The sequence below is a fragment of the Lutra lutra genome, chromosome 1, assembly GCF_902655055.1.
Source record: "Lutra lutra chromosome 1, mLutLut1.2, whole genome shotgun sequence".
Classification (NCBI taxonomy): domain Eukaryota; kingdom Metazoa; phylum Chordata; class Mammalia; order Carnivora; family Mustelidae; genus Lutra; species Lutra lutra.
In genome coordinates, this window is record NC_062278.1 from 167,399,725 (window position 1) to 167,836,483 (window position 436,759).

The 436,759-nt window shown below is 44.6% G+C and overlaps 5 protein-coding genes, 3 long non-coding RNA genes and 2 pseudogenes across 10 annotated transcripts; 6 read left to right on the forward strand and 4 right to left on the reverse strand.

The window, feature by feature from the left end:
- The first annotated feature begins 11,731 nt into the window (after positions 1-11,731).
- On the forward strand, positions 11,732-24,708 carry LOC125108273 (uncharacterized). The gene is made up of 3 exons (XR_007129864.1): positions 11,732-12,079; positions 12,160-12,296; positions 24,633-24,708. It is a non-coding gene; the product is annotated as an uncharacterized LOC125108273 (long non-coding RNA).
- Positions 24,709-32,997: 8,289 nt separating this feature from the next.
- CCDC174 (coiled-coil domain containing 174) lies at positions 32,998-57,644 on the forward strand. The gene is made up of 11 exons (XM_047743823.1): positions 32,998-33,181; positions 35,763-35,867; positions 36,513-36,613; positions 41,980-42,038; positions 44,409-44,586; positions 47,810-47,905; positions 48,896-49,038; positions 49,615-49,709; positions 53,443-53,575; positions 55,256-55,402; positions 57,067-57,644. The coding sequence occupies exons 1-11, from the start codon at positions 33,140-33,142 to the stop codon at positions 57,363-57,365; spliced, it is 1,398 nt and encodes a 465-aa protein (XP_047599779.1). The 5' UTR covers positions 32,998-33,139; the 3' UTR covers positions 57,366-57,644.
- A 2,327-nt stretch (positions 57,645-59,971) lies between these two features.
- On the forward strand, positions 59,972-147,940 carry C1H3orf20 (chromosome 1 C3orf20 homolog). The gene is given in 18 exon segments (XM_047743810.1): positions 59,972-61,314; positions 70,016-70,970; positions 71,704-71,844; positions 78,449-78,568; positions 79,595-79,603; positions 87,048-87,189; positions 88,221-88,508; positions 97,426-97,575; positions 98,341-98,461; positions 105,053-105,184; positions 109,545-109,659; positions 111,211-111,326; positions 111,329-111,462; positions 134,931-135,234; positions 137,247-137,354; positions 138,960-139,102; positions 145,916-146,050; positions 146,710-147,940. Coding segments are annotated over 17 exon segments (2,736 nt in total). The 5' UTR covers positions 59,972-61,314; positions 70,016-70,489; the 3' UTR covers positions 146,807-147,940.
- LOC125087718 (pyridoxal phosphate phosphatase PHOSPHO2-like) lies at positions 92,812-93,499 on the reverse strand (annotated as a pseudogene).
- A 46,339-nt stretch (positions 147,941-194,279) lies between the features above and the next one.
- On the forward strand, positions 194,280-316,932 carry FGD5 (FYVE, RhoGEF and PH domain containing 5). The gene is given in 22 exon segments (XM_047743843.1): positions 194,280-194,763; positions 202,897-205,017; positions 205,020-205,560; positions 246,192-246,324; positions 263,477-263,535; positions 263,647-263,677; positions 282,608-282,768; positions 283,038-283,194; positions 283,825-283,912; positions 285,666-285,716; positions 286,308-286,366; positions 291,996-292,067; positions 293,102-293,170; positions 297,550-297,633; positions 298,710-298,789; positions 301,124-301,223; positions 301,560-301,697; positions 302,152-302,281; positions 303,054-303,184; positions 309,961-310,089; positions 315,021-315,175; positions 315,568-316,932. Coding segments are annotated over 22 exon segments (4,539 nt in total). The 5' UTR covers positions 194,280-194,750; the 3' UTR covers positions 315,605-316,932.
- LOC125108296 (60S ribosomal protein L36a-like) lies at positions 266,360-266,914 on the forward strand (annotated as a pseudogene).
- LOC125108303 (uncharacterized) lies at positions 302,256-329,795 on the reverse strand. The gene is made up of 3 exons (XR_007129871.1): positions 329,674-329,795; positions 305,104-305,172; positions 302,256-302,378 (listed from the first exon to the last, which is right to left on the reverse strand). It is a non-coding gene; the product is annotated as an uncharacterized LOC125108303 (long non-coding RNA).
- On the forward strand, positions 329,703-420,065 carry NR2C2 (nuclear receptor subfamily 2 group C member 2). 3 transcript variants are annotated; one of them, XM_047743863.1, is made up of 16 exons: positions 329,703-329,841; positions 340,846-340,885; positions 343,919-344,002; positions 378,317-378,427; positions 396,379-396,579; positions 398,514-398,616; positions 401,045-401,224; positions 402,354-402,501; positions 403,238-403,331; positions 406,553-406,686; positions 407,735-407,912; positions 409,049-409,170; positions 410,024-410,163; positions 414,186-414,323; positions 415,484-415,589; positions 418,512-420,065. In XM_047743863.1, exons 3-16 carry the CDS (start codon positions 343,943-343,945, stop codon positions 418,684-418,686), a joined length of 1,890 nt encoding a protein of 629 aa, XP_047599819.1. In that variant the 5' UTR covers positions 329,703-329,841; positions 340,846-340,885; positions 343,919-343,942; the 3' UTR covers positions 418,687-420,065. The 3 variants fall into 3 exon arrangements, with proteins under 3 accessions (XP_047599819.1, XP_047599811.1, XP_047599828.1); XM_047743855.1 differs by lacking the exon at positions 340,846-340,885 and having other exon boundaries at positions 329,705-329,841; XM_047743872.1 differs by lacking the exons at positions 340,846-340,885; positions 343,919-344,002 and having other exon boundaries at positions 329,714-329,841.
- On the reverse strand, positions 419,740-425,206 carry LOC125108300 (uncharacterized). Its single transcript, XR_007129870.1, has 2 exons — positions 424,644-425,206; positions 419,740-421,096 (listed from the first exon to the last, which is right to left on the reverse strand). It is a non-coding gene; the product is annotated as an uncharacterized LOC125108300 (long non-coding RNA).
- A 2,003-nt stretch (positions 425,207-427,209) lies between these two features.
- Positions 427,210-436,408, reverse strand: MRPS25 (mitochondrial ribosomal protein S25). Its single transcript, XM_047743888.1, has 4 exons — positions 436,148-436,408; positions 433,540-433,646; positions 428,271-428,358; positions 427,210-427,568 (listed from the first exon to the last, which is right to left on the reverse strand). The coding sequence occupies exons 1-4, from the start codon at positions 436,279-436,281 to the stop codon at positions 427,376-427,378; spliced, it is 522 nt and encodes a 173-aa protein (XP_047599844.1). The 5' UTR covers positions 436,282-436,408; the 3' UTR covers positions 427,210-427,375.
- Between the last annotated feature and the right edge of the window lie 351 nt (positions 436,409-436,759).

Below are 436,759 nucleotides of genomic sequence, written 5' to 3' on the forward strand. Positions count from 1 at the left end.
AGTGGTTTAGGACCTGAACACTCCAGAACCTTGTACCTGCTTTCAAATCCATCCCCAAACTGCATCTCTGGTGAGTTTCTGAGCTGTGTCTCGGTCTTCGTATCTGTAAAATGGGGATGGCAATCCCAATCACAGGTCCCTGATAAGGTTGTCACAAGGGACGGTGAGTTTGAAGCATTTAATGCCTGGCTCAGAGTGGGGCCAATGTAAGCATTAGATGCCATTCCTAGTTCTATTAATACCCTAGAAATGGGAGAGGTCCCCTGAGCGACAGAAGCAGCAGGGGCTGCCTGTCAGCGAAGTAAGTCCTGCTGACTCAAAGGCCTGCCTGGCCTGTTGCTGAATCTCTGATAACCAGGGTGTGGCCCCTCCTCAACAGCCTAGCCCACCACCCAGCACACTTGTTTCAAGGTGCCACCAGCAAACTTGGTTCATGGTGCCCCCACCCCATGGCCTCTGAGCAGCTCCCTGGGCAGGAGGTAGGGGGAGGACTGTAAACCCTGCCGTAGGCAGGAACCAAGAACCAAAGCAAGGATAGAACTCAGCCAAGGTCACTCACCAAGGCATGGCAGGACCCGGGGTGCACCCAGGCTTCCAGGCTCCCCCTCCCAGGGCCCTCAGAGGAGAAGGGGCACCTGTGTGCTTGGTTCCAGGTGGTCAGGGCTGGTACACTAGAACCTTCTTGATTCCTAACTCTGACTGCATTTCATGGGAACCTCACAGCCTTTGGTTGGGAGGGCAACAAGCACAACCCAGTCTGATGACGTGTGGGAGCTGAGCAAACCGCTGGGGTGCAGGAAGGAACTAGTAAGACTTCTCTTTCTCCCTGTTAATAAAGAAAGCAAGCTTTACTAGTATTTAATATATGACTTGAGTGTAGTACATATATTTCATTTGTAAGTATGTACACATTTTGGGAGTACACGCTCGCCAACTGTTTTCCCAAAAGTGTGTGAGACCACAAAAGTTCAGAGAACCCTGGCAAAGGTAATCACACAGTGCAAGCCAGCCTGTCAGGGGAAGGTTACGTGCAATCACCCGCTAATAATTGCGCTGTAATGACTGCAGGACCCCACCAGGGCTCCAGAAAGCCAGTGTGTTCTGGTCTGACTCCTGAACAGGACCTCACAACTCTGCTTCTCTTTTTCAAATTTGAGTCTGGGACTGGCTTCTATATCATCCCTGAGCTTTTATTCCACTCCTCCCCTGATTATTATTATCAAACAATCGGTAATCCTTGTTTTCAATATGTCCTTGCCCCTCCAAGAACATTATCCAAATAATTCCAAAGGGACTGCGTGGAAGTGGCATTGGAAAGGAGGAAAGGAGGACAGCTTCACAGTCCCTCAGGCCTAGCTTCAAATCTCAGCTGTGCTGCTGCCTTCATCCACTTACTAGTTATTTGTTCAGCATCTCCTACATGTGAGGCATGACACAAATTCCTTGCTCGTATGCAGCTTATATCTTATGGGGACAGCTTATTTGCTGCATGACCTCAGGGGGTCAGTGTACCTCTCTGAGTGTCATTTACCTATCTGTGAAGCAGGGCTCATAAACTCATAAACTCATAAACAACCTTGCAGGACAGCTGTGATGAGAGGAGGTCTGGGGCCTGGGGCATTTGATGGGAGGCATCCCAGGTGCCTGGGTTCCTGGAAGGGACCTCAGCCCAACCCCCTTATTCTGCAGCTCTTGACAAACGGAGTTGAGAGAGGGGCAAAGACTCATCCAAGGCCACTCATCCAAGGTGGGGCAGAACAAGAGCTGGAGTCCAGAGATCTTCTCTTGTTCCTCTTTCCCCGAGCCTGAAGTTGTCTGTGTGGTCCAGCCAGGACTGAGGGGAACATCATATTCCTGTGTGGAAAGAAAACACTCTGACTCCAGTGTCTACTTTCACCTTGTGCCAGCCTTCAAAATCCAAAGCCAACCTTTCCCCCTCACTTCACCACCAAGTGGTCATTGCGGGGAAACATCCCCAGTTCCCTTTGAGAAATAGCAGCATCTGTGTTCTCCTCTAGGACTTTCATGGATTCCTGTATCACATTGAAGTCTTTCATCTATTTAGAGTCCTAGAGGAGAACATAGGCAGTAACCTCTTCAACATCGGCCACAGCAACTTCTTTCAAGATACGTCTCCAAAGGCAAGGGAAACAAAAGTGAAAATGAACTTTCAGGACTTCATCAAGATAATAAGCTTCTGCACAGCAAATGAAACAGTGAAAACAGGTAACCCACGGAATGGGAGAAGATATTTGCAAATGACTCTATAGACAAAGGGCTGATATCCAAGATCTATAAAGAACTCTTCAAACTCAACACCCAAGGGTGCCTGGGTGGCTCAGATGGTTAAGTGTCTGCCTTCAGCTCAGGTCATGATTCCAGGGTCCTGGGATCAAGTTCTGCATCAGGCTCCCTGCTCAGCGGGGAGTCTGCTTCTCACTCCCCCTCTGTACCCCTTGCTTGTGCTCTCTCACTCTCTCTGTCAAATAAATAAATAAAAATAAAATCTTAAAAAAAAAACCCACCTCAACACCCAAAAAACAAATAAGTCAAAAAATGGGCAGAAGACATGAACAGACACTTCTCCAAAGAAGACATACAAATGGCCAATGGACACATGAAAAAGTTGGTGCAGCCACTTTGGAAAACAGTGTGAAGTTTCCTCAAAAAATTAAAAATAGAGCTACCCTATGACCCTGCAATTGCACTACTGGGTAGTTACCTCATAAGGCACAGATATAGTGAAAAGAAGGGCCACATGCACCCCAATGTTCATAGCAGCAATGGCCACAACAGCCAAACCGTGGAAACAGCCAAGATACCCTTCAAGAGATGGGTATATGTGGTCCATATACACAACGGAATATGACTCAGCCATCAGAAAGAATGAATACCCAACTTTTGCATCCACATGGATGGAACTGGAGGGGAATGTGCTAAGTGAAATAAGTCAAGCAGAGAAAGTCAATTATCATATGGTTTCACTTACTTGTGGATCATAAGGAATAGCACAGAGGACATTAGGAGAAGGAAGAAAAAATGAAGGAGGGGAGTCAGAGGGGGAAATGAACCATGAGAGACTATGGACTCTGGGAAACAAACTGAGGGTTTTAGAGGGGAGGGGAGCAGGAGGATGGGTGAGTCTGGTGATGGGTATTAAGGAAGACACATATTGCATGGAGCACTGGTTATTATATACTAACAATGAATCTTGGAACACTACATCAAAAACTAATGATATACTGGGGCACCTGGGTGGCTCAGTGGGTTAAGCCTCTGCCTTTGGCTCGGGTCATGATCTCAGGGTCCTGGGATTGAGCCCCACATTGGGCTCTCTGCTCAGCGGGGAGCCTGCTTCCCCCCTCTCTCTGCCGGCCTCTCTGCCTACTTGTGATCTCTGTCTGTCAAATAAATAAATAAAATATTTTTTAAAAAACTAATGATATACTGTATGGTGACCAACATAATAAACAAAATAAAAAATAACATAATAATAAAAAAAAAAAGAAAGAAAAAAAGAAAGGAACAGCAGCATCTAGAGTCTGGGCTAGAACAGACTTGGCTTGGGAGCCCCAGGCAGCCCAGCATCTGAGACCAGTAGAAATGACTCTTCTTTAAATACCTATCCAGTTTGGTCACAGACATTCAAGGACCACAGACATTCAAGGCCCAGCACAACATGGGGAAGGGTGAGGAGAAGCATGCAGGGGTAAGAATCAGTCTTCCTTTTCTCATCTCCAGAAACTTGTCTCTAGCTACAAGCCTGTACATCTCACGCAGCAAAGCAAAACCCTGATCCCTGCCCCACCCTTTTGTTAAAAGACCAGTTAGTAGGCATGTTGGGAGAAGTCTCACCCTTCCTCCAGCTACAGGGGCTCACCAACGATGATTTCATTGAATCCACAGGGGTCTCTACTCCCAAGAGTCTTGAGATATATCCCAAGCTTTTAGTTCAGATGACTGTGGGTTATAGCCCAGAAATAAGGGGGGGCCCTACAGGCAGACCTAGACTTAACAAAAGTTGCAACCCACACTTGAATCAACTCAGCCTTTGATTGGATTAAGATGTTAGGCCCCAACTGCAGCTATGTCAAAGGAAAGGGCAAAGTCCTATCTGGAGAAAGGTAACAACAGAAAGATCCCTTTCTACTTCTCACGTACAATATCTGGCATTCAATTTAGAAAAAAAAAAAACAAAACTTTTTTTCAATAACACATAAATAAACAGTATCAAATGAAAAAAAAAAAACCCTGATAGAAATAGATTCAAAGATGACCCAAATATGAATGTTATCAGATGTGGACTTTAAGACAACTGGGATTGATATGTCCAAGAAGATGCACCAAATGAAGAATTTTATCAGAGATCTGGGATCTGTAAGAAACAACCAATTGGAAATTCAAGAGCTGAAAAACACCGTCACTGAAATCGAGAGCTCAATCAGTGGGTTTACAGGTGACTTTGCACATCTGAAGAGAGATCTGTGAACTGGAAGATAGGTCAGTAAAATTTATGCAGAAAAACATCTCCAAAATAAAGAGGAGAAATAATGGAAAATACAGGAAAGAGACGCAGGGGGCGTAGTGAAGAGGCAGCATGAAGCAGAAGCAGTAATTCTGATAACGACCATGAATCTCCCAAAATCGGTAAAAACACATCAAACCACAGTTCACATAAACCTGAAGCAGGAGAAATATAAGGAAAACCACACCCATATGCCTGTAAGAGTAAAACTGCTAAAATCCAAAGGCAAATAAATAAATAACTTAAAAGCAGTCAGAGGAAAAAAGACACTTGACCTTCAAAGGAACAACATTCATATGGACAGTGAACTTCTTGGTAGAAACATTGTAACATGGAAAACAACAGACAGCATCTTTTAAAGTACTGAAAGAAAACAACTGCCAATCACAAATTCTGGACCAAGGGGAAAAGAAATCCTCCAACAGTGAAGGTAAAATAAAGATGTTTACAGACAACTTAGAGAAACATGGTCAACAGACCACATAAAAAGACATTCTATAAAGAGTTCTCCAGCAGGTTAACCCTGGAAGGAAATATGAACATGCAGGAAGGAATGAAGGGTATATTTGGAATAAACTGAAATGAACCTTGATCATACATAAAGCTATAGTAATGTCTTCTGGGGGTTCAAAATTATATATCATTAAAATGCGTGACAACAAGGGAAGTACAGATAAGGAGTTAAAGGAGTATAAGGTCCTAGCATAGTCTGTCATGTGATAAAAGCATGTTGTAATATTGAGTAACCACTAAATTATCAGAGAGTAAAACTAATAAACTAGCAGAGGGGAAATGAAATAATAAAAAGGAAAGAGAACAGGAAACAGAACATATAACCGGTGGTACAGATGGGAAACAAAGAATAAGTTTGTAAATATAAAATGGAATCAATTCAATAAATTTTTTAAAAGATTTTTTATTTATTTGTTTGACAGAGAGAGCACAAGTAGGTATATAGGCAGGCAGAGGGAGGGAAAATCAGGCTCTCTGCTGAGCCGGGAGCCCGACGCAGAGCTCGATCCTAGGACCATGGGATCGTGACCCAAGCTGAAGGCAGTTGCTTAACCGACTGAGCCACCCAGGGCCCCCAATTCAGTAAATATTTTTAAACTCCCTTCTAAGTGCAGAGATAATGCTTAATGCATAATACACATATAAGGGGGTCCCAGTCCCTTGCACATTATCATTTAGTAGGGATTTGAAGGAGAAGGAGAAATCTTGTCATATCCTATTGAAATTCAAGTGAGGCTTCATGAGGGAGTAATATTTGAGCCGGACCCTTAAGAATGGGAAAGATTTTCACAGGAGGTGGAACTGGCCTGCTAGGAGGACATGGGCAATATAACCAAATGGCCAGGGGTAGTCAGGAGAGCACAGCAGTTTAAATGGAGCAGAATATTGGCACACACAAGTCACAGGAGAAGAATAAGGCAGGCCTGTTGGGCCAGAGGAGAAGCATCCCTTTGCTGTTAACTTAAGGAATGAAGATCATATTCCATATCACAAAAACAAGTATCTAGAAGGAGTCATAGTCTCATGCTCCCATTTCATGGATGAGAAAATTAGGACTTGTAAGCAAGAGAAACTTTTTTAGTACATGCATAACATGGACTGATGTGGGTTTTAGAAACCACATTCTTGTGGCCTTTGGTGAGGATGGATTGGAGAGGCAAGATCAGAAATGGGGAGACCAACCATCACTTGATGGTCCAAGTGAGCAAAAGGAGGCCTGTCCTGCGGCAATGATCAGAGAGAGAGAGCTGTAGGCTTATAGGGATGACATTGTGAGATGTAGCTGTGCTCCAGCAATGAAGGCTGGCTGAAAAACTCCATGTGTATGAGTCAGGGTTCTCCAGAGAAACATAACAAAGAGGATGTGTGTGTAATCTTTATATATAAAGATTATATATACATATGAATAAGAAATTGACTCACGTGGTTACGAAGCCTAAGTCCAGACCAAGGAGAGCCAATGATGTGAATTCCAGTCTGAGTCCAAAGAGCAAAGTCCCAGATCAAAGACAGGCAGAGAAAAAGAATTCTTTCTTACTCAGCCTATTATTCTATTTAGACCTTCAACAGGTTAGATGAGGCCCACTACGTTGGGGAAGACAAGCTGCTTTACTGAGTCTACTGATTCAAATGTTAATCTCATTCAGAAACACCCTCATATGTGGATACCCCATGGCCAGTCACATTGATGGATGACATTAGCCATCATGCCACGTTAGCCATAGGTCCTCTAGCCAACATGCTCAGGGAGAGGCCCCGGCCTAGGCCTAGAACACACAGTGTGAAAGCACCCCCTAGAGCTTGGGATGATGATCTTGTGAACCTCCTGGGAAAAGGAACTAGCATGTATCAATCCTCGGCAAGTTTGTGCCAGGCTAAACACAGAGCAAAAGCATGATCTTATTTAATGCTCAAAAATCATCCTCAGATGAGGGTCTGCATTTTTTTTTCCCTTTAGAGATGAGGGAACCGAGTAACAGAGATGTAAAGTGTGGCAGAGCTGGAACTCAAAGTTTGTCTAACTCCGAAGCTCACATTCCTTCCACAGCATCTGCCAGGGCATACAAATGACTGGAACCCACATGTGTTAGTTACAGTAACATCTCCTGCTGTATCAAATATGATCTCAGTTAATTTCCCACTCATGTGAAGTTCAAAACCACCTCCTCTAAGCAGTGATTCAGAGATGGAGTTTCTTCCATGTTGTGACCCCACCATCTCGCCATGGTCATCTACATTATGCTGGTGAGAAGGAAAATGGGAGGCAGGAAGGTCTCAAAGGGCTTTGGAGCCCTGGCCTGGAAGAGGCTTCCTTCCATCCCATGAAGTATATATATGTAGAGAGAGAATGCATGGTCTTAGGTTATGTTTCCTCAAGGCAAAACCTTAGTCAGACTGTTACGCATGCATTTACTTATGGAGAGTTCGATTGTCACTAGAAAGAGTGTGTTTGGGGGAGGGGGTAGGGCAGCAGGATGAGGCAGGAAAGAAATCACACAAAGAAGTGGTTTCTGGAAAGGTCTAGCCTCAGCCTGGTCCCACAAGTAGCCCTGGAACATGAGCAATACTAGAGGGTATGTTTCATCGTTCCACGGGAAGAGTGTAGCATCCCAGAAATTCCCCGGGGAGGCTCCTGTTGGCTGAAAGCCATTCTCCATGGAAAGGTGCAGCTGGGAGCTGTTCGCAGCCAACACTTGCAGAAGCCAGGAGGCGGTGCACCACTTTGGTGATGGGGAACTGGGTGGAGCACCAGCAGTGTCTACCACAACAGGAGAGAGAGAAAAAGCTTCTACCGTAGAGAGCAGAGGACCAGAGTCATGAAAGATAAGCTAGAGTTTTCTAAGAGTGGGAACTTCCACTGAAGCGCTCCTCACATCTGAGCTTATTTTGCCCCTAGGCTAGCCTTGTCATACTGTATGCTAAGGATCAGACTCTCACTGCCTCAACTGTGACCTCTTGAGGGCAACTTTGGGTCTATTTCACTTTCAGTCAATGCTCCTTTCTCCAGCTCCACGCTGTATGCCAGGCCCACAGGTGCCAGAATCTCTCACACGAGTTCCCAGCCCCCAAGGAGCTGGGGAGCCAGCGAGGGACACAGACAGCTAGGTAAGTGGGTCACAAGACAAAACTGGCAGAGAAATGCCCCCAAAGGCGTTCCCTGCACTTGGCCCCATGCTCAAATTTCTCTTGAGCAGAACAGATGCTAGGTGTTCACTGAATGAAGGAGAAGAGGTCCCCAAGGACTAGCTCAGTCCCTGGCACAGAGTAGTCTGCTCAAGAGAAATCTGTAGAATGGCTGTCCCTGGGGCTGGTTTGGGGCTCAGAAATTACTGTGCTTTCTGATCACTCATCTATCCTGGCTAAGCTGGATGTTGAGCTGAACGTGTCTGCTCAGACCCCAGAGCTGCCCAACTGTCTGTGGCCCCCACCCCAGCGGACAGGCCTACTGCCAGAACCCAGCTGCTCTCCACTCCCCATCCTCTTCCTCATGTCTTTGCAGGAACAGGATAAAAAAATGTTACTTTGGTCCTTCATCCACTGTAATCATTACCTTTGTCAGCTGGGGCTGCCACAACAGAATGCCAAAGACTAAGTGGCTTAAACCACCAAAATTTATTTTCTCACAGTTCTGAAGACTGGAAGTCCAGGATGAAGGTGCCATCAGTGTCAGTGTCTGGCGAGGGCTCTCTCCCTGGGGTGCAGATGGCTACCTTCTTACTGCATCCTTAATGGCCATCCTTAATGGCTCCCCTGAAGAGAGAGTGCTCTGCTGTCTCTACCTCTTCTCATCATGAGGACCCATCCTCATGACCTCATCCAACTCTAATCACCTCTCTAAGTCCCCACCTCCAAATACCATCACACTGGGGTTAGGGCTTCAACTTAAGAATTGTGGAGGGAGGTTGGGGGGACACAATTCAGTCCACAGCCCCCATCTACTATGTGTTGGCTCAGGGCATAAAAAGTCAACAAGAGAGACATAGTCCCTGCCCTTGTGGAGCTTACATTTCTAGCTGGAAAGGGAGAAAAAAATGGGAGAAAAGTTAAAATATATATGAGATACAATGAGTAATGAGGAGAACATAAATCGGGGGGGACAATGAGGGGCCAGTGTTTAAGGAGAGATTTGAGTGGTGAGAAGTCCATCATGAGACACACGGAGCACTGAGGGACGGCCCCAGCAACTGGAAGATTGGGGAGGCAAGAGATGGCGGTCAACAGTGAGGTCAGAAAAAATGGCAGAGCCTGATCCCACAGGCTCTGGAAGCCCCCATAAGGCATTTGGATTTCACTCTAAGGGCAACTGGAAACCACAAAGGGGGTTTAGGCAGGGGAGAGATATGGTCAGATTTATATTTCTAGAAGTTCCTTTGAGGTTTTGGGTGGGGTCCATTCTGCAAGGGAGTAGACTTCAAGAGGGATGAAAGTGGGGTGGCAGATGGAGGCTGGGTTGAGGTCTAGAACTGAACTAGTGGCCTGGGGCAAAAGAGTGGCATTAGGGACAGAGAAGGTGGGGAGTTACACAGCAGTATCTCTATACAAGGCAGCTGATACAGAAGGAAACAGGTTGGAGTGCACTGGAGGCAGAGTCAACAGAGGATGCTGATGGTTCGCATGTGAGAGTGAGAGCTGAGGAGAGGTCAAGGAGGATCCCGAGGTTTCTGGGTGCACAGGGTCCCCTAAATCTAGACAAGGAAGAAAGAGTCCAGGAGGCTAGCAAGAGCACAGGTCTGATGGAGAAGATCAAAAGTCCCATTCTATTTGGTCTGACAATAGAGAGTCATTGAGGGCTCTCCAGGCAGGACAGTGACCTCGTGACAGTGATGAAGGGGATCGTCCTGAACCAAATGCTCTCTTCACTAAATGCCTTCCCTGCTGTGGGACTTTCCCAGAAGGCTGAACTTCAACAAATGTCTTTTGTCCATTCTGTTCCCGGAGAGAAACAGACCGTATCCCCCTTTTCCAGTTGCTAGGACACTAATCTCTTTGAGAAAGGCATGGGAACATCTGGCTGGTGGGAATAGTGCTTCTGGGAATCTCCTTTGTATCTGTGACTCTATTGATTCTCCCGGTGCTCCAGGGTTCTCCAACGAGGCAGTGTAGTGGCTCACGGCCAGTCCTGCGGGCAGCAGAGAGGAGAGCTGGCAGAGGGGAACGGAGTTCCTTTCAGTGAGCACTGACTGGATGCCAGGCCTGTGCTGAAGCACTTGCCTTTGTGTGGGAACCATCATTTATCCCAGAAGGGCCAGAGCTCAGAGAGAAGAGGCATCCAAGCTTTAGCTTTCTTTCAAAGGAGGATACTGGTTTTGCATCTGGTATCCTCCATCTCCTCACTAGAATTCCATGAAGCTGATCCTTTGTTCACTCCCGCACCCCTCGTGCATCGAGAAACGTCTGATGTGGAATAAGAACAGCACTTAGCATTTGCGGGGTGGTTCCTAGCTGCCTGGCACTTTGGTAAATGCTTTGCATGTCTTACTTCCCTTAGACTTCAACATGACCCCAGGAAGTGGATATTGTTTTGTCCCTGTTTTACAGGTGAGGAAGCTGAGCACAAAGAGATGAAATAGCCTGCCTAAGAAGTAGCGGAACTGGTGATCCCAGGCAGTCTGGCTCCAGAACCTGGGCTCGGAGCAGTAAGACAATTTGTTGAATGAATCAATGACCCTGCCCCTGACACACAGAAAAACTGTGTTCCTCACTAGGACCTCCCATCTCCCTCCCTCATACAAGAGTGGCAGGCTTCATCTGCTGTCATCTTTGTGGGGTATGGACTTCCGGGGGCAGGGGGGTTGGGTTTCCCCACTGCTCCCTCTGGACCACAGGTGGGGTCTGCTCAGAACCACTCAAGTGAAGGTTGCTGGCTTCCCTTCAGGCCATGAGCAGCTTGCAGGCTCTGGGCACTTTCACCACCACGGATGGAGTGGGCAAGTAGGGGGCTGTGTACCCGCTAAGTCAGAGCCAAGAGATGCCTCAGGGCTCAAACAGTGTCCTTCCTGCTGCTCTCTCAAGCAATGGTCCTCATAGGGTACCAATGAGAACAACCAGACCCCTTCAGCCTCCGGCTCCTTGTGCAGACTCTGCTGACCTCATCCCTCATCATGGCCTCACCTCCCCTCTTCCTCAATTCAGAAAACTGTTCAATATTCTGAGGCCCAGGACACCTGGCTCTTTGACTGTTCTTCCCAAATCTATTGATTAGAACATGAACCTATGCTCTGACTCAGAGTTTCAATTTTTGAAACCCAAAAGGCCAGACTCAGAAAAATCAAAATGGCATTTGAAGCTTACCAATCCTAGCCTTGGAATTGAGAGTTCCTGGCATCTGAAATTCAAGTCTCAATTTTTCAAATTAAAAAGTCTTAGCTTCTGAAATTCCTGGCATTTGAAACTCCAAAGTCTAGGCTTTCAAAATGGAATGATGGCACTGGGAGATGGGGAGAGGACAAAGGATTCAGGGATAGGGTAGGGTGTGTGTGTGTGTATGTGTGTGTGTGTTCACATGTATGGGGGAAACATCAGTAAATATTTGTGGATGAAAGGTTAACAAAACCCTTTCCTTCTCTTAAGAATAGATTTGACCTTGGGTTAACGTACTAGCTCTGTCAACCCTAGAAACCAGAAAAAAGGTGGAATGTTGGCTGTGTTGCCAGGCAACATTGCTTATGTTAAAAATGGCTCTTGACCGGTGAATTACATCTAGACTAGAAGGACAATGAATGAATTATAAGTGCCTAATGGGGATGCCATAATGTTGAGCTTTCATGTGTACAAAGACTCCTAGAACTGGGTGTGTCCTTGCAGGCACCCTGGAAGCTTTGATATGGAGCTGTTGTTACAAGAGACATAGGCTACTATAGCATGAGTCTGGATACCCACACCCGCCCAAAGTACATCTCATTTCCTGGGCCAAAGTTGTCACCTGGGGACCAAACATGACTAGATCTTGGACTGCTGTGGAGACTCCTGGGAATAGGAAAGTCCTGGTGCTACCCTTAAGCAGGCTATTCTTGGACTGCAACAAGCATGTCCTATGGTCAGGTGTGAATTTCATTGTTTCGATGAATTCAAAGAAGCCCCCCCCCATAGACTTCCTCCTTTAGCTCATATCTCTGCTTCAGTTACAGCTAGCGAAGCACTTGGAATAGTTAACTTAGCTAGAGCAACATCTAAAGGAGGGGAAGGCAATGCTCACTACTGGCCTAGGACTTCAACATACTGTATAAGAGTTCATATCATCTCACAACACTCCCTTCAGGTGAGGATAATCATGCCTGTTTTACAGATTAAGAGACTGAGACTCCCAGAGGTAGAGACTTGCTGAAGGCCATGCAGAAAACAAATGGCAGAGCTAACATCAGATTTAAGTGCTGATCTGTTGGGGCGCCTGGGTGGCTCAGTGGGTTGAGGCCTCTGCCTTCGGCTCGGGTTGTGATCCTGGGGTTCTGGGATCGAGCCTTGTGTTGGGCTCTCTGCTCAGCGTGGAGCCTGCTTCCACCTCTCTCTCTGCCTCTGCCTACTTGTGATCTCTGTCAAATAAATAAATATGTAAATAAAAATCTTTAAAAAAATTAAGTGGTGATCTGTTGGGTACAAGCTGGCAGGTCTTGTGGGCTATTGTGAACCTCAGGCTCTCCCTTGAAATAAGTGGATCTAATTACACTACCATACAAGGAGGCCATGAGGCTTGTGATAGTCCACTTTCCAAAGTCAGGTGCTAAGTGCAGCAGAATTTAAAATCTCCCCCCTCTATCCTCATCCTGTCTGATGCCAACCCACCTCAGGGCTGTACTATCTAGCAACAGTCTGTAGTTGCCATTGGCTGCATGGCAGATGTCCCCAGTTCTGCAGAGCAGCATTTCCAAGGCACAGATTATCCCAGATCACAGCTAGAACAGAGGTCCTGGCTGTGTCAATAGCCAAATCTGATTTAAAATGGGGACCCTGATTGCCAGCATTCCAGAATCACCTCTGGCAAATGTGAGTAAACATTGCTGTCATTAAAGCAGTTAGAGAGAGTCCATTCATTCAATAAATATTTGATGAACACCTGCCACATGTCAGGCATTGTGAATACCATTTCTGTGAGCATGCATAATCCTTGCCCTTAGAGTTTCAGTCTGGTTAGAAAAACAGACATTGATCAAGTAACCACTCAAATTAATGTATATTTTTTCAACTCCAGCGAATGTTGCAAAGGCAAATTGCAGGGTACTACAAAAATTTGTAACAGGACATCTGTTGTAAACTGTTGTTATTACCCACCAGCCTCATTCCCTCATTTTCTCAATTTTCATGTGGGGACCCATGTTTCTCTCTCATCAGCCCATGTGATTCAGATGGGGATGAGCTGAAGGTAGACACATAATGCCAGCCAGTCAGAACATTCCACTTCCTGACCACTTCAATGATTGGTCAAAGATTTGCATGTGACCTAAGTCTGGCCAATGAGATTAAACTCTGGGACTTTTTTAAGGACAATTAAGGGAAAGTAAGTTCTCTCTGCACTGGGGTTTCTAAACTTAGAAAGGTAGAAAACATCCGTCTGCCATGGGGACCCCACGCTCCCGGGACAGACTACCTAAGCGTGGAGACCCACAAAAGAAAGTTGAGAGATTTGTCATTAGGCAGCTTCCCGTGTCATCTGAGACCTGAGGTCCAGCTCTATCTGAAGCCATTATCCCTAGGCTTTTCTGTTATCTGAACCTACAGTCACCATTTTGGGCTTAAGTCAATTTAAGTTTGTCTTTCCACCACTTGCAATCGAGAGCTCTGCCTAGTACAGGACCAAAGGATCTTGGAAGGCTTCCCTGAAAAGTGACATTCACACTGAGTGCTGAAGGACAAGTAAGAGTAAACTAGGCAAAGAGGCCAAGTCTGAAATCAGCAGTTTTGGACCTTGAAAACCTTGAGAAATACAGGAAAGGGGAGGGCCCTCATCCTGTGTGCAGAAAAGGCATTCACAAAGGAAATCATCGTGGGGAGAATGCAAATCACAAATCACACCTAACACTTCCATAATATATTGTCTTTTGTTCCAGTAGGGACAGACACACTCGTCTCTATTCACTTTTGATAAGACCTACCTACGTTATAACAACGAGTTCCTTTTGCAGACAGAAAGATGCCCTTCCCTGCACTGGCCATTCCCAAGAGGGCAAGGCCCAAGCATGCCTTTGAAGCTTCTCTCCTTCTGGCTTTGGAGGCAGAAGTATTTTTTTAAAGGGAGGAGGAAATTAACATAAAAAGTAATAACAGACAGAAAATGGGGCCTGTTTCAAATGCAAATAACCATTTCTTAATTTACCAGTTTTATAACACAGTGTAATTTTGTGTTTCAGATTTTTTTAATTTTTAAGTGTTAGTTTTTTTTCATTATGAAAGTAATATAACCACATTTTGGGATATGCAGAAGAGGAAAAAAAAAAACCCAACTCTTTAAAATTCCCTCATTTCCACTCAACCAAAGTTAGTTTCTTTGGTGTTTTTCTTCTTTTTGTTTGACTAGTTCCATGCAGTGTGTAACCCAGTGTTTTTCAAACTCTGATATACCAGCAGATCACCTAAGGATTTGTTAAAATGCTGATTCTGACTCAGTAGGTCAGAGGCAGGGCCAGGGAATTTTAATAATCTCACAGATGATGTCACTGCTGGTCCTGGACCACACGCTGAATCACACAGAGTTGGGGTAAACCCCAGGCTGTGTGGTTTTAGGCAACCCACTCAGCCTTTCAGCTCCAGTTCCTAAGTCCTGGTTCTTAGCGGGGGTCTGCCATTGACGGTAAGAGACATCCAAGGCACCCATGACTAAGCACTGCCAAAATGTCACTGGGAGGACTATGTGGGTTTGAGGAGCCACTGAGGTAGGGATGAGATTCCTGAGAAGCCCACTCCAAAGGGAGGCTCTAAGAAGGGTGACCCAGTAACTTTAGGGCTCTGTCTTACCGGGGCCAGAGTGGAACTGCTCAGGGTGTGGAGCAGAGGCGGAAGCTGCCACCTACATCTTCCATTCTCCATCCTCCTACCATGCCCGCCCCTCTGCCACATGAAGGTTACACAGATTTCATTAATCTTGGCTGCCGAGGTGGGACAGATGATTTCAGATCTCAGCCTTGCCCCTGTCCGCTGGATGTGTTCCCAGCTAAAAATCTTAGCTTATTAAACCCTAAGGTGTCTGCTTGGGAGGGGGCCACTTTCAACAAGAGATGTGTGTTAAGTCTCCACAGTTTTAGGGAGAGCTGATCATCTCCCTTATGCCTACCACACACAGCATCTGCTTCTCTCCCCAGCATCCCACAGCAGAAAAGCGCCCCCTCATAGCCTGGTGCTTGATGGTCTATGATCTGATCCCTTGTAAGTTTCCTGCCTCATTTTCTTCTGCCCCACCCTCTAGCCACACTGAAGGGTTCCCAAGCCCAACTTCCATGCCACTGCCGTGTTACTTCCTCTGCCTCAAATGCCTTTCCCTATCTTGATCATCGAAGAACGAGCTTCAGTTTATCCCTCGGAACCTGTCACAGGTCTCCTTCAGAAGCCTTCCAGAACCTCTCCTGCAGTGACTGACCTCTTGCCCCGAGCCTCCTTCGTGCCACGTCTTGCATGGACCTGACACAGGGCACAACTCTTGTTACCAGGTGGCTTAGGAAAAAACGAGGGGGAGGATTCACTGGTTTGCCTAAGGGAAAAGTCCTGGTGGTAGAGCTGGTTTCAGACACAGCTGAGACAAAGGGTTAAACTGTGCCCCTGGAACCCTGCTTCTAGCTGTGGATTGGCTCTGCCTTCCTTTGTGTGGGTTTCTCCCTCACGAAGTCCCTCACAAGCACACACGCCGCCTCTTACCTCTAAGTTCCGGGAAAGACTTCACTCTCCTAGTAGCCCTGCAAAAGCCCCAGAATCAAGTCTCAGTGTCTGGCTTGGTCACGTGCTGATCCTTGAACCAATCACTGCGGCCGGGGGAATCAAGGGCTCTCATTGGCCCAGCCTGAGTGACTTGGCCATCCCCCGGAGCAACAGGTACTAGAATAGGGAGGGGCCGTTTTTGGAGGGAAACCGGAGCTCTGGAACCAGAGGCCAAGTAGGTGCCAGGCAGCCCAAAGCCGTTAAGTGCCCACCTTGGATGTCTTAGAGCACTTTTTTTTTTAATAAATATATATATTTTTTAATTTGACAGATAGAGATCACAGGTAGGCGGCGAGGCAGGCAGAGAGAGAGAGGAGGAAGCGGGCTCCCTGCCGAGGAGAGAGCCCGATGCGGGGCTCGATCCCAGGATACTGGGATCATGACCTGAGCTGAAGGCAGAGGCTTTAACCCACTGAGCCACCCAGGCGCCCCACTTAGAGCACTTTTCACATTGTATTATTTGTTTATAGCTCTCTCCTCCAGATAGTTGGGAACGAGGGTCTTTCTAATTTCTAAATCCGGAACACCATTCCAGCCTAAGGGGCAAGGAGCTTAATAAATGGCCATTAAATTGTACATTTTAGGCATTGCCTTGTGGCGTGACCTACATAGCAAGTAAATCAGAACAGGGTTTGACAACGAGTTTTGTGATATGTATATTAAGGTAATGCTTCCTGACAATTTTTTTAAAATCATAAAGTGAGTTTTTTGCTCAGTGTCAGTGGGTCTCTCGTGGAATCCTCCGGATGCTGGAGAAAGCAGGGCCCCCTCTGTCCTCAACAGGCGAGAAAACTGAGGGGCCCAAATCACTAAGTAGATTATCTGAGTCAACACAGTGGAATTGGAGGGAGTTAATCCCACCCAGGCTGACTTTCCAGGCCTGGCTGACGGTTTGCTGAAGGGGTTCTCAATTCAGGGGGACACAGAGAGAGAAAGAACTCAGAAGCACCTTCTGGGGTTTTTTGGAAATATTTTCCTTCATTTGGGTTCCCTCAGAGGCAAACCCCGAGATGAAGACTGAAGTGTCCATGTTTCACTTGGGAGGGGATCCAGGGTGTGCTGCTGAGAAGAGTGTTCCAGAGTGTTTAAGGGAATCCGAGAGGGGAAGGCAGCCAGTGGTGCAAGCGTCAGGCATGGACACAGCTGTGAACAACTGGAGCGGAAGGCCGTGGAGACCAGCTGAGGGCCAGGGAAAAGCTCAGAGCAGTCCCACCCCAGGGGCAAGAGATCTGGCCTGTTTTACCCTGACTCTCTTCAGCCATTGGTTGGGGCTGCTCCCTGGGACAATGCTTTGCCAGGCTGCCCAAGGCTAGAAAAAGGCCTCACCCCGCCAGATGGACAGGCCAGGGGCCTCACGGGGGGCACTGACAGAAGCTGCTGCCACCCTCATCCTCCCAAGCTGGAAGCGGTTCTTCAACAGAAAAACAGACCAAAATATTTTAAATCGGGGCTGTTCCAGTCCCTCAACAGTGGAGCACATCAGGCGCTCACCTCATCCCCCAGAGCCTGGGAAAGCCTGAGGGGGAGGTGCTGGCAGAACCAGTGTTTCCCCTAGGCTGTTGCTTCTTCCTGTTCTCCCTTCACTTTTCTGTTTCCCTCAAGTTTTAATAAGTGTCACACAAAGAGGCTCCTGGAGAGCGTCCGGAGGGTTTGAAATGTGGTGCCTGGGGTTCGGTAAACAACACAGGTTGATTCTTTTTCATTTCTTCTAAGAAAATAATGATCAAATATTTTAGACAAAGTGGAAGAACAGGAACGTCGCAGAGACCCATGTACCCACCTGCAAGCTTTAGAGCTAGACCATTTCAAGCTGATTCCATCTTTTCAAGAACCACCATTAGAGGGGTGGAGGCAGGAACCTGAGCTTCCAGGCTCCACTCTGCCCTTCTAGGCTGTGGTCTTACAGGTTCATTTCATTGAGTCTCAGTTTCCTTATCTATGAAATGGGGATCATGGCAGAACCTACCTTAAGGGGAGAACAAGCTAATGAGGAAACATGGGCAGTCGGTGCCTTTTGTTCTGGTGAAATGTTTCACTGCATTTCTTTCTTTCTTTTTTTTTTTTAAGATTTTATTTATTTATTTGAGAGAGAGACAGTGAGAGAGAGCACGAGCGAGGAGAAGGTCAGAGAGAGAAGCAGACTCCCCATGGAGCTGGGAGCCCGATGTGGGACTCGATCCCGGGACTCCCAGGATCATGACCTGAGCCGAAGGCAGTCGTCCGACCAACTGAGCCACCCAGGCATCCCTCAACGCATTTCTTGATAAGCCTGAGAAGTCTTCATCTTTTTTCCTTTTTCAATGGCTGCAATCTTCACTCATGATGTTGGTAGCACAATAGAGTTCTTAGTGAAAAATGAGTATAGGCAAGGCTGGCCATTTCTCAAGTCTTGTCAGAAAGCAAGTACAAGGATATATATACTTTCCGCTATTCTAGGAGGGGGTCACATAGGTTAGCTCATGAGCGAGTATGGGTCTGTTCCAGTAAATATTCACTTATTTGCTTATGCAGGTGTCCTCATTGTGTGCGTGTGGGGGGCAAAACATGTGCATGAACTTCGTGTCAGTGGATACTGTCCCCTGACACACTTTTTTTAAAAAGATTTTATTTATTTATTTATTTGACAGGCAGAGATTACAAGTAGGCAGAGAGGCAGGCAGAGAGAGAGGAGGAAGCAGGCTCTCTGCTGAGCAGAGAGCCCAACGTGGGGCTCAATCCCCGGACCCTGGGATCATGACCCGGGCCAAAGGCAGAGGCCTTAACCCACTGAGCCACCCAGGCGCCCCCCGACACACTTTTATCTGGTTATATTTTTTTCCTGTCATGGCTAATTTTGGGTCATTTTTATCCTGTTATAGTAATATCCAAATATCCTGACATTCCTTCAAAAATCCTCCAGTTTCTATTTTCTCCTTACTGCCAAGAAAAAAGAGATAAAAAGACCTTACATCCTAAGTCACACTGCCCGGGCCCTTCAAGAACAACTTCAGAATAGAGGGGCATCAGTTAGCTACTGCTACTACTACTACAGTCTCAATGGCTTAAAACAATGAACACTGTTGCTCCCGAGACTACAGGTTAGCTGGGTGATACTTCTAGTCTCAGCTGGGCTCACTCACATGTCTGAGGTCAGCTGAGAGTCCTGTAAGGAGCTTTCTGATCTGCTCTGGGCCCTCTTGTACTTTTGGGGGTCAGATGGCTGGAAGCTGGTCCAGGATGTAAGCTGGGACATCAGGGCTCTCCTCCAAGTGCTTTTACATCCAGCAGACTAACCTCCTTTGTTCACATGGTATGAGAGAGAGAGGAAGTGTGCAAGTACTCACAATTTACACAACTCACACCATCACTTCTGCCACATTCTGGCCAGAACAAGTCATGTGTTCAGCTCGCTTTCAAAGTGGTAGTGAAATATACTCATCTCTCAGTGAGAAGGGCTGCAAAGTCACATCACAAAGGGACATGAGGACAGGGAGGCCATTAATACAATGAATCTACTACAAAAGGGAAGCGTTCCAGAATGGTCAGCCTATCTCCTCTGCCACTACCCACAGCTGAGGCATGTGGGTCTTCAAATTGGCAGGTTCAGCCTTGCTCCAGGGAAGAAGGGATGGAAGGAGGGAAGAACGAAGAGAGGACTGGGATCTTGGTAACACTATGTCCCCTCCCCGTCCTCGCCAACAGTCAAGGGTCTGGGAGGGATTCACTCTGGCACTGAGGGTTCCAGGCATCCAATTCGGAGTTCCTAATACTTAGTGAATCCCTGAGACAGTGCTGTAAGTTGGTTTAATAGGGCATTACTGGTGCATAAACTAGCAACTAATTGTTTAGCATATTTACCCACATCTTTAAGCAACAAGATAAACACATGCAGTCTGTTCCACTGTCATTGCTGCCATGATGATCATGTTCATTTAATCCCTCTTTCAAGAACCATATGTTAAGGGGTGTTCCTTGTCTGAATTCGGGATGTCTGAGCTTTAGGGGACTCCATCAGAGGGAGTTAAAGGCGGTATCCCTCCAGTCTCACTGACCATCCTGTGGACTTCAGAGTCTCCTCCATGCCAGCTTCCCCACCAGCTTCTGCCTTGTCCCTGGCTGGGCACTCAACTGTCCGTTGTCATCCCCCATGCCAATCACTTGTCTGCCTGACTTGGGTGACAGCAGCGCTGGGAGTTAGATTTGGCTCCAAATCTGGGCTCCACTGTCCTCCTGAGTTGCTTCGGGACATTTTTTAAAACCTCACTGAAACTCAGCTTTCTCATCTGGAAAATGGGCATCAGATGACCCAGTTGCTGTTGAGGTTCACTCAGAGTAAAAATAAAAGATGGCAAAGGTTGAATAATCTGGGCCTTGTTCCCTCCCTGAACTCATCCTCTATTCAGCAACCTCTCACTCATTTTCCTCTGGCTACATGAGCCTCCTTGCTCTTCCAGGCAGGCTGCTTCCTCTTGAATATGCCATTCCCTCAACCGGCAGTGCTCTCCCCCAAGACAGCCACATGACTCTCTCCCTCACCCCCTTCCTGCCTTTGCTGAAACTCACCTTCTCCCTGTCTGCCAGGTCTGTCTAGAGAATGTAGCCCCCACTTTTGACACTCCCCATCCAGCTTCCCTGCTTGATTTTTCTCCTCATTACTTAGCACTGTATAATTTACTCCACAGTTCATCACATTCACACATCGTCAAAAGCAAGAGGAGCCATTAGTTTTGTACCACAAAGGAGGAAAAAATACCACCAATTAAACCATAGAACAATGCGAAGACACCATTGAAGGCAGGATACACCCTGATTTCAGACATGGTAAATATGAGGAAAAAAATCCCCGTCATAGAATTGATGAAATATGATGTATTTTACTTATTTAGGTGGTTTCTTTTCTGTTCTCCTCACTGAATGGCAGCTCCAGAGGCTCTTTGCCTTTTTTGTTCAGTGCTGGGTCCTTGACACACAGGGCACTGGCCAGCACCTGGGAGGTGCTCACGCAATATTGTTCAATGTTGAATGCTGTCTCTTCACTTCCTAGAAAGTGCAAAACCTTAGAATTGCCTTAATACTGCCCAAATGGGCTGTATGAATACCAGGCATGAGATACAGCATGTCAAGAAAGGGATCAGGTGGGAAAGCCGCCCCCTGGATAGTGGGAGGGAGGGAGCTCTATGCATGTTGTAAATGCTCACTAAGTATTTATTCATGTGTGATTCCATGGTCTGAGAGGTCTTGGATCCCAAACTAAACACTGGTGTGGGGCCTCTCCAGAGCGTGGGAGCAAAGGGCTTGCCTCTACAGGAACTCATCACTACAGTGTGGATGGCGCGCCCTAGGGTTGGGGGGCACACTGCTTGAATGGTCAAACACAGCCACCCTGGCTTCACGCCTCCTCCCTGTCCCTGGGACGGGACCCAATGAAAGATGGGTGTGAACAAGTGAACATGGTGACTCATGGGACCTGTCACAGGTTGGAGAGTGGCAATTCGTCCCATCCTCACCACGGGCCTCTCACATTCAGAATTGAGACAGTCCAGGAAGGTCACATTCTGTGTGAATTTTTAGTCGGTGCTTTGTAAAAACATTAATGAAGTCTAATTTTAAATGCAAAACTGTAAATAATACAAATATTTCCCTTTATACACACACACACACACACACCAGTAAGTGGAAGGAAATTCAAGAGTCAAACACTTTCATAGAGGGCAGGCCAAAAGAATTTTAAGTTGCCCTGCGCTGCTGCCACACGATGGCGCCATGCTAGCCATAGACAGAAGTTGCCTCTGTCCTGTCATCGTTGGCCTCTTAATTCTGAGTGTTGAATTATGCAAGGTCTTCAGGAACACTTCCCTCACATACCCCTTGTTGTCTTGTTCAATGCATTCATTTATTGATTTGTACCATTTAAAATATACCACTTTGTGACACAATTTCTTCATTATTTGCTCTATAGGAGCCCCTGAACATGGAAATGGCCCAGAGTCCGTTGGCTCTGAGAGGCCCCAGAGATTTATTTTCATTGACCCAGAAGAGGCAGCATCTCCTTCCCCCATCCATACATCTCCGGAGACTTCCATGTGCACATGAACGAAGCAAATACTCCCCAGCACATACCCTAGGAAAGTCTTCTGATGGGAACCAGATGTCAGAGATGGACGAGATGGGCTTCTAGGCACCTAGAGGCTGGGGGCTCCCAGGGGAGACATCGTGGAGCAGATGATGTTTGACCTGAGTCTTGACCTTTATTAGGTTGAGAGTGTGAACATGAACATAAAATTACTAATTACCCACCTAAGTCTTTGTCTCATTGGCTGAACTACAAGCTTCTTGTGATCAGGATACACATTTTATTCATTTATTTTTCTGCCCTTCTATTTAACATAGGAACTGGAAAGTGAATTAACTATGCAAAGCCCTGCCTGACATGTAGTAAAGACTGTGTAAGCATTTGCCACCGTTATTGGTCATGGTGTTATGTTGTAAGTAACCAGAATCAACTTATACAGAATGAGCGAGTGATGTGGTGGGAAAAGGCTCAGATCAAAGACCTATGGCTTGGATTTGAATCCAGGATGTGCCCCTGACTAGCTCTGATCCTCAATTCAACATTGATAAAATGGGGATAATAAAACCTTTCAGCCCTGGCATTTTGATGGTGAAATGAAATTTGAGAACATGGACAGAAAGCAACCAGACTGTGGAAGGTGCTCCATGCTAACTCTGTTCACCCTTCTCATGTTATGGCCCCCTAGCACCTAGCATAGGACTGGGGGTGTGTATGGGCTCAATAAATGTTTATTAATGGATTGATAAGTAATAGTCTCGTTGCTTTAAGAATATTAGTCATGAGGGGCACCTGGGTGGCTCAGTTGATCATGAGTCTGTCTTTGGCCCAAGTCATGATCCCAGAGTCCTGGGATTGAGCCCCATGGGAGCCATCTTCTTCCTCTGCCCTCTCCCCAGGTGCTCATGCTCACACGCTTGCTCTCTCTCTCTCTCAAATAAATAAATAAAATCTTTAAAAAAAAGAATGTTAGTCATAAGACATGTTCAGTGTCTCAAACTCTTAGGCAGGAATGGGAAGTATCTGACTTATGACTATGCTCACTGCTCAGCACCCAAGGCAGACATTACTAATCAACCATGAGCTTCTACCAGTTAGGACTGGCCAGTTAGGGTCAAGCACGACTGGCCAGATGCTTCAGGTGAGGGCAGTGAACAGAAGTGAAGAGTTGGCCCTCCTATGGGTCCAGGGGAAGAATAACCAGAAGCCTTCCTGCAACTCACTTTGGCTTTGTCCAGAACTGGTTGTGAAAAAATAAACTGGCTTCTGTGTTGACTCGCTTACATGAAGAGAAACCCAATTTCTTTATGATAAAGTACCTCTCACACTAATGAGTCTCCCTAGAGTCTGTACGAGTTGGGGTTTGATTTGGCTATTTGCTCTAAATTGCCAGGAAGACTTTTTTTTTTCTTTAAGTGACAGGAAGAATCATTCCATCTGAAAAAAATCATCATGATGCCTCTCTTTCCTGGGTGGTTGACTCACTTGCTTGGCTCCAGGAGGCGCTGCCACTCAGTTCTGGTTAGGGGTGGTGTGCGCGCCAGTGTGTGTGCACGCCCACAAACCACGGGCACACACACACACGCACACACACATGCACACACACACCTGCTAGGGGCAAAAACATGCCATGCTTGAAGTGGGTGTGTCCCCCACGCCTGGGGCTGCCGACAGAAGCCATTCTGCAAAGGCTTGTTAATTCTTAGATGGCGGGGTGTGAATATCGTCTGACATTTCTAGCGCGTCTTCTCTGCTCTCCGTCTCGCCCACACTGAACCATGCACCTGCAGAAGGGAACATGAGCGTGCTTGGAGCAGATGTTGTGTGCCCTGGGAATGCTTAAATATGTACTGTAACGAAGGCGTTTGTTATCCAAACACAGGACCCGAGGGAGGAGGAGCTGGTGGGGGGCATTGCTCTGGCTTCCCCAAGTCTATGTCTGAGTGACCTGGGTGGGTAGCCTGTTAAATCCCAGGCTTGGATAAAAACAAAAGGCTATCCTGGCTTTATTTTTTTAAAACAAGCTCAGGGAGATGTTAGAGTTTATTATAGGAAAAAAAAAAAAAAAAAAAAAACCCAAACAACACATGGGCTGTGGAATCAGAGAAACCTGACTTTGAGTTCCAAATCTACCATTTAACTTGATGGGTGAGCTTAGGTCAGTTGTTTAGCTTCTCTGAGCCTCCTCAGCTGATCTCTTAAAGGTATTTACCCCTCAGGATTGTGGTCAAGGCCTCTAGGTTAGTGATTCATAAGCTGGATGCAGTGTTGGATTTTATTTTCTTTATTTGAGCTGCTAATTTAAGAGTGGCATGTCATGGCAACTTTGTCCTGATACTAGAGATACTATGAACCTGTTCTAGTTGGCCCTGGTTCCCAGCTTCTTGTCCCCAACTCTTGCATTCCTGTGTGTTGTGGGGATGGTTCCACAGGTCCACTCTCCTGCAGATCCAGCCTTCCCAGGCCTTGAGGGGAAAATGTATTAGTTGCTCAGTACTTTGCTGGTTGCAAGTGATGGAAAATGGGAACTTACTGATTTGTGTAATGAGAAAGTTCAAGGGTCTATCCAACTTCCCTAGACACAAGGCACAAACAGGCCATCTGAACTTGATTTTACCCTGTCTCTGTCTTCTCCACTTTTTCCAGGTTGGCTTCATTCTTAACATTTTCCTCATGGCCACAAGATGGTTGCCGGCAACACTGGTTCATACTTAGCCTGAAAAACGTAAGTCTCTGTCCCAGCATTCTTAGCAAAATCTTGAGACATACTTTGACCAAGCAAGGTGAGGAGAGAAGGAACCAGGCACTGTGGTCCAAGAAATGCATCCCACTCACAGGCTGATGACACCTGGCAGGGAGACAGTGTGCAAAGTTACCTCCCCAAAGAAAAGTTGAGGGTTCTTGCTCGTCAAGGAGCATAGGATGCTGGCAAGACACACTGCAACCATCTACTACCTGTGTCAGCCTGAAGCTGTGGTCCAAGGGGCCCAGCATTGAGCCTTCTCATTGGTGCACTCCCCTGGGACCCAGTGTCCCTGCTCTGACCACAGGCCCATGACTCAGAAAGTGTTGGGAGAATGAAATTAAACTACCTGCTTGGGTGTTGTGAGTGATCAATTGGGTCATGTAATTAAATGCTTAGTTCATTGTTTGGAGGCAGTGCTTTATGCCACCAAGGTTATTTCCATCTCTGGGATGCAGGAGGAAAGAACGTCCCTGTCTCCCTGCAGGGAGATCGGGGCCTCGGGGCTGAGTTCTGGCCAATGGGCTGCAGGTGGGAATGGCATAAATACTCATGTCCAGGCCTGGCTGCCTTCCATGCCGCCTCTCTCCCCTGCCCGTCTGGTGGAAGCAAAGTGCTCTGAGAAACTGAAGCTACCTTCTGAACCAGCCCTAATACCTCAGTCACTGTGTGGAGGCAAGCCCCCCAGGAGATCAACTGGCCCCAGGTACATGGGACTTTGTGGAAGCAACAACCAAACCTTTGATATGTTACATCAGTAGTTCTCCAAGGGGGGCATTTGATAATATCTGGAGACATTTTGGTCTCCATTGAGAAGTGGGGTGGGGTGAGGAAATGGCATCTAGGGGGTAGAGGTCAGGGATGCTGCTAAACATCCTACAGTACCCAGGACAGCCCACTGCAGAGAATTACTTGGCCCCAAATGTCAATAGCACCAGGGTTAAGAAACCCTGCCTTAAAGTATGAACACCTTGAGAGAAAAGATTTGTTATGGCCCTGTTTAGAACCCTCTAACAGCTTCCATCACACCCAGGAACAATTCTGGGCCCTCCCTACCTTGATCTATAAGGCCCTGCAGGACTGGGATCCTGCCCCCCCCCCCCCCCCCGCCCGCCCCGCTCCTACCTCACATCCTGTCCTCTCCCCCTCCCTCACTTGATGCCAAGCACCTTTGCTTCATCTGACCTTTTTTAGATCTCAGGGCCTCTGTACCTGCTGTTTCCTCTATCTTAAATGCATTTCCCCCTGCTCTTCCAATTATGCAGGTACAAGTTACATGTCACCTGCTCAGAGACACCTTCCCTGATCACACAGTGATCAGTTTGAGATTCCCTTCCACCACCTCATGATTCTCCATTATCCCACCATATCACCATTATTGGTGATCACGGACAAGCCCGATCTACAGTGCAGGAACATGCTGGTTACCTGGGAGGGGACAGATCTGTTTTCCCTGTGGAACGTGAGGACATGAGGACAGTGCCATGCCTGTGTCATTTATTTCTGTCTCTCCAGCACCTGGCACAACAGCTGGTGCCCGTGCAAGGTAAAAAATAAATGTGTTGAATGAATGAGTAGATGAGTAATGGGTAGAGAGAGCAGAGTCTTTGCAGTCAGCCACCCCTGGATTGAATTCTGGCTCTTCCACCAGCTGTGAGTCATCTTCCATCTCCAAACCTCCCATCTGCTTATCTGTAAAATGGACATTAAGAATCCCATCTCCCAGGCTGCTATGAGGATATAGGAGAACAGTGTATGCAGAGTGCCGGCATGATTCCCAGCACAGAACAGACACAGCAGTGAATATCAGGTACATGGATAAACACACTTCCCTGTGTGCTCTCATTTTGAGGATGAACACTGGGAAGGGAGGAAGGAAGATGGAGTTGGAATGCCAGAGCCTAGTTTATCCAGCGGCTTCTGCTTCTCTATTCCTCAATGATCCTATTCTGTACCCCACCCCTTCCTGTAAGACCATGACACTAGGTTCCTCTGCCCAAAGTCCCAGGACCCAGCCTGATGCCCGGTTTCCCTTCAGTCTGCCTCTCCCTTGCAAGATCCAGGAGCAAGGCAGCCATCACTAGGGTCCCTCTAGTGAGAGTCACAGCCCCTCCCTGTGGGTGCCTCCCAGTCCCTGCCTCTATCTGTGTCCATCTAGACCATGCAGGAAATGAAAGTAGGCAGCCTTTGCAATAAAGAGCTCCAGAACACCCTGTGATGTCTGTAAAAAGGAATGTGATTCAGGGCCTCTTTCATTCAAGTACAGTTTCATAGCAAACTTGGGGCCATAAAGGAATTCTGAAGAGTGAGGACAGCAGGCATGATGCAGAGAAGGGGGTGAATTGGAGAGGTGGGTGCAGGAACCCCATCTTGTGAGACAGACAGGCTTGTGAGGTTAGGAGCTCCCACATGGTCTCAGCGCGGACACTGAACCTCTCTGAGCCTCATTGCCCTTAGCTGTAAAATGAGATGGCAACAGGCCCTGCCAGGTTAGGTTATTGTGAAAATCAAATGAGGTAAAACTTGCATAGCCCCACTTGACTGTGGGCTGACCCGGGTGACTTGTTTCCAAAGAGTAGGTGTGCAAAGGGTTAAAGATGCCTTATTAGTAGAGAAACCTGCAAATCGGGCCCCAAGCCAGGTGATCAAAGTTAATGTCAGTGATGAGTGACTTCAGCAGTCACCAACAGGCTTCACAAGCTGGCCTCTGAGCAGCCTGAGCTGGATGGGGGTGGGGTACACACAAACAACCTTTCTCTTGTCCCATCTCTGCAGCCAGGCTCTCTGGCCCTCCTTTGGCACTTCTTAATGAAGCCCCAGGCAGTTTACAACCCCAGGCTCTCTGGGGTGGAGATTTTAGAGTCTCTCCTCCCAACCAGCACCTTGGCTCCATGAGCCGTCCTTTTCCAGACTGGCCATGGAGCCTGTTCTGGGTTGAAATATGTCTCCCCCATCAAATGGTGTATTGAAGTCTGAACCCCAGTATCTCCAAATGTGGCCTTATTTGGAAATATGGTCATTAACAGATGTAATTAGTCAAAATGAAGTCATACAGAAGAGGCTGGGCCCCCTAATCCAATATGCCTAGCAGCCTTACAAAGGCTTACAAAGGCCATATGAAGACAGAGACACGGGGAGAAGACCAACCAAAGACGGAGGATTGGAGTGATGCTTCCACAAGCCAGGGACACCAAAGATTGCCAGCAAACCACCAGAAGCTAAGAGGAGGTAAGGAATGACTCCCCAGCAGACCGTAGGGCTGTAGCCCTGCTGGCACCTTGATTTCAGACTTCCATCCCCCAGAACTGTGAGACAATATATGTTGTTTTAAGCCACCAAGTTTGGGCCTGGGAAACTACCACGGGGCCGGAAGGAAGGGTCTGCTTTGTCCCACTTCATGGCCTTTACCATCCTCAGAGGGATACCCCGACCCAAGCATTGCCAGGTCCCTGACTTGCCTTCTGTGCCCCCTCTCTGGAGCCCCTCATTTGGCTTCAGGCCCCCCTGCTCCCTCCCACCAGTGGGGATGGTGTAGGGGTGGGGTTGAGTGTGGTAAGGCATCTTCCCCTGCTCTTCTCCTCAGAGGCACTGGTTGAGGTTGGGGGCAACACTCAGGACCCCATGATGGGCCTTTTTCTCCAGGCTGTAGAATTCTTTGTACCCCTTGTGTTCAACTGTGGCCTCAAGCACCAATTTCCCAGGTGGCAGGACAAGCCCCATTCACCATCCCTTTACCCCAGATTTGCAAGCTCAGGTGGGTTTTCCAGACCACCAGATAATCCTTGTCCCACCCTAGCTTATACCTTCAGGCTTCTGCTGGTATTCACCTGCTGGGCCCCTTACACCCACAGTGACCTAATGACAGGTGCCTCCTTCAGAAATATTCTGGGGTCCGCTCTTATATAACATTTTCTCCCTTCCTCAGTAGAGTTAAATGGATGAATGAATAAATGAATGAATGGAAATGCACTGCGGGAAGACAGTGTGATGTTCTGGAATTAGGCTGCCTGGGTTCGAATCCTGGGACCAAGACTAGCTGTGTGACCTTAATCAAGTTACTTAACATCTCTGGCTCTCCGTTTCCTCATCTACAAAATAAGGATAATAACAATACATACTCTTGAAGTCATTGTGGGGATTCAGTGAGATCTTGCCAACAACCAATTTGAGGCCTGATGCCAAAAAAGGTTAGCTTCTTCGTCATCCAGGGCCCAAGTCTCGGTATCTTTCTGCCTCATCCTGTGTCTGTGCTTAGAACCTAATTTCCTTAGGTCCAACCTAATCTTTTTCCACCCACTGGGTTCGGCTAATTCATCCAGTGCTGAGTAATTTATTATCACAGGCAGTGCTCTGGAGACAGACCAAAGGTTAAGACGCTATGGGCTGGACTCATGGGGGAGAGGCACATTTTTAGTCTGAGGAAACAGGATATGTAGAAAAATGGTACACATGCCAAAAGGGGGGTGGGATGAAGAACCTTTTAACTGCCCATTAAAACCTCACATAGCAACACAGGCGGCAGCCTGCAACTAAGCGGCTCTGAGACTTCGTGTTGGAAAAAATGACTCCAGGACCCCCTTTAAAAAGAAGAGCATGGCTTGGTGGCCGTGTCCACAGGGAACTAGCTGCTGTGTGTTTCAGGAAGTCTCCTCTCTCCCCCTTCTTTAAAGCGCCTAGGAGATTTGACAAAATCCACTTAAGAGCTGAGCAGGAAGAAGATAATTGGTCTCCCACCCAGTCCCACCCCCTGGGGACTCAGCAGGGGGACAAAATGGACCTCAGAACGCTGCAAAATATGCAGCGTCATAACACAGACTGTCTTCAAGTGTGTGCCTTCTGCTGTGAGAAAATCAGCACTGAGCAAAACTTCTGTATTCTGCACAGCACCTGTCAGCTGGCAAACCGTTTCTGTACCCTGGATCTCCAACATCCTGTGGGTCCAACCGGGTGCAAGAGCTGAGGCACAGAGGGGTGAGGCGACGTTCTCGAGGTAACTGAAGGGGTGCAGCTGGGACCAATCCCAGGCTCCGTGGAGGAAAACCTGTGCTCTTTCTCACCAGGCTGGAGTACCCCGTCTGCCTCTTTTCCTCCAGAACAAACCCAGGTCTGTGGTGTGTGGTCTGGGATCCGGTTGACAAGATGACACCCGGTGAAGAGAATGACCTGGTAAAGAACATAAGGGGCTGTGGCCTCAATTTTCGTATTTGGTAGCAGAAGGCAATTCCAGATGGACCCAGACGTTTGGAAAGCATCGAAGGAAGAATTGGAGGAAACAGGATATGGGAAAAATCACGGGTGTGCTCGGAGGGCATTTCGGTCAGTCCAAGATGAAGCTTTCCCTTCTTCTCCAGACCTTGAAGTGTGTGAGGCTGAGGGAAGTAAAGGAGGTTCATTGTTTTTTTCCTTAGTAATTTCAGTGGCTTGGTAGGTAATTAAAGTCAGCTGGATGCCACTCTGGTGAGAACTTCTGGTAAAGGTGATGGTATAAACCTGCCTAATGAGCATGAGGATGACAACAAAGGACCATGGCAGGCATTACACAGAGAAAGCTAAACCCTTGAGGTCTTCTGGGCATCCATAAACAACTAAACTTTCTTTCCTGCTGCCCAAGATCAGAACCCCCTGAATGGCATCATTGCCAGCAGTCAGCTGGGCAAGAAAATTAAAGTTCATGATTTCCAGTCCATCTTTGTCTTCTTCTTCTCCCCTTTCCCCTCTTTCTTTTATGTAATTCCTTTCTAGCCATTTTCAGATGGTTCCCCTCTTGACAAGGAAGTAGTCTGCACAAAATTAACCCAGTGTCTTTGAGTTATTCTTTGACTCTAGGCTCCAGCACAAGCTAGCTGGCAAAGGCCCTCTGGCATGTCACTTAACTTCTTGGGTCTTGTTTTTCTCCTCTGTAAAATGGGGATAATAGCTACCACCTCTGGGATTATTCCAAGGATTAAGCCAGATAGATAACCCATGAAAAGAGTTACACATATGCCTGACATACACTAGTGCTACTGCTAAACTCATCACTTCTATCAGATTCCTATGGTAGCTGTTGTTGAAAACTGACCTCAGTGCCTCAGAGCCAAAATAGAACGCATGGAGAGTTTGGGGTTAAGAGGAACGACAGCTTTATTGCTTTGCCAGGCAAAGGAGGCTGCAGCAGGCTAAGGCCTTCAAAACTGCAAGCCCTCCCAAAGGATCTGGGCTGAGGTGTTTTCTAGGGAAATCAGGATCTAGCTGGTTTTGACAGGAATTGTGTATGTGCCGCCAGCCTCATTTGTCATGTCTTCGCGGGTGATATGAGGTTCCTGAAACAAAAAAGCTAAGAAGGGAGGAGAGGAGGTTTGCGGAAGAGAAGAAAAGGTTGTTTAGTTTAAAATTAAGCCTCGTTGAAGGATTAATGCCGCCATTTTGATTTTTGTTCAATTTTGTGCTTTTAAACTATTTCATAATGAATTACCACAGATTTAGTGGCTTAAAACAACATAAATTCTCCTATGGTTCTGGAGATCGGAAGTCTGAAATGAGCCCTACAAAGTGTGATATTGTGATTTATAATAAATATACATTTGGTCTTCAGCTCAGTTCCTGGCACAGAACTCCTAAACCCTTGGAATTTCCTAAGGGAAGACAGCAATAAAGGAGTCTTTTGTTATGTTGATGAGTGACTTTTGGAAAGCACTGAAAGATAGGGGCTGGTTGCTTGGAGAACCATAACCCCAGGTATGATTAGAGGGTTGGGATGCTCAGTCCCACCTCTGACCTCCGTGGAGGGGAGAGGGGCTGGATATTGAGTTCAATCACTAATAGCCAATGATTTAATCAGTCATGCCTATGTAATGAAGCCTCCATAAAATCCTCTAAAAAAAGACAGATTTTGGTGAGCTTCCAGGTTTGTGAGCATGTAAAGATTTGTGGAGATTTGTAGCTTTCTCAAAGAGGGCAAGGGATCTCCATCCCCCTTCCCACATACCTTGCCTTAGTTTATCTCTTCCATCTGGCTGTTCTTGAATTACATCCTTTTATAATATAAACCAGTAATCTAGTAATGTTTCTCTGAGCCCTGTGTGCTGCTCTAATAAATCAATCAAACCCAAGGAGGGGTTCATTGGAAACTCCAATGTAGAAGCACAGGTGACAGCCAGGACTTGGAATCTGTATCTGAAGTGAAGGCACCCTTGTAGGACTGAGCCCTTAACCTATACGATCTGAGGCTATCTGCAGTTAGATAATCTCAGAATTGAGTTGAATTGTAGGACACAGCTGCCACTGGAGAATTGCTTGGTGGTGGGAAGACCTGCACACATTGAACTGGGGTGCGGAATCACTACAAGGTTAGAACCTAGATGTCATGGTGCTATACTCCTAGAGGTTCTGGAAGAGGACTTCTTTTCCTTCTAGAGACTGCCTGTTTTCCCTAGCATGTGGTCTTTGATCCTTCTGCCTCCTTTATAAGGACCCTTTTGATTACACTGGGCCCATCCAGATAATCTCCCTATCTTAAGATCTTTAATTTAATCATGGCTGCAAATTCCCTTTTGCCACAGAGGTAACATATTCAGAGGTTTTGGACATTAAAAGATGGGACACCTTTGACCAGGGGTCATTAGGCTGTCTAATACAATTATTAATATTTTTACCAACACTAGCTCATTTAACTTATTTCACTCTCATTAAATCCCATGAAGTAGATACTGTTTTATTCCCATTTGGAAATTGAGGCACAGAGAAGTAACTTTCCCAAAGTCACATAGCCAGTAAGTGCAATTGGAAACCAGGAAACTCGCCTCTGGAGTTCTTACCAGCTGTTCTTACCAGCTGAAATATGTAAAGCGGCACATAGTAAGCACTATATTCATGTTACCTACTATTATTGTTATTTCTACCAAGATTAATATAATAATCTTATATAATATAATCACATATGGTTCTTGTGAGAATTAAATAAGTTAACCTATGAGAAGCACCAGACAGTGCCAGTCATACTGCAGGTCTTCAAAAGGCATTTAGATCTTTCCAGTCCTACCAACCCGCCTTTCTTTTCACCACGAAGAATGTTTGTGGTCACTACGCCCTCCCCAAGATGGCGCCACCCCAACGCCAAATCCGCCCCACTCAAGATGGCGCCCATCGCTCCGAAAGCGACATTCCGCCCTTCTCAAGATGGTGCCAACACTAACTCTTATTATCCTTTCTCTTTCTTCAAGATGGCCTTAACACTGGGCATTCTTTGACTCGCTCAAAATGGTGGCAGGCGCAATACGCACAACATCTGACCTTTCCAAGATGGCGCCAGCGTCGCATACTTACTGTCGCTATTATTACAGACTCTTCCGGTTGTGCGGAACGCAGGCATTTGAGGCCTGCGGGAGACCGTGGCGGGTTCAGTTTTTTGCTGAGACACGCTGGCGGCATAATGGACCGGAGGAAAAAGCCTTTGGATGTTACGGCCTCCTCGGTGAGTGCGGGTACAGGTGATGCTACGGGGCTCCGAGTACTCATCTCCAGTAGACAAGAATCTCGACCTTGTTTCTTCACTCGGGAGACCCAGACCTGGCCTTCCCTCAGACAGGATCCCGGACCTGGCTTTTCTCGGTTGGGGACTCGGGCCAACTTTCTTACTTGCAGGACGCGGTACTTGGCTTCTCCCCTCGGATACAGGACCAGGATTCCCTCTTTAGATACAGACCTGAACCTGGTGTCTTTTCCTGTTTGAGTGTCCCTGCCTTCCCCCTGCGGCAACCCGGCCAGGCCTCCTTGCCAGTCCTTTCTCCCTCTGTGCTTGCTGTACAGACACAAACCGCCTTCCTCGTTTCCTTTCCACTCCACGGACTAGAAGGGGCCTCCCAGAACATGAGGGAGGGTGACTTATTCCCGGGGAGCCGAGAGCGCCCAGCGTCCCGGCCCGGAGCTAAACAGTGTGAATGCACCCATAGGTTGCAGTGCCTGCGGGTTGTAAGGTCTAGCAGGATGTAAGCAGTTTTGTTAAATTAGCTACTTCTAGGGAGAAAACCTGCTGGAGTACGTTTCTGTGCACTATCTCATTGAATTCTCCCAGCTGCATTAGGGAGTAGGTGCTATTAATATTCGTGTTTTATAGCTGATAAATTTGAGGCCCAGTAAAGGAGGTGGCTTTTCCCAGCTTACATACAGAATTCTTAGCGATAGAACTGGTGCACTCAGGCTGTTCCTCACCAAAGCTATTGCCTTTTCTGTTACATCAGAGCAAATTGCCTAATATTTGATTTAATCTTCAGTTTACTGCAAAGTATTAGGATGCAAAAGGAGTGCAAAGGAAAACTACGTGTCCCAATATTTGAGTCTCTTTTTCTTGTCTCATATTGAAAATTAGCACTGGTTATTAGGGTTCAGCATAAGGAACCAAAAAGCTGGAAATATTAAGGTTATTCTATCTGACAGGTTAAAATAAGCAGTAACCATAGTAGAAATGCCATCTGGAAATGGACAGTTTTCAGAGCATCTTCCTTTTAAAACTCAAAAGTGGTCATAGAAGAGGACAATGTGTGGCTCTAAAATTGTTGCAGTTAAGAAGGCTCAGAAGAAGGAACCAAAGTTTTTGTGTTTAGAAACTTAGGGTATTAGGTCTTAGGATGAAACTGCCCTTCGCATTATTAAATCCCTGCCAAGGCTGCTTTTAAATTGGTGTCTTCCAAAATAGAAGTCATTGAACTCAGTCATTTTGATTTCCCTTAAAAGTCGGTCTGTGATGCCAGGTTCTATAAGTATCTGATTTATAGGGAGCTGTATCCGGACCTTTAAAAAAGGAACTGGCATTTTGTATTTCTTTGCAGAGTAGACAGTGGTGATTGGTATAAGTGAGAGGTAGGCATGGATATTCACCCAAGAGCCCTGTTCTTTCCTGTTTTTGAACCCAGTGATTCAACCAAACTTAGAGTTCCCAGAACATACATAAACTTGGAGCTCTTCTCATTCACTCAGTCCACTTTATTTCTAACTGTTGAAATCTTGCCGATGTTTTTTTTAAAAGTTTATTTATTTAAGTAATCTCTACACCCAACATGGACCTCAAACTCATGACCTTGAGATCTAGGAGTTGTGCTCTCTTTTGACTGAGCCAGTCACAAGCCCCTCACCTATCATTTAAGGCTCAGCTCAAGGCTGTCTCTGATCACTGTGGACAGAAGGAAATGCCCCTGTAGCTGAACTTCTGTGCTTTTTCTTCCACCACCACCACCCCTTTTTAGAGATTTTATTTTTAAGTAATCTCTACACACAATGTGAGGCTGGAACTCACAACCCAAGAACAAGAGTCTCATGCTTCACCCACTGAGCCAGTCAGGTGTCCCTGTTTTCTTTCACTTCTAAAGTCATTTATTACATTTTGCTGATATTATAAGTTACCTTTAAAAAAAAAAATAGGTTGTAACTCTTTGAGGCACAAGAGTGTCTATTTCATGTTTGTATGCTGCTCTTTAGTGCTCAGATAGTTGATGAACAAAGATACTTTTCTGCAGAAATAATAAATTGTGATGATTAAATGAGGTTACAATATAAAAAAGCCAAGTACAATGTCAGGCATGGAGAAGATATTTAAAATTGTTAGTTCATTTTTTAAAAAATAATTTATTTGTCAGAGAGAAAGCACAAGCAGGGGGAACAGCAGGCTTCCCGCTGAGCAAGGAACCTGATGTGGGACTCGATCCCAGGATATGACCTGAGCCGAAGGCAGCTGTTTAACCAACTGAGCCACGCAGTTGCTCCTTAAAGTTTTTAGTTCAATCTGAATCTAACAAGTGCAGACTTCATTTACTTTGCTTAATAACATTCTCCTTAGCCCAGTATTGAAGGTTAGGGTAGAAATACATTACCAAGAGAACTGGAATGCTGTAGGACTTGGTTTTATTTTGTACTGGATTATGCATTCACAGACATTTAATTTTGTATCCATTTTTGTGCATTTATAGGAACTTTAAGTTTTGCTTTGAGAATTACAATAATTTGGAAATCTAGTCACTCATTAGAATTAACTAAATGTTTGCTCATTGGTTTTATTCTAGTTGGTAGACCTTAAGGCTGAACTCTTCCGAAAACAAGAAGAATTCAAACAAGAAAAGCTTCTAAAAGATTCCGGAGTTTTGGGAAAACCAAAAACAACTAATAAGGTAAAAATAAGATTTAGTTATCTCCATTAATTCCAAACATGGGGAAATTATACCATACCGAGGTTTTTTTAAAATGTCCTTCTCTGCTACATATAAAAATTAAGAGAAAATCCCTGGTAGCTGAACATCTGCATAAAATTTTTTATATTAAAATAGAAATTAGAGCATTTAAAAGCACATTATAATACTGTAATTACACAGCACTTCTTTTGCAAGAGTGCGAGTTTTAATTAGTGGTTTGTGTACATTCTTATGAAAGATCAGCTGTATAGGTATTATTAATACAAACATAAACAATTAGATGATACAGTAATATAGCAGAAAATATCAGGGTCTTTAAGAGTTGTGACTAGGTTATGATATTCATCACTTCTCTTAATCTATTGAATTAAGTTGTAATCATTCAGGAGATAAGAGAGAAGTAATTCTGTAGTTGTGTAAAGGAATTCTTTATATAATTTAGGGCTTTTTTTTTCAGCACTAGCTTTTCCTTGTATAGTCTATCTGCATGACAAAGGTTGGCTCTCAGATCTAGTTTTCTTCATAGATTCGTAAGTTTAAATCCGTTTTTCTTCTGATGTGTAAGTAGAGATTTTTTTGCAATCACATGGTTCTGTTTTGTCTTTTTAAATAAATATGCTGCAGAAACCCAGTATCTGGAGCAAACAGAATGCAGGAGTTTCAAATCGAGCTGAGAAGGATACAGAACAGAAGATCGAGGAACAGAAGACTTTAGACAAAGCAAGGTAAAGTTAAGCTCTGCTAACTATAGTTGCCTCTGAGGCTACCCAAGCAGAGAAGTGAGAGTTCCACTTTTACACTTCTGGGTTAACAGTTTTAATTTTGTCATTTTTTCAGCCATATGCTCTATAAATATAAAATAGACTCTGAAAATAATATAATTTGCAGATGTATTTGTAGTCTAAGAAGAGAAGACATAACCTCAGTCTGAAAGATGAAACAAGAGTCCCACTTTGACCCTTTATTAGGCACTAAGATGGTCATCAAGTGTTTAAGAAGTGTCCACATGGTGGTGTGGTTCTGGGACACTAGGTAATATTACAGTAGCATTTAGAAACTAAATTATCCCCCTTTTTATTTTGAAAAGCTTGAAAACAAAATTATTGAAAGAAGAGCACGGTGAGTCTTCTAATACTCTTTACCTAAGTTCACCAATTAATGTTTTTCCACGTTTGCTTTTGCTTCTCTCTTCTCTCTCCTGTCTTGGTGTATGTGTACGTAGATAAACTTTGCTAAACATCATGATACTTTGCCTCAAAATATTTCAGTATATATCTCCCAAGAACAAGGACGTTGTCCTGCATCACTACAATAATGCTATCATTCCCATGAAATTTAATACTAATAAAATAATATTATCTATTTTGTGGTCTATAGGCAGAGTTCACCAGTTATCCTGGTACAATTAAGTCCTTCATAGTTTTGTTTTTTTAATTTAATATAGAATTCAAAGATTGCACATTGCATTTAGCTTTCATATTTTTCTTTATTTTTCTCTTTTAAGGGGGAGAAATTTTGTTTATAGCATGACTTTCTCTTTTTCTTAAGTTAATTTATTTTTTTCTTTAGTAATCTCTAGACTTGACGTGGGGCTCAAACTCACAACCCTGAGATCAAGAATTGTACACTCCTCCAACTAAGCCAGCCAAGCACCCCGATGGTGTATTTCTTTAGTCTTCTTTAGACTAATTCCCAGGCCTTTTTGTTGTCTGTTATCCCATTGCTGTTCTTGAAGAGTCCAGGCCTGTTGCTCTACAGTGTATGATTACAGTCACATTAACTGTTTCTGGTTAAGAATAAAATGTATATGATGTGTTCTTCCTGTTGGATCACAGTAGGAGGCTCACATTGTCAGTTTGAGTTGTTATTGGTGATGAAGTTTGATCAGTTGGTTAAGAAAGGCCTGCTAGATTTTTCCACTGTAAAGGTGCTCTTCCCCATTTGTAATTAATAATCTAAGGAGGGAAACTGAGATTATGAATATCTTGTTCACCAACATATTTCCACATAGTTATTATATTGGTGATTTCTAAGTGATGATTTTTCTAATTCTTTCATTCCATCTTTATCTTTATTTTCATTCCATTTATTAACTGGCATTCCTCTGTAAAGAAGAACTCTCCCTTATTTGCATTGTCACCCTAGATTTAGAGAGAATCCCATTTTTTTTTAATGAAATGATCACCTTTGTTCTTTTTTTTAATTTAATTTAATTTATTTATTTGACAGAAAGATCACAAGTAGGCAGAGCGGCAGGCAGAGAGGGGGGGAAAGGAGGCTCCCTGCTGAGCAGAGAGCCTGATATGGGGCTGGATCCCAGGACCCTGAGATGACCTGAGCCGAAGTCAGAGGCTTAACTCACTGAGCCACCCAGGCACCCTGAGAATCCCAAGTTTTAATGTCTGTCATGACTCATGTGCTTTTGATTTATTGCATAATAAAAACTGCAGTTGCAAACAGTGGTCGCTAAGGTTGTTCAGCTCTTCTGGGTCTGAAAAAAAGAGAATATTAGCACATTTGGGACACTGTTTTTCTTTGCATTGACCTATTCCCAACAGACTTGGGGTATATTAGTTTTTGAGACATCTTTCTCACCTCCTGGACATATTCTCAGAAATCTAATTTGTTGAAAGGTAAATTTTCATTTATACATTTGTAAATGTTTTCCCAGATACTTTGCTGTGATTTTTTCTGTCCAGTGACCTGTTAATGTAATACTTTGGCTTCTCTGCACTTGTGAGGGGTCAAGTCTTTCCTTGGTCGGCAGGACTTCTGCGTCTCCTGGAGCTCAGAACAGACAGGGGCAGTTCCAGAAGGGTATAAGGCCTTAGGCAAGTTACTTCTCCATTGAGACTTTTCTTATCTATGAAGTGAGGTAGTGTCTACTCAGCTCTCTGAGCTCTTGAGGGGATTAAAGGAGATACTACAGTAGTGCCTGGCACAGAGTGGTTCCAGATAACTATTCCATACTCTTGCCCTCTGAATTCCATCTTTCTTACTGAAGAAATTTTTCTTTGAAGTCTCTAATGACTTCCTCATCTACTAAATCCAGTGGCCATTTCTCCGGACATCTTCCTTGATCTCCATTACTCACTTGTAGACTCTCCCGCCATCTTCTGTTACACTGTATCCAGACTCCATATCCTTTCTCACGTGTTGATGTACCTGCCTTTCTCTGTCCTTATTTTGTGCCCCTCTCTTCTGTGCTCAGCATCCTCCACAGCTCTGGTCTCTGCTTGAACATATCGAGCTCATTCCCACCTCCTCTTTACTCTGCCTCACTTGCTTTCTTCCCAAGATCCTGTCATGGTGGACTTTTTGCTCTCTAGACCTTAGCTCAAGTGTCACCTTCAAAGAGGTTTTCCCCAGCTAACTTTTCTAGTGTCCACCAGTTACTCTGTCCTGACGCCTGCTCTTTGTGTTTTGTTTTTTAATTAAAGTGTTATTTTCATGGAAACAGTAAGATTCTACACAGGTTATTACAGTAAGCCCCCCCGATATAGGGCAAGTTAACCTTTTGGAAGTTGAAGGGCCTCCAGTGGTGACAGCTGCTTTTATTTCCTCCCCTTCTCAGCACTGTCCAAAATCCTCATTCTCATTGATTTATTATTGTCCTTCTCCCCTTCTATAAGAAGAACTCTGTGAGCATGGGGAAGGAAGGAGGCATGGAAGCAGTACTTGTTGAATGAATGTGCAAAACGGGAGAGGACTCTTTCTGACCCAGATGGCAGAGAAGCAGATAACATAACTGATGGCATGCTCTCGTGTGTGGTCTAGATACTCTCCGTGATAATCCTAAGAGGCAGTGTTTTTTTTTCATCTATTCCAGATTTAGGAATTGGGGCTACAAGAAAGGTGAAGTAATTTGTTCCAGAGCACATAGCCATGTGACCAAGGGACTTTATTGTCTCAGAACACCATTAGAAATGAAATTTTCCGGGGTGCCTGGGTGGCTCAGTGGGTTAAGCCTCTGCCTTCAGCTCAGGTCATGATCTCAGGGTCCTGGGATCAAGCCCCACATTGGGCTCTCTGCTCAGCAGGGAACCTGCTTCCCCCTCTCTGCCTGCCTCTGTGCCTACTTGTGATCTCTCTCCCTGTCAAATAAATAAAATCTTTAAGAAAAAAGAAAAAGAGGGGCACCTGGGTGGCTCAGTGGGTTAAAGCCTCTGTCTTCGGCTTGGGACATGATCCCGGGGTCCTGGGATCGAGACCCGCATCAGGCTCTCTGCTCAGCAAGGAGCCTGCTTCCTCCTCTCTCTCTCTCTGCCTCTCTCTCTGCCTGTCTTTCTGCCTACTTGTGATCTCTGTCTGTCAAATAAATAAAATCTTTAAAAAAAAAAAAAAAAGAAAGAAAAAAGAAAAAGAAATGAAGTTTTCCATTGTGATTAAGTGTGATTCCTCACAAGCAAAAGCTCAGGTGACCTTTTTGGGACTTCTCTTTACCATCATTAAGTATTTCTAGAATAAAGAATTGCCAGCTGTCTTGGTCTGTGCCCATTAAAAAATAAATGTCACCAGAATTAACATGAGCAGAGAGGCGGCTTTATTGAAATACCAGGGCTGGGGGTGCCTGGGTGGCTCAGTGGGTTGAAGCCTCTGCATTCGGCTCGGGTCATGATCCCAGGGTCCTGGAATCGAGCCCCGAGTCAGGCTCTCTGCTCAGCGGGGAGCCTGCTTCCCCCTCCCCTCTCTGCCTGCCTCTCTGCCTAAAAAAAAAAGAAATACCAGGGCTGATGTTTGTTTTTTATTAGCTATGTGTCATGAACAAATTGTTCATGCTCTGTATAAAACACATATCATATATATATATATATGTATATATATATATTTATTTAACATCCTTTAATTTAAATTCAATTAATTTACATATAATGTATTATTGGTTCCAGAGGCACAGGTCTGTGATTCACCAGTCTTATATAATACCCATGCCCTCCATCACCCCATCCAGTTACCCCATCCATCCATCCCCCTCCCCTCCAGCAACCCTCAGTTTGTTTCTTATGATTGAGTCTCTCATGGTTTGTCTCCCTCTCTGGTTTTGTCTTGTTTTATTTATTTATTTTTTTAGATTTTATTTATTTATTTGACAGAGAGAGAGATCACAAGTAGGCAGAGAGGCAGGCAGAGAGAGAGAGGGGGAAGCAGGCCTCCCGCTGAGGAGGGAGCCCGATGCGGGGCTTAATCCCAGGACCCCGAGATCACAACCTGAGCCGAAGGCAGAGGCCCAACCCACTGAGCCACCCAGGCGCCCCTCTTGCTTTATTTTTTCCTCTCTTTCCTATGATTGTGTTTTATTTCTTAAATTCCACCCATGAGTGAGATCATATGGTAATTGTCTCTCTCTGATTGACTTATTTTGCTTAGCATAATAACCCTCTTGTTTCATCCACATCATTGCAAACAGCAAGATTTCATTTCTTTTGATGGCTGCATAGTATTCCATTGTGTATATATACCACATCTTCTTTATCCATTCATCTGTTGGACAACTGGGCTCTTTCCATAGTTTGGCTATTGTGGACATTGCTGCTATAAACATTGGGGTGCAGGTGCCCCTTTGGATCACTCATTTGTCAGGTATTGTATTTTTAAGAGACTTAGAAGAAGTTGGTCTTTAGCCCCCTTAGAGAAGCCTAATAAGCCATAGACGATCAGGGACCCTTGTCTGAAAACAGTAATGCAAAGAGTTTACATTGAATTTGGTGATCTGTTTAGAAGGGTGTATATAGAAAATGTTTTTGTTTAAATATCTCCTTTTTTTTGGTATTTAATTCAGGTTGCACTTGGCATTTGCATCTGGAATCTTACTTCATTATTTATTTTCAGGTACTGATTGAGAACTTGTGCCAGGTATTGTTTTAGGCCCTGGGATACAGTCATGAATAAGAGAAACATGGGCCTGACATTTAGTCGGCAAATCAGGCGTCACTGGGTCTGAGGGTCCCCTTAAGGCAGAGTGGTTAGCTCAAGTTACAGCTGCCACACCGTCAGACTGGGCTTCTCTGGTGCAGGGCGTCACAGTCAGGCAGGCTTAGCAGGAATGGCTGGTGTTGGACCATTTCTAATACTTGTCTTTTTTTTCTTCTAGGGAGAAATTGGAAGAAAAAGCCAAATTATATGAAAAAATGACTAAAGGAGACTTTATAGGTAAATACAATAATTTATTTATACTTCTCTATTTTCTGTAACTCATACAGCCCTGTAATATTTTGTTATTTGTTAGAATAACCATAAGAATGGGGAGGAAATTTAAGGAATAATACAGATTACTTTCTGTGCTGGCGAAACCAGAAAATCTGCAATAATTGTTGATTGCCCAGCATGTACCAGGCTATGTTAGGTGCTGTGAGGGAACAAACAAGATTCTCTGCCTCTGCCCTCAAGGGGGTCATCATCAATGGAGGCCAGTGGTGTAGAAGAAAGGTAGGAAACGAGGTCCAAAAAGACTACCATTATAAACTATTATAGCTATGTTAAAAAAGATTAGGAGGAGTTATGGGTATACTTTATGTTTCCTTTTCTCCGTTTTTTGTTTTTTCTGTGATGGGCCTGTAATTGCTTCTAAAATAATAAAAAGATCCCCCTTTCCTCATACTGTCCAGAAAAGTAAAACCCAGTCTACAGTTAGATAGAAGTAAAGAGATTTTATTTTTTTTATTTTTTATTTTTTTAAGATTTTATTTTCTTTTATTTGACAGAGAGAGAGAGAGAGTGGGAAGAGCAGAGGGAGAAGCATACTCCCTGCCGAGCAGGGAGACCGATGCGGGGCTTGATCCCAGGACTCTGGGATCATGACCCGAGCTGAAAGCAGAAGCGTAACCGACTGAGCCACTCAGGCGCCCTAGTAGAAGAGATTTTACAAGGCAGTGTGTATTTTATTGCCAAAAGGCATTTGGGGAAGTCTTTAGGGAGAAGGTAGGCTCTGATAGGGTCTTAAAGGCTTTGAATAGCTGGAGAAAGGATTCTGCAGGGGGAGAGTGGTGAGAGCAGATCTGCAGAGGGAGGAGAGGGCCAGTGTTGGCAGGATGGACTAGTGTGACTGGGCCCAATGGGCTGGAAAAGGGGGCAGTGGGGCAGCAGGAGAGGCAGGGCCAGAACCCTGGTCGTTGGCTACCCACACAGCCAAACTCCCTCTTCCCGGATGGCAGAGGCATGAACCCTGCATGGCACTTGAGCCCCGTGTGGGAGAGTCAGGCACTCTTAAAGCTAGGGTACAGAAGAGAGTCCCTGTCTTCTTCCTTAAGAAGCAGCAGGGTGTCCGTTAACCAGGAGGCCTCACTATTATGTGGTCTTATAACTCTGCTCTGGGAAAGTACATCTCTTTGTCATGTGAGTTATTTTGTGGCTTTAAGAAAAATTAAAATCTTTTACTTTTGATTCAGACTTGACTTGCATTGTTACTCTAGAGACCAGGTCCAAAGGCCTGTGGATGTGGGGATGTGGTCCAAAACAGCGGGCTTACCTTCTGATGGGCATAGTGTCCCTATGTGTTTGGGCAAGTTGAGTTTTGAGCCTCAGTTATTCTCCCCTGTATGCTGGGGCTTAACACTAGATACTAGGATAGTATCTGCCCCGTACAGCACAATACAGTCCTCAGAAAAACTGAAGCAGCTCTATAAAATCCAGTGTAGTGACACTTCACATCAACCTTATTGTGCATACATCAACTGTCCTGGGCTAAATTAAAGTCATGGAGTGTTATTTAACTTCCAGTGTATTAGCTCAGGAGGTCACAAGCCACACGTCTCTGTGTGCCCTGCAGATCCTGGCACCATTCCTTGCCTGAAGGTGCTGTTTGTTGGGTTGAAAAGAATTCAGATGACTTTGTTTACCCTCTACAGTGACGCTTAAAAAACACCGTACCACCGCAATGTAATTAGGGTTAAGTAAGGTAGCCCCTTGATTGGGGAGGAATACATAGCAACAAAGGTCTCTTGCTCCGGTCCGGCAAGATGATCACTGTAGTTCTGCATCGACATGTCACCGGGTGGACGGGTCTCTTGAGATCAAGTGGTTTGATCTTAAAATTGCATTCTGAGACCGTATTGCTCACTCATCCTGTTGATGGGTCAGCAGAAGACTTTAAGCACTTGTAAGAATTTTTTGTGTGGTTTGTGTTTCTGATGGCCTGTGTGCCGCTTCCCTGTCAGGTCTGTGATGGCTCCGTGTCTTTGAAGTGTTCAGGGGGAGGAAGGGGTAGTGAATGCATCAACTAGTGAACTGTCCAGGGCTAGCTGCCCAGTGGTGACTGTGACCGCTTCATAGCAGTTCCGTCTGCTTTGAAAAGAATGTCAAAAATCTAAAAATTGGGGCGCCTGGGTGGCTCAGTCGTTAAGTGACTGCCTTCAGCTCAGGTCATGATCCCAAGGTCCTGGGATGGAGCCCTGCATTGGGTTCCTTGCTGGGCGGGGGGCCTGCTTCTCCCTCTCTCACTCCCCTGGCTTGTGGTGTCTCTCTGTCAAATAAATAAATAAAATCTTCAAAAAAAAAATCTGAAAATTGATTTTTCTGTCTTAGATGAAGAAGTGGAAGATTTGTACCTTGTGGATTTCACACAGAAGATCATAGATAAACACAAAGAAATGGAGGTGTTTGGTGCCAATAGAGATTCTAGAAAGGCAGCAGAAAGAGATGATGATGAAGAAAATCTTTCTGAAAAAGATATACCTCCTCCCCAGGACCCCAGTGAAGAATGGTTGGTGATAATGACACAGTTTGATCATGTTAACATTCTCAGACTTGTGTTTACCTTTTTTTCTTCTTTTTAATTAAAAAATTTTTTTAATTAACATATAATGTATTATTAGCCCCAGGGGTATAGGTCTGTGAATCGCCAGGTTTACACACTTCACAGCACTCACCATAGCACATACCTTCCTCAGTGTCCATAGCCCAACCACGCCTTTTTTTTTTTTTTTTTTAAGTAATCTCTACACCCAACATGAGGCTCAAACTCATAACCCCAAGATTAAGAGTCCCTTGCTCTATCGACTGAGCCAGCTAGGCACCCCGACTTGTATTTATTTTCTAAAAGTGTATTTGTTTGGATGTTATCAAACCATTTTTCCTTATTGTTTTCTTTCTTTTAAGATTGGATTTACAGATATAGAAATAGTAACTCTGAAGAAGAAGTAATCACAAGACAGCCAAGTACAAAAGGCATTAATACACCTGTTTCATTGGCATGGAAGAGTCGTTTAGACAGAAGCATGTTCTTTTGTTACCCAGGTTGCCCATGCCATTATTCAGACATGATGAGTCACTATCTAGCTGGTGGTGATGTTCATTTCCATAGAAAAGAGGCAGACAAAGCTGGTCCAGTAAACCTTACTATGGCTGGGACATTATCTGGCAGCGTGGTATAGGCACTGGGGACCTTGGACCTGTGTAACACTAGCTCCATCTTTCCGTGGTAACATGACGTTGATCAAGTTCCATCCTTGCTGAGGCTCGGTTTCCTCACCTATAAAACAGGGATTGTTTTGCCTTCAACTCCCTTCAGGAAGTCAAGCGTATTCTGAGCTACCCAAGAAACTGCTGTCTGTGGCGAATAAGTGGGCATTTAGTAAATTTTTATTGAAATTATCCTGAATTTTATCTACATGTAGGTGAATGATGGGGAAACCAAACTTGTCTTTTCTTTATGAGACTGATACATCAATAAGAGACCAGAATGAAAATTCCCTTCTGATGATTTTCTCTTCTTAACACTGTAAGACTGGGACTAACCCTGCCTGCCCACCCTCCTGCCTGTGCAGAGCCTACCCATCTTCCCTTCCAGGCTCAGATAGCCTCATTATTGGGGTCTTTATTAGGAACTGCATTAGGATGGTTTGCAGCATTTGACCTTTGGTCAGCCATTGGCCCCGCTGGCAGGGGTGGGTTATAAGTGTGAGAGAGCAGTGCCGGCTGCTGAGGATCACAGGGACCTCGCATCTTTGTAATACTCGGGGTGTCCCCAGTGGTCCAGAGATAACATTCACATTGGGATAGAACAGGTATTTGCTTAGCAGCTTTCTAAAAATTTATCTTGGGGCGAGGTTTTCTGGCTGCATACTTGCTACGAGCAACCCAAAGAGAAGCACATACAATGCAGTCGCTCCCACTATGCTTTTCCTCTGTGTTTTCGTGTGAGTGAATTCTCCCTCACCCGGACCCCGATAGTGCTTAGATGCGCTTCCAGCTCCTTTGGGTCTTACCTATTCTTTAGTACTGGCACACAACTAGCCTCATTACCAGGAAAAGATTTGAGACAAACTTTGGGTCCTTTTCATATCCTCCCTGCTGTTGTTAGGAAGTGTTTCATGGGCACGTGCCGTAACTTCCCCGCCCCCCTGGAGCTCATTGAAGATGACATGACTGAGTCGTCCTTTATTATTCTTGTACCTCAAGTAATTGTTTCCCTGGGGCTTGCTCCGTGATTGCTGATTACACAGAGCACTTGCTGACTACTGTCTTGCCACTTCTGTTTTGATGGGATCTGTACATTTTAGAGACCTTCTCCAGAAACAGAATAGCCTATGATTGCTTTTCATAGCAGAAATCTCATCTCCTCTGAAAGGTTTAATGTTGTTTTTTTTCCCCCCTTACTAATGCCGTGTGATTACAAGCAATTTGTCAGTGATTTGAAGAGTTTGGAGGGCAATTGAAGGTGTCACATGCCACCATATGGTGAAGGAAGACACACTGCAAGCAGTTCTAACGCTTTTTTTGTTTTTAAATTAAGCTCCAGAATTGTAACTACTTGTAAAATCCTTTTGGTAGTTAAGTTCCAGGTGGTGGAAAATCTTTCCGCAAAAATACTGTAAATAATTACTCAGACCATCTGGCTAGATGATTTTCTTTTTCTGTTCATTAGAAAAAGTGGGGGGTAGGGAGGAAGAATGAAACTGCTTTCTGGAGTTGGAGGTTTTATTTCTTGTGGTAAGCAGCATTAGGACAATAGTAATAGATTCTCCAACATTCTGTTTTCAAATCATGGGCTAACAATTGGAATCAGCATGTGTAAGAGGAAAGAAATGGCCAACAAAAGCAAAGCCACATATGTGAGACTCTGACCTTGAGCTGCACTATCAGTACTGACCACATATGTGAGACTCTGACCTTGAGCTGCACTATCAGTACTGACCCCTTTCTGTGTATTTAGCACCCTGCTAAAGCCTGGGAAATTCCTTTCCCATAATTAGGCAATAAAAAAAAATCTGTTGCATCATGGTGCAATTAAAATGTTTTCCATGAAAATCTGTCCATATTTCCTGTTGTGGGAAGTTGGTCTTTCATTTTGCCTTGCTGTCTGCCTGGTTCCCTTGGCTGTCTAGTGTGGGCAAAGATGAGGAAAGAGAAACTGAGAGTAAAAGATAATAGACTGGCCCACCGCCAAGATGCTTTTGCAGTACAAAATGCGTGTTGCTTTGCTTCCCTCTAATTAATGGGTCCTCAAAATATCATGACTTGAGAAATTTCTAATTGGAAAGAAATGTACCAATTAGAAGAAATAAAAGAATAAAAGGTGAAATTTGGGAAGACTGAGAAAATGAACACTTTGAAAACGGTACAGAGCTCAGTTTTTCTGATGCTAATAAAATATGTGAAATTGTCTAAACCAGATTGAAATCAGTTCTGAGATGTTGCAGCAGGGGTTTGTATGGGGTATTAATTTTTGAAATCAGACATACATGATCAATCATTTTCTGCAGTTTCTAAACCTAGGGTTTAATAAAGGGCATAATGAGTTTATTGTGTGTCAACTTTAAACTTTAAAAAGCATTTTCTTATCAGTGGTAATGGTCTCTCAGGTGGAGGGTTTTTCTTGGGAGTGAGGCTTACATTAATTTTTTTTTTTGTGCACCAACTCCCTAACTTAAGGAACCATATGTCATGTACAAAGCCGCGTTCACATGTTTTTACTTTTATTTCAGGGTGGATTATGTGGATTCTTTGGGGCGATCTCGGCGCTGTATGAAAAAGGATTTGCCAGATCTGCTGGAAATGGATAAAAATCTTCAAGGGAGGCTGTAAGTATGTGATATGTGAGGCTTTGCCTGGGTCTGAAATGCAGACACAAGGATTGTTTTTGAGTGAGGCTGCTTTTAGTCCATTATCTTTGATGGTCCAATGAGGAGGTTCTCTTCTTAACATATAAAAATATCTACTGAGGTGCTCTTTTGCGGCTAGTACGTACACAGTCCACACTTGGGACAACCTGAGTAGTCGATCATCCATACTGTGTAGCTACTAAAATGGATGAGTTGGAGTTCTGTCTGTTTACTTGGAAGGGTGTCGGATATCAGAGTAAAAAATAGAGAATAAGCCCAATCCAACAAACCTGCCTCTGTGGAGAAAGGTGTTTAGGAATATATACTAGGTTATCCCATAGCAAGTGGGAGCAGAGAGGTTGTTAGCTTATTAACTTTTTCTTTGTACATTTTTGCATTTTGAAGGGCCTTATAGCTAGATTTTTTTCTACAGGGACCAAGACACATCGAAGAGATAACTTGCTCCTATGCTCCGGGGAATAAAATTCCCCTCACCAAGGGTAGTTTTTATGAGGAAAATGGTGGGAGAAGGCGCACCGTGTCCAAATCCTTCAAGTTCAGATAGGCCTGGGCTCAGTGTAAGGAAGGAAATGCAGAAGCCCTGAGCTGTCTGACAGAGGCCGGGAGGTGTGCCTGGGCTGTAACATTATGCAGCCTCCTCAGTACTGGGCAGGTGACCATGCAGAGAAGGCTCAGGTTCCTCCTTCCCTGAGCCAGGGTGGGAAGGAAATGGATTTGTCTCAAGTGCCAAGAAAAGATTCTGGTGCACTCTTGTAACAAGTCGGCTGCTTGATTAAAGAAAGGTGAAAACCTTCTTTGCAATTTCCCAGTGATATTGGGTCAGAAACTTCTGTAAGGAACTGTGTTCTTTATCAACTAGAGTTGCTTGTCCATGATCCGTCCTACTGAACTGAAGCATTGCTGTCTCATGTCTCTGAGCTAAAGAGTTTTGTTCTTTTCCATTACTAGTTTCGTTAGTCCTGCTAATGAGAAAACCTTATTATCCGAAGATATGAGAAAAGAACTTCAGCGCCAGCAATGGGAGGAAGAAGAAAGAGAGGCCTTGAAAAGGCCAATGGGGCCCATACATTATGAAGATATTCGTGAAAATGGTATGATCATCTTGCAGCTTTTTAAATCTTTTTTTTTTTAATCGTGAACTAATGGTAAGCATAAAGGGAAATATTCATAAAGCAGCAGCTCTTAGGTAGAAAGAAAAGATTCCAATTTTGAAATTGAAAATATCCCCTTTGTTCACTTCATAGCCTAAAGAATACTCATATTGGAAATTTCTTTCTAAGAGAGGGTCTATTAATCACGAGGAGATTTTTTTGGCTTAGCTACTTTTTGTTTTTTTCTAACTTGTGCTAGATATCACTGAGTTTCTTTCTTTTTTTTTTTTTTTAAGATTTTATTTATTTATTTATTTGATAGAGAGAGATTGCAAGTAGGCAGAGCAGCAGGTAGAGAGAGATGGGGAAGCAGGATCCTGTTAAGCAGAGATCCTGATATGGGACTCAATCCCAGGACCCTGAGATCATAACCTGAGCTGAAGGCAGAGGCTTAACCCAGTGAGCCACCCAGGCGCCCCATCACTGTGTTTCTTTTTGCTTTGGTAGGAAAGTTAGCCTGAGTCTAATTCATTAATCAGGGAACTCTAATCTTTTGAATAATTTGACTTATTTCAGAGGCCCGGCAACTTGGTGTTGGATATTTTGCTTTTGCTCGAGATAAAGAGTTGAGAAACAAGCAGATGAAAACATTAGAGATGCTGCGTGAACAGGTAAAAATTAAATTCAGAATTGATGTTGAGAAGGGTTCGAGCAGTTGGTTTCTTGTTAGACTACACAACAAAAACAATCTATTATTTATTTATTTAATTAAATCAGTTTTTAAAGATCTTACGTATTTGAGAGAGAGAATGAGGACAGGTGGGGGGAGGGGCAGACAGAGAGGGGAAAGCAGACTCTCTGCTGAGCAAGGAGCCTGATGTGGGGCTCAGTCCCAGGACCCAGAGATTGTGATCTGAGCCAAAGGCAGGTGCTTAACTGACTGAGCCACCCAGGCATCCCACAATCTATTTTTTAAATTGGTACTCAGAATGGCCTTTTTTTTTTCTTTTTTAAGAAATGTTATATTTAGGGGCGCCTGGTTGTCTCAGTCACTTAAGTGTCTGCCTTCGGCTCAGGTCATAATCTCAGACTCCTGGGATCAAGTCCCGCTTTGGGCTCCCTGCTCAGCAGGGAGTCTGCTGCTTTTTCTGCCTGCCACTTCTGCTTGTATTCGGTATCTCTCTCTCTGACAAATAATTAAAAATCTTAAAAAATAAAAAATGCTATATTCATTTCATAGTTAATATTCAGAGCAGTGATGGACAGAAGTGCGTCAAATAAACTTCGAATGATTGATATTTCTGATATTTAATAAATACTATTATAGCCATAGACCAGATATTTTATTATTACTTTTTTTTTTAAGATTTTATTTATTTATTTGTCAGAGATCACAAGTAGGCAGAGAGACAGGCAGAGAGAGAGGGGAAGGCAGGCTTCCTGCTGAGCAGAGAGCCTGATGCGGGGCTCTGATTCCAGGACCCTGAGCAGGACTCTGAGATCATGATCCAAGCTGAAGGCAGAGGCTTTAACCCACTGAGCCACCCAGGTGCCCCTACTTTTTAATTGAAATAAAATTGACACATAACATTTTATTAGTTTCAGATGTATGACATAATTATTCAGTATTTGTGTCTATTGGGAAATGATTACTGCTTTGTCAAGTTAACATCCGTCACCGTGTAGTGTAAAATTTTTTTTCTCGCAATGAGAACTTTTAAGGTCCACTCTCTTAGCAATTCTCAAATATGCATTACAGTATTATTAACTGTGGTTGCCATGTTCTATATTACATCCACATGACTTGTTTATTTTATAAGTGGAAGTTTAAATACCTTTTGATTTCCTTCACTCATTTTGCCCACTCCTCCCCCCACCAGTTCTGTCAACCGCCAATCTATTCTCTGTATCTATAAGTTTATGTTTTGAGATTTTGGGGGGTGTGGAGGTTAGATTCCACATATAAGTGAGATCATGTAGTATTTATCTTTTCCTGTCTGACTTATTTCACTTAGCATAATGCTCTCAAGGTCCATCCATGTTGTTCAAATGGCAAACTTCCCTTCCTTTTTATAGCTGAATGATATTCTGTTCCATATATATATATATATATATATATATAAACACACACACACACGCATACACATGCCTTTATTCATCATTGATGGACACTTAGGTTTTTACCATATCTTGGCTATAATTCTACAGTGAACATGGGGGTGCAGATATCTTTCAAATTAGTGTTTTCATTTTCTTCAGATAAATATGCAGAAGTGGAATTGCTGGATCATATGGTAGTTCCATTCTAATTTTTTGAGGAACCTCCATACTGTTTTCTGTTGTGACTGTACCAGTTTGCATTCCCACCAACAGCGCATGAGGGTTCCCTTTTTTCTACCTCTTTGTCAATACTCGGTATTTTCTGTCTGTTTGATAATAGTCATTCTAACAGGTGTGAGGTTGATATCTCTCTGTAGTTTTGATTTGCATTTTCTTGATGATTAATGATGTTCATCATCTCTTTATATGTCTGTTAGCCATCTGTGTGTATTCTTTGGAAAAATGTCTATTTAGGTCATCTGGGTTTTTGTTTTGTTTTGTTTTTGCCATCTACCTGTTTTTTAATTGGATTGGTTTTTGTGAGTTTTTCTCACTTTTTTGGGGGTGGGGGTACTGTGTTGTATGAGTTCTCAATATATTTTGGGTATTAATCCCTTATCAGATAATATGATTTGCAGATTTTTGCTCCCGTTCAGTAAGTTGTCTTTTCATTTTGTTGATGGTTTCCTTTTGCTGTGCAGAAGCTTTTTAGTTAGATGTTATCCCACATGTTAATTTTTGCTTTTGTTGCCTTTGCTTTTGGTGTCACATCCAAGAAATCATGGCCAAGACTGATGTTAAGGAGCTTACTGCTTATGTTTTCTTCAAGAAGTTTGATAGTTTCAGATCTTATGTTCAAGTCTTTAGTCCATTTTGAGTTAATTTTTGTGTATGGCGTAAGATAGTGGTCCAGTTTCATTCTTTTGCTTGTGGCTGTCCTGTTTTCCCAACCATTTATTAAAGAGATTGTCCTTTTCCCATTATATATTTTTGGCTCTTTTGTCATAATTAACTGACCATATATGCTTGGGTTTATTTCTGGGCTCCCTTTTGTGTTCCCCTGATCTCTGTGTCTGTTTTTATGCCAATATCATACTATTTTGATTACTGTAGCTTTGTAATATAGTTCAAAATTAGGCAGCTTAATGCTTCCATTTTTGTTCTCCTTTCTCAAGAGTGCTTTGGCTCTTCAAAGGCTTCTGTGCTTCCATATAAATATTAGGGTTGTTTGTTCTATTACTGTGAAAAATATTTGTTGCAATTCTGATAGAGATTGCATCGAATCTTTTGATTGCTTTGGGTAATATGGACATTTTATCAATATTAATTCTCCCAATCTGTGAGCATGCTGTATTTTTCCAATTCTCTGTGTCTTCAGTTTCTTTTGTCATTGTGTTATAGTTTTCCTTGGTTAAATTTATTCCTAGGCATTTTATTCTTTCTGATGTAATGGGAATGTTTTAATTTCTCTTTCTGATAGTTTGTTATTAGCCTATAGAAGCACAACAGATTCGTGTTGATTTTTTATGTTAATTTTGTACCCTGTAACTTTTTAAAAAAATTTTTTATTTATTTGAGAAAAAGAGGACAAGTAGGCTGAGGGACAGACGGAGAGGGAGAAGCAGACTCCCCACTGAGCAGGGAGCCGGATGTGAGACTCTATACCCAAGGACCATGAGATCATGATCTGAGCTGAAGGCAGATCCCTAACCACCTGAGCCACCCAGGTGCCCCTGTACTCTGCATCTTTACTGAAGCCATTTATTCTAATAGCTTTGGGGTGGCATCTTTAGGGTTTTCTACATATAATATCATGTCTTCTGCAAATAGTGAGAGTTTTATCACTATTATTTATCAGTATGCTATTATAGTTTCATGAAGGTAATTGCTGTTCTATTTTGGTGTTTCAGACTTTAAAATTAAGCTGCTCAGAAGTAACTTATGTAACTTTGATGTTTTAAATTTGGTTTTAAATATGGTACTTTTGGAGTGGCCTGGGTTAGAAAATAGAGAGTTATTTAAGGGATTTATTTAAGGGATTAAGGAGTAGAACAGAATTGGTTGGTTTCCTTGAATGTGAAGATTCCAGGATGCTCTGTGAACACTCGCTAAACTTAGAAAACACGCTAGAGGGCTTGTATAAGAGGACCTTTGTGTTTTGAAGATCTCAAGGCTAGTTTCCCAGAGGTGGCATGAAAAATGAATTAGTCTGTTTTTAAAATAAAGTAAATTATTTTATCCCTTTAAACAGAAATATTGTGAATTTGGCTTTCAGTAAATGTTCTAATTTTCTTTTGAATTCAGACAACAGATCAGAGAACAAAACGAGAGAACATAAAGGAAAAGCGAAAGGCAATGTTAGAAGCAAGACTTGCTAAACTCCGACAAAAAAAGATGAAAAAGTCAAAAGAAGATGGAGCAGAGGAAGAAAATAGAGGTATATCATGGCTCATATATCTGACCTTCAAAAGGAAAAATTTTAGTTCCATTGATGTCTCAACAAATAGGACTGGCACTATGGAAATGAGCCATTTCATTTTATTCTCTAAGCAAGCAGAGTACCTCTGAGGTACTGCCAGGAGTAGGTTTTTATAACCAGAGTGGTGCAGGGTGACACTCCAAAGAAACTTTTTCTGTAGACAAAAATATTAACAAAGAGGGCATTGTGTTACTTCAGAGGATGGCATGGTTTGGTAACTGAGACTTAACTTAGAGAAGAGATGTTTTAAGATGAAGTTTACTTGTGCACACGTTTCTTTTGCTATGGCTGTATGTTTTTTGTTTATTACACGTTAATTTGTTTTAAAGAAGTATATTCACAAAATCAGATAAAGGAATTTACAAGTATTGAGTCTGGACAGTTCATGAAAGGTCACAGTGGAAACACTGTTACATGCTGTGTTCCTGCTGGCTTGCTGCCTGCGGTAGGAGTTACCCTAGTCTGGGGGCTAAGCTGTCTGGACTAGCTCACACAAGATGGAAGTCTGTTCTGTTTTAATGCTTTAGAGGTGGTGGGTTTCCAAGCAGGTAGTAGCCTTGCTCCAGACGGTCACCCAGTCCCAGCTTCCTCCTGTCCTCCTGCATCTGCCATTCCTACAGTGTTGCTCTACCTGTAGGACAGAAACTTGCTCTCTGGCACCTGTTCACGGTCCAGCCCCAGGAAAGGGGAAAAAGGGATAGGAACCAGCTGCTTCTTTAGGAATGTGAATCAAAGGCACATGCCACCCACACATTTACATCCCACTGGCCTGAATGCAGCTGCAAGGGGCTGGGGAATGGCCTGTCAAGAGGCAGCTGCACCCCCGGGCTGAAACTGGGGGTGTTCTGTTCCCAAAAGGAAGAAGGGGGTGTGTGGGTATCAGGGGCATAAGCCAGCCACTCCAGCCCTCACAGAAACCTGTGCCAAGCCACTGGCCATCTTTTGATTCTGAACTCAGCTTCAGTTTAGCTCTGAAAGGAGACCAGAAACACTGAGGAATTGAGCAGTCATCTGTGCCATTTTATATGATGCTAGGTCCCTGAAACGTGTTAAACTCTGCATACTTTTCTCTATTTTTGCTCTACTCCTAAACATCTGTCATTTCCACAACACGTGAAGTGCCACCACAGTGGTTTTTTAAAAACCCATTTTCTTTAAAAATCTGACCAAAGTGACTAGCCTGCAGCCTGTTGCCATGCTTCAGCTCTTCATCACCCTAAATCCCCTTGCTTTGTCTGAGATTCTTCAGTTGAGTTATTGGGGATTTCTGGTCCTTCAGTTGGTCTGGGGAGTCAAACAGACTTTGAAATCCATCTAACCTGGGTTTGGATCCTGGCTCTTGTCACTTTCTCCTTGTGTGGCATTTCTGAGCTTAATTTTCCTCATTTATAAAATAGTACTACTGAAGTACTACTTTTGCATTATAAAATAGTAATACTGACTTTGTTAGGGTTATTAAAAGAATTACACGTACTGTTGTATACAAGATACTGAGTCCACTGCTTGGGCCATGATAGGTGCTCATTAAATACTGGTTATTATTTTTACTCTCAAGATTAGCATGTTCTATTTAATGTTTATTTTCTAAATAGCTTTAAGCTTTATTATAATAATGTGTTATTCCCTTGCAAAAAACAGATGTTATTGGACCTTTGCCACCAGAACCAGAGGCTGTGCCAACTCCACGTACTGCTGCCCAGAGTAGCAAAGTAGAAGTCATTGTTCAGGAGAGGAAGGATACCAGGCCCGGAGTGCCCCATGTCCGAGAGTGGGACAGAGGAAAAGGTAAGGGGGTGTGGGCTTCAAGGTGTAAATCCTTCCAGTGATGGGCCTTGCACAGAAGATTTTTCTGGTTCATTTCAATATGATTCTCATGAGTCTCTGTGGTCCCTCGAGGCTTAAGGAATTCTCCAGAAATTTCAGCGGAGTTCTTCTTAGGACCCAGACACTAGCTTATTTGTAAACAGGGCCACTAGAAAGTGTGATCATAAAAGACCAGGGTATATAATACATCATTTCAAAGGGACAATTTTTTAGAAGCACTGGATAAAGTTTGTTTTTTGTTTTTAAAGATTTTATTTATTTATTTGACAGACAGATCACAGGTAGGCAGGAGAGGCAGGCAGAGAGAAGAGGAAGCCGGTTCCCTGCCGAGCAGAGAGCCTGATGGGGCTCGATCCCAGGAACCTGGGATCACGACCTGAGCCGAAGGCAGAGGCTTTAACCCACTGAGCCACTCAGGCGCCCCTGGGTGAAGTTTTTTAAAATTTGTGCTACCCTCATGTGCCTTTACAGTTTTGGAATGCCCTTTCTCAGGATCTACTTTTGAAAATCTTATAAGGTTTGATATTTTAATGTCCTCTGTGTTTTTAGCAGTCTCCTTTTTTTTTTTTTTTAATTTTTATTTTTTAAATTTCTTTTCAGTGTACCAGAATTTATTGTTTATGCACCACACCCAGTGCTCCATGCAAAATGTGCCCTCCATAATACCCACCACGAGGCTGACCCAACTTCCCACCCCCCGCCCCTTCAAAACCCTCAAGATTGTTTTTTAGCAGTCTCCTTTATGTTCAGTTGAAAATAGTCTGTGTGCCACAGTATTAATTTGGATTTGCATATGGTTGTGTTGGGTCATGCAAAATTTCCTGTAAGTACACCATGGTGCCCACAACAGCTTCTTGTTGGAGGCTATGAGTTATGTCTCTCCAAATGAGATCATTAGAATAGGACATTAGCAGGGGCACCTGGGTGGCTCAGTGGGTTAAGCCTTTGCCTTCGGCTCAGGTCATGATCTCTGGGTCCTGGGATTGAGACTTCTGCTCAGTAGGGAGCCTGCTTCCCCCTCTCTCTACCTGCCTCTCTGCCGACTTTTGAGCTCTCTCTGTTAAAAAAATAAAACCTTAAAAAAAAAAAGAATAGTATATTAGCTCATGCTACATGAGCTGGTGAGATCCACGACGGAAGTAAAAGATAGGCAAATAGGTGAGTGCCTTAGGTTAGTGCTACTGTTAGAAGCAGAGCTGAAATACCAAATGAGATTGGGACAAGTGTCTTTTTGTGTCTTCTAAAACTCAGTAAAGGCCAAAGTTTGTGTCTCATCGTGAAGTACCTACATAGTGTCAAGCAAATGTTTTGAGGGTTTGATTTTTCTAGATTACTCTCTGAAATACAATTTTAGTGCCTTTTTGGCAATACTTCCAGAACTTACCAGCCTTCTCCACAGAGCCTTCCTTGAATCATTCCCCATCTGGTAGTAGGCATTCCCTTTTCTTAGTCTGCTTCTTTTATTTTTGTAGGTATTACATAGACCTTGTATTATGTTATTGCTATCCTTATTCTCCAGAGAATGGGAGTTGACTTTTAATATATAATAATTGAAAAGTAGCAATGGTAAAAAAGTTCAGCTGATTCTGTAATCAGTTCTAATAATACTCTTTTATTTTTACTAGAATTTTCCTTCGGGTACTGGTCGAAGAGGCAGGCAGATCTCCGGGCTGAGAGAGATCCTGAGTTTGCTCCACCATCAGATTATTTTGTGGGTCAAAAGAGAACTGGTACCTTCGGTAGCCAGACATGGAACAGACCCGCACCTGCACAGAGTGACCCAGGACAGTGCTCTGGCCAGAGCCATGACCCCAGCTCTTCACATACATCATCCACTCCTGCCCCCAGCAGCCCACCACAAGCCCCCACAGTCACTTTCGAAACTCTGGATGATATGATATCATATTATAAACAAGTGACATGAACTTCAAAACCATTCTCGCTTGGGTCTATACTACGATGGTGCCTTTTTCTCCCAAATTGGGGAAAATATAACTTTAAAGATTGAATTGTATCTTTCTCCTCCTGTCCTTTCCCTAGGGGATACAGACTTCAGGTTGGATTTGTCAGCAAAGAAGAAATTGAATGGTACTGTGGGAATTCTGTGGCCACTTGGCTGTTCATTTCTTTCTGATTGATATGGAGACCTGTCCTTCTGGATTTATGTGTAAGCTGTCATAACATGACCCTAAGGAGCTTGTAATCCTGTTTCCTACCCACTTCCTTGGCTTATTTGATTTAAGGGTTCCATTCCTTTCCTTTTGCAAATACTAGCATGCAGCTCTCTTTTTCCCAAGGATTCAGCTTCCAAATCACTTGATGGAGCATCTATCAAGAGGCATGTTTGCCTGTCAAAGTGGCAAATGAGGGAACACTGTGCAGGGCGAAGTAATCTAGTCTCCAAGAAGACCCTGAAGCCGGTGGACTATTAAGCAATAACATTTGAAATGATAAGGAAGACCAGGGAGTAGAACCTCATAATCCAAAAGGGTAGGAGGTGAAGTCACTTATATTGTCACTACACATGCCTGGTGGGTATTCATTAAGTGTGTGTGGAGTACCTGGGGCCCATGTGGAGGCTGTCGGACCAAGTCAGAGAATGAGATGCTTTTCAGCTTAAGAGTTACTTTTTCAGCTGAGCCTGTCTCTCTGCTGTGCCCACTGTAGGCCCTCATCACTTTAAGGAGCCACATCACCTCAGAAGTCTTATTGAAATAGATCTGGGCTGGAGTGCGAGGCAGGGAGGTCCCTTCATCTTTACTAATAGTGAATTAGTGAGCAGAGCTCAGGAAGCCTTTCCTGTGCCTAAATACATCCTGTCCTCTGCCTCCTGCACCTCAGTGTCTTCATGGCTCCAGACAAGCAGTGGGAGTTGGCCACCAGATCTTCCAAGTGCCAGAAGGAGCCTGTACTCCTGTGGGCTCCAATCCACATAGTTTCAGTGATATTGATGGGAGTGCTCATTATGGATTGCAAACTGGAGTCCAGAAAAGGTCAACAACTTGTCCAGGGTCATGTAGCATCCAAACGGCAGCTCTGGGACTTACATGTATCTTGTTTAAGCTCACGTTTGCTCCAAATTCAGTTTCTCCACTGCCCTGTGCTCTCAGTGTTGTCACTCCAGTATCAAGTAGTACTAGGTGAAAATCCCAAATTCTTGCAAACTTAACCTCTGAACTCCATGTCAAGGGCAAAGTTGCCTGTCCTAAGGGTCATTCTGTCAGTCTGATCAGGCAAATCTCTTTTTAAAAATACACATTAAAATCAACTGACCCAGCCATCTTACCAGTGAAATTAGTAAGCTTATCCTAAATTTGTATGGAATTGAAGAGACCCAGAATATCCAAAACAATCTGAAAAAGAACAAAGTTGGAGGACTCTCACATTTTTTTTTAAGATTTTATTTATTTATTTGACAGAGATCACAAGTAGGCAGAGAGGCAGGCAGAGAGAGAGAGGAAGGGAAGCAGGGTCCCCGCTGAGCAGAGAGCCTGATACGGGGCTCGATCCCAGGACCCTGGGATCATGACCCGAGCCAAAAGCAGAGGCTTTAACCCACTGAGCCACCCAGGTACCCCGGACTCTCACTTTCTATTTCAAACTTACTACAAAGCTACAGGAATCAAAGCAGTGTTGTACTGACATAGGATAAGTATCTAGTTCCATGGACTAGTGCTGAAGGTCCGAAAAGAAAGCTCTGTTTCTGTGGTCAATTCATATTTGACAGTGGTGCCAAGGCCATCCAATGGGGAAAGAATAGTTTCTTCAAAAGATGATTTTGGGACAGCTGACTATCCACATGCAAAAGAACGAATATGGACCCATAACTCAAGCCATAAACAAAACCAACCTAATGTCAAAATGGATCAAAGGCCTAAACATAGGAACTAAAACTACATAACCAACTGAAACAGCTTTTGGGCACAAGGAGAGGAGACAGAAAAAGAAAAATTGGAATAGTAGAAAGAAAAAAATAGAATTATTAGTTATACTGGGAACATTGGAAAATGGAAAAATGGAAGGAAGGAAGAAAACAGACAAATGTGAAATATGGAAAAGGTATGGTTATAACGTAGAGCAGAAGGACTTGGGCTGTATGTGGAGAGGGGATGGGAAGGCTGGTCAGGCAGCAGTAATCCCTGTGGGAGCCAGTGGTCATGAGAGGGAACCCGAAATAACCTTTTGTTGCTCAGGATGGCCCAACCTAGGGTGGATGGTAAAGCAGTCTGCTCATTGGCTCATGGTCACTGTCGACTAGTAACTGTAAGTCAGATTTTCTCTAGGATTTCAAAACTATTTTAACATTTCTCATCCTGTCTTAGCATACAGGTTGTTTAGTGTTTCAGGAGCCCAGTTGTTAGTTACATCCTCTTGCCTTTTAGACCCAGAGTTCAGGTGTTGACACAATTTCAGTTTTACCATTTCTCATGGGCCTGTTTTATAGTGTGTGTCCAGCAGATGGCGCCAGCATTCTCAAGACTTCAGATTCACTCTGCAACAGCACCACCCAGAAGAAATATGACGTAAGCTGTCTTCAGTTTTCTGGGAACCACATTAAAAAAGTGAAATTAATTTCATGATATACTGTATTTAATCCAGTATTTAATCCAGTATATCTAAACTAGTTCAACATTTAATTATATTTAAAAATATCCAGATATTTTATATTTCTTTGCACACTGAGTTTTAAAAAATCTGTATATCCACCAGTGGTACATCTCAATTCAGATGCTAAATTTTCATCAGGAATACTTGGTCTATATTTATATTTCTTAGAAAATACAGTGAAAAGGTAGATTCACACACCCAAATTCCATACACAAACATTTCTTTTTTTTTTTTTTTAATTTTATTTATTTATTTGACAGAGAGAGATCACAAGTAGACGGAGAGGCAGGCAGAGAGAGAGAGAGAGGGAAGCAGGCTCCCTGCTGAGCAGAGAGCCCGATGCGGGACTCGATTCCAGGACCCTGAGATCATGACCTGAGCTGAAGGCAGCGGCTTAACCCACTGAGCCACCCAGGCGCCCATACACAAACATTTCTAAGTTTGCCAGTAACTGTATCAAATATCAGTTCTTTTTTTAAATTTTTTATTAACATATAACATATTATTAGCCCCAGGGGTACAGGCAAATATCAGTTCTTAATACAATTTTACTTCCTTAGTCATACTAACCACATTTCAGGTACTCAGAAGACATGACACCACTGCATAGCATGACTTTGCATGATCTGTTTTTTATATGCTTTATGGTCTGACTACACGTAATCCTCCCATTAGTGACTAAAGGACTGATAAACATTTCTTCCAGGCATGCATTAAGCACTGAAGCTATTCTTACTGCAGTGTTTAACTCGGAGGCAAGGAGTCATGCTTCTGTCAGAAAACACGACCACACCTTACTCATATCTTTGTAAAGCTAAGCGAAATGTTTTGGATCAGAAATTGCTTTGAATTACTTGTTTTCACTGTAATCTTTCCTCTAGGCCTTTGTGTGTTTTGATACAGTCCCTTTGAATTGGCTAAATAAATCATTTTGTTCGCTTGCAAAATTCCCGAAGGAGAAACTTTAAATCCATATACATGAGATTCCTGCTATGTTTAGCCATACATTTGCCAAAGACTTGTGGGATCGTTTATTTCCTCTTAAAGCCACAGTGCAGCCTGCAGGATGGTTTTCAGCTAACCTTGTTGTGACATCGAGAGGAGGCAGTAGAATTTAGAATTTGTAACAGGGGTCGGTACTGGTCTTTACAGTTAATACAACATAGAGGAGCCACGCCATATGTGTTTCGTTTCTTTTTCAGCCAGTGAATTGAACTAAGTCAGTTATATGTCAGGCAGTTTGTGTAAAAAGCTATATGGCTAAGGTAAGTGATGATAATTAGAATTGTTGACCCGCTGGAAACAGAGAGAAAATGAAATCCCCAGGCCCTCCCGCCCAGCCTTTGTGAGCTGCCTTAGTGAGGCATTTAGCTAGTGTAGATTATGGACATCTAGCTTAATGTTTAACGTTTGGGGTTGGGGGTAGAGAATGATGTAATAGGTGTACATTATTGTGTAGGAAAACTGGAAGATTAATGAAACAAAGCAAAGTGTTTTAATGAAAACCTGGCACTCACGCCCAGTATTGATCTGTTACCATGTTTCTTAATAAATCCCGGGCTGCATTTATATACACATGCATACTAAGTGCATTTTGTCCAGTGATGGGAATGGTCAGATATATTTCTTCTTTGTCAACCTCAATTTAAACAGCTGCTTTCTCCACCACATTTCTAACTGCCACGTTCTTCCTGACTCTGAAAGCTCACCTGTTTGGTGGCAGTTTTGCCTGGTGGTAAGTGTTTTCACTGGGGTACGTTGTTTTCTGTTTCTCTTTCTGAATGTTTTTAGCAGTGAAGCTTCCATGAACTTGAACTTGGGGGTAGTTATAGACACTTGACCCCTCAGTGCCCCTTATCCATCACCATACATACAGAATTCCCTGCCCTGCCCCACACCTCTCTGTGCATGTTGTTCAGGGTTGTTTACAAAAACTAGAAACACAAAAGTACACCCTGTTCACAGCCCAGGACTCCCAGGTCACAGGTACCTCTGAGAACAGTACTGCTGTCTTTATAGGGGACCCAGGATTGATTGTCTTCTTTCCAAAAATGAATTGACTTTTTAAAGTCAAGGTTTAATTTACATATAACATTAGTTTCAGTTGTACAACCTAATGACTTGACATTTGTCTATATTATAAAGTGATCACTGTAATAAGTCTAGTTACCGCCCATCACCATACATACAGAATTCTTTTTCTTGCGATAACGTTTAAGATCTACTCGCTTAGCAACTTTCAGGTAGGCAATACAGTATTAACTGTAGTCACCATGCTGTACATTACACTTCCATGGCTTACTTATTTTGTAACTGGAACTTTGCAGTTTCTGACTCCCTTCTACCCATTTTGCCCACCCCCACCCTCTGTCTCCGGTGACCACCAGTTGGTTCTCTTTTTGTGAGCTTGGCTTTTTGGCTTTCTGGTTTTGGGGGTTTTCAGATTCCACTCATAAGAGAGATCATATGGTATTTGTCTTTGTCAGACTTCTTTCACTTAGCATGATGCCCTCATCCATGTTGGAAATGGTAAGATTTCCTTTTTTTGTAGCTGTGTAATATTCCATTATAGTTATGAATCACATTGTCTTTATCCATTCATCCATCAGTGAACACTTAGGTTTCCTTCCTGTCTTGGCTGTTGTAAATTACGCTGCAGTGAACATGGGGGTGCATATATCTTAACCAGATGGTGTTTTTGTTTTCTTTGAATAAATACCCAGAAGTGGAATTCCTGGATCATACAGTAATTCTATTTTTAATTTTTTGAGGAAACTCCCTATTGGCTTCTATAGTGGCTGCACCAATTTACATTCCCAATAATGAGTGTACAAGGGTCCCAGTTTCTCCACATTCTCTCCAACACTTGTTATTTCTTGTCTTTTTTATGATTGTCATTCTAACAGGTGTGAGATGATATCCCATTGTGGTTTTTTATTGCATTTCCCTGATGATGAGGAATGTTGAACATTTTTTCATAATTTACAAAAATCATCTTTACCTTAGAAGAGGCTTTATAGCTCTGCTTCCAATTATAATCTACATGAGTTTTAAGGGATGTGTGATCAATGTAAACATACCATTTAAAAAAATAATCTTATTTATTTATTTATTTATTTATTTATTTATTTATTTGAGAGAGAATCAGAGAGAGAGCATGAGCAGGGAGGAGAGGGAGAAGCAGGCTCCCCGCTCGATCCCAGGACTCCAGGATCATGACCTGAGCCGAAGGCAGACGCTTAACCTACTGAGCCACCCAGGTGCCCCCAAAATAGTGTTTTTAAAACTGAGCTGCTCAGATACTTTTTTTTTTTAAAGATTTTATTTATTTATTTGACAGAGCGAGATCACAAGTAGGCAGAGAGGCAGGCAGAGAGAGAGAGGGAAGCAGGCTCCCTGCTGAGCAGAGAGCCTGATGCGGGACTCGATCCCAGGACCCTGAGATCATGACCTGAGCCAAAGGCAGAGGCTTAACCCACTGAGCCACCTAGGTGCCCTGCTCAGATATTTTTAATTGCTACCTAATAGTTCATCAAATTAATCTACATTGTTGTTCAACACTTCCTCAGTTGTTGGCTGGCTGCATTATTTCACTATTAAGAATGAAGAGGCTGTAAGTATCTTTTTGTTTGGCTCAACCAGCATTGATCTGTACTAAATAAAGTAGCTTCTCTCCCTCTTTTAACCCTCCCCCCACCCCTGCCTGGCATTACTTTCAGGAGTGAGATCACTTGGTCAAAGGGATGATCATTTTTATGTTTCTTGATGGTCTTGCTGGGAGACCCATCTTAATAAGGGCCTTTCGTGTCATGACAAATCTCCCTGGTGGAGGTTGCAAGTGGCTGGCAAGTGAATGCCGCTCCAGGATGAGGTGTGACCATGAGGTTTCAGTCTCCCATGTAAACCTTCCTTGGTGGCAGGGACTTAAGCTTAATTGTGTGTGGTGGCCCCCACTCTGCTTCCTCTCAGATCACTTCTCTCTCTAGCTCAGCCCTTCTCTCCTCCTCATCTGCTTAGAGAGCTCGAGCATCTGTCCAGAGCATGCTTTATGTACTGAACAACAGAAAGCACACTGTCTTCATTTTCCTAGTCCCATCTCCACTTCCTCGTTGCACTGAACAAGGGCTCATTCTCCTGCCTCTCCTAGCCGACAGCTGGGCTTGCTCACAGACTGCAGGCATGCGGTTACATCTGCACTGCTTTCTGTCTTTACCAAAGCGTTTCTGATTAAAACTATAGGAAGCCAGAAACTAGAGATAATAGCAAAGAAAGCCAGGACCAGATGACCTGAGAGAGCTAAGTTTGATTTTGTTTTTAAGTATACAGTTATATGTACTTTTTAAAAAGTATTTATTTATTTGAGAGAGAAAGAATATGCACAAGCTGTGGAATGGGATCGGGCAGTGGGAGAGGGAGAAGCAGGCTCTCCGCTGAGCAGGGAACTTGACTTGGGGCTCAATCCCAGGACCCTGGGATCATGATCTGAGCCGAAGGCAGATGCTCACTCAACTGAGCCACCCAGACATCCCCAGCTGTATGTATTTCTAAAAAGTATATTCTTGGGTCAGTGTCAGTAATGGGAAGGAAGGATGCCCTTTTCTTCTAAACCTATACCCAATGTCACCCCTCAGCTTCCTTCTAACTACATGTACTTGCTTTTCCCAAAGCCTGTTCACAATTTCCCTACTTTTCACCCCTGTTCTGCTTGTGCTCCACTGCACCCCTGGCAGTTTGCTGTGTCTGTGCTTTTTAAGTACCCTTCCAGGTGCACCAAAGACTGGGAGTCCCTCTTCACTGTAGGCAGAAATCAGGGTACTGTGGGAGCGGTCCCTCTCCTTGGCTAATGCCTACAGCAGCTGGGCTGCTCACACTCCTTCCACTGCACTGCCAGCGCCTGGGAGGAGCACCCTAGAATACAGATGCGCCCTCTGCTTACAGTCCTCCAGTGGCGTCCCGTCACCTGCAGGATGAAGTCCGGGATCATTGTCTCACAGCTGGCCCGGTTCTGCCCCTCCTGCTCCACACTAACCCACAGAATGCTCTGCTTGCTTCTTGTTCCCCAAACTTGCCAGTGTAGAGCCTCCACCCCGAGCAAGCGCTGTGCCCACCACCTAGAGTGTTCTTCCTTTCCTTGTTCGCTAGTCTAACCTGTTTGCGGGTCAGTTTCTGTCATTTCCATTATGCAACCTTCTTCACCCACTCCAAATAATTTCCTTTTTCTATTTAACATTCACTGAGCACTTAACTGTGCTAGGCATTGTGCCAACCCTGTACATGCATCGTCTCACTTAATTCTCACAGTCTGGGGAGGTGGAGACTAGGGCCCTTGAGATCATCACAGAGATCAAGTGCCAAGCTCAAGGTCACATTGCCTGAGCTCTTAGCTGCCCAGCCACACTGCCTTCTCTGGGCTTCCATTCTGCCTTGCAGAAAGCACTCTGACTTGTCATTGTAGCTTTGTGTGTGTGTGTTTCTCCTCTTGGATCTGTCCTCTGGGACAGAGCAGCCAGACAGAAAATGGAATGAAGGTGGCACTGGGCCTGTGGTCATCTTCTATATGCTTTATAAACTTCTCACACAATCTTTTCATTTCTTTGTGGGAGGTGATTCTTGAAACTTCGCTTATGGCCATCTGCATGGGTCCATTAGGCTATTCATGGGACTTTGATGCCACAAATATTTTTCAGCTTCTGGTATGTAGCGGCACTGTATTTAGTAATATGGACATTATAAGAGGGAGAGAAGACCTGACCTCTGCCATCCAGTTGCAGAGATGAGATTTACCACATGGGATATAACTGGTGACTGAAGACAGTACATTTGAATACTTGATCATATAACACATGCAAATTCTTCGGTAGGACATACAAGGACGTTTTGGCATCTGATTTGAGACCACTTTTCCAACTTTATCTGCTACCCTCCTGGAGACCCCAGGCATACTGATATGGTTTGCAGTTCTCTGAACCTACCATGCTTTAAGTGCCTCTGCTCCCTTGTACATCCCATTCCTTTTGCCCAGAATGACAACTTCTGCTCATCTTTTATAGCCATCTTCAATGCTGCTTCTGTTAGACCTTTTTCTTTGGGTTTTCATGGCCTTTGTACATTTTTCTATAGTGTGACCCTTATCATATTGTCTATAAGTCAGTTTTGTAAGTCTGATGTGTCTGTTAAACATTGAGCTGCTTGAGGGCAAGGCCTGTGTCTCAGTGATGGAAAAATGAAGGACAGAATTAAAACTGGATACATACAAAGGAGGGTGGGTTATGTTCTGACATGGCTGGTGGTCAGGAATCACACTTGACTGCAAAGATAGAGATCTAAACAAAGGGGCTCATTCTCTCCTGTGAAACAACTTTAGAAGTAGGTAGCCAAGTGCTGGTGCAAGGGTGCTGCTGTGTCATCAGGAGCCCAGGCTTTGCTGCTCTGCTCAGCCACCTTCATGCATGGCTTCCCTCTCCAAGCTAACTTCCTGGCTCTAAATGGCTGCTAGAGCTACAGCCACTTCATCCATTCCAAATGAGAGGAAAGAGAATGGCTGTGAGGAAAGAACAAAGTTCTGTGAAGGTAGCCTCCTTTAAAAACATGGCTCAGGGCCACACCTAGCAGCTCCACTTTCATCCCATAGGCCAGGATTTAGTCACATGAGCACCTCTAGCTGAATTTAAGAGATAAGTATATGGTGGTAAATACAGGCCTGGGCACCTGGGTGGTGCAGTTGGTTAAGTGTCCAACTCTTGGTTTCAGCTCAGGTTTCAATTTCAGGGTCATGGGATCAAGCCCTGTGTCTGGCTCTGCCCAGTGTGGAGTCAGCTTGAGTTTCTCTCTCCCTTTCCCTCTGCCCCATTACCTCTACTGTCTGAAATAAATCTTTAAAAAAATACAGGTAAATATGTTATAAATATAACAAATATTTATGTTGATTGTATTTATTATAGCACTTACATAATTAAATGTAAATGTAAGTAAATACATGATAATAACTATTTAATTTAAAATGACATTTCTTAAAAAAAAAAAACAGCTTTTAGATCCATAGTCTTTTCTCCAAAGGAGGTACAAATTGCTCATAAAACCATGAAAGAATGCTCACATTCATTAGTCATTAAGGAAATATAAATCAAAATCATGACGAGATACCACTTCACACCCTCTAGAATGGCTCTAGAATCAGAAAGACCTATAATAACAAGTGTTCACAAGGACATGGAGGAATTAGAAGCCTCCTACATTGCTGGGGGGACTATAAAACGGTATAGCCGCTTTGGAAACCAAGCTGACAGTCCCTCAAAAAATTAAGCACTGAGTTACCACACGACCCAGCTATTCCACTCCTAGTGTACAGCCAAAGAATCGTGGTGAGGATGTCTGTCCACACAAAAACGCGTACAGGAATGTTCACAGTATTACTATTCATAATAGCCCCAAAGTGGAAGCATCCAAATTGTCCATCAAATAATGAATGGATCAACAAATTGTGGTATAGCCACATAATGGGATATTATTCTGCCATAAAAATGAATGATGTAATTGACACATGCTCAACATGGATGAACCTTGGAAATACGCTGAGTGAAAGAAGCCAGTCACAAAAGACAACATAGTGTATGATTTCATTTATATGGAATGCCCAGAACAGGCAAATCTATAGAGACAGAACCTAGATTAGTGGGTGCCTAGGAGTGAGGAAGAATGTGGAGTGACTGCTAATGAATTTCTTTTGGGGGTGATGAAAATGTTCTAAAATTAGATAGTGGTGTCGGTTGCACAACTTTGAATATACTAAAAACCATTGTACACTTTAAAAGGGGCACATTGTGTGAATTATATGTGTGAATTATATCTCAATAAAACTGCTTTAGAAAGCTTTTATCTGTTTGGAAGACATAACTTCATAATTGACCTCAAAAGAAATGAACTGGTAGAGGGTGCGATGGGGAGGATTTCCTCAGACCAGTTAACATTTCAAGGACTGTATTTGTCTTCTCTTCATTGGAGTCCTGCCTTAAAAAAAAAACAACTGCCCTTCTTGGTCAGGGTCAGATCCCTCTGGCTGGTCGCCCAGATGACTGAGATTCTGAGTGGTTTCTTTGTTCTACAGACTTATCATTTAAAAAATGAAGTATTTTTCCGAGTCTCCAAAGCTGAGGAAAAGAGATGCTAGAGGGTCAGCAAATAGACATAGGAAGCCACTTATCTGGAAACCAGGATGTCAGAAGGGCTTGCTCTGTGGAACTCTTGTTCCTTGGAGATTTTGTTGCTGATAGATGGGCAGAGGCAGCTGAAGGGCTGTGAGGAAAGACTGTTTGGAAAGCTGTGCTGGGAGTCTGCACACAGGCAACTCCTGCCCGACCAGGAGTTCTGTATTGTCCTCAGGGAAATGGGAGAGATAATAATCTTATCCTGGGTGGTCACACCAGATCGTGCCTGTGAACCTACTCAGCAAATGGGAGTGGTGCACCCCAGGGGTGAACTTGGGGTGGCTCCAGAGGACGCTGTTAAAAGGTGAAAGAATGAGGATTGTCTGACAGGAGAAGAGCACCATGGACATGGTGGGGAGTGGTTGTCAGGAAGGTAGAATTGACAGTGATAAGGCTGTGGTAATAAGAATTGTCAGAAGGCTGGCCAGCAGTCCTTCCTCAGCTCTAAAGGCTGACACTATAAGACCCTCTAGTACATTCCTAGTTTGCCTTTGGGGCCACTTAAGTCAGACAGCAGGGGCAACTGGCCTACACTGTATGGGAATGTCAACAAAGGTGATTCCCTTAGGTCTGCCTTTCCTTCATGTTCTGGATTCTTTCTTTCCTTCCTTTTTTTTTTTTAAAGATTTTATTTATTTATTAATGTATTTATTTGAAAGAGCATGCACACACACATGAATGAGGGAGGAGGAAAGGCAGAGGGATAAGCAAACTCTGCTCTGAGAGTGGACCCTGACATAGATAGGGCTTAATCCCAGAACCCTGAGATCATGACCTGAGTTGAAACCAAGAGTCAGACACTTAACTGACTGAGCCACCCAGACATCCCAGTGTTCTGAATTCTTGAGCACCTTTTGCAGAGTCTCATGTTCTCACAAAGCCCCTCAGGAACTAAAAGAAATTAATCATCATTTTTGTGTAATGCGAGACCAAGAAGTGACCTTACATTTTTGTCAGTGTAGTGATATATTACTAAAGAATGTCCTTACAGGGCTCGTTTTGATCAGATAAATGAAACTTTCAGATCTGATTACAAAACCCTTGAAGTCTATTTGTGGATTTTCCCAGCCATTTTTGTGCTTATTAAACTGTGCTTCATACTCCTCTTCAACCAGTGGTCTATTTTTTATATATATTTTATATATATATAAATATATATATATATTAATATATATATATATATTAATATATATATAAATATATATATATTAATATATATATATATTAATATATATATATATTTATATATATATTCTTAAGAAGACAAGAACAAAACACAGTCTAGGAATATGGCAGGGTAAAAACCACCAGAATACCTAATGGTGTTCAGCTGACTCAGACATGATTATGCTTTCTGCTAACCCACATATGTCTACTTGATGAGCACTCAGAGCCCTCGAGAAGTCCTATTAGAATGGGAAAATATTTATTATATAGTTCATTGATTTTAAGGTATGTGTTTTTTCCATTTTAACATCTCTTAAATTGTGATATATCTTATGGTCAATGGCATCTTACATTGATTTTTTTTTCTATCTTGTAAGTTGATGAATCTTACAATCAATTACATCAAACCTTGATTTGATGAAATGTGGCAAATATTAGTCATTGAATTGAGAGAATTTATATTCTCCTCATTCTTTCCCGTCTGCCTTTGGATGTACATGCTGAATAATTGCATGCCCATCCTTGCATTGTCACCAGGAACTACCACATCACCGTCTTCCAGAGAGCCAATAAAACATCTTTTTTGAGTTTGCAGGTTTTAATTCATAGACCACAAGCAGATCTTCCACCCCCAGGGCTCTGACTATAAAAGGTACAGTGGAACCTTTCTGCTTTCCATTCTTGCAGCACCCCAGGGTTCCTTCTAGAGGTACTCAGTTTGTATGACTGTACCTGGAACCATTTCTGGAATCCGGTTATCTCCAAGGCCCTTCCCAAAGTAACCCACTAACGTGGGTTCATCTGATGTTGTCTCTGGGAAGAAAAAGGAGGAGGGACATCCCTTTGCCTTCCTGTGTGGAGGAGTCTTATTCTTCCTGGATAGGACCTGCTGGCTCAATGACCTATAAAGGCCGTTTCATCACTTCCATTCTGTCTGTCTCCAAGTCTTCACCCTAGGTAAGAGCTGTCCCTTTTGTTTTCCTCTCAAGGGGCTCTGACTTTCTACAGCTGCAGGTCCATCTGGTCTGAGATGGACAGTATTACCTAGCAGGATGCATACTGTACCAACATGACTGACATCAAGAGCAACCGAGAATTGTACCAGCAGTACACAGCCTTGGCTCCCAGGCTGCTGGCCCGCATCTCCAGACTGCTCATCAGTTGCCGGAACGCAGGCATTTCTGTACCTAAGGGCATCAGGAACATCTTTGAGTTCACTTGGGAAGAACTCACTGCTGACCCCATGTTGCCTACCCCATCCAACATCGTGGGCCTAGAGATCAGCATTGGACCCCCACCCGTGGTGCTCATGGAATTAACCCCTGCACAGGCCCCTGTCCAGAAGAAGCCACCACCACCACCACCATCAGTACCACCACAGCAATTGCTGCCCACATCCACTGGGTCAGCCAAGTTCACCCAGTCTCCCACCCGTGGCCATCTAGCACACTCTAGCCAGGAGACCCTGCACAGATTCCAGCAGCAGTCCATCCACCTGCTGACAGAGCTGCTCACCCTGAAGATGAAGGCCATGGTGGAGTCTGTGTCTGGTAAGGCTGGCTCACCAAATTCTCCTCCATTTTTTCTGAGCCCAGAAGGATCTGCCCAGACCAATGTGTGTGTCCACCACAGCCATCCCAGACAGGTATATAAGGATATGCTGGGGCTAGGTGGCAACCATGGGTCTGCTGTAGGAATCCAACCCCTTCCCACAACCCCCTCAGGAGTTATCCTCCCACCCCTCTCTGTTCTCCAGTTTTCCGTCCCATTTCCTCAACATTGCTGAATCCAGACTGGAAGGTAGGCTGTGGAGAACAGTGTGAGGCCAGAGGTACTCAAGAGTGAGTTTGTAGAAATGATGCAATGGTGGAAGAGAGGAAGCACCCAGGAGGAGGGGGTAAATTGAGAGGACTAATTAGTGGTTAGCAAGATCATCCATGGCAAGGGTATAACCCAAGATCAAGGAGGGGAAATAAAGCCATACCAGTAACTGAGCCTTCTAGATGTTTCTAGAGGCTTCTAGATATTATTTTACATACTAATGGCATCAGTACCCTGGTCTAAGGGTAAGGAAGAAAGAAGGGTAAGCAGGGGAAGAGAGCAAAATACCACCTGACAGGTTTGGAGAGGTCAAGACCTTCCATTAGGAAGACCCTTATACTTGCTTACCCTAGGAGTAGATCTTCCATCTACCCTTATTTCCTTGGCCATTTACAGAGGTCCTTTCCTGGAAGCATTGGCCCCATGTGAGAGGAAAATGAGTTGCTTCAATGATTCTTTTAGTAGGTGCCAATCCCCTGGATATCACAAGGCGCTTTGTGGAGGCCAGCCAGCTCCTCCACCTCAATGCCAAGGAGATGGCTTTTGACTATCTGATCGGCACAATGGGAAGAAGTAGCCGGAGTATTGGACAGATGGGGAAAGGTAGGTACCCAAGCTTAGCTGGAAGTTCAAATAGTGCCAATAAGAATGCAAGATAGAAAGGTCAGATCACCAGTTTAAATATTTGACATCTCCAGAAGTTGAGGTGAGTTCTCAAACAGAGAGATTCTAGAGCAACAGAGATTCTTAAATGCTGTAATTGAGTATATAAAGTGGAGCAGTTCCCCTGGAGAGCAGCTTGATGGTATCTGCAAGGCGGGAGATGCTCTAGCATCTTATAGCCCAGCAATGTCTCTTCTAAGTCATTCCCTAGAGCTGTGCTTTTCAAACTATCTGTGGTGAAGGACCAATCTGTAAAATTGCCAATCTCGCGTGGATTGACCTTTTCAAAAATATGATGTTATAGTAATGTCAGATTACCACCAAGTTTTCTAAATGTTTACTCTTAATTTTCAAGCTCATCTGGTCATGGCCTGGTGTGGATTCACAGCAGTCCACTGGCCACACTTGAGAGTCACATTTGGCACACGTTGGGCAAGTTGTACCAAATGTTTATTGCAGAACTGCTTAGAATGGCAAGGAAAATAAAATTGGAAGCACTCTAAATCTCCCTCGACAGGGGAAATACAAATGATAGTCTGTTTAGACAATGGAACATAGTGAGCAGTAAAAACCAAGCACTTGTACGACATGGGGACTGTAGACAATAATATTGTAATGACTTCACATGGTGACAAGTGGTGACTACACTTACTGTGATGAACATTTTAAAATAAATATATTTTTAAAGTAATATTTACACCTGATGTGGGGCTCGAACTCATGACCCCAAGATTAAGAGTCACACACACGGGGCGCCTGGGTGGCTCAGTGGGTTAAGCCACTGCCTTCGGCTCAGGTCATAATCCCAGGGTCCTGGGATCAAGTCCCACATCGGGCTCTCTGCTCAGCAGGAAGCCTGCTTCCCTTCCTCTCTCTCTGCCTGCCTCTCTGCCTGCTTGTTGTGATCTCTCTCTGTCAAATAAATAAATAAAATCTTAAAAAAAAAAAAAAAAAGAGTCACACACACCACCAATGAAGCTGGCAGGGTGCCCCCCTGGAGCATTTTGTAATGTACACAAATATCGAATCATTATATTGTATAGCTGAAACTAATATAATAGTGTATGTGAACTGTACTTCAATTAAAAAGAAAATAATAAAAACCAAAACCAGAACTAAAACACAGAGATCAATATAGTTAAATCTCAACAAATAGTGTTAAGCAAGTAAAGCAAGTTTTAGAAAGATACATTTGGTATAATACTATTTAAATAAAAATTTAAAAATAAGTAACATATTGCATATGAGTACATTATGCAAAGAGTAAGTATAAAAGCGTGAAGGGGAATGCTAGGCGCAAAGTTGGAGGAAGTGTGCTCTGGAGAGGGGTGAAGGGGAACAGGATCTGGAAGACACAGCCATTCGGTCCTGTCTAAGGTAGCTCTTAGGTGTGATGTGTGCTGACAGCCCAAGCAGTTGGAGATCCACATGTAACTTCTGACTCACCCAAAACTCAACTATTAGTAGTTGACCGGAAGTCTTACTGATAACATTAACATGTTTGATTAACACGAACTTTGTGTGTGTACCATACGTTGTTTTCTTACAATAAAGTAAACTAGAGAATAGAGGATGTCATTAAGAAATACCTAAGGAATAGAAAATACATTTACAGTACTTAACCATTTTTATCAGAAAAAAATTTGAATGTAAGTGGACCCACACAGTTCAAACCCATGTTGTTCAAAGGTTCATTTTGAATGCCTAAAAGTCATGCTCACTGTTAGGAGGTTTTGTGGGGGAAGTGAAAAACATTTTATCTCATCACCATTCACCCTTACCTGTAAAATCCATTCCCACCTAGCATCTCTCCCTGTCCACTGGATGTTGTCAGGATTCCTTGGATGGTCAGAGGTTCAACATCCGATAATATACATGTGCAGTACAAATAAATGGCACAGTAAAATTGCCATCCTTGGGGGGAAAAATGAGCTTCATGAGGTCAGTGGAAGTGATGTTGGAAAGCTGCTCAGCTCCCACACAGAGCCTCTGATGCTGGCGCAGTGGAGCAGAACTAGTCAACTGCTGGAGACAGGAAGTTCGTCTGGGGCAGCGACCCCATGGAGAAAGGATGATTCGGTTATCAAAGAGTTAAAAATAAAAGCTGATAAAGGGAGGCACCTGGTGGCTCAGTCAGTTAAGGTTAAGCGTCTGCCTTCAGCTCAGGGCACGATCTCAGGGTTTTGGAATCAAGCCTGGAGTGTGGCTCCCTGCTCAGCGGGGAGCCTGCTTCTCCCTCTGCCTCTCCCCCTGCTTGTGCACTCTCTGTCTCTGTCTCTCACAAATGAATAAATAAAATTTTTTAAAAAGGGCGCCTGGGTGGCTCAGTGGGTTAAGCTGCTGCCTTCGGCTCAGGTCATGATCTCAGCATCCTGGGATCGAGTCCCGCGTCGGGCTCTCTGCTCAGCAAGAAGCCTGCTTCCCTCTCTCTCTCTCTCTGCCTGCCTCTCCATCTACTTGTGATCTCTCTCTGTCAAATAAATAAATAATCTAAAAAAAAAATTTTTTTTTAAAAAGCTGAAAAGCCTTTGGATATTTTTGCAAAGGCAAATATGGAGGGACTTGCGTTTTATTGCTCTATTGTATTTATTTTTCAGGAAAAAAGAAAACCACCCCACCTCAAAAAAATGACACAGTCATTTTTATTGCTTTAAAGAATTAGTGTGTGTTTACAATACCAATAAAATTTTGTTAACTACAAGGTAAAATAAAGTTATTTTCACAACTTTTTTTTAAAGATTTTATTTATTTATTTGACAGAGAGAGATCACAAGTAGATGGAGAGGCAGGCAGAGAGAGAGAGAGAGGGAAGCAGGCTTCTCGCTGAGCAGAGAGCCCGATGCGGGACTCGATCCCAGGACCCTGAGATCATGACCTGAGCCGAAGGCAGCAGCTTAACCCACTGAGCCACCCAGGTGTCCTATAACTTTTTTTCGAGAGAGAGGGTGTATGTGAGCATGGGAGGAGGGGTAGAGAGAAGGTAAAGAGAGAATCCCAAGCAGGCTCCATGCCTACCACAGAGCCGGACTCAGGGCTTGATGTCATGATCACGAGAATCATGACCTGAGCTGAAATCAGGAGTCGGACACTAAACAGGTGCCTCTATTTTGATAACTTCTGTGTTTTTGAGCCTCAATCTAACTATGCTTTTTCTTTTTCCTTTTATTAAATTTTTTTACATTTTTAATTTTTAAAAAGATTTTATTTATTTATTTGAGAGAGAGAGAGAGAGAACACAAGCAGGGGAAGGGGCAGAGAGAGGGAGAAGCAGACTCCCTACTAAGCAGGGAGCCCGACTTCGGGCTCAATCCCAGGACTCAGATCATGACCTGAGCCAAAAGAGCCGCTTAAGTGTTTAATTTTAATTCCAGTGTAGTTAACAAAGTGTTATATTAGTTTCAGGTGTACAATATAGTGATTCAGTAATTCTATACATTACTCAGTGTTCATCATGATTAAGTGTACTGTTAATCCCCTTCACCTGTTTAATTCCCCCACTTAATCCCCGCCTCCCCTCTGGTGACCATCAGTTTGTTCTCTGTATTTAAGAATCTGTTTCTTGGGGTGCCTGGGTGGCTCAGTCATTTAAGCATCTGACTCTTGATTTTGGCTCAGGGTCATGGTATTGAGCCCTGTGTTGGGCTCCATGCTGAGCAGAGAGCCTGCTTGGGGTTCTTTCTCTCCCCCTGCCCCTCCCCCTGCTTATGTGCTCCTCTGCGCCAGCATCAGAGGCTCTGCGTGGGAGCTGAGCAGCTTTCCAACATCACCTCCACTGACCTCATGAAGATCATTTTCCCCCCAAGGATGGCAATTTTACTGTGCCATTTATTTGGACTGCACATGTGTGGTTATCAGTATACATGGATTCCTGCACCTTGTGTTCTGTATAGAGCTTAGAGATCCATTTCATTTGAGGGGGGATACTGTCTGATGGTCTGTTGCATGGGTAGGAAAGTCCCACCCAGCCCAGCCACCCACCCTCAGACCTGCCCATGATGCCCTCCTACCTGAATAAGGTGTTCTTTCACCTTGAAAAAAAATGGTTGTCACCATTAGCATTCTTCCTCAGAAGGTGCTTGAGCATTCTTGCAGGATTGCAGACTCTCACCAGTGATACAGTGGCTTCCTGCATTCCTTGTGGGTTGTGGTTAATCTGGTGCAGGAGAATTTTCGGAGAGCTGAGCTGAATTCTGGAGAGGCTTTGATGATTTCTGCATCCTGCTGCATTAGCAGACTGTTCCACTGTACTCACTAGGAAATCTCTCACTTTTTGGCATGAGTGTTCCGGATACTCCTCTTTAAACAAGCCTAGAATTTGAAAAAAAAAAAAAAAAAAAAAAAGTCTAACCAATAAAATATAAATGAAGGTGTGATCCATTTCTCTTAGAAAAGCACTGATCCAGGAAGGCCTTAAATTAGCCCTCATGGGGCATTAAAAAGAAGATTCAAACCCTGTGTACTTATTTTACATGACTTCTCTTTTTCTGGACCGTCTTATTACATGAGGTAGACCAAAGCTGTAACTGGGTCTGGAGTATTCTTCCCTTAAATCTATAGCCAGAATGCTCCCCTTGCTAAGGTAGCATGTCCTTAGTGGTAATGGTAAGCCTGCGTCCTGCCTTTTCTCCTTTCCAGTACCTACTAGTCCTGCCATGTCATGAAAGAAAATTCCTCCTTGATTTTTAGTTGATGGCAATATTATTAAGTAAAACATATATAAAAAAAGAAAGCAAATAATCTTGCTATCTTTACATAAAGCTATTTTTCATTTTTGCTGTCTCTTCTGTGGTTTTTCCATCTGTCTATCCCTGTCTCTCTCTCTCTCTCTCTTTCTCTCCAAAAGTATTTTAACAATACTGCCATTTTCCTATTTCTCAGTTTCCTATACTTAGACACAGATGTTTGCCATCATGGTTATATGCTTTTAATAATTGTCATTTTAAGTGACAATTTAATGTTTATGTTCTGTAATTAACCAAATGCTTATGTTTTCAGGTTTCTTACCATTAGTATAATATGCACTGTAATATGCAACTTTGGTTTCTATTGGTTATAAAGACCAATTTCCTAGAAGAGGGATTACTGGAGCAGAAAGTCTCAGTATGTGTACATCTCTTGCTAAATACTGTTTTCTAGGTGGATTTTGTCTACACCAGCATGGTTGACCAGTTTTATCCTATCTTTATCAGTGTTAGCTTTTGTTAATTTCTGCTAAAATAGAAAATACTGAAAGTTGGTCCTGATCTCAACTTTTGGATCCTAGCGAAGGTTATTTTTTGCCTGTGTGCATTATCCAGTGTGCAGTCTCTGGTTACAGTCTTTGTCTATTTAGGAGGTCATGTTTGCCATTTTCTTTATGAATTTGAATGAATTGTAATAAATTGCTTAACATTTCCTAACAATTTCATGCCTAACCAGTGAAATGACCATATTTGGGGGAAGAATGAACAAATGATTTGATGAGGTGTTTGTAAGTGTGATCAAGATTTTCTACTAGTGGGGCACCTGGGTGGCTCAGTGGGTTAAAGCCTCTGCCTTCGGCTCAGATCATGATCCCAGGGTCCCGGGCTCTCTGCTCAGCAGGGAGCCTGCTTCCCTTCCTCTCTCTGCCTGCCTCTCTGCCTACTTGTGATCTGTCAAATAAATAAATAAAATCTTTTAAATTTTTTTTAAAAAAGATTTTCTACTGTGATGGGGGTACTAATTTTTTTTTTAAAAGTAGGCTCCATGCTCAGCATGGAGCCCAACGCAGGGCTTGAACTCATGACCCTGAGATCAAGACCTGAGCTGAGCTCAAGAGTCAGATGCTTAACTGACTGAGCCACTCAGGAGCCCCAGGGGTACTAAATTTTAATTCTCAAGTGGTCAGATATCAAATGACTCTACATGAGACAGTGTGATTCTGCAAGAGACTGATCCGTTGAAGAAGCATCTGATTTCTGTGCCTTAGATAAGGGAATGGCCCGGTGTTACTCCCTCCACCTAGTGCAGCACTTATGTCTGCATTTACCCTCGCAGTTATCCTGTCACCTCTTGTGGTTGCTGCTCCCTGCTTCCTGCACTGGTGTCATTTCTCTCTTAAGGGATATTGTAGTTGGGGGATGGGTACTGTAGAAAGGAATCTCAAAGATTTCCCTTAGTTACTCTGAGCCTCCTGCATTAAAGAAGTCTTTTTCTTCCAAGATCTGGTTGTTTTGTAACAACGAGGGCACTTTAGAGTACCTACTCTACCATACCACTAGAGCAGAAAGTCCGTATTACATTTTTGGTTAAAAAAAAAAAATTGATTCATCTCCCCCTCTGATTTCCATGAGAGACTATGGACTCCAGGAATCAAACTGAGGGTTTTAGCAGGGAGTGGGGGTAAGGGATGGGTGAGACCAGTGATGAGTATTAGGGAGGACACGTATTGCATGGAGCACTGGGTGTTATATGCAAACAATGAATCATGGAACACTCCATCAAAAACCAAAAAATTATAAAATCAAAAAATAAAATAAAAATTGAAAAGTTCAAGAAAGAATCCCTTTGTCTTCCACTCCAGATTCCTTCATGAACACTCCAGCCATGGGAGTGAACACGCCTTACCAGCTTGTCTATGAGTCCTCCACTGGCTGTCTGAGCTTTTCCCTCTCAACTGGAAGGGAAGTCAAGAAGAAAACAGGTAACAGGGGTGCCTGGGTGGCTCAGTGGGTTAAAGCCTCTGCCTTCGGCTCAGGTCATGATCCCAGCAGGGTCCTGGGATTGAGCCCCTAGTCAGGCTCTCTGCCCCGCAGGGAGCCTGCTTCCTCCCCCTCTCTCTCTGCCTGCCTCTCTGCCTACTTGTGATTTCTCTCTCTCTGTCAAATAAATAAATCTTTAAAAAAAAAGAAAAAAGAAAAGAAAACAGGTAACAGAAGATCCCATCAAGACCTCTTAGCCAATCTTTGGGGGTGGAGCTGGAGAGAGGGATAGAGGATTCCCAGTGTAGGTTGATGAGATGGCTTGATTTAGTTTTCTGATAGGAAGGATTAATGGCTGTCTTGGCTGTTGGCCAAAGCTATTGACATAGATTCTGTCTCATGAAATTCGATACATCTAACCCAGTCACTCCGCAATGTAGTCTCATCATTTGACTGTTTACATGCCCTCCATTCCTGGTGGTGTGATTCACATCACATCATTTAAACATGTCCCTGATTCACCTGGGACAACATCCCTATCAAACCCACATCTTCCATACCTTCAGTATCCCAAACTCATCTCCTCAGAGATCTGTGTTGCTCCTGCTCACACAGTAGGTTGGGCAACCAGTATCTGAAGTGAGGCATTTGGATACCAGACCTAACAGAATGTTCCAATTGGGCCAGTTCATGTAGGAAGAAGAGAAAGAGAGAGGGTCCTGCTATTTCCACTGAGGAAGACACAAAACAGAAGGAAAGGCTTAAGAGAAAGAGCAGGTGGCTGATGAGACCAGACAGTATAGCAGCAACCATGCAGCCAGAAGCTCAGAGGAGAAAGAAGTTGGAGCTGGAGAGGGCAGGGCAGGGTCTCATGGAACTTCTGGTTATCTCCCCACCACCTTACCCAACCAGCTGTGATGGCAGATGGAGGAATGGGGTAGGCAAGGGAGGGATGTATTTGCAAAGAGGTGGTGGGAGGATCAACATAAGGTGGGAATGTTCAAAGACTGTCCATTTGATTCCCACAGACACTGGAGGTAAGTCTGGAAGTTGAGAAGTTTGGATATTACTTCTGACCCATCCTCATGGCTGTGTGATTTGCCTTCTGCCAGGCCTCGTCTCCATATCAAGCTGATCCTATATCCTTTCAGTTAGTGAACAATTGCTAGTTGTCATTCACCGTTCTAAATCCTGGGGGTACACATGTGGCCTCTAAGACAATACCCTCCCAAATGGAGCTGACTTCTTCAGCTTCCTTGCTTGAAGTAGATTCAGCTGTCCTGTTTCCCCAGTTCCTTTACCCCTGCAGTAACCCGCAGCATCATTTCTAACATCCTACATTATGTGCTCCTGGTTTTATTATATCCACTCCTGATCTGGCCATAATTAAACACAATCCCTTTGAGAGAAAACAAAGTTATCTTCAAGATACACAGAGATTTCATGATTTTTCTTTCTAATGACCTCAAGGGTGATGCTTTCTGTTTGTCTCTTTGTCTGTCTAGTTGTTTTCCTCTGCTACCCTACCAAGATGTGATTTGTCATCATGATATTGCATTGTTCTCACTAGATGTGTGTTCACAGTGCTGCATTTCTTATAGGTTCTTGATGTGTTCAGAAATTCATCTCACACATGCATGCTAGAGTGGATGGTTAACTTTTCCTAATAGTTTATAAGTAACCATGTGATATATCTTCCCCAGGAATGTCCCAATTTATGCTTATTTTCCTGACATAACAATTAGTGATGCCCATTTTTCACTCTAAAAATTACTTTCCCAGTTTGGACATATTGTAGAATTATTCTGGCTTTAGACCGCTTTGAATTTTGGACCTCTGCTATCTGTTCATGCACATGTGCATACCTTACCAACTGCCCCCTTTGCAGTTCTAGGGCCAGGCACACTTGGAGCAGACAGGCTTCAAGAGTTGAGCCTACTCCCTGAGGGGAGAGCAGCTATGTCTGGAAAGTAGCCCAGCATTATGAAGAAGAACTGAGAGAAGTCTATCAACAATGGTTCCTGGCTGGAACAAGAGGCTGTCATCCTCAAGAACTCAGGGCACCTAGGGCCAAGCCAGACATGAATGGTCAGACTAGAAGATGTTCCAGGAGGTCAGCCAGCTGCTAGCTGGGCCTCTGGTCTTTGGTGGCAGGAGGATTGGGGGAAGGGACCAGAAACCAGTCATGGTGCAGATACCAGAGATGGTATTCAAGCACCAGCCAGAAACCCCAAGGCTTGCTGACAGTGAGAAGACTTCATTCTGAGGTGCTCAGGGCTCAGCTGGAGCCTGAGCAGAGGCTTTGGCTTAGAACCAGTTTTCATTCATGAAGTTGACCTGCATATATTAAAGGAGAGCATGTGGCTCCAGTTGGGTGGGCAGCAGAGGCTCAGAAACATCTGGACCTCAGCAGATGCCCCTGGAATTTCAGTCATGGAAGACCACCTCCACAATTTCATGTCACCATATCCTTATACCAACTAATACTTGCCATAAGGGGTTAACTGTGAAAAAAAGTGCAATAGGCACAAAACATTGCCACCCACAGATTTGAGCAGGCAGAAGAAAGAGTAAGTGAAGTTGAAGATAGAACTGTTGAAATTACTGAATTTGAAGCACAGAAAGAAAATATTTTTTAAAAATGATTGGAGCCCGGGGCGCCTGGGTGGCTCGTGGGTTGAGCCTCTGCCTTCGGCTCGGGTCTTGATCTCGGGGTCCTGGGATCGAGTCCCACGTCGGGCTCTCTGCTCTGCGGGGAGCCTACTTCCTCCTCTCTCTCTCTGCTTGCCTCTCTGCCTGCTTGTGATCTCTGTCAAATAAATTAAAAGTCTTTAAAAAAAAATGAATGGAGCCTAAGGTTATCTGTGGGACACCATCAAGGAGAATACATGTGCATTGCGGGAGTCTCAGAAGAAGAGAGAAAGGGACAGTGAGAATATTTGAGGAAATGTTGGCTAAAAACTTCCCAAACTTGATGAAAGATGTGAATATAAACATCAGAGAAGATTGACAGACTCCAGGCAACATGAACTCAAAGAGACCCACACCAAGACACATTATAACTTTCGAAAGACAATAACAGAGAACCTGGAAAGCGGCAAGAGAAAAGCAAATCATTACATCCAGGGAATTCTCAACAACATTATCAGCAGATTTCTCATCAGAAACTTTGGAAGCTGCAAGGCATGTGGCCTCTGGGCATGTATATTCAGAGTGTTAAAAGGGGGGAAAAAAACCCAAAACCTGTCAGCCAAGAATCCTATGTTCAGCAAAACTGTCCTTCAAAAGTGAGGGAACTATTAAAACTTTCCCAGATTGTCAAAACCCAAGGGAGTTCATGATTGCTAGACCTACCCTTCAAGAAGTGCTCAAGGGAGTCCCACAAGGTGAAATGAAAGGACACTAGACAGTACCTTGAAGTTGTATGGAGAAATAAAGATCTCAATAAAAGGAAAGATATGGGCAACTATAAAAGCTAGTATTATTGTAACTGGTTTGTAACTGTACTTTTTGTTTTTTACATGATTTAAGAGACATTTAAAGAAAAATTGTTAGTGTAAAAGTATTACTGTAACTCTGGTTGGTAAGTACAAATCTTATTTATTATGTAATTTAAAAGACATACATTTAAGAGCATTGTTGTTTTATGTTTTGGTGCACATAGTATATAAAGCTGTGATCTTGTGATGCTGAAAGGGTTGAGGATAAATCTGTAAAGGAGGAGAGTTTTTTTGTGTTACTGAAGTTAAGCTGGCAAAAATTCAAATTAGAGTTTTAGAACTTTAGGATGTTAAATGTAATTCCCCATGATATCCCCAATGTAACCACAAAGAAAATAGCCATAGAATATACCAAAAAGCAAATGAGAAAGGAATTTAAACCTTTTATGACAATCAATAGAAAGGAAACAGTATTGAAAGATATGAGAGGCAAAAGCCATAAGGCATATAGTAAACAAAAACTACAATAACAGAAGCCCTTCATCAGCAATTACTTTAAGTTGAATGGATTAAACTGTCCAATCAAAAGACAGAGATTAGCAGAATGGATAAGAACACATGATCCAACAATATGCTGTCTATAAGAGAGTCACTTGAGATCCAAAGACTCAAAACAGGTTGAAAGTGAAAGAATGAGAAAAAATCTGAAAGTAATGATGTTCTATATGTTGGCTAATTGAATTAAAATTTCTTAAAAAGGAAAAAAGAAAGGATGGAAAAAGATATTCTATGCAAAGAGTAACCAAAGAGAGCAGGGATAGCAATACTAGTATCAGACAAAAAACTTTAAATCAAAAACGTTACAGGAGACAAAGGACACACTGTGTTAATAAAAGTTTCAGTACAACAAAGAGATAATATAAATGTTTGTGCACCTAATGACAGACCATAACACTATCTGAAGCAAAAACTGACAGATTAAAGACAGTTATACAATAATGTTTGGAAATTTCAATACCCTTCTTACAATAATGGAAAAACAACCAGGCAGAAGATAAATAAGGAAATAAAGGACTTAAATAACAGAATAAATCAATTAGAAAACAACAAAAACAATACACATTCTTCTCAAGTGCACATGGGCCATTTTTCAGAAGAGACCATATGTTAGGCCACAGATTGTCTCAATCAATTAAAAAAAACAGATAACACACAAAGTATCTTTTCTGACCAAAGTAGGATGAAGTTAGAAAGCAATAACAGAAGGAAAATTAGAAAAAAAAATCACAATATTGTGGAAAGTAAATAATGCATTCTTTAAATATTTTATTTATTTTTAGAGAAAGAGAGCAGGGAAAAAGGAGGTGGGAGAGGGAAATTCAAACTGACTTGCACTGAGTGCCAAGCCTGACACGGGGCTCAATTTCATGGCCCTGAGATCATGACCTGAGCCAAAATCAAGAGTCAGATGCTTAACCAACTGAGCCACCCAGGTGCCCTGTAAATAACATTCTTAAACAACCAACACATTAAAGAAGAACAAGAGCAGTTAGAAAATATTTAGAGATGAATGAAAATGAGAACATCATAAACCAAAACCTCCAGGATGCAGCAGAAGTAATACTAAGGGGGAGAATTTATAGTCACAAATGATTACATTTAAAGATAAGAAAGATATCATATTAAAAAACCTAAATTTACAACTTAAGGAACTAGAAAAAGAAAAAATTAAAACCAAAGCTAGAAAAGGAAAGAATAAAGATTAGAACAGAGAGAAATGAGAGAATTAAAAACCCACTGAAATCAAAAGTTGATTCTTTGAAAAGATCAACAAGATTGATAAACTTTTAGCTAGATCAACTAAGGAAAAAAGAGATAAGACTCAGATTACTAAAATGAATTGAAAGTGGGTACTCTACCGCTGATTCTACCAAAAAAAAGGATTATGATAGCATACAATGTACAATTGTACACCAACAAATTGGATAACTTGCATGAAATGGACAGATTTCTAGAAACACAAAACCTACCCAAACTAAATCAGGAAGAAGTAGAAAATTTTGATAGACCTATAGATACTAAAGAGATTAAACCAATAATCAAAAATCTCCAACAAAGGGGCACCTGGATGGCTCAGTCAGTTGAGCATCTGATTCTTGGTTTCAGCTCAGGTCATGATCTCAGGGTCCTGTGGTTGAGCCCCACATCGAGCTCCCTACTCAGCCAGGAGTCTGCTTATCTCCCTCCCTCTCTGCCACTACCCCCAACTCACACTCTCTCTAAGGTAAATAAATAAATCTTAAAAAAAAAAAAAGACTCCCAACAAAGAAAAGCCCTAGATTTGACAGCTTTAGTGGCAAATTCTACCAAGGATTTTAAGAACTAATTACAATCATTCTCAAACTTTTCCAAAAAAAGAAGAGGGAACACTTCCCAACTCATTCTGTGAAGCCAGCATCAAAGGCATTACAACAAAAGAAAACCACAGACAATATCCTCTATGAACATTGAATCAAAAATCTTCAACAAAACACTAACAACAGAGTTCAACAGCACATTAGGAATTATACACCATGACACCAAGCAGGATTTATTCTTGGAATGCAAGAGTGGTTCAACACACAAAACTCAGTCACAGAATGAAGGGGAAAAAACCACATAATTATCTCAATTGATGCAGAAAAATCATTTGACAATTCAGCACTCTTTCATGATTAAAAAAAAAGTGAAGTAAATGGAAGTAAACTACCTTTACACGGTTAAAGTCATATATGAAAAACAAAGACATAAACATCATACTCAGTAGTGGTAGACTGAAAGCTTTTAAGATCAGAAACAAGGCAAAGATATCCACTTTCACCCCTTTCTATTCAATACCGAACTGGAAGTCCTAGCCAAAGCAAGATTGACAAGAAAAAGGAATAAAAGACATTCAAATTAGAAAGGAAGAATTTAAATTATCTGTTTGCAGATAATATGATCTTTTATACAGAAAACCATGAAGATTCCACACAATAAAACCTGTTAGAATAAACGAATTCATCAAAGTAGCAGGATATAACACACAAATCCGTTCATTTCCATATGCAAACAATGAACACTCTGAAAAGGAAATTACAAAACAATTCCAAGAGCAGAAAAAAGAGCAAAATATTTATGAATTAACTTAACCAAGGAAATGAAAGACTTGTACAATGAAAACTACAAAGCATTGCTGGGAGTAATTAAAGAAGAAACAAATAAATGGAAACATATGCTATGTTTATGAATTGGAAGAGTTAAAATTGTTAAAATGTTAATGCTATCCAGAGTGATCTACAGATTCAAAGCAATCCCTATCAAAATCCTAATGATTTTTTTTACAGAAATAGGAAAATTCATCTTAAAATTCATATAGAATCTCAAGGGACCCCTGAAGAACCAAAACAATCTTAAAAAAACAAGAAAAAATTGGAGGACTCACATTTCTTGATTTCATTACTTACTACAAAGATACAGTAATCAAAATGGCATGGTATTGATATAAAGACAGATGTATAGACCAACAGAATAGAAGAGAGACCCCAGGAATAAATCTTTGTATATATGGTCAGTTTTGACAAGGATGTTAAGACCATTTAATGGGGCATCCAGTCTTTTCAACAAATAGCACTGAGAAAACTGGATTTCCACTAGCAAATGAATGAAGTTGGATCTTTACCTAATACCATATCTGAAAATTAACTCAAAATGGAACAAGGTACTAAATATAAGACCTACAACAATAAAATTCTTAGAAGAAAATATAGGCAAAATTTCATGACACTGGACTTGGCAATGATTTCTTAGATACGGTACAGCAACAAAAAAATAGACAAATTGCGGAGGGCACGTATTGCATGGAGCACTGGGTGTGGTGCATAAACAATGAATTCTGGAACACTGAAAAGAAATTTAAAAAATAAAATTTAAAAATAGACAAATTGGACTTTGTGAAAATGTTAAATTTTGTACATCGAAAGACTATCCATAGAGTAAAAAGGCAGAATGGGAGAAAATATTTGTAAATCATATATCTGATAATTATAATTCAGACTAAATAAACAATGGGTGTGCAACAGTGTGAATGTATTTAATACCACGGGGCTGTCCACAGTAAGAATGGTTAGGATGGTAAATTTTTGTGAGGTGTTTTTAACCACAATATATATATATAAAAAAAATAATTTCAGTCCAAGTCTCAGTCGATATACACTACCCTTCATTGAAGGCCTGAGGTTAGCCAACATCAGAAAAGTGTTACAGTTGATTGAGATGGAGTTGAGACATTCTGCCTTTTTGTTTGTTTGTTTTTTGAGCGAGAGAGAGAGAGAGAGAGAGAGAGAGTGTGTGTGTGTGTGTGTGTGTGTAGGGAGGTAGGGGATAGGCAGAGGGGAAGAAGCAGACTTCCCACTGAGCACGGGGTCTGATGCAGGGCTCCACGAAGGGTTCCATGTAGGACTCCACATGGGGCTCAGTCCCACAATCCTGAGATCATGACCTCAGCAAAAAGCAAGAGTCAGATGCTTAACCTACTGTACCACCCAGGTGCCTTGGGAGAGAATCTCAAGCAGGCTCTACACACAGCTGGAGCTTGATGGGGGACTTGATTTTACAATCCTGAGATCAAAACCTGAGCCAAAATCAAGAGTCAGACACAACCGACTGAGCCACCCAGTTGCCCCTGAGACCTTCTGTCTTTAATCAGAAGTGTCAGAAGAGAATCACTTCAGCCCCCATGGCAGTCACATGCACAGGCCGTCCTGGGGAAACATGGCTGGGCTCATCACTCTGCACACATTTGTTCCTTATGCATGCTTAATTGACTTGCAGAGCAACGTCTCTGTGTTACAAGTGATCTGCCAGGGATTCCTGTCCCTGGAAACCATGAATGATGTCCCCAGTTACTTTGACCATCAGAAGATACTGCTCTCCTGCTCTCCCTGCCACTGCATCCCCATCTGAGCATGATGTCTTAAGAAACCACTCCCTAAAATTCCCTCTCTAACCTCTTACTCTTCAGTAACAGGTAAATCAAAAAACTTAGAAGACATAACCGTGTTGTCCTTTCAACGAGGAGCTGGAATGTCTGCCTCTGACAGCGTGGAGTTCAGTGACCCCTGCCCTGAGGTCCGGGAGAAGCTGCAGGAGATGTGTCGCCATATGTGAGCACCTCAGTGGTTGGGGGCAGATGTGAGAGTTGGGTATGACCACCAGCTACCTGTTTGTGCATGAAGGGGAATTCACAGAAGTGCCTGAGCAGTGCCAGGAAGTGCTAGCTACCCAGGGCCCCCAATGACAGTGTCAGGGGTCATGGCTGTCCCTCACACACTCTCCCATCCCCAGTCTCTCCTCCCACACAGTCCTTTTCAGTCCTTACTACAACCTGATGAGGAAGAGGAGGTATGCCCATTTTGCAGATGAGGAAACTGAGGCAGCCCAAGCAGATGGGTAGGTAAGCCATTGCCAGAGGTCCCACAGTTTGGTGGACCTGACACCAGGGCATTGATCTTTGCCTCCTCACAATTTGCAGGGCTCCTTACACTTTGAAGGCTTTGTGCCCTGAACACTTATTTCTTAACATAATTTGTCAGATGTTTTCCTATAACAATAGCAGCAGCAAAAATCCTTTCAGAGGAAAAAAAAACATTGACATGGGTGATTAATGATATCTATGATTCTGGGTCCCACGAGTCTTAGCAAGTTAGTCTATATTTCTCCAAAGACTCAGACCATGGGTCATAAAGGATTTAAAACCTAGCCCCATTTAAGGCATATGTCTTGGACTCCCCTGGGCCATTAATGCAGCTACAGAACACGGGAGGAGGGAAACCACCCAGCTTGCCCCTTATTGTGATATTCTGGAAGGAAGCTCTTTTATAACCTCAGGAGTGGGGAGTGTGCAGCACCTCCAGCTCTCCTACCAGGTCCCCCTTCTGTATTTGGTCCCACTCCATGGGTCCTTACCCTATTGCTGAAGGTAAAAGTCAGGCAGAGACTAGTTTCAGAGGACAGTTTCCCAGTTCTACCTAAAACTCCTACTTTTAAGGACAAGGGAGAATGGGGCAGGCAGAGGTGCTCTGGGGACAGGGAAATGGGATGGGAGTCTTGGGAACTGGGAAGGGGCTGTAGAGAGAGTGTCCCTGGTGAGTAAGAGCCAAGTGGCTAGAAGATATGTTGGTCTCCTTCCCTGCAGAGAAGCGGAAAGGGCCTCGTGGAAAGGGAGGACTTTCTTCTGTCCCCTGATCTTTCGCAACTACAGGGCAAAGGTGCCCCCTCATCTAATGTCAGCCCCGAAAGGGGATGCTCAGACCCCGAGCTCCCACCACCCTCACCCTTCAGGTGCTCAGACCTCCGCTTCCACCCTTCACCAGCCTCCCACCTACCACCACCCTCACTTTGTCCGGCATTCTCAGGAGTGGAAGGTATCCAAGAAGATCATCAAGTTCCATTACGCCTTCTATGATGGGTCCTCCTTTGTGTAGTATCCTTTTATTTGCTGCTGCCCCTTCTCCCCAGCAACTCAGCCCCAGAAAAGCCTCGGGTTTGAATAAGCCTGAGTGTTTACTTTGGTTTTTCAACTGACCAGAGAAGCTTGGTGATCTGTTTTTCAGGATACTAGGCATTTTTTGTTCAGGTCAGAGAGGGCTCCCTTTGGAGAATGTCTGGGTGGGAAGCAATGCATCAAGAAGCCGCCTTGGACCCCTGTGTTCCTTGCAGGGGTCCTGTTGCCCACTCCCCAGCAGACAGTGGGGCTGGACCGGATGCCCAACCCATTTGGCAGCAAGGCTCTGAGGCCGATTCCAGGTTTTACAGTCTGAGTTGGATGAGACATCAAAAAGAGGAGCCACTAAGCCAGACATCCCTGTCCCTTCCTTGTAGTAGTGGATGGTGTCACTCACTTCAGTGTCACAAAAGGAATTTGGTGGCAGATCCAGGCCCTGATTCAGGGCCACTTCACCTCTATTTAGGTCCCTCCTCCTGGCACAATTGTTGGGCCTCCCAGGATTCTTCCATGGAGCAGAGAGCAGGAGATGGGGGGAAGGAAGATGGTCTTGTTTAATAATAAAACCACAGGGTACTCAGTGTCCCATAGCTTTGGAAGAGAGGGAGCTCTCTGAACTGTCAAATAGGTTGCCAAGCCAAGCCTGCCTCCCAGTAGGCCCCCTGCCGCCACCCCCCCCCCCCCCCCCCCCCGCCCTCACTTCATTTGGCCTCTTCTCCAGCTGAACTGGGAATTCAGAATTTAAGTGCCTTGTCAAAGGCATCCTATTGTTTCTCTGACCGTAAATGAATCCATTCATCACACTCCTCTTGGCCCTGCTTCCAGGGAGGCCTGTGATATTGAACACAGCAAACTCCTTCCAGGGTAACTGCTGCTTACTGGGAGTCATGGGCTCTCCCTTCCCCCTTTCCTGATTCTTCATTGCCTTGAATAGGATCATCTCCCTGAGCTCGAGAAACTATGTGAATTCTGTTGCTATCAGCAGGACTACAGTGGGTGACCTAGAGCACAGCCCTCATTCTCTTCCCTGTCCCAGAATCCCGAGGTCCCCTTGGATGGGACCACCCCAAACCTGTAGGCCCTGCTACTGGCATGCTTGACCCATATGCCACCAGTGACCACATCCTGTCCTCCAGTGCATTTCATCTTTGAAAGTCCCAAGAGGCTGGGTTCTAGGCCCAGTTCTTCTTGGTGTCCCTGCTGGTCACTTCATCTCTCTGGGCCTCACTTGCCTTCACTATAAGGAGAGGAAGTTGGACCCAGTGATCTTGGAGAAATTCTGTGTCACTGTGTTCCAGTGGCCAAAGCACGCATGTACCTGTTAGATCCCTTGTAAGCAGAGAAAAATGTTTGGAAGACATTTTCTGGACTCAGCAGTTAATTCTGGTCTCATGGAGATTGCTGGCCACAGCTCTCAAGTAGAAATGGTTTGTCTACCCCTGAGGTGCCAGAAAGCTGCGAGCCCCGATTGGTTTGTTCTTTGTCCACATCAGACCCCAGAACCATCCCAGTATTCATTTCATTTGGGTGTCATTCCCTCCATTGTCAGCATCTCCTGGATGTCTCCCCACTACTGCTGATTCTCCCATTAAACTTCCCTCAAAGCCTTTTTTCCTATGCACGGACTTATCATATTTAAAACAAACTTTATTCACTGTGCTCAGCACTGTTCCCTTAGAAATACTCTGAGGTACTTATTTTTTTTTAATATGAAAAAATGTACATCGCATAAAATTTCTCATTTTAACCAACTTAAAGTGTGTAATTGAATGGCATGAACTATATTCATAATGCTGGGCAGCCATCTCCACAACCTAGTTCCAGGGTTTTTCATCACCCTGAAAGCTAACCCCATGTTTGTTAAGCAGACGCTCCCCATTTCCCCTCCCCTACAGTTCCCGGCAACCACTAACATGCTTTTTGCTTCTTTGCATTTACCTGTTCCAGATAGTTCGTATAAATGGGATCATGCAGCATGTGGCCTTTTATATCTGGCTTCTTTCCATCACCATTATGTCTTCAAGGTTCATCCACATTATACTATACAACAGTGCCTCCTTTTTAAAATTGGGGTATATCCAATTGAGTGGCAGTCAATGAATTTACAGTGATGCCTTGTCTCAAGTTCCACAAGCTTTTCATCACCCCAAAAGAAAACCCTATGCCCATTCACCCATCACTTTCTGTTTTCCCCTACCATAGTCCTAGCAACCACTAATATGTTTTTGTCTCTTTTGATTTGCCTCTTCTGGACATCTTATAAATTCTATCGTATGTGACCTTTTGTGTCTGGCTTCTTTCACTGAGCATAATGTTTTCAAGGGTCACACATTATGGCACATCTCACAATTTCCTTTTTGTGGCTGAATAGTATTCTATTATATGGGTGTTCCACTTTCTTCTAATCCATTCATTTGCTTATGGACATTAGGTTTTCCCCACCATTGGGCTACTGTGAATGCCTGTTTTTAATTCTTTTAGGTCTATACATAGGAGTGGAATTACTGGGTCATATAGTAGTTCTATGTTTAACTTATTTAAGGCCCTCCAAAATGTTTTCTCCAGTGGCTCTGTGCCACTGGGTTATATTCCCACCTACAATGTGTAAGAGTTCCAGGTTCTCCACATTCTTGACTATACTTGATATTTTCCAATTTTTAAATTCCAGCCACTCTAGTGGATGTAAAGTAATATCTCATTGTGGCTTTGAATGGTTTTCCTAATAACTAATGATTTCAAGCATCTTCATGTGCCTTCTTGGCATATCTTCTTTGTCGAAATGTGTATTCAAGTCCTTCACCCATTTTTTTATTGTCCATTATTTATTGAGTTCCAAGAGTTGTTTATATATTATAGATACTAGATCCTTATCTGATAAATGATTTGCAACTTTTTTCCTATCCTGTGGGGTGTTTTTTCATTCTCTTGATAATATCCTTTGAAGTATGGAAGTTTTTAATTTTTATGAAGTCCAATTTTTCTTTTCTTTTCTTTTCTTTTTTGTTCCTTCTGCTTTGGGTTTCATATCCAAGAAACTATCCTTATGCCTGTATTGTCTTCTAAGAGTTTAATGGTTTACAGATCTTACATTTAGGTCTTTGATCCATTTTCAGTTGATTTTTACATATGGTGTGAGATCAGGATCCAACTCCATCCTTTCTCAAGTGATAGCCAGTTGTCCCACCTCTATTTCTTGAGGAGACTGTTCTTTCACCATTGAATGGTCTTGGCACCCTTGTTGAGGATCAGTTAATCGTTGATACATGAGTTTACTTTTGGACTCTCAGTTCTAGTCCATTGATTTGTATGTCAGTGCCACAGTGTTTTGATTATTGTAGCTTTGTAGTGAAGTGTTGAAATTAGGAAGTTTGACTCACCTTTTTCTTTTTTCAAGATTATTTTGGTTATTTGGGGTCCTGTGAAAGTCCATATGATTTTTAAAATCAAATTTCCTGTTTTTGTAAGAACATACTGAGGAAATTATGATATGAATTGTACTGAATCTATAGGTCACTGTGGGGCATTTTGCCATGAACAATATTAAGTCTGCCAATCCTTGAATACTAACAACAAATTATGTGAAATGCTCTATGAACAGCAGCAAGAATAAAAAAGTGATGAACCAAAGGAAATAATGTCATTTACACTAGCATCCAAAAGCATAAAATACTTTGGAATAAATTTAACCAAGGAGGTGTCAGACTTCTACATCAAAAACTACAAAATACTGTTGAGATATATTAAAGAAGACTGAGATAAATGGAAAGACATCCCATGTTCATGAGGGACAACTGATTTCTGTGTGTTGATTTTGTATCCTACAACTTCCTTTGTGTGTTTCTAGGATTTTTTTTTCCCAAATGGACTATATCACTTGTAGATATACAATTGTTCATATACATCTCTTATGATGTATTTTTTTTTAATTTCTGTAAAGTCAGTAGTAAAGTCTCCACTTTATGATTTTAGGAATTTGAATTTTCCTTTTTCTCTGACTCAGTCTAGCTAAAGGTTTCTCAATTTTGTTGATCTTTTCAAAGAATCAACTTTTGGTTTTGTTTGTTCTTTCCAGTGTTTTTCTTTTCTCTGTTCTATTTTTCTCTTTTCTAATCTTTATTATTTCCTCCCTTTGGCTAGTTTTAACTTTGGTTTTCTCTTTTTCTAGTTCCTAAGGTGGAAATTATGGTTATTGATTTGAGATCTTCTCTTTCAATGTGGGTATTTATAGCTATTAATTTCTTCCTGCGCTGCTTTCACATCATCCCATAATGTTGTTGACATATTACTCCTTTACTAAAAATTGTAAATGAGAAATTATTTCAATACACAAAGACCAAACTACAACAGATTATTCCATAGGTTCAAGATTTTGAGACATTTTGGAAAGAGTTTTCTCTAAAGTATATCCTTTCCATGGCATGGCAACATCATTCTTCTTTTAAATAGTTACTGGACAGACATCATTTTCACCATCACCTATATAAACAATTTGTATATAATTCATAAGTTGTAACTGAATCTACAAATTCTACCAAAACTACATTTTTGCAAAGATTCTCTGGGTACCTAATTGCAAGAATGAGTTTGATAATTTTTCAGTGAGATGACCTTTGTTATCAAAAACTGCTGGATTTGCAAACACTTCACTAAACACATCATGAAAATTGGTAGCTCCTAAAACCCCATATATGGAAACTGATTTTGAATCTGAAATAATGATGCAGTAAAATTTATCCTTGTCCTTCCTTATAAAGTTCAAAAGTTCCACCATCCCTAGAATGAAAGATATTGATGTCCCTGCTCTTTTCACTTCATCTTCTCTTACACCTGCAACTTCCAAATACTTAAAGATTCTGCCCTGAATCCTTTTTCATAAGAATTTTGTAGAAGATTTTTCTCTGGAGCTGTACAATCCAGGTGTCACTATTGTCATCTATGATTGTATTGTCAAAACAAAAAATGAGCAGTTTTCATGGTTCCAAAAGCAAATTTGGGCAGTATATTGTGTTCCTGTGAGGATGATTCTCTGAGCACTCAGAATGAAACCAACATAGTATTTCCAAGACAATTAGTTTTACTTCAGAATAGAGCTTATGTTAAACAGTCATGATAATCTTCAGCTTTAAATGTCAGCCAGCTTCTACCAACATTACTCCTCCTCTGTATGCAGGGAACAAAGTCTTCTGGTTTGGAGCAAAGAAATGGAGATTTCCTAACTCCAACATTATTACAGTGGAACACCTGATAGTAAATCTGCCAGGTCTGTCTGCCCTGAATGTAGGTGTGAGCACCTGGTTGGGGGTCATCCCCTGTGAAGAGCAGGTTGGATGAGGATGGGAGCACGAGACTGGGCTGGATTCCCAAGGCTCCTCAGTGTCCCAGCTCAAATGTCAACAGCTGTCCTGTTCTCTGTGGCTGCTCCCTTGGACTCTGCCCTCTGACCTCATTCCCATGCCTTATCCCATAAATTTTGATATATTATATTTTTGTTTTCACACTTTCAGCTGTTTTCTAATTTCCCTTGTGATTGCTTCTCTATCCATTTGTTTTTGGGTGTATTGCTTAATTTGCACCTATCTGAGAATTTTCTAAATTTCCTTCTGCCATAGATTTCTAATTTCATTCTGTTGTCAGAGAAGGTACTTTCTATGATTCCAATCTTTTCAAATTTATTGAGACTTGTTTTGTGGCCTAACATATTGTCTCTACCAGAGAATGGTCCTGTGGACTCAAAAAGAATGTGTATTCTTTATTGTTGGGTGGAGTGTTCCGTTAGGTCTAGTTGGTTTATAGCAGTGTTCAAATTCTTTATTTTCTTTATTGATCTTCTGTGTAATTGTTCTGTCCATGATGAAAGTAAGATAGTGAAGTCTCCCAACTTCTATTGTAGAACTATTTCTTTTTTTAACCCTGTAAGTTTTTGCTTCGCATTTTTGGGGGCTCTGTTGTTAGGTGTGTATATGTCTATAATTGTATCTTCTTGAGGTATTGACCTTTTTCTCAATGTGCAAATTTCTTCTTTGTCTCTTATAAATATTTTTAAAGTCTTTTGTCTATGATATAAGTATAACCACCTCTGCTGTCTTTTGGTTACTAGTTGGATGGAATATCTATTTTCCATCATCTGGCTTTCAACCTAGTTGTGTCTTTGGATCTAAAGTAAGCTTCTTATAGACAGCATATATATTTAAACATATATATGTATATATATTTAAATGGATTTTAAAAATAATCCATTCTGTCAGTCTGCCTTTTTGTTGGAGAATTTAATCCATTTTTATTTAATGTAATTGCTAATATGGAAGGGCTTGATTCTGTCATTTTACTATTCATTTTCTATGAATAGTGATATCTATGTGATATCTTTTTGTTGTTGTTGTTCTTGAGTTCCTATACTATTACCTTCTTCTATGTTGAACTGATTTTTTTTTGTAATATGCCATTTTTTAAAAGATTTTATTTATTTATTTGACAGACAGAGATCGCAAGTGGGCAGAGAGGCAGGCAGAGAGAGAGGAAGGGAAGCAGGCTCCCTGCTGAGCAGAGAGCCCAACATGGGGCTCGATCCCAGGACCCTGGGATCATGACCCAAGCCGAAGGCAGAGGCTTTAACCCACTGAGCCACCTAGGCGCCCTGCCATTTTTTTTAAGATTTTATTTATTTGACAGAGAGAGACACACAGAGAGGGAACACAAGCAGGGAGAGCAGGAGAGGGAGAAGCAGGCTTCCCACAGAGCAGGGAGCCCGATGTGGGCCTCAATCCCAGAACCCTGGGATCATGACCTGAGCCGAAGGCAACTGCTTAACAACTGAGCCACCCAGGCGCCCTGTAATATGCCATTTTTATTCTCTCATTTTCTTTACTCCATATCTTTTGGGTTTTTGTTGTTGTTGTTGTTGTTTTTTAGTGTTTACTCAGGTATAATGGGTTGAATAGTGTCTCCAAAATGTACGTTCATCTGGAGCTTCAGAATGTGATCATATTTGGAAGCAGGGTCTTTGCAGATATGATTAATTAAGATTAAGTCATATTGGCTTAGGGTGGAGCCCAATTCAATCAAGAGAAAACAGACCCACAAAGAGGAAAGAAAGATATGGGCCCTCTCAACACCTTGATTTCAGACTTCAAACATCCAGAACTGTGAGAGAATAAATTTCTCTTGTTCAGGTTATCAAGTTTGTGGCCTGGATATTATGGAAATCCCAAGAAACTAATACATTTGAGAATTACAGCTGACAACAAACTAGTTTGAGCTAATACCAATTTAGGCTTAATAGTACACAAAACTCTGCTGTTAAACAGCTCACCCTTCCTCCTTTATGTTATCAGAAATTACATCTTTATATATGAATGTGTGCCATTAACATAGATTTACAATTAGTGTTTTGTATCTTTGTCTTTCAACTTAGCTGGGGTAAAAAGAGAAATTATAAACAAAAAATACAATAATACTGGTTTTATATTTACTTGTATAGTTACCTTTACTGGTATTCTTTTTACTTGTATTGCTTTTAATTATTATCTAATATCCTTTCATGTCAGCCTAGCATTTCCTATAGGGCAGGTCTACCTATGGTGAACCCCCTCAACTTATGTTTATCTAGAAAGTCTTAATTTCTTCATTTTGTAGGATAGTTTTGCTCAATATAGAATTCTTGGTTGATAGCTTTTTTTTTTTTTTTTTTTTTGTCTGTTTAAATATTTCATCCCAGTGCCTTCTGGCCTCCACGGTTTCTGATAAGAAATTGTCCTCATCTTCATTAAGTATCCCATGTACACAATGAGTCTCTTTTCTCTTGCTGCTTTCAAGAGTCTTTGTCTTTGTCTTTTGGCAGTTTGATAATAAGGTGTCTCAGCATGGCTCTCTTTGTGTTTATTCTCCTTCCAGTTTGTTAAGCTTCTTGAGTGTGTACAGCCATGTCTTTCATCAAATTTGTGGCACTTTTAATCATTATTTCTTCAAATATTCTTTCTTCCCCTCTTCTCTCTCTCTTCTGTCCTTCTGAGATTCCTGTTACGGATATGTTTGTATGCTTGATGGTCTGCCATGGATCTCTTACGCTCCATTAACTCTTCTTCATTCTTTTTTCTTTGTGCTCCTCAGGCTGGTTAACTTATTGATCCATCTTCAAGTTCACTGACACTTCTGCTCCAATATGCTGCTAAACCCATCTAGTGATTTTTTTCATTCCAGTTATTGTACTATTCAGCTCTAGAATTTCCATTTGTTACTGTTTATGATTCCTATCTGTTTATCTTTCCCCCCATTGGTGGGGAAGCATTTGAAAGCAGTTGAGCCCCGGTACCAACCACTGAAATTCTTCTGGGGTACTATTGAAATTCCTGCCGTAGCTGTCCACACCATATTCCTTTAAGCTGAGACCAGTGCTTCTTGGGGTTGCCTTAGTAGGAAATGAGCAAGGAGACGTTGCCTCCTCTCCTAGACCAATCATAAGGGGAGGCAGTCTGACAACATTAGAAATATACTTCATATTTCAGGTACAAGTTCTGCCACTTCCCTGTTCTGTCATGTGAGATGATCATTTCTTTGCACCTTGGATTCCTCATCCTACAGATCCAACTTGCCCTGATTTGCCTGAGACTTTCCTGGCTTTAGCACTGAAAGTCCCACATCCCAGGAGGCCCTACTCATCTGTGAAATGGAGATAATACTACCTACCATAGGGTGGTTTTGACGAATGGAAAGAAGATATAGGAAGGCACGTGGGGCATGGTTGTGCTCCATAATTATTTAGTTGTTACTTATGCAAAGTGCAGGGAGGGTCTTTGAAGACTGAGAATGATGCACCAAATAACTATCATTTTGACATGAGATCTGGAGCACCTGAAAGCAGAACCTGGAGAGTTTTCTGTTCTCCTTGACTATCTGCCAGCTATCCCTCTGGAAACATCGCCATGTGTCAGATCCCCACATGCTGCAAAGGAAGAACCATCACCTGCCTCTTTAATGATACGCCTAGCTTCTTTCTGGCTCTGCTCAATGCTGAAGGACAGGGCTGTGTTCAGTACAACATGAAGGCCCGGTGAGTGGTTTGGGGGAATCCTTGCCCCATGGAAGTGTTTCTGGAGGTTACAGAGGAAGGCACTGAGGTGGTGGTCCACAAGAAAAGGAGGGGCCATCAGTGTCCAGAGGCCTGGGAAGGCTGTGAGGCAGGGCTAAATTGGGACCTGCAGGGACATAGGTATGTTGAGGGCTGATCTTTGCTTGCTAGATCCATGTCATAGCAAAAGAGAAGGGCACCTCCCCAAGTCCTGCTCCACTTGTACCCCAGAGCACTAAGGTCTGGATTGTTGGCTGGATTCATGGAAGAGTTAGTGGAGAAGAGTGTTTTATACCAGAAGTGAGTGAAGGAGAAGCCATGGGTACAACTTCCATGGGGGTTTTAAAGAGAGGCACATATTCTTGTCAGTCAAAAGTCAATGTCATAAGGAAATGTTTTCAGAAAGAATGACTTATTCTTCTGCTATAGATGTTCCCATTCCCATTTTGGTGCCTGAGATCTTATACACCCAGGCTTTTGGGCACATATCTCATTTCTTCCCTTTTGGGTTTGGCCTGAGCCTCTATTATCTCTCTCAAACCTGCCCTTTCTGACTGACATTCCTGTAGCATCAACAGATGAAGAGGTATCAAACCATATTAGGCAGAGGCAGTGAGGCTGCCCACTGGCCTTCAGGGTTCTTCTAGTCTAGGGCAGAGTCTCGGAGCCCTGCCTGCCTATAGTCTGTAGTGATGAGGCTTCCTTCAGGGGCTTGACATCAACTTCTCACTGCTATATTTCTTCTAGTTGCCCATACGTCTTGGTCTTGGATGAGGAAGGTGGGACTGCCAATGACTACAAAGGCTACGTAGTTCACAAATGGAGCTGGACTTCTAAGACAGAGACTTTGCTTTCCCTGGAATATAAGGTGGGCATGGACAGCACAGGTGGGGTGGCTTCAGCAACCTTTCTTGGGCTTCCCAGCATTTAGAGTCAGAGTGCTACCTGTAAGACAAATGTCTTGCCCTCAGGAGCTTTATAATCTCTTTCAAAGGTTCCTCAGTTGGTGAGTAGTGGTTGGGAGCTGGCTGAGGTAAACTTTTCACCAGCCTACAGCAACTGTTGGTTGCTGTACTGAATCTTCCTAGTAATATCTGTCCTATCTTGTTCTTATTGTTAATATTACTACATTTTGATGGTTTAAATACCCCTCACTTTATGAAGGAATCATTATAGTAGTTGATAGCTTTGTTTTTAATGCCTATACATGGCAATAAGAAGAGTTAGTAATTCTATGTTGGTCTGCCCAGTTTCTTTTATATCTTTACTATGTCGCAAAATAAGAAACCTGCAAGTCAAAGGTGGCTGAAGGACAAATCTTTTTTTATTATTCATTTGATTGGTCAGGCAGCCATTCATCAAAGATTAAATAATAAATTAATAAAATTTATTTATCAAGTAAAATAAATTAGAGTGGAATTACTATTATTAAATAATAATGATAAATTTATTAATAAAGTAACTAAATGTGCTTGTAACTTATTTAAGGCAGAATTTCTCATCCTTGGCAGAAATGACATTTTAGGATGGATAATTCCTTGCTATAACTATGCATTGTAGGATATTTAGCAGCAGCCCACCAGATACCAGTAGTATCACCTCCCCAAGTTGTGACAGCTAAAAATATCCTCAGTCATTGTCAGATGTCTCTGGAGGGAGTAGTTGCCCTTGATTGAGAATCACTGATCTAGAGGGTAGAAAGATAAGTAAACACTTCAAGGAACCCCAAAAGTCCAGGAGATTAATAAGAATACAAGATAGAGAAGAATAAGGGCAATGAGAGAGAGACAAATTCACAGGGTTGGGATTCAAAGAAAGATCACAGAACACAGAATCTACTCAAGGTGGCTTGATATTAAGAGCCCCAGTGTAGGTGTTATGGTTGGAACTACTCTTGAAGTGTGTGGCAGGGCTCAGGTACCCTACCCCTAATCGTCTGTCTCAGACCCATCTTGTTCATCCTCTGCATTGGCCACTGGATTTTCATCCTTATATCCCAATTCCTATAGATCAGACCTATACTCAGAAACATTCAATATCTTGAACATATCTCACCCTTCCTATCCCTTGACCTGAAATGTGCCCCCTCCTCTCTCTGTCAAACCAAATTTCCCCTCCTTCACAGCCCAGCTCATGCTTCTTCTCCATAATGGCACTGCAGTCCACATCCATTTCTCTTTTCTCACAGTAACCACATTCTGGGTTAGTCATATGATTATTAATCATGCTCTGGTTGCATATCAGAATCCTATGGAACCTTAAAAAATGAAGATCCCCTGGCACAGCCTCAGAGAGATTCTGATTCAGGTGGTCTGTTATAAGTGCTAGATTTCTGTAGTTTTCACAAGTTTTTCTGATGCTTGGCCATGTCAGAGATTGTCAGTCTAGGAGTGTATTGAGTTACTGTCTTAATATTAAGCTTTTTGTAGCTCTATGAAAAGTTTACAGTCCATGACAATTATAAATTGGTTGCAGACAGGCACCACATATTGTGTATCAGTGTGACTTAGTGGACAGAATGGAATGAGAGCCTGAGAAGCCTTGTGCCAGCTAGCCAGACTCTGACTATGAAGCTTTGTGAAAATCACTAAGCTCCTCTGAGTCTGGGTGGTCTAATCAATGCAGAGTAGGTTGCCATACCAGCCCTGCCTCACACTGCTTTTGTGGGAACTAAATAAAATAATGGCAGGGAAGTTGCTTTGACATCACTAAAGTGTTTCGGCAATATAGTTCAGTTCATTGTTTTATCCCCTGGAGCTGCATACAGAGAGATGCACAATAGGGCTGGTGCAGTCAGGAGAGGCCAGGAAGACAAAGTGACCCTTGAGTTGCAACAGCAGCATGTGTGCATGTGATTCATGTAGATAGAAGAGGGAAGGGAAAGCATTCTGGGTAGAAGGAATAGCGTCTTTAAAGGCTTAGAGTTAGGACTTAGTGTGGCAGTTTTAAAAGTCCACAGGTGCTTCTTGTGAAAGAAAGGGGGCAGAAGGTGTATATGCTGTGGAGTAGAGGTGAGAGGTGTTGTATGTCAGGCTGAGGAAATTGCTTGTTGTTTTGTAGGCTGCATTGGCCAGTTTGTTTTCACCCAGATATTAACATTTCCAGTGTTTTTCATTCCTCTCTGAAAATCCCAAGTTTCCCTCCAGTATTCTTTCTCTTCAGTCTGAAGAAGTTCCTTTAAGCATTTCTCGAAGTACAGATCTGCTGACAACAAATTATCTTTACTTTCATTTTAAAAATGTCTTTATGAAAGGATATCTTTGCTGGGCATGGAATTCTGGGTTGACTGGGTTTTTTTCCCCTTCCTTCCAGCAATTTAAAGATGCTTTTCTACTGTGTATGTCCTCCAAAGTTTACAATGAGAAGTCTGTAGTTATTCAAATCATTGTTCATTTTTCTAGCTGCTTTCAAGATTTCCTCTTTAATCTGATTTTCTAAGTTTGACTATGATGTGTCTGGGTATGCTTGTCTTTGTTCTGTTTGGGATTTCTTGACCTTCTTGAATTTGTACATTTTTGTCCTTCACTGAATTTGGAAAGTCTTGTGTCATTGTTTAGGGGAAAATGTGCTCAATCTCTCTCCTTTTCCCCTGAGACTCCAATTACATGTATTTTAGAGATTTTAATATTGTTCCAAAGGTCTCTGAGACTCTGTTAATTCATTATTTCTTTTTTTTTTTAATTTTGAGAGAGAGAGTACAACCGGGGGAGGGACAGAAGGAGGGGGGTAGAGAGAGAGAGAAAGAAAATCTTTTTTTTTTTTTTAAGGATACCTTGTGTGGACATTCAAGTTGACATTGCCTCTTTAAAAAAAAAAAAAAGAAAGATTTATTTATTTGAGAGAGAGAAAGAGAGTAGGAGCAGTAGGGGGATCTCAAGCAGCCTCCCTGCTGAACATGGAGCCCATCACAGGGCTTGATCTGACATTTTTGAGATCATGATCTGAGTGAAAATCAGGAGTAACTCCTTAACCTACCAAGCCACCCAGGCACCCCCAGAGAGAATCTTAAGCAGCCTCCATGCTCATTGTGGAACCCCATATGGGGCTTGATCTCACAACCCAAGATCATGACCTGGGCCAAAATCAAGAGTTGGATGTGTAACCAACTAAGCCACCCAAGCACTCCAACTCTGTTCTTTTGTTCTCAGATTGGATAATTTCTATGGATCTAAGTCTCAAGTGCACTGACTTTATTCTGATATCTTCATTCTGCTGTTATGCTAATCCTGTGGATCTTTAAAAATTTTTTTTTTAAAGATTTTATTTATTTATTTGACAGAGAGAGATCACAAGTAGACGGAGAGGCAGGCAGAGAGAGAGAGAGAGGGAAGCAGGCCTCTCGCCGAGCAGAGAGCCCGATGCGGGACTCGATCCCAGGACCCTGGGATCATGACCTGAGCCGAAAGCAGCGGCTTAACCAACTGAGCCACCCAGGCGTCCCGGATCTTTAAAATTTTTATATATGTATTTTCAAGTCTAGGATTTCCATTTAGTTTTTTCTTTATATTTTCTATTTTCTCTGCTGAGATTGTCTATTTTTCATTTATTACAAATATATTTTCCTTGGCTTCATTGAATACAGTTAAATTAGCTACTTTAAAGTTCTTTTCAATTTCAACATCCGGGACATACCACACATTTATCTGTTACCTTGAGAATAGCTCACACTTCACTGGTTCTTTACATGTTGAGTAATTTTAGATCATTGACATTGTGTATGTTGCCTGAGGATCTGTGGATTGTGGAGTCTGAAATTTGGTATATTTCTCTGAAAGGTGTTAACATTTTTGTTTTAGCAGGCAGTGATCTTGGTCAGACTAACACCACAAACTCTGTTTTACCTGCAGGAGGCAAGAGTTCACATCTCAGTTCAGTTTTTCTGTTTCCCTATCAGTAAGCTATCTTGAGTCTTCCCCTGCTTATGCATGGTTCAGGGATTAGCCAGGGGTATGGATGGTTTATTCATAGAATTTGGGCCTCGGGGCGCCTGGGTGGCTCAGTGGGTTAAGCCTCTGCCTTCGGCTCAGGTCATGATCTCAGGGTCCTGGGATCGAGCCCCACATTGGGCTCCCTGCTCAGTGGGGAGCCTGCTTCCCCCCTCTCTCTGCCTCTCTGCCTACTTGTGATATCTCTCTGTGTCAAATAAATAAATAAAATCTTAAAAAAAAAAGAATTTGAGCCTCCATTTCTTTGGCACCATCCCTTCTGGAATTTTATCCTTACTTTTCTGTGATTGTAGTTTCCACAGGTTCACTCTTTCCCTGGGCCAGGAAGATAGTGGTGTTTTGGCCATGACTGTGGCTTGCCTTCAGGCTAAATCTATAAAGTAGAAATTCATCCTATGCTGGCCCTTTCTTTTGAGTTTTGATTCTTCAAAATTTGCCCACTTTTGTTTATTCTTCAGAGTCTTTGGGATGTTGTTTTATTGTATTTTTGTCAAGTTCTGTGGTTGGGTCAGCCTGGTAGGAACTGACTCAGCTATATTGGAAGTACAACCAGCTGGTTAGTTTCTAAGTTGAAGGCCACCATGCTTGGGTCAGCTGTGTGTAGAAAGTTGACTAGAAAGGGAAAAATCAGTGGATGGGGTAGTACAAAGACTAGTTATAGAGTTACTAGCCAGACCTGACATGATGAAGGGTAGCAGCAACATTTCTTAAAGGAACATTTCAGTAGAAGGATTCAGTGGCATTCAAACATCAACTGTAGGGGCTAAATAAGAGGAGAGAGGAGTATAGATGACCACAATGGAGTATGTGTCTGTGTGGAAAAAGAAGTTTCTGAGAGAGTCAGAAATCAATGTAGTTTTAGATGTGCTGATTGGGCTCAGTGGCTTCTGTGATATAATCCTCTCTTAGGGTGAGAGATTAGGGATGATGGATATATGTGATGGATTGGCTCATGAATTCCCAAGAAGATGAGTAGTGAATGAGCTTGTAGAGCACCCATATTTGGGGCATGGGGGAAAAGAAGAGAAACCACCCAGGGAGTTGGCATAATAAAAAACAGTTGTACTGTGTTAAGCCCTCTGCATGTTTTATCCCATGAAATCTGCTCAGTGCCTTAGGAAAAAACTTGTGTTACAGCCCCCAGGTTCAGAAAAGCTAACCAACTTGCCTTAAATTGCTCCACTGGTAAGTAGTAACACTGGTATTTGAAACTTGTCAAACTGTAGCACTTGAGCTCTCAACCACAGCTCTATTCTACACTCCATAGAAGAAGAACAGGAGAAGGTAGGGTTTTTTCTTAAGTGGGAGTGATCAACAAGTTTGAGGATGTCAAGACACTTGGCAAGAAGACAGCCATGGATCAAATGTTTTCCAGACGCTGGAGAGTGCTAGCACACAGACTGCAGAGTATGAGGAAGGGACTCAGTGGTGCGGAAACTGAAATTAGACCTTGGGGCCAATAAGTGGAATAGCAGAAGGAAATGGAAGGAGCAAAATAAAGAGTATTTCCTTACTACAGAGGAGTCTGGGGCACACAGGTCAGGGACATTGAAGACGGAACAGCAGCAGGTGGGGCCATAGACTCCTAGCCCCTTGGGTAGGGTCACTGTGCACACATAACTCTCTGCACATGTGAACCATCCAGGGACCTCATGGGATTGCACTGCTGCATCCTGACAATATCTGCTCATGTGTGTTATGGACCTATGTGGCTTGTGAAGCCACTTCCATAATCTTTATCTTGTTTGAACCTAATACTAGCCTTTCAACTCTTCCTGTTGAGGAATTTGAGCTTCAGAGAAGCTGGCTTGCTAACAGAGTCTGAACTTGAACTTACTTCTAGAACACAAAATTTTCAGTAAGGAGTGATTTGCTGGAAAGGCAGCTCATCCTCCCTCTTTCTGTCTAGGACTGATACATAGGAAAGTCTACCTTTTTGGAAGTGATTTTTTTAAAAAGCTCCTTTGGCTCCTCAGGGGAAGAGTAGTGACATATTTGGGGATTGAGGGGAGGGGACTGAGTTTGTGTGGCTCAGCCCCTGCTGGGTTCGCCTTTGTCAACTGCCCACACACCCACAGAGTGCACTCTGGTGCCTCCTGCCATGTTGTCAGCTTCCCAAGGCAGCTCTGCATACTCTAGAGCAAGGCTCATAGACCTGGTACCTGGGTGCACATGTCTGACTCATAGAGAGTATAGGCTTACGACCCAAGCTGCATCGCCATCTAGTTCTGCTAGAACCAAAGCTGATTTACCTCCAGACACCTATGTCTCTTTCACAGTTGGTTCTAAGGTTGGGCTGGAAAGGGAAGGAGCAGGGATGGGAAGGCATCAGTTACTTTTTCTGTCAGTCCCCAAAGAAAGACTGGAATTCTTTCTTCTCCATGAAAGCTAAATTCCAACTGAAAAGATCTTACAGCTTTCTTGGCCCCAACCCAAGAGGAGTTTTGTGCTTTGTGGTGGAAGGGTGGATAATAGAAACAGAGATTCTCTAAGTACCGTTTCTTCTTCTGCAGGTGAATGAGCAAATGAAGCTGACGGTGCTAAGCCAGGACTCCATCACGGTCACCTTCACCTCCCTAAATGAAAGAATAACACTCTCCGTATCAGCCAACAACTGTCCCCATGGGGTAGCACATGAAAAACGGGTAAGTTAAAGCAGACCAGGTCCGCAGGCCTGACCCCAGGCTGTCTCACTGTGGGCTGCCAGTCCATATCTCAATGCCTGTGCTCCTCCTATCCCTCTATCCCTTATCCCTCTGTATGGGGCAGGGCCCTACCTCTTTCTCTGACTAATGAGTGAATTGCTATTCATCATTCACTGTCTGATGTTAGCACCGTCTTCTCTGTGAAACTTCTATCAGTTAGGAGTCTTTCAGTTGTAATAGCATCCAAAGCAGATTAGCTAACATGGAGAGAAACAATATTGGCTCAGCAAACTGAAAAGTCTGTCAGTAAGCAGCTTTAGGCATAGCTGGATCCAGACTCTCAAATGACTCCATCAGCTCTTCCCATCCCTTGGCTCCTGCTTTCCTCTTTGTTGGCTTCACTCTCAGGGAGTTTCTCTCCTTATGGTGACAAGATGGTCGTGAGCATCTCTGGGCTCATGATTCTACCAGCTTTGTTCTTCCTAGGAGAAAAAGGGCTTCTATTTCCTAAGTGCTCAAGTAGAAGTGGCAACACCAACATTGCTGCCTCTGCCTGAAGCAGCCCGCATGACCAGGAGCACATGTTGCTCTCACAGGCCAGGCTCGAGTAGCATGTCCATCCTGAAAGCCAAAGGGTGTGATCAGCCCCAGCTATACCACCTGGCAGGAACATCATGGTGCTGTTACCAGAAGAGGGAGAGATGATACTGGAAAGAGTAACTACCAATGTGTGTTGATGACCCTCTCCACCACTCCCTTTCCCATCCCTAGGAGAGTCTGCCTCTGCTCAGCCCTCTGCTCAGCCCTCCCAACCATGACTCATCTCTATTCTAGCACTCCTTTATTTATAAACCCATTTTTTCTACCATATTGAGAATTCCCTATGATTCCTACTAATGTCTGTTTCCCCAGGGCTTAAGCACAGGACTGCTTCAGATTAAGTACTTACTAAATGTTTGTTGGGTGGGTAAGAAAACGGTGGAGTCTGGAAGCCCAGGTCTTCTCAGGTCTTCTAGTCATTGGGTCTTATTACTGTGTGTCTGATCCTGAGTCCACATCATGGAGAGAGATGGAGAGGATGGAGGGCACACAGTCCCCAGTTCCTGAGGGGTTTCTGGTCTAGCTGAGAACCCACTTGACATACACCATGAGACTGGTGTAAACAAGGGTTCATTGAAGGAGCAGGCCATTTTCATTGCAAACAGGGCACTTTGCTGGGATTAGTTCACTGTGGAAGGTTCTTGGAACAGGGGCAGAAGGACCACACCTCCTAGTTTCTGCGGGCCCAGTCCCAGTTTATACCTGCCAGCCTGGAGTAATTATTAATAACGTCCTCTTTCACTCTCAAAAGTGTCTTGGTTTGGATGCTCATTTATATGATCATCCACAGGGCAGTTCACCCTCCCCATTTTCCTATCTAGGGCTGAGCAAGGCTTTTTTTTTTTTTTTTTTTTTTTTTTCAGTGTGCTGCAGGGACATTTGCCAGCAGCATGCCACAGGCTCATAGACTCACAGAGCTGACAGAGCCCATTAGGAACAGCTAGCCCAGTGTTCTCACTTTACATGGGGACATGGAAGCAGTCATTTGTTAGGGACCCATGCTATATGAACAAGATACAGAGAACACCTGTGTTTCTCTCAGAGGAGAGGATTGCACCTGTTTTCCCACTGCCTTTTCATTTGAGCAGCATTTCAACTTTATTAATTCATTAAATAATTCAATAAACGTTGATTAGCACTTCCAGTGTGCCAAGTTGGCTGTTGAGATGTAGAAATGGAAGAAATCTCACTCCCTCTAGTCTAAAATATTTTCTGCCTAATGGAAGGGGGTAAATCATTAACACCAGTTGTAATCCAACTGGATTGGTACAATGCGCCAGGGAGAGGGGCACCATGGAAGCCACTGGGGTACCAGGAGAGGGTGTTCGTTAAAGGGGCCCCATAGGAGAACCCAGGAAACTCAGATGCCTGTGACTTCAGACTGCACTGGTTACTTCAAAGAGCAAAAGAAAGGGCTAAGATGATGATCATGCTTATTGGTGAGTCCACCCTGCCCATTTGGTTCCATGCCATTACTCTAAAAATCATTGTTATATGACTAAGCACGCATGATGTATGAGGTCCTGTGTCTATATTTCTTAAAAACCTTTTAGAATGTGTTAAAAAGAAATGTGAGCTTAATTTTCTTACCAAAGGCAGTAGTTATTAGAGAATTGTTCTTTCCCATAAAATGGTAGTAATGCTTCGTTTTCCTAACAACCTCTTATCTGGTAATCACTGGAGCCTGGGTCACAGCTAAGAACCAGGATGGAAGCAATTAAAGACACCCATGAACAGCCAAGAGAGATCACTCTCTGCCCATGTACCAAACATTACCTCCGGGCCTAGGAAAGCCCCTTTATAATTCAAGTTTTATTTTATCTTACCTGAATCCAATCTTAGAAGCAAGAACTAGAAGTCCAGGGCTGTGTTGTCTAATGTGGTAGCCACAAGTCACAAGTGGCTACTGGAGACATGCAGTGTGACAAGTCCAAATGGAGATCAGCCATAAGAGAAAACATGCATAGCATTTCAAAAACTTAACATGAAAAGAAAATGTAAAATTTCTCTCTTGGGAAATTTTTTGAGTTTGAGTATGTGTTAAAAGAGCCACTTTTTTGATATATTAGTTTAGATAAATATGTTTCAAGAATTAACTTCACCTTTAAGAACTTTTTTATGTGGCTACAGGAACGTTTACAACCACACGTGTAGCTTGCATTTTATTTCTAGTGGACTATGCGGGTCTAGAAGGGGACATCTTCATTAGGGAAACTCATAGAGGCATTTTGACAGTGTGAGAGAAAGCTGGAAAGTTATTTATTTATTTATTTATTTATTTATTTATTTATTTATTTATTTAAAAGATTTTATTTATTTATTTGACAGATAGAGATCGCAAGTAGGCAGAGAGGCAGGCAGAGACAGAGGAGGAAGCAGGCTCCCTGCTGAGCAGAGAGCGTGATGTGGGGCTCGATCCCAGAATCCTGGGATCATGACCTGAGCTGAAGGCAGAGGCTTTAACCCACTGAGCCACCCAGGCGCCCCTCGAAAGTTATTTAAAGGGCATCATAACTCAAAAAGTGTAACTGTCTCAGGGACATTAAGCATAGGGCTAAGCAGACCAGTACATTAAAGCAGCTTCTCGAAACAGTGCTGGGTTCTAATCAATTGTCGCTGATGCTGACCCAGAAGACTGACTTGTCATAGAAGTGTCAAGGTCATAACCCCTTCTGTTTGAGAACAGATTTCAGACTAGATAAACAACAGCAAATGAGGAACTATCAGATTTATTATAGGGAACACAATTTCCAAATATTGACTTTACCTGCCAGGTTAAGCATCTTGGAACACTTTTACACGAAATCTGGAGGCCCAGAAAATTGGCTCATGTTCGGTTCTTGGGACTTCCTGAGCTGCAAGGGGCCCCAGAGAAAACTTGCTGACTGTGCAGGCTGGCCCAGGCTAGGAAGAGCCCATAGAGCCTTAGGCTGGTCCCTTCCATTTCTAGGTCTCAGTGTCCCCATCTGTACATGTTAAGGACATGGCTTCCACACTCTCCTGCCTGGGACTTTTATAGTCTGGTCAACTTCTCCCTAGGTCTGTGTGTTGGGGTTGGGTATTGTTCATCAGCAAAATCCATGGCAGTCTAGAAAAGCTGAGGGTGGGAGGTAGGGTTACCTCCTCCCACTAAGTTTCTGTCACTGAGACGCTTGTTAAATGGCTTCCCCAGACACGCATCACCTTGAAAGGAGCCACCTATCAGAGCGACAGGCGGAACGGCAGCCCCAGCTTTTATGGCCCTGCAGCCAGGCTCCTCACTAAATATTTCTATCAAGCAGCACTTTGAGAGTGAGGCAACACCTCAATTTAAATGTTTTTTTTTTTTTTTTTTAGCCCAGAGCATCACCTCAAATCCTTTTTGGAAGCAGGCTAGGTATAAACTACAAATAAATAAATAAAATTAGCCTAGAAGCAGCAGCTGGGGCCAGAGACCAGAAGGATGGCTGAGGCTTTGCTATTAATTGAGGGCATCCTTTATAGAAGTCCTGCTTGTAGGGTAAAGAAGGACATGTAGAGTGACCATCAGTCTTCAGAAAATCTGTCCACTGTCCACCCCATTCTCTCTACCTGAGGCTTCAATTCCACAGAAATTGGACTGATATGCAGGAATTCACTGAGCAGAGGGGGAGAGAGGTGTGTCACAGCAGAGGGGACAGCACCTCCTCCAAACAAGAGCAAAGCCTAGTTGTTGGTGGGCTGGGCTAATAGCTCCTGGTGGGGAGGCAACAATGTTTTCTCCTCCTTGGCCTTTCCCCAGCTGCTGACCCGCATGGATGACAAAATATTTAAGATGAACCGAGCTCTGGCAGAGATCAAGAAGCGGTTTCAAAAGACAGTGTCACAGTTTATGAATTCTGTCTTGCTAGCAGCAGGTAAGGGGCAGAAAGGTGGGGGATGCCTATCCGATAACTTCCTAAATCTTGAGTCACCTCCACCACTGAGGACAACTTTTTACCACTCAGGGAGGTGGGGGGGCAGGGTGACTTCCTCATTGATAGAGGGGGTGACAAGGCTTGGGCCGCTGAAGCAGATACTTGCTCAGAGCCATGTTGCAAGTAATGGTGGCCTTAGCCACCTTCAGTTTCTGAGCACCACCCTGTGTGTCCTCAATGTTTCCCTAATTGTTTTATTTTCCTGGGCCTCCTGTCATTGTTCTGTAACTCTCTCTGACCCACTTCCAGAGGCACTGGTTCACCTTTTGGCACTCTCTCCCGTATTGTCAATCAGCCGTTTGCAGACCCTGTTCCTCTCCTTGAAGACAATCTCAGCAGAAAAGAAAAAAGCAGCCAGCTCAGCAGGCTGTCCCTGTTAGGCTACAGGGCACCCCCAGGGCCAGCATGGTGACCCCAGGACCCCTCCAGCATCTAGGCTCTCCTGCTGATGGGCCTGGAGACTAAGGAAGAGTGACTTCCATTCTATGCTACCCCCTGGTGGGTTACCAGGAAGCTGTGCTCAAAGAAGTTTCTCTCATCCCTAAAGACTCAGTTCAGGGGTGCCTGGGTGGCTCAGTGGGTTAAAGCCTCTGCCTTTGGCTCAGGTCATGATCCCAGCGTCCTGGGATCGAGCCCCGCATCGGGCTCTCTGCCCAGCAGGGAGCCTGCTTCCTTTCCTCTCTTTCTGCCTGCCTCTCTGCCTACTTGTGGTCTCTGTCTGTCAAATAAATAAATAAAATCTTAAAAAAAAAAAAAAGACTCAGTTCAGCTGTATCCCTCCTCCAGAAAGCCTTCTCTGATTTCCCCAGCAGAATGAGTCTTATATTCCTCTGGGTTCCCACAGCACATACAAAATGTACTCTAATTATAAATCTTACTACCTAGCATTGTGAATATTTCTTTGTTTGCCCAACCCCCCTGGAGTTCTCAGAGGCAGGGAACCCTGTTTGGGTCATCTATATATTCCCAGCATCCAAGGAATGTTTTGTAGGTGAATGAAGGAATGATGTTCCCAGGCCTCAGAAGTTTTCAAGTCTAGTAGGGAACTAAAACAAGAATACAAATAAATACAACAAAAAAGTGGATGGAAATTACTTAAATCCAGAGATATAGGGAACAGCATTCTCAGGGAAGAGAACAGTATGGATGCATTGTGTACCCAGCCTGTATAAGTGCAATGAAGGATGCAGAGCTGAATGAAACACAGACTTCTTGGTAGAAGAGGGATCTCAGTTGGGTCTTGACGAATGAATAGAAACAAGATTGATTTGTTCCTACATTCAGCCAGCATTTACCGAGGCCCTAACTGTACTAGGGTTGAAGCTCTGTGCCAGAGAGTAGAGGGGCGGCAGTCCAGCCAGAGAACATGCAAGGGTGGAGGAGTGGCGTGGAAGATGAGCTGAAGGAAGGGCTACTGATATATAGAGCTCCACGGCAGGGCAGGAAAGGTTGGGCCATGAGGGAGAGTGACATCGTGTCTTCTGTTAACAGGGCTGTTCACCATAGAATACCCGGTTAAGGAAGAGACAGAAATCAGTCGAGCCAAGGTAAAATCGAGTCCCTATCTTGAGCGGAGCATCAAGCCAATTTCATACCCAGGAGAAGCTGTTTATTACGATCTCAGTCAGCCCGACCTGAATCCTCAACTGGAGAGTCTTTGAGGGAAGAGCATGGGTCTGCTTCTATAAGCCCCACTCGGAGGAAGAGCATCAGGATCCACGCCAAAGCCGTGGTCACACCCAGGTGGGCTTGCGCCAACATTTCTTTTGGCCTCCCTGTGTCAGGCATGGTGATGGGCATTAGTCTCACAATGGCGAACAAAAGAGATGAGGCCCCTCCCTCTGGGAGCTGAAATGTTAGGGGCAGGAGAAGATAGACAATAAACACATGAATGAATGAAGTCATTTTAGATAGTGATAAGGTCTAGGAATTAAGTAAATCAGGGTCATGGGTTAAAGCAGAAGTTGGCAAACTAGGGCCATTCACCAAATCTGGCCCCACTGCCTGCCTTTTTATGAGTTTTTACCTTTTGAAATGCTTGCGGGGTAGGGGGGGAGATCAAAATAAAATTAATGACATGCACAATGATAAAAAATTTAAATGTTAAGATCCATAAGTAAGGTGTTATTGGAATATCCATGTCCACTCATTTACATATTGTCCATAACTGCTTTCCTGCTAAGGCAGTAATGTTGAATAATTATGACTGAGACCATCTGGCCTGCAAAAACTAGAATATTTACTATCTGGACCTGTATAGAAAATGTTGACTAATGCCAGGGGTGGGAAGTGAATGGGAAATGGGGTGGGATGTGCTAAAGGACATAGCCAGGCCAGGAAGGCATTTCTGAAGAGGTAGTATTTAAATGGGGACCCAGGGTGAGAGATGAGAAATAGGCAGCCACAGAGGAGGATGGGGAAGGAACAGCAGGCAAAAAGGGTAGAGCAAGCAGAGACCTGCAACAAGAACATACCACCATGCTGGTATGTGTGAGGGAGAAGAAAGATCAGTGCAGAGCATGGTGATGAAGAGGGACCAGGGCTGTGAATTGAAGATAGAGAAGTAGGCAGGAGCCAGATCAGGTGGCCTTGTTAGTATTGTAGAAAACCATCCCATAACTTTAAGACAGGAAGCGGTATCATCTGACTCATGGTGTTTTTTAACTTTAAATAATAATAATAAATATATATTTTTTTCTATTTTTCTATTTTAATTTTATATAATATTAATTATATAAATTTCAATATAATACTAAAATGCTGGGGAGGAAAGCATTTTGAAGAGCTCATTCAGGTATTTAATATAATATTAGTAGAATATTTCTATATTAAAAATACAGGAAAATGAACAAATCCTAAGTGTATAGCTCAATGCATATCATGAAGTGAACACACCTTATAACCAAACAAAGGAATAGAACATTACCAGGTCCTTAGAAGTGTGCTCTTGTCCTTGCCCTCCCAAGCCTTCCTCCTAAAAGGGAAGAGTTCTAGCTTCGTATGTTAGTGGGTTTTTTTAAAACTTTACTGAAATGGAACTATTCAGTATGTGTTCTTTGGCATCTAGCCTCTTTTGCTCAACATTATAATTGTGAGTTGTGTGTAGCAGTAGTTTGCTTATTCTCGTTGCTGTGTGGTAACCTATTACTTGAATACACTATGAATTATGCCTCCTAATGTTAATGGATATTTGGGTTGTTTACAGTTTTGGTAATGACAAACTGTGCTAGTGTTAGCATATGTCCTTATTTATGGTTGGTATATGCCTGGGTGTGTGATGGCTGTCCTAGAGTGGGTACATGTCTCACTTGTAGTAGGGCCTGGCCATTTTCGATCTGGCCATGTTCTCGGGTGGTGGTATCAAGTTCAACTCCACCAGCAGCAGTGAGAGCTCCATTTACTCCACATCTTCACTATGCTTGATGTTGCCAGTCATTTAATTATAGCCATTCTGTAATGATGATATGGGCTTTCATTTGTATTTCCTTGGTGACTGTAGAGGTTGAGTACCTTTTGTTTGCTCATTGACCATCTTAGATATTCTCTTTTGAAAATGGCCTGTTTAGCTCTCTCATCTATTTTTCTACCAGTCATGTGCCTTTTCTTGATTTATATTTTGGAGTTTTTGTATGTTTTGTATGTTTTACATGCTGCAAATGATCTTACACTTACTCTGATAATGATGTCTATTGAGGAAGAGCAGCTGGCAAACATAATGTCCAATTTTTAATATTTTTCTTTTTAATTAGCTTTTTATATCTTATTCAAGAACTTTCCCTATTCAGAGACGATGACAATATTCAATGAAGTAACTTTTCTAGTAACCTTTTTATTTTAACTTTCACATTATATTTGTCCTCCACCTGGAAATTTCTGTGGTGATGTGAAATAGGAACCAAGTTTTAATTTTTTTCTCTATATAGTATATATATATATGTGTATATATAGATAGATAGATAGATAAATATATGGCTATAGATATAGATATATAATATACAAGTATTCCAATGTATATAAAAGATTGTAATTTCCCCCAATGATTTTTGGTGCAAATTCTGTCAAAAATTAAGGGTTCTATGTGTATAAATCAGGGGACATTTTCTGGATTCCCTATTTTGCTTCCTACTTGTCCAATCTTTTACCAATACAAAATATCTAACTAAGTATTACAGCTTTATAGTAAATATTGATATACAGGAGACTAAGTACTCAAACTTTGTTGTTCTAAATTTTTTTGCTATTTTTCACCCTTTACATTTCCATATAATTTTATAATCACCTTGTCAATTTAAAAGATATATCTTACGATTTCAACTAGATTGCTAATGTCTTTGTAATATTGGAGTATTTCAATCCATGAACATGGTTTATCTTCTTTAATTAAAATATAATGTATTAAAAAAATAAAATAAAATATAATGTATTATTTGTTTTAGGTCTGTGATTCATCAGTCTTACACTATTCACAGCTCTCATCATAGCACATACCCTCCCCAATGTCCATCACCCAGGCATCCCATCCCTCCCACCCCCATCCATTCCAGCAGCCCTCAGTTTGTTTCCTGAGATTAAGAGTCTCTTATGGCTTGTCTCCCTCTCTGGTTTCATCGTGTTTCATTTTTCCCCTCCCTTCACCTATGATCCTCTGTCTTGTTTCTCAAATTCCTACCAGATCTACATGATATATCTTTTTATTTATTTATTTATTTATTTATTTATTTATGTCTTCTCTAATCTCTCTATAGTTTGTAATTTTCAACATAGAGTCTTTCATTAGGATTATTTTAGGGTATTTAATAGTTTTTGTTGCTATTATAAATTATGCTGTTTTTTAATTTTTAAAGATTTATTTATTTTGAGAGAGAGAGGGAGAGAGGGAGAGAGAGCATAAGCCAGGGGAGAGGTAGAGGGAAAGGGACAGAAATCCTCAAGCAGATTCCCCACCAAGCATGGAGCCTGGTGTCGGGCTTGATGCCAGGACCCCAAGATCATGACCTGAGCCAAAATCAAGAGTTGGACACTCAACTGACTGAGCCTCCCTGGTGGCTCTATAAATTATGTTTTTAATTTAAATTTTCTATTTGTTGCTGCTTACAGAAAGGCAGTTGATTATATCTCGATTTAAATTTACTTCCAGTAAACTTTACTCTTTTTGATGTAAAAGTCTATGAGTTTTGGTAAATGCATAGAGCTGTGTAACCACCACCATAGCCAAGACACAGAACGGTTCCATCACCTCCCAATGCCCACCCCCATATTCCTTCATGTGGCGCCCTTCCATAATCAAACTCTTCACTCACCCTTAGTCTTTAGCAACTACTGACCTGTTCTTTGTAGCTATAGTTTTGCATTTTCTAAAATGTCATATAAATGGAATTATACTTTGAGTCTAGCTTCTTTCACTTAGTATAATGCATGCAAGATTTATCCATGTTGTGGCGCATACCAACATTTCATTTATTCTTATTGCTGTGTAGTATTCTCTTTCAGGGGGCTTCAACACTATCCCCACATTCATATGTTTACCAGAACTCATGGGATTCAGCATATAGTTGCATGAATGTGTGAGGCTTATTATAATGAAAGGATATGTGATATCTCCTTTTATTTCTGATAGTAATTTGGGTCTTCTGTTTTATGTTGGCCAGTCTGGCTATAGTTTCATCAATTTTGTTAATCTTTCAAAGAATCAGCTTTTAGTTTCATTGCTTTTTCTCTTGTTATTCTGTTTTCAATTCCATTATTTCTGCCATTTATTTTTATCTTCCTTTTGCTTGTTTTGTGTATAAATTGCTTTTTACTAGTTTCTAAATTGTAAGCTTGGATTATTAATGAGGCCCTATTTCCTAATATGTATTTAATTCTGTGAACTTCCTTTTAAGTATATTTTGCCTGAGTTCCATAAATTTTGAAATGATGGATTTTAATTTTTATTCCATTTAAAGTATTTCCTAATTTCCCTGTGATTTCATCTTTGGCTCATAGGTTATTTAGAAATCCAATCTCTAATTTCCAAATGTTTGAGGATTTTCTAAGTATCTTTTTGTTATTTATTTTTAGTTTATTTCTGATATCATCTGAGAAAATATTTTATATGATTTGTATTCTTTTAAATTTGCTAAGATTTGTTTTATGACCCCAGAATGTTACATGTGCACTTGAAAAAAGAATGTATTCTGCTCTTGATGGGTGGAGACTAAAGCAAATCAACAGAGTATCATTGACAAGTGTCAGTAAGGTCCAGTGACAGTGCTGTTTAGTTCTTCTGTTTCCTTGCTGATTTTCTGTCTTCTTGTTCTGTTGGTTACTGAGAATAGAGTGTTGATGTCTCTGAGTATGATTGTGGATTAGTTTATTTTACCTAAGTTCCTTAAAATATGTATGACTGTTGAAAGCAAAAATTATAAAATTTTTGAGGTGTATAGATATATGTCTTCAATATATTCAAATTTTATCCTATTTTTACTTCAAGAATCTTGGAGCCATATTGTTAAGTATAGCACATCTGGCTCTTTTATCATTATGTAATTTCCTCCTGATACCTGGTAATTTTTCTTGTTCTGAAGTCCACTCTGTATAATAATAATACACTCACTTCAGATTTCTTTTGATTAGTATTTGCTTGGCAAAACTTTTCCATTCTGTTACTTTTAATCTATCTGTATCATTATATTTAAAGTATGCATCTTATAAATAGCATACAGTTAGGTCTTATATTTTTATCCAACATGACACTCTTTTAATTGGTGTTTAGACCATTTACACTTACTATAATTATTGATATAGTTAAATTTAAGTCTACTATTTTATTATTTTTCTGTTTATATCTTGTTTTTGTCTTTTGGTTTTGCTTTGTTTTTGCTCCTCTCTTCTCTCCTGCCTTCTTTTGACCTGCATGAATATTTTTAATTTTCCATTTTGATTTGACTATTGGCTTTTTAGTATATCTCTTTGAATTTTAATTTTTCTTTTAGTGTTTGCTTTAGGATTTACATTCTATATGCCTTACCTTAAACAGCCTATTTAAGTTTAATATTGCCACTTTAAAGGAAATGTAGTCATCTTACAACCATCTATTATGTCTCTTTATTCTCCCCCCACTATAGTATAGTTGTCAAATGTATTACATCTACATATATTGAAACCCCTTAACAATGTTATATTTGCTTTCAATAGTCATAAATTTTAAAGAACTTAAGAAAAATAGTTTATTATATTTACTCAGATATTTATATTTAGCCTCCATGTATTTGAGTTCTTTCCAACTTTCCTCTTGTGGTTGAGTTCTAGCTTCAGAGTATTGTGGTCTGAAAATATGCAGGGAATGATCCCAGTCTTTTGGTACTGGTTGAGACCTGATTTGTGACCCAGGATGTGATCTATTCTGGAGAATGTTCCATGTGCACTAGAGAAGTATGTGTATTCCGTTGCTTTGGGATGGAATGTTCTAAATATATTTGTGATGTCCATCTGGTCCAGTGTGTCATTTAAAGGCTTTATGTCCTTGTTGATCTTTTGCTTAAATGATCTGTCCATTTCAGTGAGGGGAGTGTTAAAGTCCCCTACTATTATTGTATTATTGTCAATGTGTTTCTTTGATTTTGTTATTAATTGGTTTATGTAATTGGCTGCTCCCATGTTAGGGGCATAGATATTTGAAACTGTTAGATCTTCTTGTTGGACACACCCTTTAAGTATGATATAGTATCCTCCCTCATCTCTTATTATAGTCTTGGCTTAAAATCTAATTTATCTGATATAAGGATTGCCACCCCAGTTTTCTTTTGATGTCCATTAGCATGGTGAATTGTTTTCTACCCCCTCACTTTATTTTTTTTTAAAGATTTTATTTATTTATTTGACAGAAATCACAAGTAGGCAGAGAGGCAGGCAGAGAGAGAAGAGGAAGCAGACTCCCTGCTGAGCAGAAAGCCCGATGTGGGGCTCGAACCCAGGACCTGGGATCATGACCTGAGCCGAAGGCAGTGGCTTAACCCACTGAGCCACCCAGGCGCCCCAACCCCCTCACTTTAAATCTGGAGATGTCTTTGGGTCTTATGGGTCTTAAGAAAATGAGTTTCTTATAGACAGCATATCAATGGGTCTTGTTTTTTTGTTTTGTTTTGTTTGTTTGTTTTAATCCATTCTGATACCCTGTGTCTTTTGATTGGGGCATTTAGCCCATTTACATTCAGGATAACTATTGAAAGATATGAATTTAGTGCCATTGTATTGCCTGTAAGGTGACTGTTACTGTATATTGTCTCTGTTCCTTTCTGGTCTGTTACTTTTACGCTCTCTCTTTGCTTAGAGGACCCCTTTCAATATTTCCTGTAGGGCTGGTTTGGTGTTTACAAATTCTTTTAATTTTTGTTTGTTCTGGAAACTTTTTATCTCTCCTTCTATTTTCAATGACAGCCTAGCTGAATAGTATTCTTGGCTGCATATTTTTCTCATTTAGTGCTCTGAATATATCATGCCAGTCCTTTCTAGCCTGCCAGGTCTCTGTGGATAGGTCTGCTGTCAATCTAATAATTCTACCATTGTATGTTACAGACCTCTTGTCCCTAGCTGCTTTCAGGATTTTCTCTCTGTAACGAAGACTTGTAAGTTTTACTATTAGATCATGGAGTGTGGACCTATTTTTATAGATTTTAAGGGGTGTTCTCTGTGCCTCCTGGATTTTGATGCTTGTTCCCTTTGCAATATTAGGGAAATTCTCTGCTATAATTTGCTCCAATGCACCTTCTGCCCCCCTCTCTCTTTCTTCTTCTTCTGGAATCCCAATTATTCTAATATTGTTTTGTCTTATGGTAGCACTTATCTCTCTAATTCTCCCCATGGTCTAGTAGTTGTTTGTCTCTCTTTGCTAACTTCTTTATTCTCTGTCATTTGGTCTTCTATATCACTAATTCTCTCTTCTGCCTCATTTATCCTAGCAGTAAGAGCCTCCATTTTTTATTGCACCTCATTAGCAGCTTTTTTTATTTCAGCCTGGTTAGATTTTAGTTCTTTTACTTCTCCAGAAAGGTGTTTTATTTCTCCAGAAAGGAATTCTCTAATATTTTCCATGCTTTTTTCTAGCCCAGTTAGCACCTTGATAATCATCATTCTGAACTCTAGTTCTGACATCTTACTATATATATATATATATATATATATATATATATATATATATATATATTTATTTGAATGACTGGTGAATGGGACAGAGCCACCCACTTGATTTTGGGTGTATTCTGGTCTTAGAAGAAACTACCTCCCAAAATTTTAAATAAAGAAAAACATATATATACAAAAATAAGGGTAAACACAATGAAGGGATGGAATATGACTGTAAAGATGAAAATTTAAAAAGATTCTAAAAAAGGAATTGATAAGATAAGAAGTTGGTTGGAAAAAAAAAAAAAAGAGAGAATGTGATCAGGCTGGAGACTAGAACAAAGCCATGCACTAGACTTAGGGTATATTTTGATCTATTAGAAGAAATTGTATCCCAAAATTTTAAAGAAAAAAAATCCTATATGTATACAAAAAATAAGGGATACATATAGGGATATGTATGAAGGGATAAAATATGACTGTAACAATGAACATTTTTAAAGATTTTTTAAAGGTATTGATAAGATAAAATAGTTAAAAGTGTTAAAATATGAAAGAGGAAAGGTTAAAAAAATAGAAAAAGAAAAAAATAAAATTTTAAAAATTTAACTTTGAAAGACTAAAGGATCATAGGGGAAAAGACATGAATCTATGTGTTGCTTTCCCCTAGCTCTGGAGTTCCACAGTTCTTGTTAATCAGTGAACTTGGTCTTGGCTGGATGTTCTTGCTGATCTTCTGGGGGAGGGGCCTCTTGTAGTGATTCTCAAATGTCTTTGCCCGAGGTGGAATTGCACTGCCCTTGCCAGGGGCCAAGCTAAGCAATGTGCTTGGTCACTCTAGGTAGCTTTTGTTCCCTGGATGCTTTCTGTACAGCTTTGGAGAATAAGAATGATGATGGTAGCCTCCAAATCTCTGGCCCAGAGGATCCAAGAGCTCAGAGCCCCACTCCTCAGTGTGCCCTCAGAGAAAAGCAGTCAATCTTTCCCATCTCCCTGGTCTCCAGCCACACTCCGTGCTAACCTGGCCTGTGACTGAGCATTTCTATCTCTGGCACACAGCCCCATTTGGTCTCCAAACCCAGCAGATTACTGCAGTGTGCTCCTGTGCCACTCCTCCTGGAGGAAGAAGGTGAATCTCTCTGGACCTGCCACTTGTGGGGTCCCTGCTTGAAGAACAGTGGCCCAACTGCACCTTGGATCACAGTTTAAGGTAACCCTTAGCTGAGAGCCCCCTCCGTGGCTCCATCTCTGTAGCCGGCTTCCCTGCTTAGATACCTGGAAGCTCTGCCACATTCAGGAACTCCCAGTCTTTCTGTGACCCTGAGGGTCCTGAGACCACACTGTCCCCACAAGGGCCCCACCCCCACTTAGCCTCTGGAGCAATGTCCCTCAGCAGAGCAGACTTCTAAAAGTTCTGATTTTGTGTTCCGCTGCTCCACCACTTGCTGGGAGCCATCCCCTCCCCTCACGGTCTCTTTTCCCATTGCTTTGGATTCACTTCTCTGCCCTTTCTGCCTTCCAGGAAATAGTCAATTTTCTGTTCCTAGAATTGCTGCTCTTCTTCTTTTCTATCTCCTGTTGAGTTTGTAGGTGGTCAGAATGGTTTGATAACTAAGTAGCTGAACCCTGGGACCTGATAATATTTCAGTCTCCCACTCCTCTGCCATCTTGCTTCCTTCCCCACTCTTTTTCAAAATTTTTTGAGGAACCTCCATATTGTTTTCCAGAGTGACTGCACCAGTTTGCATTCCCACGAAATGTGTAAGAGGGTTCCCCTTTCTCTGCATCCTTGCCAATGTCTGTTGTTTCCTGTATTGTTAATTTTAGCCATTCTGATGGGTGTGAGGTGATAGCTCATTGTGGTTTTGATTTGTATTTCCCTGATATTGAGTGATATTGAGCATCTGTTGACCATCTGAATGTCTTCTTCAGAGAAATGTCTGTTCATGTCTTCTGCCCAATTTTTAAATGGATTATTTGGTTTTGGGCATTGAGTTTTATAAGTTCTTCATATATTTTGGATAATAACCCTTTATAAAATATGTCATTGGCAAATGTGTTCTCCCGTTCCATAGGTAGTCTTTTAGTCTTATTGATTTTTTCCTTTGCTGTGCAGAAGCATTTTATTTTGATGTAGTCCCAACAGTTTATTTTTGCCTTTGTTTCCCTTGCCTCAGGAGCCATATTTAGAAAACTGTTACTATGGCCAATGTCAGGGAAATTACTGCCTGTGCTCCCTTCTAGGATTTTTATGGTCTCTCATGTCATATTTAGGTCCTAATCCGTTTGAGTTTATTTTTGTGTATGGTGTAAAAAAGTGATCCAGTTTCATTCCTTTACATGTAGCTGTCCAGTTTTCCCAATATCATTTGTTGAATGAGATTGTGTTTTCCTCATTGTATATTCTTGCCTGTTTTGTCAAAAATCAATTGACCATATGATTGTGGTTTTATTCTGGACTCTCTAATCTGCTCCATTGACCTATATGTCTGTTTTTTGTGCCAGTACCATACTGTTTTGATTACTGCAGCTTTGTAATATAACTTGAAGGTGTGATTGTGATACCTCCAGTTTTGTTCTTTTTCAAGATTGCTTTTGGATATTTGGCTTCTTTTGTGGTTCCATGCAAGTTTTAGGATTATTTATTCTAGTTCTGTGAAAAATGCTGTTCGTATTTTGATAGGGACTGTGTTAAATATGTAGATTGCTTTGGTTAGATGGACATTTTAACAATATTCTTATAATCCATGAGCTTGGAGTATCTTTCCAATTTTTTGTGTTGTCTTCAATTTCTTTCATCAGTGTTTATAATTTTCAGAATGCAGGTATTTCATCTCCTTTTATTAAGTTTATTCCTAGGTATTTTATTATTTTTGGTGCAGTTGTAACAATTGGGATTGTTTTCTTAATTTCTCTTTCTGCTATTTCATTATTAGTGCATAGAAATGCAATGGATTTCTGTATGTTGATTTTGTATCCTTCAGTCTTACTGAATTCATTTATCAATTCTAGTAGTTTTTTTATGGAGTCTTTAGGGTTTTCTATATCTAGTATGATGTCATCTGCAAATAGTGGAAGTTTTACCTCTTCCTGACCAATTAGATACCTTTTCTTTTTGTTGTCTGATTGCTGTGGATAGGACTTCCAGTACTATGTTGAATAGAAGTGGTGAGAGTGGACATCCTTATCTTGTTTCTGACCTTAGGAGAAAATTGCCCAATTTTTCCCACTGAGTATAATATTTGCTGTAGGTTTTTCAAAAGTGATCTTTATTATGTTGAGGCGTGTTCCTCTAGATGAACTTGCTGAGGATGTTTATCATGAATGGATGTTGTGCTTTGTCAAATTTTTTTTCTGCATCTATTGAAGTGATGATATGGTTTTTATCCTTTCTCTTGTTGACGTGATGTATTGTGTTGATTGATTTGTGAATATTGAATCACCCTTGCATTCCAGCAATAAATCCCACTTGATAGTGGTGAATGATTATTGTTGGGTTTGGTTTGCTAATGTTTTGCAAAGGATTTTGCTGAGGATTTTGCATCTATGTTCATCAGAGATACTGACCTATAGTTCTCTTCTTTTGTAGTGTCTTTGATATCAGGGTTTTGCTAGCCCCAGAATAAATTCAGAACAGCTTTCCTTCCTCTTCTATTTTTTTGAATAGTTTGACAGGAATAGGTATTAACTCTTTAAATATTTGATAGAATTTACCTATGAAACCATGCAGTCCTGGACTTTTGTTTGCTGGGAGCTTTTTGATTACTGATTCAATTTTATTCCATATTGGTCTGTTCAAATTGTCTCTCTCTTTCTGATCCAGTTTTGAGAGGTTATATGTTTGTAGGAATTTATCCATTTCTTCTAGGTTTTCCAGTTTGTTAGCATAGTTTTTCATAATATTCTCTTTAATCTTTTTTTTTTAAGATTTTATTTATTTGACAGACAGGTGACAAGTAGGCAGAGAGGCAGGCAGAGAGAGAGGAGGAAGCAGGCTCCCTGCTGAGCAGAGAGCCCGATGCGGGGCTCGATCCCAGGACCCCGGGATCATGACCTGAGCCGAAGGCAGAGGCTTTAACCCACTGAGCCACCCAGGCGCCCCATTCTCTTTTAATCTTTTGTATTTCTGTGGTGTTGGTTGTTATTTCTCCTCTTTCATTTCTGATTTTGTCTATTTGAGTCCTCTCTCTCTCTCTCTGGTTTTGTTTGTTTGTTTGTTTGTTTCTTTGTTTGATGAAGGTTTATCAATTTTGTTGATCTCTTCAAAGAACCAGATCTTGGTTTCATTGATCTGTTTATTGTTTTCCTTAGTTTCTATTTTATTTATTTCTGCTCTAATCTTTATTATTTCTTTCTACTGGTTTTGGGTTTTCTTTGTTCTTTACTAGCTCTTTTAGGTGTAAGTTTAGTTTGCTTATTTGATTTTTTTCTTGTTTCTTGAGTTAAGCTTACATTACTATATACTTCCTTCTTAGAACTGCTTTTGCTGCATCCCAAAGATTTTGGACCATTATGTTTTTCATTTTCATTTCTTCCCATGTATTTTTTTAATTTACTTTTCATTCTTAATTGATTCATTATTTAGTAGCATATTGTTTAAACTCCATGTATTTGTAGTCTTTCCAGATTTTTTGTTGTTTATGATTTCTAGTTTCATAGCATTGTAGTCAGAAAAGGTGCATGGTATGACTCTAGTCTTTTTCAATTTGTTGAGACTTTTTTGTAAAGCCTAATATGTGATCTATTCTGGAGAATGTTCCATGTGTAGTTGAAAAGAATGTATACTCTGCTGTTTTGGGATGGAATGTTCTGAATATATCTATTAGATCCATTTGATCCAATGTGTCATTCAAAGCCACTATTTCCTGTTGATTTTCTGTTTGGACAACCTATCCATTGATGTAAATGGAGTGTTAAAGTCTCCTACTCTTATTGCATTACTAATAATTACTTCCTTTATCTTTGTTATAAGCTGTTTTATGTATTTGCGTGCTCCCATATTAAGTGAATAAATATATAGTTATATTTTCTTCTTGTATTGTTCCCTTTATGATTAATTATATAGTGTTTTTCTTGGTCTCTTGTTACAGTCTTTGTTTTAAAGTCTATTTTGTCCAGTATAAGTATTGCTATCCTGGGTTTCTTTTCAATTCTGTTTGCATGATAAATGCTTCTTCATCCCTTCATTTTTAACCTGCATGTGTCTTCAGGTCTGAAATGAGACTCTTGTAGACCATTACTTTAAATTTTTGATCAGGTATATTACTTATCTCCACTTTGTTTAGGTGTCTTGCTGTGATTTGTCCTATTCTTTCATTTGGGACATATTCCTCTGCCTCGTCATTGTGTCTCACTTTTTGTCTGTTACTGTGTGTTAGGAAAGTCAGCTACATCTCCTGCTCTCAAAAGTAGTGGTCTTATGAAGAAGATGTCCTCTGGTGCCCCGCTATGCAGTGTTCCCTATTCACCAGAATTGGCACTTTAGTGTATTTGTTCTGTGTACCCTGCTGTTGTGGCTGAGCCACTTTGCCTTCAGTCTAGTCATCTGCAATGGCTCTCTTTACCTGTTGTGGGCAGGGTTTAGTTCCTGGTTGTTAATGGGGTCTCCTTGGGCCTGAGTTAAGTCAGACCAGGCATTTTCCAGAGATGCAGTAGCATCAATGTACAGGATGCTTTCCCTGTGTTGTCTCCTGAGAAGCTTTTTTTGGTGGGCAGGGCCTGTAGTCAGACCTTTCATCTACTCCCAGCCCATTGCTGGGCCACAGTTAAACTGGTGTGGGTGGTAATCTTCCCCTCTCCCTAAGGCAAGGGTCACTTTGGAGTGGTGCCAGTCCTTGTTGGGACTGCTTGCATGTTGCCAGCCATGTGGCACTGCTTTGGATGGGCTCTAGCCAAGACAGTATTAGTGGGAGCCTCTCTGAAGAAGAACACAGGAATGGGACAGTGGTGTTATCAAGGTCTGAGAAGGTTTGCTATGGGAAGGGACCTACAGCCCTTGGAAACCATGGCCTGCCACGTTAAAAGAGGTGTATCTGCAGAAGTGTGTGGGGGTAGGGTGCACTGTTAGCAAGTTTGGTAGCAAATGTCAGCATGTTGGCACTGTGCTTGCTAGTTGTAGCTATCTGTGTGTCTAAGCTGGGGGTAGGGAAGGGAAATGGCACTTGCCAGCTTCTTTGTTCCTGGAGAAGTCTCCCAACAACGACAGCCCCTTTAGCACACACTCTGAGGTTGGTAAACAGATCTCCCTCCCGTTTATCTTGGGCAGTTTTCAAATGACTGCTTCTCTGCTGTATCTCCATGGGACTGTTTGTTGTGCTGTCTCTTTAAGGGCAGGGACTCAGTTTCCTACTGTCCTCTCCCAGCTCTCCCAGAGCTGAGCTCACTGATTTTTAAAGTTCCAAGTGTTAATCCCCACTGATTGTAAGAACACAAAATTCAGCTCATCTGGTTTCTAAAGCCAAATGTTATGGGGATTTTTCTTCCCTGTGTGGGTTCCCTGTGATTTGGGTGCCTGATGTGAGGATCTATTTCTTTCCCCTTCTTCACCCTGAAGGGTCCCTCCCTCCCAAAACAGTCTTGAGGGTCCATTTAGTTTCTGACCATGTTTCCACTCTTCCCGTCCTCTTTGATATGGTCATCTCTCTACATTTAGCTGTGGATAGTCTATTTTACCAGTCTTCGGGTTGTTTTCTGAATCTATTACATCTATATACACTGATATGGGTGTTATCTAGTTGTATCTGTGGGACAGGTGAGCTTAAGATCCTCCTACTCTCCCATCTTGTGCATTTATTTTATTGTAAGTGAAGTCAAGCATCTTTTATAATTTCTTTTTTCAATTTTTTATTGTGGTATAAAATGCATGTAAAATAAAAATTATATATCATATTTAAGTGTATTCATTTCAGTGGTATTAAATACACTCATAATGTTATATGACAATCACCACTGTCCATCTCAGAACTCTTTTCATCTTATAAAACTGAAACTCTGTCCCCATTAAACACTAACCCCTCGTTTCCTCTCCCCCAGCCTCTGGCAACCACCACTCTACTTTGTTTTTATGACTTTGACTACTGTAACTACTTTATATAAGTGGAATCACACAGTATTTTTTGTGTGTGACTGGCTTATTTTATGTAGCATAATGTCTTCCAGGTTCACCCATGCTTTGGTATGTGTCAGAATTTCCTTCTATTTAACGGCTGAATAGTATTCCATTGTATATATAGACCACATTTGGTTTATTCATTTATCTGTTAATGGATACTTTTAAAAACAATTTTAAATTTTCTTTTAAAAAGAGAGGAAGGAAAAAGGGAGAGAGAGAGAGAGAGAGAAACAAACCATAAGAGACTCTTACTGATAGAGAACAAACTGAAGGCTAATGGAGGGAGATAGGTGGGGGATGGGCTAGATGGGTGATGAGTATTAAGGATTGTTAAGTATTAAGGATTGTTAAGATGAACACTGGGTGTTGTATGTAAGTGATGAATCATTGAATTCTCCTCCTGAAACCAATATTGCACTGAATGTTAACTAACTAGAAGTTAGATAAAATTTTAAAAGGAAAAAAAAAAACAAAAACAATTTCTTTCAGTATTTTGTAGTATTCATTATGTGAGTCTTTCACTATCTTGGTTACATTTATTCCTAAGTATTTTATCTTTCTTGATGCTATTATAAGTGAAATTATTTTCTTAATTTCCTTTTCAGATTGTTCTTTACTAGTGTATAGAAATATAACTGACTTGTGCTTGTTAATCTTTTATCCTGACATTTTACTGAATTTGTTTATTAGCTCTTACTGTTTGTGTGTGTATATGTGTGTGTGCTCTTTAGGATTTTCCATATATAAATCATATTATCTGTGAATAGAAATAGTTTTATTCCTTATTTCCAACTTAGATGGATTTTATTTCTTTTTCTTGCCTAATTGCTCTAGTTAGAACTTCCAGTACAGTGTTGAATAGAAAAAGTGAAAGTGTACATCCTTGCCTTATTCCTAATCTATAAGGGATAAAACTTTCAGTCCTTTAATGTTGAGTATGATGTTAGCAGTGAATGTTTCATAAATGTCTTTCATCATGTTGAAGAAGTTCCCTTCTAATCCTAGTTTGTTGAATGTTTTTGTCATGAAAGGGTGTTTGAATTATCAAATTTTTTTCTGTATCAACTGAGAGGATCTTGTGGGTTTTTTATCTTCATTTTATTAAGGAGATGTGTTACCCTGATCGATTTTTGTAAGTTGAACCCCCTTTATGTTCCTTAAGTAAACCCTGCTTAGTCATGGTGTATAATCCTTTAATAGGCTGTTGGACTTGGCTTCCTAGTATTTGTTTCATTGAGAATTTTTACATCTATATTCATAATGGATATCCACCTATATTTTTCTTTTCTTGTCTTTGGCTTTGTTATCAGGATAATGCTGCCCTCATAGAATGAGTTAGGAAGTATTCTTTCTTTCCTGTTCCACTTTTTAGATAAATTTGAGGACAATTGGTGTCAGTTTTCAAAGTGTTCGGTATTATTCAAAAGTGAAACCATCTGGGGGCACCTGGGTGGCTCAGTGGGTTAAAGCCTCTGCCTTCGGCTCGGGTCATGATCCCGGGGTCCTGAGATCGAGCCCCACATCGGGCTCTCTGCTCAGTAGGGAGGCTGCTTCCTCCTCTCTTTCTCTGCCTGCCTCTCTGCCTATTTGTGATCTCTGTCTGTCAAATAAATAAATAAATAAAATCTTTAAAAAAAAAACAGTGAAACCATCTGGTCCTGGGCTTTTCTTTGTTAGAAAGCTTTTTTGATTACTGATTGAATTTTTTTACTTATTAGAGGCTTATCCAGATTTTATATTTCTTCTTCAGTCAGTTTCGGTAGTTTATTTCTAGGAATTTATCCATTTCACTTAGGTTATCTAATTTGTTGATGTATAGTTCATAACTTCTTATAATCCTTTTTAGTTTTGTAAGATCAGTAATAATGTCCCACTCTCATATTTAATTTAATAATTTGAGTCTTCTCTCTTTTTTCTTAGTCTAACTAAAGATTAGTCAGACTTATTGATCTTTTCAGAGAGCCAACATTTTTTCGTTGTTTCTCTATATTGCCTTCTATTTCTGTTTTCTTTATCCTCACTCTACTGTGACTGATTTCCTTCCCTCTGCTAGCTTTGAGTTTAGATTGTTCTTGTTTTGCTAGTGTAATGTTAGGTTTGGTTATTGATTTGAGCTCTTTTTTCTCTCTTAATCAATGTATCCTTTAAATTTTGTTATTTTGGGCTGTTTTGTTTTCATTAGTGTCAAAGTATTTCCAATTTTTCTTGTGATTTCTTCTTTGCTCCATTGACCGTTTAAGAATGTGTTGCTTAATTTCCAATTTATGATTTTTCCAAATTTCTTTCTGTTAATGATTTCTAATTTTATTCCACTGTTGTTAGGGAAAATATTTTGTATGATTTCATTCTTTTTTAATTTACTGGAACTTTTTGATGGGTGACTATATAGTTTATGCTAGAGAATGGTCCCTGTGCACTTGAGAAGAATGTGTATCTGCTATAGTTGAGTTAAATAATCTATCCGTGTCTCTTAGGTTAGTTGTCTACAGTGTTCTTTTTTTTTTTTTTTTTTTTTGACAGACAGATCACAAGTAGGCAGAGAGGCAGGCAGAGAGAAAGGGGGAAGCAGGCTCCCCGGTGAGCAAAGGCCTGATGCGGGGCTCAATCCCCAGACCTTGGGATCATCACCTGTGCTAAAGGCGAGGCTTTAACCCACTAAGCCACCCAGGCACCCCTACAGTGTTCTTTAAAGTGTCTATTTTCTTGTTTATCTTTTTTCTAGTTGTTTTGTCTGTTATTAAAAATAGGCTGTTAAGATGAATGGATAAAGAAGATGTGGTATATATATACACAATGGAATACTATGAAGCCATCAAAAGAAATGAAATCTTGCCATTTGCAATGATGGATGGATGGATAGTGGATGGAACTAGAGGGTATTATGCTTAGCGAAATAAGTCAATCGGAGAAAGACAACTATCATATGATCTCCCTGATATGAGGAAGTGGAGATGCAACATGGGGAGTTTGGGGGGTAGGAAAGGAATAAATGAAACAAGATGGGATCGGGAGGGAGACAAACTGTAAGAAACTCTTAATCTCACAAAACTAACTGATGGTTGCTTGGGGGAGGGGTGTAGGGAGGGGGTTGTGGGCTTATGGTCATTAGGGAGGGTATGTGCTATGGTGAGTGCTGTGAAGTGTGTAAACCTGGCGATTCACAGACCTGTACCCCTGGGGCTAAAAATACATTATATGTTTATAAAAAAATATAATAAAACAAAACAAAACAAAAAAATAGGCTGTTAAAATATCCAACTAGAATTAGAGTAGAATTTTCTGTTTCTCCTTTCAATTCTGTCAGTTTGTGCTTCATATATTTAGAGGCTGTATTACCATATTGCATACATATTCATAATTGTATTTTTAATGAGAGTGACCCTGTTCTTAATATATAGTGCTTTATTTGTCTCCTGAAATAATTTTTTACTTAAAGTATATTTTTGTCTGGTATTAGTTTAACCATCCCTGTTCATTTTTGGTTACTATTTCCTTGGAATTTGTTTCCATCTTTTTTATTGCAACCTAGTTGTATCTTTGAGTCTTCTGTGGAGAGCATATAGTTAGATCATGGGTTGTTGTTTTTCTTTTCCATTCTGCCAATCTCTGACTTTTGTTGAAGATTTCAATCCATTTACATTTACAAGTAATTACTATTAAGGGCTTACATCTTCCATTTTGTTATTGGTTTCCCATAAATCTTATATATTTTTTTTGTTCCTCAATTCCTCCATTGTTGACTTTTATTTTTGTTTCTTCTTTTTACATGTGTTGGTATGTGGTGTGATGCTTAATTTTGTTCCAACTTGATTAGGATAAGGGGGAAACGGTATTGTCTGTGAATGTGCTTCTGCACTTGATCTTAGCCCAAAAGGCCAAGAAGTTATTGTGAATGTGCTTCTGGAAGACATTGGCATTTGATTCAGTAGACAGATTAAAGAGATTCATCTTTACCAATGGGGATGGGCATCATCCAATCCACTGAGGACCTAAATAAAACAAAAAAAAAAGCAGAAGAAAAGTGAATTCCTTCTCTCTATTCTTGAGCTGGAAAGTCCATTTCTTCCTGCCCTCAGACATCAGAGCTCCTGGTTCTTGGGTCTTTGGATGTTAGGACTTACACAGCAGCCTCCTAGTTCTTAAGCCTTTGGCCTTGGACTAGGAATTATACCATTGGCTCCCTTGGTTCCCAGGTTGTTGGACTCAGATTAAATTATACTACTGGTTTCCCTGGCTCTGCCGCTTGTAAACAAAGGATTGTGGGACTTTTTGGCTTCTGTAATCACATGAACCAACTCCTATAATAAAAAATTTCTCTGATATATATCCATATATATCCTGTTGGTTCTGTTTCTAGAGAGCCCTAAGTAATACATATAGTTTTTTTAAAAGATTTTATTTATTTGTTTTATCTGAGAGAGAGAGTGTGTGTGTGTCTGTGTGTATGAGTGGGAGGAGGGCAGAGAGAGAGGGAGAGAGAGAATTTCAAGCAGACTCCTTGCTGAGCATGGAGCCCACATGGGCCCAATTTCATGACCCTGAGCCAAAAATCAGGAGCCAGACACTTAACCAACTGAGCCACCCAGGTGCCCCACATACAGTTTTGATTCCCTTCTTATTTCCTTTTCTGTATAGTTTTTAGTTATTTTCTTAGTAGTTGGTCTGGGGATTACAATAACAGTCTATCTTGAATTAATATAAATTTAGCTTCAAAAGTCTACAAAATCTCTACTCCAATACAAACTCACCACCCACCCTGTTGTTGTCGTAAAAAACTACATCTTTATGCATCATGTGCCCAACTAACATAGATTTATAATTATTGTTTTATGTGTTTGTCTTTTAAATCATATAGGAAAAGAACAGAGTAGTTGTAAATATGATTATGCTGATTTATATTTACTTATATAGTTAGCTTTACAGTGTTTTTTATTTCTTCATATAGTTTCAAGTTACTGTCTAGTATTCTTTGATTTCAATCTAAAGGCACTTTAGCATTTCTTTTGCAACAGGTCTACTAGTGACAAAATCCCTCAGCTTTTATTTATCTTGGAATGTCTTGACTTCTCTCTTATTTTTGAATGGTAAATTTGCTTAATATAGAATCCTTTGTTGGAGATGTCTTTTTTTTTTTCTTTTAGCACTTTACATATGTCATTCTGGTGCCTTCCAGCCCCATGATTTTTTATGAGAAACTGGCTGTTAATTTTATTAGGAATCCCTTGTAGATGATAAACCATGTTTGCTGCTTTCAAGATTCTCTTTTTGTCTTTGACTTTCAACAATTGTATTATAATGTATCTTTCCGTGGATCTCTGAATTTATCTTACCTAGATATTGTTGAGCTTCTTAGAAAGACATATTTTGGAGAGTCTTTGGCAATTATTTCTTCAAATATTCTTTCTGCTTCTTTCTTTCTTGTCCTTCTGGAACTCCCATTGAGTGTATCTTAGCATTCTTGATGGTGTCCCACATGTAACTGAAGCTCTCCTTATTTTTCTTTGTTCTTTTTTCTTTCTGTTCCTCAGACTGGATAATCTTAAATGGCCTGTTTTCAAGTCTGCTGATTCTTTTTCCTGACTATTCAGATCTGTGGTTGAATTTTTCATTTCATTTATTGTACTTTTCAACTCCAAAATTTCTAGTTAGCTTATTTTATACTTTTTATTTCTTCGTTGATATTCCATGTTTGGTAGGACATTGTCTTCCTGGTTTCCTTTAATTATTCATTCTTCATTTCCTTAGTACTTTGGGCATAATTAGGACAGTTGATTTATAGATCTTTATCTAGTAAGTACAATGGCTGGAATTCCTCAGGGATAGGTTTTCTTCATTCCTTTTTTCTTGTTTCTTTTAGTGCTTCATTTTAATATCATAATGTGGTAATTCTGGAAATCAAATTCTTCCCTCTTTCCAGGGTTTATTTTTGTTGCTCATAGTTTGTAGTTGTTTAGTGACTTTTCTAGACTACTTTTATAAAGACTACATTCTTTGTCATGTGTGGTCATAAAGTCTCTGTTTAGCTTAGTGGTCAACTAGTGAAATTTGACAGACTTCTTAAATACCTGGAGCCAAATAATAAATAAATAAATAAATAAATAAATAAAAAACACTCTCCTAGTCTTTGCAGATTAACTGTGTTAAGGTAAACCCTTTCAGTGCTTTCAAGCTGTTTACGTCTCTGCTTTGTCTTTCATGTCCCACATTGGCAGAGACCAAATGTCATCCAGATATGAAAGACTAGAGTATTCTCAGGTTTCTCTAAACATGGTTCCAACCCTGGACATGTATGTGCCCCTTTAGATTCCCTAGTATATGTGGAAACTTTCAAAGTCTTTATATACTCCCCTCCATGTATTTTTCCCCCAGCGTCTTCTTCCCAGGTTTTTTCATTTGTGTACCGTGTGCCTGTCTGTTATCCCTTAAACCAGGAGGTTGTATCTCCCATACTTCCTTTCAAATGATTTTAACAGATGCTGTCCAGGAGAAAGTTCCAAGGTGAGCAAAACAAAGGCAAGCCCCTTAGCCAGTCCTTTAGGGAATCTCCAGACATGCCAAACCACATAATCACAGTTCCTTGAGAGCAAAGTCCATATTACCCTCTCTGGTATCAGCAAACCACACTAGGAACTTGGGCTGCCATCCTCACAGATGCCACCAAGGTGGGGAGCAGGGGATAGGAAGTGAGTAAGTTAAAACACCACAGTACTCTCTTACCAATATATAGCAGTTTCTTTATTCATTAAGCATTCCTTGACTGTGGTAAGTTTTTAAATTTGTTTCCAGAGTTCTGATCAAGTTGATTCTGACAGTTTTTGCCAGCTTAATTGTTGCTTTAGTGAAGGGACATAGATTTGGGGTTCTCTATGCCACTCTTACATTTTGCTATGCCACTCTTATATTTGTATAATTTTATAAAAATCATTTTTGGGGCACCTGGGTGGCTCAGTTGGTTAGGCATCTAACTCTTGATTTCAGCTTGAGTCATCATCTTAGGGTCATGGGATCAGGCCCCATGTAAGGCTCTGTGCTCAGCAGGGAATCTGCTTGAGGATGATTCTCTCCCTCTCCCTCTGCCCCTCCCCCTGCTTGCACTCTCTTGCTCTCAAATAAATGGGCGAATCTTTTAAAAAATCATTTTTATATAATTTTCTGTGAATTGTGTATTCACTTACTTTGTTCATATTTTGCTGGGTTATTAACTTTTTCTAACTCATTTATAGTATTTTACTTAGTAGGGAAACTAACCACTTGTCTCTGTTGGAAGTTTCATATACATATTTCCCAGTTTGTCATTTGTCATTTGTCTTTGTGATGGTTTTGCCACTCAGGTTTTTTCATTTTTCTTCTGTGTAGTTAAATTTATCAGTATTTTTCTTTCATAGGCTTTGGACTTAAGAATCCTAATTATCAAAGGCTTTCCCTACTCTAAAACTATAAGGTGATTCATCCCTATTTTCTGTTAGAATGTTCATGGCTTAATTTTCTCACATTTAAATTCTTGATCGATTTTGGATTTATCTTAGTGTGAGTTGTGATTAGTAGATCTAACCTTTTTTCTCCAAGATATTCATTTTCTTAAAGAAGAGATATTCTTAAGTTTAGCAAGTGTTTATTAGTATCAGGCACCTTCTGTGAAAATATGAATAGTTAAATTACTGGCATTGATCTTGTTTTAGGTTGACCTGGTTTTTAATCCTAGCCCTTGTCATTTAATCACTGTATGAACTTGGATAACCCATTCACCCAGTGGGAATCTTCTGTTTTCCAATCTGTAAACAGTGATAGTAGTTTCTGTCCAGACTATCACATAGGGTTATTACAAAATTAGCCAAGACAATGTCTATGCCAGGGGCTATGGGTGCTTACAATGCTAACCACAGTGTAAGATAGTGGTAATGATAAGAATAAAATCATAGCAGCACTTTATATTTGAATGGTTCTCATTCCCACCTAAATACAATAATGCTGAGACAACCCAGTGCGATGCCTGGCACATAATATGTACCTGATTAGTATTTGTTTGCATATTTATTGAATTTCTATTGAATGTTTACTATCTGCCAAGAACTATTATTTCACTGAGCAAAACACTCCAAACTCATGAACTCATGAAATTTATGTTCTGTTGGAATGGAGAAGTACAATAATCAAAATAAATAAAATGTACGGTATGTGCTCTAGTGAGCAATGCTAAGGAGAAAAAATAGCCAGGGAGAGGGAAAGAATATTGAGGGTTGAGAGGTGCAATTCCAAATAGGACAGTCAGGGAAAGCCTCTCTGACAAGTTGACATTCGCATGAAGATATAAAGGAGGTGGGAAAGAAAGTGAGTTGTGTGGTGGCTGCCCAGGGGGAAAGCCAGGCAGGCAGTAGGAACAGCAAGAGCAAAGGCCCTAAGGCTGGGGGATAAGCAGATGCTGGAGCAACTGAGCACAATAAGCAAAGGTGAGAATATTGGAGAGTAAGAGAGGCCAAGAGACTGAGGAAGGAGACCAGAACATGTACAGCCTGGAAAGGCATCATGGGGAGATAGGCTTTTATTCTGTGAAAGGTGAAAGGTCACTGGGGGTTTCAAAGAGATTAGTGACATGATATGACTTGGGTTCTAACAGGAGCCAGGATCCCTCCATCTGGTGTGAGCAGAATAGATTGAAGGGGGGCCAGGGAAGAAAGCAGAGTGCCATTAGGAGCCCTTACAGGCATCCAAGCAAGAAATGATGGTGGCTTGGGCCATGTCAGTAGGAATGGGGGAGAAGGAACATGGATGGATTCTAGATCATTCATGAACATAGAGCAGACAGGCTTACTGGTAGATTGGATGGGACGTGAGGTGTCAGAGAAAGAAAGGGGTTCAGGATGACTCCAAATTTTTTGTTGAGTAGATGAAGGAGTTATCAGTTTTACCTGTGGAAACTGAGGCACACAGAGTTTAGGGGGCCCCATCCAAGGCCTAAGCACTGGCCTACTGAGCACTGGCCCGTTGTCCCTCATTGCAGAGGAAAGGCTGGAGAGATGCGCAGCCCCACCAGGTGGGCAGCCTCACCCTCTGACTGCCCACTGGTGCTGCGGAAGCTCATTCGCAAGGAAGACATTCGGGCTGGCTGCAGGTGCCTGGTGAAGGCACCGCTGGTCACCGACGTGGAGCTAGAGCGCTTCCTGTCTGCACCCCGTGACCCCGGCCAGGTCCTGGTTTTCGGGATAGTCTCAAGCCAGAACCCCACCAGCACCGCACAGCTCCAGTGGCTGCTTGACACACTCTATAGTCACCGACAGCAGGGCCGTGCTTCGCCCTGCATCCAGGTGGGTCCTGGGCCCAGCTGAGGAGGCCCCAAGGTCCAGGCATCGGGAACCCCAAGGGAGAGACATCCACAGGGATGCTAGGACTGACTGAGCATCTGGCTGAGAGACTGCCCTTCAACCTCAGCACATGGGCCCCCTCTCACTTCCTTTTCTCCTTGGGGCCTTTGCATAAACTCTTCGATATGCAGTCTGCCATGTTTTGCCTCTCTTCTCTCTCTCTGACTCATCCTCTTGTCCTAAGACGAATGTCACCACATTGAAGTGGGCACTCTTTCTGACCGAGAACTTTTCTGCCATTTTCATCCAGAGCACTCCCCCTAGCTTGTGGTTATGTATTGGGGTGCATGCTTGGGGCAGAGATGGACTCACCAATGGATACTCAAGACACAAGAATGCTCACAGACTGTGGCCGAGTTCCTACTATGTGCTGGCCTCATGCCAGACCCCAGAGGGGCCTCCCAGCATGGTGAGGCAACAGCTATAGCAGCCCTGAGCAGGGCCATGAAAGGCCAGCTCCGGGGGCTCAGGAGCTGGGAGCAGGGCCTGCCACCTCCAGAGAGTCGGGGAGTCTCCCAGGATGCAAGGGTTTGGGCAGGTGGGTGAGTGTTCCTGTCAGAGGCAGCAGCCTGTGCAAAGGTGGTCAAGGGGTCCCTGTTCATTGGGGTTGAAGTCTCAAGGATCTGTCCGGGGCACATAGAACACTCCCAGTCCTGTCCTGGCTGCAGGGTCATTCCTGAATCTCATCATCATCCTCCCTCAGTAGCCATCCCTGGCAGGGTTAGCAGGGTTCAGGGGTGACACAATCCCCACCCTGACTGGAGCAGAAGATGCTGTGTGAGCATGTCAGTTTCATGTCCACCTGCTGACTTCCTTCAAGTCCTCTGGCCCTATGTCCTCTCTGGTCCATCGTCTGCCCCTTCTTCCTGCTTGGCATTGGAACCCTTCTGAGTAGACTCCAAAAGCCCTTTTACTGGTCTTGTACATCCAAGCTGTATATATATTATAGAGTCAGCCCCAACTTACACAGACTTAGTGAACACTTATTGAGTCCTGCCCTGTACTCATTGCTACATAGATATAGGATCCCTGCCCACATGGGAACTTAGAGGTGCCTTTAGTCTACCTCGAGGCCATTAGTTATCTGTAAGCATAGGATGCACAGCAGTCCAGCCCAGCATGAGTAGCATAGGCCCTGACCTTGAATCTGAGGGAGGAGTGGGCAGTGGGATTTGAGGGATGTGGAGGATGGATCTGGAGAGAGGTGTCAGGTTTCATAGCGACTCTGGTTTCACCATTCCAGTGTATGTGATTAAGGCTGAAATGTTCCCTAATATTGTCTTGCTCTGAAAGCTAGAATGCCAGATACAGTTCTGGATTTCACATTTTAAGTTGAAACATCAGGCAGGACAGCTGGAGGCACCTGGAATAAAAGGCAGATAAAATCAGGAAACATTATACATTAGCCATTTTAAAGGGTTTGTAACATCCAGAAAGAAGGAGGGGAAAGAGACCAGCTTTACTCTGGATTGACGAGGCCTCACCTTGTGATGTAGGTTTGACTCAGGTCCCGGCACTGGATCTAATGACAGGGAACTGTCCAGAGGGGCAGCCAGCAGTGGGTAGAGGGTGGAGGAATCCTGAAAATAGGGACACCCATGAATATGGTATGCCTTCAAATCTCCAGTAGGACTTCTTCCAGGCAGAGGGAACAGTCAAGTCCTGCAGACCCTAGAGGGTGGAGCTAGTGGCTGTCATGTGGAGAGGGGCAGTCATCTCCATGACACCCTTCACCAGCAAAAGGCCCTAGATAGACCCAGATGCCTAGATGGTCGTGGCAATGGTCATGGGGTGTGTGTGTGTGTGCGGGGATTGAACAGCCCATTGAACAGGAGATGGGAGGCAGTGTTGAATGGGGCTCCGGGACTTCACAGGAACCTGGCTAGCCTGAGAATACAGGAATCAGTGCATCCTCTTGGTGTAGGATGGATGGGCACTTACTTCTGTCTTGGCAGTGTCGGCATGACCCCTACCGCCTGCTGCGGTATGACCTGGACAGCTCCCTCCAGAAGGACCCACCCCTGCTGGTGAAGAAGTATGCTGTGTTGCCGGGGATGATTCTGGTGAGCTGGGGCCCACCGGGGATGCAGCGCCAACCGCTTGCCAACATAGTCTCCTGCAGTCCCTACCCTTGTGGAATCAGAAATGGGAGGGGAAAGGAGAGAGCATTTGTGAAATCTGAGGCCCAGAGAGCTGAAGGCCTGAGAGTCACCCAACACACAGAGTCAGGGCGGGAGTCCAGTCTCCTGTTCCTGCCTGACCCCATGCGTCCCTCATCCTGGAAGACTCAAGGGAGCAGGCCATACCCAACCTAGAGAACCAAATTCTCTTCATCTGGTTTGTTTTGTTTTGTTTTAGAGATTTATTTATTTATTTATTTATTTGAGGGGTCGGGGAGGGATAGAGGGAGGAAGAGAGAAAGAATCCTCAAGCAAACTCTCCACTGAGCATGGAGCCCCATGCAGGGCTTGATACCAGGACCCTGAGATCATGACCTGAGCCAAAATCAGGAGTCGAACACTTAACTGACTGAGCCACCCAAGTGCTCCTTTCTTCCATCTGTTTGTAAGTTAACTTTTTACCAAAAACAGGGCATTGTAAAAAAAGAAAAAAATATATATATATATACACACATATATGCATTATAGAAAATTTATAATTTTTTTTTAAAGATTATTTATTTATTTATTTGACAGAGAGAAATCACAAGTAAGCAGAGAGGCAGGCAGAGAGAGAGGAGGAAGCAGGCTCCCCGCTGAGCAGAAAGCCCGATGCGGGGCTCGAACCCAGGACCTGGGATCATGACCTGAGCCGAAGGCAGCGGCTTAACCCACTGAGCCACCCAGGCGCCCCGCATTATAGAAAATTTAGAATATACAATTGAGAAAATAATGACTTCCCCATATTACACAGATTGCCTCATTTGTTCATGCAGCATGTATGTACCGGGCTCCTGCTAGATCCAACACAATCAGAACATCTGGGCCATCCCTGTGGTGTGCCTCTAGCTTTTTCAGTCTTTTTTCTGACTTTGGGGTCCCGCTTTTGTAATTGTGATTTTAACCATTACATGAGAATCTGTCATTTGATTTCTCTGCCTGTGAGCCTTTTGTTGGACATTTAGGTTATTTCTGGGTAGGTTTACATAAAAAATAACACGCTAATGGATATCCTTGCACAGAAATCCCTAGACAGATGTCTACTTGCTGAGACTGACATTAGAGAGTGGGGGTACAGAGAGCAGTAGGACAAGATCCCTGCCCTCCAGAGGCTCCCATCCCATGGGACCAGCTGATCAGTGCACAGGGATAAGTGGGCCAGCCAGCTGTGGGTGGGTGTGGTGGGACCCTCTGAGCAGGAAGAAACCCTTCTGGCCCCAGGACGCTGGGGCGCTTGTGTGTGAAGGGGCATCTGAGCAGGTGGGCTGGCAGGGGCAAAGGTTGGAATGGTGGGGCTGCCCTCTGACTTGAGAGGCCTGGATGGGGAACAGGCTCAGCCACACCTGACTGGGCAGCTTGGGGAAGGCAACACCCTTTCCCCCACCACCAAAACCACCAGAGAAAGGCCTGGCTTCTGGCACAAGCTCTGAGGGCCCAGGGCACGGGCCTGAGATTCAGTGCTGGTGTGCTGAGGGCCCCTCCCATCGTGTGCTTCCTGTGTATCCACAGATGTTCGCCGGGGGGAAGCTCCTTTTTGGTGGCTGTGTTTTGAATGGATATGGCTTCAGTAGGCAGAATCTGCTGAAACAGATCTTCCAGGCTCGACGAGACTGCAAGATGGGCTACTTCCTGCCAGACAACTACAAGTTTAGGTAAAATGGGAAAAACTTAGGATGCAGGGCAGGCACAGGGAGGGACACTCATTATGGGAGGGACACTGGTGAGGACAGAAGCTGGCAGCAAGCAGAAGACTTCTCAGGTTAGCAAGGGGGAGTGAGGTCATGCTGTTGGTTTCTCTGAAACACAAGTTGGAGAGAAGGTCCCTCTGGAGAAAGGGGAACGTGGGATGGTTTGCGCGGTGCTGGAAATCATGAAGACACGTTTAGGTAGGCGTCCTAGCGATACCTCCACCTTTTTCCCCATCATGCCCTACCCCATCTTGTGTGTAATCCCTGTCCTCTGTTTACAGCAGGGCCACGTAGATAAGGCTCCCTCATGAAGTGAGCTCAGGCCCTTGGGAAGGGAAGTGGGGTGGTGCTGGCTTGAGGCTGCCTCTTGGCCACTGAGTGTAGGCTTTTCAACCAGGTGACACCCATCTATTGAATGCCTCCCAGGCCCAGCTTGGGTGAGATGAACAAGGCTTGGTCTCTTAGCTCAAGAAGCACGCAGCCTCGTCCAGGGAAGGAGTCCACAGTTTATGACATTGCTGGAGGCTATGTTAGGAGTGGATTCTGAAATGCCTGGGCTGTACAGTGAAAAACCTTACTGGGTCAGGGGTCCCAAGAAAAGTCAGGAGCCCCAACTCTGGTCTTTATAGGCTGGGGGACCACTTGCCTCCCTAATCCTCACTGTCCTCACCTTTAGAATGAGGACGATAATTCCCACCTCTTATGAAAGTGTGTTTGCCAAAGTGTCATATAAACTATAAAGTGAGGGCACCTGGGTGACTCAGTCATTAACTGACTGCCTTTAGGCTCAGGTTATGATGCCAGGGTCCTGGGATCAGGCCCCGAGTGGGGCTCCCTGATCAGCGGGAAGCCTGCTTCTCCTTCTCCAAATCCCCCTGCTTGTGCTGCTGCTCTCTCTGTCTCTCTATCTGTGAAATAAATAAAAGCTTAAAAAAAAACAAAGTGAGGAGCAAACACATATACAAAGCATTACCTGCCTAAACATAGGGGCTGCCTGTGCCTGCACCCCTAGCATGGAAAGTCCAGACAGCAACCCTACCCCACTCCCACCGGGCCCCTCAGCTTTCTAGGAGTCCTGGAGTCAGTTTTTCCCCAGCGCACTGAGTTCAAGCCATGCCAGAACGTCTGCCAGACCCTAAAGAGGTTCCTCTAGGAGGAACTGTAGCGGTCACACCCTGGCCAACTTAGTAGAGAAGGCAGGGTCCCCAGGAGCCCAGAGACATCAGGAAGGGCAGATGCTGCCAGGTGCAGAGAGCAAAGTCACTGAGCCCCCACCACCTGAGACTGGAGGACGGCTTGGGGTAGCTTACTGACAGTCCCAGGGAAAAAGAGAAATGGAGGCTCTGGGTCTGCTCAGGTTCAAGAAAGTACTATACCAAAAACAGAGGGGATGGGAGGATGCCATCCAGAAGGCCCAAACTGAGGATGAGTGGAAGCCACTGGAAGGTGCCGAAGACAGCAAGCAAAGGCATTTTCAGAGACATTTGACTAATGGGGTGTTTGGGCGTGTGGTAGAAGGGGAGTGAGAGAGGCCCAAACTAGTTACAAGCAGATGTAGCTCTTTATTTGGCTTCCAGTGTCCTTAAAAGGACCTGCTCTCTGCCTCAGCTGCTTTGTCCATAGAGCAAGAATTAGCATAGTTTTCATTGCACTGGGTCCTGAGGATTGGATGAGTCAGGCATGTGTGAGATCCTGGCACATCACTACCACCTATTGACACGTTACAAATTACAGTTGTGACTGCTATCACTGTTACTTAATGAATTCTAGGCTCCTGATTGTTATATGCAAGGGTTCGGAAAGGACTTCATGCTCACAACTTGAAGATTTCAGTAAGTTTTGAGGAATGGTGGAGAGAGAATTAACAAACTACACACACATGGACACACGCAGATTCACAGACGCACACACAGATGCAGACAAAAACCCACACATATACACACACACAGACACATACACAGAGAGACACACAAACACACAGACACACACAGACACACTCATGTGTGCACAGTCCAGGTTTTCAAAAGTAGAAAGGGGAGGATTCCTGAGACTATAAACCAGTAGGACTCCTCTTAATTCTAGAATGGCCTATTAAGTTGGCAGTTTAAAGGCACTTAGAGAAAAAAGGGAATGGAATTCGACAAGAAAATGTTGCCATAACAACAGTTCTTTTATCTACATCTGTGAAAGGAACCACCTCAAGCTCAGTGGTGTAAAACCACACAGCCATTTCCCAATATTGTCTCTGAGGGTCTGGGGGCTGAGGGGCTCAGCTAGGTAGTTCTTGCTTGGGTTCTCTCATGTGGTCATGTCAGAACATGACAGTGGCCGGAGTCATCTCAAAGACTTGCTCATTCCCATGCGTGGCGGTCCCTGCACTTGCAGCCCGAACACTTACACCTGGCTTTTCCGTGTGGCCTGGGCTTCCTCAGATATGGCAGCTGGGTTCCAAAGCGAGGAGTGTCCTGAGATGCAGCCAGGTGGGAGCTGTGTTTCCTCCTAAGTCAGGTAGCGTCCGCTTGCACTGCCTGTGGGTCCCTAGGGCCAGCCACGCGCCTCTCGATGGGAGGGGTGTCAAAGAATTTCTGGACGTGTTCTACAGCCAGCCACTCGTCCGATTCCTCTTCCAGCAGGGTAACTGGAATAGTAGTGAGACGCTGTCAGCCTAGAGTATCTAACTTTAAGGAAGACACTGGGTGAGATCGCTTGTGAGACTTTTGGTGAGATCCTTACGAACAAGGTGGATCAACGTGGCTCAGGCAGCTGCTTGTTCGGCTATACCCAGCAAGTGGTGATCAGCCTGAAGGGCAAACCTCTGTGTTCGGCCTGTCCACTTTTCCCCAAAATATGTAACTTGGATGTGTTCCTGGAAGGCTAACCAATTAGTTGGCCCCTAGATGGGGAAGGATGACAGAATGGAGGTTCGCAGTAAGCTCAGCCGCCAAGCGGTGGTTTGGAAGAAGTAGAGCAAATGTTCACTTTTAGTTTTGAGAGGTGTATGGTCAGTGCATGTGGAAAGTGCCAGCATGGTCAACCACTTTGTTGAAAAAGCATCTTAGAAGTCAGAGCTTGCGGTGTAGCACAAGGGAGATGCAGTTTCTGGAGTTCTAGTGTTTTCATTTCTGGGTCCTCTGTTACAAGAGGGAGCTGGCAGGGACCCTCCTATCCAGAGCTCTGGCGGGAGGTTGCCCTCACTGTCCCTGGGTGGAAATCATTTCTTCCTTGCCAGGGTAGACTTTCAGTGTGCTTGGTTTTGTACAGCTCTAGTGCAAGGATTCAAGGCAGGAACGTGAGAGGGAGAGGAGACATGTCTACAGAGTAAATGCAGTGAGGTGGGCAGAACTGGAGGACAGATCCGGAAGGCCTGGGCTGCTCACTGGGCACTCAGGGGGGGCAGCCACAGAGACAGCCCTCAGTCTGGGCTCAGGGTCTGTGAGTCCACCATGGAGGAGCAAGGGCTGTGAGCAGGAAGAAGAGCTAGATCTGTCTGCGGCCAGCGAAGGAGCTTGGCTGCCCAGGGAGGCAAGTCTCCCCACTGAGGCCTCGCAAGCCCCAGCAGAGAATGAGGTGGCTCCCTGCTGGGAGTAGATGGGTTGTGGCAGAGCAGAAGGGGAGGGGCAGGCCAGGCGAAGGACAGCTGAGGGGAGATTCATGCAGGCCTGACAAGCCAGCTCTGCCCTGAGGAGCAGGCCATGGGTGGGGAAGGGGCTGCAGGTCCCTCTGCACCTGTTAAGCCGGGCCAGCCTCAAAGGCCGGGTGTCCTGTATCACATGTCCTTTCTCCCTTTCTTTGTGTCCTTTGCTCAGCCCCAGGGCCCGGCACATAGAACCCTCTTGGACATTTTCATTGAATGATGACCTAGAGCTGATTTTTATCCCTGGAGGCAGAGGTCAGTTCAGACTGAAGAAGGGCTGCTTGACAGAGTGTCCACTGATAACCAGCCACCCTGGTCATCCAGCCCACCCCTCATGTGCCTTCAGTGATGGGAGGCTCCTCTCCCTGGAAGCAGCCCCCACTTTTAACATAAAAGTCCTGCCACTCCGAGTGCCTGCCCAGGTTCATGCTCAGCACTGGGGATTGGAAGTGAACACGATCTCTACGTGCTTCATCTTGGCCGATCCAAAGATACGGAAGTCAATGAGAAAATGAGTGAAGGGGACTGATCCTTAGAAGAATGCAAGTCACAACCACAGCGAAATACCACCTCATACCCATTAGGATGGCTACCATCAAATTAGCAAAACCAGCACGTTTTGGTGAGGCTGTGGAGACACTGGAACGCACATGTGCTGCAGGCAGGACTGTGACACGGCGCAGCAGCTGTGGAGAACAGTACGGTGTGTCCTCAAAAAGTCAAACACAGAATTATGATCCAACAATTTCAGTTGTGGGTAGATACTAAAAGAATTGAAAGTGGGGTTTCGAAGAGGTATTTGTATACCTGTGTTCATAGCAGCACTATTCAAGGAAGCAACCCAAGCGTCCATCAGTGGATGAATGGATAAAGAAAATGTAGTCTGTGCATACAGTGGAATATTGCCCAGCCTTAAAATGGAAGGAAATCCTAGCATAGGCCACAACACGGATGTGACTCAAGGACATTATGCTCAGTGAAATGACCCCTTAACAAGAGGACAAACATTTACCTGAGGTCCCTAGAGATCAAATGCACAGAGACGAAAGGAGGGTGGTGGCTGTCAGGGGCTGGGGGAGGAACAATGGGGAGTTGGTGTTTAATGCGGACAGAGTTTCAGTTTGGGAAATGAAAAAGTCGGGGTAGATAGTGGTGATGGCGGCACAGCCATGTGAGTGTACTTAACACCGCAGAGCTAGGCATTAGCAAGTGGGTCTATTTTATGTTATGTACTTTCTTTTTTTTTTTTTTTTAAAGATTTTATTTATTTGACAGAGAGAGATCACAAGTAGGCAGAGAAAGGAGGAGGAAGCAGGCTCCCTGCCGAGCAGAGGCCCGATGCGGGACTTGATCCCAGGACTCTGGGATCATGACCTGAGCTGAAGACAGAGGCTTAACCCACTGAACCACCCAGGCACCCCTGTTATGTACTTTCAATCACAACTTAAAAGTGGAGGGTTAGGGAAGATGCTCTGTGTGTGCTTGCGGCTGAGGGAGGGGGAAGGAGAGGGGCTGATTTGGTCTCCAGAGCCCACCCTCCCCACTCTGGTAATACCAGGTCCCATTCTCCATCTGCCCAGGGCCAGGCAGAGAAGGCCATCTCCCCAGCTGCCAGCATGTTTCATTTGCCAACACAGCCCCAGGCCTGGTGGAGGGCCTCACCTGGGGACACTGCCAATGCTGCCCGCATCCTGGTCACCCTGACACTCTCATTGTGTAACCTGCTATCGGTAGCTCTTACCTAGGGTTCCCTTTCCAGTGTCCCACTTGGCTGGACTCTCATTTCTCCATTTACTTGTGCTTTGAGTTTCTAGGAAATGCTGAGCTGTGACCCATCCGGGGGGGTGGACATGGGGTTGGGGACAGGAGGAAGAGCCCTTAGCACCACCATGGTGCTCAGGAAGTCCCAAGAGACTCACTCCCAGGATCTACTCCCTAACACCTCTGTCCACCTGGGACCAGGAGCAGGGGAGACAGCTCAGCCCATATCTCCATTTTTTATCTTTCTAGGGTTTTCTAAACAATGGAGGATGCCCTCCTCTCCCCTCCCCTGCTTGTCTTTTGTCCCTGAAATGAGCTGCCCTCAAGAAAGTGGCATAGGAGGGGCTCAATAGATAGGAAGAAACAATGAATAAAAGGGCCTGTCCTGTCTCCTATTCATTAGTTTCCTAAGACTCCTGTAACAGTGGTCCACACACTGAGTAGCTTAAACTGAAATGTATTGTGTCATGGTTCTGGAGGCCACAGACAGAGGTGCAGGCAGGGAAGTGCTAGGGTGCTAGGGAAGGCCTGGCTCCAGGCCATTCTCTGGGCTTCTGGTAGTTCCTTGGCTTTATGGCAGCATTATTACTCCAGGCTTCACGTGATGTTCTCCTGTCTGTGTGTCTGTGTCCACATTGCCCCCCCCTTTTTAAAGATTTTATTTATTTATTTGACAGAGAGAGAGAGAGAGATCACAAGTAGGTAGAGAGGCAGGTAGAAAGGGAGGGGGAAGCAGGCTCCCTGCTGAGCAGAGAGCCCAATGTGGGGTTCAATCCCAGGACCCTGAGATCATGACCTGAGCTGAAGGCAGAGGCTTTACCCACTGAGCCACCCAGGCGCACCCCCCCCCCCGCCTTTTTTTTTAATTATAAGGATACCAGGTATGTTGAATTAGAGGTCCACCCTACTCTGGCATAACCTCCTCTTGACTCATGACATCTGCAGTGACCCTATTTCCAAATAAGGTCACAGTCTGGGGTACTGGGGGTTAGGACTCCACCAATCTGTGAGTTTGGGGAGGGACACAAGCAGCCCATAAGGCTGTGCATGATGGCTTATTTCCCTGGCCTCCTGTGCTCTCTCCTTTGCTCACTTTATGGAGCCCTCCTGCCTCTCTGGTGGTCAGTGCTGGGTGCACAGGTGTTGCTGACATAGAGTTAGGGTGATTCCACCGAGGCCAGAAAAACCAAGCTCTGGGGGTCTCTGGGTCCCCAGGGGTCAGACTCTTCCATTACTCACCCTGGGAAAGAAAAGCCCTGCACCCTTTTCTCTGTTGGAGCTGGAATGTTAAATGGTAGCACCAAGCCAGTGCTGCAAACTCGGGATTCCCTCTGGCTGTGCAGTTGCTGAGACTTGCCCTCCCTTCCCTGCCTCCCTTACAGCGTTCCAACCTCCACCCCGGTCCCGGAAGACCCTGACTCAGCCAAGAAAGCAATGTCGGAAGATATCCAACAAAGCTTCTCCTCGTTGGCCATGGGGGACAAGGTGGAGGAGTCCCCTCCTGAAGCCGAGAAGAAGTAGGTGGCCACCCCAGCCCCGGGGCCGAGGGGCCCTCCTGAGGTCAACAGAAGGGGCATGGCTCACGGCAGGGCCCCTGGCTCTGCCACAGGCCACAGAGTTCCTGTGGGGCTAAGTGGCTTTGGGCAAGTCACTTCCCCCTTCCCCTCCCCCGGGCGTGGGTCATCTCCAGCCGTCCCTGTTCTGGCCCATTTCATCACCTCCATGTCCAGCTGGGCACCAAGCCTGCTCCCTGGAGCTGCAGGCAGTGGTCTGGGTGGTGGAGATTGAGGTCTTGTGTAGACTCTGCTGCAAAACCCTACAACCCAGACCATTAATCTGAGAAGGGTAGACGCTGCCTGCTGTCTCCCTACAGGAAACTTTCTAGACCTGTCAGAAGTCTACTAACTCGGCCACATCGACCGAAGCGAATGACATATTCTGTAAGAGTGTAAAAATCACACATTTCTTATGAAAATAGAAAAGCAAACTTGTGAGCCTCTAGAAAGGTCACAGGTGCTGCTGGGACCTCCAGGTCGGAGCAACACCCAGAGGGCTTCAGCTGCGTAAGGCAGGGGGCCAGGCCCACTTCTGCTCAGGCCAGGGCAGGGCTCTGAGCGCTGTTTACACCAGTTCTCTCCATCCATTTCTCAGCATTTGCTTCTATTTTGATTTTTAGAATGAAATCGCCTGAAGTGGATTTGCCTGTTGTCAGCAAAGTCAGGAGGGGCAGTAAGAAGGTGGTCCCCTGGAAAAAACAGGCCTCTAAGAGGTGACGCTGTCCCTGTGGCTACCCAGAGCTCCAGGCCTGGACACAGCTCCTTTCATGTCCACCCAGCCCTGCCTCCCAAATCCCCTACCCGCTTTCTCTGAGCCTCTGCATAATAAATGAGCATGTCTCCAGCATCTGGGTGAGGCCATGGGATAGGCTGGCTCCTACAAGGCCCCCACAGCCCTGTTCTAGGCTGAATTCATGGAAACTTGATTTCTCTGACCCAGAGCTGCCTCTGTAACCAGTTAAATCAGCCAGAAAATCCCACATTCCCAAGGAAACAGATGTCTCACTGCAAGGGGGCCGAGCCAAAGGGTATATTAACTCTGAGGAGGTCGTGGATGGCATTAAAGTGTGCCCTCCTACCCTTAACAGGGTGGAAAAGGGCTCTGCTTCTGGCCCAGGTGGGTAAGAGTGGATGAGAGAGAAGAGGGAGGAAAGAGACGGAGACAGAGACGGAGAGGAAGAACAGATGGAAGAAAAGACAGAAGGAGAGATAAGAGAGCCACTGAGAAGTGGGCAGGGCAAGGACTGAGGGAGAAGGAAACTAGGGAAGAGGGAGAATAAGGGAAAGGGGCACAGAATGGGATGGAAAAGATGGTGAGAGACCACGACTGGGGACCCTTTGGTGGTATCCCAAAAGCCAGAATTCCTGCGGCACCCCCGTGTGTTAATGTCCCCATGTAGCCCAGCCTCAGTACTCTTTGGTGGATTAGACACCCCTTCTCAAGCTGACAGGCCTGAAGAGTCCTTACCAGCATCAGGAGCCCTGAGATGGCAGCCCCCTCTGCACCTCTCAGGTGTTGACTACCCCCCGGTGGTAGTCACCAGCTCTGGGTCTGTTTGTCTGAGGCTCCCGAGAGCTACTTGCCAGAGCAGGGCCTGGACCCCAGAGGGTCTGCCTGGTTCTCCAGACTTTGAAAAGAGTTCAGGTCCTGATCTGTGGGCTGTGTTTGGTGATGAGCTCTATACTTAACTACTTGTGCTCCTTTGGAATAGATGTTTTTCTCATCTGAATTTTTTGAGGTTTAATTTTTATCCTTTGTATCATTCAAAGGCTTGTTTTGAATTATACATGTATTCCCCTAAAAATGGATTTGAAATGACATGCTATGTTCTTAAGCCTGCATCTCTTGATACATAAGGGCTTGATATTTTCTAGGGGTCCTGGGCATCTAACTACTCTCCCTTCCGTAACCCCGTCTCCGAGCATAAGGGCATAAAAGGATTAGAAGGCAAGGGAAAACAAGTTCTACCTTTGTCCTGGCATGCAGGCACTCTCCAGCTCCTCAGGCAGGACATTGGAATGGAGACACTGGCCCTCCTACCTTCTTCCCTGAATTAAACCCTTGGGCCTGGATGCTAAGTTGTGTACTTCAGAAGCTGTGTGCACAGGGACCATGGAACTATCTCTACAGAGCAGGCCCCAGTCTGACTCAGGGTGCTTGCCACATTGAAAATGGCCAAAAATATGCAGACTTGAGCAGGGATGTCTCCCACTGGTGAAATAGGGCCCAGTGAATATCCAGTGCTACATAATCAAATTGTCCCTTGAGGAAGGAGAAAAGGAGGAGCCCCTTTCTCCAGAGAAACACCAGGAGAGGAGGATAAGGCTTCACCCCCTCAACTATGCCCCCAACAAACAAGGTATGATGGGAAGATGTGAAATTATCTGAAAGAGTCTTAAACTCTTGTCTTACTGGAGCAGCTAGACTTTTCCTTAAAGCTCCCTCCTGTCAACTTCCTTGGATTAGGGAGGTCGAAGGCTTTCTAAAGCAAAAAGATATAGCATGACTCGAGTGGACACTCCAGAGATGGCAAATACATGTCATCCATGGTACTGTGTGTTCCGCCCAGGCCCCTGCAGGCATCATTAATCAATCACAACACTTTGAACTCAAGTGATGGTTCAGAAAATATCCTTAGCACAAAGGTCCAGGCAACCACTGCCAGTTCACTATCAATTTTTGCCATCCATGGAGTAGTCCTCTCCTCTATCTGGACGTCAGTTTTTAGAAAGATTTCTTGGGGGATGTGAGGGTGAAATTAGAGCCAGAGCCTAGATGTAGGTTTTGTTAGGAGGACTTGCTGTGTGCTATCTGTGCCAGCAGGGAAGTAAGGAGTAACCCAATTACTCACCTCCAAGATACTCAGTCCATCAGGGGGACACTTAATGGTCAGTAACCCCAGGGCATCTAGGAAATGGGAGCAGGATACCCTTATCACTGAGCACTCTTTCCCCAATTCTTGTTCCAGGTGACCCATTAGAAAGCCCCCCAGAAAAGAGAAGATTAGGGGCGCCTGCATGGCTCAGTGGGTTAAAGCCTCTGCCTTGGGCTCAGGTCATGATCTCAGGGTCCTGGGATTGAGCCCCACATCAGGCTCTCTGCTCAGCGGGGAGCCTGCTTCCTCCTCTCTCTCTCTGCCTGCCTCTCTGCCTACTTGTGATCTCTGTCTGTCAAATAAATAAATAAAATCTTTAAAAAAAAAAAAGAAAGAAGATTATGATAAATAGACTCAAAGAAAATTAAAATTGGAAGGAAAACCAGGGATTAGGGCATCTAATCTCTCACTTTATAAAGAGGGAGACTGAGACCCTGAGAAAGGAAGGGACTGCCAGAGGCCACACAGTCAGTGTATGGTTGCATTAGGCAAAGACCTTGGTGCTGAATCCATTCTTTCTCCTCCAGCCAGGGCCAGAGGAAGAGGGAACTAGGCAAGACAAAGATCAGACTTCCATTTCCAACAATAGTATGGATTAAAGGGCCTGAAAATCATTACATTGCGGGGGTCACCAGGGTGGCTCAGTTGGTTAAGCAGCTGCCTTTGGCTCAGGTCATGATCCTAGGATCCAGGGATCGAGCCCCACATCAGGCTCCCTGCTCAGTGAAGAGCCTGCTTCTCCATCTTCTGCTGCCTGCTGCTCTGTCTACTTGTGCTCTCTCTATCAAATAAATAAATAAATAAATCTGAAAAAAAATTACATTGCAAACCACATAGAAATGTAGGATAACATAAATCAAATACCCTTTTAATGCATATGGGAGCTCACATGGTAGAAAGGAAAATCTACAGGTGGTCAAAAAAGGTAGTAGTACAAGTAGTACAAGTAGTAAGCAAGCACTCAAACCACAGCTGTCCTGAGGCTGTTTTGTTCATCCCAATGACCCAGAACCTGGGGTTTCTGGTTGTAGAGAGACAGGAGACAAAACCTTGGGCCTGAACAAGACACCAAACTTTAAATAAGACTCCCAAATATAAATCTGGGACCCTTGATATAAAATGACATGGGAATTTGAATATCTTAACCTTAGAGGAAAAATAAGTTTTGGTTAAGGATCCCCCTATGATGTATAACCAAGCTCTGTCTTCAGAGAGATTTTGGGTTTACATGTATATACATGCTGTCCACAAGGTCTAGGAAACCCTCAGAATGCTTGGTGGAAGCAAACAAATCCTCTCTGAAGATGTTCACCCTCAACCTAGACTTCATAGGATTCCCACAGAGATAATCCAGTTGAGCGTGAGCTAAAAATCAAAAATTTAAAAATACAAGCCAAAGCGAATGAAAATATCAAACACTAAATTAGCCATCCGAGATTTTGGATATTGGACTTGTCAGACAATATAAAGTGTTTTTAATGTTTAAATAAGCAAAAGAAGGAACTGAAAACATAAGCAAAGAACAAGATATAACTAAACAAAAAAGAGATGGCCTGAATTTTGCTTCCAAACATGTCGGAGTAACTGGTACTGGAGGGGTCCCTTGAAAAATAATAAGGCAGGAGAAAGTTCTGTAAGCCCCTACATTTCTGTCAGAGATGTTTTCTGGATCCTGGTTCAGGGAAGGAGAATTCAAGCAGAGTATGATAGTATTGCTGAACTGAGGGGAGAGATCAGAATTTTGGGAGAGAGAGGTAATTGGAATTTGTGGAGCAGGGTATCAGAGAAGAGGGAGTTATGCAGAGAGAACTCTAGAACTCTGCCTAGGGATCTCCTTGAGTCTTCAGCTGAATGCTAAACTGCACATGTTTAGGGCATGACTTCATGAGGCCAGGTAAAGAACTACAGGGGAGGCATGAACTAACGGTTCACAGATGGTTGGGAGACGTTAAAGTTCCAACCTGTCAGAAGTAGACACATGGGCCAGTAACTTCTTTGTCATGAGCCATAACAACTTCTTTCTAGATACATCTCTTGAGGCAAGGGAATCAAAAGCAAAAACAAACTATTAAGACTACATCAAAGTAGGGTGCCTGGGTGGCTCAGTGGGTTAAGCCGCTGCCTTCGGCTCAGGTCATGATCTCAGGGTCCTGGGATCGAGTTCCGAATTGGGCTCTCTGCTCAGCAGGGAGCCTGCTTCCCTCTCTCTCTCTCTCTCTGCCTGCCTTTCTGTCTACTTGTGATCTCTCTCTGTCAAATAAATAAATAAAATCTTTAAAAAAAAAAAAGACTACATCAAAGTAAAAAGCTTCTGCACAGCAAAGGTAACAATCAACAAAACTAAAGGCAACCTACAGAATGGGAGAAGATATTAGCAAATGACATATCTGATAAAAGGTCAGTATCCAAAATATATAAAGAACTTATAAAATTCAACACCCCAAAAGGGACCTAACAAAAATGGGCAGAAGACATGAACAGACATTTCTCCAAAGAAGACATACAGTCGGCCAACAGACACACAAAAAGAAGTTCATTGTCACCATCAGGGAAATGCAAATCAAAACTACAGTGAGATATCACCTCACACATGTCAGAATGGCTAAAATAAACAACACAAGAAACAACGTGTCGGCAAGGATGTGGAGAGAAAGGAACCCTCTTGCAGTGTTGGTGGGAATGCAAACTAGTGCAGCCTCTGTGGAAAACAGTATGGAGATTCCTCAAACAGTTAAAAATAGAACTACCTTATGATTCAACAATTGCACTGCTGAGTATTCACCCAAAGAATACAAAAACACTAATTCAAAGGGATACATGCACCCCTATGTTTATAGCAGCATTATTTATAATAGCCAAGATATGGAAGCAACCAAAGTTTCCATCAATTGACAAATAAATAAAGAAGATATACATATATGTATTCAACAGAATATTATTCAGCCATAAAAAAATGAAATCTTGCCATTTGCAATTACATGGATGGAGCTATTATAAAGCTAAGCAAAACAAATCATCAGAGAAAGACAAATACCATGATTTCACTCGTATAGAATTTAAAAAATAAAATAAGCAAAGTGGGGGGGGGTAGGAAGAGAGAGAGAGAAAGAGAGACAAGAAACAGACTCTTAATTATAGAGAACAAACTGATGGTTACCAGAGGGGAGGTGGGTGGAGGGATGGGTTAAATAGGTATGGGCTTTAAGGAGTACATTTGTCATGATGAGCACCAGGTAATGTATGGAATCTTTGAATCGCTAGATTGTACACCTGCAATCAATATAAATAATGTTAACTAACTGAGGTTAAAAACTTAAACTCCCCCCCACAAAAAAGTAGAGACCTGGCCTTTCAGTGAAAACCCCATAAAAGCCAGTTCATATGAATAGGGATAAGCTGGTCTTGGAGTAAAGGCTAATCTAGACCCTCCCTAGTAAAATTTAAAAAAATTTTTAAGGATATTTTCATTTATTTGACAGAGAGTACAAGCAGGGGGAGTGGAAGGGAGAGGGAGAAGCAGGCTCCCATTGAGAAGACAGCCCACCGTGGGGCTTGATCCCAGGTAGGATCATGACCTGAGCTGAAGGCAGGTGGTTAAATGACTGGTCCACCCAGGTGCCCCTAAAAATAATTCTTGATAAAACTATAGGGACAGAAAAAATAGATGAGGGGTTGCCTTGGTTGGGGATGACCATAAAGTGCATGAGGGCATTTGGCAGAGGCAGGGGTGTGATGGGATTATTTTATGTCTTATTTATGGCAGTAGATACCTGACTGTATACATTTGTCAAAACTCATAGAACTGTACACCAAAAAGACTGAATTTTACTATATGGCAGTTACACCTTAATTTTAAGATTGTAAGAACCCTTAAAAGGATCAAGCTGATCTTTAGGTATAAAACTTCATATTTTTGTATGAAGAACTAAAATTATAAAGAGCTAAAATTATAAAACTTCTGGAGAAAATATTTATAATTTTGAGGCAGACAGCAATTTCCTACAACAATATTAAAAAAGTAATGAAAAGAAAAATAATGGACTTCATTTTACCTAAGTTAAATATTTTAGCTCCTAAAAACAAAAACAAAAGCAAAAAACAACACTTTCCAAAAAGAAATGGAGCACCACAAATTTGAGAAAAACAAAAATTTCTAGAATACCTAAGAATTCTTACTACCCAATTAGCATACAAACAACCCAATTTTTTTCTAACTAAGCAAAATATTTGAATAGACATTTTGTAAAAGAAGACAGATGACAAAAACAAAACCAAAAAAACCCCACACAACAAGATGTCTATCATCAGTCTTTTAAAGAAATGCAAATTAAAACCACAAATGAGATACTACTAGAAACTTATCAGAATGGCTGCAAAATTTTAACTGAAAATTTAACAGCTATTGGCAAGTATATGGAGCAATTAGAACTCTCATACATTGCTGATGGGAATGTAAAATGGTACAAGTACTTTGGAAGACACTTTAGTGATTTCTCATAAGGTCGCACTTATTATATAACCAGAGGAAGGTATCAGGTTGAGGAGCAGGCTGCAGACCCCATGGCATGAGAAGTGCCTAGAGGGACTGGGTTGATTAAGCCTGAACCCAAAGCCTCAAGGAGTCTCAGTCACGATGTTGCCATCTCTGCAGGGTTATCCCAGAACTTGACTGTAAAAGAGAAGTTATAGACAGGTTTCAACATTTTTTTTTAAGATTTATTTATTTATTTGACAGACAGAGATCACAAGTAGGCAGAGAGGCAGGCAGAGACAGAGGGGAAAGCAGGCTCCCCGCTGAGCAGAGAGCCCGACGTGGGGCTCGATCCCAGGACCCTGAGATTATGACCCGAGCCGAAGGCAGAGGCCTAAACCACTGAACCACCCAGGCGCCCTCAACATTTTTTTTTTAAATTGAAATACGATGAAGTCTTTTAGGCTGAAACCCCAAAACTATAGTAAGATCTCCACAAGGACCATTTTGTCCAAAGACTAATGGGGCCAGAGCTAGAGCCGTCAAGGTAATTGATTTATAGGATAGAAACATCCATTGGGAGTAATTCTAGTTTCTGCCAATATGGCAAATTGGTGTGGACTTACTGGCTCCTTCCCTGCAAATCAACCCTGGGGAAACTAGCTGATATGATCAAGAAAATATAATCTCAAAGGCCAAAATAGCTAATCATCTATTGCAAAAGAAAGAGAGACACTGAACAAGAAATACCATCTGAAGCAGAACTGAAAGATCAGAAAAAAAGTAAACAGAGTCAGCTTACATAAGGAGACAAGGAAATAGTTAAAGAACATCACCCATATGGGATAAAAGATGAAGAACCAATGAATGGGTTGGAAGATGAGACTGTGTGGCTCTCTGAGAAAACATCAGGAAAAGCTGACAGTATATAAAATAAAAAAGAAACACTGAAAGATGTGGAGGACAGAAAGAAGTGTGGCTAAACCCAGATCATGAGAGTCCCAGAAGGGAGAGAAAGTAGAAGTGGAGAAGGAGAACTTCCTGAAGGAATAGTAAAGATTAATATGCCATAACTAAGTAAAATAAAAGACTTTAGAATGAAAGAAATCAGACTGCTAAACAGACGAGATAAGGAAACCTCCCCCCACACACATAGTAGAGTGAAGTTTGAGAAAATCAGAGAGAAAATTCTAAAGAAGACCAGATGGAGCAGACCACTTAAAAGGGGTAAGAATCAGGTTAACATCAGATTTTTTCACAGCAACACCAGATGCAAAAAGAATGCAGTAATCTTTTTTAAAGAATCAAAGGTAAAATACTGTAAGGGTGTGGGTAGAGAAACTAAAGGGACATGACAGTGCGGTAAAATATTTAGCTAAAAGGTAGAGTATATATGGTTAAGAATTTATGGTGGAAGAAGGCAGAGTAGGAAGCACATGAATCTATCTTGCCACCTGGACCTGATGACTTCTGTGGTGAATTCTAGCAAACATTTAAAGAGCTAATGCCACTCTTTCTCAAATTTCCTGATGCATTCTATAAGGCTAACATGACCCAAATACCAAAACCAGACAAATTTATTATAAGAAGTCTGCAGACAAATATTCCCTATAAACTTTAATACCTATGCTCCTGCAATAAAATACTAGCAAACAGAATTCAGCAGCATATTAAAAGAATTATACACCATAACACCAAGTGGGATTTATTCCTGGAAAGCAAGGATGACCCAAAATACAAAGCTCAATCAATGTAATATACCATAGAATGAAGAGGGGAAAAAAAACTATGATCATCTCAAGGCAGAAAAAGCATTTGACAGAATTCAACACACTTTCATGATAAAAACACTCACCAAACTAGCAATAGAAGGAATCTACGTCCGCATACTAGAAGTCTCATATGAAAAACCTACAGAAAACGTATCCCATAGTGAAAGACTGAAAACTTTTCCTCCAAGATCAGGAACAAGGAAAGGATGTCTGCTCTCACCGGTTCTGTCCAACATAGTACTGCAAGTTCTAGCCAGAATACTTAGGCAAGAAAAATAAATAAAGAGCATCCAAATTGGAAAGGAAGAAGTAAAATTATCTCTGTTGGCAGATGATACGATCTTATATATAGAAAACCCTGAAGATTCCACAAAAAGCTTTTAGAATTAATAAATGAATTTATCAAAGCATCAGGATACAGTGAACACACAAAAATCAGTTGCATTTCCATACACAAACAATGAGCAATCTGAAAAGGGAAATTACAAAAACAATTGCATTTACAATAGCAGCAAAAAGAGCAAAATACTGAGGAATTAACCAAAGGGTGAAAGACTTGCACAATGAAAACTATAGAACATTGCTGAAAGAAATTAAAGACATGAATACATGAAAACACATGTAACATTTTATGGATTGGAAGATTTAGTGTTGCTAAGGAGTTAATACTACCCAAAGCAATCTAAGATTCAGTGCATCCCTATCAAAATTCCAATGATTTTTTTTTTCAAAAATAGAAAAATCCATTCTAAAACTCATATAGAATCTCTAGGGACCCCTGAATAGCCAAAACAATCTTGAAAAAGAACAACACCGAAGGACTCACACGTCTTGATTTCAAAATTTACTACAAATCTACAGTAATCAAAACAGTGTGGTATTGGCATAAGGACAGGCATACAGATTAATGGAATAGAATAGGGAGCCCAGAAATAAACCCTTGCATATATAACCAAGTGAATTTTGACAAGGGTGCCAAGACCATTCAATGGGGAGGGGCAGTCTTTTCAACAAATAGTGCTGAGAATCAGGATTTCCACATGCAAATGAATGAACTCAAAGCCTTACCTAACACCTTATACAAAAATTAACCCAAAATGGATCAAGGACCCAAATGTAAGACCTACAACAGTAAAACTCCTAGAAGAAAACATAGGAGAAAAGCACGACAACATTGGGCTCAGCCGTGATTTCTTAGATATGACACCAAAGGCACAGCAACAAAAGAAAAAGTAGACAAATTGGACTTTGTGACCATTTTAAAAATTTGTGCATCAGAAGACACTATACATAGTAAAAAAGGCAACCCACAGAATGGGAGAAAATGTTTGAAAATCATAAGGGATTAATATCCACAATATATAGAAAACGTCTGAATCTGATTCAGAATTGGACAAAGGATTTGAATAGTCATTTTTTTTTAAGATTTTATTTATTTATTTGACAGAGATCACAAGCAGGCAGAGAGGCAGGCAGAGGGGGTGGGGGAAGCAGGCTCCCCGCTGAGCAGAGAGCCCAATGCAGGGCTCGATCCCAGGACCCTGAGACCGTGACCAGAGCCGAAGGCAGAGGCTTTAACCCACTGAGCCACCCAGGTGCCCCTGAATAGTCATTTTTCAAAAGAAGATATACAAAAGAAAAAAAATTTTTTTAAAGAAGATGCACAAAGGGCCAGTACTCACATGAAAAGATGATCAACATCACTAATCATCAGGGAAATGCAAATCAAGACTATAACGAGATACCACCTCACCCCCCTTAGAATGGCTTCTTTCAATGAAACAAACCAAAACAAAAGAACCTAAAAACAGCAAGAGTTGGTGAAGATGTGGAGAAACTGACCCCTTGTGTACTCATGGCGGAAATGTAAAATGGTGCAGCTACTATGGAAACCAGTATGGTGGTTCTTCAAAAAATTAAAAATAGAATTACTAGATGACCCAGCAATTTCACTCCGAGGTATACACCCAAAAGTATTGAAAGCAGGGTCTCTAAACAAACATTTCTACATTCGTGTTCATAGCAGTTTTAGTCACAAGAGCTACCATATAATAGCAAACCCCAAGTATCTGTCAACAGATGAGGGACAACCAAAATGTGGTCTACACATGCAATGGAATATTATTCAGCCTTAAAAAGGAAGTTGATGCTGCAGTTTGCCACAGCATGGGTCAATGTCGAGGACATGAAGCTGAGTGAAATGAGCCAGTCACAAAAGGACAAATACCATATGATCCCACTAGTGTGAGATCCCTGGAGAAGTTAAAACCGTAGAGACAGAAAGTAAGAATGGTGGTTGCCAGAGGCTAGGGGGAGTGGAGAATGGCAGTTACTGCTCAATGGGTAAGAGTTTCCATTTTATAAGATGAAGAGAATTATAGGGACGGATGGTGGTAACAGTTGCACAACAGTGTGAATGTATTAATAACACTGCGCTGGATACTTCAAGATGCTTAAGATAGCAAGTCTCGTGTATTTTATCTTAAAAAAGGTTTTTAAAAACTTGCAGCAAACGTTTGTCTTAATGAAGACACTTTAAATGCATCCTCTGTAAAGTTAGAATCTAGACAAAGGTACTATTGTCAACACCGCTATCCAAAAAATAAAGGAAATCCTGAACACTCTATGGAAAGAAATAGAAACAGGTCAGGCTGCTATTCAAAATAGCAGAGACTGGGTGGCTTGAGCAACAAATATTCTTTTCTCGCCCGTCTTTAGCCTGGAAGTGGAGAGCATGGTGGGGTTCCTGGTGAGGGCCCTCTTCCAGGGCATGGCCTTTCCTGGGGTGTGCTTACAGAGTGATCTCCTGTCTCTTCCCCTTCTTATAAGGACACTATTTCAGCATGGGGGTCCCACCCTCAGGACCCCACCTAAACCTGATTGCCTCCCAAAGGCCCCACTTCCAAATGCCATCCCATGGGGGGATTAGGCTTTCAACATATACATTTGCGGGGTGGGGACACAAACACACAAAGGTTCAGTCCGCAGCAAAGAGAAGGGTGTGAAAGTGAATTATAACATTGTCTCTGTTGGCAGGCGGGTTCATCATTTACATAGAAAAGCCATCCAAGAATCAATAGGCGAACTGGTAAAACTCCTACCAATTCACTGAGTGCTGGACACAAGAATATTGCCTCTAGTCAGTCCCCCAGAGAAGCAGCACAGCAGCCTTCGGGGCTGAGAAACAATGAAACCTCTAACAGTGGCATTAGTGCCCGGAGAGAACGGAGGCAGGAGAAAGCAAGAGTGCTTGCCCCAGAGAGGATGGGACCCCTCTGCTGTGAAGAGCCCGGGAGCTCAGCCCAAGGCCGGGAAGATCGAGAATAAATTCGAGGCCAGCAGTTGCGGAGCCCCTGACACCCCTCACCCAGAACCCTCCAGCCTCTCCCCCTTCAAAAATCCAAGCTTGCTACTCCTGCCATTTCCCTTGCTTTGAGACTGTGGGCAAGCGACTTCAGTGTCTGGGTCTCCACTTCCTCATCTGTAAAGTGGGTATGATGACAATAAAAACTTCGAGGAAGATGGGTGGATTAAACAGGATAATGCAGAGGAAGGACTTAGCTGGTGCTTGGTGAACATGGACGAGAACAAGTATTTATTACTAAGGCAATTAAAGAGCCCCCACGCTCCCCCACCCCCCACACCAGCCTGCTGGCTGCCTCCCAGCCTCCAGTTCCATCAAGGGTTAAGGAGTTTGGCTGCTTGCCTAGGAGCAGGAACAGAGCCTTAGCCCGCAGCTTCTCCTTATCTGCAAGCAATCTCCTCTCGCCCCCCAGCTCAGGGCTTCGGAAATGAAAGCCCCTCTAGGCTGAGGCTCTGCCGTTGGCTGCATCATAATGACTTTCCCCAGGGAGGAGGTGGGCCCTCCATTCCCCACCCCGCTCTCTACCTCCCTCCCCAGCCCCGCAGCTTTCTCTTGCTTCCGTGGGTCCTGGGGCTACAGGGACCCCCAGAGTTGCCCTGGAGCTGTCAGCTCGCATGTGGGAGAGAGATTGGGTTATTCCAGCTCTGGGCCATGTGGGGCAGAGGAAAGAGAAATGGGGTGGAGGAGCGCTAGGATGGGGTCCTGGAGCCGGGGAGTGCTGACAGTTTGGGGAGTACTCCGTCAGTGTGACCAGGCACCCTGGGTCTCAGAGAACTATCCATCCTGCCGTGGGTCTGCAAATTATGACCCATTAGTGAGCTGTGACTTCCACTGTGTGAGTTGTGATCTGCATTTTAAAAAAGAGAATTGGAATAGAAAATAGAGTGCATTGCATATAATAAATTGACAAGCTTTATTTCCCTCACCGTGAGTGTGGTGGCTAAAAACACAGACACCAGAGCCCATGTACCCAGAATGTGACCTCAGACACACTAACCTTCAGGGCCTCAGCTTCCTTATCTGTTCACCGGGAGATCAGCACCCACATCCTGGGTTAGGGATTCAGAAGAGTTCAAGGAATGTGGAACTGCCATGAGTGCTGGCTCTTTTTTTGTCCTCACTGGGTAATATGGCATTTTTCCTCCCTGGGAGTGTATGTAGTCACAAAAGCTTCCTTGAGAGGATTTGAGGATTGACTACCAGGCCTGCTTACACGGATAATCTGGGGTGCAGCCTTGGCGAAGGGGTGCTGCTCTTAGCAAATTAGAAAAGAGAATCCTGAGGGGAGAAGGACAAGCCAGAGTCCCCAGAGGCAGGTCTGCGTGTGCACAGCCCTCCAAGGTGTATACCACTTGCCGGCCTCCCTTGCCCCAGAGCCTGCAAGTTGCTATGGCCACTGGGATCACTGTGCTCATTTTCCAGATGAGAGCAGGAGCATTGTTCGTGTGGTCACTCGTGGCTGCAGGCCTGACTGTGGACACTGACCTGCACTGCCTGCTCAAGCCCACCCCAACTGGGCTCTCTTTTTCGGTGGGGGGGGGGGGGGGGGTGGAGGATATGGAAACGATGGAAATTCCCCTATTTCCCAACAACTTGACACCCGAAGGGAGGAAATAAACTTGGCCTCCCTTGTCGTTGTCCATCCTCTGGCCCCAGGTCTGTAGGAGAATAAAGCATCACATAAAGGTAGCTCCCACGCAGCATTCGAGTCTGCCAGGAGCCCACCAGGAGCCCATCAGGGTCCTACATTTCAGCTAGCATGGGCCTTTACTGGGAGCAGTGTGGCTCAGAGATTCCCCTAACGGGCCTCTGCTATGGCCGGAATGACAGCACAGGGAAGAGCGGACTCTCACTGCGGCTGAGCTTGTCCCAGGATCCTAGTGATGACGCTCTTAAGTGCCTGTGACGGCCTGCTCTGTGCTCCATCTGCACCTGCGCATCTAATCCCACAGCTCTGTCATGCTTGGTTTACAGGTGGGTAAACTGAGGCTCAGAGGTTGAGGCAGCACCAGAAAGCAGGTTCCAGAGTCTGTGGATGCAAGAACTGAGCTCCACAGCATCACGTACACAGCTGGTCCTCGCAGGAATCCTGGGAGGTAGGTGTTATAACCCTGCCCTGCTCAGCCACCCAGCTGTTTTTTTCATGAGCAGCTCTCATGAGCCAGGCCTCGGCGATGTAATGGTGAAAGGACAGGCAGAGACTGAGCCCCACTGAATTTACAGATGAGGAAACAATCCGTTCTCGTCCTCCTGCTGTGTGTCAGGCACCACACTTACCTGCGTTAGCTCATTGGATGCTCATCTTCGTGCCCTCCACACTCATCTATCTTCCCCAATCCAAATGGGAAGCTGAAATCTAGGGGTGGGAGAAGCCCTGGCCCGTGACCCCCACAGCCAGTCTGTGCTGGAGCAGGATCGGATCCAGGAGTCCATGCCCTGGAGACTGCCCCACTGCCCTCAGACATCCTCCCTGAGCTGGCGAAGTCTGGCTGCTCTCTGGCCAGCGGAGTGTATGAGAGCCCACCCCACTCCCTCTCTCCTCCACTCCACGCCCTCTCTCTTCTCTCACCATTGTAACACCCTCCTCTCTGTCCTTCGTGCATTCCCTATCTGTTTCACCTCAGGGCCTTTGCACAGCCACTCCCTCTGCTTGGAAGCCTCATTCCCTGGACCCTCATGTGGTCAGCATCTTACTAAGGTGAGTCTCAGCTCCTCAGAGAGGCCCCTGCCCTCCCCACTCACAATGTCCTCCACCTCCACCGCCCTAGGCCTTGCCAGCACATCACCTTTTATTTTCCTCTTGGTGCCTGTTACGACCAGGTTTTTGTTCAGTTGTGTATGTATTGCCTGCCTCCCTAAATGGGGATGCAGGTTCATGGGGCAGGGTCAGGTTCTAGTTCTAGCCCTACGATACAGTATCGCCTTGCGTAAGTCACTTCTTTTCTATCAACCTCGGTTTCCTCATCTGTAAAATGGACATACCAACACCTAACTCTCAACATGTTGGTGAGGGTGCTGTGTGTTAACAGTGTGATGTCTGGTGCTCAGTGGTGGCGATCACACAGTTGGTCGGGTAATAAAAGTACACACAACAAATTACCTAATCGAGAAATGAGCAAAGGAGCTGAACAGACATCTCTCTAAAGACGATATATGAGGGGCTATGAAACGCATGAAGAGGTGCTCAATATCATTAGCCAGAGGGAAACACAAATCAAAACCACAGCAAGATACCACTTCACATCCACTAGAACAGCTATAATAAACAAGACAGACAGTAATGAGTGTTGGTAGGGGTGGGGAGAAAGCTGAGCCCTCAGGTGCTGCTGGGGGACTATAAACCAGGGGAACTTAGGCTGGCAGTTCCCCAAACAGTTAAACCGAACGTTACCTCGAGACCCAGCAACTCTACTCCAGGGTGTAGACCCGAGAGAAAGGAAAGCGTATGTCCACACAGAAAGCTGTACGCGAAGGTTCCAAGCGACAGTGCGTAATAACGGATAAGAGTCAAACGGCCTTAACAACTTGGAGGTACTCCAACTGATGAATGCGTAAACAAAAGGTATGAATAATATTCAACCATGAAAAGGAACAAAGGGCTGACACACGCTACAACACAGATGAACCTTGAAAACATCACGTCAAGTGAAAGAAGCCAGACACCAAAGGCTACCGGTTAACTGATTCCATCTATAGGAACTGCCCAGAAGAGGCAAATCGATAGGGACAGAAAGTAGATGAGTTGTTACCCGGGGCTGGGAGGGGGAGGGTGTGGCATGTGACTGCTAATAAGTACCGGGTTCCTTTTGGGGTGATGAAAATGTTCCAAAATTGATACTGGAGACAGTTGCCCAACTTGCTGGATATACTTTACATGGGCGGATTGTATGTGATATATACTTAAAAAAAAAAAAAAATAGCCCCACTTAGTAAGCTCTCTTGTTAGTGGTCTTTTCCAGACAATTGGGCACAGAGAGATGGGTTAAGTTGCCCAAGATCACACAGTTACGGCAAGGCTGAGATTAGAACCCGGGTCGTTGGCTCCAGGGCCCAGGCTCTTTGGTATTGTGGTTGCTGTTTTATTTGGGTAGAGCTGACACACGATGTTACCTTAGTTTCAGGTGACAGAGCCATGTTCCTAGTTAATTTTATACCTGACCCCTAGGCAAATATTAGAATTCCTAGAGTACAGGCCCTTGTAATCGCTAACAACCCTGTCTGAAGAGCCACTCTTTAGTAGACAGACACCTGCCCGCAGGCACTGGGCCAAGTTCTTCCTCCGAGATTAGCCCATTTTATCACCCCCATTTGCCTGAGTGGGGAGCAGGGACAGGGAGGCTCCAGCAACTTCCCCAGGGCTCCGATGTGAATTCTCCCATCTGACAGACAACGCTGTCTGTGGCCTTCTAGCCCCACTCCTGGAAACCACATGAAGGGGCCTTGGAAACTGGCACTTCCTTTACAGGTGGGGAAAGGGAGGCTCAGAGCCAGCAAGCTGCCCTGCCCCGCAGCCCCGCAGCCCTAGGCCTTCCCATTTCCCCCGAGAATGGAGGTGAGATGAGGTGAGGATAGTTTCCCAATTCCTTCTTCCTCTCTCCAAGATTGAACAGTTCTGAACTGGGTGGGTTTTGATCCTTTCATTCTTCACGTTTTCCCCCCAGGAAACAAGACTTGTTAAAAAAAAAAAAAGAAAGAAAGAGAAAGAAAGAAAGAAAGAAAGAAAGAAAGAAAGAAAGAAAGAAAGAAAGAAAGAAAGAAAGGAAGAGTGCCTTGGTTTTCAGTCTGTGGGTGTCATGGGATAGCCAGTTACAAAAATAAAGCAGGAGGCAAGGGGGCACAGGGCAGAGGTGATATGAGAGATGCCCCCAGGCAATGGGCAAAGCTTCCAAGTGAATTCTTCTCAGACCAGATGCACCAAATGGCTTTTCTCAGAGCGGGAAGGAGGAAAGAAGGAGAAGCCTTCTCAACATCCTTGGGCCAGCCCATCATAAGCACCTACTAAGCTTTGGGACCCAGAGCAGGAATATTTGGAGCCACTTCCTTCTTAAATCCTTAAAATATGTGTGTTAGCTCTCCCTTTCACAGATGGGGAAACAGGCCGGGGGGCCTCAAAGACAAAAGACAGAAATAAGTAACCAAGTTGGTAGGAACAATGTCCCAGGTATGGCCCTGGAGCTGGTGACAGGGACTGGGACAATGTGGGGGCAGGAGGAGCTCCTTCCTGGGGCACCCAACTCCATCACAAGGTGTTTACTCACCTGCATTTGGGGGGCGGGGAGGGGAGTTAGCTGGAAAGGAGGGAGGGGGTGAAGGACACAGACATCTCTCTGTCTCTTTCTCTGCATTTCTGATACCTTTTTAGCTCCCTCCCTCCTGCAGTCTCCTCTAGGACAGAAATTCCTTCTAGACAGGCTACCCCCATCCCACCCTTGTCCCTCCACTCCCGAAAGCAGGAAGGTTTCCATGGCTGGGGATAGCAGTCAGCTGGGCAGAGGCCTAGGAAGCCCCTAGATCGTTTCCTCATCCCCGGGGACTAAGAGTGACCTGGGTGATGTCTGCAAGCCACATAGTCAGCACAGGAAAGAGACCATGGCAACCATTGTTTTTCTGTTTCCTGCAAGTTTTCTTATTCCCCTTTTCCTGGTAACAAACTCTGAGTCCCCTGCATGGTGGTAGGCATGTGGTCCAGCCTGGCCAATCACTGTTCTCTATCTCTCTCTAGCAACAGTGACAGGGCCAAGGAAGAGCCAATCAGAGTCCTTCCCTGAAATTGATTTACAGACGCTGGGAGCAAGCACTCCTCTCATTGCAGAAGCTAAGCCGGGGGAGTTTCCTCATCTATAAAAAATGAGATTAGGAGCAACAGGAAGGGAAGAGTCTCTAAAGATTCTCTCCTCCTCAAGCCTCCAGAGTCCGCAAATGTGCATCTTTTGAGGATGACTTTGACCTGTCAGAAGGCCCTGCCCTGTGTTTCCTTTGGTTTCCAAACTAATGAACTCTTCTTTTACACTCTGCCCTAAGAGCCATCTTTGTATGCCCTTGTTCAGGCCTGATATTAGCCCCTGGAGGAAGGGACTCTCATTGTCTGCAATTTTTTAAGAATAGACTTTATTTTTTAGAGCAGTTTTACGTTTACAGCAAAACGGACCGCCAAGTGTGGAGAGTTCCCAGGTACTACCTGCCCCCCTCCCCACACTCCTGGTCAAGCACAGCTCTCCTCCTCGCTATCAACATCTCCCACCAGAGTGAGATACTTGTTCTCACTGATGAATCTCCACTGACACATTGTTATCAACTGAATCCACAGTTGACATTAGGGTTCACTCTTGGTGGCTCACTCTACATTCTGTGAGTTTCCACGAAAGTATAAAACTGTGTATCCACCGCAGTAGTATTACACAGAGTAATCTCACTGCCCTGAAAATCCTCTGCCCTCTTTCTACTCATCCTTCCCTCCCCAATAACCCTTTGGCTCCTTTCACTTAACAATATGTATTTAATGTCTTTTCATGGTTTGGTAGCGCTTTTTTTTTTTTTTTTTTTTTTTTTTTTAGCACTGAATAATATTTCATTGTCTGGACGTACCATGGTTTATTTATCGGGTCACCTACTGATGATCATCTTGGCTGCTTCCAAGTTTCGGCAGTTATGAATAAAGCTGCTCTAAATATCTGTGTACGGGTTTTAGTATGGACATGAGTTTTCAACTCCTTCGTGTAAATACCAAGGAGCTCAATTGCTGGATCACATGGGAAAAGTAGGTTTATTATTGTAAGAAACCACCAAGCTGTCTTACAAAGTGACTGTGCCATTTTGCATTTCCACCAGCACCAAATGAAAGTTCATGTTTCTCCACATCCTTGTCAGCATTTGGTGTTGTCAGTGTTTTGGATTTTGGCCATTCTAATATATACTTAGTGTTATCTCACTGTTGTCTAATTGACACCTTCATGATGGCATACGATTTTTGAGCATCTTTTTTTTTTTTAAGATTTTATTTATTTATTTGTCAGAGAGAGAGAGGGAGAGAAAGCAAGCACAGGCAGACAGAATGGCAGGCAGAGGCAGAGGGAGAAGCAGGCTCCCCGATGAGCAAGGAGCCCGATGTGGGACTCGATCCCAGGACGCTGGGATCATGACCTGAGCCGAAGGCAGCCGCTTAACCCACTGAGCCACCCAGGCGTCCCTTGAGCATCTTTTCATAGCATATTTGACATCTGCGTATCTTCTTTGGTCAGGTATCTGTTCAGGTCTTTTGCCTGTTTTTAAGTGGCTTGCTCATTTTGTTGCTGAATTTTAAGAGTTATTTATCTTTTTTGGATTATAGTCTTTTATCAGATGTGTCTTTTGCAAATAATGTTTCCCAACCTGTGTCTTGTCTTCTCATTATCTTGATATTGTCTCTCACAGAGCAGAAGTTTTTAGTTTAATCTAATTTAATTTAATTTTTTAAAGATTTTATTTATTTACTTGTCAGAGAGAGAGAGAGCGACGGAGGGGGGAAGAGAGCGAGCACACAAGCAGGGGGAGCAGCAGGCAGAGGGAGAGAGCAGGCTCCCCACTGAGCAGGGAGTCCAACATGGGGCTCCATCCCAGGACCCTGATCCCAGGACCACAGGATCATGACCTGAGCCAAAGGAATTCACTTAACCACTTAACCGACTGAGCCACGCTAGTGTCCCAGAAGTTTTTAATTTTAAGGAAGTCTAGATAACCAGTGTTTCATTTATTTCATTGGTGTTGTATCTAAAAAAGACATCACCAGACTGAAGGGCATCTGTATTTCCTCCTCCGTTATCTTCAAGGAATCTTATAGTTTTGTAGTTTACACTCAGGTCAGTGATCCATTTTGAGTTTTTTCTGATGCAGCTTGGAAGGTCTGGGTCTAGATTCATTTTTTTGCATGTGGATGTCCAGTCATCCCAGAACTGGTTGCAGGAAAGATAATCTTTTCTCCACTGTATTCCTTTTGCTTTTTTGTCAACGATCACTAGATTTTGGGGGGCATCTATCTCTGGGCTCTGTCTTCTCTTCCAAGGGTCTTTCTGCCTATTCTTTGACTCCTACCTCAACGTCTTGGTTATGGGAACTTTCTAGCAAGTCTTGAAGCAGGTAGTGCCAGTCATCTGACTTTGTCCTTCCAGTCTCTTCATTCTGTGAAAGTGTAAATTGTGACATCAAGAAGTTAAGTAACTGGCCCGAAGTCACATAGTCAGTGGCAGAGCAAGATTTGAACTTGGGTCTTTGATGACAAAGCTTGTGCTTCAGACAGAGAGTAAAACACAGGAAATGGGAAAAGAGAGAAGGAAGGAGGAAGAGAAAAAAAAAAGGTGGGGGGAGGAGAAGAGAATGTCAGAAAAAGAAAAAGCAATGATATCCCTCCCAGGAACAGACATGGGGGTATCTCCTGTGAAAGCTCGGAGAAGGTGGGGCAGAGCGAGGCAGTGAGGGAGGATGTGGCCAGGCAGCGGAGGATCAGAGGGGAGGGTACTGCAGGTGTGCACAGCCTTGGCACACCGGAGTTTTTGCGGAAGGGGAGGCCTCTGGAGGGAGCAGTAGAAGGCATGACGGGAAAGCACTAAAGGACCTCAAAGGTACCAAAGTAGGACCTCTGACTGCCAGGACCCAGTTCCCAACCCTCCAGAGCAAACCTGAGCCAAGATGCCTGGGGCAGAGACAGAGGGGATCAGGAGGGGTGGCAACCCACAATCCCCTCCCTCCTGTGCCCAGGCTTCCAGCCACCATCACAGCATCCTCAGTTTAGGGATGTTCCCCACCAGTGTGCCCCAACTATGAGCACTCCAGCCAGGAAGATTCCCAGGCCATTGTTGCTTGGCCACAGCATGAATTTGGGAGTCTGGCATGGCCCTGAGCAGGGGAAATAATGAGGTCTCCTCCCAAGGCCTCTAGGCCAGCCCCTTCTACCTTCCCTGCTAACTCTGTGGTGGCCCAGACCCCCGACACAGGGCTCCTCTGGACCATTCTGGTTGCCCAATCTCGAGTTCTGGCGCAGTCCAGCCCTGACACTCCCTGATCAAAACTCCCTGTTCCCCTCTGCCTTCGTAAATGCTCTTTCCCACTTCCTTTCTCTCTGTGCCCTTACCTACTTCACTCCTTCTCACAGTTCGGGTCTCAGATATCACCTCTTCTAGGAAGCCCTCTCCAAGCCCAGTGCTCCATGTCCCTCCTGGGCTTCTGCAGCTCCCTCTTCCCACATCCCATAGGCATGAAGGCCTGTCTGCACCAGCCTCCCCCATGGACTCTGCATTCCTCTGGGCAGCACCCAAATCTCATCTCTAACCGATGCCCCTGCCAGGGGGTGTTTGCTGAATGACTGTGACTGTGAGTGAGGACTGGAAGGAAGGAGGAAGGGTGGGAGAGGCCAACTGCCACAGGGCTTTAGTTTTGATCAGCCCTGACCTAGGAGCACACCTGCATACCCCAGAGAGGACTCCAATATACCCCGCAGGACTCCCTTCTTTCCCTGGTAACGCCACAAGAGTGTCATCTCTCACCTCCATTTAGAGGCCGCTGAAGGCTCTCATGCTCCAACAGTTCTCCCTCCTGGACTGCACCATGCCTGAAATCCCTCATGAGAGCCCTCCTGACAAGAGGATCCCCTTGGCTGGCATGGTTTATCCAAAGGACTCAGGGATGGACAGTGTGCCGACCCCCCGCATGGGCCATCTCACTGAAACCTCCCGAAGGCCTTGGGAGTAGGCGCTCCTATGAGACTATTTTGCAGAGTGGATGTCCATTGCATTCAGAAGGAGGAAATCCTTTACCTAGTGCAAGAACCCTGGGAGTCAGCAGACATGGCCCAGTACTGCATTAGTGACAAATTTGCTGAAGGACACAACTGGGGTCAGTGGTCTTCTCTGTCCACTGGACCCACCATGGACTATTCCTGATGCCCGCTGGACTGGTAGGACTATTCCTTAGGGGGTTGGGTCCAGCTTCTGGAGGCTCCCCAGCTTTCCATAGCTTGATGAACCCGTGATAACAACTAGCCCCAAGACAGACATGGTAGGCTCTGCTCTGTCTCCATGAATCTGTGGCTGGAGCCAAGTGGGGACGAGTGCCAGACTGGCCATATTAGTGCCAGCATATGCCCCTGGGGCAGCAGGAGTCTCTCTCCCCACCTGCGAGTCATCTATTCAACACATCAACAAGTACGTGTTGACTCCCGCTGCATGGCACCCACAGGGCCACAGTGGTGAACAAAATAGGTAAAATTCCTCCCTCTCCCAGGAGGGGAGAGACACACAAACATGGTAAGTACAATGCTCAGTGTTCCCTGGTGATGTGTGCTTTAGGGAAGTAAAGCAGGGAGAGCCTCAGGGAGAAGGTAACTTTCAAACAAGACCCTGAAGGAGGTGAGGGATGAGCTATCAGGATGTCTGAAAGATTAAGCTTCCATGCAAAGGCCCTGAGGCAGAGCATGCTTGGTGTGTTGAAAGGACAGTAATGGCTGGGTGGGCTAGAGTGGATGAGCTGGGGGACAGTGGGAAAGGAGGTGAAGACAGAGAGGAATAGTCGTGGTGGGCTGGTGGTGCAGGGGTGGGGGATTGTTCGGACCACAGGAAAGGCTTTGGCTTTACCCTGAGTGGGATGGGTGTCATGGAGGGTATGGAGCAGAGGAGAGATGGGACCTGGCTTGTTTTCAGCAGGATTCCTCTGTCTACTGGGGAATAACAGTCTGTCTGGGAGCAAGGTGGAAGCAGGAAGAATGGGGTTTAAAGATCAAGCCAATGGAATTTTCTAACAGATCAGATTTAGGGTGGGAGAGAAGAGAGACAGCAGGAATGATTCCAATGTTCTGGAAAGATAGAGCTGCTCTTCATGAGTTAAGAGGCTGCAAAAGGAGCAGCTTGAGGAAGGACATTAGGGCCTGGGTTTTGTTTGTGTTCCTTAGGGATGCCAGCTGGATACCCAGGGGGAGAGGCTGATGCTGCTTTCCTCAGGTGCTATCCAGGGTGTCTCCTCTGCAGGTGAAAGAGGAAGGGAAGGGACCTCTCGACTCAGGGAGGGGGAGGTCTCTGGAGGAAGCAAAGACACTGGAGGGGCCACAAACTATAAAGGAGGTGCCAGAAAGGACCACACATGCCCAAAGTGGGTTGTGACCCAGAGCCTGGGCTACCCCAACCTGAGGTCCTGGACCTTTCCCCCAGCTGGCCTCGAGGTCCCATGATGAGGGAGGGCAGGAGGGGACTCCTCAAGGATGGCTAGAATTCTCACCGCATTAGCACTTTCAAGGGACTCTTTTCATCTGTGTCACCAGCTGTAAGCAATTTCTTTTAGGTGGACGCAGGCAGAACACAGTAAGAAAGGTATTCCCTCCCATTCTTGTCTCATCCTCTCTCTCCCTCAAGGAGAGTCTCAGGCAGGTTCTACCCTATACGTAACACCTCTTTGACCCTCACTAATCTCCCTTAACCAATGGGGGAGCAAGCAGTTCTCATCTCCGTGCCCCTGAAGGCCACCGTGTTTGGCTTGACTTGAACAATGTCACTTTATGTCCCATCTATTTCACAGTGAACTTTCATTTATGGCAAATCATGACAGCGGTCGAAATTTATTTGAAAGGGATCTAAATTGAAAATGTAAATGGATTTAATGAAAGATATTCTATAAATAAATGTGGCAAACATCATGGAGATGATACATAAACACTCACATACCAGCATTTGGGAAGCACTCCCTTAAGAACTATGTTTGAAGGGTGCCTGGGTGGCTCAGTTGATTAAGCATCTGCCTTCAGCTCAAGTCATGATCCTGAGGTCCTGGGATGGAGCCCTGCATAAGGCTCCCTATTGGGCGGGTAGTCTGCTTCTCCCTCTGCCCCTCTCCCTGCTCATGTTCTCTGTCTCTTTCAAAAATAAATAAATAAAATCTTAAAAAAACAAAAAAACATGTTTGTAGGGTTGCAGTGAGTTTGGCCTTATGTTAGTCCTTTTGTTTGAGGTTCATGCTGTGTCTGTCCCCTCTTTGTGATATTTGCTCCCCTCTTATTTCTTGTCCCCAGGCCTTTTCCTCTAGGAAATAGAACTGGATGGGATCCAGCCTTTGCCCCACCAACCCCCTGCCCGGGCTCTGGAATGTCTGAGAACCTCTTTCTGCAGAGTCACACCCAGGTCAGCATCCCTGTGGCTCCCCAGTCCACTGGGGGGCGTCCCCACACTGACCACTGGCCAGATCTGCCCACGCTTGACCTGTGTGCACACACTGACCTCACACCTTCCTCCTGCGTACTCAGGGCCTCAGAGCAGTACGAGTTTCGCTTTCTCTCCACCAGGGTTTTCCACCCCACGCCCTGCTCTCTGTGTATATTCTCATTAACCCCCTCCCTTGTCCCCCCCCACCCCATTCCGTCCTCCCTACAGCCTTGTGACATGAGGACCAACTCTGAGAGGTAGTGAATGCTGGGCTGTGCCCCCACACTCGGCGACAGAGCCACCTGGGAATGAGCAGAGGAGCCAGGGGCCCAAGCATGGTGCCTCTTCCCGGTCCGTGAGTTCAGCTGGAGGCCCATGTGCCCCAGACATTGGGAATTTATGACTCCCTGAGGGAGGCTGAACTCTGACCCCCAGAGAGCACAGTGCTGACACCAAAAGCTGCCATTTCTGACACATGAAAGGTGAAGGCTCCTCGGAATCCCTCAATAATAACAATTATAATAACTTTTATTGGGCGGCCTGCTGGCTCAGTTGGTTGAGCGTCTGCCTTTGGCTCAGGTCATGATCGAGGGTCCTGGGATGGAGCCCGCGCATTGGGCTCCCTGCTCAGCAGGGAGTCTGCTTCTCCCTCTCCCTCTGCCCTTACTTGTGCTCTCTCTCTCTCTCTGTCAAATAAATAAAATCTTAAAATAATTATCATATCAATTGTCAACACTTTACAGGTCTTATTTGCTTCCTTCTCTGAAAAGCCCTATGATGTAAGTGGTTTTATTGTTCCCATTTTGCAGATGGGGACACTGAGGAACAGAGAGGTGAAGAGACCTGTATAATAAGGTCACACAGCAGGTCAGAGGCAGACCAGAGGATTTGGTCCCACACTTGGCAAAAGTGAGTGGAGGAGGCAAGGCTGTGGTGCCTGTTCCTGCTGGAGCCTGCATTCCCCCAGTGCAGCAGGGCCAAGCCCCTCCTCACCAGCCCTGGTCGAGGCCCGAGCCACAGAAGCCTGAAAGCCTTGGCCCTTACCTTCCATCTGACAGGTCAGCCCTTGACAGCTTCCCTAGTATGTGCGCATGCCATCTCTGCTTGCCCACCCCCCAGTAACGAGGGGCTCACTCCTTTCTGGCCACCCATGCTTTCCCTGCTCTGCTCCGCCCAAGAGAAACATCTTCTTCCTCACCTTATGAATCCAACACCCATGGGCTCTTGACCTGCCCTGTGGATCCCCAGACCTTCCTCTTCCTCCTGCTTTGGGGCAACACCAAGGCCCTCTGACCTCTACAGACACAGTAGGCTTTGCTGAACTCCAGAGTCTGTGACTGTGGGCCCAAGGGGCTCTAAGGGTGGTTGGGGAAATTAAAATGAAGACAGGGCTACAACCACCTGTGTGTGTGTGCTGGTGGGAAGAAGTGGTGACTTCAAGGATCTGCTTCCACCCAGCCTCCCCACCTTTGCCCTCATAGTGAGGCCAGCCCAGTGCACGGTTTCCAGGGTCTGGCCCTTTTAAATTTAGCTGCAGGAAAAAGCAGTTTGTGCAGGCCTGGAACGCAGAGACAATTAGCAACAGGAAAAAGTCATCCGAGGGGAGTTTTCAATGAATTATGGAGGCATTGTTCCTGCGCCCAAGGAGCCAGGGCTGCTGCTGGTCCAGGCCTCACTGACCCAGCCCAGGCCTTTGGGGCCAAACATGGCCTGGAGCTGCGTCAGGACTACACAATGTGGGCGTCTGAAGGCCAGAAAAAAAAAAAAAATAGGCAGAGGAAGAAAAATACTGGAAATTCCCTGTGTCCCAGCAATGGAAGAGCCCTTCTTGAAAATCAACAGCAAGGGAAAGGTTGCTGCCCGCCTAGGCAGGGGGACTCAGGGAGCGGGAGGAAGTCGCAAGTGATATTTTGAGATATTTGCAGACTGATGTGAGGCCGGCTGATTTTCCAAAACATGAGGACCTCATGCTGGGGGGAGAGCTGAGGCTGGACAGGCCTGGCCGGAGGTGGGGCTGGGGCTCAGGATGGGCCAGGATGAGGACATAAACAGAAGCTGACCCAGTTGGAGAGCTCTAGTGTCCCAGCTGGCTGACTTACACGCCCCTAGAAGATCTGGAAGGCCCAGGGGGGTCTCTTGTAGATCCAAAGGCCCTTCCAGACCTCACCTTGGTGAGAGGACCATGGATGAACATTGGGATTCCCTGCACAGAAAGCCTGCTAGGTGGCTGTCAGATTCTGCTTGCTCACCTCTCCCAATAGGGAGCTCACTACCATTTTCTGCACAGCTTGGACTGGGAAAACAATAAGAATGCCTCAGAAGGGATTAGTGATAAACCAAAATCTGTGCTCATGGAGCTGCCATTCTAGAGTGGAGATCCAGACAGGCACATAATTAGTAACATTTAGAGTATGTTAGAAATTGCAAACACTACAAGAAGATAAAGCAGGGAAAGGAGGAGGAAGTGGTTGGGAAATAATTCTAAAAATAAGGAGCTAAGGAAAGAACTTCTCTTCACTCTCAGCTGGGACCCAACTCCCTGGCATCTCTGTAGGGCCTTGCTCCTCCTCCAGGGCCCATGGCTCATTTGCTCCCCTGTCCTGGAATAGCCCTGCTCTTCCAGGCTGAGCGGGGCCTGCTCCTCACGGGGAAGAGACTCCAGCCCCCTCCTTGTACGTTTCTAGCAGCTCAGAGCTGAACGCCTTTCCCAGAGGTAGACAGATCATTTTAAACCCTCTGTCTCTATGAATGCACCTAAGGTCCCAATTTAGCTGTCTCAGCAGCTGTAGCCCACTGTCACCTCCTGCTGGGCTCACCAACCTCCATGCCCCATGTGGTCCCCCAGACCTGCGCCCCCCTCCTAGGGTAACGTGGGTTAGCAGACCCTAGAATAAGAATTTGCATTTATTCCTGGTGTTGCATCTCGTGGGATTCTGTCCAGGCAGTTGGCAGAGATCTTCGTGGCCCAGAAATGGATCACATATGAGACAGACAAAGAGTTAATATTAATGTCCAATGAGTGCCTGAGAACCTCTAAGAAAAAACACACAATAAGAATAGAGAAATGTGGGCAAACAATACCATCAGGCAATTCGCTGCAGAGATGCAAATGGCCAATAAACAGACGAAAAGACGCTCAGCCTCTCAGGCAGTTGTGGAAATACAAACGAAAAGAACAAGGAGATGTTCTTTTTCTCCCATCAGATTGGAAAAAAAATATTAAATATGGATGACAGCCAGGGCCAGCGAGGAGGGGGGCAGTCACGCAGTTTTGACACTGCTGGTGGGAGGGTGAGCCGCCACAATCTTTTGGGACAGAGATCTGCAGTTTCTATTAAAGTTTAAAATGTGGATGGCCTTTGATCCTGCAAGTCCATTGTGGAAAATTTATCCTGCAAAACCACAGAGACACATAGGGTGATCCATTAAGGATGTTTCCTGCAAAAAAAAAAAAAAAAAGAGGGAAAAAAAAGAATGTATTAAGTGTTGATCACTAGGACAATGATTGAATAAATTTGGGGACATTTATTCTATAAAATATTAGGCAGCTCCTAAAAATAATCAGGTCTGTATGTACATCCATAGATGTGGATGAATCTGGAACTGTATTTAGGATATGTTATTAGACAAAAACCAAGTTGCAAAGTTAGGCATGTTGCGTGATCTTATTTTTGTAAATACAACTGAAGAAGTAAGCCAGAAAGAAATATTTACCAAAATGCTAATGTCGGTTACCACAGGACAAGAGATTGCTAGCGGCAGCACAGGTAGATTTTTTTAATGTCATTTCTGTATTGTTCGACTTTAACCTTAAGTTTTCGTAGCTGTAATAATTTACTTTCTTATTTTTTTGTAATGATTTTTAAGGAGCAATTACTTTTTCCAAAAAGTCATTGCTAAGTTGTCATTATTGGAGATCTGTCATGTTGTCATCATGAACAAATGACAGAAGGGTGGATGGAAACCCTCTGCTGAGCTGGGGGAGGGTCCAGCTTGCTGTGGACCCCCTTCTGGGGGCTTCCAAGGGATATTCATGAGTCTACTTCCCTTCTCATCCTCACACTAGCAGCAAGGTCATTGCTTACTAAGCCTCGTGGGTGCCCCCTGTCTCAGTTTCCCATATCTGCCTCTCGTAGTTTCATCCTACCTTTGCTGTCCCATGAGTGGCACTGGTTCTAGAAATTGCAGAAGGGACTGGGCAGAGTTTCCTAATTTTGGTCAAAGATGGGGGGGGGGGGGGCGGCGCATATAGTACCAAGTCTAGGCCCAGGACAGGTTTCCATCTTGCATGCCAGGTCTGGACAGTGCCAGAGGCTGCTAGACAGAAAGGAGCCCAGAGGCCACTTCTAGGTTCATTGGGTGAGAGTGTTGCGTTGTTTAGGGACATCTGCTCTCAGCAAGGGAGGTGACTGGGAATACCTCAGTTTCTGCACAGCCATGCTTGCTCTGGACCAGTGATTCCCAGTGTGCAACACGCAGAAAAATCAGTGAGGATCTTAACGGGCAGATTCAGGACCCACAGATCTGGGGTGGGGCCAAGGACTCTATTTTTAGCAAGCTGCTGGGGGGATACCAATGCTGCAGTTCTGAGAACTGCCCTTTGAGGAGCATGGGGCGAGGATATTTGAGATCTCCATTCACCTCTCCATCTGTTCTTCCTTAAGGTGTCACACACTTGCAGACAGAACTGATCAGCCCCTCCCACCCCCCAGCACTTTCTATACGTGTCACATCATATGGCTCTTGGAACAGCCCAAGTTACCATTCTCTACCTACCTGACAGGTGAGGAACTGGAGGTCTGCGGGGAAAGGACTGGCCGGCAGCCCCCCAACTGTGAGTGGCAGAGGTCTACCTGATGACAAACCATCACCGACCTCCCTCACCCCCGACCATCTCTTCTCAGGAGCCAGAAAGCATCCAGAAAGACCCTGCTGCTCTGCCCAAAGCGCTATGTTCACAGCCATAAATAAGGCCTGGGCCAGCCTGGCCCCTCCTCCTCCCTGGGCCACATCTCACAGCAGGCCCGGTCTGGGGCAGCCGTGGAGGGGAAGGAGGCTCTCCGACAGCGTGAATTATGGGCTCCTGGAAGCCCATTAGTCACCCAAGCGAGAGAAGTTAACTCCAGCTTATTAACTCTAAACGTTTATTATTCACATTGATCACCTCGCAGACAGCACCCGCCACCCCACCCTTCAGAGCCAGCCAGCGCATTCTGATCACAGGATGGTGAGTGGACTGAAGGGGCTCCTGAATCCAGAGTCCCCGGAGAATGTGGGCAAGGCACTGCCGCCAGCCCCAGCTCCCCCTTGTCTCCTCCATGGCCCTGTCACTCATCTGCTTCCCATGCATCTGCGAGCTCCTGTTCTGGACCAAGCCCTGAGCCAAGAGCTGGGGAGCCCTGGGTACAGAGATACTACCTCCAACCTTGGGGGATGGCCATGAGGTGAGGGAGATGGGGGCAGCCTGGTGGGGAGGGGCACAACCTCGGGAGCTGTCACTGCAGCAGGTGCCCTTGTAGATAAGCCATCTACTTTCAGAGACTCCATTTTGCCATCTACAAAATGGGGCTGCATTCATTCATTTGACAAATATATATTGAGCACCTACAGTAAGGAACAGAAAAGCTCCCTGCCCTCATGGAATTCTGGAGATGGAGACAGACAGAAGGCAACTGAAGAAGAGACCTAGAGTAATTCCAGATAATGGTGAGTGTGATAAAGAACGGAATTCTGAGTCATGTGGAAGAGAGTGGCTAAGGGCATTGGAGGTATGGCTGAGGGTGCCCACGGGTGGCCTCTCCAAGGATGTGGCATTTGAGCTGAGACCTGAATGATGGGAAGGAGCCACTAGGAGGAGATCTGGGCCAAGGGGAGTCCAGGCAGAGGGAGCAAACAGCAAGGAAAAAGGAAGACCGTGGGCCAGGCAGAGCTTGGCTGCAGGGTGATCAGAGAGGAGCCAGGGTGGCTGAGTTAAGTGAGATGAGGGAAGAGAGAAAGGGGAGGCCAGTGATTGTTGTAAAGACTTCAGCTTTTGTTCTTGGTGCAGTGGGGAGCTGCTGGGTAGTTTTAGGTGCCAAAGGCAGTTAGGAATATAATCATACTTGACCTCTGTCCATAGCTATTATGAAATATCATGGACTCTGGGGGCCCTGCTCTGTCTGCATCACGGGACAGTGCTCCTGTCCCCCAGCTGCGGTAATGTTGGCTGCTAATGACCAACAGCTGTCCCCTTCTCCTGAACATTGCCCTTGGCTGCCACTCTTCTCCAACATGGGTCCCCTGGCCTGGAGTTGGGGCCAAACCTGTGCTGTGGTTTGCATGCCAGAGCTCCCCAATGTCATGGCAAGGCCAGGCAAGGCCAGGCAAGGCCAGACAAGGCCAGTCTCTAGCCGGGACCACAGTCTCCAGCCTTGCCTGGTGCTTTGCTCCTGTCCTCCTTGCATCCCTCACTCCCTCCTGAGAGTGTATCTTTGATATAATTCTCATGCATCTGGACCCCTGACTCAGGCTCTGCTGCTAGGGGCCTAACCTGAGACGAGGATCAGATCCAATAGGGACTATAAAGGCTGAACACAGTGCCCGCTGCACAGTGGTGACTTAGGGTGACAAACTTGTCCTGGTTTGCCCAAGACACTCATGGTTTTAGCACTGACGGTCCTGCATCTCAGGAAACCCCTCAGTCCTGGGCAAACCAGGACAGTTGGTAATTCACTGGCAGTAACTGCTGATAGGATTCATTCATTCATTCATTCATCAAATACCTCCTGGTATCTCTCTGTGCCAGGCTCTGCCAGTAGAGGAGCAACGGGGTCCCATCCTCAGAGCTCCCAGGAGGCAGGCAAAATCATCAGACGCTTGGGGCACCTGGGTGGCTCAGTGGGTTAAAGCCTCTGCCTTCATGGTCCCGGTCATGGGACCCGGGTCATGACCATGGGTCATGGTCCCGGGGTCCTGGGATCGAGCCCCACATTGGGCTCTCTATTCAGCGGGGAGCCGCTTCCCCCCCTCTCTCTGTCTGCCTCTCTGCCTACTTGTGATCTCTCTCTGTCAAATAAATAGATAAAATCTTTTAAAAAAAAATCATCAGATGCTTGATTGGGCCTGCAAGATCAGGAGAGCCATCCTGGGTAGTGAGGCTGGGGCTGCCCCTGAACGAGATGTTGCTGTCCAGTGAACAGTGGGGGGTTGTTGAGAAGAGCACCCACCCTGGTGAGTTGATCAGGAAGGCCCTGACCTTCAGATCTACAGATGCAGAGAGAGGCCATGAGAATCAGGTTCTGGGGTCCATCATCCATGCCCTCAACGGCTCCAGGCCTCAGTTTCCCCATATAAGAAGGTCCCTCCAGCTTCAGCAGGAAGCAGAGAATGTTTGCAAGGCAATGACCCCTTTGGAAAGAGCCATCCGAGGCTGCTAAGGTCACTGGCCATCAGTCCAGATGGTTTAAGACAGGACAGGGAACTTCCCCTGAGCCAGCAGGCACTGTGCTGGTCTCTGAAGCCCCATGACGACGACCCAGACAAGTAGGTCTATTCTCTCCATTTTACAGACAGGGAAACTGAGGCTAAAAGAGGAGTACTGACTTGCCCAGAGTTCCACAGCCGGTGAGTGCTGGAGCTGAAGCAGGATCCCAGCACTCTTGGGCTCCACAGGCACTGAACCATTCATTAATTCAAGGAGGTAAGGAAGACATCATCCCCTCCATTTGCTTTATATACACTCCCCTTTTACCCACACTCCCTTACTGGGGAAACTGAATGCAAGTGCAGGTTCCAGAGTTACCCTGTCTGGGTTCAGGCCACAGCTCCACCACGCAGAAGCTGCGTGACCCAAGGCAAGATACCCTTTCCATGTCCTGAGTTCCTCACCTCTCAAAGAGGAGATCACAATAGCACTTCTTCCAAGGATTGGTGGGAGGATTAAATGGGTGAATATATGGAAAGCACTTTCAACAGAGCCTGGCACATCATCTCAGCCGTTATAGCTTCTTTTATTACTACAGCTCAGTACAATGCAAGTCATAGTAAGAAAACATTGGAAACAACCTCAATGTTCATTGGTAGGGGCATTATTAAACGGCCCTGATTTATTGATTTCAGTGGACACAACAGTAATTAAGACAGGAGGTCTTGGCACAGAGATGGACAAACTGATGAAGGGAGCGGGATAGAAGGTCCAGAAATAGAGCAACATGTGTGGAATCACTTGATTTACGAGAATTGAGATGCTGCAGTCCAGTGGAAAAGTATGATGCTTGCTTGCTTGCTTGCTTGCTTGCTTGCTTGCTTGCTTGCTTTTTAAGATTTATTTATTTGAGAGAGAGAGAGTGAGCGCATGCACATGTGTGCGTATGGGGTGGGAGGAGGGGGAGAGTCAGAGGGAGAAGGAGAGAGAGAATCTTGAGCAGACTCCCTGCCAAGCACAGAGCCCAATGGCGGGCTCGACATGGGGCTCGATCTTATGACCCTGAAATCATGACCTGAGTGGAAATCAAGAGTCAGATGCTCAACATACTGAGCCACCCATGTGCCCCAAGGATGATGCTTTCAATAAATGGTGCTGGATCAGTAGATATGCATGTGCGGGAGAAAAGAGTCCTGACCCCCACCTCACACCATACACCCATATCTGTTTCAGCCATTCACCTTGACCAGAATACTGGCTGTGTGTTCGTTTACTGAGTCCTGCACTTTGAAAAAGGCGAACATGGCGTAAGTTCACCTCAAATATGGGCACAGACTCTGACAAGGAAGCTGTGGTGAATTTCAGCAGTGTCAATGGCTTCACGTGAATGAAAATTTTGGTTTGGTGGTTGCCTTCTCAGTGAAATGAAGGACGCTCCTTTATTTTGAAGTTCAGTCACACAACTCACACGATCCAAGATAATCACAGGAGAAGGAAGATGAATTTTAGGCAACAAGTCGTCAATAAGAAAGTTCCGATTTCCTTCGGAGAAAAAGGAAAACATGTTTTGTTGTCCCCCTACAGCAAGATGGAAAAAAAAGGAAAATAACCAAGGGAAAAGTCACCCCACGCTCTCCTCGTGGCCGTGGGCCCCCACCACTGCGGCGCCATGAGGAAGTGGAAGGTTGAGTGAGCAAAACATGTTTTCCTTCGGCAGGACGTCTGTAGGAACTGTTGGAATCAATTATTGGAAAACACAAAAATAAAATAAACTCCAGCCTGTGGTAAACATTACCCCTTCTTTCTGGAATCAGGAAAACAAAGGCCAAGATTGGGGTCAGCAGGAACAGAGGGCAAGCATGCCAGGTCAAATGCAGGGAACCTGGGCGCTGGATGAGACTGGGTGAGGCAAAGCGTTCCTGAGCCTTGATTTACCCATCTGCGAATTCACAATCCTGCGTCCGTCACACAGACCGTGAGGTGAACGCACCATTTCATTTACACCAAATATGTATTTAGCTCCTAATTGGTGCCAAGTTACGAGCAGGGGGCTAGAGACCCCAGCACACTTGCAGCTTTCCTAGCCCTGGTGTTTGCAAGGTCAGCTCCATGGGTGTGTGACCAGTGCAGTCACACAGGGACCCCCACTGAGAAGGGCCCTTTGCTTGACTTAAACCCCCATGCTCTCTTGTTACCATCATGACATCCTCAAGTTTTGAACGACAGGCACTGCATTTTCATTTTGCACTAGAGACCCCACAAATTATGTAGCCGGTCCCAGGTGTGGTGCAAGATTCAGCGATGCTTCCTGATTGCTCACGGGGCCTATGGCACCCCTCTGGGTTCCCTCCAAGACTTGGCACAAAGAGGGGGCCAATCAGTGGGGTTAAAATGGACGTGAGAGCAGAAGCCATCGGTTATGGATACTGCCTGCCTCGGGTAGACACAAGGAACCCTTCAAGCCCTCATAAGTGCTGCGACTGCCACTGATTTGGGGGAGAATTACTCCATTTCGGTCGGGAAGGTCCTGAGTTGAGTGCAGTGGCGAAACTGCCCGTTGTGTGGTTATGGCAGACGGGGATCACAACCTCCCACTGTTTGCCAGCTGTGGATCTCTGGGCAAGTCTCTGAGCCTCAGTTTCATCATCTATAAAATGGGTATAATCACACCTGATGTATAGAGTGCTTGTGGAAATTAAACTGATACTGTTTTTTTTAAAGATTTTGTTTATTTATTTATTTGACAGAGAAAGAGATCACAAGTAGGCAGAGAGGCAGGCAGAGAGAGAGAGGGGGAAGCAGGCTCCCCGCTGAGCAGAGAGCCCGATGCGGGACTCCATCCCGGGACCCTGAGATCATGACCCGAGCCAAAGGCAGAGCTTTAACCCACTGAGCCACACAGGGGCCCTAAAACTGATACTGTTTAAAGCACCATACCTCTACTTATAGGAGGAGGCAGGTATCTGGATCCTGAGGTGGGCGTTTGCATCTAGAGGCAAATCGTCCTCAGGCTTTCAAATTTAGAGTTTGGCCAGACCAGTGGACACTGTCCCTGGAGAGCAAAGCCTGGATGCTGCAGCCTGTTCATAAGTGGAAGGCAAACAAATGGTATTTATGAATAGTTAACAATTAGTTAACCAAACTGTCAAGTCAGTGAGAAACAGCACGTGGATTAGACCTTCACAAAACACTGGCCAATGTCTAGCTAAAAGACATCAAATCTATCGGATTGCCTCTTCTGTGCCTGTGACTTCATTAATACTTAGCAATGGTGTCTACTATTTACTGAGCTGTTACTAGGTCAGGCACCCAGGAAGAACGTTCCTAATGGGCACATGCAGCTGGACTAAAAATAGCCCATTTGACAGATGAGGAGAGCTACACCCAGAAGGGAAAGGGACTTGGACAGGGCTCAGAGTTGGGAAGTGATGGGGGTTGGGGCTCAGACCCCAGCATGTTGTCCACACCCTCATCCCACATCCCACATCCCACATGAGGATGCCCACATCCCTCATCTCTGAGCTGTCAAAGCTCTGTCCCCAGCTCTCTGGGAGATCATCAGGATTCACGCACGCCTCCTGCAGGCAATACTTAGAAGGTGTTCTTCTCCCTTCTCCCGCCCTCCTGGCCCCCTACTAGGGACTCCCCTGAGCTGGAGAGGATCCGGCTCCAGCCAGCAGCCCCCCTGCTGGAAGGCAGCTCCTGCAGGAATCCTGCATTTTAACGGTGTTCCCAGAGAGGGCCTGATTAATTTCTCTTAAGTGTCTGGGTTTCAGGTGGGGGGAGGCTCACCCCAGCAATTGATGGTGTCAATGACAGGGGGTCACATTGCCTCCGGGGTCCCTCTCCGAGCACAATTGCACCGGTGCACACGCGCTTATTAAGCTAATTAATGTGGTCTTTCCAGAGCCGCTATCTCCCTCATCCTCTGCCAGAGCTAGCAGAGAGATGCAATCTCCACTCTAGAGCTCCATGGGGAAAATAAATCAAGAGTCGGGCCTTGCAGCTTATCAAAATGCTTCTTTGTAAACCGCCACCATTCCTGGTACATTGGGGAAAGTGACAGGGCCACCCCTATTCTGCAAAGCTATCCCAAGAGGGAAGGATGGCCCTGTGAGGATGTGAGCTCCCTATCCGTTGGGGAACTCAAGCACAGGGGGCTGTCAAAGGTATGAAGTTGGAATCGATTGCTCGGGGGAGCCTTCCTGGGGCTGCCCACAGGGTGAACACACCTGTCCCTCTCCCTTTGGACATTACCACACACTGTGAATTATTAGTGGTTAGGTTCTTGTCTGATGATCTGTTTGGGACCTCGGGCCCTTTGGCTTGAAAGGATTCCCTGGGGGTGCCTGGGTGGCTCAGTGGGTTAAGCCTCTGCCTTCGGCTCAGGTCATGGTCTCAGGGTCCTGGGATCAAGGCCTGCATCGAGCTTTCTGCTCAGCAGGGAGCCTGCTTCTCCCCTCTCTCTGCCTACTTGTGATCTCTCTCTCTCTGTCAAATAAATAAATAAAATCTTAAAAAAAAAAAAAAAGAAAAGGGAAAAAAAAAAGGAGTCCCTGGGTTGGTCCCACCCCAGGCTCCACACGTCATCTAATGCGGCCTCCAATGTTACCCAAAATGAAGATGCTTCATTCCAACCCAGTGGAATCTTAACTCATGGGGCCTGTGATGGGCCTTTGGAGTTCCTATTTTAACCAGCCCAGAGGATTCTTCAGATCAGGAGCTTGTGTTAACCAAAAGACGTGGCTGGTGGCACCAGCCTTGACAAACCCTGAGGAGATTTTTCAGAAAGTCAATCATCTTTTCTCATTGTCTTTCTGTGCACGAGGCCCCTTTTGGCCTGGCAGGGGGTGGGGGCAGTGAGGAGAAAGCAGAGGCTTCAAGTAGTTAATCCTGCTTCCCCTCAATTCCACCACTTTCCAGCGTGTGGTCCCAGGCAGGAGACTTGACTTCTCTGAGTCTCAGTTTCTTCATCGGAAAAAATGGGAATAACGATCCGTACCTCCAGGACACTAGCACCCAACACAGCTCTTGGCGGTTGTGGCATAGTGAATCTATGTCAGTAAACAAACATTAGTTCCTCCACAGGGCAAACATGTCGACCTTGCTCTCCTCATCTCCAGCTATCTCCTCTTGAGCCACCTCCGTGGCAGAGAGACCGCCAGTCTCTTCAGACCGTGCAGGAGAGTGGGAGTTTGGTACTAAGTCCAAGAGTGGGGGTCCCTCTTGCTGCACGTTCATTCGGGGTATAAGGGTAATACAGTGAGCACTCGTCGCATGCCAGGTTGTGTTCCAGATGCTGGGAGAGAGAGTCAGCCTTGCCCTCTGGGAGCTGGCCTCCTAGCTGGGGAGACAGACAGCGCACAGGTAGGCGGACAAATAAACAGGAGGATCTCAGATATAGGTAAATGCAAGCAAAAAAGATACTCTGATGGGGCGCCTGGGTGGCTCAGTGGGTTAAAGCCTCTGCCTTCAGCTCACGTCATGATCCCAGAGTCCTGGGAATCAGGCCCTGTAGCGGGCTCTCTGCTCCTCGGGGAGCCTGCTTCCTCCTCTCTCTCTCTGCCTGCCTCTCTGCCTACTTGTGATCTCTGTCTGTCAAATAAATAAATAAAATCTTTAAAAAAAAAAAAAAAGACACTGAGTTCTCAGATGGTGAGGGACTGGGGTGGGGAGCGGTCAGGGACACACCTGACTGATGAGAAGCCAGGCCCACCACATGGAATTCGGGGAAGGAGTTTTTTAGAGAGCAGAAATGGCAGGTCCAAAGTCCCTGGGGCTGCCGAGCGCTGACAGGGTCAGGGATGGGGAGGAAGACCAGCATGGCTGGAGCTGAGGGAAAAAAGGAGGGCGGCAGGAGATGAAGGGACGAGGTGAGGTGGGGAGGGGCCAGGAATTGGAGGTCCCAGAAGAGAGAGTGTATGTTATTCCCAGAGCAGCTGCAGCATGCGCAGCAACGTTGGGAGCTACTTCCATGGCCTCTTCACAGCCACCCTTGGGTATCCAGAGGGAGAGAGGGGGGTGTGTGTCCTGGTGGCTGGTCAAGGAAAAGGCCGGGCTCCTGGATGATGGCAGCACTGGATACAGGCCACAGGGTCCACACCCAGCCTCGCTCCCCTCCCCCAACAACAACAGACTGCTTGCCTCTCCCTAGGACTCAGGTTTCTCCAGGGTCACTGCGCAAGGTTCCCTAGAAAACATGCCTTTCAGAGTCCGGAGACTCTGTCTCTGAGCTGCATCCCCTGGACACCAACAGCCAGAGGGACGTGAAATGTACAAACACAACTCGGAGCTCACTTCTGCCTGCCTCACTGCCGCCCAGTCGTGCTGTTGCCTTGCTCTGAGAACACAGCCCCAGGGCCCCGCTGGCCAGCTTCTCCCTCCTTCGCCCTTGCCTCCACCTCGCTGTTCCCGGATGGCACAGGCCTTCCTACCTCTGGGCCTTCCCCCTGCCCTCGCCCAATTGCCATCCCCCAGGGACCGGCACAACAGCCCCCTCTCCCTCGCCTAGTGTCCTCACCTTTCCTGGACCAGCAAGAGACCTCTCCATACTCTGCTCCACACTTACCGCTCACAGCACTGATCACTCTGAAAGTCTCACACTTGCCCTGGTTTGTGGACTTCTTGACTGCCCGCGTCCCCAGCTGTGACACTCACTCCACGAGGCAGGGTTTTTTTTAGTGTGGTCACTGCCACATCCATGGTAGCTGCAACAGCTGGCCCGACACCAGTGAAGATGTGCTGAGGGAATGGATGACCAGGAGGCAGGTGCTCTAATTGTCCCATTTCAAATAGAGAAAGTAGAGAAAATGAGGCTGGAGAAGGTTAAGCTGTTTGCCCAAGGGACATGGCTAGCAAGGAGCCAAGGCTTCAATGGAGACAGACCAACTTCAGCCCCTATACCTGTGCCCTGATGCGCCTGACTTACTGTGTGGCCAGCACTTCACCCTCTCTGAGTGAGCCTCAACATTGTCATCTGTCTAATGGGTATAAAATCCCAGCCAGGCCATTTCCTCAGGACAGCCCTGAGACTTTGAGGGTGTCACCAGAGCAGACCCTCCCTGTCACCTGTACACTGCCACACCCACAAGGGATTGGGTAAGAAGGGGTTTGCCACCAGGCCTGCCCTCGGAAGGGTTAACATGGCCTCTTTGTCCCATGGTTGCCATGGGGACAGTTCCTGTCCTTCAGGAAGCAGGGAGAGCAGTTTCCTGTTTTGAAGAAGGCTTGAGGGCTGTTTTCCTCCAATCAGCCTGCCCAAAGAGGGGCAGGAAGCCTAAGGCCGGGCTGCCCCTGCTGATGGGTGTGTGGCGGAGCCATACCCACGCCCAGCCAGCCAGGAGGGGCCGTGGTGGAAATGCGGCCTCGGGGAAAAAGCCAAACGCCAGCAAAAGGAAAAAAAAAAAATGGCTGGCCGGAAGAGGGTGGTCATTTCCTCCACAGACCTTGGATCCCACCCAGTGGTGATAAAAACTCTGAACTGGCCCTGCCCAGCCCCAGACTCCCCTCCCCCAGTGATCAGCCCTTCCTTGGGGAGCCAAAGGTCTGCTGGACAATGGCCTTTCAGGCCCCTGCCTGTCCCTGCCACCTAAATGCATTCCCTACACTAGACACTTCAGCCTAACTGGGCTATTGGTCCCCAGTTCCCACCTCCAGACACCGCCTGCCATGCCCTGCCCTGTCCTGCTCCCTTTTGCTCGTAGGGCTCCTTCAGGGTGCAGAGCAAAGCCGTCCTCCTCCTGGAAGTCTTCCTGGCATGCATATGAGCCCTCACAACTGTGGGTCAGGAACATTCATGAATTCAGGCCTAATCTTTCTTGGACCCCTGTCCCAGTTTCCTTGGTTCATCCCACTTCTAGGCGTGCCCCTCTGACTCCTTTACCACTCTGGCTACCAGCTTTCCTACCACACAGGAATGACCTCCCCCAGAAACACTCTCTAGCTCCCCATCACCTGCAGAGAGGAAAGTCCAAACTCTTTGGCCCACCACTGGAGAGCTTTCCCCCCACCAGCCCGCCCCACTCCCTGTACCATCCTGTGCTGTGACCACTTCCTACCAGCCCAACCTTCCTCTTCCATCCATCCCCACAGGCATTAGCTCAGACTGTTCCCCGGCCTGGAATGGCAAACCTATTTTTTCCACCTGGAAAATGATACTTGACCTTTAAATCTCAGCCCCATATCACCTCCTCCCCACTCCCCTCAGCCCCTGCTGTCACCCCCACTCCCCAGTTTCACTGTGCCACAGTTAGCTGACCCCCCAGCTCTTCTCCTGGACTGGATTTTGAGCTTGTCAAGAACAGGAAAATGAAAAGCAAGGGGAACTCACATTCCTTTAATCCTCACCCTGATTCGGGTTTCTCCTTCCCATTTTATAGAGGAGAAAACTGAGGTACAGAGAGGTGAGGTGTCTTGACTATGGCCTCAGAGTTAGTGACTGGTAGAGCTGGGGTCTTCAGACCCCCGGGCTCCCCTCTCTCCTCTTGCCTGGCTTGGGTATGTGCAGTGGGGGTAGGGGTGGGAGAGGCCTGAGCCAAACTTAGCTGATGTTTCCCCCCACCAATCTTTGGGGCATGGGAAGGGCAGGGCAGGGCAGGGCGGCCTTGCTAAAACTCATCCACCCCAGCAGGTGTCTGGCTCTGATTTGCCGTCCCTGGAGCCAGGAAGACAACTCAATGACTTTCCAGGGAAGATAAGCCTTGGAAGCTGATGAGGCTGCGGCTGTGGCATTGCGGGGTGAGCAGTCCAAGGCTGTGGGGACCTGGGGGTCAGCAGCCGGGGAGGCTGCAAGGCCAGGGGCATTCCCATTTTAGTAACATGCATTTTGTCCCTGTAGTTGAAAGGTATACCTACTGCTGGTGGAAAAAGGGAAACCCAGGGAGGACTCTGGCCTAGAAGAGGGAGGAGAAGGTGGCTGGAACTGGGTCTTAGCTTTATGGAAACAAAGCCCTGTCACCCTCCCTTGGCTGGCACAGGAAGCAGAACCCATGCTGCCCAAAGGGCTCCCACATTGCCCCCTCTCACCAATCCCAGTATACAGAGACTGCTCAATAAATGCCCTTTCCTGTCTCCCTCCTGCTCCAATGGTGGGGTGTTCATGCCCACTGCCTGGTGTACCTTGTAAACATTTATTAAGCATCAACTGTATCCTAGACATTTAAATGATAATGATCCTTTATGACCATTTCCTATGACTCTTTCCCCGCTCCTGAATGCTTTCATTGAATTGTCTCATTTAATGAAGAGACACTGTTATCATATCCACTTGATGGGGGACCGTGTCCTGATGTGGGTAAGAAAGCCAGCTCCAGAGCCAAGATGGGATCCCCACCACTCACCCGGGCAAGTGCCTCAGCCTCGCTGTGCCATAGTAGCCCCATCTATAACAAAGGGGTAATAACTCTGCCTACTTTATAGGTTTGTTGAGAGGATTAAATGAGTTAATGATATATGCAGAACATTTACGGAGTGCACAAAATAAGACTCAGCAAATACTAGCTGTTATGATTTACCAGTGGAGAAACTGAGGCTGGGACTTTGCCCACAGGTCAATGTGGCTACTGCCTATCTGGGAGGCTTGGCCATGGACCCTCTGCATGAGCTCACAGGGCTTGGGTGGTCTTTGCTTCTGAGAACACGGCCATGTCCAGCTTCAGGGCTCGCTGTGCACTTTGCAGGGCCTTCGGGCAGGCAGGAACAGGGCACTTGTTTTCACTGGTTTTGATCTGAGGTGACCTAAGCAGTGTGCAGGCAGGAAAATTGGCCTCCGATGGTCCAAGGATATTAAAAAAAAAGAGAGAGAGAGAGACATTTGCTTACTTGAAGGAAGGAAGGAAGGAAAGAAGGAGAGTAGGAAGGGAAGAAGGAAGGAAGATAGGAAGGAAGGTAAGAAGGAAGGAAGGAGGGTAGGAAAGGAAAAAGGAAGGAAGGAAGGAACAAAGGAAGGAAGGAAGGAGGGTAGGAAGGGAAAAAGGAAGGAAGGAAGGAGGGTAGGAAGGGAAAAAGGAAGGAAGGAAGGAAAGAAAGAAGGTAGGAAGGAAGGAAGGAAAGCTGGCCACCAAGCATTCTGTTTCTGATTCTGCCACCATGCTCTTGAACAAATATGACGCACTGTGAACAGCGCAGGCCTTGGGGACAGAAAGACCCAGGTCTAGTCCCAACTCCACCACTAGTTTTGAGCCTTGAGTAAGTCTCTTACCTTCCTGAGCCTTTGTCAACTGCGAAATGGAGGTAATGATGAAGCCCCGCCACGCGGCCACAAGAAGCCCAGAGAGAGCGCTCTGTGTACATCAGCTGTCAGCACTGGCGGTATCGCTTGTTGGTATTGCCACAGCCTTATCCGGGCACACGCTGGTTGGCCACGTCCCTTGCACCCCTGGTTCCTCAGGCTCTGAGGCTCCCATCTAGCTGTTCCTTCGATGTATCAGATACACAGTCGGTTCCCTTGATTGCCTCTTGCAATGCTCCTGCAGACCCGGACTAGGCCATCACTGTGAAGCTGCTTGCTGCTGGCCACTCTGAACATCCAGGGCACATAGAAAAATAGGAAGGAGGAAAAGAAAGAGGGAGAGAGAAGAAAGGCCTGGTCAGGGAGGCCTGACTCCTGCTGTGGGTCATGCTCCTGCAGAAAAGCAAGGAGAGGCTGTCCTCAAAAGGCAAAGTCAGAACTACAACCCCAGAGAAGGTGCGTGGTTTCAGGCTACAGGTGGTTCTGGCTTGGGCCCAGATGACAGGGGGGTATGGATTCCAGGACTGGCTGGTCCCCTAACTTGCTGTATCATCCCCTCTGGACCTCAGTTTCCCAGTCTGTCCAGTGGGCATAACACCTGCCCTAGGTGGCTCATGGTCTGTTGAGAAGGACTGAGATGGTAGGATTGAGCTGGAAAACATGGAAATCTTGGCAGACATCTGCCTCATCACAGAGAGAATGGCGTAGTCTGCTGGTTAAGAACTCAAGACTATGTTCTTGAAGTGAATGGTTGAGTTCTGGCTGGGTTGTAGGGCAGGTCATTTTCCTCAGTTGGGCCTCAGTTCTCCCTTGTGTGAAACAGGGCTATAATCATCGCTTTGTAGGAAGGACACTTGGGAAGAATCGCCAAGTGAAGGGCTCCTTACCCCACGTGGTGATGCCCTTTGTGGCTATTTGCAGCCATCCCCCAAGCTCAGAGAGTGGTTATGGCTCAGCTCCCTAAAGACTAAGCAAGTCCAACCACCAGTCTTAGCTCCGGATGTTTGTAAAGCGTTATGGTCTTTCACGTCCATTTTCTCTTATTAGGAAAAGCAAGCACAGGAATAAGCATTTCCACTTCATAGTCCATCACTCCACACCAATGTGTGGTTTCAGCTAAGCAAGTTTCGACCTGTGTTTTTTTTTCCCAGCTGTCACTGGTGCTATGATCTTTTTAAGTAGACTTGGCTTAGCCTCAAATCCCAAATTCAACAATTGTGGAAAGGGCTTAGCGAAGCATGAGGTCTCTTCCTGCCCTCCCTTCTTTGCACAGGCCCTACAGCGAAGGGTGACATTGGCTGTTGATTGAATTATCTGAGCCTTCCTCTCCTGCTCCTGCCCTGGGTTCTTTGGGTTTTATTGCTAATTCCCAGAAAGAAATTCAGCTTTTAAGCACATTTCTTTTTGCATCAAATGTTGAAGTGATATATCCATTCACTCATTTGTACCCATATTCAGACATACCCTACCTTCTCTACTATCTGCTCCACCAGGTCCATCCCCTTACTCTATCACCTTGACCAATTCCACTTCCATGTCCATCAGCTCACTCAACTCCACCAATACCTTCATCCTCTCACTCAACTCCACTATGTCTATACCCATCACTTCACTCAACTCCACGACCCTCATCACCTTGACCAACTCCACCACCACATCCATCACTTCACTCAACTCTACTGCCACCTCCATCAGCTCACTCCACTCTACCTCCATGTCCATCCTTTCACTCAACTCCACCATGTCCATCACCTTTTTCCACTCCACAGCCATACCCATCACTTCACTCAACTCTATCACCTCCATCACCTTGACCACACCCAACACTTCACTCAACTCCACCTCCATATCCATCAGCTCACTCAACTCTACCACCATGTCCATCAGCTCATTCAACTCCACCACCTCAATCACCTTGACCAACTCCACCCTCCACACCCATCACTTCACTCAACTCCACCTCCTTGTCCATCAACTCACTCAATTCCACTATTACATCAATCCTTTCACTCAACTCCACCATGTCCATTCACCTCTTTCCACTCCACCCCCGCCTTCATCACTTCACTCAATTACACCATTGCCACTACCTTGACCAACTCCACATTCACCTCCATCACCTCCTCCAAGTCTACCACCTCCACACCTATATGTTCTAGTACCTCTATCTCCTCCACCATCACCAGCTACATCATATTCACCCTGACTTCCACTGCTACTTTTGTCACCCCACCACCTCTGCCTGTTTTGCCTCAAACATCATCCCTCCCACCTCCACCATCACCATTTCCATTCCCTTCTCCACCCCTTCCAGTCAGGAATCCATAAAGTGTATTAAGAGCCTGTCCACGTAACACAAATTCTGCTGTAGATTTTCTATTCCAGAGGCACAAGTATTTCTCTATAAAAGGTTGGAAGCTTAAGGACTCCATGGCAGTTCAGAGATGTAAAGGTCCTTTGAGAGGATCAAATTCCATTCCCAATTTAGGGAAACTGTGTTTCTTACACCCTTGCTTAAAAATGTGCATAATCTAATTTTATACTGTGGTCATTAAACAATAAAAATAAATGGAAACAAAACTTACAAACTTAGTTAGGTATATGAAAGTGTTTGGTGAGTGTGAAGATACTATATAAGACTTTTCATAATGCTGGGGAGAAAAGCCTTTCCACATCACCTAACTGAAATTTATTCATTCCTGTCTTCAGTGTGTGTGCATTGAACACCTTCTGTGTGCTGGGCACCAAGTACCTCATGTAACAATTCAAATCAGACCTTCATGCCTATATTTTTCATCTATATTTAGTGAACACCTAATATGCTCCAGGGGTGCTTCTGGGTGCAGGCCCCCAGATATCCAGAAATCTACCAACTTTCCAATAATGTATTAATAAGGGGACAGAGGTCAGGGGATTAAGTTCTCACCCCAATAAGAGCCTGGGGAAACTGTGATGTCTTTTCTCTACTCCTCTGTGCTGTGGCAGTACATCTGGCCAAAAAGAAATGGGGTGGGTTTTCTAGGGCAGTGTTTCTCCAACTGTGCTGTGTATACAGATCATCTGGAGATCTTGTTAAAATGCAGATTCTGGTTCAGTAGGTCTGGGGTGGAACCTGAGGTTCTGCCTTTCTAAGAAGAATCCTCGTGCTGCTATTGTTCTGCTTTGTGGACCATGATTATGTAAGGTGTTTCCTCCATGCAATGAAAGTATCTGGTTATCGGGGATCACCAAGACCATAGGCTGGACCACAGGTATCTAGGTTCAGGGAGACAAAGCCAAAGCTGTAAAATGCCTTGTGTCCATTTGGAATTCTGCCTTCTTGGTCCCAACACCGCTGGTCAAAATCATAAAAATTCTAGCTTCCACCACCTTCAATACCAGAAGACCAAACTGATCCTGAACAGTAATATGAACCTCTGTCCTGGGTCCTATTCTTGTACACAATATTTTTTTTGAAGACCTATTATGTGGTGGGTTCTATGTTAGATGCCAGGGTTGCAGTGGTGAGCAAGGCAGCCCCTGCCCTGGAGACATCCCCTTGGCAAAGGGTCATTTCTGGGCTTTTAGTCCCCATTTGATGGACAGGAGGGAATGCTGGTGCTAGTGGGAAGGGGGTATGTTCCATGTTCCTTTCCCCGTTTCTACACAAATTGAGACATTCCCCCCCCGCAACACATACACCTCCTACCACCCTTCCCACAGAGTGCTGGGATTGCTGAATGCCCACAACCTGGTACACAGTAGACTCACAACCAAACTACTAAATGACCAAACCACACCTTGAAGTGGGTTCTGGAGAAGCAGACATGGAGCAGCAAAGGCAAGAACAGAATCAGGAAATCTCATTCTAGGAATTTACTCAGTTTCCTCAAATGTTAAATGGGAAGAATTTTTTTTAAAAGATTTATTTTTTTTTAAAGATTTTATTTATTTATTTGACAGAGAGATCACAAGTAGGCAGAGAGGCAGGCAGAGAGAGAGGAGGAAGCAGGCTCCCCGCTGAGCAGAGAGCCCAATGCGGGGCTCGATCCCAGAACCCTGGGATCATGACCTGAGCTGAAGGCAGAGGCTTTAACCCACTGAGCCACCCAGGCACCCTATTTATTTATTTTAGAGAGAGAGTACACAAGTGCATGTGATTGGGGGGGAGAAGCAGAGGGAGAGAACCTAGAGCAGACTCCCTGCCAAGGGTGGAACGTGACATAAGACTCAATCTCATGGGCTCAGTCTCATGAACCATGAGATCATGACCTGAGCTGAAGTTGAGAAAGACGCTTAACTGACTGAGCCACCCAGGTACCCCTAAAATGGGAAGAATTTTGATACCATTTTCACAAGGTTGTAATGAAGCTTAAATGAGTGAATATGCATGTACAGAGCTGTGCCAGGCACACATTAGGTGCTCCATAAATGTTAGCAGCCAGTTATATACGGAAGACATAGTCCTTGCCCTCAGCTTTCAATGTCTGATGGAAGGAAGCCCTTATTATGGTATTCAGAGCACCCTGGGATCGATAGAGAATGCGACTCTTGATCTTGGGGTCTTGAGATCGAGCCCCCTGGTGGGCAAAGAGATTACTTAGAAAAAAAAAAAAAAAAAGCACCTCTCATCCTAGCCTTTTTTTTTTTTTTTTAAAGATTTTATTTATTCATTTTACAGACAGAGATCACAAGTAGGCAGAGAGGCAGGCAGAGAGAGAGAGGAGGAAGCAGGCTTCCTGCTGAGCAGAGAGCCCGACGTGGGGCTCGATCCCAGGACCCTGGGACCATGACCCGAGCTGAAGGCAGAGGCTTTAACCCACTGAGCCACCCAGGCGCCCCTCATCCTAGCCTTTTTGTTCCTCCTTTTTGGGACACTTTCACCAGCAGTCGGTTTCCCTGCCAAGCTAACCCTCAGGGTTCCTCCACATGCTATGCCTTTCCACACGTCTAAGTCTTTGCTCAATCTATTTCCTCTACTTGAAAGACCTTTCCTTTGCTTGAACCCTCTCCACTCTCGGGAAGGTGGGGGGGGGCACCTCTGATTTCCTGCAAGCTCTTCTGCACTCCTGTCCCAATCCTAGCGTCTGTGTTGGGAAGCAGAGCTATCTGCCTATGTTTGCATGGCCAATCAGACCAGAACCTCAAGGGCAAAGGCTTGGTTAGAGTCATCCATACCATCTAGCACCAGGCCTAGTCCCGGGGAGGAGCTGGCCAGTGTGCGCTGAGGGAACAAAGAAAGGCTCATCGGCCAGGTCTCCCTCTCCATCTCACCTCCTCAGGGAGGCCTTCCTTGATCACCCTTTCTCTACACAGTGGTTCTCAAACTTCAGCTTATATCAGAAGGACCTGAAGGGTTTGTTAGACACAGGATTTCTGATTCAGTAAGTCTTGGGGTGGGGTGTCCTGAGAATTTGTATTTCTAACAATTCCAATGCTCATCTGCACACTTTGGGAGAGTCAGTGCTCTGCCCCATTACCCTGGCTTATCTCTCTCAAGGCATTTATCACTTTCTCTGAAATGATATTGCTTGTCTTGTGTCTCCACTGACTTCCCATCTAAGCTCCATGAGGGTAAGAACTGGGAGCGGTCTTACTCTGCTCTCAGCACAGCGCCTGATACACGACCTAATGCATACCCGTGTTGAAAAGAAAGAGATGGATGGACCCTTGGACGAGCGGAGCAGGACGTCTCTGGAAGCCCACTTGCTGGCTCCTTCCTTCCCCTCAACTGATCCTAGTCCCTTGAACCTCGCGCGGCTCCCCCAGTCACCACGGCCCCTTTAAATGTGCGCGGGGACGCCTCGCCCCTCGTCTCCTGCGATCCCTGACAGAGCAGAAAGAGAGAAAAAAAAAAAGAAAAAAAAAAAAAAAAAACCTTCCTCAGAGCGGGAGGAAACGTCTAGGAGGGGGCGGAGGCGCGGCGGCGGCAGAGGCGCGGCGCCCAGAGCGCAGCACGCCCGTTGCGGAGCCGGGACCGGGAGAGGACGCGACGCCGGGCGCTGCCCCGGCCGCCGCCCCACGCGTGGCGCACTCGCGCCCCCTCCCCTTCCCGGTCCACGGCCAGCGCGGCCCCGTCCCAGAGGCTCGAGCCCCGCGCCCCCACTTGCCCCGCGCTCTGCGCGGAATCGCAAGCGAACGCGACGCCGCGCGCTGCCCCGGCCACCGCCTCGCGCGCTCCGCGCTCGCGCCCCCTCCCCTCCCCGTTCCGCCCCGCCCAGCCCGGAGGCTCGCGCCCCGCGCCCCCACTTGCCCTGCGCGCCGCGCGGACTCCGGCGCGCGCCGGGGGGCGGGGCGGGCGCCTGGAAGTGCGGGCCCCGCGGGGCGGCCATGGAGTGAGGCGGCGCGCGGACTCGCGCTGGGACGGACAGACTGACTGACCGACGGGCGGCCACGGGCTGCGCGTGCTGGAAGATGAACAGAGCAGGTAGGAGGCTCCGCTCGACCTCTGGCGCCGAGGGACGCGCGCGAGGTGTCCGCGCCAGGCGTTCCAAGTTGGAGCCCACGGGGCGCCTGGAGCGAGCCGCCGAAAATCCCCCGACCTTCCCACTCTGCTCGGCTGCGGCCGAGATATGGGCGGGTCAGGAGTCCCCCCCTCCGAGGAGGCTGAGACTCATCTGGGGGCCTCTGTCCGAGACGCCCCGCCTGAGGGACGCTCCCTCGGGCACGGCGAGGCCGCACCCTGGCCGCGTACGCGCTCCGCCCGCTCCCACCGCGACCACTGTGTGGGGCACCGCTCGGCAACCGAGAGACGCTCCTTTCGCGAAGGCGACTTGGTCGCGCCCCTGAATCCTCACCCCGGCTCCTCGGGGTTCCCGCCAGGCCCTCGCTGCCCCCTCAGAGGCCCTTCCTGGGCCCCGGGGTCCTTCCGCAGCTCTTCCCCACACTGGGGTCTATTCCTGGCCCCTCAGTACCCGGCGGCGCACTCTTAAGACGATGCCTGCCCCCTCGTCTCTCCTAGACCCCGAGACTTCGGAGCTCAGTCCGCGGAGGAGACTAGAAAGCCCTAAATTATCCCCCCCCCCCCCCAGGCAGCGCTCCCCTCCCTCGCAGCGCCCTGGCCGGGGGCCCTTTTTGTGCCTCCCACAAGGTACCTAACGCCAAGGGGGACTTGCCGAGGCTGAGCGGCACTCCAGACGTTCACTCCCATCCCTCGAGTCTCTCTGCCTCGTGAATCTGACTCTGCCAGTTCAGGGATTCCGGGAAATTCAGAAAGCGTTTGATCGGGAATAGTAGCAGTCCCTTCAGAGGAGTGCCATTTAACGGATTTAGTGACTGAGACTCAGATGGGCGATGCCTGGAACTGTTCCCGGGATTCCTAACTCCATCCACCCCGAGGGCAGAAAGTTCCCTGGAAGAGGCGAGTTTGCGAGGCAACAGACTCAGCTAACCTAATTTCCCTGCCAAGGAGCGATAGTCACTCTTTTTTTCTTTCTCTTTTTAAAATTGAGCAGAAGGCAGCCCCTTCCCGGACCAACACCCTTGTCCGAAGCCATACTCCAAAACACACATCCCTAAAGAAACAGGAAGCCACCATTTTGGCTGTCTTAGAACCATATCCTGCTGCCTTGTGTGTGTGTGTGTGTGTGTGTGTGTGTGTTGTGGGTTTTTTTTCTTTTTAAAGTCTTTTTAATGAAAACAGTCATTGTCTAAAGAGTTAAGTGCAGACAGGAGACATTTGGCTGGACTGATTTGAGAAAGGAGACCCTCAGGGACTTGGGAGTGTGGAAGCAGCCTTCCTAGGTCCAGGCTTTGTTGTTGCTGGGCATGTGTGATGCCTGGACAGTGAGGGAGTGTGGGTCATGGCATGAGGGTGGGTGGGAGCAGGAGTGCCACTTTGGGAGAGGCTGGAGCAGGGTCCCAGTGCCTAGCGCCACTTCTTGGAGGAAGAAGGTCGCCTCCTGCCTCTTTCTGGCACAGCTTGAACAGAGCCAGGCTAGTTTTTTCCTACACTCCTAATAAAACTCACTTTAAAACAATGGTGAGAGCAGTTCCAGTTTTCCCACGTTTCCCTGCTTGAGGCTTGGGCAAGCCCTCCCTTTTCTGAGAAGCTGGGGGTTGGAATGAGCTGGAATAAACTGAGAGGCAGGTTTGGTCCCAGGAAATCTTAGCAGTTGCTACTCTTGGGTTTAGCCATCCTGTAACTTGCCTCCAGCATAAACCTGGTTACTTTTTCAGTGTGATGGTAACGATGGGAAGCTCACATAATGATTTCTGTGTGCCATGTCCTGATCATGTAACATAGTGGTTCACAGACTCCATGGCACTGAATTTCGGAACCACCATATACTTAGTTATGTGACCTTGGGGAGGTTACTTCACCTCTGTGCCTCTGTTTCTCATCTGAAAAATGGGGACAGTATGATCTTTGTCATTGAGTTCTCATGATTAAATAAAGCTTATAAGGTGTCTGGAACAGTGTCTGTCATAGGCTACCAATGAATACTGGCTAATATTTATTGGTCACTTACTCTGAACTAAGTGCTGCTTTTAAGTGTTTTACTTCAGTCATTTCAGTTTTCACAGTAACCTTATGAGGTAAGTACTCTTGCTATCCCCATTTTATAGATGGGAAAACTGAGCTGCAGGTCACTGAGCCAAGATAGGACTGAAACACACACTGTCTAGCTTGAGAGCTGGCTTTTTTTATCTAGTGCTAAACACATAGTAGGTGCCCAAGAAATTGTAGCCAACTGAGTTTGTTAGGTGTGTTATGTCTGTTATCTCCTTTGAACTTTTTAACATCCTTATAAAAAAAGGAGGAGTTTATTTCATTTTACCAAGAAAGAAACAGGCTCGGAGAGGCAAAGTATCATGGTTGGGATGACACAGATGATGTGTGCCAGAGTTGGGATTGGAGCCCGGGTCTGTCTGAGCCTGGGGCCCATGCCTTTGCCACTTTGTCCCTGCAGTCTTCCCAGTATGTGCCCTGTCATGGATCACCAGACTAGCTTAACAGCAGCCTAATTAGAAATCAGGCTTGGCTTGGACATTCCAGCAGGCACCCAGGAATGAAAGTTAAATTAAGATGCAATTGGAAGGTGAAATTGGAAGATAATTACTCTTGGAACATATGGCTATGAGAGTTCCAGGGGGAATATAGTGAACTGCAGTTGAAACAGAGTCAGGGACTGAATAAGGAGATATCAGGGGACACAAGAAGAGCAATGAGTTTAAATATGCTGTAGTTGGCCGGAGCAGAAGGCACTTACTAACTGTTCGGTGTGGGGCCCTTGCTCCACAGATGGGAAAACTGAGGCTCAGTGAGGGGAAGGGATTTGCCTAAGGTCACACCTCTAATTAATGGCCGAGCCAGCAGTGGATCAGAGCTCCTGACTCCCAATCCAGTGCTCCTCCTAATACCCCTTCTCATTTAACCTCTACATAACTGACAAGGGAGCAGCAGCATGCATGAGTGTGAGTGACAGATATTTAATTAAAATAGAGAAAATATAAACTAGTAATGGGGGCTGGCTGGGAATGATTCCTATCACTAGAAGCTATTAAAAATCTCTTCCTCCTGTCATTGTGGTTCTCCCACTGTCAGTTAACTCTTGGCATCTTGGCTCAAAGGGTATTCTGCATTTGAGCTATCCTTACCCATAACAAATTGCCAGGAGGTCCCGGAAAGAGAGGTATGAGCCCCCTGGGCTCTGTGATACAGGGAGAAGGAAGTTTCATACCACAGCTAGAGAAACACAGGGGACAGCAGAGGGGCCACCAGCCCCGCCCATGCTGAGTTCTGGATAGTCCGAGGGTTCAGCTTCACCCAGAGGAGGAAGCCCCAGCCCTGATTTATCCCATAATCCCCCATCCCTGCCATACTGAACCCTTTATCATACTCCCAGACAGCTTGCCTCTAACTGCCTTTGGGCCTCTGCACATTCTATTCTCCCTATCTGGCATATCCAGCCTATTCTTTGATTATGAAAATCCACCTGTTTTTCTACATGTACCCCAGTGCTACCTCTTCCTGTGGGTCTTCTCTATGCAGAATTGATCTGGGACCCAAATAACCTTATACTGAGGATAGGGGCTCTATCAGGTTCCTTTTGGTGAGGGAGGCAGGAAGGGAGCAAAACTGAAGCTCTCGCACAACCTTCATTTTCTTTCCTTCCCGGAAAGACTCCTCATAACCTCAGGGTCACTGCAGCTCACTCCTGGGCCCTGTTCTTTTCTTTGTTCACACTCATTAACTCGGTGATCTCACTAGGCCCAGGCCTTAAATTCTATCTCTGTGATGAGTACCTCCAGCCAGATCCCTCCTCTGAGAACCCCCACTGATCTATCTAGGAGCCCACTTGATGTCTGTCTCCGCCTAGGTGTGTGGTAGGAAACTCAGGTTTAACACGTTCCGTCGGAAATTCTGGCTTTCCCTCCCCAGCACCAGTTGAATTCCCCAGTTCAGTCCCAGTTCAGTTGGTGGCAACTTCACTTCCCCAGTTCCTCTGACAGAAAACCTTGGTTTCATCCTTGACTTCTCTCCTTTTACACCTTATGTTTAGACTGCCAGCAAATCCTGCCAGCTCTGTCTTCGCGTTTGGAATCTGACTCTTCTTTACCACTTCCGCTGCTGCCAACCTGGTCCAAGCCTCTACGGTCTCATCTCTTGCCTGGATTATTGCAAGGGCCTCCTTATGGTTGTCCTTGCATCCGTCCACACCACTTCTACTTATTCCAGCACATTAGCCAGAGTATGCGTGTCCTCCTTCTGCTGGGGGGCGGGGGGTGCTGCAAAATCTGTGCCCTCCCTGTGACCTCTCTGACCTCCTCTCTTGCTTCTCCCTGTTGCTTGCTTGCTCATCCCTCCCTTCCAGCCACTCTGGCCCTCCTTGAACACACACCCAAGTCCTGGCTTTGCTCATCTTTCTAGTCTTTGCTTTAATGTCCTCTCAGTGAGGCCTATTGCAATTTAAAATTGAAAAAAAAAAAAGCTCCTAATTTTTTCTGTAGACTTTTTGATCATCTAACATACAATAATGTAATATGCTTCTCCTTTTTATTGCTTATCTTCCTCTAGTAGAATATAAGGTTCACCAGGGACAGGGTGTTTGTTTTTGTTTATTGATTTGTCCAAAGATTCTAGGTGGGTGCCCTGCACATAGTAGGTGCTCAGTAAATATTTGTTTAATGGGCTCAGATTAATGGAAATTAGATGGGAGCAAATAAAAGCCAGTCATTCACCTTATGGTCAGTTAGTACTTCTGAACCCTGGACTCGGCCTTATTTAAATTTCATACCTGACTAGCTATCTCTGGTCTCTCTGGTCTCAGTTTCCTAAATTTTACCCTTCTCTGCCTCAGTAGAAGCTGGGAGCCCTGAGTCTCTACTGTAGAAGAAAGCTCAAGGGCAAAAAGGTGAAGGCAGAAGTTCAAGTGACTAGACAGGGAAGCAGGAAACCCACATTCTACTTGGGCCCTACTCCAGATTTGCTAAAAACTATATGCCTCGCCTCTGTGTGCCTCAGTTTCCTCAACTTTTCCTGAAGGGTCAGAAACAGACTTTCTGATTCTGGCATCCTTTGATTTCAGAGAGGATGCAGGTAAAACACCCTGAACCTCAGAGTTAGAAGCAGGACGTGGACACTAGATACTTGTCATTCCTAAGGGATCCTGTGGGGAAGGCATTTTCTTGCAGGATCACGCCTCAGACACCCACTGTAACCTTTCTCGAGGAGACACTGCCCACAGATCAATAGCTTGATTGGATGAAGGATGGAGTGGGGGTTGGGGTGATGCAGCCAGGGTGATGATCGTTTTTCATGGCCCAAATGTCCCTTTGTCAGGTCTCATGGTGCTCATGTGAAATACCACCTGCTAAGGATGAGAAATGAGAGTCCCACCCTCAGAGAATAATGTCATGCCAGTGCCTGACACCTGATGTTGGGAGCTTGAAGCTAGTATTATATATCAGTATAAAGCAAGACTTATGTCAGGGGAAGATGTGCGATAGGCAAAGACTGACATTATTGAAGGCCGGCTGCTGGGTACTTTTAACACGTATCTTTTAATCTTCGTAACTTCTTGAGAGTAGGTGTTCCTATTGTACCCATTTTACAGATGAAGAAACCGAGGCTCAGTTTCATTGCTTATTAAATAGCAAAGCCAGGATTTGAACTCAGAGCAACCAGGCTCTAAAGGCTCACTCCGTTACTCTACAATGACAGATTAGTTTATGGTTAGCCGTTTAAACTCCACATAGTTGAGTGGGTTTTTATTGTTGTTGTTGTGTGGTGGGGTTTTTTTAATTTGTTTTGTGCTTTACTAATTTGGACAGATTTTTTTTTTCAATTAGGACATATTTGCTTATGGAAACAAGAAGTTGGAAGTCCACTTATATTTTGAAAACTCTGTGTTATTATCTAGATGTCAGTGGTTGGCCTGGGTATTAATGTAGATGAATGTAGGTATGGGTTAGGGGGTTGGTGCAGTGGGTGCTTTAGCCTTTAAAGTCTTGACAGCTGTGTTTCTTCTCTCCTTTTCTTACCGGCAGCTACCACATTTTACACCTGGCTGTGTTCTAACTGCCAGTCCCTACCTCTCCTAATTAGCTGCACCCTGGAAAACCAGACCACTAAGGTCATTCATTTATTTGCAAAGTGCAACTAAAGAGGCTCTGAAATCAGGCCCCCTCAGGAACAGGGTGTATGGGCACCTGTGTTCCTGTTATTCCAGGCCTTTTTAATTTCCTTTGGAGACTCCTCAGCTGAATTTTATGTACCTCTGCCAATTTAGGGGAGATACTTACTTTGGCTTCAGATGTATTGAAATTGAGGGGCCAATGGAAAAGTCCCACGGAGATGGGCTAAAACTCCCATGAGTTTTAGCACTGTGAGCACTGTAGCCACCACTCGCATGTGGCCACCGAGTAGCTAGAGTGTGGCTAATCTGAATTGTGATGTGTTGAAAAGTGTAAAATACACATTAGGTTTCAAGGACTTAGTACAAAAAAGAATGTCAAATATTTCTTTAATATTTGTGTATTGATGACATGTTGATCCAGACATGATTCATTGATTACATGATATTAAAATGATGGGTTTTTTTGATATATTGAATTAAAAAAGAAATAGTGTTAAAATTAATTTCATCTGTTTCCTTTTACTTTTTTAATGTGGCTCTGAGAAAATTGAAAATTACCTGTGTGATAATAAACGTGGCTCACACAGTATCTCTGCCAGAGAGCCCTGAACTATACAGATGGCTGGGATTAGGTGCTGCAAGGGTTTTCCTGGGAGTCAAGTGCATGGGGAGAAGAGTTTGCTAACAGACCTCTAGGACCGCTGCTCCACCTCCCTTCTGTCATGATCCTGGCGGGCATTCTGAAGCTGCTCTGTGTCAAACCCAGGCCTTAGTGGGGATGGCCCTGGGAGACGGGGGTGGCTCAGGGGGAGACTTGTGTGTCGTCATCTATAGGCAATGGGGAGCCAAGCAGGGCATTTGAAAGCGAGAAGTCAGGATGGATTGCCTTCCTGGAAAGCTTCATTCCTCACTCTGTCCACAGTGTGGCCAGGGGCTTGGAGGCATGGAGGCATGCTTGTGGCAGGACAGATGAACTTGGAAGTGAGCAGCTACTCCCTGGACCCTTGCATTTGTCTAGATCCCTTCCGTTCTGCAAAATACAGCTGAAATTTCACCTTTTCCGGGAGGTCTTCCTCGTTACAGTAACTCTTGCTTCTCTGACTTGTGTTGCATGTACATTAGTACCACATCCTTTATTCTGACATGGTCAGCTAGATCCTCCACATCTGTAAGGCAAGAGACTTTTTGCAAAGATCCATGTTGGAAAATACTATACAGTTTCTCCCATGAAATCTGGATGCCCATAAAATCTGGATGCAGGGCACTTGGCTAGACACCAGTCTTGACGCATGTAGAATTCAGAGGTGACCCTTAGAAGAGTCATGTATCACTGTCACAGACCTTTGGTGTATCGTTCTTGAAGGAATGAGATAATGGCTATTTAATAATAATATTCCAAGGGTCTGTCCTCTAATTGTGCTTGTTAGTTTTGCCTCCCTGACTCAACTGCAAGTATTCAACAGAGGTATTCTTCTCTTCTTGACCCTAGAAGACCTTCCCGTCAACAGTTCTATGCATATAGATAGTAGGTATCCAATGAATTAACTGTAGTATGAGTAGAGTAGTATGAATTGAAGCTCCGTGAGGGTCCCAGGGATGGCGACTGTCAAGTTCCACGTTGTCTCATGGGTCCCTGGTGACTAGAAAGCATTTAATACATGGAGTTGGATGAACGATTACAATGATCTGCACACCTTTGTTTGAGGAGTATATCACTGAGTTGAGTTTTGTTAGCTGGACTCTGTACAGAAGGAAGATCTATTCACTTTGTTTACAGAATGAATTATCAGTAGAGGTGAAAGGATTTTAAAGATGGTGGTGGGGGACATAAACCGAAGACAGAACATAGTGGATTGGGCTCACGTAGGTTAGAAAACTCTCTTCGGTGCTTTCTTGAAAATACTAAGTGGGACACTCTGAATGGAAATAAGGGTAACTGTACTTTTTGTGTCCTTGTTTTCTCTATTTTCATCCTTCAGATTCACCAAAACCACCAGTTGCTCCCAAGCCAAAGACTGCCAGTCCCCTCACGCCAGTGACAGCACCCAAATTCCCTTCATCACCCCGGCCTGATAGTCTCCATAGTCCCAACTCCATGTCCAGGGGACCAAAACCCCCCATCGCCCCTAAACCCAGGCTGGCGACCCCCAGTGAGTGGAGAGCCAGCGTGTACGTGATCAACAGCTTGAACAAATGCAGCAACGGGAAGCTGCTCTGTGTTGACAGGGGGCTTTATGAAGAGCACCGGTCCAACTTGGAGTGCTCCGAGTCTGAAGCTGACGAGGATTACATCGTGGTCCCCAAGTCTCCACCAAAAGAGGATAGACCCAGTGGTAGCAGCTCTGTGGAGAATGCAGTAATGGTGCCTCCAGATGCTGCTGGGGGAGAGGAGTGCCAGGAGGGAGGCAAGGGGAGTGGCCCGGAGGGGATGGGAGTTGCTGAGGACTTGGCAGCCCCAGCCGAAGTAGTGCCGAGTGAAGAGGCTGATGGAGGCACAGCCCCCACTTCTGAGAATGTGGGGGCTGAGGATGGTACCTGTGACCCAGGGGCAGAGGAGCCGACGTTTACAAATGAGGAGGAAGAGAAGCTAGTGGAAGAGCACAATGTGTACAACCTGGAGGACAGGGGCCCTTGGGATGGAGAAGCAGTCCTTCCCAGTGAAATCCTAACTCACATTGATTTAGAGGCTCCAGCAAATCCCAGTGATGAGCCTGGGCCCCCTGGGACACCCAGGGAGGCAGAAGAGGATGGTGATGGTGAGGAAGGCTCCGCCAGCACAGAACCAGGGGCTCTAGGTGAGTGTGTGGATTCTGACAGGCCCCCTGAGGGGGATGCTAAAGATGATAGCAAGGAACCCACAGAGAATGAGGACTTGGCCACAGGTGTCCAGGAGGTGGAGATGGCCACAGACAGCCCTGAAGTCTCAGAGGAGAGGGGTGAAGATGCCACAGCCAGTGGTGACCAGAATGACCAGGATGAGCCACATGACCGAAATGAGAAAACGGACCAGGAAGAAATGGCAGCAGTCACCCAGGAGGTGGGAGAGGACCCTCGAGAAAGTGAAGACCTGGTACAGGACGAACCTGCCGAGGAGAGCTGCCAAATCATTCCTTATGAGAATGACGGCATGGATGACTTTGTAACTTCACTCTCAGGAAGTCCCTATGAGTTATTTCCGACTGAGAGCACCTCTTTCTGTAGCGAGAGCTACTCCTCTTTTTCCAAGTCAGCGAAAGACTTAGAGTCACAGCAGGAACCACAGTCTGGAGAATGTGCGGAGCAGGACCCCACTGTCGGAACTTCATGTCACTCTGGGGAGGGCCCCTCTGTCCCTGATGTGGTCGTCATGCCAGAGGATGAGGATGCCGTAGATGATGCTCTCACCAACCCCTATGAGATGGGAGTTGACCTGGAGCAAGGGGCTAACCCCGAGGAAGGAGAGAAGCCTGAGACACAGGCTGCATCAGACATGCTGAGTGGTTATGGCACGAAAGAAGAAATGAACTCTGATGCTGAGGGTGGCCTGGTCTCTATCGACAGGAAGAATATCATCACGAGGACCAGGCCCCACTCCGGGAAGGTGGCTGGCTATGTCCCAGAAACCGTCCCAGAAGAAACCGGACCAGAAGCTGGCTCATCAGCCATTGGCATTCGAGGTGGCAACAAGGAGGCAAGAAAGACAGTTCTTTCATTGGAGGGGAAACCGCTGGAAGCCAGCAGGGCCTTGCCAGCAAAGCCCAGAGCCTTCACTTTATACCCCCGGTCATTCTCTGTGGAAGGCCGAGAGATTCCAGTGTCCTTGTACCGGGAGTCAGAGGCATCCAGCTTGGATGACCATAGGATCAAAAGGAAAGATGACAACCTTTCTCTGCCTTGTATGATTGGCTCCTCTGGAAGTTTCTCCCAGAGGAACCACCTTCCATCCAGCGGCACCTCAACACCCTCTTCTGTGGTTGACATCCCGCCCCCTTTCGACCTGGCCTGTATCACTAAAAAGCCCATCACAAAGAGCTCTCCCTCCCTGCTGATTGAGAGTGAGCCCCCAGACAAGCACACCAAGAAGAAGAAGTCATCCTTCAAGAGGTTCCTGGCACTGACGTTTAAAAGAAATCCGAGAACAAAGTGCATGTGGATGTCAATGTGTCTTCTTCCAGGTCATCTTCAGAATCCAGCTACCACGGGCCTGCCAGGCTTTTGGAAATTGACCGGAGGAGCCTCAGCAACTCCCCGCAGCTTAAGGCTCGGACTGGCAAGCTCCGGGCTTCCGATTCCCCTTCCTCCCTCATCTTCTATAGGGATGGCAAGAGGAAAGGTGTCCCCTTCAGCAGGACGGTGTCCAGAGTGGAGTCCTTCGAAGACCGCTCCCGGCCCCCCTTTCTGCCCTTGCCCCTGACCAAGCCACGGTCCATCTCATTCCCCAACGCCGACACTTCAGACTATGAGAACATCCCAGCCATGAACTCAGACTATGAAAATATTCAGATTCCACCCCGGAGGCCTGCAAGGGCTGGGACGTTTACGAAACTGTTTGAAGATCAGAGCAGAGCCCTGTCCACAGCAAATGAAAATGACGGCTACGTGGACATGAGCAGCTTCAACGCCTTTGAGAGCAAACAGCAGAGTGCAGACCAAGAAGCAGAAAGGTACTGTGAAATTACATTTTCTTTGTTCTTGGGCAAGTGTGACCATCCGAGAGGCAAGATTAGGTATAGGGGACAGAGTGGACTTGCTTTTTAGTCTCATGCTCTGTGTATTTCTAACTGGGTGACTTGGGGTGAATGGCTTTACCTCTCTGAGCACAGTTACTACATCTGTGAAATGGGATTCCTGCTGCCTCAAGGCAGTGTTTGAAGAGATCAGAGATGATCGTCTGGGTAAAAGTATTGTCCGAAATGCCAAATACAGTGTAAATGAGAGCATTTGTATTTCCATTATTTGAGAGACATTTCTCATCCAGTTAGATGGGTTTGCTAGTCCCTTCCAGGAAAGTCACCAAGATAGAAGTTCCTGGCATTGTGCCAAACTAAATATCTTTCACCAGGAAAATACCCTAAATTGAAATTGATACCCTTTTACTGTGTAAATATACACTTTATTCAGTGGAACTAGAAAAGACAATCTGTTTGAATTGTTTAAAGAGCAAAGGGTGCCCTGAGCTAAATTTCTGAATAGAAGCCTTGAAGACATACATCCAGGCTGATTTTATTTTACTTTTTTGGACTCATTCACCTTGAAAATAAGAGTGAAACACTGAAATTATTGACAACAGTGGGGATTTTCTGACCCCACCCTCCCAAGACCGACTGAATGCCCTTATTGATCATCCCAAGTGGATAACTGCCAGATGTTGCTATTCTTGTACCTTGTGGATGCAACTTAAAGGCAATGCAATTCAGCCTCAGTCATGTACTCTCTTTGGGAGCACCTGATTGGAATTAATACAAGCAAAAATCGCCGTGATTTTAAAGGACAACCTGATTCTGACCCCTTGTATGCAGTGACTTCACCCAGTCCCACACAGCTGCCGCAGCTAGGAGTTCCCAGGGTACCTGCAGTAATGAATAGATAAGATGATTTGCAATTAGCATGAGCTGTCGCTGGAGTGTAGATGCTAGAAGTGTTTATGTGGTTTATTCTCCTGAGTTTTTTACATGGTTCCCCACCCTGGCTCCATCTTCTCCCTTCCCCAAGTCTGGGTGAGGCCGTTAATTAGTTCTTTCCAGAATGAAAGGGTTTGTTTGCTGGGGCAAAGGTAAACACGAACACTGTTGGAGGGACTGAATTTAATTTGGAGAATGTGGACGTGTGCAAACTCTACATGGTTGAGAGCTGCACAGCAGACCAGTTCCTTGCATTAATGATTATCAGCAGGGTTTGACAAGATCCAGACCTAGCTGAGTGTCTCCTAGTGTTAATGAAAATAGAGCCAAGCTCTGAAACCAGAATCACCTAGAAAGGATTTCAAAGGGCAGATGGTCAAAGCTCCCGCCCTAATGGGCCTTTCTCTCACTCAGTTTGTACTTGAATTCCTCAAGCCACAGGGAACTCACCACCTCCCAGAGCAGCCTCATCTGTTGCTAGGTATCCTGATTAAATTTTCCTTTCTGACTGAGGCAAAAGCTGTCTTCTAATATTCCTACCTCACTCATGCTGGCTCTCCTTCTCTCAAGCCAGGCAAGTGAGCTAATTTCCTCTTTTGTATGACAGCCCTTCAGAAATTGAAGTCTGCTTCTGTAGAATCACTGAATTTTATAGCTGGAAGGGAACTTCGGACAACATTTGGTCCCCTTACAGAGGAGGAAACTGAGACACAGAGAGAGAAAGGGATTAACCTAAGGTAGCTCAGCAATTTAGTGGAGAAATCAGTGCTAGGACTCAAGATTTCCTGACATCTGGTACCTGGTTCAGGCATCCTTAGTGAATTACATTGAGGGGTCCCAGATCTGATTGTGCAGGCTGTGAACTGCACTACTCCAGGGCCAAATTCACATTCAGCCCCCTTCCCCGGGGCTGTATAGTGCACATGTTGCTTGGCCATTTGCAGAGTCCCTGTTGCCTTGATCTGTACTTTGCCCAAAACCCAAAAAAGGTCTTTCATCAAATTAACCTGATAATAAGGGAAAAATATCCAAGAAAATGTCAATGCTACCTTCTCTTGGCTGCTTCCTGTGTGCCAGGCATCGTGCTGGGTGCTCTCCCTGCGTTTCCTCACATTTGATGCTACAGCCTGGGGTCATGGTTGAGTATCCTGTACTGTCAGACTCAGAGTGCAGTTGCCCTACTCTGATGCCATTTCACGGAAGGCCAGGCTGACCAGGATAAATCTCCCATGCAGGAACCACATCCTCTTGGACATCAGTCAATGAGCAGAGCTTTCTTCTGTTTTTCCTGCATGAAACAGATGGAAGCAAAGGGAGAGGAAAATCCTCTCTTTGGGCTGAAGCAGGTCTGGGCAAGGGAGGTTTCAGACACATCAAGTTGAGAGGCATAAGGAACTGCTGTGGGGCTGGGGTCCTAGTGCTTCTTCACCTGAACAGGGGCTTTGAGAACCTAGTGGCTGGGGTGCTGTCGATCTGAGACACATGCCTAGGGGTGCTGAGGGTTGCTTTAGGTTGGGCGGGACAGGATGGGGCAAGAGGGTGGGAGAGGCAGTTCCTCCTCCTTCTGCTCCTGGCCCTGTCCCACAGCTTGCTTTAGCATGAGGATCAGGGAGAGAAGCCAAAATAAATATCAACAGCCCTGAAAGGGGGCAGGACAGGATATTGGGAGATGTGGGTTCAAAGCCTGCTCAGTCACTGGCTTGCTGTGGGATCTTGGAAAAGGCTAGGCCACAGTTTGCTCATCTGTAAAATGGTAAGATTGGAGCAGACCCATGTTTCTCAACCCTTTGCCTCTCCTGTACCACTTGCACCACTTCTGTTCTACCCCCATACTATCACTTACTTACTGTTTTTCCTTCAATCAGTCTCTCTTTTTTACTTCAAACATACTTAGAAAGGAAATTTTATGTCACTGTAGGGAAATGGAAAAACACTATTGGTTGCCATAAATAGAAGGCAGTTATACAAATAAGATACAAAGGAAAGGAAAATAACGGGTATATTCTAGCTTGAGGTTATTACTTGCCAAGGCTGGAGCTGGAAGCCTGGTCCCTTTGTTAAACAGGGAGAGGTGTTAAAGATGTCCTGGCACCACACAGAGACTTTCTCCTTGGCATAATCAGAAGAATTCAAAAGGACTGAAAAGGGAATAACTCTCTCTCTGGTGTGATTCACTGTTATTTAAATCCAAGCCCTTTTTCCACTAAAAGTATCTCCCTTCAAGAAACATGTAGAGTATAGAATAGAATTCAGAGAGCCCTTAGAGAGCTCTAAATCAGAGTAGCAGCTCAGGGTCTAATGGATGATTGTAAAGTTTCTTCTATGTAGTTACTTCCTTTGAGGTTTATATACCCAGATAATAACATTTTAGGAGCTGCAATAATGTTATTAACAATTTTCTGTCTTGTAAAATAAATTATATACATTATTACTTACGTAAATTTCCCCCGGGGTATACAGAAGGTTTCATCATCTTTTAGTTTAAAGCATATCCCCAGAACATTCTTTTTTTTTTTTTTACCGCCCTGAATTGACCCTTTTGAAAAAGAAAAAATTGATCGGAGATCTAGTCTAATATTTACTTTTCAAATAGACTGTTTAATGTCCTTAGGTAGGACTCTTGGTTGGGGGGACCTGATCTTTACCTCTGAATGTCCCATGGCCCCTCAGTACATTGGTTATATGCTAGGAGCTCAATAAATATGTGTTGATGACCAGAAGTTTAATGATTCCATGCAAATTGGTGGTTTTGAGCTTCACAAGGGTCAAAGGATTATCATTTATTAAGCACTTGTCTTTGGCAATGCAATGCTAGGTGCTTTGTTATACACTTAATAAATACCCATTTGATGCAAAACAGTACATAAACTGGCTTGTCCTCAGTGTCTCATTTAAATCCCCATAATTGTATATTTATTTTTTGCATGGCAATGAGTCTACTTTAATCACTCAGCATTATACACCAACACGGATCCCTGAAGCTGCTTTTCCCCATTTCATTATGAGAATATTCAAACTTATAGAAAAGTTGAAAGACCTTTTACAGTGAGTGTTCATTTGCCCACCACCTAGATTTACCATTTATATACTGCCACAGTAGCTTTTTCTCATCTCTCTCTTTCTCTGTTCTCTCCAGCTGTTACAATCAGTTCCCATATTATTCTTGATGTATTTATGGTAGTTCTTTATGGATGCAGATGAGGACAGTGGAGCCCAGGGAGAGCCTTTGAGAGCACAGGGGCCAAGCATGTGGGTTTTAGCCAGGCTGCCTGGGGTGTGGTTCTGTACTCCACCCCTTACTATCTGTGTGACCTGGGACAAGGTTTGCATCTTGCTCTCTCTGTCATAGGCAATCGTAGTGGTTCCTGACTCTTAACGTTAAGACAGAAGGAGTTAATATTACACATGATGAAATGATCAGTAAATATTAGCTACTATTCAGTGATATGGTAGGGTCACATAGTGGTGGTTGCAGGATTTGAATTTGATTCCAGAGGTTTGGGTTGAGAGTGGTCCCTTTGATGGTGGGGATGTCTCTCTCTCTCTGTCTCTCCCTTCTCTCCCATATGATGGTTCTTCTGCATGAGTTTGACTTCGTGTTTATGACATCACATCAATAAAACTGGGACCATGAACTTGTAAGCTTTAGCTGTGGGGTGTGGTTTCAGCACTACCTCTAACTTCCTCCTGGGCTGGGGTCAGGGCTTCAGAGAACAGCCCCAGCAATAGTAATTTGGAGTCATTAGGAGCCTCTTACACCAAGGACACCAGGACTGAAGTTTTTTTCATTCCATAATCATAATAGATAGGCCTGGCTCTGTGACTCTGACTTTAGCTGTTGTTTTGCTTGTATTTCACAGTTGGTTAGGCACATTAGTTTCAAGTGCTATAAACTATCCTCTGTTGCACAGGTTGTAAGTAGCCAAACTAAGATTCGGGTCTAGGTCTTTCCGACTCTTAATCTAGTACTCTTTCCCCACTTCTTGTTTCCTGTAGTTGAAAAAATGCCATGTTTTCTGGTGGTCTTCATCCAATAGCTGTAGTATCTCCCTTGCAGAAGACAATGTAGCACGGCCACCACCAAAATGTTGGCTTTGTTCATTGGTCCAGATGGCTCAAGGAAGATTGGAGGGACACTTCCCTTTCTTTTCTGATGGGTGGTGGGTGTGCTGCTCTGTTGGCAGCTCATCAAGAAGGCTGACAAGTTTTCCTGGAATTTGCTAATGAGATGCTCAGACGTTTTGCCCTCCCTCAGGGCCATGGTGGAGGACATGTACCCTTCTGCGGCCAGCTGTGCCCTCAGAGCAGCCAGGAGCTCTGGGTTCGGAGCAGGCTGTCTGTTTGGGTTATACTACTTGTTAGAGGAGCTTCAGATGATTCAGCCCACCCAGGAGCAGCAGCTCATGAGTGCTCGTGCCTTCCAGGAAGAGCTGTGAAAGGTCTGAGGGCCAGCATTTCAGGACTCTTAGGGTTCTTACAGAGCTGTTCCTTGTTGGAATGCAGCTGGAATTACATCTTCAAGAGTCTGTGGATTGGCCATGTTATATAGCATTCATATGAAGATAAGGAGTGGGAACATCCTAGTAATTCTATATTTTGGCTGATGATGACCTTTTGAGAAATGATTGGTTCTTGAGGAACTGTGCCTAGTGAAATATGGACACAGAGAGGCAGACCAGGAACCATCACTGACCTCAGTGGACTTACAGTTGGAGGGTAGCAGAAGGACTTCTACCCAAGCTCCTGGAATGCAAGGTAGAAAATGCTTAGGATCTAGGGGCGCCTGGGTAGCTCAAGTGGTTAAGCTTCTGCCTTGGTCTCAGGTCATGATCCCAGGTTCCTGGGATCGAGCCCTGCATCAGGCTCCCTGCTCAGTGAGGAATCTTCTTCTCCCTCTGCAGTACTACCCCACCACCAGCCTCACTTGTGCTCTCTCTCTCTCTTGCTGTCTCTGTGTCTGAAATAAATAAATTAAATCTGAAAGAAAGAAAGAAAAGAAAAGAAAGAAAGAAAGAAAGAAGGAAAGAAAGAAAAGAAAGAAAGAAAGAAAATGATCAGGATCCAAAAGGTAGGAGTTCAGAGGAGGGTAGGATGGCTTCATAGACACTGAAGGAAAAGTAGGCTCTTGACACATGAAGGTAGGAAAGAGATGCAGGGACTTGTGTAGAAACACAAATCTGTGGTTTTAGCAGATGAAGCTGTAGTAAACATGGTTTAATCTTGGTCAGGAGGTGCTTTGACATCTTTTTTTCTGGAAAACAGCTCCCATCATCGGCAGGCATGGAGAATATATGGAGGAGATTGGGTTGGAAGACTGAGGACTGAACTCAAACACCACATTTTTCTGATTTCCAGTTCTTAGACTAGTATGTTGCACTAGCTCAGCTAGCCATCCCTCACTCTGCTAACATTTTTTCAGCATCTACCAAACATCAGCTACTGTTCTAGGTATTAGAGGTTTCCACCCCCAAGGCATTCTGGCCCAGCTGAGGAAAGGCAAAGAGAGGTCATTAGAACCCATGTGATAAAGGTTTGCTAAAAGCCCCTTGTGTTCTAGAGGAGGGGCCGTGGGCAGCCTTGGGAGACACTTGAGGTGGGTTTTGGCAGAGAAACAGGAGTTCATGATGGAGACAAACAATCCAGGAGGAACACAAGCCTGTGCATGAGTCTGGGGATAAGAAAGGATCATGAAGTGGTCAGATGGACCTCAGTGTACTCCTCTGTGAGATAAAGTTGGGAAGGCAATTGGAACCCAGCCAAAAAGTCCCTTGAATATCAGCTTGATGAGTGAGTGCCTTGTGCCCAGGTAGTCGGGGGACCGTGTCAGTTTTTAGCAGGGCAGGCGCACAATGGAGATGGTGCATTGGCACGGACACTCTGTTGGCAGGGTGAAGTGGAGGGATGAAGAAGGGAGCAGGGAGACTAGTCAAGAGACCACTGCAATGGTCCCCTCTGGAGAACACGAAGACCAGGCAGAGCCATAGCAGCTGGAAGGGAAGGAGTGGGGTTCCACGGTGAACACAGCCACCCACTTCTCCCATGCTGACTCCAGAGCTAGCATGGGGCTGCCTTCGCTTTCCTCATCCTTTTATTTATTTGTTTACAGCCTGTCGGGGCCCAGATAAATAAAAGATTTGAATTGGTTTCCAGTAAAAGACAAGCAAGAAATAATAAGAATTCAGCCCTTAAAAGTAAAGGATACAAGCCAAGTAATAAAGCTGGGAGAGATAATTGTACAGGCAGTCCAGACCAAGGACAGCGACTGCAGCTCGAATTCCTAAATCCAGCACAAAATCTAGCCGTAAAAGCCCTCCCTCCCTCCTCCCGAGGCCCTAGCGCACGTTCACCATCCTTAGAATGCAGTAAATATTTTGCTGAAGTGATTCCCTGAGAGAGTGAAACCTGATTTTTATTTTTTACCACTGTAGATGGTGCTGCCCCCGTGAATATATGCATCGTTGTAATACAAAGGTGATTTACAGCGTCAGCTATAAATCCTTGGGTGGGTTCATGCCAGATCTGCAACTGAACCTCCCGCTGATCCCACTGGTGCTGAGAGCTGCATGCCTGGATTTTTGGCACATCCCATCCATGGTATTCGTGGGTATCTTTATATCTGCCCGAACGCTGGGAGCCTTCCTATTATTATTATGTTTTTGACAAATGAACTCATGCAGAGCTTTCATTAAGTTTCATTGAAAGGACCTGGAAATGCCATAAAAATTATTATAATCTCAAAACCATCACATTCCTAATGCATGCGGCTGTGCTTCTTGTTGAAATTGACTGATGAGAATATTCAGTTTTTAATTTTCTGACTTAAAATAAGATCATCTGCAGCTGTTTCTTTTAGCAATAATTTTTAATTAAATGCAATAAAATTTACAGGGAAGGACCCTAATAAGAAAATCGTGTCAGAAACACACTTATTGTAACATTTACTAGCATGATATTAAGGCCCCCGACTATTTTTTTCCTTGCAGAGCTATGATATAGACGAAATCTTGATTAAGTGTTAATCACAATGTGGTTTTAACCTTCATAAAAGCAGGGTTTCCCCCTGTGGGAGGTGTGAAAATAATTCTCACTAATAGAAGTCAGTCTTATTCTACGAGTTCTTTGGTAAAATGTCAGCAGCAGGTCTTCTTGACCAGCTGAGCCCCAGAGGAGGAGTGAAGTCTTTGTTCCAGCCTGAGTTTGGGTGGTACTTGGGGTATTGGGCCTTATTCTTCTCTGCCTGTGGATGGGAGGTGAGCACATCATGTGTAGGATGTAGCCAAAGACGAAAGTCATCTCTGTAGTTCAAGCACCTACTGTGGATTGGCCTGTGCTCTATGAGCTTCAGATACAGTAGGGAGCCAACAGATAAGGTCCCTGCTCTGGCAGATGTGGTCTCCTACTAGGGAGAGGAAGACAGTAAACCGGCTAAGAAGTAAACAAGATAATCATAGGTAACAAAATCATTTTTTTGTGATGACATTATTTTGTGGGGTGGAGGGGGAAAGAGCAATGTGATAGGAACTGACTTGTGGGAGGGACATTTTAGACAGGATAGTCTAGGAAGGCTTCTCTGAGGAGGTGATGTTTGAATGAGCCCTGAATGATGATCAAACCATCATTGGGGGAAGAGCATCCCAGGCCCAGGGAATGGCAGAGACAATGATTCTGAGGCTGGAGGACCCTGGTAGAGTTTGTGGAGAGGCCGTGAAGCCAGCATGGCTGAAGTGCAGAACAAAACAGGGGGAGTGATAGGGGTGGGGTGGGCAGGAGCCTTTGTAAAAGATTTTGATTTTACTTTAAGGAGATGCCATTGGAGGGAAATGTTAAGATCCAAAAATGTTAAGGAAAAAAAAAAAAAAGATCCAGAAATGTTTGAATTACTTGAACTCTTCAGACCATTTCCTAAGACTTGGACATTTAGGGTCAGACCACCAAATACTTTGAAGATCATAGCAAAGAGTATTTATTTGCTTTTCAGAATGGTTCTGGGAGTATAAACAGGTTGGAATTTAGATCCTGGCTCTGGCCCTGGCTATGTGAATTTTGAGCTTCTGGGTCTCTGGTGTCTCTCCCACCTGTGACTGCTCTAAAACTGCTCAGAACTAGCAGTTCTGAGTTCCCCATCCAAGTGCTCTTTACAGAAGACTGTGGTGGCCCAGAAAACTGAGAGGGGACTGGCCCAGCCGTGCTAGAGGAAGGGTGTGTGGTGATTAGGCTAGGAAGTTCTTGAAAATGAATATGCTGTTTTGCACTTTCCTTTCTATGTGAATTGATTTAATCTGTGAGTCATGGGGAGCTACTGAAGGTTTTAGAGCAAGAGAATGACATGATTAGCTGGTACTCCAGCACAGTGATTGTCAGATGTGGGGTAGAATGGCAGAACAGAAGCCACCACAGTAAGGTGTCTCAAGGGCAAGAGACTGAGGCATGGCAAAAGGACCTAGCGGCTCCAGCCTCTGTCGTGTGAAGGTCTGTAAGCCACAGCTACTGCAGTCACTGAGAACAGAATAAACCAGAGCTCCCACCGCTCTGGACCTGGGCATAGGGTTTCTTAGGGTGGTTGATGGCATTTAGGCAGCACAGATGACAGGACCACAGAGGCAGCGTGGCATGGCAGGAAGAGAGAATGAGCTTAGGTCTGCCTTTATCCCTTACCTTGTCATGTGATCTGAGCCTCCGTTTCCTCACCCGCGGACATGTGCGTGATAGTCCCTTCATTACTGAGCCATCCTGAGGAGTCAGAGATGGTATGTGTGCAAGAGTTTTGTTAGGTATTGTTTTTTTTTCCTTTTTTTTTCTTTTTTTAAAATATTTTTATTTATTTATTTGGCAGACAGAGACCACAAGTAGGCAGAGAGGCAGGCAGAGAGAGAGAGAGGAGGAAGCAGGCTCCCCGCTGAGCAGAGAGCCCGACATGGGGCTCAATCCTAGGACTCTGGGATCACAACCTGAGCCGAAGGCAAAGCCTTTAACCCACTGAGCCACCCAGCCACCCCGTTTTTGTTAGGTATTAAAAGAGGATACTGTCAGTCTCATACTTTGCTGCTGGGAGCTGAGGTGAAGAGCTATGGAGCCCATGAGACTTCCCTGCAGGTTCACTATATGCCAGGCCCTGTCTTAGACCCTTCATGTGCATTAACCCAGTTAATCCAAAACACCAGCCTGCTATATAGGCTTATATACATACATATACATATACATAGTATAGACCTTTTCAGCTAAAGCTTGCAAGTTCATGGTCCCAGTTTTATTGATGTGATGTCCTGAACACGAAGTCAAACTCATGCTGAAGAACCATCATATGGGAGAGAAGGGAGAGACAGAGAGAGAGACATCCCCACCATCAAAAGGACTGGACTCTCAACCCAAACCTCTGGAATCAAATTCAAATCCTGCATCCACTCACCAGATGAGGCAGCTAAGGTCCAGTAAGTAAAGGGCCCGAGGTCACAGCAGAGCCAGAATTTTGCCTGAGGCAGTTTCCAGCACCCGTGTGTCACCTCAGCTGTGAGGTTTTCTTACTTTATGTGCATCACTTCATTTAATCTGCTGAATGTCCTTTTGGCAGTAGTTAACCCAATTTTACTTTTTTAATAGAAGAGGAAACTGAGGTTCAGTGTGGTGGCATGATTGTAAGCCAGTCCAGTTGTGACAGGGCTAGGACAGGAAGGAAGGTGGCTCTAGGTATGACTTCTCCCCTCTTTCTGGTCTACCCCCTTTGAGAACTTCTCAACTGGAATTGACCCTCCAGCTGTCAAAGGTGAGGACACATAATGGAGTATGAATCTTCAGAACGGAAATGTCCTTATTATAGGCATTCAGAATGGACAGCTTATAATGACTGTCTACTTGCTTAGATCCACATGGTCAGGGGATGATGTAAAAACTATATATATATATAGAGAGAGAGAGAAAACAGCACACACTCATGCAGTAATAATCAAAGGCATAATATTATGCAGGAGGTTAATGCTTCCTTAGATTGCCTGGCTAGGCTCAGGAAGGGCCCTTGGGGAATTTATCATCCGTGCTCACAGTACTCCAGGTCAACAGGACAAAAAGCTCATAATAATTTCTGAGTGATGAATTAATGTGTTTCATCTGGCTCCTTGAGTATGCCCCAAGACTGTCCAGCCTCCAAGAGAAGAAGGCAACCGCTGAGCCATGTGCTGGGGAATTCTGAGTTTGCCCTTGAGGATTGTAGTGTTTCCCTGTCTTGGAGAAGCCTGTGTCTTTGGCCGTTTTCCTGCAAGATGAATGTCTTGGGGTTGGGATTGTTTTCGGGGATGATGTGGCTGGTCTCTATGTAAACAGACCCATTCTCTTCATGCATGAGTTTGGTCTGGAGCCCAAGAAAAGTTTCTCTGGATCAAGGCATGACCCAAGAACTTGACATTTCAGTCATGTTTGCATGATTTTAATTAAGAAACTAAGCATACACACAGTCTCTCTCTCACACACACACATCCTGCCTTAGAGAGATCTTAAGTTCTGTACGGTTACGATGAGACTTTCTCATACTGAAAGATATGTCCAGCAGGAATTCGAGATGTAGTGAGCTCTCATTCATGACCAGTAATTAAGCACAATTGGAAAGGATAGCAGAATCTGTCATGAGGCCAGGAATTCTGAGCTCTTGGGATTGTTTTTGGCTGGGTAGTGAGAGTTCTAAGGAAGCAGGTGGGCTGCTGTAGGTACTGCTTCAGCAGCCTTTGAGAAATATTCAGGTCTCTTGGATCCCTTGGGGGAAGCCCCAGAAGACCATAGGAAGACTCAGTATCAGCTCTGGAACCAATTCCAGAAGATGTCTCCTGGTACAATGAAACATGTTTGTCATGCCCCTTGCCACTGAATCAGAGTCCTCTGAAGTGCTGAGAAACTCACCTGCTGAAAAGGCTGCACTTGGAGATGCGATAGCTTCTCATTCCAGCCTGCCTTGGGAGGGGACAGAAATCCTCCCCTGGAGTCAGGGTCCCAGCTGCAAAGAAGCGGATGGGAAAACTGGTTATTTGGTGCTTCTTGGGGGTTTCCTCACACACTTAATCTCAGTGGTTTCCAGACTTTATGTTGTAAAGTAAAAAAGGATCCTTTTTCAAATAAAATCTTACTTGGAACTCCAACAAAGAAGGCAAGGATTTGTTATTATAATTCTCTTTCATAGGTTCAAGTTTTTAATACTTCATAGGAAGTTAGTTAATGAGTCCATCATGATGAATAAACATCTTGGAAATTGGGAGTTATGGATTGCAATTGCTATTCTTACAGCCTAACGAGGGGTGATAATTATACAAAGGGGTATCTTATGGGGGTTGACAACCTGTGTTCCAGAGCAGATGGCTGGGTTCAAATCTCAGCTCTGCCAGTTCCTAGCTGTATGTTCTTGGACAGATTACGTAACCACTCTGTGCCTTAGCCACCTCATCTGTAAAAACAGGGAAGATGACATTACCTACTTTCAGAGATTGTCATGAAGTTTGAATGAGTTAACCCTCACAGAGAATGTAGCTGGGGCCTGTGTGCTTTTTAGGGGCCCAGTACACTTTAGCTATTACTGTTAACACTGTAGCAGTGTCTGTGTCCATGAAATGGGAAGCCAACATTTGTGAATCCTCACCCACAGGAATCCAGGGTTCCTAAGGAACACTCAGAAACCCCACCTTATCTCATATGATATGGCAATCTTCTTTTAATAAGTGTGATCTGTTGGGTATACATAGTTAGAAGTCTTTTTCACTAATGATTTCATCAGTGATTTACAGAACCCTGTGCCAGACACATTAGAGGGAGTGGAGAAATGGTTTCTGCCCATCTTTCAAAAACAGAAGTAGTTTAGGGATATATAACTATTGGATCTTAAGCTCTTAGATTATAATAACCTCCTCACACTCTGTGTACAAGAATGGAAGTGAAATTAAGGATGTGAATGGGAAAAGGAAGCAACACCCAGCAGATTCCATGGTCTGCCAGTATTCTACATACATTTGTGCACTCTACCCCCTTATGTATGTTATCTCACTGACGAAAGTTTGATTTCCTAGGTGAGGAAACTGAGGCTCCAAGATATCATGTGGTAGAGGAGGCAAACAGACAGGGTTCAAGAACATAGAGTAGAGAGTCAGGACCCACATTGGGGCACAAGGAAGCAGATCCCAGCTTCACTGGTCTCTTGCTCCTGGCAAGAGTTGTCAAACCTTAGGGAGCAATGGGTATGTGCAAAGGGGCTGGCTGAACCCCTGCCAGAGAGGATGTCCTGCCAGAAAGCTGAGATAGAAAACCCAGAAAGTTATGAAACCTTGATGTGGCAGCCACATAATTGTTCACTGCACTTTCAAGTTTACAGAGCTTTTCCATGCCTGTTATCTCCACTGATTCTCCCAACAGCCACCATTTGGAGGAGGCAGCAAAGACCTGAACAAGACTAGCAGATAGGCAGGTACTTACTCTGTGGTGCCTTGGGTAAGCCGTTTCTCTCGGGTGTGTCTCAGTTTCCTCAACTATAAAATAGGGATGATAGATAGTGGCAGATTAAGAGTAACCCATGCCAGCCCAAGGGCATGGTGCCTTGATGCATGCCTCCATGCCTGGCATGAAGTAGGTTCTTAGTGGATGTAATTGTGGATATAATGATGGTTATACCTACTATGAAGAAGGAATCTGAAGAATAGTGGGAGGAGAGGCTCTCTCTAAGACTGAGGGTTTAGAAAATACCAAGGAAGGAGTGATAAAGAGCAGAAAAAGAACTAGAGGCTCCAAGGGTTTTGTCCAAGCTCACACAGCCAGCTAGTGGCAGAGTCAGACCTAGAACTCAGAGGTGTCTGCCTCAGAGCCATGTGTTCCATGAGGAATTGAGGTGAGGAAAACTGGGTCCCAGGACTGACCCAGAGTTAGGGTGTGGCAAATCCCAGTCCCTACCAGGAGCTGCTCTTGGTGATAACAGAAGAAAGGAGGGTGATGTCATGTGGCTAGGGATTGTTCTGGGCTCTTGTTCCCTTCCCAGGACACTCCTTGAAGATGCTGCATCTGGTTTCCAGGGAGGTCCCTGATCCGAACCCAAGTTAGTTGCCTTGCTGGCCTGAGGCCACAGGTCAAGGTTGGCTTCTGAGCCATGAAGTGAGTCAGTGGCTTTGTGGGATTCAGAGTTTGGGGTGCTGCTCAGACTCTAGGATGAGGAGGCCCTTTGCTTTTACCTTTATACTCTCTCCTTGCCTCCATCCTTCCCAGATCCAGTCTCAGATTCTAAAAGGCCCTGATGTCTTTGTCCAAGGCCAGCCAGGGTTGTTTGTGTGTCATAGCCTCTGCCAACTTCTGGTCTTTCTTTGACTCCACTGTACCCAGTGTTGAGGAGGGAGCTTCAAGATAGCACCGAGCCCAGGGGTACCTAGGTAGTGCAGATGGTTACACATCTAACTCTTGGTTTTTGCTCAGGTCGTAATCTCAGGATCATGAGATCGATCAAGCCCCAGCCAGGCTCCACGTTCAGGATGGAGTCTGCTTAAGACTCTCTCTGGGACGCCTGGGTGGCTCAATTGGTTAAGCCGCTGCCTTCAGCTCAGGTCATGATCCCGGGGTCCTGGGATCGAGTCCCACATCAGGCTCCTTGCTCAGCGGGGAGCCTGCTTCTCTCTCTTCCTCTGCCTGCCGCTCTGCCTGCTTGTGTTCTCTCTCTCTCTCTCTCTCTCTCTCTGACAAATAAATAAATAAATAAATAAAATCTTAAAAAAAAAAAAAAAGACTCTCTCCCTCTGTCTCAGCCCCTCCCCCACTCATGTGCACACATGTGTTTGCATGTGTACACACATGTGTGTGCATGTGTACACACATGTGCTCTCTCTCAAATAAAGACATAAATAAAATCTTTAAGATACCACCAAAGCTATCTGAATTCCCTCAGGTTCAACAGAGGAGAAAACTGGGCCCAGAAAGGGGACTTGCTTCCTTAGTTCCTTCTTCCATTAGATAAGCTTCCATCCTCATCTATGCATAGAGAAATGGTAGCGAGGACAGTGAGGGCAAAGGAGGAAGGGCATGGCACTGATAGGGTAATTTCAGGCACTCTGTTAAATGCTTGGAAAAAATACTCTGAAACAGAAAGTCTTCTTTGTAGTCTTCAGACCCCAGCAGGTAAGCATCACCTTGCTGACCTCACCCCAGGATTGATCACTTTCTCCTTCATACCTCTGTGTAGAATCTGCTCGCCCCTGTTGTTTGTGTCACTGTCTCCCTTACCCCACTGTGAGTCCCTCTGGGACTGAACACCTGAACTCATCTGTGTGTCCCTGGCATTTGGCACAGGGCCTGGTACCCAGATTGAGCTCAATAGAAGTTTGTTAAATACGTGGATGTATTCTGGAGGCTGAAGGGCACTGTGTTATCTTGGGGGCACACCCTAACCAAGTAGAGCTTTGCATAGATTGTCCCCAGGTCTCATCAATGTTCTGAGTGCTGGGACAACAGGAACAACAAGGGAAGTTGACATGAAATGCCTAATTGCACTGTTAAGTATTTAAATTCAACTTTGTTGGGTGCTCCAAAGAAGTGCAGTTCTAAGAGCTTCTAACAGGTGCTCTGACCATTTGTGGCTGGGGTAGACCTCTGAGAAAGTGAGACTCTTGGGCCTGAAATATAGTGAGGAGTCAGGTGGATAGAGGGAGAGGATCAGGAAGGACCCTGTCAGATAGGCATAATCATCTTTCCAGATGAGGAAACTGAGGCTCAGAGCAGGGACGTGACTTGCCTGAAGCTACACAGGTATCAAGAGGAGAAGCTGGGGTTTGCATTCAGGTCTTCAGAGACTGTTCTTCTTTGCTGGCCCTGCCCTGGAATGAGGCAGGAAACATGAGCTGGCTATGGTGACATCACAGTGTATTGGGCCAAAGCCCTTACTTCCCACTGTGGGAAGGTTGGACCCCATACTCACTACTTTATTCCCTCCCTGTACCCCATCCTCTTCTCCTTCCTCTTCGAACTCACATCTGTTTTGGCATCGCATGTGACCTCTCTTTCTTCAGGCTGTACGATGAAGGAATCCCCAGGCCTCTTTTTCCTCAGCTGTCCAATGAAGAAATCAGGCAACAGACTTTTTCTGGCTCCTGACAGTCTGGGATTTTACTACATACAGTTTGACCTTGGGAAACATTTATGAGCCTCACAACTAGAGGGAAACATGCAAATCAATTTAAGGAGTATTCATTCACATGTGTGCACATGAGTGGGGGAGGGGCTGAGGTGGGGGAGAGAGAGTCGTAAGCAGACTCCTAGCACTAGACATCTGCTAGTACCAGTCCCTATAGGATTAGAAGCTGGGGACCACAGATCCAGCTTAGATTTCAGGTCTTAGGGGAAGGCAGATCCATAAGCAGCTGACTGGGTACAATTATAAGTACAATAGGAAAATTAACAGTATTCTGGTAGTAAGCACAGAAGGAGCTCCCAAGCCCATTGAAGAAAAGGCTTCCCTGAGAAGTTGGCAGGGTTCATATTGGACATTTGAGCTGGGCTTGAAGGGTGAGTAAAATTTTCAGGTGAAGAAGTGTGGGTAGGGCATTCTAAACAGAAGGGATGGCATGCACAAAGGCACACAGTGTACAAAGACTGTTTACAGGTGCAAGGCGTGACCAAAAGTAAGAGTTTAAAGTCACCCGTTTGAGGTTCTGAAATGCGGCAGGTAGACACAGTGGCTCAGAGTGCAGGTCTGCACTGGGGTGGAGACTCCCAGCTTGGGGCTTTGCCTGTCTCTGCTGCCTTCAGTGGACGGCCCCCCCCACCGCCTTTTTCAGCCTCCATTAAAGTTGTCTGGGATTATATGAGACTCCCCTCCCCCAGCAGGAGAAGGGGAAGGTGTGAATGTAACAATGTCTTTGAGGCTGGGGTCTGGTCTGCCTCCCAATTATCCCTGGAGAGGCAACTACTCAGCTCATGGAGGCTTCATTCTCAAGTTGCTTCTAATCGATGATGTCCTGGTGACAGGCATAAATTAATTTCCTTTGAATAGGCCAATTAGATGTAATCACTGGGGGAAATGTATTTAGGTGGCTTTAGCTCAAGGACTAGGCTTCTCTAGACGTGGCTTTTCAGAAACCTGGTCTCTGATTTGGCATCTGCCCCATCATGTCCCTATCTCTTTGGCCTAAGGAACCAGCTGGGTTTTACTTAAATAAAGTGCAGCCCTGAGTAGACTCTCCTCTCAGATATTTTTTTTTTAAAGATTTTATTTATTTATTTGACAGAGAGAAATCACAAGTAAGCAGAGAGGCAGGCAGAGAGAGGAGGAAGCAGGCTCCCTGCTGAGCAGAAAGCCCGATGTGGGGCTCGAACCCAGGACCTGGGACCATGACCTGAGCCGAAGGCAGCGGCCCAACCCACTGAGCCACCCAGGCGCCCCTCCTCTCAGATATTTGAAAGATGGAAGCAGGCTGAGAACTACTTAAGGGCTCTCTATAAATCCCCATGTCTAAAATGATTGATTATGATCATTCACAAAGGTTTTCATTGTGTTCCACAGTTTGGTTTTGGGCTTAGAGCTCTGAATCTCCTTCTGAGAGCAAGAACTGGCCCAGAACATCCGGTCCCTTTGGCTCCGTGTCTCTTGCTGTGTAACCTTTTTGCTGTGTTCTAGTTTCTGAGCCTCATTTTCCCCATTTGCAAAATGAAGGGTTCAGGGAAGTGATTTCTGAGATGACATACTAGTTTTCTGTGGCTGCCATAGCAGTATACCACACACTTACTGGCTTAAAGCATCTTTTTTTTTTTTTCCCCCCCCAGAAGTCCAGTGGACTGGGCTGGGCAGTCTGCTTAGGGTCACACAAGACCAAAGCTAGGGTGTCCTCTGGCCTGGACTTTTATCTGGAGGCTGCAGGGGAGGATCCACTTCCAAATACATTCAGGTTGTTCTCTGACCTCAGTTCCATGTAGGACTGGTATAATAGGATAGGATATATCTCTGTTTCCCTGCTGGGGGACTGGTCTTTGCACCTCGATGCTGCCTGCGTTCTTTCTCATGCTTTTCCATGGAGCCCCCTGCAGCAATGTAGAAAAAAGAAAGAGTCCTTAGATTTTGTGTTTCTGACTCCAGGCAAAGAGATTTTTCTTTTTTAAGAACCAGTGTGATTAGATTGGCTCACCCACATAATCCAGGATAATCTCTGAATTATAACATCTATTAATCTTAAAAACATCTGCAAAGTCTCTTTTACCCTGTAATACAAAATATCCATAGGTCTCAGGATTAAGGTATAGATTTAAGGGCCATTATTCTGCCTGTGACAGTTGCCCCTCTGACACCCAGAGATTCGTGTTCATTCCAAATGCAAAATTCACTGTATCCCAAGGTCCCCAAAGTTCTTATCCCATGAGAGCATCAGCAAGTTTCATCGGAATCTCATCAGCTCAGAAGTCCCAAATCTCATCATCTAAATTATCTAAGCGGGCATGGGTGAGGCTCTGGCTATCATCCATCCTAGGGCATAATTTTTCTCCATCTGTGAACCTGGGGAACTAAAGAAACAAGTTATCTGTTCCCAAAATGCAATGATGGAACTAGTTATAGGAGGCATTCAGGTTCAAACAAGGAGAAGATGGAGAATGGAGTCAGATGACTTTCTGGGGTCCTCATACCCCTCTCCTAAAGCTGTGGGGGAAAAACACAACAGAACCAGCCCCTTGGCACCCCCTCACCTCTGCAGAGAGTGACTGACTATGTTTGTGGTCTGAGCCCTGCTGTTCCCACGTGGGAGGTCCAGGAGGTTTGACTGCCTGGCACCTTCTCCTCCTCTTTTGGAATACCCCCCACTGATTTGAATAACTGATGAGTGTTTAGAGAATAAGAGGTACAGGATCACAGAGGTCATTACAATGGCCAGAATTCTGGCTACAGTGAAGGAAATCATGCTGTTGGGATAGTCCAGTGGGGGAGAAATTTGACCAGTCCATTTTGATTCACAAACCTTTTAAAAAATTTTTTGTAGGGGCACCTGGGTGGCTCAGTTGTTAAGCATCTGCCTTCCACTCAGGTCATGATCCTAGTGTCATGGGATTGAGCCTTCTCCCTTCCCCCTTCTCCCTCTCTCACTCCCCCTGCTTGTGTTCCCTCTCTTGCTGTGTCTTTTTCTGTCAAATAAATAAATAAAATCTTAAAAAAAAAAAAGTTTTGTAAAAGGTAGCACAAACTCCAAAAATGCTATCTGCAGGAAAGAAATCAAATCATACACCACTGAGTTTCTGTTCTCTAGCCCCTCCCCAGATGTTTTACACGTGTGCGAACATGTAGGGATACACACACACACACAGAGACACACATACCCCTCCCCTGACCCATGGCTTTTTCTAAACATAAATGGAAGCATATTGAACATACTCTTCTGGACCTTGCTCCTGTCACTTTAGACATTGTTCCCTATCGAGTCATATGCATCTGTACCACTCTTTTTAATGACCGCAAGGAATTCCGATATCTAGTCACCTATCGTTGGAATCTAGGTTGTTTCCAGTCTTATGCTCCTCTGAAAATGCTGCAGTGAATAACTTATTTATACATTTGTACACATTTATGACTATATCTGAAGATTTAAAAAAAAAGACAGTCCCACTCCACTATGCTAACATAATCACCACTAGCATTGGGTTATATTTTGTTCTTGTATTGTATAAATGTATCTAGGGTGTGTTTAATGTGGATGTAATCATATTGTGCATAAAATCTTTTCTTTTGCTTACTTTGTTTAACTGCATGTTGTATTTGTATTATTAAAAAACTCACTAAATTAATAAAAATTAACATGAGACAGTCTGCCAGGCTCTGCAGATAGAGCAGTATGAAGTGACTACATATTCCATTTGAGAGGTTGTGCCCCAAATTAACATACTCATCCTCTTGCATTGTGTATTTAGGGTATTTGTAATATCTTTCAGTATTGTAAAGAATTTTCTAGTGAACGTAATTAAAGGTTTTTCAGTGTTTGGGTTTATTTCCATGGGAGAGGCGGCAGTGGGAATGGGGGTTCTGTGTTGCCAAAGGGCTCTCCAGAGGAGTTGTGCCAGCCCTCACCTGGGCCTGCTCAGTGAGTCCTGTTAAGATGGGAAGTATGGTATGGCAAAGGGACAGTGAGGACTAATCAGTGGAGGTTCCTGATAAAAGCAAAGGCCGTGGGAGTCACAGTGGCAAAATACTGCGTATGCAGGTGCACGGTTGCCTCTGTTGGGCAAGGGTGTGTGTGCACTTGCAGAGCCCGGAGCATGCTGGGTTAAACACTGCTCTGCCCTGGCTGATATCAAATTACGGAGGGCTGACTAGCAGAGATGGGTTGGTGTGAATAATTCAAGATTCTCCGACACAAAAAGGATTACTGGAGAGAGGAGGAGATGAATTGGCTTAGTTACAGAGAAGATTTTTTTTTAAGGATAAGATTTCAGAAAAGATACAGAAAAAGTCAGACGCCAGAGGGCATGGGTATAACGGACAATTGTCCTTTCTCCCTGATCTAGAGAGGACACAGGTGGAGGGGGGGGTCCCAGGCTGTCTCCTGTGCAAAGGAAGCACCCTCACCAGGCAGTCCCGACCTTCCTGGTATGGTTAAGGCCTACCTGCCCTCCAAACCTGCCTGCTTCCCACAGTTCCCAGTCACTTGAGAGTGCTTGTTCTGGGGTTTTAGATGCAGCCCCCCACACACACACCTACCCCCACAGTGTGTCAGGGTCCCAGACCTTGACTTTCCACAGCCCCTTTTCCCTAAAGAGGACTCATGCAGTTGCTAAAATCAGGGCATTTTGGCTACCATTTCTACTTGGCACCGTGCTCAGCCTGACAGTTAAGTTGGGTGTGCTTTTTTCCTGGAAAGGCATCCCAGCTTGGGCAACTGCAGTTTTCTGGGACCCAGAGAAACAGAACTACAAGTCCCCATGTTGAAAACGCCAAGTTGTCCTCAAAGCAACTAGAGGTGTTCCCAACCAGCCCCGCCCCCCCCCCTTTTCCCTACAAGGAGTGTGAGGGGAGCTTTTCTATCAACCTCAGACCACAATACCACAACCATCCTTGCCTGTCAGTCAGCTCTTGTACCCAGCTGCTGCCTGGGGGCTGGAAATAACACCTCTGAGAGTAGACTCCTCCCTGATCAGCAGAGCAGGTAGCAGGTCGCAGAGATCGGCCCAGCAAGCCCACCTGGCTGTGAGTCTTGTGAAGTGTGTGCTCCCTTTCTCCCCCCATCCCACCCCCCACCTCCCGACCCCGTGCCCAACCACCCACTGGCTCCTACTGGCAGGGCCCCAGGGCCCACCTCTAGCCTTGCACACTTGTCAGTACCCCAGTATCTCTCTGCTCCTCTCTCCATCCCTCAAGTGGAGTTCCTTCTTGTCCTCTTGCACATCCCGAGCGGTGTGACTGCCATGTCTTTGCCCATGTGGTGTTTTCTGCCCAGTTGCTCTCTTGCTCTCTTCAGGTTCAGATCCCTCCCGGGGACACAGGTTGGCCCCTTTTAAGTACCACTTTCTCCTTGAAGCCTCTGTTATATCTCTCAGCAATTAATGGTATCTCTGGTGTCATCTGAAATGTCCCCACAGTTTATCTCTGTGGCTCCTGGGACTTCTGCCTTCCCTATTTTGTAGCTGTGTGCGTGTTGCTGTGTTGTCACTCCTCACTAGACCACAAACTCCACAGGAGCAAGCACCACTCACCCCCTCTCTTCAGTGTCTCACAGGATCTTACATGTTCAGTCCTGTGTGTGGACGTGAAGATGGGTGGGTGGTGGATGGGCAGACAGACGGGTAGGTACTTGGAGGGTGAGTGTCAAACGCTGGTCCCATTGTCCGTGGTGTTGTCTGGCCCAAGACAGACCGCCTTAGTGACATGTCTGTGCTGTTCTTCCTCCCTGTGGTCTTCTTTCCCACTGTTAAAACAGAAAACAGAATTATATTTTTAAGAGTTTTTTACATTTCTCCAATGAAGTCTTCTGTTTCTTGTTCTTAATTTTAAAATCCTAAGAGTTGAATACTTGATATTTCTTCAAGAAAAAGAATCTAAATTGAGTTCCTTTTCCTCATGTTTGACATTTTGCTTGATTAATTTTTTTCCTTTTTAGACTCTGGCTCTCCATGAAAGGAAGGGTCCTCATCCTGAACTTAGCACAGTACCTGGCACACAGCAGGGTCTCTGTAAATACTGAACTGAATTGCACTATGCTCAACAGCCTAGGAACTCTTGGGGTCTCTGCAGCTTGGAGATTGTTCTCTACATGTGCTAAAAGTGAGTTTTTAGCTTGGCTGGAGAGTGGGACTGATGTGCTCTCCCAGATGTCCTCCCTGCTGTGGTCTTTTCCTTGTAGCCTTGAAATGTGGGTTCCCCCTTCCCTCTGTAGAGGCTCTCTTGGCGACTCTGAGTCAGATCTGGTTGCAGATAATCCTCAGCCCCAGGGCATTGTGGTAAATTGCATGCAGAGTGCCATCTGGATGCCATACAGCTCACCCTGCCTTGATGGGGGACGTGGGGAGTCCTGCCCGCCCCCTCTACATCCCACTTGCCTTGTTAAAGCGGTCACAGCCAGCCACTCCCCATCACAGTAGTTTCTGTGAACAAAGCACCAATTTCATGGTTGCAAGGAGCTTAGAACTTTTGGGATCTACACCTGTGCTTCTCTAACTTCCTTTTTTTTAAAGAAAAAAAAAAAACTTAAAAATTAAGTATAGTTGACACACAACGTTACATTAGTTTCAGGCGTACCACATAATGATTCAGTGTTTCTATGTATTATGCTATGCTCACTGCATACGGCTATCATCTGTCATTGTACAAGTTAACACAATATTGTTGACTGTATTCTTTGAGCTGTGCCTTTTATTGCTGTGACTTATTCATTCCATAACTGGAAGCCTGTACCTCTCAGTCCCCTTCACATCGTTTTTCCATCTCCTGTCCCCTTCCCTCTGGTGACCATCAGTTGTTCTCTGTATTAATAGGTCTAATTCTGCTTTTTATTTGTTTATTCATTTGTTTTATTTTTTATACTCCACATGTGAGTAAAATCATTTGGTATTTATATTTCTCAGTCTGACTTATTTTACTTAGCGTAATACCCTTTAGGTCCATCCATGTTGCCACAAATGGCAAGATTTCATCCTTTTTTATGGCTGCACAATACTCTGTTGTGTGTGTGTATATATATATATATATATACATATATATATATACATATATATATATATATATATATATATATACTGTGCTTTATTCATCTCTTTTTTTAAAGATTTTTATTACTTATTTGACAGACAGGGATCACAAGTAGGCAGAGAGGCAGGCAGAGAGAGAGGAAGGGAAGCAGGCTCCCCACTGAGCAGAGAGCCCAATGCAGGGCTCAATCCCAGGACCCTGGGATCATGACCTGAGCCGAAGGCCAAGGCTCAACCCACTGAGCCACCCAGGAACCCCTCTATTCATCTCTTGATAGACATTTAGGTTCCTTCTGTATCTTCACTGAATTGGTGTGGTCATTGGGGAAAACAGCACAGAGATTCCTCAAAAAAGTAAAAATAGAAATACCATGTGGTTCAGGAATTCCACTACTAGGTATTTACCCAAAGAAAATGAAAACACAGTAAGAAAAGATATTTTCTAACTTACTTTGATCCTCATAGCAACTCTCAGGGTTGGAGGGAAGGAATTCTCACCCAATAGATGGAGAAATGGAGGTTCAGAAAAGAGAAGTAGATTGCCCAGAGTTGTATAGCTAGGGCAGCTGGGATTTGAACCCCAGTCTCTTGACTCTTTTAGTTACAGTATTTCTCATATCTTAATATACCTTAAAAAAAAAACTATTAAAAATACAAGTTCCCAGACTCTTCAACTAGAGATTCTGATCCAGAGGGTCCAGGATGTGGCCCAGAAATTTGCATTTGTAACAAACTCCCCCAGGTACCCCTAGTTCATCCTTAGAGGAACACTCCTCTAACCATTCTGAAGGCAGGCATGGCTTCCTAACTAGGTGTGTGGGGAAATCACCACCCCCTGGATCAAGTCCATGAGGGTGGGGGCTGGGGAGAGCCTTAGGACCTTGCAAACATTCTTGTATTTGTGTAGAGGAAGGAATGTGGAAGGTGTCCCTTTAGGGACAGCCAGCTTGGAGAGGTAGATATAAAGCATCTTGCTTTTCAGTCTCACAGGCTTGGTTTAAAATATTGGGTACAGGGTTCCAGGGTGGCTCATTTGGTTAAGCGTCTGCCTTTGGCTCAGGTCGTGATCCCAGGGTCCTGGGATCAAGTCTTACATCGGGCTCCTTGCTCAGTGGGGAGTCTGCTTCTCCCTCTGCCTGCTGTTCCCCCTGCTTGTGCCCTCCCCCACTTGTGCCCCCCACCTACAAATAAATAAATAAAATCTTAAAAACAAAAAACCAAAAACCCTGGCTTACATAGTTTAACAGGTATGTCGTTTGGGCTTAAGTTGCGTCATATCTCTGTGCCTCAGTTTTCTCATTGTAAAATGGGGCTAATAACTCCTGTCTCATAGGCTTCTTGGGAGAACGAAATTAGGCAATGCATATAAAGAGCTGGCATCATGTCGTGCTTGAATAAAACAAAACAAAACAAAACAGTTTCTCCTAAAATAGTCCACTCACATACCTGTCTTCATGGCTTTGATCATGCTGTTTTTCCTTCCTGGAAAGTCTTTCCCTTATCTCTCCTCTTAACTAAATACTGCTTGTCTGGTCAGTTGCAGTAGCCTTTGACTAGTGTCTCATTATCTTCTAAGGTGCTCGGGGAAGTCACTACCCTAGGTTTCAGAGAGCTGTCTTCCCCATCTCCACTTCTAACTTCTGTGCCTCTTGGAATTTGAGAGTTTTCAGAAATTCTGCCTTAGCTAACTCGGAAAATACCTAGAGCTTCTAGATTTTATTTGTTTTGTTGGCTGGTTGGTCTTGGTTTTTTCCTTTTCTGTAACCCATGTCAACAAAATCCTCTGGTGCCACCCCACCCCAGGTGATTTTCTTTGTCTGGGTCTTGAAGTGGGGGGTTCTCTTGCTCTATTGCATGGATTGAAGAGAATTGCAGGGAAGGTTTCACCCAGCTGTACTCTGAAGTCATCCTCAACTTTCTGGCCTTATTAACTCATAACTTATTTTACTCTGGGAAGTTTGAATTAGAACCAACTAAGGTAGTCAGTTTGGGTTGGGAAAGGACTTTTGAGATGGCAACACCCTACCCCTCACTGGACCTTTCAGTTCTCAACAAGCCAGAGTTTGAGTACCTCTAGGGATGGGGTTCTCATCTCCTCATGCAAAGCTATGTTGTAGTTTTATCTGTTAGTTTTTCTTCTGGGAGGTTTGGGAAGTTTCTCTGAACCAGGAAGTCAGGGGGCAGGTAATGCAGGTAGATTTAATGTAGCTGGATGTGAGAGAATTTATCAAGATAGGACCCAGACGTGGACCAGTGTTACAAGGTGACTTTGTATCAGAAACAGCATAGTCTGGGTGGGCTCTGGAGCTGTGAGCACCCCAGCATGCCTTGTCTTGTAGACTTTACAGTTTGAGGACTGCCTTAATACACTTTATGTTCAGATCCTGCAGAACTGAGCAAAGTTTCCCTGTCCCCTCTGACTAGTGGCAGAATGGATCCCAGAATGCGGAGAGGGCTAAGATTGAAGTTGGGGGCCAAGTGGCCCAGTAGGTGGAGGGGAAGGCTGAAAGAAAGAGGAGCTGGGCTACTTGGAGGGCAGATTTGGGGCTGGGTGAGAGATCAACCCAGCCAGCTTTGTGGTTTATTTCTGAAAGTTGAGTTGCTCTTAAGAAACACTTACCTAGTTAATGATCCTTCCTTCCAGCTTGCTTCCCATTAAGACTTTTCTCCTGAATCACTAACTGTGAACAAACTCATTTAAATTGAACTTGGGTGCACAGTCTGATGTTCATGTGGAGGAAGATGTTCCAACCAGGTTAGGGGCTCGTGGGTTCCTCCCCGGCGGGGCAAGGGTGGGGGAGCTGAAGGATAGGATTTGTGAGGATGGGGTTGAGGAAGAAGGTGCCACACTGTCCTCAAGAGTTCTGTTTTCCAGTTCATTGCCTCTTTTCCAGCACTTTCTTTCAGAAATGGAATTGGAAATGTTCACAGAATAGCCTACACGATGTGCAGTTTTCCAGCCTTCCGTTGTTGTAGTCTCTGTCCTGGGCGTGTGGAAAGAAGGCTGTGCCAGCTGGCACTGCAGCCCAGCCCTCAGAACCCATATTTCAAAGCAGTTACTGGCCAAAAAAAAAAAAAAAAAAGAAAAGAAAAAGAAAAGGAAAAAAAAAAAAAAAAGAAAGCAGGCTTTGCCTCACAACTCCTAAATACTTCCAGATACTCAGCCATCGGCCCCAAAAAGTGCTCACACGGCAGCCTGGGTCCTGACATGCCCCCACACTGGGTCTGGAATCAGGAACCACCATTCAGCATCCTCTGAGGTCCATGCAGGGAACAAAGAAGTGTCGTCCTACAAGGGAGAGTTCTAGGCATGGGACCGGATACCTAGGTCCTGGTCTTCCATTTCTACCCTCCTAATGTGGGACCCCAGGCAGGCTGCTTCACCTCCCTAGGCCTCACTTCCTTCTCTTTGTTTGAGGTGCTGTTACCTGTCTTTACGGGTTTGTGGGGAGAATCCCCTGAGGTGGAGTATGCAGGGGTGTGTGTAGGCAATAGAGTTAAGTACAGATCTTAGCCCAGAGGTAAGGAAGTCCTTCATGGCCCACTCTTAGAGCCTTATATTGAAGGAACCACTCTCCTAAAGGCAGCATACATAGTCTTTTTGGAGTCAGAGAAATCTGTTCTAGTCCTGATGCCAGCACCTCACAGCCTGTTTTGTAAGCCTTGACATGGGCTGCTACTACCCGGCTCATGGACCGGTCTCCAGGAGTAAATGAGAGATTACAGGTAGGTGCTTGCCCAGGGGCCAGGGCACAGGGGGCTCTCAGTGTAGCCGTACTATCGATACTGTACCAAGAAAGACTTTACGAGTTTATTTTTGAAGACTAGGTTTTGTGATGATTTGTTTGGGAATGCCAGCTCCAACCTTAAACACCTAACACGTCGATTTGCTTTCCTGCCTGTTGTCTCGTTTGATCCCCCAACAACCCATGAGGTCCAGAGCAGGGATTTTGATCACTGTTTAATAGCTGAAGACACCAAGGCACAGAGGAAGGAAGTGGTTTTGCTAAAGTTCACAGGGTGAATCACTGGCAAAACAGAGGTCTCCTGACTCCCCAAACAACGCTTCTAGCCCTGGACTGTTTTGAGTTTGGAAATCCAACCCCCACATGCATCCCCGGTGGGCTGTGGCCTGGAGACCTGGGTCTGTCCTGGATGGAGTTTTCAGTGGACCTTTAAAAGCTGCTATAACATAGAGCTTTGTTCCAGGCACTGGCCTAGGTGCTTTCTACGTATGTCAACTCACTAAATCCTCACAAAATAACTGAGATTGGTATTATTGTTTTCCCCCATTTTACACATGAGGACAGTGAGGCACAGAAAACTTGCCCAAGGTCACATAGCTGGTGAGTGGCAGAGAACAGGTTTTGGAAACCCAGGTAGGGCTGGCTCCAGAGTCTGCTCCTAACCAGCATTTTCACTGCCAGGACTCAGCCTGTGGTAGGCAGTGCAGATGGTGTTGGAGTAGAGAGATGAGTGAGACATGACCATGCATTTTGCTGCAGACTGGCTGTGCAGCCCAGGCCAAACTTCTCCCCCTGCCCAAACCTTACTTTGCCCACCTTTGTCATGGCAGCATTGGATTGGCCAGCTCTAGCAAAGGGTGGCATTTCTCTGAGTCCCAGGACGGCCTGGGGTGTGGAGTGGCCCAGCCATTGTGTGGCAAGCCAGCCGGGTGTGGCTCCATCACTGCCAGGCCCTCCCAGGGGAGGAAGTGTCGGTATTTACAGGAAATGCAGGACAAGGCCTGAGAGGTGGGGGGGAGGGGCAACCAGCCTCTGGGAGCCCAGAAGATGTGTCTGGGCGCTAGTGGGAGGGCTGAGGGCGGGTGCCCCTCTTCCCACCCCAAGGACGAGACTTTTTGTTGTTGTTGAAGGGAAAGGTCCCACTTCCCAGGCAGCCCCACCCCTCCCCGGGCCTCTTCCCTCCAAAACTGCCACGCCCTGCCTGCCTCCAAAACACCCAGGCTGTTGACCCCCTCCTCCTGGGGGAGGCTGCTAGGAGCAGTGGAAAGAGCATTAAGCTGGGTAACAGGAGATCTGCCTTTAGTCCTTCCCGCCCTGGACCTCAATTTCCCCACCTGTTAAATGGGCACTTGCTGCAGTCCTAACATGTGTATAGCAAGCTCAACGCCCAGCTGTGAGAAGCAGGATGGTGAAAGAACAGGCCAGCCCCCTTCGGCCCTATAACCCAGGGAGTACAGGTTGGCTTCACTTATGCCACAGAAGTGTTCCTGAAGAAGTGTGTATAAACTGAAATTTTGTAAAAATATTCCCTGTATTGATTATATTAGGAGTATAGGCTATTTTTTTTAAGCCCGAATAAGAATCGGAAAGGGAACTAACATTCATTGAATGTTAATATGTTAATATAATAATATTAATAATATTATATAATTTATTAATAATAAATAATATGTTAATATAATCCGTGTAGGTGGCAGGCACTGTGTTGCTTTCACATACCTGATTTCACACTTTAAGAAACAAGGATTATATTTAGGGATAGAAGACCTGAATTTGATCTTGGAACTGCCACTTGCTAACTGTGTCTCCCTGAGCCAATCTCCTGGTACCTTGGGGCCTCGGTCTTCTCATCAGTGAAATGAGGAAGACAATACATTGTGTCCCACAGGCTTGCCTGAGCCCAAGCCTCACCACCCCCCACCCAGGCCTCTGGCTAGCCGCCTCTGGTCTCCCAGCCTCCCCTCCCGCATGTCTCCCACTGCTGTACATAAGCACGCATGCACGCACGCACGCACGCGCGCGCGGCCAAGGCGAACTCTTCAGGGAGCAAAACTAGGCAGGTCCTTCCCCCCACCGGCTAAAACCTTTCGCTGGCTCCTCATGACCCCTGGGACACACAGTTCTGGTGCCTTAGCCCTGCTCTGCTGCCTTGCCAGCCTTTTCTCCCAGCTCTCCTTAACAAGTAGTGGGTGATTCTGGTTCCCTGCACACAGGACCCAGCATTTCTCTCTTTGCTTAAACTTCCCTGGAATGTTCTTCCCTACCACTCTCTTTTCTTTGTCTTCTGCTCAACCTTCACACTCAGCTCAGGTCTCGCCCTGGGCTGGAGCCCTCCTGTGGCCCTCTCCTCACCACACACACACAGGTTTAGGGTTCCTTTGTCTGAGTTGCTTCCTCATAGCCCTCACCACCTTGTATCTTGTTGATCTGTCCTGTCTGCTTTCCCAACAGGCCATGAGTGCCTGAGGGGCAGATAAGAAGGCTCTCTTTTACCTCTGTGTCCCCAGTGCCAGGCATGGGGCAGACCTTCAACAAATGTAGATTGTGTCGGTGAGGCAGTGCACATACTGGGTGTTCCATCCTCTGTGCACTGGTGTACCTATACTGGGTAGAGCACTCTGATTTTGGAGTGCTCCAAATCCACACCTGTTTAGGGATGCCAGGAGCCTGGCTGGAGGTATTCTCCCCATCCCCATGAGCCAACAAAAGCCAGCAGGTGTTCTATGCGGAATTCAGTGCTCTTGGCTGGCAGGAAGGAGCTTACAGTCTGGGGAGGGAGAAAAAACATGTGAAAACCTAAGGCCATAGCCAGATGAGGGCTGACTGTGGGTACAGGGCCATGTCAAGGGGAGCAGGGCTTCTTCTGTAAGCAGGTGTGGCCAGACAGGGGCAGGCTGTGAAGCGTATGCAATCTGTGGGTTCTCTTTAAGAAAAAGAATATACAGTGAAGAATATTTAATAATCTACAGAGCCTTGAAAGGGACCCATGCAGGTACGGGGCCTGAAGTGTAAGCCTCATTAGCTTCCCAGTAGACCTTTCTCAGTGGTCAGGGAAGGCTTCCTGGAATAAGAGTTGAGGTTGGATTTGGGTCTAGAGAGGAGAACCCATAAGCCACTGACCCTAGGCCCGACCATGAGGGAGTCAGGTCAGCAGACATTTCCCAGGCATCTGTTCTTAAAAGGTCGTCCCTGCCCTAGAGAAGCAAGGCAGATTTATAGGATCTTAAAGGCCTTTGGCTAAAGGTGGCATTTCTCCGAAAATGCATCTTCCCTATTTGGGGCAAAAGAGGCAGATATAGTTCAGCAAGGCCACAAGATGAGTCATGTGAAGACCTGTACCCCTGGGGATAAAAATATATTATATGTTTATTAAAAAAAAAAAGATGAGTCATGTGACAAGACATGACAAGACTCGTGCGTGCGTGCGTGCGTGTGTGTGTGTGTGTGTATGTCTGGGTCCTGGGGTGTTTTCCTTGCCTGTGTCCTCTTCCCTGCTGGGTCTAAGCCTTAGTGTGTTTGTTTCTGTCTGGATTTGTGTGATTGATTCCTTCTGTGTCCTCCATCCAGATCTCCCACTCCAGCCACATGTGACTCTGTGTTTATGTGTGTCAGAAAGGCCCTCGCCCTCTGCCCTCCTTGTGTTGTTGCACTGCGGATACTCCTGTGCGTCCTGGCCCTTCTCATACGTTCTCATGCCTGTTTCCCCAGCACAGAGAAGGCAACAGTGAACCAGAAGAATTAACATGTCTAATGAGTGGGTCCAGCTGGGGTTCACTGGTGCCTCTGTCTGGGTTGGTGGAAGGAGAAGAACAGGGTGGACCTTGGAGAAGTTACCCTCACAGAGCCTCAGTTTCTTGAGATAAGAAGTGAGGATGGTAACGGTGCCTGCCGAGCTAAGTGGTTGAGAGGATCTGCAGGGTAATGCATGAGGCGTGCCAGGCACACTGCTCAGTAACCCTTAGCTGCTGCTACTGCAGTGTAGATGTAGGATAGGTGAGTAGTTCGAAGAACAGGCTCTGAACCAGATTCCCTGTGTTCAGATCCCAGCTTTGCACTTCTGTCTGTGCTTGCTTCTCCATCTGTAAAATGGCATGGTAATAACTTACAGGATACAGTGGTGGGGAAGAATTTGCAGTCCCCAGCACATAGTGAGCACCAAATCACCGGCTCTCTTACGGCCACAATCGCAGCTGCCTCTGGTACTATTGGCTAGCTCCGTCCTTGTGGAAGGGAGGGGTGGGAAGAGGGGATTGTTTTTCAGAACACCACACAAAGAAACCACAAATGATCCCTCTCCGAGCTCTTGGCAGCTTCAGATGTGGTCTGTGGTTATAGAATTATAGTGTTCTCCATGAATCTCCAGCCACCGCATCCTCTCCAGCTGTCTGAGGTGGCAGCAGTGGTTCCCCTCCCTTCCGCCTCTCCTGTGGTCTCACTTACTCTGAATCCCAGAGCAGAGATGGTAGGAGAACAATGTGTCCAAGTCTCCTCCTGCTCTGGACTGGGTGCTTTGGACCGACAGCTATGGAGCCCATCTTACAGATGAGGAAACTGAGGGAATCCCAGCCACCAGTATTTCAGCACCCACTGAACCTTTGGCTGAATGAGAGCCACCCCACAGAGTGCCTCTCCCAACCCCTACCCACAGCCATTTTTGAAGTAATATAAAATGTTGGCCTGAGTAGTAAAAGAAAGCCCGTTTATCTGTTAAGACTTGGCTAGCCACAGCATCCTCAGTGCTGGCAACACCTGCTGGTACCACTTCCACCAAAGGTGTGGTGCACCTGCTGGATAGGGAAGAATAGGGAGGCCGTCACCGACAGGCTGACGGCAAGTCAGATAAATCAGCTGGGGTGGGACAAGTGGTTCAACACATGTTTGTTGTGCACCTACTATGTGCTATTCATGGAAGATGCAGAGTATATCACAAGCAGGTGATTCCCCTCCCTGAAAGAACTGTGCTGATGGGGGAGCTAATACAGGCACATAAATAACGGTAGGCACACAGTGTGAGCTGTGATGGGAGTCCCTTCCAGCAGGAGAGAAACAGAAGGCTTTCTGAAAGAACTGGTGTGTGTGTAGACTTCGGTGGGGAGGGGTTCGGTGGCAAGTGGAGGAACGGGTGGGCAGGAAGAGGCTCCGAGATGGGAGGGCACAGAGGTGTCCATGGGCCAGTGGGTCAGCGGTTTGGCTGCATGTAAGGGCTGAGGAAGGCAGATATGTGCAGGAATCACCAGGACAAACTTCCTCAGCTTTGTGGCGGACCCCTGTGGACATAAAGGCACAGAACATCACAGTGGGAACGGCCTTCCGAGGTCCTCTAACTCCCTTATTTTGAGGAAATATGGGGATGAGGAAGCTGATGTCCAGGAAGAGGATAGGGCCCACCCAGTGTCACACAGCAAGCTGGTCACAGAGGTAGGACTAGAACCTGGGTCTGTATGACCTTGAGGAACTCCTCCTGATGAATTCAGCCCTGGTGTTTAGTTCAGATGATTGTAGCAGATAAAACTGTCGGGCACTGTGCTGAGCAATTTACCCGCCTCACTGACAGACATCATCTAGACCCTGGGAAAGACCCTGTTACCATCTCCCTTTTACAAAGGAGAAAGCTGGGCAGGTTAAGCAACTGGCCTAGGGTCATTGGGCTGACAAGTGGCAGAACTGCCACCTGCTCTCAAGAGGTGAAATGTGTCCTTTAACATTATTTTTTGCTGGGGTGCCAGAGATGGCTGCAATGCTAAGGGGTCAGTGGCAGAGCCAGGCCCCTGTGCCAGCAGTGGGGCTGCTGCTAAGGGCCAGAAATGCAGGATTCTTCCTGTGCTGTCTGCACCTCCCCATGTTGGAGGAGGGTAGTGACTGCTTCCCAAAGCCAGAACCTGAGAGATGATCCCTCCGGTGAGTTTGGGGCTCTGACTGGTAATTTTTCTTTAGTATGTTACCCTCTTTATATAGTCTATCATTTTATGAGACTTCTGAAGATCTTCCAAAAGTATTAATATTTTCCCCCCGGACCTCTGAACTTTCATGAATTCACTGAAAAGAAAGCCTTCATAGTTACAGTTGTGTTTCCCTTTGGCTAGAAGAGAAAGATGTTTGTTTGGAGCAAAAGGAGGCTGAACTGAAATCAAGGAGAACAGAATTCCTTGAAAATCCCTATAAAACCACTTCAAACCCACTGGGAAGGCTAAAATTAAAAAGACAGACAATAACAGGTATTGATGAGGATGGTGAGAAATTGAAACCCTCAACATTGCCAGTGGGATTATCAAATGGCACGGCCAAAAAACAGTCAGGCAGTTCCTCAAGATCTTAAACATAGAGTTACCATATGACTTCAACTCCTATATATAGACTCAAGAGAAATGAAAACATGTGTCCACGTAAAAAAAACTTTCACATGAGTGTTCATAGAAACACTCTTCAAACAGCCAAAAAGTGGAAGCCATCGAAATGTCTATCCACAGGTGAATGGAAAAATAAAATGCGGTACAGACTTATAGGGCAATATTAATCAGCCATAAAAGAGAATGAGGAGCTGATACATGCTATACCATGGATAAACCTTGAAAACATTGTGCAAAGTTAAAGCAGCCACACACAAAAGGATTATAGGATTCCATTTCTATGAATGTCCCGAAAAAGGCAAATCCATAGAGACACACAGTAAATTAGTGGTTGCCTGGAGCTGGGGACCAGTCCTAGTGATTGACTCCTGAATGGTATGGGGTTTCTTTGGGGGTTGCTGAAAATGTTCTAAATTAAGTAGTGATGATGGTTGCACATTCTGTGGATACACTAAAAAGCACTGAATTGTACACTTTAAAGGACAAAATTTTAGGATATGTGAATTATATCTCAATAGAGCTATTGTTATAAGAAAACAAATTCTTACAAAACCACTGATGCTGTATTTCAAGAAGAGGGGTGGAGATGTCATAGGATGGAGAGCAAGGATGTACTTCTGTTTTTACTTAGCAAAAAATGGAAATTAAATTTTTAAAAAAGCCTCTCCTTCAATCATGTTTCTGGGAACCATTACAAGCGCTATCCCTTGGCTGACCCTGGGTGTAGGATGCATTCCCTCCAAGAGGGAACAAAGCAGAGATTCACTCCAGTGGTGTGGAGACAGACAGGCAGCTGCTTTTAGGCTGTGGGATGTATGCTATCTGGTTTCAGTACATGATTTCACATACCTGGGGGTCTTGTTCTCCACCTGCAATTTACAGGTGTGGAAACTGAGGCCCACCTTGACAGTCCTGTAGCCCAGATAGTGCATTGGGTTAATGGTGAATCCAGGACTCCCGGGTCTCTGACCCCCATCTTAAGCAACTTCCACTGTATTAGATGGAAGGTTCCCAGTTACAGTGCAGATGATGGCTGTATCTGTGAAAGTCTTAATGTCCCTTTGAGGAGGGGAACGTGGAGGGGTCAATTCTGAGTGACAAGGAAGTCTCAGAGCAGAAAGTGCAACCGGGGAAGGTCTGGAGGGATCAAGTGAACTGTGAAGGTGCCTGGGGGTGAGGGAGTGGGGGGAAGTAGGCAGGGGGCAGGACTGAATGTCTGAGGGTTTGGAAATCCCTGGTTGTGCAGCCAGCCCTTCCACTTCTAAGCTCTTCCAGCTGTTCTGCTAATTAGGGTAGTCATCTTGTCTCCATCTCCAACTTTCCAGCTCCCAGAGAGCAGTCCTGAAGCCCCCTGCCCCTCCTCGCTGAGCTGGCAAACTTCAGAAAGGTCTCAGCCTATGTCAGAGGAGCCAAAGGATGTTACATCTGCAATCTGGCCTCCTTCGCACATATCATTGTACCAGCAAGGATGGAGTCTGGGGCCAGAGTGCCCGCCGACAGATTCTCGGTGAGGCAAGCGTTCCTTTTTTGTGAGTTGTTAAGCCATTTTGGCTGTGCTTAGGGTTATGGCTCCCAGTGAGTGTCACTAGGACGGGATTTAATGGGCAGAGCTGGACAGCCCTGGGCTGGGTTACAAACTATTCGTCCCCCCACGTGGATGCACATGTCCTTTTACGACTCTAGGCTGCTGGAGAGGACTGTGCTCATTTGGAGGGTCATTTAAGGTAATGAGCTCTGGGCAGCTCTAATTTATGTTCCTTTTAAAACACACATCAACTCAGAGGGAGGATACAGCTCTGTGGAGACTAGTCTAGGGGTTTAGAACTTGACCCTTTTGTGGGCTGGCCAGAAAGTACCTACTGTGTGCCAGCCAGTGACCACTTTCCCCATTATGTTCTCATTTAATCCCTCAGTGAATCTACATAGTCATTCCCACTTTACAGATGGGAAACAGAGAAATTGGGTGACTTGCCTAAAGTCACACAGTGAATCTCCTCTGACCTGATGCCAGATTTCTAGGCCACTTGGTCTCTAAACTTACTAGTCCTAACTGCCTAACCCTTTTGCTGATTTTTCCTGGCGTGTGTCATTGCCCTTGATTTACAGATTTAAAAACAAACACACAAAAAAAATGAAGGCATGGGAAGGTTTAGTAACTTGCTTGAAGGGATAGAGTTGGGATTCAAACCAATTCAGCCTGACTTCTGAGCCTACCCTCTTAACCAATACTTTGCACTGTACTTTCTTGGAGACAAGATGACTACCCTACTACACTGTACTTTCTACAAATCAGAGAGAGTATTTTTTTTTAAAGATTTTATTTATTTATTTGAAAGAGAGGCAGTGAGAGAGAGCATGAGCGAGGAGAAGGTCAGAGGGAGAAGCAGACTCCCCGTGGAGCTGGGAGCCTGATGCGGGACTTGATCCTGGGACTCCGAGATCATGACCTGAGCCGAAAGCAGTCGTCCAACCAACTGAGCCACCCAGGCGTCCCCAGAGAGAGTATTTTAGTCATCTTTAACTTCTCCATGTTTGAGCTCCTTGAAGTACATGCTAATCCCTGTTTGTTGAATAAGTAAGTGAGGGATAGAAAGGTGGCAGGGTAGGCAGGTGGATGGATGGCTAAGTGGATAGGTGGTTGGAGAGATGAATGGGTGGGTGGATGAAAGAATATGTAGATGGGTAAGTGGTTGGGTTAGAAGGCTTTTTCATATGTAATATATTGTTATGGTCAAATAAGCTATCTGGAGACGGCATCTCAGTTGTGATTCCAATGGGCATTATCCATAATGTCTACTTGTTCACCCATGGCCTACCAGCATCTGTAGTGCAGAATCTAAAACACAAAGGATTCCTAGTAGGCATTTTTTTTTTTTTTTTTGAATGACTGAGAAACAAAACAGACAGGAACCATGGCTAAAAATACAGAGTATCGAAACCTTTGCAAGGACCCGTCTGGGGAGATTCATGTTGACAGACTGGTGAGATGGATGGGATATGTCACGGTTCTGGGGTCGGACTCCCCAAGGAAGAAGTGGTTACCAGGACACAAGTTTCTACTAGAGCCTGTTGGAGCATGAAGTTGTCAAAAACATTTCTCAGAGTTGTTTTCTTCCCTGTCTTGAAGATCAGCCTGGTAGCAAATATGAAGGCTTGGTAGGGGCAGCTATGTTGACACTTGTGGTCTTAGAATATTTCTTTGCTTATTAAATGAATGACTTCTGTCCAAAATCAGGTCTATCACTACAACTTTCATTGAATCTGCAAAGGCATTGGATTATACTTGTTCTTTTATATTGTGAAAGCATATTTTTAATAGCAGTTTTTTCTCCGTTTGTTGTGTTCACAATCCCTAAATAGGACACTGAAATAAATGCATCAGAAATATAATCATAACACCCAAACCTTTGTCTTCTGACTTCCATTCTACATCTTTCTTAAAAACTGAAGTCAGAGGAGGAAGTAGAATGAAAGATCTTGAGCCAGTTCCTGGCCATGGCTGAGCTTGGTTGCGGGTGGATGGTCGGTGGGTTCAGAGTTAACCGTGTTTGTGTCTGTGAGGTCTGTGGGTCTCTAACATATGTTAGTCAAACTGTTATAGATTAATAATTATGTGAAGTCACACACTGTGACTTCATGGGTGTTATCACTTGGGATAAGGTCATAGTGTTAGCACATGTTAAAAATGGGTTGACTTAAAGAAAATAGTAAGTCAATAGTAGAACAGCTGTATGCAGCTAGAGCTGAGCTGCTAATGAGAGAGCTCCCAGTTAGTGAGTTATGCGTTAGGCATGGCTCTAAGTGTTTTACATTATGTAACTCATTGAATCCTCCCAACACCTCAATGAATTAGGCACCCCTGAGGCTTGGTGAAGTTAAACATGGCCGGTACTGGGCTGAGACAGAATTTGAATGCAGGCAGTCTGACTCGAGAGTGTGAGCTCAAATCTCTGCACATTACCACCTCTCAAACAGAAAATAAAATAATAGCATAGACGATAAAAACCAAACCACCTTTTGCCTGGCGACCTGAGACACAGCTCCACACATTGGCCTTAGAGACCAAGGAGTGTCTGGGGTGGCACAGTTGGCCTCTGTTTCACATATCCAAAATGGGATCAAGCATAGGAAGAGGCATCCTCGGAGGCAATGTGTGTTGGCCCAGATTCGCCACATGACCTTGAGCCAGCCCTTCCCCCTCTCTAAGGGTTTGGCTTCCATGACTCTCTCCCCAGTGTCACCCAAGGCTCTGTTTTGTGGAATCCAATCCTCTGCTTGTCCTGAGGTAGTGTCCAATGCTGGGAGACTTCCTGGCAGCATCAAGTCCAAGGACACCCACTGTTTTAACATCCCAAGTTGAGCAGAGCCATTGGCAGCCCGAGGTGTTGGGGCTGAATCCAATTGGCTCCAGTATGTCCCCGAACAATGCACGCGAGAGGGTGACCCAATCAGATTGGGTTTGAGGAGGTTCTCTCTGGCTGCTGGGTGGGAACAGATTGGAGGCCAGCCAGGGTGGAATGGGAGAGAACCAGGAAAGCAATGGTCACAGATGTCCAGGCAAGAGTTGGCTTGGGCCGCAGAGCTATGACAGAGATACCAGTGGAGTCAGAGAAGACTTAAAGGTAAATTGGGGAGAGGTATTGTGTTTGAGTAGTGGCTGAGATTGCACATTACCACTTCTCAAACAGAAAATAAAATAATAGCACAGACAATAAAAACAAAACCACCTTTTGCCTGGCAACCTGAGACCCAGCTCCACACATTGGGAGAGGTGGTAATGCTGAGATTTCAAGCTTGCTGTCTGGGATGATGCTGATACCTTCACCTGTGGGATGCTTGGCTGGGAATCCTGTGCTCCTTCACAGGGCATTTTAGAAAGGCCTGGCATCTGTCTTCTTTCCCTTGATATAGATGGAGAACCATCCAAGGGCACAGTTAACTGCTCCATCCCTCACCACTACTGGCTATCCTCCACAGAGCATAATGGGCTCCTGCTGGGGCCTAATGTGGCTATCCCTCTTGCAGGGGAGAAGAGCTCTACTCACTGTCTGAGGACACACACAGTGCAAATTGATGCAGGAAGCTCTACAGGGAAGGGAGCTAGGGCTCCTCCCAAAGACTGGTCCATGCAGTCACTTTCCTGAAGGAGGTTCTGAGCTCTCTAAAGCAAGTGTGGTGTTCCTCTGACCTCCGGTGGCCCCTAGGGGTGTAGTGAAGGGGCAGTGAAGGAGATATAGGGTGGCCCTAGGAACGGAGGTGCTTACATGCCTTTTTACACCACAATGGTATAGGGCTTGCTGCAGAATCCACTATTGCTCTCCTAGGACAACGAAGTCCTAGGACAACAAAGAAAGAAAAGGATAACAAAGTCAGTTCTGAAAAAGAAAAAAGAGGTCTGGTCAGAAGGGTAGCCAGTTAGATGGTAGAGTGAATTATGGCTCACCCTGGGTCAGCACTTAGTTTGTATATCTGCACACAAGAGTAGAACTATAGTTGCTACCACACACACATTTTGTCCACAGAAGTCCAGGCAAAAATAGGCCACCTTGTCCCTGATCTGCCTGACCTCATGGCCCCTGGACCAGGGGATGCCTGTCCTGCTCTTGACTCAGCTCCTTGCTTCTTGGGTTCCAGGTGTTCTGGAGATAGGTATCCTTGGTTCTGGCTGCTGCTCAGTAGTTGAAAAAGAGCTCCAAGGTGGCCCCTAGTGCCACTGTAGGCTAAGGCTCAGTTTTTCTGGTCCTGATGTCTCCTACCCTGGCCATGCTTCTCCCTGCCTGGCCCAGGGCCGAAGGTAAGAACAGTGTCCTTGCCCACATGAGGCCTGGGCTAGCATTGGCCCAGCCATTTCAGCAAGTGAATGCTCCCTCCTCTCCTCCAGTCTGTCCATCCGTCTGTCCATCCTTCCATCCATTCATCCATCCATTATTCTGGCGCCACATAGTGGCATTCCCAGAGGGCAGGAATAAGTATTTGATTAGAATTTAATAAGACCAGGAGTGTCTGGGTGGCACAGTTGGTTGAATATCTGACTCTTGGTTTCAGCTCAGGTCATGATCTCGGGGTCCTGAGATTGAGCCCCGCATCAGGCTCCGTGCTAAGCATGGAGTCTGCTTGAGATTCTCCCTCTCCTTCTGTTCCTCCTGCTCATGCTTGCTCTCTCTCTCTCAAATAAATAAATAGATCTTTAAAAAAGAAAGACTTTAATAAGACCAAATTTTGTGAGAAGTTCTCTGGAACCACATTGCCCATGGCAGGAGAGAGCTACTGCAGGTTTCCAAATTGGAGGGGGACGTGGCCTGATCCCTGTTGTAGACAACCACTCTGCTTGGTGGAGAGAGAGGCCCAGAGCAGGGAGCAGAGCAAGGAGGTGGCTGTAATGGGGTTAGAGCCTCTTCTGTGGAGATAGTTGTGAATTCAGAGAAAAGGAGGATTCTTCTACTCCAGGTTGGTGTGTTTTATGCTGCTTCTCCTGGAAGTTTGCTCACGCTATCAAAGAGCTCCTGCTCCTGCTCACAGCCTCAGAGCAGCCTTCCCTGACCTGTCCAAACAGTTCCCCTTTGTTATTCCCTAGGAAAGCACTTTTTTCTTCTCCCTCACTTATCATTATTTACGGTCATATATTCGTGGTTCCTTTTTGAAACAAGGACCATATCTGCTTTATTTGCCACTGTGTTACCCTCTGCCTAGCTCTGTGCCTGGCATAAAGCAGGCAATCATAAACATTTATGATTGAATGAATGAATGAATAAATAAATAATAAATAAAAATACAGGCAATGCCTATGTCATAGTCATAGTCACATGAGTTTGTTATCTACCTGTGCAAGCATTGATCATCACAGCGCCAGCAAGAAATAAAACAGAAATCATTATCACCTAGGTGGAAACTGATACTCTGAGTGGTGTCTTGTCCATGATCTAACTGAGGACAAGGCAGGGACCAAGGTCCAGAATGCACATCCTGAACTGTCCTGCATCACTGCAGTCCCTCATTCAGGCCCAGAGGAACATGGCCACCTTGGGAACAGATCCTGTTGCCTGACCAGGCCAATCCAGACTGTCGGACCAATCAGACTGAACATCTCTTGCCCTCACAGTAATTATTTGTACCTCCAGCATCACAGCCTGACTCATATCTAACAGAGAGACAAGTCTGTCTTAGCATGTATAAGGGCACTTAGGCAGCAAAGAGCATGGCATGTTCAGGGAACTACCAGGAGGCCAAGATGGCTGGAGTGGGAGCACACAGGGACTTTTGGGCTTGTGTCTTATCTAGTTCTAGGTCCCCATGTAGGGCAGGCATGGAGCTTTGCACACAGAATGCTCATTAATGGCTTATGACATTAATAGGGCTCCTGGTGTATTCACTTTGCCTTTGCTGGACAGGGAGCTCTAACCCTCTCTTTCCTCTGCTCTGACCCCAGCGCCTACACAGAACCCTATAAGGTCTGTCCCATCTCGGCGGCCACCCCCAAAGAGGACCTGTCATCAGATGAAGAGCAGGGAAGCTCGGAGGAGGAGGACAGTGCTCCAAGAGACCCCAGCCTCACCCACAAGGTAGGATGCCCCACCCTGGGCAAGGGGTCAGTGGGTTGTGGGAAGTCAGAGATGTAAAGGCCGAGAGAGAGATCGTGAAGGATCCACTGTACTGGACCCCTTCTAGTGAGGAGGAGCTGATTGCAAAGTAGCTGGCCCCAAGTTGGATACAGAGGCTGAGTCCTGCGCAGTTGGGACTGCAGCGTTTAGACACATGAGGAGACACAGGGTCCTGCATTGATGATGCCGGGGTGACTGCTCCTGCTGACTTCTTGGGTCTGAGGCAGTTTGGGTCTTCCCAGAGCCCTTGTGGCTGAAGTGAAGTAGAGCTGCGTGATTTGAATCAAGACAGACCTGGATTCTAATGACCTTAGGCCTGTGGGCCTCAGTTTTCCTCATCTGTAAAGTGGGAATCATGAGGATAAGTTAAGGGAAGTATGTGAGCTTCATTAACTGAAGACAGTTTGGGAATGAGAGTGGTTTCCCATACCCTGCAGTGGTGCTTAGCTGGGTATGGCTGAGAGGAGAACTGTTACTTGTTTGGAGGCAGACAGTGGGTCCCTGTCTGATGTAGGGACCAAGTGGCGGCCCAGACCTCTCAGTGGGCATCGGGACATGGTGGTGATTACATGTGCTCGCTCAGGTGCTCGGGAGCCCGTTTTCACCTCCACTCGCTGACTGTAGTTCTTCCACACACTGCTTCTTGGAGCTCAGGTATGTCTCGAAACAGAGAAGTGAAGAACTCACCCAGAATCACTCGGCTCTTTATTCCACGTCAACCAGCAAACACCATGAGGGGCCAGGGGCCACGAATTTAGGCCAAGAGGGACACCCCCACTGCAGGAAGACAGGCTAGGAAGGTTGAGACCAGCTTGACATTTCTCCCACCCCATCTCCTGGGCTTGTCTACAGAGGAGTAGCTGGGGAAGCCAAGGAGCATCACCTCCTTCCGACTAGCCTCCTTCAGGCACCTCATCTGGTGTCTGTCTCCCACTCTTTGTCATCCTCTTTCCCTTCTAAGAGCTGGGGTAGGCCTATCCTGTTGATCAATGGCTACTCCTGTGGAAGCAGTCAGCAGAAGTGCCTGGCCTTTACCAAGCTTTGTATAGATGATCAGGTCTTTCATTTTGTTTTCATATCCTTGATTTCAGTTCATTTATCTCTCTGCTCAGGTCTCATAAATTTGCCTCCCCGGGCTGTGGGAATGCCGGGGGGGGGCGGCGTTTTCCCACCTGGCTCCTCTTCAGTCCTTCCCCTGGGTCTCCTGACCCTTCCTCTCCCTCTCGAATAGAGTGTGTTGTCTTCCACACCATGCGCCTTTACTCCTTACAACAAGTTCAAGGTTAGTACCACCACCCCTGTGGTGTAGTGGAGGACACAGACATTAAGTGACTTGCTCAAGGCCAATCTGCTAGTGATGAAGGGGTTGGACTCAAAATGAGGTCTGGCTGCTCCAAGCCCTGTGTTTGTTTGTTTTCCCCCTATAGCCCTGGAAGCCTTCTCTTACCTCTCCACTTCTTCCTCTCTTCCCAGAAAGAACTGTTGCCTCCTTGAGGGCAGGGAGAGGAGCTTTGAGTTAGTGGTGCCAGTTAGAGTTAGAAATGGTTGTGGCTTTTCTGGGCATCCCCTGTGGTCATGGAGCATGGGAGCAGATAGTTGTTATTTGGGATTTGGTCCCCACTCTGAAGCTGGAAGTTGGATCTGGGTACCAGGCCAAGAAGAGCTGAAGTGCTGACAGAGCAGTGGGGCATCCCCTGTGCAACTTTCTGTACCTCAGGGTCCCCCACCTAGTGATGGTTCCCCGCCATAGCACCAGGTTCTCTGTCAAACTTTCCTCTGGGACCACTGTGTCTCCTCTTCCAGCTGTGTTACCATGGGCCAATCATTCCCCATTGCAGGACCTCAGCTTCCCCATCTGTAAAATGAGAACATTAATAGTAACTGGGCTATGGGAGGGTTGAATGAGAGCACAAATGTAAAAGTGCTAGCCACGTAGTAGGGACGTAATAACTATCTGGGAAGCAGAGGGGGAGAAAGAGAAGGGAGGGTCCTGTTTGCTCAGGACCACGGTAAAGACATGAAGTCCCAGGGCCCTGGACATGGGTGGTCATCTGGGTCAGCTCCCCAGCCTTGTGGCCTCCAGACCACTGCATGGACAACCCCAGGAGCTTACAAGAGGTGGGATAGCATAGGGAACAAGGGGTTCATACTCAACTTTGACACTTGCTAGCTGAGTCACTAGCAAATGGGCAATTTCTTAACCATTCTGTTCCTCTGTGTCCACTTCTGTAAAACTGGAAAAACAATAATGGTGCCTACTTCACCGTAGTCTTGAGAGTAAATCTGAGGAGACGAGTGTCTGGCGCACAGTAAAAGAACATGGAGGTCAGAGTGGGTGGGACCATGGGTAGGATAGGAAGCAACCTACGCAAGGTCCATTTGAGCTCAGTGACAATGGCAGGATGGCAGAACTGAAGCAGCTCCTACCTGGGACAGGGACCTTTCCTGTGTCCTGGAGCCAGAGCCATGTAGAACCAATGGCCAGCCAAAGGCAGGGCCCACCCTCATCCTGTCATTCTGAGAGCACAGAGAGAGAAGCGTGCATCTTGACAGCAGGTCAGTTCACCCTCAGGAGCCCAGCCTTCTCACCTACCAACTGTGCTGAGCATCGCTCCCCTTCTGCCCTTGAGGCTTTCATAATGCACCACAGTGGCAATCGCCTTTAAAGTCAGGTTTTCATTGCATGAGGTGTGCTCTACTGGATTCTACTCACAAAGTATGAAGTCATTACAGGTGGGTCAGATGCCCTGGGGTATTCATTCCTAGTCCCTGTGTCCCTGTGGAGGTAGCTGTGGTGTGCAGTTTGGTGTGTATCTTTCCAGAACCTTTTCCCTGTATTCACCTATGTGTATCATTCATTATAATTGGTAAATAGGTGATATTGTTGTGGAGTTGTTGTTTTCATATATTAAGTCATATCAAACTGTAAGAAACCTGGCATAACTTGGTTGCATTCACTCATTGGTATCTTTTTTTTTTTTTTTTAAAGATTTTTTTTTATTTATTTGCCAGAGAGAGAGAGAGAGAGTACACACAAGCATGCAGAGAGGCAGGCACAGGCAGCGAGAGAAGCAGGCTCCCTGCTGAGCAAGGAGCCCGATGCAGGACTCGATCCCAGGACCCCGGGATCATGACCTGAGCCGAAGGCAGCGGCTTAACCAACTGAGCCACCCAGGCATCCCACTCATTGGTATCTTATAGACACTTTTGCACATTGGTTCATAGCATCCTAAATTTTTTTCTTACTTCTGTATGGTATTCCAATTTATGCATATGCTGTCCTTTGTTTTGCTGAGGGACCTTTACAGTGTTTCTAATTTTTATGCTCCCAACAGTATTGCAGTGCACTTGTTCCCACACCTCCTTATGCACTAGCTTTTTTCCAGGGTAGATCTCAGAAGGGGATTGGTGGGTCAGAGAGGTGCATTTTCAGTCTGTGTACCTGCCACCACAATGACCCCCCCCAAGAGGTCATGACTGTGCACCCCGCCCCCCAGCAGCCATCAGTGTGGGAGGGTTTGCCAACTGTTGGATGTGTGCATCTGTGAAGGAGATTTCTGGAGGGAGCTATCTTTCCTGGCTCCTTCTTGCTGTAGAAGTTTTGGTGGTCTGGTAGCATTTACTCCTCATTCTTTCATCTTCCACCATCTCTGAAACTTCTCCTTCCCCAAAAGGCAAAGACCTCTCCTCTCTGTGCCTCTGTCACATTGAGGGGGCAGGAGGATCCGGATTTCCCATCTCCAGCCACCTCCAAGGAGCAGACCTAGGGAAAGTGTGACTGATAGTGGAATTGCTTTCCCAGGGCCTCAGGAGGCATATTTGGGGTGAGCCCCACCCTTCCTAGAGTTGGACATTAAAAAAACTGTAAGGTGGTGGGCTCCACTTTTCCAGATCTTTTGAGGTGGCCACATTGTAAGGAGAGAGACTTGGAGCAGGACAGGAAGCTGAGCCCAGCTGTCCACCCACCTGCCTGTCTGACTTCTCCCTCTCTTCCACTCAGAGATATTCGGGGGTGTGGGTTGAAGGAAAGAGGGGACAAAAAAAGAAAAAGAAAGAAGGACATTAAAATAGATCCAGCTGTGGGGCACCTGGGTGGCTAAGTGGTAAAGCCTCTGCCTTCGGCTCAGGTCACGATCCCAGGATCCTGGGATCGAGCCCCGCATAGGGCTCTCTCTCTGCTCAGAAGGGAGCCTGCTTCCCTTCCTCTCTCTCTGCCTGCCTCTCTGCCTACTTGTGATCTCTGTCTGTGAAATAAATAAGTAAAATCTTTAAAAAAAAAAAAATAGATCCAGCTGTGAAAGGAGACAAAGGCTGCTGGCTTGTCAGTCTTCCCTGAGAGCAAGCCCAGTTTTCAGACTGGCTGAGACCTTTCAAGCTAAATACCAGCTCTCTGGAGACCAGTCCAGGAGTTGGTGGCCTCTCCAAGCCACCTTCTCCCTCCGCCTCCTCCTCTCTTTGTCTGAGTCCTGGTGTCACCACATTTCCCTGACAAGTCCACCCTCGAGCCTGGGCAGAAGTTTACTCTGTCCTCTGGAGCAGGCCTGTCTTGCCGTGATGCCCTCCCTGGCTCCGCCCAGACAGGTCATCTTTTCTCTGGCTGCACCTGTGATCCAGGCAGCCTGGTCTGGGCCTTATTGCTGGCCTCGTGCCCCTGGCCTTGCACCTGCCACCTCGCTCTAATCACCTGCTTGAACCCCGGTTATTTCTACTAGGCCAGTCCCCAACCTGGCTAAAATTCCTACAGGTGCTTTCTCTATGCCGGTCTTCCCAACGCATAGTGCAGCCCTGAAACATTGGCTCTATGGCATGTGCTCACTCCTAGCCCCTGGGAGGCCCTTTTACACCTGCAGAAGCTTCCTCAGGCTGCAGCCTGTTCTCCTTCCCAGAAAACAGCCTGGCCCCCTGGTGAGCATGAACTCCCTCCCGTCTGCATCTTCTCTCTGTATCCTCACCCAGTTTCTCCCCGTCCCTCCTCTTCAGCAGAAGTTTATTTACAAGTACTCAACTGAGCACCTACTATGTGCCAGGCACCCTTCCAAGGGCTTAAGACACAGCAGCCACAGACAGACCAGGTGCCTCCCTGCCCTGGTGGAGTTTCTACTCTAGTGAAGGAGATGAACCATCAGTTAGAAGGCTCCTAGGGTGGGTTTAGGCAGTGAAAGTGGTATAACATCAAACACAGAATAGACCTTGGTGGTGGGAGCAGGCACCAGGGGTGGGGCAAGGGGGGACGTTTAGGCAGAGAGGCTAGAGAAGGCTTTTTTTCCAACATAAAAATCCACCATCTTAACTATTTTTAAGCGTGCAGTTCAGTGGCATTAAGTACAGTTACCCTGTTGTACAACAACCTCCACCGTCCATCCATGGGACTCTTCATCTCCCCAAACTGAAACTCTGTCCCCATGAAATGCTAACTGCCCACCCTCTTCCCCAGCCCCGGGCAGCCACTGTGCTATTCTCTGCTTCTTTGGTTTTGACTGCTCTGGGGACACCATGGAAGTGAGATGGGGTCACATGCAATTTGTCCTTCTGTGACTAGTTTATTTCACTGAATATAATGTCCTTGAGGCACATCCATGCTGTAGCCTGTGTCAGAGTTTTCTTCCTTTTTAAGGCTGAAGAATATTCTACTTGTATGTACCCATCGCATTTTGTTTGTCATTCATCTGTCGATGGGGGCTTGGGTTCCTTCTACTTTTTGGCTATTGAGAGTAATACTGCTATGAACATGGTACACAGATGTCTCTTCAGGACATTGCTTCCAGTTCTTTTGTGTCCCCAGAAGTGGAGTTGCTAAATCATATAATTCTATTTTTAATTTTTTGAGGAACTGCCATACCATTTTCCACAGTGGCTGCCCCCTTTTACATTCTGACCAGCAGTGGGGAAGGGTTCCAGTTTCTTAGAGAAGGCCCTTATGATGGGGAGGAAACCTTTCAGCAGGGACCTGAATAGTGTGAGCCAGCAAGAACTGGCAGGGTCTAGAGACAGAGCATTCTGGGCAGGGGACAGCAGCACAGAGTCAGGAAGGCGGGAATGGTCCTTGAGAGCTAGACCAGGTCAGTGGAGAAGAGGAAGATGGGCTGCAGAGGTTTTTTAGGACTTCCCTCAGCCCACAGACATATTCAGGTTTTCCCCACTCCCCCACCTCCCTTACTGCTGTTATCCACCCTGTACAGTCTCCCCTGACCTCCATGAGCCAGGGTCTCCATGCTGTCCAGCAAGAGCCTAACCCTCAGCTCTGGTGGTTTCTCACCCTGGGAGGTCCCTCTTCCCCTGGTTTTCACTGGCTGCCTTCCGTCCTGGTTCTCTTCCCACCTCTCTGACTGTCCAACTCTGTGCCTCCCCACTAGGCACTTATTTCCCAAGCCTGAGCTCTCCCATCCCCACCCATCTGTCATCCTGTGTTCTGCTCAGGCAGCCTATTCCAGACCAGCAGCCGGCCCTACTCAGGTCGTATTCCTGGAGCTGACCTCCTGGTCTGACCCCTCCAGCCTCCAGCTAACCTTTTGGTCCCTTCTTGGAAGCCCCACAGATACTGTCATCCCCCCTTATTCGCAGTTTCGCTTTCTGTAGTTTCAGTTACCCATGATGACCTTGATCTAGAAGCAAGTGATGCTCCTTCTGACATATATTCAGAAGGCCTGTGGTCACCTAACACCATGTCACAGCGCCCACATCATTTGTATCACTTTATATCATCATGCGGGCATTTTATTATCTTACATCATCACAAGAACCAGGGTGTGTACAGTACAGTAAGGTACTGTATAACTTATTTTTAGAGAGACCACATTCACATAACTTTTATTATAATCTATTATTATAATTGTCCTATTTTATTTCTACTGTTGGTCTCTTACTGTGCCTACTTAATTTTTTAAAAAGATTTTATTTATTTATTCATTTATTTATTTGAGAGAGAGTGGGTGCCCATGCATGAGCAGGGGGAGAGGCAGAGGGAGCAGCAGACTCCCCACTGAGCTGGAACCCCAATGCAGGATTCGATCCCAGGACCCGGGGATCATGACCTGAGCTGAAGGCACTTCAAACACTTAACCCACTGAGCCACTCGGGTGTCCCCTGTGCCTACTTTATAAACTGAACTTTATCATAGACATATGTGTAGGAGAAAACATACTATCTCTAGGCATACCGCGTTTTATTGCACTCCACTGTGTTGTACTTCACAGATACTGCATTTTTCACAGATTGAAGGTTTGTGACAAGTCTGTTGGTACCATTTTTCCAGCAGTATTTACTCACTTCATGTCTCTGTGTCTCATTTTGGTAATTCTCACCATGTTTCAAACTTTTCATCATTATTATATTTGTTGAGGTGATCTGTGATCAGTGATTACAGCTCAGCATTTTGTAGCTAAGTATTTTTCATTATGGCACATACATTGTTTTTTAGAGTAATGCTATTCATACTTAATATAGTATGGTAGTCTTTAGACATACTCCCTGAAGGTAAGGAGGATCTGCTGTACCTCTGACTCAGTGCGTCCCAGACCAAACTCAGCATCTTCCCACCCCCTCGGCCTGCTTCTCCTCTTGTGTCTGCCTTCTGGTGTTGGCACCAGACTCTAAAGATTTGAAATCCCTGCAGTTCGTCTTCTATTGTCATGTGCTAATGACAGATCAAATGAAATTTCAACAATCTCCAAGGCCTTGGCCAGGCATCATGATGGATTCAAAAAACAAGTTCTGTCCACTCTTCAAACCCACCTCAGGGCCTTTGCACTTGCAGTAACCTCCCCCTGAAGCACTCATCTCACCCTTTGCACAGCTGGCTAAGGGTTTCACATTAAATGTCACCTCCTCAAAGAGGTTCTCCCCTGTTCATTCTGCAGTACTGGCTTGCAGCATTCCTGTCTACTTCCTTCCTCATACTTATCTCAAGCTGTGATTATGTCTTTCTTTTTCTGCTTACTTGCATGCCATTTGCCTTTCCCTGTAAGAATAGCTCCAAGAGGGCAGGACCACATTTCTTTTTTCCTTTTTTTTTTTTTAAGATTTTATTTATTTATTTGAGAGAGAGAGCACACGCATAGGCTTACACTCACAAGTGGTGGGAGTAGGGGCAGAGGGAGAGGGAAAAGCAGACTCCCCACTTAGCAGGAGCTCAATTCAGGACTTGATCCCAGGACCCCGACCAAGATCATGACCTGAGCCAAAGGCAGACGCTTCACCAGCTGAGCCACCCAGGTACCCCCAGTGCCATACTTCTTTTTACATTTGTGTCCTTACTGCCTGGTACACAAAATAGTACTCAGAAATATTCTTGAAAAAAAAACTAATAATAAATGAATATATTAGACTCAGTTCCTGTAGTCAAGTAAGGGAAACAAACTTAGATGCATGTCAGTTTAATAAAATGAAAACCCTTGTTTGGTCGTGTATAATTTACTTTGCACAGTGAGGGGCAGAGCTGGGAGCCAGCCTGGCTTCTCACCAGCTCCCCAGTAACGATGCAGAGGGTGTGACGGTTCGGCAGAGTAAACAAGGAACCTCTCAAGGCAGTGTGAGCAGAGGAGGGTGAGGGATACAGACTCTCAGAGACCAGGGGCTCAGGTCTGGAGGCGGCCAGGACACCGGCTTGTCCCACACCCCTTGTTCAGAGTCCTGGAGGGCTTGGGGGCTGTCTGGAGCCAACAGGCTGGGTGTGGAGACAGTTAGGATGCCCTTACCCTCAGAGAGCTTGTTCTGTGGCTGATAATCCTCTCTGCTATGTCTAGATGTGCCCATGGCCCCAGCGTGGTATTGGGGCCACCATTACACTCACCCTCCCTTTCTCCTTCCTGCTTCAATGCCAGCTCACTCTGTATACCTAGTCTACAACCCTGCTGCCCTGAGTTGGCCGTGGAAACCTGCAGTACCACAGGCAACCCCCAGACTCAACGCATCAGGATCCCTAGCAGCATGTGTCTGCTCCCTGAAGTTTGATCTCCAGCCTGTGTACGTGAGCTGGCCAGTCTGTATGGAGGCCCCACAGGGCCCTCAGCCCTCTGACATGCCAGGAAAGAAGCCAGTGGGGTGCCTAACCATGGAGTGAAAAAGCTGTTGACACGTAAGTCTCTAAACCTTACATTTATGTTTTATCCTCTTCTCTGAATGTCATACCTCATGAGTTAAAAACAGCAGTTACCTGTGAGATAGAACAGTTGCGCGGCAGCCCCAGCATCCTCCGCTGTGTGAGCTAGGCTCTGAACAGGACAATGGGCTGAAGTCTTAAGAGTCAGGGCAATCAGGGAGGCTTCCAGGAGGAGGTGAGGCATTAGTGTTCCACAAAGGAGAGTAGGATGTAGTTAGATGGGAAGGACAAGGAGGGTACATAGAAGGCACAGACAGCGTGGAATCTAGCCATTGACTGAGTTCTTGAGGTCATGGCTGATCCTTTCTTGGCCTGAAGGGAGATGGTGAGGACAGAAAGACCAAACATCTTATGAGCCATGTACTGGCCTTGTCAAACAGTGAGAGCTTGCCAATCACGTTACGACTACTCTCTTAGGATTCAAGATGCTAACAGAGCTGACAGGGGCATTTTGATATCACTTTGTTTTGTTTTGTTTTTTATTGTGGTAAGAACACCTCACATGAAATCTACCCTCTTAATGTCCATTGATGGACGAATGGGTAAACAAAGTATGGTTTGTTCATACAATGGAATATTATTCGGCCTTAAAAAGAAAGGAAATCCCGTCACATGATACAGCATGGATGAACCTGGAGGACATTGTGCTAAGTGAGGTAAGCCAGTCACAGAGGACAAATGCTGCATGATTCCATTTTCATGAGGAACCTAAAACAGTTGAAGCGGAGAGTAGAATGATGGTTGCCAGGGGCCAGGGGAGAGGGATATTGAGAGTTGCTATTCAGAGATACAGTGTCCCAGTTATGCAGGAGATTGCTTTGTCTTACAGAAGGAAAACTAAAGCTCATTGAGAAGTCGTTGCCTACTATCAGCAGGTTTGAGGTGAAGTCCACAGTAAAATCAGGTTCCTGATCTCTCATTCTGGGCCTTCCCAGATAACATGCTGCTTCTGTGAATGTATTACAAACTGCCTCCAGAACCAAAGATTCCTTCCAAAACTAAAAGTTCTTTAAAGCGTCCAGGCCAAAGCCAGACACACAGCAGCCTGGCCTCAGGAGTTAGAATGAGACAGGTGTCAGCATGAACTGGAGGCAGCCACTGGGTCCTGGGGGCTCCAGGGGACTTCTGTATGGTCCCACCTTCTCCCTGCCCTCCTCCTGGCTGGTGTTGCTCTCTTTCACCATCTTTATCCCTTCTCTGCCTCCTGTGGAAGCACAGCTGACAGCTAGGATAAAAATGAGCCATGTCTCCTTGAGCTCCTCTCTCTGAATTTCCCAGGGGCCACTAAAGGCTGTGCTGGAAACCCCAACCTGAATTCCCAGGGGAAAGACAATGTCTGTGATGGTAGTGCCTAGAGGAACTTCAGAGAGAGTGCTGTCCAAGAGTCTGGTGCCACCTGTGGGTCCTGAGCACTCTCCCTTCTCCAGATATGACCTCAGAACACTCCAGCAAGCCCCCTTACTGGGACCCTTGCAGGATTTCCCAGGGCTTGAAACAGCCTTAGAAGGCAGCCCCTCCTCACTTCTGGGTGGATTTTTCTTTCATTGGGCTGTGTGGCTGAGGAGGCTGGCAAGTCTGGAGCAGCAGGATGCCTGCCTTGGTGCTCTGCCCCCGCTCAGGTTTAGTGTGTGATGGAGAGACTCCTATGGAGATTATAAGGAAGTTTGGGCACAGGGACCTTCAAGAACTGAAAAGGCCCAGAAGTAGAGAAAAACAAGGTGTAAAACTGAGTTCCGTGGCGCATGGAGGAATGCAGGAGAGGTATCCAGAAAGGGTTTCTAGGCTGAGTCACAGGCAAAGGGTAGGACTTAACTTGTGCCTCAGTTTCCTCATCTGCAAAATGGAAGTAGTAAGAATACTACCTTGCTCATAGGTTGTTGTGAGGATTCAGGGAGAACACATGTAAAAAGCTAGAGCCATTCTTCGCACATACCAAGTGTTCAATGAATGGTAACTTTTCTCTTAGTAGTAGTTGTTGTTGTTGTTGTTACTGCTGTGTTATAGGTGAGGCTCAGAGAAGAGAAATCACTTGTATAAGGACATAGGTGTAGGAAGGGGTGGAGCCTGGGATTTGAACCCAGGTCTTCTGACACTAGAGCATAGTCTCTCAGCATCATTCTGGTTGATGAGTTCTTTCTGCAAGTGCTAGGGAACCACAGGAGCCACTCAGAGTTGTAAGTGACAACAGAAGGTGGCCACCATGACCTAGGATGGATTGGAGTAAGTGAAGGCTGGAGCTCCCCAAGGGCTAAGAGACAAGTCGAGTTGAGGGTGGAGGGATGCTAGGAGCTCTGGTCCAAAATGGGAACCAGAAAGCTCATCACTTCCGAGGTAGGGCAGTTCTGAGTATGGATAAGGTCCAGGCTAGGTGGAGCGGATGTACATGTGGCCAGAGTCTTCAGAGAAGGTGTCAAGGAGCTGAGAGGCAGAGGGTCCTGGTGTGGAGAGTGGCATGCCCTGGCAACCACAGATAGGGAGAAGTGAGCCAAGTGCCAAGACCCAGGACATGGGGCTTGGCCAGGGGTTGGCAGAGACAAGCATGGAAAAAAAGATGGCTATTTAAAGGCAGAGCAGATGTGAACCCAGGAGGCCTGTAAGCTGGGAAGGTGGTGAGAAACCAGGAGCTTTGAGGATGGTTTCTTCCTCTTCTGCAAAGCAGGACATTGTGGAGAAGGCCCATGTGGCTCCTGGGCCTATTTGGGACCATCCCGAGGGCCAGGCCATAAAGCCAGGGGTTTGTTAGCCTGCTTTTCACAACAATAATAATTATTACTATGATTGTTGCACAGTGATAACGATGCTTCCCTCCTCTGTGGCTCTTCACTGAGAAGAGATTTTCTACTTACAGTCCTGTATGAGCTTTGCAACAGCCTCTAAAACAATAGTTGTCAAAACCTTTTGGTCTCACACCTCTCTCTCCTCTTAAAAATGACTGAGGACCCCAAAGAGTTTTTGTTTCTATGAGTTTTATCAGTCAGTATTTGCCACATGAAAAGGTAACATTGAGAAAAATTTTAAACATCTTTTCATTCATTTAAGAATAACAGTAATAGGTCTACCACATGTTAACATAAATGGCATTTTTTATGAAGAATAACTGTTCAGAAAAACTTAGTGAGGCGCATAACATTGGTTTTTCATTTTTGCAAATATTCATGTCTAGCTTCCTAGAAGATAGCTGGATTCTCCCGGCTGCCTCTGTGCTCAGTCTGTTGGAATTATTGTTTGGACCAACTTCACCGATAAGTAATCAGAAAAGGGAGACAGAACCCCAGAGGTTCTCAGGCCATGGTTGGAACTGCTCTTCTAGAAGGAGGCTAAGCAGCCACAAGTAATAGCTAGAGAAACTGAGGCATGGAGACAGAGGACTAGGACTCCTAGCTGTTTCTGGGACTGCTACCAAGAGGGTCCCTAGAGGAGGACTAGCCCTCCCAACCTGGTCCCAGAAGAGCCAGGCTGGTTTGCCTGGGGCCTGGGGAGGAAGTGCAGGACTGGGCGGCCCTGGGGAACTGGGAAGATAAGCAGCCTCGGCCTTGGGCAGAGGGGCGGGCAGTGGCCTGATAGAACACCCCCAGCGTCAGCCTGAGAAACGCGATAGCACAGGCCCTGGCGCCCCCAGCCCCCACACTCCTGGGAGGAACCCTGTTCCCAGAAGTCTTTCCCTGGACACTGCCGTCAACCTCGTCAACCTCGGAGTTCATTTCCTGGTTAAACAAACATCTATATTAAATGGCCCAGTTGGGCAACGCCCAGTAGCAGCTTCTGAGGAGAGCCTCGGCCACATGGCCTGATAGGCCCCCTTCTTGTCCGGCTGGTGAAGACACATCCATCATCTGCAGAGTCACTAAGGCAGCATGGCCCCATGCATCCCACCCAGAGTCTCCCCATCTGGCAGGAGGGGTTGGGAAGGACGTGCAGAGTGGCCCGTGCCCCAGCCCTACCAGAAGTCTGCCCCTGACAGCTTTGGGACTGAAACAATGGTCATGGTGACAACTCTGAAAGTTGGGGTGGGCCTGAGTACTTCCAGCCATCATCTCTTCATCTCGTCCTGGCAGGGTGGGAGTGCTGACCCCATCTTCAGGATGGGGACACAGAGGCATCTGTGGAGGACTTGCCCTCACAGCACAGCCACTCATGGCCTGGCTGGGATGTGGGTCCAGGTATCCTGACTTCAGCATAGTTCTCTTTCCTGTGTAGCATGGTAGGCACTGCTCCAAGGGTCAGAGATCAGAGAGAACCGACTGAGAGAACTAACCTGGGCTCCTGCTAGAGTGCCAGACTCCTACCACCTTTCCAACACAGGTGAAGAATAGGTGTTCCCCAATTTGAAAAACCCTGCCATCTGTAAGGAGCAGAGATGTCATTTACCACCGAGTGCTTACTGTGTGCCAGACACACTGCTAAGTGCTTAATTGTTAAAGCCAGACTGCCTGGTTTTGAATTTTGGCTCTGCCACTTACTAGCACCGACTTTGGGCAAAGGTTAGAACTTACCTGTGCCTCAGTTTCCTCAACTGCAAAATGGAGGTAATAAGAATAGTACCTTACTCATAGGTTGTTGGGAGGATTCAGTGAGAATACACGTAAAAAGCTTAGAGCCATTCTTAGCACATACTAAGTGTTCGCTGAATGCTAGCTGTTCTGTTATTAAGTAGGTATTATTAATATTATTATTATTATTATTACCACCACTGTGTTACAGGTGGGGCTCAGAGAAGAGAAATGACCTATTCAAGGGCATAGGTGTAGGAAGGGGTGGAGTGCAGAATTTGAACCCAGGTCTTCTGATATCAGAACATGAGCTCTCAGCATCATGCTGGATGACAAGTGAGAATTGAGTCACAGTCCCCTGGGAGATAGGAGGTCATCCTGTCTTCATTTTATAGGGGAAGAACCTAAGCTTGAGATCTCCTGCCCCCTGTCCTTTCTCTACAAAGTCATTCTCTTGATGGAAGCTTGACCACAGGGTTTCCTAGCCGTTAAGACTTGTCCTGGCAGAATATTATTTTCCATTGCAAGGGTTTTGTTTACAAAGCCTTTTTACATGTGGGACTCTGCAGGAGCCCCTGCTTGGGAGGAGTGAGCTACACTTGTCCACAGAGCCCTACACTAGCCCTGCAGATGTGGAAGGCAGACAGTGAGTCATGATTCGGTGCCTGCAGGAAGGCGGGAGGCCAGGTGAGACTGGAGGCCTCTGCAGGCCTTGCTGTTTCCCCTCCTGCTCCACAGATGCTATGACAGCCCGCCAAAAGGCAGCAGTGAGATGCAGAGGGGAGACTGACCAAGGGCCCAAGTTCTGCCCTATTCAGGGGACCTTGGAGAAAATGAAATCTCCAAAAATACTGTGCTGCTTAGCCAAGCAACATTGAGGGATGGAACAGCTAGAGAAGGGAACTCATTTATTGGATGCCTACTGTGTGCCAGGCACTGTATCTCATTTCATTTATTTATTCAGTTGTCGACTGAACATCTCCTTTGTGCAAGGACAGTATCAGGTAGTGTGGCTGCTGGTATAAAGAAGAGCATAGCAAGACAAAATCTTCTAACAAGTGGCTCTTACCCAGGGGTGAGATTTTGCCCCCACCCCAGGACATTTGGCAATGTCTAGAAACGTTTTTGGTTGTCACAACTTGGGGTGGGGGCTGCTTCTGTCATCCAGTGGGTAGAAGCCACAGATGCTCTTAATGTTCCTATGGTACATAGGCCTTCCTTTGCAACCAAAGCTGCCTGGCCTAAAATGTTGGTAGTGCCAAAGCTGAGAAACCCTGGGGTGGAGAATGATTTGGGGTGATCTTTAGGTCAGGTAGTCATGGATGGCCACATTGAGGATGACTTTTGACCTGAAAAAGTCAGAGAATAAGAATGAGATCTGGGAAAGTCTATCACATGCAGAGAGAACAGCAAGTATAAAGGCCTTGAGTCAGGAATCTATCATCAAGAAGACCAGTGCACGAGGGGCGCCTGGGTGACTCAGTGTTGAGCGTCTGCCTTCGGCTCAGGTCATGATCCCAGGGTCCTGGGATTGAGCCCTGTATCAGGGTCCCTGCTCAGTGAGGAGCCTGCTTCTCCCTCTCCCCGGCCTCTGTTCGTGCTCTCTCTCACTATCTCTACCTCTCTCAAATAAATAAATAAAATCTTAAAAAAAAAAAAAAAACAAACCAGACCAGTGCACAAGACCAGGCTGATTACTCTCCACCGTATCTCGGATGAAAAAACTGAGTCTTAGAGGAAATAGTTTGCCAGCTGCCATACAATTACACAACACAGGAGCTGGGATTTGAACTTGGATATGCTTCATTCCAGAGTCCCTTTGCTCTCCACAGCCTCAACTGCTATCCTCAGAGGAAAAGCAATCAGCCTTCATTGTGCAGTTCAGACTGCTCCCCTACCTGACCCTGTCAATTATTTTTTTTTTAGTCCATCCCTGAGCACTTGGTTCCATCCCTGGCTTCCACCTCAATAACAAAAACCACAAAGATAATGATAGCCATTATTTCTGCAGTGCTGCCCGTGCACCAGGCGTTAGTCCACGTGAGAGATGCCTATATAGATACAGACACAGAGATAGAGAGATACCTGTCTGTATATGCACTCATTCAGTCTGCACAATATGCAGGTGTTAGGTGCCCTTATTCTGTTGTGCCCATTTCACAGATAGGAAAATAGAGGTATAGAGAAAGGCTAAATGACTTTTTCAACTAGAAGGCAGAAGTAGGATTTGAGCTCACACTACCTAGTTCCAGAGTCTCTGCTCTTAACCAAAACACTGTTGCTCCCTCAACAGGTCATGAGCGTCTGGTTGTAGATCATTCACTCGACCAGTAGCTCCTCGAGTTTAGGTACGTGTAAATTCAGCATAGAAGGGAATTTAGAGGTCATTTCATTCACACATGGGAAGACTGAGGCCCAGCCTCACAAAGTGACTTGTGCACGTTGTACCAGGAGGCAGTGGTAGAACTGGAACCAGAAGCCAGGTGTCTAATCCAAATGCCCTCTGATCTGCTGTGGACCATCCCACCCCCAGCCTTGCCTGCACATTGCTGGCAGCTGCCGTCTGTTCAGGCTGCCCCATAGTGTCTTTGTCCTTCTGGATCCCATCCAGCAGTGTCTGATATCTGTCAGGTTCGGGGCCACAGAGGAGGCGCCTGCTTGTGGCAGAAGGCCCAGGCATCTGTCTCAGCCCCTGCCCATCCTTCCTCTTTATAGACATAATCTCAGTTAATCCCAAATCCTCCAGGTGCAGAAGTTGGGCCTCAGTGGGTTAAATGGCTCACCTCCTGAGGTCAACCAGGGTAGTTAGTGCTTCCCAAGTGGAATGAACATTTACATTTATTCATCCTTTCATTCACTCATTAATTTCTTTCAGTCAACAAAAGCAAGCCTACTGTATGTGAGGCACTGGTCGTACAGGGGTGAAATTTAGGGTTCCTGCTTTCCAGAAGAGACATAATTGGTATTCTGAGAGGAGGATGCCCCAGAAAGGATAATCTGATCCAGCTGGTCCAGGCAGGGGATCAAAAAAGGCCCCTTGGAGGAGGTGATGGATACCATGGCTAAGTCTTAAAGGATAACTGGGAATTAACTGGGCAGAGAAGGGGAAAATGACACCCAAGAGGATAAAGCACATGCAAAAGCAAGAAGAGCCCTCTCTGTGTGCAGAGAAATGCAGGTGGTTCAAGGTTGGTAGACCTGTGGGTGGATGCCAAGATCACATAGTCATGGTAGTGGCCACCTGGAGAGCACTTACTGTGTGTTGGGCAGAGTGCTGAGCATTAGCTTGACAACCTTCCAAGTTAGAGGCCTTCAATATCCACATTTGTAGATAAGGAAACCAAGGTACGTGAGGGTTGAAGATCTCACAAGTCGTGAGTGTCAAGGAACGGGCTGAGAAGTACATGGAGTTTGCCTCCAGCAGTTTGCAGGTCCTTCTGTAAAACCAAGGCTTGTGGGGGTGGGGTCTCCCTTCCTCTCTCTGAATTGGTGCTCTCCCTCCTGTTCACTCTGTTCTCTCTTACAGATGGAAGGACAATCTAGAGCCCATGTCATCGCACAGGAACTGCTGTCTTCGGAGAAAGCGTGAGTCCCCAGTCAGCTGCCGGTGGCCTTGAGATTGTTAACAGACTTCACCCCTCCCTGGCTTAAACAGGATGAGAATTAATGCAAACTCAACCCTCTTTCCCTCTGCAGATATGTGGAGATGCTCCAGCACTTACATCTGGTGAGTTAATCATTTCTGTTGTCCAAAACTTGTTGCCCTTTTACAAGGCTATGATATAAGAGGCAGAAAAGCAGCAAGGAGACAGGTGATTTCGATGAACAGAGGCTTGGCAGCAGACAGATACCCACCAAGGCTTTTTATGGACATCTGTCTCTTGTTCATGTGCTTCAGGGGGTGAATAGCACTGTGCTTTCCATGGGTATGTCTCTCTGCCTGGACTGGGGGTCTATTAGGGGCTGTGCTAAGGTTTCTGGAAGGATGTTTGCAGTTTCCTCAGCCCTCTTGTTGAGGAAGGAGGACAGATGTAGTTCAGGGTCATTGCTATGTGTGTGAGTTTAGGTGAGTGTGTGATTATACATGTGTGGGTGCATGCATGTGGGGGGGGCATATATATATGTGTATATATGTTTAGATCCATCTGGAGAAGAAGGTATGTTAGCACAATGACAGAACAGCTGGGGTATAGAGAGGCTTTCTCAGTCATCTCAGCACTGGGGCAGTTAACACCTGAGCCATTGGAGAGGAAATCCTGTGGACTTTCTGAGGAAAGGAGGCCAGATGTGGAGACTGCCTGGGTATCAGGCACTGCCACCCCTTCCAACCTGCAAAATTGCCTGGAAGGTCTCCCTTTGCAGTCAGTTCAGTTCACTTCAACAAACATGTTTTGATGAATTCTGAGCTCTTGTGTGACAAGAGTTGGGAAATAGAAAGTCAGATCAGACAGGTCCTTTCCCAGGAGCTCTCTGGCCAGCAAAGAAGACAGATTAGAAAATGAGAAATTATCTGGAGCACAGGGGGAAGGACTGACAACCTGGGGAAATCATTCCCCGAGGTGGTGACTTTTGGGATGAGTCATAAGGAGAAATGAGAGAAGAGGGTACAACAGAGATGCGGGAAGTGAGGGAGTATCAAGGGCACCTGCTCCCTGAGGTCTCTAAGCCATTTCCTGTCCCCTAGTAGTTTAGTATCTGATGCCACACTGTTCTGCATTGTTCACCACGTCTATCCAAGAACATCAGAGCTGGGAATGTCTACCCTAGACATATTGTCTGTGGTGACATAGAGGCCCAGAGAGAGTGACTGAGCCAGGGTGAACACCCTATACTCCCAGTGCACTGTCATGTGTTAATCCTGCATCTCCCAACTGCCTTCGGAGCTCTCTGTGGCAAGGACTTCTCTGGATGTAGCAGAGCCCCAGCACCAATCCAGGCCTCCTGCAGAATCCAACTGAGGTCCCTGTCAGTGACATCGATGACCTTAGTGTCGCATTGCTATGTGAGCAGGGGCCCCCAGGTCCCCAGAAGCAGGACAGAGCACTACTCTGATCTGTGTGCCCAGTGCCTCCTTTTTGCCTTTAGGATGAAAGGTTTGTGTTCATTATTAAACCCCAAAGCCCTCAGGTATGAAGTGTACCACCTTCTTAACACCTAGAAGGTCTCTTTAGGAAGGGCAGGAAGAGTCACTCTCCTGTTTTTATTTTGTTTTTTTCCTCTCTCACTTGCCTCTGAGCTGGCAGCATGACTGAAAGGCTGGGCTTTTTGTTTTATGACTTGTTAAGAGGGTTTTAACTGGGAAACTTCCATCTGTGTTTGCACTGCTTCCTGCCAATTGGAAAGATGCTGAAACCACTGGTAATCCATAATAATATCCTGAGGAGGAAAAGAAAAAGAACCCATAAAAGTCACAACTCTTTTTTTTTTTTTTTTTTTTTTAGATTTTATTTATTTATTTGACAGAGAGAGATCACAAGTAGACAGAGAGGCAGGCAGAGAGAGAGAGAGAGAGAGAGAGGGAAGCAGGCTCCCCGCTGAGCAGAGAGCCCGATGCGGGCCTCGATCCCAGGACCCTGAGATCATGACCTGAGCCGAAGGCAGCGGCTTAACCCACTGAGCCACCCAGGCGCCTGAAAGTCACAACTCTTAAGCTAGTTTCAGGAAATTGTGGTCCAGAGCTCCATTTATGACGTCAGTGTGTATGGGGACAGAAGTGGAAGAAAAGCCCCAGTGTGACTCCAAGTCCTAGCCAGGGACATGAGTCCAAAAGAGACCCGTAAACTTCGAGACATTCTCCACCACTCCCAGGCTGGATCCATCTCTGAGTGCTAAGATTGGCAGGTTATCTCTCAGAATTCCTTCTTATTGATTTGATGATATTGAAATCCCAAGGCTGCCCGGAGATGAGAAGGGCTGCTCATGCATTCTGAACCTTCCTAGCTAGAAGGTCCCTGGCTGCATTATGCTGTTTTGAGTGGGGATGTGGTGGCCTGTGGCCTTCTGTGTTTGTGATTCAACCTTGTACTTGTGAACTGATAGAACTAACTCAGGGATTACTAAAAGTTCTGGTCATCAGGAATTGAATCCTAATAAGCAAGATCCCATTTTTGCATAGCCTATTAACTAAAATTGGATTTTATATGTTTATTTATTTTATTTATTTAAGATTTTATTTATTTATTTAGGGGGGCTGAGTGGGAGAGTGGCAAGAGGAGAGGGAAAAGCAGACTCCCTGCTGAGCAGGGAGCCTAACTCAAGGGGCTCCATCCCAGAACCCTGAGATCATGACCTAAGCTGAGGTTAGCCACTTAAACAGATGAGCCACCCAGGCACCCCTATGTGTTTTAAATGTTTGTGAAAAAAGGCAAAAAAGATGCATCAACTGTACTTCAAAAAAAAAAAAAAGATGTAAGAGTTTTCCATATATTTTAGATACTAGACCCTTGTCAAATATATAATTTGAAAAAAAAGAAAAAGAGGTGAGCTTTCCGTGGCGATAGCACTCTCACGAACATGGTGAACGTTCCTAAACGGACTTTCTGCAAGAAGTGTGGCAAGCACCAACCCCACAAAATGACACAGTACAAGAAAGGCAAAGATTCTCTTTATGCCCAGGCAAAGCGTTATTATGACAGGAAGTGAAGTGGCTATGGTGAGCAGACTAAGCCGATTTTCCAGAAAAAGGCTAAAACTACAAAGAAGATTGTGCTGAGGCTTGAATGTGTTGAGTGCATTTGCAGATCTAAGAGAATGCTGGCTATTAAGAGATACAAGCATTTTGAACTGGGAGGAGATAAGAAGAGAAAGGGCCAGCGAGTCAGTTCTAAGCTTCATATTTTGTTATATTATGAGGACAATAAAATCTTGAGGTTATGTTCACTTCATTTGGTTGCTGTTGGTCTTTTAAGAGGGAAATAAACTAGTGCCATCAATAAAATTCTCCTCGTGGGGCAGTTTATGCTTGGAAAAAGAAAAAAGAAAAAAAAAGAGGTGAAGAATATATGACTGAGACTGTATGTGGTCCACAAAGCCTTAAATATTTATGGTGTGGCCCTTTACAGAAAGGCTTTGCTGACTTCTGGTTTAAAGACTTCTTTCTGTCCTTCTAGAAACCCAGTCATAAATGCATTCATCCCCTTGTCCATCTATCTGTATAATCAAATTCTCGCCCAGTCATGTAGCCAGCTTTTCAACCACGCATCTGTCCTTTAACCTATGCCCCCTTATGCCGTATCTGTGTTCCCGCTCATACCCTCCTTCAGTTCATCCACTATTCAGAGGTCTACCCATCCTCCGGTCCACCCATCTGCTCACCCACCCACTCACCTATCCATCCAACCATCCATCCACCTGGCTTATTCCTCTTGAATCGGACATCACAGGATTTTTACAGTGCCTGTGGCACTGAGATGGGCTTTCGAGCCCCAAAGATAAATAAGGCCTAGAATCTGCCCTTGAATAGGTATCTCTTATTTGTGGGGGAAAGAGTGGAGTGGGGAGGAGAAATAGGTGGACAGTTATGCTACTCCACAGTAAGTATAATTTGCACAATTATAGTTTTGTGCAAAATCTGCAGGAGCATGGGGGAAGGGAGAGACTTATTCCCCTTTGGGGTATCTAAGAAAACTGGCAAAAGAAGTGCCCCTAAGATAAACTTTGAAGACCCTGATGGAGGAGGCAGGTGGTGAGCATGGAAATTCTCACAGACCTGAAAGTACATGATATGTCTGGAGAATGGTGCATCGTCACACATGGTTAGAACATGGATAAGTTTGGAAAGGCAGGTTGGAGGTGGAATTAGGGGTTGAATGATTGGTCCAAAAACCAAGTACCTGAAATGCCAAGCCATGGGGTTTATGCTATTTCTTATAGGTAGTGAGTCATTATAGACCTTGAACAGTAACATCCTGTGGATATCGTCAGTGCTGTGTTTTCTCATATTAAAAAAAAAAAAAAAATCCCTCCCTAGCAAGAGCTGAAAATTCCTACCATGGGTTCCTCCTTTGGCCTAAGGCATTGAAGCCCTTTTCAGAAGCCAGTCTGCCAATAGGGAGAGGTAATCCTGGAAGATATCACCATCTGATTCCCCAAGAGAGGCACCCTCCCCTAAGAGGCCCATCAGACATGATCTGATCCCTCCCCACCTACCTCTCTGGTGCTGCCTCCTACCACTTTCGTTGTTCGCTTCAGCAACTCTGGGCCTTCCCACTCTTCTTCACATACTACAGATGCATTTCCATTGCGTGACTTTTCACGTGCTTTCCTGCCGCTGGAATGTCCTATCCCTGATCTTCTCATAACCAGTTAGTTCCTCCTTCTCATTCTGCTGTGGGCTCAACGAAGTGGTGCCCAAAACTTCGTGGCAGAACAACCATGTTATTATGCTTGCAAATTCTCTGGGCCAGAAGTTTGGACCGGGCAAGGTTGGGAGAGTATGTCTCTGCTCCCCAGTGTCTGGGGAGGACTTCAAGACCAAGGGAAACTTGATGGCCAGAGGTTAGAATCACCCCAAGTGTCATCTTTCATGGCTGATGGTTAGTGCTGGCTATTTTCTGGGACCTCATTTGGGCTGTTGACCAGAACACTTACTTGTGGCCTCTCCATGTGGTCTCTCTGCTTGGGCAAGTTTGGGCTTCCTCACAGCATGGTGGCTGCATTCCGAGACTTGGTGTCCCAAGAGAGAGCCAGGAGGAAATGCGTGGCATTTTTACGTTCCAGGCTTAAGTCACGTAGCACCACTTATATCATACTCTATTAGTGGAGACAGTCACATACGTCTACCCAAGTTCAAGGGGAGGGGATAGTTTCCAGTATCAATGGGAGAAATACCAATGTAATACCATTACATTGCATAATGACCATGTGAGATAGGAGATATTGTTATGAGCCATTTGGGGAAAATATAGTCTGGGTCAACTGGAAATCAATTGGTCAAAGCTTGGTTCAACTCAGTGGCTGTGCTTCTTATATGTTGATTCTGGAACCCAGGCTAAAGGGACAGCAGGCAACCACGGAAGGCCCTTCCCATGGTGATGGAAGGGAACAAGCAGAAACACCAGAGGTCTTCTGAGATTCAGTCTCATGACTGGCCTGTCATCACTTCTGCCCACATCCCATTGGCCAAAGGAAATGCCATGCCCTTGCCCAAAGATGGGCAACTGAGTTGTCTCTCTCTCGCTTCCATTCTGTCCACTTTGCTTCATTTATTTAGGGGCCGTTCTCAGGGGCTTATTTACTGTCTTATCTCCCTCACTAAACTCAGAGTTCGTTGAGGGCAAAGAGCTTGACTGGTCCCATTGCCAGTGTCTTGTGAGGCCTGGTACACCATTAGGGCTCAGTAAATATCTGATGAATGAGTGATGGTGGGGTTAATCCTTCCATCAGTCTTACCACTTTTTCAGTCAGAAATTTTTCCCAGTCACCTCTAATGTGCTGGGTACTGGGTACTTGCCCTTCAGGAACTGACAGTCTAGGAAGGAGACAAGCACAAAAGGGACAATATTAGCACAATGATAGGGATGTACTGAGCCTGAGAAGTTCAGAGGAGGCCCCCGTCCGAGTCTTCTGGAGGCTGGAGAAGGATTCCCAGAGGAAGCGTGTCTAAGCTGAGACCTGAAGGATGGGGAGCAGTCGGCTAGGTGAGGAAGCTTGTACCTGACAAGAGGATTTGCATGTGCAAAGGTCTGGAATCCAGTTAGAAACTGTCATCTTTGGGAGCTGAAATAAGTGTTGCATGGCTGTGGTGTGTGCATGAGTGACAGAGTGGTGAGACGTGAGGGGCAGAGTGGGCAGGGCCCCATAAGTCGTGTTGGGGGTTGGGTTTGATCCACTGAATGTCTGTGAGGAGGCCATTGGGTGATTCCAGTAGAAGGTGACAGTGGACTGGAGTACTGTGGGCAGATTGGAGGGTGATGTGCTTGGTGATTGCTGGCTGTAGGGGGCGGGAGAGGGGTCCAGGCTGACCTCAGATATCTGACTTGCTGACTCATCAGAGCAGCAAATGTTGGAAGGGGTCAATCTAGACACAGGGTGATGAGGAGTTTAGTGTGGGTTCTGTGAAGTGTGAGGGGTGGGGGAAGGACATCCCAGTGATCTGCTGGGTACAGGATGTGCACCAGAAGTGATTAAGTGTGGAGATATCAACTGAAGGCCCGGAAGTGTCCTGGAGTTCCCTGAGGGAATGTGTGGGATGGGGAGGGGGCTTTCAAGCACCGGGGGCCTGGCAGGTTTTCAGTTTTGGGGGGGGGGGGTGTTTGTTTTTTGTTTTTTAATTTATTTGAGAGAGAAAGAGAATGTGCAAGAATGGGAGGAGGGGCAGAGGGAGAGGAAAAAGCAGGCTCCCCACTGAGCAGGGAGCCCAAGGACAAGAGCGAGGATGATGATGACAACAAGGCAGGGCTCAATTCCAGGCCCTGCGGCTCCATCCCAGGATGCTGAGATCAGGACCTGTGCTGAAGTCAGACGCTTAACAAACCAGCCACTCAGGTGACCCGCCTGGCAGGTTTTTGTGAAAGGGTCAGATGGACTAAGGGAGGAGTATTAGGAGAACACAGTGCAGAAAGGCAGATGAGAAGCTTCTCAGATCCTCCCTGAATCTGTCCCCTGATAGCACCTCCCTGATGGTGGTGGTAGTCGCCTGAAAGGGCATCAGGAGTGCCCAGGACAGAGCCAGATTTCTCAGACTGCTTGGAGGAACAGGACAGCCCTCCCTTAGCACTACATGCATGTTTAATTCAACCGTGGCCTTGGTGCTGACAGAACTGGGGCAAGAGCAGGATCTAGAGGGACTCAGTGTCAAATTTATGAGTTTATCTGAATTGGTGCTATCAGTTTGCCTCCTATTGCTGTCCCCTCTTTCCTCTCCAAGACAGCTCTGGCTTCTCAGCACAGCCAGTGTCCAGTGTACCTGGACACTGGTGCCGTAAAGGAGAGCGAGCGGCATGGGCATCTGTTGACCTTCTGTTGTGTGCTTGACAGTTCACATACGTTATGTCATTTAACTACACACACTCTGTACTCAGTAAAGAGTTCTCAGATGGTTGAATGAGTCCAAAACTGAGTCTCAGAGAAAATGAGTGACTTGCCCAAGGTCACACAGCCAGTAAGAAGTAGGGCCAGGGCCATATGACTCCAGAGCCCTGAGAAGGGGAGGAAACAAACAGAAGTAGAACAGTCTGTTTAGGTGTAGGGAGCATTTAGGAGTGGGCAATCAGTGTGAGCAGGAGGAACGAAGTCAGGGAAGGCTTCCTGGAAGAGAGGATGTTGAGATGGCATTGATGGACAGAAAGTAGGAACAGGCCTTCCGGGGGATAGGAGCAGCAGGAACAAGTGGACAGAGTGGAGGGTTTGGGGGTGTGGGGTTTACAGGAAGTGTGACTGGAAAGCTGGTCTTCAAGGAAAGCCTGAATATCATGCCCCAGGGACTTTCAGAAGGGAGGTAAAAGAATTTGGGAGCCCAGGACTTGAGCAGGGCAGATGCAGTGAAGGAGTTTGGGGGAAGGTTGGTCTGGTGGGTTGGATGGGAGGGGGTGATGCTGGGGAACCAAGAGGTTAACCCAGGCCAAACTCCTAGATGGCCTCAAGCTGGGGAAGTTGTGTGGATCTAGGAAGGTTGTGTGTCTGTCTCTTACTTTTATCTTTGCGCCCATGTCCGCAGACAACATTAAGAAGTAAGTCTTAATTGAGTGGGGAAGGCCCTGTTTCTGAGTTCTTGCAGGTTCTCCCAGGGCACAATGAACTCATTGATCTTTGTGGACCCAGAGAGAGACGGATTTCCGTTCAGTGTGAGAAGATGTGCTTTCTTTCCATTTGAATTGCCAGGGAGGGTGGGTGAGCTCTCCGTACTGGGAAGTATGAATGTAGTAGCTCTTGGGGAGTTCTCAGGAAAGGGGTTCCTACCCCAGGTGTGTGGGGTTCAAGAAATTCAGTTCAAGAAAAGGAATTGCTGTGTAACCCTGGAAAGTCTCTCTCCCTTTTAATCCTTCACCCTGAGATGGCCAGTGGGACTCAGACATTTTTAGCCATGGAAGCTTGTCTTCAAATGGAATTTTACCTGGAACCCCGATATGAAGACTAGCTAAAAGGAGAGATGCTTTGGTTCAAAGGTGGGTGGAGGCCAGAGTTTGGGCCCTGCCTCTACCTCCTTAAGGTACCTCTGCCTGCCTCCTCCTGGGGCTCCACGGAGCACAGTGTGAGAAATAGTCGACCAAGAAAGTAGTTTTCCCAATGGGGTCGCCGAACCAGTGGCACCAGCATTACCAGGGAACTTATAAGAAATGCATATTCTTGAGCCCCACCCCACAGCTGTGAGATCAGAAACTCTGGGAGTGGGGCCTGGCCATCTGTGTTTTAATGAACCCTCCAAGTGATGCTGATGGGCAGTATCATTTGAGGCCCACAAACAGATGATCCTGTAAGGTCCCTTCAGCACGAGTTCTTTGTGATTCCCTGTCCCTTCAAGACAAGCATCCTCTAGAACACTGGTCCCCAACTCTGGTTGTACAGATAGCCAGAAGCTTTAAAAGAGATGGTTTAAAAACATTCATTCAGCACAGTTATGAACAAAGCTCGGTCAATCTAAGGGTGAAACTTAAGTGAATGAGACACAGTCTGCTCTCTCCGCAATTGGAGAGAAGATAACAAACATACAGGGTAAGGACATAGCCTGACAATGCAAAATTTTGCAAAGCCATTGCTTTTCAGGCTGGGATACACATAACCCTGCCTGAGGAATGTAGTAGGTGTCCAGCAGGACACTTTTCTAAGAGCTTCTGCTTTGCTTTAGATATATATTTTTAAGTAAATTAAATCACACATGGATATATTTTAGAGAATAATGTAAAACATGCCTTAATTCATAAGCTAAAATATGAGACTTCAGAGACTTTCTGAGATCAGGGTGGTTCCCTTCAGGCTGTGACCCCAGAGTTCTGGAGGCTGTAGACTGACTGCTGAAGTAGCCCAGGAGAGCTTCATGTTGGAGGTGGCATTTGAAGCAGCTTGAAAAGATGAACAAGATATGGATTAGATGCCAGAAGCACAGAACAAAGACACAGAGGCTGGAAAAGAGGATTCCTGTAAAGCAGTGGTGCTCAAAGTGTGATCCCTTGACCAGCAGCAGCAGCATTACCTGGGACCATGGGAGAAATGAAAATTATCCAGCCCCATCCCCAGCCTCCCAAATGGAAGCTCTGGAGGCAGGCCCAGCAATGGGGGTTTGAATAAGTCCCACAGATGATTGTGAAGCATGCTCATCTTGGAGAAGTCCTGGTATGCAGAGTGAGCAGGTGTGGAGGTAGGTTGGACCATGAACTCCAAGCCCAAGAGTTTAACTTTAAAAGAAGGGCTTGGAAGAGACACAAGGCAGTGGGGGAAAGCAGCCCTTGTCTTCCCTCACCCAGGGACCTCAGAGAGCAGCTTTCTTTTTTAAAAAATGTTTTGTAACTTACATACAGTTACATGCACAAATCTTAAGGGCAGGGCTTAAATTTTTCGTGTGTGTGTGTATGCATGTGCATGCACTTGTAACTACCACTCAGAATATTTTCACCATCCCAGAAGATGCCTCTGTGCCCCTCTCCAGTCCATGTCACCCACCAGAGGTTACCACTATTTTGCTTTCCACCACATTTGATTGGTTTAGCCTGTTGTTGGACCTCATACAAATGGAATCGTGAATTACGTATTCTTTTGTGTCTGGCTTCCTTACCGCAGCGCAATACATGAGATTCATCCAAGTATTCTTCTGTGTGGATATACCACCGTTGGTGTATCCATCCCCTTGTTAATGATCATTTAGCTCGTTTCCAGCTCGGGCTCTTATAAAGCTGCTGTGAATGTTCTCACACATATCTTGAGGGAACATGAGCAATCATTTCTCCTCAGTATCTACCTAGAATGGAATTATTGGTCATAGAGTAAGCACAGATCCAGCTTTTATTAGGAACTGCCAAATAGGTTTTCAAAGTGGTTGAAGCGATACATACTTCCGCCCGCAACATCTGGGAGTAATGTTCCTCATGCTGCGAGTACACTGGTATTGTCAGTCTTCTTACTTGTGGCTGCTCATGGTGGTTTCTCATTGTGGGTTTAGCTTGCTTTTCCCCGATGGTCGATGAAATTGAGTATCTTTTCTGTTTATTAGCCATTTGGAAATCCACATTTGAAGTCTTTTGCTTATTTTTAAATTGGGCTGTCTGTCTTTTTCTTACAGATCTGTAGGGAATTCCTTAAATATTCTGGACACAAGTCTATTTTCAGATACGCGCACTGTGAATATTCTCCCAATCTGTGGCTTCCCTATTTCCATTTTTTAATAGCTTAGTTGAGATGTAAATCTCGTTCCATACAATTCATCCATTTAAAGTGTAAAATGCAATGGTTTTTAGCATGTTCAGAGCTGTGTAATCATCACGAGTCAATTTTGGCACATTCTCATCACCCCAGAAAGAAAGTGCAGTCCCCTAAGCTGTCGCTCCCCATCAGCCCACCCCAGCCCTAGGCACCCAGCTGTCCAGTTCTGTCTCTGTAGATTTTCCTGTTCTTGACATTTCACATAAACCGTACCCTTTTGTCATCAGTGTCTTTCACTAGTATAATGTATTCAAGGTCGTCCACATTGTCGTATGTCTCAGTACTTCATCCCTTTCCGTGGCTAACATTCCGTTATGCGGATAGACCACATTTTGTCTATCCATTCATCAGCTGATGGACATTTGAGTGCTTCCCACTTTTTGACTATTCTGAAAATGCTTCTGTGAACATTCATGGATAAATTCTTGTAATGAACATATGTTTTCCATTCTCTTAGGAATACACCGTTAAGTGCAATTGCTGGATCATACAGTAACTTTTTAACCTTTTGAGGAACCGCCAGCTGTTTTCCAAAGTGGCTGCACCATTTTAGATTCCCACTAATAGTGTGTGAGTGTTCCAATTTCTCCCACCTCCTTGTAGGACTTGTTTTTATCTGTCTTTTTTGCTGTGGCCATCCTGGTGGGTACAAAGTGGGATCTCACTGTGGTTTTGATTTTGCATTTCCCTAATGACTATGATGTCAGACATCTTTTCATGTGCTTCTTGGTCATCTGTATATTTTCTTTGGAGAAATGCCTTCAAACCCATTGCCCATTTTTTAATGGGTTATCTTTCCATTGTAATTCTGCATACAAGTCCCTTATCAGATCTGTGATTTGCAAATATTTCCTCTCATTCTGTGGGTTGTCTTTTCACTCTCTCAAGAGTGTCCGTTGAAGCATAGAAGTTTTTAATTTTGGTGTAATCTAATTTGTTTTCTTTTGTTGCTTGTGCTTTTGGTGTCATATCTAAGAAAGCTTTTCTAGTCCCAAATCACAAAGATATATTCCCATATTTTATTTAAAGAGTTTTATAGTTTTAGCTCTTACATGTAAGTGTTTGATTCTGGGTTAATTTTTATAGATGGTATAAAGAAGGAGTCCAGATTCATCCTTTTGAATATGGATATCCAAGTATCTCAGCATCACTTGTTGAAAAGGCTTTTTTCCCACTGAATTTGCTTGGCACCCTTGTTAAAAATCACCATAAAGGGCGCCTGGGTGGCTCAGTGGGTTAAAGCCTCTGCTTTCAGCTCAGGTCATGATCCCAGGGTCCTGGGATCGAGCCCCACATCAGGCTCTCTGCTTAGCAGGGAGCCTGCTTCCTCCTCTCTCTGACTGCCTCTCTGCCTACTTGTAATCTCTGTCTGTCAAATAAATAAATAAAATCTTTAAAAAAAATCACCATAAACATTTCTGGATTTATTTCTGGGTTCTTAATTCTATTCCCTTGATCTTTATCTCTGTCCTATGCCAATAGCATGTAGTCTTTTTTTTTTTCTAAGATTTATTTATTTATTTGAGCTAGAGAGAGAGAGAGAGCAGGGGAGGTCCAGAGGGAGAGAATCTTCAAGCAGACTCCCCACTGAGCAGGGAGCCCAACATGTGGCTCAGTCTCATGACCCATGAGATCCTGACCTGAGCTGAAACCAAGAGCCAGACAGTTAATCAACAGCTACCCAGGCACCCTGATACCATACAACCTTGATTCCTGTAGCCCTCTAGTAAGTTTTGAAATAAGGAAATGTGAGTCTTCCAACTTTGTTCCTCTTTTCCAAGATAGTTTTGGCTGTTCTGGGTCCCTTATAACTCCATGTGAATTTTAGAATCAGCTTGTCAGCTTATCCTTAAAAAAAAAAAAAAAAAAAGGGCAACTGAGATTTTGATGGGGGTTGAGATGAATCTGTATATCACCTTGGGGAATATTGCTCTGTTAACAGTATTAAGTTGTGAATATGAGACATCTTTCAATTTTATAGGTCTTCTTTAATTTGTTTTTTTTTTTTTAGAGAGGGGTAGGGGCAGAGGAAGAGGGAATCTTAAATAGGCAGCACCCAGTGCGAAGCCCTATGTGGGGCTGGATCTCACAAGCCTGAGATCATGACCTGAGCCAAAATCAAGAGTCAGGTGCTTAACTGACTGTGCCACCCATTCTTTAATGTCTTTAATTTTTTTCAGTGATGTTCAGTGATGCCCATTCTTTAATTTCTTTCAGTGATGTTTTGTTGTTTCTAGAGTACAGGTTGTATGCTTTTGTTAAATTTATTCCTAAGCATTTTATTATTTTTCATCTTACTTTTTCAATGATTTTAAACTTCTGTCTGTCTATCTATCTATCTATCTATCTATCTATCTATCTATTTTAAAGATTTATTTATTTTAGTGAGAGAGTGAGCACAGGTAGGAGGGGCAGAGGGAGAAGGAGAGAGAATTTCAAGCAGACCCCACAATGAGTGTGGAGCACAGAGCCCGGCACAGGGCTCAATCTCACCACCCTGAGATCATGATTTGAAACTCAGTCCCTCAACTGTGCACCCAGGTGTCCCTGAACTTCTATTTAAAAATAAATTCAATTTGGGGGCACCTGGGTGGCTCAGTGGGTTAAGCCTCTACCTTCAGCTCGGGTCATGATCCCAGGATCCTGGGATCGAGTCCTGCATCGGGCACTCTGCTCAGTGGGGAGTCTGCTTCCCTTCCTCTCTCTCTGCCTGCCTCTCTGCCTATTTGTGATCTCTGTCTGTCAAGTAAATGAATAAAATCTTTAAAAAATAATAAAAATAAATAAATTCAATTTTACAGAAAAGTGACAAGAATAGCAGTAGTACATAGAACAACCAAATTCCCTTTTTTCATATTCAATCTGTTAACATGAAGTCCAATTTATTACTTTTTCTGTATGGCTCATACTTTTTATATACAGTTTTTTTATATACAGTTTAAGAAGTCTAGGGACCCCTAGGTAGCTCAGTTGTTTAAGCTTCCAGCTCTTGATTTCAACTCAGGTCATGATCTTGCAGTCATGAGATCGAGCCCCACATTGGGCTCTGAGCTGGGCGTGGAGCCTACTTAAGATTTTCTCTCCCTCCCACTCTGTCCCCGCTTCCTCTTCCTCCCTCTCTTAAGAATAAAAAAAGTCTTTGTGTGCCCCGACACAGAATTGTTTTCAGGGTTCCAAAGTACCCTCCAGTGACTGACCAGGCCAGGTGAAGCCATGTCTCCTGGATAGCTCATGGCCTGCCAGTGCATGTTTGTGATAAATGTGGGTCTTGGTTGAGTTTGGTATGTGTTTGGCCAGATGGGATCCCAGTGAGTGCACTTGACTTTTAGCAGCAACATCAGTGGTTTGACATTCTGACTACCCACCAATTTTTTAGTCCAGAGAATGGAGATGCTGTGCTGCCCAGAAAACTCAGTAGTAGGTTTGGAAAAGAGAAAAAGGGGCCAAGGGACTAAGCCCTGCATAGGAGGTCCCTACTTCCACCACCCTACCCACAAGCCTAGGACAGAGTTCTGAGAACCTGTGAACTCCAGGAAACTTGTCGGGGCTCCAGAGCCAGAGATGCAGTCCTCACACTCAGGCCTCTCCACCAGGCTGTCCTATGGTCTCTGCGGTTGGATAGGAGCCCTGGCCATCACTCTGGAGAACTGGGTTCTCCACTTCCTTGACCTGAGCAAGTCACTTCCCTGTCTGTGCCCATCTGTAAATGTGGAATTGGCATGGAACAAGGGAAAGAGCTGAGACTTTGGAATCAGGTTGACTTTGGCTTGAATCTTGCCATCTTAGTGGCTTTGGGCAATTTATTTAACCCCTCTGGACCTGATTATTTTATTGGCAAAAGGAAATAATACTGCCAAAGTGAAAGGGTTGTTCTGAGGACTAGATGGGAAAGTGACTGTGCAGTGTTGAGCTCAGATGGCGTGCAATGTTCTGTATATGTTGACTGTTGTGTTGCTCACTTTCCCTGGCCTGGGTGCTGGGGTTACAGCACCTCAACCTAGGGGAGAAGGAAAGCATAAAAACAAATCATCCTAAAACATAGCAGAAGGCAATGTGCACAAACTCTGTGAAGAAGGTATTTGTATCCCCATTTAGCAAAGGAGAAAATTGAGGTCCATAGAGATGAAGTGACTTGCCCAAGGTCACACATATGCAATTGTCCAGGTAGACAAGGACTCATTTGTGTTCTCTAGGCGTTGGCTTGGAGCCTAGAATCTCTAAGGCTGGAACAGGAGCTCCACAGGGATCTGGGAAGTGAACGCGGTAAGAAGGTGGACTAGATGAGGAAATCCTAGAGCCCAGAGGGGGTTTGGACTGGACCCTGCAGGCATTGGGCCATTCAGTTCTTCTTCCTTAGTATCTCTCATCCATCCCCTCTCCCCATCCCCATGGCCACCATTGGGTCTGGGCCTCTCTCCTGGATGACTAGAACAGCCTTCTCACTTGTCTTGCCCTCATTCTGGCTACCTCCAGTTTGTTCTCCCAACAAAGTAAATTTTCTAAGATAGAAATTTGATCCAGTAGTTCCCTGTCACCCCGGAATGAAACCCAAGTTCCTTTAAAAGCCTGCAGGGCCCTGTGGGATGGGTTCTCTGTATGATCTTCCAGTGCCATCATATTCTAATCCTATACATTTCCTGCAAGGTGCACACACACACTGTACCCAAGACATACTCAGGTTACTTCCTTCTCCACCTCAGGGCCTTTGCACATGCTGTCCCTCTGCCTGAAACAGACCCCTCTTATCTCAGTGGAGGTGTTGCCTTTCTGGCATGCTTTCTGAGAGGTAAGCCAGGTCTCCCTTGTGGCTAGCTGTGGATCCTATGCTTTTCTCCATCACAGCACTTACACCTCTGAGTAGAAATTGTGGTTTCACTCCTCTTTTTCTCTAGATTGCAAACTCTGAGGGCAGAATAGCATTTCCTGCTTTCACTGTTTCCTCAGGGCTTCGTGCAGAACAGTCAGTCAGAATATATGTTGAATGAATAAGGGGATAAAAGCCGGGTATCTCCTACCTCCTTTCTTCTTCCGTCTGAGAGACCCTGGGTGTAGTAATGGCCAGAACTATTGAGACAGCAGAAACCTTTTAGGGGGTGATGGATGGTGTGGCTGGCACTTGGCACTGCCAGCCGATGCATGAGTTTTAAGAACGGATGTTTGTGGCGAGTCCAATTATGCTCTGGTTTTTGAAATGAGTCATGTTGATGATGGCCATACTGCCCGTTGGGACTGAGTCAATTTAGTGAGAATTAATTACAGATGAGAAACTAGCTTGCAGAGCATTTAATATTTCAGTTCCCTGGGGTCCAATGCACATGCAGCCATCAGTCTTGTCTTTGCTTGTCCTTCCTTCTCTCCCTCGCCTTCACCCTCTTTCCCTTTATGTGCTGGTCTGGGCGGCAGAGTGACCGAATTATGATCTTGGCTTCCCTGTGGCTCACTCTCTTTTTCCATTAATTAAAGGTCTTTCAGTCAGTCAGTAGTCAGTGAGTAATATAAAACTCCTCTGTGTCACATGCTCTTTGGACTTTAGAAACACAGCAGGAAACAAAACAGATGTGACCCTGCTCTGAAGATGTCATAACTACAATATAATCACAACTGCCATGGGGACAGCACTTCACAGTTTACAAAGCAGTTTTAAACGTAAGGATGAGCCTCTCAGCAGCCTTGTGCTGTGCTTAGTGGTACTGTTATCCCCATTTTACAGGTGAGGAAACGGAGGCTCATATAGGTGACAGCTTATCCACAGTCATCAACTGCTCTTCTGGTGTATCTGAGCTTAAACCTGGCGCAGAGCCAATAACAATGTGTTGAAAGTCCTGTCAGCCAACTGCCCAATCAAGAGGGATTACTGTCTACATCAGGATGTTTTCTTTCTTTCTCTGGGATGCCAAGGCTGAGAAGAACCTGCAGGGCTGGAGGCTGGGTCCTAACCATGGAGACTCATAAGGAAGAGTGGGAGGGTCCTCCTGCCCTGTGTCAGCAGAGAAACCCCCACTCCAGGTTCAGAACAACCCCAGTGTCCCAGAGCCAGCTGTGGGCGGAAATAAGAACTAAACACCACCTCCCCCTACTTGCCTCTCACTTGTAGATGACACTTTCTCCACCCTCTGAAACATGCTTTCAGGAAAGGCTCTGGAAGCTTAGGTGCAATGGGATTTGGTTTCTTTTTTTTTTTTTTTTTTTTTTTTTTAAAGATTTTATTTATTTATTTGACAGAGAGAAATCACAAGTAGGCAGAGAGGCAGGCAGAGAGAGAGAGGAGGAAGCAGGCTTCCCGCTGAGCAGAAAGCCCGATGTGGGGCTCGAACCCAGGACCTGGGATCATGACCTGAGCCGAAGGCAGCGGCTTAACCCACTGAGCCACCCAGGCGCCCCATGGGATTTGGTTTCTAATTAGAGCTCTAGCATGTGGCATCCACTTAAGGACACACATGCCTTCAGCCAGAGAGTCTCTTCATTAGTTCAAGACTCAGCCCCAAGTTTCTGACCTCAGTGATGGGACTAGAGATGTCCTGAGACCTTCAAATTGCACTTGACTAGGGCTGATGAGGGCCGGCCTCAGGAAAAGCCAGCTCATTCTCCCTCCTTGGAACCACAGGCCAGGGTGAGCCACCCTCTCCTAATCCTTACCCCCCAATTCCTGGCAGAACAGGTTGCAGCAGCAGGAGGTCAGCTTCAGACAGGATGAGGTGTTCAGGAAGTAGAGACCTTTGTAACCCCCACATCTGGTGTCCTCTGTCTGACGGCAGCCTCATTACAGATACTGGAGGAGGGGAGGACGCGGGAGAATGTGCTGCCTCTCCCATTCTCTGTCCTGCTCTCTCCGTCAGTCCCTTCTCCCCTATCTCTCTCCCCTCCGTTGTTCTCTTTCTCTCTGCTTTCTCATTTTTCTTTCTCTTTCCCCTTGTCCCTCTCTCTGACCCTGACCTACCTCCCTGCCTTTTTTTCCTAGCCCTCCCCTTCTCCGGCATTCCTTTACTGTGAGAGAACATCAGTAGGACTTCCTGGAGGAGGGGCTGCTCATCCTCTCAGGCATTTCCCCTTTCAGATCTCAATGTAAAGAGACCATTCTAGCAATGAAAACCGTTCAGCAGTGGAATTAACTGTCTTGCTCAGCAGTGAGTTCTCCATCAGGGAGGCAATCAAACAAGGCAGTGTGGTCATCTTTCCTAAATATTATAAAGGTGATTTGACCTTTATTTGGACTGGATCACATGACCTCTGATGCTAAAGTTTTTCCTGATGAGCACTGCTCCACAATTTGAGGTGGTTTCAGTATATTCCATACATTTAAAACTACAGAGCTCTGGTTCATGCAAGAGCAGGTATATTTGAAGATAAAAACTTTTTCTTGTGAGAAAAATGTTTTGCATTTGTTATCATTTTAATGTTCATTCAATTTAGTTGAATTTTTAAGTAATTAATCATAATACAGAAATTTTAGAAAACAGGGAAGAAAAAAATCATTCCTAATCTTAGAGCCCTGATACAACTACTATTTACATTTTGATTCATTTCCTTTTAGCTTTTTCCTTTGTTTCTGTTTTACAGGACTATGTTAAGGTAGAAACACAACTTTGTATCCCTTCTTGATTCCTGGCTCTAGGACATGAATATCTGTACATAGTCACCATCTGTATCATTTTCAGTGACTGCTTAACACACCATAGAGGAGTTGCCTATGATTTCTTTAGCCTTTGTTTTATTTTTATTTATTTATTTTATTTATTTATTTTTTAAGATTTTTATTTAGTTATTTGACAGACTGAGATCACAGGTAGGCAGAGAGACAGGCAGAGAGAGAGAAAGGGAAGCAGGCTCCACACTGAACAGAGAGTCCGATGTGATGCAGGGCTCGATCCCAGGACCCTGGGATCATGACCTGAGCCGAAGGCAGAGGCTTTTAACCCACTGAGCCACCCAGGCACCCCTAGCCTTTGTTTTAAAGCAACACAGTGCATGAACCTTTTCAAAGATGGATAATGGTAGAGCACTGTATATTAATTACTTCAAAGAAGGGATTACCCGAAGAGCATGACCCAAGTTCAGGAATGAACATGCTTAACACCCTCCACTGTAGCAGGCGTTGTATTGGGTGCTTTTGGGGCACGAGTTATCTGTGGTCACCGGGTGTGTGTTATCACCCCTGTTTTACAGGTAAGAATGCTGGGGTCTGAAATGCTGGCCAAAAGTTCTATACTATCTGTGTAGGTCAGGGCTTCAAAGCCATGGGGGGAGCTCCCAGGGAGGACTTGTGCTCAGTCCTGTGAGCTGTGGTAACAGGCCTTTGGTGTTTCAGGATTTCCACGGAGCTGTCATGAGGGCCTTGGATGAAATAGACCAGGAGGGCAAGGACACGTTGGCCAGGGAGGAGCTGAGGCGTGGCCTGAGTGAACTCCCAGCCATCCGAGACCTTCATCAGGGGATCCTGGAGGAGCTGGGGGAGAGGCTGTTGCACTGGTGAGCTGTCCGTGGACTCCTGCCCCTACTTCCTTCCATTGCACTGGGCGGGGGGCTCTTAAAACCCAGCATGTGAAATGGTGTCTCCACCATTCTGACCGATGCAGAAGCCGAGACACAGATGTTCAGTCACTTACCTAAAGTAAAACGAGCACAAGAGGGTCAAGCTGGGGTTGCCACCCAGTAATGTGACTCCAGCGCTCACCAGTGAATACTGTGCTGGTCAAAAGGCTGAGTTCTCGCTGTCCCATCCCTCTCCCCTGCTGCAGGGAGGGCCAGCAGAAGGTGGCTGACGTCTTCCTGGCCCGGGAGCAGGATTTTGACCACCATGCCACTCACATCCTGCAGTTCGACAGGTATCTGAGTCTGCTCAGTGAGAACTGCCTGCATTCTCCCCGGCTGGCAGCTGCTGTCCGTGAGTTCGAGGTGGGTCCCTTGGTCCTCTAAGAACCTGCCCTAAGGATACAGGGTGGGGTGGGCATGGAAGGGCTTATTGTAAATCAGTAGGGCTTCTTGGTAGGTCTGAGGCCAGAGGGGAAGACCTGGCTGCGGGAAGAGAGGGTGACCCAGTAGGAGGGAAGACCTAGAACCAAGATCATTCCCTCATGGATGATCGATGACAACTCTATGAGCCCCCACCATGGTGAGGGTTTTAGTGACCATTCTCCTGTCCCAGTAGAAAAGCATAAAGCAAGCTAGGGCCCCAGCCATTGGAGTGACCAACAATGGACCAACAAACTGGGTATTCAGTTACTAGACAGAAAAATGGGGGCTTTTTCCCTTTTACTAACATTAGATGCAAAGCAGGGACTAGTAGATCCATGCTTCTGAATATAGCACTGACTGTGAGCTTGAAGGAAGGAACTGTCACAGCAGGGTGGTGCTAATCTGGGAGGACTTCCTGGAGGAGGGGATCCTAGTTTTATAGATTGGGGAGAAGCTCAGTGTGACAAGGAAAATGTGTGGATGGAACAGTGTATGAAGGATGCCGTGAGTCTGGTGCCTTGAGACAGAGGTCTCTGATGGAGTTCTGTCCTTCTTGTCTCTTGGGAGCAGCAGAGTCAGCAAGGAGGTGGCCAGAATGTGAAGCACCGACTGCTGCGGGTGGTTCAGCGCCTCTTCCAGTACCAAGTGCTCCTCACAGGTGGGCCCCACAGGAGGTCAGGGTGCATTGAGGTGATGTGTCGGGGAGGCACCTGAGGAGGGGTGCTAGTGACGGTGGCCAACTCTGTGATGACAACCTCCCCTCCTACCATGGTGGGAATGGGTAGAGGGAGGACTACTCTCAGTTCCTGGCACCTGCTTCTCCAGACACGCTAGACTCTGCCCCCACCTTCCCTCCAGCTGAGCTTTGGACCCCCTGCTGCCGACATGGAAACCTCACTTCAGTGGCCACCTTCTGTGTCTTACTTCAGCCTCCCCCATCCTAAAACACAGAAACTCATCCCTTCCCTCATTCTGCATTTCCTCGGTGGATGTCTTGTTTCCCTAAAGCTGTTCTTATCACCAAGCCCTTCTTAAGGCCCAATCAGTGGTCATTTTCCACTTTGAACCTGCTGTGGCCATCTCTGTGGCTTAACCACTGACCACTTTCTGCTTTTCATCCCTCTTATTCTGAGGCTTCTGTGATATACTTACTCTTTCCCCCTGCCTCCCTGAGACCTCTCTACTACCTTTCTCCATCTGTGTTGACAACCTCCCGATGTCCACTCTTTCATTAATGTCAGTGTTTCTTGGGGCTCAGTGCTAGGTCCTCTTTCCTTCCTTCCTTCCTGTATTACAAACTCTCCACAGGGAGTCATCCCTTCCCTCCCTCCACCTGCCAGAAATACCACACCTCTCTCCTAAGCTCCAGACTCATTTACCCAGCTGACTCCCAAATGGACAAAGACACCACTCCTGGGAAACTGCTGTCCCAGTAAGGGAGATGGACACCCACACATAGAGATATGCGTGTAATTCCAGGTAGTGACCAAAGCCATAAGGAAAGTATATTAGGGCCAACAGACATGGAATTTGTTCATCTAATTCAGCGAATGTATATTGAGCGTCCACTGTGTACAAGGTTCTGTGCTAGATGCTAGAGATACAGCAGTGAATTAAACAGCCAAAACTCTGTGACACTGTGGAGCTTATACTTTAACAAACTAACAAGGAAATAAAGATATGTCAGTGATAAGAGCTCTGAAGAAAATAAAGCGGGCTGAGGGGATGGGGGTAATAGGGCTCTGAATTAGATACAGCACTCAGGAAGGACCTCTCTGAGGAGGTAACACTCCATAGAGATCTCTGCCAAGTGAGGACACAAACCCTATGAAGACCTGGAGAAAGAGAGTACCAGTAGAGGGAGTAGTGAGTGCAAGGGCCTGGGGGTAACAGGCTTGGCGTGTTCAAGCAATAGTAAGAGTGCCAGCATTGCCAGAATGAGTGAGTGACATGGAGAAGTCACTGGAGAGAGGCCAGCCCATGTAGAGCTTGTGGGTATAAATGTGTTAAAGGTTTACTATATCACACCCCACTGTGTTGATGGTCACATCTGTTCCCCCAGTAGACAATGTGCTTCTCAAGAGGCAGGGATTCACCTTGTCTGTGTCCATATGCCAAAGGCATAGCACAGTGCCCGGCACACAGCAAGCACTCAATGGAGACTTGTTGAATGAGTGAATGACTAGTAGTGCTGGCAGTGATGCTGGTGATGATTCAGGAGGCTGTTTTGTTCTAGTGTGGTGGTGTGGAGGGCTAACAGGGGTGAGAGGGTGGATACCCCATTCTGGCACTTTTCCTCCAAGTCTAGAAGGGGGGCTCCTGCTGGGGACAGGAGGGACTGGCCTCCCAGGGGCAAACTCACCCTGGCTCTTGTTCTCCTTGAAGACTTTTTTTTTTTTTTCCCCTTGCAGACTATTTAAACAACCTTTGTCCGGACTCAGCTGAGTACGATAACACGCAGGGTAAGTGCAGCATAAACCTGGAGGATGAGGACATGTTCCTCTTTAGGTCCCTGTTCTCCCAGCTCTGGTGTAGGATATAGCCCCCTCCCTGACAGCTGGATATGCAGTGGGCAGGAAACCTCTGGAGCTTCTGAGATGATTCCCCCTCACCTCAGGCACAGACATCCCTGGGATGGGCAGTCAAAGAAGAGGGCAGTAATCAGAATTTGGTGCTAGGAGGTGGTGTCAGGTCTCAGAAAGTCACTGTACTGTCCCTATTTCCTCCCAGTTCTATGTGACTGTCCATGCATATGAACTACCAGGGCAGTCCCTATTTTAACATATTCAGTTTACAGCCAAGGGAACTAAGGTATAAAGTGGTCAAGTCACTGCCAAGGACACTTAGGCAGTAGTAGCACAACAAGGGTTGGGCCTCTAACCTGATCCAGCTGTGGGAAAACTTGGTGCCACCCACAGACAAGCCCCTGCAACTGCAGTGATCTTGGGGAGTGGGTGGGAGAGAGGAGAGGACAGAAAAGAGGCGAGGATGGTGGCTCCTGGACTGGCCCTCCTCTACAGAAGGCCTGCTATCTTCTCTGCTACCCTCCACAGGTGCACTGACGCTCATCTCCAAAGTCACAGACCGTGCCAACGACAGCATGGAGCAAGGGGTAAGTCTGTTTCCTGGGCCCCTTCTCTGGGATTCAGGTCTAGGACTCCCTCTAGCCTGCCCAGGTCTGCCTTGTGATACTCCACTTCTGCGGGTGCTACAGGCAACCATCTGCTGGGACCTGGCAAAGAGTTCTTGGCCCTCGGGTTCTGGCCCTGACACTTGCTGTGTGACCTCAGGTACTGTGTATTCCTGTCTGGGTCTCTGGTTCACCATTACGGTAGTGAGGGGGCTACAGACTTGTACAGATCTGGTGAGTAATGTCCTGATTGTGGTCTGAGACCCTCTGCTTCAGCACCTGGAGTGCCTTGTAAGTTACAGATTCCTAGGCACTCCTTAGAATATCTTTGGGGCAGGTCCAGGGATATACATTTTTAACAAATACCCCAAGTAGATATTTTGCTCACAAAAGTCTGAAAACCACTTGTCCACAAGAATATGTGAGCTCTAAGTGCATGCCTGGTTCTGCCAGGGTGTACCTGGTATTTAGTAAATAGTTTTCTGCCAAGGATGGCCAACTTTATCCTACGTCCCAACTCTATTCGAGTGGTATGTTGATTACTTGTGTCCCATATTTTCTGCTCCACTAAGGTGAGACCAGAGCTTTGTGTTAAGAAGTATCCTGAGGCTGAGTCCTAGCTCAGGGAAAAGGAGTTTGGTGGTCAGTTAGTAATACGTTCCACGGGCAGAGGTGGGAGTGATGGTGCTATGCCTGCCGAGTACTTCCTCAGCTCTGCTATGGCAAATACACAGAGCATCGTTTTAGTGAGTCATCCACAGGTAGAGGAAGAGGAGGAGAGAGTCACATCTATGGGACACCTACTCCATGTCAGTCTTGTGTTGGGGCCTGGTGATACAGAGTTAAGACATGAATCCCAGCACAGAGGATATCACAGTGTATGGAGGAGTAAACATGTGGACATGATAAGCATCATAAGGGAGAGAGAAAATGCTACATGGTTCGGAGAACTAAGCCATCCCTGCCAGCCGGGGCTGTGAGAAGAGATGATGTGGGAGGTGCCCCCACAGGGAAGACACATGCCTCAAAAGCAGAGAGAGGAAAGGTGTGCCAGGAAAGGGGCCTAGCCTGGGCAGAGGCATGGAGAGTGAGAAGCATAGGTCACATCAGAGATCAGAGAGCAACCCAGCATAGGTGGAAGATGGGAGCAGGGTAGGTGAGGTAGGACAAGAGTCTGAAGAGATGGTGTGCTGAGTGTGGAGGCGAAAGCCAGCTGGATGTGAAAATCGGTACATCAGACATGTCATCATCATTGGGTCGTCTGCCCTCCAGCTCTGGGGTCCATGAGCTCCTTGGTGCGTGTTGTTTTGGCATCTTGTACATATGTAAGATTTCCTTCAGTATAGCCACAGACAGGAATGCTTTGGCGTCCCCTGCCCCGTTGTGATGGATGTAGCAGCAGATGGGCTGGCTTCTCTGCATCTCGCTTAGCCAGGGATGCCTCTGTTTCCAAAAAGGAAGACTGGGCCAGGAAGGGCCTTGTCTTCCCTCCTGCAGGTGGCACCCTCCTGCAGAAGGAACTGGAGGCGCTGCAGCCAGAGCCCCCGCAGTGCCTTCCCCCAGCTTTCTTGAAGACTGGGGTTAGGTACTGTGCCTGGCACAGGCTGGCTTCTGTCTCTCCAGCTGCCTGGGGATACCACACTGGGCCTGCTCTGGATTGGCAGCCCCTACTGCACACTTCCTGGGATCAGGCTAGGACTCTGCCTGGGCCATGGACAGGTGGGTCCTGCCCAATGCCGGGACAGAGCTCAGTGGCTTGAGAGGCTAAAGGACAGGCTGGAGCTCTGCCTCTCCCTCCCAATGGCCACTACCCACCTCAGGCCTCATCACGTCCAACCCTGCCATTTCATTCAGAGTGATCCTGTTAAAATATGTCTGGTGGTGCCAGTCCCCCATTTTATAAAGCCTTCTGTGTCTCCACATTGCCTTTAGTAGAATCTGGGAAGTACTTATTGGTTGTAAGAACCAGGGAAGGTTTCCTGGAGGCGGTAGCATTCACGTGGGTTTTATGCTCACATCAAACCATTGCTGTAACTCCCCACAAAGGTAGCTAAGTTAGAGATATGTTTTCTAGGACGAGCCACATCCCACCACCCTAAAATGGGGCCCACGTACCCACCTGACACCAGGTCTGAAATGCCACTAATAAGCTCACTAGGACAGAGTACTGACAGCCAAGCCAAACTATAAATCCATTTAGCAGCCTGTTAACAGAAAACTGTTAGGTGATGGGAGAGGCTTTGGGAAGTGTGACTCTAAGAGCAGTGGCCCAGGTGACCCCTCTCCTGCCGTGATCCTCATATTTTGATGGAGGACAAGGGAGCAATGGGAGCAGTAAGGAAGACAGGATGGGAAAGTTTTAGAAGGGGGAGAAGTCATCCTCACTAGCTTTTCAGGAAAGGCTGTGGCAGATTCCTATGTAGCATCCTTCTCCTGGTGACCACGGCTGTCTCTGTTGAGCAGGGCGCCCTATGTTCTCTAATCCTCAGGGGAACTATTATCAGCCCAGTGTCACAAGCAAGGAAACTGAGGCCTGGAGAGACAGGTTGCTTCACCCACGATCCCTCAGGTCTCAGCGTGGGAGCTGGGTTTGAATGGGAGCCTTTCTTAGCCACCAGCCTGACATGCCTGCACGGGTCAGTTACAGGTTCAGACCTGCAACCTCACACATATTCTTGCATGAAAACATATCCACCTGTCCATGCACATGGCCTGCTCCTCTTTCACTGACACACAGAGATGTACACAAGGACTGTTCCTCTCTTTCCCACATCGGGTCTGTCTTTTCTTCACCCAGCCCTGAGGAATGTCATGAAATGTAGGCCTGGAGGTTTAGAGTTGGCTCCAGGTTTGTGAGTACTGGGAACTCCTTCAGGAACTGGTCACAGGTTGCATCAGAGAGTGGAGGCACCTTGCTTCTAACTGCAGTCACTCAGACCAAGCCTCAGATTCCCAGAAGGAAAATCCCACATCTGCTTGCAAGTTCAGGCTTTCAAGGCTTTAGATCAAATTAGCCACTGACTGTCCTCTTCCCCATAGCATGAAAGTAAACTGTCACCCTTTAGAACAGAGTGAGGGGACAGGTGTATGTCTGGGCTCTGATTTTCACTGTCATTTTTTTAAATAGACTTCAAAAAATTTTTGTATTGAAGTACAATACACGTAACATAAAATGGACCATCTTAGCCATTTCTTTTTTTTAAAGATCTTATTTATTTATTTGACAGATAGAGACCACAAGTAGGCAGAGAGGCAGGCAGAGAGAGAGAGGAGGAAGCAAGCTCACCACTGAGCAGGGAGCCCAATGCAGGCTCAATCCCAGGACCCTGAGATCATGACCCGAGCTGAAGGCAGAGGCTTTAACCCACTGAGCCATCCAGGCGCCCCATAAAATGGACCGTCTTAGCCATTTCTAAGTGCACTGTTCATCAGCATGAAGCACATTGACATTGTTGTTTGACCATCACCACCGTCTGCCTTTAGAACTTCTGCACCGTTTCCAACTGAAACTGTCCTGACTAAACACTGAGCCCTTCCCCCAGCCCCTGGCAGCCACCGACCTACTCTCTGAACAGATTTTATTTCTTCGAACAATCGCCATTACTCTTAAGTCCCTGTCTGATGGTTCTAACATTTGTGTCACCTCTCCTTCTTGTTTTGTTGAATGCTTTATTTCTTGAAAATGAGTTGGGGTTTGTTCTTGCTTTTTATATTTCTCATAATGTTTGATCGAACACCGACAATATGTGTTGGAAGAATTGTGGAGACTGGGGGAGTATCTACCCCAGCAGTGGGAGTGCCTGTGTTTTGATCGTGCCATTTACGTAAGGGGTGGGAGTTGGGTTTGGGTTCTGTTACTGCTCTGTCACCTTCAGAGCCCCACAGATGTCACACTCATCCAGAGGGGGCTGCTATTACCTGGCACTGTTTGTGGGGCCTGAGATGCCAGAGAGCTTTTCTTACTTTTCTTCTCTACCTGTAGCTTTTAGCAACCCCTGCACCACAGATGGGGCCTCTCTCCATGCTCTTGCCCCTTCTCAGAGAGAGACTGCTGTTTCCTGTTATGCAGCACTGCGCTCCCAAGTCTCTGCTTTCTGGGACAAAGCTTTGGTCTTAGGCAGGGCCTGCTAGCCAGGTTCTCTCTGCCGTGCTGTCCCTCCTCTGCATGGTAGCCAAACATGGCTATGGCTCTGGCAGGGCTTGGATGGGTTTCTGCTTTGTATTCATGCACAATCCTGGGCCCAAGGGGGTATCTCCCTTCTCCTCAGGGAAGACGGCTTTTACTTCTGCCCTATCCCCAGGAGCAGTGAGTGGCACTTGGCCTGCCCTCTGGGAGTGGATTTCTTGGCCTCTCCCAGGGGCTGAAGGTTTTATACAAGAGAGGGGGCTGGGATTTTATGCCAGCCCCCCAGTGGCAGCCTGCATGCCTTCACCACCAAGGGGGCTTCTTTCTGGCCCCCTGCCCTGCCCCTAGTTTTCCTTGTGAGCACCTGGCAGGAACTGCTAGAAAAGAGCTCGCAAGTGACTGCAGATGTGCCTGGTGTCTGGGGCTCTCTGTTATTTTAAACTGTCCCACCAGCCCACACCTGACCTTTCAGAATCCATTAACATTTTAGCTGCTTTCTTCTCATCCTCCTTTATGCTGGCCGCCTCTTCCTCCTGTGTGTTGGCAACAGTGCATGTGTCTCACGTCGCTGTGAAGGGGCTTGTCAGTCTTTGGGATTCAGGTCCATTGGTGGCCTTGTGACTTCAGCTCACTAGCAGATGTAAGAAGAGCCAGGGCTCTAGTGGATTAGCCTTTTCTTATTATCAGGCTAGGGACACTGTTCTCTTGCAGCATTCTACATCATGAGTGGAAATGGAACAACTGCTACACATTTCTAATGTGCAGAATTTTGTGCCCAAAACTATGGACAGGGTAAAAGGATCTTCAAGGCAATTTTCCTACATACAATTTTCACCTCGTTAATTGACATGCAGCCTGACCCTGCATAAGGCTCAGGGGGCACCCACCCTATGGGTTAGACACTCGTTATTTCTAGTATAATGGGGTGCTGTACAGAGGGAAGGGAGGCATGTCCCTGCATGTTGTGGGTAACCCAGTGAGGGCCAACAGTTCCCAGACACACTTATTTTTCTTCAAGGAGCACAGATGTATTTCTTCCCCTGGTGGAACGTGTTCTTGATTATTCTCCCTCAGAGGCCCCACCCCAGGCAGTAAGCCCAGAGAGACAGTCTGGTCTGGAGTCTGGATGCTCCAGGCCTTATGGGGTATGCAGATGTAGAGTAGGAGCCATGGCCTGGAGATATATATCGGTATCAGATAGCACAGCAAGGGCAAGTGACTTTGCCCATGGCCTGCAGAAGATGGCAACATCGGATCCAGGCCCAGAGGGGCTAGCCTGAGGATAGGCAGGCCACGTGCCGGGCATCCTGCAGACCCACGCCCAGGTCCTGAACCTGCCACTGACAGGAGGTCAGATTTGGGGCAAGGCCCTTCTGGGTTCCGTTTTCCTCCTCTGAAGTAGAAGCAGTGCCACTCCTAACAGAGGGAATAAGACCCCTTGAAGGGGTCCTGACCATCTCTCCCTTGCTCTCCTCCCACCCATAGGAAAACCTGCAGAAGTTGGTCCACATTGAGCACAGTGTTCGGGGCCAAGGGGATCTCCTCCAGCCAGGAAGGGTGAGTGCCACCGCCGACATGGGCAGGGACAGAGGGCGGCCTGGTAGGCAGGCTCTGATAAGACCCATTGTTCAACTGGGCTGGTCCCAGACAGGCCTGGCTGCAGGTGCTGTTTACCAGTGGAGAGAGGGAGGGAGGGCAGGGCCCGGGCTCTGCTGGGCTCACAAGGCCCATGGGCCGCCTCCCACCCCTGGGGTTTTCCACTTTCAGGACCTTTAAAGAAACAGTACCATTTGGGTTTAGTGTGCCCTGTGGTTCTTTTCACCTCTGAGAAGAAGAGACGCCGAGTATTTTTAGTTTAGCCCAGCATTGCTGGGAAATCAGGAAAACCATTCTCAAGAGCCCCAACAAATCATCTTAAAATGATAACATTTTTCAAGAGACAAATTTACCCACTTCTAAGCTTCCAAATGGAAAGCCTAAAACTCAGCCCAAAAATAATAAAAAGTGTGTTGGTCAAACTGCTATGGTCCATGAAGGACAAGAGAAAGAAATGAGAGGTTGTGCTCAAGATAATTTGCTCAGAATTAGCAGGCATAACACTGGTCTGAGATTGTGTAAAATCACATTTGGTGTTTTGGCCCTGGGTCATCAGGTTAGTAACTATTTGTTAAACATCTATTTTATTTATTTTTAAGTAACACCTTCCAGAATCACAGAGCCTGTAGCAACTGTTCACAGGTCCTCAGCTGTTTTAGCAAACCTTCAGAGGCTCCATTCTGAAGGTCTCCTCGTGGCAGCAAATCAGGGAAAGAGTCCCTGTCTGGATCACTGGGAAGCCAGCACAGTGTCTGGGGCTTGGGATAAGTCAAGGTGGGGTGCTCCTAAGAAGCAGAGCTGCATGTCTGTCTCCAGTGCTGTTGGGGCAAACACGGGCATCTCCCTAACGCTGGGAATTCACTCAGAGCCATTCTGTGGCACTTTGGGAAGCATCGTAACTTTGGTTTCCCACTCAGGGAGACCTTTTCCCCACCCTTCCTTAGGATGGCAGCAGGCATTAGCCTGACTCCCCAGGTCTGCTTCTCTCCCCACAGGAGTTTCTGAAGGAGGGGACCCTGATGAAAGTAACAGGGAAAAGCAGACGCCCTCGGCACCTGTTCCTGGTAAGTACCTGGCCCCCAGCCCAGCCCCCAGACTGTCCAATTCTGTGACGCTTTCTAGGGTCCTTACTCAGAGACCACTGGAAGGGCGGGGTGGGTGCTAGAACAGAGCCGAATACTGAGGATGAGGAGTGTTCTGCAGAGGTGAGCTTTCCAGGGAGCTGAGGGCTTAACTCCTCCCAAGCAAAACCCTTTGAGTGATTTTAAACGGAATTTTGCCGAAACTGAATTACCTTTGTCCCCATCTGACACATCCTACCACTGGGAAGTTCTTACCCTAGAAATAACTGTTCAGCTGCCTTCTCTAACGCCTGAGAAAACTGAGATCTTAAAGGAGAGTTTCCTTGGCTGCATCTCCCAGTAGGTTGGTGGCAGAGGCCCAGAAAGGAGCCAGGGTTGTGACCCCAGTCTAGCATCCCCACTGTGCATGAGACAGAGTACAGTGTAACATTTCTGATACTCTACAGCCACATTCTAGAGTACCAGGGAATGTCCAGGCCTGTCGCTTGGTAACATCAGCCTCTGTGGCTGTGGAGCTACAAACACCAATTTGCCCCAGTCCTACGCCTCCAAGTTGTTTCGCCTTTTAAATTCTCCTACCTGCTGTGTATAATTTTCTCTCTGTTTTTCACTATTTTAGCTTTCATTTTTTTAAAAATTACTGTCAGTCATGGCTGCCCCGACAGTCTCCTTACACTTTGTTAGAATTGTGTGCAAAGTAAGAGTAAACAGGCTCCAAGTGTCTAAGAACCTGTTTTAGATATTTAGTGAGCACCTCTGGTGTGCTGGACCCTGGAAACAAGGAGATAAAAGCCTCATGCTGTACGCTCAACCTTCAGTGTCTAATGTAGATTTGAGTTACAAGAAGAGTGTGAACGGAATTTCAGGGCCCTGGGAGCAGAGAGAGTCAGGGGGAAGCCGTCCTTTGTTACATAGTCTAAAATTTTGAAAACTCGGGGCACCTGTGTGGCTCAGTGGGTTAAGCCTCTGCCTTCAGCTCAGGTCACGATCTCAGGGTCCTGGTATCGAGCCCCGCATCGGGCTCTTTACTCAGCGGGGAGCCTGCTTTCCCCCTCTCTCTCTGCCTGCCTCTCTGCCTACTTGTGGTCTCTGTCTGTCAAGTATATAAATAAAATCTTTTAAAAATAAATAAATAAAAATTTGAAAACTCTCTTCTACTGACAAGAAATCATACCCTTGAATTTACGGATATCTATGTGGTCATGAGCCAGTGAGAGCAGGTTAGATCCTAACCCAATTCTTAGCCCCTCTGTAACCCTTAGACAAGTTACAGACATGTCTGAGCGTCTGGTTTCCCAGGAGGAAACAGAAATACTGGGATCTTTGGAGAGTTAAATGAGGCACAAAGAAGCAGCTTATCTGGCAACAGTGTCCTCCCTTCCCTCTGACAACTGCCCCATGGGACACAGGTCTTCCATCTGCACCAGCACAGCCCTGGGGAGAGCTGGAGCCCATGACTGTGTCCTTTGAGGATGAAAAACGGAGGTCTGGGATGATAAAGGAGAGCATGAGCTTTGCAGTCAGATAGACTGGATTCACATCCCAGTTCTGACACTGGCTCTGAGACCCATGGCACATCTGTCATTGCCCTTCTCTTTACAGTGGGGTACTAGTCCCTCCTGCCAACGAGGGAAGGGAGTAAAGCAGCAGCTGGAATAGAGGGAGCTCCATGCCGGTCCCCTAGCCATTCCCCATGGGCCATCTCTGCCCAGGCTCTGTTTGTGCCTGTGCCTCTCACAGGGACCCTGACTGTCAGCGTCCTGATCTTACTGAGTCTATCTTTCCCCCCAGCCCCTCTCCTTCCCCTTGTTCTGTCTTTCTCTCCTACTCCCCTCCTTCACGTGCCCTCCAGCATCCGACTGGCCTTTCTTTATAGCCTCTCCCTTATGCATCTCGCATGCTTCTCAATGGTAGGCCTGGGTCTCTCTTATTCCATTGTTATTATTAGGCCATAGCTCCCTGCAGGCTGAACCTGGGTCCCATTCTTTGCTCTGTCTTAGCACAGGACCTTCATAAATATCTCTGGAGAGAGAGATGGGAGGAAGGTTCTTAAGCCAGGAAGAGCCACGATGAACACACTTAAGAATTTTTCTTCCCTGTAAGGTGCCAGTTTCATAAAATACTTGTAACTGTAGAACAAGGGGCATCTGCCCACCAGCACAGGGGTTGTGGTAATGCTACAGAGAGGTTCCCACCATGGTCCGGTGGTCAGTGGGGCTTCCCACTGGTGGCTCATTATTGTGAGAGATTCCCCTTCTCTCCTCTACAAAGAATTCCTCCATCTTCCTCCAAATCAGGCTGTAAGACACCTGCTCGGAAGAGGCAAGAACTCTGGGCCAGGAGAGGCAGTCTGATCCTGACCACTCATAAAACCGCAGGGTGCTAATGGCAGTTGCCATGGCAGCAGGTGCTTGAGGGGCAGCCACACAAAGGCTGGAACTGCTCTGATGAGTGACAAGCCAGCTCTCCACGGTGGGCGGGCTTATGAGCCAGGCTCCGTGCCCAGGTTTGGTTACTGTTCCCAGATGGGGCCAGGACTCACCGTGTGGCCACCCCCAACACACCACACCTGAACACGCTGGAGGCGCATTCATTTACGTATGACCCTGCCTCTGCCACTTACAGGCATTGTAACTTTGGGCAGGGTGTCAGCGCTCTCTGTGCCTCAGTTTCTCCCTCTGTGAAATGAGGATGATAATGGTAGAGCCTGCCTGGGGGATTGTTGGGGGCTGAATTGAGGTCAGGGTGCTTGGCTCAGCACCTGGCACAGAGTGAGTCTTGTCATTATTAGAAGGGCAGAGCTGGAAGGGGCTTTGAAGGTTCCTCTAACCTGGGGGTCATCCTGCCACCTGTTCTTGTTAATAAAGTTCTGTTAGAACAGTCTCATGCATTTGTTCATGAATGGTATGAGTGCTTTTGGACTGCAGTGGCTGAGTTGAATAGTTGTGACAGAGACCCTATGACCCACAAAGACTTAAATACTTACTATCTAGGCCTTTAAAGTTTGCTGGTTCCTGGTCTACTCCAACTCTGGTTAGAGACAGTGAGGTCCAGAGAGAGGAAGGTTTTGCTTGAGCTCACCCAGCAGCTCTGTGTCCAGGCCAGTTCTCCTACACTGCTCTGGCTGCAATGTTGGGATCCTAAGAGCTGGTGGCAGGAAGCCTCATCTGTCTGTTCCCTCAGCAGACTCTCTGTGGAGGGAGGAAGTGCTAATCCTGAGTTCTTGCTCTGTTCAGCCCCTTAGAGGCCTTGTCCTGTTCAGTCCTCACAACACCCCTAGTTTATGCTGGCTCCCATGTGTGGTGGGTTCATTGGGGGCCATTCTTTCTCAGCATCCATAATGAGGTGGGTGTGGCAGTGCCTCCCTGCTTTGTGGGGAGGAAGCTGAGGCACAGAGGGAACCAGCTTGCCCACAGTCACATAGCTGCTACAGAACAGGGTGAGAACTGATGTCTTTCCAGACTATAAACCTTTTAGCTAAACAGAAACACACTCCCCTATGGAGGTGAGGCGACTTCCACAGTTTTTCCTCTCTGCCCTGGATGGAGGCAAGGAGCTTCAATTGTTCATTCAGCAAATATTGAATGCCTACTGTGGTCACTGGAGATACACCAGTGACCGGGACCCACCAGCTCGCTATCCTCAAGGAGCTTCTCCCCCTTCTCTCCCTTAACTGTACTTTATGACAGCTTCATTTGTAGAGTAAAACATATCAGTCTTAAGTGTACGTACCTGCCTGCTGACTAATATGTGCCATTGTGTAACTACCACCTGGGTCAAGATATAGCATATTTCTAGACACCCCCCAAAAAGTTGTCCTGTGCCCCTTAGCACTCACTTCCCCCATCCCCTTCCCCAAGCAGCCACTGGCCTAATTTCCATCACTACAGATTAGTGTTGCCTGGTCTGGATCTTTACAGAAATGTTATGAAGCAGTGTGTACCCCCTGCGTCTGACTTGTTTCACTTAGCATGTTTTTGAGATTCTTCATGCTACAATGTGGACCATCAGCTCCTTTTGGTTGCTGTGTAGTTCTCTGCGGTATGGATGTACCGTAGTTCATTTATCCATTTACCTGTTGATTAGACATTTGGAGTGTTTCCACTGTTTGACTGTTACAAATAAAGCCTCTGTGAACATTCCTGTACTTGACTTTTTGTGGACAACTGCATTTTTTCCTCTTAACTCTTGATGTAGAAGTGGAATTTAAGGAAAGGGACTCGTGTTTGCTGTGGGTGGTTTTGCTCTCCTGTGAGGGTCACTGGCGAAGGCAGGATGCCTCTGCTCTCCAGAGTTCAGTGATCTGCCAGGGCCAACACCCTACACAGCCTTCATGTCTGATTGGGTTCCCTTCTTTCCAGATGAGTGATGTGCTCCTGTACACATATCCCCAGAAGGATGGGAAATACCGGCTAAAGAACACATTGTCAGTGGCCAGTATGAAGGTAAATGCCTGGTGCTAGGGACCCTGGGGTGGGTGAGGAGAGGAGACCTCAGGGGAAGAAAGACAGCATCCCTGCTTCTAGGAGCACATCGACCAGCAGGAAGAGGCAGCCCCAAGGAAACAGCGTTACATTGTGGGTTATAGCAGGATTGTGCTGTCCGTAGTCCAGAGAGAGGAGAGAGGGAAGGAGGACTTCCTGGAGAAGGGGAGCTGCATCCTTTAGGGTAGATAATATTTGGACAGATGGGGAAGTAGAAAGGGACAGACATCCTAAAAAGAGGAAAACACATAAGGAAACATTTGGAGGGAAGGAACAAGTGGGTATTCAGTAAAGTTTTTTAAAATGGTAAAATATACATAACATAAATTTACCATGTTAACCATTTCTAAGTATACAGTTCAGCGACATTAAGTATATTCACACTGTTGTGCAACCATCGCCGCCATTCATTTCTAGAACTTTTATCATCTCCAGATGAAACTTCAGCCTCATTCCTAACCACCCCCCCATTCCTCCAGCCCCTAACCCCTGGCATCCACCATCCTACTTTTTGCCTCTAGGAATTTGCTCTTGATAATTCATGTAAATAGAATCCTCTAGTATTTGTCCTTTTGTGACTGGCATTTTTCAGTTAGCAGGATGTCCTCAAGGGGCATCCATGTTGCAACATGTGTCAGAATGTCCTCCCTTTTTATGGCTTAATGATATTCCATTGTACATATAGACCATATTTTATTTTTCCATTTGTTCTTGGATGGACATTAAGCTCCTTTCACCTTTTGGCTACTATGAATAATGCTGCTATGAACAGGTATACAGATACCTGTACAGAGCCTGCTTTTAGTCTTTAGGGTACATGCCCACCTTCTTAGGGGTGACCACAGAGTTGGAGCCGGCACTCCCCGCAGCACGCACACACAGACATACACAACATCTACCACCAATTGAAGGTTTACCCTTTGCAGATAAGGAAACTCAGGCTCAGAGAGAGGGACGGTGGCAGGACCAGAAGAACAGTCAGGTCTGTGGTTGCCCCTCCCTGCCCCCACCCTGACAGTCTGCTGTTGGTTTTCCAGGTCAGTCGCCCTGTGATGGAGAAAGTGCCATATGCTCTAAAGATTGAGACTTCCCAGTCCTGCCTGACTCTATCTGCGAGGTATGGGGAGGTGGGTAGAGGGAGGGTCTGGGGGAGAGAGGGGCAGGATGTTACAGGTGTGGTTAAAGGTTGGAATAACAGATTGGATGTGTCATTTCTATTTTAGTATTATAATATAAGTCAAGGGACTTACTTTCTAGAGCCTATCATTTAACTGTAACAATAATAATATCATGTTTTAAAAGTTTACAGATTATTGGGTCTTTACAGCAATGCAAGAAGTTAAGGCGAGTAAAAAAATGCATTGTACACTTCAGTTCATGAAGTGGTCTGCTTTTAGGCTTTTTTTTTTTTTTTTTTTTAAAGATTTTATTTATTTATTTGACAGAGAGAAATCACAAGTAGGCAGAGAGAGGCAGGCAGAGAGAGAGAGGAGGAAGCAGGCTTCCTGCCGAGCAGAAAGCCCGATGTGGGGCTCGAACCCAGGACCTGGGATCATGACCTGAGCCGAAGGCAGCGGCTTAACCCACTGAGCCACCCAGGCACCCGCTTTTAGGCTTTCTTAACCAGAGAGTGAGAGAAAAACATAATGAGTGAGCATTCATGGTTTGCCTTTGCCTGGTTTGGGGGTGTGGCCTTTCCGTCAGCAGTGTCTATGTTTTCTCCAGGCCTTCTACCCAGGGATCCTGCCTCACTCACTCTAGGCAGCAAAAGAGCTTCCCCCACTCCCTCTTTCAGGGCAGGGCCAACTTGAGTCTCTGGGCTCAGAAACCAGGCAGAGTGCCCCCTACTGGGGCCACTGTGGGGGCTGGGACACAGTGTCCAGGGAAAGGGTGTCTCTCCTCTCAGCCGGGGCATGACCCTGGGGGTGGCTGCAGTGCCTTTTGGGTGCGGTGGTGGTTCCAGGATGCACGCACACTGATACGTTCTCATGCATTGCATTTACTCCTTCAGCATTTAGTAGCCACTCCTCAGTGCCAGGTCCTGTGCTGAGGACACAAGGGTTCAACCGAGCTTGCTTGGGGGAGGCCTGCCTGAAGGGCAGGAGAGTTACGTACAGGTCATGATATAGAGCGTAACTGCTCTAATAGTTAAAAGTGTTGATGACAAGAGGAACATGCATTGGGCACCTGCTGGGTCTCAGCCTCTCCTCTGACCCCATTGCCACCCTCGGCTGTGGGGCTTGAGCCTTCTCTCATGCATAGGGAATTGGGGCCTGGAGAGGTGTCACATGGCCATGTGAGGGGGAACTGGGGCTCAAATGCAGGGGACTGTGTGACCCAGATCTCTTATCCACTACTGTCTACTACCCGAGTGAGTAGAAGAAACCTTGAAAATTCAAAGGAGTAACCACCCATCTGGGGAAGTGAGGGAAGGCTTCCTGGAGGAGGTGATGCCTAGATGGGGTTCCATGGCATCTTTTCTCCTCATCTCTAGGTAAAGTCAGGGGCCTGAGAAGGCCAGGGTATGGTTTCTATTTGTTGAGCTGTGAGGTGTGGGTGAGGACAGGCCACAATCAGCCCTTCAGTTGATGCTGCCCATCTCTGTTAGGCAGGGGCACTGCCCCTTGGCCAGTGGCCTCCAGGAGCCACTGTCACTGACCAACTGGTCACCTTCCTGCACACCCAGGTGCTTCATGCTGAAGCTTCCAGGAGACAGGCAGACCCATACATCTCCCTTCAGGGACATGGCATCTGGTTGTCCATTCCTCCCACCTCCCTCCCAGACCAACTTGGTCCTGGCTCCTGGCTTTCCTGGGGCAGGCCACACTCTTACTCAGGGTGGGAGTGCCACCTAGTGGGCCCTGGGAGAATTTTTACCCTGCTGCCTTCTAGGACAAGGCTCACCATTCAGAAAATCCTGAATGGGTTTTGGGAATTGTGAAGTCAACTCGTTGGGTGAGAGTGTGTCTGGGAAGCTATGCGGGAAAATGAGGAGGACGATGGGGTGACAGGGATGTTGAACTTTTCCATTTTTGCCTACCCCTCCTCCCCTCGTGTACACAGCCCTCTGCACCCTGCTTCCATCCCTCCTAAGGGTGGTACCCACTGCGCCTCCCTCGTGCCCTTTGCTTCTGCTCAGTGCTTTGCCATTAACAAGCCCACATGTCATTTCTTCCCCACAGCAGCTCTGGAGTTAGGGATGGTGGTGACAGTTCTGAGTTGCAGGGAAACAAGCAGGCCCAGAGGATAGCTTCCTTGCCCTGGCTGCCCTGCTCGTAGACATACCCAGATGCAATCTAGGCCAGTCTGGCAGATGGCCAGTGCTTGGCAGGACCTCAGACACCAAGAGGCGTGGCCAAGGGAAAGGAGGGGGGACTTGATCTACACGGAGAAGCAAGGCCAAGCCACTGTGCATGCTGCATGCCTTGCTCACGCCGCTTTGTGCCCACAGCTCCTGTGCAGAACGGGACGAGTGGCACAGCTGTCTGAGCAGAGCCCTCCCTGAGGATTATAAGGCCCAGGCTCTGGCTGCCTTTCACCACAGTGTGGAGGTGAGTGGGGGTCCTGAGACCCACCTGACACCAGCCTCACAGCCCTGAGTTTCGGGGGCTGCCCCCACACCCAGACGGACTCACAGCTCCTTCCATTGGGCTCCTCCTCCTACCCCTTGCACCAACTCCACCACGGTCAGGCAGTCACTGTGCAGGCCAAGTGCAGCACCTCCAGCTGGCTGTTTCTCACCCAAGGTTAGCATCCTGGAGGATGCAGTGGGGTGGGGTGAGGGGTTATAGAATTAGAATCCTCCCCCACACACACCCTGTACAGGAGAAAGGGCACCCATCTAACCATCTCCTGACCACGCCGCTCACCCCATTCCATTGTTGCAGATACGGGAGAGGCTGGGGGTCAGCCTGGGGGAGAGGCCCCCCACTCTGGTGCCTGTCACACATGTTATGATGTGCATGAACTGTGGCTGCGACTTCTCCCTCACCCTGAGGCGTCATCATTGCCACGCCTGTGGCAAGGTGAGTCCCCTTATCTGAGTGAGTGTGAGCATAGGGTCATGTCGGGTGGGTACTCAGGGGCACCCAGCAGTTACTGCTGGGCCAAGAGCAGGGTGTTTTCACGCTAACCCTTTGAGGTAGTGATTGTGCCGCCCCATTTGACTGATAGCCTCAAACCAGGGCTCCAAATCCCATTTCATTACACCACTCCATTCCCAAAAGAAAGTCATGGCACATACATATGTCTTTGGAGGAAAAGTATCACGTCCTGGCTAAGGGCTCATCAGAAAAGCTGATAGACACTTGCAGAGAAACTCTGAGTCTTCATGATGGGAGAGCAGGGGGACCTGGCACGGTCCTGTGCTCAGAACAGTCCCTGGAGAGAAAGGGAGTGAGTCAGCAGAGGGGAGAGGATGCTGGTCCTGTGCACATGCACATGCACTGTTCCAATGTGTGTCCCCACCCGGGCTTGCAGATTGTATGCCGGAACTGTTCAAGAAACAAGTACCCTCTGAAGTACCTCAAGGACCGGATGGCCAAGGTCTGTGACGGCTGCTACGGGGAGCTGAAGAAGAGGGGCGGGGATGTCCCAGGCCTGCTGAGAGGTAACCGGGGGACCACTGTTTTTCCGGGTGGCTTCTCACTGGCCATGGTTGGCGCCTGAAACCACTCTTCCTGGGGACACTCAGAACAAAACCAGCCCTGGAGGAGGAAACGGGTTTAAACCCACATCCGCAGCACTGTTTCCCAAAACGCTGGCTCCATGGGATATCAATAGGCATGCCCAGAAGAAGGGTCTCTGGGCAGCTAAGCCTGGGAAATGCTGAGCCGGTGCCTCTCTGTGAAGGGGACAGCAGGTGTGGTACTTTGGGTTTCCTTTGCCATGGTGATCCTCTGTTCAAGAATGTTCTATAGGCATGTGTTCTGTGGGACCTTGCCAGGATAAGGATTTTGAGACAACCAAGGAGTTGTGGATCGGGGAAGGGCTTGAGGGCTCCTTGAGTGATAGAGAAGGTTGAGGAAGCCAAGCTAGCCCCTGAGAGGCTGTGCTCAGAGTACAGGCTTTGCCCAGGCAGGATTGGGCCAGAGGGACAGCAAGTGTATACTGGGCCTGAAACCCAGCACAGAGGACAGCCCAGGTGAAGAAGGTATAGCTAGCACCTGAAAAAGCCTTCCCTCTTGGCCTCCATGCCCTTTGTGTCAGCACAGGGAGTGTGCCTGCCTTTCTGGTCACACCTAAATCCCATCATGAGGCCGATTCCTGTCTCAGGAGGCACCCAGAGCTCTAGTTTTATGGGAACTGGCATTCCAAAGCAAGCTGCATCCCTGTCTATATGGACACTTACCTCCCTTCCCTGTGGCTTGTCTTGGTTACAGAGCGGCCCGTGAGCATGAGCTTCCCCCTGTCCTCCCCCCGCTTCTCGAGCAGTGCCTTCTCATCCGTCTTCCACAGCATCAACCCCTCGACCTTCAAGAAGCAGAAGAAGGTCCCTTCGGCCCTGACCGAGGTAAGGCAGGTGGCCTGCCTGTGTGGGAGGTAAGGGATTTAGAAGGCTCATGGTCCTCCTCAGTGAACAGGGTCAGACCTCCCTGCACAGCCCCCCACCCCCAGCTTAGCTCTTCAGGACAAAGAGAATTCCCAATGGGAGATACTAATGACAGGCTCAACTCACCACTAACAAGGGCTTGTCTCTTGGGCGTGACTGAGAACATGCCTGCTTGGTGCCAGAAGGCAGGACCCTAACTATCACTGGTGCTAGAAGTCTTTCCCATCCCTCTCTACCCTCCGAGTCTTTTTTTTTCCTTACTTTCTCTCCTGTCCCATGGCTTAGACCTGGTCCCCAAGGGTAGTGTACAGATCACTGGATTCTTCTAACTAAAACAGCCGTAGTCCTGGCTTAATGCCCCCTAGCAGGCCCTCGGAGCTGTGCTGTCCGCTTAGGTCCCAAATGGCCTCAGGTGCTGAGGCTCCTGGACAGTGTGGGACTGCCTGCAGGAAGCCTCAGAATTGCTTAAACTCAAGTCCATCCTGTAAGGAGGGCCAGATTATGTGTCTATATTCTGGTCACAATCAGAAACAAATGTGTGCCCATGAATATACAAGTTGTCAAAAGAAGTGTGATCAGCTGTTTCCAAGTTTTTACATTAATATTCATTATTGAGTAGCAGGTGGCAAGGGTTTAAAAAAGTGTTAGAGTATGGAAAATTTAAAGGGGTACAGTTCTACTCATTCACCTAGTTCCTTTGCACATTAAAAATCTTGGGAATGAACACATACATGGTAAAAAAAATTTTTTTCAAAACAACACAAAAGAGTACGTGCTGAAACATGAGTTTCTCTCCCTCTCCGAACTCCTCCACTCCCACCTACCCCCAGAGGTAACCACCAGTAAGCTTCTTATGGATCCTCCCAGAAATTGTAATGCATATACATAATAAAGATGTATATTCATTGATCCTCTTTTTTTTAACTGGAAAGATAACAAATTATACTGAATCTTCTATACACCTTTTGCACTTAATTTCTCTTAGCTATCATTCCACATTTGCTCACACTTATCTCATACTTTTTACATTGTATGGTTGTAGCATCATTTATTTAACTAATAACCCTTTCCACCAACTGAGAAAAGATCACCTTTTCACTCCTGCTGGGGTAGTGGCTTACAGAACCCTAGTGTTCCATGAGCACAGAGTTTGAGAACCACTGCTCTTAGCCTACTAGAGTCCAACTGCTCTGATGCTGGTGCCCTCGCTAGCCCTTTGGTAACTTTTGCTCAAAGTAACAACCTTTTTATTATCCAGCAAAGACTGTGCCTAGTAGGATTTGCAGCAGCCCCAGGAGAAATGTGTCCCACCCTGTTACCTGCTGCCCTGTCCCCTTTCCCACAGAGCTCCACCTTTGTAATAAGCCCTGCTCCTCCCCATGAGAAAACCTGTAGAAATACTGCCTCCCCGAGCACCTGCCAGCAAGAGAGGTCAGAATTGCTTTCCACTGACATACTCTGTCCACTCTGCCTTTCTCCCTTGCAGGGTAAGTGCAGAGAGAGAAAGCCAGTGTCTGGTGCTGGGAGTCCTGGAACCTGTGCCAGACACAGGCTCATTTCCTAGTACTTCTTAAAACAGTCCAGGCTGGGTATCTGGGGTCGCTTAGTCAGTTGAGTGTCTGCCTTCAGCTCAGGTCATGATCTTGGGGTATTGAGATCGAGTCCCGCATCAGGCTCCCTGCTAAGCAGGGAATCTACTGCTCCCCTCCGTCTGCCCCTTTCCCCACTAATTGTCTCTCTCCCTCCCTCTCTCTCTCTTTCTCTCATTCATGAATAAATAAAATCTTTAAAAAAAAAATCCCAGGCTGGTGGTGGCCTCCTTTTCCTGAAATGAAGCTCATTGACCTTCAGAGTATTTGCCAAGAGATCCAAGTTCTTACCCTCTCTTCAACTAATTAGGGACTTGACCTTCAGTAGATATGTCCATTCCTCTAGGCCTGTTTCCCCATCTGTAAAATGGGAAAGTCAGATGAAATTATTTCCAAACCTGGCCTTCTTGCTCCAATAGTAAGATTAGTATTTATGATTAAGATTAGTATTTGTGAGCAGTTCCATGAGTCAGACACCTGTCAGGTACCTGTCTTATATCATTTAATTCCAGTTTTGCTAGTAGGGAAACTAGACTTAGAAGTAAATTGCTCACATTGCCCATCAAATAACTGGGAGAACCTGGGCTGGAACCCCAGACTGGTATTGCTCTAAACCTGTGTTGTATTCTGAACCCCACAAAAAGATGGTACAGCAGACAAATACTACTTCTACTAATAACAATAGGAATTAAAACTCCCCATTAGGAAGATTATAAGACCTTTTAAGTAAACATTATAAAGAGATCCATCCTTAAATATAAGAGATGAGCTTAAAAGTGTAAGAATCAGGGGTGCCTGGGTGGCTCAGAGGGTTAAGCCTCTGCCTTCGGCTCAGATCATGATCTCAAGTTCCTGGGATCGAGCCCCGCATCGGGCTCTCTGCTCAGCAGGGAGCCTGCTTCCTCCTCTCTCTCTGCCTGCCTCTCTGCCTACTTGTGATCTCTTTCTCTGTAAAATAATAAATAAAATCTTTAAAAAAAAAAAAAAAAGAATCAGAGACGTCTAGGTAGCTCAGTCAGCTGAACATCTGACTCAGTTTCAGCTCAGGTCACCATCTCAGGATTGTGAAATCGAGCCCCATGTTGAGCCCACATTGGGCTCCACACTCAGCACAGAGTCTGCTTGAGATTCTTTCCCTCTGCCCCTCCCCCCAGCTGTGTTCATGCATGCTGTCTCTCTCTAAAATAAATAAATAAAATCTTTTTTAAAAATTTCAAGTGTAAAAATCAAATTTATTTTTTTGAGCATGTATGTGTGGGGTTTTTTTTCAAGTTTTTATTTAAATTTCAGTTAGTTAACATATAGTATTTATTAGTTGCAGGTGTGCAATATAGTGATTCAACATTTCCATACAACCCGTGGTACTCATCACAAATATCCTTCTTTATCCCCATCACCTAGTTTACCCATCCCCCATCCTCCCCTCTGCTAACCATAAGTGTGCTCTCTATTTTTTTTTTTAAGATTTTTATTTATTTGACAGAGAGAGACACAGCAAGACAGAGGGCACAAGCAGGGGGAGTGAGAGAGGACGAAGCAGTTTTCCTGCTGATCAGGGAGCCTGATGCGGGACTTGAACCCAGGACTCTGGGATCATGACCTGAGCCAAAGCCAGACGCTTAATGACTGAACCACCCAGGCACCCCATCAGTGTGTTCTCTAGAGTTAAGAGTCTGTTTCTTGGTTTACTCCGTCTTTTTCTTTTCCTTTGCTCATTTGTTTTGTTTCTTAAATCCCACATATGAGTAAAATCATATGGTATTTGTCGTTTTTTGTGTGACTTATTTCACTTAGCATAATACTCTCTAGTTCCATCCATGTTATTGCAAATGGCAAGATTTCATTCTTTTTCATGGCTGAGTAATATTCCCGTATATGTATTTACTACATCTTCTTTATCCAGTCATCAATTTGTGGACACCTGGGCTGCTTCCATATCTTGGCTATTGCCAATAATGCTGCTGTAAACATTGCATGCATGTATCCCTGTGAATTAGTGTTTCAGTATTTTTTGGGTAAATACCCAGTAGTGTGATTGCTAGATCTAGATGGTAGAATGGTTATTTTAACTTTTTGAGGAAACTCCATATGATTTTTCACAGTGGCTGTACCAGTTTTCATTTCCACCAACAGTACAAAAGGGTTCCCCTTTCTCCACATCCTCACCAACATCTGTTGTTTCTTCTGTTGTTGATTTTAGCCATTCTGACAGGTGTGAAGTGGTATTTCATTGTAGTTTTGATTGGCATTTCCGTGATGATAAGTGATGACGAATATATTTTCATGTATCTGTTGGCCATCTTTATTCTTCTTTGGAAAAAAAAATCTGTTCAAGTTTTCTGCCCACTTTTTAATGGATTATTTGTTTTTTGGCTATTGAGTTTTATAAGTGCTTTATGTATTTTTTTTAAAGATTCATTTATTTATTTGACAGAGAGAGAGAGATCACAAGTAGGCAGAGGCAGGCAGAGAGAGAGATGGGGAAGCAGGCTCCCTGCTGAGCAGAGAGCCCGATGTGGTGCTCGATCCCAGAACCCTGGGATCATGAACTGAGCTGAAGGCAGAGGTCTCAACCCACTGAGCCACCCTGGCGCCCCAGGTTTATGTACTTTATATACTAACCCCTCATCAGATATGTCATTGGTAATTACCTTCTCCTATTCCAAAGGTTGCCTTTTAGCTTTGTTGATTATTTCCTTTGCTGTGCAGAAGGTTTTTATTTTTATTAAGTCCCAATAGTTTATTTTTGCATTTGTTTCTCTCAGGAGACATATTTAGAAACAAGTTGTTACAGCTGGTGTCAAAGAAGTTACTACCTGTTCTTTTCTGGGATTTTTATGGTTTCAGGTCTCAATCCATTTTTTTTTTTAAGATTTTATTTATTTATTTGACAGAGATCACAAGTAGTTAGAGAGGCAGACAGAGAGAGAGGGGGAAGCAGGCTCCCTGCCGAGCAGAGAGCCCGATGCGGGGCTCGATCCCAGGACCCTGAGATCATGACCTGAGCTGAAGGCAGAGGCTTAACCCACTGAGCCACCCAGGCGCCCCTCAATCCATTTTTAATTTATATTTGTGTAGCGTGTAAGAAAGTGGTCTCGTTTCATTCTTCTGCATGTTGCTTTCCAGTTCTCCCAACACCATTTGTTGAAGAGACAATCTTTTCCTATTGGAAATTCTTTCCTGCTTTGTCCAGATTAATTGACCATATAGTTGCAGATCCAGTTCTGGGTTTACTATTCTGTTCCATTGATCTCTGTATCTGGTTTTGTGCCAGTACCATACTGTTTTAATGACTGCAGCTTTGTAATATAACTTGAAGTCCAGAACTGTGATACCTCCAGCTTTGCTTCTTCCTTTCCAGGTTGCTTTGGCTATTTGGGGACTTTGGTGGTTCCACACAAATTTTAGGATTGTTTTGTTCTAGCTCTGTGAAAAATGCTAGTGATATTTTGATAGGGACTGCATTCAATATGTAGGTTGCTTTAGGTAGCGCAGCTATTTTAACAATATTTGTTTTTCCAGTCCATGAGCATGGAATATTTTTCCATCTGTTCGTGCCATCTTCAGTTTCTTTCATCAGCGTTTTATAGTTTTCATAGTACAGCAGAGTATAACCTCTTTGGTTAGGTTTATTCCTAGGTATCTTACTGGTTTTGGTGCAGTTGTAAATGGGATCGATTCCTTAATTTCTCCTGCTGCTTCATTATTGGTGTATAGAAATACAACAGATTTCTGTACATTGATTTTGTATCCTGTGAATTTACTGAATTTGTTTATCAGTTCTAGCAGTTTTTTGGTGGTCTTTTGGCTTGAGGTCATTTTCAAATAGTGAAAATTTTACTTCTTCCTTCCCATTTGAGATGTCTTTTTTTAAGTTCATTCTTTTTTTTTTTTTTTTAAAGATTTCATTTATTTATTTATTTGTCAAAGAGAGAGAGAACACAAGCAGGCAGAGCGGCAGGCAGAGGCAGAGAGAGAAGCAGGCTCCCCGCTGAGCAAGGAGCCTGATGCGGGACTTGACCCAGGACCCTGAGCCAAAGGCAGAGGCTTAACCAACTGAGCCACCCAGGCGTCCCGCCTTTTTTTTTTTTAAAGTAATGTCTGCACCCAACATAGGGCTCAAACTCATTACCAAGAGCTCAAGAGTCACATGCCCCACCGACTAAGCCAGACAGGCATCCCCAATTTGGATGCCTCTCTTATTTCTTTTTGTTATCTGATTGCTGTTGCTAGAACTTCCCATGTTAGATTGAATAAAAGTGATGAGAGTGAACGTCCCCGTCTTATTCCTGACTATAGAGGAAAATCTCTGTTTTTCTGCATTTAGGACAATATTAGCTATCCATTTTTTATATATGCCCTTTATTATGTTGAGGTGTGTTCCCTATAAACCTACCTTATTGAGTGTTTTTTCATGAATGGATGTTGGACTTCGTCAAATGCTTTTTCTACATTTATTGCAATGAGCATATGGTTCTTATCCTTTCTTTTGTTAATGTTATGTATCACATTGATTGATTTGCAAATATTGAACCACCCTTGCATCCCAGGAATAAATCCCATTTGATAGTGGTGAATTATTATTTTTTTTAATGTATTGTTGGATTCGGTTTGCTAGTATTTTGTTGAGGATTTTTGCATCTATGTTCATCAGAGATATTTAGCTTGTGGTTCTCTTTTTTGGTGGCTCCTTTATCTGGTTTTGGTATCAAGGTAATGCTGGCCTTCATAGAGTGAATTTGGAAGTTCCTTCCTTTTCTGTTTTTTTTTTAAAAGTTTGATGAGAATAGGTATTAACTCTGGTAGGAATCAGTTTTAGAAGGAAGAGCCTTTCCCCCAGATATCTGCAGTTTCATATTATGAGCCCTTGGGGGTTGGGGAGTGGGAGCCAAGAATCTGAAGTGGGGCAGCACTCCTGAAGGCAGTTTTTGACCTTTGTGTTTCCTGGGTCCACTCGGTAAGTCCTATCTTAATCCCTGGTACTGTTTCGCTGCTTTTGAGGTGCTGGACATACCCTAAGACCTCATCCACATCTCAGATTTCAAAGCAGGATAAACGCTCTGCCAACTGGTTTGCAGTGTCATTTTCGCTCTGTCTGAACCGTGCTCACCACCTGGTGCCCTGACTGCTCTGCTTCTCTTCTGTTAGGTGGCCGCCTCCGGAGAGGGCTCTGCCATCAGTGGCTATCTCAGCCGGTGCAAGAAAGGCAAGAGGCACTGGAAGAAGCTCTGGTTTGTCATCAAAGGCAAAGTGCTCTACACCTACATGGCCAGTGAGGTAGTGGTGGTTTGTGCTTTCCCTCCTCTCACCTCCGAAGCCTCTCAGGTTAAGCGCCTGCCTCAGAATGTCCTTCTGGGCATGCACAACACCCCATCCCCTGTAGGGCGGTGTGAGAATGGATCCAGTTTCCAGTTCCATGCCCCTCCAGTCTGCGTTGAACAGTACCCTGTGCTGAGTGTTGCTGTGGATATACAACCATGTATAGGTTCCAAGTTGTCAAAATTTACCATTTCTCTGTGGAGAGGAGGTGGGACAGCATGCAAGCCTGTGCACCCAAGTGTTTGAAGGTCACAGGCCCAGCATCCAGCACAAGCCAGGCTCTCCATGAGAGTAGGCTGCTTTCTACTCTCCACCTCCGCTGTTTAGGACAGACAGAATTCAACGGCTTGGAGGAAGCTATCACACTTTCTTACTCTGCATTTCTTTTGTCAGGGAACTACATTGTCTCATGGTAATGTTTCTACTAAATAAAGCTTAAGTTGATACTTTTTACAGAGCATCTTACTTTACATTAACATTTAGGAGGGCCTTGGGGCGCCTGGGTCGCTCACTCAGTTAAACGTCTGCCTTCTGCTCAGGTCATGATCCCAGAGTCCTGGGATCAAGCCCTGCTCGGCAGGGAGTCTGCTTCTCCCTCTGCCAGCCTCCCTCACTCATGCCCTCTCTCTCAAATAAATAAATAAAATCTTTTTTTTTTAAATGTAGGAGGGCCTTGGAAATCAAGCCTGCTTCTGGAGTAGCCAGGTGTGGGCTATGGTTATACAGCAGGGTGCTATCTGGTCCTGCCCCAGGCTGGACCTGGAGGATAGTTTGAAAGATTTCCATGTCTAGGCCCCACCGTCTGGTGGCTTCCATGGGCTAAACCCACTTTGAAAATGGGACTTCAGTGCCCAGCCGCAGAGGGTGTGTGCTTTACCCCAGGAGGATATTCACATCAGCACAGGGCTGGCCCTTCTACCCTGACCCCAGATGCTGGCAAAGGTGCAAAAGACAATTTCTTTTGGGGGCATAAAGTTTCTCTTACAAAAGACCTGCAGCTGTGATGGTAGCAGCCTTCCCCTCCCTCAGGGAATCCCAGAGGCCAGCAGGGACACAGAGAGGGACTGGCAGTGGACCTGAGTGACTCCAGTGCTGTGTGAGCTGAGCCCTAGCTGACATGCCCACAGAGGAGCTGAGGAGAATTTCGATCTTGCCAGAACAAATAAATGTGACGTAATGCCCACCTGCAACCCAGGGCAGTATCTTCCAAAGTAGGTATTATACAGGATGCTCACAGGGTTTCTCTAAATGCTGGGTTCTGAAGGGACCCTGAGTAAGCAGTTAGTGGGAGTACTTCTCAGAATCTGTAATGTACCCAGGTGTGTTGTGGATCTCTGAGATGAGATTTCCCAAGCTGGCCCAACCACAGGCCCTTCCTTGTGGAGTGTCTCATGAACTATCCCATTCCATGGACCACTCTTTGGGAAGAAATTCTGGCTTAGACAGGTGAATGAAGGCTAGTGATAATTAAATAACCAGCAAAGATATGAATCCTGTCTGAGAATGGAAAACCCATTCTCAGTGTCCGTTTTCTCGGCACTGAGCGACGGTTGTCATTGGAAGTGACACCCTAAACTGATTAAAAAGGTGGGTTTTGAGTATACTTCCAAAGTAGATTTTTCCATAAAGAACTAACACAATTTCTTATTAAGACCATGCCAGTGATAGGACTAAGCTGTCAAATTCCATCAAAGAAAAAAAAGGTTTGATAAAATGGATAGCCAGTTTTGATGTGTGCACTACCGTGAACCCGTCACTTACCTGTGTATCCCCACCTTATTCCATTGTCTCCAGAGGCAGCACACCATTCTGAATTTTTTCTACCACAGATTAGCTTTACCTTTTAGAATCTTCATGTAAATAGAACCACATATAAATGTGACTTCTTCCACTCCGCAGGAGGCATTTTAGACTCACCCATGGTTTTGAAAACAGCAGCAGGTCATTCCTTTTTATGGCTGAGTCATTTTCCATGTCGTGAAGGTACCACCGTGGGTTTAATCCCATTTATCAGTTGAAGGACATTTGGGTTGTTTCTGGGTTTTGCTGATTATGAATAAAGCCACTTTAAACTTTTGCATACAGGTTTTTATATGAAAATGGGTTTGTTTTTTTAAAGATTTTATTTATTTATTTGACAGAGAGAGATCACAAGTAGACGGAGAGGCAGGCAGAGAGAGAGAGAGAGGGAAGCAGGCTCCCTGCTGAGCAGAGAGCCCGATGCGGGCCTCGATCCCAGGACCCTGAGATCATGACCTGAGCCGAAGGCAGCGGCTTAACCCACTGAGCCACCCAGGCGCCCTGAAAATGGGTTTATATTTCACTTGGGTAGACACCTAGGATTGGAATTTCTAGATCACAGGAGGGTATATATTTGGTTTATCAGAAATTACAGACCTTTTGCAAAGTGGTCTACCATTTTATATTCCCCTCGACAATGTATGTAAGAGTGAGAGTTATGGTTGCTTCACATCTTAGTTAACATTTGGTATTGTCAGTCATTAATTTACTAGTATCTTAGTGTGGTTTTAATTGATTTACTTATTTATTTTCAAGATTTTATTTATTCATTTGACAGAGAGCTAGAGAGAGCATAAGTAGACAGAGTGGCAGGCAGAGGAAGAGGGAGAAGTAGGCTCTCTGCTGAGCAGGGAACATGACAACACAGAGCTCGATCCCAGGACCCTGGGGTCATGACCCGAGCTGAAGGCAGACGCTTAATGACTGACCCATCCAGGCATTCCAAGTGTGGTTTTAATTTCGATTTCCATAGTAACTAATGATGTTTTTGATGTGCTTATTGGCTATTTCTGTATTTCCCTTTGAGAAGTGTCTGTTCAGATCTCTGCACATTTTTTAAAATAAGTTGTCTTATTGAGTTACAGGAATTCTTTACATATCTTGGATACTAGTCTTTTGTCAGATAAATGTTTTGTGAATATTCTCCCTGTCTGTGGCTTGTCTGTGCATTTTCGTAATGAATTTGTTCTGGTCCTTTGGTGAACAGAAGTTTTTCTTAAATGAAACCTAATTTATTAGTGTTTTCCTTTATGGCTACTGCTTTTCATATCATAAGAAACTTTGTCTACTGTAAGTCACAAAGTTTTTCCCCTGTATTTGCTTCTGAACACTTGAATGTTTTACCTTTTACATTCAGATCTACCTGAAATTAATTTTGAGTATGGTGTGAGACGGGTTGGGGCTCATTTTTTCCCACATGGATATTGTTATTCCACCACCACTTGTTAGAAAAAAGAGTTTCCTTTCCCTATAGGATTATTTTGGTGCCTTCATTAAGTAGCAAATGACTCATGAGATCATGACCTGAGCCAAAGTCACCAGTCCGATGCTTAACTGTCTGAATGACCCAGGCGCCACTCCAACATTGTTCTTTTTAAAGGTTGTTTGGGGTATCCTAGGTCTTTTGTGTTTCCATATAAACTTGTCAATTTCTACCCAAAGGCCTGAGATTATGGCAGGGATTGTTGAACCAATTCAGGGAGAGCTGGCATCTTAACAATATTCAATCTTAAGATCTATGAATATGGTACAAATCTTCATTTATTTAGTTCTTTAATTTTTCTTTTAATGATTTGTATAGAGGTCTCATACTTCTTGCATTTCTGTTAACTTTATTCCTATTTTATTTTTTGCATGCTATTTTGAATGGAGTTTATTTTCTAGTTGTTTCCTGTAAACAGATAATTAAAAAATTGGTTATCCCATGACCTTGCTAAATTTATTGGTTCTAGTAGTTATTTTGTAATTTAAAAAAAAATCCTTTGCAAGCACAGATAGTTTAATTTCTTTTTTTTTTTGCTGAACTTTCTTTTTCTTCTTCTTGCCTTAATGCAATGGGTAGGACTGCCAGTACAATTTTGAATTTAACTGGTGGGAGTGAGCACCCTCTTGCCGTGTTCCCAATCTTACTAGGAAAAGCATTCAGTATTTCAATATTAAGTAGGATATTAGCTGTCAGTATTTTACAGATGCCCTAAGCTTAAGGAAGTTCCCTTCTAGTTTGCTGAGGGGTTTTTTTAATCATGAATTGATACTGAGTTTTGTCAGATGCTTTTCCTGATCCAGCAGTCTTTGAAAATTGATTGTTTTATACACAACCTCAACTCCTTCTCCTCCCACAGCCTTCTTAACTACTTATATCTTAACTAATTCCTTAACTAATTAGATCTTTGTCTATGTGTGGTTTCATAAAGTTGTATTTTATGAGCATGTATTTTCACATAAATATATATGTGTAAATATATCCTTTATATACAAAAATCCTTTCCAGTGAATTTTGTGATTTTTAAGATCCATTTATGTTCTCTGTGTACGTCTCATCACATTATTAGCAACTTTATAGCACAGATACCCTAAGTGCTTCCATATTGAGACGTTGTGGATGAGGGCATGGGGAATAAGTATAGGGTATATTATCTGGAGTAATTCTGGAAAGCAGAGTCTCTGACTAATCAGGTCAGTAGAAAGAATGCAGCATTAAAAGGTGGTCATGAGTCCAAGTTCTGGCTCTGCCCCTTACTAAACTGTGTGATCTTAGGGAGTTATTTACCTTCTCCATCTCCAAGCCTCAGTGACTTCTTAGAACAGGAGTGACACCTTCTATGATTGTTGTAAAGATTCAACAAGGTAATATAAAGATGAAAGTGCCTGGACCCTAATAGGCTGTGACAGAATGTTAAGTTTCTCTCCTCATGACTGGTCCTGGCGGGAAGAGGGGGTGAAGAGTATGTGTGTGGTTATTACTCCGCTGTTGCCAAACACATAGAAGGGCTTGTCACGCATCTGAAATCGGAGGGAACAGTAAATGCTGAGCAGTTGACTGTGTGTAGTGCCATGTTTAATATCGTTTTCCCTTTTGCCCTCTGTAGGACACAGTGGCCATGGAGAGCATGCCCCTGCTCGGTTTCACCATCGCCCCAGAGAAGGAAGAGGGCAGCAGTGAAGTAGGACCAATTTTTCACCTCTACCACAAGAAAACCCTATTTTATAGCTTCAAAGCAGAGGATAACAATTCAGCTCAAAGGTACCCAAATAACTAGGCCTGTATCTCCTTGCCTCTCCCTCTAGAAGGAAACAAGTTGCTACCCAGGGCTTTGGCTTCTCTCTGCTCCAGCCATCCTGTGCCATCAAATCCCTTTGGGCCACAGTGGCCCAAGGAACAGTGGAACCACCTGTTCCTGGTTGTGAGATTTTTTAAAGATTATCATGATTTGTTCATACAGGCATGTTTTGATTCAGCAAACCTTTGCTCTGTGTTCCATACCTTTTGTTAAATGCTAGGGAAACAAATATGAATATGACATGGTCCTCGACATCAGACTAATAGTCACCAAGTCCGCCTGGTCACTTGTAGGTTCTCTGACCAGAGTCTCAGAGCTGTGACTCTTAAACTGTCTCCTTTCTCCTGTTTTACAGATGGATTGAGGCCATGGAAGACGCAAGTGTGTTATAGCAGTTACCAAGCATGTGGACTCAGAATAAAGTCTTCGGTTGAATGTGGACCCTTCCAGAAGCCAATCTGTGTCTCCACTCATCGGGACTGATATCTGGATTCAGCATGGGGCCTCATCCTTTTTCCATAACCCCCCTCTCTCACCGTCACACGTGGAACCCTTAAGGAATATTTATGAACCGCTCCTTTTCTGTTCTCGTGTTTTCCCCCTGCCCAACCCCACGCCACCCTAGCATAAACTATTTCCTTACCCAGTAGTGAGATCATGTTTAGTAGCGTAAAGATGTGGAAACAACAGGAAAGAAGTACATTTTAGAAATGCAGGCTTTTTAGTGGAAACAAGCTTTTACGATTTTTACTAGTGGTAAACATTATCACCTTTCATAGCATTGATGTCGGTGCCTCAGGTGAAACGAGAAACAACTGATAAATAACAACTACCCTCATGGAAAGCACTTTATTGATTTACTGAGCTACAACCTCCAGTTTTATGTTTTCCAAGTGATTTACTTAAGTAAGGAGCAGACAGAGTCCTGTGGACTAATTTGCCACCAGTTCTCAATAAGGGTGTACGTACAAATGATTTGTGCAAACATGACTGGGCCTTGCCAAGTGGCCAAGTGAGTGGCGCTCAGAGGGGAGGGTCCTCCTTGCGGAGGCCGCACTACACTGGATAAGAAGGCAAGGATTTTCTCCTCCACTGATCATGAGACCTGCACACTGACCTGACTTAATGAAGGACGGACGCCCCCCCTTCCTGGGGTGGTCCTCACACTACCCCAGTGCTAGATGCTCGGCCGCTGGCAGACCCAGCCCCACCCTGGAGGTCACTGCCAACACTCTGAAGAGATAGGGTGTGCTTTATTTTATTGTGTGCCTTCCTGTGTTTACCCAACATGAGCTGACAAGTGTTACGTGAAAAAGAACCTGGGCTTGTTTTCAACATGGTTATCCTTCGGCTGTATTACCAAAGCCTCGAAAGAGATGCAAAGAGAGAAAAGATATAATCAGAAGGTGAATCAGGGGTCTTGGCCAGGGGCTGTGGACACAGTGAGGGAGCACAGAAGTAATGACTTGAAGATATTCTCTGGGCACCTGGGGCCCAGCCACCTCCCTTTGATGACCGCTGCTCATCATGCTGGACAAATTTCTACACAGAGAAGAATGGGGGTAGGGCAGGTGGGATTCCTTGTTACTCTCATTGAAATAGAAAACAATCATATCATTTCCTGATGTCCTATCCCCTAAACAAAATGGCATTTGCTGACAAACCTTTTGTAAAAAGCACCATCTCAAGGAGTTATTTACATTAAATATTTTCAGGGGAATTTTTTTTTCTAGTTTGCAATTTCTCTTTTAAAATGTTTGCATTAAACATTTAATTAATGATTCAAACTAAGTGATCAGAAAGATCTTTTTATTAATTTTTGAGGGATCAATTCCAATGCAACCACTTCATCATTAGACAAGTTTAAGTGGGACTTCTAGAGCCTGAGTCTTCAAAAGCACAGCAAGACTTCCATACCAGGTAATGGGATTTTCCCCAATCTGCTGTGTGCCACTGGCCATTGTCAGTTTCTGGGCTCCAGGTGGAATTACGCATCTGGAAGTCATCTGAAGGCCTCTTGTACCATATAACATTCTATTTCTGATACTCTGAAAAGAGGTAATGGGGCTTTTATTTTTCAGTGAGTACTTACCTAATAAAAACTACCTGGGTTATAGATGAAACCTGCTGGATCAGTTTTATAAATGGAAGTGGCATGGGCCACTAAGATCCTCCACAGCTCCTATGTGACTAGGCAGGGACCCTCTGTAACTCATTCTTACCTGTCCTTCCCATGGTTCTTTGATTTCAGCCAGTTTCTACTAGCTGATTTTGCTGTTCCTTCCCAGACCTTCTCTTCGTCCAGCCCATTTTACAGGTTCATGGGGCCTGCTTGGAATAACTCAGGTGAAGATACCTACTTGGCCTAAGGGTGCTTCTTTCCACTGCTCCCTGAGAAATGGCAGCTTTGATGCCACGATCACGCTTCCTGAGGCCCCCATGATATCTGCTTTGCCCACATGCTACCTGGGCACAGAGCAGCCCCTCTGCTGTGTGCCTTCAGCAAAGGTTGTGTTTCTAGGGAGGAAGCAGTTCTGTGCCAAGCTGTAGCCCAGAAATGAGAGTACACAGGCCCTAGGCAAAGTCATTCACTTCGGTAGCTCAAGCCTGAGTGTTTTCACCAATCACATGAAGGCCATTCCAGCTTCCCAAAGAGTTCAGGGGTAAAGCACAAACTGAATGTTCAAGAAAGTAGACTGGAAACCATAACACCATGGTGAATGGCTTGCATTGTACAAAGGGAAAATAAGTAATGGACCCTGCTCTATGACAATAGAAGATGAAGACAATATGCAAAGAAGACCTTCTTTCTTATCCATGGAAATGGCAAGAAAGAAACCAGGCCCGAAGAGGGCCTGGCAGGGGCAGGCTGAGCTCCTTTGGTCATCAGGTCTTTCCTCCCAGTTTTGAATGACCTCTTCTTGAGATCTTCACACGTGGGTCAAGAAAACACAGACTTCTGCAGGTTTGGCCTCTGCCTGCTTCTCAGAATCAGTAAAATTTAATTAAACTGGAGTTGCACTGAAAGCAAGCACGCACTTGCTAGTAGCTTCACACCTTCCCTGCAATGTATTTCCAGCCTGGATTGGTCTTAGTAAGTAGGAAGAATTCCACCCATGATTACTAATATAAAGCACACTAGAAACAAAGTATCTGGGGACATCGGGTTCTTGGCTCCCGGTAATTCTTGCACGTAGCAGAAATAGGCTTTGAGTTGTGGTCAGGCCGACAGACAAGCTGACCACATATTCTCCCTTGGATGCAGCCTGGTCCCATGTGTGGGTGTGGACTGAGGCTGGATCATTGGGTATATGCCATGCAGGCCAGTGCCCAGGTCACCAACAGCCCTGCTACCACCACTGAAGGGTAATGAGGTCAGAGTCTTCATCCAGCCCAACCTTTCGTTTGGCTGACAGTATAAATAATATCATTGAACACTGAAGCTCTAAATGGGGACTGAGGTCACCTGGGCTAGGAGTGGTAGGACTAAGTTTGAGTCTGAGTTCTGCTACAGTCAGAATCAACAACATGCTAGAATAGTCTGTTAATTGATTCAACCGTGTTTTGTGGCTTCTGTAATCATGGGAGTTTTTGTGCTTCCACACACAAATGGTAGGTTGAAAAGACAGAGGTGTCCAGGCTAAGAAGTCTGCTTTCAATAGCAAGTAAGAGGAAACTAACATCAAATTGGTTTAAACAGGAAATTAGCTTTACAAGAGGAGGTCCAAAAGCAGGGCAGTTTCAGACTTCAACAGCACCTCTAAGAACCAAGCCCTCCAGGTTTCTCTCATCTGCTGTCCAGTGTCAGCTCGATTCCAGGGCTGGTTCTCCAGAGACTGATGAGTGACTGCTACTGGTGGCTGAGCTGCAAGTTTCCCTGGTCACAGGCACCAGGGAGGGGAACTCATCCTCCTGTATTAGTTTTTCCTTAGAAGCACCCAGCAGGCCTTCCATGATGGTCCAGGGCCACACTTACTTACGCCTGCCCTTTCTTAAGCTACTTACAGGGACACACCTGTCATCTGAGGGCTGAGGGGAGGAGAGCTGCTGAGGATCCACCCCCAGAGTCTACTCTTTGGATCACATCTTTTGGAAAGAGGACTATGGTTTGGATTTGCATAATGCAGGGCTATGCAGGGCCATGGAGGAAGTTCCCTAGGTGACCCCAGTTTCTTCCTTGCACAGATAATATGGTGCTGCTGTACAGGAAGGGGCATCCTGTGTTGACAGAACAGAATGCCAACAGGCCGAATTTGCTTGATAAGTCCTTCACAGGTATAGAGCAAGTATAGAAAGGCAGCACGTCCATAAGAGTGAAAGAGAGGCTTGTACAAAGTAAAATCCGTGTTAAGAAAGCAGAGAGAGAGAGAACAGAGGAAGAAACAAAAGACACTGTGAACAAGGTTTTTAGCCTTGTTTTTTAAACTCTACGACTGAGATGCAGTGGGTCACAACCAGCTCCAGCCCGCAGCCCCTCCCTACCCACTTGCTGTGGACAGTCCAGCAGAACCTAGCAGGGCGGACCTGGCCTCCTCATAGACTATTTTATGACCTTTTTGGTTTCAATCGTGTGTGTGTGTATACATGATATTACTGCTTGTAAAATATATTTATACTTCTAGATTATGGTCAAAACTTTTTTTTTTTTTTAAGATTTTATTTATTTATTTGAGAGAGATCACAAGTAGGCAGAGAGGCAGACAGACAAGAAGGGAAGCAGGTTCCCCAGCGAGCAGCCCGATGCGGGGCTCGATCCCAGGACCCTGGGATCATGACCTGAGCCGAAGGCAGAGGCTTTAACCCACTGAGCCACCCAGGCGCCCCCAAAACTTACTTTCAAAAAAAATTTTAAGCCACTAGTTTAAGAGTGTCAGGTAAGAAAAAAAATGAGCACAAAGTTGCAGTTAGACATATAGTAAGCCAAAACAAAAGACTTTACTAAAGACATATATTCAAATGTAAGGACATTGCCAGTTTTATTTTTTGAATGCTTCAAACATTTAACAAGGAGGGAAAAGGTATAAAATTCATGGTAAAGCTACAGAAATAGTTTTGATCAGGAAATAGATATGGTAGCAATTAAGGTACCAGATTCCTATAAGCAAAGTAACAAACACCTGTTACTGGTATATGTAAATTATAAATTATAACAATTACCCAGGAGCTAAGAGTTGCAAATATGATAGAACTTTAGAATAACAACATGTTTTATGCCAGGGGCTTCCAAAGCTTATTTTCAACAGTGACCATTACTCTGGTTTATTATATAAAGACTTCCCCACTCAAGGAACAACTGCCCTAAATGACCTCAAGTTCTCTTCAAAATTAGGATTTCACCTTCAAAAGTGCAGTTCACATTCTCTCCAAAGGTAGACTCAGAGGGAAAGGAAAGAAGGATCTGGCTCAGTGCCTAATGTGTTCACCAACAAGTTGTATCCACAAGTCTGTCTTGTGGTCAGGTATAGGCAATAAGCCCGTATGTTCCTAAGAACTCCTTTTAAATAGATATAAGAAGCAGATGAAGATTTAAAAGAACTGCCATCTCCAGTAAGTCTGTGGCCCTTCAAATCCAGTGGCCTGTACTTAACAACCCCTAACAATACCACACTAGAATCCATGAATTTATAATGGAGCTGCCCTGCTGTGAGCAACGTACATGAGAAAATAAATTATCTCTTGATCGCTACAGTAATTGGCTATACCCCAAAGCATGAGACTTGATTATTCCAACATGTATAATTATGGAAGTTATTATAGGCATAAAATTAGACAGCTCTTTTTAAAATACAGCTATAATACCACTCAGTGTGACCCTGAATCTTATTCTATGGGGCAGGGTGGAAGATGACCGTTAGCATTCACTGTGGCAATTTGACTAATTTCTCTTAAATCTCAACCTTTCACCTACTCAACAAAGATCTTCCATTTTTACAATTATGAAGATATCACTGGCTCATCCTATGAGTCCATCCCTTGGTATACAGGATCAGAAACATCCCCTCCTAGGGGCGCCTGGGTGGCTCAGTGTGTTAAGCCTTTGCCTCCGGTCATGATCCCAGAGTCCTGGGATCGAGCCCCACATCAGGCTCTCTGCTCAGCGGGGAGCCTGCTTCGCTCTCTCTCTTTCCGTGCCTGCCTCTCTGCCTACTTGTGATCTCTCTCTCAAATAAATAAATAAAAATCTTTAAATAAAAAAATTAAAAAACCACATTTATTTATTTGAGAGATCATACGCCTGAGCAGGAGGAGGGGCAGAGGGAAAGGAAGACAAACTCTCATGAAGAGTCCCAGCTGAGCATGGAGCCTGATTCAGGGGCCATCCTATGACCCTGAGACCATAACCTGAGCTGAAATCAAGAGTCAGACACTCAACCAACTGAGCCACCCAGGCACCCCAAAAATGACCTTTAAATAGTATTTCTCCTTGCCTTTTTTTTTTTTTTTAAAGATTTTATTTATTTATTTGACAGAGAGATAGAGCACAGGTAAGCTATAGGGATAAAACTTCTAATGCAACATGGTGTTCCTTGACAAGTCCTCTCTTTGGGGAAGAAAATAACAATAAATACAACATTTGCTAAATACCACATCTCAAAATTTTAAATAAATTTAACAAAGTCCATTCAACATTCAAAGTTTCTTGTCTATATAATTTAGGGTTTTAGTTCAGGACTTCGGTCAAGAGTTTTGAGCCTTGCAGTCAAGAGTTTTTAACTTTGAGGTTTAGCAGTCTTCATGAATGCATCAATTTACGATTTGAAAGAGTGCTTCCACATTCTTCCTTTCACACTCCCCCCACCCTCTGTAGGTGGTGGGGCCTCCCCTGACCTACCTAGGAGCCAACAGACTCATGGAGTTGGATCTCCTCTAAAGCCCCACAATCCTTTAATGGCAAATCTGAAATATGCTGAGACATCCAGGATACTCTGTACCCTGCCACCGCCATCATCCTCAGCTGAAAGATGATTAATTTTCAGTTATTCTGAAAACGGACTCTGCTGATTGAAACTCTGATATACAGCTGACTAATAAATATTGACTCTCCTAATACAGAGAAATGTTGATTACCTAAGTCATAAATGAACATCTATGAACAAATCAAATTTGTTCAACAAACCTGGAGCCTCAAGAATACATGATATTTCCTTCCAGGATTAATTAGCCGGAAAGAAAGGTTAATATGATCGGGGTTGCGCTTCCTGGTGCTAGAAATTTTCAGTTGACTGCTGGAAGAAGAGGGAGAGGAAGGGTTGAATGTTGTGCACCTAAGCCTAGGAGAATGCTAAGGGACTTTGGAACACTGCAATATTCAGGTGCTATTTTAACAGTGACAGCAGACTTAGCACAGTACAGAGCACTAAAGACATGGTTCTTAACTTGCAGGAGTTCATCCCCTGAGAAGTCAGGTATAAACACTCTCTACCGCAGAGGATGAGAAAAGGCTTTGGGAGAACCGGTAACAGTGAATGGATTGTGCCTGAGGGAGATTAGGAAATCACTGGGTGGAGGTATCACTTGACCTCTGAAGAGGGCTTGCCTTAAGGAGAAAAGGGGTTGGAGAGGTCCCTGGATGCAGAGAGCAGGAGGAGTAAGGTGTGAAAATGAGTAGGATATCATGTGACATATTCAGGAAATGGGGTAGTTCCGAGTCATCAAAGTACAGGGAAGAAGACACAAAAACAGATGAGAGAAGAAAGGCCAGGTCATTCAGAGCCACTGCCCTTATCCCATAGTTTCTAGGGGATGTGGGGCAATGAGATGGGGGGGTTGTCCTCCAGATGCCTTAAAATGGGAGAGAAAACATCTGTTTTAGAAAGACCACTCTGATCTTCCATTTAAAGAAGACAAAAACACATGTGAGATGGAGTCTATTCTGTCAGCAATGGCTGCCCTTAACAGATGCACTCCTGCACATTCTCCCTACAGTTGGACTTAGATAGTCTTCCCATCAAATGGTGGAGGATGCATCCCCTCGCCTTGAACCTGGACAGACCTGTGTGATGGCTCAAGGAGTAGCAGAGGAAGTGACTTAGGTAAAAATGCCACTTTGTTCTCTTGTGTCCTCTTGGAATGTGTCCAAAATGCTATGAGGAAGCCCAGGCCACATGGAGAGGTCACATGGCATGATTCATACTGCCAACCAGCATCAGTTACTAGACAGACTAGGAAGCCTTTCAGATGACTCTAGCTCCGGCCACTTTCTAACTGCAACCACAAGAGACCTCCAGAGACAGCCTCCTATCTGAGCCCCCTAGAACTACAAGATGATAATTTTAAAAAGTGAATTTTAAGCCAGAGAGTTTGGATGTAATTAGTTTTGCAGTGATAACCAGGAAACACGTATTTCTTGGCTTCTTTCCCAAAACCTACTAAAAAGGGCAGTAAATGAATAAACAGATATAACCTAAAGGACAAAGAAAATGCAAGAAAAGGCATAAGGTATCAAAATGGTCAATTCATTTTTGGAGGATATACGTACAGACAGTGGCAGCTGAGTTAGCAGAGAAAACTAACCAAATTGCCTGCAGGAAGAGATTCCAGTGAGAACAAGGACCAGCCCTTGCTCTCAAGAGGTTTGGAGATTTGGAGGCACAGGTGTCTGGAAAGACTAACAAGAGGATCAGGCGAGAGTCACCGTAAGTAGTCATGAGACCCTCAAATCCCCTGACCCCACTCTATAGAGACAAGTGACTGCCCTTCCCCACCCTGGCAGGAGACAGTAAATTTATGCTCCGGAAAAAATGAGAACTACAAGAGGAACTTGCCTCCACCCACAACGCATGCACGCACACACACACACACACAGACTGCATACAACCTATAGGCATGGGCTCCTGTCTCCTGCCTGCCAAGTTCCCTTTACATGACAGGTTAACATGTATGTTCAATAGAAGGAATCAAAATTCCGAGTTCAAGTGTTTTTACTGTAATACTACCATTAAATGATGCTCTAATGTGACAGGGTCTGGAAAGACCCAGTGTGAAGGACTTTCAGTGGCTGTGGCTCAGTTTAGATTTCATCTGATTGGTCAAAGGTCCCAAACTAGTTGAGACCCAGGACCATGTTTAAGAAATGATGCTTGTCCTGCACAGTTAAAAAACCACTTGTAAATTGCCAACATTTCAAAGTCAAGAGATTTCATTTACAAATCTGGATTTCTGGCTTCTCTTGAAAAATCCATTTCTGGCTGCATTCCAGGTGACTAAAGGGCTGCCCCTTTAAGTCTAGTGAGCTCTCCAGGTGTCACTATGACCATTTAACATACTAATAGTGTTTATCTCAGCTTACTGACCTCCTTTAGAATACTTGCCAGCGCCCCCCTCCACTGTCCCCACTTCAGGCATATTTTTCACTTCAGCCCTAAGCAGTGCAGAGCCATTAAAGAACTTTATTAATAGAAGGAGCTCGCAAAAGCTGTTTGAGAACACTCAGGCAGTGGGAGGGGAAAGGAAGAGGGTAGTGGGTGGGGAGGGGACAACTGGTAGGGACTGGTTTGGAAGGTTAGGAAACCATGACAATAGGCCAGAGAGAACCTAAACTAGAGAACAGTGTAGGAGGGGCCAAACCGGAGGGCAGAACCAAGAGGATTTATTGTGTAGACACAGTCCTGACAGCGTAACCAGAGCCTCCCCAAGGCCAGAAGCCTCAGGACAGCATCCTAGCTCTCCCCAAGGTGAAGTACGGGATCCAAAGCAAAGCACAGAAAAGAAAGCCTTTCCCAAGAGACTTTTTGGCTTCGAGGTGCATTTCCTGGCCTGTAGTGAACAGGCTGTGGGGCTGAAATAATCTCTTTAAGAAACTCAGGGAGTGCCACTATTTATACTTCAAGAGTAAAAGGTCAGCAGGCCTGTGATTAACTCTTGTGGTGGCACTGGGCTAATAAAGAACTCCCAACCTCAAGATTGAGAGTTCCTAATTAGGCGAACTGCATTCTAAAACAAGGGGCCAAGAGCTGGTACATTTTTCTGAGAAGATAATCTGATTTTCCACATGCTCCAAGATACTTGAGCCAAATACAACTTTGAATTAATATCTTTTCGAGGCCCAGGAAGCCTCAGATCAGGAACGCCCAGCAAAAGCCATCCTGGAGGGGACTCAGAAACTCACTCTCACAGTGTCCCTGCATTGTGTATTCCCACCAGACTACCACAGGTTCAGTCTCTTTTCTCTTCCTGGGAAAAGCAAGGACCAAGTATATAGAACCTGAGACCTCTCCAAGTAGCCTTCTATTGTGACAGAGCTTGACTTCCACAGAATCATGGAGTGGGAAGACGGTTTTCTTTTCAAAGTCCTCGAGGACAGAAGAGGAGAAATAAGCAGAAATAACTATGAATAAATGTTCCACCACCTGCCAGCCATGTGACTTTGGAGAAGTTATGCTCCCCTGTTTAAGGCCTCAGCCACCTTAGCTATAAAAACAAGATAATACCATCCACTTCACAAAGTTCTTGTGAAGATTAAACAGGATAATGTGAGTATAAGGAACACGCAATCTGGTCTCATTGATTACATCTGTATAGATTCCACGTTCTTAAAAATTAAGGCTAAAAAGAATTATAGGAGGTTTAACAGTTTATTTTATAAACAGTCAATTATATAAATGATACAAACAAGTTTCATAAATTATTATACATAACAATGAAGCATAAGCTACTACAGAAAAGTTGATACAAAGATACACATAAAAACTTAAAGGTAATTATTAAGCCTTCCCAGTCTACAAAATTAAGGAAAATCATATTTTCTGCTACCACAAAAGCAGTATCTTTACAAGTTAAAAAAAAAAAAAAAAAAACTGCTTAATAATAGTAATTTGAAAATTTTAGCACAACTGCAACTATTTAACCAAAATTTGGTCTTCATGGATGTTTATTATTTAAATAACCCTGGATGGCAAAAAACATGTTTACTCTGTGCGATGCACAAAACGAAACTATACATTGTTCCTGCTCTCAAGGAGCTCACAGACAAGTTAATCACTGACTGAAGTTAGTTAGTGTTAACTAGTTAGTTAAGTGTTGTGATAAAAAAGGACCTGCCCAGAGAACAAAGAGGGAAGAGAAAGGAACACCTGGGTGTCATCCACAGAGCACTGGGCAAGGAGTGAACAGCCCCAGGCTCACATCCCAGCTAAAGGAAGACACCAAACTTTGCTTTCACTGAATTCATCTTAAAAGGGGGATGATGGGGCGCCTGGGTGGCTCAGTGGGTTAAAGCCTCTGTCTTCAGCTCAGGTCATGATCCCAGGGTTCTGGGATCAAGCCCCACATCAGGCTCTCTGCTCGGTGGTGAGCCTGCTTCCCCCCCTCTCTCTGCCTACTTGTGATCTCTGTCAAATAAATAAATAAAATCTTAAAAAAATTTTTTTTAAAGGGTAGGGATGATAATTTGAATATTCTTTACCATATATTACTGCTGGGGAAAGCACTGTTTCAGTAAATACCCATCTTCACTAGGTACTGTGGTAAGGGTTGAAAGAGAGAGGGACAAGGCATTTTGAGACAGAGCTCACAGTCTGGGTAGGTGCCAAGATGTACACACAACAGCTGGATACTGCCAGATAGTTCATCACTCCTGTCAAGCCCCATCCCTGTGAATGAATAATCTTCAGTAGTGGTCAGTTTGAAAAAACAGCAATTGCATTTCAAAAACCAAAACAAAGTTTTGTCTTGTTTTTCTTTTGCCACACATTTTTGGAATTAGATCAGTGGTTCGGGCCAGTAGTGTACATCAGAATTCCCTGTGATGCTCCGAAGTGCTGATGTAAGGCCCCACCCAAAGCCTACTGCTCCACAACCACTGGGGCCTGGCAGTTCTTTACTACCCTCCCAGTCAAGAACCCTTTCATTTAAAGGCAGATAAAACAACGTTAAATGCACTATTGATACAAATGTGGATACTTATTAACAGACAGTTAAAAAAAAAAAAGCATAGCTAGTATACTACAACTTCAATATTTTTTGTGATTAAAGCCACTAAAACACTGTCACTAAAAAGACTTATAGTGAGAGGTGCCTGGGTGACTCTTGATTTCTGACTCTTGATCAGGTCATGACCTGAGGGTCGTGGACTGAGGCCTGATACAGGCTTCACGCAGAAAGTGGAAACCCACTTAAGATTCTCTCTCTGCACCTGCACCTCATGTGCACACTGTCTTGCTAAAATAAATAATTTTTTAAAAAGATGTCTAGAAAAAACACAATGGAGCAAAAAAATGGCACCATGGCAGCACTAATCTCAGCTTGCAAAGGGTTGTTACCTGCTGATATTGTTTGCAATCTGTCTCTGTACCTGTGCACCTGTTTTCAAGGGAAGAAAAGCTGCTCAAGATTATGAACCTTTCTACACTACTTTTTTTTTTTTTTTAAATTGAATTTATTTGAGAGAGATCACGAGAGCCCAAGCGGGGTGGGGCGGGGTGGGGGGGAGGAGGGAGAAACAGACTCCCTGCTGAGCAGGAGGCAAGACTCAATTACAGGACTCTGGGATCCTGACTTGAGCTGAAGGCACATACTTAACCCACTGAGCACCCAGGCAGCTCTCTACATTACTTTTAACATTAAACAACTAACTAACCTTTAAGTGAACATCTACTGATTGCTATTACCAGCAGGCCACTGATAACAGCATGGTTTTACAGCATAAACCTTAAGGTCAAAAGGACTAGGTGACAACTTTGGGTTCCCTCATTGCACCTGTAACGTTATGCAGGTTGCTTACTTTACCCAGGCCTCGGATCTTACACCTCAGTAAAATGAAATAACTGTGCCTTGTTCACAGTGCTAATGATAAGCCATCAGAGAAACAAACATTAGTATTAGTAAATACTAATGATTGTTTAGTATTTACTTCAAAAATTTGTGCAATTGTACTGTTTACAAAAAAGAAAAACCTAAAACTCATTGATGCATAAATTTTTACACTGTATCTGGAAGCATTTAACATTAAAAAGTAACTTTTGAATAAGAGTACAATTGTAAAAACAGTCCATGTTTACAAGGATTTACCATCAAAATACTGTCTAACCATAGGCACACATCACTTGACCTTTCTTGTTCTCACCCACCTCTCCTGTAAAATCTCCCTGCCAGAAGAGGACTGGACCATATCATTTTTTGAGTCCCCTTCCAGGTACAGGATCTGTGTGGTTCACCAAGACATTACAAATTTAAGTCTCTTCCTCACTTACTTCTTTTCGAGGTGAGAACATGGGAAAAGAAAAAAATGGTATGTTTAAAGCATTTAAAGCATTTTCTATCAGATAGAAATATTATAAGATATAGAACAAAATACTCAAAGTTGGGGTCAGCCTGATCAAAGCACAACTGTTTAAGAAAAAAGGTTAACCCATCCATCTTGGGATCAGTATTTATTCATAACAAACAAGAAAAATGCAAGTAAAAAAAATCAATTAGCAAAGAATCTTCCTCCTACAAAGCATGATGATCAAGAAGAGCCTAGCCAAAACATTTCAGGGCATCTAAGATAAGTAAGTGATCCACACCTCCCAAGCAAGTCAAAACCAAGACTCAAAAAAGAAATATCTAAAGAAAACCTACAGACCCAAACCCCTAAGACCAAGAGAAGCGATTTTCTTTATGTACTTAAGCAATTTTGAAGAGTCGTTTTACACACACTTATTTCCTGTTCCAAATAACGGGGAAAGAAGGACTTAAGATTTGGGTAACGTTTCACTAGAAGACCATAGATAACAGATTTTGGACGATTTCAATACTTTACCTAATACTGCCGGAACACAACGGCCTTTAAAACCTAATTTTAAAACATCCGTAAAGAGTAGGGCACAAACAATTCAATACCCACCAATAAACCACCCTCTCAACCTACAGGCTCTCTGCTGTGAGACTGCTTCTTCAATCAACAAACACAGAGGCTTCAGCTCAGCGGGAGGCCGGGATGGAGGCTATCACCGGGAGAACACAGTAATCTCCTAGCCTGGAGAAGCTCGCAGGCTTGCACCCGAATAACGGTGCCCCGCGTTCTCAGATTTTTAAGACGACCAACCGGCCCTTTGCCCTGAAAACAGATGCGTCCGGGGCACTGAAATTTCATTTTCGCCTAGCGGCCGCACCAGCAACACCAACCCAGTCCGGGGCGGAGGCTCCCCGGGCCGCAGCGCGGACACAAGCTCCCGCCCGCTCGCCGCCGGGCCCGCGGGCCGCCGAGGGGCCGGATGGACCAGCGCCGGCCGCGGCGTTCCGGTGCGCGCGCGCGCCTCAGCCAATCGCGTGCTCGCCCGCCCCCCGCGGCCGCAGCGAGGCTGGCGCTGGGAAGAGGAAGAAGAACATTCGCCCTCCTCCTACCAGCGCGCGGGCGGCGGCGGCGGCGGCACCGGGGTCACGAACTCTGACCTTTCACTGACAAAAACAATAACAAACCCCCCCTTCCCCGCGACCCCGGCGGCGCCCCCGGGCCCGCCCCCGCCGCCCCCGCTCCCACCTCGGCGTCTCGTCTCTCGCCTGCTGCCCCGCGAGCCCGCGGCCCCGGGGCTCCCGCCATCCGCCAACGCCGGGAGCCCGGCCTCCCCGCGCCCTGCCCTCCGCGTCGGGGGCCGCCCGCCGCAGACACGGGACCTGCTTCGAGGCCGCTTTGGCGCCAAATCCTGAGGTAAAATTGAAAAGGGGCCGGGGCGGTCTCGGGCCGGCGGCGGAGGGGGCGGGCCTGGCGCGCGGACATGGAGCCTCCGCGACGGCGGCTGAACCCGACCCTTTTACCTTTGCCACGGGGCGGCGGCGGCGGCGGCGGCGCCGGACGCTTTGCATAGTGGGCCGGGCCGCTCCCCTCCCCTCCCCGCCCGCGGCCGGGCGAAGCGAGCGGGCTCCCCCTGACCGGCCCGGCCGGCGCGAGGGTGGGGGCGGAGGGGGAATGGCCGCGGCCCCGCCTCACAGTTGGCCCTCCGCCAGCGCCGCCATTTTGTTCTCGATGGAGATGGCTCCGGCTGGGCTGGGCTCCCCTCCTCCTCCCTTTCATCCTCCTCCTCCCTGCAGTCCCTCCTTCCCTAGCTCCCCGGCTCCTCGCCCCTCCGCTTCCCGCCTGCCGTTGGAGACCGCCGCGGCCCAACCGCCGTTTTTTCCTGAAAGGAGGGTGGAGGAAAAGGAGGGAGGCGGGTGCGGGGCGCGACTTCGTGAGCGACGGCTGGCACGACCAATTGGTGCCCAGATAGGAGGGCGGGTGCCTCTGGCTCCACCCCCCGAGGCTCTATTGATTGGCTCGAACCGGAGGGGGCGGTCCCCGCGGGGCGCGGGAGCCCTGGCGGGGCGGGAGCAGAGGCCGCGGTGCGGCGTGAGGCCGGGGCGACGGGGGCGGGGCCGGGGGCGGGGCGCGCGGGGGTGCGGCCTGGGTTAAGAGTCTGGGAGCCCGGGGACGCGGCACAGGGCCGGGCGGCCTCCCTCCGACTGGAGCGCGTACAGAATGAGTACGGTAGAACAATAGTAATAAAGGTGATGAAGCATCTTGAGTCCACGGCGCTGGCTCGTGGGAAGGGCATTTCGGAACCTGGACATCCTTCGGGGCTCCTGCCGGTGTTTTCGGCGTGGCCGCAGGCGAATCACTTCCAAGGCTCAATTTTCTGGACTGTAAAATGGGGAGAGAGGTGGTTCTTGCCATGCCCGGACCTCCCTTCTCAAGATGGTTTTAGGGTCTCTGCTCAGAAAATGGAGTCCAGGCTACTTTGTGAATCTCAATGTAGAAATGGTGTTCCTGTAGAGAATGGGGTGTAGAGCCACCAGGAGTGGAAAGCTTAAGGATATTGAGGGCTTGACAAAACCGAGGTAAATCTGAGGTAATTCTCATTCGTTGATTAAATGCATATTTACCTAGTTTGGGGCACTGGAGGATACATCCAGGGAACCACCTAGACAAAGCCCTTGCCTCCTAGAAGTGGGAGTTGGGGTGAATAGATATTAAAGAGATGATTAAAGATTAAGGATGATTTTCATTTTCATGAAAGAAAGGAAATGAAACTGAGTGATGTGTTAAAGAAGGCCTGAGGAGACTAATTTAGGTTGGATGTTCTGGGAAGGTCTCCATGAGGTTGAACGCAGGAACCCAAGGAAGGAATGGTGTTCTGGAAAGAGAAAAGAGGAAGTGTAAAGGCCCAGGAGGGAAAGTGTCTGGAATGATTGAGAACAGGCCAGTTGTGGCTGGAGAGTGGTTGGAACTAGTTCATTGTCCTTTTTCCATAATCCCACTTTACCTCCAGGCTAAAGTCTGTGAAGTATGACAAAGGTAGTGGAGAATAAATCTTCAATTTTAACAAAAAAGTAGACAAGGAAAATACAGCCGTCAAATGAATTGCTGATGGGTACATGACTGAGGGGGAAAGCCTCAGAAAATCACTTTACTTCTAGATTCAAGTCTTTTGTTAGTCCCTTATATCCATCTTTAGTTCATAGTGTATTTGCCAAGCCCTGCTAATACCCCAGGCACTGGGTGACTAAGGCATTGATCCATGTCCTCAATAATGTGAATGTGGTTTTATACAGGTGAGTTTTGTTCTCTGACCACCCCTGTATGTACAGACACACACGTAAAATATTTTAAGCTGCAGCTGAGTAGTGTTGTGGTTAACAGTGTCAACATTTACCAGCTATATGACTTTGAATAATTTTCTTAACTTTTTTGAGCCCTGTGTTTTCATCTGGACAGTAATAGAGCCTTTTTTTCTAGAATTGAGCGTTAAATGAGTTAATGTAAATAAAGAGCTTAGAAAATTGCCTGACACATACTTAAAATTGGAGTTGTTATTATGAAGCACTAGCTGTCTGGTAAAGACATTGGACTAGTTAAGTGATATGAACAGTGACATTTTTAGGCAGTGTGATATAGGGGCAAAACACTGGATTAGAACACTAAGGTTCTAGTTTTAGCTCTTCTGCTTTTGGCTTGTCACTTGGCATCCAGGCCAGAAGTTTATTTAGAAAACCCAACTAGTGGAAGTAAATACTACTAATGAAAGTAAAGGTGCTTTACAGTGTACAAAATTCCCTTACAGGCATTATATTGTTCAACCCCCACTAGAATTCCTGTAATAGTAGAGGCCATTTGCCTGCTTCCTATTTTAAGACCTTTCTAAAACTACCATTTTCTTATCCTTGTACCCCTAGTTCCCTGTGCTCTAAACACAGTAGTACCCTTACCCCAGGCCCTTTCATGTGCTCTTCGCCTGAAATCTCATATGCCTACATATTTCGCCAGCAGACCACCGCCCACCCCTACCCCAACCCCTGCACTGCCCCACTCCAGTCCTGGAGCTCTCAGCTCAAGCATCACTTCCTCAGGGAAGCCCTTTCCGATGCCTACGGTTTGTCTAGATAAGATTCTTTTACTTTACATTGTGTTCTTTTTCCTTGTAAGCTTTATTTCACTTTTTTAAAAAAAATTTTAATCGCTTTATTTATTTATTTATTTATTTATTTATTTGACAGGGAGGGAGAGAGAGAGAGAGAGATCACAAGTAGGCAGAGAGGCAGGCAGAGAGAGGGGGGAAAGCAGGCTCCCTGCTGAGCAGAGAGCCAGATGCAGGGCTTGATCCCAGGACCCTGAGATCATGACCTGAGCCGAAGGCAGAGGCTTAACCCACTGAGCCACGCAGGTGCCCCTTTATTTCACTTTTTAATTATACTCCATTATATGATTGATTGATATCTGTTCCCCTTACCATACTGTAAGCTTTGTGAGAGCAGGAATCATTTAACTCACCATTGTATTTCCAGCACTTTGCAGAGTGTCTGGTACTATTTGTTGAGTGAATAACTTATGATATCACTGATAACTAAGTTGCTGCTCTTTAATGGTTCCTTTTTATGTGGGCTTGCTTGGCAATTCAGATAACACTGCCAGCAACAAAATGTCTGTTCCAGTATTTGGATGAATTTGGAAATTGGTCCCTCACAGATGTGGCTCTACCTGGAGAGGTAAATAGGAATAAAAGAACCCAGATTAATCACTTTTTAGCCATTTATATGTTGATTTGTGGGTTTTTTAATACAAGAAATAGATAATTTAATAGTTGATTGAATTGTAGGTTAAATCTAGTTCATATGGAACTCATAAATAGTCCAAATATTATCACATCATTTCTTTTAAGTGAGGAAACAAAGCATCTGTGTGATTTTCTTGAAATTAAAAATGATGGTCTTTGTTTATGTATCACAGAGGATCAAAGAACAGAAAAGAAGACTGGTGGGTTTGCAGAGAGTTGGGAGTTGATAGTCTCGGTAGCCAATAATTTCAAATATTTATCTTCTCAACAATAATTTGATTCATGCAGTGGAGTTACTGGAAATCACCTTTTAATTGCTTTACCAAGGTTAAGCAGATTTTTGCGAACTATGTGTCAAGTTTCTACTGGAAAGTCTGGCAAATAGGACACTCTAGTAACATTTTTATTTAGTTCTTTATTTTTGGATGTTCCTTTTCTATCCCGTTCAAGGATTTTTTGGTATCACTTATTCAATTCAACACTTTTGATTCCTTGAACTAATTACTCAGGGTAACCAGAGAGCTGATAGTTTAATGAAAAAGCTATATGTTGTTTTAATCATTAAATTACTTATTTATTGCCTTCAACAGTTGTATTTATGGTGATCTTGAAGTTTTGTTGGAACATGCCTTTATAGAAAGAAGAAAAACCCTGTGTAATAACCTTACTTTACAAGGACTTGTGGGAAGTTTTAAGATTTGTTTCCAAGGAGGGGCGCCTGGGTGGTTCAGTGGGTTAAAGCCTCTGCTTTCGGTTCAGGTCATGATCCCAGGGTCCTGGGATTGAGCCCCCCATCGGGCTCTCTGCTCAGCGGGGAGCCTGCTTCCTCCTCTCTTCTGCCTGCCTCTCTGCCTACTTGTGATCTCTGTCTGTCAAATAAATAAATAAAATCTTAAAAAAAAAAAAAAGATTTGTTTCCAAGGAGTCAAGTGACAATACAGCATCTGTGTCTGGAACCTTGAGTGGGTAGCCTGTTAGAATCTTACACATTCCTGACTTGTCATGTAGGAAGAGCTGAGCCAACACTGAGATCAGGGCCAAGAGTAGAGGCCAGTTGTCCAAATGACTTAATAGAGCAAGGTAGATGGGCCTTTGTAGAGTAGCAGCCCCTCAGTCATAGCACTGAACCACTGGCCTCATGTATTTAGCTGTTTGAGTGTGACCTCTTGAGGGCTCTCATTTGGAATTTATATCTTTGAGTTATCTTACCTATGTGCCAAATGCTCCTTTAGTCCCAGAGCACTTCCTAAAGCAGATACTGGTCCCCTTTAATCAGTACCACTTAGGAAGACTGTAAAGAAGTCCATCTTAAAACTCATCAGGTCCAGCCTCACATCTGATGCAGAGCTCCCTAGCCAGAGTTAGTTCATCTCTTTTTACTTCATTGCCGGTTGTGAGGAGCTTAAATAGTGTTGACTTTTTCTCTCCATGTATGATTACCACCTTTAACCTGATAGACACATTTGTGCTCCCATCACACACAGTTTAAAAAAAAAAAAAAAAGTGTTCTTCCTTATATATTGGAGTTTGACTTGCCTCCAACCTGACATGCCTAGAGGCTGAGATTCATTTTATAATTCCCTTCTGTCCTGCCATTCCTTCTCCATGTCGCTTGTCACATTGCTGCCACCTCCTTCCCATGCTCTCTCCAGTGCCCTGAGTGCTAGAGAGTTAAACAGCTCTGTGCCAAAAGGCAGGACCGCCTGGGAACAGCGATTCAGCTAGCATAGCTTATAGTGATGATGAGAGGGACTGAACAGAGAACATGAAAGGCACTAGCATGGGGCATTTTTAGGATAACAGTATGAGCAGATTCATGCCCCTGGCATCTGGAAATCTTAGAGTAGAAGGATGGGAGGTGAATTGTTTAAGATGGGAAAGGAATAGGCTAGCTCAGACACCCAACTATCCTTTCTGATTGACCCCTAGACTCCAGGTATACCCTGGAAGGATGAAAGGCAACCTCAGGTGTACAGTGTGATGTTTAGAGACCAAAAAAAAAAAAAAATTATCCACTATAATAAGAGGCCTGAAGTCTTGATAGGTTAAACCTTTCAGTCCTTAACTGTTGACAGTAACCCCAAAGATTCTGATTCCTGGAAATGTTAATATTGTTGCAGAGAAAAGTTCCATGCATAAACAAGGATATCACTCTCTCCTGTTTGGATAAGTAGGAGGAGGTATGAGAGGTATTGGGGCCTAGAAAATTAAAGTGAGTGGGAGAAGTGAGAGGCTTGTGGGAGCAGACTCAGACTTGGAAGGTTTCATGGATTTACTGGAGTCACCTTATTTGCCCCCCCCCTTTTTTTTTTAAGATTTTATTTATTTATCTGAGAGCGCGTGCACCAGCAGGGGGAAGGGGCAGAGGGCGAGAGAGAAGCAGACTCCCCTCTAAGCAGGCAGCCAGATGTGGCACTCGATCCCAGGACCCTGGAATCATGACCTGGGCTGAAGGTAGATGCTTACCTGACTGAGCCACCCAAGCACCCTATTTTTTTTTTCAAGATTTTATTTATTTATTTTAGAGAGACTGCATATGTGCACAGGCATGAGCGACATAGGGGAAGAGGGAGGAACACAGGAAGAGGGACAAGCAGACTCTGTGCTGAGCACAGAGCCCTGCATGGGGTTCCATCTCAGGACCCTGAGATCATGACCTGAGCCAAAACCAAGAGTTGCATGCTAAACTGAGCCACACAGGCACCCTACCTTATTTGCCTTTATTGTTCATGTGTTGATAGAAGCTAGGCAAAAAAATAAAGAAAGAAAATAATAATAATAATAATAATAATAATAATAGTTTCTTACCTGGCTGCTCACACATGCAACCTCAAGAACTCTGATAATGGCCTGCCTTCGTGTGGCAAGCAGGTCTTGGCTGAGAAAGACACATACCAAAGATTGGATAGCTCATGAGAAGTCACGCAATGCCAGCAGGTTTCATGATGCATTTGCCCTGGTAGTGTTTATTGAACTTGAATCTAATTATTATTTGTGAAACATTTCAGAAATGCCATTTGTATTGTCCTCATTCTTTTTCTTTCCTGCTCCATTGCTTCTAAAATAATGCATCTTTTTATTAGGTTGATTAGGTGAATAGCCTGGGATTATCGAAAAATCATTCTTCACCAAGGTTAAAAGCAGCACATATTGCAAAGTATATGCTAGCCCCTGGCTGAAAAGACTGGTAATTAGAATACGTTTGTTGGGATGCCTGGGTAGCTCAGTCAGTTAAGCATCTGACTCTTGGTCTCACCTCAGGTCTTGATCTTAGGGTTGTGAGTTCAAGCCCCATGTTGAGCTCCACTCTGGGCATGAAGCCTGCTTTTAAAAAAAAAAAAAAAAAGGTAGACTATATGTGTTGACTTATAGTACAATACAGATTCTTGAAATTTTAAATTTATAATACATTTCTTTTCTGAAGAAGGAAAAGACAGTCAATTTTTTAAAATAGGAAAATTTTCAAATGAAGGAAAGATAGTATTGCATTAAAAGTCATGTACAGGGGCACCTGGGTGGCTCAGTGGGTTAAAGCCTCTGCCTTCAGCTCCGGGCATGATCCCAGGGTCCTGGGATCGAGCCCCGCGTTGGGCTCTCTGCTCAGCGGCGAGCCTGCTTCCTCCTCTCTCTCTCTCTGCCTGCCTCTCTGCCTACTTGTGATCTCTGTCTGTCAAATAAATAAATAAAATAAAAATAAAAGTCATGTACAAGAATGTTCATAGGAAAACTAGTAAGAACTACAAACTAGAAACAATCTTGAATGTTCATCAGCTATAGAATGGATACATAAATTATGGCATAGTCATATATTGAAATACTGTACAACAATGAAAACAGATTAACTGTTGATGTTTATCACAAAAATAATGAGCAAAAGAAGACAGACACAAAAAATGTATTATAGCTCAAAAACAAGCAAAACTAATCCATGATAATAGAAGTCAGGAGAGAGAAGGGAACTAAATAATGGTGCAGGGGTACAAAGGAAACTTTTGGGGGTGCTAGTAATGTTTTCTGATCTGAGTGGTGTGTACATGTGTATTCACTTGATGAAAATTCACTGGGTGGTTTATGAATTGTGTACTTTTTATTTGCATATTGTACTTTAGTAAAAATTTTTACTTTACAAAAATATGATAAAATTATCCTCATTATTTTAATCAATGTGATTATTAGATAGATAACATTTTAAGGGAAAGGTGTGTTCAAGTTCCAAAAGAACTGTCATGTTACTTACTAACTGAGTGGACTAGGTCAGAAATTTCTGTGAGCAATACTGAACATAAATCACATATTTTGGAATTAGTGGTATAAATGAGTTAAGTGGTCTAGCTTACTGATGTACGCAGTTTGCTCACTTAGATAATTGTCTCCTGTCACTTTTTAAAATTCTCTCCTCTTTACTTCTGTTTTCTGGGAAACTATCTTGAAGGGCACTGTGGTATAGAGCGAATGTTGTAATTTTAGAGGCAAAGAGGCCTTAGATTCCTAAGTCATCTCTTACTAAATGGATGACTTGAAACAAGTTGAAATTCTGAGCTGTTTCTTCTATGTTTGTGGAGCTAATAATACTTAGAAGGAGGTATTTTAAGGATTAAATGATGTTTAGTTTGACGTAAGGCACATAGTAGATGCTCAGGAAGTGTGTCCTGCTTTCCTTCCATACTTCTATCTATGGTTCATACTAATAGAAACAAAGAGAGTGCATATAACCTTTACACTTGGGCCCTTGGTAAGGGAGGAAATCACCCACAGCGTACATGATTTCTTAGGGGCAGTCTACACAGAAAATTGTAGTGCAGCTCCCATAGAATAGGAACTCCATGTAGATGAGAGTCACTTCTCTTCCCCACTATTCATTCACTCCTTACCTTACCTCCCCTCCCCACCACACAAGAAAAAGGTTTCCTATGGGTGGCAGGAAACTAATCTTTGAGTATAAATAACGCCAGGATTTCTGATAAAAGGATATATGTATACCTGGGGGCTTCCAGGTGGTGCAGTGGTTAGGCATCCGATTCTTGGTTTCAACTCAGGTCCTGATCTCCCAGTTGTGAGATCCAGCCAGGGTTGGGTTCCCTGCGGAGTCTTCTTAAGACTCTCTCTCTCTACCTCTGCCCTCCTCCCTCCCCACACACACTCACTCTCTTGCTCTCAAGTAAATCTTTTTTAAAAATGCATATCTGAACTTGAGGCATCCCTGTAAGTGTGTTTTGTATTGATGAACACTTATATTCAGTATGTCACCTGAGTTCCATTTCCTGATTTCAAGTCTTGATCTAGGATTTCAAGTCTTCACCTGTGTATTTTTTATTTTTTAATTCTCAGGCAATCCAGATTCTTCAATTTTTATTTTCCCATGATTACAAAAAGACTTCTGACAGTCACAGCATAATAAAACTTAAACCAGATACTTCGTACCTATTAAGAAGGTCTATACCCAGTAGTATTTTACAAATAGTTATTACCTTATTTTTAAATATTTGTGAGGTTTATCCTAATTCAGGCCTTTTATTTTTGCCAAGGTGAATAATTTAACAATGAATTGCAAACGCTGTGTGAGCATATTCACATTTCAGGTGGTTCTTATGTCAGAATGAGAGGTCTATTCCTAGTTATAATACACCTTAAGCAGTTCGAATTTTTGCTTTCCAATTTCTTTGAGAAAGTAAAAGTGTCATGATATCCTTACACCAATAGCAGTTACCATTTATTGCATGTCTGCTATGTGCCAGGCACAGTGTCAGGCTCTTGACATACATATTTAAGATCTGATCTTCAGCCTTCACAGTAACCTCGTGCAATGTAGTGTCAGATCAGCTTAGTGTCAGAGCCTCAAAAATCCAGTATATTTGTTTAAATAGGAAAATATCAAGACTAGATATGTTCAATGTTACATAATCATGGGCCACGCACTCCATAAATACGGATGATGTGAATCCGTTATTGTGAAGGGCAAGGCAAGTTCACTCATTCCTCTCGGTGAAGACAGTTTCCTTGTCCCAGGACTTGTTTGTTGTTATTTGAGACACTGGCTCCCAAACCTGCCCCTATGGAGATCATAGCTGGTCTATCCTGGCGACTGACCTGGGGATTCAGGTGTTCCCAGTCAGATCCCAGTTTTCACTACAGTGGGGTCTGTAGCCCTGCCTGACTAAAAAACCGTGGTTGCAAAATTTGGTCAGCTGTATACTTTGGTGAGCCCAGAAGAGTTGATTCAGAGTCACCATTGTATTCTCTGTTTTTTTGTTGTTAGAAGAGTGATACTGTTCTACTTGTATTTGAGAGGATTTATATTATAAAACCTACCACCACATAAGGCCAAGCAATAATAGTTTTACTTTCCATTGTTCTGTGGTCTGTATCAGTTTTATATGCTGTGCTCTGTTCTCATTTGTGTGCTGTTCAGGAATAACTCACTTGTTCATGTTAAGTTTAAGACTGCCTTCATTGCTAGTCTTTCTAGCCACCACTTTCTAACTGCCTTCCCACATACAGTCTCTTCTTTTCCATCTGTCAACAGTGTTTCCCAAGGGGTTTTTTTGTGGTTTTTTTTTTTTTTTTTTTTTTTTTTTGGAAGATCCAGATGTGATCGCTTCATTTCTCTGACAAACCTCTGGTAGCTCTCTTGTCAACAGTGTCAGCCTCTCTCTTCCCCTGACCTCTCTAGCAGTTTCCCAACTGATTGTCTGCTGTTCTATTTTCCCTCATACCTGCCAGTTTGTTTGAGGTGTCCCTTCTGCCTGGAACTCTCTCCCTGTCATCCCATTTTTTGCTTGCTAAATTCCATTCTTCCTTCAAGACCTAGTTAAAATAGCTCCTCTCCTATGAAACCATCATTGGCTCCCACAGGCAGAGAGAGAAGCTTTTTCCTTTGGATACTCATTGTAGCATTTACATTGCATAGCTATTAACAGGTTCTTTCTTAAATTCTTCAGGGACAAGGACTTTCTCTTCATTCTCTTCCTTCCTCCTCCTCCTCCTTTCTTCTTCTTCTCAGTTAATTGACTGCCTAGTTCACAGCAGTTGCTTTCAAAGGTTTGGTGGTCTTGAATTTGATTAGTTTAAAACCACCATAGGAAAATACTCTAGTAGCTTTTTTTTTTTTTTTTACTTTAGGTCCTTGGTCTTACAGCTCTTTTGGCAACTAATGAGGCTCTTTTTCAGAAGCATTATTGTGCATGTGGGCAATCTTCAAGGGTTAAGGAGCTGAGTGGGTAAAGTCCCAGCCTTTGACGACCTCAGGTTCCTGTACCAAGAACTACTTTAGTGTTTTGTCCGCAGTGATTACTACAATGCCTGGAGAGTAGTAACCACTCAGTAAGTGTTAGTTACTATCAGTATTACACTTACTGTTGACTCTACCAGCCAAGAATCGTTAATGCTTTGTCTAATTTGTACTATCAAAACAATAGATTGTTCTTTTTTTTTTTTTTTTTTTTTTTTTCAGATCAAATGCAAATAATATTATGCTAGTGAATATGGTTTTTAGAACTACATGTAGACACAACCAACTATCTCCTGGAGCTTCTCATTCTAGGGAAACACCCTCTAATTGACAACTATTGCCCGGTACCCTTTCCAAAACTCTATTCTCTTCCTTCTCACTGTGATCTTATTGTCTCTAGGACTGCCTGTGGCTGCAGTAGCAGTAAGAGAAGCTCTCAGGTGAGAGTCTTACCCCAACATTATCTTTTTTTCTTTTTCTGGGGTGCACTTGAGTTAAATGTTTTCCCTCACTTCTGAACATTGCCTGAGGATTTTGTCTTCTTATATTTTGATATTCTAGAAGAAGCCTCTGTTTTATTTATATGTGAAGATAGGATATGGTTTGTGACAATATATTTTCAAAAATGATGAAATGGAAAATAATTTTCTGAAATAATCCTCTCACCTGCTCTTGCTGGATTTAAATCTTTATTGAAAGCACTTACTTTTCATAGTTTCTCTTTCATCTTCTCTCTCCCACTCTTACTTTCACTCTTTGTCTCTGCTTGTTTTTCCAGAAGGTGCACATTCCTCCTTGTTCATTTTTAAGCAGCTTCAAAAGTTGCTGTTGATGATGCCTCATGCTTTGGAGGGAGAAAACCAACAGTGAGATCAAGAATTGTAAGAATTCAAATCTGTAAAGAAAGGTTGCTTTTCTGGTTTTGAGTGCTTGAGATGGTCCAGGAAGTTGGTATGTGGAGAAGAGAGCAAGGTGCTGGGGGGGCAGGAGGGCACTTGCCCTAATAGAGAGCACCACTTCTTATAAAGCTGCAGTAATAAGATAATGGTAGTAGTGTAAAGAAAGATAAGTAGAACAGTAGGGGAACAGAATAGAGAATTTAGAATTATAGCCACACATACAGGGAAGCCTGAAATAGGACAGAAGTGGCATTACAGATTAGTAGGGAAAAGGATAGATTGTTCATTAACAGTGCTGGAAAATTGACTATCCACACAGAAAGAAAATTAACTAGATTCTTATTCCTTATCAAACTCAAGAATCAATTTGCGCATAGATAGAGGCCTTAAATGTGAAGGACGGGACAAAAGCTCATAAACATTTATAAGAAATATGTAAAAGTATACTTATGACCCTGGAGTAGGACAGAATTTTCATAAATAAAATGAAGTACAACCTGTAAAATAAGTGTTGATAAATTCAGCTTTATTAAATTTAAGAACTTCCATTCATCAAAAGACACCATAAAGAAGGTGAACAAATGAACCACAGGGTAGGAGAAGATATTTAGCTTAATATTTAGAATATCCAGAATATTTAGCTTTTTTAAGCTGACAACTTCTCTTTGACCTAGTATCTATAAGATCATTAGCAGTATCTTGGGACAGTCCTCCCCTCAGCCTTATCTGAGGCTGATTGGTCCTGTAAATTTAATGTTAAAGGAGCCATTACAGAAAGTTTTCTGAGTTACAAAATCTGCTTCAGCTCAAAACTGAAGGAATCAAACTGCCTGTTTTAGGGAAACTCAATAGAAAGATAAACTTTTCTAGCATTTTTTTATTTCTCTACTACTCAATACTTCCATAAGAATATTTCTATAATATAAAAATTCATGCATTTCTTGTAGCAAACTACAGTTCATAACAGCAACAAAAATACTAAGAGGACCTAAAAGTGGTAAAATTAATAGTTGCAGCTGCATGTTTGGATTTTATTTCTTAATATAAAATACCTACTAGCTATCTACCCATTTATTTTCTTAGAGACTTCTTATTTACTATTTTGAGGAAAAAGATTAAAACTCTAGACTTTAAACATGCAATAATTATGTTTTTAACAACTGTCAATAGACTTTTCTGGTACCTGTGAAATGATGCTTTTTTCTTTTATTTCTGTTAGTTGGAACCAAACTAACTGGGAAGAAAGACCAGAGTGTTTTACTGAATCACTGACACTGGTGACCTGGTTTCATTGTAGCAGGTGGTAAGGTACCAGTTCTTATAGGATTTTGACTCTTGGAGGTAGGGGCCAGTTCTTTTATATTTGTCAGTCATAGTTTTCATGCCCCCATTTCTTTCTCATTGCTATTTTGGCATTAAAATAATCTGAAGGGGAATTATGTTAATAGATATGGCTATTTAATAGTAGATAGAATCATACAGAGAGTAAAAGAGTTTCATAGAGACCAGTACTTAAAAGTATAATACTTGAGGTAAGAACTACAGGAAAGTGTTTTGTAAAATTGCATAGTCTAGTTTGTGGTCGAGGGAGGGCCAAGCAAATGAACTGTGTATGCATTTGTGTGGTAGTGTATAGTTTTTATATGTATTGCTAGAAATAAATTATACCAGAGCTTTTTTTCTTGTATTCACATGGGACCAGTGCCGTCACTAATGAAGTCTTTCTGATTTGTCTAGGAATTAGGTCCAAAGTGGAATCTCTTTATCCTGGATTCTTTGTGGAAGAGATTGGAAGGGGGTTAGGGTCTATTCAGTGGAGCTGTGTCTTAAGACCTGAAGAGACAAGGGGTCTGTCGCATTAACAATGCTTGCATTTAGGGGATCCTCCCCAGGAGACTAGCACAATTCCTGGTTTTTGGATGATTTTTCATAATTTTTACAGATAGTGGCACTATTTTTTCCTATGAATAGAAAGCTGAATTAATCTGGTTTTCTAATTTTATGAGGACTTTAAAATATAAGTTAACTTATGGGTACAACTATTATAGTCCACATTTTAGCACTCTAGTAACGGAGTCTTCTTCTTTTCTTGTTTAGTCCTGGTGTTTGGCTTTCAACCTCAGAGTGAGGTGTGTTAGCACCTGGACAGGGTTTTGCTTCTCACATTGCCACTTTACGGTAACAGAAGTATAGTTGTTGATAGCAATCTAGTGCTCTGGATCTAACTTTGATCTCACACCTTTCTCAGATAGCCACCACGATTCCCACCTCCCTGAGGGGTGATCCAAGCTGTTACAACCCAAGACCTGATAATTAAAGTTCTGAATTCATCTTTGTCTGTGTTTACCAGAAGTCTTGTTTCCAAACTGAAATGTTCCTGCTAATTGATTTTGGTACCTGTAATTGAAGAAGCTGGTGCAGTATATCCAGATATGTTTAGCCTTGTAGCTGTGTCTTCTGTAGAGGGCAGAATCTGCACAAGATAGTACCAAAGATGAATTTTGATTTCTGATTTTTTTTCAAGTAGCCTGGTTTCTCCCCACCTGATAGAAGTTGCTACATCTTTCCAAACAGGTTCTCTAATGATCTTGCTTCACCATGGCTACAAATATGGAGGGGCTGGTTCAGCACAGAGTGGGGACCCAGCAGGTGGCTGAGGTGAGTGACAGGGGCTAGCACAATAGCTGGCACCCTTACTTTTGAAAGGAAAAGTACATCAGTGTGCTCTGTTGTTTGAAAATAGTCCCAGTGAAGTCAGCATGTGATCCAAATCCAAAGCAGGATGCTGCCATGGAAGAAAAAAAAAAATGACAAGAACATTTACTCCTAGTGTTTCTTTACATGAATAGGGTGGCCTAACTGCATACAGTAAGGTGACTTTTAAAAAAATCTCACCTTAAACCTGAAACTGAAAGAATCCAATGCCTCTCAAACCTGTGATTATAGTTTTAACTCGAAGGCTCTTAGTTTCTTGCACATTTGATACTTTGTTAATACTGTGGTATAGAGGATTTGGGCAGGTACTGAGAAATCTAGAGGTAAATGAGCCATTGGACCTCCTTTAGCAGCCTCAGAGGCTGGTTAAGGAATAATTACAAATCAAGATGAGAAGTTTAATTCCATGTGAGGAACATGATTATCCTGGAGAGGGTTTTGAATAACAAGTAATCATTTGTCAGACCTAAAGAAGTGGGATAAGGAACTCTACAGCTGATGCTGGCAAGGGCACCCTAAGTCAGAAACCTATGTAAGGTCAGGACAGAGGTGTGAAATAGCTGGTATGTTCAGGCATCTTTGGGTGTAAAGAAGGGAAATAGGGCCAGATCTTTTCACTCTGTACCAGGCCTATGCAAGGGCTTTAGTCCTCACAACATCCATTTAAAGTTGGTATGATCATTTTTACCGTTTTATAGGTGAGGAAACCAAGGGGCAAAGACAGAAGTAATTGGCCAAGGGTACACTGACCTACTTCTGTTCCACTTCTTCCAAAGTTCCTCCAGTATCATGCATCCTACTATAACCAGGTACCATTAGAAGGATTCACATTTGCACTTTTGAACCAGTACTCATATTTCTAAGGCAAAGATGCAAATTTACCAAGAAAAAAAAAATGAGCATTTAAAGAAAGAATTTCAGGGGCGCCTGGGTGGCTCAGTGGGTTAAGCCGCTGCCTTTGGCTCAGGTCATGATCCCAGGTCCTGGGTTCGAGCCCCACATCGGGCTTTCTGCTCAGCAGGGAGCCTGCTTCCTCCTCTCTCTCTGCCTGCCTCTCTGCCTACTTGTGATTTCTCTCTGTCAAATAAATAAATAAAATCTTTTAAAAAAAAAAAAAAAGAAAGAATTTCAAAAGATAAAGTAAGAACACATATGCCAGTTTAAACCAATAAAAATGGTGAGCAGATTTTCCAAAATTTGGATCAACCATTAACTTTAAGGCAATAGTTTAATTACCTCCTTCCCCCAGCAAATAGTGATTAATATTAACTGAAGATGAAAGGTAGATTTCATAAATTTTTTAATATTGCATTTCTGAAAGGGTTATCAGAGCTGTGAAAGTATTAAGTTTAAAGTGCTTGTGTTTATTTGTTGCTTTAGTTTGTGGTAGGAATAATTATCTTGGAAATCATTGTTGGTTTTTCAGAGTTAGGGTTGTTGTGCATTTGATACAGTTTCCGGCTGAAGCTGACTTGGAGACTGATGTTGGATCACTGCTTAAAGAGGTTTAGGGGAAGAGATTAGTATAGGAACTTAAAGTAGTAACCTATAGCAACTTATAGGCTAGTCTAAGTTTTGGGTATGTAGACAGAAAATTTGCTAGCTAAAATGTTCTGTCAGATATCTTATTTCCTTCAGGAAATGGAATTTCATATATTAACTTAGTGTAACTACTGTTTCCCATGATTTTTAAAAAAGTGCATTTTTAGGAGACTTCTTAAATAATAGAAGGCATTCTTAGTTTGGAGTACAAAAGCAATCTTATTTAAAGCATTCCCTAGATTTCCTTGCTTTTAGTTCAAGGGATAAGTGTGTATGTGTGTGTTCTTTGAAATGGTTTGTTTTTTGAAATTTTGAGTTTAATAACTTTTAAAGTACATATAGGGGCGCCTGGGTGGCTCAGTGGGTTAGGCCGCTGCCTTCGGCTCAGGTCGTGATCTCAGGGTCCTAGGATCGAGTCCCACATCGGGCTCCCTGCTCGGCAGGGAGCCTGCTTCCGCAACCCCCACCCCCCCACCCCACCCTGCCTCTCTCTCTCTCTCTGTCAAATAAATAAAATCTTTAAAAATAAATAAATAAAAGAGTAAGAGAACCTATAGTTCATCATTTCAATGCTGTATAGTAATTGATTGGGAATGAATTATCTAAATTGAGGAGTTAATAATAATCACTTTCGGATAGTTGTTTGTTCAGTCAGCAGACAATGAGGGAACACACCCTTTCTCTGCCTTCCGGCCAGCGAGGACATACAGGTAAATAATAGGTCAGGGTGTCTGCTTACCAAGAGCTCTTTATCAAAGGTGGTTCAAGCGTGATACTGGCCATGCTAGAGGAGTGAATAGAAAAGGAAAGGCTTTCCATAGTAGAAAAGAAGATTGGCAGGGACCAGACAGATTGGGATTTAAATTCAGGCCTTGCCATTGCTATCTGGGTGACCACCTTGCTCCTCAGTTTCCTCATCTAGAAAATGAGAGTAATAATAGTACCTATCTCATGGCATTGGTGTGAGAAGTCATTGAAATAAAAATGTATGAAGAGGTTTAACAGGTGCCATGCTTTTGCTCCATGAATGCGATACAGCAACATTGTCAATCATGTAAATGATTTTCTCTCGGTTCCCCAGATCAACCTTTTTCTATCTAGACGAGATAAGTCGTAAATACCAAAGTAAACTACAGAAGTTGGATCATACAAAGTAACAACCTGATGGCTTTCAATGTTCTCAAATTTATTCAGTTTTTTAGAGAGACAGTTTAATATAGTGGTCAGGACTGTAGACTGTAGAGTCAGATGGCCTAGATTTGAATCCTGGCGCTGCATCTGAAAACTGTGAGACCTCTCTGTTTTTTGAAATTGTTTATGTTGAATTAGTGTTAATTTTTTTAAATGTCTGGTAGAGTTCAGCAGTGAAACCATCTGGGGTTGGGGGTTTTTTTGCAGGTACTTTTTGGGTTACTAATTCAGTCTTTTTCATTTGTTGTAGGTCTGTTCATACTGTTTCTTCTCAAGTCAGTTTCAGTAGTTTGTGCTTTTTTGAGAATTTTAACCATTTTATCTAACTTATCTAATATGTTGGCATATAATTTTTTACAGTATTCCTTTATAATCCTTTTTATTTCTCTAAATTCAGTAGCAGTTTCTTTTCATTCATTTGTGATTCTAGTTAAATCTTTCTCTTTCTTGATCAGTCTAGCTTAAGTTAGGTCAATTTGTTGATCTTTTCAAAGAACTACCTTTTGGTTTCATTGATTTTTTTTTCAATTGTTTTTATATTGTCCATTCACTAATTTCCACTCTAAGTAAACGCTAATGCGATACCATTTTGCATCCACTAGAATGACTAGAAATAAAAGGTCAGATAACAAGTGCTGCTGAAGAGGTGGAAAAATTGGAAACTTCTGCATTCTTGATGGGAATGTGAAATGGTGTAGCCACTTTGGAAAACAGTCTGGCAGTTCCTCAAAAAGTTAAACTTAGAGTTACCACATGACCCATCAGTTCCATTCTTAGGTATACTGTTGACCCTTGAACAGCACCAGGGTTGGGGTGCCAGCCACTGTACAACCAAAAATCTATGTATAAGTTTGACTCCCTGGAACTTAACTACTACTAATAGCCTACTGTTGACAGGAAGGAAGTCTTACCAACAACACAGTCAATTAATATATTTTTATGTTACGTGTATAACATACCATATATTTACAATAGTACCTGACTTTTTCTTTTTTTCAGTATTTGTAGACTATTCATTTCATCTGCGAGTTTTTTTCAAATTGTCACAGATCTCCAAAAAATTTGCCAAAGTATGGAAAAAAATCTGTCCATTGGTGAATCAGTTCGAATGCAGTTCGAACCTGTGTTGTTCAAGAGTCAGCTGTATACACAAGAAAAAAAAGAACATGTCCACACAAAAACTTGTACACAGTATTTATAGCAGCATTATTAAAAATAGCCAAAAGGCAGTGCCTGGGTGGCTCAGTGGGTTGGGCCTCTGCCTTCAGCTCAGGTCATGGTCTTAGGGTCCTGGGATCGAGCCCTGCTTCAGGCTCTCTGCTCTGCAGGGAGTCTGCTTCCCTCTCTTTCTGCCTGCTTCTCTGCCTACTTGTGATCTCTCTCTGTCAAATAAATAAATAAAATCTTAAAAAAAAAAATAGTACGTAAGCAGCCAGATGCCACTGCCAAAATTAAAAAGTATTTCCCAAGATAAAAGAATTAAAAGAAATGGGGGACAGAAACCTAAGAGGATTTGTGACAACTTTCACTTATTAATTAGAATTACATACTTCCCAAAATATTAAAAGATGATTTACATATACAATAGACTATGCATTAAAAACCAACCCATATAGGTGGATTCCAGTTTTAAGTGTTTATACCAAATATTTATAGCTGTATACACCATCTAGTATGTAATACAGTGTGCCAGATATTATGCTAAGCTTATCTCATTTAATACTTCCATTACTCTACAAAGAAAATATTACTTTCCCCACTTTAAATAAGAGGAAACTGAGAGGTAGAGAAATGAGATTACTTTGCCAGGTTTCAAACTCTTAACGTGAGTTGACATCAGAATCCAGGCCTTTAATCACTATCCAGTAAGTTCAGTTTTTAAAATATCCTAAATACTAACGGTGTTTTTAGTTTTCCAGGTTATGGATGATTGTCTTTATACAAACTTCATTTTCCAAGTTTTAATTGTAACACTGTTATTTAAACAATTGAACAAATTATTGATTCTTTCCATGGTCAGAGTGTCAGAAGCATGATGAAATTCAAGCCTCTGCAAAATCTTTGTGCTGTGGGGGCGCCTGGGTGGCTCAGTGGGTTAAAGCCTCTGCCTTCGGCTCGGGTCATGGTCCCAGGGTTCTGGGATCGAGCCCTGCATTGGGCTCTCTGCTTGGCAGGGAGCCTGCTTTCCCCCTCTCTCTCTGTCTGCCTCTCTGCCTACTTGTGATCTCTGTCTGTCAAATAAATAAAATCCTAAAAAAAAAATCTTTGTGCTATGGAGTTGACTGTGAAACTTGATAAAAGATAATATGGTTAATTTTTTTTTTTAAGATTTATTTACTTATTTTAGAGATAGAGTGCAAGTGGAGGGAATGAGCAGAGGAAGAGGGACAAGCAGACTCCATGCTGAGCACAGAGCCCAATTTGAGGGACTGATCCCACAACCCTGGGATTATGACCTGAGCTGAAATCAAGAGTCAAACACTTAACCAAGTCATCCAGATGCCCCCAATATGGTTAATTTTTCAAAAAGGGTTAGTTGAGAATTTGTAACTGTAGCAGTGGAAGATTGAATCATACCTAATAGTAGCATTAGTTTTGCTTTTCATTTGTGAAATAAACGGATTTTTGAAAGGGCTTCACTATTTTTTAAGCTTTTATTTCCCTCTATAGCTGGAAATAATAAAACACACAAACACCCAGACTTAGTGTTTCTTCATATTGCCTACATGAAATAAATACACTTTTTAACTCAATGTTTTGAGTCAGAGAAATTTAGGAGTTAACTCATTGGAACTTTTCGAGTTACTTACTGGTTGGCAGAAAGAGACTATTCATGCACCCAAACTGTAAGTTAAGTGTATATTTACACAGTGGGAGGGAGGTGGCATCACAGGTCTTGGCAAAGCCTTTTCCTGGGCCCTGGGCTAAGGGGCTCTTTGAATAGGAAAGTCCAGTTACCACAGAAAAAATAGCCAAATTCTTACAACCCCATTATTCTTTTTATCAGCAGGGCTTGCATCACCATTGGAAAAAACAACTCTTCCATGTAAGGGAATGTTTAAAAACATACGGCTCTCCCGGTTCTTGAACAAAACTCTGTATTGGCAAAGCTATATCCTCAAGTGGGAAAAAGCAAAGTCATTGTTCAGGTTTCAGGTTTCCACTCTCCTCAGAAGACCAACTCATTACATTAAATTCTGTTATTCTTCCCTCAAAACTGGACATTTAAGTTTTAATTTTCTTGTCAAAGTGTAGTACGTATACGGAGATTTGAAAATTGGCCAATACTACGTTCAGCTTGAAATAGGAAACGGCAGGCTCCTGAACCACCCCTACCCCTTCCTTATCCCCAAGTCTCCCTCTCTAGATTAGATTTCTTCTGGTATTTAACTCCTTATTTCTAAAAATAGCCTTTCCCTACCCTTTTTTGTTTTTTAAAATCAGTGTTAGACATTGTCTTTTTGGGGGGAAGGAGTATTGTGTTGTGTCTTATAGTAAAATACCAAATTCACCATTATAACCATTTTTAAGTGTCTGGTTCTGTGAGATTAAGTTCACATTCACATTATTCAGCAGCCATCACCACCATTCATATAAGTGGAATCTCATAATATCTGTCCTTTTTGATAGGCTTATTTCATTTAGTATAATATCTTCAAGGTTCATTCATGCTCTGGCATATAATAGAATTTTCCTCCTTTTTAAGGATGACTAACTGGTGCAGTCGGTAGAGCACCATCTCTTAATCTCAGGCTGTGAGTTGAAGCCCCATATTGGACATAGAGCTTACTTTAAAAAAAAAAAATTATCTTTTTTTTTTTAAAAAGGCTAAAAAATATTCCATTGTGTGTATGTTACATTTTGTTTATCAATTTATCCATCCATGGACACTTAGGTTGCTTCCACCTCTAGGCTACTATGAAAAATTCAGCTACGAATATGGGAGTACAGATACCTCTTCAAATACATGATTTCAGTTTTGGGGGTTTATACCCAGAAGTGGAATTGCTGGATCATATGGTAATTCTATATTTAATTTGTTGGAGAACCACCATACTATTTTCCTTAGCAGTGGCATCGTTTTGTATTTTTATCAGCAGTGCACAAGAGTTCCAGTTTTTCCCCATTCTCCCAAATACTTGTTATTTTCTGCTTTCTTTTTTATAATTGCCACTCCAATGAATATGAAATGATTTTTCATTTTGGCTTTGATTTTCACTTCCCAAATAATCAGTGATGTTGAACAGTTTTTCATGTGCTTATTGCCCCTTTTGTATATCAACTTTAGAGATCTTCTTTATTCAAGACCTTTGCCCATTTTTTTAATTGAGGTGTTTTAGTCTTACTAAGTTGTAGGAGTTCTTTACATATTCTGGATAATAAAGCTCATCAGAGGTAAGCTTTCCAAATATTTTCTCCCATTTCATGGACTGTGTTTTCACTGTCTTGGTAGTGCCCTTTGAAGCAAAAAAAAGTTTTTAGTTTTGATGAAGTTCAGTTTATTCATTTTCTTCTTTTGTTACCTGTGCCTTTGGTGTCGTATCCATGAAATCATTGCCAAATTCAATGTTACGCTTTTCCTCTATATTTCTTAGAGTTTCATTGTTTTGGCTCTTATGTTTAGGTTTATGATCCATTTGTATATATAATAGCATAAGGGGCCAACTTCATTTTTTTTGCATGCGGATATCCAGTTTTCTTGGCACCATTTGTTGAAAAAACTGTACTTTCCCCCTTTGAATGGTCTTAGCATCCTTTTTGAAAATCTTTTGACATATACACAAGAATTTATTTCTGGCTTCTCTGGTTTTTTTAATTATGGTAAAAACCATATGACAAAATTTATCATCTTAATCATTTTTAAGTATTCATAGTAGTGTTAAGTATATTCACATTGTTGTGCAGTGGATCTCCACAACTTTTTTGTTTTGTAAAACTTAAGCTCTATGTCCACTAAACAACTACTCATTTTCCCTTCATCCCAGCCCCTGGCAACCATCATTCTTTCTGTGAATCTACTTTTTATACTTCACATGAGTGGAAGCATAACTTACCTTTTTGTGACTGGCTTAGTTTTAGCATAATATCCTCAAGGTTCTGAACTCTCTATTCTATTACACTAGTGTGTATGTTTGTTTTTATCACACTGCCATACAGATTTGGTTAATGTAGCCTTGCAGTAAGTTTTGAAATCAGGAAGTGTGAGACATCAATCCTTGTTACAATTCTTTGAGATTGTTTTAGCTATTTGGGTCCCTTGACATTTCATGTGAAAGTTAGGGTGGGTTTTTCGATTTCCATAAAAAACATTGCTGGGATTTGAATCCCTAGGGATTACATTGAATCTGTAGATGGCTTTGGGTAGTATCGTCATCTTAAAAATATTAAATCTTCCAGTACATGAACATAGTATGTCTTCCATTTGTTATGTCTTAATTTCTTTCAGCTGTATTTTGTAGTTTTCAATGTTTAAGTCATTTACTTCCTTTGGGTAAGTTTATTTTTTTTATTTTTTGGGGGGTAAGTTTATTTTTAAGCATTTTATTCTTTTTGTGCTATTGTCAATGGAATTGTTTTCTTAAGTTGCTTTTATCATGTTCACTGTCAGTGTATAGAAATGCAACTGATTTTTATGTGTTGATTTGTAATCCTGCAACTTTAATGAATTGTTTGTTCTAACTCTGTGTGTAATCTTTAGGATTTTCTGTATGGAAGATCATACTGTCTGTGAATAGAGATAATTTTACTTATTTTTTTCCAATATGAGTGCCTTGTATTTATTTTTCTTGCCTAACTGCTCTGGCCAGAACTTCCAATATAATTTAGTAGAAGTGAGAGGAGGGCATGCTTGTCTTCTTGACCTTAGAGGAAAATTTTTCAGTGTTTCATCACAGAATATTATATTAGCTGTGGAGGTTTTTTTTCCCTTTACATTTGACCTTTCTTATGTTAAGATGGTTTCCTTCTATTCCTGCTTTGCTGAATGTTTTTATTGTGAAGAAATGTTGAATTTTGTCAAATGCTTTTTTTTCCATTCATTGAGATTATCTTGTGTTTTTTCCCTTTCATTCTGTTAATGCAGTATATTGCATTGATCAATTTTTGTATGTCAGACCATCCTTGCATTGCAGGAATAAATATTATTTGATCATGATGTGCAGTATTTTTACCATGCTGCTGATACCCGTTTGCTACTGTTTTATTGAGGAATGTTGCATTGGTATTGATAAGCGATACTGGGCTGTAGTTTTCTTTTCTTGTAGTGTTACGCTAGCCTCATAGAATGAGTTTGGGAGTATTCCTTCCTCTTCAGTTTTGGAAGACTTTGAGAAGGATTGTTAATTCTACTTCAGATGTTTGCTAGATTTCACCAGGATTGGTCCAGGGCTTTTTTATTTTACTTATTTTATTTTATTTTTATTTATTTTTCGAGAAGGGTGTTGATGAATGATTCATTCTTTTTTTTTTTTTTCTAGGATTTTATTTATTTGACACAGAGAGAGAGATCACAAGTAGGCAGGCAGTGAGAGAGGGGGAAGCAGGCTCCCTCCTGAGCAGAGAGCCCGACACGGGGCTCTATCCTGGGACCCAGAAATCATGACCAGAGCTGAAGGCAGAGGCTTAACCTTCTGAGCCACCCAGGCACCCCTAGTGATTCATTCTTCTAATTAGTTATAGGTCCGTTCAGATTTTCTCTTTCTTCGTGATTCAAAGTTGATAGGGTTGTATGGTTGTAGAAATTTGTCCATTTCATCCAGGTTACCCAGTTTGTTGGCATGCAGTTATTCATAGTACTCATTTACAATCTGCTTTATTTCTGCAAAATCAGTAGTAATGTTTATAGTTTCATTCCCAGAATTAGATATTTTTTGACTTACTATTATGGATGAAGAAATTTTAGTTTTCATTCAGCACCTCCCATTCCCATCTCTCCTCCCTTCATTCTCCCATTAAGTTACATCCTCTTTGCATTAATTAAGTGTTCTGTTATGCAATTATGACACTTAGTACAAATACTTTCTAGTGTCTCCAATAAATTGTAAAGCCCTGTTTTCCATACAAATATGTCAGAGGAATTTTCAGTTTCCTCTTTGTATTTTTTTTTTTTTTTTTTCATGAAAACATTCCTCCTAAAGCCCTCTGACCTGCTCTAGGCTTTACTGATTGCTTTTCGAGCCTACTGCACAGCTGTCTTTTTTTTTTTTTTTTAATTTATTTGAGAGAAAGAAAGATCATAAGTAGGCAGAGAGACAGGCAGAGAGATAGGGGGAAGCAGGCTCCCTGCTGAGCAGAGAGCCGGATGCGGGGCTCGATCCCAGGACCCTGAGATTATGACCCGGGCTGAAGGCAGAGGCTTAACCCACTGTGCCACCCAGGCGCCTCCACAGCTGTCATTCTTGACTTCTCTCTCATTTTGGAGTCTTTGTTTCCTTTTTTCTTTAAAAAAAAAAAAAGTGGGGGCGCCTGGGTGGCTCAGTGGGTTAAGCCTCTGCCTTCAGCTCGGGTCATGATCTCAGGGTCCTGGGATCGAGCCCCGCATCCGGCTCTCTGCTCAGCAGGGAGCCTGCTTCCCCCTCTGTCTCTGCCTGCCTCTCTGCCTACTTGTGATTTCTCTCTCTCTCTCTCTGTCAAATAAATAAAATCTTAAAAAAAAAAAATGGAAGTAACATCTTCAGTAGCTTCCTAGGAAAGGGTGCCTCAGAGGTGAGTTCTTTTTAGATTTTACACAGTTGACCCTTGAACAACATGGGTTTGAACTGCTTAGGTCCACTTATATGCAGATTTTTTTCAGTAAATATAGTACTGTAAATGTATTTTCTCTGATTTTAAAAAATATTTTGTTTTTTAAATAATTTTACTTTTAAAATTAACTTATTATTAAAATATTTTACTTTTTAAATTATTATTTTATTATTAAAATAATTATTTTAAAATAATGAGCAATATAAGGCTCAAATTTCCGACTCCAAGATCAGGAGTTATGTGCTCTGCCAACTGAACCAGCGAGTCACCCCCTTCCTTGTGATTTTCTTAATAACATGTTCTTTTTTCTAGCTTTTTTTTTTTTTTTTAAGATTTTATTTATTTATCTGACAGAGACAGTTGCAGGGGATACAAGTGGGGGAGAGTGGAGGGAGAAGCAGGCCTCCCATGGAGGAGGAAGCCCAACACGGGCCTCTATCCCAGGATCCTGGGACCATGACCTGAGCTGAAGGCAGACGCCCAACGACTGAGCCACCCAGGTACCCATATAATACATAAAACATACAAAATATGGGGCCCCTGGGTGGCTTAGTAGGTTAAGCATCTGCCTTCAGCTCAGGTCGTGATCCCGGGGTCCTGGGATCAGTCCCTGTGTTGATCATGTCATTGGGCTCCCTGCTCTCCCTCTCTCCCTCCCCCTACTTTCTCTCTCTTAAAAATAAAAATCTTTTTTAAAAGTGTGTGCTAATCATAATCATAACATAACGTATGTTTATGTTGTCAGTGAGGCTTTGGGTCAGCCTTAGGCTATTAGTAATTAAGTTCTGGGAGGAGCCAAAATTTTACCCAGATTTTCAACTAAGCACTCGAAGCTGATGCCCCTAATAACTTCCACGTGTGCATGGGTCATGTGTTTATCTAAACATGTCTTTATTTACACTCACATGCTTGACTGATAGTTTGACTAAGAGTAGAAATCTAAGCTTTTAGAAAGTGATTTTACCTCAGAATCGGAGACATTTTATTGTTTTCTAGCGTGGAGTGTTGGTTTTGAGAAGGCTGTTTGTACTCTTGATCCTTATAGATGGGATCCCTCTCTCTCCCCTCCTTTTCTCTCTCTTTCTTTTTTTTTTTTTTTTTTTAAGATTTTTATTTATTTATTTGACAGAGAGAGATCACAAGTAGGCAGAGAGCGAGAGGAGGAAGCAGGCTCCCTGCTGAGCAGAGAGCCCGATGTGGGGCTCGATCACAGACCACGGGATCATGACCTTAGCTGAAGGCAGAGGCTTTAACCTACTGAGCCACCCAGGCGCCCCTCTTTCTCATTCTCTCTTGCTTTTACACTCCCCTCCACCCCATCGTTAAGATTTTTTCTTCATCCCCATTTTTCTGAAATTTCACATTATTTCTTGGTATAGTTGCTCTTTTATATATCGTACTGGTACTCAGAAAGTCCTTTCAATCTAGGAAATTGTTGTATACTGGTTCTCTGATGATTTCTTCCCTCAGTATTTTTTTAGTCTCTTTCCAGGACTAATTAATTGAATTTTGGATCTCTTGAACTAACCTTTTCAATTACTCATCTTTTCTCTCCTATTTCCAACTCCGTCTACTTCAGGGATAGTTCCTGATTTATATCTGTCTTCAACCTTTACCAGTTGTGTGAGCATATCATTTAATCTTGATGTGCCAATTTCTCTACTTAGAGGTCAAATGGGGTTAATGTCACTGTGAGAATTAAATGAGTTAATGCATATAAAACATGGCATGTAACAAATAATACATTGTGGCAAAGAGTAAAAACCCCAACTCCTGCTGCTGCTGCTGCTGCTGCTGCTGCTGCTGTTGTACTGTTCTTTCAACTCTTTTTTTTTTTCATTTTGTTTTGAGCATCAGTACCTAGACATTTCAAATTGTACAGTTTTTTTTTTAAATAAACATATAATGTATGTTTAGCCCCAGGGGTACAGGTCTGTGAATCGCCAGGTTTACACACTTCACAGCACTCACCATAGCACATACCCTCCCCAATGTCCATAACACCACCACCCTCTCCCGACCCCCTCCCCCTAGCAACCTTGAGTTTGTTTTGTGAGATTAGGAGTCTCTGATGGTTTGTCTCCCTCCTGACCCCATCTTGTTTCATTTATTCTTTTCCTACCCCCCGAACCCCCCACGTTGCATTTCCACTTTCTCATATCAGGGAGATCATATGATAGTTGTCTTTCTCCGATTAACTTATTTCACTTAGCATGATTCCCTCTAGTTCCATCCACGTCGTCGCAAATGGCAAGATTTCATTTCTTTTGATGACTGCATAGTATTCCATTGTGTGTGTGTGTATGTATATATATATATATACATCTATACACACACATACATACATACATACATATACTACATCTTCTTTATCCATTCATCTGTTGATGGACATCTAGGTTCTTTCCATAGTTTGGCTATTGTAGACATTGCTGCTATAAACATTTGGGTGCATGTGCCCCTTCGGATCACTACGTTTGTATCTTTAGGGTAAATACCCAGTAGTGCAGTTGCTGGGTCATAGGGTAGCTCTGTTTTCAACTCCTCCACGCTGTCAATTTGTACACAATTCTTGATACATGTACTGAATATCTAAAAAGCTGGGTAGTTGTGATTCTTTTCTAAGTAGTTTTCCCAGCTTAAAATTTGAAAGTAAATTTTCCTTAGAAGTTTCATTTACCAGTATCTTGAAATGTTGGTAAGATGTTATAAGTCCACCTAATTCACAATTTAATGTAATATACATACATTTTCAATCTTTCAAAGCTCATTAACAAAGTTACTAGGAAAACTGGACTAGCACTACCCAAAGATGTTTCAGAGTAGAAGCAGTTCTGATAGCCAAGATCAAGGAGTGTTGTTTAGTAAACAATTCCACTAAAAACAACATGGCAACAGAAGTAAGTTAAAATGTTCAAGGCATAGTAAATGTACAGGTGTGACTCCAAACTGCCATTTAATGTGTTTTGTATAATAGGATATAAAAACTACCTCCCATCTGTGGAGTGTTAAGCTGACACTTAAGACAAAGCATTGCACATTCAGTATCTCACTGTTTTCTGGCTGTACCAAAAAAGATAAACCACCACCAAATGATTTTAGCTAAAAAATAAAAAAGTCATTTACACTTTAAAAATGGGAAGAGGTGGGATTGCTTTCTTAAAAGCCTTACTAGAGCTACTGAAAGCACTTGTGTCTACAAAATAGTTGATAAAAATATTACTCTGAGCTGTACAAGAAGAGAGATGGACCCCTGATAAGATGGGTTGTATGATACTAATCAAACTTGGCTTCTTTCTCTCCTGCTTCATCAGAGGCTGGACTGTCCTCATTCTAAGTTTCTCTGTTTTCTACGGAAAATTGTCTTTAGTTTCCTGGTAAGCTACTCCCTTTGTTCCCCTTTTCCCCTTTGTGCACTTTTTCATCTGAAGATTTATGCTTTCTTGCCCTTTTGGCTTTGTTTCCACTGTAGGTTTAGCTGACAAACTCCGGGATTCCCTGGGCTCCCCTGACTCCACCCCTTCAGAGGAGCTGACCTTCTTCCTTCGGGCTCCCTGGCAGGCAGGAGTAAGCCAGGCAAGCCAGACAGAGTCTTTGTGAGGGTGGGCCACCAGAGTGGCTATAACCCACCACGGGCGGGGGTGGGTAGAACCAGATGGAACTTTATGGCAGCTTTTTATTGTCTCATGGATACTGTAGCTTGTCCTGTTTCTGTAAGGGTGTTGTTAATTGCAGGTTTTTGCTCCTTTTTGTTTTCCTTTGCTTCTTACATAGTTGCTGTTTTATCCAAGTTCTTTTGTTTTCTTAGTTTCTTTCAGTTTCTTTCTTTCATATGGAGGCTTTCCTGAAATGGTTAATGATCCTTTTTTGGGTTCATGTTTTAGAATGAAGCACTTAACTGAAAACAAAAAAGTGTTTTGTGTGTAAGGCTTATCAGTTAGTTTGGTTTGATTTAACTTTGGGATGATTGGATAGTCATCCACACATTTTGTTTGGAGGGTGCCCCAGATGTCACTATTTATAGGTTTCTTTTCTGAGGCCACTCATTTTTTTCTTGTCAAGAATTCTTCAGTCTTGGGACGCCTGGGTGGCTCTGTCAGTTAAACGTCTGCATTCAGCTCAGGTCATGATCTCAGGGTCCTGGGTTGGAGTCCCACATTGGGCCCCTTACTCAGCGGGGAGCCTACTTCTCCCTCTGCCTGCCACTTTCCCTTGTTTGTGTTCCCTCCCTCTCTGTAAAAAAATAAATAAAATATTTAAGAAAAAAAAAAAAAGAGGGATGCCTAGGTGGCTCAGTGGGTTAAGCTAACTGTCTTTGGCTCAGGTTGTGATCCCAGCATCCTGGGATCACAACCTCCCCCCACAAGAGCTCCCAGTAGGGAGCCTGCTTCTTCCTCTGCCTGCCATTCCCCTACTGTTGCTCTTAAACACACGCTCTCTCTCTCTCTCTCTCTGACAAATAAATAAAAATCATTAAAAAATAATAAAAATTTTAAAATTCTTCAGTTTTTCTGTCAGGGATATACGCCTATTGCCAATATTTGGTGGTGGTGGTGATTTAAAGCTGTGGCACAAGGAAGGGGGTGTTGGAGGTTTACCTTTCAATACTTTCATTTAGCCTTTGAAAACAGAAGATAGGGCTTCTTCCTTTGCTGTGAAAATGTGTTTGATGGCCCTGGGTCTGGGGCCTCTTTGGTTCAACTATATTTCGAATTTCTTCTGCAGTGAATGAGGAGGTGGTCGTTATGGTGAGTTCCTGGCTATACTGTAGACAACCAGTCCCCTAGATTTTAGCCTGTTTCTCAGCCCTGCTTTCAAATGTGGGACCTAGAGTTCTAGAATTGAGCCTTTCCAGGGTCCTGAGGTGGGAATTAGTTTGTTTCTAGCCTCTCAGTAGTCCCTGGAATTCAGCTTTGTTCATTCTGCTGAGTCAGTTTCTCCCTCTTTCTTTCTTTCTTTCTTTCTTTCTTTCTTAAAGCTAGGCAAAGTCATAAAGATTTAACTGTACCCGTATATAGTAGTTGTTACATGGTTATTGAAGACTATAAAGATAGGCCCTGTCACATAAACTGAGAGGAAAAAAGGTTTTTTTAAGATTCTAGCACATCAGTGGTTTAACATTAGGGGTACATAGGAAATCTAATGTTATGGTGAGAACGAATTTAGGCAGCTGTTGTTTTGTTACATGAAGGGATGTAGAACCACCCAGAGCAATTTTTCAAGATTCTATAAATAGAGACTTTCTTCTGACTATTCTAGTTTTTAAGGATTGGTTTAAAACCTACAGCACCCGCAATCATCCAAAAGTCTAGCACTTAAGTGGTCTAGCACCCTTTTACAACCTCTGCTTTAGAGCATTCTTCTAACACCCGTGGTATTCCAAAAGTGACCAACATAGGATTAAAACATTCAGCAACTACCTTTTTCCTGCCCCAGTACAAAGCCCTAGGGACTAGGTCATTACATTTTAAGTAGGTAGCAGCATTTCACTATCCATAATATAAATTTGATTCATTGGTACAGTTATTAATCAGAGAGCCATGTTATAGTCTGTTTCTACTAAAGTTCCAGAATAAACTTGGAATAATTCCTATATTCTTAGATGCTATTACATTCTTACATGCTATTACATTTTGTTTCAAATGTTCTGCTTTCATTCAGTCTAAACAAGTATAGTATTGGTCAATAGCAAATTTATCAAGGCAAAAATTTTAGTTTTAGATTATAGGTCTGGAGGGGAAAAAAAACCCTTGGACTTCACTCTGTGTACACAATTGGTTTTCCTCACGATAAACTAATTATCACTCATGAAGAATAACAGTTTTACTGCTTCAAATAAAGACGACTAAAAGCACCTTCTTCCTTTTTTTCAATTAAAAAAAATTACTATGGGACAAAAGTCAAGTTTGCATTTTTTATAGCATAAATTACCAACAAGGTCCAAACCTAGTAATCAGAAATTAAATAAAATCTCAAAATTTAAAACCAAAAAACAGGCTAAATTGCACACAGTTTTCTACCAAACAAATATTGGAATATTTCCCAAATAAAAATGTAGGCACAATTATTATATTCCATGTTTCGGGGAAAAGGCATTTAAGGATTCATGCCATAAGTTTATTTATAAACATTGAGTATTTTGAATTCAAGAGTTTGATCCATTTTTCAAAGAGATTGCACCTTTTGAAATGTTCCTTTTCACATCTGCTTAATGGATTAATTAAAACATGCTTATTTCTTAAGTAGTTGGTGTCTTACTATTAAAAAAAAAAAAAAAAGATGCAACAAATCCAGATCCAAAGTACACAGTCATTATAACTAGTAACCGCCACCTGTTTCCCACTGAAAATGGAAAACGCTTCTCGTGGTCCTCCTCACAGCAGCTCCTGCAGACCACAGAAGTTGTGAACCTCCAGATGCTCTATCACAACATAGTGCTACTTGAAGTTCTACGAAAGGCTCAGAGACCCAAGATGGAAAAATGACAGCGCCACACCAAGTCTTCCTCCTCTCACTGAGTTGGTTTCCATTCCACCTTCTACTTTCCATCTTCCTGAAATTTGTTAGTATTTGTGATCCACTGTCACCTTCTTGACTATCCTCTTTGTCCTTGTGGGTCTGTACTTTTTTTTTTTAATCCCTTACTTATAACTTAAAAATGATTTGGTAAAGGAATAGAGATGATAAATGCATTGTGAGTATTTGCTGTATTTAACTGGATGTCAGGGAAGGTACTACTAGTAAAGTAAATAGTAATTGTTCATTGATGGGCTTCTGGGTGCTCCAAAAATATTCATTTATCCATTCAACAAGTAGTTAAGGAGTGCTCACAGTGTGCTGTGCTAGGTTTTTGAGATAAGCATTCTGCTCACATGAAGCTTCTCTTGGAAGCAGTAAATGAACATCTAAACAAAAGTAAAATATCAAGAGAGCAATTAAGTGCTATAAAGAAAAGTAAAGAGATAGAAAGTGGCAGGAGTTACTATCTAAGCACATTCAGGGAAGACTTACAGGAAGAGTGAAGGTGACGTTTAAAGGGAGACCCAAATGAAGTAAGAGTGATCCTTGTGAGTATCTGGGTGTGGGATGCACTCCAGGCAAGGAAGAGGGGGAGCATGCTTGGCACCAGTGACACTCAGAGTTGTTTAAAGTGGAAAAAGGAGATTTGATGGAAGGACACTCACAGAATTGAATCTCAGGATGTATGACCAGGCTACATGGGAACTGGAGAGCTGTCAGGTAACATCTCTCCAACTCCTTCTGGGGCCACATGATCACTCCTCTTTGCTTTGTTCTGAGAGTCTAGTCATTTTCTACCAGCTCTCCAAGAACTAGCTTTTTCTATGTTCCCCAGCAATTTGGGCTTACACATGGCATCAGATCAAGCCCTGACCCTGTATGATCTTATAACTAACTTAACCTTGGATCACTCTTTTACTTCCATGAAGATGGCAGATCTTTCCATTTACTTGTTTTCTTTATTTTTTCACAAAGATACAGCATATTTTTATTTGATTTCTTTCCCTAATACTTTATGTTCTATAATGCTATTTGCAAATATATTAAAATTTTTATTTTCCAACTTTTTGAAAAGATTTTATGTATTTATTTGACAGAGAGAGAGAGATCATACCTAGGCAGAGAAGCAGGCTCCCACTGAGCAGAGAGCCCGATGTGGGGCTCAATCCTGGGACCCTGAGACAAAGGCAGAGGCCCAACCCACTGAGCACCCAGGCGCCCCTTATTTTCCAACTCTTGCTGGTATATAGAACTGCAAGTGATTTTGTTTACAATTTTTTTGATTGAGCAGTCTTTCTCTTATTCTGATAATTTCTCTATATGCTCATTTAGATTTTGTTTTTTCTTTCTAATCCTTATGTTTTTAGTCTTGCCTTACTATCCTGGCTAAGATCTCCAGTACAGTGTTGAATAGAAGTAACAGGTGGCATTGCCTTGTTCCTCATCTTAAAAGGAATGCTTTCAACAATTCATTATTAGATATGATATTTGTATGAACCTTTATTCTTTATCAGTTAAAGGCATTCTCTCCTTTCGCAGTTGGAGAAAATGGAGGAAATCCCAGTTGTATTTTATCGCCTTTCCGGGGGGAGGAGGGCACCGGCTAAGATGATCATATGATTTCTTTTGATCAATTACTATGGTGAATTTGATTTGTAATGTTGTTTTTTTTTTTTTTTTTAAGATTTTATTTATTTATTTGACAGAGAGATCACAAGCAGGCAGAGAGGCAGGCAGAGAGAGAGGAGGAAGCAGGCTCCCTGCTGAGCAGAGAGCCCAATGCGGGGCTCGATCCCAGGACACTGGGATCATGACCTGAGCCGGAGGCAGCGGCTTAACCCACTGAGCCACCCAGGCGCCCCTTGATTTGTAATGTTAAGCCCATCTTGACTCTGAGGTTAATGTCAGACATGATTTACACACACACATTGTAGACTCATTTTGCTAACTTTCTGTTCAGGAATTTTCCAACTGTGTTCATGAGTAGGATTGACTTTTAATTTGTCTTACAGTTTGGAATCAAGGTTAGCATAGCTTCAGTAAAGGGAATTGGCAGTAAGTCCCTTCCTTTTCTACTTTTTGTGATAATTTATATAAAATTGAAATTTTTTGGTTCTTGAATACCTGTAGAACACTGAGCCACCCAGGCGCCTCATGAAGTGAGATTTTAAGAAAGGAGATGTTTTCTAAGAATGCTACTATTCTATCCCAAGGCATACATACCACGGGAAATTACTTTGACACATTACTTCCACATAAGGTACATCATACTTACAAGGACATCATATTTCATTTTCTCCTTTTTGACAACTCCACTTGTCAACTCTTTCTCTTACCATATTAAAAGTAAGTCTAGTCTTACTATAATGCTAATTTTATTTTATTTTATTTTATTTTATTTTATTTTATTTTTAAAGAGAGGGAACACAAGCAGGGGAGTGGGAGAGGGAGAAGCAGGCTTCCCGCTGTGCAAGGAGCCCACCTGCTGGAGGCTCGGGGCTTGATCCCAGGACCCTAGGATCATGACCTAAGCCTAAGGCAGACGCTTAACAACTGAGCCACCTTGGCACTCCAACACTAATTTTATTCTAAGTCCACGGTCTGTATTTTATTTAGAAAACAGCTTCATCTTCTTACTACTCTTAAGCCTTAACTTATTTCAGTATGTGAAACTATCTGAATTCTCCAATACATCTTCTATGAGGGCTGTGACTGAGCATTTACATGAAATACATATTATCTTACAATAAATTGCTTCTTTTACTTCTCTTGAAAATAGTTATTATATACTGGTTTTTTAAAGTTATTTCTGTATGAATGGGTGTATTTAATATGAATATCACTTTGGTGTAGTAAAAGGGTCATTCAGAAATACTGCAATAACAAGGGGGTATGTCGTCTGAAGGAACTGAAAATCCCCAAAAGGAAAGGTCACAAAAGTATGCACTCAATGAGTACTTGCTGAATTAACAACTAAGTTTATCAGTGGCCCAGCTATTTCTTATATATAAGGTTATATAATAGCTGTCAAAAACAAAAACACACCATAGAAGATAACTTTCTGCCCAGAAAGATTTTGACAGTGATTCTGCTTCTAGTCTACAGAAATACACCCACATGTGAGCTCAAGGAGACATCATACACAAAGATGTTTGTGGCAGCACTATTTACGTCTGAGAAAATTTGGAAACAACTCAGAAATGTGCTTCTAGGGCACCTGGGTGGCTTAGCTGGTTAAGCAACTGCCTTTGGCTCAGGTCATGATCCTGGAGTCCCCGGATCAAGTCCTGCATCAGGCTCCCATCTCCACGGGGAGTCTGCTCCTCCCTCTGATCTTCTCCCCTCTCATGCTCTCTCTCACTGTCTCTATCGCAAATAAATAAATAAAATCTTTTTTTAAAAGGTGCTTCTACAGTGGAGTGGCTAAACAGCTCTAATTTATGTAATACTTACGACAGCAAAAAGAATTATATAGATTTGAGCAGCAGGACTCTTGTATATTGCTGGTAGGAATATAAAATGGTGTCACTACTTTGGAAATCAGTCACTGTATTTGAGACAAAGTGAAAAAAGCAACTTGCAGAACATCTTATCTAGTGTGATTCCATTTACATTAAATTTAAAAACCTATATACAGCTGATCTTTGAAAAACATGGTTTTGAACTGCGTGAGTATACTTACATATGAATTTTTTTTTTAATAAATGCAGTGTGGTACTGTAAACATATTTTCTTTTCCTTATGATTGTCTTTTTTCCCCAAATAAGTCTCAGTTTTATTAAGATCCTCTACACACATTTGCTACTGAAAATTTAAATAGCACATCAAAAAATTTTATTACAATTTTTTTTTTAAAGATTTTATTTATTTATTTGACAGAGAGAGATCACAAGCAGGCAGAGAGGCAGGCAGAGAGAGAGGAGGAAGCAGGCTCCCTGCTGAGCAGAGAGCCCGATGCGGGGCTCGATCCCAGGACCCTGAGATCATGACCTGAGCCGAAGGCAGCGGCTTAACCCACTGAGCCACCCAGGCGCCCCAATTACAATTTTTGAAAACCAGAAAATCTAGCACATGCACGCTGCCCTAATTATGCTCTAACCAAATCACCCAAAGTCTTCTGTGTATTCCTTCTGCACAAGTTACTTGGCTTCCAGTTTGATGTTAGGTTTTATCTTAATGGCTTCAGGCTTCTCAAACACACATGCCAACACTCAAAACCTGTTAGTGTTTCCTTAGGTCAAATCAAAAAGTAGAAGTATACTGAAGTCATTCAAATGCAAACTACAGGATTCCTCACAAATTACTGGTATCAAGGTAGAAAAGATACAAAAAAGACAGCTTGTATCATAGAATATCAAAATATTGTACAGTTTGTCCTAATATAGAGCAGCTTTCCCAAGCTGCTGCATAATGATCCTAAAATTACTAGCAAGAAGAAACAGTACAAGAATAAAGTTTATGTTTATACTGGCTACATGTCATAATTATTCTCCATGCTGTTATCGTCTGAAAGACCTTTATGATAGACAATAATGACAGGCAATAATTTTCCACTCTTGATCCACCCTCAATTTCCTTCTGCTATAGATCTTTTCTGAAGCATGGGTCGCTGGTTGGTACTGTTGGTACTTAACCAGTCACATCATCCTTTCTCCATCCTTTCTTTCCAAGCAGTTAGCAAAGTCCTAGTCCTCTAGTCCTGCTGCTGAGGATGAGGTCAAGGAGCCCCTGTGGTTTCTTCTCTCTGTCCTGCCGTTGGGGTGGATATTCTGATATAGGGGAAGGAGTTTGATACTAGGGTTGAGAGTCAATTTACTAAACTTCTTTATTACACTTTTGAGACAGTTTGAGAGGCAGCTGAGCCTTCCTGGGAATTCTCCTCACTGGGCATCTGAGATGATCCTGGAGTCCAAGATGCAGAAAGCTGCTTTGATAAATCCACTGAAAGCCTCTCTTTCTTTTTTTTAAAAGAAGATTTATTTATTTACTAGAGAGAAAGCACAAGCAGGGGAGGATCAGAGGAAGGGAAACTGAAGCAGAACTCCCCAATAAGCACAGAACCCAACATGGAGTGTTCCCAAGACCCTGAGATCATAACCTGAGTAGAAAACAAAAGCTGGATGTTCAATTGGCTGAGCCACCCAAGCACCCCAGCCACTCGGGCACCCCTTCCTTATGATTATCTTTTAAAAAGACTATTTATTTGAGAGAGAGAGTGAGAGTACAAGTGCAGGGGGTGAGGGGCGGAGGGAGAAGACGACTCCCTGCTGAGCAGGAAACATAGTACAGGGCTTGACCCTGGAACTCTAGGATCATGACCTGAGCTGAAGGCAGATAACTTAACCAACTGAGCCACCCAGGCACCCCTCCTTATGATTTTCTTAATACCATTTTCTTTTCTCTAAATTACTTTCTTGTAAGAACACGATATATAATACATACAACACAAATATGTATGAATCAACTATTTTATGTTATTGATAAGGCATCCAGTCAACAGTAGGCTATTGGTAGTTGTTTTTGGGGAGTCAAAAATTATATAGACTTTCAACTGTGTGGAGGTTGGTGCGACGTCCATGTTGTTTAAGGGTCAAATGTATCTCTGTAGCTATATATACACGGACTATTTATAAATACCCAGGGAAAAAGCCTGGAAGGTAACACACCAAGTCTCAAGCTAAAACAAATTTCAAGAACTGCTATCATACAACCAGGTTTTCTGATTATATTGAGTTAAAAAAAAAATTATAGAGGTGCCTAGATGGCTCAGATAGTTAAGCTCTGGTCATGATCTCTGGGTCCTGGGATCAAGCCCCATGTTGCGGGGGTGGGGTGCCTGCTCAGCAGGGAGTCTGCTTCTCCCTCTCCTTTTGGCTCTCCCCCAAATTGTGCTTGCTTGCTCTCTCTCTCAAGTGAAAAAACAGAATCTTTAAAAAAAAATTACTGGGGCGCCTGGGTGGCTCAGTGGGTTGGGCCGCTGCCTTCGGCTCGGGTCATGATCTCAGGGTCCTGGGATCGAGTCCCACATCGGGCTTTCTGCTCAGCAAGAAGCCTGCTTCCCTCTCTCTCTCTCTCTCTCTCTCTGCCTTCCTCTCCGTCTACTTGTGATCTCTCTCTGTCAAATAAATAAATAAAATCTTTAAAAAAAATAAAAAAATAAAAAAAATTACAAAAACTTAATTATAAAAATAAAACTCAGGGGCACCTGGGTGGCTCAGTGGGTTAAAGCCTCTGCCTTTGGCTCAGGTCATGATCCCAGGGTCCTGGGATCAAGCCCACATCTGGCTCTCTGCTCAGAAGGGAGCCTGCTTCCCCCTCTCTCTCTACCTACCTGTGATCTATCTCTGTATGTCAAATAAATAAATAAAATATTAAAAAGAATAAATAAAATAAAACCCAGAACTATAAAATGTCTAGGAAAAACACAGGAGAAAAATCTTTGTGATTTTTAGTTAGGTAAAGATTTTGCTATGACATCAAGACCATAATCCATAAAATTAAAAAATTGATAAATTAGACTTCATCCAAATAAAAAATCTGTGTTACTCAAAAGATACTGTTTAGAGAATGAAAAGATCAACAGATTATAAGAAAATATTTGGAAACCATGTATCTGAAGAGGACATACACCCAGAATACATAAAGAATTCTCAAAATTTAGTTAAGAAAGTAAACAACTCAAAAAAATTGGCAAAAGATGTCAACAGATGAAAAATGATGTGTGGGGTGCCTGGGTGGCTCAGTGATTTAAGGCTCTGCCTTTGGCTCAGGTCATAATCTCAGGGTCCTGGCATCAAGCCCTGCATCAGGCTCTCTGCTCAGCAGGGAGCCTGTTTCTCCCCCCTCTCTGGCTGCCTCTCTGCCTACTTGTGATCTCTCTCTCCCTCTCTCTGTTAAATAAAAAACTAAAATCTTAAAAAAAAAATCTCACTTCATTTGAGGTGTGTACCTTTAGTGTTTGACACTTTAAAAAGACTTGGGAGATTGTATCCTTTTATTGGTCACAGGAAATGGGGGATTAGAAATGAAACCATTTTGTCTATAAACAGTGAACATCTGCTATAGGAGGAGATAACATCTTAGGGTGATAGGTTTAGTTCTATGCATTTAATTTCCTCCAAAATTATAATAGGAATGCTCTGTGTTTATATAATGTATTGTACTTTATTGCCTCATTTTAATCCTCCCATTAATCCTGTGAAGTAAGAGGTATCAATGTCAATTTCACAAATGAGTAAACAGAGGCTTAGAACAATTACAGGACTTGTCCAAAGCCATCCAGACAGGAGCTAGCCTTCAAAGTGTAATGAGTTTCCCTGTAACTAGCTGCCTACCAGGATGATTCAGTTTAGATTTGTGATTACAGAAAAATAGCCTAGTTTTAAAGTATCTTTGGTAGGCAAGGAGAATTCCTTCTCAGAGTAAAATATTTCATATCATCTTATGAAAAAAAGATTTTCTTGAATGGGTAGAAAAGGAGTTTTTCTTTTTAAAATGAAAGTATGAAGAACACTCATTTCAGACTTGGGGTGGAAAATAAGATCATAATACTAAATTCTAACAATATTTGCTGCTTTTAAGAGGTAACTTTTTTGGAAATAAGGGTTTTTTTTATTTTTATAGAAGTGTTAAAATGTCTGGAAAATTTGAAAAGGAAAGAAGAAAGGCATATTTCTACAATTTTACACATCCTCTCACTATCATTTTATCACTTTAACCCTTCCTTGTATAACCATTCTACCTCTATCACTCTTTATCCTTCTTACTGTTACTTTTCTCCAAAGTGCTCATCATTATCTGATAAACATATATACTACTTTGTCACAATAGGATGTAAAGTGCAAGAAGGCAGGAACTTTGTTTCATTCACTGTTTTCTTCCCAGCATTTAAAACACTTGCCAGTGTGTAGAACACAGTAAATACTCAATACTAAGATTTCATTATTGAGTGCCTGGGTGACTCAGTTAAGCATCTGTCTCTGAATTTTGTCTCAGGTCATGATCTCGGAGGTCATGAGATTGAACCCTGTGTCAGGCTCCACGCTCAGCAGGGAGTCTGCTTGGGATTCTCTCTCTTCCCCTTTGCCCCTCCCCAGGCATGCATGCATGAGCTCTGTCTCAAATAAATCTTTTCAAAATTTTATTTTTGGTCTTTTTTTCACATGCATGTCATCCAGTTGTAATCACAGCATGTACACAACTTAGTAGTGTGATTTCACAGAATGTTATTTTACAGAATAAATGTAAATATCCTTTCCACGGGTTGCTACATAGGCTGGATGACCAACATTTTTCATAACTACATAGTATTGTATTAAGGGAGCATAACATAACCCATCTCCTAGTTTGAGACATTTCAGTTTCTTCTGACCTTTAGGTTAAATATATCCATTCTTTACCAGTCAAAGGGCCCAAAGTGAATAACAAAAACCAGCTGTTGCTGAGGTGCCTGAGTAACTCCTCAGTTGGGCATATGCCTTTGGCTGGGGTCCTGATCCCAGGGTGCTGGGATCAGGCCCTGGGTCGGGCTCCCTGCATGGTGGGAGGCCTGCTTCTCCCTCTCCCTCTGCCACTCCTCCTGCTTGTGCTCTCTCACTTGCTCTGTCAAATAGATTTAAAAAAAAAAAAAGCTATTGCTGATTGAAACAAAAATGGGCTTCATGAAAAACATTGAGTTAAAATATGTGTGAGGAAGGATGGATGGATTGGATTGGAATAACTTGACAAAGTTACAAGGAAGGCTAGAAAAAGTAGTTTTGCAGCTAGGAACTACACGCAAATCTTACTAAAAGAGCCAGTTCTGTGAAGCTGTGACTGTACACCACAGCACTGCCTACGCTGAACATGGGGCTCCTGTTACCAACGCAAAGTCTTGGCTTAAACATCTGATTGACCCCTCTGCCCTCCAAGGGAGGCGAGGCCTGCAAGTATCTGCCATTTTGTGCTTCTGCAGTTAAAGATGGGCTTTATTTCATCCGGACCTTTGAGAGAGGGAATTTCTGTATTCCCTAGAAAAATAATTTAGGAGCACACACTGATAAAGCCATTTATATATATAGGATAGTTTGGATTTCTGTATTTAGGATAAGATGGATTCCCAGAAGTAGAATCACCAGGTCAGAGGGCATGAACAGATCTTTATGATGAGAAGAGCAGACCTGTTGGCTTAAACAGTTGGGCCTTGGAGCTTTTTTCCCCTGATAATAATCTTTCCTTTTACACATCATCTATTGGCTTTACTGAATGTTATCTTTCTTAGAGCTTTCAATAGTTGAGGTACAGGGACTTTTAGTCTCCCTTTTTGTAAAGGAAAATCCTTTTTTTCTCCCTTGGATTAATTTTTCCCTTTAGGGTTGGAGCACCTAGGTTTATGCTAGCATCTGAAAAAAAAAAAAAAAAGGCATATGAACTTAAATTATTTTAAGTTAGTACACATATGAACTTGTGGAGTGGAAATTCATCATTTATAACACTGAACTTATTTTTATTTTTTTTATTTTATTTTTTTAAAGATTTTATTTATTTCTTTGACAGAGACAGATCAGAAGTAGGCAGAGAGGCAGGCAGAGAGAGGAGGAAGCGAGCTCCCTGCTGAGCAGAGAGCCCTATGCGGGGCTCAATTCCAGGACCCTGAGATCATGACCCAAGCTGAAGGCAGAGGCTTTAACCCACTGAACCACCCAGGCACCTCAACACTGAACTTATTTTTAAAAATTTCATTCTTCTCAGTTCCTCCCTCCGTCCTATATAAAGGTAAATATCCATAAAGCCTTTTTCTTCTTACCACCATACCCCTCAGGCTTTCATTTGTTTTGGTTTTGGTGATTGGCCAGCATTCACTTTAAATTAGTTCTTTGTCCAGGTATTAAATCAGGTAGTGGGTCCCATGTCAAATAGAAGGCTGCAGTTTGGCTTAGAGACAGGTGCTGAGTATTAGTTACAGCCCCACCTCAACTGCGACCTCAGGAGCTCCCTTTCCTCTGTGGCTTTGGGGGATTACTGAGACTTTGACTTGAAGCCATTGAGTAGTGGGTTACTGTGCCCTCATTTGCAAGGACTGCATGAGCTCACCTTCCTGCCAGAATGGGAGGCTGCAGAAGCATGAACTCTGACCTGAATTCACATGCCTGGCATATGTTGGGTGGGTGTAGTAAAATATTTGTTGAAGGAGCCCGGTGCTGTTATTCTTATGGTTGTTTTGTATGTAATGTAGATTGTTACGTTGTCTTCCCTTTGAATAGAATAGTAACTTGCAAAGACCCTGTATCTTCAAAAACGTTGTCTTGATGTACTGTGAAGTTCAAAATGCTATATGCAGAATACGGTGTTTCTGAATTCTTCACATCTTCCCTCCACTCTTTATAGTTTTAAAATTGTTTTGAGTTGGTTGGATTCCATGGTAACCTGATCAGGAGTTCTCAATTCAGGAAAGGTGGTCTTTAAGGGGAAACCGGTGAAGATAGGGGAGAGGAGGATGGCTCATTTAGCAAAGGCAACAATCTAGGTGAAGGGAGAACTTTGTAAAGCAAAATACACCTTCCTTAGAAGCAATTAATCATATTATTAGACAAACTGCTTCAGCAGCTGGGGAAACAGCAGGAACATGTCAATTTTGCTTCCTTGGTTACAGGGAGTGATAGTGTACTTGACCTTCAGCAAGCAGGGTCAGAGAGAGGGCATCTTTAAAACAGTTCTGTCTGGTTTTGGTGAATGGAATTTATTGGCAGTTTAAAAGCAAATGCCTGAGTTTCCCCCAACCAACCCTTGGCCCTTTTTGGTTAGGCTCTCTGGCCTGGGAGGTTGCTGAGGAAAAATGTAAATAAAGCTGCAGGGAGCCAGGTAAGTGTTAAGTGTCCTAAAAAAAACAAGACTGCAATTTTGTTCTCATTCTGTTTCTGGGGAAAGCCTCCTTGTAATGCAGTGTATTTCATAGGTTCTTGTTTTTAGAGCAGTTGGTAAAATAGCAGTGGATTTAGACACCTATTATGTATTTTGAAGGAATTTAATTTAGTATGTGTTCCTACGCTTAGCACCTAGCAAATTATGTCTTCATAGGAACCTATATTTGAGTATGCTGGGGTAAATTCAGGTGGGGCAAAAACTGCTTGCTTGTTTGTGGTTTTCAACAATTTAAGTTGCTTGTGATTAGGGAGTTGCTCTTAAACACCTCATTGTTTTTACATAATGTGGTTAGTGATTGTTGACTGTTTGGATATTTGTTTTCATGCCAAGAAATATAGGACTGTGATTTTATATTTTTAAGCATATTATCAGCTGGAAAATTTAAAAACTGTTTAATCACCTCTGATATAAATGAGACTGACTTTGAAATGTTCAGGTTTGAATCCTTTATTGACGCCAGTATAATGAAGAGCCTAAATTACCAGTCATCGGGAGAATTTATTTTTTAGGAACACAACACCCTGGCATTGTAAGGTCCTAATCCTTTGTGTGAGGGGAGAGATGAGGCCTTTCAAGGCCGGCAGCCTCCTGTGGATTCCTCTCTCTGTGCTGCAAGTTGCCACACAAAGAGGGTTTAACTCTTTGCCCACTGACCCTGCCCACTTACTACTTAATGGTCCTTTGAAATAAAAATAAAAGGAGGATGTGGTACATTTCTGTTCAGGCTGAAGGTATCCCATGGCTGAAACCTTTTACCCTACTTAGGTATTTATATTATTCATTGTTTCACTGGGAATGTTTAGAAGTCTGAAGTTTGTGGTTGAGATTTGTAACATATTAGGTCTGCATGATCTCCCCCACCGCCAACAGGGTGTGAACTTGGTTCCCCTATTAATAACCCATGGGAATGTTGCAGCCAGAACTTGGAATAAATTACAGATTTAGAAACTCTTAATATTTGCTTCTCAATGCTGTGGGCTTTCTCTTCAACCTAGATGTCCATCTTTCAGCGTGTAAACCACAGGAATTTTTCCAGGAATTTTTTTCCTTTAAAAAATGCTGCCAAAGCAATGTCATCTTATGATGTAATAGAGAAGGTTCTCACTCCAGGGTGAAAATGTATGAATTTTCCTAGCAGCCTCATAAACCCAGGTATGTCAGTGAAAGCCTGTACTCCTTGGGTTTGTGTAATAAACTGCCAAAGCAGGTGTTGTACAGTACCTGTAGGATGTCTAATTAGCAGACAGGCAGGAGAGTGGAATAGAAGAAGAAATGGTCTAGGCAGAGTCCCAGGATCAAGGACTATAAAACAGAATTCTTACTCATTCCTGAAGTTAATAAATGTTCATTCACTAAGCAATCATTGTGGCCCTAAGAACCTGGCCTGGGGAGTAAAAGGAGAAAAAGGACATGTTTCATACTGCCCTCTGAGGCTGGCTTAACCAAGCAGTTATGGTAGGTGCCTTGTGGAGAGTGCTAAGATGCAGGAGCTTGGAGCACCCAGAACGGGACCTGTATATCAACTTGAGGGATCAGGAAGGGCTGGCCTGAGGAGAAGGGGTTTTATTAAACTCTTTAGACAGTAAACATTTGTGTGTTGGGCAAGCATGATTAACTTTTTTTTTTATGATTTTATTTATTTATTTGACAGAAAGAGAGCAAGCATGTGCACAAGCAAGGGGAGCCACAGGCAGAGGGAGAGGAAGAAGCAGATTCCCCGCTGAGCAGGAAACTCAATGCGGGGCTCTATCTCAGGACTCTGGGATCATGACTTGAGCTGAAGGCAGACACTTAGGGCAGTTTACTTCAGAAAAGATGCAAAACAGGACAGATGATTTTACCCTTTAAGTGTGAGTCTGAAACCATGCCCAGGAAGGTGTGTTACCAAACATACTTTCACATCCTGCTTGCTCATGGTTTAATTGAGTCCTTTGGACTAGCCATTTTCCTGCTAAAATGCAGGTGTTCTGGCCAGTGTGTAAGGCACACCTGGGAACGAATGATCCTGTCCTTTGCAACTTGAGTGGACTGAAGGAGTAGAAAGTAGGCTAAGGCAAAAGGCCAAGACTAACATCAGGTACTGAAAAGGTAGGCAGGAAAGGATGGAAAGGAAATGCTCCTGCTAGTTAATTTGCATCAATATTTTTATGTCCTATTACCAAATTGGCTTTTTATTACTGTGCTAAATGATACTCAGTGATAAGCTTCTGGAAAGAAAAAAGTGGATTCCTCACCTGGATATGTACTTATAGTATCAGCCTCTGAATCCATATAGCTTCAAGAATTTCCGAGCAGTCCTATCGTGGCATCACTTTGCCTTCAAGCCAGATCATATCAAACTGCCCCTGATGCCACTAGAACACACCTTCTCCCTAAAGGTCACAAGGGTGCAGGGGATCCTAAATGTTTTCCCATTAACCTGTCACCTCCAGAGTTAAGCATTCCTCTGCTAAATTCAAGGGATATTTTGGGCTATTCATCTTACCTAAATTTGTTACTGAGCTACTGGGAGCCTATTGCCAATGTGACCCATACTCCTCTCAGGCAAATTTGTAGAGGCCCTTGGGCTTCTCATACAAAAGGAATCCTAAAATTTACAAGCATATCCTTTAACAGGTGAGGGAACCAGAGTCTAGAGAGTTTAACTGTGACCCACACAGAAGTTGGCAGAAAGCAGTCTTCGCACCCAGTCTGTGCTGCATCCATTCTAGCTATCTTCCCCCAATAGATGCTCTAAGACAGAACCACTTTTTTTTTAAAAGATTTTATTTATTTATTTGAGAGAGAGACAGAGAGAGCATGAGCGAGGAGAAGGTCAGAGGGAGAAGCAGACTCCCCATGGAGCTGGGAGCCCGATGTGGGACTCGATCCCGGGATCCCGGGATCATGACCCGAGCCGAAGGCAGTCGTCCAACCAACTGAGCCACCCAGGCGTCCCCAGAACCACTTTTGATTGTTCTGCACACCCAGCATGCAGCAAGCTCTAGGGTAGCACAGGGTTGATACATAGCAGGTTCAAGTGAAACATGGACAACCGTCTCTTTCGCCTTATTCACATAGAAAGCTTCTTTGAAACCCTAATACATACTTCTGAATACTGTTATTCTTTTAAATAAACTTTAATGTACATAAGTTTACAATTCATAAGTGTGTGACACAATTATCACACAGAGGTCATGTCCATGTAAACACTACTCAGGTTATAAGCAGAATAGAGGGCTGCCTGGCTGGCTCATGAGTTTGAGCCTCACCTTGGGCATAGAGATTATTTTTCTTAAAAAAGGTAGAATAAATTTCCTTCTTCCTTCCAATTACTGCTCCTACCCCTCTCCCTAAAGGTGACCTTTATTCTGACTCCTTAAATAATTTTCTATTTGTTTATTTTATTCATCTAAAAATAATTTAGGAACTCTATTAAGGTATAATTCACGTATCATACAATTTACCTAAAGTGCATAATTCTGTGGCTTTTATTAATTCATAAGGTCGTGTAGTCATCACCGCTATCTTGTTGCAGAATATTTTTTGTTAACACAAAAAGAAACACCCTTTAGGTGTCACCCACTTACCCCATTTCCTTATTCCCTAGCCATAGGCAACCCCTGTTTACTTTATGGGTTCTTTGGGGTTTGTTTAACTTGCTTATTCGGGACATTTCATATCAATGAAACCAAGCAATCTGTAGTCTTTTATGTCTGGTCTCAGTATGTTTTCAAGGTTCATCCACAATATAGCTTGAGTCAGTACTTCATTTTTTTTCCCTTAAGATTTTATTTATTTGGGGTGCCTGGGTGGTTCAGTCGTTAACCATCTGCCTTTGGCTCAGGTCATGATCCTGGGGTTCTGGGATCGAGGCCTGCATTGGGCTCCCCACTCAGTGGGATGCCTGCTTCTTCCTCTCCCACTCCCTGCTTGTGTTTCTTCTCTCACTGTCTCTCTCTGTCAAATAAATAAATAAAATCTTTAAAAAAAAAAAAAAAGATTTTATTTATTTATTTGCTGGGGGGAGAGGGTAGAGAGTGAGAGAGCACAAGCAGAGGGAGTGGCACGCAGAAGGAGAAGCAGGCTCCCTAATGAGCAAGGAGCCCAATGTGGGACTCGAACCCACGACCCTTGGGGTAAGGACCTGAGCTGAAGGCAGCTGCTTAACCAACTAAGCCTCCCAGGTGTCCTTATAGTATATATATATTTTTTTATATGCCTCTGGATTCAGTTTGCTAATGTCTTATTGAGGATTGTTACATCTATATGGATAAGGAATATTGGTTTGTAGTTTTCTTGTGATGTCTTTCCCTAGTTTTGGTTACATAGAATGAATTGAGAAGTGTTCCCTCTCATTTTTTGTAAGGGTTTATAAAGCATTGGTTCTTAATAAACCTTTTTTTTTTTTTTTTTTTTTTTTTTTAATGAGAGCAAGCATGTGCGAATGGGCAGGGGGAATCTTAAGAATCTTTTTTTTTTAAGATTTTATTTGTTTGAGAGAGAGACAGAGATAGTGACAGAGCATGTGTGGGGAGGAGAGGGAGAAGCAGACTCCCCACTGAGCATCTGTGATCTGATCAGGGAGCCCTCCATGGGGCTTGATCCCAAGACCCTGGAATCATGATCTGGGCAGAAGGCAGACACTTAAATGGCTAAGCCACCCAGCCTCCTCTTAAGAGAGAATCTTAATTAAGCAATCTCCATGCTCAGTGTGGTGCAAACGTGAGGCTTGATCTCCTGATCCTGAGATCATGACCTGAGCAAAAATGAAGAGTCAGTCACTTAACTGATTGAGCCAAACAGGCACCCCATGATATGCTTTTATTCAAGGAGCAGTAATAACTGCCCACTTCAGGTGCCCAGATGACCACTCAGAACCTTGAACCTTGCCTTTGGTGGGTATTGACTAAATTACAGACCTTTGTATAATTGATGGGCTTTTCCCAGCTCCATCCCAGTGGGACTGGGGGATTACCAGGACTCTTGGACAAGTAGTTTTTCATTATAGTGCTGGTTCTTTTTGTCATCCTCTATGGTGCTATGAGAGCCTTTCTTCAGGAAACTGTCATCTTAAAGGAGTGTTTTAGAGCTGGTTTTGGAGAGAATGAAAACATTCAAAGATCATTTCTAAAAAGTTACTGTAGTAGCTATTTATTAAAGTTGTATAGAGCAGATTTGAAATTCCTTTTTTTTTTTTTTCTGGGAATTTTTTTGTTTTGGGGGTATTTGTTTTTTTATTTTCAACATTAGAAATAGCTCTCTTAAGATTGTATTTTCTTAAGACAGCCATCCTGTGGCAATATCTCATTAGTTTGTCATTCTGGATCCAAACACCAGAACTACTCAAGTTTATTACTCAAAGCCACAATGAAAGCAAGAAGTGTGGTCCCTAGCCACCACTGGGCATTTTTCTTTTTTTTTAATTAACATATAATGTATTATTTGCTTCAGGGGTACAGGCCTGTAAATCATCAGTCTTACACAATTCACAGCACTCACCATAGCACATACCCTCCCCAGTCTCCAACACCTAGCCACCCTATCCCTTCCTCCCCACCCCCCAGCAACCCTCAGTTTATTTCTGGAGATTAAGAGTCTCTTATGGTTTGTCTCCCTCCCCAGTCCTATCTTGTTTCATTTTTTTCCCCTCCCTACACCCCATGAGCCCCCCACCCCCGCTGCTTCTCAAATTCCTCATAGCAGAGTGATCGTATAATAATTGTTTTTCTCTGATTGACTTATTGCGTTTAGCATAATAACCTCTAGTTCCATCCACATCGTTGCAAATGGCAAGATTTCATTTCTTTGGATGGCTGAATAGTATTCCATTCCATAGTATTCCATTGTGTATGTATATACACACATACCACATCTTCTTTATCCGTTCATCTGTTGATGGACATCTAGGTTCTTTCCATAGTTTTGGCTATTACGGACATTGCTGCTATAAACATTCGGGTGCACGTGCCCCTTTGGATCACTACATTTTATCTTTAGGGTAAATACCAAGTAGTGCAATTACTGAGTTGTAGGGTAGCTCTGTTTTCAACTTTTTGAGGAGCCTTCATACTATTTTTCCAGGGTGGCTGCACCAGCTTGCATTCCTACCAACAGTATAGGAAGGTTCCCCTTTCTCCACACCCTGGCCAACATGTCGTTTCCTGACTTGTTAATTTTAGCCATTCTGATTGGTGTGAGGTGGTATCTCACTGTGGTTTTGATTTGTATTTCCCTGATGCCAAGTGATGTTAAGCACTTTTCATGTGTCTGTTGGCCATTTGGATGTCTTCTTTGCAGAAATGTCTGTTCATGTCTTCTGACTACTGGGCATTTTTCTGAGCTACCTTGTGATCCAGTCCACTTCCTGCCCCCCAACAGGTACCACGGACACAGACCTCTCGGCCGGAATCTCCAGGGATGACCAGCCCCTCCCCACGCATCCAGATAATCTCCACCGACTCTGCGGTAGCTTCACCTCAGCGAATTCAGGTACCTGCACCAATCCCACTTGGTTCCAGCCACCTGCCCAAACGTAGTCCTGCATTCTGAATCCTTTCCAGACAAACCTGCCTCAGGATTTCACTGAAGAGTTGTGCCTCTTGGGCATCAAGTACAATACAACTTCATTTATTCTTTAAAAACTAAAACAGAAAAAGTCTACATTGATTGAACTAACTTACCTTAAATGCAAAAGTCTAAACTGTTGTTTGAAACTGTTGGCATCAATGTACCAGTTAATTACTTACATGCTTCCATTTTGAGAAGCAGTATGTCCTAGTAGTTAAGTGTATGGGTCGCCACTTGAAGTCAAATTCAGTGCCCAACTTTTTAGCTATTTTGATCCTGAAAATTAACTTTTCAATGCCTCATTTTTTTTCATTTAGAAAACATATGTAAACCTCACAAAGTTATTGTGAGGAATCAATGGGTATTGCTTATAAAGTGCTTAGAACAGTGATTGGCACATGCTAATGTTCAGTATGTGCTAATTATCTATATGCAATAATTATTTCTAGTATTATTGTTATTAACTATTTAGTATTCACTTATGATAGGTTTAATCTTCCCCAGGGTCTGAACCTGCCTCTGGCCCATTGAAGAAGGAGAAGATACGTGTATTGAAATCATGATCAACAAGTTGGGAGGAAGGGATAACATGTTGATGACACACTTTTTTTTTTTTTTTTTTAAGATTTTATTTATTTGACAGTCAGAGATCACAAGTAGGCAGAGAGGCAGGGAGAAAGAGAGAAGGGAAGCAGGATCCCTGCTGAGCAGAGAGCCCAGTGTGGGGCTTGATCCCAGGACCCGGAGACCATGACCTGAGCCAAAGGCAGAGGCTTAACCCACTGAGCCACCCAGGCAGATTAAAGATTCAAAGTTACCTCAACAAGCTGAAATCAAAAGGCCAAACCAAAAAAAAAAAGAAGATGATGATGAATGGCAGAAAAATATTAGTTACATAACAAATTTGAGAGACTACCAGGGTGGACAGTAATTTGAGTGAATAAGTAAAAGGATTGCTTCATTCACAGTTTATTCCAAGCTCGGTATACTTGAACAGGATGATATCGTAACTAGATGATTTCTATAATGTTAACCCACTCTTAAAAGTGATTTTGTGATTTTTTTTTTTTTTGGACTACCTATTATAAACTAAACATAGAAGAGCTCTAACAAGTAAAATGAAAGAAGTTAAAGATTATATTCCCTAGGGGGCGCCTGGGTGGCTCAGTGGGTTAAAGCGTCTGCCCTCGGCTCAGGTCATGATCCCAGGGTGCTGGGATCTAGCCCCGCATCAGGCTCTCTGCTCGGCAGGGAGCCTGCTTCCCCCTCTCTGCCTGCCTCTGCCTGCTGGTGATCTCTGTCTGTCAAATAAATAAATAAAATCTTAAAAAAAAAAAAAAAAAGATTATATTCCCATTATGTCTGTACTGCATAATACTTTATCATAAATACTGATGCTCATATAAGTCATTTTAACTTCACACCAGTAGGAAACATGTATCTGAGTGTTTGGAAATTCAAAAGTAATGGGCTCTCAGAATTACGAACTCTGTAGCTAAACTATTTTTTTCTCTTTATTTTGTTCTTGTTTGCTCCTCATTGTGACTTGAAAATGGGTCCTTTATCGTTTTGTGGGGTATGTGTTAGAATTCTGCCTACATAACTCTCCCAACTCTGGGAAAGGACCTACTGCATTTAATCATAGCCTATATATCTTGGGCTCACAACAATCTGAGAGCAAATGAGAACATAGAAAGTCCCCCTGGAGACCGTCAGTAGCTAATGTATGTATCAAGAGAGTACACCTTTCCCCCCATATTGGTAGGAGAAGAATCTCTCTTTTCCTAAGGGCCATTCTAGCACCTCATTCCTTACAGTGGGCTATCCCCATGTCATGGTGCTTGGCCCATGGTGACACTGCTGTCCCGGCTGGAATGCAATGCGGTAAGGTCCCTTGAACAGAAGTCTTCTAGATTAGATGTTTGGTGTTGAGCTTTTAGTCCCTCTGGGGAAGATAAGCCTTTGGCATGAATTTATATACAGTGAATGTAGTTAAAATCTTTTCATTGTGAACTGTCAATAAAATTGGACATAACCCTAAGTGCAGCTGAATTGACTATATTTCAAGGTTTGTTTTTTGTTTGTTTTATTTTGTTAAGGAAAATAAAGGTTATAGGATGATTTTTTTGGTTGTTGATGTTGGTGTTGATGGCTTCAGTAAAGTGTTTCATTCCTAGCCCTGACTTCAGTGATGAATCTCCCAACACCCTGAGGCCTGGGAAGAGAATAAGTGCTATGGTGTTTTCATGAATAACAATGCTTAGAACCCAAATGGTGGCTTCTGTGATAAAGTTGGGAAGGAAAGATTATATAATAAGGTGGTTAGGGCTGGGTGACATTTAAGAGCTTTGGCTCTGTGGAACAACCTTAGGATCAAATCTTGTCTCCACTCAGCTATTTGACTCTGGAGAAATTTTCTATAACCTCTATAGCTATAAAATGACAACAATAATATACCTACTTAATAGGATTTTAAAAGGATTAAGCGCTTACAATCTTACAGTAAACATATACCGATGTTAGCAACTGAGTTATAATTTTTTTAAGTTTTATTTTTATATAATTTCAAACTTACATGGAAATCCTGTATATCTACCCAGATTCACCATTTGTTTGCTGTTAACATTCTAAGTGAATGTACATACATTTTTTTAATCATTTGAGAATAGAGATATCATACCTCTTTGCCCTAAATATTTCAGTTTGTATTTTCTAAGAACAGTGACATTTTCTTACATAATCACAACACAGTTCTCAAAATCAGGGAATTTAATATTGAAACGTGCCATTATCTAATCCATACTTCATATTCTAAAATGTCATTGGTTGTCATAGTTTAAGTCCTTCATAGCTGTTTTCTCCCATTCCAGGATTTGTTATTGTTTTTAATAACTATAATGTGACAGTCAACACAAGATCAGTATATCTAGTTATATAGGCCCCCAGAGAGTGATCTGGAACATAGAATTTTATCTGTCAGTATCTTGTCATCCTAATGACTACAAAGGGCTTTGGGGCCAAGTGGTAAGGCTGGGGAAAGTAGCCTTGTGGCTGGAATCAAAGAGAGCCATTGTTTTGGGGATACAGAGGTCTAGGGTGGGGGCTGTGGAAGGAGATAGGGAGATAAGAAGAGCCATAGGGGAGCACCCAGTTGTCTGAGAATTAGGCTTAATCAAACCCATCCAATCCCAAGGTAGCCTCTCAGTAAATCTCGTAAGTTTTCATCATAATGCAGTGTTTCCAGGCCAGCAGTTTGCAAATTTTGTCTTTATTGCTTCCCACATGACATAAACATGAGGTTCAAAAAAAAAATTTTTTTTTTAAAGATTTTATTTATTTGACACAGAGAGAGAGATCACAAGTAGGCAGAGAGAGAGAGAGAGAGGAAGGGAAACAGGCTCCCCGCTTAGCAGAGAGCCCGGTGCAGGGCTCAATCCCAAGACCCTGGGATCATGACCTGAGCCGAAGGCAGAGGCTTTAACCCACTGAGCCACCCAGGTGCCCCGAAAAAAAATTTTTTAATCCAGCTTTTAAATCAGTCAAGATAGATTAAAAGAAAAACACACTTGAACTTGTCCTATACCAAATTTGACATGCTGGGGATCAAAGGTGTGCTCACATGTACCGCCATGTTCATTGTTTGGGGCAGACCATGGTATAAAGCTTCTCTTGCCATTTCTTTGTGTTTTAAGGTTTTCCTGAGATACTCCTCCATAATCCCCATTTCAAATTTATGTTTTGAGAGTATCATTGTATTCAGTGTTTGACCTAAGGAAATGTTTGAATTTGATCTTATAAAATATATGATAAAATACTTGCTTTATCTACTTATCATATATTGAAGTTTCACATTTTACTAGGAAAGACTTCTGCTATTCTATATTTTTTAAGAGTTTGAAATCTTTTTTTTTTTAAGACATTTATTTATTTATTTGACAGGCAGAGATCACAAGTAGGCAGAGAGGCAGGCAGAGAGAGAGAGGGAAGCAGGCTTCCCGCTGAGCAGAGAACCCGATGTGGGACTCGATCCCAGAACCCCGAGATTATGACCTGAGCTAAAGGCAGCGGCTTAACCCACTGAGCCACCCAGGCACCCAAGAGTTTGAAATCTTAACTTGGGCTCTTAAAGCACTTCCTTCCCTCTTTCTTCTACTACTCTTTCTTCCTGCACATCCCTTCTTAAATGCCAGTACTTGTTTTTTGTCCTCTGCATGTCCTAAGCCATCTGACGTTTCTTTTCTCACTCTGATGTTCTCCTGGCCCCGCTCAGGTACTCACTGCTGTAACAAAATCACCATATCAAAGGGTACAGAGAAAATGATGCATCTCCCTTCCTCCTCTTCCCCAAGTCACCCAGGTCTCTCGCAGGAGGTAGCCACTATTATCATATTGTTTATTTGTTTTTTCAGAGACAGGCTGTACATACAGACCAAAAGCACGCTTGTAAATATGTACAGTGTATTATTCATGCATGTAGACATTTTTCTAGACTGTTCTACACCTTACTCTTTTGTCTTAACATTTCTTAGAGGTAGTTCCTGCGGGGTAGAAAGAGCTCCTTCTTTCTCTTGAATGGCAGTTTTGATATCCCGTGGATGCTGTAGTGAATACCTTTTACCTGTTTAATTTAGCACATCTGTAGAATGAGTTCCTCAAACTAGGATTGCTAGGAGGAAAGATGTATCCATATGTAATTTTTTATTGAGGTGTAGTTGACCTATCACATCACATTAACTTCAGGTATACAACATAATGATTTTTTTTTTAAGATTTTATTTATTTATTTAACAGAGAGATCATAAGTAGGCAGGCAGAGAGTGAGGGGGAAGCAGGCTCCCCTCTGAGCAGAGAGCCCAATGCGGGGGTCAAACCTGAGGACCCTGAGATCATGACCTGAGCAGAAGTCAGAGGCCTTAACCCACTGAGCCACCCAGGCACCCCTACAACATAATGATTTTTTTAAATATTTATTTGAGAGAGAGTGTGCACAAGAGAGACCATGAGCAGGTGAGAAGGGCAGAGGGAGAGGGAGAAGAATATTCTCTGCTGAGCCCAATGCAGGACTTGATCCTAGGACCCTGGGATCATGACCTGAGCAGAAGGCAGATACCCAGACGACTGAGCCACCCAGGCACCCCAGTGTAATGGTTTGATATTTGTATATGTTGTGAAATGATCACACCATAAGTCAGGTTACCATCCATCACCGTACGTGGTGAGACGTTTTTTTTCTCGTACTAAAAACTTTTTTAAGATTTACTCTCTTAGCAACTTTCAGGTTTACAACACAGTATTAACTGTAGTCACCGTGCTGTATGTTGCATCCCCGTGACATTTATTTTATAATTGGAAATAGTACCTTTTGACCTCTTTTGCACATTCTGACCCCCCCCCCCCTTCCCAACCACCCCACTTCAGGGAGCCACCAATCTGTGCTGTGTATCTATGAGCTCTTTTTTTTTTTTTTTTAAAGACTCCACATGTAAATGAGATCGTATAGTCTTTGTCTTTCTTTGCCTGACTTATTTCACTTAGCATACTGCTCTCAAGGTCTCTCCATGTTGTTGCAGGTGGCAAAATTATGTTCTTTTTTATGGCTGTACAGTACTCAGTTGCATATAAATAAACACATAACATACATACTACATTTTCTTTATCCACTCATCCATCTATAGACACATACGTTGTTTCCATATGTTGGCAATTATAAATAATGCTATGATGAACATTGAGGTGCATATATCTTTTTGAGCTAGTGTTTTTGTTTTCCTTGGATAAATACCTAGAAGTGGAATTGCTGGATTATATATGATAGTTCTATTTTTAATTTTTTAAAAAATTAAAGCCACTGTTTTTCATAGTGGCCACACCAATTTTATATTCTTACCAACTGTGCATGAGGGCTCCTTTTTCTCCACATCCTTGCCAACACTTGGTATTACTTTTTATTATTATTTGATACTATCCATTCTGACAGGTGTGAAGTGATAGTGCGTTGTGGTTTTGGTTTGCATTTCCCTGGTAATTAGTGATGTTTAGCATCTTTTCGGTACCTGTTGGCCAACTTTCTGTCTTTTGGAAAATATCTGTTCAGATCCTCTGCCCATTTTTTAATCAGTTTGTTTTTTGCTGTCGAGGTGTTTGAGTTTTTATATAATTTGCATATTAACCCCTTAATGGATACATAATTTACAGATATCTTCTCCCATTCAGTAGATTGTCTTTTCATTTTGTTTATGGTTTCCTTTGCTGTGCAGAAGCTTTTTAGTTTCATATAGTTTCACTTCTTTATTTTTGCTTTTGGGGTCAGATCACCAAAACTAATGTCAAGCTTACCGTCTTTTTATGTTTTCTTCTGGGAGCTTTATGGTTTCAGGTCTTAAAATCAAATCTTCCCTTGTTTTGTTTTGTTTTGTTTTGTTTTTTAAGACTTTGTTTGAGAGCGAGAATGCGAGTGGGGGGTGGGCTCAGAGGGAGAGGGAGAGAGAGAATGCCATGCAGACTCTGTGCTGAACCCGACATGGGGCTCAGTTTCATGACCCAGAGATCATGACCTGAGTCAAAACCAAGAGACAGGCACTTAACCGACTGAGCACCCAGGTTCCCCAAGTCTTCCTTTGATTTTGAGTTGATCTTATATGGTGTAAAATAGTCGTCCCATTTCATTCTTCTGTACATGGCTGTCCAGTTTTCCCAATATCATTCACTTATTGAAGAGGCTGTCCTTTCCCCATGGTATATTCTTGGCTCCTCTTTCATAAATTATTAACCATATTTGTGTGGATTTATTTCTGGGCTCTTCTTTGCCATTCATCTGCATTTCTTTTTTTATGCCAATACCATACTGTCTTGATTATATAGCTTTTTTTTTTTTAAGATTTTATTTATTTATTTGACAGAGAGAGATCACAAGTAGGCAGAGAGGCAAGCAGAGAGAGAGGGGGAAGCAGGCTCCCTGCTGAGCAGAGAGCCCGATGCGGGCCTCGATCCCAGGACCCCGAGATCATGACCTGAGCTGAAGGCAGAGGCTTAATCCTCTGAGCCACCCAGGTGCCCCTATATAGCTTTATAATATAGTTTGAAATCAGGCAGTGTGATGCCTCCAGTTTTGTTCTTTTATTCTCAAGGTTGCTTTCGCTGTTTGTTTTTTGTGGTTCCATATAAATTTTAGGATTGCTTTGTTCTATCTCTGTGAAAAAAATGCCATTGGAATTTTGATAGGAATTTCATTGAATCTGTAGATTGCTTTGGGTAGTATAGACATTTTGACAGTATTAACTTTTTCAGCTTATGAGCACAGAATATTTTTCTATTTTTGTTTTCAGTTTCTTATACTAGTGTCTCATAGTTTTCAGTGTGAAGGTCTTTTCCTTCTTGGTTAAATTTATTCCTAGGTGTTTTATTCTTTTTGATTTAATTATAAATAAGATTGTTTTCTTAATTTCTCTTTATTAGTGTCTTATAGAAACAACAGATTTCTTTTATATAATTTTTATTTTTTTAAAGATTTTCTCCATTTATTTGACAGAGAGAGAGAACACAAACAGGGGGAGCAGTAGGCAGAGGGAGAGGAGAAGCAGGCTCCCTACTGAGCAAGGAGCCCAATGCTAGCGGGGCTTAATCCCAGGACTCTGGGATCATGACTTGAGCAGAAGGCAGACACCCAACCAGCTGAGCCACCCAGGCGCCCCTGCACAACAGATTTTTGTATATTGACTTTGTATCCTGCAACTTTGCCAGATTTGCCTATTAGCTCTAACAGTTTTTTGGTGAAGTCTCTAGGATTTTCTTTCTTTCCATCTTTCTGTCTTCCTCCTTCCTTCCCTCCCTCCCTTCTTTCCTTCTTGTAGGCTCAGTGCTGGGCTTGAACTCACAACCCTGAGATCAAGACCTGAGCTGAGATCAAATGTCAGACACTTAACTGACTGAGCCACCCAGGCGCCCCTTGTCTTTATGATTTTCTATGCATAATATCATGGCATTTGCAAATATTGACAGTTTCATCTCTTCCTTTTCAATTTGGATGCCTTTTACTTATTTTCCTTGCCTAATAGCACTGTCTAGGATTTCCAGTACTATGTAGGATAAAAGCAGCAACAGTACACATCTTTGTCTTATTCCTGATATTGGAGGAAAAGCTTTCAGCTTTTCACCTTTGAATATGAAGTTAGTGAAGTTGTCCATGTGTAATTTTGATAGTCACTGACAGATTGCCTTTCAAAGAGGTTGTGCCAACTTGTATTCCCACCAGCCCAATAGGAGGGTGCCCATTTCCCTATACACTTAACTATATATTATGTTCTATATACCGTTTAATATTTTTTAGTTCTCTAGGTGAAATATCACTGCTGTATAAGTTTTGCATTTCTGTTACTTATTCATCCATAAATACATAATAAACAAAAATTATTCTGTTTTTGAGTATCCAAGCTGATACTTAAATTTTATATAATCATAAATAAGAAAGTATTCTTTCCCCATCTTTCGCCATAACTCTACCTCCTTTACTTTTTCATCCAATAGGCTTTTTGAAAATTATGTCTAATTTTATTATTATCTTTTACATTAAATGTACTTTATGATCCAAGTGTAAATACATACATTAAAATTTTAGGCTTTTCTAGAACCACTGCTCTGAAATGTCCAAGATCAGTCAGCCAGCTAAGTATCTGTTCAATAAGAGGAATAATATTTGGAAAGCTTACAGGAAATAATTTATAAAAATAGAACATAATTCTAGAGTAACTTTTATAATATTGGCTATAGTTCTTTGCTGCACCTTCTCAGCCAGACTGCTAAATGTTGAAATCCCTCAGGGCTCTATTCTAGGCTCACTCTCTCCTCTCTGTATTTTCTCTGAGCCCATGGCTTAAATGTTATTTTATGCTAGTGATTTCCAAATAGATATCTATGGCCGGGACCTCTGCTGTGAACTCCATTTGGTTCGAAACATTTTAAATTTTTCTTGAGACTTCTTCTTTGACCCATGTGTTATTCAGAAGTGTGTTGTTTAATTTCTAAATATGTGGGGATTTTTTAAAACTATTTTTCTCTTTAATTTCTAGTTTAATTCCTTTGTGGTCTAAGAATGGATTCCTATTTTATGGCTCAGGATGTGATCTGTCTTATTGAATGTTCCATACAAGCTTGAGAAGAATCTGTACCCTGCTGTTGTTAGATCTATTATTTTATAAATGTCAGTTATATCAGGTTGATTGATAGTGCTGTCCAAGTCAACTGTATCCTTATTGATTTTCTGCCTGCTTCATCTACCATGCTGACAGGTCAGCAATGACATCTGCAACTATAGTTATTAATTTCTCTATTTCTCGTTGGCAGTTTTGTCATTTTTTGCCACATGTATTTTGAAGCTTTGTTGTTAGGTGCATACATGTTTAGGATTATTATGTATTTGGGGGAATCGACCCATTTATCATCATGTAATGTCCGCCTTTATGCCTGATATTTTCCTTGTTCTGAAGTCTGTTTGTCTCTAAATTCAATTCAGTTACTCCAAGTGTCTTTTGATTGATAACATGATGTCTTACTCCATGCCTTTGCTTTTGATCTGCCTGTGTCTAGGGTTTCCTGTTGACAACTTATAGTAGGGTCTTCCTTTTTTAACCAAACAAGTCTTACAGACCATTCCCTTTGGATTTCAGTTAGGGATGTTTCTGTTGACCTATCTTTAAGCTTACAAATTCTTTCCTTTGTTGTATCCAGTGTATTGACCAGTCCATCAAGGCATTCTTCATTTCTGTTACTGTATTTTTGATTTCCAGCATTTCCTGCTTCCTGAGAATTTCCATCTTCTTACATTTCTCATCTGTTCTTGCATGTTGTACTTTTTCCTCTAGAGACCTTAACATATTGATCTATTTTAAGTTTCTTGTTTAGTCATTCCAAGATTTTTGTCCTTTTGGAGTCTGATTCTGATGCTTGTTTTGTCTCTTCTGATTGTGTTTTTCTTACCTTTTGACATCTCTTGCACATATTCTTTTTAAAACCAGACAGTATCTGCTGTTAGATAATAAGAACTAAAGTAAATAAGCCTCTGCTATGAGGATTTATGTTAATCTGGCTAGGGTTGAACTGTGTGTGACGTTTGCTGTGGCTGTAGGTCCAGAGGCTTCACGTTCCTCTGGTGTCTTTGTCTCCGTCTCTCCTCCTGACTTTGGGCTTCTTGGATATTCCTCCTCAGAGAGTGTGTGTCTTGAAGCTCTTGGAGCTGTAATCTACTGTTACACTGGATCCCTGTTGGTGGGGTGGTAAAGTGTCATGGAGGGGAAGCATTCAATCACCGTATGATGAAGTCTCAGTATTTAGTGGACCTGTGTCCCTGGGCTTACAGGTATAAGAGTTCCAGGACCCAGTTCCAATTTTGGGGTGGGGTTGGAGGGGGTCCCACATATACAACACTAAGCAATTCTGTCACTGTCAGCATGGAGATAGCATTAGATTCTACAGATTAGTAATTCAGCCCTGTAAGACTGACCTCTACTCTCACCTCAGACACCAGTCACAAGTCCCAGGTTATTAACTGAGCTTCTGACCAACCAGTGACAGACTGGAGGTTCCAATGACCTTCTTAGGTTCAACTAATTTGCTATAGCAGCTCACAGAACTCAGGGAAGCACTTACTCATGTTTATCAGTTTGTTAAAGGATACAGATCACTAGCCAGATGAAAATACCTTGGACAAGATGCCAAACAAGGGAGTTTCTGTCCTCATGAAACTTGGGGCCAGCTTGGTGACACATGGAAGCATTCTGGTTCCCCAAGCATGGAAGCCCTCTGTAAAGGGCCAAAAAGCTGACTTAGGTTTTTATGGAGGCTTTATTACAGAGGCATGGTTGATTCAGTAACTGACAACTGGCTGATTCAACCTCCAGCCCCTCCCCCATACCCCTGCCCCTGGGAGAGGGGGGATATTGAAATTTCCAACCTTTTAATCACATGGTTGATCCTTCTGGCAACTAGTCCTTGCCCTTGGGAAGGGTCCCAAAAGTCACCTTCATTAATAACAAGGCATTGTTTCACTTTTTTTGGCTTTAAAGCATTTTTAGGAACTGTTGGTGAAGACCAAATATATCTGAAAAATGTTTTTGTCATCTGAATGACCAGTTATATATTTCTTATAAATCATATTACAGGCTCTTACCTTCACAAGTGTGTATGGATTTCCCTTACTGCCCACCCGTTCTCTAAGATAGAAAGGTCCAAGGGGCCTGGAGCTGAAGAAATGCCCTTTCCCCAGGTGGGATAAGACTCAAGTAAGTGTTTTCCCCTGCAGAATAGGCCTGTGTTTATTTTACAGAAGAAACCCTTGAGTTCATTTTACAGAAATTCTTCCCCTTCCCCTACCAAAGCCACCAGGGAATCTTTCTCATTTCTTCTCCTTGAGAACCAAATGGGATTCCTAGCTCTAAAGCCCCTGACCCTCCTAAAACTGTGGCCCCCAAGAGTTTCTTCTAATCTTTGCTAAGTCTCCAGCAGTTCATTGTAATTACCTTTTAAATGTTCCTCCAGGTTGACTTCTGCTCCACCTAAGCAGATCTCAGACTTTGTGAACCCACCTCTCCAGATTTGGGGATGGATTTGCCCTGCACACTCAAGTTCTCTGATAAGTCCAAGGGAAGTTGATGATTTTCCATTTATCTTGCCCTTTTTTTTTTTTTAAAGATTTTATTTATTTATTTGACAGAGAGACACAGTGAGAGAGGGAACACAAGCTCAGGGAGTGGGAGAGGGGGAAGCAGGCTTCATGGGATCCTGACCTGAGCCAGAGGCAGACGCTTAATGAATGAGCCACCAAGGTGCCTCAGTCTTGCTTTTTCTTGTTGTGAAGATGAAATGGTAACTTCTAAGCTCTTTACATTGAAGTTGAAACCAGAGATAAACTTTGAGCTCCACATTCATCTATCTGGTATTTTACTTGACATATCTACTTAGCATCTCATATTTGCCAGGCCAAAAACAGACCTCTGAATTCCTGTCAACCCTTGCTCCATCCACCATGCCATTCATTGTTCAGGTTAGAAACCCGATAGTCATTCCTGGCTCTTCATTCTTCACTCCTCACTTCTGTACCCACCTGCATGTGCTGTCGCTTCTCCCTCCTGTATGCATCCTGCAGTGGTCCTCTGCTCTCCAGACCCACAGCCCCCATCTTCAGCTCCCACCTGGCTCCTCCAGGGACATCCGAACAGTTTCTCAGCTTCCACTTTTTTTGTTCGATATTTTTTCCATCCAGCATCCAGGAATATCTGTTTAAAATGCAAGGTCCATCATTCCCTCACTTCAAGTCCTAAATGTATTTAGAAAACACTGTTTTGTATTATTCGGAGAGGAAAGCTTTGTCAAATACTTTATTTACATAAACGTTCTAGGGATTGAGTTAGTGAGGCTGAATGGAGAATATGTTTGTTTAATCTTTGCCTGTGAGCAGCACTGACTATTCATGAACTGAAATTTGTATTTGAGAAAAGATTCATATACCTTTTTGCATAGGTCAAAAAAATTTTTAACAGAGTTTCTTTGCCTTTACTTTTAATTATCTCTTCTGTTGTTCTTTCTTATGCTTTAATATACACTGACTTGGGACAGTGTGACAAATTTTATATGTATTTATATATTTAAAAATTTATGTGTTTGTATAGAATAGTATATAAGATAGACATAAAATAGCATAAGAAACCTGAAGACCCTTATTTAGGAGGGCAAAACCCCTGAATAGCTCCTGTTGTACTTGGAAGAAATCCTGACTTCCACCAGGGCCAGCCCACCTCCCTCCCTAGGCTCCTGGACCACTCTTCATTGTCCATAGGCCTGATGTCAGTTCTAAGAGTTCCTTCCTCTTAGGACTTTCCATATCCCAGAACATTTCCCATTACTTGGAACACACTTTTCCCTAAACCTTTTTCTAACTCCCTTCTTAACCTTGAAACCTGTGTTAGTTAAATGCCACCTTAACACAGAAGCCTTCCTTGATCTCTCTGTCTAAAAAGTTAAGTGCTTGTGTTACTTTCTCCTACTCTAGCCGGATCTTTTCCCTTATAACACTTATCACATATTGTTCACTGGCTGTTCTGTTTTTTGCCACTTTTCCACTAAAATAGAAGCTTCATGAGAGCAGGAGCCATCTCCATAATGCCTGTAACCTAGCAAAGTGGCCAGCATAGAGTAGACCCTTTGTAAGCATTTGAGGAATGAATGAGTGAGTGAGTGAGCCCAAGTCAGAGGGAGAGATTCGATGAGATGAAAGTGGTAAGACAAGCCTTCCCAGTGAGGAGAGAAGCATGTGAGAGCTTAGAGCAGGAAATATTTTTATCGAGGTCCTCTTATGTTCTGGGTCTTATACCAGCTGCCTTCAAACATATCGTTTCACTTTCTTAGTAATCCTTTTTTTATAGATAAGAAAACAGCCTCACAAAGCTCATGTACCTGTTCCACGGTGACCCAGTTGGGAAGCAGTAGAATGAGCATTCCATTCATAGCTCTAGCTGCAAAGCCCTATTTCAGGATCACAGACCTGTGTTTACAGGACCAGGTGGCAGTAGAGAAGGTGGGCAGGGTGGGAATTAGGGCCAAACAGAGAGCCTGTGCCCAGTCCAAAGGGACAGCCATAAACAGCCAGTCGATAACCACAGGGGAACTTGGGGCCAGGGTGGGGACAGCTTCCAGCTTGTCACAAGAACTGTAAATCTGATTTTTATGGTAAATACTCTATCCTCAGGTATTGACAACCAGTTTTTTAAACTCTGGGAGGTCAAGCAAAAGTTATACAGTGACTGTTTTTTGCCTTCAGGCTGTCCATTTGCAGACTCTCCTTTACAACACGAATGATGAGCCCAGCTTGGCTGGAACAGAGAGTGGGTAATATAGAGGAGAATGGCAGTAAGTCAGGTCACATTAAGATGTTTTTGGGGTGGAAGTAGGGAGGGCCTTAGGCCGGTAGAGTATGTAGTCAGCTCTGCTATAATGTGCTATAATGTGATATACCTGTTCCTAAAAATTCCCATACTGTGCAGAATTCTGCAGTGGAAACTACAGGGCTTATGGGGGTATATGGGGTTGGTGGCATAACACTGAAAAATTGTTGGTGACACATTAAAAAGCAAGTATGAATTTAATTTGATTTAAATTGTAGTTTTACATACATTAAATGGTTAAGAAATAAGAAATACATAATAATGACAAAAAATATGGCACTTTTCCTTGAAAGAGACCTGAAGCTTGCTTGTGGAGGGAATGTGAGAGGATTGTAGCTCCGGAGTTGTGGTGAGTGAATGATCTGAAATCAGGGAAAGCTGTAACACCTCATGCACTGAGCTACCTATTCCCATATTGCTCACCTGGGGGTCATTTTCTGTGTGTCTGCTATTTCTCAGGAGAAATCCTGCATAAACACAAGATTTATATTATGCACAGAATATTCCATAATATATCAGTCACATTGGAACAAGTAATACCTTTTTAAAACAAGTTATAGCAGTACTGTGTGTCAGCAAGCTTGGAAGGCCTTAAGAGTCACAGAGGGGCACCTGGGTTGCTCAGTCAGTGAAATGTCCCAATTCTTAGCTCAGGTCATGGTCTCAGGGGTCATGGATTAAGCCCTGTGTCAGGCTCTGTGCTAAACATGGAGCCTACTTAAGATTCTCTCTCTCCCTCTCCTTCTGTGCCTCCTCCCTGCTCACTCTCTTTAAAAAAAAAAAAAAAAAAAAGTCACAGAGAAAACAAGGCATGCAAGCAGAAAGTATGAACGTTTGTTCCAAGTGAAGAGATTAAATAAAGTTTGCCTCTTACGTTCATTTCCTAGGGCTGCCATAACAAATTACCACAAACTTGGGGCCTTAAAACAACAGAAGTTTATTTTCTTACAGAGGCCCAAAATCCAGGTATTTGCTTGGGGCATGCTCTCTGTAGGGTTCTAGGGAAGCATCCCCCTGTGCCTTCCTTCCTAGCTTTTGGTAGTGACCAAAAGTCCTCAGTGTTCTTTACCTGCAGCCGCAACACTCCTCTGTGCTTCTGTCATCACAGGCCTGCTAGTAAGGACACCAGTCACGTGATTTGGGACCCACCCTCATCCAGTATGGACTCATCTTAACTTGATCAGATGTAACCATCTTTTTGAGGGGACATGATTCTACCAACATCACCTCTTCTCCACCCCTCCATGGGAGATTTAATAAGTCTGGATACATCCTCAATTTGGTGTTTCCTTGGTCTCATTAAACAGGTATCTGTCTGCTGATACTTGTCAGCAAGGCCTTTCTTTGCCTAAGGGTCACCCTTGGCTTCTGTGAGCCTGAGTCTTTAAGGGAAAAAAGAAAAAAATAATCTGAGCCACACTCAGATTGTTACATATGATATGTTACATATAGCCCCACTAGTCCCTGTCTAGACCCAGTCAGTCCTACCTCCCACCCCTGCCCCAGCCCCATACCTGCTGTACCTCAACCAAGAGACCTGGGGAATAGCATCAAAGGCGGTGACATGGCAGTGACTGTGTGTACTCAGGTGCAGAGTGTGTCACCTCTGAACATGTGAAGGACTTCTACTAGCCTTGCCTTTGTTATAGCTGGTGACTGAAGACCCTCTCAAATCACATGACCATTTCATTATTTAACAGGGAAAGTAATTTAGGAAGTAGATAAGTTTTGATAGACATGAAAAGGAAGTCAGACATTTTACTCCCAGATCTCAAGGTTATAAGGGCCTTTCAAAGGCCTGCTTGTTCTCTTTTAACAAAGGAAGGAGTGCCTTCTATGGCAGCTGAGAGAAGTGTGTGTGTCAGCCAGCCTGTCTGCAGTCTTTCAGTTCAGCAGTGGGTGGGAAAGTTTTAAAAGAGAATTCTTATAAAGTTTTCTGTCTCGTGGGGTTTTTTTTTTTTTTTGAGATTTTATTTATTTGACAGAGATCACAAGTAGGCAAAGAGGCAGGCAGAGAGAAAGGGGGAAGCAGGCTTCCTGCTGAGCAGAGAGCTTGATGTGGGGCTCTATCCCAAGACCCTGAGATCATGACCTGAGCCAAAGGCAGAGGCCCAACCCACTGAGCCACCCAGGTGCCCCTTTGTCTCATGTTTTACTTTTCCAGGGGAAGCTGGGTATGTATGCCACAGGTTGTAACAATGAAAGGTACTTCCTTTCATTCGCTAAATCTATTCTTCTTCAGCCTTCAAGATCTTTCGACCTTTCAGTAGCAAATGATGGTATGCTGGGATTCATTCCCCACTATAGCTAAGGATTTGTTCGGGTATCTTCTGTCCCCAGTCTGCTCTAAATCTTTCTGGTCTTGAACTTGCTGTGCCCTCAGCCTGTAACATACTTTGCCACATATTTGCATGGCTTCCTCTCTTGCTTCATCCAGGTCTTTGCTCAACATCACCCCCGTAAGAGAGCTCTTTCTTTCTAAAGCAGCCCTTCTTCCTCCTTCCCCTTGACATGCTTTGTCTCTTTACTCTGCTTCTTAGTTTTCTTTATGATACGTACTATGACTGATATTCTGCAGTATCAGTGTTCATGGTCTGTTTCCCCCTATATAAAGTTAACTCCACGAGGTAGGAGCTCTGTTGTGTTCATGTCCCTCTCCCTAGTACAAAGAACAGAGCTTGACATATAGTGGATACTCTAAATAAACATAATTGATTGGATCTTTGTCATTTTCTTTTGAACCAACCAGCATTGTCTGGTTTTCCATATTGGATAGTTGGCAAAGCTGTTGTGCTAGAGTCTTTGTGAGTTTGCTTTCTGAACTTTGGAATGCTATGTCACAAGTCAGCATCTATCAAGATGTAGCACGGATACCAGACCTGCCCGTAAATATTGTAGAGGAAAGGGAGTTCCAGCCAGAGATGTAGTACCTCTCTCCCTGTCCAAGGCCCACCCACAGCAGCCCCCAAAATCCTGTTTGCTGTGTGGGCCTGCTGGTGCCCCAGGAAGAAGGTGGGCAGTGCTCCAAAGCTGGGCACTCAGCCTCGAGGAAGGCAGGACAGGGAGTAGAACAGCTTCAGAGAATTTCTTGAGCAGGAATGACAAGTCCTTCTTGCTGTAGCGACTATTTCGATTGTAACTGATGCAGTTAGGCAGGGACTCTGGAAAGAGGCAGACTCTGACAGCTGGCCCCCTGAACAGTGAATGGTGGGAGCCTCTGGAGGACTCAGGGTCACGACTTCTCTGGACTTTATTATGCCTGGGACAAGGCTTTTTCTTTCTTTCTTTCTTTCTCTTTAAGTTAAACTTATCTACTATTATTATCTCCATTTCATAAAAGAAGGGCTTTGCTTTTTCCAGTTTTACTGAGATATAATTGACACACAACACTGTATAAGTTCAAGATGTACAGCCTAATGACTTACCTATATTATGAAATGATGGCCACTGTAAGTTTAGTTAACATCCATCATCTCATATAGATTTTTTTTAAAAAAAAAAAGAGAAGAAAAAATGGCTTATTCCTTGTGATGAGAACTCTTAAGATCTACCTTCTTCACAACTTTCGGATGCACCACAGCAGAGTTGGCTACAGTCGCCATGCTGTACATCACATCCCAGTACCTTTTTTATCTTAAAACGGAAAGTTTGTATCTTTTGACCACCTTCATCTAGGACCCCACTACTGCCCCTAAGGACATTTTAATTAAAAATAGTAGGAATGATATCATCCTAAAATAAAATTAGCTCCATGAAAATTGGTTTCTGAAAAGCTCACGATTGTGTTTCATTTTTCTCATTTCACCATGCACTGGTGAAACTACATCTTGGACCAGCATTGACTCCAGGACGGCGTTGGGCAGTCACCACTCTGAGCAGCACCTGCAAGTACACGAGTCACATGATACTCCGTGAGCGCAGCCTCCATGTTGTGTCTTGTAGATTGTGACAGACCAGCAGACAGGACAGAAGATCCAGATAGTCACCGCAGTGGACGCCTCCGGATCCCCCAAGCAGCAGTTCATCCTGACCAGCCCAGATGGAGCTGGAACTGGGAAGGTGATCCTGGCTTCTCCGGAGACATCCAGTGCCAAGCAGCTCATATTCACCACCTCGGACAACCTCGTCCCTGGCAGGATCCAGGTAAGGCTGTTGACAGGCATTTGTTTCAGCACTTCTGCTGCCAAACTTGTTTCTGACTCCTCCTCTGCCTTGAAGGCCACATCCATCTCTAGAAGATCCTTCGAGGACCTACAAGTGTGTCAGGTTGCTGCTTTGGCTAAAGTAAAAAACCAGCAAGTGAGTGGCAAGGCCCAGGAGGCAGCAAGCTGCAGTGCTCAGATGGGGTGGAAGTTGAGCCAGGACAGTCCGTGGCCCACAGGAGACTGGCCTGAGCAAGCTGGTACTAAGGCCACTGGAGAATGCTCTAACTAACCTAAGGCTGGACGGTGGCAGTTCTTGGCCCCTGATATTTTAGGGGCCCCACCTAGGGCTCGCCACAGCCAGATGGGGACTGACTTGTTCCTAAATCTCACTTCATCTTTTCCAGGTCGTCAAGCATGGTCCTAGCTCTTCATTCTGTCCTTACTTGCGCCTGTGAACTCTGGGTCTCTCCTTTCCCCCAGCCCTGGCAGCCATCATCCTACTTTCTGTCTTTATGACTTTGGTTATTCTAGGGACCTCACATAAGTGGAGTCCTACAATATTTTTTCTTTTGCAGTTGGTTTATTTCACTGAGCATAATGTCCTCAAGGTTCATCCATCTTGTAGCCTATGTCAGAATTTCCTTCTTTTTTAAGGCTAAATAATACTCCATTGTATGTATAGACCACACTTTATTTATGTAGTCATCTGTTGTTGGATGTTTGAGGTGCTTCTACCTTTTGGCTCTTGTGAATAATGCTGCTAAGAATCCATGTGTTTTGAGTGGGGAGGGACTTTGTACTATGGAGAAAAATAAGGGAAGGATTTTTTTTTTTTCTTCTGATAGAACTGGGTTCAGAACACAAGTGATGTTCAGCTTTCAGAACTGCACTGCTGAGACTCTTCATAATGTAGTTAGTAAATACTGCCTCCTTTCCCAGAGTACATTCTGATCAACTGAAATTAAAGTTGCTCCCTGCTTTTTTAGACTTCTTCTTGTTCATAAGAAGGTGGCTGTTGGGACGCCTGGGTGGCTCAGTTGGTTGGACTGCCTTCGGCTCAGGTCATGATCCTGGAGTCCCGGGATCGAGTCCCGCATCGGGCTCCCGGCTCCACAGGGAGTCTGCTTCTCTCTGTGACCTTCTCCTCTCTCATGCTCTCTCTCACTATCTCTCTCAAATAAATAAATAAAATCTTTAAAAAAAAAAAAAAAAGAAGAAGGTGGCTGTTGATTTTGTTGCATGTTTTGTAAGAGATCATTTTACACAGTAATTTCTATATATATTCCCATCACACAGCAATAACCATGAGGGTTCTTGTTGGTACATTATTTAAACAGCAATTTTTCACTTTCTTATATTTGTGGCAGTTACAGTATTCTTCCAAGTGAATAACACTGTCACCTAGAAAGTCACCTGCAAGTGAAGGAGAAATTACAGGTTTCAGAGGTCGCCTATTTCTAGTCTTTCTACTCCCAGCTGCCTCAAGGAGAGACCTAGTATATTAATTAATAAAGCTTGATTATTTCTCTGCCAAATATACCTCTTTGCATGCATTCCAAGCTGTTTCATGGGAATAGAGAAGGAGCCAGAAAGATCTGCGGTACATTCATGTCAGAGCACTGCATGTGATTCTCCACATGGCCCCCCATCCTGGACATCCGGGTTATGCTAGCCAGATGGGAGAGTATGTGAGTGAAAACCAGTGCCTAACCTTGGACACATATGCCCCCCCACTATCATCACCACTGAAGGGGTGCAGTTTTGGGGAGCAACAGGGCCATTCTTAATGTCACTAAGTTGTCAAGTAGGATTTTCCCAGTTCTGCCCAGGGTTTTCCTGCTTAGAAACTCAAGATTAGGAATTTATAGTTAAACGTTAGTTTTTTTTATGATCTGGTTTTTAATAGCGCTTCGCTTGTTTCCGGATTCTTAGATTGTCACGGACTCTGCTTCTGTGGAGCGCTTGCTGGGTAAGGCCGACGTCCAGCGGCCGCAGGTAGTAGAATACTGTGTGGTCTGTGGCGACAAAGCCTCTGGTAAGTAACCCTAGGTTTTGGTAGGCACACATTATGGTCCAATATCATGAACCAAATAGAGGTTGGAGGATTATTAGAGAACTTTTTCTGTAGGTTTATAGATTTTAAAACATGAACTCCACTTTTCTGAGCAGGATAGTCATACAAATAAGCAAACTTGTTTGTCAGATTATTAGAATCAAAAGGAGGAGTCAAGACACTGTTTCTGTGACTTATAAATCTGGGCTATGTGTCAAATATTTACATACTACCAAGAAAGCAGTCATTTCTTTGGGGGTAGTATTAACACAGTGCTTTGCTATTTCACAACATGTGTTATCTCTCTCTTCTTCATCCTAACTTTCTCTATCATCCGCTCACTATAACCCAGTCTGGTAACTACTGTAATAAAGGAGGTGAGAGCATGAGATCCTGGCTGGAGCCTCAGGGTCAGGCAAGGTCCCCCAGCGGCAGTCACATTCTGTGAGGCTTGGAGGTTGATATGTTGGTGAAGCAGAAGGGCGTTCCGGCTGGTGGAGCCAGGGCCTGGTGAATTTACTGTCCACACCCATGGTGTGTCTTTGGGGAAGAGCTCCTGGACTTCTGTGATTAGAATGTGAGTGAAAGGAGACTGGAGAAGATGTCTGTCCCAGAAGTTCAGACTTCAGCCTGCTAATGCCAGGGAGCTATAGAAGGTGAGATGGGCAGGAAGGATGGAGAAGTATTTAGTGTATGTGCTACTGAAGTGAGCACAGGGTGGAGAAGGATTTAATAACGTGCTCTTCCAGCTGTGCTGTGTGAACAGGCCTGAGTTTTGTAATTAGTTCAGCTTTATTCTGTAGTCACAGAATTCCCAGGAACTTTGGACACTTGGTGGTCCTGGTTAAAACAGAAGGTTGGACCAAGCATATTAGGAGGACAGCCCAGACAAACATCCATAGAAGTCAGAAGCTCCAGTCCCCTCCTAGCTCATGGTACCATTTGCTGTGCCATGGTGCCCTGCCTCTGTTCTCACTCCTATCTTGAACAAGGCAAAACCCAGCCCATCCCACCCCTTCTCTGAAGCCAGTGCTGCCTGTGTCCTTGTCGTCCTTTGTGTAGACGGCTCTGGCATTTGTTACATTCTCTTACAATTGATTGTTCCAGGCCCAACTTCCGCACCAGAATGGGCTCTTCTTGTTAGAGCAAGAACGTGCCTGACCCCTCCATCTCTATATCCTAGCTTCTTGCTCAGCCAGGACAGGCACTCTGCAAACTTTTAAACAAATGAATGAAGCATAGACATAAGAATGAGGCCACAGAATCTGCTTGGCTTCCCCATTTGTCAGTCCCCTTCTGGGCTTAAAGGAATGGCCTAGTCATAGGCTTATAGTGCCACAGTCTCCAGATATTAGATGTTCCTCTAAGGTCTAGAGAGGCTAAGGAAATACACTGCAAGGAAGGAAAAATGATGTCTATGCAGCAATTTTAGTACTACTCTTCAAGACACAAAATTGAGACTCTCCAAGTACATACTTGGGGAATGGCTCTGCAGGCTAGAGTTCAGGACAGTGGGACGCGCAGTAGCTGCCATCAGTGATGATCCAGTGAAACATTTCTTAGCAATGTAGCTATGATATTGGGTTACAGAAGATCAAACCAGGAGAGCTTATCCATGTTTCTTTGCCAGCTGGGAACAAAGGAGGGGTGATGCGTGTGGAAGCACTTGGTGTATTTGGGAGGGTGCCCTGGGGTAGGGGGCTCTTTTTAATGTCATTGGTCATTAGAAGTTAGAGACACCAAAGTACAGATTTGAAAAAAAGAACTGTATGTAATAAATGTATTTCTAGAACTGTGTTTCCAAGAGTCTGAATACCTAACCAAAGTGAGCCACACGGCATGTACCCTTCCCTCACCTTGGGGCTACATAACCACAGCCCCCGTGCTTCCCCCAGGGTAGCTCTAGGGCCCAGGACCTGATTCACACCAAGAGAGTAAAGGGAGGAGTCAGTCGGACCCTGGATGCTTGAACAGCACACACATGCTTCTGCTACATGCCACCATTGGTGGGATAGGAGCACTGGGAGGCTTCAGGAGTCCGGCTCTGTGGGGCCAGGACCAGGTGTGCATGGCAGGCAGTACGGCTCAGCCATCCTCCGGGAGCTCCTGCTGCATGTTAGGTCCTCTGTGTACTGAAAGCATTAAGGCCATGCCGTTTACCAGCTGTCATGTAACCTATCAGAGCTTCTGTTTTTCTATCATGATGTCACAGGGCTACTTTAAAGATTATAGGAAAATTAGGGGAACACCTAAGTGCCGTGCTTCATGCCCAGGCTCGTGGTTGTCCCATGGCTGCCCGCACCGGATACCATGCCCCGTGGTCACTTTGATGGCCTTCCCTTAGAAACGGGCCTTTGATGGACCACCTCTTCTCTTGGTGATCTGTTTCACACACTCTTTCTCCTTTTAGGCCGTCACTATGGGGCTGTTAGTTGTGAAGGTTGCAAAGGTTTCTTCAAAAGGAGTGTAAGGAAAAATCTGACCTATAGCTGCCGGAGCAACCAAGACTGTATCATAAACAAACACCACCGGAACCGCTGTCAGTTTTGCCGGCTGAAAAAATGCTTAGAGATGGGCATGAAGATGGAATGTGAGTAACTGTGTGAGCAAGCCACTTGAGTTAGCTAGTTGGAGGAAGCGAGATTTCTATACCTGGCTTTAAAATACTCTAGGAGGAAAATATCCACTGAGGCTTCCTGTTGTTTCCCTTCTCGGTCAGCTAGGTGGTCCAGCACCCATGCTGCTGCGATTGGCCATTCCCCATGATGTGTGTGGAAGCCTCCCCCAGATAACTCGGCGTGCAGCTCAGCACAGTGGGGTGAACACAGGCTTTGGAGTATCAAACCCCAGCTCTGCCACTTCGGAGCTGTGAGGCGTGGGGAAGATATGGCACCTCTCTCAGCCACAGCGTCCTTGTCTAAAAAGGACCCCTTAGATTTCTTACATATTGGATCTGGGATTCATACTATCTTTCTTTTTAAAAAGATCTTTATTTCCTTCAGTTGTTTCTGGCCCATGTAGCTCTCTCGGACCAGATTGCTGGAGGGACAGACTGCTAGTGTTACAGAAAGCTGACACCCCATTAAACAATTTGCAGAAGCCATGCAGGCTTAAATTGAACATTAGAATGGTTCTCTATGACACGTGGCCCTGGACAAGCGCTCTGTTAAGGGCCCACTTAAAGATGGGTAAAGACGGGCACCTGGGTGGCTCAGTTGGTTAAGCAACTGCCTTCAGCTCAGGTCATAATCCCAGAATCTAGGGATCGAGTCCCGCATCGGGCTTCCAGCTCCACTGGGAGTCTGCTTCTCCCTCTGACCTTCTCTCCTCTCATGCTCTCTCTCACTGTCTCTCAAATAAATAAATAAAATCTTAAAAAAAAAGGCGGGGGGGGTAAAGATTTCCCTTCCTGGAAAGTGCCTTTTGTGAGCAGCAAAAAGTGAAAACCCGGAGGGCTCCGTGTGGACCCCCCACAAGGCCATGCTGAAGTTTCTTAGCAGGCAGTGAGTTTGTACTCTTTAGACTTCGAGTGGCCTTGTTTGGCTTTGAGCTTTTCTTCCCTTTGGCTAAAAAGCCCTCTGAAAATTGAGCTGGATGTGTCTAGCACCAGAGCTTATCATCCCTATAGTAGCAGACTTACTAAGGAAGACTTTACTATGAAGGATGTAATTTGTAATGACTTCTTCATCTAAACATGAATATTTATGTCGTGATTTAAGCTGTGCAGAGTGAACGGAAGCCCTTTGATGTACAACGGGAGAAACCAAGCAATTGTGCTGCTTCAACTGAGAAAATCTATATCCGGAAGGACCTGAGAAGTCCTCTGATAGCCACTCCCACGTTTGTGGCAGATAAAGATGGAGCAAGGTCAGTCTCTGTTTTGACAAAGGGCAATACTACCATCAGCCTTTGAGCTGATCAGAGGAGGCCTGAAGGAGCTTATGTGGCTCCTTCCCCGCTGTCCCAGCCTTCAGCCTTGTCTTGCTTCATCCCACCCTTTTCGGAGCTGCTCCAGTCACACCTGTGGACGAACCTGAAGATGGGGTTTTTCTCCTGCCTGGGGGTCTCAGGTTGTGTCCTGTAGTTATTCATATGTTGCTCTGCAATTCAAGATGGGGTTTTTCTGCAGTATAGACAAAAGGCCCAAGTCCCAGGGTAGTCCCAAATAATGTGAAGAGTTAACACAAGTTGACGTCTGTTTTTTTTTTTTTTTTTCCATGTAATCTATTGAACTTCATTACAGAAAGGGAAAATAAGAAATCCAAACTGTATCCTAGCGAGAACTAGAGTTGAGGATTCTTGGTGATATTCTGAAGATCACATTGGCTTTATTTAACAAAGCGGCTACAGTCTGTGGTCAGCGTGGAAGCCAAGGGGATGTGTATCTGTGTGGCATCCTGTCTTAGGCTATAGGCCCAGCTTTGTGCTCATCTCATTCTAGAGAGAAGGGGTGATGGTTCAGTCACTTGATAACTGAGTTGAGTTAGAGCTTTTCTGCTATTCAGGCAGCTTTGCGGCTATAGAAGGGACAGAGCAATGCAGTGTGATCATACTGTGTGTTAAATGTTGGAAGCTACTCTGGGTTTCTTTATGTCTTAAATAGACAAACAGGTCTTCTTGATCCAGGGATGCTTGTGAACATCCAGCAGCCTCTGATACGTGAGGATGGTACAGTTCTCCTGGCCACGGATTCCAAGGTGATGTTCTCTACTTACTCTCTCCTCCACCTCTGTGTTGCAGTGCAGACTACTTCTCTGAATGTGTGCCCCTCCGTTCTTCTTGGCTTCTGAGACTACCTTGCTAGCTTGGCCTTTTGCATCTCTGTTTACTTCTTCTTATATAGCCATCCTATGGTTTGTTTTAGGAATGTTGACAGCTTTTCAGAAACTCAGGGCTGGCTGGTTATAGTCATTATTACATGTCAGGGTCTAGAGTTCAGTTTGGTGAAAACTCAGTGGCTTTCGTCTCGATAACCACCCCCACCCCACCCCAGTACACACATTAGCAAACTACAGGTGTGCTGGGGAAATGGCTGCTTATCCTCAGATGGCCTTTTGCAAAAGCCCCTAGTTCATCTTTTTTTTTTTTAATTGACATATGGTTGACACACAGTGTTACATTATCCACCCCCACCCCATTCTTTTTAATTAGTTGATCTGCAGGAGGAAGTTTAGTCAGGATTCTGACAATTGCAAAACTAAGAACAAATCAGCCATAGGGAATTTAACATGTTGTGAACAGAGGTGTTTGTCAATCCAGGAGAGAGATAGCTTGCTAATCCCCATGAAGATAACGAAGGACAGGGGTTTTATCCAGGCAAGAAAATGGATTATATCTCTCATCTCAGCTGCGGGAGCGGCTCACTGCCTTGAGAGCCAGAGCGGCCCTACCCACAGGCTTCCTTCCAGTCCATTCACGTGCACATCGCTGTACCCACTCAGTACGTGAGAACAGCCTGTCTTGGGAAAGAAGGGCATCAGTGAGGGCCCTCCATCCTGTGGTCCTGAGGCTGGGCCTTGAGCTTCCTGTCTTTGGGCCCTAGTGCTGCATGCAACATGGCCATCACACCTGGTTTGCTGCTGTCAAGTTGACACTCAGGACAGTGATGGATGCCTAGTGGGGTAGAGGGAAACCAGAAGCCTGAAAGGAAGGCCCGAATAATCTTAAGACCTAATTACCAAAGGATTTCACAGCAGCTCTTCTGCTGTGCCATCCACGCCGAGACTGAGACTAAGAACGGAGAGACTCCAGAGTCAGCTGGTCCTGGGTCCAGAGCCCAGCGCCGCTCTTGGTAGCCATGCGCCTGCTTTCCTCCATCACTGCTTCCCTTGGTGCCGCCACACGGGGGCGCAGGGGAACTGGAGTAAGTTACTTTCTTAAGGCTGGCAGCGTGCAGGGAGCTCTCCTTAAGTGAGGAGTTAGTCGTGGTCACTGGAAGGAAGAGAGGGGACAGACACCGTGTGCTGTGTAAGTAGTAGTTTAGAGAAAGCTGCTGCAGAGTCAGACATGTGCTCCACCCCGTTCCTGCCTCTGTGCTGTGGAAGTGACCATACCCACCCCAGGAGGTTGTTATGATAGGATAGACAGAGCACCTAAAGATAGCTCTTTTCAGAAGCTGTGTTTCAGCCATCGACTTTGAAATCATTAAAATTCAAAACAGTGTGCTTGGACTAAATACAGAGTCTCACAGAGATCCCATGCCACCTTTCTACGGGCGCCCCTGGCCATTTATGCAGCAGGCCTGCCGTGCAGCACGCGCAACACCCAGAACATGACACCCTCATGGTGCGGGCCACCTGGGCTTTGTCTTTTCTCACTTCACTCCCATTCCTGCCATGTGTCCCTCCGTCGTGATGGCCCACATCTTTTAGCAGCTGCACCGTGTTCTGTTCCGTGGTGGTTCTAGGGTTTATGAAGCAGTGCTGTGCTTAGGGTCTCTTCCACTGTTCTAGTTTTTCACTTTCATGATCTAGACACAACAGACACTTGTGTCTATATGTCTTTGGCTTTCCTCTTTTTTTATTGAGATACAATTCATTTACCAGAAAACTCACACTTTCCGTGCACAGTTCAGTGGTTTTAGTATATTCACAAGGCTGTACAACCATCACCACTGCCTGATTCTAGAATATTTTCATCACCCCAAAAAGAAACCCTGTACCAGTTAAGCTTTCACTCCCCCCTCCCCCTACTGCAGCCCATGCCAACTGCTACTCTCCTTTCTGACTATGGTTTTGTCAATTCTGGACATTTCATATAAAGGGAATCTTACAATATATGGCTTTTGGTGACTTAACTTCTTTCTCTTGACATAATGTTTTCGAGGTTCATCCATGTTGTAGCATGTGTCAGCATTTTATTCCTTCTTATTGCCAGATACTAAGCCATTGAACGGCTCAGCCGTATTTTATTTATCGATTCATCAGCTGATGAACATTTGGGTTGTTTCTACTTTTTGTCTATTATGAATAGTGCTGCTACAAACATTTGGACACAAGTTTTTTGTGGAGGTACATTTCGATTTCCCTTATGTATGTACCTAGGAGTGGAATGGCTGGTCATACAGTAACTCTGTGTTTAAACTGTTTGAGGAGCTGCCAGACCATTTTCCATAGCGGCTGCACCATTTCACATTCCCTTCAGCAGTGTGTGAGGGTCCACTTTCTCCACGTCCTCCCAACACCTGTTATTATTGTCTTCTTGGTTATAACCATCCTGTTGGGTGTGAGATGGTATCTCATTATGGTTTTGATTTGCATTTCCAGTGATGTTGAACATCCTTTCATGTACTTACTGGCCAGTTGTATATCCTTTTTGAAGAAATGCCTGTTTAAATCCTTGGCCCATTTTTTAAAAACTCATTTGTCTTTTTATTACTGAGCTATAAGAGTTAGTCTGGTTACTAAACCATTATTAAGATGAATGATTTGCAAGCAAATACCTCCTAGTCTGTGAGTTGTCTTTTGTGTGTGGAAAAGGGGGGCGGTTGTCTTTTTACTTTCTTAATAGCCTTTTTTTTTTTTTTTTTTAAGATTTTATATTTAAGCCATCTCTCCACCCAACGTGGGGCTCTAACTCAAAACCCCAAAATCAAGAGTCTGCACATTCCACTGACTGAGCCAGCCAGGCATCCCGTTTAACTTTCTTAATACCTTTTAAAGCACAAAAGTTTAAATTTTGGTGGTATCCAGTTTGTCTGTTTTTGTTGCATTACCTTATTATGTGTACATTTGTGTAACTACCACCACAATCAAGACACATAACTCTTCCATCACCAAAAAGATCCGCCCCCCCTGCCCTGTTAAGGTCACACCCCATAGAAGCTGTTTTTAAACTAACACTATACCTTCATTGGCCTGAGAGCCTTTTGTGTGTGTGTTTGTGTTCATCTTTAATGTTCTTATTTTGTGTTTAATAGGCTGAAACAAGCCAGGGAGCCCTGGGCACGCTGGCAAATGTAGTAACCTCCCTTGCCAACTTAAGTGAATCCCTGAACAATGGTGATGCTTCGGAAATGCAGCCGGAGGACCAGTCTGCGAGTGAAATTACCCGGTACGGTGCCGTGAGTGTGGCGGCGACCCGGTGAGGCCCGTCGCTGCCGGAGGGCGGGCGGCGGCAGTCTCACCCACCTCCCCCTCACCCTATTGAATCAGGGATTGTAAAGTCGTCACCGTGTTCCTGCTCGTCTGTCTTCTTTCTATCATTGTAACTATGGGAACATGGACCCATTTATATTATGTGATATGATACAATCAAAACTGTTTTTCATTCCAATGAAAAAGGAAAGGGAGTGACTCAGTGGAAGCAGGGAAAACCCTTCAGTAGACAGGTGTGACTTGTATCAGTCTTTATTTTGATTAAACATTAATAGTTCATCTCCTTTCCCATTTCTTTTTTAGCCTCATGTATATTTTTCTCATGTATATTTTTTCTCATGTATATTTTTTTCCAAATAGTCTAGAGCTTTAGTCTTTCAGGGTGTTACTGACAGATGGCATTAGCTGGTCTCAGATGCGAGTAACTGGCTGCAGACGTCATTTCTTCCCCACCGCCCAGCTCTCATGTTTGCCCCTTTCCCTGCGGGACTGGCCACTCTTTCCTGTCTTGCCAGGCTGGGCAGATGCACAGCCAGAGTCCACAGGAACACCCCGGTCCTCATAATTCTCTTGAGGTCTGATAGCAAAATTAAGATCTAGATCCAATGGAAAGAGAATGGGATTTGAGTTAGGTAGAGTTCTGGTTCCACTGCCTACTGGATGGTTGGTCTTGGAAAAGTTATTTAACATCTCTACGCCTCAGCTTTCACATCTGTAAAATGCAGAGGGTTCTACCTTGGAGAATAGTGTGAAAAACAGAAATTATGTGTGAAAATAAATAATATATCGCTTAGTACCCGTGATGATGTGTAGATCACGGGTACTAAGCGATATATTTATCCTCAGAAGCTCTCGTTATCGTGTCCCCCAGCAGATAGACTTGAATGATCTTTTCCCCATTGCATTGTTTCTCTAGATCTAGGTAATTCTAGATCAGCTAGAATTCTTCTGTTCCTCCTAAAACTGTGGATTCACAATACTGCCTGCTTCATTTTTGCTCACAGGGCATTTGATACCTTAGCTAAAGCACTTAATACCACAGATAGCTCCTCACCTCCAAGCCTAGCAGATGGGATAGACGCCAGTGGAGGAGGAGGCATCCACGTGATCAGCAGAGACCAGTCCACACCCATCATTGAGGTCGAAGGGCCCCTCCTTTCAGACACTCATGTCACATTTAAGGTGAGTGGTTTCAGCCAACCACATGCCTCAGCCTCCCCAGCCTGCAGTTTGAAGCTAAAATCTTTCATATTGTTGGCTTTTGTTTGGATCCAGACCTTGTGTGCCAGAACACTATTCTCATTAGAAAGAATTGTCACTTGTGTTTTGCTCATAGTGTTTTGGCTCTGAAGGTAACACCCTGAAACAGGTGTGGCCTGTCCTTGCCAGGAGGGGCCGGCTTGGTGCCATCCAGCAAGGGCTTTTAGTGGACTGCTCTGCCTCCTCTGCTTTCCGAGACGGCCGGGCTCCAGCATAGGCTCAGACAGGCACATGTCTGCTCCAGCATGCAGGCAGCGAGCCCTCGTCCCTGACTGCTGGTCCTGACTGCTTGCTGTCTTGAGCCACAGAAAACAGATCTCCTGTCTCCTTAGAGAAGGATGTTAGTCTTCCCCACATGCTCCTTCACTGGCCTCACTTCAGAAACACACTCCCACGTTCCCCAAAGCCCTCTCAATTTCTAGGGCTACAGACTGTTCCCTCTGTGTTCTCTACTATAGAGGCCTAACCAATCGTTTAAGACTGGGTCTCTGCTCATAGTTGCCCACCAGTGCCAAGAATATAGGTCATCAATGGGATTCCAGCATCAAAGGCATTAATTCCCCTTCTGGAGAATGGAGCTCGAGAGCCCAGTCCTGAACATTCGGTGGTGGGATCTCAGCCTCCCACCGCATAGAATTCTCCTCAGCTCCCACCACCTGCCACATGCCTACTAGCTGTGAAGTTGACCCCTGTCCCTGATTTAATTTAGATTTTAACCTATGGCTCAAAATAGAATTGCCTTAGAAGAAATACTGATTTAGCTGAGGCAAGAGTTGAAAAGTATGTCTTTATGTGAGTAACCTGGGAGGTCACCATCATTGACCACATTGCAAGGGCCACGAGAGCCTAGTCCACTGGGCCAGGGAGCACGGGGCATTGGTGCCAGCTCCCCGCTGCAGAGGGCGCAGGCTTCATCGGGGGATCTGCCCAGAACTTCAGCATCAGAGGTCACCACAATTTAGGCTCTCTTTTGAGACATGGCAGCAGTTCACATTGACAGACAAAGCCATGCCCTGTCTCTCCGTCACCTTCTGTGCTGTGTGCCTCCCCTTCTGTAGCTCACGATGCCTAGCCCGATGCCAGAGTACCTCAATGTGCACTACATCTGCGAGTCAGCATCCCGCCTGCTTTTCCTCTCCATGCACTGGGCCAGGTCAATCCCAGCCTTTCAGGCACTTGGGTAAGTGGCCTTTTTCTCTGTGTGTGTCCTTTAGCAAAAGCCTTCCCTTTGTTAGGAATGGCCTGGAAGGTATCTGAGGACCCTTCTAGTTTGTACTTACCATCTTGCTCCAGTGATGCTGATTTTCATATTAAATATACTCCGTGGACTGGGAGCAGAGGACCATGGCTGCCAGTGCTTCAATGTTCCTCAAACTTTTCTTAGGCCTTCTCCATATGCTGAGGACTTGGTGCTAAGAGCCAGGGATCAAGTGGAACAGAAGGCAGGAGTCATCTGAAATCTTGAGACAAGTAGAGTGAAACTGCATCTGGGGGCTTCTCAGATAAGGTCATACCGTTCACAGTGCACCAACCAGGCCATCCTGGATGTAGATCCTCCAAGGCAGGGCTGAAAGCTGACGTGGCTGGCCCCTTCCTCTGTGCTCCAGTGCCAGCTCCTCCCCTGCAGCGTTTGCAGGCCCTCTGTTCTCGAGCATAGGTGCAGGCTGTGTCTCCCAGCCCCCTTCAGAGACCACGCTCGGCTCCTAGCCTTTGGATCGCTGCAGCATCTCCTGACAGCCATACCAGGGCTACTGTGGGTTTAGAAGGCTATAGGAGATGACACTTTAGTATACCCATTTCGATTTCTCATTACTGAATTTAAATTGTCTAAAGTGTCTTTGTTAAGAAAATAGTTTATCCTCAGAGGGACTTTAGTTAAGAGATTCACAGACAGTGGTGTTTTTGGAGAATGATCCAAAAATGACTTACCATAGACTTTCAAGAAATATTTGTTGAATCTACTTGTTTGGGGCAAGCTGGGACCAGGAGAATACCAGCATGTACCCACACCCACCCCAACCTTGTGTCCCCAGGCAGGACTGCAACACCAGCCTGGTGCGGGCCTGCTGGAACGAGCTCTTCACCCTTGGCCTTGCCCAGTGTGCCCAGGTCATGAGTCTCTCCACTATCCTGGCAGCCATTGTCAACCACCTGCAGAACAGCATCCAGGAAGGTAGGGCTGGGGCTGTGGGGGATTGTGTCTCGGTTCAGGCCAGCCCCTTGCGAACTAGCCAGCTGCGGCATCCCATAGCTTCCACATGCTGAGCATAGCTTAACTTTGAAGTCCTGAGGTCTTCACCAGTGAGAACATTTAAATTTCCACCTGACTGTCTTCATATAAGGAATATGAAAGGGGAAAAAAAGATAATTGGAAAAGTTGCCAGCTTCCTGATACATAGGCATTTAGTGATGTTTTCAGAGTAATCACAGCTTATACTTTCATCTTGATTGACGGTTATAAATGGAAGAAGTTGTAGTTTTTCACTTGTGTGGGTGAAAGAAAAATACAGTTCTTACCTACTTTGTTTCTCTTCCCTGCGTGTCTTCTTTACTACTCACACAGATCACTTCTGACACATGTGGTCACCAGTGTGGTGGGTGTTTTCCCCACAACAGGCACTTCTCTGAGATACCAGCTGGGTATCCAATATTTTAACTCAATTCTGTCACTGTCAGACATAGTGTTAGTGTCAGATCCCACAGGATAAGGGCTCAGTCCCACAAGATCCTCCCCCCAACACACACACACACACGTATCCAGGCTATCACTTGTGCTTCTGATTAACCCACTATATAAACTGGAGGTTGTAGCAGCCCTTGGGTTGGATTAATGCACTAGCACAGCTCACAGAACTCAAGGATAGAGGATACAGATGAACGGCCAAATGAAGAGCTCTATGGGGTGAGGTCTAGGAGAGTCTCAAGCACAGGAGCTTTTGTCCCTGTGGACTTGAGGTGCTTCACTCTTGCTGTGTGTGTATGTGTGTTCACCAACCTGGAAGCTTTCTGAACTCCATCCATCATTCATTCCATTTCTAGCCCCTCTCCCCTCTCTGGATGATGAGGGATGGAGCTGGAAATGCCAAGCTTCTGAGTGTTCCTTTTCTCCCCAGGGGCCATTAGGGGTCCCACCCAGAGATACCTCAGTGGAACAAAAGATGCTCCTAGTCCTCTTAACACTTAGAAATTTACAAGGGTTGGAGGAGCTCTTTGTCAGTGATAAGGTCAAAAACAAATATTGGGGGCGCCTGGGTGGCTCAGTGGGTTAAAGCCTCTGCCTTCGGCTCGGGTCATGATCCCAGGGTCCTGGGATCGAGCCCCGTATCGGGCTCTCTGCTCAGCGGGGAGCCTGCTTCCCCTTCTCTCTCTGCCTGCCTCTCTGCCTACTTGTGATCTCTGTCAAATAAATAAATAAAATCTTAAAAGAAAAAAAATATAAGACCAACAGATGCTGCTAATGCTCTTATCACTTAGAAATTACAAGGACTTTGAGAGCTCTGTGTCAGGAACTGGGGGGCAGAGACCAATATACATATTTTCTGTTCTCACAATGGGTTACCCTTTCCTCTATAACAAATTCTCAAGAGCCCTAAAGGGATTGTGTGCAGTTAGGTCCCTGGTTTTCCCCAAGTGAAACAGCAAGTGGAAGAGCTGGATACAAACTTGGGCCACACAGACCCCTAGTCCAGAACATAGTTGCCTCACACACTTGCTCTCATGAATGAACAAGTGACTGTCTTCTAGAAAGATCTGTGGCAACCATCTAATGTCTGGCGGCCTAGTCCCAACTGCATCTGGACCAGGAGATAGCCAGTGCAGTCTATCCACGTCCTCTGAGTCTAGAGTGAACCAAAGACATGGTCTCAAGGCAGCATGCCCAGGATTCAGGACTAATACTTGATGCTGAATTGCAGCTGCTACACTTTTAACTAAGCATTCGAGATGTTTGATTATCTAGGATTCAAGTGAATAGTTATAACTTTGTCTAATACTTTTTTGGAATAGTAATATAAAAGTGAGTTTTTTTAATTTAAAATTTTTTAAATTTTTTTAAAGATTTTATATATTTGTCAGAGTCCAAGCAGGGGGAGCAGCAGGCAGAGGGAGAGGGAAAAGCAGGCTCCCCACTGAGCAGGGAGCCCGATGTGGGACTGGATCCCAGGAGCCTGGGATCATGACCTGAGCCGAAGGCAGATGCTCAACGGACTGAGCCACCCAGGCGTCCCTAAAAGTGATTTTTTTTTTAAACCCTATAACATTTTTTATATATGTTAGATTTTTGTTATATATAAGTTAGATTTGTTCACAAATGAGAATTAGTTATTATTTATTTATTTAGGGAGAGAGTGGGGGAGGAGGGGCAGAGAGAATCTTTCTTTTTTCTTTTTTCTTTTTTTTTCCCCCTGAGAATTTTAAGCAGGCTCCACACCCAGCGAGGAGCCCAACACGGCTTGATCTCACCACCCTGAGATCATGACCTGAGCCAAAATCAAAGAGTCAGATGCTTAGCCGACTGAGCCACCCAGGCACCCCTTAATTATCCTTTATCTTCTTTTTTTTCCCCCCGCAATAACAGAATTCATTGTTTATGCACCACACCCAGTGCTCTATGCTGTATGTGCCCTCCGTAATACCCACCACCTGGCTCCCCCAACCTCCCACCCACCCCCCTCCCCTTCAAAACCCTCAGATTGTTTTTCAGAGTCCATAGTCTCTCATGGTTCATCTCCCCTTCTAATTTCCCTCAACTCCCTTCTCCTCTCCATCTCCCCATGTCCTCCATGTTATTTGTTGTGCTCCACAAATAAGTGAAACCATATGATAGTTGACTCTCTTTGCTTGACTTATTTCACTCAGAATAATCTCTTCCAGTCCCGTCCATGTTGCTACAAAAGTTGGATACTCATCCTTTCTGATGGAGGCATAATACTCCATAGTGTATATGGACCACATCTTCCTTATCCATTCGTCCATTGAAGGGCATCTTGGTTCTATCCACAGTTTGGCGACCGTGGCCATTGCTGCTATAAACATTGGGGTACAGATGGCCCTTCTTTTCACTACATCTGTATCTTTGGGGTAAATACCCAGTAGTGCGATTGCAGGGTCATAGGGAAGCTCTATTTTTAATTTCTTGAGGAATCTCCACACTGTTCTCCAAAGTGGCTGCACCAACTTGCATTCCCACCAGCAGTGTAAGAGGGTTCCCCTTTCTCCACATCCCCTCCAACACATGTTGTTTCCTGTCTTGCTAATTTTGGCCATTCTAACTGGTGTAAGGTGGTATCTCAATGTGGTTTTAACTTGAATCTCCCTGATGGCTAGTGATGATGAACATTTTTTCATGTGTCTGATAGCCATTTGTATGTCTTCATTGGAGAAGTGTCTGTTCATGTCTTCTGCCCATTTTTTGACATGATTATCTGTTTTGTGTGTGTTGAGTTTGAGAAGTTCTTTATAGATCCTGGATTATCCTTTACCTTTTAATTGCATGTGATAATACCAATATCTTCAGGAAATGTCAGGAAGATTAAAACAGATAACATATAAAATTGTTTCCACAGCTAAAAAAAAAGGTCAGCATTTAATGATCAGGTCCATAAACCTTTATTAAATGCCTGCATAGACTTAGCCTGACAATGCTAAGAATCGATTTACCAGTCTTAAGCACAGAATAAAAGGGATTATCAGTGGGGCGCCTGGGTGGCTCAGTGGGTTAAAGCCTCTGCCTTCAGCTCAAGTCATGATTCCAGGGTCCTGGGATCGAGCCCCGCATCGGGCTTTCTGCTCAGCAGGGAGCCTGCTTCCCCCCTCTCTCTGCCTGCCTCTCTGCCTACTTGTGATCTCTCTCTCTCTCTCTCTCTCTGTGTCAAATAAATTAATAAATAAAATCTTTAAAAAAGGGGGCGGGGGATTATCAGTTTGTACCTACAGGCTCTGCCAAAGGTAGGGCCAGGGAGAATCGATGGTCTAGGGGTTTGTTGCTGAGACAGAATATACGGCAGAGTGGCATTTGGGTATACCTGTTGTCACTTCACCTTCACCTGGAAAATGAGGCTCTTAACCATCTTAAGGTAACTGGTTTTCCGTTAAAAAGGAAAATAATTTTCTCTTTCAATCTGTGGCTCCTCAAAGAAGCTAATGTTATTGTTCTTACCAGCCTTTCTCAGGGGGTTCTGTGATGTTCATTTCTAGATAAACTTTCTGGAGACCGGATAAAGCAAGTCATGGAGCACATCTGGAAGCTTCAGGAGTTCTGTAACAGTATGGCGAAGCTGGATATAGATGGCTATGAGTATGCATACCTTAAAGCTATAGTTCTCTTTAGTCCCGGTAAGATATGTGGCGGGGACTCAGAAGTTTTCCACCTGTCTACTGGTATTTCTGAACATGAACCTGTTGTCAAGTCATCAGCCAGACTGTAACCAAATGTTCTCCTAATAGGTGTGCTTTGCTAGCCAACATAAACACATACGTTCTTTTAAATTGCTACCTTTATAGTCCCAAAAACATATGCCATGGTGCCTGGTGACTTCATATGTTGAATAGATTTATTCTGTATCCTAATTTAAACCATTGGCCAAATAAGACTTTGGCATACCAAATAGAGTATACTACCATCCAGTGTCCATTTTTCTTTTTTTTTTTCTTTTTTCATTTTAGACAGCATGAGCGGAGGAGAGAGGCAGGGGGAAGGGGGATGCAGGCTCTCTGCCTAGCAGGGAACCCCACATGGGTCTCAATCCCAGGACCCAGGGGTCATGACCTAAGCCAAAGGCAGATGCCCAGCCATCTGAGCCACCCAGGCACCCCCTCAGTGTCCCTTTTTTGTTTTGTTTTGATTTCTTTTGCTTTCCTTTTTGCCAGTTTTCAGGCTGTCAGCCTATGTCCTCCAGTAGAGACTCAAAGTGCCCAAGTTCAGCTGTCCCTGTAGGTTAGCACCTGAAGAAGAGGCAGGACTGTCCAGCTGGCCTCACTGCCCCCTCTCATCTGTTCTCGCTAAACCTCCAGAGGTTACTAAGGCTGGCTCTTGTCCTGACTGCTGTCCTTGATAGCGGGGTTTGGACACAGCTTAACCCTCCCTTCCTCCCCAGCCATCCACTCGTGAACAACAAAATAGCTAATATAAATGGGAGAAATTCTGTGATTAAATATGTAGGAGGTAAAGGATCATTTGTAATCTTGGGTGATAGTTCTAAAACTCTGTTTTCTCAAGTGGTAGGAAGCCAGGTGTCCAGAAGCAAGCCAGGTGGGGCTGCTGAGGCTGGTGTGACCACTGAGGAGCCCAGCCCCCTCCTTGTAACCTTGGCCAAGTACAGAGCAAAAGCCAGTGTTTTAGCAGTAATATCCAAACCAGACCCCCCTTCAGGGTTCAGTCTATAATGTACTTGAGAAATTTGTCAAAGGTTTAACTAAAAATAAGTACTAAGAAGTCTGCCAAGTGAGACTTTCCAAATACATGGGGCAATCTGGGGGCACTTTTCTTTTTTCAGATCACCCAGGTTTGACCAGCACAAGCCAGATTGAAAAATTCCAAGAAAAGGCACAGATGGAATTGCAGGACTATGTTCAGAAAACCTACTCAGAAGATACCTACCGGTGAGGCATACAGATACACGGTCTTGCTGTGGGGCAGGAAGGAGCGCAGCTGCAGCCTAGCCGCAAATATAAATTGACAGCCTTCCCACCCCTGGCAGGCTGGGAGAGCCTCCTTTTGATCACATTTTAATTCCTGCATTTCATGGGTGGTAACTCTGGAAAGTGCTAGGTGGGAGGGTCCGGAATCCTGGGCCATTCCAGTGTTGCTGGTAAACAGTGGGTAAGACCTTGGGCTGCTCTTCCATAACACGATGAGGGGTTGGAGTCATTCCTGTGTGATTTCCTCGGGGGCTGACAGGGACGCCCTTGCCCGGAAGAGCAGCCCCCTGCCCCTCTGGCCTGCATCCGCTGAAGAGGTAGAGCCAGCATCTTTCACAGAAGAGTTTGCATTGACAGAGGCCAAACCTGACCTCTACAGATGAGTGAGTGGGCTATAGAAAATAGTAATTTTGCCCTCAGGTAATTGATTTTCTTAAGTCCCTTTATTTGGGCAAAAAGTTAATTTGTAATATTTGTAACGGTTGGGCAACAAATATATGTGTACATATACACATATATGTGTATGTATACATACACACACACATGAGCCTTTCTCATGCAAATCTCAATAGGAAAGTTCTCAATTAAAGTAGAAGGCCTGGCAGGCTTTTCAGCCAAAGAGTGGAGGAGCTCTTTGATCATGACCACTTCCAACCCACTAGAAGCTACATGAGTTACCGAGCTCACATCAGGCAAACTAGTATTTCCTTGCTGGCCCTGTTCCTTCAAAGTAAACCCTTGATCAGAACTGACCAGGAAGATACATGGCCCCACCTTCTTTATTTGTGTTGCCTTCACTGACCTCAGTCCATAGGTACCCCGTGGAATGAAAATGCCCCAGGCCCTAGGAAGACCATTCCTGTGGTGTGACTGTGGGGGGCCTGTGGCTGGCCCTGATGGCAGAGAACATCCTCTGCCTTAAACACAATTCCATGACCCAGACACACCTTTTGCCAAAGCAGGATCCATTTTCTCCTGGAATCACTGAAAACCTCACCATGACTCTCATAATTTCAGCCTCAGAACATAGGGGATTGGTAATGAACCCACATGTAGTTCATAACATCCAGCCAGATATGTGGGCAAGCTGTCGCCTGAGAAGCCATGGGCCTACTCCCACACCATGCCCATGGTCAGAAGATCATGGAAATGCCCCTCTGGTGGCTGCTGGCAGGGCCACAACACACTAGAGTCATCATGACAACAGCAGCTCTCTGGTCTTTGAAAGTAGGTGTTTCTAAAAAAAATCTAGTCAGGGACCCAGGGATGGAGGAGGTGGCCAGCCAAGTGATTTGGGACCAAAAATGAGAGAAGGGAGGCTTTCTCATAGGGCTCAAAGTTCCCCCCAAAAAAAGGCTCTAGGATGGCTGACATCTGTTTCTGCATTCATTATTTTACTTTTTCCCGTCTTTATGCCTTTTCTCGTACTATTTGCTCCTCCTGAAATACTCTCCCATTCTTCCCCACTGTTTACATCTCTGCTGAGAGAAACCTCAGCCAGCCTCTAAAGCCCAGCTTTAGAGGGCTGTGCTGGTGTCCCCTTATACCTTTGTGTGTCCTGCAAGACCACAGTGGCTGGACAGATGGAAGATGGTGCTGGAATGCTGCTTGCATAATAGATGTATTCTCTTTTAAAAACCAGTGTTTACTGTAGAAAAAATTACAACATTCTGGAAAGTAAAATGAAAATGTCCATACAAATACCACCATTCATAGATACCTGTTAATGTTTTATGCATTTCCTTCCAGAAGTTTTTTTATATTTATGTAATTGGAATCATAAAATACAAAGTAAGATTTTGTAACCCTTTGTTCATGTAATGTTCAGCTGAGCATACTTCATCTTTTGTGGCTAAGGAAATGCTGTAATTTCTTTAACACTTTCCCATTGATGAAATTGAAGGTTATTTCCCGGCCGGCCCTGCGGTGAACATCCTTGCACACATGGTTCTGTGCAGTGGCTGTGGAACACAGTCACGTGCTTCAGATACAATGTCTGTGGCCCACCACGACAGGGTCACCATGTGCCCTACCACACAGGGTGTTTACAAACTGAAGATAATCTAATGCTTTATTTTTAATTATAATGCTATACGAGAGTGGGAATTAGGGGAATACGGAAGAGAAGTAGTTTAAGTAAAGGCACTCCCAAGTCCCCAAACCCAGAGGCCAACCATTAACATTTTAGTGAACATCCTTACAAATACTTTTGTATGCATGTCACACAAACCTGCACAGTGAGACTGCGCTGTGCTTGCTGCTTCCCAGTCTGCTTTTATTCAAGCTGTACATCATGGACTTCTTTCCTTACCACTGATAACACATCATCTTTATACTTTTTAGTGGGTCTATAGTGATCTTTTAAGATTTTTTTTTTTTTTTATTTGACAGAGATCACAAGCAGGCAGAGAGGCAGGCAGAGGGAGAGAGAGAGAGAGGGAAGCAGGCTCCCTGCTGAGCAGAGAGCCCGATGCGGGGCTCGATCCCAGGACCCCGAGATCATGACCTGAGCCGAAGGCAGTGGCTTAACCCACTGAGCCACCCAGGTGCCCCTATAGTGATCTTTTATATGGAGACACATCACACTTTATTTTAACCTATCCTTTATTGATTTTCAAATTTTTCTTTCTTGGTGGGAGAGGGGAGAATTATTTAAAATGAGGACACATTTGTACAGACATCTTTATACTTAGTTTTGATTTTTTTTCTCTCCTGATAAATTCCTGTAAGAGGAACTGTTGAAATTTTAAATACAAGGGGTAGATCAAAGTTCAGTTTGTTTGGTTTAATTCCAAGCAGCGCAGACAAGGTCCCAGGAGCCTGTCCAGGGAGAAGTCTGAAGGGCAAAGAATCCCCTTTCTCTAAGGACCCTTCCTTTTACAGATTGGCCCGGATTCTTGTTCGCCTGCCAGCACTCAGGCTGATGAGCTCCAACATAACAGAAGAACTTTTTTTTACCGGTCTCATTGGCAATGTGTCAATAGACAGCATAATCCCCTACATCCTCAAGATGGAGACAGCAGAGTATAACGGCCAGATCACCGGAGCCAGCCTATAGTGAGCACCACACGCCTGCCGAGAAGCAAAAGGATCCTTCCAGGACTGCTCAGAGACCGAGAAAATAAAGTAATGGTATTTTGGTATGTGCAAATATTTCCAGTATGTTAGCCATTTCCTACCTGGTTTCTTCTTATCTGTTAATCACAGACAATAGCAACTAAAAGACTAGTAGGATCCTTTCCTGCCATAAGAAATGTTTTAATGCCTTTTGATGAAGCAGATTTTGGAACAATCTTTTAACCCAATTTGTATTTAGAAATTCTCAAAGGGCAAAAAACAGAGTTTTATGATGTCAGAGACTAGTATTAAACAAAACTAAAAGAACCTAAGAGAACAGTATGTGTGTATATATATTAAAAATGTCCTTGGAATTAATAGCTACTAATTACCAGGGTAATAATATTAGCACTTTCTAAGCACTTCTTATCAATGCGTAATGTTAGCAACATCTTGCCCTTGGGCAGGACAAATGGAAAACTGTATATGTCTTTTGCCGAAATGCTAATAATTTCTGTGAAAACGCACTAGGGTACAGGAGACAATCATTTATGTTTAAGAAGAGATGGCATCATTCCTAATTGTATGCACACATTGGTGGTGTTGAACTAAATTCCTATGAATGAATGAAAATGTGGTTCATCTGTATCATGCAGTAAGTGGGAGTGTGGAGGCACAGTTGGTGGTGACCCGAACTGGAAGCTTCCTCAGCTTTTGAGTTGATGACGCTTGTCAGCTTCCCTGACCTCTGGTTCTGGTCTATGACGGGCATCTGCAGGCTCCTCCAAACCCGGGGCTCCTTCTCATGACTGGTTCTCAGAATTGGATTACAACCAGTCAGACATTAACTGCCAGTTCGTGCTGCAACTGAAAGCATCCCTACATCACCTCCACCACTCACGGCAGACAGAGCCTTCTGACCAAAAAGTGCAAGGTGGGCATTTTGAACCCAACAGTAATTCCTGAATGCAGTCTGGGGCAGTTGCTTGTTGTTCAGACGGAGTACAAAGGCTCCCTTCTCACAGGGTTTCCATTCCAGACATCCCCTTGAGAAGGGCTGTATTCCTGCAGCTCACTCGGATCTGTGAGGGGATTTGGGGCCAGGGGGTGGGGGGCGGTGCAGGATTTTGCTGCCTGGCCAGGGTGGTGGTGGTGCAGCTGAATGGAAGGCTTCTCGGTTGACCTTAAATATCAGGGTTTTCCACAGTGTCTCCAGACTCAGCACTTCTGTTGGCAATTCTCTGAGTGGTACTGGTACACCGTGCACTTTGATTCCCCCAGGAGTGTGCCAGCAAAAAACCCTGGAGCATTTTAGGTGATGGATGCAGAAGCAAGCTACCTGCTCTTAAAAAACAAAACAACAACAAAAAAGAACAACAGGAAAAAAAAAACCCTTAACTCCCAAAGTTATCTTCTTTCTCTTAAGTTATAGCAACCATCGTTTACAAGAACAGAATGCAGTTATAAGGAAGTTCTCTCTAGAGAAGAGACCCATAAATTCCCATGGATGCGAGCAGCGGGCATTTCCTGCTTGGGAAAAGTGCCATGTCCAAGACCCGGTCAGGTATTCTTCATTTCCTTTCTGTATAGCCCAGATTAAGAAAACAGCTAAAGTGAAATTTGCGTCTCCCAGATCTTTTGATCACATGGTATCCAAAAAGATCCCAGTGCACTTCCCCCTGCCTCTCAGGCACTCTCGGCCTGACTCAGGCCATCGAGGTGGGGCCTAATGTGCTGTGTGGGTGCCCGGCCGGGCACTGCCTTAAGACAAACAGAATGCTCTATGCTGAAGCGTTAGCAGCACTTTGTGAAAGTCTAGTGGGAATTAAGTGGGGACAGTATCTCCCAACTTTTAAATTCCTATTTGTTTTTAAGTGTATTATTTGTAGTTCTTGTCTTGGAAGCAAATTTTGTAAACAGTAAGGGTGCCCATTATAAAATGATGGAAAGAATTTTAATTTTGCCAGCTTAAATTTTTGGTTTTCTAAATTTGATTTAAATTTCAAAATTAAGGAAAAAAGAAAAAAAAAAAACAGCCAGGACAGTGCAGTAAGGGCAGGTCTGTTTCGTTTCTGCTCAGGAAGGATTTTAGCAGAGGCTATTTTCAACCGTGTTTATGCATCTTACAAGCAAGTTGCCTCTTTTCTGTTCTTTTCATTTTTTAATGTAAGCGTGTCTGTTGATCACACAGCAGTTCTCTGGGATTACATGCTATGTCACATCTCCTAGATCTGATTCTCGGTGTTGGGGAAAAGGCCCACCCCTTCTTCCTGGGGGGTAGCCCTGGGAGTCCTGTGTCCATTCAGCTTATAGACTCAGGTTGCCATCAGATACTGGGACAGCTTAACCAAGACCTTGACTGAGGTCCCAACCACACCACTGCTGAAGGATTTTGGAGTAAAGGTGACAAACTGCAGAAAAACTGAACATGTGGGTGAGTGAGTGCCGGACCCTGGCAGGACAGCCCTGGAGAAAAATCAGTTTGGCTTAGAGGGTTGTTGATTCTGACCTGGTCCTGCCTCTTGAGTCCCTTTGCTGATGGTGGCGGATTGCAGTGGACCATTTTGGCCTTGAACACTCATTCGTTTCCCAGATCCTCTTGGCCTTACTGTGAAGTAGCCTTTCCCTGAAGATCATGTTCACACAAGCTGATTTCTTGCTGCCCCAAATCATTTCACACTTTTTGATAGCAGGTCCGTCCCATCTTGTCAGATTAGTTAAGAGAAGCCCAAAGTCCAGAACTTAATTTAAAGGGGTCCCTAGCAAATACTGAGTTTCAGCTTTCACAAAGGCTCTTATCCCTCATTTGTAGTCTGTGAGTCTAGATTTAGTTAGGGAAGGCCAGCCCTCTACTGAGAGTCTCTGAGTGAAATGAGCCAACAACAGATTCTTCGGCACACAGCCTGCCCACGTGTCCCTTCTGCTTGCCCGGCCCTTCCTTTGGAGGAGAGGTCCACTAGTGAAAGGAGGTGGGAGTACGCATCAGTGCTTCTTGATGAAATGGGCCCTTTTCCAGTGGAATCTCAGATAAATGCTAGACAGTTGTACGTTGAAACTGTGGAGGTCGTTACACAGAATCATAAAACAGGACAGGAAGAGACTTAGAAGTAAGTCCAGATTACCCAAACAAATGATACTTTCCAAGTTATTCCACCCTTCTGATTTGCAGTTTGTATGTGTGTCTGTTGGGGGTAACCATTATTTATTATCTAACTTCTGCCATGAGGCTGTGATTGGGGTTCTTTAGGGTTTGGGTTTTTATATTTAATTACAGGCGTAGTCACTTGTTGCAAGAGGTTATGTAAATGCCCTCAAAAGGGACTGTCTTCTAGCTTGTCAGTATTAAATGTGAACTCTGCTCTGAGGCAGTTGTCCACAAGCCACGGTGAGAGCGATGGAGGTACCTACTCCTGGGTTCCCTGAGGCGGTGGCCACACGCTGGCTAGAGGACATGGTTGCAGCCACAGCACAGACTCACTCAGCGCTTTTTGCCTGTGTCGGGGACAGCCACGGCAGGGAGCTAAGAATTGGAAGGGCTATACCTAATGCTTTTATTTTGGGAGAAAAAAAAAACATCCTAATCCTTTGGGGGAATTTCCAATAGAGCAGTCTTGTTCCCAGCCTGCCCTCTGCCTGTCCTCAGCCAGCCCTTGGCTATGGATCCTAGTTCCAGGACCTGATCAGATCAGAGTCCAGAAGCTTGTCACCCACTTGCTGGTAGAAAGGGCCTCAGGTACAGTGGGGCTGTAGATGACATTTCAACTCTTCTCTAAATCTAGACCACGAAAAGTCATCTTCTTACCTTCACTTTCATCCCAGCCGGGGGGGGGGGGGGGGGGGGGGTAGATAGTGCCCTTGAGATCCTGGAAAGGTTGGAGCAGGCCGGGCAGATGCCCATATGCTTCCTTTGTCTCACTTCCAGTCTAGATTGTACAGCTCTTTGAAATGTCTTAACTTTGATGTAAATTTGTAAAGCCAAGCCCTCCTTGAGACAGACTGGGTTTGGGTCTTTTGTACACAGGGTTCTGGACATCCTCACGTGTGCCTCCTGCCGGCACACACTTGTGCGTGTCCAGCCCTGGGGTCCCTTCAGCGGCATTGTGCGTGTACAGATTTATAGGCTTGTATGACTGAATGAATGTACATGTGTTTATATCTTCTATATATGTACAGTGTATATAGTGTGTGTATGTGTACATAGATGTATATTATGTATACAGACATGTAGCCATGTATCCAAAGTTCCCTTATGTTTTAAAGAGAGTCTATGATAGAGTTGCTAAAGTACATTGATGTGGGTGTTCCAAGGTCCCTCAGCAGGATGGATTTGCTGATATTTTAACTCCATTTTCCTTTGGGTGAGCCTGGCTGGGAAAGGCCATGAGGCAGAATCTCCATCCTATACCAGGGAAAGTTCCAGACAAAAGGTCATTGCTATGTATTATATATTCTCTGGATTCACACAGTGGCCAGGAAGCTAGAAAACCGTTTATCCTAAAGTCAAGAAAACTAGGTGGGGAATCTTTGACCTGGCTGCCTGTTTATGGCCTGACTAGAAGGAACTTGGCGGCTGGAGCTGTCGGCTTTCCCAGGTACTCACTCTGTTATGTGGTCCAGAGATCAGCCTCATGGTCACAGATTCAGAACGGTCCATGTGCTAGGGCCTGCTTCCCAGGTCTATGCTTGCTCTGGACTTAGCCATCGGCGGGCACTGCCCTGTGACTCAGCAGATTCCTATCTCTAATGCCAGTTGAAAAAAATCTACCAAATAGTCTTTTAAAATAAGCATGAATAAGATAACTAACTTATGGCATAGAGGTTACAAATTTTAAATCACTTCTCTAACTGTAGCATGTGAATAAAATCCACTGACATAAATCCTTTCTATAAATCAATTTAAAATTCTCAGATAAAATGGCATTTTAATATGGCTATTTGTACCCTTAAAGCTACAGATGCTGGGTCTATTCTGATTAAATTTCCCCCCCTAATTGGGCTTTAAGCTGAGACACAGCACTCGGGAGCCAGGGCCCAGCCCAGCAGAGCTGCTTACAGACCTGGGACACGGGGCCTGCCTGGCCAAGGGCTGCAAGCTGGCCCGCTGAAGGGAGTCCCCAGGGAACTGCACAAACTTACATAATCCACAGGTTTTCTGGGTTTTTTTGTTGGTGATGGTTTGTTGTTTGTTTTTTTAAATAAGCTACTGAAATAGTTTGAAAACACTTACATTGAGACCATAGTACTCAGTGCCTTTTGTGAGACCGTGGGTCATTTAGCCTTCAGCTTCCCCTCTATTGGATATTAAAAACAAACAAAAAGCTCCTGCTGCTTCACTGGCCTCATCCAACAATGCTTATTTGACCCTTGCCCCGCCCTTGCCTGTTGTGACAATCAAGCTATGGAAGGTGGCTTTCCAGTTAAAATACAAGAGGAAGCTTGACAGTCTCTAAATGAATCTTCAGAATAAACATTTTCATTTGGGGAGGGTATATTTTAACAGCAATCTAAGAATAATTAAACTTTGAACTTAAGAAGAGTATCTTGGGGGTGGGGAATTCCTGAGATACTTTTAAAGCCCAGCTAGGCTTTCAGTTCTGAAGCCGATAATCTGGTGTCTCAATATTTATACATACAGCATAGAAACAAATGCTGTAAATACTGGGAAAAAATGTTCGGCAACATTTATCAACTGACAGGCTGTGATAAGCTTCATATTTGGATAACATTTGGAAGTAGTAAGACTTAGGTTACAAATGGCTTGTCTTAGGATCATATACTCACTCCCCATTTTAACGACCAGAGCATCCCTGGACTCAGATGCTGCTGCCACATACAGCCCAAGTGCTGGAATATTTTTCTACAGTCTCTGTTCTCCCCATTCTCTTGTAAACCAGTGTTCAACTAGTTTTATAATTGAAAAGCTGCACATTTTTTCATAGTACAAACCATAGTTTTTACCTGTAGTTTGGACCTCTCTGTTAAAATGTAATTGCATTACCAGCCCTTTTAAAAGACATCTGTTAAAGGAAAATTCGGGTGTTAGATTTCTTGGGACCGTTTCTGTAACTTCTGCCCTTCACAATATAGAAAATACTGTTTATGCCATTACATTTTAATTCCAGGTTTAAAACCTGTTGAAAGCTGTAGCTTGAAATCAGCTTTGTTTATGTGATGGCATTTAAAAAATAGCATGTTCTTTTTAAACTGAATTTTATATCTAATCAGTGTCTTCAGTCTTGAAGAAGAATTTGCATTGTTGTGTTTGTATATAGAGTATTGCAGTGCATGAATTAGCTTTATGCATTTTATTAAATGCTGTTTCAATGTGGCATTATTGTTGTGGCTTAATACTACTACCTAAATGAGGTTTATACTATTAAAAAAGTGGATTAAAGACTAAATGTGCATCTTCTCATTTCTTCTAACAGTAAAAGCAGTAACGCCTGATCCCCAGGGGCACCGTACTCTCACCCAAGTAGGTGGTGGGGAAGCCCCCCGTGGTCAGAGCGCCATGGCTTTCCACTCACCTTAGCCTCAGCCCAAAGGGACTTACCTCTCAGAGTCCATGTGCTGGCCCACTGGACTTGTAAACACCTTTAGCAGAAAAGGTGTGGCCTTTTCCGGTGGAGAGGCCCTTGGTGTGTACTCCTTGGTGTGGAGGTCGAAAAGCCAGGCAGCCGGTTCCAGAGCAGAGCACCCTGGGCTGCCCGACGACACCGGCTATCAGCACAGATGCTCCAGAGCCAGGCCTCGCACCAGCACTGCATCCTGTAAGGGTAAGAACTATCCAGAATAAAAGCATTTTCTTCCAGTTGTAGAAGTTGGAAAGAACTTGCTCAGTATGTCATATGACCTCTCACTTTACCAGTGAGGATTCTGAGGTCCAAAGTCAGATTCTTGGCAGAACCCATCAGGCAGCCAGATAGCTTTAAAAGGCCCTGCCAGGTTGTACTTGAAATCAGTCACTTCAGAAGAACAAGGTCTAAAACCACGTGAACATCATTTGTGCGAAGAAACAGATATCAACTCCTCAGAGATTTTTTCCTCCCGTTTTTATAAATTTTAAACCCATCTTTCATCTTTTACCATTACTAAACCGAGATGTTAATAAAAGACAAAGGTTTAATAAATAAAATCTTAAAAAAAAAAAAAAAGACAAAGGTTTAAAGAGATAACCGTGCCCCTTGGTTGTGCTTATTTCAAGTCTCTGTAAAGAGAAGGGTGGCACGGTCCCATCAGGCACTAGACCCTTCTCTCTGAAGAGGATCTTGTTTCCAGGTCAGCAACCTTTCTGGGCCCCTGTGGGCTATGGGTGGAAGGAGTACTCTCCTAATGCTGGCTCACTTGCTGTGCAGACAGACCAAAGGGAACAGACTCTTTCTGAAAAGCCCTAGCAGCTGAGAGCATAGCTGTGGTCGGCTGGGCGTGGTCATTAGAAACAAGACAGAAGGATTACAGTGGACAGATTTCTCTCTCTGCTCATCCTCCACAGTGGAAAAGGCGGGCCGGGTGCCCTGTGGTGTGGACCTGTGATTAGACACAATCCTGGTGAGCCTACAGCCATCCCAGAACGCACGGCACACGCGCATGTGCGCCCACCGGCCAAACCCCTGAATGCCAGTCTAATGCAAAGTGACAGTAAACCACAACCTGAGCATCAAATGTAAAAGAAGCCAAATCCCTCCCAATGGGCTGACCCCCAACATTTATATAAAACATTCTGGTTCCACATCATTTCCATCTACCATGCCATCTACCTCCTGACTACCCCCTGCAGGGCAGAGTCCCTATGTCCACCTCCACGGCTCCCCAGGCCAGATGGTCCTTCAGTTCGGACCCGCTAAACCTTAGGTAACCAATCCCTGAGGGCTCTGGTGTTGCCTGAGGGCTGAAGCCAGCATCACTCAGTGACCATAGCATTCGTGTCCTGTGAGGAAAGAACTAGGCAGACGCTCCATAAACCCTTACCCCTCTTCCAAACCTTACAAAGGCTTGAGTGAGCAAGAGGGCAGACGGAGGCAGCTTCCAACCCCAGCCCTCAGAGCAGGGCCCTAAAGTCTCAACCAGCCAGCCCCTTCACCTTTCCCCCGTCATGGTCTGCAAACCTACCTGTGAGTGGGCCCCAGGGCTGGGGAGAGGTGGCATCTGGTCTCATCTGTGCCCGTCACGGGGCATCCTGCACCACTGGCAGCCAGACCTCTTGGGAGGAAAGTGAGTTGGCTTCAGTTTAAAAGGTGAGGGCTGATGCAAGGTTCGCCCTGGGATTTCTGAAAAAAGCCCAAAGAGCCTGAGTGGAGGGGACTTACACTGCGAACCACCTAGCTCCAGCCAAATCCTACCAGATCCACCCCAGCAGCTCCTGACTCTCCTGAGCAGGGCCTAGAAGAAGAATCAAAGCCAACAGACACCAGGAGAGGGCAGCAGGACCAACACAGGGATGTCAGCGGGCTGTGGCCTTAGACCTTCCCCATCCCCACACAGGCCTTTCTCCCGTGCCCATCGGACCAGACACACACCACCGTGCTGGAGACCAGGAAGCCTTTTATTGACCTGATAGAGCGGAGATACTCCCCCGACCCTCCCATGTCCTTTCACACAGGTGTGTGAAGGGGATCCTCTTATGGCAGAGAGTTTTTTCAGAGTCCCTCCAGGGACAGAACCAGGGGCTTCCCTGGGTGTGGCCTGGGGCCTCAGTCCTGGGTGCTGGCCTTCAGCATTGCTTTGTACTTCCCTGTCAGCTCCTTGGGTAATGGTACCAGGCCTGGGCAGGGGACTTGCCCTTCCACCTCGCAGATACACTCCCGCAGGCAGTACTTCCGGGGCCCAAAGTGGGCTGGGTGAGAAAGCTGCTTTTTCTCCTGCTCCTCCTCCTCCAGGGTTTCCCTGCCAAAAAGCACAGACAGTAACTAGGTGTGGAACAGTGCTCTGAGCCTCTAGGCAACGTGGGACTTCTTGGCCAAGTGCACCCCATCAGCGGCCAGAGAGAACTGGCTCTCCCGTGCCTCTCAACCCGCCCCTCAAACCCAAGGTCTATCACCCCTCCACCTGGGCCTCCCAAGTTACTGGGCCCACACGACAGTGGTCAGCCTCCCTCTCGCCTAGAGACAGCCCCAGCTCTGAGTCAGCACAAGGTCAGGAGGAAGAGGCCTGCAAAGGCCTCTGTTGTGCTTCCTCCAAAACGTACTTTCTTGGCTTCCCTCCCTATCCTCTTTGCATCCATGTAAAGAAAAAGGACAGATCCTAACACATACCGGGGTTAGACACCCACCAGCTCCAAGGAGAGATACCAAAGGACAGGTGGCTGCAACCACCCAGGCAGGTGTTTCCATAGCACCTCAGCTTCCCATGGAGCTGAGGACGTAGGAAGGTCTCTGACCCAGCACCTCACAGGGCAGGGAGGTAGAGCTCACACAGGCTCCGTGACTTACAGCCACACAGCTGGGGATCTGGGGAGCGGCAAAGCCCGATGGAATGGCCTCTGCAGCCGGCACGCTCTGGCTGGTGGGTGCCCTCCTGACGCCCGTTTTCCTCCCTCATTCCGTGCTGAGACATTTGCTCCCCTCCAGGTCAGCCCCAGCAACTTACTTGCTCTTCCCCAAGATTTTTTTGATGTGCTCCACGATCTCCTTATTGCTCTTGGTCTCCACATCCACAAGGACCTGCTCCCCAGAATCTGGAAATGGGAAGAAAAAATGCTAAGGACTAGGCAGCACACTCCTCAGCCTCAAGTCATGGTGACCGGTTTGCTTTCAGTGGTGAAGCATTTTCACAAGATAAATATGTTTGTCTATCTAACCCATAATGCTACCCTTTCCTCCATATTTCTTTAAACATAAGCAAATCTGAGGTATGTGCAAAAGCACACTATTTACTTACTTTTATTTATTTGAGAGAGAGCACGCACATGCATAAGCAGGCACGGGCAGAGGGAGAGGGAGACACAGACTCCCTGGTAAGCAGGGAGCCTGACGCAGGGCTCAATCCCAGGACTGAGATGATAACCTGAGCTGAAGGCAGACACTTAACCAACTGAGCCACCCAGGTGCCCCATAAAGCATTTATTTTAATGGAAACTTTAATGGAAAGCAGTTTTCCATTTCCATGTTCACGGATAGAAGAGTCAGTATCATTAAGATGACAATTCTTCCCAAACTAGGCCATGGATTCAGTGTAATCTGTATAAAAATCCTAGCAGGTAGTTTTGTAGAAACTGGTAAGTCAAGTCTCAGATTCATGCAAAGGACCCAAAGTAGCCAGAACAATTTTGAAAAATAAGAAGATAAGAGGATGTTCATGTTCCAATTTCAGATTTCTTATAAGCTACAGCAAGAAGACAGTGTTGGTATTAGCCTAAGAACATACTACAGAGCAACAGAACAAAACTGAGTCCAGAAATGAACTCGTATTTTTGGCCAACTGTCGGCAAAGATGCCAACACAATTCAACGAGGGAATGAATTAATTTATACCTTTACTTCACAGCATTTAAAAAAAAAAAAAAAACAAAAAAAACCTGAAAATGGATTAGACACTTAAATGTATGAATTAAAACTTCTATAAAACTTTTAGAAGAGAACACAGGAAGTCTTCATAGCCTTCTACGCAAAGATATTTAGGTATGACATCAAAAACATGGTCCATTAAGGAAGTAATCTGATAAATTAAAATTCATCAAAGTTCAAAACTTGTGTTTCAAAAGATATTAAAAGCTGGGTCACCTGGTTGGCTCAGTCAGTGAAACATACGACTCTTGATCTCAGGGTTGTGCTTTTGGGCCCCACATTGGGTGTAGAGAGGAGCCTACTAAAAATAAAAAAATTTAAAAATCCCAGCAAGCTTTTTTCTAGAAACTGACAAGCAGATTTTTAAAGTTAATATATAAATGTGGGTACCGAGGTGCCACAATCAGATAAGTGTCCAATTCTTGATTTTACCTCAGGTCATGATCTCTGGGTTGTTGAGATCCAGCCCTGCATTGGGCTCTGTACTCAGAGCAGTCTTCCTGGGATTCTCTCTCTCCCTCGGCCCCTCCCACCTCCTCACACACTCTCTCTCTCTAATAAATAAATAGATCTTTTTTAAAAAGTTAATATATAAATGCAAAGAACATACAATTGCCAAAGTAATTTTTTGGGGAAAAAAAAGTTAGATTTAGAACTACCTAATGCTAAAGACTTACTATAAAGCCACGAACCAAGACAGTATGGTATAAGCCCAAGGACAGACATACAGATCAGTGAGAGGATGGACTCAGAAATATAAAGTGATATTTTTGCATGATAAAATACACATAACAAAAATTACCATTTTAACCATTTTAAAATGTGTTACTCTGTAGTTTTTATTCCCTTCACAGTGTTGTGCAGCAATCACCATTATCTAGTTCTAGAACTTTCTCATCACCCCAAACAGAAACCCTACACCCATTAAGCCATCACTTCCTACTCCCATCACCCCAGCTCTAGCCGGACAACCACTTCCATCCCTATGGACTTGCCCATTCCAGACATTTCATAGAAATGAAATGATATTATCTGTGGCCTTCTGTGTCTGCCTTCTCTCACCTGGCTGATGTTTTCAAGTTTCACCTGGGTTGTAGCATTTGCTGTGACTTTGTGCCTCTTCATGGCTGGTAATATTCCACTGAATGGGGCTATATCAAGTTTTGCTTACCCATTCACAGTCGACTGAGTTTTGATAAAAATGCCAAGGAAACTAAATTAGGGAAAGGAAGGGTCATTCACCACATGGTGCTAGAACACGTGAGTATCCCAAACCTAAAACCAAAAACAAGCCTCAGTCCCTAGCACACTTAATCCATAAAGAACTCAGCTTCTAGCAGAGACCCAAATATGAAACCTACAACTATAAAACTTCTAAAGGAAACAGAGGAGAAAATCTTTGCTTCCCCCCCACCCACCCGGAGTAGACGCAGACCCCTGGACAGACACAAAAAGCAGGAACCATTAAAAAAACAAAAACAAAAAAAAACATCAAAAAAACTGACGAGCTAGATTTCTTCCAGGTGTAACTCATGCTCTCCCAAAGACCCTATCAGGAAAAGCAAGCCAAAGGCTAAGAGAAGAGTCACAGTGCACCCATCTGGCCAAATGACCTCACCCAGAATAAAGAAAGAACTCAGTAAGAAAACACACAGCCCATTTTTTTTTTAATGGATAAAAATTCTAATAGACTCTGAAAGAAATCTACAAATAGCCAACAAGCACATGAAAAGATATGACAAAATGCAAATTAAAACTCTGATGAACACTGAAAGGCTAAAATTTAAAATATTTGTTTAAAATTTAAAATATCAGTTAAGCATGGGACTCTTAGTTTCGGCTCAGGTCATGATCTCAGGGTCATGAGATCGAGCCTTGTGTTAGGCTCCACGCTGGGCATGGAACCTGCTTAAGAGTCTCTCTGTGCCTCCGCCCGCCCCCAACCCCGACCCTGCTCATGCCCTTTTTAAAAAATAATTAACATGGTAAAGAGAATGACCCCAAAATATGTCCCTGTCCTATTCCCCCAGAATGTGTGATGAGGTCACCTTAGTGGCAAAAGGAGCCGTGCAGACATGAGTCAAGTTAAGGCCTGACGTTGGGCCCATTCTCCTGGATCATCCTCCCAGATCACGGCCTAAATGAATCCCATGGAGAACCAATCCTGGTTAGCAGTCCAAGCAAGGGGCGCATGACTATGAGAGGCCGGCCAGACAGGCCATGTTGCTGTCCCTGAAGATGGAAGAAGGGGCCACAAGCCAAAGAATGGGGGTGGCCTCTAGGAGCTAGAAAAGCCATGTGAACAAATTTGTCCCCGAGCCTCCACAAAGGAAGGCTCTGCTGACACCTTGATTTTTGTCCATGTTGGCCCGCAACAGAAATGGAAGAAATGTGTGTCACTGTAAGCCACCAAGTCTGTGGTAATTTGTTACTCAGCTGCAGGGAACACACAGGTAACCGTGGGCAAGGAAAGGGAGCCACTAGGGCTCCCAGGCCCTGCTGACTGCAGGGTGAGACACGCATTCGTTGGAGCAGCAGCTCGGCAGTGTCTAAGAACATTACATACTGAACTGAGGGCCCCGTAGCCCTGCCCCGAGGGGAACAGAGTCCCTAGGTCCACAGGACAACTTGTGCGGGAAGATGATGAAGCATGCCATCTCTGAGGAACCAGAAGCCAGAAGTGGCCCTCGACAGCCACGGAGGCCTTCCTGGGGGAAGCAGCCGCCCACAGTCCTGAGGTCTGGGGCCTGGACGTTTAGGCCCAGCATGGAGTAGGAACGTCCAGCAGGGAGTGGCCCAGCCTAGCTCAGGCCTGCGCCACCACGAGGCGCCTCCCACTAGACTTCCCTCCTCCTCCCTCTCCGAGAGATGTCCGACCTGCTCTGCCATCCAAAGACTTGTTCTGCCCTTCCCTCCCCTCATCGCCAATAAATCCACTTCTAACTCTGCCTTGACATCGAACAAAAACCCCAGTGTCAGCAATGGGGGAATGGGCAAATAAACTGGTCTCTTTCTATACCTCTTGGCACTAAAAATGAATCACCTACTTATATACGTAACAGATGAGTCTCAAAAACCAGAGGAGTAAAGGCCAGATGCCGCAGAATATATACCAGGAAACTATTCACGGGAAGTTCAGAAACAAAACAGATCTAAAGAGAAGTCCGAACAGTGGCTGCCTCTGGCGGAAGGGGGAACTCTCTGGAAAGCCACACACGGGGACTTTCTGGAGTCAAAGAGATGCTCTATATCATCACTTGGGAAGTGGGAACACAGCTACCTAACAATTGTCAGAATTCATCAATTTATGCACAGAAGACCCATGTGTTTCATCATGGGCAAATTGTACCTCAATGAAATTGTGTAAAACGCAAACACAAAATACATACGCAAAACTGCTACCACACCACCATCCTCTTCCTCCCCTGGCCTCACTCTAGGTTTCCTTCACAGCACTTACGCCCTGGCATCCTGCCTGGGTAAGCTTCTTGTCCCTTCTGTCTCCTCCAGCTAGGATATCATCCCTACAGAGGGCAGAGACCTTCGTCTCCACAGCTCCCTGTCACCCCAGATGCTGGCCTGGACCCAGAGGCCACTTCATACATACGTGCCGAATACATTTAACAACAGCATCATTCTGCTTCCTGAAGCGATTCCCAAACTACACATGAACTGGTTCTTGTAACCACGTAAGGCAGATGTTGGACCTTCCCCTGAGAAACAAAGCAATGGGAACATAACTCGCTCAGGGTCACAATGACTGAGTAGAGAGCGGGGCCAAACAATCCGGTCTGACCTCCAGGCACTGAGCCCAACAGAACTGAACAAACATTCACCCTGCACCTGGTGGGAGGAGAGCATCATGTAAGTGTGCGCTCTGGGGAGGACACACGGATACCGGCACTGCTCAAGAGGACACGGCCAGCACTGAGTGGACAGCTGGGGGAGACAGAGAAGGGCCAATGGAAGGGGACAGGGAGCGCTTCCTGGAAAAAGTGGTGCCCAAGTGGAGTCTCAGAAAGATTTTAAAAATCAATAAGCAAACCAGCAAGGGGATTTCCAGCAGAGGGACCAGCATGAGCAAAGGCAGCAAAGCGAGGTATGGCAAGGTTATTAGGAAAAACCAGCCCTACACTGTGAGGCACGCAGAAAGACATGGGGGCAATAAGAGATGGGGCTAGAGAAACAGGGCAAGACTCCAGACCTCAGTGCCCACTGTGTGCCACGGTCCAAAGCCAGTGATGGAAGTAAGGGACGTTTGCAAGAGTTCGGATCTCAGCTCCCGCAAGCGCTATGGTGGGAGGAAGGGATGGGAGGAAAGACCATCCCAGCCTCAGCAGAGGCCACACTCACCCAGATAGAACCTCAGGAAGGGGGACGGCGTCATGTTCTTAAACATCATGATCTGGACCCAAGGATTTTTGTACTGGATCTGAGGTATATTGAAAAACACAAACTTCCTGCAAAAGGGAAAAAAATTAAACCTGTGAAACAGAGTTAACTTGAAATACTGTGCACTTGTGTATGTTTTGAGGGCGATAGGTCAGAACTTTCATCCAATTCTCAGGGGACCCTGGCCCAAGAAAGGCTGAGAAAAGCACCCATCAGGAATTTATTAGTATATTCTCCTAACAGTGGGTGTCAGGACTTGTGGCTTGTCATTTGAGGGGAAAAACATCGGTATCCCTGCCTCACACTGCACACTAACTGAGCAGGGAGCCTGATGAAGGGCTCGATCCCAGGACCTGGGGATCACTACCTGAGCCGAAGGCAGAGGCTTTAACCCACTGAGCCACCCAGGCGCCCCTGGCAGGTAACCTTTACTTGAGCACCTGCTGTACATGCCAGACTCCTTAGGCATTTTAATACTTGAATCCTCACAAAAACCCTTAGTTTTATAACCAAGCAAACAGGTCAGAAAAGTTAAGTAAACTGCCCTAAGTCACAAAACCAGTAAACGAAAGAAGAGGGCTGTGTGTGGCTGGACTTCAGCCCCTCTTTGATCACCATCAAATTATCAAACTCACCTAGATCCTGAGGCCCAGGCTGGACACAGAATTCAATAAATGCTAGCAGCTGTTACTTTTCTTACTGCACCCAAAAGGCAAGAACATCTGGCAGAGGTGAGCAGGGACCTAGCCCTCAGACACTAAGGCAGCTCCCCACAAAACCTAGCAGACACCCAAGACTATGGCTGGCCTGGACTAGTATACTGGTGTACTTGGAATGGAGGTGATCCAGGAAGGGAGAGCTGACATACTAAGGGTACATGAACAAGCAAAGGCCGGTGGGGCTGGAAAGGGCAAGTCAGGCGGACTCAAACCAAAAGGCACAAAATCCACAAGGGCATACACAGGTGGGACAGACAAGGCTTTACCATTCGGAACAATGAAGCACAAAATGGCTGTTTGGCTCTTACTTACCTACAGCATTTTAAAATACTTGAACTGCCAAGTGTAAGGCCTGCAGGCTTATTCTGATCAACCGATCATTTTAAAAACCAGAGATTTATATAAAAATCTGAATTTCTGGCTCCTTGACAAGTCAGAAATTCTCCATGGGGCCCATGGCTAAGCCCTAGCCAAGCAGTGAATGGCCCCTTGTGGTGGCACGTTTTCCCAATCTGAGCGGGCCCATGGTACTGCCCCACCTCTGCTGACTCCTAGCGTGGGAGGATGGGACACACAGTGAGTTACGAAGGCGTATATGGATGCCCATTCAACCCTAGAACCAGGTCTTCCAGAAGCCATCAACCCACCTGATCCCATGCAAGCAGGTACAAGTTTTTGGCTTCACCTGTGGACAACAGATGGCTCAGAGGTAGCTTCCAGCTATCCTGAAGAGCTGTGCAGCAAAGGCCCCTCACCATGGGGGACCATGCCCTATAGGGAGGACTTCCCCTATCCCATTTTGATCCACCCCATACACCCAGTCCCAAAGCTTCTGAAGGACAAGACTTTCTTCTTAGGCACTGTTGAATTGCATGGGGCCAAGCATTCAGTAGGCACCCAGTAAATTTATACTTAATACCTGAAAAGCCCACATTACTGCTGCTGCCTCAAGGTTCAATTCAAACTTTTCTTTTCTAAGCTTCCATTTAAGGAGTTCTCACTCTGCTCCAGGCAGAAAAACCACCTCGAGGAGTTTAAGGTTGGGGGGGGCAGATAATGGAGCCTAGGGACTACACAGCTGACATAATCAATAACGAGGGGGATCAGTCCTGCAGCTGAGAAGCCCCTTCAGAGCTACCACTCACAACCACTCACTAGCCAGCGTGGTACCTTGGACAAGCAAGTTACCTAACATCTCCGTTCGTTTCTTCACCCCTAGAATAGGAATAACCATGGGGCTTCTGTAAACATCAAATGAGACAATGCAGGACAAACATTCAGAACCACACGCTCCATAAGTGCTAGCAGCTGTTACTTCTTTCAGTACATCCCCATAGCGCCTCTGGACATAGGTATCATGCCAGTTTGGGACAATGAGAGGGACCACCTCGCCCAAAGCCAGCACTTGTTAGACTTGGGACCTAAACAGGGTCTGTAGCCTGTGGGCCTGATTCCCCTCAGAGTAGAACGTGCGCAGCTGCTTCCCACCACTCGCCTGCCAGGCACAGGTAGTTAAGGAGGCTCCGGCCTCCCCGGGTTAGCCTAGTCTTCCACCGGGGAGGTAGAGGGAGGTGTGGGGGGCCCTTGTTCTCCGCTCCCCGACCTCAGGCACGACTGCAGCTGGCACAGCGAGACTCTGCTGTCCTCTTCTCGCTGAAACCTGGAGCAAGCGGCTTGCTCCTCAGTCTCCTCGTCTGTAAAATGGGGCCAATGGCACCCAGCTCAGGAGACCAGCCCCGGGATTAAGTAGCACCCAGAGCACTCCAGGTCTCAGCGTTACTAGCACATCCTAACAGTGAGCAGGGTACGTCCGCGCGGCCTGGGGACGGCCTCGAAGGGCTCAGACTGACCTGGCACCCTCGCCCAGCTCCCCGTGCGTGTTGTAGTTCACCGTCATGACCTTCACTGAGTCCTTGAACACCACGTCCCCCTGGCTCAGGTACTGGAGGGTGCGGCGAATCGGGAAGCGGCCCTTCATGGGCATGGCAGCAAAGGGGTCGGGCCGCGAGCTTAGCGGCGAGGAGAGACCCAAATCAGCCTACGCTGCCTGCCTGACAAACCGCACGCCGCTTCACCTCCTCGGTGGTTTCCACTTCCCGCGCAGACGCACAGGAGACGCCTCCCGGCGGGCAGCGCGCACGCGCCGCGAAGGGGCTTGGAACTTGTAGTCCCGACTAGCGTTGGCTGAGGGTTTGGGACGGAGATCCTGCTTGTACATCTTCTGTTTGGAACACCCTCCCGGAACGTTTGCTTTTCACGCTCTGTAAATTAGCCTGTCACCACCCCCACCTCGCAAGAGAAAATATTTCAAATAGACTTAAACTCGGTCAAACAACAGAATTACAGTTGGAAATATATCAGGAGAGCTGCGTTCAGATGCCAAGTGGGCTACTAACTTGCTCTTCAACCTCAAATAAGTCAGTTTTTCTCTCTCAACTTCTCCGGATTCAAAATGAAGTGTT

Coding starts and splice junctions, on each gene's coding strand:
- CCDC174 (XM_047743823.1), top strand. CDS start 33,140: ATGGACCGGAGGAAAAAGCCTTTGGATGTTACGGCCTCCTCG. Junction 35,868..36,512: donor AACCAAAAACAACTAATAAG/GTAAAAATAAGA, acceptor AATATGCTGCAG/AAACCCAGTATCTGGAGCAA. Junction 44,587..47,809: donor CAGGACCCCAGTGAAGAATG/GTTGGTGATAAT, acceptor CTTTTATTTCAG/GGTGGATTATGTGGATTCTT.
- NR2C2 (XM_047743863.1), top strand. CDS start 343,943: ATGGCTACAAATATGGAGGGGCTGGTTCAGCACAGAGTGGGGACCCAG. Junction 401,225..402,353: donor GATGGGCATGAAGATGGAAT/GTGAGTAACTGT, acceptor TCGTGATTTAAG/CTGTGCAGAGTGAACGGAAG. Junction 403,332..406,552: donor TCCTGGCCACGGATTCCAAG/GTGATGTTCTCT, acceptor TGTGTTTAATAG/GCTGAAACAAGCCAGGGAGC.
- MRPS25 (XM_047743888.1), bottom strand. CDS start 436,281: ATGCCCATGAAGGGCCGCTTCCCGATTCGCCGCACCCTCCAGTACCTG. Junction 428,359..433,539: donor CTTCCTGAGGTTCTATCTGG/GTGAGTGTGGCC, acceptor TCCCATTTCCAG/ATTCTGGGGAGCAGGTCCTT. Junction 427,569..428,270: donor AAAATCTTGGGGAAGAGCAA/GTAAGTTGCTGG, acceptor GCTTTTTGGCAG/GGAAACCCTGGAGGAGGAGG.